The sequence below is a fragment of the Camelus ferus genome, chromosome 27 (assembly GCF_009834535.1).
Source record: "Camelus ferus isolate YT-003-E chromosome 27, BCGSAC_Cfer_1.0, whole genome shotgun sequence".
Lineage (NCBI taxonomy): Eukaryota > Metazoa > Chordata > Mammalia > Artiodactyla > Camelidae > Camelus > Camelus ferus.
In genome coordinates, this window is record NC_045722.1 from 22,346,006 (window position 1) to 22,798,989 (window position 452,984).

General features: G+C 43.1%; 3 protein-coding genes, 2 long non-coding RNA genes, 2 other non-coding genes and 1 pseudogene across 12 annotated transcripts; 4 read left to right on the forward strand and 4 right to left on the reverse strand.

Annotated features, from left to right (window-relative positions):
* Positions 1-78,269: 78,269 nt before the first annotated feature.
* TM2D3 (TM2 domain containing 3) lies at positions 78,270-88,809 on the reverse strand. The gene is made up of 6 exons (XM_032468900.1): positions 88,651-88,809; positions 88,343-88,435; positions 86,423-86,580; positions 81,820-81,994; positions 81,026-81,101; positions 78,270-79,065 (listed from the first exon to the last, which is right to left on the reverse strand). Exons 1-6 carry the CDS (start codon positions 88,754-88,756, stop codon positions 78,900-78,902), a joined length of 774 nt encoding a protein of 257 aa, XP_032324791.1. The 5' UTR covers positions 88,757-88,809; the 3' UTR covers positions 78,270-78,899.
* Positions 88,810-90,525: 1,716 nt separating this feature from the next.
* Positions 90,526-129,163, reverse strand: TARS3 (threonyl-tRNA synthetase 3). Its single transcript, XM_032469204.1, has 19 exons — positions 128,719-129,163; positions 127,699-127,764; positions 126,680-126,876; positions 124,214-124,337; positions 122,888-123,009; positions 121,215-121,332; positions 118,682-118,746; positions 116,268-116,346; positions 114,759-114,905; positions 113,725-113,823; positions 107,163-107,329; positions 105,321-105,483; positions 102,094-102,231; positions 100,040-100,117; positions 99,856-99,956; positions 96,191-96,295; positions 94,517-94,589; positions 92,893-93,007; positions 90,526-91,587 (listed from the first exon to the last, which is right to left on the reverse strand). Exons 1-19 carry the CDS (start codon positions 129,019-129,021, stop codon positions 91,439-91,441), a joined length of 2,409 nt encoding a protein of 802 aa, XP_032325095.1. The 5' UTR covers positions 129,022-129,163; the 3' UTR covers positions 90,526-91,438.
* On the forward strand, positions 128,903-134,205 carry LOC116660264. Its single transcript, XR_004315696.1, has 3 exons — positions 128,903-129,039; positions 129,869-129,953; positions 130,829-134,205. It is a non-coding gene; the product is annotated as an uncharacterized LOC116660264 (long non-coding RNA).
* A 2,056-nt stretch (positions 134,206-136,261) lies between these two features.
* LOC116660265 lies at positions 136,262-204,204 on the reverse strand. Its single transcript, XR_004315697.1, has 3 exons — positions 204,126-204,204; positions 142,157-142,363; positions 136,262-136,318 (listed from the first exon to the last, which is right to left on the reverse strand). It is a non-coding gene; the product is annotated as an uncharacterized LOC116660265 (long non-coding RNA).
* On the forward strand, positions 203,963-415,691 carry TJP1 (tight junction protein 1). 6 transcript variants are annotated; one of them, XM_032469197.1, is made up of 29 exons: positions 203,963-204,202; positions 216,006-216,138; positions 343,592-343,648; positions 361,234-361,358; positions 362,041-362,143; positions 368,770-369,046; positions 372,285-372,388; positions 372,978-373,146; positions 373,439-373,586; positions 382,745-382,884; positions 383,726-383,831; positions 386,513-386,663; positions 388,624-388,732; positions 389,700-389,919; positions 390,178-390,362; positions 390,466-390,561; positions 392,966-393,048; positions 393,668-393,878; positions 394,166-394,266; positions 397,201-397,551; positions 397,877-398,116; positions 398,754-399,629; positions 399,761-399,858; positions 401,014-401,241; positions 405,272-405,453; positions 408,280-408,754; positions 410,259-410,476; positions 411,426-411,569; positions 414,176-415,691. In XM_032469197.1, exons 1-29 carry the CDS (start codon positions 204,030-204,032, stop codon positions 414,268-414,270), a joined length of 5,598 nt encoding a protein of 1,865 aa, XP_032325088.1. In that variant the 5' UTR covers positions 203,963-204,029; the 3' UTR covers positions 414,271-415,691. The 6 variants fall into 6 exon arrangements, with proteins under 6 accessions (XP_032325088.1, XP_032325089.1, XP_032325090.1 ...); XM_032469198.1 differs by having other exon boundaries at positions 411,426-411,530; XM_032469199.1 differs by having other exon boundaries at positions 411,426-411,509.
* On the forward strand, positions 243,010-243,111 carry LOC116660324. The gene has a single exon (XR_004315778.1). It is a non-coding gene; the product is annotated as a U6 spliceosomal RNA (small nuclear RNA).
* Positions 329,688-330,238, reverse strand: LOC116660151 (annotated as a pseudogene).
* A 22,365-nt stretch (positions 415,692-438,056) lies between the features above and the next one.
* TRNAA-UGC lies at positions 438,057-438,128 on the forward strand. Its single transcript has one exon. It is a non-coding gene; the product is annotated as a tRNA-Ala (tRNA).
* The last annotated feature ends 14,856 nt before the right edge of the window (positions 438,129-452,984 follow it).

Consider the following 452,984-nt stretch of genomic DNA (forward strand, 5'->3'; position numbering starts at 1 on the left):
GGATTCAGGCCACCTATTCCCCTCCTGCAGACACTAAACACTCTCCCGCCCCTGTCCCAGCCCAAGCGGGAGACAGGAGGCCCTCACGCTAGTGGGGCGGCCCTGCAGGAGACCACTCTGACCTATTGGGAAGAAACAGCCCCCAAACCCTCAGCCTGTCTCTTCCTGATGCCACCCTGGCTGCCCACAGAGGAGGGACACTGGATCGAGTCAGGGCCTGGATTAAAGACCTCACTCTGTCACTTACCAGCAACACATGCGATGACACCTGTCACCATCCTGGCCCCCACTGGCCAGCCTGTCTCTCGGCCCTGTCCCAATCCTGGGTTTTACTTCTTCAAGGGTGTGACCCTCTTCGAGATAATGCTACACTCACTGCACATAATCCCCCCAAGACGGCAGTGATTTTGACAGGAAGAGATAAGGGTTTTTCCGTAATAATTGAGTAGATTAAGGGATTCAGCCCACTGAACTGCGAGGGAGACTGAAATGCATCTGCATTTTTATTTGGAGGAATCCAAATCTATTTTATGAACAGATCTGCTCCTTTTGGACTAAAGTCTCCATTTATCGTGGAGATGCCTGGGCCACATCTCAACTTCAATGTTCTAGGAAGACCAGCCAGCATCCCAGAAGGAGCATCCTAAATCACATCACCTCCTGTGGGTTTCCTATTGATTTGCACGGTGACAGGACAGTTCAATCACTGAAGTACCAGCCCTTCGCATTGTGATAGGATCTGTAATAAGACTTGGCTTGTCTTCCTGCAGGGAGGGGATTTACCACTGACTCAGGCGCCATCTCTGCAGATGGTCCTCCAGAGCTGCACAGCTCTGTAGGGATGGTGGTGGAGGCGGCGGGAGGGCTGCTGTTTCCCTAGACTGAGATCAACCAGCCTGGGGATGGATAGGACCTGGACCAGAAAGGTGATTGGAGCCTCGTTACTTTTCAGAAGTTTGAGAAAACACTAACACAACGATATGACATGGAGACTAGTATATTTCTCAATCAGGCAAGAGGAGGAGGCATCACTGGGGAGATGTTACTGCAGGATGTGTCCTTGTGCCCACAGTGACTCCTTTCCAGGGCTATTTGCATGCTGTCGTGCATTTTAAGCTCCCTGAAACTGGGGAGAATCTCACAGTCAGTGTTTTTCAGTTACCCCTGGCCAGGACTGAAATTGAGTTCTTCCCAGGAGACCTTGTGTTTGCTTCTGCCAGTGATCTGGAGCACAGGTCCTGAGACCCCTTTGGGACCACGTGGGTGCTGTGACCCCCAGCTGAGAGCATCATGGCCAAGGTGGAGGCCAGGGGGCTCCCAGCTGTCCCTCTCTGGGGGTAGGTTTGTCTGTCACATTCTCCTGCACTGATGGTGCAGCCTCTCCCTGTTACAGCTTTACAGAGGGGTCCCTGTGACACTCCCCAACTTGGCCAATTTTCCTTTCTTAGTAATACGTAAAATACCGACATGTCCTCCACCCAAAAGTGTCTCTTAGATCTGGTGAAGATAGCGTCAATGCCCTCAAGACACATGGCGGTAAAGATACCTGTTTCACTCTCAGATATATTTGACCTTTTTTTCTTGTGGCATCTATGAGTAGCCTACAGCAAAGGTCCAGATAGTGCGGTATTTTTAAGGAAAATACGTTGTGAATCCCTTGGCAAAGCAAAGGCTCTTCTGTTGCCTGGTTAGTTTGAAGTTTCAAATTCTACCTTCCTGTCAGGAGAACACCTGGGACTTTAGATGTCATCCCATTCTGAGGTGTGATACCTGGTGGGATGCGCAAAGGCATTCCACAGAGCTGACAGCCCCTCCAAGCCTGAATAACCCACAGGGTCCCCGGCCCAGGGGGACAGGAGGTGCTGTAGCATGTTGGGGTCTTCCCCTCCCCCCATCATTCTCTGTCTGAATGCCAGTTTATCCAGTTGTCTCATCAGTGTGGGCTCCGATTCATATTGGGCTTTACTCCTTTCTGAGGGGCTGTCAGTCCATCTGGGGTAGGGGAGGCATGGAGCAAATCTGCCCACCTGACTCCCACCCACTCTTTGCCTCTCTGGTTGGACTTTCCCTATGTATCTAGATCCTCATTGTCTTGAGAAAGAGTCTTGTGAAAACGGCTTCTCTGGCAAAACAATTATCCAATTACCCTGAATCCAGCAATGATGTATCTCAGTGTTCCTTTCATAGACTCCCATGTGGAAATTTAGTATAACACTAGGAATTGAGGAGCAAACAAACAAACAAACAAACAAACAAACAAACAAAAACCCTGAGACTCCCTAAGAAGCCCTTCCCACCTAAGAAGGAGAATTTTGTGATTTCTCTAGTTTCCCTTCTTGCCTTGGCTTCCAGGAGGCTCAGAGCCACATGGGAGAGACCATCACTATTGTCTACTTTCTCCTTGCTGCTGCAGTCAGGAAGCCTTTAGTGACAAGTTCTAGAATGCCCAACTAAAAGGAGCACCAACAATAAAAACAGTTCACTATTTCATGAATAGGAATTTGGTGATGGATGGACCCAGGCTTGTTAATTCAGCTGTTCAGTGATCTCAGGGCTCAAGACAGCATTGGTGTACTTTGCCTGGCCTTCTCGCATGCGTAGGTAACTTCCCCAGACAGGAGCACCTCATCCTCTCAAGACAGCCTCCAGAGAACGAGGAGCAGGAATGGCCTACCCTCTCTTGGCTGTCTGTCACCTCTTTACAGAGGACACACCCGAAATGTCCAGCCCGTCTCACCTCGGGCCCCACTGACTCGAACTGGGCCACAAAGCCATCGCCCCTCCCAGGAATCACTGACAGAGTGGGCAGGGTTACCCAGGTGAGTTTGTATCAGTCTTGGCTTTTCTCCTGGGGAAACATTCCCCAAGCACAGTACTGCTCCGCATGGAGCCAGCAAGAAGCAGCTCTTGGAAGGCTGTCGGGTGGGCCTACCATCTCCTCCTCTCTCTTTCTCATTTTACTGCCTTCATATCGATTTTGTTAGGCACACGGCAGCCTGCAAATGAATATTTATTGCAAGGAAGGAGAGATGGGAGGAAGGGGAGGGAGGCATTGCCCCCCACCCCCACCCCCACCCCACACCCAGCAGACCCTCAGGAGTTCACAGCGTTTTACCCAAGCCCAGCGTCCCGGCCATGGGATCTGTGTCTTACTCCTGGGTGAAGACAGCACTTTGATGCCGGGATGAGTTTTGGGTTGGTGGCCCGAGTACTCTTCCCAAGTGAGAGTAACTTAGGAACTCGGGCTCCCTCTCACAGGGCAGAAGATGGGGTGGCCGTGGGGGTTGCAGCCACAAGCCAGGAAGAGGAAGAGCTTGAAATCAAGGCCTTTCTAGACAACGGTTGTCTGGGGAACCCGAGTGTAGAAAGAGATAACGGGGAATGTGCTTCTCAGGGGACACAAGGGAAGTGGCCAGGCTGGGTGGTGGGGAGGGGTGGGCTGCTGGGGTGCTTCCTGGAAGGTTCCCGCAGATCCCATCCTATAGCTGCTCTCTTACCTCAAAGCAACAGAGGCCAGAGGCCCCACTGCAGTTACTTCTCCATCCTTCTGCCCCTCTCCAGGCCACCCCTATCCTTTGACCCCGGTCCCCAGAGAACCATCCCCCGACCCCAACACCCCAGTGGGATCTGCCTCTGGCAACCACCCACACTGTGGACCCCCTTCGTCTTTTCCTTCTCCAGATCCTTGCCCTCTGCTGCACGTTTCCAGGGTGCCCCAACCCTGCAAAGGCGCCCCTACCCCTGTGGCTCCTGTCACCACCCCTCCCTCCTCTTGCCTTCATAAGAAGAAATCTTGGAGAAGGACCCTCACTCCTGACCCGAGAGTCGCTTTGGGCCCCACTCTCTGTGGAGTTGGCACCTGTGCCCGCAGCCGCCGCGAGTGGAGGAGACCCTCCACCCCCACCCCACCCACCCCCACCCCTGCCTGGTCTCCCTTGACCTCGTCGGCACCCACCTCCACAGTCCTGCTCAATCCTCACTCTTCTTTCTCAGCGACACTTTTGACCCTCCTTTCTCCGCCTCCCACTGCCACCCCAGCTCTCACTCTCAGCTGAGGCCTCAGTCCGTCTTTACCACCGACCTCATCCACCCACACCTGCTGGCTCTGCTCTCTCACCCCTGCTGCGGGCCTCCTGCTGAAGACCCTCCTCCAGTCCCGAGCAGACGCCACCCCATCTGGCACTCAGGGGTGTCCTTGCACCTGCCACTGAACCATCTCTGTGCACTGGTAGCCACGGCCATTATTCCATTCTCCTCCAAACAGCAGCTCCAGCAAGCTCCCCAGCTACCTGCCCTCTCATGTCTCTTCTTCCCTTTAGAGTAAAACAAAATTCTCAAAAAGCTGTACTGACCCCCTATCTCAGTGTCTCTCCTGCTCTCTTTTAAACCCACTTCAATCAGGCCACCCCCTCACTGCCCGCCCCACCTCTGCTCACATCACCACCGGCCCGGTTGCTGCATCCTGGGTCAGTTCTCAGCCCTGGTCCTCGCAGCCCTTCCTGCAGCCCTTGATATCTGGTCCCTGGAGTGTTTCTCGCGGGGCGCCAGACGCCCCCGGACTCTAATGGTCTTCCCACTGCAGAGGCTGCTCCTCAGTCCCCATTGCCGGCCCCTTCAAAGCTTCCAGGGCCCCAGGCCCTGGTTGTTGGGTCTTTTCTCCACCTCCACCCCCTGGTGATGCCAACCATCCACCGCGGCCGCGGGAGCCCTTACACGCTTGTGCACCTCCCACCTGCGCTCCAGACACCAGGACTCCTCCTCTTGGCACCTGAGGATCCTCATACAAACCAAGCTCTTGGTCTTCCGGCCCCGCCCCCGCCCCCAGTCCCCAGATTTCCCGACATGGCAAAGCGCAGCCCCCTCTACCCCTCCTTCACCAGGCGGGGCCTCAGTGAATACGAGTCCGCGCAAGTCTCACCACCCCCGCCGCTGATCGCCCTGGGCCAGGCCCCCTCACCTCTCCCCTGCCATCACTGGTCCCCTAAAGGCCTCTATTCAGCCCTCGCCCCACCTCGAGTGCATCCTCAACGCAGAACATGTGAAATCCAAAGTCAATAGGCCCCACCTCTCCTCAGCCCAGAATCCCCCCTAGGCCTGCCGCCTCACGCGGAGCAATCTCAAAGTCCTTACCGCTCCAAAGGTCCCACATGACCGAACCCACCCTCCACCCCCACCATGCACAGTGGGGTCTGTCAGACACTAGAAGAGCCCTGGTTTGGGCTTCCCGGATGACGTGACTTTTAAGCTGAGCTGAGAGAAATAAACAGGAAATACCCAGATGAGTGGACATTAGTTAGGTCTAGTGGGAAAACAAAACCACACCAAGTGTTTACAAGAAGGGAGTCAGTAACAGGGGTGATGGAGGAGCTGGAATGGGGGAAGGAAGGCCCGGGATCAGCACTGTCTCCCCGACCCCTAGGTGGGTTACCCAGGTGTCACCTGGCTCTAGGCAGTGCACCCAGCAGTAAGAGCAGCATGTGCAAAGGCCCTGTGGCAGGAGGAAGGTGGAATGGGGAAGAGGGGCAGGGAAACTAATCATGAAAGGAGGGTAGCAGGAGAGGGGACAGGAGGATCAGCCAGAGGCCACGCTGTGACAGCTCCATCAACCCCCAGCAAGAATTTGGGCTTGACCCAAAGCAGAGAAGAGACACTCCCTCATTCCAGCCAGCCTGGCCTCGTGGCCCTCAAGCTCATATCTGCAGCTTTTCTCTGTCTTCAGAAGACCACACCTTGGCTCCCACACCTTCAGCTCCTTACTCAACATCTTCACTGTCTCTGGCCTCTTAAACGCCAGCCTCCTCACCTGCACCGCACCCAGACCCTGGCCTGGAAGGTTCCCTGTGACATTGACAGAAGTGTCATTCCCTCGGGGCCGAGGCCTCATCTGCGTATGCGGGCTATCAGGATAACTTCCCACGTGGTCTCTCCAGCTCCAGCTCACTGCCCCTCATCCCATCGACTGAGGGCTCCGTCCCCAAGCCCCTCGTGATTCTGCTGAGACCATCGTGAGTCTTTGCGGCCAACAGGGTGGAGACCAAACTCAGGGCACAGCCCTCGCGGCCTTTACAAGCCGGTGCCGTCTTTCTTGCTCTGCCTGCCCCACCAAGGGCCACCCGCCTTCCCAGATGGACCAGCCAGTCAGGCCCAGGCTGCTTGGCTTCACCACTTCCTCCCGGGCGTGCCTTCACTCCTGTAGCCTCTTCCAGAACCTGGGTGAGGCCTGGATGTTCTGACGTGGGTCAGCAGGGCAGCAACAGGAATCCAATAGATCGAAAAACAAAATCCACTGGGGCCCTGGAGTTTTGCTATAAATGTGATTGCCAGCTGAAACCCTCAGTGTCACTCCTTCCAGGTTATGTGTCCCTCAGCATCGATGACGGTGATTTTCCGAAAAGTCAAGACCTGACTGGTCAGAAGACCTGACTGCAGATATCCAGCAGACTCGGGGTGAGGGCAGCAAAGCTGGACTACGGGGGTGCAAAGGGGCTTTAAGATGAGTCAACATGTTAAGTGAAACAAGGGCCCCAGGGAAGAGAGAAGGCTGGTGACCATAGGCCCCAGGAAGCAAGACACAGAGGCATCCCGTTCCTTTCCATGTGCTCCGGGGACTTTCTGCTGATTGTCATGGGAGTTCCTGCAGGACTGCCCTAGTGCGGCCCCGCAGCCAGGTCCCTGAGGCAGGGCAGGGGAGCGATCAGGGCTGTGGGCTTCAGGTGGAGTGAGGAACCCAGCCAGGACACTCGCCGGCTGTGTCACTTTGGACGGGTCGCTTCGCCTCCTAGGCCTCCGTTTCCTCCCCCAGAGATGACACTTAAAATGGTTCCTCCTGCAGGGTTCGTGCTTAGCCTGCACAAGGTTCTGGGTTCAATCTTCAGTGTCTCCATAAAAAAGTAATAATTATTATTAATAAATGAACCAACTACCTCCCCCCAAAAAGAATTTTAAAATTAAGTTTTAAAAATCACACCCCCCCCGAAAAATTTTTTTAAAAATAAATGGTCCCTCCCAGTGCAGAGTGGGTAAGATCACTCCCACAGGACAGGGACCTGGTCGCTAGCGATCTGGCAGCCCAGCTCCCAAGATGTGTGTCTCTGGTTGGGCAGACCTGGCAGGGGCTGTGGTGACAGCAGAAGTGGAGGGGCGCGGTGCCGAGTTACTTTTAGCCGTTACTAAAACCGAGATGTTCACTGTTATCTTGCTTGGATCTACGCGGTGGATTTGGGGCTTCCAAAAAGCCACTGGAGGCTTTTTATACACTCTGCACTATTTATAATCTAAACTCTCCCAAATCCCCAGCCCAGCCCAAATCATTCCTGCTACGTGTTGCCTCCGCCCAGACCCACCCGCCGCAGAGAACCTGGCTGCGAGATCCGTGGCCCCAGCAAGCCCATCACTCTTCTTCTTCCAGAAGCAAGACTCAGGAATTCCTCTGCCCTTTGAAGTCTGCCACGTGGAACCTCAGGGCCGCCGGCCAGCACACCCACTCCCTCCCACTCCCAGGAACCCCAGCGAAGCTGTTGGTGTCTGCCGTTCCATACTGGCTTTTGCAAAAGACTGAAAATTTGCTAGCCAAACAGTATTTCTGTGGCCCATGTGACGTCGGGTCTCGCTCTCTTCATCTGGATCGGGACAATTTCCCTTCTTTTTCTTTCTCCCTCTGAGCCCTTCTCCCTCTCTCCTGTAAGCTGCTCTCTCACCAGAAACCAGCACAAAGCAGCAGTGTGCTCGCTCCCAAGCACATAGCCATCCCAGGTCACGGGTGGTCACCATCGTCCTTAAGAAGAAAACTTCATTCAGTCCCCACCCTTGGGCACACCTCACTCACAGCTCAGATATGGTGCCTCTCAAAGTTCATGCAGGAGTTGGGGCACAAGCAGGACCAAGAGACAGCGTGGCAGGAAGGGATCTCAGGTCCTGTGCCATGAAATAGGCAGGGGAGTATCCAAACAGAGCAGAATTGCCCAGACAGAGATATAACACTGCTATTAGAACAGAGATTTTTTTTTTAATTGAAGTATATTCAGTTTACAATGTTGTGTCAATTTCTGGTGTACAGCATCATGTTTCAGTCATACACGTACATACATATTTTCCTTTTCATATTCTTTGTCATTATAGGTTACTACAAGATATTGAATGTAGTTCCCTGTGCTCTGCAGAAGAAACTTGTTTATTTATTTTCTGTATAGTAGTTAGTATCTGCAAATCTTGAACTCCCAGTTTATCCCTTCGCACCCCCTCTCCCTCTGATAACCACAAGTTTGTTTTCTATGTCTGTGCATCTATTTCTGTTACATAAATAAGTTCGTTTGTGTCTTTTTTTTTTTTTTTTTGGATTCCACATATGAGTGATATCATATGGTATTTTTCTTTCTCTTTCTGGCTTACTTCACTTAGTATGACAATCTCCAGGTCCATCCATGTTGCTGCAAATGGCATTGTTTCATTCTTTTTTATGGCTGAGTAGTATTCTATTGTATATATATGCCATATCTTCTTTATCCAGTCATCTGCCGATAGACATTGGGGGTGTTTCCATGTCTTGTATTGCTGCATCTGCACTGTAAATAGTGCAGACCAGAGATTCTTGAACTGACCATCTGGGTTCTCATTCCAGCTCCGCCGTTTCCTAGCTGTGTGACCTCAGGCAAGTCAGTTAACCTCTCTGGGCCTGGGTTTTCCCAACCGAGAATAAACTGGGCACAACATTCAGGTTCGTCTCAAATGAGTCAGTGTAGATAAAGTGTTCCAACTTGCACCTCACACTTAGATAGCATCATGGAAGAGCTACGATTATCAGGCAGAGGTCTGGTGATAGCTGACTGCTACTTGTCAGTGTAGACGGTACTAGAAGTGTGTGTGTGCAGCTGTGTGAGCACTACGTGCATCTCCATAAAAGGAGGTGATCCACATCCCAGACCCAGAAGGAGCACACAGCTTGGGGGAACCAGCCCCGTCCTGATGTGTGCCTGATAAGGAGGAGAGAAACAGGCAGGGAAAGAAGGAGGAAGGAAGGGCCCAGGCAGAGAAACACACTCACGTTCTCCTGAGGTCTCTGTAAGGCTTTGGGTGCATGTGTGTCTCATTTGCTTTTAAAGCCTCCCTATACACTGCTTATCATTTCTCCTGGTTCACAGATAAAAGGGCCAAGGCTCAGAGGGAGGAAGGGCCCTGCCTGAGGCCTCTGACCCCCCCCTGAGGTTAAGTGAGCTAGCAAACGTTTCAGTAGGGGTGGAAGGGTGGTTGTGAAGGCACAGAATGAAGGACAGAGGCAGGAACCACATGATGCCCAGGTCCCTGTCTCTTCCCTCCGGACAGTGAGGGAGATCTGGGGGTGACCTTCAAGGCATGTGATGCCTTGAGGGAAAGGAAGTTGAACTCTGTGGCCAGGAAACCCCTGGGTCAGCAGAAACAAGGGACAGGCCTAGGGAAGTCACTGGTCATCAGTGAGCATCTGTGGCACCCTTACCCAGGGCTGTGTTCCTGGGGCACTCGGAGTCACTCCAGAACCACTCCCTGGGGATCAGCAGGCCACATTGTTGCCCCCTAGAGGAGACAGAGGGAAAGAGAAGCTGTGTGTGGACACCTGGCCACCTGGGGGACCACCAGCCTAGAAGCTGCGTCCGCTCTCTGCCTGGTCACTCCCCAGACCGCTCTGTCAGACGAACTCAAGAAAGTGAGTCCCTTGAGTAGTGGCCAGACTAGTCCTTTAGGATGGAAAACCCAAAGAGGCCCCTGTTACATTCTTCCAGAAGCAGCTGTGTGGCTACATCTGAGGACATGCCTTGTCTATGAGCTCAGGCTTGAGGTTTTTATAGAGTGGTTGAGAGGCTAGCTGGTAGTGTTTTCAGATGAATACTAGATGCCAAGTTGAAGTTGAATTTCAGTTAAACAATGAAAAAATTTTTCAGGATAAGTATATCCCACACGATAGTTGAGATATACTACTAAAATGTTATTTACCTGAAATTCAAACTTACCTAGCTAGCCTATATTTTTATTTACTAAATCTGGCAACTCTAGATGGAGAGCAAATGTTTGTGCTGGAATTACGGAGGGTGATATATCGCTAATATTTTAAAAAGAAGTACCAGGCTAAGGTTTTGGTTTAAAAATTCAGGACACTTTCTGATGGGGCCAGGAATCAAGGCAACTCCAACCATTCCAAGTGTCTTGCTTTCATCTTTTTGATGCCTTCCTGCTGAAGGACAAGGCACTCTGTCTATCGAGGGTCTGGGAACATCTTTCTGCCCCTAGTGTCTATTTAAGCCTACCCCTGCCCGTGGCATTTGGAACTGGAATGATAACTTTTTTAAAAAGAAAAAGAAAAAGAAAAAAGAAAAAGTCTTCTCTCTGGGGCAGCATTCAGATGCCCATGCGCTCTGCCATCAAATATGAACATTCTCTTAAAAACAAAAATTACGGTGCACTTAAAAAGGAGCATGTTATGTCAGCACTGGTGATAAGACAATTTATTACTGTCTACAAAAAGAAGGCTCTAATGACGTGGTGGAAGCCAGCTCAGCCGGCTGTAAGTTATGAGCCATTCTCTCACTGGCAAAAATAAATCCTCTTGTCAGTCACCGTGCTCCCCGCCCCGACAGGCCAGCGGGCTGCGGGAGCCACAGAGTCCAGAGGCACATGCCCGTTACCGGGGAGAGCTGCCCACCCATGCGCACGGACCCTCGCACCATCTACATCACATCTTCAGGACCCTTGTCTGAAAAGGAGTAGGACTAGAGATCAGAAGGCTCGTCGGGACCCCCTGCTTTGAAGGAGACCCCTTCACCTCTCTGAGATGTAAAATGAAGGAGTTGGGCTGAAAAGTTAAACTCACAGGTAGAGCGGTTCCCGCGGGGGTCTGCTGTCTGTGAAGTGATGAGCCTCCTGAGCGGGGAGGGATTAAAGAAGAGCCTGGGGGCGCCTGTTGGAGACATGGAGGAGGGGCTTCCTTCACCCTCCAGGAAGCTGAACTCACAGCAACTCCCAGGGCCAACTCCCCAGTCCCAGAAGTCAGTGTAAACAGCACCAAATCCCACCCACCTGCCTTTGGCCAAACTGGTCAGTGCTCGACGGCATCCCCTCAGGGGACTCACCGCCTTCCAAAAGGGAGCGGGGCGACCAGCCCCCTACCGCGAGGGCAGGGTTTTAAGTGCCACGGGCAGGAGAGCTTGCCTGGAGCTCGCTGCCTGAGACACACGTGGATGCTTCCAGATGGGCAGAGATGTGCCCACCATGAGTCAATAATATGGGCAATCGAATTTATGACTAAATTCGTCTTAGGTCTGTGAGCCTGGGGTTAAATGTTTTCATAGATTGATTGAAGGACTAGCTGGTAGGGCTGCCAGATAAATACTAGATACTGGTTAAATTTGGATTTCAGATAAACGATGAGAAAATGTTTTTAAAGCATAAGTCTATCCCACACAGTAGTTGGGATAGACTTACACTACTAAAGGGATTTATTATTTATCTGAAATTCGAACTTACCTGGCTGTCATGTATTTTTATTTGCTAAATCAGGCAACTCTAGATGGGGAACAAATACTTCAGCTAGAATTGGGGAGGGTGATGTAGCACCAATATTGTTTTTAATTTATTTTTAATTAAATTAATTAATTATTTTTTAACCAGGCTTTTGGTAGGGGGAGCGAGGAAATTAGGTTTTGGCTATATTCCCCATGTTGTACACCTTGTAGCTTATTTTATACCTGAGAGTTTGTACTTCTTAATCTTAATGGATTAATTTATTTATCTTAATGGAGGCACTGGGGATTGAACCCAGGACCTCATGCGTGCTAAGCACACATTCTGTCACCTCTCACGCCCTCACCCACCGTACCACCAATATTTTAAGAAGAAGTGCCAGGCTAAGGTTTTGGTTTAAAAATTCAGAATGCTTTCTGATGGGGCCAGGAATTTAGGCAACTCCAACCATGAAAAGTGTCTTGCTGAGCTCAGATACAGCCCATTAGGCATCCAGACAGATGAAAATAGAGCATAAATAAATAAAAACAAAGAAAGAGACAGACAGGGAGGGAACATCTGAGACCATCATAATAAGCCTTGGGGCCTCGGGCAGCAGCGTCCGTGGGACAAGTGGAGGCTCAGAGGCTGCTCACGCCAGGAAGGCTCTGGAGCTGGTCTACTGGGAAGGGTCTGGATGACCCGGGAAGAGCCCCTTTGCCTGCCCATCCCCCTCCCAGTCTGGCCTCCATGGGCTCTGTGTTGGGCAGAGCAGAGTGACAAGGACCTTCTGCTATGCTCCATCCGCCTCTCCCCTCCTCATTGTCCCCACTCCCACCAGCAACCCCGACACCTCAGCAAAATGGACCACTGCCCACGTCAGAGACGCCCCTCCCCAACAATTCTTATGTCTTCTATTTTGTTCTTTCCTTCACGTCTTATCTGTTTTCCTCGAGTTTTCAATTGTTTTTCCTCCATTTTTTTTACTGATCCCGCCCTCCACCAATGTTTTTCTGCGAGTCAGCAAGACATTTATTTGTCCCTTATTGTGGAACATGCGTGGGGCAGCTCGGACACCAGGCTGCAGGCCACAGGGACACATACTGCCCTTTGCAGTGAGGAGTCCAGCACCGCAAAGAAATGTCAACAGCCCTGTCTTCTGGTTCCAAAAATGAGGTTGTTGGAGTCAAGGGGGAAGGGGTTGGGTCAAGGGTTATCGACCATGGTTCTATATTAACCAGCCCTTCTGAGTTTCTCTAGAATAATGACCATGTTTGGACTGTCGACATCAAGGCTGTAAACCACCCGAGGCTTGTCTGAATCATGGGTTAAACTGGATCCACAAGAGAGGGTCTCATTGAACTGTTTTCTAATAATTTGCAAGTTGGTCACCCACGTTGGCTGTACACCTGTCACACTGTGCTAACCATGAGTTCTGACCTGTCTACGCTTCATCAGGTTAACAGAGAGCTGGCTGTACCTGCCCCCGCTGGACCCAGAACTCTTTCTATTCTGTATTATTATGTGCTTTTACCCAGACACAAATGACGGCTGGAGGCAGAGAAGCAGGTCAGGGATGTCCCCCAGATGAGCATGTTAAAAGGCAAAGAGCCATGGAAATGTCACCAACTTGTGCTGCCTGCCCATCATGGGAATGCGTTTCCAGCCGAGTGCATCTTCAGGGACATCCTCCCCTCCCCGAGCTCCATCAGGCAAGGGGAGGCTCCCTGCTGACTGTCACTGGGAACGTGGACCGCACTCTGGCAGGGTGGCTTCTTCCTTGGTCTGAGGAGCAGTCAGGATGTGCCGCATCGGTAGGTGTCTGGGCACCATTCAAAAAAAATTTTTGTTTGCTTGTTTTTCTGTGGGCGGAGGTAATTAGGCTTACTTATCTATTTATTTGATGGAGGTACCGGGGATTGAACTCAGGACCTCAGGGATGCTAAGCATGTGCTCTATGACTGAGCTATGGCCTCCCCACCCCGGGCACCTTTTAGACCAAGTATCAATAGCTCATCTTGGTCCCCCAGTTCTCTTCCTGATGGTTTCGCATGAAGGCGATGTGGTTTCTCATTTTAATTGGTGCAGCCATGCTCACTGACCTCCATGCAAACACACTTCATTCAGAGCTTTTCCCACAGATACCAGGCAAAGGGTCTGGCCCTCAGCCCCAAAGGCACAGCTAACCAAGTGGTCATTAAAACTAAAAAAAATGCAGTCAACAAGGACCTACGGTATAGAAGAGGGAACTATATTCGATTTCTTGTAATAACCTACAATGGAAAAGAATCTGAAAAGAAAAGATTATCTGTCTGTATATATATAACTGAATGACGTCGCTGTACACCTGAAACTAAGATTCTAAATTAACGCAACTTCAATAAAAACTTTTTTAAAAATAAAGCAATCAAGGTAAAATCCTAAGTGCAAGTAAAAAAGACAAGGACACTGAAAACAGTCTGAGGCAGTTAGCCAGATGGGCCACACTGTTGGCCGGGTGAGAATGTTTTTCCATGTGAGACAGGTAAGTGATCTTGGGGACTCTGCCATCACCCTGGAACACCAGAGCTGATTTAAAGGTTAGAGCATTCACTGATGCTGAAATTCAGGGGTCTCCCAGCTGTCTGTGCCATCCTTCTACAACTCGGTTATCCAGGTGGTTAGGGTGGGGGTAGGGCCAGAGATCACTCTGAGGGCTGTGCCCACCTCCCTGCTGTTTCGGATGCCCCAGGTCCCTTGCCCTACGATCTGGGCTATTCAACAAGGTCCATGGGGGGCTTGGGTTGGCATGCTAGAAGTCATACGAAGTAGGAACTTCCTCCCACTAGAGGGGTGGAGGACTGGGCAAACAGGGTTGCACCTGCCAGGTGGCAAGTCTATGGGCCAACTCAAGAGGGGACTCTTGGTGAGGATCCAGAGGTGGCTGCGGGTTATGTAAACAGGAAGCAAAAAGGGTCTCCACATCTTTTGAACTGAACTGGGCTTTCTGGTACGATTCTCTCTTAATATCAGCACACCAGGGACTCTCTGAGAACACTGCAGAGAATTGTCAGAACAGGTCCTGGCTGGTGGTTGGTTCTATCGCTGAAGGTCATAGCAATGGACTTTTTCTTACACTTAGCCTTTTGTTAAGGTCTTCTAAATCACATTATATAAAAACCAACTGAGTTTTAATACATGTGCTTTATAAACAATAAATGCTGGAGAGGATGTGAAGAAAAGGGAACCCTCCTACACTGTCAATGGGAATGTAGTTTGGTGCAGTCACTATGGAAGATAGTATGGAGATTCCTCAAAAAACTAAAAATAGACTTACCATATGATCCTGCAATCCCACTCTTGAGCATATATCCAAAGAAAATTCTAATTCAAAAAGATATTTGCACCCCAATGTTCACAGCAACATTATTTACAATAGCCAAGACTGGGAAACAACCTAAATGTCCATCAACAAATGACTGGATAAAGAAGTTGTGGTATATTTTTACAATGGAATACTACTCAGCCATATAAAAGAATGAAATAATGCCATTTACAGCAACATGGATGGACCTGGAGATTGTCAAATGAACTTTTTTACAAAACAGAAACAGACTCACAGACATAGAAAACAAACTGATGGTTACTGGGGGGAAAGAGGGTATGAAGGGGTAAATGTGGAGTTTGAGATTTGCAGATACTAACTACTATGTATACAATAGCTAAAAAACAAATTTCTTCTTTATAACACAGGGAACTATATTCAATATCTTATAGTAACCTATAATGAAAAAAAAATCTGAAAAGGAATATAGCTATGTGTATGTATGATTGAAACATGATGCTGAATACCAGAAATGGACATTGCATTGTAAACTGACTACACTTCAGTTAAAGAAAACATAAAAATAAGTAAATAAATAAATAAATAAATAACCTAATTACCTCCTCCCCCAAAAAAAGAAGAAAAAAAAAAAAGAAAATGGTGTTCCATATAGTGGGGAAAAAAAAGACCAATACTCTCATTAAAAAAAAAAAACAGCTGGTAATTTTGGTTCATAGTCCAGACATTTCACTTTTCTTATATCCCCCTGGTACACGCATGTGCACCCATCCATACACACATACACACACTCAAACACACATACACACACACACATAGCCATCAGAACAATGCCCGTCCATTGTAAGCTGGTCTTTAATTTTTGGGTGGGAAGTCCTACTGAGGAAGGGACTGTCTCCCCTTCCCCCAGCTAGGCCACCATGCTGGAGTCTGATGACAAGTGGATGACAAATGTTGAAGACCCTCGTGTCCTGCTGGTCTAAGAAATTGCTTTTCACTCTCAACAAGTATCCATATTAAGTTTTCAGCCCACAGAGTTATTCACAATGCAACTGCCTCATGCCAGTCCCAGCCTGTCAATAACCAACCTTGTGGTTCTTATTATGATTGCAGGACACTCTTCAGCAATAATCATCAGGACACTTTGAAAAAAATAAAGGTTTATTGCTTACGGGACCTGGAAATTATACAGCATACCTGGGGCCACGTGGGGGAGAGAGAAAGTTCTCGGGCCCCAGGTTATACTTTTATAGGGGTTTAGGGGAAGGGTTTAGAGTTTCACAGACTTCCTCTTTATTGGTGAATTTAATTTTTTTTTTGAAAGAAGGTCATTAGGTCTACTTATTTATTGTTAGTTTTTTTTTTTTAATGGAGGTACTGGAGATTGAATCCAGGACCCCCTGCATGCTAAGCATGCTGTCTATAATTTGAGCTATACCCTCCCCCGTTATTGGTGAATTTAAGACACAAGAGCACGAAGAGAAAAAACAAGCAGTCAGAATGGTCAGTTATTGAAATCAACCAAGACCTCTAAAACACAGGCGCCTCGGTGGAGGAGGTGGCCCGGCTGTCTATCTAGCCCTGTGGCTGGCAGTGAGTTTGCTGAGACAGCGGACTTTGAAGTGGATGCCTGTTTCAAAGGGATGCCTGGACAATCAATGCTTAAGTCCGGCACTAGCATTACAAAATAAACAAACAAACAAAAACAAAAAACTGTCAGGGCTTACACTACATCAGCATTTTATGTTATTCACTGAAAGCATTTCAAAACACTTTTCTGAACATGCACAGTAGAAGAGGGCATATAAAGAAAAGCAAAACCCACCCAGTTATTCCCTTTCCCACCCATAGTCCCAGAAGCAGTCATCTTGAACCATTTCTGCATTTGGTCTGCGTATCTGGTGGTGAGCATCCTAATTCTAGCATACTTATGTCTCTATCTTTTTTGTTTTAATTGAAGGATAATCAGTTACAATGTGTCAATTTCTGGTGTACAGCATAATGTCTCAGTCATTCCTTTTCAGATTCTTTTTCATTAAAGGTTATTACAAGATAGTCAATATAGTTCCCTGTGTAATACAGAAGAAATTTGTTTTTTATGTATTTTTATATATAGTGGTTATCATTTGCAAACCTCAAACTCCCACATTTCTCCCTTCCCACTCCCTTTCCCCTGGTAACCATAAGATTGTTTACTATGTCTGTGAGTCTGTTTCTGTTTTGTAGATGAGTTCATTAGTGTCCTCTTTTTTCTTTTTTTTAAATTGCACATATGAGTGATATCATATGACATTTTTCTTTCTCTCTCTGGTTTACTTCACTTAGAATGATGATCTCCAGGTCCATCCATGTTGCTGCAAATGGCATTATTTTATTCTTTTTAATGCTGAATAGTATTCCACTGTATAAATACACCACAACTTCTTTATCCAGTCATCTGTCGATGGATATTTAGGTTGTTTCCCAGTCTTGGCTATTGTAAATAATGCTGCTGTGAACATTGGGGTGCAAGTATCTTTTTGAATTCGAGTTTCCTCTGGATATATGCCCAGGAGTGGGATTGCTGGATCATATGGTAAGTCTAACAGAATTACCATACTGTTTTCCATAATGACTGCACCATTATGTCTCTGTCTTGATAGTCAACTTGACTCCTTGCAATGAAACACAGGGCTTTAGCTAACTTACACTATATCCCCTCCCTAATGTTTGACAGTTTCTATTTTAATTTTTCTGTTGATTACTTTGTAACTTTCAGTTTCATGCCAAACTCTTCATAGTATATTATTTTCAGACAATCTATTAATTTCTCTCAACTATACCTTCACAACTTTTACACTGTCAGAGTTGATAGTTTTATATATTATTTTATGAACATAATTAAGTCTTTCATGTTTTGCACATAGGCTGATTTTTTAAATCTAAAAAACAATAAACACTGTTTATGCTAGAATGACTTCATAAATACTGTTCCTGCAAAGTCAATCAGTGAGGTAGGATTTTAGTTCCTTCTCTGTGATTCCAGTGGCACTAAGTACAGGCCACAAGAATGGTCAATTATTGAAGTCATGCCACTTGTTTCCTTCACATTTAGACATGGACATGAGTTTCTTACATTGCTTTTTTGCTCTTCTTGGATTTTTTATTTGCCTTATTTTTTCTTTGCTAGATCTTTGCAATTACCAAGCCTCTTCATCATAACTATTTCTTGAAGCTTTTTGCTGGAATATATCCTGCAGGAACAGAAAGAGTGCTTTGGAGATAAACTTTCTGAGTCTTTATAAATCTAAATGCATAACACTTTTTCTGTATATAGAATATTGGGTTTTAAATTATTATATTTTCCAGAATGTTTTCTTCTACTAGCCAATGTTCCTAAGATGACTGAGGTCAGTATTATTTTTCCTCTTTCAGGGATGACTTCTTTTCTCCTGGAAGCTTTAGAAATTTCTCTTTTTGTTTGATGTGCTGAAATATCTTGAATCTGTATCAAGGTATGAATCCTTTATTCTTTGTCTTACTTGGAACTTGAAGGGTCTTTTAGTCTGGCGGTAACTATCTTTCTTCAGTTCTGAGAAATTTTCTTCTAGTGTGTCTTTATTCTTTTAATTTTAATAGAAGTTGTACATTTACATGGTTATAAAAATTAAATAGATCTACAAATCTTACAATGAAGTTGCTAGTTTCCATCCCATGGCCCAGAAGCCACTACTATTCATGCTTTTAGCCTCCAGTATTTACCTCTGTGTTTCTAAGTAACATGCTGATAACTCACTTCTTTTTAGTGCTGGATAGTATTCCATTGAATGGACGTACCACAGCTTATTTATCCATTCTTCTACTAGAGGACATCTTGGCTGCTTCCAAGTTCTGGCCATTATGGATAAAACTTCTATAAATATCTGTGTGCAGGTTTTTGTGTAGACAGAAGTTTTCAACTCATTTGGATAAATACCAAGAAGTGCAATTACTGGGTTGTATGGTAAGAACATGGTTCATTTTGTAAGAAACTGCCAAGCTGTCTTCCAAAGTGGACACACTATTTTGCATTGCACCAGCAATGAACGAGAGTTCTTGGTGCACCACATCCTCACCAACATTTAATGTTGTCAGGGTTTTGGATTTAGATTCTAATAGGTGTGTGGTAGTATCCTGTTGTTGCTTTAAGCGTTCAGTTTTTCACCATTAAGTTTGAAGTTATCTATAGGTTTTTCATAGATGCCCTTTATCAGGTTAAGGAAGTTCTCTTCTTACCGTAGTTTGTTGAGAGTTGTTATCAGGAATGGAAGTTAGATTTTGCTAAATACTTTTCTGAATATATTGAGATGGTCAGATGGTTTTTTTCTTTTTTACTTTGCTAATATGGTGAATTATGTTGATTTTCAAATGTTTAACATTGCATTCCTGGGATAGACCCCACTTGGCAATAATGTATTCTCATTAATATTTACTGTTAGATTCACTCTGCAAAATTTTGTTAAGCATTTTGACATCTAAGTTTATGAAGTTTGTCTGTAGTATTACCTTCTTGCACCACACCTTGATTTCAAACTTCTAGCCTCCAGAACTGTGAGAGACATTTCTGTTGTTTTAAGCCAAAAAACCAAACAGGCAACAAACAAACAAACAAACAAACAAACAAAAGCCCCTCCATCTCATTCTCTCTTCAGAGCATCCAATTCTGATTTCATGGATGCAGAATCTCCCCAAATTTCCCTGGGGATACTAACGAGACTTGGCAGGTTCTCTCTGTTTCCAGGGTTATATTTTTCTCTTCTGGTGTCAGCTCTTCTGCCCAATATTCTTGGTCCTTTCTCTCAGATGACCAGATTTCCCCATGAGTGTAATTATCTTTAGTTGTCTCTTCGTATTTGACGAGGAAGGACCATATTTACAGTAGCTGGCATGTCGTGTCTCTTCAACAAGCCAATCCTTGAGCTAATAAAGGCTTGAGTGGGAGCTTCACATGTGGGGTTGCCTTGTGCCCCAGTAGACTTGGCTTTAGGGCTTACCAGTAGGGTTTTGATGCTCTTGGGACCATCTTGGATGTTAGAACAGGAGGTCGCCTATACCAACACTAGGAACCTTGGCTCTCCTTAGTCAAATGTCTTTAGGAAAAGCCTTCTGGTTTGTTAGTTTGCTTCGGGGTGAATGTCTGATTGTTAGTCTCTCCCTGTGAAGTGGCAAGGGGCTTAGGGAAGGAATTGATTGATACACTGTTGGGTTGACAAGCCATTAGTTAAACATCCTGTTTGATGCCTTCCCTCACTTTCCAGCTGTGATGTCACAGCCTGTCCATGCTCTGTGGGGAGGACTGTGCACTGCTCCGAGCCCCAGTGCTGTGTCCTCTGAGCTGGCGGAGCGCAGCAGACCCGTCCTTGGCTTTTTCCCATCTGTTACCTTTTCCTTTTCACCTCCCTGTATCCCTTTTCATGTCTTATTTGCCGGTAACCCCCTCTCCAACCTCCCCTTCCTGTTTGGGGAGATTTTTTCATTTTGTATCTTTTTATTGGGATTTGGAAGGAAAACGAAAAAGCCATGTGAAAAATCTACCATCTTAAACCAGAAGTCTGTTTTCCCCTCGTTTTCTGAGCCCTTAAGCTTCTGCAGAATAAACACATAATTGGTTTTTCCTTAACCTAGAGAAGTATCTAAGTAGGAATCAAAGAACAGTCCAAGTCCTTGAGCCAGCCGGTGCCAGGGGTCTGTGAGGCACAGACTTTATGTCTGCTGGTTTGGGGGTGGGGGAAACAAAGTCTCCGGGATCTGAAGCTAGATTTGCTGTAGCAAGATCTGTGACTCCAAAGGATAACAAAGTACTGAATTCTTGCCGTGTAGACCCAGTAAGCAACCTGAAGCTGCACTTGGATTAAACTGACTTTGAGCCGAAGTCTATTGGTCCTTGGGTGATTCTATCCTGCGGATAATACATTATCCGAGCCCTGTGCTGGAGACGGATGGCTGTAATACCCATCCGAGGGACCCGTGGCTGGGATGTGCGCAGCTCCAACCCATCATCCCAGTACTGCTGTTTTATTGATGCCCGAGAGTCCCCATAGGGGATGTATCTCTGAACCTCCACAGATTCAGAGATAGATACGCATTAAAATGTCACAATCGCCTGGAGTTGGTGCTTCCAAATTTCCTGCTTCCCAACTACTGAGATGTAATTTCAAGTGCAAAAATATCTGTCGGGGAGAATATGAAGCAACTCCACACCTTCGGCCCGTTCTGTCCTCAGCTATTTACAGATATGTTTCAAAAATATACCATTTAAATATGAACGTCAACTTCCTGTTCAACTCTGGACGTAGCAAGGGAAAAGAAATATGACCCCCGGTGGTGCGAGAGGCAAAAATAGCTTCTGTATACAAAGCCCTAACATAATAAACAAGCAGGAGCACTTCCTGATAAATAGCGCCAGGCAAAAATTCATATCCTCCCCTCCACTGTATTCAAAATATTTTTACTAGACCAAGTGCAAAGTATTATTATCATTAATATTAAGTTTATCCTTCTTGGGACTGAGCCAGGCTCCAGCTCGACCAGAAGGTCTGGTTGGAGTCAAGGGTATGAACATTCATCACGGCAGTGGCTTTGGGTCTAGTTCTCTTTGGATAAATGTTGCAGAGCGGTGAATGGATAGACCCACTGTTGTGCTGGATGGAATCCACGCCCGACAGCCCCAGGCCCTCAGCGGCCACCCCACAAAACCATCCAGACAAATTCCACAGCAGGAAACAGGCAAACTCAGATCCAATGACGATCCCTAAAGGCAGCACTGGGAGGAAAGGCAGGGACTGTGACAAAGACATCTGGGTCCCAACAGGGTCCCTCTAGCTGCCACCACGGGAACCTGGCTCGGGCGTGGACCAAGACACTGCCAGAGGGGGACCAGGAGCTCTCGGGAAAACCCTCACCTGTGTCCTCTGTTCACCAAAGCAAATGCTAATCTGGTTGTTCCCTTTAGTTAAACCCCTACCAGGACCTCCCTCCTCTTTTTTTTTAATTGAAGTTATAGTCAGTTTACAATGTTGTGTCAATTTCTGGTGTACAGCATCATGTTTCAGTCTTACCTATACATACATACATTCCTTTTCAGATTCTTTTTCATTATAGGTTACAAGATACTGAATATAGTTTCCTAGGCTATACAGAAAAAACTTGTCGTTTATCTATTTTATATATAGTAGCTAGTATCTGCAAATCCTGAACTCCCAATTTATCCCTGCCCGTCCCTCTCCCTGCCTAGTAACCATAAGTTTGTTTTCTATGTCTGTGAGTCCGTTTCTGTTTCTGTTTTATAAATAAGTTCATTTTTGTCTTTTTTTTTTAGATTCCACATATAAGGCTGTTTTTAGTGTTTAAAGGAACCTCCATATTGTTTTCCATAATGGCCACACCAAACTACATTCCCATAGCAGTGTAGGAGGATTCCCTTTTCTCCACATCCTCTCCAGCATTTATCATTTGTGGACTTGTGAATGATGGCCATTCTGACTGGTGTGAGGTGATACCTCAACTATAATCAGGACATTTCTTGGGGGGAGGGGTAATTAGATTTATTTATTTACTTTTTGTGGGGGTAATTAGGTTTATTTGTTTATTTATTTTTAAGGAGGTACTGAGGATTGAATCCAGGACATCGTACATGCTAAGCACTGCTCTACCACTGAGCTATATCTTCCCCCTCAGGACCCTTTTTATTGACATGTGACATGGACCCAGAAAAGCACACTCATCACACGTGCACCCTTTGACAGATTTTCGCAGATGGACACAGCCCTGGAAGGGACCAATGTCCAGACAGAGACACAGTCAGACGGTGGATGTCTTCCTGGTGTCCCATTACAGTCACTGCCTGACCCCATACCCCATCCAGGGGAGCCACTCCCTGGGCATCCTTCCTTACCTGTATTCCCAGACAGGAATTGGAACTCTAGAAATTAGATTCAGTAAAAGAAGTGCCCCTCTGTGCCAGCGTTTCCAAGCTGGGAACACCAGGCCTGCACATGACAAGGATGATGTCCCCATCAGGTGGGGAGTGGGGGAGGGTGCTCAGCGGGGACAGGTTGGCAAGGGCAGAGCCCCACAGGAAGTCAAGCCCCGGAAAGAAAGCAGATCAGGGTCGAGGGGGCGGGCAGGAGAGGGGTCACTGTGAGGAAGCAGCAGACTCAGAGTTCCTGTCTCCATTCACCAAGCTGCTGGACGGGTGAGAGGGAGCCTTGCTCAGATGCCACACCCCCCTCATCCCCCTGAGCTGCACTTACAGGCTCTGACTGTGCTGTCGCCACCCCCAGGAACCCAGAGGCCCAAGGAACCCTTTCGTGGGCGAGCTGAACTGCAGACCCAGCACAGAGGCTCACTGGTGAGTGGAGGCTCTGGGACTGACTGGGGACTTTGGCTGCCAGAGCATCCAGTTATGGAGGTTTGGGTAACAATGAAATTTTGCTAATTTACAAAACCGGGAGAACTCAGGAGGCAGGCAGCCCCAGGTGTGCTTGTGCTCAGCAGTGTCACTGAGGGCCCCTCTCCACTGTCCCACTCTGTCCCTGCAGCCCCTGGTGTCGCCTCACTTCCCCACCACACGAGAGGGCTGCCCCAGTTCTGCACATCCTGTCTTCGCACTGCTCCTCAGTGTTCACCAGGGAGGGAAAAGCAAACCTTCCCTTTGGTCCCCTTAGAAAAAGAGTCTTTTTTTAATTGACGTATAATTGATTTACAATGGTGTGTTAGTTTCAGGTGTGCAGCAAAGCAATTCAATTATACCTATGTGTATATATGCACATTCTTTTTCATATTCTTTTCCATTATAGGTTATTTATTACAAGACATTGAATATAGTTCCCTGTGCTATGTAGTAGGACCTTGCTGTTTGTCTGTTTAATATATAGTAGTTAGTCTCTGCAAATCCCGAACTTCTAATTCAACTCTCTCCCACCACCTCTTTCCCCTTTGGTAACCTTAGTTTTTCTTCTGTGTCTGTGTCTATTTCTGTTTTGTAAATGAATTCATTTGTGTCTTATTTTTTAGATTCCACATAAAAGTGATATTATGTGATAACTGTCTTTGTCTGACTTACTTTACTTAGTATGATAAACTCTAGGTCTATCCATGTTGCTGCAAATAGCATTATTTCCTTTTTTATGGCTGAGTAGTATTCCATTATATATATATATATATATATATGACACCTTCTTTATCCAGTCCTCTGTCGATGGGCATTTAGGTTGTTTCCATGTCTTGACTATTATAAATAGTGCTGCTATGAACACTGAGGTGCATGTGTATTTTCAAATTAGAGTTTCCTCCAGATACATGCCCAAGAGTGGGATTGCTGGATCATATGGTAACTCTATTTTTAGTTTTTTAAGGAGTCTCCATACTGTTTTCCATAGTGGCTGCACCAATTTACATTCTCACCAACAGTACAGGAAAGTTCCCTTTTCTCCACACCTAGAAAAATACTTTTTGTGAGAAGCCAACTTATATGTTGGAAGGGGTATGGCTGCATATTCTGAAAACTACACTAGTTCTCTCTCACACACAAAGAACAACACAGGACAAAGATAATTGTGTTGTGGGTTGAATTGTGTCCCTGCAAAGGATATGCTGAAGTCCTAACCCCCAATGCCTATGAATGTGACCTTATTTGGAATTAGGGTCTTTGCAGATGTGATCAAGTTAAGATGAGGCAATGCTGACTTGGGTGGGTTCCACTCCAGTGCAACTGTTGTCCTCATAAGAGGAGAAGACACAGTTGCTCGCAGGGACAAGGCCAAGTGACAATGGCGGCAGAGGCTGAGGGGCTACAGCTGTCAGTCAGGGGACCCCTGAGCCACCAGATGCTGGAAGAGGCAGGAGAGGATTCTCCTTGATGTTGGACTTTTAGCCTCAGAAGAACCATGGGATGACCAATTTCCGTGGTTTTAAGCCACCCGGTTTGTGGGACTTTGCTATAGCAGCCCTGGGAAACTAACAGAGAAGAATACTTAGGGGGTGGGAAGGGATACATTTGGGATTTTGAGATTTGCAAATGTTGATCACTATGTAAAAAAATAGATAAAATACAAATTTCTTCTGTATAGCACAGGGAACTATATTCAATGTCTTATAATAACCTTTAATGGAAAAGAATATGTAAAGGAATATATGTGTATATATATATGTGTGTGTGTGTGTGTGTGTATATATATATATATACGTATATATATATATACACACATACATACATACATACATACATACATACATACATACATAGACATGACCGGGACATTATACTGTGCACCAGAAGTTGACACATTGTAACTGACTATACTCCAATAATAATATAAAAAAGAATATTAAATATCTAGCCCTAGCAAGGACCCCAAGGAGTTGTCGGTATCCTCCTGTGGGCTCTGGACGTCAAGTGAGAGAGCAATCCAAGGAAACTTGTCTTTACCCTGGGCCAAGGTCACCAACAACCCTCAGGGAGAGGCAGTCAAGTGTAGGAGTCAAGGGCCTGGACCCTGGAGCCTGAATTCAAACCCCACTTCTGTCCCTTCCCTGCTGTGTGACCTCAGGCAAGTCACTCACCCTCTCTGTGCTGCAATAGCTTCATCTATAGAAAGGAGGTCAGATTGGGCTGTTACAAGGTGTGGAAGAGTTAACAGATGTGAAATGCCTGGGATGCTATCCGCTATCCAACACACAGTCGGTGCTTGCTGAGAAGGCAAGTTGTTCTATCTGTCCCCTTGCTCACAGCATGGCTACAGCAGGTCACCTACTGGGCTGTATTGAAGTGAGAATGGGTGGACTCGGGGCCAGAGGATCAGGCCAGTATCTGGAGTTCCGGCAAGGTCAGCAGAAAAGTCAAGCAAGAAAGGCTAACAGCAAGGAGTGTGCAGAGTCAGGACCAGGGCACACAACCTGCTGGAAATGCCAGTGGATGGGCTGGAACTCGGTTGCCGGGGAACAAGACAGGTGTCTGCAGGTCCTGGCAAGCAGGACTTGGAAGCAGGAAGAGATAGGGCTCCGGGGAGAAGGGTGAAACCGGAGCCGCTGGAGGTCCAAGACAGCCCTGGGGGGCCTAGGGGCACATGGACACCTACAAGCTGGGGTGGCCAGGGGGCTGCTGCCTACCAGGTGCCTGGTAGGATGTGGCATCATTTGCCCCTGGCCGACTGGAAGGTGGATACTGGAAGAGAGGAGGAACTTGCCTGGGGTCACACAGCTATGGGCCACCAGGGATGTGAGTGCCAGGCAGGCGGGGACTGGCTACCGGGGGCACCCAGCCCCCCTGCTTTTGTGCCCAGCCAGACCCAGGGCCTCCCAGTTGTGTGCTGGGCCACAGCCTTGCAGGGAGCTGCCTGGGCCGGAGGGCAGCCAGCTTGCCCTTCCGAGGGCATCTGAAGCTGTACCCAGGCTTTCTTTCCTGCCCTGAGCAAGGCAGAAAGACAAGGCAAACATGCCCTGAGCCAAAAGTGTGACTTTGAGAAGTTAGACAAACATCTAAGATACACATAGCTTTGTGGTGGTTTCAGTCAGACAAACAGGCCCAGAAAAATCCCCAGCAACTTCTCACAGCTCAAGGAAACAGAAGAACTCGTATAAATACCTTTGGAAGCAAACAGCCAAGGATAAAAACGAAACAGAGCATGGAACTGTCCAGAGGTGATCGGGCCTCCAACCCTGTCTTGGGGACTCTGTGACACAGGTCTGCAGTTTGGGGCTCTGTTTTCATCCTTAAAAAGAATCTGTTAAATCACCATCAGAATTCTTGACACTATGCTTCTGTTTTCACTTCTTTAAATTTGTCATCTTTAGACAGTATCTACTGATTCTGCACTATTAAAAATGAGAATTTCAGGGGGAAGGGTAGAGCTCAGTGGCAGAGCGCATGCTTAGCATGCATGAGGTCCTGAGTTCAATTCCCGGTACCTCCATCAAAAAAAGAATGAACTCTAATTACCTACCCCTCTAAAAATAATTCTAAAATAAAGAAAAATTAAAACTGTTTTTTCTAAATGAGAATTTCACTTTTTTAGCTTAACCTTGCCTCCTCCAACCATGATTTTTAAATTTTTCATATTTGTTATTTAATTTTTCATATTTGTTGCATTTAGAACAAAAATACAGACTTGGAACACGTTGCTTTTCCATCCACTAGAGACTGCTGACTTTCACCGTGTGACAGAGACCACGGCCTCCCTGATCTTCCCTCCACCTCCCTTCCGGCTCTCTCCCCCATCAGCTGGGTTTTCCTTTTATGGCATCAAAGATTTAGAAAATTCTGTTTGACAACCGTAATTATGTTTTCTGTTCTTTGTTAAGTTTTATTTGTGTGTTGAAGACAGTTAAATGACATTTGCATCTTTACAGCACTGTAAACTATTCCCAGTAGTGTTGATGGAAAAAAATGTGCACAACCTAGAAGCTGAGAATTATGTTTTATTTGGGGGGCTTTACCGAGGACTATGGCCTGGGAGGCAGCCTCTCAGATCGCTCTGAGGAACTGTTCCAAAGAGCTGAGGGAGAAGCCAGCATTTATAGGAGTCTTTTGCTGGGGGAAAAAAAAAGAAAAAAGAAAAACCATGGAGTCGAACATCAAAAGATTACTGCTAATCACAAAAAGCAGACATTTCAAGTTAATGATTTAGTGCTTTTCTATGTACGGGAAGATGCAAGCGTCTGGGTTTATTGAATTTATTCCTTTGATCTGCACCTTAACTACTTAGGGCCAGTATCCTGTTTTTCTCCATCCTGAATTCGGAGCCCCTCCCCGCCCCACCTCCACCCCTGGTACACCGTTGAGGGGGCCGGGGCACGGCTGCAGTGGCCAATGGCTTTAGGCTTCATGGCTGTAGCAATATCCCTTGTTTGCTGAAGTGGCAGGCTACATTCTTTGTCCCTGGTAGTCAAGTGGTTTCCTTCTCTATAAGGCCAATGTCTTTCCTGAGTCACACAAAGGAGAATGATTCTAGCATAAAGGTCAGACAGATTCTTTCTCTTATACCCATTCATCTTGCTCTGCATCCTGCCGTGTGTTTAGTTTGTTCATGATCAGACCATGCCTTTTGTAGGTAACTTTGGGGTGTTTCCCTCAGTGTTCCAATACCTTTCTTTTCTCTTGTATCTCAGATTCCTCAAGCCTGTCTTCTGTGCTGTTTATTTGCTCATGGGCATGTCTACTAACCTGTCATTCTATAATCTTTGTTTGTTTGTTTGTTTGTTTGGGGTGGGGGGAATTAGGTTTATTTATTTATTTTTAATGGAGGTGCTTTAGAGTAGATGAGGTCGTAGGATGGAGACCTTATCCAACAAGACTGGTGTCCTTATAAGAAGAGGAAGGGGGCACCTGGTATAGCTCAGTGGTAGAGCATATGCTTAGCATGCACGAGGTCCTGGGTTCAACCCCAAGTACCTCCGTTTAAAAAAAAAAAAAAGTTTTTTTTAAACAAGGAGGAGGAAGAGAGACCAGCGATCTCTCTTTCTACACACACAGAAGAAAGGTCACGTGAGGACACAATGAGAAGGCAGCCACCCGAGAGTCAGAAGAGGGTTCTCACCAGAAACCACACCTGCCCACACCTTGATCCTGGACTCCCCGCCTCAGGACCTGTGAGAAATAAGTGCTGTTTAAGCCCCCCAGCCTGTGTTTTGTTACAGGCTGTGTTTCGACAGCCCAGTTAGGCTAGCACACTGGGTGACATCCACTTCCCATGTCTGCTCCTCTAGCCCTTCAATGACTTTTTTTGCCTCTCTGCATTTCAGTTTGGGGACTGTTCCCTGACATTCCCTCAAGCTCACGGATCCTTTCCTTGGTCCTGTCTAGCCTATCAGTGAGCCCATCAAAGGCATTCTTTTTCTTTAAATTATTATTATTGAAGTATAGTCAGTTATAATGTGTCAATTTCTGGTGTACAGCATAATGTCCCAGTCATGCATATATATACAAATATTCATTTTCATATTATATCAAAGGCATTCTTCATGTCTGCTACGGTGTTTTCAATGGCTGCCAATTCTTGTTGATCCTTTCTTGGCGTTTCCATCCCTCTGCTGACCTGACCCATCTATTCTTGCATGCTGTCCACTTTTCCATGAGAGCCTTTAGTGTACGAACCACGGTTGTTTTAAATTCCTGGTCTGATAATTCCAACATCTCTGCCATATCTGAGTCTGGTTCTGAGGCTTGGGCTGCCTTGGCAAACTGTGGGGGGGCTTTTGGGAGGTGGAGAGAGAGACAATTAATTTGTTTATTTGTTTGCTTAGTTATTTATTTAATGTAACAGAGGTTCTGGGGATTGAACCCAGGACCTCGTGCATGCTAAGCATGTGCTCTACCACTAAGCTATACCCTCCGCTCAACTGTGTTTTTTTGGCTATGTTTTTTGTCTTTTTAGTATGCCTTTTAAATTTTTGCTTAAAGCCAGACATGATGTATCAGGCAAAAGAAACCAAAGTGTGTCAGTAGGCCTTTTTTAAGAAACAGTTTTATTGAAGTGTAGTTGATTTACAATGTTAGTTTCAGGTGTGCAGCAAAGTGACTCAGTTATGCATACACCATGAGGCCTTAGGTGTATCTGGCTAGGAATTAGGCTGCGTTTATTGCTTACTATAGCTCTAAGGGTCAGAGGGCAAAATTTCCTCTGGTGTCTTTGTTTATGTTTCCCTTGGCATCTTTGGGTTTCCCTAGAGGCTTTTGAAACAGAACCTGAGACATACGGTCCTGTCTGGTGTATTCTGGTTACTCTCAGGAGCCCTGCTAATGCGGTGGTGAGGTGGCGGGAAGGGAAGCATCCCATAGTCCTATGTTCAGACCTCAGTCTTGCAGTGCTTTTGCCTCTGGGTTGTGTCCCTCAGTGATATCCCCGACAATAGGACAGGAAAGCTAACGGGGCTGGAACTGGGCATCTTTCTCCTCCCAGGTCAGTTAGGTAAAACCCTGGTCGGTCAGGCTCTGGTAAACTAGTTTCTCTTGCGGACAGGTCTTGTTCAGAAGAACAAAAGCCGTGGGAATGTTTCAGCACAGCGACTTATCTAATCCCCCTGCTGGAAATACAAGGGAAGATTTTTCTCTGAGCTTCACTTAGGGATCTTGGAGGTAAAACTCCTAAAAATGTGGGGCCCCCACCTAAGACTGGAGCCCCTCTCAGTCTCCAGCACTGGAGTCTCCGGCATCTGGTTCCACAGAGGTTTTCTCCTGGGCCCATCCTCCAGTAAGCTGTGCTTCTCCGCACCTGCCTGTCTGTCTCTCTAGTATTTGGGCATTGGTTTGTTTCTCTGTGACCTCAGTTCTCCTAGAGATCTAGGAGGAGTTGTTGATTTTCAGTTGGTCAGCTTTTGGTCTTTCCTTCTTGGTTTTTCTCCTTGTTTTGCTGGAGTACTTCCTCAAGAGACTCTACAAGGAAAGGCTGCAGAATGTCTCAGTTTTCAGTTGTCTAAAAACTGCCTTTGTTAGTCCTAATCCTGAGAATTGTTTCAGTGGGTATAGAATTCTCCATTCAAAATACTTCCTCTCTAGGGTGGGGGAGAGGGTGTAGCTCAGTGGTAGAGCATACACAAGGTCCTGGGTTCAATCCCTGGTACCTCCATTAAAATAAACAAACAAACAAACAAATAAATAAATAGTAAAATAAAAACCTAATTACCTCCCCCTTACAAAAAAATTCCCCTCTAAAAAAGTAAAATAATATTCAATATCTTGTAATAACCTTAATGGAAAAGAACATGAAGGTGGATATGTGTGTATATACGTATGACTGAGGCATTGTGCGGTACACCAGAAATTGACACATTGTAACTGACTATACTGCAATAAACAAATAAAAATAAAAATAATTTAAAAAATAAAATTGAAAAAAATTTTAATTAGAAAAGAAAGAAAGAAAGTACTTTCTCTTGATCTTAGAAAGCCTTGTCTCCTAGAGCCAGCTCTCCTCCAGGAGGTCTGGTTCTTATTTCTTCCGAGACGAATTGTATTTATTTACTTTCTCCCTGGATTCTTTCAGTACCTGCCTTTCCTCTCCACGTTCTCAAATGCCTGAGACCATGCCTGGGTGTGGACTTGCATTATTGATGCAGGGTGGCCCTCGTAGGTCCCTGCAGGCCAACCACGTCTATCTCTTGTCTTTGAGGAAATATCCTCTATTAGACCTGAGGTGATCTTGTTTCCCTCAGTGTTCTCTCCTTGTTCTGGGCCTGCACCCGTCCGACGCGGGATAGCCTGGCTTGCTTCGCTATTTCTCTCTTTTCCCTCTCTTTCATATTTTTTGTTTCCTTCTCATTTTTGTCCTATCGTCTGGGAAGCTTCCCAATTTTATTTTACTGCAAGTTTTATCTAAAAAAAAATCATATATTTAATTCTAAGATTTCTTTTTGATTATGAAATTACTTCTTGTTCGTAGCATCAGTTCTGGCTTTACAGATTTAATAACATCTCATATCCCTCTGAGGATATTACAGTTTTTAGGAATTATCTTGTGACCCTTGAATTCTTTCTTTTTCCTGTACGGTTGGTGGTTTGCTTGCTAATAGTCATATTTCCCTTTCACGTGGCTGGTTTCCCTTATGTGTCTGGTGATTCTAGGTCCTCCTTTGGTATTAGAGAGCACAACTCCTGGCTGATTGTTCTGGGTGCCCTGTGGTTATAGTCGGTTGTACCCCAGGAGGCCTCTCCCTTAACTGGGGAGGGTGACAGCAAGATCTGATTAAGTGGACAGGGCTTGTGGACTAGAAGCTTCACTATAGGCTGGTACAAGCTAAATAGGGAGGCCTTATTCTAGACCAGTGGTTCTCCATCCTGGACCTGGTAAATATCTGAAAATCCTGATGCCCAGGCCACAGGCAGAACCCATGAAGTCAGAATCTCAGGGGGACGGGGCCCCAGGTATCAGCATTTTCTAAAGTGATTCCAATATGCAGCGGAGGCTGAGAAGCTCTGCCCTGTATCAGAGACTGTCAGCCTTTAGTGTCGCCTCAGGTTCCCAAAGGGATTGTTAAAACACAGGTGAATGGGCCCCCATGCCTAGAGTTTCTGATTCAGAAGATCTGGGACAAGCCTGAGAATTTGCATTTCTGCTAAGAACCCAGTGATGCTGATAATGCCGGTGAAGGAACATGTTTTGAGAAGTACAGCTTTAGAGTAAATTCTTCCACATTGGACATCTTGTTCAATTCTTCTCAAAAAGAGTCCCTTTTTGGCCGCTAGTTGTCATTGCTCTGTGCCTGGGGGTGGGGACTGGGTGGGGAGATCTATGGAACGAGCCACCTCATAAACGGATGTCCAATTAGTCCTGCACTTTTGGGCACTCCTGTCCCCCACCCCTCTGGGCCTGATGGCTCGGAGCCCGTGCGCCTCCGGGTTGATGGGGATTGAACCCCGGACGTCCTGCATGATAAGCACGCGCTCTACCCCTGAGCTGTACCCTCCCTCGCCTTTAAAACCTTTTGACTGCTAACACCCCTGCCTCCACGCCTCGGGAGCCAGCTCATCCTCCACAGCCAACCCCGCAAGCTTCGGGATGCTCCCTGCTTGCCCAAGACGAGCTTCTCTGCCGCACTGGGTCCCAGCCGCAGCGGGTCCCAGCCGCAGCTGGCGCATGCGTGTTGCTGAATCGCCGTGTCTAGACTGCACGTCCACTGACGGGGTATGCCACGATCTCTGAACACGACAAGGTAGGGACTGTTATTTTCTCCAACAGAAATAAGGGAACTGAGAGGCAGAGCAGCTACGCACCCGGGGAAGCAAGACTCCCACGCAGGCTCGTGGGTGGCGCTCAACCTCACAACACGCTCCAACCGTGGGGCGTGGCGCCCAGACGTGGTGATGCCCTACCTGGGCCCAAGGGAAGGGCAACTTTGTAACTGTAACCCCTTCTCCCTGCTGAAAAAAAAATTTTTTTTTAATATACGTAAAATGAACTTCAATTCACTCTAATTAAAAAAAAAAAAGAACATGACTTTAGAAAATTAAAGTGAATTGAAGTTCATTTTATTCTCAGAATTTCCCAGTAGTTCTTAAGATAAATGAAAGTGCACTTGAATTAGTTTGGCTTTGAGAAGATCTCAGTAGCTTTTATGATATGCATAATTGTCTAAGGGGTCTCACAAAATTAGGTTAGAAATTTCTATAGTCTGTTTTTCACCTGAGGACTTACTTAGGCTCCTTGCCAGGAAGGGGACCCCAGCGAGGGGAAGGGGGTGGACAAGGGCGGACGGTTGGATTTCCTGCCGTATCTGTGGAGAGCTTCCGTGGTTTCATCCCCAGGCTTCAACCAAGGAATAGGGGATCGGGAGAAACCCACCATCTTGTGGTCCCCTCAACAGGACCAGTTTGGGGCCGAATCCACTGGAGTGTCCAGAGCTGAGTCTAGGTAAATCTGTGGTTTCAGGGAGAATGTTCCAGAGGCCTGTGGTGATGACCAGTGCATTCCAGCTCCCAGGAGCCCTGTTCCAGACCCACCCGAGGGCCGCCCCTCTGCACCCTGTCTAGTGCGGGGAGGCGTGGCTTCCCGGCTGTGGGGCCAATATTGCTATCTGAACTCTTAATCCTCTTCCCTGAGCTTCCTGGGCCTGCAGAGGAAAACCTACACTTCTCCCACGAACCCTGATGTGCGTGAGGACCAAAAATGAGGAATGGCCCTACGAGAGATCATGCGCTGCGCCAGCTTCCCACACCCACGGGCACGGAGGCGCGTGCACATAGATGCAGACGCATATAAACAGGCACCTCGGAGCCGGGAGTCAAGTGGGGCGTTTACATCGGACCCAGTGCCTGAGAGGTGTCCACTCTGGGCACACCCGGCGGGCCCTGAGCCCCAGCAGAACTTCCGGGAACCAGACGCGGCCCTCGGTGTTCCTGCAGGCATGAGGTGCAGCTGCTTTGTACGGTTTCCTTGTATGGTTTGGAGAGAGAGATAAGGGAGAAGAGAGCGACGGAGGGAGAGAGAGAGAGAGAGAGAGAGTGCCAGGGAGGCAAGTGCAGTTTACAGAGCAGTTGGAGCCAAAGTCACTCAGGGACTCAACAATGCGATGACTTAAATATTTAAAGCGGACACCCTGTGAGCAGCTGTGGAAGCAGCTCTTTGTTAATATTTAACACAATCTGAGCAGTCGCTGGGAAAACAACTGTTTACAGGAGAGATGAACAAACATCCCAGATTGCTCAAAGCCCGGGGCAGCTTTAGGGGACTAGCAGCTGCCAGGGTTTCTAGATCCCAGCGGCTCTAGATGTGAGCCCTCTCCTCCACCAGCCTGGGGCGGGGAGGCCCACGGCTGTCCCTGGGGTGCGGTGAAAACCATCAACACGCATCATGGGGTTGGCGGCCCTGCTCCAGAATCATGGTTTGCAGGAAACCCAGCCCTGCAGCTGGGCCTGGGAGGGGGCTCCTGGCCGGCTCACTGGCCCTTCGTGTGGGTAGCTGCACCCCGAGGCCCTGGCTGGGCTGTCCTTCTGACCTCCCGCGCCGTCCCAGGAGGAGTCCTTGCAGACTGCGTGTGCACAGCTGGGGGCAGGTGCTCACAAGTGGAGAGGCTCTCGCTGGTGGAGAGAATCTCAAGCCTCCTTGAAAGTCCTCCAGCTCACACTTGGGGCTTTAGGGACACAGGCCGGACTATTTCCCAGAGACGAGAAGCCAGCCTGTCTTCAGGGACTGTGGGATAGGAGTCTTTTCATGGTCTCTCCCACCCTCCTGGTCCAGGCCTCCAGGAACCTGATCATCTTTACCCAGTCAGGATAAATCAGGCTGGGAGCAAAGGGTCAGGCACTTATTCAAGCCTGATTCCCCCTGGGCCTGTTCCCCGCCATTCTGCCCTGCCTGACACCCTCCTACACACAGGTCACTCTTGGGGTCAACTGGACGTGAAATTCCAGTCTGAGACCAAGGAATGCTGCCATCTTGAATTTTGATGCTGGTTTCGAAGATGCCACCATGGAGATCGTGTGTGACACTAAGACACACACTCCCTGTTTCATCATCCTGGCCATGGACTGTGGAATTACCCAATCGTAGACACACAACCCCAGGCACCTCCTGGCCAGTCACTGCCCATCCTGCCCCAAGCCACAGTTGACCTTGACCCAAGGACAGCTCTTCAAATGGCTATTTACACACCTGGCCTTTTGCTAGAAAGGATGAAATGCTGAACAGTGTCCCCTTCTGACCGATCTGTACCAGAAATGGGGCCCTGCACATCAATTCTTGTTAAAATAACTCTTAGTTTATTAGAACCAATGTTTCGGTGGATATTTAGCCCTGGGTTTCACAGAACAAATACATTTTTATATTCTGAGAAAAGGGCACAAGACTATTTAAGTTATTGGAAGAAAACTTTCAGGATTCACAGTATAGCTTTTTTTGTTTTGCATTTTTTAAAAATTGAAATATAGTCAGTTTATAATGTGGTATCAATTTCTGGTGTACAGCATCATGTTTCAGTCATCCATATACAGACCTATGTTCGGTTTCATATTCCTTTTCATTAGAAGTTACCATAGGATACTGAATATGGTTCCCTGTGCTTGACAGTCTAAACTTGTTGTTGATCTATTTTATAGATAGTAGTTAGTATCTGCAACTTTCAAACTCCCAATTTATCCCTTCCCACCCCTTTCCCCCACTGGTAACCATCAGTTTGTTCTCTATGTCTGTGAGTCTGTTTCTCACTGTGTAGTTGTGACAGCTAGAAATCTGAAAGAACACTTGAAGGGGCAAAAAGCAGCAAAACCACCCTACAACAGGCAGCAATGAACCTACTTCAGCAAAAGAGAGGCCACAGGGTCTAGAAATACCCATGTTCACTGAGCGGTTATTTGGTCATTTTTAGTTTAGAATGGCCTTCTCACTTTCAGGGAATCGGCCATTTTAGTGGGAGGCAAGACCCTGCTTTGTTCCACAAAAACCTAAAAGGCCAGAATGTGCTGTCCCTGAGCCCTGGGAATGGTGGGGTGGGCGGGGCTCACAGGCACCCCAGCGGCACCCAGGGCTCAGGGAGCAGCGGTGTGATGAGCCCGTCACACGTCCAGGGCGGGACTTGGGCTCAGGATGTGGTCACCCAGCCTCTCTGGGTTCCTGATCACTTTCCCAAAGTTTTCTCCATCCACGTGGTCTCCCTTTAGTAAATGCCTCTGGCAGTGATTACCCAGAGTTGTTCTGCCGCCAGCTCTGTGCTGCTGCGGAGGAGGACACCCCTATCCTGGAAGCTCTGGGTCAAAACTGCCACGGGCCTGCTTGATGTAACACTCGGCTTCTCCCCTCTTTGCCTGTGCAAGGCCCAGGCAGCCCCGTGCTGCCTACCCCCACTAAACCCTCCCTGGGAGTCCTGATCCACTCAGTTGTTCCCCGAACTGCACGTGTCAATCAAAATTCAGCAACGTCCTTGTGAAAGCTGGGAGGCACCCTCTGCTTCACCTGTCATTTCTATTTTGTATCATTGATGGGTCTCTGATGTTTCACTAACTTTTTTTATTTTTATTTTTCAATGGAGGTACTGGGGATTGAACCCAGGACCTCCTGCATGCTAAGCACTCTCTCTACCACTGAGTTACACTCTCCCTCGCCAACTGTCACTATTTTTAAGTGGACAGTTCAGTGGCCGTAAGTATATCCACATGGTTGTGGAACCATCACCACTGCCTCTCCCCAGATGTCTTTCCATTTCCCCACCTGACACCCCACACCCACCAGCAATAACTCCCCTTCCCCTCCCCCTGCCCCTGGCGGATCTCACTGAGCACGATGCCTTAAGTTTCATCCATGTTATAGCGGGTGTCAGAGTTTCCTTCCTTTTTTTTTTTTTTTTTAAATGGAGGTATTGGGGATTGAATCCAGGACCTCATGTGTGCTAGGCATGCGCTCTACCACTGAGCTACTCCCCACCACCCCCACCCTGAGTTTCCTTCCTTTTTAGGGCTGAAAATCATCCCACTGTCTGGAGACCACAGTGCGGTTATCCATGCATTGGTTGACATGTAGAGTTGCCTTGTAGCTTTAATTTCTGTAAGTAATATTACTCTACTGGCCTTGTTTGGTTTCTTACTTTCACTCAGCACTGTTTCCTTAAGGCTAATTTCTGATCTGTGTGCACATCTAGGCCTTGGCATCCAACGGAGGCCAGGAGTCCCAGGTGTGCGCTCCACAGCTGGATCATCCCTCCCTGGGCGGCCCCGCCCCATGGCGCCGTCCTGCCAAAACCATCTTGTGGGTATCGTTACTCTTCTTGCCAGGGTTATATTTTCCACCTTGTGGTTCTTTTTATGAATCCGTGTTTCTGTTTTATATTATTAATACCCTCCCTTGCCTGAGAATATTTATTGGACTTCTTTTCAGTTCTGGATCTGGTTCTGCTCCTCAGGGTGGCTGTGACCCAGCGCCCAGGCTCCGTATGAGAGAGGCTCTACTGCTGGGACTTCTCTCCGCCCTTGACCTGTGGGGTCCTGCCCCCCTGGGGCTGTTGTCACCTTGTTTGGGGTCAGCAATGGGGGGCCAGCTGAAGCCCAGCCTGACCGGGGTGTCTGGGTCCCTTCTGGAGGGGCTGATGAGAGAGGGAGGGGCCCTAAGACTGCAGGATTACTGCCGACCCCCCTTACTTGCTGTTTTTCTGCCAGAATTTTCCTTAAACTCATAGATGTTGGTGGCCCAGGAGGAGCTGGCTTCCCAGGTAACAGCCCACCAGCCCTGAGGAGCAGAGGGGGAGGAGGAGGTGGGTGTCAGAGGAAAGACGACCTGGATATGCCCAGTTTCCATCAGCTCCTCACCTGTAGGACTGGGGCTGCCCGGACTAGACTCTTGTAGACCAGACCACCCCCCCCCCCCCCCCAGTTCGAGGCTGCCGGGCTGGGCTGCTGGGCTGATGGGCTGTGTCTCGGGGAAACAGGGCAGAGACAGAAACAGAACTTCCCAGCTCTCCTCACCCCGGCTCCCACTGCCCTCCCCGCCCTGGCGGCTGGGCCCACCCCTCAGCATCCCCATCACCACCCCCAGGGATCCCACCAGCCATGGGGCTCCCAGGACTTTCCAGTTTTGTGTTCCCTCCCTCTCCTGAGAAAAGGGGACCCTCCTACACTGTGGGTGGGAATGTAGTTTGGTGCAGTCATTATGGAAAACAGTATGGAGAGTCCTCAAAAAACTAAAAATACAGTTACCACATGATCCTGCAATCCCACTCCTGGGCATGTATCCAGAGGGAATTCTAATTCAGAAAGATACATGCACCCCAATGTTCACAGCAGCACCATTTACAATACCCCAGACATGGAAGCAACCTCAATGTCCATCGACAGATGACTGGATAAAGAAGCTGGGGTACATTTATACAATGGAATGCTACTCAGCTCTAAAAAAGAATAAAATAATGCCATTTGTAGCAACATGGGTGGACCTGGAGATCGTCATTCTAAGTGAAGTAAGCCAGAAAGAGAAAAAATATCATGTGATATCACTCATTGTGGAATCTGAAAAAAAAAAAAAAGAGACTAATGAACTTATTTACAAAACAGAAACAGACTCACATAGCAAACAAACTTATGGTTGAGGGAAGGGGTGGGAAGGGATAAATTAGGTATATATATAAAATAAGTAAATAACAAGTTTCTTCTGTACAGCACAGGGAACTATATTCAGTATCTTGTAATAAACTATAATGAAAAAGAATATTAAAAGGAATATATGTATGTATATGTATGACTGAAACATTATTCTGTACACCAGAACTTGACACATTGTAAACTGACTATACTTTAATTTTTTAAAAAATCTGGTTGCTTCTGGAACATCCCAGAGGCTGAGGCGTTCAGTCACTGGGGCCTCCTTTTCTGCTGTCCCAAAGACAGCACCCCTTAAACTGCACCCACTTCCCACTGCCCAGAAAGCCAAGTGATCCAGAGGGGCTCCTGGGGGGCTGCCTTCAATGCCAGTTAAATGGGGGAGGGGGCTTCTCTCTATTTAGTCTGTCTCTGGCTATCATGTCCTTTCCATTCATATGATGTTCTCTCTAAGCCTGGCTTCAGCTTTGGCAGATAGCTTCCATTCTATTTGGGACTTTTAAAAAAGGAACTCAGACTCGACAGGCAAATGAGGCATGAGGTTAAAAATGAGAGATGTGAAGGAAAACTTTTTTTTTTAAGTCAGTGCAAATATTTTTGGAATTTAATTTTCCTTAGAAAAGAAAGCCTTGCAGACAGAGAGTCTGCATCCTGTGTTTGAGCCCCCGTGGCCTCTGGTGTCTCTATTTGTGAATCTAACATGGTGATATATGACTCCACAGACCTGCGGGTCCATCCTCTTCCTCCTCCCAACCCCCGCCTCACTCCCCCTTCTTTCCTCCCTTTATCTTCTGGGATGGTTCTGGACACACAGAGGCGACACCTCATAGTAAACAGTTACCAGACAAGACAGTCTGCAAAGCGAGATGCTGACACTTACCCACGAAGCATATTCAGCACCCGCTCCAGAGGGCAGAGCAGCCGGGAGCAGAGGGGACAGCGAGTACCACGTCCACGCACATGCCCAGCCCCCGTCACGCCGTGCACACCGCATGGATGTTCCGATGGTCACGGAGAAACAGACCCTCTCTCCAAGTCATCAGCATGACCCAAGGATCGTGCCCACGTGGCTGAGGGCCCCGCCCTGCTTGTAACCCCAGCGGTCCACCTGCCCCACGAAGGTGCCCTAAGGGGCCGGGGGCTGGAGTGAAGGTAGCCAGCTGTTTCGATGAGGTGGGTCGGGGGTAAAGGTGCACTTAGCCGGCTTTTCCAGGATCCCATCGGAAGCAGAGTCTGCCTCCTAAACCCCTGAGCCTGGCAGGCCTCTGGGACTGCCTCTGCCAGTAGTGCGGTGATGTCACAGGACCCCCGGGGGGGTCAGAAGAGTTGCCCTGCCTGGTGCCCTCCATCTCTCAGGACAAGCTCCCTCGGAACCCGGCTGCGGTGCTGGGAGGAGGCCCGGGCCACTTGAGGAGGCCGAGAACAGCGCCACCTCTGGCCACGGTGGGGAGGACACTCCAGGTGACCTTCCAGCCCCTGCCGTCTAGTCCTCCAACATCACGGGGCAGAGACCCACCATCCTCGCTGTACCCAGTCCGCATTCCTTTTCTGGCCCACAGATTAATAAAGGGCTGCCTCGTGCCTCTGAGTCTGGGGGGTAATTTGTTCCACAGCGGTTTTAGTCCACGCAGGCCGGTATATCAAGAAATACCATTAACTGCGTGGCTTATAAATAACATTTTGTTTCTTACGTTTCTGGAGGCTGGGGAGTCCAAGTCAAGGCACTGGTAGGTTCGGTGTGTGGTGAAAGCTCCCTGGTTCACAGACGGCACCTTCTCGCTGTGTCTGCATAAGGTAGAAGGGGTGAGGGAGTGCCCTGAGGTCTCTGATAAGGACACTGACGCCATCACGAGGGCTTCGCCCTCACGACCTAATTCCCCCCACAAAGGCCTGCCTCCCAGTACCCTCACGTTGAGGATTACGTTTCAACGTATGAATCTGCAGAAACATAAACGTTCAGACCATAGCTAAAGCCATCAGAAATGTATGTTTTCGTGTATGTGTGTAACTGGAGGAAATTTCTGAATATCTGAATAAAGAAATTCGAGCTGCTATTCGTTTATTGTTTTCTCGTGTTTTCTAATGTTTTTGCTTGCTTTGTGGAGGTTTTTTTGTTGTTGTTGTTTTTGTTTTTTTTGGGTTTTTTTTGGTGGGGAGAGGTAATTAGATTTGTTTGTTTATTTAACTGGAGATACTGAGGATTGAATACCTCCTTTGGTATTTTCTAATGTTTGCATAATATTCACGTTATGAAAATAAACTTAAAACAATACAAATGAATCCCTCACATGGAAGGAAGCAGGACCACAGTATGCATTCCGGTGCGCTGTGCGGGGCCAGCCGGGGCCCTGCCGCCCTCCCGGGGCTGGGCGGGGGCAGGTCGGTGGACAGGCACAAAGAGCCCCTGCGGAGGGGAGGCTGCTGCACCTGGTTCTCTGCAGAGGGCAGGGCCGTGTGCAGGTGTGTGTGCATGAAGGTGGTGAGAGGGGCCCCTGCTCAGCCCATAATGCATCCCTGCTACACATTTCCTTTCCAAACACCTTCCCAAAACGTTAGTTAATGAAGGAGCCTGGCCTCAAATGCTGCCCCTAAGAACAGTTTTAAAATACGCATATAAACGCTGGCATCTTGAGTTTCAGGAATGCAGATTGCCAGGAGATGAGACAGACTTCCACACAAGCACAGTGGTTCAGCACATCTTGGGCTGTGGAGTAGTAAGTTCAAGGCCAAGACCTGCCCTGCAGGATCTGGAGAAGGAAGGGGGCAGAGGGACTCTCACCCTTTTCCCCTAAATCAGGATGGCGCTGCAAGTACCATTTCTTTCCCCTCCCCTACCTCCCCCAGAGCATCCCTCTAGGTTCAGTGTTTGAGATTCAAAATAACTGCTGTTTGGAAGTTTGTTACCGGAGGGAGGCCTCACGGTTCCTCCTCCACCTGGAACAGGGCTCTGGGAACCCTGGCAAAGGAGAGAGGCCTACAGCACGGCCGTCCACAGGTTCCAGTGACAGGACCAGCGGGCTCGGTGCAGCCTGAGGCTCACTTTCCGGGACGTGAGGACTCTTTCCCGAGAGCACCTGCCTCCCCCTTGGGTTGGGATCATTGATCCTGTAGGGAAGGCCCCTGGAGGGCTCCAGGAGGCGGTGCAGGTGGAGAAGGCTGTTTTTCCACAGAAGGGTGGAGGCTCCCAAGTTTGCCCACTGCCATCAGTCCTCTGCAACCGCCATGCCGGGCTGGGGCGGGGACAACAAACCCACTGGGGCCAAAGTCACCCCCACCCCTTTGTCCTGTTTTTTGTTGTTTACTGTTCTCATGATTCTGCTCACACTCTGAAATGATCTTCCATTATCCTCTGTCTTCCACCTGGGATAGCAGGTCAGCAAGGGTGGGGACCTGCCAGCCGGGGCGCTGCCTGCCCATCGGGCTCAGAGCCTGCAGCCTGGCTGGGCTCAGGCCACCCTGGCCCAGGGGGAGGGCCAGTGAGTGAGTGATCCAGGTCCTAGTCTCCGGGGTGGGTCCCACAAATGCCTTCCAGGGCTCAGGGTTGTGTGCGGATAACCTGGTTAAACCCTACAGACAGCAGCACAGAAGGGCAGGAGTCTTGGCTGGGTTGGCAGGCCCTTGCAGGGATAGGGAGGTCAGGTTCCACGGGCAGGAAGGAGGAGAACTTTGGGGACGTGCTGCACAGCACACATCTGGGCCAGGTGCAGGGGAGGCTGAGGCCAGCTGTCAAGTTCCGGATTATCTGGGCCTCCATTCTTTCACTGATGTCTTCCCTGCACACCCTCAGGCCCCATCCCTGTCCCTCCAGACCACACTTTCTCCTGCCTGGCCCTGGGCCATGGCATGAACCCCTGGGCTGCGCTCTGTCCAGGTCCAGCCCCCACACCTGTGCCCCAGAGTCTGCAGGGAGAGCACCCTGCTGTCAGCCCTGGGGCCTGACTGTGGTCCCTGTCCCCACACACGGCCCTCACGCCAGCCCCTTCCCCTGTCTCAGGCTGAAGGATGTCTCCCGATCCCCCCCAAACCCCAATACTGCTCTCCCCACTTCTTCACCCAGAATCAGCATCCTGGGCTGCGGAAGCCAACGTGGACGAATGCCCAGAGTGATGGTCCCGAAGAGGGGCATGGTGGGAGGGGAGCAGTCGGCACCAAGGTCAGCACCTGGCCTTGGCCTTGCTCTGCCTATTGTCCTGCAGGGAAAAGGTTCTGTCCCCAAAATGCAGCCCTCTCCCCAGCCAGTGCCCAGGCCAGCCTCATCTACCCCTGGGGTGTGTCTAGGAGGCCACAGGCCTTCTGAGGGGGTGGTTCTGGTCTCAGGTGGGACTCTGAGCCAGCCCTTTTCCCAGCCCATGCAGTGTGTGGAAAGTGGCCCCCACCGCACGGACTCACAAACTCAGCTGCAGGACGGTCCCCTTGTCAGAGTCTGGGGTCCCCACCCCACACAGGAGGGCCTCCCCGGAGCCTGCAGCCAGGGCTGAGAGTCGGTCCACGTGGACCATGAAAGTGAAGGCACGTGGGGCTGGAGGTGGAGGATGAGACAAGCTAGGACAGGAGGGCAGGAGGTGGTGGGACCCCGGGGGGCCAGCTGGGTTGAGGGACGGGCCAGGCCCTCCTCGCTTACTCTCCCTCCTGCCCCTAGGGAGCGGCCTCCTGGTCCGGCCTCACCAGCCTCCTCCGTGTTGGTCCTCCCTCCAGACTCGCTCCCTTCGCTCCCCTCCTCCTGCCTCTGATGTATTTATCAGAGCATGTGTTTTACTCCTTCTTCTTAGCTGAAGCGGGAACTACTAGCAAGAGCCAACAGTTACTGAGCACGCGCAGTGGGCTCATTCCCGAGAGCTTAGCACTTCATACTTCTTATTTTGCTCAAAAAAGGAGATGATTGAGAGGTCATGACAAGTAGCCTCTTCCTTTTCATAAAGCCCCAGTGGGTCTATCCCCACCGCCCCCCGCCGCCCCCCCCAGCAGCAGAGCCAACAAGAACCAAGGTCTGGAGTCTGCAAACAGTTCCGGGAAAGCTCACGTTCACGACCACATCCCTGGAAAACAGGGAAGGCTTCACTTTAGAGTGAGTTTTCAGCGCCCAAAGCCAGGAGGATTTCCAAGAACATTCTCAACTAATGCGAAGCTGTCACCTCCCAGGAGACCATGTCCCCCTCCCCAAACCTGCAGGCCTTACCCGTTTATCATCTATCCCTGTCACCTCTCTCCCCTAGCTTGGCCTGAGTTCCCAAGTGGCCACCGTGCAGGGTGAGAACTGGTGACAGAGAACATTCTCCACTTCCTGGGGTCTGATGCTCCCCACCCCCACCCCCTGCCCATCCACGTGACCCATGGGAGTCTGCGCCGCTCAACACATCTAGGCCACCGTGTCACAGTCCTGCTCCCCCCGTGTCATGATTCCCCCTTCCCACCAAGACAGGTCCGGACAGCCAGTTTCCAGTGACCACGTGTGTGGGTGGAAAGGAGCTGGCAGGGAGAGCCAGTCTCCAAATAACAATATGGAAAAAATGTTAAAGGGACGGGCGCTAACCTGGGATGGCCGCGAGCCCCGTTCATTAAAACGACAAGGTAAGGAAAATTGGCACGGGAGTCAGGAAAATTACAGGGTATTTCCCGCAAGGAATCTATGGGACATCCTTGGAAATTTCTTAAGGCATAATAAGTTTACTGTGTCTCTTCTTTAAAAAAATATCTTGTGGTGGCTCACCTGTGCTCCCCCCACCCCCATGCCTGCAAGAAAATTATTTATGGCTGTAAAATATTCCCTGTTTAGAGCAACTTAAGAGAACAAACACTGCTGTGGGCGTCTCCCTAGCAGGGAGAATCTGGTCCTCGGTCAGGATCTGAGGTTTGGGTGTTTGCTTCCAGCCATTAATTGCTGTAGAAATTCTTTGAAAATAGCCCTGTATCTAGAGTCTTGGCCATAAAAACCCATTTAGAACCAGTGAGGAGCTGGTCTCCAAGTTCTTGTGGACAGAAGCGCCAGTCCCCAAGTGGGAACTCCCAATTATACATTGACTGGATGAACATTTGAGGGCAACCTGGAGAGTCATTACCTGTGAAACTCTCTCCTGGAAATTGGCATTGCAGTGAGGCTTACCCAGATCTGGCCCCAGAGCTGCTGCCTTTGTGACCACAAGGGAGCCCAAAGAGAACTGGTGCAGGATTGAGGAGAACGGAAGGGTCTCCGTCCCCTCCTAAGTGAAGCATGCTCCGCCTGCCCCCTTATTTTATTTTATTTTTTTATTGAAGTTTAGTCAGTTACAGTGTGTTGATTTCTGCACCCTTACTATGTTTTCTCTGAACCCTTATTTTTAAATGACTACTTAGCTGCCCAAGCTTTGGCACATGCCAAGAGAATTATTTAGACAGCAAACACCTACAATCAGCCCAGGCACAAACTCTTCTCTGCGGCAGAAGATGCTGTCTGGGCACCCTTTCCACGCCAGCGATGTGAGGGGATGGGGGTTCTGAGACAATGGATCCCAGAAGGGCTGCTTGGCCCGGGATGCACTCAGGGACAGAGTAATCCTGCAACAGTAATGCTCTCCTGTGCCCCTGTGATTGTGGCCACTGAAACCAGGACAGCTGTCTGCTCTGAGTCCGGGGCATGTCACTCACGTCGCTCATGTCGCTTCTCCACAGGGTTGGGAACTTTGACTTCGCGCCCTCCTTCCCGACGGCATCTGGTACAGAGCCCTTCATCCTGCAGAACCTGGCACCCTCTCCTGTCGGGACACAGTCTTCGTGGTCAGGATTTCATTGGGCCTTCATGGCTTCAATAGGAAGAGTCTCCCAGCAGTCGGGAAACTGATGTTGGAGTCTTTGCAAAGGAGTCAACCCTGATGGTTTGGAGCTGTTTTAACTGATCAAATCACCGGCTGAGCTTGTGACGAAGACACTGCTGTCTGTAAAATTATCAGTAGCTTGTGTTTCCCTCTTCCATCCATCAGATCTGTTCAGCAATGTTCAATACATGTATATATAGTCGGTGTATAGATAGATAGATAGACAGACAGACAGACAGACATCACTGATCCAAGCGAAGATTTACACCGTAAACATTCTTTTGTGTAAACACAAATGGACAATAAGCATAAGAAATAAGGCTCTACCTCACTAGCAGTCAAAGAAAGGTAAAAATTAAACTCCATGCCATTCAAAAGGTTTCTATGGCAAAGACACAAAGAGAAGGTGTCTTTGGTATAGATGGTGACACCCAGTGGGTGAGATGGGGGGAAATGGGCTCTTGTCCACAACTAAGAGCAAAGATTACCACCTTTCTGGAAGGCACTATCTCAAGATTTTCAAAAGCCTTCACATATGCAAACCAGTTTATACTTCCAACAGTATGAGACTGACCTGTTTAACAACAGACCTCCCACAAGAACAACTGGAAAAGCCGGACAAAAATATATAAAGCACCTGCTTGAAGGCACAGGTGTCACCCTAGGACAGTGAGGACTTGAGAGGTCAAAGTCCTGGGGAAAAGGGTGCACACGAGGAGAAGCCTGACTTTTGGTGCCCTCTTCTCCCCGTGAGGCATCTGCCAGTTCACAAGCTGTGGTTCAGGAGGTAAGAGGCTGTCCCCTGAAAGTTCCCTGCACCAGGAAACCCCTCCTCACTCCAAGGCAAATCAGGATGGTTGGACACCCCTGATGCCCTCTAGGACCAACACCAACTCAGTCCCTGATTAGATTAAGTGACTCTCCCCTTCCTTGGTGCTTGCCAGAAGCAGAAGTAAATTTTCTCTGAAGAAAGATACCACTCAGGGCCTCAATTTTTCATTCATCATGTCCATCATTCAATAAAAAATAACCAAGTATGAAAGATGATAAGCTTGGACCAAGAGAAAAAAATGGACAATAGAAACAGAACCACTGGAGATTCTGATGTTGGTGCTGTCGGGCTTTTAAAAACTTTAAAATAACAGATTCATATGTTCAGCAATTAAATGACAAGATAAATATTTTCATTAGTATCCTGGAAGAAGAAATGGACATTTTAGAACTTAACAATGGTAACTAAAATGGAGGCACTGATTTTAACTAAAATTAAGCTTAACTACAGATTATACATACATGAAGAAAATAAGTGAGCATGAAGGCAGATGATAAAAATAAATCCAGACTGAAGAAACAAAAAAATTTAAAAGAAGTACATGCAATGAGAGCCCCAGAAGAAGAGAGAGAGAAAGGATGCAAGAAGTCATATTTGAAGAGATGGTGGCTGAAACCTTCCACAAATGATGAAAGACAGAAAGCCACAGATGTAAGAGGTGTTAGAAAGACCAAGCAGTATAAGCGAAAAGAAAACCACACCCAGACACAGCCTAGTAAAACTGCTGCAAAGCAGAGAACATCTGAAAAGCAGCCACAGGGAACTATGTTCAATATTTTGTAAGGGGGGAGGGCATAGCTCAAGTGGGAGAGCACAAGCTTAGCATACACAAGGTCCTGGGTTCAATGCCCAGCACCTCCTCTAAAAATAAAAAAAAAAAAAGTAAATCTAATTACTTCTGCCCTCCCCCAAAAAACAAACAAAAATATCTCGTAATAGCCTATAATGGAAAAGAATCTGAAAAAGAATATATATATATATGTAAATGTGTAACTGAATCACTTTCTGTACACCTGAAACTAAAGCGACATTGTAAGTCAACTATACTTCAATAAAAACAAAACAAAATAAAATAATAAAACCAGAGGAAAGTATAGAAGAATATTTTTATAATCTTGGGGTTGGGAAGGATTTCCTAACTAAGAACCAGAACTCAGGATTCACCAAAGGAAAGATGGAGAAATTTAATACATAAAAATGAAAACCTATTTACTGCAAAAAAACAAAAACAAACAAAACAAACCAAAGCCAAGCCTGTCACCAACAAAAAGAAAAAGATAAGGGAAAGGCTGAGAGAAAATATTTGCCATACACGGTCAATGAAGAATCGATGTCCAAGATACGTATATAAGGGTTCTGTGTGTTGGCAGAAGAAACAGCTTATTAGAAAACAGACAAAGGGTGTAAGCAGACAGTTCACCAAGGAACTCCAGCTGCTTATAAACGTGTGAAAAGAATCTCAATATCAAAAAGCAAATGACGGGGGGGAGGGTGGAGCGAGTGCTTAGCACGCACGAGGTCCTGGGTTCCACCCCCAATACCTCCAGTAAAGGTAAATAAATAAGCCTAATCAGCCCCCATAAACGAACAAACAAACAGCCACTTAAATTTTTTTTTTAATTTAAAAAGCAAAAACAAAAAAATTAAAAAAGAAAAAAGCAAATGAAACATCAGAGACTCGTCAGAATGATACAAAATTGAAATGGCAGGTGAGGCTGGAGGACAGCAGGTAGGGAGAGGCAGCCCAGGAGAGACCTCTGGGGACACGGGGGCGGAAGGGCTTGCCTTCCTGCTCGGCCAGGTGGGCCCCAGGCCGTGGGGCTGGCGAGAAGCAGGTTCTGCGCCTACCCAGCTAGGAAGGCTGGCAGGAAGCTCAAGGTGGCAGGACCGGAGGTGCCCACCATGGCAGGTGGGAGTGGGGCGGGGCGAGTGGAGCAGATGATGAGGGTTGACTAGGACAACAGTTGGCTGGTCTTCCCACTCTCCCACACCACCGCCCTGACCACTTAGCTCCAGGGGCAGGAATCCCTGCCCTCCAGCTGTGTCTCCATCCCTGACCCCAACTCCTCCCCGAAACACACACTCCCTGTCAGAGCATCAGCCCATGGAGAATACAGGGGTGGGATAGTAAACAGAACACCATTTCTTCCCATCATATCTTGCCCTGCTAAAATTTTCTTTTTTTAAATCAGTCAGTGCAAATTCATCAGGAAAAAAAAATGACAAACAGAAAAATGATGGACTGATTTAATCACCTATAATTATATAATCACAGGAGACCAGCCAGGGAAACCATTTTCATTTCATTTTATTTGAGGGATTATTTACTAAAATTGTTCCTGGCTGGGCTTATTCCCAGCCCCAGGGCTATGTTTCGACCCAGTGATGCGCAGAGAAGGGTAAGGACCATCCAAGGGTCAGATGGTGCCACTGTCTTCATCTCCTGTCTGGCCTCCAGCTGCACCTGTGGGGTTCCCAGACCCCCTTCTCACTCCCAGCGCCTATCCAGGTCCTTCCATGGAACTTCCTTTTTGGCCTGACAAGCCCTGTTCTAGGGGAAAGAATCTCCCCACTGTCCTCCATCCTGTCTCCTCAGCCTCCTTCTGCTCCTTGATCTATACAAGCCCGAGGTTGTATAGGCTCTCCATGCCAGACTATCTTCTTGAGTAGAACTGCTGTCTCCTCCTAGTTCAAGGGCACATCCTGTGGCTGCATCCAGAACACTGTTGCATGGTCATATCTCCAGAGCTGCTCTCTTTGAAAGTCTGTATCATCCACAGTCTCCCTGATAGCATCACCTACAGCACCTCCAAACCTGCCCCAATTCTTGAGGTCCTTCTGAACTCCAAGTCCTCCAGAAGAGTTCTTCCCCCAAGTTTAACGGCTTCTGCATCATCTTTCATGTGACCCCATGACAGTCAGGACTCAAGTGCAGTCAGAGAAACCACCCTCGCAAGTTGACACAGAATGGGAGCTCACAGAGGGTGTGAGGGGTGCACAAAACCATCTGGGTTAGATGGCTAGTGGCTTCAGGACTGGTTCTTCCTGTGGAACTGAACACTAGGCAAGCTGCCACCTCTGGCGCCATCAGGAAGTTGGGGGGGGAGGTTGGCCACTGGCTCTCCAGCACAGGAAGCCCCCCATCACTCAGCTCTCAGCCACAATCCACTCCAGGCACGCCAGTGCCCTCCACCCGCCTCTTACAAGCCTGAGGCCACTGCTTTCACCACCGCAGGAAAAGCCAAATGCCTCCTGGACTGCACCCACCAGCAGAGCGGGAGGGAGACAGCAGAACCTCACCTCCTTTTCCAGGTATCCTGCACTGAATCGTCTCACCCCTCCTGATGGTCCAGCAGCAAGTGGGTCTGAGAAGTGCAACCTCAAGGAGGCATCTCCAAAGAAGCTGGCATGGAGAGAAGGAGGCCAGATGACATCTGCCACAGCCACCAAAGTGCCCACCCCTGGCCTAGACCCCGTCGTCATCAGCTGCCCGCCTTCCTCACCACCACTCACGTCTTAGAATCCATAGAAAATTTGGTACGATACCCTTCCCCTCTCAAGAGTGTTCGTGCGTGCCGGCGAGGGGCGCGGGGTGGGAGAGAAGGGAGGAGAGTGGGAAGTCTCCCTGGCTTCAGTAACTGGTGACTTCCCTTTGAAGATAAGGAAGGACCACTTCCCCTGTGCAAGGTGTGAGCTCAGTTACTTTGGCCGAGTGATGGAGAAGCACAGGAACCAGACGACATTAAGAGCACGGAGGAGCACATCAGGGTGGAAGTACTTTTGCGGGGGTGGGGAACCCAAGGATCTAAGAAGTCCCAAGTAGGAAGGGGGTCAACTGTCGCAGACCATAGGCAGCCTCATGTCCCTTCATTTAAGTCGGGCCCGGTTTTGGCCATCAGAAAAGCTAGGAAAGACTTTACTTTCATAGCTCTTCGGGGTCGGGAATTCCAGCTCAGGAGTTGTCCAACACTGCACTTTTTTGCTATCTCGGGTTTCTTGTCTCATTCCCACCCATCTCTCGGGCGGGCAGCTCGTTTATATAAGAGGAAACTGAGGCACGGTGAGGAAAGAATGCCCTTCTGTGGGCCTGGCAGGTGTGCAGTAGTGGCTGCAAGCCCTTCAGACGCCGTTCAATGCCATCTGGAGGAAGACCTGGGGGTGGGGACAAATGTTGACGCCCTGGGAACACCTAACGCACACCTTAGATTCGGTATTGAAAGACCCACGTACTATTCAGGGCTCTTTTCCGTGGCAAGAGACAATACCAAATCCAAACCGCTTGTCAGGTGGAAAGGGGGTGGGTGGGGAACTTACTGGCTCATGTAACGGGGCTTCCGTGGGACGTCCAGCTCCGGGCACACCCCAACCCAGGGGACGGCGGCCTGCAGGCCAGCCGCTCCAGGGAAGGCTGCCCCGCCCCTTACAGAGGGCTGAGTTCTCTGATTGGCTGGACCTGGGTCACATGTCAGACCCTGCAGGCAGAGGGTGGAGCCAGCTCCGCCCCCAAAGGAGGAAGGAGGGGTGGTCTCCTCCCCAGAGCCTGCTGCATGGCATCTGCATCTTCGGCCCTACAAGGGCCCTACAATTTAGACCCCAGACTGGCCTGACACAGCAGAGGGAGAGAGGGACTCTCTCTAAGGCTGAAAGTCCTCCCTCGGGGTGGAAGACTTCTCCACTACCCATTTCTCTCCTTAACCTGACCGTCAGGCTCAGCAAGGCTGCGGGGGCATATTAAAGTATAAAAGCCACGGAAACAAAATTGAAAATAAAATTTATGACCCATCCTCAAACCAATATCCTAAAGCTAACCAAGACAGCCAACCAGATACGGTCCCCTAAATTGCAGGAGAAATTTAACGGGCACTTATATGAAACCGCACGCATGCTGAGGGAATCTGGCCGTTTGCGAGCCCCCCAGGGAACGGATGAAGAATGTCTCAAGGATCTGGCTTGAGATAGATGAGGTGCCCTTACCAACAATCGGCCTATCTCTTCCGTATTCCTGCTAATCTCACTGACGCCCATCCCTTACCCCGTCCTCAGGCCACCTCAGCAGGCCCCTTATTGCTGCAGAGTAATTCTGAGGAAGCCGCAGGACGTCTGTCTCTGCAGCTGAGAGAAGCAGGCGGTGGGGCAAATAGCTGGGCCAGACATCCCATTCTCGTGGATGTAAACACTCTAATCGGCTGGATGGGTAAGGGGCCGTTGTTAGGGCTGCCCACCATACCGCTCTCCCCACGGAGAGCCTCTCCAAGATTGCAGAGCAAAGACCTTGAGCAGCACACACCCTTCCCCCGGAAGCCCAGAACATTCCATGGGGCAGGGGCCAACTTTCCACTGTGGCAGGCCTGTGGCTTGTCGGTCCCACAGCCCTCTCCACTCTTCCTTGCTGACCCAGCTCTGGTTGTTTGTGGGTGGCCATGGGCCCAGAGACAGGGATTGGATCTCAGTCCCTCCACAGGTGAGGTGGTAGAGGCTGCCATGTGACCAGTTCCAGCCAATGAAACAAAAAAGTCCACTAGGAAATTGTACAATCATTTTCCTCCCCATTAGGAAAGGGCATGAAACAAGAAAGTTCCTTTTTTGGTGTCCCCCTTTCTCTGGCTTTGTACACATGGTATCTGGCAGTGCTGCCTTGAGTTATTATGACTCACTTAAGGGAATTTCAGAAAGGCCAGTTTAGAGCCACTGATCCACCAAGCAACTGCCGACCTCCCTGCTTCCTGTTGGATTAGATAATAACCCTTGTACTGCATGAGATAGGATTATTTCTGCTACTTGCTGCTCAAAGCAACCAACCACTATATTCACAGTTGCCCAGCTGGCTTGAGACAGAACTGGGAGAAGATGCCAGGTGCGGCCCATCCTACTTGCTTAGAATTCAACTTTTGAAGATTTCCCACATCCGTCTGGTGAATTTGTAACAGATACACACTCACACTGGGGCCACACATCCACTCACATCTGGAATTGTCAGGGAGAATTCCTACTGTCAGCCACTGTAGCCTTGTGTCTAACGTGGTTTAGCATTACTAATTTGCATTTGTCTTGCTTTTTAAAAAGTAAACTTTTTTCTATTTTATTTATTTTTTATTATATTTTTATTGAAGTATAATCAGTTTACAATGTTGTGTGAATTTCTGGTGTACAGCACAATTCTTCAGTCACATAGGAACAAACATACTCGTTTTCATATTCTTTTTCACCATAAGTTACTACAAGATATTGAATATGGTTCCCTGTGCTATACAGTAGAAACTTGTTGTTTATCTATTTTATATATATATTAGTTAGTATCTGCAAATCTCGAACTCCCAATTTATCCCTTCCCACCCTCTTCCCCCCATGGTAACCATAAGTATATTTTCTATGTCTGTGAGTCTGTTTCTGTTTTGTGAATAACTTTTTATTTTGAGATAATTGCAGGTTCATCTGCAGCTGTAAGAATAATATGGAGAGATACAGTGCCCCCTTTATCAAGTTTCCCCCAGTGGTAGGTAACGTTTTGCAAAACTGTAGTATCATCACAACTAGAAACTGGACACCCATCCAGTCAAGATTCAGAACATTTCCATCTCTGGGAGGACAGCTCTTATCCCTTTGTAGCCACACCTGCCTCCTGCCTGCCTCCCACCCCAGTCCTTCACCTAGAGTGACCGCTAATCATTATATATTCTCCAGTCACGTAATCTTGCCATGAAGAATGCTACCTAAATGAACTCATGCAGTAGGTAACCATTTTTTTTCCACTGAGACCATCTTTGTCTTATTCCCAGGAGGAATTATTTATTACTTATCTCCCTAGAAGGAAGATATTCAGTGTTTCAATTAAGCACTGAGTATAATGTTAGTTGTAGGGTTTTTGTAGATGGTCTTTGCCCAGTAGAGAATGTTCTCCTCTATTTTTCATTTTCTGAGATTTTTAAGATTGAGAATGTGTGTTGAATTTTGTCAGCTGCTTTTCTGCATCAATTGATTTGACCAAATGATTTTTCTTCCTTAGCTTGTTTATTTGGTGCATTACATTGGTTGATTTTTGAATATTAAACCAGCCTTCCATCCTTGGAATAAACCCCACTTGGTCACAATTTTGCTTCTCTCGGTCACAATTTATAACTGCCTCTTTATATATTGCTGAATTCTATTTGCTAATACTTTGTTAAAAATTTTGTATCCATATGAAAAGGGGATACTGGTCTGTAGCTTTTCTTTTTTCTATTGTCTTTGCCTGGTTTTGGTATTAGGGTAATACTGGCTTCATAAAATGAGTTGAGCTGTGTTCCCTCCTCTTCTATACTTGGAAAGATTTGTGTAGAATATTTTTTCTTTTAATGCTTGGTAGAATCCTATAGTGAAACCATCTGTTCCTGGTGGTTTCCTTATTGGGGATTTTTAAACAAACAAAAATTCCTGGAACTAATAAGCAATTAGAGCAAGGTTCAGGATACAATGTTAATATTCAAAAAAATCAATTGCTTTCTTACATACTAGTAATGAACAGTTGGACTCTGGGTTAAAAACAGCACCATTTACATTAGTGCCAAAAAATAAAATACTTACATAAATCTAACAAAATATGTACACAATATATATGAGGAAAATTATAAAGCTTTAATGAAAGAAATCAAAGAAGACTAAATAAACGGAAAGGTATCCCATGTTCATGTATAGGAAGACTTAATGTTGTTAAGGTGTTAATTCTTCCCAACTAGAGTTGATGTATAGATTCAACGCAATCCCAATCGAAGTCTTAGCAAGGTATTTTGGAAATAGAGACAAACTGATTCTAAAGTTTATATAGAGAGCAAAAGACCCAGAATAATCAATACAATATTGAAGAAAAAGAACAGAGTCAGAGGACTGCCACTATCCAATTTCAAGGCTTACTACAAAGGCACAGTACTCAAGGTAGTATGGTGCTGGTGAAAGAATAGAAAAATAGGTCAATGGAACAGAATGGAGAACCTAGAGATAGATACACACAAATACAGTCCCTGCTTTTTGACGAGGGTAGCAAAGGCAATTCAATGGAGAAGGGAGAGTCTTTTCAACAAACAGTGTCAGATAACCTGGATATGTGCGAAAAAAAAATTCTAGACACAGATCTTACAACTGATACAAAAATTAACTCAAAATGATCTCAGACCTAAATGGAAAACACAAACTATGATACTTCGAGGCTATAACATGAAGAAAATGTTTGTAACCTTGGGTTTGGCAACAACGTTTCAGATACCATGCCAAAAACATAACCATGAATGAAAATATTGATGATGGATTTCATTAAAATAAAAAACTTCTTCTTTGTGAATGACACTATTAAGAGAATGAAAATATAAGCCACAGACTGGGAGAAAATATTTGTAAAACATTTAAAAACAATTATATCCAAAATATACAAAGAACTCTTCAAGCTCAACAATAAGAAAACAACCCAACTGTTTATCCAAATGTGGGCAAAAAATCTGAACAGTCACCTCACAAAAGAAGCTATACTTACAGCAAACAAGCATATGTAAAGATGCTCAACATCACACATCGTTAATTAATTTCAAATTAAAACAATGAGATACCACCATACACCTATAAGAATGGCCAAAACCCAAAACACTGACAACATCAAATGCTGATAAGAACGTGGAGCAGTGGGAACTCTCACTCATTCCTGGTGGGAATGCAAAATGGTACAGCCACTTGGGAAGACAGCTTGGCAATTTCTTGGAAAGCTAACCATGGTCTTATCATTCAGTCCAGCAATTGCACCCTTTGGTATTTACCCAAATCAACTGAATACTTATATCCACACGAAAACCTGCATAACTGATGTCTACAGCAGCTTCAATCATAATTGCCAAGAATTAGAAGCAACTAAGATTTCCTTCAGTATGTCATGGATACATAAATTGTGGTACAGCCATATAATGCAATATTATTCAGCACTAAAAAGAGGAAATGAGCTATTAAGCCATGAAAAGACATGGAGAAAATGTAAATGCACATTACTAAGTGAAAGAAGCCAATCTGAAAAGGCTATACATTGTATGATTCCAACTATAAGACATTCTGGAAAAGGCAAAACCATGCAGACAGTAAAAAGATCAGTCAGTGGCGGTCAGGAGTTGGGGTGGGGGAGGGGCAAATAGAGCACAGAGGATTTTTAGGGCAGTGAAGCTAATCTGCACAATACTCTAATGGTGTACACATGTCATTATACATTTGTCCAAACCCACAGAATGTACACCACCAAGAGTGAACCTTAATGTAAATTACGGACCTTCGATGATAATGTGTCACATAGGTCCATCAGGGGTAACAAATGTACCACAGTGGTGTGGGATACTGATGGGAAAACTGAGTGTGTGACAGCAGAGGGCACATGGGAACTCTCTGTACTTTGTGCTCAGTTTTGTAGTGAACCTAAAACTGCTTGCAGAGTGAAAATCTATTTTTTTTTAATCCACAGACTCGTACAACATAAAAGAGTCAGCCCCAATGTAAATTATGGAATTTAGTCAATAATGTATCTCGATTGGTTCCTCAATTGTAACATGCGTACCATGCTAATACAAGATGCTAGTAATGAGGGAAACTGGGAGCAGATAGAAATATATGGAAACTCTCTGTACTCTCTACTCAAGTTTTCTGTAAACCTAAAATTGCTCTAACAATGAAAGTCTATTAATTTTTAAAAATTCAACTTCCTTAATAGTTCTAGGGCTATTCAAATTACCTAATTAACATTGGGCGAATTGTGGCAGCAGTTGGTATATGTCAGTAACTGGTCTGCTTCATCTTAGTCACCAAAGTTATGGTATAGCTGCTTGCAATGTTTTCAAATTTTTCACTTAATATCCACAGACTCTAGAGTGATATCCACTGTTTAAATTGTGTTGTCAGTAACTTGTACATTCCCTTTCTTTTTCCTTTGCTAAAAATTTATAGATCTTTTATTGATTTAGGGAGACACATTTTATTATTTTATTGATTTTATTGATTTTTCTTATCGATTCAGGGGGAAATTTTATGGATCTTGCTAAAATTTATAAATCTTTTATTGATTTAGGGGGATGTACTTTATTATTTTATTGACTCTGAGATGCATTTTATTGATCTTTTCAAAGAAACAGCTTTTTGTTTAATTTTTTCCTATTATTTTTCTATTTTCAACTTCATTGATTTCTGCTCTTAGCTTTATCATTTTCTTCCTTTTACATGTTTGGGCTTTATTTTGCTCTTTTTCTAGATTCTGAAGTGGGAGCTTAGATTGTATATTTGAGACACTGTTTTCTAATGCAAATATTTAGTGCCATATATTTGCCCTTAGCACTTTTAAGCTTACATCCCACAAATTTTGATACGATGCATTTTCATTTTCATTCAGTTCAACTTTTTCAAAGAAAATTTCCCTGGTAACTTCTTTTGTGACTCCAATGACACAAATGTTAGATCTTTTGTTGTAATCTCATAGGTCCCGGAGACTCTGCCCCCTTGTTTTTGTTTTTGATTTTCAGTCTATTTTGTCTCTTTGGTTTAGACTGGGTGATTTTTATTGTTCTGTCTTCAAGGTCACTGATTCTTCTTTTCCCTGCATTCTGCTGTTGGGCTTACCCACTGAGATTGTATTTCCAATGATATATTTTTCAGTTCTTAAAGTTCCATTTCTCTTCTTCATATTTTTTATTTCTTCTCTGAGATTTTATTTCTTTGCAGAAACGTTCTCCTTTTCATTGGTTTCAAATGTGTTCCTGATTTCTTCATGGAAGCATTTTTAGCGAGGCTGCCTTAAAATGATCCTTGGATAATTCTGACATCTCTGTCATCTCAGTGTTAGCACGTGTTGTCTTTTTCATTCCAGCTGAGATTTTCCAGATTCTTGGTATAACAACGAAAATTGAGACATTTGGATATTATGTTACAAGACTCTGGATACCGCTGAAACCTTCTGTTTTAGCTGGCTTCTCTGACACCGCTCTGGCAGGTGAACAGAAGCCCTGCTTTGTTACTGCCAAATGGGGATAGACGCCCAGGCTCCCCACGTGGCCTCTACTGATACCAGGCGGGGAAGGACCCCCTGCTGCTGGCAGGGATGGGGATTTGGGCCCCTCCCAGGTCTTGCTGGGAGAGGCAAGAGTGCCTCGCCGCTATCCCCAACGTGGCTTCTCCTGACACCATGGATCAGGGGGCATGGTCTGAGGTGCTCTGTAACTGCTGGCGTAGGTTGAAGTCCCAGCCCCTGCGCAGCCTTCTCCGGCATCATTCCATCAGCCAGGCTGGGGTACGTGCTGTACAGTCTGGCGAGGCTGGAGGGCAGGGCTCACCCACTTGCCACCGGTAGGGGCGCCCTAGTTCCTCTGGGGAGCCTGGCTGGAGGAGAGCAGTTACTGGCTAGGCATTTTCTGTCTCGCTGAGCTCCTCTCTTCCTGACCTTTTGCCTAGAGATGTAACAGGCTCTGCTGGGACGTTTTATTCACACTCATTAGTGTTTGTAGGTCATCCGCTTCCTCCGCTCCGAGTCTGGGATGTGTGAGGCAAAAAGCATCCTCAGGAACTCAGCACCCTGTAGTTCCTCAGGTCCTGAGCTCCCCAGCCAGTCTGCCTTCTTCTCTCAATTTTTCAGAGCCTCCTTCTGATCAGCCTTTTAATATACAATTTCCAGTGTTTACATTGTACTTAATGAGAGAGACAGCAGAAGTATGTATAAGCTACATTCCTGGACCATGTGCATTTTTAGATGAAAATTTTCCTTCGTTTACCCAGGATTGGGAACCTAAGTTGATTCCCCACAGTACCAAGAGGCTACCTGTTAAATATTTTGTGAATCTCCAAGAGCATATTATATGGCCTTGCTTCTGAGATGAATTTGCAAGATGGAAACAGTCCAAAGTCTATTGTGGAGTTAAAATGCAGCACAATGGTGTAAAGCCCATCAAAATGGTAAGACAGTTTACTGAGGGCTTCAGGATATTAATTAGCTTCTTGTGACTTGGCCCTTACACAGATCTGAGACTAAATTGCTTCATCATCATCATCATCATCATATCATTATTATTACTACTACTACTGCCATTATTATTGGAGACGGAAGCACTGCTAGTCTCCCTGCATATCCTGATGCCCCCACTAGCGTGGGTCCTTCTGAATCCCTGGACAGGGTCCTAGCAGTGTTCACATGGCTGCACATTTTCTAAAATTTTCAAGACTAAGGGATTTGAATTGTAATTGGCTCTGAGCACTCTCTGTTTCCACTCTGATTTACCCTCCTTTATATATCCCCTCTTATTGGGTGATTTTGGGGTGGCTACGGATCTGAAGACGAAGTGAACTGAGGACACATTACACTTGAGTTTGGTGGGATATAATGTCGTGATCCACAGTGACTTCAGGGTATAATTAAATGACTGGAAGTCAGTGGGTCTAGGAATGTCTTCCAAAAAGTCGCCCACTGTGTTGACTCACCTGGCAAGTGACGAGAATATATTGATGACTAACTGCATAATGAATGTTATCAGTTGAAAGACTGTTTCAGATTGTCCGCTGCACAAGAAAACCTGAGATGCCTTGTAATCTCTGAGCTCACATATGATGGGAAGTTGACAAAGATTTCCTCAAATTGGAAACAATACAGAACTTTACATGACATTGCATTAATGACAAGTGGTAAAGCTGAAAATAACTAAATTATCAATAAGATCAAATTTTAATCATCAGTGCTAGAGGAAAGCCTCATTTATCTTTTAATTCTCTCTTTACAGAAAATGCCATTATAGAATTATTGTAGGAGAGGGTATATAGCTCAGGGGTAGAGTGCGTGCTTAGCAGGCAGGAGGTCCTGGGTTCAATCCCCAGTGTCGCCATTTTAATAAATAAAATAAACAAATAAAACCTAATTACTTCCCCAACTCCCACCCCCCCAAAAAAACCCAACACTGTTTTTTTAAAAAAACCAAAGTTATTATTAAAACTACATAGGAAAGACATATCCTAGAGGTATGTTAGGGTATAAAATTATTTCTTAAAATTACGTGATTTTTCAGAATGTTGTAATGCTTGAGGTTTCAAATTTGTTCTTTCCTGTGACTTCTTTTCTTACTTTTTTTCACATTAAATATTCACCTTTCTGCTTAGTTTTGTTTCTTCTTCATAAAACGGACCCCCAGTTAGATCATGTTCGAGCCCGTGCCGTGAACCCACAGATTCACTCAGTTTGGCTTCGGTGGGAGGGGTTACTGGTGGCTGTGAGAAGTCTCATATCAGGAAGACTGAAGATGTAGGCTCTAGCTGAGCTACAGAACCAGAGCCGGACCTGCTGACCCAGTGCTGCCCCCAACCACTGTGCGGGAGGCGCCCCCACCCCACTGCCTCTGCCCGTGCATTGCCTGAGGCTGTATGGACCTCTTCTCAGTCACATTCACAATAAGGGGACAGTGAAGACGCCTGGGTGATGTGGAAAGGTTATGGGCATCCCTAGTGCCCACCACATCTGCTGCCTCAAAAGAATCCACAGGGTTCCAGGTACAGACAGGAGAACAAAGCACGGTCCTGACTCCCGGGACTCCCAGGACAGCAGGGGAGAGACTCGCGGTCCCAAAGGAGAGAGTCAGGGCTCTGTTCACAGGCGCCTTAACTGCTCTCAGACTGAGTTTCCTGAGAAGGGGGGAACCACTGACCTTGACAATCCTCTAACTGCTCGTTCAGAGGGCGCAGAGCCCAGGGCTGACCCCAGGGGCACCGAGAGGACAATCTTCAGCTTAGTTTATGTACTGTTGCTGCCTTGGGAATTCTCAGTTGCTGGTAAATGTTAATCTCATTGTGCTAGTGGAAAAAAAAAGAAAAAGAGAAAAAAGGGAGGTTAACAACCTAAAAATATAATATATGCTGAACAGTTTCTTCTTCCCTCACCCACAGAGTCACGGAATATAAATGAAGGTGTTCTTTCAGTTGCTAAATGTGTGTGTATCTACAGAATTAAAAAAAAAAAAAATGAAAGGAGAACTAAGATTTCAAAATAGACTCCTCCGGCAGATGAAATGTAAAACATCTGTTAGGAACATTGCTTCTGGAAACCCTGATAGGGAAAGATATCCTGGGGTTGGGCAATAATAACAATTATTTCAAATATCAAGACCATGAGTGGGTCCAAGAGGGCAGCATAGGAAGCCCATGAACTCCTCCTCCCAGGGACACACCGGGTCCACAGCCACTTGTGGAACAGTTCCCCCTGGGAAAGATCTGACAACCAGCTGAACAGTCCTCCACAATCAAGGATAAAAGGGCCACATGGAGACAGGAGAGGCAGAGATGCAGTCTCACCCATCCCCCGCACAGTGACCCACGATCAGGAGGGACAGCACAGGGCAGAAATGAATTTCTCCCTGAGGAGTGAAGCCTCCCACGACAGGTACCCCATCCCTGGGGACCTGCATTTAAAAGACGAGCTCCCCAAACATCTGGCTTTGAAAAACAGTGCTGGGTGGGGGGAGGGTGTAGCACCTACTTAGCACACACTAGGTCCTGAGTTCAATCCCTAGTACCCCAATTAAAAAAAAGGAAAAGTAAAAGAGAAAGAACAAAGCATGTGTCCAGGAGACCCAAAGGGTGTATGAACCGAGAGTCTGCTCTCAAAGGGTCCCACACAGACTCACTCGCCCAGGACCCAGTGCAAAAGCAGCACTTTGGAAAGTGCCTGGATTCTTGGCGAAGCAGAATCCCTTTGCTAATCTGCTGGGTGTGGGGCGGGCAGGGACCTGCTGGGACTCTCTCCTAACAGAGGCCCCAGCAGTGCCAGTCTCCACCCTCCCTCAGCCCTGCTAGTGCGGCCAGGAGCACACAGACCCTGCCCCTCCCGCTGCCCCACTGAAGCCGGCAGCTGTGTGCAGACACACAGGTGCATCTCCATGATGCTGACTCTGGTTGGGGGGCAAGGAATGGGGGGCTTGTGTGGCCGCATCCCATGGGACTGTAAAAACTGGGGAGACAGTTCCTGGCAGGTTACCTCCCCAGAGCAGCACACAGAAACACACCCCCTAGTCTGCCTGTGAAAAAGCCCTATTTTTTTAGAGCATTTATTTCTTGTATATTGATTGATTGATTGATTGGGGGAGATTAGGTTTATTCATTTATTTTTTAATGGAGGGACCTGGATTTGAACCCAGGACCTAAGCACACGCTCTACCACTGAGCTATACCGCAGCCCCCTCCTCCGGAAAAAGGCCTATTTCCTTGCCCTGGAGTTTCAGCCTGAGGGTAAGATTCAGGTTTTGGGGACACTGTCTCAGTGCTCTGTCTGGGCCTCGCTATGGCTGGCCCATGCCTCCCAGAAATGAGCTGACTCACTTACTCTGCTGGAGCCCCAATTTCTGCAGCTGTCACCCAGCGGACACCTCCGGATCACCAGGTCTGGAGGCCAGCAGTCTTGTGGGTTTCTAACTGCAGTCCCACAGGATCGTTTGTATCTGCATACTTTCACTGGCTTCCAAGCAGCCTGAAACTAGGCTCTGACTGTGATTGCTCCCTTTGGAACACTTGACAGGACGCTCAGCACACTTTCTATGACTGGGACGTCTCCAGGATAAATCAGGCTGCTTAGACAGTTCCAAAGGTTGGAGAGACCAGTCTAGGGCCAGGTGGAAGGACAAGGCTCGCCTCCCACAGGCCACCCCTTCAAGACTGGGAGAGGTCGCTGTTTCACTAAAAACGTAAAACAGTAAGGAGGTTCTGCAAAAAATTTAAAATAGAACTACCATGTGATCAAGCCATTCTACCACTAGGTATTTATCCTAAGAAAGTGAAAATACTAGTTCCAGAAGATACAGCCACCCCTACGTTCTGCAGTATTTTTTTTTTTACAATAGCCAAGATTTGGAAACCAAAGTGTTGGTTGATGGATAAATGGATAAAAAGATGTGGTATAGATATGCAATGGAATATTACCCAGCCAGAAAAGAGAAAGAACTCCTGCCATTTGCAATAACAGGGATGGACCTCAAGGGAATGGCACTAAGTGAACTAAGTCAGGCAGAAATAATACTGTGTGATTTCACTGATCTGTGGAATCTAAAAAACAAAACAAATGAACAAAGAAAACAAAACTCAGATACGAAGAACATAATGGTGATGGATGGGGGTGGGGGAAATGGGTGAAGGGAGAGTCAAGAAATACAAACTTCCAGTCATAATATAAATAAGTCATGGGGATGTAATGTACAGCACGGAGACTACAGTCATAATAGTGTAGTGCATGCTTGAAATTTGCCAAGAGAGTAAATTCTAAAAGTCCTCATCACCAGAAGAAAAAATTACAACTTTACATAATGGCAGATGGTAACTTGACAAATTATAGTGCTCATTTTGCAGTGTATACAAATATCAAATCATTATGTTGTACACCTGAAACTAATATAATATGTCAATTTCACCTTAATAATAATAATAATAATAATAATAATAATAATAATAATAAAAGACCACAAGGAGAGGTCCCCATGGACAGAGGTAGGTAGAAAGATGTTGCTGATTCAATTGGATATTTACAGTGTTTTGCCTCATGGGATCATTGCTAGGGAAAGATTCTAAGGAAACGACATCTATTGTATAACAGACATGATTATACCCATCTTGTCAACTGTCTGGAAAGTACAGGGCTAGATGTTTCTGAACCATTCTGCTCTTTCAATCAATCTTGCCTGTCAGCCCCTGACATTCACACGTCAGACAACAGGTCGGGATGTTCGGTCTGGAAAATGTAGTCGCTGTGACATTGAGGTAAGAAAGATGATACTGTTTGCTGGGTTTCTCAACCCTGAATCCTGAGCGTCTCTGTTCACGAGTCCCCTCCCTGCATCCTCTGCATCACTGAGAGGTGGCTGCTTTGACAACCTGGCCTCCCATTTCAGGGGAAAAGCAGACACAGAAAAGTGCTCCTGCAAATCCCCACCTACCCACCCCTGTGACCTACCCAGCCTGCCCACCGCTCATACCAGACCCTTTCCTCTCGTCACCCCGAGGACACACCTAGAAACCCTCCTCTTCCTGTCCTGCATCGTCCATTTCCCCTCAACAGGACCAGTTCCATCAGACAGACGTGCACACGATGCTCTTCCTCAGAGCTACAGAGTCTCTCTGCACCTGGAGCCCTCCAGCCCCCGACCGTCTTCTCCCCTCACCGTTTCTCTTGCAGGATGTGCTGAGTCCAAGCTGCTCAGCCTCCCCCCTCAGACTCAGCTCTGTCCTGTCTCCCTGACCCCTGGGCACATGGGACCCGGCTGGTCCCTCCTACTGCTGAGCACTTTCCCCAGGGACCCCCTGGGACTCTCAGCCAGACTCCCAGCTACTCCTCAGGCTCCCAGGCCTCTTACTGTCTTGTCCCGGCGGAAGCTGGCATCTTCTTTCTGCGACACGAGGCCCTCCATCTACCACAGGAGTGAGCTCAGAAGCGGAATGAAACCCAGTCCTCTGTGTTCCTCCTCTCCTTCACTCTTCACTCTCAGGACTTTGCCTCTGACACTTCCAGTCACCATATTCGTGGGGTTTCCATACTGAGAAAATCTGTAACAAAACCGTCTGGGTGTCCTGATCGCAATCCTGACACTCTGCACCTGGAGAAAACGTCGGCCTTGCAGCTTAAGGGCTCAGTCCCACAAGGCACCCCCGCTACAGACACCAGCCTCAAGTCCAGGTTGTCACCTGGACTTCTGACCACCTGGCTGTAGGGTGGAGGTTCCTGTGACACCTTCCTGCAGTTTGATCATTTGCTAAAATGGCTCCTGGAACTCAGGAGACTGTTTATTTACCAGGTGACTGTTTGTTACAAAGGATATTAAAGGGAACCAAAGAACAGCCAGGAGAAGAGATTGATGTGGTGAGGTCTGGAAGAGCTCCCATCCTCATGGAGTTTGCCCTGTTCCACCCTCCTGGCACGGGGATGTATGGTTTTCTTTTCCCCTCCTAGATTGCTGATTTATTATCAAGTGATCCAGGAAAAGTTATACCAAGTTATATCTCAGGACCACGTCAGTCTCCCCAAATCTCCACATGTTCACCAGCCCAGGAGCTCTGAGATCCCCACACCTTTTTATGTTTTTATGGTTTTTATGAAGACTTCTTCATAGGCATGATTGGTTAAATCATTGGCCTTTGGTGATTAATTCAACATCTAGTCTCTCACCCCTCTCCGGAGGTCAGGGGGTGGGGCTGAAAGTTCCAACCCTGTAATTGCCTGGTTGGTTCCCATGGCAACCAGCCCCCATCCTGCAGTTCTCTAGGGAGTTCCCCCAAATTACCTCATTAACATAAACTCCCTTTTAGGGGTTTGTTGTGAATAACAAAAGACACCCATTTCAACTTCATTACTCAGAACCGTGTCGGAAACTGCAGACAAAAATCAAATATTTTAACAAAAGACGCCTCTATTGTTCAAATCACTAAGGACATTACAAAGGTTTTGGGAGCTTTGTGCCAAGAACTGTGGACAAACATCAGAGTATCTATTTCTTATTATAGGACAACATCATGGGACTGTCTCCTCCCCTTCAGAGAAGACCCAGTCCTGGACACCTTGGTCACAGTCTTGTGAGAGGCCTGAGTCAGAAGTAGCAAACAAAACCACCCCAGATTTCTGACCCAGAGAAACTGTGAGATTATAAATGTTTGGGTTTTTTTAAGTTCAGGTTTTTAAAGTTAAGTTTAATTTGTTGTATAGCAATAGAAAGATAACACATTCCTCTTCTAAGATCTAAACTTTGCCCTGCTTTAACTTCAAAGCTTTCCTCCAGCTCTCAGGTCCTGGTATTTAGGGGGTAAGTCTGCCTTTCCTCAGCAGGGTCCCTCAGCACCAGAGATTTTCATCTTAGGAAGATGACCATTTCACACAAGTACTTTCCTCCAATCCCTTGAAATCACCAAGGGATTTCAAGTGGGACTCAGCAGAGTTTAGATAAGGAGTCTGTGTCTGCAAATGTCCCACTCTCCTTCCTGCATGTGCTGGCGGAACTTTGCAAATTCCCATCTTCTTTATGTTCCAAGGAGCCTAGGTTCCCAGCCTTATTCCCAAGGGGCCCTGGGTTATGACAGGTCTCAGTCTGATCCCAGAGGGTGGCTTCACAAGGATGCCACCTCCTCTGACATCTCATGGGACCATGGCAGGAGGCAGAACTCTGGCCTAGGGCTCCACAAACCAGACTAGGCTGAAGTAATGTTTGCATTCCAAGATTCAAAGTGTGTCCAGGGAATGACAAAAAATCTTCAACTTATGTCCCAGTGGGACTGGTTGCTTGGTGTGCTCTGCTGAGAAGGGTGGCAAGGCCAGTTTCACCCTCAGCAGGCAAGAACGCCATAATCGGTGAGCAGCTAGTGATGTCTGTCATGGTCACAGTGTAACTGAGCAGGACCCCGTGGGGCCTCCCGGGCTGACCTGTCCCCCACATCCTCTGCTGTAGCTCCTCTCTGAAGCACCGGATAACACTATTTGATGCATATTCCTGAGTTGTTTTACAGATGCTAAAACCAGCACCAAATAGAAGACATTAACTACTTGTTGGTCGAGAGCACCCCAGACCTACAGGCACCTAAGGATTGAGAAAGTTAACCCCTGAGATACTGCCCTGTTAGCTCACCATCAACCACCCAGAGAACTGTGCACATCAGATCACAGACCCTGGGACACCCCTCCCTCATCTGGCCTTTAAAAAGGCTTTGCTGAAACCCTTTGGGGAGTTTGGGTCTTTTAAGCCTTCGCTGCTGGGACTCCTTGCTTGGTACCTGCATAAACGCTGCACTTCCCTTCACCTCAACCTGGGGTCAGTAGATTGGCTTTACTGTGCACAAGCAAGCGACACAAGTCTGGTTCGGTAACAACAGGATGGGAAGTGGAGGCAGGCATTCCGTTTGTGTTCCATCCGTAGCCTAGACCATCCTTTTCTCCTGTCCTGGAGGCCTTCTGCCTGAGCTCTGAATCCAGCTGAGTCTAGGGGTTCTTTAAAGCAGAAAGAGCACCTTTGGAGAAGGCAGGAGGAAGTGCATGACATCGAGGGACACGTGGGAGGCGACAGGCAGGCCTGCACCCTGGGGTCCTTTGGCCCCCACAGAGCCTGGCTCAGCCAGCAGAGAAATGAGCTGGGGTCCCCAGTGTACCCCTAGCACAGCACGGTCAGGTCTCAGCAACCCCTGCTCTCCCTCCAGGAAGGCATCACTCAGAAAGCTTTCAAAAGAGGAAGAGCCAGACCACGAGGAAATGAGTTATTTCTCTGGGGCATCTCTTAGTCCATCGACCACTGAAAATCCATGCAGCTCACTGAACATTGCAGCAACCCAGTTACGGCAGAGCCACCGAGGGCTCAGAGGCATTGGGAGTGAAGTCTCTCCCTGGGGGCAGCAAGCTAAACAAGCCCACCTTTTTTGGCAACTGATGTGCTCCTAGTGGTCGTAGGTGGGTGGGCTTCAATGATAGAGGTTCCACACAGTTCAACTGAGACCCTCAGTCCCACCGCCCAGGCTCCTGACTTGCTGATTACCAGTACACCTGAGACCCCTCAAGCCACCATCTGTCTGAGGCCACCCTGCCTGCCGTGACAAGGGGAGTGAGCCTGAACTCCAAAGACTTCAGTAGGCCGGTTACTGAGTTGAGTGCTGTCTTCCTGTCAGAGGACAGGACGTCTGCAGAGAGAGGCAGATGTGGGCCCAGCACGTCCCTCCTGGAGCACGCTCCAAGGCCTGTGTCTGTCCTCTCCCTCCAGACGTCTACTCCCAGGTGCCAGGGACACGCAGACAGATGACAGGAGGGTCCTGGGCAACCCCATTGATGACAGCAGGCTCTGGGCCGGGTTCTGGGGACCCGGCATTGCAGACACACCCCCTACCACCCACCACAGTTCTTGGGGTCTCATCTCGGCCCAGGTCTGTGCCCCTATCACGCTGACACCTGCTTACTCCATGCCCGCCCATTGTAAGTCTAACGCACGTACACGGCTCACTTTCCCTGCACAACTTGAAATCAGCTGGCCACTTTGGCAACTTTGAACATAGACAGGATTGTTAGTTTGAGAGGCATCTGAACCCAGATGGGAAAAAATCCTGAAAACTCAATGGCTTATATTCTTTACTTGACATGAAAGACATCTAAATTCAACTCACATTCTAAAACTGTCTACTTAAAAGGTTTCCCAAATGCCCTGTCAGAAAGGAAGAATTTCAGTGACGATTTCATTTTTTAATTAAAAAAAAATGAAGTATAGTTGATTTACAATTTTGTGTTAGTTTCTAAAGTACAGCAAAGTGATTTTGTTATACATATATGTATTATTTTTCATATTCTTTTCATTATAGGTTACAAGATGTTATAGTTCCCTGTGATTTACAGTAGGACCTTGTTGTTTATCTATTTTATATGTAGTAGTTAATATCTGCATATCTCAAACTCCCAACTTATCCCTCCCCCACCTCCTTCCCCCTTTGGTAACCATAGGTTTGTTTTCTATGTCTGTGAGTCTGTTTCTATTTTGTAAATTAGTTCATTTTTGTCATTTTTTTTTAGATTCCATATATAAGTGACATCATGATATTTGTCTTTCTCTATCTGACCTACTTCACTTGGTATGACAATCTCGAGGTTGATTTATGTTGCTGCAAATGGCATTATTTCATTCTTTTTTATGGCTGAGTAGTATTCCATTGTATAAATACACCACATCTTCTTTATCCAGTCATCTGTAGATGGACACCTAGGTTGCTTCCACGTCTCAGCTGTTGTAAATTCAGTGACGATTTCAGACTCATACTGAGCACGTGCCCTGCAGGCCTCTCCAGCCTCCTCCCACCATCTCCGGCCCCCTCCCACCATCCATCTGTGGTAGGGCCAGCAGATGCAAGGCTTTGGATGAGGAAAGCGAACTGGCATGGCCCTAAAAGGGATACAGGGCTAACCAGCCCTTAAAAACTCAAAGTGGAAACTCTTCTAACAATATTGCAATATTGCAAACAAAGGAATAACTGGAAATTAACTGTCCCATCCCAGCCACAAGGAAAACAGGCCCTAGAAAGTCTGGGGTATTCTGAAGGGGCTCCAAGGGAGACTGCAGCCCGCTTCTGCTCAACTTCTTTTTCTCCTTTTTTCCCTCACCACTTTAAAGACTTTGGAAATTAATGGCAGTAGATTATACTTTCTAAAAATACCCACCGAAACACGTCTAGTTTCACATGTGCTCCTCCTGAATCTTCCCACTCCCCCAACAAGAGACGAACTCTGTCTGCTCCCCTGGGTCCTGAGTGGGCCTCTGTAGCCGTCTCACTTAGTAGAGCATGGTACAAGCGGTGCTGGTGACCTCTGGAGCCCGGTGGGAACAGGCAGTTCAGCCTCTGCTGTGTGAGCGAGAGCCACAGGGAGACCCCTGCAGGGACCCTGGGGTAGAGGGAGCCCCCTGTTCTGAGTCTCCCAGGCATCACCGGACAGAGACGAACCATTCTGCTGTGCCTTGTCCACATTTCTGATCCTCCGTATCTGTGCAAACGAGTGTTTTGTGCCACTAAGCTTGGAGGTGATTTGTTACACAGCCACAGACGTTGGAACGTTAAGTAATAACAAAAATGTTCTGTTATTATGCCCACGTTGCGGAACCAACCAGCCCAGATAAACAGCCCCAACACAAAGGAAACATAAATCACATTATAGGGTCTCTTAAAATGCACAGGAGATACTATCCTAATTGGTTGTGGAGAGTTTATATACATTTAAAAGAAGATACAGGCATAGTACCGCAGCGATATTGTGGGTTTGGTTCCAGACCACTGCAATAAAGCAAATATCACAATAAAACGAGTCATAAGAAATTTTTTGTTTCCCAGTGCATATAAAAGTTATGTTTACACTATACTGGGCCTATTAAGTGTGCAATAGCGTTATGTCTGAAAAAACAATGGACAGACCTTAATTTTAAAACACTTCAGTGCTAAGAAAAGCTCACCATCATCTGATAATGCAGAGTTGCCAGAAACCTTCAATTTATTAAAAAAACACAATTTCTGCAAAGTGCACTGAAGCAGAACACAATAAAATGAGGTCTGCCTGTAATTCGAGAAATTACAAAAGAAAAAGGAAAAATTAACCTTCTGATTATACGTTGACTCAAATTTTTTCAAAGGGAAAAAGCTTAACTTGGATATTCATGAATAACCTTGGTTACTAGGTTACAAAATAAGAAGAAAAGCGGATCATTCACAGCCTTTAGCTTTTAGATATGACTGGGAAACTCTTTAAAAGTAATTTCATAAATACAGAAGTATATAACTGGGGAAAAAAAGGTCATGCAATGCTCTCAATAAATGCAGATAAATGAAAGTGAGGTAGTAACTTTGATTTAAAGCATCTAATTTTTGCCTCTGTAGGAAGTAGAAAGCTGCAAAGAACGAGAAAAATCTGGGTAGTCTACAAAAATTATCATTTTTCTTGAGTCTAGCAGAGATGGAAGGTTGAGAGACAACCAAATCAGCTGAATTCCAGAGGAGCAGAACCTCCAGGGAGAAGTGCGTGGCCACCACGGGGTATGAAGACACCAGCAAACAATGGGATAGACTTTTCAAGGCTAAGTGTGGGCCAGATGTACATCTTGAACAGCTGAGGAATCCAGACTTTGCGGAGTCTGCACTCACGAGCAAGATCTTTGAGGGCTCCTGGGAGAAGTGTTAGGAGCAGGGCAGGAGACAGGGAGGGAAGAGGATATGAGGGCGCAGGGGAGACCAGCGGCCCCTGGAGGCCGGGGAGGACGGCACAAAGCCCACCGCTTCCCCAGTTCATCTGCCATGAAGCAGAGGTCGAGACATTGAGGGAAGGGCCCCAAGTCGTCCCTCTCACCAGGCACAGGTAGAAATCCACGGCTTTTGAAGAAAGGGGACAAGCAAAGCCCACAAATCAGAAACTTCTTGCCCCAAGGACGCAAGGAAAGATCCATCATGACTGTGGGGGGGTTGAAGCAGAAGCCTCCTATTTCTGCGGAAAGATAAGAAAGTATCTGGGGCCCGGGATCCTGTGTCAGTATCGAGCAGAGGTGGGCTACCAGTGAGGGAGGAGGGGCAAGAATCCCCCGTCCAAAACCAACGCAGACTCCAGGCCTATCTGAGCCGCCATGGGCAGGAGGGCTGGAAGTCCCACACTGAGATTTAGGGTCTAAGAAGGAGGCAGGACCAGGACAGCAGAGGACACCCCCCCCCACCCCCAACCATAAACCTCGTGCTGAGGAACAGGAGGCCAGAGCACAGAAAGAGCCCAGGCACCAGGAACAGCTGACGGTGACACGAGTAATGGAATCACTGAGAAAACCCATCAGGCCCCCCAGTAAGCACAAGGGAAAAGGGTCCCCCATTTGGAGAAACCAGGGGCCTTAGCTGCACTGACAGCAGCAACGGCAATGACAAAACCCAAGTCCAGCTCAACCCCCCCCCAACAAAGTGACTCAATGTCACACACTGAAAGCCAGACAGAAGAGGCGTGCTGATCAGCAGGTGTAAACATGATGTCCCTCGGTCTGTACTGTCCTTGTACACACAGTGTCTGGCATATAGTCAAAAAATTACAATTTAAAAAAAAAAAAAAACAACAAAAAACCCCAAACCCACAATCTAGAGATAAAGCAATCAATAGAAATAGATTTGATGACCCAGACGTTTGGAACTGTCAGACGGGGATTTTGAAGTAACTATAATTAATACGCAGATGCATTTAGTGGGAAAGGGGCAGCAAGCACGAACAGATGGAAAACTTCACCAGAGATGAAAACTACAAGAAAGAGTAAAATAGAAATCCTAGAAATAAACTAAGTGATACCAGAGATGGGAAATTCTTGTGACGGCACATGAGTAGAATGAATGTAGCTCTGGGAAAATCAACAGGCTTGAGGCGAGGCCAATAGAGATGATGTGAACTGAAACACAAAGATAATAAAGCACATCAGAGCCTCCCAGGGCTGCCGGACACCGTCAGACGGTCTGACACCCGCGTAATCAGAGTCGCAGAGGAAGAGGGGGAATTTGAAGGGAGAAATATTTGAAGATAACGGTCAAGAATTTTCCAAAGATAAGAATAGGCATTAAACCACAGCTCCAAGAATTCAGAGAACCCCCAAAAGAATAAAAACCAAAAAGGAAAACTCAACACCAACAAACACACACCTAATACACACATCATGGTCAAAATGCTGAAAACTGAAAAGAAAGGCTTCACATGGTTAATATCATTAACACTGCCTATGTTATATATGAAAGTTGCTAAGAAAGTAAATCCTAAGAGTCATCATCACAAGGAAAACTTTTTCTTTTATTTCGTATTTCTATGAGATGATAGCTGTCCACTTGCAACAGAAAAGAACAAATCTGACTTTGTATTAGATCTGTTCCTTTGGCTCTAACCCTGTGCTCTGTTTCCTAGGCTTAGTCATGCTGGTTCTGCACTTTTTGTAAAAAAAATGTTGCTGAGAGCCTGAAATATACTGGACAGCCCATTCTCAGGGCTCTCTCAGGGCTTTAAAGATATTAACACTTTTCCATTCATATAAAGATAAGTTGCAGGATAGAAAATAACCTTTGTCTTGTTGGAGGTTTACAGAGACACCACGATCTGACTCACGTGGACAGCTACAAGAGCAAGAGATTCCAAGAACAAAGAATTCCTACACCAAGAAGTTGCAACAAGCAACAATACCCCCTCCCCTTTTTAGTATAAAAGGAACCTGAATTCTGACTTGGGGAAGATGGTTCTCCAGGACATTAGACCCCCATCTTCTTGGTCTTCTGGCTTTCTGAACAAAGTGGCTATTCCTTGCCCCAACACCTCATCTCCTGATCTATTGGCCTGTCATGCAGTAAGCAGAATGAGTTTGGACTCGGTAACACACTAAACATTTTGTGGTAATCATTTCATGGTATGTGTGAATCCAATCATTGTGCTGTACACTTGAATTTTTATAGTGCTGTAGGTTAATTATATCTCAATAAAACAGGGGGGAAAACTGAAAAAAAAAAAAAAAGAAAAAAAAAAGAAAGAGAAGCTTGAAGGCAGCCAGACGAAAGAGGGAACATTACACCCAGCTGAGCAGAGATAAGAGCTACAGACTTTCTGATCAGAAACCACGAGGGCCTAGTAACAATGGAGAGGCATCTTTAAAGTGAGGGAAGAAAAAGCCTGTCAACTCTGAGCTCTATACTCAGGGAAAACATCTTTGAAAAATTAAGGTAAGATAAATACATTTTCAAACAAACAAAAGCTTATAGAATTCACTGACAGAAGACCTGCATCACAAAAAATGTTAAGGAGAGCTCTTGAGGCAGAAGGGGTGTTTGATGGTCACCCCAAGGAGGGTGGGATGGTCCCCCTCCCAGGGGGATGGTGGAGACGTTGAGACTGATGAAGCCACAGCACCTCGTGGGATTTCCTGAGGGAAGGGAGGGCGTAAGCCAGGACGAAAGGCGGGAGCAGCATGGGGCCAGTGACCTCGACTTCTGCCGTGGGTGGGGTGCGGGTGGGGCGAGGGGAGGGCTCAGGCACCCAGCTGGCGCCATCGGAAGGATGCGCAGGTTCTCTTACCAGCTTTCTTACTGGCTTTTGCCCCTGATGTGGGGCAGAACAGGGGAAGAGGAGGAGGGGGCCTTGAAAGTGGTAAGTGGTCCAACACCAAAAGTGGAGCCTTAATCTCTGCCACAAGGAGGGTGATGACAGATGGAGACCTGTCCACAGAGAAGCAAAGAAAACCAGACATGGCAAAAAGGAGGTAAATACAAAACACTTTTCTTATTTTCAATCGACGCAGGAGAGTTCACAGCTTCTGGTTCCAGACAAAACAGAGGAACCCCATCTCATCCTACTCCTCACAACTGTCTGCAAACAGAACTGCACAAATGCCCAGAGCGGCGATCAGGAGACTGAGCGGAGGAGAGGCATGGGCTGGCGGGGACCCTGGGACGCAAGCAACAGCCAGGCGGTGAGCTCCTTGTGAAGCTTTCTTTCCCCCTACATACCCTTGCCTGAGAGTCAGAGAGCCCACTACCCACACAGGCCATCGAGCGCAGACACGCTCCGAGCTCCAAGGAAGGCTGCTTCTCTCCAAAAGCCTTGATACAGGGCAGCACCGCAGAGAGAACCCCTCTGCTCCAGATGAACACCCCCAAAGAGCTACTCCACCCACAGCCCCACCCAACTCTGCAGCCGCAGGGACTGCAGGCAGAGCCCTGTGGACCATCCCTGCCCCACATTGACCAGGGGGCCCCTCCCTCCCCACTGGACGTGACCATGGAGACTGAGGAGCCCTGTCAATCATCCCTGCCCCACACTAAGGGGACTTTGGGCAGACTTGGGGGTAAAGCATTCTGGTCCTGCACTAACATGAGCGGCTGCTCCAAACCCAGCACTGTAGAAACTGTGGGGGGGATCCCTGTCTACGTTCCCCGTCTGCAGTAAACACATGTCAGCAAAGAGGTGGTGCTCACTCCAACCAACTAGTACATCAGCCGCGGAGACTGTGACCAGCCCCACTGTGCACTAAGCAGAACAAAGAAGCAGCACCCACTCCCTCCCAATCTGAGAGCTGGGGTGAGGATTACAAGAGCGAAAAGAACTGGAGACAGGGATACTTAATTCGGTGGATGAAGCCCTGGGCATATCCCCAAACAGCCCGTACATGACCAACCAGATCAACACATCAAGAGACTGGAAAACTGAACCACAATGTCAACTACTGCTCCCATTTCAGACTGGCCTCCGGGAAACACAGCACTGGAAACCACGCTGGCATCTGAACCACAGCCCACAACAGTGTGCCAGGACATGCACTCTGAACCCACACAGGTTGACTGCCTGCTCCAAAAGTAGATTGAAATAGAAACCAGAATCTCAGAAAATAACACCCAATTTGTCCTAGCACACTGCACAATTACTTATCACACTAAAACCAGAAAATCTCAACTTGAATGGGGAAAAAAAATCAGCAGACGTTGACAACAGGATGATAGAGATGCTATAATTATGTGACAAGAATTTTAAAGGGGCAACCATATGTACGTTCCCCCAAAAATACTAACTCTGGGGAAAAGAAAAAAAAAACTTCAAGCAAAGATTAAAGAAGACTTAAGAAGAGCCAACAACAAATTGAGATCTGAAAAATAACTGAAATTTTAAAACTCACTAAATGGGCTGAATAGCAGATGGAGATGACATTAGAAAGACTCAATGAACCTGAAGATGGAAAAGAGAAATTATCCAATTTAAACAGAGAGAGCACAGATTTTAAAAATGGCTAGAATCTCAACCAAAAAATCTAACATTCATATCGTTGGAGACGCAGCAGGAGAGAAGAAAAAGTGTAGTGCTGAAAAAATAAAGAAGTAATGAATGAAAACTTACCAAATTTGGCAAAATACAAACTTACAGATTTAGGAAGTTAAGCAAGCCCCAAACAGAATAAGCCCAAAGAGATCCATGCCTAGACACATCACAATCAAATGTCTAAAACAAGATGAAGGGGAAAAAAAAAGAGCTAAAGGAAGTTCTTTGGACAGAAAGGAAATGAAAATAGAAGGAAACTCAGACTATTAGGAAGGAGAAAGAGTGACCCAAAGGTCAGGAGTGTTCTATTGTATGGAGAGACCACATTTTGTCTATTTATTTATTCATTTATTTTTTGTATTTCAAATCACTGTATCTAGAAGACCACACTTTGTTTATACGTCACTCATCAGTTGATGGACATCTGGTTTGTTTCCACTTTCGATGATTATGAACATGGCTGCTGTGAACAATTCTTGTGTGAACATACATTTTCATTTCTCTTGGGCCCGGAACCAGGAGTAGAATTGCAGAGTCACACAGTAACTGTGTGTCATTTCTTTTCATTGTGTTCTTGTGTACTGTGGGCAACTTCATGACATCAGGTGAACACATTCCCTTATTTATTTTTTTTCTTTCTCAGCAGTTTGAAAGTTGTATTTTGCGTTCTGGTTAATGTCCTGGAGCCTGACAGGCAGAGATGAGGCAGGGAAGAGCCTAGCTGAGACTATTTTTGATAGAATATCTGGTCTGTTCTTTTTTTTTTTTTTTAATTTGGTGGGGAGGTAATTAGGGTTTTTTTGAGGGGGTAATTAGGTTTACTAATTATTGGGTAATTAGGTTTTATTTATTTTTTAAATTTTGGGGTTTTTTGGGGGGGTAGGTAATTAGGTTTACTTATTTATTTTTATTTAATGGAGGTACTGAGGATCAAATCCAGGACCTCGTGCATGCTAAACATGCACTCAACCACCGAGCTATAAACACTCCCCCTGGTCTCTGGTCTCTTGACTAAGGTTTTCTAAATGTCCCCATCCAATGTCTCCTCCCCCTGGTTAGAAAGCCGACTTCATCACCCCTGGGAACCATCTTGGGCTTTGGATCCTTTCAGCTGAGCTTGGAACCTCCACACCCATCAGAGTTGGTCCTGGTTGTCCACTGCCTCTCATCACTTTCTCCCACAGCCCTTTCCACTTCCCCGCAGTAACAGGGAAAAGATAAACATGTCAGCCTTCTCCCGATTAGTCTCTTTTGAGGCAGAGTTCCTGGATTTTGCTGATTCACCAAGACTGTTCGCAGGGCAGCCTTTCAGATCTGAGCCATCATTGTTTTTCTCCTTATCACTTTTGAACGTTTTGGATGTTTGGTTATCTCTTTCCTTGTTTGCTGCTGGATTTTTGTTTGTTTGCTTGTTGTCTGTGGAAAGGGGGATGCCAGTTTTAACTACTGTTTTCATGTCCCTGAGTGTTTGGAAAGGGGGATGTTGTGATCAGCTGCTTTCTCCCTCTATCCAGGCATTCTCAGCAGTACTTTTAGGTCTTTAGCTTACTCCCAGAGACGCCTCATTGTCCATTCTTCCAACAAATAGTCCCCTGTGCACCTACTGTGTGCCCACTAGGGATCTCAAAGCTGGGATACAGCAGAGAACCACGGTCCTAATCTTGCAGAGCCTCTTTGAAAACTATGTCCAAGTGTCTCTATGAAAATGAGTGTATGTATGTATATGCATAACTGAGACATTATGCTCTACACCAGAAATTGACACATTGTAACTGACTATACTTCAATTTTAAAAAGTACATTATGTCCAAGTGTCTCAATCAAAACTTCCTCCTTTTGCGTAAGTGTGTTTATAGAAGACAATTTCAATACTTTCAACCTAAGAATTTATACCAAATTACACACCCTCTACCGTCCTTGTGACACTTTAAACTCTAGCAAGGGTACTTTCATCAGCCGTGGCGTAGAAGCTTGAGATGGGGAGTGAAGGACGCTGCCTGCCTGCTTTCGCAAGCTCTCCTGATGTATCTGAAAGGCTGCATCGCCTTTGTTTTTCACTCGTGGCTACCAGGATGAATTAAAATCACTTGCAAATCCCTTAGCAGAAGACGTGCCAAAAATAAATGCGATTCTGCCAGAAAGTATTTTTAAAAGATATAGGGAAACAAGTCATGTGGCATAAGGAAGGCATTTTTACATTTTTAAATTTTGAAGCGTTAAGATCTTCTAAAAATCTCTTTTTATAAGCACCATAAACCTCAGCAATTTGCAGGAATCAGATTAACATGGTGCCGCGGCCAACAGTCACTTGAAGCCAATGTCTGTATTATTACCTCCCTGCAGCCACCTTGACTGTTGGGGCCCAGAATTGCACTCAGGTGCTCCAGTACCTCTAAGATGCCAGGGAACTAACTCACTCAGCAAATATACGAGGCCACTGTGCACAAGATGTGGTGCTAGGAATGATGGGGCAGAGAGAAATAAATTAACACAGCACCTGCCCACAAGGAACTGCTGGGCGCATGAAAGAGCGCTGACAAAGCAAGGAAGAAACCCTGAGTACGGGAGGCGGGGGGATGCCACACAGCACGCAGCAGTGATAAATTCTGCGCTTCCAGAGAACTGTCAAGAGAGGCTGGTGACTGATATGTGAACAGGTTCCCTAGCTGACAGCCTCTGGTCAGAGCTCACAGCACCCAGGAACAGACCCTAAAGGTCAGACCCAAACGTGACTTTGCTGCCTGCAGAGGCTGGTGGGATTTGTTGGAGACCACACCCACCCTCTATGGTGCCCTCTGAACATAGTTTTATTGGTTTGCTTTGGGAGCCCTTGTATGAGGTCATTGTTCATCAGTCTGTTTAAACTGTATTTGGGGATCTCCTTGTTTTCCTTCTAGCTCTGTCTCAAAGGCCACCAGCTCTATCAAATCTTTGTTAAGAAGCATTCCCGATTTGCTTACATCCTTTATGTTCCAAAGTCAATCTCCACGTAAAAATTTTCTTGGATTTAGGAACAAGTTCCTTTGTGTCCTCTTGTGGATTGAGAACCTTTTAGATGTCACCTTTTAAACGCTGGAGCTTCATTAATTAACTCAGGCCCCAAAGCCATAAAGATGGTCAATGGTTGGGACCACAGCTTCCCTGTGAAGACCGAGAGCAATTCCCATCACCTCCCGGTGTGTCATCTCAGCCGTGGAGATCCTCCTCACCGCAGAGCTAAGCAAGGAGATTCCAGGCAAATCTTCACCATCGTTAGCACAGAGGCTGCTTCCTTGCAGGGACAGGTCCTCCTCTGAAGACCTGCTGTGCCAAGTCTCACGCACCTGTGACAGGTGAGGAAGTGTTTGCTCTAGAGAAGAAAGGCCCGTGCAAATGGGGCTGCCAACCTGGAAGTGGCAGCGTTCTTGCTCCAGGGGAAAAAACAAGTAAAGACTGGCTGCTTCTGGAAATATCCTGGGAGAGCAGACGCGATGGGGAGGCACCACCTAGTGCCCAGAGCTGGATCTGTTACTCAACGGGACCAACCTGCGCAGATGAGAGCCTTGTTCTTCAAAAGCAGCCTGTTCTAAAATGGCAAGTTATCATGCTGAAGTGGCTCAGTGCCCCTTCAAAAGGGGGAACTGTGATTCATAATCTGGTGAAGAAAGTATGTTTTTGTCACCCGAGATGTATGGAGATATTCTCAAATGTTTTCTAGCTAAAGATCTGACACGCTGGTTAAGTCTTCTAGCTCTCAACACAGATGTTTAAAAAGTTAATACTCAGATACCCAATTTCAAGGGGAAAATGGTAAGAATTTGTAAATGTTTCAAAAGAAATAATGAGTCAAACCCATTTTGGATTAGTAAGTGTTTTTCCTTCAAAAAAGGGCATACAACAGATCTACAGACTCATTTATCCCACTGAAACAGTTTTAAACGTGTCCATTGTGTGTTAATGAAACAGTCAATTACGAGTATATCTATTACAGTGCAGCAATGCCTTGAAAAATAAACATTTTACCTCTGAATAATAAAAGGAAGTTGCTATGATTATTCAAGATTATATTTTAATATAAAAAACATACAGGAAAAAGTCTACAATCTTTTTCAAGGAACTTGTAATTTTATTGATTTTCCAGGACTCTCATGACCTTTTATATTACTAACAAAATTCAAATCGTGGCAACCAGGCACAGAAGTTCTGCAGTTTACTTCAAACAGTCACATGTAAAGACCAGACTACATACATATTACATCTCAAAACTTACAGATGACTGACGTTTAGGCAGATTATTTAGCTAAAGAACAAAAACACATCCCACGTCCTGTAATCACAGCCGAAAAGCTTCTCAAGGCAGATTGCATTCAGGCCGAGATACAAGCGATACACTCCGACATGACCAACATAAAATCAAAGCCTAGGAATTGAACAGATTTTCAGTTGCTGCACAGGTTGTTTTTCAAGTTTAAGTCAGTCTAAGTTTTTTCACAGAAAAAAAATATATTTCAGGCAAATAAATTCCAGGTAAGCACGGTTGAGGGTTGTTTATTTTACCTTCATCAAGGCAGACACAGTACAGATGCTGTACATTAAAAACACACACGCACCACTCAGCACAGCGATTCCTACAGGCAAATGGACGTCTCCTAAGCCCGGCTCCTCTGGGAAGCACAGGACCACAGCTAAATGTACAAAGAGCCGTCCGCCGGTCCCACGTAGCCAACGCCGATGAGGAGGACATCAATCAGCGTCCAGACCCCCAGGCCCCCGAAGCTGAACAGCTTGCCGAGGCCTTCCCGCCACTGGCCCAGGTAGAAGCGGTCCGCTCCGAACCCACCGAGGGTGATGCTGCAACGGCAAACAGGCCTGGAATCCATCCAATGCCCACCCACGCCACCGCGGCCAGAAAGGCCCAGTAACCGCGCTGACTTGCATTCGTGAGAGGGCCCGGATGGTCACGCACAAACATCTCTCAATCGGGACACAAGCGACCATTTTACAAACTAACAGCCCTAAGTAACCATGGGCAAGAAGATCATTTAGATGTCACATGTAAACACACACTTTTTAGCTGGACTGAAATCTGATGCTCTCTTTTCAAGAAAAGCAACTGAGCTTGTTGCTTTTTACTCTTGAAGACGGCACGTCCGGGAGAGCCAAGTGGGAGCGTGGAGGCAGGCGACACCAGCGGGCCGCCCCCATCAAGTCGGCTAACTTGTCATCGCCCGTCTTTACAGGTTTTGTGTTAGAAGTAAATGACTTGTGAGGTTCCTTCTGACGCTAAGATCTAACAGTATTTGGACAACTTCTCATTATATTTCTTTTAAGGTTTTTATTATGGAAAATTTTGATATAAAAGTTAAAATCAAAGAGAACAGCACCCATGGCGCAGCTCCAGTGATAAGGAACATGTGTCCAACCTGGGCTCACCTATACCCTCCCCTTCCCCAGCACTGAGATGCAACCGCTGGCGTGTCACAGACACAGCAGATATTCTCAAAGAACCACGCTGAGCCCAGAGAAGAAAACTATTCTTACTTTCTAAAAGTCAGCTGTTAACTATACCATGGTAACTTCAGATGTTAACAATGTGGAGAAAACTAGGTGAGCGGTGTACAGGACCTCTATCTTTGCAACTTTTCTGTAAACTATTCCAAAATAAAAAGTTTATTAAGAAGTCAGTTGTTAGTTGTAACTGCTGACAAAGACTGTGGCTATGACTGAATCTCATTCTCGTTGCCTAAGATTTTCCATCTTGGACCCTCGGACACTTTCCAGGTGTGATTTCCCGCCAGGCAGGACCTTCCTCTTTCCCCAGCCCTGCCCCAGACACCAGGGGCCACCTGCCAGTACCTGGGGGCATTTCTGATTGTCACACCTTCGGGTATGGGGGTGGGTAACGTCTAGTAAGTAAAGTCCAGAGATCCAGCTAAATGTCCTGCTGTGCATTGGACACCCCACAGCAAAGAATTATTTGGCCCAAACACCAACAGTGACGAGGCTGAGAAGCCCCGACCCATGGCACAAGGCACATGGAGGTCACGGGTCTCAGGCTCTAAACCTTCCACAGCAGATGTACAAGTTTTTAATCAATGAAATTTAAACAGCACCCACCCGCCCTTCCTCTGGTGGGAAGAACTGGTACAATATTTTTTTGAATTGCTGAAAAGTTTAACAAATACAAGCACATTTTAATGTAAAAATTATATCTATAATTATATATGCATGATGGAGTTACAGGTGATTTTTAATGTTTTTCTTTGTGATTTCCATTTTTTCTAGTTTTCAGTACTGAGCATGTATTTTGGGGGGGAGTAATTAGGCTTGCTTATTTATTTACTAATGGAGGTACTGGGATTGAACCCAGGGCTTCCTGCATGCTGAACACTCACTCTACCACTAAGCTATACCCTCCCCCTGAGCATGTATTATTTTTATAATAAAGAAAAAAGTTACTTAAAATTAAAAATATACATCATAAGCCTACTCATTTGAAGCAGTACATAGCACTTTACTGATTCATGGTGCACTCAGGATGGGAAACACTGACTGGTTCTAATCACCCATGGTAAAGACTCAATGAAGTCATCTCTACAATGTGCAGGCGTCTTGGGAGAAAAGCTAGCAACCTGTTACTGAATTCCACGGAGGGTGGTGGCCTGAAGCCTAAATATGTTTCACCGTCTATGGAACACACATGGCAGGATCTGGGTGAGGGAGGAGACTGGCTGAGCTCAACATCTGGAAGACTCCACCAATCCCAAGGAAATCCACATGGCATCTCTAGTCTACTAGTAACAGAGCTTACCTCAGAGCCAGGGCAGTCGACCACTTATAACCTCCTGTCCAATTGCAGTACAGCATTTTTGGAAAAGTACGGTTACCTTAAAAAAAGGAAAAACAGTCTGCATAGAAACATGGTATAAAAATAACAGTCTGCATAGAAACATGGTATAAAAATGCTCTTACACAGAGATTAACGTGTAACTAGAGACCTTGTAATTTACAATCTAAAAAGACAATCTTACAAAAATAAACGTTCACTACAACGAGTGGTAAAAAGAAAGCCCATACCACCTATAAGCATAGATTTGACATTTAGTTCAGTTTTCTAAGGATCCCAGCTTGAAGACGTGCAATGCCCCATATGCTATCAGGACGCAGATAAGCGAAGAGGGAATAAGAGAGCGTGGAGCTGAGACAGACAAACGATGCTGCACAGACACCCCTGTGGACGCAGGCTCACGCCGAGTGCCCGTCCTGGGACTACCGGCTACCCACGGGGTATGCCACCCTGAATCTGCCTCACCCCCTCACCAACACCAATCCCTAAATGTGAAAGGCCAAATGGGCAACATTTAAAAGGAAATACAGGAAATTATGAATCTGGTGTAGGGAAAGAGTTCTTACAACAGAAAAGGACTAACTAGGAAAGCCTAAAACTTGCCGGATTTTTTTTAAGTTCACTGAGTTTACTGATGAGGCCTGGCATAACTGAAAAGTGCTGATAAACGTTTCTGAGTAGACAATTAAAACTTAATCCTCAACTTTCTCACTAGTTCCCTGAGTCAGCTTAGAGCAGCGCCGCAGACCGTGACTCACCCAGGCAGTGGACGTGGTCCCGCACGGTGCAGTTGGCGGCGAAGCGCTGCCGAGGACAGGACACTGTCATGCAGCTGGTGGAGCTGGAACACTCGTAATCAGCTTCCGGGAGCTGCCAGCAAAATCTGCAAGTCATGTTGAGGACGAAGCTCTTTTGGGGTTTGAAGTCTTGATCCTACACACCAAAGGACACGGACTCTTCAGTCACAGAGTAGTGGCTGGTTAACATGTCGGTAAGACTCTACAGCCACATGGCACAAGGTTTCTAAAATACTTACGTTTATGACCTAGGAGGAAGTGGCAGAAAGACAAGTACCAAACCAGTATGTATGCACAACAAACGTGCATGGTACGACCCTATGATCATAAACACACACCCCAAAATATATACACAAGGAAAAAATGTCTAGATAAATCCACATCAAGATAACAAAGGTTATCTCAGGATGCTAAGACTATTATTTCATCACTGTCACTCTGGCCAAATTCTTAATGATGAGTATGTGTACTTTTATAATACAGAAAAAAGGAAAATGCACTTGGTAAAGCCCTGGGGGCCCTGGGAGCTGGAAGGATAAGTGAGCCCACCTGTGCAAGGTCACTGAGCTGCAAGCTTTGTGCAGAAGGCCGGTGCCCGGCCCCAGCCCGAGGCTCCCTGGTCCCAACTCCCCCCCAGTAGCTCCACCAGGCTCCAGAACCCCAGGCTGTTACGGCGGTCACACAAGCAGGTCACCAACCAACAGGCGGCCACAGTAGGTCACTCTCAGCATGGAAAAGAACCACATGCAGAGGCTCAGCAAGTGCTCACTGCTGGCCCTAAGCTTTTGAAACCAGAGGTTTTTTTCCATTTCAATGTTAAAAGTCATTATTTTGCTGTCTGCTTATGAGAGCCACACATGTCCTCGTATGCTGCACATCTGGAAATTACAGAAGAAACGTGTAACCTCTCAGAAAGCACCACTCTTCACCTTCTTTCCTTCTTCCTTCCTGTAATGTGGACTTTTACAGGTGGAATTACGCTGAGGATGATTTGTATCCTCTTACCTGACATTAGATTGCTCTAAATAGTTTTCAAAATCATTTAAAATGGTCACACAATCACCTCTGGAGGTATCATATCTATTAATTTTTTTGATTAATGAAAAACTGCTTTTATGGATAATATTCAAAGCTAGGTAAGGTATCACTTGACTTAAGCAATACTGCTTTAAACGTCTGCATATTCCGAGCAATGAACTTGTAACATTCATTTCTTACCAACTGTTCTTTAAAACTAGGTAATAAGAGTACGAGGCACAAATTCCCACACAACAGGAAAGCAGGGAGGAGGCCAGCCCAGCTGGGCCCAGCAGCAAGCTCGGCTTACCTGCTCTGGCTTTCCAGGGATCCTGTTCTATACAGCGGCACGTTTACGTCACATATACTTTGGTTTTTTAAAAAATTTAATGTCCCATTGTTATTTACTTATTTAATTCTGTAGATATCAGTAAATCTCTCTAGAGCTGCCTAGTTCTTTTAAATATTTTTAATAGTATTTACTTCATTACACAGTTAACCAAAAATTAAATTGTTCTTTCTTGGATATTTACCCTGTCTCCAATCTTGCCTGGGTGGACAACGCAGCTAAGAATAACCTTAGGCATGTTTATTTGCATCTACGTGCAATACATAGTATCTGTAAGATACATTCCTAAATATGGAATTGCTGGGTCAAAGGTTAAGTCTCACATTTAAAGTATATTGCCTATAAGAGGTTGACCAATCTACCCATCCCCTAACAAGACATAAGAGTGTCCTTTATACCCTCAAGAACTCCAAGTGTCACCAAACGTTTTGATTGTTCTGCCAATCTGATAGGACAAAAAAAATGCATTAATTTGTATTTCTTTAACTGTGAGAAAAATTAAACTTTGTGTGAAAGCCTGTTTGTATTTCCTTTCCTATGAACCATCTACTTCTGTCCTAACACCAGTTTTCTACAGGATTGTCATCTTCTCACTGGCTTTTTGGAAATCTTTACACATTATGGATACTAGCACATTATTTGTCATATGTGCTAGAGATACTTTTCCCTAGTTTGCCATTGATCTTCTGCCGTTACGCTTTTTTAGGTCATGTAGAAATCTATAATTGTTAGTAGTCAGATGTACCAATTCTTTCTTTTACGGCTTCTAAATTTTATTTTACACTTAGGAAAATATTCCCTCTTTTGAAACTATAACCAAACTAGCTCATGCTTTCTCTGGTACTTTGTGGTCTCATTTTTTCACACTAAATCTTTGAAATCGATCTGGAATTTATTTTGGACAAAACAGGGTTCAACCCTTTCCCAGGCATCCCAGCATTTGCTGAGTCAGTCTTCGCACCACAAACAAGTCCAGACCCCTTCAAAAGCTCATGAGTAGTGAAAAGATTTGTTTCCCTTCCCTTGGTGAAACCGCGGTCTGACTAAGAGCACAGAACTCGTCCAAAAGGTTACACACAGAGCAACACTCCCGCCCAGCACAATTCCAGCGTGGCTCAACTGGCTTGGTCTCCACGATAACAGAAGCAGGAGACACCTGACCCCAAAGGGGCTGCAGGGTGCTTGCACTCATGTCTATTTCTATACCTAGCAGGGCCATTATAAAATAACTTCTTTGACTAGTGTAATCCAGGTGAGACTCCCAGGGCCTGTGAGTCCCTACTCAGGATGCCTGCAGGAGGACTAGGAGAGCTAGAAGGACTAGGAGGAATAGCAGAGCTATTTCTTTCTGTTAATCTGAAGTTCAAAATAAAGTGAGAGGGAGAAAGGGAAAAAGGGACTGGCGTGGGGAGGGCGGGAGGAGAGGCTGAATGTCTGCACATGTGCCTGCCATGTCTGCGGATTATCTCTGCCTGAATCACTAACCTATTTTGTGAGAAGGGACACCACAGACGGTCACTCGGTAAGGAAAGAACAGGTGGTCTGTCCCAGATCACCTGGCTGCAGCAGTCCTAGGACCCAGGGCTCTTGAGAGCCAGTATTTTACTGATCTTCACTTTGGAGAAGAAACAGACCACCAGCCTCCCTCAAGGCAGACTTCAGACACCACTCCTGCTCTCTGACAGGATGCACCCCTGCAGGCCAGCGCAGGGCGCGGGTGACACGAACGCTCGGGGCAGGAAAAGGGCAGGTCTCAGCCGAGTGGTGAGGACGCACCAGGCTGTGACTTAGGATCCGGAAACTTGCCTCAGCTCCGTAACTGTTCTACCTTTGTCATTTTTCCTGTCCTCTGCTATTTCCCATGACATGGAACCACTTGTTTGTGAAAGACCTCGGGAGGAAGAGATAGAGAACTAAGCTGCACTCAGCAACCAGTTTTGGGAGATGAATGTCAAGGAAGCCGAGGCAAACAACAAAAGAGGCCGATTCTGGAAAAGCTCCCCTTGATCATCCACGTGTTCTCCCTTTTCACCTACTATGCACCTAGTATGTGCCAGACCCAAGAGGCTTCAAAAGCCTTCAAACAGGTCTAGCCACTAGAGGAGGGTGTCAGGAGGACGACTATTTCAGACGCAGTAACAAAGCCAAGGACAATTCGAGGGAGCTGGGAAGACCACCCCTGGCAGCGAGCGCCTGAAAGGGAACCCTGGCAGACGTAAATGACAGACGCTTCAGTCACAAGAACTCCATTCACGGAGACCACACACACTCTCCCAAGTTTCCCCTCCAGAGTGAAGCCACCCTCACGCCCTCTCATGACCCCAGACTCCAGGAGAAATACAGAAAGAGCCTTCTAATCCAGCCCTTTGTGGGCCAAGTTCCAAAGAAGGGACAGGGAAAGGCACTCTGTCCCAGGAAGTGAAGGAAAGGCTAGACTCTCTGGGTCAAGGGAAATCTGCAAGAGGATGTGGTATGGAATCTGGTTTTCCTCCTCGACCATCTCCCAGAGTGAGGGCGGCACAGAAATGCTTTCGGAGAAGCTGCTCTGGGCCCATCCCCTCATTTAACAAGAGACAGCTTAATAAATCACAGTTAGTGACAGCAGGGAAGAGTGGAAGACTGCTGCATTACTCATTTCTACTCTTCACCTCACCAGATGCTAGTCAGCGGTCCCAAACAATGAAGTGTGTCATCATTTACCTGGTCCAGTTGTCAATAAATGCAGGTACCTGAGCCGCCCGGACCTACTTCCACTGGGCAGGTGTGGGACTGTCCCCAGGAGTCGGTGATACCAGGAGCCCTGGCCAAGTTGCTCGGACGCAGGCGTCACCAGCTCTGAACGCCTCTCCAGGCTCCTTCCTGGCTGTCAAACTACCAGACACAGGCTGCAGGTGTGACGATGGGTAGCAGGGTCATTTCTAATGGGTGACAACTGATGCACCTGAGCCTTTTCTACCTCTGACTTTTTTGTAATAACTCTGGTATTTATCCTTCCGTCAAAAATTGCTGTCTGAACCCTGGCAACCAAACCTTACTTTGGAAATGGAAATTTCAGCCGTCTTACTTTATGCCTAAAATATTGCTTAGAAAAAGCAGAGCACTTTCTTTCTGAATTTCCCCCATAGTCCGGGCTAAACTCTACTTATAACTCAAGGTTTACCCTGAGTTTACTGAGAATAAGAAAGTTGCAGTACTTACAACACAGGTAACAGAAGGTTTGACCGTGCAGTCAAAAGTGACAGGCTTCCCATAGACACAGGAGAAATTTGTCTTGCACTCTATACAGTCTGCGGGAAGTCTGCTACACAGACCGTTGCTGGGACACTTCATCACATAAGGTGGGATGTCGGTACTTTCTGTGAGAGGTGAGAGAGAAGCGTACTCTCTTACAACGCAGATGAGAACAACAGAGGAAAACAATTTTCTAAGGTTAAGGGGCATGATCATCAGCAGTAACACACGCTCCTGGAATGAAAAAGCAGACTGGGGTCAGAGACACCTGCAAGTAAAGCAGGGTTCTGCCACCAGCCAGCTGTGTGACCTTCTGCAACAGCTTGACAGCTAAGTAAAAAGTATTTAATGACTGTCTATAAAATGACCACGCAAATCAAATGACTATAATATACATCACGTACATACAACATATATAATTTGGGGCTGGGCATATATTAGGACCTCAAAAAATCTACCATGTTACAGGATGAAAAAACTAAGGCTTACTGATGGTAATGTTTGTTCAACATCACAGAGGGAGTGGCAAAGCTGGAACCAGAACCCAAATCTGTTTCCAATCCAGTGTTCCTTCCCCTTGAATTCACATTGACCCACTAACTCAATCAATCAGTACAATACGGTACCAACTCTAGAAAATGTACTCCATCATTATCCCACATTGGTGCTTCAAAAAGCCACAGTCTTCAAATAATATTTAGTTCCATCCTACCGAAGTTCAAAACAGTTCTCTATATTTGTAACTTAATCAGTCGCTTGCAGTTTTTTCCCAGCCAACCTAGCCAGGAGTACAATATATTTCTATCAGATAAGAGAGGATCAAAATTGCAAATAGTATCCTCAATAAATGCAGGTACCTCAGGGAGGAAGAGCTTTCAAAAATGCCCAAAAGAGTCAAAAATTCTCACCGTTTCTCTATAAAATAACCTATGTTTTAAACTCACATATGTGGCTGCCTCCTAGAAGTCTTTTTTTATTATTATTTATTTATTTATTTAAAATTTACTTTTTTGGGGGGGTGGGTAATTGGGTTTATTTATTTTAGTTAGTTTTACTGGAGGGGCTGGGGATTGAACCCAGGACCTTGTGCATGCTAAGCACTCACTCTACCACTGAGCTCTACCCTCCTCCCCTCCTAGTAGTCTTTTATATCCAAATCAGAATCAGTAAGGTACCTCTGCCAGCTTCAATTCATTGAAATAATGAAACTATAGAGACAAAGGTTCCATTTAGCAAAGACACTAATGGTCAATTAAAGTGGTCTGACTCGAAGTCACTATTAAGTAGGCAAATCTATAAAATACCATTTTTCTTTTGTTCCTGTTACTCTTGTGGCTGGAGGATGGTTATTTAGAATCACAAAGCCAGAACGACTTTAGAGGGCCAGGCTACCCCCACCATCTTAAAGATGAGAAAACCAAAACCCCCAAAGGTGCCCAACTTGCTCAAGCTCCCAGGAGAGCCAACAGACCTAGACAGAGCCCAGTCTGTGTCAGTCTCTCCCGGACCCTCCCACTTCACCCAGCGGAGGGGAGCCTTTACCATGCAACATCAGGAATAGGGTATAAGAAATACAGGAACTTTTCCGAAGGAAAAGGAGCATTGGTTGAAGGTTACCTAGATGGATGAATAAACAAAGAAACAAAAAACAGGAATAAAGAGATGGAAATGAGAAGCCTGAGACTGGAGAAAGAGGTGAGGCCAGAAAGTCAAAAGCTATTGAAATACCAAGACTGCCTACAGAAAATGCCCATCTCTGCAATGAGTTCACATAACCTAAAATACAATAAATAAGACACTCGGGAAATGGAAAGTGATTTCATACTCTAAAAGAAAAGCTGTGGAAAAGGAGAGGGAGCTCTAAGACGAACAGAAGGCGCGCAGTACCTGCCGCCCCGGGAACCACCGTGAAAGCGCGTGTCGGGCCCGGGTCCTTCCCCGCCGGGGCCGGCGGCTGCGAGCGCTCCACGTCCAAGGCCCCTGCGAGCGAGAGACACGTTATCCGGGACATGAACGTCTCCTGCGAGTGGAGACACACGTTCTCCGGGACACGAACGTCTCGGCCCCCGTGGTCAACACGGAACGCCTGCCGGCCTGGCCGCCCCGGAAACCCAGACCGCGGCCCACAGGACGACACCGAGCACTGCCCGCCGCCCCCTGGGCCGGCACCGCGCGGACCCTTGCCTCTAACTCACCACCGCCCGACAGGATGTAGAACTGCGAGAGGAACAGCAGCGCGCGACACGGGCGGAGCAGGCCCCAAACCTGGACTGCCGCAGCCGCCATCTTGCCGGCGCGCATACACTTCCGGGCTGCCGGCAGGGGTTGAGCCGGGGGCGGGGCGTCGGGGCCGGGTCTGATCGGGGGGCGGGGCGTCAGAGGCTGGATCTGAGCCGGGGGCGGGGCGTCGGGGGCAGGTTCAGCCAGCCCCTCCACCCCGTTCCCGGTAGCCAGGGCCCAGGGTCGCAGCTGCTCCTGGTTCTACGCCCCACGTGGGTCTCCGTCCCCACTCGGGTCTCCGTCCCCACGCTCCCCGGAGGCGACGCGATGCCGGGAGGCTGCTCGGTCCTCCAGCGACACTGGCGCCCTTGGACTCTTATAGGGAAGAGTTTGATGGAGAAGAGTTTGTTTGGAAGGAAGTAGTGGGACAGAGCCCTTTCCTCCCGTAGGTGAAGACTGGGAAGGTCACCTGGGAACAAACTTCACACCGGAAGCGTCTGCAAGCAAAGGCGGGCAAATTTGGGAAGTTGGCCCTTATTTACATGTGCCTGGATGTGTATGCTGCTCTGCACTAGATTGAGAAATTGGTTAATTTCATACTAAAAAGGACTGTCAGGTGTGCCAAGTGGCCCCAAGGGCCCTGTTGGGCCCACTGATGTCGACCCCCATTTTTCGGCTCTCATTGTCTGCCTGTGATGTCTCAACAGATAAAGTGCATTTTCTACTGGGTTTGTCTCCCCTAACAAATAGCCCTGGGTAATGCTCAAGCTGGCTTACTTCAGCCCACCTTATCAGTCACCCCCCCCCCCCCACTGCCTTTCACAGACCCTAAACCTTTTACCTCACCTGCAACCAGAGACTTGTGCACAAGCCAATCAGGCACCTTGTGACCTGAGCTTATAAAAAACCCCAATAACCGGCCTTTGGTGCTTACACAGGAACCCCTCGCCTGTGTGGTCCGCTGTTGTCTGTGTACCCCAATAAACTCCTTTCTATTCTTAGATTTAACCTCTGGTAAATTCTTTTACCAACCCTTGTTATCAGCCCACCCCGTTGTGTGACACACAACAAGCCCCACTCCCCACAAGCCCGTCAGTGCCCAGTGAGCATCTCTGCACATCCTGCCTCCTTAAAGATGCGTGTTACTCCCAAGGAAATTCCTGGGACTGGGAGAGGCTGCACGTGAGCTATAATGATCAGGTCTTAGACACCCCCCACCCCACCCACCGCCTGCAGATCCTGGGACTGGAGCCTGGATTAAGGAAGGGCGAAAATAGCCCCTCCACAGGGAAGGCCAAGCTGGAGAGTGCGCGGCTCTACAGCCTCTCCCCTCGCTCTCCTGGGGACCCACACTTTGTCATGGGCTGTTGACGTGATTCCCTCTTCCCACTCACCCGCTACAGAATCATTTCAGGTGTGGGAGTCTCTGATCACCCCACTCCCTCACTAGTACGTGTGGTGAATAAAGAAACATATCAAATAGTACTTGGCCTCAATAAACGTTAGCTTAAAAAATCGTAAGGCACGATTTGCACCTTCCAGCATTATATGGGTCTCATATGTAGCACACTGACCCTTGAACAACCTGGGGGTTAGGGGTGCAGTGGAGAATCCACATATAACTTACACTGGGCCCTCCTCCAGTTCTTCCCATACGGGTGGTCCTACCTCCTTAGATTCAGCCAACCACGGGCAGGATCCTGTGGTACCCGGGTTACTTACTGTTGAAAAACATCCATATGTAAGTGGATGTTTGAGCCCGTGCAGCTCAAACCCCTGTTGTTCAAGGGTCAGCTGCAGTTTTACCAGCTCTTCAGGAAGCTAACTAAATGATACATGCATAGGGAAGAGACAGTGTGTCTTAAATTTATTTTGAATCCACAGCACATACCCAAATAAACGCTCGAACAATACTCCTTGATTGGTAGCTAAATTCTGTTGGCATAAAGCCACTTTAATTCGATTCTGAGCAGTAAGGTATTCCTTTCAGTTAAAATCAGACATCCACTTGTGTCTATAAATCAGTGGACTGTCATCCCATGAAAAAAGTAACTTAACTTTAGGGGAGCAGATAATTATAGTATAAACTCATAGCTGAAACACTGGAAGCGCTATGTAGCACATTTTATTTGAGAATTTATCTTTTCTAGAGATAAACAGGTTCAACTGTCAGAAGCATTAAGAGGCAACTCTTAAACTACAGTGGATACTACAGCAGACTGCACAACTGAAATATCTGAGTTCAGATCCTTTGTCAGTAATCCAGGATTTAGTACTAGCTTCTTATTTTGTGGTTGTTGGTTAGTTAAAACAAATTAATGGCTCCGATTTTGGAGGTAAATTTCCAGTGTGAACTTCCGTAAAACTTAAGTTAAAAAAAAACAAATATCGGAGACATAATGCTATTAGAAAATAAATTTCCCCCATATTCAAAGAGCTTTGCAGACTTTTGTTTGAAACCTCTTTTGAAAATCACAGCTTTTAACAAGAACATCTCATAATGCTCATTTCCTAGTATTCCCCCCTTTTGATGAATAGCATTTTACCATTTAAGTCTCTCAGGACATCTGGGAAATTAAAAGTTGTCCGCAGACATTAGTGAATTAACTTTTATGCTATTCCCACACTGTCTCCTTTCTCACTGTGCCCATCGGTGGACCCCACAGTGGTCCAAAGTTCTCAGAAGTACTAGTGTTAACGAAGAAAAATGCACTGTTGGGGGTCAAAGCAAGGTTAAAGAGAAGTGAGTACAAGGAAAGGACATCAGAATTCTTCCTCAGCATTTAGTGTACGTGATGTCTTGAGATTCTTCAGTCTGTCCATGGCAGAAGCTACGGAAATCTCTCCATGAATTTTGTTGTCTCTTGTTCGAACATTTACAGCATTATTTGCCTTTTCCTTTTCTCCAACCACTGCAGAAAACAAAGGGAAATAAACGGATTTTAAATCAATGATTTATAAATATTAAATCAGCAGCCATGTGACACGTTGTTATTGAGTTTTTCTTCTTACTATCAATCACTAAATATCAGCCTAATAACTAAGTTTCTTGAGGCAAGGAGTGACTTCTCATCTTCTCTCTACTGTCCACTTTTAAGAACATCTTTTGCAGTCTTGGGGCACAAATGGGCGCACAGAGCTCTTAGAGACCCCCTCACTCCACCTGGCATCCTCCATGAATGGAAGGGTAGGCGCCAGGCACATGCCCAACCAGAACTTTCTGGAATGTCCGTAAAAGGTGTGTTCTCTCTAGTGCCCTGTACTATGAGTTGATGCAGAATTCTGCAGCCATGTTTCCTGCAGGGTGAAAGGAAGAACTTGGTCACTTGATCAGCAAGTAAGGGGAATAAAGCAGATATTCAAGGGGAGCGTGAAGGACCAGAACAAAACAGGGAACCGAAATGGGGAGAAACAGTCCTGGTAACGGGTGAGTTCCCTGCTTCAGTTACTTCTCTAGGGGTTTGGCTATTTAATTCTACAGTCCATGGCATCAGACACTCTGACACCCAACACATTTCATCATAGTCTAAGCCAATTTGAAACTTCTGGCACCACGAGAAGCCTGACTGAAGCATCACTTTTGATGAGAAACTGCTCACAGGGCAACCCTGTGTGTATTTATTTTACCTTCTGCAGAAACTGTCAACTTTCCAGGAGATAACAATGTTGTGCCTGCAGGCATATCAGTATCAGTTTCCCTTGGTTTTGAATCATTTTTACAGTCAAAATTTTAGATTCTGCATCCAATTTTTCATATGCCTCAAGGACATCTTTTTTTTTTTCACTTGATTCTTTTCTTTTGATCATCTGAAATTTGACCCCTTTCCACTCATTAGCATAATCCTGAAGATTTCTAATAAACCAGAAAAGCAAAGGAGAGTATTTCAGGCTCGTCACATGGCTGAAACATACAGTGTATAATTCTACTGATAAGATCATTTCCAAATTACTTCTCATTGTTGGTTTGAGATACTACTTCTTGCTAGTAACACTACACTATAGGATTCACCTGAAACTTTCTAACTCTTCTTCCAGCAAAGGATACCCAGCCAGGAAGACCACAGATTCTTCTTTGTAAGTATTCAACAGTTATTTGTCATAATCAGGTAGTTATACCATATTCCTTACTTTGGTTTTTTTTGTTGTTGTTGTTTATTTGTTTTGGAATTAAAGTGAAAAAACAAGCATTTGGGAAAATATATACAAATTTAGATTACCCAAAATAAAATTATACTGAGCCAGCTGTGCATTTCGGATTTTCTTATCGAGGGTACAACTGTGATCTAAATCAACGTCAGCCATGAATCCTTCTGCAAAAAATTCACTGGATACCTACAAGAAAATGAAACATGTTTATTATTTTATTTTCATTTTTAAAAATTGTAGTTTACAATGTTGTGTCAACTTCTGATGTACAGCATGTTTCAGTCATACATACACATACATACATTCCTTTTCAGATTCTTTTCCATTATAGGTTACTATAAGATACTGAATAGAGTTTCCTGTGCTGAACAGTAGGACCTTGTTGTTTATCTATTTTATATGTAGTAGTTAATATGTGCAAATCCCAAACTCACAATTTATCCCTTCCCACTCCCTCTCCCCATTGGTAACCATAAGTTTGTTTTATGTCTGTGAGTCTATTTCTGTTTTGTAAGTAAGTTCATTTGTATCATATTTTAGATTCTACATGTAAGTGGTATCATATGGAATTTGCCTTTCTCTGTCTGACTTCACTTAGAATGATAATCTCCTGGTCCATCCATGTTGCTGCAAATGGCATTATTTTTATTTTTTCTTATGGCTGAGTAGTATTCCACTGTGTGTATATAACCACATCTTATCCAATCATCTGTCAGTGGACCTTGAGGTTGTTTTCATGTCTTGGCTATTGTAAATAGTGCTGCTATGAACATTGGGGTGCATGTCTTTTCAAATTAGAATTCCCTCTGGGTTACTGCCTAGGAGTGGGATTGTTGAGAAACACATTTATTATTACATAGTATGGTGGCCAGCCTCCAAGGTAACCCACTCGGTACCCCGACTACTTGGGTAGTTCCCTCCATGCTGTGGTCTGTGTGTCCACAGTAGAGGGCGGACGTGATGGCGTGTGACTTCTGACATGAGGGCCCTTTAGGGCTGAGACCTAGGCTGGGAGGACATGCCAGAGACCTCTGAGAAGCCTGTGAGGTGAGGCGGTGGGCACCCACAATGAGGTGAGTGGCTCCCCCAACACCTCTAGCCTCACACGGTGCCCCGAGCTGGAGTCACCCAGCCATGCTGCTCCAAGATTCTGAATCGCGGAAACTGTGAGATAATAAAGGCTTGCTGTGGACCTACTGTACGGCACAGGGAACTACAGTCAATAGCTTGCAACAACCTATAATGGAAAAGAATCTGAAAGAGAATATATATATATATGTATAAATGAATCACTATGCTGTACACCTAAAACCAACACAACATTGTAAATCAGCTGTACTTCAATTAAGTATAAATTTTAAAAAATAAATAAATGGATGCTTGTTTTAAGCTGTCAAGTTTTAGGGTAATTTATTATGCAGCAAGAGATAATCCAAGTATCCTTCCCTAACAGAGTCATGAGGAAAAGAGTAACGATGAGATGTTTAAAATACCAATTCCTCAAAAACATGAATAAAATAGTTCTGATACAGCTACACAGACGTGATTCAGGTGTTACTCCCAACTACTGAAAACATGAGGTCGTAAATTAATGTGTTGGTTATGCAATATTTTAAGGCATGAATAACATTCCAAGTCAATGACCCTTATAGGTCACATGCCAAGATTATGTACTTTAAAGGTCTCCAATTTTACCTGAAGTGCGTAGTTTTCACAAGTTGGCCCCACAGGGATGACCATTACCTGGCGAGGAGACAGCCAGAAAGGCCTGAAAAATATAAGTAATATGTACTTTCAAAGTGACCATTTATTACAAGATTAAAAAACAATCAAAGATTTTTTTTTTAAGTAAGTCTTCACAAGAGAGGTGGTTCAGTATGGAAGTTAAAGCAACCTAGATTAAAAGACAGTAGAGTAGACAAAAGAGGTAAACTGGGCATTTTGACTGGAAAGGAAAGGAAAAACCTCACTTACCATCTGATCCAGCAACCTCCCTCCTGGGCACTTACCCCAGAGAAACGGAGACAAGTTCACACAAACACCTGCACACTAACGTTAACAGCAGCTTTTTATCAGCCCCAAGCTGGAAACACCCCAGTGCCCTCCAGCAAGTGAATGCTCCAGCCGGAGCATCCATGGGATGGAACACTATCAGCAGTAAGAGGGGACCAATGACTGACACGTGAGACACCTCAGATGGATCTCAAGGGAATCCTACGCTTGAAGAAAGCCAGTCTTGAAGGGAGGGTGTAGCTCAGTGGTAGAGCGCATGCTTAGCATGCACAAGGTCCTGGGTTCAACCCCAGTACCTCTGTTAAAAAAATAAGTAAAAATCTAATTACCTCCCCCACCCCCCCCCAAAAAAGAAAAAGATAGTCTCAAGGGGCTGCATGCTCTGATTGCATTTGTGTAACATTCTGGAAATGACAAAATTACAGGGATGTAGACCAGGTTAGTGGCTGCCAGAGACTGTGACAGGGGTGGGGTAGGAGCTGTGTGGCAATAAACGGTGGCACGAGGGATCCTTGAGAGTAGTGGACCTGTGCTGCGTCCTGACGGAGGGGCACACAAGTCCAGATACTTGCACTGGTGAGGTCCGAATAAGGCTGGTGGGTGGCATCACTGTCAATTTCCCAGCCTGCAGCGACGCTGGGTATAGCTTTGTAGTATGTCACCACTGAGGGAAACTGGGTGAAAGGTATGCTCGACCTCTGAGTTATGATTCTACAATTATCTTGAAATGAAAAAAATTCTTTTAAAGATGGAAAGTGGGGTATAAGCAATGTTGATGGGGGAAAAGTTTGCCTTTTTGTTCCTCAGAATGAATATTTAGTTTGGAGGTGGAAGGAAATGCCCGCGGACTGTTACCTGCAGCACTTTGTGAACATTATGTGTTTATACCTTTATTCTTAAATTGGTACCCTGGGAGTGGGGCCAAGTATTTTCCAGACAGCAGCTAGGTCTTTGAAGGGCTTGACATAGGTGGAAAGGTGACTTTTTAATTTCACTGAGCTCCCAGAAAAGGTACATGATAGAGTTCTGCCACTCTGTCTTTGTTTTTTTTGATTTGTTTTCTGGCCCGGTCGATGCAATAAGAATTTTTTATTTGCTGTTTGGAGATTTGCTAGTTATAAGGCAAGACCCACCAATTTTTTCATATTAGCTTTATCTTTTAGATAGAATCTTTACACATTTTTTTTATTTGGGAGGGGATTAGGTTTCTATTTATCTTCAGTGGAGGTACTGGGGGTTGAACCCAGGACCTCACGCATGCTAGGCACACACTCTGCCACTGAGCTATACCCTTCCCAGCTTTTAGACATGATTTGTAGGAACAATAGACATAGATTTCTTTGCCGCATCACTTACCACTTTCCTCCATAGTTTTCCGAGAGAATGGCTATCATCCTTTCCAAGGACCCCAAAATGGCCCGATGAATGATCACAGGGTTCTTCTTATCATGGCCATCCTTACTAAAAATGAACGTGATACATTTAAGTGTTTTCTTAAGATTCAGAAGTAACTTTGTCTTCTTACCTATATTTAAAAATTACATTTCCAAACAAGGTAAAACAAGAGATTCCTCCTAAAGTATCTTTAAGCATCAATGTGCCATGAATTAGAAATAAAGAGTTTTTTCCCTGACAAATTATGGTATCTTTTATAAACCAAAGGGAAGTGAAATGTATCCGCTAGGAAAAAGCAGGATAATATTAGATTGCCATCTCTATCACAAGTCTGCTGATTATCTTTATTCTAAACTATCAGCTTACAACAGTTTTCTCATATTGAGAGGCAATCTTACAAATCATGTTTTTTTTTTAATTAACTTTATTTTGAACTATGGCTTACTCCACCAGTACAGTACTGAACCATTATCAAAGATGTTGAAAAACTAGAGAAAACAGGTTTCTGTATTCTGTAATGGAATATGTTGATATTCTATTAATTTGGGTTAATAGTTATGACCACAGTGGTTGGCAAAAAATTTACCAACCCTGTTTAATTACTGTAACTTAATCATTAGTTATCAGAGAACACCGAAAACATACACACACTTAGAGAGAATAGTATAATGAACTCCCCACATGATCCTTTCTCAGCATCACCAAATGTCAATTCACAGCCCATCTTGTTTGGTCCAAATGCACCCCATTCCTGACACTTTCTACTGCAAACACACTGCCATATGGTAAACACTATGTCCCCACTGCAAACATATTTCAAACCATTTCTGATATTTGTTCCAGAAGTCCACTGGTCAAAGTTCCTTTGGAGATCTAAAACTTTCATGACATGCTCCTTATATTTGAGGATTCTCCCCTCCCTTTCAGAAAAAGATGTAAAAAGCAAATTATGACTGTTAACTGTCATAAAGTAATTCACTCCAAGATCTGTGCACTTTTCCCAAAAAGATAAATTTCACATTATTGCAACAAATGTACTTTGTGTTCCTCCACATCCTCCTTGGATGGCCAGCAGTGTTCAAATTTTGTTGAACTTGCTCAGTCGCTTTGGCATACCTACCCTTAATTCTTTCTGTTCATTTTAGTAGGTTACTGGGGAAATGATGGTTTTGCAAATATGAACATTAAGACACCATCTTTTCCAAAAGGCCCGAATTTACTCTCGAAAGTTCTATGCTTTCCCCTTTATTCTCTGAGATTCTTAATTATTCTCACATCTTGGTCTAACGCTCCGTAAGAACATTTCAACTATTCTTCAAGTCTTTACCTTCTCCTGGGACCTAACTCTCAGTAACTATTCATCAAAACACAAGATGGAGAATCCAAAACAAAATAAGATTTTTGTTGGCTGACCATATTGAGATCAATCCATAAAATCATACACCCTGGGCAAGTGGTGGCTGTTCATTTATTCTAAGAATCTTATTAGCAAAATATTCTATTAAAAATGATTAGATTTAAAATACGTCAATAATTTGTCCTTTTCTGCCTTAATTCATAATTTTGAGTGAAAGCGATCTCAGTACATTACCTGATCAACCCTGTATCTCAAACTGGATGTGGTGACAAGGGGAGAGTTTAAAGGAATGATATTGTGAGACTGTATTATAATTCAGATCAGGGGGCGGTCTTCAAAAAGAAGTTGGTTCCAGGCAGAATGAATTGAATCTGCTCCACCCCACTCTCACCGAATACAGACCCAGACCCTGGAGAGATCACAGGAGCAGCTACTCGAGGGCTCAGAAGAGGGAATGATGGTGGGGGACTGCCGAAGACGACCAGAATCGGAAGCACCACCAAACCAGCACTTAGTGTTTTGTGATATGTCTTCCGGTCTGTGTGGCCTGGACTCAAAGACAGCCCCAAACCAAGAATACACACTTGATGCAGACAGGAAAAGCTTTGAGAGAAATCCTCACTTTCTGGCCAAGAAACTAAAATACGAAAAAACCCAAAAATAACTCCTAAGTTTCAGAAAGAGTGGAGGTGGGGGGAAGTCCTGGATTTTGTTTCTGGTTCCTTTTTCCGTTCTCTTCTCGCCAGCCCCCAGGCATTCCCACAGTGGCGTAAAGACTGCAAAGGCACCTAAAACTCCAAAAAAGGGGGACCCTTCTCTCTGACCAGAACAGCCACGGCCCCAGGTGTGTGGGTGAATCTCTGTTGCTTTCTCTCTCTCTAGCCTCCTGATGCTTGTCTCAGACACAGCCAGGGTCTTGGAAAAAGCATGCAGACTGGGGAAGCTAAAACCTCAGTGTTCCTGGCCACAGGACTGCAGAAAGGACTTCAGAGAACCAGAAAGTATCAGGGAAACAGCTACAGAGAGCAGGGAGCGCAGAAGAGCTACCCCATAAAGGGGTGTGTGAATGCACCTGGCCAATTGCACACCCATAGATCTGACCCCAAACAGCACACGAAAGGCTTGAGAACCGAACATGGGACTTGGCTCCTGGGTGGTGCACACACAGGGCAGATCTAAATACCATCCAAGAGACCTTGAAGATGCCAGAATCCACAGATGCTCAGGCCCTCATATAAAGTGGCCCGATGCAGTGAATATGGTCGGCCCTCCGTATCCATGGGTGTCATATCCGCAGATTCACCTGAGGTTGGCTGATTCCACAGATGCAAACCCATGGATATGGAGGGCTGGCTGTACAGCCTTCGAAAACATTGGAGCCACCAAGGGCGGGTTGGAAATTACAGCCCAAACCTAACCAGGTGTGGTGGCTGCAAAAAAAAAAAAAAAATCAGCAATCTCCTTAGGATTTAAACAAGATCCTGTATCTCATAATATAATATTAAAAATGTCAGGGATGCATTCCAAAACTACTCAGCATATTCATCACTAAGAAATCTCAATTCTAGAAAAACATACTGTGGAAAGGGAATTAGAGTAACTCTACAGGGAAACCTGGCAAACATTATTTTAACCAAGTGATGGAGGTTAATATCACCAGTGAAAAGTCACACTGATGTCACGCACACCCTTGATATGACAAGCCACTCTTAACAGGTTACAAAGGAGCAGCACAGGAGTTTGCTGGCACATGGATCACAATCAGGGTGGTGGGTACATTGCTCTACACGGATGTGAAAACTTACAGAACTGCACACACGTGTATCACATTTACACACCAAGTCAACTTTACTGTGTGTTAAGAACAAGATTTTTAAAGAGAAGTTGTTGGTTTGCAGCGATGAAATTGCCTTTTTTCCCCACTCTGCTTTCCCTGGCAAATACCTCACCCTCGAGACACAGACCCAGTGTCAGCTCTGGATGAAGCCCTCCCCTCCACGTCAGGGAGACTGAGCTGTCTGGATCGTGTTTTCATGGACTCTGTCCCTATCTCTACTCTTACACTTACTAAGTATCTTCCCTTCCCCACTGCGCCACGTCCTGAGAAAACTAGTTATCTGACACAGGATTTCAGGCAGGTTAAGTAAATACACGGGTATACTGCACACGTACTACACGTTCCCCAGCATTTGCTTTTGTATTACTAATGCTCAAATGACAACTAATTAAGATATCAGTCCCACATCATTTATCACATTCCATCACTCACCTAACATATGTAAGATTAAATCTTTTAGGTAGTTGGAAGTCCAGCTGAATTGTAGCACACTGGTGGGATCTGCCAATAGCATCCTTGATTTTTACATCAATCTGTAGATTAAATGATGTTTGCTTAGAGGCAGGTTTTCTTTGCCTTTTACTATTTACTCTTTGGAAGCAGATGGCCTACTTACTTTAGGACCATAAAATGCACCATCTCCTGGGTTCATTTTCCAGGGTTTTCCAAATTCCATCAAGCTATTCTGTAGTTGCTATTTTTAAGAAGAAAAGAACATTTGTGACTTCTACTGCATTGTACATTTCATCCTTTTTTGTCATATAGCTCCAACAAGTAAGTTACTATAAATCTTAATTACACTGCATTTTAGTTCAACATACATTTATTGAGTACCTCTGTGTTCAATCAGCTACTTAGCAAGGCCTACACACAGATGATTAAGATGGTTAGCTCTCAAGAAACATATGCATTTCAATGGGTGAATACAGCTCAGTGGTAGAGCGTGTGCTTAGCATGCACGAGGTCCTGGGTTCAATCCCCAGTACCTCCATTAAAAATAATAATAATGGAATAAATAAATAACTTAATAACATACACACACCCCAGAAAAAAAAAAAAAAGAACAAAACACACATTTCAATTAGGGGGGGGGGGAAGATAATTTACTAAACTGTTCCAGTGAATTCCAGTAAGTGTCAGAGGGGGTACTTTTGGCGCGTAAGCCAATGCAGGCCCGTCTGCCCTACATGGTTCTCAGCTCCTTATGTTGCAGTGTGGGGGTGGGGGCCTCCACACATTAAAATACAAGAAAGCACTGACCTCACTCCCTTGTGCACTATGTGTAGGTGCTTAGGAAGACCAAGGGGGCAGGCCTGGCCATCACTCTTGTGCTTCCCCTCCACCGCTGTACATGTGGCTGGTGGGGACTGCCCCCTGTGACACGCAGGGGTGTGGAGGCAGGAGGCCCACTTTGGTCTTCACACTGAGCCCTATTGAGTCTGTCAAGCTAGGCTGCAGTTAGGACGCTCAGCCCTGACGTGACCGGGCACACATCCGGGTATGACGAAGGGCTCTGGGGGTCTCCTGGCTGTGCTCCCTGAGAGCAGCATCTCTGGGGAGCACCTGAGCACTCCCAGGTCCCTGGCCAGAACACTGTCAAAATACCACCTAGACACCTGTCACCACCCAACACTGGTGCCTGTGAGGGGATGACACGTGGGAGGGAAGGGCCTGACGGGGAGGGAAGGCAGTGCTGAGGTCTTGGGGCCAAGGCCAGTGTCACCCAGAGAGCTGACTCCTGGGGTCCCAGCAGCCTCTTCCAGGGTCTCTGTCAGAGTAGCTGAGGAGCCGCTCCTGGCCAAAATCCCAGGAGGCTCCTTGGAGCCCTAATCCTACTGAAGCAGCAGCTTCCCTCTACTTAGGAGCAGGGAAGGCCACTGCGTCACGGCATCTCCCAGGCTGGAGGCTACCCTCCCCCGCCTCTTTCTGAATGGAGGAGAGACTGTGGGGTATGTTGTCCGAGCAAACTAGGCTCTGCTGCAGCAGGTAAGTGACAGAGAGAATTTCAGGGGCTCCTGGGGGATTAAACACCAAAGAAAGGCCAGGTTTGGGGGGAGAGCATTAAGGCAGCGGCCACTGTGTCTCTGGGGCCTCTAAATCAAGGTCTCCTCTTCTCCCTGCTGTCTGTCTGTCCTTCCCCAGGTGAATCAAGTCTATTTCCCAAGAGCACTGGGGAGCTGGGACTGCAGTATGTGCTGGGCTCCAGACACATCAGTCTGCTTGGAATTGTGTGGCTGAGGGGCTGGAATGTTCTCTGGGATCTTAATGACTCAATGCAACTCTGGAAATGGATGCAGGAGAAATCTGAGGTTAATCCAGCTCCAAGGAGCTAATGGATCTACGTCAGTTCCGGCGGTAGAGGCCAGAACAGCTGTCAAAGAAGGAGCCCAAGGATTTCTTTAAAAACTTATGAAACTGGTGAATAGGGACCAGCACTAAAAAGAATATGAACAAAAATCTGATCGAAACTAAAGTGCAGGACAAACGTAAGGGACTGTCCTTATCATTGTTTAGAGGAAAAAAAAACCAAAAAAACTGGATTAACTATATTCTACAACCACATTTATCGCAGAACTTCCAAGTTTTAATTTCCATTGCAAACCATCACCTCCTCATGCAAGGTATTTTCCTTATTCACAAAAACAAAGGTAACACTTTGTTTCTTCCTACCTTTTCAGCTTCATCCCATATCTCAACCTCTCCTAGAAAGTTTTCAGGCCTTGTGGACAAAGTTAATTGAAAGGAGAAGCCAAATGTTGAGTAAATAGACTGCAAAAACTGCAAGCATCCTTTTATTTCTTCTTCAATCTGAAATTAGAGTAAATGAAAATGACCTTAAATAGAAAATCAAATTAAATCTATTTATGGCATTAAAAAAATTCTTCCTAATGTTAGAGCAGGCAAGTAGCAAGATATGAGCAAAGGGGACATAGGCCAAATGGTAGGAACTGGGCAAAAAAGGAGAGGGACACGGGGCCAAAGGCAGGAAACCCTACGTCATGTAAACAATAGGAGTCCCTTGGCAGAGGGGAAAAAAAAAGCAGGAAACTCTAGACTGATAAGTGATCACACATTTTGCGGTGACAAGTGTCCTGGAGGCCAAAAAAGAAAGGGGCTCCTCCTGACTGCTGGGTGACTGGGAGTTCTGCACCCTAGTAGGCTTCCTCTGATGACACCTTGCCTGGGAGAGGTGGGAGTGTCTGACCTTTACTGACCACACGCTCATAAAGGGTGGGTCATTACTGTGGAGTGGTGGTAAAAGTCTTATCTCCCCACCAGACCCCTTTGACACCACTCAAGCAGGAAGTGGAGGGACACCTGGGAGTGCTAGGTGAGGGAAGAAGTCCAGGCTCCTACGAGGTCTCCACTGACAGTATGGGGTGGGCATGAGGTGGGGGAGACAGGGTGTCCCTGTTAATGCCTGGCAGGGATGTGCAGAATTGGTGTTATTTCTTCTCTAAATGTTTGGCAGAATTCACTAGTGATTCCTTCTCGGCCCAGAGTTTTCTTTATGGGAAGGCTGTTAACTACCAATTCAATGTCTTTAATAAACACAGGACTACTCGGATTATCTACTTCTCCTTGAGTAAAGCTTGGTAGTCTGTGTCTTTCAAACAATTGTTCCATTTCATCTAATCTGTCAAATTTCCTGCCATAAACTTGTTCATAATATTGCCTTATTCTTCTTTTAATACCTATAGAATTCGTGGTAATATCAATTCTCTCAGTTCTCATATTTTTAATTAGTGTCTTCTCTTTTTTTTCCAATAAAACTAAACATTTATGAATTTTATTGATCTTCCAGGAGAACCAGCCTTTGGTTTTACTGGTATTTTGCATTGTTTTTCTTTCTTTTTTTTTTTTTATTTCACTGATTTCTGCTCTGCTGTTATTTCCTTTCTTCTGCTTACTTCTGATGTAACTTGCTCTTCTTTTTCTAGTTTATTAAACAGAAGCTGAGTTTATTGATTTGAAAACATCTTTATAAATGTAGGCATTTAGGGCTATAAGTGTCCCCTATAAGTACCATTTTAATGGCATCCCACAAATTTTGATGTAATGTGTCTCTTTTCCACCTCATTTGGTATAGAGCTGACCCCTGAACAACCCCCACATGATCAAACCCCTGCATATCACTTTACAAGTCGGCCCTGTGTCTGCAGCTCCACATCTGCAGATTCAAATGGCCGTGGGTCATGCAGGACTGTAGCACGTGTTTGAGAAAAACTGTGTATAAATGCACAGGTGTAGTTCAAATCCATGTTGTTTAAGGGTTAACTATGTCACATTTTCTAATTCCCCTTTGATTTCTTATTTGACACATGGGTTATTCAGAAGTGTATAATTCATTTTCCAAAGACTAAGAGATTTTCCAGATAGTTTTCTATCATTGATTCCTACTTCAATTTCACTGTGGCCAGAATACATATTTTGTATGAATTAAATATTTTTAAATTTACTAAGACTCATTTTATGGTCCAGAATATGGTCTATCTTGGTGAGTGCCCTGTGTGCACTTTCAAAGAATGTGTCCTCTGCTGTTATTGACAGGGGTGGGGGGTGGTTCTGTAAATGTCTATTAGATCAAACCATTTGATTGTGGCCCTTTGCCTGACAATTTTAGTTTGAAATAACATGAAAACCTAAAAGAGTAAACTCTAACTCTTAGGCAATACTGAAAAACAAACACATTCAAAATTCTACCAAATACCTTAAAATAGTCCACTTAATGTAGTTAGGTTAATATAATTGGAGGAGGCTTAAAAGAAAAAAGTAATACATTTCATGTCAAGCAAAACAACCCAATCAAAAAATGGGCAAAAGACCTAAATAGGCATTTCTCCAAAGAAGACATCCAGATGGCCAACAGGCACATGAAAAGATGCTCAACATCACTAATTATTAGAGAAATGCAAATCAAAACTACAATGAGGTATCACCCCACACAGGTCAGAATGGCCATAATTAAAAAGTCCACAAATAATAAATGCTGAAGAGGGTGTGGAGAAGAGGAAACCCTCCTATACCGATGGGAATATAAATTGGTGCAGTCACTATGGAAAAAACTACAGTGGTTCCTCAAAGAACTAAAAATAGAGTTACCTCATGATCCAGCAATCCCACTCCTGGCCATATATCTGGAAAAACCTCTAAATGGAAAAGATACATGCACCCCCATGTTCACGCACTATTTAGAATAGCCACGACGTGGAAACAACCTCAGTGTTCATCGAAAGATGACTGGATAAAGAAGTTGTGGTGTATAGAATACTACTCAACCTAAAGAGTAAAATAATGCCATTTGCAGCAACATGGATGGACCTGGAATTCATCAAAGTAAAGGAAGTCAGACAGAGAAAGCCAAATATCACATGATATCACTTATATGTAGAATCCAAAATCTGTTACAAATAAACTTACTTACAAAACAGAAACAGACTCACAGACATAGAAAACAAACTTACGGTTATGAAAGAGGAAAGGAGGCAGGGAGGGATAAATTGGGAATTTGGGATTAGCAGATACAAACTGCTACATATATAATAGATAAACAACAACGTGATTTATGTCCCAATGTATAGTAATAAAATTGCCTTTACTTTTGATTTCTATTAGTGACTGACCATTAAAAATAATTTGAAATTGTATCAAACAGAATGTTTGATTTTTCAGAGAATTATGTTCCTTTATAATAAAATAAGTACGTTTGAAAAAAAAATTCATGTCAAGAGATTACTGATCTTTGACCCAAACTGGAGAATCACAGGATGTTAGAGCTGTTGGACCTCAGAGACAAGACTGAACACCTTATTTCATGGAGACTCAGGATTAAGCAGTGTGTCCAAGGCGACGTACAGATTCATGCTGACCACGCTTCACCCCAGGTTCCTGCTCACCTGCTCCACTGTGCAGAAGATGTGAGCGTCGTCCTGCTGGAAGCGCCTAACGTGAGTCAAGCCACTTAGAGTTCCCGACAGCTCATTTCTATGAAGAACTCCGAAGTCCGCATATCTAATGGGCATTTCCCTCCAAGACCGCGGACGGTGGGCAAACATCAGACTAGAAAAGACATAATAAGACACAGCTGTTACTTCGCACAGAGAAGATTAAGTAATTGTCTAAATGTTCGTAAGTTATAATTAAATGACTCAGGACTTGTACACACTTTATTCTGGTTCTTGGATCACCAGTTAACATCTTTTCCTCTCCTGTGAATGACTGAGCCTTGAATTTATGTCACTGCAGCACTCTGAGAAAGAAGTCTACTGTCTCCTCTGGAAATGCTGCTCCCTATTCCCGTTCACCAGTGAATTTCCACCCACCATTTACAATTCATTCTGAAGGCTACTTCTTAAGTAGATCATCCCGGACACCTCCCCAGACAGGGCTCGTCAGCCTTTCCTCCGGCTCCTAGAGCAGCTGGCTCTGCTGCTGCTTTGACCCTGGTCTTACTGTTTTGTAACTGACAGTCTGTCTACTTGTTCCTACCCGGCTCTGCTCATGAGCTCCAGGAGGAGATGGGCTGGGTCTTAATCATCTCTGTTTCTAGCACCAAGCACTGCAAGCCCTCAGCTGATGTTCTCCGTTGGATAAAAGGCCTCTCTTCTGCAGAAACCACCCCGGCGCCCATGTCCCCGCACCCCAAGCCCCTGTGGTCCTGCTTCCTTACCCTGAGACATGAAAATACACAAGTACATGCTCTACTTTCATGCAGCTCTCTTACAATTATACTGAAATCCCAGGCTACAGCTTCAAGTGGGGCCCAATGGAACTGAGTTAAGAAGCTGTTAACGTGGGGTTGTAGAGAATGCAAAGCACTAGGTTAGCCTCCACCTTCTGTTTAAAGAAAAAGAGGTTACAGAAAATTTACATATCAGTTTTCAGAAAATTAAAGATAAATATCTATTTTTCACATGCTCTTATCATCAAGTTAAACTTCTTAATTTAGTCTTTACCGAAAGTGAAAGCTTTCTTCAATGTTCAGAGGTTCGTTTTAAGTAGTTATCCTCCAAGGTCAATTCACTGGAAAGTATGTCACAAAACCTCAACAGCTGTGTTATTTTTTCTGGAGAGCTGTATTTGTTCACTTCCAATTGTAAAATCTGCTTCTCTTACAAGGCTGAATTTGCATACCAAGTGCCTTTACGATAATTACATTCACTCAGAGACTCTAAGATAACATTGACGGTAAGGTGCACCATTATTTTACGTACCAGTAAGAAAGAAACAGCCCGTTAATTAAAATATGACATAACATTAAGATGCCAGTTATAAGATGCACCCCAATTTCAGGGATGTTGAAATGTGGGGGGAAAAGGCATCTTAGAAACAATGAAATCCAGTAATCTATTGATTATGGTCTCACTGGTCTTGTTATAATCAACCCATACAGGGTATAAGAACTCAATGTTCTACTAATATGCATCTCTGAAGTTTATTACTATTAGGAAGAGAAATATTAAAATAATTTGTAATTGATACCTAATATTATCCTCTGCAAAGTACAAAATACTAAATAGTTCCCAGCTAACATTCCACACTTGCCAAAGACCAAACACATTCTAAAAAGTAAATTTATTCTCCAGAATGAAATAACTTGGTAAAGATGATTACTCACCATCACTCTTCAGATTAAAGGAGTCATTTAATTCCAAAAAGCAAAGTAGCACTAAAAGCTCACTGTGATGAAGTCCGCTATGTGCTCATACGCAAAGATCTGCTTCACTTTTAATACTCACCAGTGCCCTGGACAATTGATGGGTTTAAGGGCAAAGGTGTCCTTTTCGATACCAAAGGTAAACATGTTCTCAATGTAATGCTGCCAGTGGCCCGAGGCTTCCCAGAGTTTACTGTTGTATATGTTGGGCGAAAGCACTTCTGTGAAGTTACGTTGGTGATATTCCTCCTTCAAGAGAAGTGCATTTAAAGTTAAAGGCTGCTATGACAGATCACAATTCCCAGCAAAGTCCCACTGTGAACAAATATTTGTAAATTCAGGATTATGTCGTACATCAGTTCACGGTTAATGTGTCCTCAATTGCAGGTGTAATACTTTATCATGAAAGAAAGATTAATGTATGCTCAGTATAGTTTCCTGAGAGAATCCATTTCTGTCGTTTGAAGCCGCTCAGTTAGGCAGCCTCTGCAGCTAACACCCTCCCCAGCGGAAGGCTCTGTCTATCTGGCAGAACATGGGTCACATGGAATGGGTGGTGGAGGAAGGAGGCTCTGATCAACTCAGACCTTGTATCCCCTACAGAGCTGGAGCTGGAACCACCAAGTTTCATCATCTCTTCCCTGAACACTGACAGTGCTAACGTCACAATTTAGATTTTAGCTGTCCCTGAGCTGACATCACTGCATGATGATACACTGGCTGATAGGACACTGCGTGAGGGAACAAGCAACTTCAAGCAAAGGACAAAAATGCACACTGAGTAGCAAGAGGGCTGGGCCATGCTGGTGATTCTCCTTTGCCACCACCCATTTCTTCCCCTCTCTGTCCGGCTCTGTCCCCAAAAGCCAACATCTCTGTATTCCAACACCATGTTTACTTGCCTTCTGACTTCTGGTTGGGTTTGACCAATGGGAGGTTCCAAAAGATTCAGAGTGGGAGAAGAAAGGTCAGGGTATTTATTCCCACCTCCCCTCCTTCCTGGCCTCGGGTTCACCGTGCTCTCCAGTGAACCAGTGATCTCCAGCTTCTGACAGTTACGATTACACAGTTACGGCTTCACATTATTCCTGGGGTCTGGCCACACTGGTCCTTCTCCTCCCCTCTTCAGGACTCGGGGTAGGGGTGAGGGAGTCCTGCTGGGGGTAATCCTGGGTGCGTTACCTTCTCTTGTCAGTTACCTCCGCCAGGCCCAAACCTCCATAAGCACTTCCTCCCCTGGACTCTCTTCAGTCAACCCTTTAAGTGCGCCTATCTGGACTCGCTACACAGGAGGTAAATGTTCTGGTATCTTACATGCCTGCAAAGACAGGTTTGGTTTGGAAATGCACCGAGTCCAGGGTTGTGGGGACAGAAAGCAAAAATTCTCCAAGTGGGTTATTAGCGTAATAACGAGGGAGCAAATCCTCCCTCCTAGCCCTGGTTACAGACGGGCATCACAGATCAGCTGATTTCAGGAAACCCAAAAGGAGCTGGAGAAGAGAGTTTCACAAAAGGAACCCCATATATGTTGCTAGTGGGAATATAAAATAATAGCCATTCAGGAAAACAGTTGAGCATTTTCTTAGAAGATAAACACAAATCTACCATATGACCCTGAGCTCACACTGCTCCATGTATTTACCCAAGGAAAATGAAAGCCCATATTCATATAAAAACCTGTACACAAACAGGTTTACAGCAGCTTTATTTATTTATTTTTTAAAAGGTGTTTTATTGATTTTTTTCAGAGTAAGTACAAATGCATTTACTGTTTTTTTTTTGTTTGGTTTATCTTTTTTTGAGGAAGAGGGGGGCAATTAGGTTTATTTATTTATTTAATGGAGGTACTGGGGATCGAATCCAGGACCTCATAGGTGCTACGCATGCACTCTACCACTGAGCTCTACTCTTCCACCACAGCAGCTTTATTTGTAATTTCCTAAAACTGGAAGCAACTCAGGTGTCCCTCAGCTGGGGAATGGATAAACAATCCGTTATGTCCATATACTGGAATACACTAGTTAGTACTGACAGGCGTGAACCACTGATTCTACCCCCCTAGATGGGCCTCAAGGCTGCTATGCTGAGGGAAAGAGACTAGTCTCAAAAGGGTTAAACACAGGTATGATTCTATTTATAGGCTAGAATCTTAGGGATAGAGAACAAGTCAATGGGTACGCAGGACAAAGGAGGAGAGGGTTGACTCTCAAAGGGCAGCATGAGGGCATCGTGGGGGGTGATGAAATTGCTCTGTATCTTGACTGCTGTGGTGATAACACAGTTCTGCACAGTGGTTGAAAAACTGTGAATTTTACTGTATGAAATTTTAGAACAAAAATTTTTAAGGGGGTAAGATAGAGAAAGAATAGTTGAGGGACATGGAATACAGCAGAAAAGAACTTTCAGGAGAGTCACAAAAAGATGTCCATTCAGAGAAAGACAAATACCATATGATATCACTTATATGTGCAGCCTAAAAAAAAAAAAGACAAATGAACTTATTTACAAAACAGAAACAGATTCACAGACATAGAAAATAAACTTATGGTTACCAGGAGGGGAAAGGGGTGAGAAGGGATAAATTGGCAGTTTGAGATTTGCAGATACTAACTACTATATATAAATTAGATAAACAACAAGTTCATACTGTACAGCACAGGGAACTATATTCAATATCTTGCAGTAACTTATGGTGAAAAAGAATACAAAAACAAATATATGTATGTTCATGTATGACTGAAGCATCATGCTGTACACCAGAGATTGCCACAACATTGTAAGCTGACTATACTTCAATAAAATATATGTATATACAAAAAAAAGGTAATAAATCTTGTAATGTTAAAAAAAAAAGTCTACAAATAAATGCTGGAGAGGGTGTGGAGAAAATGAACCCTCCTATACTGTTGGTGGGAATATAAATTGGTGCAGTCACTATGGAGGACAGTAGGGAGATTCCTTGAAAAACTCAAAACAGACTTACTATATGATTCAGCAATCTAACTCCTGGGCATATACCCAGAAAAAAATATAATTCAAAAAGACACATACACCCCAATGTTCACAGTAGCACTATTTACAATAGCCAAGACATGGAAACAACCTAAATGTCCATCAACAGATGACTGGATAAAGCTGTGGTATATTTATACAATGGAATAGTACTCAGCAGTAAAAAAAAAAAAAAAAGAATAAAATAATGTCATTTGCAACAACATAGATGGACCTGGAGATTATCATTCTAAGTGAAGTAAATCAGACAGAGAGAGAAGAATACCATATGATATCACTCATATGTGGAATCTAAAAAAAAGACACAAATGAACTCACTTACCAAACAGAAACAGACTCACAGACATACAGAACAAACTTATGGTTACTGGAGGGAAAGAGGGTGGGAAGGGATTAATTGGGAGTTCGAAATTTGCAGATACTAAATACTACATAGAAAATAGATAAACAAGTTTCTACTGAATGGCACAGGGAACTATATTCAGTATCTTGTAGTCACCTATAGTATGTATATGTATGACTGAAACATTATGCTGTACACCAGAAACTGACACATTATAAATTAAGGACTTGAACGACAGTGAGGGAAAGGTTACTGGAAGTTGAAGAGAGGAGGACCCCTGTATGTGGTGCTGGAGATGTGGTAACACCGTCATCCCACATAACGGGGTAAGCAGAGTACCCAAAGAACTCATAGATTTAGCTGTGGGACGTCTGGGCCGAATGTAGAAAGAGCAACTGACTTCTAGGTGTCTGTGATAAAATATAAGACACAAAGGCTAGAGAGAGTATTATTAAGTTTCTGAGACAAATTTAGAAGAAGTGTAAGGGTGGCAAGACCCACTGGGCTCAAAAATAGAACTTTCTCATCCTCAGACTCTCCCAGCAAAAGACTCACAGGACTCTTCAGGTCTAAGATCAACCCACGTTAGAACCTGAAGATAAAGATCTTAAGGGCGTGGCTGTGCGCCCCCTATGAAGACCTGAGAATGAGCTGGGTACCTCGCGGGACATCTAAAAGTCTTCAAACCATGCTTTGTAGACTCTCCCGGTTACAGATGAAGGTTTTTCTATTTGTAAGTAGTATCTCACAAGGCCTCATGGGCAGCCCCTGGTAGAGAAAGATCTATGCCAGAAAGAGACACAGGTGTGGTTTTTATCTAAGCATTGATTATAACTGTCTGTAAAAGGCCCCACGAAGTTCTTAAAGGAATGGTACCAGCTCGGACTGGAAAAGACATGAAAATAAACGAGGTCTTTGGACCCCCAGCCTTCCACAGAAGGAACCAAGTTGAGAGCACTGAGGAAGCGACTCAGAGGTCCACTTGGGCCACTGCTTATGGAAAGTGGAGGATAACTCAGACCTGGAGCCCAGAGGGAACAAAACTGAGTCCTAATTAAGTGTGCTTTGACCCTGGAGCAGGGAGAACTGGTGGGTAGCAGGATTTCTGTAGATCAGTGACTCCCAGTGCCTCCGACTCCTGCTCTTTGATCGGGAATGTCTACTGCAGCCTCTTCCTCCATCATCACTTTATAATTGGGGGAGGGGGGTTGGAGTGGCCCAGAGATAGCTTGTCTCTCCAGTTCACAGGTCTTCTATCGAAGAGAACTGTCCCCTATGCTATCCACCCACGGGATCAAACCCAAGGAACCTCCTCTGCTCCTACACCTAATTCAGAGGACACATTACTGGCTTCTGAGCCAACGTGGCAAACAGATGAGACTTGAAATTGTTTCTATTCAGTAGTAGAACACATTCAACAGGCAGAACTGACTCTCCTCCAGTCCTCTGGGGCTGAAGAGACAACCAGCCACCAGACGGTCAACCTCAAGCCCCACAGGGCCCGCCGAGAGACAGGGAGGAAGCAGGGGTGGACTGTGTCTTATCCAAACAGAAGCCCAGCCTGAAGGCAGCTCAGTCTCTAACTGGACTGAGTGATCGTCCTCAGTCCTGGCAATGGGTAAACGCTCTAGACTTCTGCAGTTATCTTTATACACAACATCTAGCATATAACAGAAACTGATCAGATGTGGGAAGAGGCAAGATCATATAAGAGGAAACCAAGAGAAGCGAAGTCCCTGAGAGTTTTTTGTGTGTATGTGGAAAGGCCTATGTCTTCAGACAAGGCTATCTGGGATTTCAAAGTTCTCCCCTTGTCTGTGTCTGCCAAACACTCCCAAGCCTCAGAGACCCACACCGGCCCACCGGTGCCCTTACCTGAGCATAAAAGACCACTGGGTTATGTACATAAATGGCTGTACAATTCTGCAACCCAGACAATCAGGCCTTGGGCCTGGTCACCAGCCATGCCTGCATCTATAAAAGATAAAAGATTCCTTTCAGGCCACCAAAGAGGCTTTCTGTTTATTCCCCACACATTCCATCCCACAAACCCAGGGGCTGCATAGATTTTCCAGCAAAGATGGCACAGCGAACACAGCAGTCGTGACGGCCATTACCGCCTGCTGAAGTCTCTAATGATCTTCATGATTCTTCAAGTCTCACTTGGGGATGGAATGTTTGTGATCTCCTACCACAGCTAAGCCCTGGCCGATCCCTCAGGAAGGTACGTAGCCCAGGAGATGGAGTCCAGGGAGGCCGGCCTCCAGGGGCACAGAGAGAGAAGAGGAGGAAGGAAATGAGTCAGAGAATAAGAAACACAGTCCGTGCACTTCTTCTCAGAAGTGACTGCAGGAGGTGCTCCCCTAGACAAGAGGGGTAACAAGGAAGAGGAAGACCGGGTCAGGAAAGAGGGGAATCAGTACGGGAAAGATACCAGGGGAGTGGCCGGGATGATGATCGAAAGAAGTCCTGAGATACCAGTTGGCAAGAATCTTAGCAGCAAGTTAATTCTAGAGTGAAAAGACCAAATTTGGGGGAAAGAATTACTCAGAGATTACCCAAATCATCAGAATATGCCGCAAGGAGTTTCTGAGTTTTGATAGAAAGTTGAGGATGAAGGATTGATTGGCATGGAGAAAACTGAGTAAATAAAAATTTTAGGTAACTATTAATTATAGGAAAGACAAAAAAAAGTACAAGACAGGAAAGGCAATCCTAGGAGTCCACCCAGATCACCTCTGAACAGTCTCTACATAGTCCCAGGGAAGACTTTCTTTCTAACCTATGAACTTGGACCACAAGTAGCTCTTTCACAAAATCATTTTTTTCACTCTGCCTTGGAGCTGCCGAATCACCGGGAAGTCACATTACAGACGACAGAGGAGCACGAGTGGTCCACGGACCACATTCTGAGAAGTAATGCTTCACAGTTTAGCATCCTGTGCCAGGTACAACACCCCGGCCTTTCTTCTCTTCCACAGGGAGTTCCACTCTTGGTCTAAAATTTATCTCTGTATCACACGTGCTTCGAAACTTACATGGACAAGACTTTCAATTAATGAAGTCCAAGAATGAATTTACTTAGAGAAAATACAAACTCTCTCCATGTTTTTAGTAGAAGGCAGGATGCAACATTTCCCTTTTAGTTTGAAAATTCTTAATATTATTAAAAAAAATAGTAATAATAAAATAAAGTTAGTAGAACTCCTTGGCCATTTTACTAGGACAGAAAATCGTACAATGTAAAATGGAGGGGAATAAGAATAAAATATTTTAAAAATTAACTTACTCGTATGAACTCCATCAGTGTATTATAAATGAAGGCTCCTTTAGGAAGAAAGAAACAGCTTCCAGGACTTAGATCATGGAAAAAGAAAAGTTCTTGTTCCTAGAATAAAACAAATTGCATTTCAAGTTTCATGGTCATTGCTTAATATTTACTGTACATGTGTGATACCCTAGGTCGAGTCACGCATTCAGCTGTTTCCAGCTGTAACAACTGACATTCCAAAGTCCCTCAATACTTGACTCTATATGTAATAGCAGGTGTCAAATAATGACTTGTACTTCTGGTCACGGAGCTTTGAACTGAGCTTCTATTTTAAATTTACTGCTCATTCTTACTTGGCACCTTGGAGTACAGATCCCATGGGGAGATAATATGACAAAAAGGTCAGAAAGTCCCCTGCTGGAGGTGTGCTCTAGTGATGGTGATCATCACCGTGGCTGTCACACTGAAAGCCTGCGCAGGCTGGCCACCCCATCCACGGTCTGTCCTCGAGTCACTCGGCAAGAGTCAAGGACAGGGAGTCCACAAGTGAGTGCCTGGCCCGTTGAGCAACACTGCTCCCAGGTGGCAGGCTGAGGGTTAAACCCAGGTCTGCCTGCTTTCAAATCGTATTTCTGCTCTGTTTCCCAAAGACAGAGTATATTATCAAGAATGACAATGAAAGAAAAAAACATTTTTATACTGTGATTAAAAATGAGAGAAAGGTGCAATTTTTAAAATCTAATAAAAAATACAAGAAGTAAAGAGTCTAGAAGACATTTGGGGTTTTAGCATGAAAGGACCCAACAGCAGACTATGGGTACCATCAAAACAGAGGCAAGAGAAGAGACAAAGAGGTATTAGTTTTAACACAATTTAGTCTGAGAGGGAGGCTATAGCTCAGTGGTAGAGCGCATGCTTAGCATGCATGAGGTCCTGGATTCAATCCCCAGTATCTCCACTGAAAAAAAAAAAAAGAACGAAAGAAAGACAGACAGTTTAGGCTGAGATGCAATCATGAACCAGCTCAGCAGTGCCCAGTGCACGAGGCCCACCTTCCCAATATTCCTGTGATCTCGGTTCCTGGCTTCCTCCTGGAGCGTTTCCCAGGCTGTCATCATCTTGTTATCCGGAAAGGATATCCCATAGACCCTCTGCAGCGCTTCCATTGCAGGATTGCCCTCCCAATACGTGGAGGAATGCTAAACAGCAAACAAGGTTTGGCGAAACATATCAAACACTTGGTCACAAATAAAACTGCTCAGAAATGTGCACAGGTGGCCCTCTGTACCCGTGGCTCTGGAACCCATGGATGGAAGTCGCAGATGCAGGGTCCAGCTGACCCATGCCACTTCATCTGAGGGGCCTGAGTTGCCCTGGATCTTGGTCCCAGCAGGGTGTCCTGGAACCAACATCCCTCAATGGATGACTGTGCACAATTTTCCACCATAACAGCAACAGGGCTTACTTAAAGATGATTTTTTTGTAGCATGAGAAAGATTCTTTTAAATTCATCCTAACTAACCCTTCCCAGCCCAAGTTCAACCAGTAATCGGGAAATTATGTTGTCAGTCTGTGGAGTCTAGGAATGAAAAGCAAGAAGGAGAGAGAGGGGATGAGGGAAGGCTAAACACCAGGTGCGTCACCAAGGAGAGAGTACAGGGACGTGAAGCTGGCCTTGAGACCCATGCTGGCAGTCAAGCCCAGTGCTGTCATCAACCCTCATCCACCTGGGAGATCGATGCCACCAAGACCCAGGCAGGGCAGGACTGCAAAGTCAGTCCCCTACCCCCTGACTCCCAGAGCACGCCTTCTGCATTGCACCACGGATCCCTCTGTCTTCCTCCTCTTCCCACAGGACGTTACCCTCACACGCAGATAAATGCTCTTGTTCACAACAGGGCAATTCAGGAAAACAGTATGCAGAACAATATCTCAAAATATATGAAAAAGAAATGTACTGTAAGGAAGCCAAACCTAGAACCAGACATTAAGTGACAGAAAAGTGTAAAGTTGGCCGCTTTGAGGTTTGTTTGGCCAACAGTGAATGAGTTTTTGAGAACTTTGGAATTCACGTTATAGTTCTCAGCCTCGTTATTTTTACATATGAAATGGGAATGTTAACAGGGGAGCTTATTTAGAAGAACTAGAAAAAAAGTAATAAAATAGGTGTTTATATTCTTTAGACCAATTGTCCTCAGAATCTTTGAGACTGTCACATTTTTATTCTTTTCTAGTTGATTTTACGTAAACTATTGTGCCTTGTAAAATTTCACTTGGTATAAATTTTATTTTGAAGGTTAAAGCGATATATAAAGGGTAAAAAAGGAAATACGCTGTTACACAGTAAGGTTAAGTGGTAAATAATTAAAGGCTACATATCATGTTCTAATTACCAAATTCTAAAAATTGTATTATTTTTAAGAAGCCCATATGAAAATCAAACAAGACTGAAGTGTTTTTAAATGGCACGGTGCTCAGATTATAAAAGATATTATCAAACTACTGTCTTATCTAGTTCACCTTAAATTTGCTATATATTAAGGAAAAAAACCAATCCTTACCTTGAAAATTTTTATGGCTTTAATTTTTCCCGTGTGTCTTATGTGGGGGCCTTTACAAAGGTCAATTAGTGGACCGCACCTATAACGAAATATTTAAAACATGCCAGGCAGAGTTACTGCTTTTTTGGACTATTCATTATAAACCACGTTCTCCTATGTTTTAAGTAAAGGATTTTATGTATTTGTATATTTGGGGGCAATTTTTAATTTAGGGGCAATTTAAATTGATTTTGAATTTACGATGCAGGGGAGAGGCGATTCATTTAGTCTCAGAGCCCAGTCTTTCCTCCTTCGCTCAAATTCAAAAGCTGCAGAATCTTTGGAACGAAACAGTGCAGAGATACCACTTTTCATTCTCACATCATAAGGCTCTTGAAAACCTTCACTGTCATAAAATCAAAAAGCCACTTCCCCATTGTAATTTTCAAAACGAAAATTATATGAGATTTATACAAAGTGCATTAACTCGATACTTTATGTTAACAATAAACTTCACCAAACCCACAGAACAGACAACACCAAAATGGAACCATAATGTAAACACTGGACTCTGGTGACTACCGTGTGTCAGTGTAGATGGATTGTAACTCGTGTCCCACCCGGGTGGGGAATGTTGATCGTGCATCTGTTGGGGGAAGGGGGTATGGGAACGCCCTGTCCCTTCCCCTAAATTCTGCTGTGAACCTAAAACCACTCTAACAAAAATAAAGTCTATTTAAAAAATAAATAAATGTCAAGGGTTTTTTGTTTTTTGTTTTTAGACCCTCTGGTTTCACAACAAAATGCCTAACTGTCTCTTGGTTTGTTAAAACTTTAAAACAGCACACCAACTTGCAATGCAAATCTCAGGCAAGAGTTTAGGTCAGAGAGGACACCACTATTAAAACTCGTAGACTCACTCGCATCTACAGTGAACTGGAAACCACCAAACCTTAATAAGTGCAGACTTTTCTCCTGGTACAGAAACATTAACAGAGTTAAAATACTAATAATGCAGGTCAGGGGGAAGGTGACTGAACACCAATCAACTTAAGGAAAATTTAGTTAAAAAAAAAAAAAGTAAGTTGTTCCTTAACTATTCCAACCAATTTAAAGTATTTTTTAAAATTCACTGGTTAAAAAGTTAAAAATTAAAATAAACACCTAAAGAAATTGGCCTGTTCACCAAAGCAGCATGAGGCTTTAAACATGAAAATGTCATTTCTTTGAATGACCAGGCTTTATGCACTGCTCTCTGTCCAAGATGGAGGTCTTAAGGCAACACTTACAGAAATGGAAAAAAATGCCTGATTGGCATGAAAGACTTTAATAATCTAATCTTTAAATAATCCCACAGAAATTTATTTAGTCATTCCAGTTGATAGAATACGCATCAATGCTGACCTATGTTAAAAAAAAAAAACCCAAAAGGTCAAGTGTTAGAAGCCAGAAATGGAAAACTTAGCATCTTTTCAATTTCTTTATTTTTAAACTTCAAAATGGTTATACTAACATTCATTTGTATCATAGGTATATAATGAAACCAGGTAATTGGAGAGCAGTAAAAATAAAACAGGCAGTGTTCCCCTCAGTGTAAGACGGCAATGAGTTCATATTATCAACTTAAAAAGTGCACGGGACACAGCTTTGCATAAAGCAGATGTGATTTTACTTACAGTGCAGTAAGTCAGAGAACTGTAAGTACTTAACTGTGGGAAGTAAGTGCCCAGGTGGAGGATGTCTGTAACCAAGTGGGCAGAGGCCAGGTCTTCCCCAGTGGGACCATGGAGGTCCAGCGGGGCCCGGGAGCTGAGCTGGGACACACGGGAGTGGGTCGGAGCCACCACCCATGACGCAGCTGGGAAAGCAGACGAATAAAAAGAGCTTCGGGCAGGAGCCCAAAGTCTAACACAACCAAGCAGTTTTGCTGCGGCTTTCACTTGCCTCTTCTCATCACCTGACTTCGCCTCTGCTTCCCACCTTCACAGTGAATCCTGCTAACGCATGAAGGCTGATGCTTCTGGACTCCGGGCAGTGGGAACATCATGGGAGGCAGAGTCACGGCCAGGGGAGATGGCTCATAACAGTTCCCACAGCCCCTTAATGAGAATACGGGAGGATGAAACAAATTCCTTCCCCTAAGAGTCCCTCAAAATGTCAGGCCCTGGGCGAATGCAGTCTCACCCACATGGACAAGGACGGTGCTGAAACCAATGTCCAGAAAACAGAATTTGGGTTTTTAGTACCATCCTATAAATACAAGTGAGAAAATAATAATTTCCCTCTGGTGATAACATTTCAGAGTCCCCATCTAAAGTCGTATTGTATCAACTAAGCAAATGTACACACAGACCACCCCCACCAAGACAAACTGCTTCTACCGCTAATGCCTTCAAATTCGCCACTGAGCAGTGCTTGAAATTCACACACTTTACCTGTAAACTGTGGTTGTCGGAGTGTTAACCTTCTCGTTCAGGATGCGGCATTTAAATTTATTGTACTATAAAGAAAAACGTATTTACATATTATCACATAAAATGTTTAAGTGGGGAAAAAAATGCTCACTTCTTTCAACAGACATTGAATGGGTGTTGACTAAGTTCTTGATGCTGAGGCCGTGGGGCAACAGAGAGCTCACAGCCCAGGGTTTGCTGTCCAGGATGGGAACCAAGAGGCCACTGAGCATTTGAAATGCAGCTAATCTGCAAAACACACTGGATTTCACAGGCATAATGTGAAAAAAAGAATATAAATACCTCATTAATTATTTCCTATGTTGGTTTCATGTTGCAGTAATATTTTTGATTCACTGGGTTAAATAAAATGTTATAAAAATTAATTTCAGCTTTCTTTTACTTTTAAAAAGTGGCTACCAGAAAATTTAAGATTACATACACAGCTCTGATTTGTGGACTGCATTACTGGACAGCACTGTTCTTGAAGATTCCAATTTTAATGACATAAATAAAATTCCGAGGACATAGCTACATTATGGATCTGTGCACAAAGTAAAACAAAACTTAGAGTAAATGATATCATTACATTAAAAAACTTAGCTGGCACTTTTTCTTTCTTCTCTGCCTTTATTACTACCACTATGGTGCCAGACACTGTATACTAAATAACTACCTAAAAGAGGTAGTTTTGTTGGAGGAAAAAAAAATAGATTTGTGTGATTTAACTGTTTCATACATATATGTTAAAAACAAGTCATTTTTCTTCACAAGGTTTGATCGAGTTTAGTTCTCAACCCACAGAATGGGCGAAAACAATTGCAAATCAGGTGTCTGATATGAGATTAATAGTCAGACTATATCAAGAACTCCTACATCAAAATACAAAAAACTCAACTCAAAAAAAGGTGAAAGGTTTGACTAGACATCTCTCCAAAGAAGATAAACAAATGGCCAACAAGTACACGAACCAACACACGATGCCAACAAGCATCATCAGCCATTAGAGCAATGCAAAGAAAAACCACAGTGAGATGCCACCTCACACCCAGGAGGATGGTTAGTATTTAAAAAACAGTAAGTCAAGTTGGCAAGAATGTGGAGAAATTGGAACCCTGTGTGCCGCTGGTGGGAATGTAAAATGGTGCAGCCACGGTGGCAAAAAGTATGACAGTCACTTGAAAAATGAAACAGAATTTCTGTATAATTCAGTAATTCCACATCTGAGTTCTTCTCAAAAGAACTGAAAGCAGGGTCTGGAACAGATATTCGTACACCTGTGTTCATAGCAACATTTTTCTCACTAGTCAAAGGATGTCCATGGACAATGAATGAATAAACAAAACATGGGCTATCCTACAATAGAATATTATTCAGTCTCAAAAATGGAAGAAATTCTGACATAGGCTACCACATGGATGAATCTTGAGGACATTGTTGAGTGAAAATAGGCCAGTCACAAAAGGACAATTATTGCATGATTCCACTCATATGAGGTTCTAAGAGTAGTCAAATCTAGAGACAGAAAGAGAGGAAGGAGAGCGGTGAGTTCATGTTTAATGGGTACAGAATTTCTCCTGAGGAAGATGAAATAGCTTGGAGACAGCTGCTGGTGATGGCTACACAAGATGTGGATACACCTAATGCCACAGAACTGTCTACTTAAAAAATGATTAAAGTGGTAAATTTTATATTTTGGATATTTCACCACACACACAAAAAGAGCAGCTGCAACTTTTACCAAACCCTAATGAACTTTTTAATTCAAGCTCACGGGACTAACAATGCTGTGCTTTCAAGTTTTGTGCTTTCTCTGATATTTGTGATCTTAAAAATAAAATTAAGAATATATTTAAAGCAGCACTATACACAACAGCCAAACATGGAAGCAACCTAAATGTCCATTGACAGATGACTGGATAAAGAAGCTGTGGTGTATGTATACAATGCAATACTACTCAGCCATAAAAAGAATAAAATAATGCCATTTGCAACAACATGGATGGACCTAGAGATCGTCATACTAAGTGAAGCCAGAAAGAGAAAGAAAAATACCATATATCTCTTATATGTGGAATCTAGAAAAAAAACTGACACAAATGATCTTATCTACAAAACAGAAACAGACTCACAGACATAGAAAACAAACTTATGATCACCAGGGGATAAAGGGGGTGGGAAGGGATAAATTGGGAGTTAAAGATTTGCAGATACTAACTACTATATATAAAATAAACAAGTTTCTACTGTAGAGCACAGGGAACTATATTCAATATCTTATATAACCTATAATGAAAAAGAATATGGAAAGGAATATACGTATGTTCATGTATGACTGAAACATTATGCTGTACACCAGAAACTGAGACAACATTGTAAGCGGACTATACTTCAATAAAAAAGAAAGCAAATTAAAAACAAATGTATATATATGTTACATATGTTACATATATATATATTTTTTTTCTTCCTGGCTAGAGGTTTTTTTTAACTGTAAAGAGTTTCCTGAAATCACCTTAAACATGTCCAAGAGGACGTCCTTGCTGACCTCCAATCTTTCGAAAGGCTGCTTCTCCTGTATGATGGCCTTACACAAGTTCTCCAGTGCTGACAGCTCTTCACTTGACACTGCTCTGCAGAGAAAAGCCCAGAGGAATCAACACAGATCTTCCAGACATCGTGCCTGTTCTTTTTTGTGGAACTTTGTTGCCCTGTGGCCTTTGTCACTAGTGACTTGCTTCCTACATCAAGGCATGAGGTCCTTTACTGAACCAGGATTTCAGAAACTCACACGTCCATTCACCAGGCAGATAATCCTACTTCTCAAAGCAGGAGACGGAGGAACCAGCGTATGAGGTACCTGCCCTGGGTTCTTAGAACACCCACGCAGGACTATAAGCAACTTCGAGGCCTGATCTTCCCACCGGCCGTCCTCATCCTTCACACACTTATGTTTTTGTTCTAAAGAGTGTGTGAGGTGCTTGCCGCACCCCTGCCCTTGCTGGCTGGGAAGCGGGTTGGGAGGATAACCTGGGATGTGAACTGCAGGGTGCCTGGGCTGACTTCTCTCGGGGACTCCTGGTTGGTGCCCTCTCCCCTCTGGCCATGTGGCCTCCCTGCCACTCCTCAAACAGGCTATACGGATCCCTACACCAGGCTGTCTCAGAGGCCTAGAACGTTCTTCCCCAAAATGTCCACAAACACCGACCCCTGAACAGCCCCAGGGTGGGCTCCCTCCATCCAGTCCCTGTTGACTATAGCTGCCACCATCCTGAGGCTGACCACCTGCCTGCACTGCAGATACCTCCCCATGCCAGGTTACTGTCCTTCATCACGCTCATCACTCCTGTCTGTCTTCCCCCAACCAGACCACTAACTCCACGAGGACCAGCTGGTCTATTCTCGGTGGAATCACCAGCACCAAGGCACGGAACTCATGCGAGGCCATCAGCAAACCCTGCTGAACGGGTCCTGGGTGTTGGTAACAAGCAGAACCTGCTGCCCCCTGGATGCTCGGTGAGGGACATCTCCTAAGCAGTATGGGGGCAACAGACAAAAGGAAGATGTACCACCATCGTCCAGGCCAGAGATGCTACGGGTCCAAATTAGGGCAGAAGCAGAGAGGAGAAGAGGGGGATAGGATAACTAATTAGGAGACAAAACTGGCAAGATTGCTGTGAGAGACTGGGTGGCAGGTGGTGGCGAGGGGCTGGGGTGATGGAAGAGTCCTCAGGCTTCAATTTTGACTGCTGGCAGCATCCTTAGGGGCCATGAGGAAGACGGAGGAGCACATGGCTGGGACTGGGGATCTTGCTAAGATTTCAAGCACAGATCCCTGACTGCGAGCCACCTCTCTGGTATCCACCTGGGTGCAATGCCCCGCCGAGGTGGACGGCGCCCGTTAGATACCAGAACTGAGTGAGTGCTCTCTGGGGATCAACCTTACAATTCCGGTCTTAATTAGGTCTATGCCCTGGCAACTCCTCAACTAGATTAATCACTCCCTTCTGAAAAGAAAGAAAACTATCTGAGAAGTTATCCTTGAACCTAAACTCATTAAAAAAATAATTTTCAAAAAATGCTTACCCAGTCTATAACCACATGATGTAATATATTCACTCACTGGACGAAGACGTAACCATTGTAAAACAGCGAGCTAGAGGAGACGTGAGTCTGCAGAGGTGTTACCTGTCTTCCAGGAACATGTCATAGTAAAATCCAGCTTCAATGGGTGGCCCATAGCCTAAGTGGCCTCCGTAGTAGAGTTCCATGGCCTCCCCGAGAACGTGGGCACTGGAGTGCCAGTACACCTGGGGGCAGGACAGAGGCCATGCTGTCAACAATATGTCACAGGGAGGAGAGGGCAGAGTTCAGTGGCAGAGTGCATACTTAGCATGCACGCGGTCCTGGGTTCAATCCCCAGTACCTCTATTAAATAAACAAACAAATAATAAACACAATCACCTCCCCTCACCCCCCCAAAAAATAACACGTCACAGGGAATTATCAGGCACATAACACGTGGAAGCAAGGGTAACACACGGAAGGGGCTAGACACCAGGACACAAGGCAACATCAATTTGAACAGAACAACTGTGACGACAAGGGCAAGTTTCCTGAGCCTCCGTGGAATTCCAGCAGGGCCCTTGGCTTGGTCCCAGGGCCCAAGTGCTGCTCTGAGTCACAGTTGAAGCACAGCCCCCAAGTCATTTCCTTCCATGCATTTTACTGTGAAAGCCTCAACCATCCACTGGCTCGGAACACTGAGCAGAGCAGCCGCATGGAGCCGGGTTCAGACCCAGAGCCGAGGACGACCCAGGAAGTGACGGACACTGGCTCCCTTCCTTCTGCCCCAGGCAGCCTCTCCGAGTCAGATGCGGAGGGCTTGGTGGCTATTCCTGATACCACTAATGTGAACAAGATTTTGCATCCACACAGCAGTCTCCATGCATAGACCAGCACGTGGCTGTGGGAGTTTGAAAGATGACTCAGGAAGACCAAGGTATCCCATGGAAGGCCTGCTGGCTGCCTGGTCCCCTGGGCAGGGTCCACATGAGTTCATTTACCAGAGTCCAAGGGCCCGTCACTAGCTCTACAAGTTCAGAAAACTGATTTGGTTTTGAATTACCAAGGAATCCATGGTTTAGGGATAAATTAAAACTAACCAGTCACTGAAAGTGCTTGCACTTTCTTTCCCTTAAATAGGAAACGAGTGACAGCAGTTAGGAAGCTGTCTGAGATAAGACATCGGAGGAGAGGGATTAGCTGGCTGAGCAGACCAGGTGCAGCCTGGACCCAGGGCAACAGGCTGGGATATGATCTGCAAACACCCCAGAGGGTCTGATCGGTCCTAGGGCAGGGCCCCTCTGCTCTGGAGGGTGCCACGCGGCAGGCAAACTGCCAGCATCAGTCCAAGCATCTTCTTTGGTGCAGGTCTTCAGTATGTGGCTTTGTACATAATTTACGACACAAATACCCCAAGTTCGGTTGGTTGGTTGGTTTCTAAGTACTTACAGCTTGGGCTTCCTCATTATCAAACAGAAGCAGCTCTAGAGTGGAGTCCCCTTCCAATGGGCGGTCCAAGTCCCATAATTCACCATTGACTTTGGCTACTACTGTGTCTTCAGCCAGCTCCTGACTAGTGAGAGAAAAGTCATTTGGGGTTAACTTATCACCAGCTACAAGGATTCACTAAAACAAAAGTTGAAAATAATCTCCCGGGCTCGTTTCTTCTTTACATGGATAGAAAGTACAAATGCAAACTAATAGGACAGAGTTTTTTTAAAATTCTGTAACATTTATTTTAAGCACAAAAGTCACGTTATAGTTCATGGTAAAAACTCAGAAAACAAGAAAATGCCCAAGAATAAAATAAAAATCACATACATCTCACTATATGAGGTCGCCTCCCCAAAGCAGGAATAATCATCTATGCAATCAATTCTCAGGAAACCAAAGGAACAGGCAGTAAAATTTAATGAAACTATTATTTTTAAATTTTATTTTTATATCCAGTCACCTCACTGGACCTTTACGTATTCTAACAGTTTCTCCATTAATACTCTACTCTAATTCACTTTTTTACAATTTCCTCCTTGTTTAGTTGTTCCTTTTCTAACTGACTGAGTTGAATTCATAGTCTGTTTCTTTTTTCTTATTCAATAACAAAAGCCTTCAAGACTACGTATCTGTTTCTGATCACCACTTCAGATGTATTTTATAAATTTTGAAATGTATTCACCTCATTTGAAGTATTATCTGAGAATACTTCTTTTCATTCTTTTTATAAGGAGTATTTGTTTTTATTTTCTTTCACCTGATTTATTTTGTGTTTTTTTTTAATTTCCTAGTTTAACTTTGTCTTTAATTTCCTAGTTTGATTTTGTCTTGTTGCCATTTAATGTTTACTGAGTTCATAACTGGTTTCACTTACTCATAGGATGCTGAGTGTCTGCATTTTATTGAGATTCTGTGGAGCTAACAGAGCGGGGCACTGTTTGTGCCTGCAGAGGACAGACGTCGGTGAGCATCCACTAAGTCTGCCTTATCGTGTCATTCACACATGAGTAACCTTACTTTTTGCTTATTTGATCTGTCAAAAACTGAGATAGGCATGTTATAGTCTACCACTCTTAAGTTTCTATAATTTTGTATTTCTGGTTTGGTGCTATGTTATATAATTAAGGTTCATGACAAATAATCATTGTGATTATACTGTTCTTCTATTTTAAAAATAAGCCTCAGTATCCCATTCGATGATTTCGGCCCTGAGGTCTGCTGTCTGATAGGAATGTTATGACCACTACTTGCTTCTTCCCAAGTTTACCTGATACAGCTTTGCTCATTCCTGTTTTGGACAATTCTACTTCTGAGATGCTCCTGCGACCTCTCAGTCACTAAACTTGAAGGTAGTTTTAAACTGGGACCCTATGGAAATGCCCGTCACTAACTGCCCAGGGAAGAGAATGTTCTGTAACCAAATTGCACTGTCCCCACGCTGGGAACCGTTTCTTCCATGTGGGGCTTCTCAGACTTCACTATGCCCATGTGCAAACTGGCTCTTCTGAGGAAACACACACATTTTTGCCTCAAAGCCCACTTTCCCCAGCACATCTATTCATCTCTCCTGGAAAATGTAGGAACAGGTGGGAGGGGCCTTTGGGCTGTGTGATATAATAGGATGAAAAAGAAACACAATCTTAACCATAGTTTCCAAAAGAAATCTGAGGATTTCAACTGTTGAAAAGTTTCTTTTTTAATAATATGTTTATAACATGGCAGTTTTGAGCTATAGCTTCCACAGAATTTTATATAATGCCAGGAATTAACAGTAGTCAAAACAATGGCTTCACTGAAGCATCTAATTTGTAGGAATGTCTTACTCCAGGGCTGACCATAGCTTTAATATTACCATATATCTTAAATCTATAATAAGTAAGTCTTTTTGTACCTTTCTAGAGATGCTTTAATTTTTAGAGTATCTTTCAGATGTAGGATTTCATTTAATCTTTACAACCTTATAAGGTAAAAGAAAAAAGTATTATTATTTCCACTTAAGATGTAAGAAAACAGGCTTGGAAAGATTTAGCGATCTGCCCACATTGGTTCTTTGAACCACCCATGGTCATTTACTGGTGGAACAATGGCTTGGAGTCAAGTCCAGCAAAGATCTGTAAAATCTCACAGAAATGTCTTGATGAAGAACCAAATCAATACAATGTCGCCTGTCAAGGATGATACACTTTTCTCTGCTTTATATATTTTTCTTAAAACTTTAAAAATTGGACCCTTTGAAGAGGAAGAGATTGTATTCTGATATTCAATTACTTATTAAATGGCCTCTCTAAAAGGGAAGAAAAAAATTAACTTTGTTTAATTTTACTCAACTAAGAAAAAAAAAATTTAGCCAACCCTAGGAGCACATTTCACCAAGCTCTGGTGCAATACTTAACATCCTCTCTTCTTCCAACTACAGTTTACCTAATCTCAGCTGCCACGTCGTAAGGTGTTGTTTTCCAAGCTTCCCCTTCCACTGTTTTCCCATCAGCCACTCTAACTGTGATCACGTTGCTGGTGTCCCCCTTTTTGTCATAAATGGCCAGTAAGAGCTGATGCTCTTTCTTCAGTATTTCAAACAGCTTCAATCTTTCCTTCACAAAATCTGGTTGATTTTTCAGCTGAAAACCATTAGAACACAGTCAGGCTTACACACAGCCCACTTTGCCTAACTGCTCAGCCCTAAATAACCAACAGCCCGTCCCTACCCCCATGTTCTCAGCACCAGCCTCTGTCACTCTTTGTTTTCTTCACCTCTGAAGACTCCCTCTGAGTATCCAACACCTTCCTAGCCCCCAGGGTCCAGCTCAAAGCCCTCCTCTTCTAACCTCGACACCCAGCGGCATAGCCCTTTTCCACATGTACACAATTTCAGCCCGTGATGACACGCCATCTTCCTCTGTTCTCTGATCGCTTCTCCATTCATCTGAACTCAACCAGATGGATCCCCTTGGGGCCAGGTACTCCTCCTTTGCTCCCACCAAATGCTCTCTGGTTGTTTTAACAATTTATACTGAAAAAGCAGAGAGGCCAGTTTCCATGACCCAAAAGCAGAGCTCAGCTATTTCAACTTCAATACACTAAGGTGCACTTTACAGCTGTGTGGCTGGCTCATCTTGTATCTAAGGCTTACAAAATTTTACACACACTGCTGTGGTCGAGTTGTAATTTAACTAGTGACTGTGTTTTTTCTTTATGAAGTATAGTCAGTTTACAATGCTGTGTCAATTTCTGGTGTGCAGCATAGTGTCCCAGTCACACATATACATACATATATTTGTTTTCATATTCTTTTTCACTAAAGGTTATTACAAGATATTGAATATAGTTCTCTGTGCTTAATTAGTTAACTACGTTTTAATTACAAATCCTGGGCAATTAACTACACAGGCATATTTAATTTACGGATAGTGTTTTGTATTATTTTCATAGCAACGACTTACCTCACTGTAAGGCTCGCTTTCCTTCTCCTTTTTAATGTCCTTTTCTTGGCTTTGACTAGGAGGAGGCTGAGAAATAAAGATAAATAATAACTCATGCCCATGACCACAAAGAGTAACACACCTGAAACCTGAGGAAGGAGAGGGACCAGCCAGCAGGGAGGGAGTCAGCACCCTGTGTCTGAGAGAGGCTCAAGGCTGGGGTTCTCCTGACATCACATCCAGCCCTCAATGGGTGATGCGTCTTCTGGGGTTCAGTCCTTCCTGAATGTGTACTTTCATACATTCTTGCTAAGTACACTTAAAGTTTTTCCCCCCTTAATTTTAAACAAATAATGTCACTGGAAGAACGGTTACATAGCTGAGGGCAGAGACTTCAAATGCACTATTTCATGAAGATATGGCCAGTGCACCACGGTTACTAACCCTGGGGAAGAAGGACCACTGTATGAGCAAGCCTTTAGAACTCAAAAAATGTGTGCTGTTACAGGAAGGTAAAGTGTACTTAAGGGGACCAAAACACTGAAACACGCTATTAAATAATGTTAAGTACACAAATCTCAAGACAGCCCCAAACATGGCAACAACAAAAAACCCCAAACCACCTGTCAACAGATCCAGCCACTGATTAGAAAAAAATGGAACGGTTTAGGGAAGTAGCTGTTGGTCTCCCTGCCCAAGAAAAAGTACAGTGAGTTTGAAACACTCCAGCATCTTTCCCAGAGAAAGGAAAATGGTATTTCTGCTAAAGAAGAACATCTGCGGCTGGCAATTTAGCGAAAGAGCTGAGGAATGACACCATCAGGTCAGTCTGGCGACGGCCGGAAGAACAGCGGCCCCAGGTGTGTAGTCGGTCACGGCAAGCGCGCCAGGCAGGTCTCAGGAGAGGCAGGCCTCGCAGGCACCTGCACCGCACTCCACCCCTGACTCTGGACTCCCGCCTCGGGAGGTCAAGCCCTCCGACCGCGGTCCCGCCCCGGAAGCCCCGCCCCGACCCCCGGGCCCCTGACCCCAGGCCCATACCTGCGCGCCCGCCGCAGTGCGACCGGCCTCCCCTGGTGCCGCGCTTTCCAGGCGCGCCTGGTGGCTCAGCTCCTCGGCGAGGCACAGCCGCAGGCGGTACAGGCGGTGGCGCAGCTCGCGGTTCTCGGCCCGGAGCTGCGCCACCTCCCGCGTCAGGCACGGCCCCTCCGCCTGGCACCGGTCGGGCGCGTTCAGCTGCTCGTCCTTCAGGCGGTGGACCTCCGCCCACAGCCAGCGGATGTCCTCCTCCTGCCGCTCCAGGCGCGAAGCCACGGCCTCCGCCGCCAGGGTCTCCGCCGCCATGGCGCCCACCTCCCACAGGTACTGACGCCGCGCGGGCTGGGGACTGCAGCGGTGGTCGTGGCCAACAGTGGGCAGCGACTGGGCGCACGGCGGCAGGCGAGGGTGAGCGACGTGGAGGGGCGGGCCCGGGCCTGCGCGCTGCGGGGGCTGGGGGCGGGGCGACCTGGAGGGCCAGGGCGGGGTCTGCGCACTGCAGGGGCGGGGCTAGAGGAAATATAGGGGGCAGGACAACGGGAGGGGTGGGCCAGGTCTGCGCACTGATTGCTGTTGTCTGAGTGAGGCTTAAGGCTCTTTGTGCGTGGGGTGTCTGCAGAATGGCCTGGAGAGCCGTGGGCCCTGCCTAGGCTCACGTTGCCCTCAAAGCTACCAGCATGTCATATCTCTGTTGAAACAAATTGTTCAAAACCTCGGGAAGGCTAACATGACCCTTACCAGGATGGTTCCTGTCTTTCTCCGCTTGAGTTCTCGTAGTCATCATTCTTTTAACTTGCAACCAGGCTCTGGAAAGTGGCCACTGGAAAAAAAAAAAAAAAAACCGATCTTCTTTGGCCTCGTGCTAAGGCTGCCTAAGTGCAGAGGCCACTGCACCAGGGCACACAGTTCTCTACAAAAATTTAAATCTGACGGCATAAAAATGCTAGCTCCTTGAGTCCAGGGCAAATGCCACATACGACTTTATATCCTTCATAACCATGAGCACAAAGCTTCCTGCGGTAGGAACACAGATTGGTTTTTATTTGTATTCTTAGGGTTTAGAATGTGGCAAACAATGTTCTAAGTTCTTTACACAGGTATTAACTTGTTTAATACTTAAAACAAGAGGCACTATTGTTACATCTATTTACAGATGGAGAAAGTGAAGCACAGAGAGGCTAAGTGACTTGACCAAGACCACGCCAGAGCCACATGACATAGCTGAGACTCACACTCAGGTAACCCAGTGCGTTGTTTGTGTGCTTAACACTATGGTGCCTTTCAACCTTGGTAAACTTTCACTGAATGGGTCATGATGAGATGCAGGTAATGCATGCCATTAGAGGTCCGAGATGAGAGGCTCAATCTGGACTGTGCACTTGGGAAGGGAAGCAGGTGCTCAGAAGGTAACGGCTGGCAGATATTAGAAAGGTGAAGAGGTGGATGAATGCCACTCTAGGACCATGACAAGCCAGAAGAAACTGAGGGGCAGGACACACAGCTCCCAGGAGGAGGGTCCAAAACTGACACTCACCACCGTGTCTTTGTCATCCCCTCCCCTCATCAGCTTCTGGACAGTCACATAGGCCCACGGGCCCCACAGCCTTCCAGCCACTTCGCCACCTGTCTCCACAAGGTCTCTGCTCCCCCCGTCCCTGTCCCACCATGACCTACCTATTTATTGGCAAATGCCAGGGCCTTACTTATGCTTGCAAAGTGCCCTAAGACTCCTTTGTAATTTGTCCCTCTTAGGCTCCCATCCCCAATCACCAGGAGCCCTCTGATCTGCTTTCTGTCACTACAGGTTTGCATTTTCTAGAGTTTTCTATAAATGGAATCATCCAGTACGTATTCCTTTTATTTGGCTTCTTTCACTCAGCATAATAACTTTGAGATCCACTCATGTGGTTGGGTATATCTTTACTTCTATCCGTCCTCTCTTTGTCTGAGCAGTATTCCGTTGTACGGCTATTACACTACATTGTAGTATAATTAATTTATCCATTTACCTGTTGTTGGACATTGGGCTGTGTCCAGGTTTGGTCCAGGATCTACCTCACAGGGAGCTCATCAGCTCCCCAGACTCACCCTGTGGTTATTTCCCCTGTTTCAGAAAGCAGAGTTTGAATAAACATCATCAGCAACTGGCAGAATCCCCATGGGGGTTCCCTGACTCACAGACCGAAGGCTCTTCTAGTAAGAAGGGCCAGGTGGAAGGCACTGAAATTTTCTCGACCTTCAAAAGAAGTACAGCAAAACTAACACCATGTTCCTGGAGGAAGGGCAGAGATGACCGCCACCCTCGAGGACTTGAAAGGTGCAGGTGTGAGATTCTCACCACACCTCCGTTTACCTCACCTATCGAGCTCGTGTCGATGACAAACACGTGTTGAAGGATTACAGTGGATGATCCTAAATTTGGTTAGATGGTGACCCTAGTCACAGCTGCTCTTCCAGGTGTGCTAACATTGGTGGAGTCTAGCAACATAACCTCTGATGACTCACATGCAGCTGTGGACCTGGCTAATGCTTTTTTCTCTATACCTGTTAGTTAAAGGCCATCAAAAGTAGTTTTCTTTCAGCTGGCAAGACTAGCATTTATGTGCATGTGTATATGTGTACATGTATGTCCACACATGTATTTCCTCATACTCTGTGCTGAAGGGGTCAAGAAGCAGGCATACCCAGCAGCAGTGAGCACACTCAGCATCAAGATCTTGGCCTCTAATACCATTGCTTACCAAAGGAACCAGGGCTTCTGGGAGAAAGGGCTGATTCCAGGACTGGAGCCCACAAAGTTTCAAGATAAGTCTGGAGCACCTTGTTTTGCTAGAAAGCATGGAAGTGCCCACCACCACCCCCAAAATGATGGAAGCATGTCACCAGGACACAGGAACCGGCTTGGAGGGGCTCCCACTGGCCACACCTGGGACCACTTGAACATCAAAAATAATTAAGTTCAGTCGTGAACAACAAAGCATTGAAAAATACAGGAATTCATACTGATAATCCCGCTAAATGGTAAATGCAGAGGTAAATGTGGATTTGAAAAATATCACTTTGCCAGCATCACAGAGAGATCAGGTCAGGCAAGAATACTCTAGGGAGAAGCTTTGAGAAGCAGCAGGGTACTTTTATGGTTGTGAAGTGTCTCCCTGTAGAATGTTGATTAGTTGCAAGGGAGAGGACAAAAAGGAATTATACGATCGAGAAATCATGCAATACTTGATCAAAATTAACATCACCTGTGAGAAACAGGTGGCCATCATGCATCCCCTGACTGCATGATCTCAGTATAACCACAAGGAAACAGCAGATAAATACAAAGTGAGGAACACAGTGTTAACAACATGGGGATGATTGGGGAGGAGAAGCTTTTCTTCAAAAATGTCGATATCATAAACAATAATGTCTGTAGAAATGTTCCAGGTTAAAGGAGGCTAAAAAGCCGTGATGAGTAAATGCAACACCGATCCCAGATTGGACCCTGGGAGTGAAAAGCAATAAAGGGCATTATTAGGTTGACCAGACAGAACTGGAACAGGAATGGAATATCAGACAAAGCTATTAATGTGAATTTATGAGGTTGATAACTGTCTTCAGGTTATTGAAGGGATTATCTCCTCTCTCAGCAAAAACAAGCGGAAGAATTTCTGGGAGAAGTGTCATGATGTCTATTACATCCAAATAGTTCAGAAAAAAAACACACTGCAGAGGGAGAGAGAACAAATGTTAGCATAGGAAATGTTCACAGCCTCAAATGCGAGGCATCTGAAAATGAGTACTGGCTCCGAAAGCATCTTTCAGACTCTCTCCCCCAGGGAAAGCCCTCGGGAGCTCTCTACGGCAGACGGAGGGAAATCCAAATTTCTTTTCAGGACCATATAGGCCGGCCAGATTGAGCTCAGGACTGATGGCCTTTCTGTCACTGCGCCAGGACCCCATGCCCTCCAAGCCCACGTGCTGCTTCATGGAGCCCCAAGGTGCATCCCTCTCTCTCCTGCTCTGGGATTTGCACACTCGGAGTCTCAGCCTGATAATGGCTCCCGTCCACTCTTAAGATCCGACTTCTTTTCATCTTGGAGGTTGTTGCTTAAGGGCCACCTCTCCATTCTATTTAAGGTCTCCCCACCCCCATTTTCTCTCAGCATCTTTTTCAGCTTTGTTGTAATTACCTCATTTCTGTGTCACCTGATTCTTTTTCTCTCCCTACCTGTGCCTTTTCTCCAAGGAGGGAGGTTGTCTGTCTTGGTCACTGTTATTTTGTATCACACACCAGCACAAAGTGGGTGTCCCAGTAAGGAGAATCTTGGAGTAAGAATGGCCTGTGGAGGCAGTAAAATGATCGAGAGGGGCAGGCACCGATGAAGAAGGGGCGCACAGAGGATCTTTAGGGCAGTGAAGCTGCTCTCTGTGACGCTATTACGATGGATACACATCATTACACATTTGTCCAAACCCACAGAATGGACACCACCAGGAGGGCACCCTAATGTGGCCCTTGGACTCTGGGGGGTAAGGATGAGTCAACGTAGGTGCATAATTATAACCAATGTGCCACTCGGGTAGGGGACATTGATAGTAGGGGAGGCTGTGAGTGGGTGGGGCCGGGGGTAAATGGAAAATTTCTGTGCTTTCTGTCAACTTTGTGGTGAACCTAAAACTGCTCGAAAAAGATAAGTTAAAAAAGAAAAAGTGGCCGAGAGACTACAAAATACCACCAGATGGTGCTGATTCCCTCGGAAGTATCAGTGTGGGGCACACGCCCTTCGATGCTGGTGCTGAGAGTGGTCGGGATTCTGTGACTTCTGGTCCAGTTCTTGGGGGACTCCAAGTGCTTCACAGGATTGTCACAGTGCAGCCCCCGGTTTGTGCTTTCAATGGATGCTTTAGAACATCGAGTTTATTGGTATTGAGGCAGGAAGAGGCCACCAGGTCAGGAGAACGCTGCTGTTGAAAAGGTAGTTTGTTACAGCTCCCATGAGGAGTGGTTGCTTTGCTCCAGGCCTGGTGGGACCACGTAGGGAGGCACCAGGGGGCAGAAGGAGCAGGAGGAAAAGGTGGGTTCAAGTCTTTACTCTGGTTTCTGCTGGAAGGAATGGACAAGGCTGGGTAAACAAGCTAAGGATGAGCCAGTTTGAAATCTTTCAGTGCGCTGTGGGGCAGATGGGCTGTCTCTAGTTTTCCGGTACCTGGCCCTGGATTAGGGCATGTGGAGTGGCCCCAAGTACTAGAGCCCCATAAAGGCGGTATTTAGGAGTGTGGGCTCTGGACTGGCTGGCTTGCCTATGAAAGTCATGCTTGCAGGTGAGTCCTTTGTTTTCTCTAGGAACTGGCTACTCCTCGAGGGACAATCTCTTCAGAGTCAGCAAGACCCCAAGATGGTAAAACATCAGAAACACGTGGTTATGTGATATCACTTATATGTGGAATCTGAAAAAAATGACACAAATGAACTTATTTACAAAACAGAGAGACTCACAGACATGGAAAGCAAACTTATGGTTACCAGGGGAGAAGTGGGGGCAGGCGGAGGGATAAATTAGGAGTTTGGGATTTGCAGATACTAACTACTATATATACAATAGATAAACAAGGTCCTACTGTGGATAGCACAAGGAACTATATTCAATAGTTTGTAATAACCTATAATGGAAAAGAACATATGTATGTATATATAACTGAATCACTATGCTGTACACCAGAAGTTAATATAACATTCAATTTAATATAATTCAATTTAAAGAAAGAAACACATGGTAGTACAAAGTTGCATGATGACCTAAAATTATTTTCTCAAAGTCACATACAAGGTCAGAAGCAAAGCCCTTCCTTAGGGTCACCACCACCAGACCATCACAAGGGAGTTTGGATTTCTGAAGACTAAATCTTTCATGCAGGTACTTGTAGAAAAGTATCAGATTGCTTCTATAAACGGAACTGGCAAGAATATCATGATAATCACAGATCTTTTCATCAAGTTCCTAACTGGAAAAAAGTTTTTTAAAAAACTGGGGTTCTTTAAATCATTTCTCTGCAACTGCTGATGATCCTATGGTGACTTTTAAAGGCAAGACACCAGAAGTGAGTGGGAGATACTTCCCTCCCTCGGGCAGATGGAGAGGGGCAGGCCCTGGGAGGTGTACAAGCGAGCAAAGAACCGGTCACCTGCAGACCCAGCCAGGGCGCATCCTAGGGTCACCCAGTACCTGGGGGCTCCAAGCTGGGGGAACACGAAGGCTGGCTTGGAGCACTCATTATATCTTGCTAATCTACAATGGGGTGTGGTTTGTGGCAGGGGTCTCCCCGCCCCTGCAGTAATCCCTGCTTCTAATCTGACTCGATTAAGTGGGCACCAGGATCAGATCAGAGGAGAGGGCTCATGTATGGGACTGAATCACTTAACTAAGACATCACATAGAAGGGTCCGAATTTCCAAAAGAAAAGGGACCACACTGGTAAGAAACAGCGCCCAGCTGACAGTTGCAAAACAAATGCCCGATGCAACCGATAGCTCTGGCTGAGTTCCTCCGCTGTCTGCAGCCAGGCGGTCAGTCAGGCCGTGTCCAACCCCAGCCTAGGTCACAGAGAAGTCCAGGGAGAGATGAACAGCACGGTTCCTGACCCAGCTCCCAGCATCACAATGAGGCGTTTCAGTGTGGACTGTGCGACTGTTATGTTTGTGATGCTGAAATAATCGTTTGCGGGAGGTAGCGGGTAAAGCAGGGGGGCACCTGTGGAAATGCTCACTTGGGGACAAGAGGCAGCATTAGCGAGACTGCATCCTGTGCATCTTACAAAGTTCACTACAGCAAGGGGCCAACTAGTGCAGCACAATCCATTTAGGCCACGGTGGCTGGCTGCAGGTTTAATCCAAGGCCTCCCCCTCCTGGCAGACCTGTCATCACCTGGCGCGGCGGGATAAGTCCGCCTCCAGGTGTCCGCGCGCCACAGGCGCTGCCTGCCGAGCTGCCCAAGCCCAGGAGGGGATGCTTCCTGGCTCTGCACGTGCCCAGGCTGAGGAGACAGGCTGGGTCTTGGTTCTCTTCTACAAGCCAACCACTCAGAGAGAGCAGGAGAGGAAGAGCCCACCGCCGTCCAAGCTCCCGATGAGTTATAAACAGGATGCTGAGCTGAGTGCTCCCACCCTGGGTGTACAGCGGCGTGTCCTCCTTAGGAGCACAGTGAGGTCCTCGGGATGGTGATAAGAAAAGAGTGGAGCCTTTTTTTCCAAAGCTGGGCTCCAGAGGGCCAAAGGCCTGCTGTGCTTTTTGCTCTCATCTGGAGGAATTCTGCCCTTACCTGCCCACCTGCTTTTTTCTCTATTTCCAAAGTAAGAACACAGTTTGCTGGGAGAAATGGTGAGCTGAGTGATGGTCTGATCAAAATATCTGGCACTACAGCCCCACTACTTAATAATGGCCTTCAACACCACACTGATTTTTATTTTAAAAAAATATCCAGTACTTCTCTCTAAAACCTCATGATACAGAAGTAAATCTCTTGTATCAAGAAAAACCTTACACAAAGTCTCACACACCTGAGGGGTGGTTTCAGTTGTCTCAAAGACTTGCTCCTTTCTGGTTTTGATGAGGACTTGTAACTGCAAGGCATAAAATATTAATAGATTAAGGTTCTGTTAAAAGAAGCTGGTCTGAGCTTTCATTCTACAGGTAAAGGCACAAAAAAATATCCTGGTTCCTCAGAATGTTAGAGTTACCATATGACCCAGGATGCCAATGCTTGGTTTACACCCAAGAGAAATGAAAATATACGTCCACAGAGGAAACCCTGTGTGAAAATGTTCATAGCAGTGTTATTCATAATAGCCAAAAAGTAACGACCCAAATGTCCACCAGGTGCTCGCTTTGGTGGCACATATACTGAAAAAAAAAAAAGTTGGAACAATACAGAGAAGATTAGCATGGCCAAATGTCCATCAAATGATAAATGGATAAAAAATGTGATATATCCATAAAATGGAATATTACTCTGCAATGAAAAGAAATGAAGACTAGAAACATGCTACGATATGGATCAATCTTGAAAACCTTATATTAAAAGAAATAAGCCAGTTACAAAATTCCACATATTGTACGATTCCATTGATGTGAAATGTCCAGAGACAATAAATCCACAGAGACAGAAAGCAGATTAGTGGTGGGCAGGGGCTGGAAGTAAAGGTGCTATTGGGTCCAGTGTTTATCTTTAGGAGGTGACGGTTGAGCACGTCTAGGTATATACTAAAAACCACTGGCTTGTATTGCTTTAAAAGGATGAATTTGATGGTATGTGCATTATATCTCATCAAAAGCTGTTATTTCAAAACATTTACATGGAAGCCTTCTCAGCTGTTTCTCTTCTGCTAGCCTTCCAAAGAAAGCCCTGCAAGTGCCTGTTCCAGTTTCCCTGCCTCCTTCCTTCTGAAGGAAAGGGTTTGGATTGATCAGTATCTTAAGGGAATAAAGAGGAGGGAAGGGAAAGTGAGCGTGGAGATAAAAGCTGACAGAGGAGGGGGTTTGGGCAAAGTGATGCAGCAGACAGATGCTCTGGGGCCGTTGTAGGACTTGTGGGAACAGCGGCATGGGAAGGACATCCCTGTTGATGATGCTGGGTACCACTCAAGTCTTCAAGAATTGCAGAAGGGGAGTTGAGCTATTTTGAAGTATTTGGTTGTTGGTCTTCATTTACCAGAACCATAAGAATCCTAGCTTTACAACAGTTACGTACGTTTGAAGATTTGTCTTAGCGGAAAAAGTATCCTTGGTTTTTAAGATAGTTGTGGTGAATTATGATCTTACTGTAAACTCTTCCAGACCACAGCCCCACTAAAATGGTCCATCCAGGGACCAAGTCAAGATGGTGAAAATGAATGTTTATAAATGGTTTCTTGTTTATAATTTTAGGCTGTCATGTGATATAAATACTTACACATATTTCAGGTTGTCATTAATGTAAGGTTATCAGAGACGTATTTGTCCACCCATTGATTTATTAATTCAATATAACTTTATAGAGTACTGTGGTAAACAAGAGCAGTGTCCTTTTTTTTTTGTTGTTGAGTCCTTTGTTGCTATTAAATATCAATCAGACGTTAAAAAAAGTTTGGTAAATATTTTTACAATGTAATTTTAAATGTTGATAAGTCAAAAGTAGCCTGAGTATCTATTACAGTAATTATTTAACTTTTTAGGTAAAGGTCGGTTACAGGGAGAGTTTTATTGACTGCTTAATTTTTTTTCTTGTAAAGAAATCACCTTGGCTGAAAAGGAAAAGGGGGAAGGAAAAAGACCAGGTGGAGTATTTGCTGTATCTTTAGCATTGCAATTCTTTAAAATTTCTGAAGCATGTGTAAGAAAATGTTAATACTTGTTAAATATAGAGTTGGAAATATGGGTATTTTTTATATTCTCTTGTTTTCTATACTTTTCTGCACATTTGAACATGTTCCTCAGTACAAACGAAAACAGAAATATTTGATTTGTGAAAGAAATAATCTGATTGTGGTGGTGGTTACACAAATCTATCAAATCTGTACCAATAATAAAAATTTTTTGGAACTGTACAGCAACCACAAAAGGAAAAAACAAGAACAGAAAATAAATGAGTGCTTGTAACTAGTACCATCTTAATAATGTGTATAGTTTAGTATTGAGCCAATATCCGTGTTCTGGTTTGGATTATTGATTGATTATTTGATACATAACTAGGATTATATAAAACATTGTCATTGGAGGAAGCAGAGTGAAAGGTACACGGGAACCCTCTATACTGTTTTTACAACTTCTATGCGAACCTGAAACTACTTTAAAATTAAAAGTTGTTAAAAAAAAATATGGCAATAACATTATTAGTATTTAACTGGAGAGATTCTTTTTCAAAACTCAGATTCTAAAATGTTCAACTTCTTTTGCCACCGGGAATGTCCTATCAATGGTCAGAATTTAGAGTTTTAAACTGACTCTTGTAGGTGATTACTTAGGTAATCATTCTGGGCTGTTCCGGGCTATCCTGCAAGTTCTTTGCAAAGATCCACTTCCTTCCAGCCTGGGGTGATCCACCCCCCCACCCCTCACCGTGTGCTCCATCCTTCGTGGGTGCCTGGAAGGGGCTGCTTTATGATGGGCTGTAATGACACCTCCCTTCAGAAGGAAATCCATTTGCTCTGACTGGTTGGAGGTAGAATCAGCTTGTACCAACCAATGCCTAAGAGATCTTGCTCTTCTTACCACAAAGAGGACCAGCTGTCATCCTTAGAAACATATATCGTTAAACAAATGCGTCCCAGCACGGCCACACTAGAGGCTCCAAGTCAGCACTTAGGCTTTGGGACCTCGAAGCCAAAAATGATTTAATCAGTGCAAAAAATGGAGGCAAGAAGTTGTTGTATTTCACTCCATGTCGCCAGCTAGTGACATCACGGGGTGCAGGAGCACCGTCGTGTCTTATGTTTTATGTCCTTCTTTAATTGTGTACGGGGCGCAGGTGGGCAAAGAGCTTGGTGGGTGAGCCTTGGATGCTGAAGGGGCCCCATTAAAAGGAGGTTTTAACTGCGGTGCCATCAGCTCTTTGCCAGGAAAGAGGGCCTCTTGTGAAGATGGGAGGTGGGACCAAGAAGATTGTAGGAGACAAAGTCTCAAAGGGTGTGAACCAGGGGCTTGGTAAAGGTGCTGCCCCCAGCTAAGGCGGAAAGCCCAGTGGGTCCCAGGGGGGCAGAAGATGAATTTCACTGATGAGTGTCTGGAGGCAGCAGAACCTCCCTGGGATGCTGCCTCCCACACCCCACCTGAGACCCTCTGTGCCTGTCCTGGGTCAGTGGCTCAGAAGAAGCCACATTTGAAAGGGATTCTGTATCTTTTCGATTTAGGATTTTCTCCAGATATATGCCCAGGAGTGGGATTGCTGGCTCATATGGTAAGTCTATTTAGTTTTTTGAGGAATCTCCATACTGTTTTCCACAGTGGCTGCACCAAACTGCATTCCCACCAGCAGTGTAGGAGGATTCCCATTTCTCCACGCTCTCTCCAGCATTTATCATTCATGGACTTTTGAATGATGGCCATTCTGACTAGTGTGAGATGATACCTCATTATAGTTTTGATTTGCATTTCTCTGATAATTAGCAATATTGAGCATTTTTTCATGTCCCTCTTGGCCATTTGTATGTCTTCATTGGAGAATTGCTTGTTTAGGTCTTCTGCCCATTTTTGGATTGGGTTTTTTGGGGTTTTTTGTTGTTGTTGTTGTTACTCAGTTGTATGAGCTGTGTATATATTCTGGAAATTAACCTTTGTCACTTGCATCATTTGCAAATATTTTCTCCCATTCTGTAGGTTGTTGTTTTGCTTATGGCTTCCTTTGCTGTGCAAAAGCTTATAGGTTTAATTAGGTCCCATTTGTTTATTTTGCTCTTATTTTTGTTGCCTGAGTAGAGTGCCCTAGGAGAACATAGCTAAGATTTATGTCAGAGAATTTTTTGCCTATGTTTTCTTCTAGGAGGTTTATCGCAAGTGTGCGTTAGATAAAATGTGGTTCATTGAGGCCAAGTACATTGTTTCCATTTCTGTGTCCATATTACCTGTGATTTATGCTGGGGATGCCACAGAGAGTTTAGGAATATACAATATATAATGGCATCTTAGTTCAAAGCCAGTTCACAAAATGGATTACATAGAGACTATGGTTAAACTCCAAATGATTTGGAAAAACATAATTGTAAGTGATGTCATTGGTATAGAAATCTGAAGTGGTTTTATTAACTATTAAATTATTGAAAACTGAAAAAACAATGGGATTCTGATTCCTCCATTTCCTTCTTCCCAGTTTCCATGAAACCTATTTTTACATCTTGCAAGAAATGTGACGATTTACTCCAAAGCCCTGTAACCAGAAAAATATCTGTGCTTTCGAAAAACGGCCCCTCCCTTCCCAGCCCCAGCAAGCAATTATTCATTTTGAAGGACATGTAATGATTCACTTTTCAATGAACTGACAGGTGCTGGTTTAGAAAAATGTGCACTGAATCACGTTTTCCCTTTTATACACAACTGGAATTGCCAAGTCTCCAGCAACATCCAACTTTAGAGAAGGAAGGAAAGGCAGTGGAAGAAGTGGGTGAGTATCTTGGCAGGACCATGACGCCTGCTTATGTCACGATGCAGAACAGACCCATCGGATCTTGCAGGATGCACCTGCTGCGGCAGAAGAAGCAAGGGCCGGAACTTAGCCCGATCCTGACAGTGTCCTCGAGACTGATGATCAAGAACAAAGCAGCTCTCATTCCGCCCCGACCCCTGGCCAGTCCCAAATCAATGTGCAGATGCCCATCTTTTTGAGGGTGTGCCCAGGCCACTGTGTCACTTTCTTGGGTTATTCCCCAGTCTAGAAAGAATGGTCTTTGGAGGGCACATTGTATCATAGACAGTTGATGTTGGAGAAGCGGGCTCCTGACTGTCGTGGACTTTTGTTCTTTGTCGGAGCTGCAAACTTTCGGAGCATCCCTGATACCTCTGCATTTCAGTGGTAAAATTCTAAAATCGGAATGGAGGTTAAGAATTGTGCAGCAATCCCCTAAAATGTGTTCTAATGCCCACCCCAAGAAAACCCTGAATATTCAACTTCTTTTTTTTTTTTAATGGAACTTCTTAAGGGACATTCTGGAGGTGTTCAAACATGAGTGGCCTTCACCTGCTTTTTTGGCTCACAGGGATGTGTTCTGGGCTAGAGTGAAACTTGAACTCTGGGAAGCCTTCATGGCCGTGTCTTGCAGGCACAGACCTTGATGGGAAGGATTTGAATAAACCGAGACCTGAAAGCAACTGTCGAAATGGTTCCTACCCCAGTCAAAGTCCTGCCCCTCCAAAAGGCATAAAAAATGTAAATAATTAGTTTTCTTTAATTTGCTTATAGCTTGCTTATAAATAGCTAAGTTATGATAGTGAGTATTGCAGAAGAGTGCCCAAGCCAACATTTACTGTTTACTTAGCATATATAATCGATTTTATCATTCATCAGGCTTATTAGTATAAATACATACTTGGGGCCCTGTTTTCATAATCTGTGTACTTGAAAAGTACACAGCCTGCATTGCACCTTTTTCTGGCTGTGTAGAGAACCCCTGTTGTCTCAGGGCAAAGCACTCTGGCATCCCTGATCCTGACCTGGGTGGGCTTGGGTTCCCTTTAATGAGAACTCCTCCTGCAGGGTCAGCCCCCTCCATGGGAAACACGCCGTCCTGCTGGCCCTGTCCAGCAGGCAGGGGGCTGGCCCCCAGGAATCACAGCCCTTCTCATATAAGATTCAGGGATACAGGTTCCTCAGGGGGGTGGCACAGAGGTGATTTCTGTTTCTTTCCCCCACCTACTTGTTTTCAGTAAGGAGAAAGGACACACACACACACATCTACGGAGAAAGAGAGATTTATCTTAAGGAATCAGCTCACCCATTTGTGGGGCTGGCAAGTCCAGAATCCACAGGGCAAGCCCCAGGCAGGAGGGGAATTCAGATCAGAGCCGGTTCAATTGAGTCTGAATTGCGCAGGAGAACAGGCAGGAGACTGACAGATGTCTGTGTTGCAATCCTGGGAATTCTTTCTATTTCGGGAGACCTCAGTATTTATTCTTTACTCAGGCGATTGGGTGAGGCCTACCTGCATCACAAAGGGTAATCTGGTTTACTCAAAGTCGACTGGTTAAGATGTTAATCACACCTGATAAAAATATCGCCACAGCCACATTTAGACCAGGCACTGTGTTTGACCAGACCCCTGGGCACCACGGCCTAGACAAGTTTGCACATAGAAGCAAGTGTCCCAAGCATCGCAGTGGCCCCGGGCTGACCGTTTAACCTCTCTATCCCTGCGTTTCTCTGGTGGAAGATGAGGATGTAACTGCCTCAAAAAGTCGTTGGAGGGGAGAGGGGGTTAAATGCACAAAAATGTTCCGGGCAGCCTCCCCTGATCCAGTCTTCCCTTCTTGTGCCCACACTACCCTGTGCCTGGTGTGTAGTTGGCACTCCACCCACGCTAAGTCCTTGTGGACCCAGCAGCCTGCTTCCCGCATCCTCTGCACGGCTTCTCTTTACAGTCAAGACAGTGGTCCGGTCCAGGGCTCCCGGTGTCTTCTCCCTGCATCTCGCTGTGCCCACCGGGCTGGTGACCACTTCGGCACCTTCTGTCCACCTGGGCCTGGCCCCGCACCACCCCTGGGGGGGCCTGAGGCACATGCACTCATTTCATAAAAGCAGCAGATCGTCCTGGTTTTGACTTTGTCTTGTGTGCAGACAGTATCTTTGGAGGGGAGGTGGTAATTAGGTTTATTTATTTATTCATTTAATGGAGGTACTGGGGATTGAACCCATGACCTCATGCATGCTAAGCATACACTCTGCCACTGAGCTGTACCCTGCCCCATAAACAGTATCTTGATTCCTGTTTGCTGACCCCTCCTGCCTCTCCCTGAGGTCTAGCTCCTTCTTGCTTGTCTCTCCTTCCTTTTTCAGCCCCTACCCAGGGATAATGTAAGGATGGAAAGAACAGTCCTCAAGTCATAACGTGATGTCCGACCTCAAGAGAGTGGGAAATCTGGGCTCTAAAACAGTGGCCCCACCGTGGCGTGCTTTCTTTGAGTTTCCAAGGCTTTGGGTTTTCCTGATCCCCGGGGAGGGTCAACACTTTCTCCTTTTCCTCCATTCCCAAGGTCCCTGTCTGCTGCCAGCCTTCCCTCAGGGTGTGTGTCGACATAGGTGATTGCGGGGTAAGAGCGCCCTGGTGTGGTCCAGGAGGAGAGCCCCACCCCACCCCCCCACCCCCGCCCCCAGCCTCAGGCCCTTCCAAGAGTAAGACTAAACTATGATATTCCTGCTCTTCCATCTCCCGAGGAAAAGTTGCCACCAACCCCACCTGCATCCCAAGGTTGGCCCTTCTCCCTGTGGCCATGATCTGTGCTCCCACCAGCCTCTCCTGACCCTGTCTTCCCTTTCACCTTGTGCTTATCTTCCCTCTGACTTCACTGTCCTTTCCTAGCTTGAAATTCTAAGCAGGATGGGAACACGAGGAGGACCTTCTCGGCTGGGCCATCACTGGACGTTCTGTCTGTGTGGGCTTGTCATTATATCACCACTCCCTCTGACTCTACTGTTGATTGTGAACAAGGTCTGCATATTTCCATGCCTACTCCCAGCTGTCGCTTGCCATGATTCAAAGAGTTAAAATTGCCCTACGTGTTGGTTAAATTCTAGAACAACTGTTGAGTCTGTTAGGTGAAACTCCAACGTGCATAACCTACATCCTGTTTTGGTTAGAGAACAACCTGTAACAGGTAGATTTTTCTGCATTGGTAAACTGGTCTAAAATGTTAATTAATCATCTCATACTCATGTTGAATGGAGTCCTGGGAAAAATACACCTCACGAGGTTATCTGAGCGCACCAGTCATGACAGTAGGGATCATTAAGCACCTATATGGACCTAGATTCCTCTTTGAAGAGCGCTAATATGATAATGACCCCCCGCTATTTATATTTGGGTTCTGTGAGTTGATGAAGTCAGAGATGCACTGTGTGATTTTATCAGCAGGTCAGGAAAGTTTCTTTCCTGACTGGGTTCTGCCACACTCACAGCAAAATCACCTTGGATTCCACCAGCTGTCAGAGACATTTCACCCTTACTGATGCCTGCTGCACGGCTGTCACCGCGGGTACCCTGCTCTGTGCCTGCTGGGATCATCACTGTGCCCTCATCCTCGAGCCACAGGGCAGGATGGAGTGGACCTTTACCACGGGACTCATGCAGAAGTCAGGCTGGAGCGAAGTCCCCCCAAGTGGGCCCTCCCTCTCAGCACCAGGACCCAATTTTAGAAAAAGGACCGTGTGTACTTGGTGATGGCTCTCTCTCCTCTCCATGAAGGGCTGGAGAGTGATCGGCTGGGACACAGCAAGCACACACTTCTCTCCTTTCTCCTTTCCTCAGCTGTCGAGAAAAGAACATCAGTTTGTTTATAGAAGCACAAACTGAAGAAAAATAGAAAGGAAGAGAGGGAAAGTTGGAATGTTAAGCCTCATCAGGGTTAACCTCAATTTTTTAGAAGAGACTAAATCAGAGATGCTTCCTCCCCGACCCACACACAGCGTGGTGAATTCACCAAGGCAACAGTATCCAGGACCCACAGCTCCACCAATAGGAAGCCAGCAGTAGTCCAGACAGCATTCCAGACACAGATACCAGGCTGCATGCAGTGAGGCTGCAGGAGACAGGGAGAAGCCGGGCTAACGCTGGCTTTCTATTTATAAACAAGAAATGCATCGAGAAGGGACAAAGTGGAACAAACAGACAGAAACACTGGCCATGTTTTATACCTAAACATTCTACTCACGAAGGACGACCCTCTCCTCTGGTGTCTGGTGGTGGAGGACATTCTCATCACACCCGCAGCCGCCATGGTTCCTAAGCAGTCCCCACACTTTATCTTAACTTCTCTCTCCTCACCACAAAGTGCAGTTATCCCCACGTTGCAGGTTTAGAAACTGAGACTCAGAGATGAAAGGACTTGCTCCAGGCCCCAAGTTCTGTGCCTTTTGCCAGAGCCCCATGGCCTCAAGGACGCGTGGTCCTCATTCACAGGGTGTGTGCAGGACACCAGCCTGGGGACATGGATGGCCTGGTTCTTAACACACCTGAAGATGGAAGGAAACATGGGTCCCTGGCCCACCAGGCCTCTGCTGTGGACTGGAAACAGCCAAATAGTAGCCACTGATCCTGAGATCCAGGCTATTTGGTTGAAATTATAAAATTTCCTCACTGCCTATCAACAGACCCGGGCAGACAAGATGGGACCCTCCCCTCCATTTCCACACACACTGGCCCCAATTTTCCTGCTGATCGAAAGAGATTAGTTGTTTCCCCTTGTTTCTCCCTCCTCTGCCAGCCCTCATCCCTCCCCCTCCTCCCAATCACATGCAAGGAGAAGGAACCTTTAAAATCTACCTTTTAATTCTCACAGCCCAGCACGGCCTAGGACAGAGCTCATGGCTTGGCCTGCAGTGTGCAGAGGGGAAAGGCTTGTGGTTCAATCACTGTCCTAGACCCAGGTCTCCACACACCCAGCTTAGCTTCCTCACCTCCTGTTTCTTCTGGACCCTACTCTGTAGCCCACCCCCACCACCCCTGTAAAGGCTGCCGGCGAGGATGGCTCTCATTTCTGGCCCATCACTGGCCTTCCCGTCAGTTCCCAGGATGTACTCCCCGCATCCCTCCCGCCCCCCGGCCCACCTCTGCTCCTCCATGCAGTCCTGGTCCTGGTCCCGGTGGCTCTTCCTCTGGACCCTGGTGCTGTACTCCACCTGAGGCTGGAGCTGTACCACCACTAGATGGTACTAGGAAGTAGTTGTTAAATTGCACACTGTGTAAACGTGGCATTGGCAAGGAGTAAATCACTCTTAATGCATTTTTGCCATTCCCATAGCACCATTTACTCCTCTCCTAACTTTAATTTGCTAAATCACCCTATTCAGGAAGGAACAATGGTCTTTGACTCATAATGAAATCTCTGACGTAAAGTTCTTTAGGTTAAATAAAATGTGGGCTTCTGAGAAGTGATAGTAATTATCTGGTTTCTTTCACAATTAATTTCAAGCAAAACAATATTTTAAAGGAAAGTGAACAATGTTTTTCGTAGCCAACTAAGCCATGAGAATAAAAGACAAAGTAGTATGAACAAAGACCAAAATCCCCCGTTCTTCATGATGTCGGTAGTTGACAGCTAGAGCTTTTGTTTGTTTTCATTGCTAAGTCTTGTCTGGAAAGAATGTTTTTGGTAGATAGGGTGAATTTTGTCTTTATCGGTGCGGTTCAAGCAGCCAGGTTCTGGTTAATACACTGTTTAATCACAGCAGTGCTATTTCCACCAGCTTCTCTGATAGACGTTAGCACTGGGCTCTGTCATCCAGGAGAACAGAGTGGTTTCACTCCAGAGAGCTTTGAAGGCAACTTCACTCTATGCTGCTAAATGTTTCCATTTTTCATTGGGAAAAAAAAATCTGCACCATTTATGTGTGAAGGTCATTCTGGTGTTGATTTGTAATAGGTCCGTATACAGTTCCTCTCTCATTTGTGGACAACTCATAAGAATGATGATTCCCCAAGGCCTGAGTTGGTACAGCTCAACTCCCAGTAACTCAGTTAGGACAAATGTTTCCTCTCCAGCCAAGTCAGCACATGAATGGTTTGCATGAGGACAGATAGCAAAAACAATATAGAATCGAATCTATTAAATAGGAAGAACATTGGATTGGCGTATCCCCAAATTAAATAACTGGAAAGTTGTGTTTAAGTTTATACCTATTTTTCTGTTTCCTTCGTGAAAGAGCATGTCCCAATACTAATCGCTTAGTTCATTACCTTGATGAAGAATTCTTGATGTACATAAAATATAAATATATAGATAGAGAGAGAGAGAAAGAGAGCGAGAGCGAGAGCGAGAGAGCTGTCTAGCTGTCTATAACTTTATCCATTTGGGCTGTTACAACAAAAATACCTTAGCCTGGATGGCTTACAGACATTTATTTCTCACTGTTCTGGAGGCTGGGAAGTCCAAGATCATAGTGTTGGCAGATTTGATGTCTGGTGAGAGCTGCTTGATTCTTAGATGGCTGTTTTCTATCTCCTCACATGGAAGAAGAAGGGGAGGAGCTCCCTGGGCAAGAGGGGAGTGTCTTTATAAGGGCACTCATCCCATTCATGAAGGCCTCACCCTTATGACCTAATCACCTCCCATAGGCCCCACCTCCTAATACCTTCACCTCGTGGATTCAAATTTCAGCATAGAATTTGGGGGGAGTGGGTGGGCACAAACATTAAGACTATAGGAATATATATATAATTATATATATAGTTGAAGAATATAGCCAAGTCTTAATAAGGAACTACTTCATTATTTTGTAAATAAAAATCTCGAACAAATGTTTACTGAGCATACCCTAGTGCTAAGAGTTGAGAGGAATGCAAAACAAGTAAAAGATGGTCTCTACCCTCAGAAACACATCCACACATCCTCACTGACGAAACCAAGTCTGAATTGTTTAAAATGGTACAAGGCCCCACATCTCGACAGCCAATGGAAGTCAACAATGTTGAGGCTGTGGGATAGAAGGAAACTCTTGGAGAACCAGCACAGAGATTTCCCAGAGGGGAAGTGATGTGGCACAGAAGGAAGCTCTTTAAGAACCAGCACAGAGACTTCCTGGAGAAGTGACGTAAACAGTTCATAAATCTCTGGTTCTCACCCGAGCTGCGTGTTGGAAGCACATGGAGAATGTCCTAATGAGCTGACATCTGGGCTCCACCCTAGAGATTCAGAGTTAGTTGATCTGGATGCTCCCCAGGTGAATCTAATGAACCAGAGCCCTCATGCTGGTCCCAGGACCCTTGAATCAGAATGTAAATCAGCTACGTCATGCAGCACACTGTTTATTTCTGCTGCCACTCTTCTCATGAGAATCATAGAACACGACATTCTCGATGAAAGAAGCAGGAGGTTGATTTACCTGCGGATAAAAGGTCCTCATCTTCTGGGGTCTGTGTTTTGAGTAGTGCTGCTAAATCACAAGTGGAATTTACATGGGTTTGGAGGAATAGAACAAAGCAAGCATTCATGGAATTAGCAAATACAAAGGTGTAGAAATGGGAAGAAACAAGGTATTTCAGAGCCACTTGTATCTGTGGATCTGATGACAGTATCATTAGTGTCCCATCAAAGCCTACACATTTGTGGTAAATTACAAACGACACGATAGGGTTATGAATGAAGAACAATTTAAGATGTTAAAAAATGGTCAGCATTTCTTTCCACATTATTCCCTTCATTCCAGATTTTCTCCCGTTTCAGTGCACTTAATGTTTGTACATAAAAATTCCACGTTTCACTTACTCCTTGTGTCTACAGCCTTGTCTACCTGTACCGTGCATTCAGCTTAGTGTCTAGTACAGATATGTGTTCAATAGACAATTTTTCCATTTTTTATCATGGAAAAGTTTACACATAACACAAAGTAGACAGAGTGATCTAATGAGACTCTGTGTACCAATGACCCAGCTTCAATAATTACCAAATTGTGCCATTTCTGATTCTTCCATAACACTCCCCTGGGGTAATCCTTCATTTTTCTCTTGGAGGTAAAATTTACATGTAGCAGAATGGCACAATGAGAGAACGACAACGTTGGCTACACAATTTTGGCAAAGGCATGCACCTGTGGAACCCACACTCCTGGAAAGAGAACATTTCCATTGCTCCAGAAGGCTCCTTCACATCTCTTGTCAGGCAATCCCTCACCAACCAGAGGCAACTTACAGGATCTTTTATTCACCTGAGCTGAACTTTGCCTATTCTAAAATGCCATCTTAATGAAGAGCACAACATTTACTCCTTTGCATCCAGATTCTTTGGCTTCACATAATGTCTGCGGGGTTCATCCATTCAGTACCTATTTTTTAAAGTAAAGAATTCTGCACTAGAATTCTGGCGGGAGCAGAGGGCTCAGGATGAGGAAGGTTGGACAAGCAGCAGGCTGGCATCCGTCTGTGGCAGCCCTCAGAAGCCAGAAAAAGGAATTTTACTCTATATTTTCCTGGCTCCGAGTCAGCGGTCTGCTTCCTAATTGCTCAGAGGGCCTGGGAGCTGATTCTGACACCACATCCCACTACCCCACTGCTTTTGTGAGTCACCGCTGTGCTGCTGAGTGCTGGGGCCTGGGGCCAGGGCCTCCATGGAGCTGCTGCATTCACATCCTCCCCAAAGAGCTGGCCCGTTAGCAAGTCCCATCCCACACCCCCCGGAGCGATAGGAAGCCGAGCTCACAACTTGGCACGTGCCTTTGAAAGACTGCAGGCATCCGTAAGGTGCTGGAGCTGGGAAGGTCAGTGATAGGGAAAGCTCGAGGGGAGGGATCAAGGAGCTAAGGATCAGGGCGGGGCATTGGGAGCTAGTCGGGGCCCTGACTTGGCAACTCAGGACCTGGCTGTGAACTGCTAGAGGAGAGACTCGGGCCATCCTGCAGGGCTGCTAAGGCACTTTGGCTCTGCATGGGTGTAATATGAGGTCAAGGAGACTGCAGACCAACCATCAAACACAGCAGCAGTGGAAGGTCTGCTGACCAGGGCAGGCTCTGAACTATAGCCATCAGGCTCTGAAACTGGAACCCAGATCAGGGAGACAGAAGAAAACAAGCTGGACCCAAGCTAAGTTTTGGAACATAGAACATCCAAGGCAGAAGAGCAAGGAAGGTACTTTCTGGTTAGACTGGAGAAAGGGTTGTCCAGCAAAGGAAAGAGTACCTAGAGGCTTATACTATGTGATCCTTTCCGCCCTAAGTAGCCTGTTACCTTCCCTCAAGTCCCAGAAAAGCATACATTCAGGGGCCTTGAGAAAAGGGCAGGAGAACTTCTAGGAGCCTTATTGTAATTGATAGGATCAAGGATAACTCCCAAGTGTCAGAATCTGAGTGTATTAAATATCTGTTTCTGTGTAACAGATTACCCCCCAGTTATCCCAAGATGTGTGGCTTAAGAAGCACAGTTTTGATGTGCTATTTTCTGCAGGTCAGGAATCAGGGCACGGTGTAGCTGGGTCACAAGGCTGTCATCAAGGTGTCAGCCAGGGCTGTGGTCTCATCTGAAGGTCCAGCGGGAGAATGCTCCAATCCAGGCTCAATCATATGTCGGTGGCAGGAATCCGTTCCTTGTGAGATGTTAGAATGATGGTCTTTTCTTTTTTTAAATTCTTTATTCAAGTGTAGTTGATTTACAATGTTAGTTTCAGTTATACAGCAAAATGATTCAATTATGAATATATATACATATGTATATTTTCTTTTCAGATTCTTTTCCATTATATATTATTAAAGAAATTGAATATATTTCCCTGTGCTCTACAGTAGACCCTTGTTGTTTATCTATTTATATGTAGTGTGTGTATCTGTGAATCTCCAACCCCTAATTTATCCCTCCCCTCCCTTTCCCCTTTGGTAACCATAGTTTGTTTTCTATGTCCACAGGCCTGTTTTTGGTTTGTAAATAGAATTTGTATCATTTTTTTTAAGATTCTACATATAAGTGATATCATATGATATTTGTCTTTCTGTCTGACTTTACTCAATATGATCATCTCTAGGTTCATCCATGTTGCTACAAATGGCATTATTTCATTTGTTTTTATGGCTGAGTAACATTCCATTGTATATGTATACAACATCTTCTTTATCTAGTCCTCTGTTGATGGACATTTAGGTTGTTTCCATGTCTTAGCTATCATGAATAGTGCTGCTATAAACATTGGGGTGCGTGTGTCTTTTCAACTTATAGTTTTCTCCAGATGCATGCCTATGAGTAAATAATGCTGCTGTGAACATCGGGGTGCATATATCTTTTTGAACTATAGTTTTTTCTGGATATATGCCCAGGAGTGGGATTGCTGGATCATAGGTAACTCTATCTTTAGTTTTTTGAGGAACCTCCATAGTGGCTGCACCAAATTACATTCCCACCAACTGTGTAGGAGGGTTTCTTTTTATCCACAACCTTTCCAGCATTTGTTATTTGTAGATTTTTTTAATGATGACCATTCTGACTGGTGTGAGGTGATACCTCATTGTAGTTTTGATTTTCATTTCTCTGATAATTAGCGATATTGAGCATCTTTTTGTGTGCCTGTTGGCCATCTGTATGTCTTCTTTGGAGAAATGTCTGTTTAGGTCTTCTACCTGTTTTTTGATTGAGTTTTTTGTTTTTTTGTTATTAAGCTGTATGAGCTATTTGTATATTTTGGAAAATTGTCCCCTGTCAGTTGTGTTATTTGCAAATATTTTCTCCCATAGAATGAAGGTCTTGATTCTTCACTGGCAGTGAGTTGGAGGCTGCCCAGAGCTTCTTGCCATGTAGACTTCTCTAGCTCACTTAATCAGAGCAAACATGTGAGAATAGTCAGAGAGACAAAGTGTATAAAGGAGATGGATGTCACAGTCTTTTATAACTTAATTTCAAAAGTAACATCCCATCATCTTTGCTGTATTTTATTCATTCAAATCAAGTTGCTGGTTCAGCCCCTACACACAAAGATATGAATACCAGAAGGTGGGACTCCCCGAGGGCCATGTGGGAAGCTCCTACCTCCCAAGGGGGCTGGAAGGGTGGAAATATCATGGGCCACAACAGGACACCAGGGTGGAGGCATAGGGACCCAGATGGTGGGCTGGGTTGCATTCATGGTGGAGTGAGGTCACGGCCTGTCATCCAAAACACAGCCCACACCTGTCTGAGCTGTAGGTGAGCTCAGAGTGAGGGTGCAGTGGGGACATGGATTAGAAAGCACGTCATTTGGACTGTGTGCAGGACATGTATCCTTAACTTCATCCCACAATAAACTGGTCTGTCCCTGAGAACTCTAAGGAACCCCTCCTGGAGATGTCCATTATTCAGCCATTTCCCCTTGATTCCTAGAGAAATGACTGATAAAACTGACCGTGGCCATGGTGTTGAACCACACAGGCCAAAGAAGCCACTTAATTTTTTTTTAAGACAGAAGAAGGCCTAAAAATTGCTTTGCCTAAATTGCAGCTGTTACTTTTCTAGAAATGATCTCTTCCTATTTTAGACAAGGCTATAACACCTGCCCATTCTATCTCACAAAGCTCTTGTTGCAGCCAAATGAGATAATTGCTCATAAATGCATTCTGAAAAGTTGTTTTAAGTTTAAAAATGTATGTATGTATGTATGTATGTATGTATGTATGTATGTATGTTAATGGAGGTACTGGGGATTGAACCCAGGACTTTGTGCATGCAAACCATGCACACTACCACTGAGCTATACCCTCCCCATCGCTCTGAAAAGTTTGTGATTGCCCACAGCGACTGGGGATTTTGTCCCAGGGTGGGAAATAGTGATGTGTGCAAACTCCTGACAGACACACACATTTCTGCCACAATTCGTTAAATATTGATAAATTTCAGCGGATAAAAAAGTTAGCTTGCATTTTGTATAAAAAAATTAATGGAAATGTTGTGGTCTTGGTAACAACATATGTTCATATCAAACACAACGGCTGGAAATTTTCCATTTCTGGTGGGTTAAGTCAATTCTGTGCCATTGAGTATCTATCTACATTAAGTGAAGTACCACAGTGTCTTAAGATTTATCCATTTACATGAAGAGACCCCAGGGTGTAACACTTTAATCTATAAAAAGTACTAACTCAAAGCAGTTGTTACCATGGCAACACCCTGCATGCCTTAGTAGCCTCCAAAGGCAAAGCACTTTGGAGATGAGCATTTACAGATGCGCCAAACTAGTCAAAACCTCTGTGGGATGGATTTTAAACCACTGTTGACACTTGGAGTTTCATGCTTAGGTTCAAAACAGATCCAGTTCTAAACTCTGGTTCAATTGGCTGTGAAATCCCTTGTCTTACATTTCATAATGAATAATAGCAGATCACGTTTCTTTCATTAAAAATGCATCATGGCGAGGAGGATATAGCTCGGTGATAGAGCATGTGCTCAGCATGCACAAGGTCCTGGGTTCAATCCCCAGTACCTCCATTAAATAAATAAATAAGTAAACAAACAAACCTAAGTACCCACCCCCCAAAATGCATGATAAGAAAATAACACATTCATTCTAAAATGTCCTTTTTGATAGTATTATATTTCTTTTTTATGTGGTAATATTTTATACATACAATGTCTGGAAATTGTTGTGAGTATGCTTCTTAATATGTCGTATTAAAATCCACAGGATCTAAAGATTTCATTCTGAAACATCTTTAAGTGATTTTATAACTGTTGGTGGTAAAACACAATTTTAGCGTTCAATGAGACTGCCTTTGATATAGAACTTCTCATGCAGCCGTGTGACTGAATTTCCCCAACAAGTCATCTGGGCTACTTGTTAATTTTTTTGTGATTGCAAGCATCTTTTAGAAACTGTGATGATGCCATTCAAAGCTTTTTGAGTCAGACAGAGCTGGGGTGGAAGCGTGGTCTTCCTCAAGTCTCTTCACCCCTGTACACCTCATGTTACCCAGTCCAAACTCATTCTGCTCGCCACACCACAAGCCAGTAAATCAAGAGATGAGGTGTTGGGGCAAGGAATAGCAACTTAATTCAGAAAGCCAGCAGACTGAGAAGATGGCAGACTAATGTCCTGGAGAACCAACCATCTTCCCCAAGTCAGAATTCAGGCTCCTTTTATACTAAAAAGGGGAAGGGGTGTGGTGGTGGTTGCAAAACTTCTTGGTATAGGAATTCTTTGTTCTTGGAATCCTTTCTTCTTGCAGCTATCCACGTGGTGTCCTATAAAACCTCCAACAAAACAAAGGTTATTTTTTATTCTGCAACTTTTTATCTTTATATGAATGGAAAAGTGTTAATATCCTTAAAGGTCAGAGCCTTGAGAATAGGCTCTCCTGTATATTTCAGGCTATAGACAACATTCCTTTACAAAAGGTGCAGAACCAGCAATTCTAAGCCTAGGAAACAGAGCACAGGGTTAAAGTCAAAAGAACAGATCTAACATGGAGTCAGATTTGTTCTTTTCTTTTACACTCAGTTTTCCCATCTGTAGCATGGGTTGGTTCAAAAATTATTTTCATCTTGTAAAACTGAAACTCTACACCCGTTACACAGTAAGCCCCCACACCCCTCTTTTCTCAATTCCTGACAACCACCAGTCTACTTTCTGTCTCTGACTCCTCTGGGGACTCATGAGTAGAGTCACACAGTTTTGTCTTTTTGTGACTGGCTTATTTTACTCAGCATCTTGTCCTCTTGGACAAGAACCATGTTAAGCAGGTGTCAGAATGTCCTTCCTTTTTAAGGCTGAATAATATTCCATTGTGTGGAGAGAACACAACTTGTAGAGCCATGGTTTTACTGTGCTTACTCTTTCTTTGCCTGTGGGAAGGAAATTTCTTCTAAAGAAATCGTAAATTTTTTTTGCTCAGTGTGTTTACAGTAATATCTTCAGGTAAATGATTTTTTTCTAGCACACAGTACAAAATAACATCAAACAAGTTGTTGATGCCGAGATTCAATAATCCACTCACAAAGTAGTAACTTTCTTTTCCAATCTGTTGTTTGCTTGGAGGTAAAAATAGATAAGAGATTTGAACCTCAGTGCAAAGAGCCACTTACTGTATTTATTCAGTGTGTTAAAATTAAAGCTGTTGTGAATTCTGCAGCTGCCTTCTTCAGAGGCTAAGAAAACCTTTTTTTCCCAGTTGGTTCAAGTAAATTCACACTTCCTGAATTCCGTTTTGTGCTTTAGGATCTAAAAATGAACTGAGGATTAAAAACCAAATGCAACACCACCGTGGCCCGCCTGGGCTCATGCAGAAACCAAAGCAGGTGTGTGGTGCCCAGCGTGAGTCTAAATGACACAGTCCCAAACTCCACTGGGACCTTTGACAATCTTGGGAGGCATTTTTGGTTGTCAGAACCTGGAGGTGCTATTTAGTGGGTAGAAGACAAGGATACTGCCAAACTCCTGACAGTGAACAGGGCACCCCCCGACAAAGAATTATCCTTCCCCAAATGTCAATGGTGCCACTGTTGAGAAACCCTGCACTAAGGCAGAAAGTCCAAGAAAAGAGCCTAAAAATCAGCTCTCATTGGCCACCACCATATAATCAAATACCTGTCTTGGTAATTACCACTTGTCTTACTCCCAGAGAAGAATTCTCACTAAGACACAAATTTTCCAATGAATGATACAACAGTGGGACAGATTCCCCACATCCTCACCAACCGCAAGAATGATGAATTTTTAGTCTTGTCATCAACCATTATTATTCCCGTTTTTCATCTCCTGCCTAAGAATGAAATCCTGCATCTTTTCATGTGTTTATATATTGGCTCTTGGTATTGCTTTTTCTGTGAGACGCTTGCCTACTTTTCTACTGGGTTGTTTATTCTTTTCTTTCAGACTTGTAAGAGTTCTTGGTTTGTTTCGAACATGTAACCATTGCTCATAGTGTATCACCAATAATTTGCTCAATTTATCTTTTGTAGTTTTTATTGTACTTTTCTTTTTCAGTGCAAAAGAGCTTACCTTGGGGGGGTGAGTAATTAGGTTTGTTTCTTTGTTTGTTTGCTTGTTTGTTTTAAGGGCGGTACTGGGAATTTAACCCAGGACCTCGTGCAGGCTAGGCACGTGCACGTGTTTTCCATAGTGGCTACACCAATTTATGTCCCCACTAACAGTGTAGTTCCCTTTTCTCCACATCCTCTCCAGCATTTATTATTTAGACTTTTTAATTATGGCCACTCTGACTGGTGTGAAGGTGATACCTTATCATGGTTTTGATTTGCATTTGTCTAATAGTTAGCGGTGCCTCCTTTGTCATAGATTAATAGATCAATGGAACCAAGTAGAGAGCCCAGAAATAAACCCACTCACTTATCATCAGTTACTCTTCACCAAAGGTGGCAAGAATATACAATAGGGAAAAGATAGTTTCTTCAATAAGTTGTGCTGAGAAAACTGAACAGCTACATGTAAAGAATGAATTTAGAACATTCTCTAACACCATATACAAAGATAAACTCAAAATGAATTAAAGACCTACATGTAAGACCAGAAACCATAAAACTCCCTAGAAGAAAACATAGGCAGAACACTCTTTGACGTAAGTTGTAGCAGTGTTTTTTGAATCTGTCTCCTAAGGAAAAGGAAATAAAACCAAAAATAAAAAAATAAGACCTAATTAAACTATATATCTCCTAGAAGAACACATAGGCAGTTAGGTTCCTTGGCACAGGTCTTGACAATGACTTTTTAAAAATCTGACACCAAAGGCAAAAGCAGCAGAAGCAAAAATAAACAAGTGGAACTAAATCTAACTAAAAAGCTTCTGCACAGCAAAGGAAACCATCAACAAAGTGAAAACGCAACCCACTGAATGAGAGAAAGTATCTGCAAATCATGTCTGATAAGGGGCTAATGCTGAAAATATATAAACAGGTTATACAATTCAACAGCAAAAAACCAAGCAATTTTATTTAAAATGGGCAGAGGATCTGAACAAACATTTTTGGAAAGAAGACTTACAGATGGCCAACAGGTATCAAAAAGGTGCTCAACATCATTAATCATCAGGGAAATGCAAATCGAAACCATGATGAGGTATCACCTCATACCTGTCAAAATGGCCATCATCAAAAAGACAAGGGATAACTAGTGTTGGTGAGAATGTGGAGAGAAGGGAACCCTCATACACTGTTGGGAATGTAAATTGGTGCAGCTACTGTGGAAAACAGTATGGAGTTTTTAAAAAAAAAACAAACTAAAAATAGACTTATGATATGATCCAGCAATTCCACTTCTGGGTATTTATCTGAAGAAAATGAAAACACTAACTCAAAAAGATATGTGCACCCTCAGGTTCACTGAAGCATTATTCACAATAGCCTTGATAAGGAAACAACCTCAGTGTCCACCAAAGGATTAATGCATAAAGAAACTGTGGGGAAAAGATGTGAACAGGCACCTCACCAAAGACATACAGATGGCAAAGATGCATGTGATAAAATACTCAAGTATCGTATGTCACTAGGGAATTGCAAATTAAAACAATAATGAGATACCACCATACAACAAACCTATTCTCACAGCCATAGCCTCACCAGCTGTTCCAGCAGGTGTGAGGTAATACCTTCATTGTGGTTTGGATTTGCATTTCCTTCATGATTAGTGATGTTGGGCACCTTTTCATGCACATATTGGCCGCCTATGAACAATTGAAATTAAAAACACCACCACTTACCTTGGCACCAAAAGAATGGATGTACTTAAGTGTAATCTAACAAACTATGTAAAAGTTCCAGATAAGAGAACTATGCAGGTGAGGATATGAAGCAACAGGAGTCTTATTTATTGGTGGTGGGAATGCAAAATAGTACAGCCACTTTGGAAGACAGTTTGGCAGTTTCTTATAAAGCTAAATATACTCTTACCACATGATCCAGCAATCACACTCTTAGGTATCTACTTAAATTAGTTGAAAATTTAAGTGTATACAAAAATCTGCACACAAACATGTATATCAGCTTGTTCATAATTGCCGAAATTTGGAAGAGATTGGTTTAATAGGTGAATTGATAAATAAACTGTGGTATGTCCATACAATGAATATTATTCAGCAATAAAGAGAAATAAGCTATAAAGCCACAGAAAGACATGGAGGAATCTTAAATGCATATTACTAAGTGAAAGAAGCCAGTCTGGAAAACTCTATATATAGAGTTTGATTTCAGCTATATGATATTCTGTAAAAGGGAAAACCATAGAGATAGTAAAAAGATCAGTCATTGCCAGGGCAAGGGGAGAGAGGTTAGTAGGTGGAGTACAGGACATTTTGGGGGTTGTGAAACTATTCTGTATGATACTGTAATCACATATATATGACTATGTGTTTGTCAAAACACAGAATGTACAACATGAAGTGTGAACTCTAATGTAAACGTTGGACTTTATTTTTTTAAAAATGTTAAGTCCTTCTGTGTTTAATAACTTTGTTGTCTTCCAGCATATTTTATTGTGTATTAATATAGCCACGCTGGCTCTTATACTTACTGTTTGCATGATATATCTTTCCCATCCTTTTAGTTTCAACCTCTTTGAATCTAAAGTGTATACCTTGTCAACAGCATACGTTTGGGTTTGTTTTGTTTTGTTTTGTTTTTTTGCTGAGGTGTAGTAGATTTACATATTTGGATCTTGGTTTTTAATTCCAGTCTGACAGTCTCTGACTTTTAATTGGAGTGTTTGATCCATTCACATTTAGTGTTTTTATCTATCTAGTTGGAACTACCTCTACCACCTGGACATTTGTTTTCTGTATGTCTCTATGTGTCTTGTTCCTCTATTTCTTGCCAACCGCTTTCCTTTGTAGTAAGTAGATATTTTCTCATGTGTCAATTTCATCCTTTTGTTGACTTTTTTTTCTTTTGTTGACTTTTGTAATATTTTTGTTTTGATTATCTTCTTGGTAGTTGCTTTAAATCTGAAGCACTGAGGGAGGTAGGATTGGCATCAGAAGGCCCATCAGAGTTACCACGTGGATGCAAAGTGCTGTCCATGCTCTCTCCTGCCTGCTGGAGCCACTGGCTTCCAGAAGCAGATCTGCCCCAGTCTTTCTCTCCAGGGATTGATTTTGCCTCTAGGTCCCCATTTGGCCTGTTGCCAAGTCCTTGTCTTCAAGCTGAGCCTCTCCTCTTGCAGTAGCTGATTGTGATCCCAGGACTTTCTGATCTTTGAGCAGCCCTACTCCTCTTCCAGAAGTCAGTAAATAAGCTCCTTTTATAGGTGCTGAAAGCAGGGATCTGAATCAGAGAATATTGAAAGGTTCCTTCCAATTCTGTTGCCCCCAGATTGCCTTAAAATGGTACTGGAAACATTTCTCAGCTTCTGTGTTTCCATGACGTCTCTACAACATTATCAGTTGTGCACTTTAAATACCTTTTTGCCTGATTCCAGATAATCTATTACTGAAATGATAACCCTTTTATCGTATGATTACTTAGTGTTAGGTTTTTGTATTGTAAAACTACAGAATATCTTAAATATGTTTTCTGATAGATCTAGGGCAGTACATCCCTTCTGGATATTTTTCTCTGGAATTACACTGAAAGAAATAAACAGCTGTCATGAGTATGAAGGCTAAGCCATTGGATTGCTGACTCAGTGCTTTGGAAGTTACGATGTGTCCTAGAATGCAAGCCACTTGTCCTGACATTCAAGAACTCATTTTCTTTTTTAAGGGTCAACGTAAATTAGTTGTGGGAGGCTGAACAGAGGACAGGAGAATAAATGGCAAAAAGCAAATGCATGGACCAGTAACACCCAATGTTCCTGTTGTACAGGCATAGTCAAACACACAGACAATGTTTGAAATATGACTAATACCTAATTTATGATGTGGAAAGCCTGGTGTTAATAATGGTTCTCTTTATCTATTAAAGCTACTGAATTACATATTTCTTTGTTGCTTGTTCTTGTTTTCCCCTACCAGACCCTCTAAAACAAGTGTAATGAAAACAGTATTTTACAAATATAAAACCAATGCATTTTATCCTTAAGCCATAGTTCATTTCAACTTTTCTTATCTCCACATAGAGCCAAGAGGCTTATTGCCTGGGGCAGGGACCAGGTATATGCCCTCTTTGGCAAGACACTATGCTTGCAATCCAGGCTTTGTGGATTTGGTCGATTCACGGAGCTGCCATTCAAATGGCCTAGACTAGACTCGGGACTTAAACCATCTCCTGAAGAGAAGAGAGTTCTTCAGTGTCTCTCCTGGGCCTCGGGGCTTTCTTCAGTCCAGTAGAAGGAGATGTGAAAGCAAAGCCCACCTCCTCCCCGCTGGAGGGCGGTGGCAGACGAAGAGCAAGGGAGGTCCGGCCAAGTGACCAGTCTGATGTCGGTGCCGAGTGTCCTCATGAAGTTCCCGTGGGAAGGGGCGCAGTATGCGTGGGCTCAGCAAGGAGCAGCTGCGTAGGGTCCCCTGAGCCCACATGAGGTGGCCAGCCTCCTTGGAGCACCGAGCCCAGGGGTCATCTGGAGCCAGTCCCCACCAGAGCAGCCCTGAGCTGAAAGCCCCTGGGCGGGTGTTAAGACACAGTGGCAGGTGAGGCCAGGCTGCAGAGGGCCCAAAGGCATTGCATGGGAGACACACCGGCTCTTGAGGGGACTCAGCCAGTGAGATGGAGAAGTTGGGTCCACCTGGGGCCATGCCTCCCAAATGGGAACCTGCAGCTCCTGCCTCAGCTCGGAAGCCAGCAGGGAGCCCAGCATCCCCAGAGCCCGAAGCATCACCCAGACACAGAGGAGGACCATCTCACACAAGGACACTCAGCCAGATGGAAAGTGGGAGGCTGGGCCACGCCCAGAGACTGTTTAAAGTATTGTTTGCCTCTACAGTTTAAACCTGATGGGCCAGTTAGCTGGGTTCTTTTGGTTCATTTGCTATGTTTCCCTGCTGGGTCCTTGAGGAAGTCAAGAAACTGGAGACAAAACGAGAAACAACATTTCTCTGCACATCCAAACTGTGGCAGGGATTGCTGTGGGAGGCCGCAGGTGCCAGGGAGCACACAGGCACACACGCACACGCTCCTACCGCTGGACCAGGTAGCGGGCTTAACAGAAGTGAGTGTCCAAGCAGAGCCAAGCAGACACAGCACAGCCTTCTCTGCAGGACTTTCTTCTGCCCTGACCCTTTCCTGCAAGAGAAGTCCTGCCACGTCCCAGCTGCAGCCATTACACGGGGGCTGACAGCTCCTTTTCAGAAGAGGGTCCACAAACCACTTTAAGAGCAGAGTCACCACCACAGGTCCTTGAGGCAGGGCGGGCATCAGCAGTGGTCAGCTCACCAAGAGGATGCTGTGTGCCTGAGGCCCCAGCCAGTCCCCTCTTCCCAGCACCCCAGGAAACCTGTGTCAGGGAGACGTCCAGCCACGTGAGAATCAGCATTTTCATGTGAACAGTTGATTATGGGTGTTATGTACACATTATTTGACTCACATGGCTAATTTTTTCTCAGATTAAGTGTTGACTCATCTGAGAGTTGGTGGAATTCTAGTTAAAATGTATCGTGTTTTTTTTTTTAACTCAGGGAAGATGATTCTTTTGGATACTAGTCCATCTTCTTAAGTCTGCTGGGTTTGCAAATAAAATCGCTATTTCCCACCCCCCCAAAAAAAGTAGGGTTTTTTTTTCTGCTAAGCCACTACAATTATTGGATAGATAACTAGGTACAACAGGAATGAGCACTGATGATGCATTCAGTCAACGATGGTTTCAGGGCTAAAAACTATCTCACCATTAATACTACAGCTAGCCTTGCTTCTTTCTGCCTTAAAAAAGAAAAGGGAAAAGGGGGTGGGAAGGAATGAATTGGGAGTTCAAGATTTGCAGATGCTAACTACTATATATAAAATAAACAACAAGTTTATACTGTATAGCACTGGGAACTATATTCAATATCTTATAGTAACCTATAATGAAAAACAATATGAAAGGAATGTATGTATGTATATGTATGACTGAAACAGGATGCTGTACACCAGAAATTGACACAATGTTGGAAACTGACTATACTTCAATTTTAAAAAGTTGAAAAGAAAAGAAATTTAAAGAAATAGTCCTTTAATTGCTCTTGGAATATACATTTTAATTAGAATTGCAAAAAGACCAGACAGAGTATCTTCTTCAGGGTATCAGAGTGTGGTGGTGGGGGGGAGTAACTTGGGAGCCTTGGAGTGGTAAAACTGCTCCCCTGGGGTGCTGGGGAATTTTCCCATCTTCCTAGCAATCCCAAGACCATGCCAGGATGAACAAATTTTTCCCAGACTGAATCACACTGAGCCTGCCAAACCAGTTCAGAAGTTTCCCAGCTCTTGAACTTGATATGAGAGCTCAAGAAGTTACACATTATTTTCCTTGTATTGCATTGACTCTGCTTATCACTGTATCTAGTTTTTTGTTTTTTGTTTTGTTTTTTTTTTTTGCTAGTCTGAAACAACAGTTGTGAAGACCTCTTTTCTCCCACACAAAATTGATTTGGGTTTTCGTTATCTTCAAAAATGTCTAACTGCATCCTTCTCCTCTAACACTGCCTTTGTTTCCCTGTTTTATGTCTCATAGCTACAACTATTTTTATCTCAACTCGGTCATTGTGAGAATTTCTCATATCCTCAGTGTAATGTTTGACACTGTGGGGCTCAGGGGTCAGAATCTTTTTGACAGTCAGAAAGCTTGCTAGATCCAGCAAATCTAGGACCATAGAATCTTCCTTTTGTGGAAGAAGAATGTGGTGGGACTCTGATAGACCCTGGGGTTGTTTGTGTTTGGGATCAGGCACATGGGTCACAGCACCATTTTTGGAGCAAAGTGACCCCAGAAGCAGCATTTGAGAATGTCATCTCAAGAGGGCTCCTGGACATCCCCTCTCCTGATTTCTCATTTAGAACACTGATGAACTGATAAACTCGTTAGAACTTCATGAAGTCTTTCCATTTGAGATCATCCTCTGTTGAGAGGATGACCATGACTGAATCAGATTATGGTACACTCACTGGAGAGAAGGACCTCTCTTCCCCACTGGAAAATTCCAAAGGCAGCCAAATTTCTAAAAAGATGAGCTAAAACACATGGGCAAGGCGAAACGGTTCCAGACTATAAATTCAAAAAGATATTCAAAGAACTGATTGGCTGAGGTCTCAGATACAGATGCAACATTTGTCTCCACTGATGTTGGTTGGGTATCTTAATGGGGTTCTCGGCATTTGGAGTGGGACAGTTCTTTGTTCAGAACTATCTCACACAGTGTCAGACATTTAGCATCTTGGGCCTTCAGGCCCCAAACAGTAGTAGGATTTCCCTGTTGTCATGGCAACTGTGATAACCTCTCTGTTTCTGAACGCCCCCTTGGAGATGGTACCTCCTCCAAGCAAGATACATTAGCTCTAACCTAAAAAGTACAAATGAATGATTTCAGCACACTTTGTTTAGTTAGACTTTCATGTTTGTAATCAATCCTTTAGATCAAAGGTGACAATTTTAAACTTTCCAATGAATTTTAACAAAACCAGCTCCAACTGGAATCGTGCTAGTCTTCCCCTGTGAGCCCTTAGTTTTTTAGAGCCTTTCTGTATGAGGTGTGTCCTCACACCAGGCTCATCAGTATCACCTGAGAGCTTGTTAGAAATACAAAATCTGCTGTATTTTTGACAGGATGCCGGTTTAATCCATATGCATGTTAAGGTCTGTGAGGCAGTGCTTTAGAGAATACTCCGGACATTCTTGTGACAGCTCTTGTAGTTTGACTCTTCCCCACTTGTTAGAGCAGGCAGGTGGCTAGATATGAGCAGAGAAAGGGGGACGCAAGCCAAATGGCAGGAATTGGGCAAAAAGGAGGGGCAAATGCAGGAAACCGTACATCAGGTAAGCACCAGGGGTCCCTGGGCATGCAGAGTAAATCAGGAACCTCTGGGCTGACAAGTGGTCACATATCTTGGGGTGCCAAATAGCCTGGAGGCCGACAAAGAAAGGCGGGGAAAGGCAGGAATCTCCAGTGTCCAAATGTAACCTTTTGATCATTATGCCCTCATTACAATAAGAATAGCCTTGCAGATATGAAGTACCCATCATGCACCTTTTCCAATCCAGACTAAATAAGGAAGAAAATTCCTCCTCCCCTCAGGAAGATGGAGCTTAGATGGAAATCAGGAATACGGCCCCAAAACCTTCCCTCCTGAGTGGATATCTCGCCCATCCATTTTCACAGTCTATGTAACCAGCTTGTCAAAGAAACTCAGGGCAGCCTCTCACCTGAGCCTGCCCGCTCTCCCCTTGAGAGCGTCCTATCCCTTAATAAATCCTCACTTCACTGTCTTAACTTCTGTGACTCGTGACTCATCTCTGAATTCTTTCTACGACAGGAACCTAATTGCTGGCAGCACAGTCAGTGACGGTAATTTGGACTCCAACCCCCAAGGGTGTAAACCATTTGCACTTAGCCACGTGATGGAAGCAGAAACTGCTCTCTACCCAAGAACCACTGTGTTTTCCTCACCAGCTTGGGCTCCAATGGTATCAATGAAGCTGTCTGACAAATTATGAGAAAGCCATAATAACAGATGATCTTAATTATTCCTATTATAGTCTAGGAGAGTTTTTTTTTTGGAGGGGAGGTAATTAGATTTATTTAATTATATTTTTTCTATAGGTAAACATTTCTTTTTTTGTAAATATGTGTTTTTATTGAACTATAGTCAGCTTAAAATGTGTCAATTTCTGGTGTACAGCATAATGCTTCAGTCATATGTGAACATACATGTATTTATTTTCATATTCTTTTTCCCCATAAGTTACTGCAAGATATTGAATATAGTTCCCTGTGCTGTACAATATGAACTTGTTGTTTATCTATTTTATATATAGTAGTTAGTATCTCCAAATCTCAAACTCCCAATTTATCCCCTCCCACCCCCTTCCCTCTCTGGTAACCGTAAGTTTGTTTTCTATTTCTGTGAATCCATTTCTGTTTTGTAAATAAGTTTGTCTTTTTTTTTTAAGATTCCATATATAAGTGATATCATATGGTATTTTTCTTTCTCTTTGTGGCTTACTTCACTTAGAATGACAATATCCAGGTCCATCCATGTTGCTACAAATGGCATTTTATTATTTTATGGCTGAATAGTATTCCATTATATAAATAATATGCAAATCAAAACTACACTGAGGTATCACCTTACACCAGTCAGAATGGCCATCATTCCAAAGCCCACAAACATTGCTGGAGAGGGTGCGGAGAAAAGGGAACCCTCCTACATTGTTGGTGGGAATGTAGTTTGGTGCAGCTACTATGGAAAACAGTATGGAGATTCCTCAAAAGACTAAAATAGACTTACCATATGATCCAGCAATCTCACTCCTGGGCATATATCCAGAGGCAACTTTAATTAAAAAAAATACATGCACCCCAGTGTTCATAGCAGCACTATTTACAATAGCCAAGACATGGAAACAGCCTAAATGTCCATTCAGATGACTGGATTAAGAAGTTGTGGTTTATTTATTTAATTATTTATTTAATGGAAACGGGATTGAACCCAGGACCTCGTGCATGCTAAGCACCTGCTCTACCACTGAGCTCTACCCTCCCTACTGATGACAGTTTCTTATAGTCTATTACCAGGCCTGGAGTTGTGCTGGATTCCCTTATATTTTAGGATAAAGTCTGGAGGAAGTCATTTTCGCCAGAGCTCCACTGCCTGGTGTTGTCCATCTTTCCCATTTGTTGTTGTTATTTTATTTTTAACTGGGAGTTTTTCCTAGTCTAAAGAAAATCCTACTATAACATTCACCCACCCCTATTTTCTGTCATCTGCAGCAGCAAAAAGCCAAAAGTCCCCAAGATCACAAATGTCCAAAGGGAGTAAATGAATAGGGGATTGTGTCACTGTGTGGCCAGCAGGACCCAGGCATAAAAGGCCACTTGTGTGGCCCGGTTCACGATCAGCTGACTCCACCCTGCACGATGAGCATCAGTAGCTCTTGCCCCTGCCCGCTCCTGCCTGCAGCTGGCTCAGCAGTGAACTCAGACATTTAAATATCCAAGGACACCCCGGGCACCAGTCTGCCTGGGCCCAAGTGCACATCACGTCTTTGCTTATACCGACTGAACTCAGACTTGCATGGAAGTTTGAAAACATTTTGCAGGTTGTCAACAAAGAAAATGACAGGCAATCCCAGCAAATTCAACCAGGTTTATTCTTTAAACAAAAGAATTTTTTAAATTGAAGTGTAGTTAACTTACAATGTTGTGTTGGTTTCTGATGTCAGTATTGATTTTATATATATATACATATATAAGAAATTTTTAAATTTTTTATTTTAATGGAGGTACTAGGGATTGAACCCAAGACCTTGTGCATGCTAAGCATGGACTCTCCCACTGAGCTATACACCCCACCTCCCATTCTTTTTTTCCTTCAAATATCAGGTTTTCGCTTCCTGGCAAAGTAGATTTTCAGGCCTATTTTGATGAATTATTTATGGGTTTTTTGGTGAAAGATCACTTTTTTTTTATTATAGTAAAAACATGTAGAGCAAAATTTACCATTTTAGTCATTTTAAAGTGTACAGTTCAGAGGTATTTAGCCCATTCACGTTGTTGAACAACCATCACCATTATCTAGTTTCAGAATCAATTTTGGAAAAGATTTCTACAATTCTAACAATCTCTTAACCTCTACTGTATATTTAGGAAACTTAATTTTTTCTCACTTTTTTATGTTCAACCAGAACACATTTGACTTACCTAATTTTGAAGACCTTCTCATGCCATTTATACCCTAAATATGAAAGATGAATGTAGAGAAATATCTGGAGCTCTCTTCAAACTAAATGTATGCAAAAGACTTCTCATAAATAGTCCACATTATGTCTTTATTGTTACATATACACATTGTTTTTTCCTATATATAGCCTTTCTACTGAGCCTAAAAGAAACTGAGTAAGTACAATACAAACAGAAGGGGAAAGTTATTAATTATATATGTGTTATTCTTATTTTCAAAGCAACTGTCCCACTTCATTTAATGTTTTGAAAAACATTATACAACAATGAGTAATTTTAAAGTTCTTAATGGGTGGTGAGAGAAATACTTTGCCCCTTTCACATATCCTCAAATGTATTTCTATTTATAAAACAAACACACTTACACACATACATTTTTTTAAAGCTTCCTGACTTTTTTAGGCGGCTGGTACTTGGAAGCAAAAGACCAAATATTAGCACCAAAAACTCGTTGTCAGGAAAATTGAGGGTTGTTGTCTTAATACTATGGGACATGATTAAGCCTTTTTGTGATCCCTTGTTGGGGGTTGATAAGGCTGTGATTAAATTCTCATTCTTTTTTATCAGTCGTAGCTTTTCATTAATTCTTATCTTTTTACAGCCACCTTCCCCAGCTGATGAAAGCTTCATTCTAATTTGGGGTCTGAGACATCTTCTTACATAAGCACCATCCTCAGGGAGAAATGATTCTTTGACCAGTCATACAGGCTCCTATTTTTCACTTGGCACAAAAAGCACCAAGCAGAGTTTGTTGTATCTGAGCAATTTCTTATTTTGTCAGTTATAGCGTAACAGTAAATTTTGCCTTCATCTTTTCTCAGAAGTGCTCCCCGCTTGTATCACCCACTGGATACTAATTATAGAAAAGGCTACAGTTAGATAATTATTTTGGTTGAGAGTGAATAAATTATGAAAAAGTTGGGACAGCATAAATTTCAAGCACTGGATTTCCACAAGATCAAGCTGAATGTTTAAGCCAGGCCAGTATGTAATACATTTATGGAAAAGAGCACATTTGTTGGCATTGTCAGCTAATTTTTTTTTAATATTGAAGTATAGTCAGTTACAGTGTGTCAATTTCTAGTGTACAGCATAATGTCCCAGGCATGCTTATATATACATATATTCCTTTTCAGATTCTTTTTCATTAAAGGTTATTATTACAAGATATTGCATATAGCTCCCTATGCTATACAGAAAGAATTTGTTTCTTTAATCTATTTTTATATATAATAGTTAATACTTGCAAATCTCAAACTCCCAAATTTATCCCTTCCCACCCTCTTCCCCCCAGTAACCATAAGATTGCTTACTATGTCTGCGAGTCTGTTTGTTTTGTAGATGAGTTCATTAGTGTCCTCTTTTTTCTTGTTTTAATTCCACATATGAGTGATATAACATGGTATTTTTCTTTCTTTCTGGCTTTCTTCACTTAGAATGACTATCTCCAGGTCCATCCATGTTGCTGCAAATGGCATTATTTTATTCTTTTTTATGGACGAGTAGTATTGCATTGTATAAATATAACACAACTTCTTTTATCCAGTCATCTCTTGATGGACATTTAGGTTGCTTCCATGTCTTGGCTATTGTAAATAGTGCTGCTATGAACATTTGAATCTTTTTGAATGAGAGATCCCTATGGATATATGCCCAGGTGTGGGATTGCTGAATCATATGGTAAGTCTAATTTTAGTCTTTTGAGGAATCTCCATACTGTTTTCCATAGTGGCTGCACCAAACTACATTGCCAGCAACAGTATAGGAGGGTTCCCTTTTCTCCACTCTCTTTACAGCATTTATCGTTTGTGGACTTTTCAGTGATGGCCATTATTGCCAGCTGTTTTAAAACTTTCAATAATCTGTTACTTTCTTCTCTTCTTTTTTTAAAAAAAAATTTATTAAAGTGTAGTTGATTTACAATGTTAGTTTCAGGTGTGTAGCAAAGTGACTTAGTTAAACATATACATACATATATTTTTTCTTTTCAGTTCCAGATTCTTTTCCATTATACATTATTACAAGAAATTGAATATAGTTCCTGGTGCTATCCAGTAGGTCTTTCCCCTCTTCTTAAACACACCATCCTGGGCAAAATTCCCTCTGTGAATTCTATGTCATATGTGCAAACACATGTTTGGGAAGTCATGACTTAGGATAGACAAGTAAAGAAGCGGGGAGGCATTGAGCCTTGAGTGGAGAATATCTAAATCTGAGTGAAAATATTCAGAAGAGAGTCAGCCCCTGTGAGGGACTCAGAGGTCTGACCTTCACAGAAAGGCAGCATCGTCCTCACACATGGGAGATTGCTCTGGAATGCAGAGTTGTTCAACCATGGAACAAGCACTTTTTGAGGTGATTTCTCTCAAAATGCCTGAGAAAATACAGTAGGAGTGTCCTAAAAAGCCCAAGAAAATACAGATAGTCATGTAATAAACAAACAAACCTAATTACCCCCTCCAAATTTTTTTTTTTTTAGAAAAAGGAATGTCGCAAAAGCAGTCTTGTGTGGATTAGCTCTTGTGTTGCCTTAACTCCCTCCTGACCTACCTTGGCTTAATAAGCCAGGGAGCAAAGGAGGTGGTTTGAACGTCAGGGTTGTTGCTGGATAAGCCACAGAGATAACCTCACAGAGCATTTAGGTTCCTGGTCTTTTTCCTTCTCTCTGTGAGGCTGGTTGTCTCTAAAGACGGTCACACCAATCTGTCTCATCCTGTGTGCCCTTTCCCAACAAAGAAATGAAATTTCTCCCTTCCTCCTTTGAATCTGGACTGGCCTGTGATCTTCTTTGACCGGTGGGGTGTAGTGTGAGTGACTGCGTGTGACTTCTCGGCCTGGGCCCTCAGAGGCCTGCAGCTTCTATTTCTGCCCCCTTGGGAGCTGACTGCTGTGTGCAGAAGCCCAGACTAGCAGTTGGATAGGCCACATGAAAGAAAGAGCACCTGGGTGATAAGGTGCCCAGCAGAGCACCCAGGTACCCAAGCTGCCAGCCAGCACCAACTGGCCAACAGCTCAGATCTTCCAAACTTTACTGGCCCCGCTGACCCCATAGGAGGGGGGTCAGTAGAAGAGCTGTTCCCACCAATTCATGCCTAAATCCAGACCCACAGAATTGTGAGCAATAACACTGAAATTGATTTAAGCTACTCAGTGCTGGGCTGGTTTATTACACAGCAACAAGTAACGGGGACAGAAATTGGTACCCAGAAGTGGGGTACTGCCATTACAAAAACTGAAAATGTTTGTCACTAGTTTGGATACTGGGTAGGAACAGAGGCTGGAAGAGAAGTGAGAAAATTGCTATTGGGGCCTCAAAAAACAAGGGTGAGTTGTGTTATATATCTGGTGGAATTTGGGGCCGGACTATCACCTGCAGTATTGTGGAAGACAGAAAGCTGCAGGTAATGAACCTGCTGACATGGATGAGGAGATTTCCAGGCAAAACATTGAAGGTGCAGGCAACCTAATGAAAGGGAGAAAACATTTTCAAATCATGTCTCTGATAAGGGGTTCATATCTAAAATATATAAAGAACTCATAGAACTCAATAGCAAAAAAGTAAACAATGTGGTTAAAAAGTGGGCAGAGGAGCTGAGTTAACATTTTTACAAAGAAGACAGACAGATGGACCAACTGGTATGTGAAAAGGTGCTCAACATCACTGATCATCAGAGAAGTGCAAATCAAAACCACAATGAATTAACACCTCACACCTGTTAGAATGGCTGTTATCAAAAAGAGAAGAGACAACAAGCATTGGGGAGAATGTGGAGAAAAGGGAACCCTTGTGCACAGTTGGTGGGAATGTAAGTTGGTACAGCCACTATGGGAAACAGTATGGAGTTTCCTCAGAAAATTAAAAATAGAACTACCATATGATCCAGCAATCCCATTTCTGGGTGTTTGTCTGAAGAAAGCAAAAACACTAACTTGAAAAGGTATGTTACACTCCTGTGTTCATTGCAGCATTTGTAATAGCCAAGATATGGAAACAACCTCAGTGTCCATCAGTGGATGAATGGACTTTTAAAATATGGCACATATTCACAATGGGATATAATTCAGCCACTAAAAAAGAAGGAAATCTTGCCATTTGTGATGACATGGATGGATGTAGAGGGTATTATGCTAAGTAAAGTAAATCAGATAGAGAAAGACAAATACTGTATTATCTGACTTAAATGTGGAGTCTAAAAAGAAGCTCATAGATGCAGAGAACAGATTGGTAATTGCCAGAGGGTAGGAGGTAGGGGTGGACACAGTGGGTGAAGGAGTAAAAAGGCACAAACTTAGAGGTATAAAATAATAAGTCATGAGGGTGTAATGTACAGCGTGGTGACTACAGTTATAACACTGTATTGCATATTCAAAAGTTACTGAGAGAGTCAGTCTTTAAAATTCTCATCACAAGGGAAAAAGATTAGGTAACTACATATTGCAGTGGATGTTAGCTAGACTTACTGTGGTGATCATTTTACAATATATACAAATATCAAACCATTATGTCGTACATTTGAAACTAATATGGTATATGTCAATTAGACCTCAATTTTTAAAAATATATGTATGCACCTATTTTAGAAAAGAAAAAATGTGCAACTGGCTTCTTTTAGCTACGTTTATAAAATGCAGGAAGAGACTACACTATTAACTAAAGGAACTATTTAGTTTTGGGGCAGGATAAAGAAAAATATACAAGAGGGAATATAGATGGCCCAAGATAGCCTCTCTGGCCAGCAAAACATTCTCAAAGTAAGAAACAGCCTGAGAGTGAAGATTTAATCAAGGATTTGGCTGTAAAATCCTTGATTAAAACTTCTGTAAGACTTAAGGCAGCACCAAGGAGGGCCTCTCAACCAGACAGTTGGACTTCTAAGAATATGAAGGTCATATTTTCCTATAGCAGCTTCACATGTGGCCCAAAGTAATCAGAAGCCCATCTTGGAAAGAATTATAAGTGGTTTTAGTTTTTTGGTTTTTTTTTTTTTTTGCCGTAGTGTGATCCCCAATAAGATTCATAAGGAATCGACTACATTTTAAAGACAATCATACTTGTGAAAGCACCACCAGCTCTAACTAAAAGGAGCAGAAACAGTTCACAAGGAAAAGAGCTCTGGAGGCCCCCAGTTTTGGGGAGGCGGGAAGCAGGTTGAGAGAGAAGCTTCTAATGAAAAGGAAGCACAGTTAAGAAGGCAGAGCCAAGAGCACAAAGGATGGATTAAAGAGCCTCAAAAAGTAATGACCATGGAACCACTTCCAGGGAACAGAAATGGATCCTAATTAAGAAACTTTTTTTTTTGCTGTTGCTGGTAGGTATGTTCCTGGATGGATTTTGGAATTACAATGGACCAGTGAAACCAGTGTGTCTCCCATTCTTCTCCTTAGTTTGTATAACTACGATGACGGGAGATTCTAACAAAATTGCCTGAGCTCCTCGCTGTGGGTGATCAAAGACATACATCCTTCTTAATGTCTTTGAGGACCACAAAGCAGCCCAGTTCCTATTTGCTCTGATCATCTTCCATAGCTGAACTAGTTCAATGGAAGGTAATCTCACTCTCCCATACACACTGTTCCTTTTACACCTTGCATCACATAAAACATAGATTTCCTTTCCTCAAAAGCAGTGTTCACACAAGGCACGTGTGGATAAAGTAGACTAGACGAGGGGTCTAAGGTAACAGTAAGAGAGCAGGCTCACCTCAGCCTTCTCGTCCTCTCTTCCTCCTTCTCTGTCCTCCATCCCCAGATCTCTGTCCATTCCTTTGGAGAACCCAGCTCTGCAACTCCACTGAACATCCGAAGGCTCAGTTCAACTGGAGTCTCTCACCCCTTCCTCCCTCCCACTAGTCTATGTTAGGAGAAGAAAGCCACAGAGATACTTCTTTCCTCACTAATGTAAATTATGCTGACGTCCTCAGAAGGCATAGGTAGTTATGGATAACTTGGTCCCTGTTTTTCCCTTTCCCATTACTTTTAGATACTACTAAATAAAAACAATCATTTATATAAGAGTTTATATAATAATGTTAGGGGCTAGAGTAGAAATCACTAAGAAGGATAGGGTGCTGAGGATCTGAAGTTTCATTCCACATGAAATCGAGTTCTATTTGAATATTTTTAAATTATTATTATAAAAATAATAGAATCTAAAATTGAGATATAGATCTGCTATTAAGGACAAAAATAGGATGGGATGGAAGAAGAGGCTGAGATTCTCCAAGGTTGCCACCCACAAGCATCAGATAATTGCCTGACTCGGCCATTGATTTCAGTAGCTCAAGAGCTAAATAAATACCAAACCAGAATGAAACTTTTTTTTTAAACCATTGGCTGGCATGCTTATTTTAATTATACACTTTTAATTATAATACTTAAAGCTAGTTAGAGCCGTATAATTTAGGCATAGTTGTTATTTTGACATATTTGTATATGTACATGTAAAATGCATTGTGTCTTATAGGCAAAGCTGTTGAAATATTGCCAAAATGGTTCTTGATTTTTCAAAAACTAAGCACAAACTATAAAGGGGAAGATTAATAGATTGATCTAAATGAGAATATAAAATTCTACTCGTTGAAAGTCACACTAAAAAAAAGTGAAAAGTCAGCATAAACTAGGAGAAAACATTTGCAACCCATATCACCCTCAAGGGACTAATTCAGGATAGACGTATATCAATAAGAAAAAGACAACACTATAGGAAAATTGTAAGAGACAGACAATTCAGACAAGAGAAAATAGGAAAGGCTCAATTCCAGTAAGAATCAGGAAAATGCAAGTTAAACCCACAAAAAGGTATCATTTCATAATCATCATATTGGCACCAAGTCCAGAGCCTCACACCATCAACACTTGCCAACTGTAGAACAGTGTGCGTTAGGATTCACCCTAGTGGGAGTGTGTGAAGAACAGTTTGGAACTTTCTATCAGTGTTTGGGGATGTGCACATCTCGTGACCCAGCAATTATACTCCTAGGTTTAGACTTAAGGGTCCTGTTAACCTTTATAAATTTTTTTCTTTAATCAAAAAAAAAAAAAACAGTATAATCATTAGCATAGTTTTGAAGTTTGGAAAAAATTTTTAACCTACTTGTAATCTGTCTGGGGGCTCCATCCAGTCCTAACAGGATTTATCTGCCGTCAGATTTATGCCTACAGTAAGCAAGTAAACTTGTATCTCTTTTTTTCAGGTCTTTCAATCCGAAGTTCCACTTCCCTCTCCCTAGAAATTGAAATCTCTATCCATTTCCATAAGAAGAGGTCTAGCTCTTTCAGCCTCTCTGAGTCCTGCAGTCTCGAGAGAAAGTCTAGGCTTTCTTCTGTCCTGGCCTTGAGTTTCCTTTCCCGTCACCAGGAGCTTGGTCTCCAGCTCCTTAGCACAGGATCTGTTTTTCCCCCACTTTGGGAATAGCGTAGTCAACAGTTGCAAACGGAAGTGCATACAGTAGCCAGGATCAAGCAAGTCAAGCGTTTCAAAATAGTGTTTTGGCAACTGTAGTAAATTGGAAGTGCAAGTCCCATCTAAGAACGACTTCTACCCCACCCCAACTATTGACGTGAAGGAATGATTGTTCAAGAGGTGCCAGATTTTTATACGGAATTTCCCAATTAAAAAAATACTGTTCAGGCCAAACAAAGATGTCTGTGATCCAGTGCAGCCCTTAGGCCATGAATTTGCAAACTTTGATCTAAACTCATATTGGAAGGAAATGTGATTCCTCTATTAGCAAGTCTCTCTCCCTGTTTCTGAAGATGACTGGTCCCCACTGTTGTGCTGCAGGGCTTTCAATCCTTCTCCCCTTCCTACGAGGCTGCAGGAATCACAAGATCACTCTGCTCGGTATCTGAAAACAAGCATCCCTTATTTTAATTTTATTGATATTTCTTCACTGGATAATTTGTCTCATTAACATTCAGTTATGGTTCTCAACTATGCTGTTTGTTACTGTACTTTTTCTATAGTTTTCTTATTATTTTTATGTTGAATACAGCCTTAATTCCCCAATGGACCAATTGCTCAGGGCTACTTATTAGCTTAAAAGTAATATTCAGATAGAAAAAAACCTATACCATGAAAAATGTAAGGTTAAATGGTGAATTGGACTCTGGTGTAAATTAGAACACAAATCAGTATATGCTCAGACTAGGTATATGCCAGTGCAGAGAATTCAAGTCAGTGTCCCAAATAAATAAGTGTATGAAGCATTGCATAGGAAGCACAAAGATGGATTTCTTAAAGTTGGGGATTTTTGGACTGGCAACTCCAATAATCCTCCATTATGTAAATTTGACAAATAATGGCACAATCCTTCAGTGTTTTATGTAATGTTCAAGGTGAGCACAGTGAGCTGCTGTCTGCTGAAGCAATGGCAATTTTACAAAACCAACAGTGCTTTCCAGCACAAGCCTGATGAACTGCATATCTAAAGGAGAAGAAACAAAACTAAAGGTCATCACTACCTCCCTGAAGAACTGGTGCAGCTCACTGTATTTCCAAGAGACTTATAAAAACAGTCTCAAAGTGAATGGTAAATATTATGCTTATATAGTACAGTATCATTAACTATAGTCACCAAGCTGTACACTACATCCCTAGAACTGATTTATCTCGTAACTGGAAATTTTACCTTTTGACCAGCTTCACCTGTTCCTCCACTCCCAACTCCCGCTGCTGGGAACCACCAACCTGTTCTCTGTTTCTATGAGTTTGGTTTTTTTAGAGTCCATATGTAAGTGAGATCATACAGTATTTGTCTTTCTCTGTTGGATTTATTTCATTTAGCACAATGCCCTCAAGATCCATCCGTGTTGTCGTAAATGGCAGGATTTCCTTCTTTTTCATGGCTGAAGTAATAATCGTCTAGTGTGTGTGTGCATGCGTGTGTGTGTGTGTGTGTGTGTGTGTGTGTATACAGGTATAAATACATCTTCTTTATCCATTCATCCATCAGTGGACACTTAGGTTGTTTCCATGTCTTGGCTATTATAAATAATGATGCAATGAACATAGAGATGCAGATTATCTCTTCAAGACCATGATTTCATTTCCTCTGAGAGTATACCCAAAAGTGGAATTGCTGGATCCTATGGTAGTTTATTTCTGACTTTTTTTTTCAGGAATCTTCATCCTGTTTTCCGTAGTGGCCACACCAATTTCATTCCCACCTACAATGTACAAAGTGTTCCCTTTTCCCACATCCTTACAGATACTTGTTACTTCTTGTCTTTTTGATAGCACTCATTCTGTTCTGTCAGGTGTGAGGTGATACTCATTGCGATTTGGATTTGCATTTCTCTGGTGATTAGTGGTGTTGAGCACCTTTTCATGTCCCCGCTGGCCATTCATGTCCCATGGGGGACATCCCGAGTCCAGGAGCTCTCTCTTGGTGCTGAGCTGTGCCACCCTGGGGGAGGGGTGTTGTGGGTAGAGTCATACTGTTCCCTTTACCCTCTCCAATGAGTTTGAATGCATTTTATTTTTCTCCAGTGGTGTGCTGGAAATTCTGCACAGGACTTAAGGGCCTTCCACAAATGCTCTCTCATCCACGGGTGATTGTCTAAGTCAGGGTTATCAGGGGGCTCCTGGACCACAGCTGAGAGGGGTAGGAGCCCGTTCATGGGCCACTGCAGGGACTGAGGTCTATATGCTATTACTGGATGTACAGGTGGGCAAGACACTGCCCAGGCCCCCTGGCATATGGTGTTGGAGCCCATACCTCCCCCAGAATCACTTGTCCGTAGATAAATGCCAAAATGTCATTGTTGGAGAGGGGATGCAAGTGAGGAACATCTTATTCAGCCATCTTGCTGTTGCTGCTCCCCAGTACTTTAAAAATGTGCCGTGTGGTCTCATACTTCCAATTCTGTTTTATTTCACTTTTTAAAAAGCGTTGGCTGGGACCACTACATTACTTTCATAACCCATTAATGGGTTGTGACCTACAGCCAGAATAGCACTGTTTTAAATTCTATAGTTACATTTATGTGCTTTGATGTGTCACCTTTGCACTGCATCTGTGAGAGGCCAGGAGAGTTTACTAAGTGTAAGTCTCTCCTGCCTCCTTTCCCAAATGCTTTCACTCAATTTTATTGCTAATTTTATTATGTATTTATTATTGTATTAATTATTTTATTATTTATTTCATTTTATTCTTACGTTCTCAGTGTTTGTTATATGTTCAGCCTGTTCCGTGGCCCTAGTTAAGTCTACAGGTTAATCATAAAAACCAAACTTAGTAAAAGAATATTTATGGTAGGATTTTTAATTATTGCAGAAATAAGTGGTATGATTATACCCACAGAAAAAGAACTGGAATTCTAGGTCTCCAAACTCATATGGACCAGAGAAAAGTGCACCAAATATCAAAGTTCAGTGGATTCTCTTTTGAGAATTTCAAGAATTTCTCTGCTTCATCCAAGGCACAGTCAGCTACCACTGTTTCCATTCTGATGGTCCTCTGTCTGGAATTCCCTTTTTTCCTTACTGGCCTCCTTAAGGAATATCCTTTGTGGGCTGAATCCTTAATCAACTTTCCAAATCCCTGCATGTCTGAAATGACTCAATTTTGGCCATACTTGACTTGAAGTTTTCCCTGAGAATTCTTTTTTTGGGGGGTGGGGGAGGGGAGTAATTAGGTTTATTTATTTATTTCATGGAGGGACTGAGGATTGAACCCAGGACCTGGTGCATGCTAAGTACGCGCTCTACCACTGAGCTCTAGCCACCCCCCCTGAGAATTCTGAGGCACTGCTTTGTCGTCTTAGCAACACACTGTGTGCCCATATGAAGCCTGATGTCTGCTGATTCTTACTCTATTGAAGGTAATCTTTTACCTTTGGTGTTCTGAAATTTCTCCAGGGTGTATTAAAGGCATGAGTCTCTTTGCATTCATCCCCTTCATGCACATGATCTCTTGCAATAGCTCAGAGAACTATTCCTTTTGTTTCTCAATTGTTTAATTCCCTCTTTGTCTCTGCTCACTGCTTTAACAAACCCTATTTGATAAATAGGGTTTAGTGGCCTGGATCTATCCTCATGTCTCTTAATTTCTCTCTCATATTTTCCTTGTTCTACAACTCAACACATTTCTTCTTCAGTTTAGGCTTATTAGCGATGGACATTTGACCCATCCACTGAACTTTTTATTGGAAATCCATATTTTAATTGGTAGGAAGTCTTTCTTGCTCTCTGGTTGATCCTTTTTCATAACAATCAATCTTATTTTTGTGGGCGCAATATCCCCATCTAAGTTTTCTACCGATTTGAACTAAAATTTAAAAATTCTTATCTCTTCCCTGAATCATTTTTCTCCAGATCAGCTATTTCACTTTTTTTTCATCTTGGTCTTTTTTTATATATTTTTTTTATTGTGGTAAAAGATTCCTAACAGAAAATTTACCATTTTCAGCATTTTAAGTGTACAATTCAGGGACATCGAGTCCATTCCTATTGCTATGCAGCCATCACCACCATCCATCTCCAGGTCTTTTTCATCATTCGAATGAAATGTCCGCATCAAACACTCAGTCCCCCTCGCCCTCCCCCAGCCACCGCCCCCCACCATCTCCTTTCTGTTTCTGTACCTCTGCCTGCTCTAGACACAGTATTTGTCCGTTTGTGTTTGGCTCATTTCACTAAGCATCATGTTTTCATCACCTTGGTCTTTTTAATGCTGCTGGTTGTCATCCAGTGCCCAGTGATTCTTGGGCCATTTCACCTTTTGAATAAACAATCCGGATGTAGAGGGAACTGTGGTTTCCCACGGGTCTCCATGTCACCCAGACCCAAGTGTGGCCCCTGTACCAATGGGCAGGGTGATGAGGTTGTGGGTGTGACCAGAAGCGGGCAGACCGGAAACTACACATTGCCAAATTAGGAGGTTTATCTTGGGGTGGATGACAGAAATAGTCTCTGTGCTTTTTGCCTTCCCCACCCTATTTGATACAAACATTCCTGGAGTTACCTTAGACCCTGCTGGTCCCTTTCTCTGATCCTAGCCATCACCCAGGGCCCCTCTCCAGGCAGGCTGACTTTCTACAGGGAGCAGCCCCTGGCGTTATTCCTCTGCCAGCTGTGTGTGCTCTTTGTAAACGGGGATGCAAGAAGGGTGCCAGACACCCCGACTCTGCTGCTAGGGATGCAGATCTTTCTTCAAGCACCCCGACTAATGACAGACCCACAGCCCACCCCCACAGTCTGCTCCCACATTTCTCATTTGTTAACTCTGAGTTTGGGGCTGTTACTATCCTAGTTGGGCTTTTGTGCACAGAAAGGAATCCTTAAAATTACTTGTTTTAATCCCTATTCTATTCTTACAGTTACAAAGGTAAAAATCTTGTTTTCCTTAAATATTTCAGCTTAATGTACAGCTTTTAGTTTATTTAGAAAATAAGAAACAATTAAGAGACAAACACCATATGATATCACTTACATGTGGAACCTAAAATATGACACGAATGAACTTATTTATGAAACAGAAACAGACTCACAGGCATAGAAAACAAACTTATGGTTACCGGGGGAAAGGGGAGACAAAGGGATAAATTAGGAGTTTGGGATCAGGAGAAACAAACTACTATATATAAAATAGATAAACAACAAGGTCCTACTGTATAGCACGGGGAACTATACTCAACATCCTGAAATAACCTATAATAGAAAACAATGTGATAAAAAAAAATATATATATAACTGAATCACTATGCTGTACACCAGATACTAACACAACATTGAAAATTAATTATACTTCAATCAAAAATAAATAATAATAAATAAGAACAATCATTTTCACTTGTGCTTTTTCAGTTAACCCATACACATAACATATTTACATATTTAACTTTAATCAAATTCCCTTGGCGATTTCAAAGTACAGTTTTAACACAATTGACTCTCTCAAACATTTCAGATACACCAGGGGAAGATTACAAATGTAAGAAACAAAATCTTCCTAAGCATTTAAGCCAAAGTCAATCTCCTAAATCAGCCTTATAAATTTTGTAGAGAAAATCCTTTTAAGCCTTTCAAAAATCATTAAGAAAATTAACAGAGTATGTACAGGACATCAAAATGGTTCTATTTAAACACAACTTACGTAAGAGTACACTGAGTTTTAGAGCTTATAAATTATTCATCAAACTAACAGGAAGAAAACAAGCACATCAGACCAACTGATGTTCCAAGGTCAAAAGCACAGGACACTGGCCTGAACTCCATGTGGAACTTACTGGAAACCCATAGCATGGGGCCCCAGCACCTCTGGACTGGACACCTTCTTGTGGGCAGGTTTTGTCTGCCATGGCTTTGGTAGTTTCTAAATTCATGACTTTCAGCTGAGATTTCACCCCCTGTATCACTTAGTCAACCAAAATTAACCTGTTTCAATTTTTGACAATCCAGTGATTTGCACCCCCCAAAATGACTGGCCCTCAAATTAATGAGTGCTTTCCAGGACTTGGTTTTAAACTGCATTTCTGTAACTTCTATGTAAGTTTCTTTTTAAAATTTTTAAATTAAAAAAAAATTTTTTATGTAAGCTTCTAAAGCGAAGAATATTCTAGAGGAATCTTAAGCCACTTACTCAGCTGTAACCTGTGCACATTTATCTTTCAAGCAGAATAGTTGACTACAACACCTTATTTCTCTGTTATGCCATTTAGGCAACTTGTATTTCTTTACTCGTTAAGATCGTCGAATTTGTACATGTCAAAATCTCATGTTTACAGTCTGTGCCTCCTAGGGCAGTGTATCCAGGCAATAGAAATAAAAGCAGAGGGAGACACAAGATGGCAGAGTAGAAGGATGCTTGTAGCTCACCCTCTCCCACAAATACACCAAAACTCACATCTACGGACCTACTCAGCCAACCAGAGCACCTGCTGAACTCTGACAGAACATCGCCCTCTTTGAAAGACAAAGACGCCAAAAATCAGGTAGGAGAAAAGGAAAAAAGAAAGAAGAAAAAGCAAAACCGTGCAGGACCGATCCTGTGGGGAGGGAGCAGCAAAGGAGGACTGGCGCTCTGTTTGCTGGGTCTCCCCTCTCCAATGGAGAGGCCAGCGGGATGGAGGGGGAGCCTCTGAAGCCCCAAGCACCCCTTGACCGACAGAACTGAGTTAAACGGGCACAAAGGGTCCCCGTGACACCCAGCTCGAGACGCAAGCCGGCAGCTGGGGCCGGGCCAGGCCGCCCTAGCCGGGTGGAGGACGGGGGCGGCTGCACTGAGGCGGCCCCGGGGGACTGCAGGGGGCTGCGTGCCGTGGCTGGGAGGGGATACGGAGCAGAACAACCTCGGTCCCCCATAAATTGCAAAAAAAGCAAAGCAGCAAGGCTGGTGTGCCCTGGGGGGAGGGGCGCTGTAGCCTCTGTCTCAGACCTGCACCGCCATTACTGGCGCTTCTCGGGAGAAGAGAGGCGGGGTGCAGCCACAGCCGCCATCTCCTCCTGTGCGCAGCGTCCGGGCTGGGGCGGGGCTGAGCCCTGAATCCACACCCGGGGGCTCTGCGACCTCCTAGGCAGGACTGAAGCTTGTTTATAGCCTGAGGCAGATAGGATCTTTCTGCCCTGGCACCTCAGAGAACTCGCGCTGCCAAGACAAACAAGGAGCTGAGATTTGATGCGGAGCAGGAGCAGGGCCATTCTGCGGTCTTCCCCGAGCCCGCCTTGGGAGCGCTGACCTGAGGTGGAGCAGGCAGCTGCACAAAGCAGCGGTGCGACCAGCGCCAGGAGAGGACGGGCGGCCACCTGCCTTCCTGGCAGGAACGCAGCATCTGACTGCAGCATCAGGAGGGGGAGTGACCCGCCCACCCACCAGGTAAGAGCTCAGCACCTGACCCAGTGTTGGGAGGGGGCGCGATCTGCTAGCCGACAGCCACTGGGAGCAGCACAGAGGAGGGCACCAACAGAGGGCCTCTGGAAACAGCAAGCTGAGTTCACAAAACAGGGCAAAGACATAAAGACCACTCGATAAAATCATTAAGAGCACGCTGTCTCCAGTACAACTAGATAACTGATACTCCTTAAGCCACAGTGCCAGAGAGATATGAGCAATATGAAGAAGCAGAGGAACCACTCCCAATTAAAAGATCAAGAGAAATCCCCTGAAAGCACGATCAAGGAAATAGACATTGATGGCCTACTAGATCAAGATTTCAAAAAAGGACTGATCAAAGTACTGAAGGAACTAAAAGAAATACTGTTTAGAGATATAAAATATGTCAAAACTGAAATAGAAGCTATAAAGAAGAACCAAGTAGAATTAGTAAACTCATTTGCTGAGATGAGAGCTGACCTAAAGGCTGTGCAAAGCAGGCTACATAATGCAGAGGAACAAATAAGTGACCTAGAAGACAGGACAACAGAAAGCACCCAATCAGAACAGCTGAGAGAAAAACAAATAAAAAACAATGAAAACAATATAAGGGACCTATGGGATAATATAAAGTGTGCCAATCTACACATAATAGGGGTTCCAGAAGGGGAAGAAAGAACAAAGGGGATTGGAAAAGTATTTGAAGAAATCATGACTGAAAACTTCCCAAACCTAAAGGAATCAAATATCCAAGTACAGGAGGCTGAGAGAGTCCCAAACAGGAAGAACCCAAACAGACTACATCAAGACATATCATAATCAAGATGGCCAGAGTCAAGGATAAAGAAATGATCCTAAAGGCTGCATGAGAAAAACAAAAGAGTGAGTTACAAGGGAACCCCATAAGACTCTCAGCTGACTTCTCTACACAAACACTACAGGCCAGAAGGGAGTGGCAAGATATATTCAAAGTCCTGAATGAAAAAAAGATGCAGCCTAGGATACTCTATCCAGCAAGGCTATCCTTCAGAATAGAAAGAGAGATGAAGAATTTCACAGACAAGCAAAAACTAAAAGAGTTTAGCAACACTAAACCCATGCTAAAAGAAATATTGACAGGTCTCCTCTAAATAGAAAAGAAGCAGGATGCTACAAAAATGAGAAACTCATAACTGGAAAGGCAATAACTGCCATGAATTACAAAAAGAAAAACACAAAATTGTAAAAGAAGACATCTAAATCATTAAGAGTGGGAGAGGGAAGCAAGGAAAGCCACTGTGGAAAACAGTATGGAGATTCCTCAGAAGACTAGGAATAGACTTACCATATGACCCAGAAATCCTGCTTCTGGCATATATCCAGAAAGAACCCTACTTCAAAATGACACCTGCACCCCAATGTTCACAGCAGCACTATTTACAATAGCCAAGACATGGAAACAGCCTAAATGTCCATCAACAGATGACTGAATAAAGAAGATGTGGTATTTTTATATGATGGAATACTACTCAGCCATAAAAACTGACAACATAACGCCATTTGCAGCAACATGGATGTTCCTGGAGAATGTCATTCTAAGTGAAGTAAGCCAGAAAGAGAAATAAAAATACCATATGAGATAGCTTATATGAGGAATCTAAAAAAAAAAAAACAACAACAACAACAAAACATAAATACAAAACAGAAACAGACTCATAGACATAGAATACAAACTTGTGGTTGCCAAGGGGGCAGGGGGTGGGAAGGGAAAGACTGGGATTTTAAAATGCAGAATAGATAAACAAGATTATACTGTATAGCACAGGGAAATATATACAAGATCTTGTGGTAGCTCATAGCAAAAAAATGTGACAGTGAATATATATATGTTCATGTATAACTGAAAAATTGTGCTCTACACTGGAATTTGATACAACATTGTAAAATTACTATTACTCAGTAAAAAATATTTAAAAATTTAATAAAAAAAGAAAAATACAAAAAAAGAAATAAAAGTAAAAATAAACAAATGGGACCTAATTAAACATGAGCTTTTGCACAGCAAAGGAAACTATAAACAAAATGAAAAGACAACCTACAGAATGGGAGAAAATATTTGTGAATGATGTGACTGACAAGGGCTTCATTTCCAGAATATACAACAGCTCATATAACTCAATAACAACAACAAAAAAAAAATCCAATCCAAAGCGGGCAGAAGACCTAAACAGGCATTTCTCCAATGAAGAGACACAGATGGCCGATAGGCAGATGAAAAAATAGTCAGTATCACTAATTATCTGAGAAATGCAAATCAAAACTACAATGAGGTGTCATCTCATACCAGTCAGAATGGCCATCATCCAAAAGTCCACAAATGATAAATGCTGGAGACGGTGTGGAGAAAAGGGAACCCTCCTACACTGCTGGTGGGAATGTAGTTTGGTGCAACCACTATGGAAAATAGTATGGAGGTTCCTTAAAAAACTAAAAATAGTTAACATAGGATCCAGCAGTCCCACTCCTGGGCATATATTTGGAGAAAACTCTAATTTGAAAAGACACACGCACCCCCCCAATATTCATAGCAGCACTATTTACAATAGTCCAAGACATGAAAGCAACCTAAATGTCCATTGACAGATGAGTATGTAAAGAAAATGTGGTATATTTATACAATGGAATACTACTTGGCCATAAAAAAGAATAAAATAGTGTCATTTGCAGCAACAAGGATGGACCTAGAGATGATCATTCTAAGTGAAGTAAGTTAGAGAAAGACATATCATGTATCACATATGTGGAATCTTAAAAAAATGATACAAATGAACTTATTTACAAAACAGGAATAGACTCAGACATAGAAAACAATCTTATGGTTACCAAAGGGGAAAGGGGGTGAGGGAAGGGTAAGTTGGGAGTTTGGGATTTGCAGATACTAACTGCTATATATAAAATAGATAAATAACAAGGTCCTACTGTATAGCACAGGGAACAATATTCTATATCTTATAATAAGCTATAATAAAAAAACTAGGAATATATGTACCTATATGTATAACTGAATCCTATGCTGTACACCAGAAATTAACACAAAACTGTAAATTGACTGTACCTGAATAAAAATAAATAAATAAAAACATAAACAATCTATGCCTGAGTGTTTTCTGAGGATTTCTAATTTAATTTTGTGTGGCTGAAAGAGAATTACAAAGTGTCTAAGCTTAGTTTCTGCTAATTTTCTGAGATTATTAGTCTATGGAAGCTGATTTCTGAGTACCCACCTCAGTTTTTTGCTGTCCGTTACAGCCTTTCAACATATCCTTATCTCTGAAAAGTCTACATTTAAAAATTCTTATTTACATCTTTAGTGACTAGCACGATGCTTGGCAGATGGTATGTATTCAACAATTATCGATTGAATGAAATGGATAAGTAGATCAATTATTATCTTTAGTCACTTGTACCTCAGTCACCCAAATGATTTTTAAGGGGAATTTAACATATATGAAGTGGTAGACTAAGAATAAGCAAACGAAAAATGTGTCTTTCACTTCCTCTCTAGTTGTCTTTTTGGAACTGAATACCTCACATCAGCCTTAGCATCTCTTAGACTCACACTCGGACCTTCCAATGACTGATGTTTAACATGACACAGTTTTATCAAAATCCTGCAGTGGCTATTTTATTGTGGGGAGCAAATATTATAACCAAGGCGTTTTTAATTACCAAGTGATTTGTGTCACTAACCCATTCCTGACCCTGTCCCTTCCCATCTCTTGATTAGTCAGATGATACCAGCTGTGGCTCTGGGTCAAACATGGAAAACACCAGATGGTACCATACCTACTTAGAGACACAGGAAAAACAAATGAATTTCCTTTGATGAGGAGAAGAGTACCAAGTGGATAGTCTTACATTAAAACCCTGGATGGGAAAGCTGGAGTCTGGATAAAGGTTAATAGATTTTTTAAATTTTTATTTATTTTTTATTTTATTTAAATGTTGTTGTAGGGGGAGGTAATTAGATTTATTTATTTTACTTTTTAATGGAGATACTGGGGATTCAACCCAGGACCCTGTGCGTGCTAAGCACATGTTCTACCATTGAGCTCTATCCTCCCCACCAAATTTCAATAACTTATGTATAGACTTGGAAGAGAAATTTTAAAATCTTGAAGAACCAATTAAAGCTTATGGGAAAAAATGTAACACTTACTGATAAACAATTGAGACTTTATGCCAAAGATTGCAGGCTACTTACCCAATGTCTTATCTCCCTTTCTTCTTTTTTTAAATTTTTTTAAAATTAAAAAAAAAAAAAAACATTTTTAAAGAGGAGGTATTGGGGATTGAATCCAGGACCTTGTGGATGCTAAGAAAGCACTCTACCACTTGAACTGTACCCTCCCCCGTCTGATCCCCTTTTCTTTCTTAGTAATATAACTCATTTTGTTCAGAGGATCAGGTGCCAAGCTAAAAAGCTTTACTTCCGAGCCTCCTTTGCAGTTAAGGGAGTAGAAGCAGAAGTAGAAATTTGAAATTTAAAATTGAAATTGAAATTAAAGTCTTTGGTTAGCATTTCCTGAAACTGTCTTTAAAGGAGGACTGACCTGGATGAGAGAAGCATCTATTTGCCCCTTGCCTCTCCCTTTCTATTTTCCTAAAATGCCGACATGCTGGCTGGAGCCCTGGCAGCCATCTTGTGACTTTGAAGACAGAAACAACACGCTAAAGAAGGCAGAGCAGAAATCAAAAAGTGTCTGGGTGCCTCATGACTTTGTGGAACCACCTTACCAACTCCAGACTGGCAGACTAATGACTTTTTTTTTTTTTAGCATGAGAGAAAAAAAGTTTGCATTTGTTTAAGCCACTCTAACAGGTTCTCGGTACTGGTACCAACTTCTATTCCTAATTGATTCATCCTAAAACTCTGCATGTTTATTACCTAATAAACTGAAGATCAACCCACTCACAAGACAAACATTTACTAACCACCTATTGTGTGTGAGAAACTGGCAGAGTCTCTGTACGGAACTCAAAAAGTGATCAGACAAGGATTCTGTCTTCCACGAAGTCACCGTCTACTGAAAGAGCTGAGACATCCTCCTGCAATAGTGATACAGGATAGAAAGAGAAAGGGTCAAAGAACAGCTGCCATGAGACATCAGTTTAGGAGAACTTCCTGGAGGAGGTGAGGTGTGCAGGCTTTAAACCAAGTGATCTTGGGGGAAAAAAAAATGCCATCACTGACCGAAGAAGAGAAGAAAATGGTGTATTTCCTTGAGAGAATGACCAATAATTCTTTCAGTTTTCTACATGATTCAGCTGAATATCAGAGCCACTAGATGCCAAAACTGAAGGATGCCACTAGGAGCATTGCCAACTCTCGAGCATTCCCTTGGAAGAAATTCCTCATCTCGTGTCAGTGGAAGGAAACTATTAAAGCAGTACAACAGCTGTTACTTTTACTAAGTGGCAGCTGAACAACTTAGCCCTGGGACTGACAGGAGCCGGGATCAACTGCCCTCCTGCTCACCAAGTCTATCAATGCAGGAAGTGGGGCGGTGTGGCCACGGCACTGCCCAGCAGCCTGGCATTCTTCTACTACAGTATATTGCTGTTTTGATAATACAGAGCTAATTTTTTTTTTCTGTTACTGCGTATGAAGTAGTTTCCACAGCCTCTCCCAAACTTATTTTTGATTCTGTAATTTTGGCCAGTCGGATAGGATTGTAGGGGGTCTCATTGTGGTTTTAAGGTGCATTTCTATGACTACAAATTAGGCTAACCACCTTTGATATGTTTATTACACACTTGGAATTCCTTTTTTATTTTTATTGAAGTATAGTCAGTTACAATGTGTCAGTTTCTGCTGTACAGCATAATGTCCCAGCCATGCATATATATACATGTATTTGTTTTCATATTCTTTTCCTTTAAAGGGTATTACAAGATATTGAATATAGTTACCTGTGCTATACAAATTTGTTTTTATCTATTTTTATATGTAGTGGTTAATATTTGCAAATATCAAACTCCCAAATTCATCCCTTTCCACTCCCTTGCCCCCAGTGACCATAAGTTTACTATGTCTGTGAGTCTGTTTCTGTTTTGTAGATGAGTTCATTAGTGTCCTCTAAGTGAAGTAAGCCAGAAAGAGAAATACCGTATCACTCATATGTGGAATCTAAAAAAAATAGAAAGAAAGAAAAAAATGGAATTTCTTTTTTTGAGCAGCCACCCATTCAAATCCTGGTGCATTTTTCTGTTGAGTTATCTGCCTTTTTCTCATCAGTAGGCATTTAAAAATTTATACATTCTTGATGGGAGTCTTTCATCAGTTATATTCATTGCAAGTATCTTTTTCTAGTCTTGGGTCTTTTGATGATGTAGAAGATGTCTTCTGATGTTGAGAAGCTCTTAATTTTAATGTTGTCTTATTTATTAATCCTTTCCTTTATGGCTAAATGCTTTTTATGTAATATTTCAAAAATCCTTCTTGCTCTCAGGTCTTGAAGATACCCTCGTTTATTATCTGCTGAAAGTATTACAGTTTGGCTTTTTCATATATATTGGCTTATAACTGATTTTCGTGTGTAATGCAAGATACAGGATCATAGTCAGGCTTTTTCCTATGAAATCCCACTTATTCTAGCAACAGTTAATGAAAAATCCATCCTTTTGCCTCTTATTTGCAATGCCAACTCTGTTGTGTATCAAATGTCCATATGCACGTGGGTTTATTTCTGTGTGCTCCCTCTGTATCCATCGATCTGTCTTCCATCCCTGAGCCAATACCACTGCTTCGTAATTGTTAAATGGTTTTAAGTTATATTGTTTTAAGTCTTGACATCTTACGGAGCAAATATTCCCACCTTGTTTATTCCAGCTTTCTGGACCCTTTCCTGTTTCATATAAACTGTACAATGTTTGCCAAGTTCAACAGCAACTTTTGTTTGTTGTGATTACATTGAATCTATATATTGATTTTGGGAAAACTGATCTATTTATACTATTCAGCCTTCCAATCCATAAGTTTGTTATGTTTCTCTGTTTGTATCTTTGTTGATATAAAATTTTATAAATAATAAATTGTATTTTTCTCCATAGTATCTTTTGTTAGATTCTCTTCCTAGGTACCTAATATATTTTGGTACTATTATAAATAGCATTTTTTTTTTCATTTTGCAGTTTTTTGATGCTGGTGTACAGAAATGAAATTGATTTCTTTGTATCCAGCAAACTTGTTCATCTCTTATTAATTCTTTTCTCTTAATTTTTAATTAAAAAAATTTTAATGGAGGTATTAGGGATTGAACCAAGGACCTCGTGCATGCTAAGCATACACTCTACCACTGAGCTATATCCTCCCCCCATCTTATTAATTCTAATAAAATATATCTCGTTTTATTTTGAACTATCTATTATATAAACATATTCTGTTCTAATAATAACAGTTTTGTTCTTTCCTTTATAGTTCTTACACAGCTTTTTTCTTTTTACTTTCTTACTTTATTGGCTAGAACCACCACTACAATGTCCAACAGAGGTGATGATATTGATTCTTATCTTGTCCCGATCTCAAAATATCACCGTTAAGAATGTTTGCTGCATGATTTTTGAAGATAACTTTCATTTAAAAAAAGTTCTCTTTTAGCTGTGAAGAAGCTCTGTGACATGGACGTGGCTGAGGTCCACACCCTGATCAGGCCTGATGGAAAGAAGGCGTGTGTTCAACTGGCTCCTGACTACGATGATTTGGATGTTGCCAACAAAATCGGGATCATCTAAAGTGAGTCCAGCTGGCTAATTCTAAATATAACATTTTTCACTATAAAAAAGAAGTTTCCTTTTATTCTCCCTTTGATAAGACTTTTTAAAAATTATGAATGTATATTGACATTATCAAATGCTTTTTCAACACTTACTGAGATGTTATGATTTTTCTTCTTTAATGCTGTAAAATGGTGGATTATATTAATTCATTTTCTGCTGTAAAACAACCTTAAGTTCCTGGGATATAATCAACTTGGCCACGATGTAGTGTCCTTTTACATATTGCTAGATTCAGTCTGCGGATATTTGAATTAGGATTTTTGCCTCTGTGTTCATGGGTGAGATTGCCTGTAATTTTCTTTCATGCACTGTCTCTGCCAGATTTTAGTATCAGGGTTATACTAGTCTCAAGAGTTGGTAAGTGTTTCCTTTTTCTATTTTCTGAGAGAGTTTAAGTTTAAAATTCTTTCTTTTGTGGATATTTGGTGGAACTTGCTGGTGAATTTGGGCCTGGAACTCTTTTCAGAGGAACATCTTGACTGTGGATTTAGTTTCTCTAATGATTGTAAGTAGGAAGGATGGACATATGGCTTATCCTCCAAATGGAACACTTTTGAGAATTAAAAGGGTTATTAAAATAGTTAATGGATATTAATCTCTAATAGGTATAAACTGGGACTGTCCTGGGCAAAATGGGATCTATGGATACCTGAATTAAAAGATTTCCTATTTCTTCATAGAGATTTACTATTTCTTCCTGGATAAATTTTTTAAGTTATATATATATTTTAAATGTGGCCATTTTGTCTAAATTTTTCCTGTCTGTTTACATAAAGATTTCATGTTAATCTTTTTCTTTTATTTAATGTGTTGTTTTTTTTCCCTTAACTTTATTGAGGATCATGTTAACCTTGTATTGTCTTTTTTTTTATTGAAGTACAGTCAGTTACACTGTGTCAATTTCTGGTGCACAGCACAATATCCCAGTCATATATATACACACATATGTATATTCATTTTCATATTCTTTTTCGTTAAAGGTTATTACAAGATATTGAATATAGTTCCCTGTGCTACACAGAAAAGAAATTTGTTTTTTATCTATTTTTATATATTTGCAAATCTCAAACTCCCAAATTCATCCCTTCCCACCCCCTTTCCCCCGGTAACCATAAGATTGTTTACTGTGTCTTCGCATCTGTTTCTGTTTTGTAGATGAGTTTGTTAGTATCCTCTTTTTTCCTTTTTTTTTTTAGATTCCACATATGAGTGGAAGTATGTCTCCTTTGTGTTTCTAGATACTGGTTATTTGTGCCTTCTTAGTTTCTTGATCACTCTTGACAGAGATATTTTAATTTGTTGAAATAGACAGGCAACTTTTGGTTTTGTTGAACATCTCTATCATGTAATTGTTTTCTAGTTTAGAAATTTTTCCTTTTCTCTTCAGTATTCTTCTAGCTTGTACACCTGTAACTTCTTCAGACAGATATTGAGTTAGTTCAGTTTCTGGCTGTCAGCATACACACTTTGAAGTTGTGAGTTTCCCTTTCTGGACTGCATTCATAAATTTTGATATGCAATATTTTGTTATCGTTCTGTTTAAAATATTTTTTACTTATTTTATTTTATTATTTTTCTAACTTTTAAAAAAATAATCCATTGATGGACATGGGCCTGGAACTCTTTTCAGAGGAACATCCTGACTATGGATTTAGTTTTAACTATTGTGTATAACGCTACTATGAACATAGGTGAACAAGTATTTCTTTGAGAGCCTGCTTTCAGCTCTTTGGGGTCTACACCCAAGAGTCGAGTCACTGAATCATACGGTCATCCTATTTTTTGAGAAGCTGCTATGCTGTTTTCCACAGTAGCTGCACCGTTTTACATTCCCACCAAGAGCACACCAGGGTTCCACTTTCTCCACATCTGCACCAACACTTGTTCTTTTCTGCTTTTTTGAGAGTAGCCATCCTAGTGGGTGTGAGAATGCCTACGTTTTGAGCAGGAATTCATTCCATCACATAAGAAGGCACATGAGATCAGTTTGTCTCATTATTGGTGAGGTTATCTTTGACCCTTTAGTTAAGCTGACTGATAAATTTTGCCACCAGGAAGATCTGTTTTTTGCCCTTTGGAATGTACAAGTAATATGTGGGGAAATACTTTGGAATTACATAAATTATGTTGTTTTTATTGTTTCCATCACATGTTTCTAATATTTTCTTTTATTTCCTTTAACATAGATATTTTATAAATTGTCTGTGTTAATTTCTGAAGGCATTGTGCATCTATTGACTATCTGCTGTTACTGTGGTTCTCATTTATGGTCATTGGTTTCCTTGTATGTAAATACATTTTTGTATGAATCACTAATTTTGCTGGAAAAATAATTTGTGGGGATTTTTACAGTTGCAGTATGGAGGTGTAGGCTTCTAAAAGAATTTTTATTTGCTCCTGTCAAGCACCTAGCGAATACCATTCTCAGGCGACTTTAAGCCAAATTCACACCTTCAAGTATTTCAGATTATGTGTGAGGGATTGATCTCTATGGGTTTCTTTCTTTCTTTTCTTTTCTGGTTTTTTTTTTTTTTTTTTTTTTTTTTTTGGTTCCTGGTGTAACAGCACCAGGACAATATTTCTTCTGAGTATGGATATGGGGTAGGTTTAAATCTGGTGTACCCTCAGAATGTGGATGGAGCCCTATGAGGTCTTAGCATGTCTTTACGGGAAAGAGTCTTTTATTAGTCAAACCAACTTGAGTTCACTGAACTGGCATTTTAGTGGAAGAGACAAAAAATAATCAAATAAATAAAATGAAAAATAAAAAAAGAGGGAATTACAGACTGTGATACGTTTGTGATAAGACAGAAACAGATGGGCTGCCCTAGTAAAATGTAATGGAAAGGAGGCATTTAAGTAGGCACTTGGGACAGCATCTCTGGGGAGGTGATGTTTGATGGATAAGAAGGAGCCAGCCAAGCAAAAACCATAGTAAGTGAGAAGAGATCAGGAGCGTGGGTGGGCCTCCAAGGCCACAGACAAGTGTCTGGATTTTATTCCAAAAGTAATGGAAAGACATTGGAAGGATTTTAGATGGGGAGTAACATGATCTAATTTATTATTAAAATTGTATTGGCAGGTTTAAAAATCATTAAAATTTTTCAGTCACCATAGCACATGTACAATATTGTGAAAAGCTTTATAAGGAAACTAACAGTCCTCTCTCCCGTTCTACTCCCCAGGGGTAGCCATTCTACTTTCAGCTGTCTTTAAAAGTATTATCCATCTACTTCTAAATAATATTCAAATACTGCCATTTCTTGGTTGAATTATTTATTTACTTCCTGCTATCCCACATGGCCTTTTGGTGGTGGGAAGAGAAGGCTCTAAAATGTTAAAGACTGCCCTCAAGGAAGGCAACTTAAACTAACTCGATCCCATCAGGAGTCACTCTTAAATTTGAATGACAAAGATGATCACATATTTGAGCCAAGCTTCCATATGCCCAAAAGAGACAAAAACACCAGATTAACAGAAAATTGGAAGAATAAATTGTAATAAATATCCAAGAGAGATCATAAAAGATATTTAATACTGCATGCATGAAATAAAATTAAATACACATAGGTACATCCACACACATTCCATCAATCAATGAAAACAAGAAAAAGTTCTTGGCTGTTACAAATGCAATAGCAAAAATTTGAAATCCAGTAAAAGGTCTGAAAGTTGAAGAAACTTCCCAGAAAGTAGCATGAACAAAGGGGAAAAAACAATAGCAGCTAAGAGATAAAAGATAAGACAATTAGAGCATTGAAACAGGACATCTGACATCCAGCTAATAAGAAGTTAGTTTCAGGAAAGAATCAAGAGAGAAAATAGTGGAGAGGAAAACATCAAAGAAATAGTATCAGAAAATGCCCTGGAACCGAGGACCACACACTATTCTAGTGATAGGGCCATGGTGACTGACCAGACCCCACTCCAAGGAGTGTCACTGTGAAATGTTAGACCAGCAGGATAAACAGGAAATCTGCAAGCTTCCAAAGACTGGGAAAGTCAAGCAAGCAAATGACGTACTCAGAACACAGAGTACACAGGGACATTGGAAACTGAAGACAATGCAGCAATGACTTAATATTCTGAGTCAGATTAGTTGAAACTGAGGATTCTACACTCAGTCAAATAATAAATCAAAGTGGTGGTAAAATCATGACTTTTCGGATCTGCAAGTTCTCAAAATATCCAGATCTCATGTACTCTTTCTCAGGAAGTTATTAAAAGAAATTATCCATCAAAACAAGGAAGTAAACCAGGAAGGAAGATATGAGGTCCAGCATCCAGGAGACCCAGTGTGGAAGAATGAGGGGAACATGCAGGACATTAGCTGGGACATTAGCTAGAAAATCAGCACACACTGGAGCAGAAGGGTGGAAGGCTCAAGAGGGCTGGGTCCAGGATAAAGTAAGGCTTTTTTTCATTTCATCAGGAAAATGAAATAGATTCTCTGTCTAGTCTGAGTGTATGGGAAACTGTATTGCAAAGCCTTTCATGTTACCGTTGCAGATATAAGAATTCTTAGCCATGGATGCTAGGAACATTAAACAGGTTGAAAAACTAGGGGGGAGGGTATAGCTCAGTAGTAGAGTGCCTGTTTAGCATGTGCAAGGTCCCGGGTTCAATGCCCACTACCTCCATTAAATAAATAAATAAATAAACCTAATTACCTCTCCCCCCTAAAAAAATAAAGTAAAAGCTAGGCAATTATTAACTCCAGGTAAAACTGAAAGTTGTAAAAGAAAGGAAATTTAATCATTGTATAATACTACAGGTCAGGACTAAATAATTTTTTAATAGTCACAATGAGAAAATATATGGATTTAACCAGTAACACTAATGTTCCATTTGGGAGTATATAGACATCTCTCGCCCAAGGTTGCCAACGTTATGGAGCTGGGTGAGAGAAGAGAGCTTAGCGGCTCACCACTCAAATACACAGACTTTCCCATACTTCCCCCCTTTTCAGTCTGGACGACCACCACACTGTACTGCTGCCATTCTAGTTTTTCTGCTGGGAATATTCCTCCATTTCTGCAGGAGAGTGGAAAGGTAGTTGCCTAACTGATGGCAGGGAGAGGGTATCAGAGGAGATGACATTTCTTATCCCACCTTTCAAATAAACCCCCCATTTTCAGTTCCTCTCGTCTCCCTCAACTTACATCCCTCTTCCGTGGTACCTTGTGCCTCCAATTTACCCCTCAGCATCTCTGCAGTTCTGCAGTGAGAATGACCTTTCTTCTCATGGTACCGCCCTGTGTAGCTACTTAGGTTTGTCCCCTCCCTTCTGCTAAGACACTAACTATTCCTCCACTGCTTTCCAACTTCTGAAATGGGGTTTTAGATACTTCCATGTTTCAATGAAGACAGAATCTTTTATTTCCCTTTCTTTTGCTTGTTCTTTTGAGGTAATTTTCAAGAGAAAAAAGGGAAAGAAGGTTTTTAATTTCACCATCTTAATACTGAAAGCCCATGCTGTTGCTAATACTTAAAATTTGGGAGACAACCCATGAAAATATCTGTTGAAATGAATTGGAAATGTGGAAATACTGGTCTAGCATCTCCCCCTGACGGCTACGGACAGGGGCTGAGTAGTGGCTGCTCCTTTCCAGAAAGGACCTGTAGTACCTGGAAGTATCATTGGAAGAGGTGAGGCCAAGGGATGAGGGGCCAGAGTGTTGGATGGTCCATCTACACGGATGTTGGAGTCATTAAAAATTATGCTGGAAAGGAGAAAAGGAGAGGAAGTCAGGATATGATCTTCTGGGGGAGGGGCAGAAGTTTGTATAGCCTAAGACCCTAAACTTCAGAGGAGCGAGTTTTTAGGATTGTCTTGTTTTGATTTTGGTATGAGAAAGAGCAACGATGGTTTAGAAGAGGCGGTACTAGCAAGGAGGAAACTTACCCCACCCTCTGACCTTCCTTGAGGCAGAGGGGTTCCAAGAGACAAAACATGTCCTGCTGTAGAGGCTGCGGGAGGGAGCGCTCGGTCAGGGGATCGCTGAGCTCCAAGGAAGGATTAGAGCGGTAGAGAATGTTTCAGCAGCAGGGGAAGGGTGGCACTGGTTCCCAGGGTTTTGCAGAGGGCGTTTCGTCTTGCCTTAACCTGAGATGAATAAGGCAGTAAGCCTGGATGCTACTGGCTGGCTGGAGGGCTGGGACTTTTGGTGGTCACTGAGATGAAGGAGGACATGGAGTGTGGTGGCATTGGTCACTGGCACCTTGTAGATCAGTGCTATATAAGCCACAGTTACAATCTATTAGAGGGTAGGAAAATATGTTGTGTGGGTTGTAAAATGCTGAAGAGGGTGTGGGGAAAAGGGAACCCTCCTACACTGTTGGTGGGGAATGTAGTTTGGTGCAGCCATTATGGAAAACAGTATGGAGATTCCTTTAAAAACTGAAAATAGACTTACCATATGACCCAACAGTCTCACTCCTGGGCATGTATCTGGAGGAAACTCTAATTTGAAAATGCACCCCAGCATTCCTAGCAGCACTATTTACAATAGCCAAGACTTGGAAACAACCTAAATGTCCATCAACAGAGGACTGGATAAAGAAGTCACAGTCAAGGGAATACTACTCAGCCATAAAAAAGAACAAAATGGTATTTGCAGCAACATGAATGGACCTGAAGATCCTCATATTAAGTGAAGTAAGCCAGAGAGAGAAAGAAAAATAGCATATGACATAACTTACATGTGGAACCTAAAAAAATGACATAAATGAACTTATTTACAAAACGGAGGCAGACTCACAGACATAGAAAACAAACTATGGTACTAGGGAGGAAAGGGGTGGGGTGAGAAGGGATAAACTGGGAGTTCAGGATTTGCAGATGCTAAATACTATATATACAATAGATAAACAACAAGGTCCTATTGTATAGCACAAGGAACTACATTCAATATCTTGTAATAGCCTATGATGAAAAAGAATGTGAAAAGGAATATATATATCTGTACAACTGAAACACTATGCTGTACACCAGAAAGCAACACAACACTGTGAATCAAGTATACTTCAATAAAATAAATAAAATTTAAAAAGCAAAACAAAACAGACCATTTAAAAAAATGAGAGAGAGAGAATAGAAAGGGTCCGCCCAGGTGGTAAGGCAAAATATTGTATTCATGCATCTTTTGCTTCAATTGTGTGTGTGTGTGTGTGTGTGTGTGTGTGTTTGTATGTACATATGCGCCTATATGTGTCTTTGTGTCCTGGGCCATTATTTAAAATGTGCTTCTTACTGGGGTGGTTGTCAAAACAACTTGAAGGATCTTGTCTGGGAGTAAGGTAGACAACAGGTCCTGGTGCTGTAATTCCCAGTGCTTTGCCTGCTGGGAGGTGTCCCCTGGGAGGTGTCCCCTGGGTCTTGTATAGAGTCATTGCAGCAGCTCCCTCCTCAACCCCGCCCCCCATTTCCTTGGAAGCATTGGCCAGCCTCTGAGAACAGCAGAGTTTCATTTCTCTGACTTTGTAAAGTGATGTCAGCTTCCCAGATGTAATATTTATCTACACTGTGTGCAAAACTATGTGGGTAGTTTGTGTCATCCTTTAGGAAAATGATACACTTTATGAAAAGACATGGAGTCTTTTGTCTTGCATTCATACCCTCACTTAAGTTCCACAAATATTTGTTGAGTGCCTACTGTATACCAGGTGCTGTTCTGGAGACTAGAGGTAGAACAGTGAACAATACAGACACCAACCCTTTCCCCTGGACCTGGGCTTTTGTTGGTAATTCAGTCTCTTTACTTGTTACAGTTCTATTCAGATTTTCTGTTTCTTCTTGAGTCAGTCTCAGTAGTTTGGTCTTTCTAGGAATTTTTCCATTTCACCTATGTTACTTAATTCCTTGGCATGCAATTACTCATAGCATCTCCTTATACTCCTTTCTATTTCTGTAAGATTGGTAGTCATATCCTCTCTTTCATCCCAAATATTAGTAATTTGAGTCTTCTCCTTTTTCTCCCTTGGTGTTTATTTAGCCCAAAGTTTGTCAGTTTTATTGCTGTCTTCTAAGAACCAGCTTTTGGTTTTGTTAATTTTTCTCTGTTGTTTTTCTTGTCTCTATCACATTTCTTTCAACTCTAATCTTTATTTTTTTTTAACTTTTTTTTATTGAGTTATAGTCATTTTACAATGTTGTGTCCTCTAATCTTTATTATTTCCTCCCTTTTGCTTGCTTTGGGTTTAGTGTACTCTTCTTTTCTAATTTGTTAAGGTGGAAGGTTAGGCTAGTTCATCTTTTAAAATACTGTGTTCACAACTACAGAGTTCCTTCAAAGCACTACCTTAGAGGCACCCAAGTTTGATGTTACCCTTTTTTTCTTTCATAATATTCACTAATTTTTCTTATGATTTCATCTTTGTTCCATTGGTTATTTGGGTTTAGGAGTGTTCTGTTTAATTCCCACATATTTGTGAATTCCCCAAATTTCCTTTTGTTACTGGTTTCTAATTTAATTCCAGTGTGTTTGGAGAACATACTTTGTATGATTTGAATACTTTTAAATTTATCAAGGGCTTGTTTTGTGGCCTAATATGTGATCTATCCTGAAGACTGTCCCATGTGTACATGAAAAGAATATGTATTCTGCTGTATTGGGCACAATGTTCTATGGATGTGCTGGGTCTTGTTCATCTTCAGTGCTGCTCAAGACTTCTTCCTTGTCGATAATCTGCCTCGTTCTATCCATCATGGAAAGTAGGGGATGTGGAAATCTCCGGTTATTATTGTTGAATTGCCTGTTTTTTCCCTTCATTTCTGTCCATTTTTGCCATTCAGGGACTCAGCTGTTACGGGCACATGTGTTTCTATTATGTTTTCTTGATGTATTGATCCTTTTGTCAGCATGAAATTTTTTGGGGTCTAGGAACAAAGTAGCTCTGCAAGTCTGTTTTGTCTAAGAGTAGCATAGCCCCTCCAGCTTTCTTTCTTTTTTTTTTATTACTGTTTTTAAAAATACATATGGTTTATTTTAGTTTTATTTGCATTTTGGTCTGGTCAAAGAACACATTTTCATTTGTGTCTTAATACATAGTTATTTTTAGAAGCATCATTTGTGTCAATACATAGTTATTTTTAGAAACAGTTCTTGTGTACTTGAAAAGAATGCATAGTCTCCATGTTTGGGGTTTCATGAGTTTTTCATTGACTTATATTTCTAGAATTTATTTTTCTTTTCTCATACTGATTTTTTCTTACAGTGTGATTTCTATTTGCTTCTCTGTCTCTGCAAATATTTAAAATGCTTATTTTATAGTCTTAAAAATTGTCCTATTATCTCCAGGATTATTTGTTGTTCCTCTTGCCTCTTCTTCCTGGTCATTCATTTTTTCACATGGCTTGTGATTTGGGGTATGATCTGCTGTCAGTAAGGATATTTTTCTGTGGGAAACCCGTGTGACTTGCTTTAGGTGACAGTTTCTCATTTGCATTTACTGGGACCTTATGGATTTAAGTGTACTGGACTAATGTTCATGTTAACTTATATCTTTTGGGTCCTGAACTACTCAGGTGGCTTAAGCTCGGACCCTTTGCTATGTTCTGATTATTTGCAGGTGTTTCTATTTCATCCCCTGGCCTAGGTGGATAGGAAGCTTTATTACAGCTTTCTTGGACTGGGCAGGCAGTGATTTTTTCTTTTTTTTTTTTTAACTTTTTTTTTATGAGTTATAGTCATTTTACAATGTTGTGTCAAATTCCAGTGTAGTGCACAATTTTTCAGTTATACATGAACATACATACATTCATTGTCACATTCTCTTTCACTGTGAGCCACCAGCTTTCTTAATACTTTCCATCTTTCTACTTTCAACACTTTTGTGTCTCTAAAGTGTGTCTCTTGTAGATAGCATATAGTTGGATTATGTTTTTATGTCCATTCTGTCAGCCAGTGTCTTTTGGTTGGAATATTTAGCATATTTACATTTAATGAAATTACTGATAAGGTAGGATTTATGGCTGCCATTTTGCTCTTTGTTTTCTAAATATCTTATGTCTTTTTATTCCTCTATTTCTCCATTACTGCCTTCTTTTGTGCTATATATTTTCTAGTGCAGTATTAAAATTTTCTCTTTTTTTTTTTACTATATTTTAAAAAGTTATTTTCTTAAGGATTGTTTTGGAGATTACAATTAACCACTTAACTTAAAATAATCTAGAATGAATACTAATTTAATTTCAATAATACACCAAAACTAGGCCCCAGTAGAGATCCATTCTCTCCCTCCTCCTTTGTGCTATTATTGTCATACAAATTACATATATATACACATATATGTATACACACACATTATCCATCAACTCAATTTATAATTGTTGCTTTATGCAGTTGTCTTTTAAATCAGGTAAGAGTTTCAAATAAAAACATTTTTAATTAAAAGATCTCGAAAATTAAAATTTAGAAAATATTTTATACGTTCTTTCATATTCAGTTAGACAGTTGTTTTTACCAATGGTCTATATTTCTTTTTGTGGATTTAAGTTACTGTTTAGTATCCTTTCATTTCAGCCTGGAGGACTTTCTTGCTACTTCTTAATAGTGCATGTATGCTAGTGATGATTTCTTACTTTTAATTTATCTGGGAATGCCTTAATTTCTCCTTCATTTTTGAAGGATATTGTTGCTGAATGTGGAATTCTTGGTTAATAGTCTTTTTCTCTCAGCCCCTTAAATGCCTTCTTTCTGCCTTCTGACACCCATGACTTCTGGTGAGAAGTCAGATGTTAATCTATTGAGGATCCCTTATATGTGATAAGTTGCTTTTCTCTTGCAGCTTTAAGATTCTCTCATTGTCTTTGGCTTTCAACAGTTTGACACTTGGTCTAGGTGTGGACTGCTTTGAGTATATGCTACTTAGAGTTCTTTGAACTCCTTGGATGTGCTGATTAATATTTTTCATAAAATTTGGAAAGACTTTGGTCATTATTTTTTCAAATATTCTTGGGTCTTTTCTGTCCTTTCCTTTGGGACTTTATGCATATATTAGTATGCTTAATGATTTTCCATAGGTCTCTGAGTCTCTTCATTTTTCTTCATTCTTTTTCCTTTCTGTTCCTCAGACTGTATAATCGCCATTGATTTATATTCAAGTTCACTGACTCTTACTTCTGCCAATTCAAATATGTTGATGAGCCCCTCTAGTGAATTTTTAATTTCAGTTATTGTATTTTTCAACTCCAGAGTTTGTTTTTTTTTAATTTCTGTTTATTGATATTACCTATTTGGTGAGACATTGTTGTCATATTTTCATTTAATTCTTAGCACATGGTTTCCTTTAGTAAACATATTTATAATAGCTGATTTAAAGTCTTTGTCCAGTAAATCCAATGCCTGGGCTTTCTCAAGAACAGTTTCTATTAACAGGTTTTTTTTTTCTGTGTAAGGGCTGATTTTTCTGTTGCTTTGCATATCCTGTAATTTTTGTTGTTCGAATGTGGACATTTTGAATAGTAAAACATGGTGATTCTAGAAATCACATCCCTCTCCCTACTCCAAAACTTGTTGTTTGTTTAGTGACTTTTCTGGACTAACTCTGTAAAAGTCTGTATTCTTTGTTATGTGTGGCCACTAAGTCTCTGCTTGGGTAGTTAAGTGGTCAACTAATTATTGGGCAAAACTTTAATGTTTTGAACCAGTAAATCTCCTAGTCTTTGCTAAGAGGCTGTGTGTGTGTGTGTGTGTGTGTGTCTGTGTGTGTGTCTGTGTGTGTGTTGGGGCATGCCTTCAACACTTCAACATTCTGGTAGGTAATTTACAACTCTTCCTTAGCCTTCACCTTCTGCTTGCACTGAACCTCAAGCTCAACCAGAATTGAGTGATTAGGGCCTTCTCAGGCATTTTCTGAGCACGCGCACAGTCCTGCATGTGTACATGGCATTCTGGATTCCCAGGAACACATCGGAGCTTTTCAACGTACCCTATGGGTTTTTATTCTCCAAATTGCTTTTTTTTTTTTTTCTTTTCTTTGGTGAACCTCTTGTTAACCACAACTGGTTTCACCACTTCAGGCAGCTGTTATCTGACTGTTATTGACAAATGCCCTAGATATAGGGCTGTTTGCATAGAGTTACTTCTGAGGCAGGCGAAATAAACACAAGCCCTGTGAGTGGAACCATCACCAGGTCAAATAATGACAATTCTCTGGGGATGGGGTTTTGGGGGTCTTTAAACACATTCTTACCCTCCAGTGGCTGCTAGTTTCAAAGCTACTGTAGTTGTAACTGAAAATTTGTGCTCTACACTGGAATTTGACACAACATTGTAAAATGATTATAACTCAATAAAAAATGTCAAAAAAAAAAAAAAAAAGCTACTGTAGTTGTGAGACTATTAGTTTTCAAGTTTACTGCAGACCTGGGCAGAAGAGGGTGGGAACTGGGCAAGTTAAAATGCCATAAGGCTCCCTGTTCTTACCAGGATGCAGCCATTTTTCTTGAAAAAACAATCTTTGGATTGATGCAAGCCTTTGGTTACTTTCTGGAGTTCAGAAAAGGTTGATTTGACAATTTAAGCCAATATTCTCCCTTTTATGGAGAAACAGATTTTCCTGCTGTTGTGGAAGTGCTTCTGCCAGATTTATTTTTATCTCCCATTATCCTGAATAGGTCCCCTCAGCCTCCAGTTATCTAAATCTTTGAGTGTAACACAGCATTTTCATCAGATATCTTACAATAACATAGCAAGGTGGTGCAAAAGTTCAAGCACATCTAAGAAATGGTGAATAGGTAAGTATAGGCCCTGATGTATTTTAAAAGTACTGCTCCCAGTCCTTTGAAAGGCCCTCTCCCAGGTATGACTATACATTTACAGTGTGAAAGATCTGACAATTCCTCATTTTGTGTGAGAGCTAAAACTTCTGGGAAAATAAAAGTGAAAATAGATTTAGACCTGCTTTTCTACAGAAGTGACTCTGAAATCATGTTGAGAGCCTAAACCAGAAGGAGATTGTTTTGTTCGAATTTTCTCATGTGCTAATCAATTTGAAAATGAAATGTTTGAGTAGAGATACAGGAGGGGCGCACTGTAGAGGGAATGGTTGACATTTGGTAATTCTGCCTGGTGGATGCAAAGGCACTTGACAGCGGTACTCTTCACATTTACATACAATGTGTACACGTTTACAGGCTGTCCTTGCTTTGCAGGCTCAGATAGGCCTGATGTTAGTTACGTGGCTTAATGAAGTAAGACCTGCTGCTCAACAATATGTTCAAATTTCAGTTTCCACGCATATTAACTGAGCAAATTCACCTAGCATAAACTCGTCCCTGGCTCTCTGGTCCACAAAGCGCTGCCTACAGAAGGCGAACCTCGTGATCAGTGACCAATTTCAGTCGTTCTTTCAAAGTCTGTCTGCATTTGGTCTCTGAGCATTCTTAGCTTCACCACTGACAGCAAAGTGTGTGGTGGTGTCACCTCCTTTTCTCCCTGTGGTAAACCCACACAGCCCCGTTAAAAACAACTAGTAACTGAAAGAGGGAATTGGTCAACAGAGATGGAAGTGCAGCAAAGAAACGAAAAATGGTAAAGATGGAAGTGACCTGAAACATGAATGGGATGTAACTGGAGTTATAGAAAAAGAAAAAGGCACCCAAATGAATGTTGGCATGGCCAACCTTCCGGAGACTCTAGACACGCAACAGAGGACCATTCCGAATGAGACATTGAGCAGGGAAAGAGGGTGAGTATGTCCCAGAGGATGGCACATTCAAGGACTTCTGGTACACTCCACGACGGTGAAGGGCCAGGGGATAAAATGTGGAATGTGATCCAAACGTGACGCTTTGCCAAGACACAGAAAGGATGCTCTGTCAGTACACAGCAGTTCTTCCAGGAAAAGACACAAACACTGTTCACGTGACTCTTGATAAGATTTTCTTGCAAAGAAACAAAACGAGTTAGCTCTGGATATTTGTAAAATTCTTAGAGGAGGAGGTAATTAGGTTTATTTATTTACTTATTTCTTAAGTGGAGGGACTGGGGATTGAACCCATGACCTTGTGCATGCTAGGCAGGCACTCTACCACTGAGCTAGCCCCATCCCCTGAAATGTGTTAAATTCCAGTATAACAAATGATGAGCTTTATTACTCAATATTTTTTTTTCATTTCCCTACACATTTAAAAGCATCAGTGAAGAGAATTTGGAATGTTTTGACAGCATTTTTAAAGGTCATGGAACAATCTTGATTTCCCCCGTAGATGATTAAGACAGTTTTGCCCTGTTCAGGGTCATTTTCACAGCCAGAACCTGAACCTGCCTGCAGGTGCCGACTGCATAGACACACCTGCATTGTGTACACACATGCACTGTATACACACAAGGTGCAGGTCTGCGCATGCAGTCTGCACACAGTGTCCCAGCACTCCAAGCTGGAGCACAAACATGATGGCTACACACTCGCTACTCAGTGGTGATTACAAATAAAAAATAATATTTTTTTCATCTCTGGAAAAAGATCCCATTCCGTCGCTGGGATCCTTGAGAGACAACTGGAGGAGGGGAGCTCCCGCCCTGCGCTGAAGACACCGAGGCCGCGGGGGTGGCCGGACCTCCCCGCCCAGCCCCGCCGCCCGGGAGGCGGTGCGCCCGGCGCGGGGGGTGGAGGAGCGGGAGCGACAGCGGCGGGAGCGGGGCCCGGCCACGCACGACGGCGGCGGGAGCGGCGGGCACGCACGGCAGCGGCGGCGGGGACGGCGGGAGCGGCGGGAGCGGGAGCCGGGCGAGCACGGCCGCGGGGCGGATGGCCCAGGACTGATCTATGCGGCGCCTGGAGGGGCTGTGCCTGCGGCGCCGGCGGCGGCGGCGGGGCCCGGCCCGCGAGAGGAGCGGAGACAAGATGAAGTACCAGAAATACCTGACGGTGCTGCAGATGGCCATCGGCGTCACCCCCTCCAACCGCGGCAGCCTCCTGCCGCTCAAGAGGAAGCTGTGGTGAGGGCTCGGGGGGCGCGGGCCGGGCGGCGCGGGGGGCGCGGGGGGCTTTGTGGGGAGCCCGGGGGCCGCGCACGACCTTCGGCGGCCGCGGCTGGAGCGCAGGGCCGTGACCCCGGCGGACCGGCCCCGGGCGCCGGCCTCCATCCCGGCCGGTTCGGGCCCGGAACCCCCAGCCAGACCGGCTCGCAGACAGCGGCCAGTCCATTGTCACTGTCTGCGCCTCTTGGGATTTCTCAGCATCTCGGTGCCTTGGGTCCGTGGTCAAGGACGCGCCGCTGCAGCTACAAGGGGCAGAAGTTGCGGGATTATGGTTGCGGGATCAGGGACTGTTTTATCTGCAGGCGGTCCGGGTGCCGCGACCTGGAAACTGTTACTGGGGTAACGGGAAAAGAACGCCCTTAAAGGAAGACGTCTGGGAGTTACCCAGATCTGCTTTACACACTGGATTATCTGTCGGATTGTATTGCATTTTATTAGCATTGAAATGTGTCATATGCAACTCCGGTGGCTCCCAAGGCATTCCATCGACTTGGGACTTGGGAGTAAGATTGTATGACAGAAGAAATGGTCAAGTACAGGGATGGCGACTATAGACAAAAGATGCCAGTGATCTTAGTGTTCAGCGGTCATTTTAATTAAAACATTTGTGGTTAATATAGTTCATAGAGGTTTATGCAATTCAGTTGAACAAAGTCCAATTTAATTTTAAGGTTAGAGAGCAAGGAAGTGAGGTGCTTTTAGGCGTTGGAGAAAAGTCATTGCTGCTGTATGAGACAAAATGAAATAAATGATCCGAGGAATATACAGATTGAGCAGCCACGAAAAAAAAGAGTTTTTCAAAAATCCCAATAGTGGAGAATTTTGAGGGTAAGACCAAAAAATATGGGCTGCAGAGTTCCAGTTGCAGCTGTGCCACTTACAGTGTGACCTTAAACAAGTTACTGGAGTATCCGTTTCTTCCTCTGTAAAGTGAGAATCGTGCTTGTCTACTTCATAGGGTCAGAGATCAACTGCAATAGTAAATAAAAAGTGCCTGCCATTATGCCTGGCTGAATGTAGGCACTGAATAAATATTAGTGTCATCTTCCCTCCACACCCCTCATTTGTTTACAAAAAGAGAAATTCATTCTGCAAAAGGGATTTTAATTTTTTTAATTTTAAAAATTGAAGTATAGTTGATTTACAATATTGTGTTAGTTTCAGGTATATAGCAAAGTGATTCAGTTATCCATTTATCTATCTATATTCTTTCTTCGGATTCTTTTCTATTATAGGTTTCTACAAGATATTGAATATAGTTCCCTATGCTATACAGTAGGTCAAAAGTTATTTTAATTTGACGAACAGCAAGTGGCAATGCATGGAAGACTAGGCTGGTAAAAGTTGGCACCAATTGAATTAAGAAATGTCAATGGAAGAAGATTTTAGCAAATACATCAAGAATATGTCACTATTCATTTCTCCAAAGAAGACATCCATTTGGCCAACAGGCACATGAAAAGATGTTCAGTATCACTAATTATTGGAGAAATGCAAATCAAAACTACAATGAGGTATCACCTCACACTAGTCAGAATGGCCATTGTTAAAAAAAAGTCTACGAATAATAAATGTTGGAGAGGGTGTGGAGAAAAGGGAACCTTCCTACACTGTTAGTGGGAATGTAAATTGGTGCAGCCACTGTGGAGGACAGTATGGAGCTTCCTTAAAAAACTAAAACTAGAGTTACCATAGGATCCAGCAATCCCACTCCTAGGCATATATCTGGAGAAAATTATAGTTCAAGGAGATATATGCACCCCAATGTTCACAGAAGCACTATTTACAATAGCCAAGACATGGAAACCTGAATGTCCATAGATGAATGGATAGAGAAGATGTGGTATATATATGTATATGTGTGTGTGTGTATATATATACACACACACACACGGTGGATTATTACTCAGCCATAAAAAGAATGAAATAATGCTATTTGCAGCAACATGGATGGACCTAGAGATTATCATATTAAATGAAGTAAGTCAGACAGAGAAAGACAAATATCATATGATATCACTTATGTGGGGAATCTTTTAAAAGATACAAATTTTATTTATGAGCTAGAAATAGACTCACGGATGTAGAAAACAAACTATGGTTACAGATAGATGGTGGACAGGAGAAAAAAAGATCAGTACCAGCAGTCTTCCTCCCACCCTGCTTTTCTCCTGAGTGCTTATCAATATCTAACACACTGCATATTTTTTTAAATCTTCGTATATATTACTTCTCCCCCCTCCCTAGAATGTAAGCTACATTGGGCCAGGGCTTTTGTCTACCTTGTTTATTACTAGATCTCCTGCAAGTAGTATCTGTTACAGAATATGTTCTCAAAAGATGTGTTGAACAAATGAATTCTTAATGATGCTTAACTGGAAAAGAAAGTTAAGGAATTTTCTTGCTGTTACACTTAAAAACCAAGATATGAAAATAATGTTTGACGAGCTGTTTGGCGTGAATATTAGTGGCAGTTGGTCACAAGTTCAAGAGACTAGGCTTATTTGTTTTTCATCATTGGAGTGCCACTTCTGAAATGACATTGCCCAGTATAGAGCGGGTGCAGAGAGAACACAAGGGAGTAACCAGGTGACATTTGTACTCTAAACATTCACAGTCGAGGCAGGCAGTGAACTGGGACCAGCATCAGAAACTATTTTATGAGATAAAAAATAAATGTCTTCTGTATAGCCCAGGGAACTATATTCTGTATCTCGTAGTAGCCTATAATGAAAAAGAATATGAAAGGGAATATATGTATGTATATGTATAACTGAAACATTATGCTGCACACCAGAAATTGACACAACATTGTAAACTGACTCTGTTTCAATTGAAAAACAAACAAACAAACATTTATGAAGAGACAGCCTGGACAGAGCAGGGGGACTTGGTTGAGCTTTTCCATAGTCTTAAATGAGCACTTCAGAGTTTCCACTCAGTGTTAAGTGGATTTGCAAACATTCATCGAGTTTCTCCAGGGCAGAGTGAGGAACACACTGCAGAACTCTGGAGGGGTGGTCCTTTAAACATAGATGCACAGTCCTTTTTTTTTTTTTTTTTTTTTTTGGAGGGGATTGGTAATTAGATTTATTTATTTAATAGAGGTACTGGGGATTGAACCCAGGATTTGGTGCATGCTAAGCATGCACTCTATGACTGAGCTCTACCCTCGCCCCCCACACACTTTTTTTCTTCAAGTTGGACACTGTTGGGCTGCCTGATTAATCCATCTCTTACAGCCTCTGGAATGTATTTTCTAGATAGCATTTCATTTTGCCAGTGTCCTAGCCACTGCATATGGAGAATTAGAGATGGACGCCCTGTTATATGGCTAGAGGATGAGGCTGTGGGGTCTGACTCCAGCATGGTGGGTGGGAACTGACAGCAGACGTCAGCAGGGCATGTCAGGTGGTGGGATGCACCACCTTGTGTCCATGGACAGGATGTGAGGACATGCTGTGATCGCTGGTCATGGCATATACCAAGATTTGTGTGAAGATGCTTATGGACATGTGCATGCTCCCCGTGTCTCTCTTTTCCTGGCTCCAGGCTGTGTGAGAAGACTGCATGCCCGCAAAGCCAGTGCCCTTCTTAGTAGAGGTGTGCATTGAATGGGCCAGCACTTTGGCCCCTCACTTCTGTCTAGTTTGGCCATTCAAGTTGGTCCGCGGTCTTTTTTGCTGTATCGTTCTGTCTTTCTGATTGGCTCTGCAAATCCTTTAAGAAGGAGTGTCCTGCTTGCAGACACTTTTACATGGAACCTAAAGCGGCCAGACAACCAGGCCTGCATCAGTGAGCCTGCAGGCACCTCTGGGAACCTCTGATCATGGCCCGTGATGGAGAGAAGCAGTAGGGTGCTGAGTTTCTTAGCACTGCTGTGACAGATCACCAAAACCACGGGTCTTAAAGCAGCAGAAATGTATTCTCTCCCGGTTCTGGAGGCCAGGAGTCTGAAATTAAGGTGTCAGTAGGGCTGTGCTCCCTCCAAGACTCCGGGGAGAATCCTTCCTGTCTCCTCCAGTTCCTGTGGGTCCAGGAGCTTCTTGTAGCCACATCACTGCAGTCTCCCTTGACAATGTCACATGATCTCTCTGTGTGTCCTCTTCCGTCTCTTAGGACACTTGTCATCAGACTTCAAACCCACCTGGATAGTCCAGGATGATTGTATCTGGAGAGCCTCAACTGCATTACATCTTTTGCTAAATAGGGTCATGTTCACCAAGAGTAGGGCCTGTGGGCAGGAGAGGCCCCATTCAACCCAGGACAGGTACCACGGCCAGCTCCGTGCTAGGTGAAATGTGAAAAAAATGTTTTCATAATTATTTATTGTTATCAGAGTCTTGATTTTTTGCACTGAGTGCTTTTAGGGGAGTCTACACTGATCTTAGTGGGGGAAAGAGTGTCATTTCATTTTCTCCAGGCTTGTCCACCTATTTCTCCTGGTTATTAGAGTCCCTAATTATAGAAGGCCATGCAGTAGCCATGCGTTCCTCCGAGTAGTCATCTGAGAATCAGACTCCGAAAATAAGACCTGCCATTCATTGAACTCAACACCCTCTCATTTAACCAACTGCACCCCCATGAGGTGGGGGCCATATCACCCCAGTTTTATAAATGAGGTCCTTGACTGGCCCCAACTCACACATCAAGTTTCATGCCAGTTCTTGGGGTTAAAAACACACCTGAACAAGGACATGACAGTCTGGAAAGAGAGAATGATGGAAAATGGACAGTGTCTGATAGAGTATTGTTTCTCCAAGGGGTGGCCCATGGCCCACTCACTGGTCACAGAGGTCCCCCTGAGGGGATGGGACTGATACCCAAGTCCCATCTTAGTTTCTTTACTGTGCAAATTATAGGCAGTTACACACATTATTATTTGGAAGTACAACTAAGGGTCATTTAATATAAACCTTTCTACTGAGCTGTTGAGGTTTCAAAGTCTGGTACTCGTCAACAGAAATTAGCATTTTACTAGCTTTTCCTGAAGAATCCTTCAGAAGGATTCAGCACCCTCCTAAAGTCAGCAGCGCTGCCCTACTTAGCAGTATCCCAAGGCTCATATTCTCACACCTTTCTCTAGGATTCTCCTCGTTTGGGGGAACAGTGCTTTGCCAGCACTTCTTGGTGTTCTCTTGACTTGGTTGTAGCTGCTGATCACTGATACTTTAGAACTGATGTATTGTAGAAGGATTATTAGGTATTGCTTTTGTTGATAGTTTTGCTCTTGGATGTCCACTCTGTTTTTACCATCTGGGTTATTTTTGCCCAGTTGTGATGACTTGAGTTCTTTTCCACCGGAAATTGGAAACGGGTGAGGCAGATGAGCTTGGGAGTGGCTTGTCCTAAGTGACCCGTGCTCGAGAAATGGCTGTGAGCCCAAGCTCCTGAGTGATAACAAAACGAGAGGGGGGACCCCGGGTTTCTGCCTTTCAAGTGCATCAGCCGAGGCCGCAAATAAAAACCCAACCCCATTAGAGAAGTTATGAAGGGAGTGGAGGGAGGCAGTTGTTTTCTCCCCAATTGCTCCCTAAGGATGAATGGAATTAAGAATTAGGAAAGACAGGGGAGGATATAGCTCAGTGGTAGAGCACATGCTTAGCATGCACGAGGTCCTGGATTCAATCCCCAGTACCTCCATTAAATTTAAAAAATAGTAAGAAGAAGAATCTGGAAAGAAAAACTTCTTTCTAAGCTAAATACTGATTTCTGCAGAGTTCAAGGGCAAGTATCCAGGGTGCTTCTTCCTCAGCTGATGACTTTATCTCCCTGTCATGAGAGGCCATTCTCCTAAATGTTTGATGAATAAACTCCAAAGTCTGAGTTATTGGGTGCAGATCTGCACCATCAGGGTGAGGGACAGTGTACCTTGGGATCACAAGATCTCCTTACGCTTCTTGAGGAGGAACTGTCCTTGGTGAGTTATCTGTGCCCAGGTGCAGCTCTTCCCACCCGAGTCGTAGGCATGCTTCTGTCTTCTTGTGACAGTCCAGCAGAGAAACATATTTCCACCCCAGGACGAGTATTAATTCTCAAAAAGTGTTAAAACAAAACAGAAGTGACATCTTTTTTTTTTTTTTTTTACCTTTTTTGCTTTTATTTTATTTTTGTAGTTTTTTATTGAAGTGTAGTCAGCTTACAATGTTGTGTCAATTTCTGGTGTACAGCATAATGCATATATTACTTTTTATGGTAGGTCACTACAAGATATTGAATACAGTTCCCTGTGCTAGACAGAAGAAACTTGTTGTCTAAAGAAGTGACGTCTTAAATTCCCCTGTATCTCAAGACCCCTTCTACTTGTACCTGAGTTAACCTTCTGCATTATTATCTGGACCTGTTTATTCCTTTCCTTTATCCCTCACCAAAGGGAGTAGGGTCATTACTGACCCATATGCTTTTTAACAGTTGACCTCTTAGCTTCACAAAGACCTAGCTGGAGCTCTAAAGTTACTGAAGTTCCTTTGTAGGAGCCTGGTTCAGTTCTTGGACTGGGCGCAATCCTGCCACTGAGTCTGCAGGTAGGGTGGGTACTCACCTGATCTTCACCTGGGATGGACTGGCTCAGCTCTCCTGGTTAGTAAAAGTTTTTATTATGATCCTAGTAGAGAGGAGGAGAGTCCATCCTTCCAGTCATTTTTAGAATCTTTGTTTCTGTTTTACTTTGTTACTGGATCTAGTATTACATTGAGTGAAGTCTGGTAAATTTCTTGGCTGTTCGTCATTTGTAAAATTTGGTGGATATAAATTCTTATTGCAGACTTTAGGTTTTAAGCTTTTAGGTTTGTGGGGAAAAAGGGAAAATAGTAATACTTCTGTAAGTCAGATGAAAGAAAAAATTTGGAAAGTTTCCTTGTCAAAAAGTTTGTTACCGTGTGGAGAGTAAAGGTCAGTGGTAGAGCACATGCTTAGCATGCATGAGGTCCTGGGTTGAATTCCCAGTGCCTCCATTAAAACAAACAAACAAACAAACAAACAAACCTAATTACCCCTCCCCCTTGGCAAAAAAAATACAGTAATAAAGAAATAAAAATTTTAAAAGGTTTGTTACATTTCTACTCATTTCTCATACTATGATGACACCACATAACCAATGCTATCAAAATAAAGTGAGAGAGAGGAAATTAAGAGAATTTAAGACTTGTATATTGTTTTGGAATACTACTCAGCCATAAAAAAACAAAATAATGCCATTTGCAGCAACATTGATGGACCAGGAGATCGTCATTCTAAGTGAAGTAAGCCAGAAAGAGACAGAAAAATATCATATGATACCACTCATGTGGAATCTAAAAAAAGAAAAAAGAAGAGAGTAATGGACTCATCTACGAAACAGATACAGACTCACAGACACAGTAAACAATCTTATGGTTAGGGTCGGGGATGGGGAGGAAGAGGAGGGGATGAACTAGGATAAACAAGATTTGCAGATACTAACTTATATATAAAAATAGATTAAAAAACACATTTCCTCTGCACAGTACAGGGAGCTATATACAATATCTTGTAATAACCTTTAGTGAAAAAAGACTATGAAAACGAATATATGTATGTATGTGCATGACTGGGACATTGTGCTGTACACCAGAAATTGACACACTGTAACTGACTGTACTTCAATTAAAAAAAAAAAAAGACTTGTATATTGTTTTACAATTCTGTTTTTCTTTCCCACATGCCCTGTTTTCTTGAACAGAGGTCTCTGTTCTTTTCATGGAAGCTTTTACCCTGCAGAGAGGAGAACAAGCGCATTCAAGTGCTGCTACTTGTACTGAGGATAATGAAAGTGACATCATGAACAGTTTACTCTGGGCGGTGACTTCAAAGGTGGATTCACTGGAAATTCAGTAAAATAACAAAGAATAAACATTTTTAAAGCAACCACAAAAGTAATAATAGTCTGAGTAAACAATAAAGACTGCCTTCGGTGGACCAGCATTTTTGAGGAATCTCTGAAATGCTGTTGGTAGATCAGGACAGATCTACTGAGAGAAGAGCCTTGCAGAAAGCATTGTCCGGAAAATGTGCAAAAGATCCCTGCCAAGTTAAGGGTGGATCTTGAAGTAGCATCGGGGAATGGAAGGAGCAGAGGACACGTGGAGACTTAATTAGATTTGATGCACCCCCTCATCCTCACTGATTTGTGACAAGTAGTGGACAACAGTATTGCTTTCTCACTAAGGCAGTAAGGTGGGCACTGGGGCCAGAGATGGGGCTGGACCTGAGAGAGCAACTGGGTCCCTTGACCCGGAAGAGAAGTTATCTCACAAACCTCCCTGCACCCCATGTTGTCTCTCTGCCAGCATGGCCAAAGTGAACCCTGAGAACCCTGCAGTGGGGAAACAGACACTGTCAAATACAAACAGAAGTAGGCTTGAAAAATCACAGAACAACTGGGGAAAGCCAGTATTAAGAGAATTACCATATTCAACAAACAGAGCAACTAATCTCAGAAAAAAAAAAAAACATTGGATTATCATGATTTTCAGAAAGATGCAAGAGAATATTCTATTAATAAAAAACAAGCACTAGACACTTTAGAAATGGAAAATTTGCTCATTGAAATTAAAGAATGGCTGAACTGACAAAATTGAAAATCAAATTAGAGGGAGGGTCTTCAGTGGTAAATGCATGAGGTCCTGCATTCAGTCCCCAGTCCCTCCATTAAAGAAAGGGGTCAAAAGAAAGAAAAGTTAGGAGGTTTTAAAACTGTTTCCAAGAGTAGGGAGTGGACTTTTGGACTTTTGGACGTGGTGGTACTGAGAAAGAAGAAAAATGAAGATGTGTGAATGTCATTTCTTGTGTAAGAGGAGATAAGAGTAACAGTGAACCCTCCATGTTAATAGAAGAATATAAGTTTAAATATATATGTTTTTATATGTGTATCTACATGTGTGTATATATGTGTACATATAAGTACATAAATGTGTGTGCACACATGGTTAGCTTTAGAGTTCAAGTCGCCCTAATAAGATGTATTACTTTCAATCTATTTGGAAAGGGGAAAAGTCTAGGGGTCGGTGGGGACAAATAAAACTCAGTCATACTGAAAAGGCAGAAAAAAAGAACAAAGCATGTAAATTTAAAAAACCCACAAACCATAAAATAAGATGGTGGGAGTAAATCTAAGCATATCAATAAGCAATACTTTGGATGGATTAATAAGTTCCTCTCAAAAGATACTGATTCTCAAATTGGGTGAAAAAGAAAGAGAATATGGCTACATGCTGTTTACCAAGTGTTAAAGTTACAACTTAAAGGAGAGAGGCAGACACTTGGGAAGGTTGAAAATATAAGCCAGGAAAAGTTTAATATAAAAATATAGATGGGAGGAGGGTATACCTCAGGGGTAGCATGCATGCTTAGCATGCATGAGGCCCTGGGTTCAATCCCCAGTAAACAAACAAACAAACAGACAAACCTACCTAATTACCTCCTTCCCAAAAAAGAATAGATAGGGATCTAATCAGACAAAATAGCATTTCGGGTAAAATCTTTCACTGACACAGAGACTAGGACCTCATGCTTGCTGAGCACATGCTCTACCACTGAGCTATACCCTCCCTCCGACAGAGACTTTTCATGTGATAAAAAGTTAAATCCCTAAGAGGATATGAGCCACAAACATTAAGAAAGCTAGTAAAACAGATCTGAAATAGGTAAAGGAAAAACAAATGATATGCAAAGATCAGTTGACAAACCCGCATTCACGCTGGGGAACTCTGTAGTAGACTTTCCTATAGAAATCAGCAATTCAGCAAGACACAGCGAAGCTGAGTTTTACCTAATAAAATAAAATGATCAAATTGTCCTTGTGTTTAAGGTCCCCTAAATGGGCAGTGTTATATCCTGTTGATGGAAGTGTAAATTGATAAAGCCTTTTTGAAAGGCAGTACCTGGCAACTTCTAGTCACTTTTCCTAAGTAAATACTGAGTTTGTACCCAAGGATGTTGTCACAAAAGATGTTCATTGCTTTGCGGTTTGATAGCAAACATTTGAAAACTAAACTATACATTCTCCATCAGTAGGGGAATGGTTGAATAAATTGTGGTACAGCTACATCATGAAATACTGTTTAGCCATTAAAAAAGAATGACGTAGATCCATATGGGTTATTATGGGAAGAGTGTCAAAATAGGTGATTAAGTGAAAAATTTAAGGTCCAGGACAATGTAAGCAATTTGGTCACTTTACTTAAAAAATTCACTTTACTTTAAAAATACGTTAATCACGTATCGATGTACGTGATTAACACGTACATCGATAAACTCAAGTATTTGTCTGGGAGGTTATTCAAAGAACTGTTAGCAGTGAGCGTCCTTAGGAGAAGGGATGGAGATTCAGGATGCGGACAAAAGGGAAGCTTTTACTTTTCATTTTTTGTATCTTTGTGTCCTCCTCAGATATTCTAACTACATGGATGTAGCACTTTTGTTTTAAACTACAGCTGTACCTAATCTATTTTATATTTATTTCTATCTTATTTTTATTAAATCAAAATTATATTGCTAGTAGTCCATCCTTTGTGTCCTTTTCAAGGAACAAGAGGTGTATTTTATCCCTTTCAGACAACAGCATTTTAAATATCAACAATCAAATAGGTCATGAAGGTTGATAAATAAATGAACATGGACTATATTATAAATAGGAGATCGGATCATAAAATAAGGAAACTTTTCCATAAACCTCATTTACAAATCAGACTCATGCTATATAATCTTTATTATAATATTTATTATCTAAGACAATAATCCACTGAGCAGTTTCCTCCCAGGTTCTAAGGCACCGTGTTCTAAGGCCGCCCCCAGCAGGGCCACAGAAATGACAGAACACGTGACAGTCTTGAGTGTGTTTTGATATGTGTGAACACGTAGCCCAGCGTGCATTCTGTCGATGGCTTAATTTTTTGTATCATTTCTATTCATCATTTTGAGGGGAAGGTAATTAGGTTTATTTATTTGTTTATTTTTAGAGGAGATAAAGGGGATTGAACCCGGGACCTCATGCATGCTAAGCATGCACTCTGCCACTTGAGCTATGCCTTCTCCCCTGTTGATGGCTTAGTTTATCTGCCATTTCTTTTTATCATATTTTCTAGGTTCCATAGTAATACTGAGTTAAGTATTGACTATCATGCTTACACTCGGAAAGGGTTTTTTTTACGCCTAACAAAAGCATCATTAACGGTTTCTGGGGTTGTACACGATGACAGCCGACTTGCACTGGATGTGTCAGGGACCAGGCTGAGCACTGGATGAGTAACTACCCAGAGGGAAGTCATGCCTCCGAGTTTCCTAGGAAACTTCAGTCTAGTCTTTTTTGTTGTTGTTGTTAATTGAAGTATATAGTCAGTTACAGTGTGTCAGTTTCTGGTGTTCAGCATAATGTCCTGGTCATGCATATATATACAGACACACACACACACACACACACACACACACTCTCATACACACACATTCTCGTTTCCTTCAGTCCAGTCTTAATTGCTTTTCTGACGGTGACAGAGTTGACTTTTTAGTGAATCTTAATGTTGGAGTATTTGACCTCTGTCACAAAGGGTTTCTAAATTAGCAAGCTGCAAAGAAATACTTGGCAAGGCTCTCTGCTAGGACGCAGCTCCACAGTGGTTTTTAGCTTTTTGGCTGAGAAAGGAGAATGACATTTCCAAAGCCATCCTCAGGGTACACGCTTACCTCGTACTTGAGAAACATGTTCACCCACCAACCTGTCTTCTGAAAACTTTTCCCTTTCTTGCAGGGTCACGCCATCCTCTGAAAATCCTAATGGTGCTACTTCTAATGTCAGCCAAGGAAAACCTTCTTTACGACGAATTAAAGGGAGACTCCACAGAAGCAAAAGCTTGGATAGCATCGATTTCTGTGAACTCACTGTAAGTGGATGGTTCAAAATTTTCCTTTGATTTCTTTTTTTTTTCTTTTTCTTGTTTTAGTTTCATAAAAACACAACAGGCTTATTTCAGGTTGAGTGTTTCAGTAAAACCGGTTTCTCCAACAGCTTACCAACCCACGTAACTTTCTTACCAGGTCTCCGTAGGTGCATTTATATTAAGTGGTTCATAATGATTCTGATTCAGAGACCAAGATAAAGAACTATTTCCTGAACTCTAAAAGAAAAATTGAATTAAATTTAGTGGATAATGTAAATTTCTTAGAAAAATCACAAATCCACTTGTTCATGTGAACACAGACTAAATATTTGATGAACCCCAAACACCCAACTTTCTGGTAGTGCCAGAAAATAGAAGCACTCTCATATTATTAAGACCGATCCCAGTTCAGTTAATGATGGTGGTTTTTTTATACCCAGTTGTTTTACTTAAAAGTGTGCTTGACCAATTTCATGATACAAGATGTAGGTGAAATGTGACCTCTCAGAAGACATTTAAGCAATAATGGGGATAAAAGGGGTAAAAAGACAGGAAATTCTTAACTAAGCAGACCTAACAAAATGACCAAAGAAGCTATAAGAGTGGTTTAAAATAAAGCAAGTTGCTTTTCAAAAGTGAAACATTGAATAAATAGAGAAACAAACTTGAATTCTTTGTTAAAATATAAAAATGAGAATTGAAATTTTATCACGTTATTTTATATGATGCTGAATGTTAGGTGCAGTTACCATCTGCAGAATTCACTTACTTCTTTTTGATGATCTTTCCCTTTGGACTTTATCTCAAAAGTGAAATGTTTCAGCCTCTCTGGAGGGACAACATTTTGACACTGAGATTGAAAGAGAGGGAAACGTGGAGTTTACAGAAGGTCGATTGCAGGGAGGAGTGGGTTCGGGTGTGATGGTCGGCGGGGCTTCATGGACTATGTTGTTGTGGTTTGGATATTCCACTTTCTGAAGGGTGCATTGAGAGGCGTGGACTTTGCTGTACTGATATTCCATCGATCTGTCAGTAATGGGACTGTATTAACGAACTGTAATTCCTGCAGTTAGTCTCTGTCTTTTGCAGTTTGAATTCATGTTCTGTCTCAGCGTTTTGTGGTCACGGTTGATGGGGCAGTAGTTCAGCACTTTGTTCTTAGAACATTTTTAGGTTGTCATAAGATTTTACAATGAACACGTCCCACTTTTAGAAAAGCAATAAAGTGATTTTCTGAACAATAAGACAATAGAAAGAAGAAGACTCTAGCAGCTTGGCTACTTCCATTTCCTACCATAAGCGATGGTCAATTAATAGTATAATATCCAGAATATATAGGGACATAGAGCATCTTTGGCACGGGGCTAAAAAAGGACTTTTTCCCCCTCCACTTTTAAAATGTGATCTTCTTTTTTAAAAGAAGAGAGTGCTATACTTTGTTAAAATGTGGTTTAGGAAAGGATTTCATGGGAGGTAAAAGGTGTCCCGATTTGATTCTTTAATGCACTTGACCTTGTAACAAAATCATGAGACCCAAATTTTAAAACCTTTGCCGCAGAGTCTAAAAGGAAGATGCTTGGGGAAGGGCCTGTCATGACTTCTGTTGTACGGGACCGCATGGTCCTCATTCTCTTTAGGAAATAGCTTTGCCATCGTAGGTGTCTCTTCATAAGTGTTCTTCCAATTCAAAAAGACTGAAATATTGGTCATATTGTACTGTTTTTTTAATTGGAAACATTGTTATCAAATGTAAGTCTTCTTTTGACTGCCAGAGTACACAGAACACCTTAAACTAGAAGGATTTAGACTTAGTTCATATCTCCTGTCACGTGCACATCTATCCAATTTGCATGACCAATAGAATAACATTTATATTTTTACTTTTACATTTTGCCTTTATCTTTGCCTGAGGAAAACAAATGCAGTTTTTATTGCCTTTGGAAGAATTTAGGGAGGGAAGCAGGAGGGCCACTAGCTCTCCGTCCAAGGTCCCGGTTTCTCACTGAGAAGCCCCAGGCTCCAGCTGAGTCTGTTGGCTTTGGTCCCAGGAGTCAGATTTATGCTGCTTCACCCCTGTGGAGAGGTGATTGTCTCAGCCTTCTCTGCAGGGATTAAGTGGGATGGGCTTTCTAGAGGATTCTGTGATCCCCACAGCATGATTGATTGACACCCCAGTTTGTGGAGGGGACTGGAATCTATCCAACCTCCCTGGTCCTTGAGACCGTGTCCCAGAGACACTTGGTAAGATGTTCTTAGGCACAGCCTGCGGTGGACAAGCCTGTTACGAAGATGCGTTCTGCCTAGAAATTCTGAGCCTTCTTTAACATGTTAATGAGTCTAAATGCTATAGAAAGCATGGAACAAGTTCTTGTTTTCCCTTGGAGTAATGGAGTGACATATTGATCATCAATGTGGAGAAGAAAAGTAACTATTTGTCTTTAGATTGAGTTAATGGTGTTTCAGTTCTTAGTTCTGCCATCTCACTGTGGTGTCACTGCCTGTTCAGAGCCATCGGGTCCCATTCTCACTTCTGTTCCTTCCTCCCTCCCAGATCCCAAGCGTACAGTCCAAATATTTTAAATTCAACAAATGCTTGAAATTTCACAACTTCTCTTGATTATACCTCCTCCCTAAAAACTGGAGGATGGGAAAGGATGGAGAGGGATAAATTAGGGACTGGGGATTAGCAGATACACATTATTGTACATAAAATAGATACCGACTGTAAAGCACAGGGAACTATATTAAATTTCTTATAATAACATGTAACAGAAAAGAATCTGAAAAGAAAATATATACATGTATGTCTATATATAACTGAATCACTTGGCTGTACACCTGAAACTAATATCATAAATCAACTACACTTCAATAAAAATTTTTTAAAATAAAATAAAGTAAAATTGGATGATGAAGCCAGTTGGGTAGGATTCATTCAGTTTGGAGAAGCTGTCCTGTACAGGAACTTAAGTAATTTATTTCCTGCTTTGTGGTTAGAAACGTAGATTTCTGATTTTCCTACGGCCTACAGAGAAATACCACAAAAATTTCTGTACACAATAAATAGAAACAGTGAACCAATTAATAATTCACGTCTCTGTTCCATCAGTCTCGGGTAAAGAAGTATTCAGTCGTCATTTGGTAAAATGTTACATGTTTCAAAGCCCTCAGAGGAGTTTTTGTCCTGAGTGGGAAAATATGTGTTAATAAGATATTATTTGGAGTATTACATTTTTGGGGTGAAGAAGTCACATTTCAGTGCCACCTGAATAATAGTTCTAGGGTTTTTTAACGATCAGCAGTTTTTCACATTTGAAAAGAAGCTTTCTCCTCCTGGTAGAGAGGTGTCTGTGTAGCTTCTAGAAGATGCATGTGACTCTGTGGAGCCACCGGTGGTAGAAGTTTTCTCCTCCTTCCTCAATCCAAGAACTCCTGCTATGAGATCTGCGGGACGCAGGGACCCCAGAGGCCTGTTTTAAGACCAAGGATCCCTGTGACTTTGAACATATATCAAGTTTGCTTTCTCCTTGACATGACATGGGCACCTGACTGGGGAGCAAGGAGCCAGGCACTGAAAGAGAGGACACGTGGAGGGACACTGAGGACCAGTGTGTCCTGCTTCCCGGCGTAGGGGGTGGGGGGCCAGCCGCTCCCATCACCAGCACCCCCTCATCCCCCCGGAGACCCCATGGCCCCCTGTGCTCTGGGCACACAGCTGCTCTTCCCGCCCTGAGCTCTAGTGACTTGCCATCTCTCCCTGTGTCACTGTCGGTGCTGGTACCCGGCCACCAGCAGGTCTCCTCCCCGCACCCTCAGCTCTGGGTGCGTGTTCCTTCCCTGACCATATCATGTGCTTCAGCTCCTCCAAGGCAGGGAGCATGTCTTCTGTAGTCCCCCAGTGCTAAGCGTGGCAGGTTTGATGCTCATTGAAGGTGAGTTTGTTGATTGTTGGTGGACTTACTGCTTCATTAACTGTGGGAGCTGAGTGGGGAAACACTGAGAGACCGTGAAATGTCAAAGTAGTCGGGACTGAGAAGCAAGAGGTCACGTAAGGTCATGTAACTCCCTTGACATACAGTCGGGCAAATAACCAACTCTATGTACTGATTTCTCTTACGGGGAACTTGCCTGAGCACTAAGAAATGAGAGGAAATCTTTTTTTTTTTTTTTTTTTAGTACAGCCAAAGCAGATGTGGTGGTACTGGTGGAGGGAGTGGTGGTAACTGGTAGAGGTGAAGGTGGTGGAGGTGGTGGTCGTCCTGGTGGTAGAGGTGGGGTGGTGGTGGAGGTGGGGATGGAGGTGGAGGTGGAGGAAGCAGTGATAGGGTGGAAGTGGAGGAGATGATTATGGTAGCTTCTGTTCCCGAAACAGCCAGTCTCTCACCTTTTGAGGCAATTCAAATGTTCCTGATTGCATGTGGTGGCCTAAACATTAAGGACATTTACCAGGTCACATTCCCAGAAGTCTAGTGGGGTAATCTTCAGGGCTAATTGAATCCAGTGGATCCAGTTCCATTTCCCTGAGACTCTGGGGTCTACTCTCCTCTCTGCGTAGACCTCATCAATACGCTTGTGATGTGGTGAGTGCCGCTGTCCCAGTGGTCTGTCTTCCCTTTTGGTGCAGGACCCCATCCAGGGACAGGCATCGCTGTTAGGTGTCCTGTCTCCTCCTTGATGGTTTAAAAGGACCCTCCTACCTGGGGCTGTCCCATGTCTCCTTGTGACCAGTCTCAGGTTCTGGGCTCTTAGCAGGATCTGAGGGTATGCCCACGCTAGTCCCAGCTGGCCTGGACGTCCATAAACCAGCCAGCACGTGTGGGTCCCAACCCTCCATGGGGATAGGCATTGCTGTAGAGGGAAGGAATATTCCAGAATTACCACCCTCATTAATTGTCCAGAGTGAGAGGAGTCAGGTAGGATATTTCAGGTTCTTCTCCAGAACTGGAGAATCAGGCTATTTATAGAACCTTGGGACTTCCAGAGGCCACTCCGAGTGCAGTTTGCCACTGACAGCCGATTAGTAGGAGCTGCTTTGCCTATAATGGCTAATTCTTCCTCAAAGAAGGGGCAGGCGGAGGGAGTGGGTGGGAGTGCACTTTCCAGAAGGGAGCCACGGTCCGCAGACACACCTGGCCTCACGTAGCTGGGGGCGGACACAGGCAGCTCAGACATGCCAGGGTTCAGAGAAGGTCGCCTGAGGAGCCAGGACAAGAGTTGGTCTTTCCCTGCACTTTTATCTTGAGATGAGGAGTCGTGTCATTTTTACGTGCAGCCACAGAACAGAGGCAGAGCTGATGTCCTGCGCTCTGACCCCATCACATTTCTGACAGCCCTTGCCCGTTCTGTGACAGGCACAGTGCAGGGGGCCTCGCCCTCTGGTTGTGGCACTTACGGTGATGGGGGAGGCTCGGGGGACATTTGGATGTGGCTGGTGACAGTAGCCAAGGGCAGTCGGGCGAAAGGCAGGTGGGCCAGAGGAAGTTGAAATTATACAAAGAGACAATATTTTCATATGTGCTGGATGAGTACATTAATGAAAATAATTCCTTTTTTTATCTAAAATGAGTCTGCTTCAGGTTTTCAGAGAGGATCTGAGATGATTTCATTACTTTTAACCCAATGAACCGAATCCTTTGATTTCCACACTTCTTACTGAACAGAATAAGTAATCGCTGAGGAACACAGCAGACAACGTAGGGGGTCTGTGTCAGTGACACACGTGTATAATTTCAAGGATATGTAAAAATTGATTGTGTTTGTCTTTGAAACAGATAATCTCTTCTTGCTCCTCTGAATAAAAGCATTGTAACTTCTTTGGTTATTATGGGACTTCTGGGCCTTAGAATGAGAGGCGGAAGATTCAGAATGTGTTGTTTTCTCTCTCTGCACCATTTTCTACTGTAGGGAAGCCCCACGTTTTGTAGTAACTAACAGTGGTGAGGGCTGACTGCGTGCCCCGGGCAGGGACTGAGGGCACCCACAGCTCCTGTGCTGACGGGGGTGGAACTGAGAAAAGACGCCAGGAGAAGAAAACCCTGCATTTCCTCAGTGCTCTGCTGTTCGCTTTCCTGTAGCACTTGGGGGAACTGAATTCCTCTTCAGTTATGACTAAAGCTCATAGGAAGCCTCCTTCATCAGAGCCTGATTTGGGTGCCAGATGAAATGCAGTCTTCCCACGTCTCTTGGTGGCCTGTTTGTTCTGGAAGTCCCACCCTGAGCGTCACCAATGGGTGTGGAGCTGGATCTCACCTCCAGAGGTGCTAAGAGCCTTCACCTGAGGTGTGGGGACAGGACAGCCCTGGGAGAGGTCCCCCAGGGGTAGAGCTAGAGGTTGGCCGCTGGGGGCCCTGCCTCGGGGGTGCGTGGAGTGGCAGCCTGAGGGGACAGAAGCATTCCGGGAGAGACCCCGGCAGCAGGGTGTGGGAAGGGAGGGTCCCAGCCCACAGAGGAGGTTCAGGACTAAGAAGGGACCCGGAGAGGCCAGAGCCCCAGGATGCCCCTCTGCCCCAGCACCAAAAAAGTCCCACAAGACCTCTATATACAACTTTAATATTAATTAAGAAGTCGTATATAAATGCTGGAGAGGGTGTGGAGAAAAGGGAACCCTCCTATACTGTTGGTGGGAATGTAATTTGGTGCAGCCACTATGGAAAACAATATGGAGGTTCCTTTAAAAATTAAAAATAGACTCAACAATTCCACTCCTAGGCATATATCTGGAGAAAACTCTATCTCGAAAAGATACATGCACCCCAGTGTTCACAGCAGCACTATTTACAGTAGCCAAGACATGGAAGCAACCTGAGTGTTCATCAGCAGGTGACTAGATAAAGAAGACGTGGTATATTTATACAACGAAATACTACTCAGCCATAAAAACCAGTGACATAATGCCATCTGCAGCAACATGGATAGACCTGGAGATTATCATACTGAGTGAATTCAGTCAGACAGAGAAAGAGAAATATCATATGATATCACTTATATGTGGAATCCTAAAAAAAAAAAAAAGATACAAATTCTGTTTACAAACCAAAAACAGACTCACAGATGTAGAAAACAAACTATGTTTACCAAAGGGAAAAGGAGCAGGGAGGGATAAATTAGGAGTTGGAGATTAACAGACATGTATTACTATATATAAAATAGATAAACCACAAGGACCTACTGTATAGCACAGGGGACTGTATTAAATATCTTATAATAACATATAATGGAAAGAATCTGTAAAGAAAAAATATGTATGTATGTTCATGTATAACTGAATCACTTTGCTGTACACCTGAAACTAACATTGTAAATCAACTACACATCAATAAAAATTTTTAATATTAAAAAAAAAGTGTATTACAGATGACCTTTCACATTATTGCACTGCCAGCAAAATTTGGTTGTGACCGGGAGAGACGTCATTAGAATGTGCATCCACATCATCTCAGAACTGGACTGTCCACAATTCCAGGCTCTGCAGACATGCTCTGTCTCCATCAGTCTCAGTGGTTATACGTTTGTGTTCGTGTGGTCCAGCGCTGAGCCCGAGCGCAGGGAAGGGATGGTGTCTGGTAGGAGGCTTCATCCTGGATCTTTCTCCAGCCCAAGGCATGCTCCTCCCGCTTCCCAGGGCAGGGTGCAGGCCACACTCGGCCACTTGGGGGCAGGGCTGCCCCATGAGTTCACCTGGGTCCCTTCCCGCTGTGAGCTTAGTTTCTCCTCCTCCGTGCCCATCGTCCCTTGGTTCAAATGTATGATGGATGGATTTCAATGTAGACAGGAAAGTGGAAGCTGTTGATGTTCAGAAGGTGCTGCTTCTAGCAGAGTAGAATTTTGAGCCACCCTGTGCTCGTGTGAAGGTGATTTTGTGCCAGGAGCTTTGATAAATGGAGGATACCTGGTAGCAGGGTGAGAGCAGGGCTCTGTTTTATCCTCTGGGATGAAAATGAAACTGCTTCTCCCTTCTTTTAAGGACTTCCACACTGTCAAAAAGACATCAGGGTGGGGAGGGTAGAGCTCAGTGGTAGAGCATGTGCTTAGCGCACACGAGGTCCTGGGTTCAATGCCTAGTCCCTCCAAAAAAATAAATAAAAGTAAATAAATTAATTAATAAACCTAATTACCTCCCCCCCCAAAAAAAAAACAAAAAAAGAAAGAAATCAAGCTTCCTTGTTGTTTTTTAAAAAAGTAACTTAGTTGAAATTCTTTGAAACTAGCCATTTATTTACCTGTACTCCAAACATGATTCTAGCTTTGGATGGTTTTAAAAATCATATTTGATAGTTATCTGCATATTTTAATGTGATGTGAACCACCTTTGTAAGCATTTATTAACTTTGTTTCCCCATTCTCTATTGTGTATTAAATTTTATAAGGTTTATTATAATTAGAAAATGAAAATCATGAACTAGCTTTTAAAATATTTTACTTTTTTTCCATTGGCTTTAACTGTATACTTCGAGTTACTGCATTTTATTTCTTTTTGTGTGTGTATGGGGGAGGTAATTAGGTTTATTTGTTTTATTTTATTTGTTTTTTAATGGAGGTACTGGGGATTGCACCCAGGACCTCATGCATGCTAAGCACACACTCTACCCCTGAGCTGTACCCTCCCCACCGCATTTTATTTCGATAACTCAATCACTGGCCTTTTCTTACTATTTAGGCATGAAAATTCATTTTCAGCATTTTGAAAGCTCCATAACTCAGTTTATTCCTGTTGCTACTGTTTATATTTTTAAGACTCTACTTAACCTTTGGCTTCCATATAAGTGTGATCCTTTTTACATGTCAAGTAAAGTGAGCATTCTGTGTGTTCTGTGTCCACAGCAGAACGTTACTGGACTGTTTAAATGTAGATGATAGCAATATTTGTTTTCTTCCCCTTGAAATTGTTAGTGAGGTACCGTAAGGTTTGGCAAGATTGCTTAGTGCTTTGAAGCTGGGTCATATTTTATTTATTGAAATTTTGTTTGAGCATAAAACTAGATTTAGCACCTGATAATTAGATTTCTTTCTGGCAAAGAGAAATACTTTTCCATGTGCTTCCTCATAGCTGGGTACATTTGGACGGGGCAAAAGAACAGTCTAACTGAAGCTCTGCTGAGTTATCAACAGTAGGAAAGGCTTAGAGTCCACCTGCTGCCTTTCTTGACTTACTCTCCAGATAACAGTGTGTTCAGTGTGTCGTTTTGTGTCCAGGACGGGGTCTGCGTTGTCTGATTTCGTTGTATACTTGTTATTTCCTTTGCACATCATGTACAGACGGTACCTGATAACTGCTTTTGGAGCCGTTGAATATTGCTCTGTGGTGCCATCGTGAAGCACGTGAGTGCCAGTGGGTTTTAGCGTGCTGTTTTTTTCCTTTGTCTTCATTTCAGAAGATATGACATACACATTTACTGCTATTTTTTTCTGTATTTTCTCAGATTTATTTTGGATCATATTTTTAAAGCCATAATAACAGTTCTTTTGTCCGGATGGTATAAAATGAGAAAGCCAAGAATTTATCTAGCAGAAACCAATACATTTGTCAGCCTGAGGATCCTTAAACCTTTGTTCAAGATTTGACTTTGCAGAATATTACCACCTGATGTTAATTTTCTTCTTTGTTTTTTTACCAATTGAACAGTTTAATGAATACTGTATTTTTAAAATGGTGATCTTCTCTGAGCACAAATCCTAGAGTGTTCGTGTTGTATATAATGTATAATTACGAAATATCATGGAGTCTGGAATAGTGTTGTTTGCTAACTACTCCAAGAGTTGTGTAGATTTCGGAATTTGGGTATAGTACTTACCATAACTTAGAATATGGGGTAAACAAAATGAACCACCTGTTGCAGCATCAGCGTTTGCCCGTAGATTTGATGAGAGATGGTTTGGAGATCAGTAGAAAAGGAGAGAAGACCAGAAACAAGGGAGCTGGGGTTGGGGGTTGGGGTGGCAGGGGGTCGAGGATTCTAAGCTGCTGTGTGGTTGGGCTCCACCCGGGTGGCCAGTGTCCTGGATGCAGGGTGTGAGGGGACTCGATCAACCAAGGTGGATCCTGTCTTCCAGGGTAGAGCTGTGGGTTGTGCAGTGTTTTTATTCAGCTGCTAGGTGCAGTGATGTGAATTTGAGAGTAAGGGGACCCCTACTAACTCCTGGGGTTGAGAGGAGGTCAGGACCCTCAATGGAACAGAGATGTTGATCGGAAGTGAGTGAAGGACGTGGGGGTCTGGGGTCACGCTGCAGTCCCCACAGGGACTTGGGGCACAAAAGGAAACAGCCAGGAGTCTAGCACTCAGGGTGGTAGACAGGGGAGAGGAAGCCTCCAGATCCTGGCAGGGGGCTGGAGGCATGGTCAGCAGACGTGGTCAGCGGGCGTGGCTTGGGAAGTAGCAGGGGCTGAAGCACAGGGGTGAGCATCAAGGTCACAGTCAGGACCTGGGAGTCAGGTGCTGACAATACTCAGAGAATGACACAGGGAAGACGGAGCAGGCCACTGTCCATAGTGAGTGTTAAACGTACTCTTAGAAGTTTGTGATTTTCAATATATGCTGTTTTTTAAAAGTGGGAGAATATTGAGCATCTTTATATGGCAGAGGGGAGCCTTTGAAGGTACCAGAGGGAGAAGGGAGATAGATGGAGGGTCCGCTGCTGTGGGGGTGGGAAAAGGGAATGGAATTCAAAGCACAGAGCAGCTCCTCACCCTCACCTCCCAGAGAGGAGGAGCTGAATAGCTGTGTAGAGAGGTAAGTTGGGGGTGGGAGGTAGCTTCTTTTTTGAAATGGGCATTGAGACTGCGAGTCGAGAAAGAATTCTAAAGACAAGTGAGGATGTGCCATTGCTACTGCAGGATAAGAGGAGACGGAACGGCTGGGAACGTGAGGAGGGATAGCCAGGCAGCGATGGAGAGCTGGCCTGGCCAGTAAAGGAGGGAGTGTGCACAGGAGACAGGGGAGGATACAGTGGAGAAGACAGTCGAGAGAATGCTGGAAATGATGGCCCCCAGACCAGACTGACGATGCGAAGATATGAAACCATCAGAAGGGACTGGGGAGGCTGGGGGCCTGGGTGCAGCACTCGAGAGCTTTGGCTTGAGTGCTGGATATAGGAATTAAAGAAGTTGTCGGGGTGACCAGGACCCAGGGGTGGCTTCGGGAGTAGATGGTTGGAATGGAGTAGGGGTCAAGGTCCTTCTAGAACTGGTACAGCCAGGAATTTTGAAGTCGTTTGAAATGATCATGGGGGGATGAAACAGGCTTTGGCGTTTTCAGCAGTTCCTGACTGTCCTTTCCTAAGCGTGATTAATGCTGTTCTAGAGAACCTTGTAAAGCCGCCAGCATCTCACTGAAGACACAGGAATTTTAAGAGAAAGCCTGACAGCAATTGCTGAAAAGGATAGGGGCTTAGAGTGCCAAGTAGTCACTGATAATTAGAGCAGAGGAGGTGAATAAAACATGTAGAAGGTAAATATAGAGTTTAAAATTGCCTATAAGGCAAAAGAACGTGTGTATGTATGTGTGTGTGTGTAACTGAATCGCTATGCTCTCCACCAGAAACTAACACAACATTGTAAAAATTCAGTTTCAAAAAAGAGTTTAAAACTGAACAAAATTTGAGAACTTTGAGAATAAGGAACCTCTGAAGGAAGAGAAAAGAAATGGTTTGTGGAGGCAGTTTCAGCCAAATGGAGAGTTACATGCTCAGAGTTAAGGGCCTACGGCGGCCTACGGTGTCCCGGCAGCAGGGTGGGGGCTGGTGTGCAAAGGAGCCGAGGGTTCGTGTAAGTCCGTGGAAAGTGGAGGGAGGACCGCGGGCACAGTGTTTTGTCTGTGGCTTCAGTTCTGACCATCATTTTCTAGACCCTCTGGCATTGGTTTGCTATGACCACACAGACTTTCACACTTGGCTACCTAATTAATTTTAACCTACGGGAAGATAACAGCTATTTCAGAAATTACAATTATCGAACATTTTGGAAACCCACCATCAAATGAAAAATCTTTGCAAGCTCTATTTACTTCCTGAAATCACATCACCTCTTCACATGCTACCTGTAATAAAGCTCAGTAGCTTTCGCCTCTGCTAAATGTCTGTATTGGAAGTTGAAAGCCAGTCTGGAAGTTCCAGGTGTTTCAGCTTGTGGGCTTTAGTTATGTGTACACATTGTATTACTCATAAGCTTGAGATCTTTTCTTAAGGAGTAATTGAGGAGGTCAGTTCGCAGTCTTGTTTCTCCAGTTTGTGGGGTTGACGGCGCAGGGATGTCCATGTTAGTGTTTGAACTTGGCATCGTTCAAGGTGGGGCTGACTCTGATGGGCGAGAGGGGAGCAGAGAGGCTGTGAAAGGGGCTGGGAAGGCCACGGTGACAACCCACCCGACTGCTCCGTCACCAGGGAGCAGCCTCTGTATAACTTAATAGAGAACCATGAACCATCACATTCTTGTGTAATCACTGACGCTCAGGAAAACATGGGTTGGGTTAGTTCACCTTGAATTGTTTAGCTTTTCATTTTGTATCTTAAACTAGCAATTACGCGGCTGACCACATAGCACAGAAACACTCATTATGTGTGGCATTCGCCAACAGTGTGGATAGACACTATCAAAAAATACTATTAAAATCAGGCAATACTTTCCATCTCTTAAGGAAACAAAAGCTTGTCAGTCATTGATGTCAGTGATTAGCTAGTTTTTAAAATTCCCCTTAGCATCAATTTTTATCAAGTTTCTCCCAGACTTGGTTCTTATGTCGTGAGTGACTTAAAGCAAAGATGTAACGAGGGGTGTTTTTTCCTTTTTCTTTGTATTTCTAGTACGCTCTTGGATCCAGCTTAATGGAGATGCTTCTTGATTTACATAGAATTTTGTCCCTTCCAGACCTTGATACTCAAATCACCAGGTTTACTTAGCTCTAAGTCCCTCCACACAGTGTCCGTGGGGACATCTTTATCATGACACCTGTCCTTTTCTCCCGTTTTGGACACCAGGTCGTGTTTCCTCTTTCACAAGTCCGTCCTCCCCACCGCCCTCAGGCTTCTGTGTCCTCTCTCTCCCCACACCTTCAGTCTCTCGGGGGATTGGGTTTGTCCCCGAGCTAAGCAGACGCCTGTCGTCCTGAGCACCCCACCTTCTCACATTTCATCCCTATGAGTGGTGCTTGCCGTATGTTTTCGTAGATCACCTTTCTCAGGTCAGCGAACTCCTCTTCTAGTCTTAGTTTGCTAAGAATCCGTATCGAGAATGAGTGTTAAATTTTAAAGGGTGCCTTTTCTACACCTATGGAGATAAAGCGTTTTTTCTCCCTAAATCTTAATTGACATGTTTGTGTCCATGTGCTGAATTACACAATTCCCCTGTTGCCTTTTCTAGTATGAAACTGTTTTCATGTTAGTTAGTTGGATAAACTGTGCTTGACGATGTTGTTATTTAAGACTTGGTAAAACTGGGCTTTCTAACATTTTCAGGAAGATTTTTTTACGTCTGCATTAGGAAGTGAGGCGTTCATGCCATTCTCATCTGCTTTGGTTTCTGGGTTTTCCTAGCATCACTGTGAGGCGGGAATGATTCCTTCTTTTCCTGCTCTCTGGAGTAGGATGTGTAAACAGAGATTTATCCACCTCTGGAATGTTTGATGAACTTGTCTGAAGTGTCATCTTGGGCTGGCTGGTATCCAGGGTTTTATGTGTTTGCTTTTAATATGTTTTGAAGGGGTAGATTTTGAACTGCTGATTCAGTTTCTTTAGTGCTTCTAGGTTTATTCAAGTGTTACATTTCTTCTTGAGTTAATTTTGATGTCTATCTTTCTTTAAAAATGCCCATTTTCCTCCCCAAATTTCAGTTGTGTTTGCATAAAGCTGTCCATTGTATTGTATATTTTTTAAATGTCAACCTGTATGTGTAATTTTGACCCTTTTTTTGTTCCTGATATTGTGTGTTTATTCCTCCTATAATTTTCTTTAATCTTCTCAAAGGGCCAGCTTTCAATTTTATTGCTTCTTTCTATGGTTTTCTTTAGTTTCATTATTCTGTTATATCCTCTTATCCTCTGCTTGAGCATCCTCTAACTTTCTGAGTTACATGTTTAGATCATTAGTGTTCAGTCTTTCTTCTTTTCTAATAAGCACTCAAAAGACCAGATTTCTCTCTAAGCAGTGATTTAGCTCTTTCCTATATATGTCAATATTTAGTGCTTTCGTTGTCATTAAAGTTTTAAGTATTTTCTGATATCTTTTATGGTTTCTTCTCTGACCTACGATTATCTAGAGCTATGCTCACAAATTTCCAAGAGAAAGGGCACAAGTTGATTACCTTTTTACCCTGATTTGCGATTCCATTGTTGTAAGATACTGTAGTCTGTGCGATAATGAGTCTCTGATAATTGTTGAATTTGCATTATTTGCCTAGTGAAGTTAGTCTGTTTTAACGGCTATGAGTAGAAAACAATGGGTTCTCTAGTCAGATCTTATATTTCCTTTAGATCAGGCTTATTAGCTGTTATTCAGCTTTTCTGCACTTGCTCAATTAATTTACTGAAGTACGCACGTTAACTACGACCGCTGTGATAGTGGGGTTGTCCGTTTTTCCTTCTGCTGATCAAGTCTTGCTGTTAGACGTTCACTTGTTTAAGTCCCTTGACGTCTACGTGCCTGAGTTCCTGTCGGACGTGTAATCTAGACATAGAATTACTATACATTAGCTTATGCGTATGTTCCGTTTTATTAGATGACACTAAACAGTTTTCTAAATTGGCTTAAACAATTTATAATCTTATTGGTGGTGCACAAGAGTTTGTGTTACACTATTTTTAGCAACACTTGGCATTATCAGTTTTTTTAAATTTTAGCCATCGTAGTTAGGGTGTGGTAATAGCACCTTGTGAGTTTAGTGTGCATTTCTGCAATAACTAATGAGATCAAGCCTCTTTTCATATGTCTGCCGGTTCTTCTTGGTAGCGTCCAGTTCTCTGATGAAACATCAGTCTTGTCTTTTATCTTGCTGAGCATAGTAAGCAAAGTTATTTTATCCTTTGTGTTTCGCCCTCTAATATCCAGAGTGGTTGTGGGTATTCTATTGCTTCTGGGGTTTTTTTTTTCCCTCATAAAGACTTGTCTTTGTGCCTGCCTGGTTATTTTTTATTGAGTGCCTGAAAAATGAACAAATTTAGAACTAGACTGAAGTCTAATCCTCTTCCAAAATGGGTTTTTGTTTGTTTGTGCCAGGCACTTGGCATCTGTAGCAGTCTGGGAACACCTCAGTCCAGCTTCAAGGACAGAGATGATTCGGCACTAAGCTACAGTGCCTGTGATTCCTGCTGATTTCTGGTTCACGTCCAGAATCCCAACCTTAATTAAGACGGACATGCAGTCTCCCTGACTGTGGTGGGCCTGGGACTCCAATTTCGGTCCCTTGATCCCTGGATGGAGTCACAGTGCTGCTCAGCCACACTCCAGAGTCAGAGGACAACCCTAAGGCGAGAGGGGGCCCCAGTATGCTTGGTTCACCTTCCTGGACCTCCATCCTCCGAGGATTTGTTTGGCAATTCTTTGCCATCTTGCTGATTCTACGATTCCTTCAGGAAAATGTCCTTTGTGTTTTTCCGGTGAGGTTCAGAGGGAGGCTTGGTCTGAATTACCTAGACCACTGCTCCCAGAATCTAATTTCCCCCGATGGATATATTTTTCCTCTTTTTCTTCTTAGCCATGCTCTATCTGTATATGTCTCTCTGGACTTTGCGGGGCTTATTTTTTCTTTTTACACAATCTAAATTTTTATCCACTTCAACGACACATTTCATTTATTTATGCTTATCATGATTCATGATGTATTTAGATATACCACCATGTTTCTCTATGCTTTATATTTACTTGGCTTTCTCTGGGATGTTAATTTCTTTGGGTCTCTCATTATCCATCACGCATATGAATTCATTCCTTATCCCAAATAATTCTTGACTATTTGATGGATCCCTTGGTTCTTTGTGAGATTTTAATTGTTTGTGAGAATGAGGACAAAGATTATATAAAAAGGCCTTAAAAAAAAAACCTCAGCTTTGCTCATCAACTCTTACCTTGCTCTTGATGCTTCAAAAGTACAAGTATGTCTTTCTTTCTTTCGCTTCCTTTTCATCCTTGTTTCTTTGGTTTTCAGTAAGATCGTGTATTCTGAGACTAGAGTTGGTCCCCCCCTTCTCAGGGAGTGTTGGGGCCAAGGCAGAGTGAGCTAAGCCCGCTGTCCTGGCTGACAGGTCCTCCCAGGCCAGCCCAGCTGGCCACCCATGACGGTGGGTGAGATGGAGTGACCAGAAAGGCAGAACAGAGGGGGACGATGAGGATGGGGCTGGGAGCAGAAGAGGCTAATTCACTTTTCACCTTCCACTCTGGGCTGGTCAGGATCTTCCATCAACAGTAAAAACCACTGAACTTCACCCTTTCTATGGAGAAGTTTTATGATGTGTGAACTAAACCTCCATAAAGCTGTAAAGAAGGAGGGTCTGTTGGTCAGAGAGGTAAAGGCGAATGCGTCAGAAACTGCTGACCAGCCCGTGAGTTCCAGAAGCCCGCTGACTCAGTGTGACAGATATTTCCAGGTACAGTACATACAAGAAGAAACGTGTGTGTGTGTGTGTTTATAGGAGTGATTTCCTGGGCTCTTGGAGAATGCTGTGGTTTAGAGGTTGTAATTATTATGTCCACAGCAGCAGGTCAGCATCACTTTGTTTTTAAATGCTGGGTTTTTTTTTTAATGGAAAAGGAGGGGGCATAAAAGACGGGTGAGAGAAAACATTCAATGATGGCCTTACAGTGAGGTGCATGTGGTCGTGCCTCCTCAGGGTAGCTGAGAAAACACGGCCCTAGAAATGCTGAGCAACTTGAGGTACAGTGACCAGGGCAGGAGGGAAGTAGAGCCTGGTCTTAAGGGACCCAAGTACCCTCCCTCCCTCACCATGCGCCGGCGACAGATTTGCCAGGGTTGTTGGGCAAACCGCCCCCCCCCCCTTATTCTTGAAGACTCAGTTGCTGTCAGAGAAGGGTGCTCAGCTCAGGGGAGACTGAGCAGATTCCCCTCCAGAACTGAGTCGCGGAGGGAGGAGGGGGATGGGAGAGGGGCCGTGTGTCAGACCATGATGCCCTCAGTTTACAGGAAATACGGCAATAAGCGGTAACTGGGTCCAGCTGCTGCCCTCAGTTTACAGGAAATACGGCAGTAAGCGGTGACTGGGACCAGCGGTTGGACCCACGGGCCATGCTTTTAGACAAGCGATTCGAAATTGTAGTCGGGCCTGAACTCTAATTGTATGTGTGGCAGAATCAGCTCTCAGATTATTTTCTGTGCTTGGAGCAGGTTAAACAGGAAGATGCTACCAGAAGCCGCTGGCCCAGGTGGGTACCAGCCAGCAGGGCTCCCCTGGGTTAGCTTTGCTGTTCCTGCCCTTGAGTGCTGGGAAACTCCCTGCCTCTGCATTCCAGTGAGAGCTAGAGGATGGAATTCAAGTGCAGTGAGTGTCCAGGAGGAGCCTGGGACGCCTGGCAGGCCCTGACCCCGGCAACATTCCTCACATAACTGCAGGTGCAGCAGACTTGTAGACAGGGCCTGGGGTTACACCTCTCCAGTGCAGGAGCGGCCGGGTAAACCTCATGGTCACATTTCTGGGGAAGGGGCTGTGATTGCCCACCCCTTTCCCAGATCAGTCTCTGTCCCTATGGTTAGGCAGTATGGTCAGCTTACCCTAACACAGCAGTTTTCAGGGTAGAGTATGGTATTTAGAGAAGACAGTGGCTGTCCCCCCACAGCAGTGTCATAGATATCTCTAATGTACGTAACAGGGATCACATGATACATACACTCTGTTTATATTTCACTTACATTTATATTCCATATTCTTTGAAGATATTTTAATGGCTTTTGCTGTTCCTTATTTGGACATATTACACTTAATTGATTCTTTGATTGTTGAACATTTAGATAGCTTATGCTGGAGAAGGTGTGGAGCAAAGGGAATCCTCCTACACTATTGATGGGAATGTAGTTTGGTGCAGCCACTTTGGAAAACAATATGGAGATTTCCTCAAAAGACTAAAAATAGGCCTACCATGGATCCAGCAATTCCACTCCTGGGCATATATCCAGAGGACACTCTAATTTGAAAATATACATGACCCCAGTGTGCATAGCAACACTACTTAAAATAGCCAAGACATGGAAGCAACCTAAATAAATGTGCATTGACAGATGACTGGATAAAGAAGTTGTGGTATATGTATACAATGAAATAGTACTTAGCCAAAGAAAAGAATAAAATAATGCCATTTGCAACAACATGGATTGACCTAGAGATTATCATATTATATGAAGTAAGTCAGATAGAGAAAGACAAATATGTGATACTGCTGATGTGTGGGGTCTAAAAAAGATACAAATTTTATTCACAAACCAGAAATAAACTCACAGATACAGAAAACAAACTTATGGCTACCAAAGGGCTGGGGAGGGATCAGTTGAGAGTTTGAGATTAACAGATACTCGGTGCTATATATAAAATAGATAAACAACAAGGACCTGCTGTATAGCACAGAGAACTATATTCAATTTCTTGTAATAATCTACAATGGAAAAGAATATGAAAATATATATATATATGTGTATGTATGTATAATGTATAACTGAATCACTTTGCCATACACCTGAAACTAATATTGTAAATCAACTATATTTCAGCAAAAAATAAAATAATATGAAACATTAAGATAGCTTACGTTTTCCCCCAAATTAAAAAATTATTGCTTTGAATATGAATGTCTAAATTTATATCTCCTTATGATAGATTTCTAAAGGAGAATATTTGAATCAGCGGATGAGAATTGTTATTCTAGCTTCTGGGCTGTATTGTCAGGTGGCCTTCTAGAAGGGGAGGAATAGATCAGTGTAGAGCTAGCTTGTTGCGTCCAGACAGTGAAACTCACATCCATATTTGAATAAACAGGTAAGGTGTATTTAGCTTTCAGGATAGAAGTACTGAGGTGGTAAAGGGGCATTGCAAAGATATTCAGCATATAGGACGGCTTTTGTTTTTTAATACATCGATTGAAGTTAAATCTACATGCCATACAAGTCACGCATTTAAAATGTACCAGTCAGTGGCTGGTAGTATGTTTAGAGTTGTGGACCCGTCATCACAATCAATTTTAGAATATGATCATGTCCCCTCCAAAACTCCACTCCCTTTAGCCACCACCCACCATTCTCCCATTCCAACCCTTCCCTCCAGCCCGAGGCAACTGGGATCCACTTTCTGTCTCTGACAATTTGCCTTTTTGTACATTTCGTATAAATGGGATCCTGCAAATTGTGGCCCTTGGTGTCTGGCTTTTTTCACTTAGCGTGATGCTTTCAAGGTTCATCCCTGTTGCAGGATAGTCAGCGGTGGGGTGGTGGGTAGAAGGAGAGGGTATAGCTCAGTGTACTTAGCATGCACCAGGTCCTGGGTTCAATCCCTGGTACCTCCATTAAAGTAAATAAATAAATAAACCTAATCACCTTCTCCCCACCCCTGCAGAAAAATAGAGAGAATTTGGCTTTTTGGAGCTGAGAGGAGAGCTTTGCTTGGATCAGCAGAAGGACCTGTGAGTCGTGGTTGCAGGAAGGTGGGGGGCGGGGCGTTCTGGAGCAATGACAATGAACCTATAGTGGCACCAAGTTCTTTGTTATGCGACTTGCTCTGACTTCCTTATGTTTCTGATGGCTGTAGCTGTAATCCTCTTGCAGATGTACAGTAGTTTGTTTACCCTAGCCATTGTTTGTGGATATTTGAGTTTTTCCTGGTCTTCACTCTTTTGAACAGCGCTTCACATGCATCTTTGACTATGTATATGATTGTCTTCTAGGGTAAATTTCTAGGAGTGGATTTGGTAGTTAAAAGGGTGTGGTCCATTTACATTTTGGTCATTTATGTTTTTTCATTTAAAGTACATAAGATTGGAAATTTAGAAGTTTAGAATTTTTATATAGTCCAGTATTTCCATTTTTCAGTATTTCCTGCCACCGCCTTATGTTTAATTAAAATTGTAATGGTACCTTTTTATTACGGTTAATTATCATTATTCTACTGCTAACCTGTTTATTATTCCATTATCCTTTTCTTTGTTCTATTACCATTTCCTTTCCACTACTTCTCCTGGGGCTTTTAATAAGCATTTAATGTCTTTTAAAATGCCACCTTCAGTGTTACTCTTCAAAATATTTATTCTTCTCAAGATACAAGGAACTTACAACCCTCAATTAGACATTTTCCCACACAGCTAACCCTTGCATTTTCACACCAATTAATTCTTTTTACTTTAATTTTAGAAGACTCTAAATTGCTAACTGAAGATTTTCTTAGAAACTTAAAAACTATGGCCCTTTAAAAATACACTGTTTATGTGTAGCCTCAGGGTAATCTGTTCATTTACAAGCCCAAATTACTGAATATCAGATTAACAGACTGCAACTTTTGCTGAGTTTTGCATTAACCTCCCGTATTTCCATCTGGGAAATGTTTTCTAATATTTCTAATTTTTTTTTTTAATTTCTCTACTACTCGCTGCATTTTTCCTAATTTTCCTCTTTTCCCTGCTTTGGAAGGAGGGAAATGTTGCATTCTTTTTTGTGCTCCCTAGAAAAATCTTCCTTTTTATTACCTGCTTTATTCTCTGCCTTATTGCAAGTGGTCACGGTGAAAAGGGCCTGTCTCCAGCTCTGAATGATAATTCTCGAATTTTCTAGCTGTGAAGCTGATAGGTAATAACTGAATAAATAGATGACTAAGACCATCAAATAGAGGTACTAGTATGAAGAAGCTAGTAGAACAAAAATACAAAACTTCCTGAGTGCCAAAAGAAACACTCGAAAAGGAAAAGTAAAGAAAATGAACCTCATAATATCCATTAGGTGTGACAGAAATCAGTCATATGAGAAATGTAAATATGCCTGCGATCCTATGAAAAGATTCTCAGATGGCTGAAGTACACAGGCACACCGGAAGTGATGGAGAAGCGTGAGAAAGAAAGGATTGGGGAAGATGTACCAGCGAAACACATGTAACAAGAAAGTCTTGATATCAGACAGAGACACCATATAATGCTAAAGGCTATAATTTACGATGGAAAAACTGGTCGTTTGTAATAGCTATGTTCTTACTAACACAGAAGCAACGTTCCTAAAGCAGGAATTATAGGAGAGGAGAGGAGGAATAGCACAGACTGTTGACCGGGGCAGTTCACACACTCTCTCTGGTTTACACAGAAAGTTTGTGAGGATGTAGATGGCCTCGGTAAATAGCCAGTTAGGAGCTCTGTAGACATGTGCTCAGCTGTGTACCCCAATAACAGACAGTGCACCTTGACTTCAAGGGCACATCGCTGGGGGACACTTGGCGGCAGGCCAGTGATGTGGGTTGGTAAAAAGAATTTTACCAAAGGCAAGAAAAAGCTTAAGAACAAAGGAAAGTTAGAAAAAAGAGGGCATTAATGAACTCATCTACAAAACAGAAACAGACTCTCAGACATAAACAATCTTACGGTTACCGGGGGAAAGGGAGTGAGAAGGAATAAATTTGGGATTTTGAGATTTGCAAATGTTAACCACTATATATTAAAATAGATTTAAAAAAAACAAGTTTCTTCTGTATAGCACAGGAAGCTATATTCAATATCTTGTAATAACCTTTAATGAAAAAGATTATGAAAATGAATATATGTATATACATGCATGACTGGGACGTTATGCTGTACACACAGAAATGGACACTTTGTAACTGCTATACTTCAATTCAAAAAACAATTAAAATTAATTTGAAAAAAAGAAGAACAAAGAAAATTTAATACATTTGCTGCCACAGGCAACAGCGGGCCACATCGGCAAGAGATGCCTGTGTGTCCAAGTGTGACGTGCAGGGTCTTTTATTGGGAAAGGGGCTGTGAACACAAAGGGATGGGAGAACAGATTTCTGATTGGCTGTAAGTGAGGTAAGGGGCTTTGGTATATGGGAGGATAGTGGATTTACAACTCCAGTGAGATGGAGATACGGGCTGACACAAGCAAGGTAGTGGAATTTATGATTCGGATAAAGAGGAGATACGGGCTGAGACAAGTCAGCCTGAGCTACAGTGAAGTTAGCCATTTCCCAGGGCTGTTAATTGTGCCAAGGCAAACACATTAGGAAAGGGTGTACTTTGTTTTTTTGACGGATTGCAGACAGACATCTGAGAATCCAGGAATGGGGGTCGCAGGGCCTCAGCAGACACCAGTTGGCACTGCACACATGGTTCGGTATACCCGTTGACCCTATATTAGTTGATTGTAAAAAACTTCAGATGATTTTGAAAAATAGAGATAAGTCAACATTTTCCAAATAAAATTAGAAATTAATAAAAACAAAGGCTACTTTCACAGCAGTGTGGATATACTTAACACTACTAAATTATACCCTTAAAAATGGTTAGGATGGTAAATTCTATGTTACGTGTATTTTACCACAAATTTTTTTAAAGCCTAAAAAAATAGAGTAACAGAAAGCCCGACTACCTGGTGGAACCAGAAAGAAGAAAGGTTGACCTTTAACAAGTCAGCGTGAAATGGGGCAGACCTTGCCACCATACAGATCATGTATCTTCCAGCACCCTGAGCCCCAAGAAAAGCCATCACCTTTAAAAGTCACTTCTCTAACTTTCCAACAGATAATACCACCTACCTTTAGAGTGAAGATTTATTTAGAATTTATGTAAAATGCCTGGTCAGTTCAAGTTTAAAAAAAATAATAAAAATGATTTCATCCTTCAGCGTTTTTGCCGTTAAAACAGTCCCATGAAGTGGACTAGCAATAAGCAGTCCAGTGTGAACCCCTCATTTTCATTAACATTCAGAGACGATACTAACGCGAACATCAAGAGGAAAATGCGTAAACTGGTCACAGACTCTCCAGATGCCTCTGCTTTCAAGTCCAGGAACAGGTGGGGAGGAGCTTTTCAACTGAGGGCCAGTTTATTCCAAATAGAAAGCAGAAGTAATTATCACTTCCCGTGCAGCTATAGGGTAGGGTGTAGACTGAAAACAAACCTGAGAGTCAACGCCCTACTCAAACAGATAAGGCTACAGAAGCCCAGAGAGCAAATTGGTCCCCTGAAAGTCTTACAGCTGATTAGTGATGGAGCCCAGATTTGACTTTGTTTTATGTCAGGAGTCTATACCAGGAGCATCTCATCTTTGAGTAAGACTAATAGGACCAAGAGAAGAAGGCTGACAAAACACAAAAAAGATAAAGCAAGTATAAATAAAAGCAAGTCTTCCTGGGGGAGAGTATAGCTCAGTGGTAGAGCCCGTGCCTAACATGCATGAGGTCCTGTGTTCAATCCCCAGTAAATCCATTAAAAAAATAAGTAAGTACATGAAACCTAATTACCTCTCCCCACAAACAAACAAAAACCAAATCTTCTTTATGTGAAAATTTTTAGCATGCAGTGAACATGCCCATCTGTTCCAAGGTGCAGTCTTCAATAACAGTTGTTTTATTTATTAAGAAGACTTTTCAATCCAGAACATTGAAAACTTGTAAATAATTCTTGGATCAAAAGGAAAACATGAACAAAACTACAGATTTCTGAGAAAATAACAATATTAAAAATATGCTGTGTCAGAGTCACTGTGGTTGAAATAATGTTTAGGAAGATTCACAGCATAAACAGCTGCATAAATAAAAATCAAAACCTAAAAATGAACAGAATGAACTAAACATCATATTCAAAACACTGGAGAAATACCAAAGTAAAAGAAAACTGAAGGCATTAATATAAAAGCTGAAATTAGCTGGTTAGTAAACAGAAAAACAGAAGACTTCATAAATCAAGAATCTGGTTCTTGAAATCAAGGTCAAGAAAAGATAAAAACTACTAGCCCACCTGATTAAGAAAAAGTTGGGGGTGGTTTAGCTCAAGGGTAGAGCAACTGCTTAGCGTGCCCAAGGTCCTGGGTTCAATTCCCAGTACCTCCATTAAAAAAAAAAAAGAAAAGAAAAAAATGGGGAGAGAAAATATATATCCAAATAAGATATGAGAAGGGAAAAATAACCATCAAAACAGAAGAAATTTAAACTAAAGCAAGAGATTACTTTGCACAGTTCCATTCAAATATACTTAAAAACCCAGGTGAAATGGGCAGTGCTTTATGAAAATATAATTTACTGAAAATTATCCCAGTGGAGAAAGAAGATCTAAAGGGCCCAACAATACATGAAGTAAGAAAAATTGCAGAAGAACTTAAGTACCATGTCCAGGTGGTCTCATAGGGGAATTCTTCCAAAGCTTCAAAGCTGATAATCTCAATACCACTTAAACTGTTCTAGAGCCCAGAAAAAAGAAGAATTTCCAAATTCTTTTCATGAAGTGAATATAACATTAATACTAAAATCTGATAAAGATTTTGAGTAAAAATGTTAAGTAAAATGCTAACAAATATAGCCTGATGGTAAGTTAAAAAGGTAGATTATGATCAAGCAGAGTTTATTCCAGGAATTCAAATGTGATTTATTCATCCATTCATAGAGTTCATCAGAGTAGGTCAGTGTGTTTAAGAGGAAAAATTATTTATATGAACATCTCCATAGATGCCAAAAATGCATTTAACCATATTTAACACTCATTCCTTAACAAATGCTCCAGAAAGTAGTAGCTCAGTGTGACTGAACATTCTCAGGTGCACACAAACACACACCCCAAAGTCAGCATCTTAGTGGGGAAGAGCTGGAGGCTCTCCTTCAAAGTCAGGAATGTGAGAGGCCTACAGTTTAGAAAGAAAGAGTGAAAAATCTTCTCGGTTTGCAGATCTTAAGGAAAAATCCAGTGAGATTAAATCTTAATTGGAAATATCACTATGAACTGATTATTTTTTACTAAAAATTTTTTTTCCCTAGCTCTGTTTACAGACCAATCCTACAAGCAGTGGTAACTGCAGCCGTGAACACACCTGACACACAGACTGTAGCATCTGATGTAGCTTTCCATGGCGGAATGGCTGGTTCTGGGTTGGGGGCAGGGAATAGTCAAGATGATGCTGGAGCAAGCACTTCACAATGCCAGAGAGTGAAGAAGTCACTAAAGACTAGTGGGATCATGTCAGGAGACACAGGAACCACCATGAAGGGTCTCTCATTGGACAAAGATGGGGCAGTTTGAGTCACACACACATAGAAATGCAATTATTGGGGGGAGGGTGTAGCTCAGTGGTAGAATACGTGCTTAGCATGCACAAGATCCTGGGTTCAATCCCCAGTACACACAAGGTCCTGGGTTCAATCCCCAGTACCTCCACTAAAAATAATAAATAAACCTAATTGTCTCCCCCCGCCAAAATACAATTACTTAAAACACTAAGAATGTGTAAAATTCCATGCATTTATAAGAACGCCTTAAAAGAGAAAGTCTAACAAACCACTCATTGGACCCTAATGGATGACTTCAGAATGAGGTTGAGAGCTTTACTCTGAGAGTCAGCAGTGAAAAGGAAAGAACTATGCCTTTTGCCTGCCTTTTGCCTTATCAGCTGTATTACAGGTAAACAGATCACTGTAACTCATAAGGGAAAGTTGGGTTTCAAGAATTCCCACTGGTAGCTGTGGAAGGGATGGAAGGATTAGAAACTCCTTACTGTACAACCCTTGATGAATTCACAGATGGGGGCGGTGACTGTTGATGGATGAAACCACCGGATGGAAGGTCGAGGTGGGGGGCAGTCTTTGCTGCATGGAGTTTGGGCGGTCACCACCTCCGTCTGCTGCCGGGTTCCTAACCGAGGTGTCAGCAGGTGGGTGCAGCAGGAGGCACAGAGTACTGCCTACGAGGTGTATTTGCCTAAGAGTGTGCCCAGAGTTAATCACGCTTCCAGAGCTTAATTCTATTTGCAGAAGATATGGGAGGGAAAGGGAGACATTAAACAAATGACACCGTGAGGAAACTAGCAGACACATCCAGAATGTGGGTCAGCTGGAAGCAACACGCAGATTAATGGTGTGAAATAAACAAAGGTGGGGTCAGGCTGACTCCACGACGAAGCAGCCGGGAAACCCATGTGGCTCCAGGGAAAAGACAGGTGGACACTGTTTGGATCCTGTTTGAAACCCCTTTGGAGAAGAACACATTTTTCAATCAGAATGTTTTTATCATGGACTAAAATCTTACACGATAGCAAGGAGTTATTTTTAATTTTGTTCTATGGGATAGTGACATTGTGGCTGCATTTTGTTTTGTTTTAGTTTTATTAATTGAAAGATAGTCAGTTACAATGTGTCAATTTCTGGTGTACAGCATAAAATCCCAGTCACACACACATATATATATTCATTTTCATATTCTTTTTCATTCAAAGTTATTACAAGATATTGAATAGAATTCCCTGTGGTAGCTATGGGTTTTTAATTCCACATTTTCTAAAGAGATGTGTTGAAGAACTGAGAGTTCCTTTAAAGAGCTTCAGTGGAGAATGAAAAGCAAAAGAAGAAATGGGATAATGAAGCAACTATATCCAAATCTTGATGTTGTTGAGTCTGAGGGAATGGGTTTCTCATAGAGTTCTTTCTCCTTTTGAGTAGATCTAAAACACTTCGTAATAATAAAAGATGTATAAGCTGTTGAGAGATGTGCTCCATCAAAATAAGAGGGGACTGAGCTATCTTGGAAGATGCGGGCCACGGAAAAGAGCTCCAGCACAGGAGAGATGCAGTGAGCTCAGGGTGGGAGGTAGGTCCCCCTTTTCCTGCTGGACATTTGGCTTCTCCGCTCCAGATAAACTCCCTGAAGGCGGCGGCTGCTTGGGCTATTTCCTGCCTCTGGTTCCCCGATGCCTGGCCCTGCTTGTTTTTGGGGAAGGTGCTGATGCAGCACATGTACTAAAATCGGAACGACGCGGTGAAGACTAGCATGGCCCCTGCATAGGATGACATGCAGCTTCGTGACATATTCTGTGTTTTCAGATGGGGGATGTCTTAATAAAAAATGAGTAGCCAGGGAGGAGGGTATAGCTCAGTGGTTGAGCACATGCTTAGCATGCATGATATACTAGGTTCAATCCCCAGTACCTCTGTTAAAAAATTAACAAATTTTTTAAAAAATTAGGATTCTAGGAACAATATTTAAAAAAAATGAATAGTCACCAGAGGGGAAGGGGATGGGGGGAGAAATGGGTGAAGGCAGGTAATTGCATGGTTGTGACGGTGACTGGACCTACTGTAGTTGTCACTCTGTCTTGTACACAATTACCAAATTACCGTGTCATACGTCTGCAATTAATATGATGTTATATACCAGCTCTACCTCAATTAAAAAGAAAATCTTTGTTAGAATTCACCTGTGAGGCCCGCTGGTCCTGGACTTTTATTTGTTGGGAAGTTTTTGATTTCTAATTCCATCTCCTTACTAGTAATCAGGAGGGGAAAAAATGAATAAATGGTGGAGAGCCCACAGCTGGAGTGACTTGCGCCCAGTGAGCGCTGTGCTGCCTGATGCCCTGAGTACAGACAGGAGTGTCTGGGTTCGGTACCCGAGGGTTTCCAGAAAGTGACTGCTGCTCTGCTTCCAGTATTAGCTCTATGGACTATAATCTGGTTTTAATTAGTGGGGTTTTGTTGTTGTTGTTGTTTTTGGAGTTGTAAGCTTTCAGAAAAACTGAGCAGAGAGTACGGAGTTCTCAAACATCCCCCCATTTCCTCTACTGTCAACATCCTGCACGCGACAGGTACCGACAGGTAGAGTTGTTGAACCTACACTGACCCGTCCCCATCACCCAAAGCCTAGAGTTTACCTTAGGGTTCATTCTTTGTGTTGGTCGACCTGTGGTTTTGACCAAATGTGTAATAACACCTACCCACCATGTTAGTGTCACACAGAACAGTTTCTGCTGCCCCATAGACACGCACTGTGCTCCACTGGGTTAATCTGTCCTCCCCTGCAGCCCCTGACCACTAATACTACTGTCAGCATAGCTTGGCCTTTTCCCGGAATGTCACATGGTTGGAATCAGACAGCAGCCTTTTCAGATGGACTTCCTTCGCAGCAATGTGTATTTAAGGTTCTTCCATGTCTTTTCGTGTATGGACAGCACACTCCTTTTTGGGGGGGTGGGGAGGAGATAATCAGAGTTATTCATTTATTTGCTTAATTTATTTTTTGATGGAGGCATTAGCAATTGAACCCAGGACCTCGTGCATGCTAAACACATGCTCTCCCACTGAGCTACACCCACGCCACCCCAACCAGCCAACTTCTTTTTAATGCCAAATAGTCCGTTGTCTAGATGGACCATAATTTATCAATTCACATACTGCAGACCACCTTGGTTGCTTCCAAGTTTTTGCAGTTGTAAACAAAGCTACACACACACACATACACACAGAATGTGTGTGGTTGGTTTGTGACCCCTGGGATCTCTGCTGGATGCAGGAAAAAGAAATGATGGAGAAGTGGGCAGTGGTTCAGGCTCTTGAGATCTTCCTGAGGTGGAAGCACTGGTGAGGACAGTGAGCTGAAATGAAAGGAATCTGGTCTAAAGAAACAGCGCCTTCCTTCCTCACAGGCAGCCCTGCTCTCAGTGAGGATCGAGGCCATGAGCGGAGGGGAGGCCCCTGAGGTACTGAGCACCGGGAAGCTGGAAGCTGGGCTGTTGAACAAATCATTCACATGGGTATTGAAATTAATTCAGGATGATTGGGCGACCCTCCCCCCAATAATTTATCACGAAAAATCTCAAAAATACAACCACGGTGAAGAATGTCACAGTGAATACTCATGTATGTGATAGCTGGATTCTACCTTGATCATTTTACTCTTCTTGTTTTATCACATGTCCATCCCAACCTCCCTCCTTCCCTCCCTCCCGCCATCCTTTTTACATTTTGACTTATTTCAAGTAAATTGCAGACACTGATGTGCTTCTCTCCAGCTGGAGTTCTGAGGATTAACTACGAGAGTATGATTTCACTGTTGGGTACCATAGAAACTCAGGACGTTTTCCATCGGCTAAGGAGTTGCCTGTCTGCAGGTTGCAAATGATGACTCAGTTCTTGAGTCAGCTCCGGGAGCTGGGCCAGACCCCGAGGGAGATGGGCCCACCCGTCCTCTCCTTGCTCAGCAGGACCGAGCTGCTGACTCCACGCGTTGGCCTGGGCGGTCCCCCACCCCCCACCCCCCTGCACCTCCGTGCACGAGCCTGGCCCAGAGCACATCACTGCAACCCACAGATGGGATGAAGTGGGGGTGGCGAGTCCCAGACGGGAACTTGCAGTGATGCTAGCAATTCAACCCCTGAAACTCCTCTCTCCTTCCAGGTTGTCTTTTTTTCATCCTTTCGCATTTCCACCCCACCAGAATCGTGGTTGTTTCGAGCCTGAGGTGGAGCAAGTCTAGCCAAGTCCTGGTACCACGGGAGGTGGGGCGGGGAGGGTGAGAAAACGACAGCTCAAGGAGAAATTCCGGGAGGAGCAGAGTTACATTTTATACGTGCTAAGTTGGGAGCACTTTCGTTCTTGTGAATCACTTACAACCTGAGCTGTGTTTTCCCTGGCCAGGAGAAAAAGAAAAGTGACGGGGGGAGGGGAACTGGCATCTCTGAAGCAGGCCCGGGTGATAGGCTGGGCTCTGTAGCGAGTGTGGCCTGTGAGCCTGGGTGGTCTCCTTACCTGGTGGTGCCTCGGTCTGCGTCCGCTAATGAGGCTGAAACACCTGCTCTTGCTCGTGGAAACACACAGAAACGCCTGGAGGAGCATAAGCTGGCGTGTCTGCCTAGACCCGTTTGGGCCTGGACTTACCTCTCTCCCTGTGCCCTTTCTGTCCAAGTTCCATCCCCCTTGCAGGGTCCCCAGTGCATGCAGGGGGAGGGTGGGCTGGCCAGGGTCCAGACTTGTGGTGACCGGGGCTGCTTAGCCTCACTGCTGGGCAAAGCCTCCCAGAGGATCCAGAGGACATGAGATGCTGGGACCGAGGGGGACCTTGTCCTGGGAGCATGTGGCCAGGAGGGCATCCTGAGTGAGGACCGGGAGGGCCTGGGGCCCCCCTCCTGACCACTCTTCCCCCAACTACTCAGGGCTTCATCCCACCCCGAGATCACTCCGTTCTCTGCCCTGTCACACCCTGTTGCTCACCCTGTCGCTTACTGTCCTCAGCACCTCACCTAACAGGCCAGGTCTGTGAGGTGTCCGTCCCCGTGAGGATGAAAGCTCTCTGAGGATCAGAGCCGTGTCCTGTCCACCCGTGACGGACTGCGCCTGGCATGGGGTGGGCGCCCAGAGAGCACAGCTGGGAGGCTCGGGAGCCCTCCTGCCCTCCTCTAACCCCCGGTGCCCTGGGGGGTGGCCGACCTCTCTGTGTCTCTCTGATGGAGACCAAACCCTTCCTGCCTCTTTCCTGATGGACGGTTGGCTTAGTTAGAATTCTTGCCCGAAGAGTGTTTTCCTCTGATGTTGAAGAGCCTTATTCCACTCCCCTGTACCTCTGAGCTTTGCTGTGACACTTTTTACTCTTTTTTACATTTTACTCTCCCATTTCCCAGGTGGACCTGCTGTTTTCTGTGAAAGCTCCTGGCAGCTTCTCTCCCTTTTCACCACAATGTGCCTCAAATGGTCTGTCTTCATGTTTGCTGGGCACCAGGAAGGCCCTTTGACCTTTGCTGATTTTGAGAAAATGTCTTCCTTTGTTTCTTTTTTAACTCCTTTGCGGGGGTGGGGGGGTAGGGCAGGCAGGGAAGAGAGGTAATTAGGTTTACTTCTTTATTTTAATGGAGGCGCTGGGGATTGAACCCAGGACCTCATGCACGCACGTGCTCTCCCATTGAGCTCTACTCTCCCCTCTTCCTTTGTTTCCTGATAAACACCTTTCTTCTCTGTTAAGTTGATGTTGGACGATGTCCCTCAGCTCTTCTCTGTTCTCGGCAGTGTGTGATCTTTCAACACTGCTCCCCTGGACATTTTTTGTCAGTAGTCTTTTAACTGTTCAAGACTCCTTCCTCGAATTCCTTTTGGTTTCTGTCTTGTTGGAAAGTTTTCCTGAAACGTCTCTCATCCTTCATTTTCAGTTTATGTGCACGAGGGGAGTCACTAATGAGCAAATTGAAGCCCTTGAGCAAGCTGGCCCTTCCACTGAGAGGTCTCTGTGCGGTGGGGGAGGGCGGGGGTGGACCTGGGGTCCACGTATCCCCCTGTCTTCAGCTCTGTCTCCCCACCCACCCCCACCCTGCCCAGTGTGGTCGCTGCCGGTGCCCCCGAGCCTGGAGCTTGCCTGGGTCTCAGAGCAGAAAGGTGCCTGTGGCCCACCCCCTGCAGGCTCCTGGCAGCAGCGCTGCTTCCGCTCATCGGTGACTCCTTTTCCTTCTTCCCCAAGATGGTGCCACCTCCCCTCCACTTTGATCTTTTTCCCCTTGTGGCTTTGTATCTTTCTTTCTTGGGAGCAATGATTCAAGAGACAGGCGGTAACACATGTGTACTGCCTCCCTTTTTAATTAGGAGTTGGCATCACTAGTTTTTTTTATCAGGGTGATCATATGCTGACGGGTATGCCACTCTAATCCCTCCAGTCTGCTGATTCCAGCCAGCTCTGCAGGTGATACCAGCGCAGCTGTCACCTGGGAGCTGTGGTCACAGCGTGGAGTCAGCGTCTGCACCCAGGCTCTGGGGACTCCGGGCTCCTCGGGGGAGTGTCTGTTCACTTACAGCTGAGAAACAGCTCTGTGTCCTGATGGGATGAGGCGTTTCTGAAAGAAAGCAGAAAACGTAATAGCAAGGAAACCTTTGTGGGGCTCAATCCTGAATGTCTTTTTGTCAGTTATCTAAACAGGGTTGAAATACACTTCCAAAGTTGTCAAAAGAAATTAGCATTAATTTGGCTAAATTTAAACCATAAGTATTGCTTAATTGATGCCATAGAATGATACACTAAAATTAATTAGGAAATTGGTTTCAAACCTAACTTGTGATGACCATATATTAACATGGAGTACATCGGCCTTTTTAATTATGATCCATGAAGAAGAACCCCATCTTTAAATTGACGATGACCCTTATAAAAACAGAGCCTCCGATCAGTGGAATCAAAGAGAGTCACATAGGATTGATTCTTAGGCTCACCAAGAAGAAAAGAAAGAGGACACGAAACAAAATAAGAAAGGAAAATGGAGAAATTACAACCAACGCCACAGGAATACCAAAAAAAAAAAACAAACAAACCCAGAAGAGAATCCGGTGAGTGACTGTATGGCAACAGATTGGACAACCGAGAAGAAATGGACAAGTTTCTAGAAAGAGACAGTCCACCAGCTCTGAATCAAGAAGAAACAGGTCATTTGAGCAAACTGATCACTAGAAGTGAAATAGAATCAGCAGTGAAAAAAACTCCCTGCAAATGGAGCATCCACCAGTGGCTTTCATAGGCTCAGGCTGGGTGGCTTAGACTTCAGCCTCCTACCCGACTGCAGAGGTGCTGATTTACCAAGTCTGGGTGGGACCCAGGCATCTGCATTTTTACGCACACTGGGACACTTGGGTTCCGTGGTCCGTGGATCACTTTGCCGGCTCCTGTAATGAAATACATACTAAGCTGATGTTGGTTTATTTTAAAATTGGAGTTCTTTCATTTACTTAGGTAATGAGATTAGATTAGATGTTTCAAAAATTGGCTTTGAAATCCACGGAAATGTTTGTTTCGCTTAGAAATTAAAATGCCAGAGGTGAGCAATTACGTTGTCTTGGACCCAACTTTGAGTAAAAACCTCAAGTAATATGAAATGTTTTGTACATTTGAAAAAAATAACACTGTCTAGATTGCTCTCTTTAGCTTACTTTACTTATATATGATAAATTAACTGCCTCACGTGCCTGGGGCAGATACTGTCTCCCTGAAGTTTCCTAATGCCATGAGCAAGAAAGGAGGCAAACGTGGAAAGAGAAGTCACTCTGAAAAAGACTTTGAAGATTGTTTTTTCATCTGCTTTTTATTTTTATATGCAAACAGGATCCTCTGGATTTCATCTTATCTCTGTCTTTAGCCAGAAATAATTGGGCCAGTAAAAATGGACCACAACCTCCAGCTCAGGGAAAAGGTTAAGTATTGAATTCTTTGAAGTGAAATTATTATTGTTTTTGTTCTTGGTGTCATGATACCCCCTTCTGTTCCTCTCCCCCTTCCTCTCCTCATTCCACTTTCCAAATCGCCCAGCTAGAAGCTTTATTGTCAGCTTTAAATTCTCCTCCACTCACTCACCACTTAATCACCAAGTTCAGAATGCAGACTTTTAAACAGGACTCACAAATTTCTGCTGTCCTCTGCACACCTGCCGCTCCCACCCCGTCACTGTGCACGGGAACTTTAAATCTGTAGTTCTTAACCTTTTTGAGGGTATGACCTCTTTGGAGATCCAATGAAAGCCCCAGGCCCTCTTCCTGAGAAAATACATAGACGCGCAGGTGTACACGGGCACACACAGTGTTACGATCACCTCAAGAGATTTGCAGACCCTGGGAAGGGAAACCTCACCGAATCGCTTTCCTGTCTCTGATACCTCCTACAGCACATAAATCCTCCATATTTTTACCAGGGTTATCCTTCTGAAATAGATTTAATAACACCACTCCCCCGCTGTAAAACTCTTCTATCCTTGGAGGAAAGGTAGAGCTCAGTGGTAGAGCGTGTGCTTAGCATGCACGAGGTCCTGGGTTCAATCCCCAGTACCTCCATTAAAATAAACACATAAGCCTAATTACTGCCCCCACCACCAAAAACTGTCTTTAAACAACACTTTTCTACTGTACAGCACAGGGAACTATATTCAATATCTCGTAATAACCTATAATGAAAAAGAATATGAAAAGGAATATATATATGTATAACCGAAACACAGTACTGCACCCAGAAATTAACACAACATTGTAAACCAACTATACTTCAATTAAAAAAAAAATTTTTTTAACTCTTATATCTTTGTAGAATAAAACTGGTCCAGTCAGTATGGTCTTTAGGGATCTCCAATATCCAATTCTGCCCCATTTTGGGGGCCTTCTTCCTTTCATGAATTTTCTACGGCCTGACCTGTGCTCTCTCCATACCTACTGAGTTTGCATGGCTTTCCGCCCACTCGTGGTGTTCCCATACCTACGATGCTCACCTCCCCATCCTCCTCTTCCTCATCTCCTGAGAGCATCTTTGTTTCTCCAAGCTCTGATGCAGTGAGGGTCACACATAAGACCATCTTTTACTCCCTTGTCAATCTCTGCTCATCTCTGCTTCCCAGGCACCTGCAAAACTGACTGCCGGTACTGCAGCGTCTGTTCGGTCGACGTTCAGCTGCTTTTAAAATGTATCCTTTAATTTACACGGAGTAGAATGCACTCTCTTTGGTGTGCTGTTCTGGGAATTTTAACAACTGCATCGAGTTCTATAACCACCACTACAATCAAGGTGCAGAGAAGTTCCATCACCCCCCAAAATATTCCTTTCTGCAACCTTCTGTACTGTGCTGTTTTCTAAGATAATTTTGTATGGTCCAACCTGGTATTTAATCCAAACCTAAATAGCTGTTTGCTTATCTTTCTCCTCATTAGACTGTTAACAAACCACGTCCCGTGTTTTGGTTTCCCGGTAGCTCCTCCCATAGAAACTGGTGCGCGTTTCTATTTTTTATTTTTTTAATTGAACTATAATCAGTTTACAATGTTGTGTCAGTTTCTGGTGTACAACATGATAGTTCGAGATTTATAGATACACACTACTATATATAAAATAGATAAACAACAAGGTCCTACTGTACAGCACAGGGAACTAGATTCAATATCTTGTAGTAACCTATAATGAAATAGAATCTGAAAATGAATATATGTATGTACATGGATAACTGAACCTGGAGCGTTTTAAGTTCCCAGGACCGGAGCCTTGGTTGAGTCAACACGTGAATGCATGGTTAGCACGACTAACGATAAGGTTTGCTTTAATTATGAGATGGAACGTCCCTCCTCCCTGCTTTCCTGCCTCCTCCTTCTTCAGCTGAATCTGCTAGTGGGTTCCACCCTGCCCTGCCCAGTTCCCACGCCCACCGGGATAGAAACCCTAGCTTTAGCTCCTCAAGCTGCTGATTTTGGGAGTTAAGGTGGGAGAGTGAGCAGATCTGGTGCGCTGCGGCCCTAAGCCCGAAACATAGGGACAAACTCTTGGTGGCCAATGGGCAGCTGCTGGTTTGACAGCATCCAAGTATGCTGCGGAACCCCCCGAGGCAGCACGGATTCAGGAGAGAGGGTGTGACCTCATCTTCACTGCACTCTCGGTTTGCTCCATTCTCCCCAAGATTGCTGTGGCAGGACCGACTGGCCTCCCATGTGAAAGCAACTGGGGCCACCCCTGCAGCCATGACTGGTCCCGGGTACCCTGTGCTCCTGGACGGCTCCCGCCACCCACGTGTGTGCTGTCCTCTCCCTGCCTTTCAGGCTCCCAGCTCATTTAATTCCACCTCCGCTCATCTCTTGTCCTCCTCCAGTTTAACCCATCACAGAGAGGATCCATCATCCGCATCTAAGTCAGGGCCTCCCTGTGCTGTGCTGTTTTCAGGAGATATGGTGATGGGTCTCATATCTTTCAAGCTGCTGGGATGGGGGTTGATACTAGTCATTATGCACATCAGTACCTATAAAACTGATAGTAAGTCCATTTTTGTCACTTGAATTATTAGCAAGATTGTTAGAGCTACATACTATAAGTATTTTCAACTTTAATAAAACGTTACGTTGGTGCAGCCACTATGGAGGATAGTATGGAGGTGACTTCAAAAACGAAAAATAGACTTACCATATGATCCAGCAATCCCACTCCTGGGCACATACCTGGAGGAAAATATAATTCAAAAAGGCACATGCACCCCAGTGTTCATAGCAGCACTATTTACAATAGCCAAGACGTGGAAACAACCTAAATGTCCATCAACAGATGACCGGATAAAGATGTGGTATATTTATACAATGGAATAGTACTCAGCCATAAAGAATGCCATTTGCAGCAACATAGACCTGGAGATTGTCATACTGAGTAAAGTAAGACAGAAAGAGAAAGAAAAATATCATATGATATCACTTATATATGGAATCTAAAAAAAGAGACACAAATGAACTTATCTGCAAAAGAGAAACAGACTCACCGACACAGAGAACAAACTTATGGTTACCCAGGGATAAAGGGGGCGGGAAGGGATAAATTGGGAGTTTGAAAATTGCACCTCCTGAGGAAGGATGGAAATGTTAGGTATCTTGATTGTGGTGGTGGTTTCATGGGTGTATACATCTATCGAAATTTGTCAAGTTGTACATTTGAATCTGTGTAGTTTACGGTACAGGAACTGTACCACAATAAAGTGTTTTAATTAATTAATTAATCAATCAATCAATTAATTAAACACTACATACACCAGAAATTGACACACTGTAAACTGACTATATTTCAATTAAAAAAAAACCTAAAAGAAAGCCCCAAAACTTTATAGATGTTTTAATAAAACGTCTCCATGCAGGAAATAAGCATACTCTCCACTGCTTGCGTTCATTAAAATTGAATTTTAATTTGAATGCTTTCCTTCCTATAAACAGTCTTCAAGATCTAAAAGTAAGCAGAATTTCAGAAAATATTTTAAAAGTGGAAAGGTTAAGGGAGTGGTAAAAGCATTCAGAAACAGGGCTGTGTTTCGGACTTCCCAGGGCGAGGCCGAGCACTTTGGCAAAGGTTCAGGTATTGTAGCAGTGAACTTGGGTGGAGGACACACAGGGAGGTCACTGTTTCCACCGCAGGATTTCACCACGTGAACCAGCTTTGAAGTTAAAGAAAAAAGTGGGTGGACCTAGAAAATAAGGACCGTTATTTTGATCTTGGGTTTCTATGACACTGTGTCATTTCTTCATGGAGAAGGCTCTGTCTCCACGGCCTCCTGTTGTTCTGCGAGGAAAGTGGGTATTAGATGTCAGTTTAGATTTGGGGAGGTGAGGGAACGTTCAAAGTGTTTTTTCCAGAGAAGGCGTTTCCTCCAGTGGGTTTTCAGAGTACAAATAAACAAATATCACGTTGCCTCTCCGAGTGTTTTCTGATTTCAGTGCAGATATCCCAGCCCTCTGTGGTGCATGAATCTGGGTCCTTCGAGAACCACTGCTTTGGCTGAGATCCATGATGAGGACTTAAAGAATACTTAAGTAGCCAATGTCATTTCCCACCTCTGGCCACGGCAGCTTAACCCACAGGTGGGTGCTTTGGGAGGCCTGGGCCTCCCCGGGTCCTGATGAGCGTGGCTGGCCCTGGGAGGGTCTAGCCACTCTGCTCACTGGGGACCTGGGTTCTAACTACAGACTCCACTTTGGCCCCAGTGCCGAAAATGTTATATTTGGCGGGTAAGGATGCTAAGCTCTCCTGAGAACGTTTTGTGAGCCTGGTGTGCACATGACACCTGCCAGGGATCTGCGTCCCGAAAGTGGCGGTGGGCCTGTGCGTGGTGTGGGGGGGCCGGGCCTGTACCCAGAGCTGCTGAGATTGTAGGTTCAGGAAGGATAATTTTGGTTTTGACTCCTAAGCCGTTTGTCCATCAGTTGGTTTGAAAAGCATCAGATTCTTCTTCTCTCTGGATGATCACCTTGAAACATCACTTTTAAATTATTCAGTCTTTTCTTTTCAAAGGTTAACATCTATATAAAGCAGGTACTTGTTTTTATCTGGAAATTAATGAATCAGATTCCCGCTACCAGACAGCTGACACCAGGTCTTTGACGTTTCAAGGGAGCAAGAAGGCAGGGGAAGGAAGACTGTGGAGCAGAGGGAGAGTGGCCTGCAGGGGCCCAGCTCAGTGGGTTTGGCTCAGACGGACGTTGTGCTTTCCCAAAGGTGGGAGAAAGGAAGACCTGAGGACAGAGGAGGCCAAGGACAAACTCTGCTTTCTTCATTTTACCTTTGGCCAACTCCAGCCTCAAGGAAACTACTAGACAGTTGTGATTTTTTGAAGAATGTGGAATTAAATGACTCTCAAGTTAACGGCCATCGTTGACTTTCAGAAACCTTCTTTAAAGTGATGGTATATTTATACAAAGGAATACTACTCAGCCATAAAAAAGAATAAAATAATGACAATTGCAGCAGCATGGATGGATCTGGAGATCATCATTCTAAGTGAAGTAAATCAGGAAGAGAAAGAAAAATACCATATGATATCGCTCATACGTGGAATCTAAAACAAAAGGACACCAATGAACTTACCTACAAAACAGAAACAGGCTCACAGACATAGGGAACAAGCTTATGGTTACCAGGGGATAAAGGGGATGTGAAGGGATAAATCGGGAGTTTAAAATTTGTGCCTCTTGGGGAGTGATGGAAATGTTAGGTATCTTGATTGTGGTGGTGGTTTCATGGGTGTGTACATCTATCAAACTTCATCAGATTGTATATCTGAAATATATGTAGTTTACAGGAATCATACCACAATAAAGGTGTTTTTAAAAAAAAAAAGAAGAAAATGATGGCGTCCTTCTTAATGTGCCTGTTCATGTAGTCACACACCATCATCTGTTGGTTTTCCCTGGGGACCTTCCCGGAGCCTCGTCCTCTGGCTCCATCCAGATGAGCGAGCCCCTAGAACTTTGCATGGCCGTTTTCTTTGGGTGTCATTTCGCTGTCTTCCAGGAATTCCCTCCCTTCTCCTGTTTCCTGGCCCCAGGGCAGCCTCCTCCACTAGCTTTTTGAGAAGGGGTATCTATCAGTTCATGATGCTTTTAGCTCCAGCTAGGAGCCAACTAAAAATGACTCAAGCAAAAAGGACACTGACTGGTAAGCTGGGACTTAGGGCGATGCAGAGTGGGCTTAGTGATATTTTCAAACACAGATTCTTTCCAACGTTCGATTCCTTAAGCATCAGGTGTGAGGATGTGGCCTCCTGGGCCAGCCGCAGGGTGGCTGCCGTGTGGCAGGTGTCACATGCAGACAGCAATATCTGGAGGCAAAAAGTGAACCGTTTTTCTCTGCTGAGCCTCTTTTTAAAGGCCAGAAAATCCTTTGCTCAGAACCTCTTAGCCAACTTTACTTTGCTTCTGAGGCTGTAGCAAAGGGAATGGAATTACCGTAACTGGCTTCTAGTAAGGATCCATCTCCTTCGAAACAGATGAACACTTAGTGTATGAGTGAAATCAGGGTTTGTTAGCAAGAATGAGGGAGGATGTCTGTCATGCAGGCTACCATCAACAGAAAAATGACACCTGCTATGGCGTCAAAGGCGGTAAACTGAACATCTGAGAACATCTTTCTGTTACCTGCCCACTGGATAGTTTGGTTGGGTGTAGTATTCTAGGTTTGAAGTCAGTTTGTTTGAATTTTGCAGCTGTCAGTTAACTTCGTCTAGTTTCCAGTGTTGTCCCTAATTGGCATTTTGATCTTCAGTCCTTTGTGTGTCCTTGTTCCTCTCTCCTTGTTGGAGATTTTTAGGAAATTCTCTTCATCCCTAGTGTTTGGACACACTGTGAAGTAGTTCTCTTCTTCTTCGTTGTGATGAGCACTTTAAACTTTCAGGTAGAAACTTAAAACTAGAAAATATCTTCCAAGTTTGGAGAATTTGTTTAGTGGTGGTTTCTTCCTAGCATGTTGAGACCTTCACACTGATCTTTTCATTTCTAGCCTTTTTTAATCTCCATTTCCCACCTCCTTATCCTTTTCCCCCCGCTTTATGAAATAATTTCACAACTTTATCTTCCAAATTTTCATTGATTTTTCCCCCTTCTCTCATATTTTTAGTTTTCAAGAGCACTTTTGTTCTCAGTTCTATTTTTAAAGAGCAGTAAGTGACATGGGTACTGTGGGTGAATATTCCAGGAAACTTTGTTATGCAAGCAGGGGGCTTAGAGGTTGTTCATATTAGATGGGTTTTAGCATCCCTAAATAGATAGGCAGGCTGCTTAGAAAGGAAAAGAAGTTTGAAGGAGGTTTGTTATTTCCCAAATTAACATTCTTAGCTTTCTTTGACCCTTGCTATTTGTTATTACTTTTAAATTACATTAACTCTGCATTCCTGGTTACACAAGTAATACATGTTTATTGTAGAAATTTTGAAGACTACAAGAAGTCACAGAGAAAAACAAAAAAAATTAGAATCTTACTGTAGATCATATTTATACTCTTGCCAGGTAATAACACATCACACATTTTGAATATTCTTAGCATTAAGTATTTTTTCAAGATCATTTTTTTCTTCTGAATTTTAAAAAATTAACAGACTTTATTTTTAGAGCATATTTAGGTTCACAGCCAAGTTGAGCAGAAAGTACAGAGAGTTCCCATGTACTCCCCGCCCCCACACATGTTCATCCCCCCACTGTCAACATCTGCACCAGAGACGTACATTTCTTATCATTGGTAAACTGACACTCACACCTCATTATCATCCAAAATCCATAGTTTACGTTACGATTCACTCTGTGTTGTACATTCTGTTGGTTTGTACGAATGTGGAATGACATGTGTCACCATTACCATATCACACAGAATAGTTCACCATTCCAAAAATATCCTGTGCTCCACCAGTTCATCTCTCTTCCTATTCCCTGACCCCTGGCGACCACTGATCTTTTTACTGTCTCCATAGTTTTGCCTTTTCTAGAATGTCATATATTTGGAATCATACTGTGTGTAGCCTTTTCAGATTGGCTTCTTTCACTTAGTCATATGCATTTAAGCTTCCTTTAAGCTTTTCTGTGGCTTGATGGCTGATTTTCCTTTTCCTTTTCTTGGCTGAATAGTATTGCATTGTATGGGCATACCACAGTTTATGCATTCACCCTATTGAAAGACATCTCGGTTGCTTCCAAGTTTTGAAATTATTAATCAAGCTGCTGTAAACATCCCATCTTTCCCAAAGGTGCAGATTTGTGTGGACCTAAGATTTCAACTCACTTGCATAAATTCTATGAAGTGTGATGGCCACATCACATGGTGAGGGGGTGTTTAGTTTTGTAAGAAACTACCAAACTGTTGTCCAATGAAGATCAGTTTTAATAGATACATAGTATTTCAGTGTAGGTTTACACCATAATTTACTTGACTATTTTCAAATTTTTGAACATTTATATTCTTTCCAAATTTTCTGTCTTTTAAAATTATTGATATTATTTATATTTTGGGGGGAAGCAATTAGGTTTACTTATTTTAATGGAGGTACTGGGGATTGAACCTAGGACCTCATGCCTGCTAGACCACACTCTCTACCACTTGAGCTATACCCTCCCCCACTACAATTATCTTAAAATTTCTTTCCTAATCAGTGCAGGGGGAAAAGCATCCTCTTTTTGTTTTAATTTACATTTATATAATGCAGTTTGCATTACTAGTGATACTGAAATCTTTCAATATGGTCATTTCTGTTATTTCTTGTTTTGTAAAATGTCTGTAGTCCTTACCTGGTTTTCAGTTCAATAGTTTATCTTAACTCATCGAACAATCTGATACAGGAAAATGTGGGATGAGAGGATGGCTGTGTCCCAAGTCTCAATTGAGCCCCTGGGATGCGCCCCATCAAGTGAGGGTCCTTGGCTTTGTGCAGGAAAGAATTCAAGAGCGAGCCACAGTTGAGTGAAAGATTTTTTCAGAGAGATACACACTCCATAGACAGGGTGCAGGCCATCTCACTCAGAAGGGAGAGCGGCCACGAGGTGTGGGTTGTTAATTTTTATGGGCTTGGTAGCTTCATATGCTAACAAGTGGGAGGATTATTCCAACTACTTTGGGGAAGAGGCAGCGATTCCCAGGAATTGAGCCACTGCCCACTTTTTGACCTAATATGGCCAGCCTGAGAACTGTCATGCCACCGGTGGGAGTACCATTTACCGTGCTCATATATTACAATGAGCATATAATGAAGCTCAAGGTCAAGGTCTACTGGAAATCAAATCTCCAGCCATCTTGGACCTAAAGGTCTACTGGGAGTTGAATCTCCCACCATCTTGGTGTTAATTGCTGTTCATTCCTTGATTGGCCATGCCCTGTCCCCTTCCCTCCTGTCTCAAATCTGGAATGTATTTGTATTTATGAGAAGAGGTAGAGATGTAACTTAGTCTTCCTCTTACATCTTGCATCTTCTCCTCTAATCATATCCCAGATCTTATCCCTTCTCGCTGCCTCCTCTCCTGCCTGCCTGGCCCCAAGCCATCCTGTCTCTCACAGGGGTGCTTGCAGGAGCCTTGTATGGTTTCCCTGACTCCACCCAGTTTGATCTCAGCTGGCATAGTCCTTTTCAGATGTAAATCAGATCCTGTCACCCTCCTGCTCACAGACAAAAGCCTGCGTGAGCCCTGCTAGTGGCCCAGAATTTGCAGCCTCTTCCACTGCCTTTCCTTGTGCTCTGCCCGCAGCCTGCCTCCCTCCCATGTGTCCAGACACATTTGCTGCTCCGGGACTTCAGGGACTGAAGCCTCTAGGAGTTCAGCTCTGCAGAAATCCACTCTGGTTACTTCAGGCTTCAGACCCAGCTCAAAGAGGTCAAAGAACTGATAACAAGTGGGGCTTCCCCCAGACACACCCCCAGCCCCGTCCCACACTCCTGTGTCCAGGCTTTGCAGCTCCTTGTGTATGAGTGTGGTATTTCATCTTCAAGTTGCCCACTGCCAGCACATGTCTCTATTTGGATTTTTTTTAAGTTAAAGTCCCACAAAGGAATGTCCCACTGCAATGATCTGCCTAGATTGCTGCTTTTCACTAAAGTTCCACCCCGATTTCTGAAAAAGAAAGGACAAAATATCTGGAGGACGGCGAAGGGAAATTTTCTTAGTTTTTTAATATCTTGAAACTTGGAAAGATTAACACATTAAGACTGAACACTGAATCCTTTCTCAGTGAGTAAGGCTTTCATCTTTATCTGCTGTTTCACCAAATGTCGAGATCTTTCTAGATAAATAATACACGTATGAGAAGCACGTTTGATCATGGAAGAAAGCTATTACATGAATGGCATTTAACTGATGCTAACTTGCTTAATTGTTGGTTTCCACACTCTTAATTCTTATCAGTTTCCTTTGGATCAAACTAAGGGCCAGGCGCATGGTACTTCAGTGCACTTTATTAAGTAAAGGAGTTCTGTCTTGACGACTCTGGTTCACTGCAAAAAGGGAGCATCAGTGAAGAAGAGTTTCCATTTTCCTGGTCATTTTTAAAAAGGCTTTTGCACGTAGGCCTGCCAAAAACCTTGCCTGAATGTCGTGACGGGATAGAAAGTTTCTTTTCTTTATTTTATTTTTAAAATCTATTTTTATGAGAAACATTTTTTTAAATTGAGACAACATGGACCTTTTAACATTCTAGAAAGGTTCTTTTTAAAATGAAGCCTGACCCTTGATTGTTTTCTGTATAATTAACTGAGTTTGTTTTATCCTTAGTTTACGAATGTCTGTTACCATTTGTAGTCTGTTAGGACAAAACACAAGCTAATGACACTGAATATTAACTTATATTTTCTCCAGCAGTTGAATCTCTAACTTTCAGTTAACCAGCAAGGGGGAAAAAATCCAACGGTGCATTTCTCTCAGTAAAAAGGCCATTTTTCTGATTTTCTCACAATGTAAAATTTCAAAGATCTCCATGATTTAATTAAAGAACCAAATGTGACTTTTTAATAATTTCATTTACTATCTGGATTTTTTTTCCTATTTATCTTCCAACTTTTGGAAGCAGAGTTGTTTTGGGGGTTGATGACATGACCTCGAGGGTTAATATGGAAATTCATGGCTTATTTTTTCATATTATTTAAAATGTGCGTAATCCTTTTATTTCATGCTACTAAGAAAAATCAAATGAAATACAGAATCATAGGCTGGTACTTAATATGTGAGCAGTATAAAAACATCTGAATCATGATTGACCACTAAACAGACATGTAACCAATTGAGAAATGTTATTAATAGTGACGCTTGTTCACTGCCGAGGGTTAGAATGTGCCAGAGGCTTCTGTGGCTCTTGGACTCTATGAAAAAAGTATGGGTTAGGGACCCCTCCTCAGGCAGCTGCACTTCCGCCGAGATTTGCTCTGGAGGTCTGGGATGCAGAGGTTTGCTGCTGGCTGGAGATGACGGAACCAAGGTAAGACTGTGAAAGCAAGAATAGTCAAACCCGTCCAGATGGCCAGCAGGCACATGAAAAGATGCTTTATATTGCTAAGTATCAGAGAAATGTAAATCAAAACTATGATGAGGTATCACCTCACAACTGTCAAAATGGCCATCGTTAAAAAGTCTACAAATGATAAATGCTGGAGAGGGTGTGGAGAAAAGGGAACCCTCCTGCACTATTGGTGGGAATGTAATTTGGTGCAGCCACTATGGAAAACAGTATGGATATTTCTTAAAAAACTAAAAATAGATTTACCATATGATCCAATAATCCCACTCCTGGGCATATATCCAGAAAATACAAAAACTCTAATTTTGAAAAGATACGTGTACCCCAGTGTTCACAGCAGCACTATTTACAATAGCCAAGACGTGGAAGCAGCCTAAGTGTCCATCGACAGATGACTGGATAAAGAAAATGCAGTATTAATATACAATGGAATACTACTCAGCCATAAAAAAGAATGAAATATTACCATTTGCAGCAACATGAATGGACCTAGAGATTATCATACTAAGTGAAAGTAAGACAGAGAAAGACAAATACCGTCTAGCATCATGAGACAGGGTGGCACTGCAAATTGTTAGACTTGGAAAAGATTAAAATTCACAATTCTCAGTACAGTTTCTACTGAATGCACATAGCTTTTGCATCATTGTAAAGTCAAAAAATTGCAAGTTGAACCCTGGTAAATTTGGGGGATGTCTATACTACCTGAATGCCTCTTGGCCTTACACCCTGTTTTTGAACAAATTAATGGCATTAAGCAGATAATGAGTGTACGTATTATATACATGTAACGTATAATGGGTATATAGTGTTTTAATATTTTAATGAAATATTTTAATGTTTTATGCATAAACCTAGATTTTTTTTAAATGTTATTTCTCATTGAATGTCCAATTATTATCTTGGTTTTCTTCCTTTAACATTATAGAATGTAAACATTATTCCACACGGTTTCTAAGCATCATTTTAAAACTGCACAGTTTAATTAATTGTTCTTTAATGCATTTTTAGATGGTCTCCAATTGTTTTCACTGTGATGAGCATCTTTGTGGATAGAGATTATTTATTTTACGTGATTGTTTCCTTAGGCTGGATTCCCAGAAGTGGAATTACTGGGTCAGGGGTACAAATACACTGAAGATTCCAATTATTTATGTTGCCAAACGGCCTTCCCCAAAGTTTGTACTAGTTTACCGGCTGCTGGCAAATCGAATACAGTTGTTACAGCTCTGTTGATTGGAAAGCTATGATCATTTGTTAACTACAAATATCTTTTTCAGTTTGGTGTTTCTTTTCCAGAAGAATTTTAAATATCCAGTATGTTTTTCTACCTTAAAAAATTTTGTTATTAAACTCTCTTAATTCATGTGGAATTTATTTCAGTAGATTGAACTGGATGAGGGGCCTTTTTTTTCCTTTTGAACTGCTAGCCAGTTGGCTCAGTCCTTCCCCAATGTTACTTCATTGATTTGTGGTATCTTTTTAATATGAGGAGAGTTTTTTTTTCTGGGTTGTCTCTGGTCCATGATTCTGTTTCTCTGTATTTCTGCCAGAGCCACACTGTGTAAATAATACAGTGTCTGATAGGGCAAACCCCCTGCAGGATCCTTCTGCAAACGTTCTATATAATTCTTGCCTGTTTGTTCTTTCAGATGAACTTTGGAATACTTTACACTGAATTTATAAAGTATTTTGTGAAAAACTGGTCATTTAAAAATGTTTCGTCTTCTTAATCAAGCACATGGCATGGACCGTGCATTTACTCAAGTTTTATTTTATTTCTCATAAAACTTTACTATTTTCTTTAAATAGGTCACACTCATGTCTCATTATGGTTATTACTTTTTATTTCGTAGATTGTGTTTTGATCTTTTTTTTCCATCGCGTTTTCAGACTGATGATACCCGTATTTTCACTCACTTTTGTGTTTCATTTCACCAAGCACAATACCCTCCAAGTCCCTCCGTGTTGTTGCAAATGACCAAATTTCATTCTTTTTTGTGGCTGAGTAATATTCCATTATACATATAGATATAATGGAATATACATCTTCATATATATATATACCTCCCACATCTTCTTTATCCATTCATCTGTTGGTGGACATTTAGGTTGCTTTCATATCTTGGCTATTGTAAATAGTGCTGTGAACATTGTGTGTGTATGTCTTTTTTTTTTTTTTACTTTTTTGTTTAGTCCTTTTATTTTTTTATTTTTATTTTTCACATTTTTTATTGAGTTATAGTCATTTTACAATGTTGTGTCAAATTCCAGTGTAGAGCACAATTTTTCAGTTATACATGAACATACATATATTCATTGTCACATTTTTTTTTCACTGTGAGCTACCACAAGATCTTGTATATATTTCCCTGTGCTACACAGTATAATCTTGTTTATCTATTCTGCATATGCCTGTCAGTATCTACAAATTTTGAAATCCCAGTCTGCCTCTTCCCACCCCCTGCCCCTTGGCAACCACAAGTTTGTATTCTATGTCTATGAGTCTGTTTCTGTTTTGTATTTATGTTCTTTTTTTTTTCTTTTTAGATTCCACATATGAGCAATCTCATATGGTATTTTTCTTTCTTTTTCTGGCTTACTTCACTTAGAATGACATTCTCCAGGAACATCCATGTTGCTGCAAATGGCGTTATGTTGTCATTTTTATGGCTGAATAGTATTCCATTGTATATATATACCACTTCTTCTTTATCCAGTCATCTGTTGATGGACATTTAGGCTGTTTCCATGTCTTGGCTATTGTAAATAGTGCTGCTATGAACATTGGGGTGCAGGTGTCATTTTGAAGTAGGGTTCCTTCTGGATATATGCCCAGGAGTGGGATTCCTGCATCATATGGTAAGTCTATTCCCTAGTCTTTGGAGGAATCTCCATACTGTTTTCCACAGTGGCTGCACCAAACTGCATTCCCACCAGCAGTGTAGGAGGGTTCCCTTTTCTCCACAGCCTCTCCAGCATTTGTCATTTGTGGACTTTTGAATGATAGCCATTCTGGCTGGTGTGAGGTGATACCTCATTGTAGTTTTGATTTGCATTTCTCTGATGATTAGTGATATTGAGCATTTTTTCATGTGCCTATTGATCATTTGTATTTCTTCCTTGGAGAATTTCTTGTTTAGGTCTTCCACCCATTTTTGGATTGGGTTGTTTGGTTTTTTCTTATGAAGTCATATGACCTGCTTATATATTCTGGGGATCAAGCCTTTGTTGGTTTCATTTGCAAAAATCTTCTCCCATTCCATAGGTTGTCGTTGTGTTTTACTTATGGTTTCCTTTGCTGTGTGGAAGCTTGTAAGTTTCATTAAGTCCCACTTGTTTATTCTTGCTTTTATTTCTATTGCTTGGGTAGACTGCCCTAGGAGAACGTTTTTGAGATGTAAGGGAGATAATGTTTTGCCTATATTTTCTTCTAAGAGGTTTATTGTATCTTGTCTTATGTTTAAGTCTTTGATCCATTTTGAGTTTATTTTTGTGTATGGTGTAAGGGAGTGTTCTAGCTTCATTGCTTTACATGTTGTGCATGTATCTTTTCAAAACAGTGTTTTCTTTTCTTCAGATATATGCCCAGTAGTGGAATTGCTGGATTGGTATGATAGCTCTCATTAGTTTTTCATGGAAACTCCATAATGTTTTCCATAGTAGCTGCACCAGTTTACATTCCTACCAACAGTTCACAACAGTTCCCTTTTCTCCATATCCTCATCAACACTTGTTATTTGTGGTCTTTTTGATGTTGGCCATTCTGACAGGTGTGAAGTGATACCTCATTGTGGTTTTAATTTGCATTTTCTGATGTCTAGCAATATTGAGCATCTTTTCATATGCCTGTTGGCCATCTGTATGTCATTTTTGGAAAAATGTCTATTCAGGTCCTCTGCCCATTTAAAAAAATTTTTTTTAATATTGAGTTGTATGAACTATTTATTTTGGATATTAACCCTTTATCAGTCATATCATTTGCAAATATTTTCTCCCATTCAGTAGATTATCTCTTTGTTTTGTCAGTGGTTTCATTTTCTGTGCAAAAGCTTTTAAATTTAGTTAGGTGCCATTTGTTTATTTTTGCTTTTGTTTTCTTTTCCTTAGGAGACAGATCCAAAAAAATACTACTATGATTTATGTCAAAGAGGGTTCTGCCTGTGTTTTCCCCTAGGAGTTTTATTTTCAGTCTTACATTTAGGTCTTTAACCATTCCATTTTGAGTTATATTTTTGTATAAGGTGTGAGAAAATGTTCTAATTTCATTTTTTTATGTGTAGATGTCCAGTTTTTCCAGACCCACTTATTGAAGAGACTGTCTTTTCCCCATTATATATTCTTGCATCCTTTGTCATAGATTAATTAATCGTAGGTGTGTGGGTTTATTTCTCTGTTCTGTTCCATTGATCTATGTGTCTGTTTTTGTGCTGGTACCGTACTGTTTTGATTATTGTAGCTTAATAGTATAGTCTGAAGTCTGGGAAGGTGATGTCTCCAGTGTTGTTCTTTTTTCTCAAGATTGTTTTAAGTATTTGGGGTCTTTTGTGGTTCCATATACATTTTGGGATCACTTGTTCTAGTTCTGTGAAAAATGACCTGATAGTGATCAGGGATCACATTAAATCTGTAGATTGCTTTGGGTAGTATGGCCGTTTTCACAGTATTAATTCTTCCAGTTTTTGAACCCAGGATACATTTTCATTTATTTGTATCATCTTCAGTTTCCTCCATCAGTTTTCAGACTATAGGTCTTTCACGTCTTTGGTTAAGTTTGTCCCTAGATATTTTATTCTTTTTCATGCAGTTTTAAGTGGGATTGTTTCTCTTGCTTTGTCTTTCTGATAGTTCATTATTAGTTTAAAAAGCAACAGATTTTTGTATATTAATCTTATATTCTGCAACTGTACTGAATTCATTTATTCTAATAGTTTTTTGATGAAGACTTTAGGGTTTTCTATATATAGTATCATGTTATCTGTAAATAGTGAGTTTTACTTCCTCCCTTTCAATTTGGATATCTTTTTTTTTCCCTTGTCTGATTGCTGTGACTAAGACTTCCAAAAGTATGTGAAATCAAGTGGCAATAATAGGAACCCTTATCTTGTTCCTGATTTTATAGGATAAGCTTTCAGCTTTTCATCACTAAGTATAATGTTAGCTGTGGGATTTCCAAAAATGGCCTTTATTATATTGAGTATATTCCTTCTATACCAACTTTAATGAAAGTTTTTAGTCATCAATGGATATTGAATTTTGTCAGATGCTCTTTCTGTATCTATTGATATGATCATATAGCTTTTATCTTTCCTTTTGTTAATGTGGTGTATCACATTGGTTGATTTGCATATTTTGAACCATACTTGCATCCCTGGAATAAATCTAATTTGATCATGGTGTATGATCCTTTTTATATATTGTGGAATTCAGTTTGTTAATATTTTGTTGAGAAGTTTTGCGTCTTTATTAATCAGAGATATTGGCCTGTCTTTTTTTTCTTTTCTTTTCTTTTCTTTTCTTTTCTTTTCTTTTCTTTTCTTTTCTTTTCTTTTCTTTGTTATAGTATCGTTGTCTAGTTTTGATATGAGGGTAATGGTGGCCTCATAGGATGAATTTAGGAATGTTCCCTCCTTTTCCATGTTTTGGAATAGTTTGAGAAGGATACATATTAGTTCAGTTTTATATGTTTGATAGAATTCCCCTGTGAAGCCATCCAGTCTGTACTTTTGTTTGCTGAGAAATTTTTGATTACTAATTCAATTTCAGTATTAGTGATAGTCTGTTCAGGTTGTCTGTTTCTTCCAGAGTCAGTATTTGAAGATTGCATTTTTCTAGAAATTTATCCATTTTGTATAGGTTATCCAATTTTTTGCATATAACTGTTTGTAGTATTCTTTTATGATTTTTTGTATCTGTGTGACATCAGTTGTAATTTCTCCTCTTTCATTTCTTATTTTGTTTATTTGGGTCCTCTTTTTTTTTTTTTAATTTGTGAGCCTAGATGAAGACTTATAAATTTTGTTTATCTTTTTTAAAAAAACAGCTTTTGGTTTCACTGATTTTATCTATTGGGTTTTTTGGGGGATTTTTGGTTTCCATTTCATTTATTTCCTTGCTGATCTAATATTTCCTTCCATCTGCTGACTTGCAACTTTGTTTGTCCTTCTTTTTCTAATTTCTTTAGATGGTAGTTTAGGTTGAGACATTTCCTGTTTCTCAAGGTAGGCCTGAATCATTGTAAACCTCTCTTAGAACTGCTTTTGCTGAGTCTCAGAGATTTTGGAAAGTTGTTTTTTATTTTCACTTGTGAGGTATTTTCTGAATTCCTCTTTGATTTCTTCATTGACCTGTTGTTTTCTTAGCAGTGTGTTGTTCCATCTCCACCTTTGTGTTTTCCCATTTTCCTGCCTGTAATTGATTTATAGTTACATTGTGGTTAGGGGAAAAAATGCTTGATATAATTTCAGAATAGTAAAATTTTAAATTAATAGGAATACAATGGGGAATGGTGATGACATGATATGCTTTAAGCCTTGTGGAGACACTGCATGGGAACTTTGTTAAACAATATGTTTGGACATAACCTGATTTTCCTACACTGCAATGTTTAAGCTCATTTACAGCTGACCCCTCATCCAGCCAGGTTCTTCTGGCTCACAGAGCAATCGTCCCCTGGATTACAGATAACGAGGGTTTTCAGGTCTGAAATTGTCGAGACAAATTGTGTTGTTGTCCTGAAAAACTCCCAGATGTTTCTGCTCTTTGCCGTGCTCTTCACAAGCCTCCTTTCCCAGCTTCTGTGAGTCTCAGAATAGTTCGCACTTCTCAGCCTGAAGTCGTTTCTAAGTCCTGCAAATGGGGCCACCTGATGTGGTTTTTCCTAGTCCAAGGCGAAATTTAAAAAGTAGGAAAAAAATAAAAGGTAAAATATATTTTTCATAATCTGAATTTATTCTACTTAAAGAATTGTTCTTTATTAAAATGGTAGCTTTCCTATTTTATATAAAATTCTTTTTTCCCCCAAATATTCTTAGGTGGCAAAATAAAAGGTTGACAATTCTAAGTCAGTCTTCTGTTTGCCTCCTCCTACTTCTTTTCTTTTCTTTTCAATTTTTAATTGAAGTATAGTTAATTTACAATGTTAGTTTCAGGTGTACAGCACAGTGATTCAGTTATACAAGTACATACACATATAGGTTTTCTTTTCAGATTCTTTTCTGTTATATGTTATTATAAGAAATTGGCCATAGCTCCCTGTGCTACACAGTGGGTCCTTGTTTATTTATTTTATAAACAGCAATGTGTGTCCATTAATCCCCAACTCCCACTTCTTTTTTAAATTTACCGGCCCACGGCAGGAAAGAAAAGCTGATTGTTTGCCAGTTTCTGTTGTTACTGTTCTAAAACTTAAAACACAAGGGCAGAGAGCTGCTGCCTGTCCTCAGCATTTCTGGAGCATTTACTGACCTTTACTGGCCGGGAGCAGGAAACAAAGCCTGAAGCCCCTCCCCACGGCCTTGAGAAGCCGGCTCTGGGTGTCCCTCTCCCCCTGGGAATACCATCTTAAGCGTTCCCTCATTCCCTTGCAGCCAGATTCCTAACGAGAACTTTGTAGGGGGCGGAACCCGGGCTGGAGGGGTAAGAGACCTGGACCCCAGCCTGGAGCCTGCCACTCACTCACTTATGACCCCAGGAGAGTTGCCTGGGACCCCTCTGAGCCTTGGTTCCCATCTGTGAAAGAGAGTGAGACCCTCGTGAGGGTTGGGGTTCCCTACCAAAACTGGAGGGGCCATAGTCCCAGCCTGGTGTTCAAGCCGGACTGTACATGCAAAGGGTAAGGGAGCTTCTCCCGCCCTTGCTGTCTGTTCCTGCCGGGCCAGAAGGGCCTCCCCTGTGACGTCTTTCTTGATCACCTGAACCAGAAGTGACTAAGGAGCTGCTTAGAACCCCTCAATCCTTTAGTTAACTAGCCTACTCCAACTGCATTTATCGAAAGCCACCTTGAATTGCAGCTCCTGCTGTAAACGTCTCCTCTCTGCTCAGCTGTAAACGCCTTGAGGGCACAGTTGTCACCCCCACAGCTGTGACAGTGATGCTTTCTGTACTGTGGGCATTCAGTGAAGACCTGTGGAGCAGAAGAATGAACGAGAACAGCCTAAAATGTTACAGTGCAGTAGCTGAAGACGATATGAATGTTTGTTCTCCCTTGTAGAGGTTAGCGTTTAGTGAATGTAAATTACAGAGGAGTAGTAAGCTATTTTGATTGTTGGGTTAAGTTCTGCCCAGCTCTGCCACTCCTGTCTTGGATGCACCTGGGTTAGAGTTTCTCTGTTAGAAAAGGGAATAGGGAAACAGAGGTTCTTAACATGTAGTGTAGAATCAAATAGAGGATTATTAAAATTATAGATGTCTAGGCTCGGCCTTCTGAGATTTGTCCAACCTGGATGTAGGGCTGAACAGTTTTCGGAAGCCCCGGATGGTCTAGGGAGCATCGGCTGAGACCACTGAACAAGGTAAGATGTTCTCTAAGGTTTCTCCAGCTCTATTATAAAATGATACTGAGACACGAGAGACATCTCTTTGTGAAATTACTTTCTTTCAAAAGATGTTCAATATACTTTTCCTGTTGTGAGTTTAGTGCAGCATCAAGTACAGAGAACAAGCACATGCCTCACGTTGTAGTAGAAGGCATCCCTTCAAGTTCTCTGCAAGGAGAGAAGTTACTAGGATGGCCTCGCACGTGAAAAAATGCTCAATATCACTAATTATCAGAGAAATGCAAATCAGAGTTACAGTGAAGGATCACCTCACATTGGTCAGAATGGCCATCATTCAGACGTCCATGAACAATCAATGCTGGAGAGGGTGTGGACGAGAAAAGAGAACCCTCCTACACTGTTGTTGGGAATGCAGTTTGGTGCAGCCATTATGGAAACAGTATGGAGATGCTGCAAAAGACTAAAAATAGACTTACCGTATGATCCAGCAATCCCACTCCTGGTCACATATCCAGAGAAAACTCTAATTCGAAGATACATGCACCCCAGTGTTCACAGCAGCACTATTTACAATAACCAAGACATGGAAACAACCTATATGTCCATCAACAGATGACTGGATAAAGAAGTTGTGGTATAATTATACAATGGAATACTACTCGGCCGTAAAAAAGAATAAAATAATGCCATTTGCAGCAACATGGATGGACCTGGAGATTGTCATTCTAAGTGAAGTAACCCAGAAAGAGAAAGAAAAATGCCAAATGATATGACTTACATGTGGAATCTAAAAAAGACACAAATGAACTTTCTTACAAAACAGAAACAGACATAGAAAACAAACTTATGGTTACCAGGGGTGGGGGGTAGAGGGTGGGAAGGGATAAATAGGGAGTTCAAGATTTTTAGATACTAACTACTATATACAAAATAGATAAACAATTTCTTCTGTATAGCACAGAGAACTATATTCAGTATCAACCTATAATGAAAAAGAATATGAAAAGGAATATATATATGCCTATGTATGACTGAAACATTATTCTGTACACCAGAAATTGACACAACACTGTCAACTGACCATACTTCAGTTAAAAAAAAAAGTTGTGTGTGGGAGGGAACGTAGGGAAGTAATGCTGCAAGGAATGTTTGAGATTATTTTATAATTTATACCTCAAATCATGATAGAAAAGTCATCTTCAACTGAGGAGTAAATATAGGTGACTTATGCAAGTATAAACAGTGAGTGAGAAGGAACACAGAGAACAACACTGCGCATTCCTTGCATTCCCCAGGCATTGTGCGCAGAAGAGCCCCAAGCCCTGCCCTGAGACCCTCCCCCGCCAGCTTTCCGGGGCTGCAGGAAATGGACCCGGCGTTACTCTAAGTCCCAAGGCAAGCCCGCAGCTTGAAAGAAATGTTTCACTTTATTAGATTCCAAATTGAATTTCTTTGCCCGTCGTCGTCAGAAGCAGATAGATTTCCAGTGGGCTTCAGTCTGTATCCAACCCAACAGGGGTCTCTGCATTTTAGCGTGGAAAGAATATTTAGTGGACTTTCTTTTCTATCGGGAACAATAGCCCTGAAACTCAATAGAGGCATATTTTTTTCCCTATTAATTTTATCAATTCTTTCAAACAACCATGCTAAAAGACTTTAAATGCTTTAGGCGTGTTTGTCCTCCTCCCATCTCGAAGTCCTGGGAGTGGCAGACTCCAAAGGGGCCGTAGGAGGGCCACAGCCCAGAGTTAGAAGGCATTCCACGGCGGTGAGATCACCACCAAGGCCAAGAGAGGAGGCAGCCCGCTGGTCAAATCTGGGGTCTGTTTCACTTTTTCCAGTTACTCTCAAAATCACCCTCCACCAACCTTTATTGACCTTTATTGATCACCCAGGGGGCCTCACACTGAGTTGGACGATGGCTCTGAATTGGGGGAGTGCAGTTAGAGAGGGACTTTGTCCCGCAAGTGGAGACATTGGTCCTCATCGTTAATCCAGGCACCTAAGCCTCTTAGGGATTTTGTTCTTAAACCCAGTGACAGATTTAATTTTGGTCGCTGTTCCCTCTTCCATGCATGATATCATGTGCCTCCTGGTCATCTTGTGGCCCGTTTTCTGCAGTCTGTGGAATGAGACGTTTGCCTAACGATTTAGAATGAAAGTCACAGGATCATTTTAGAAAGGTCATTAATATCTCTGAAATCCCCCAGTGTTACCAGGAAGTGTTTTAGTGCTGCTAGTGGTACCGGGGCCATGAGAGTCATTTCATGTTCAAGGTCTGCTCTGTGGGATAGCTTTGAGCTGACTGACACCTCATCTCCCCTTCCCCGAAACCAAAACACAAACAAGTAAAGCATGTGGTGAAGACTCCGCCTGCCAGATGCTTGATGGTGAGGGGCTCACTAGGTCAGTGCCCTGGGGCCGTGTACGGCTAGCTTGGGATCACGCAAGGGCATCGTTCTTTACTGTCCAGAAACACTTTTTTAAACTTTATTTACTTGAGTATCAGGTAATTACTAGTAAATATCCACAAACTTTCTGAATTGAGGTGAAAAGTATCTCTCCAAATTCTGGGCCAAGTTTGAAGCTACTTTTGCAACAGGAGATGAACATGAATTGGATAAAGTCTTCATAGATGTGAACCTGTCTCCATCAGTTACTGTTACTCCAGATCAGCAGAGAAGGGAACCAGGCAGAAAGCAGAAATGACTAGCCCTGGGTTCAACGGCAACACTGGGAGGATTTGAACTCAGGTGATGAAGCTGTAGGCTTTACCTCCTTACTCACCGCACTGGACCACCCGCCTGCAAAGGATGCAACAGATCACAGACAAGGGCGCTGTTGTTCCCATCATTATCATTATTATTATTACTACTAACATTACTATTATTATTATTGCGTTGTTTTTAAAGACGCAGCAAATAACAAAGAAACAGAAAAGCCTGAATGTACAAAGATATGGTTGAATAAATTGTTGCAATAAATTGCACCAAAAAAGAAATTATTGAAGATAATGGGGACAATGAAAGCAATGAATATAGTAAAAGCTTGTGTGCCTTTGAAATTAACTCTATAATGAGGAGGAATCATTTTCTTAAAGCAATGCTTGGCATATTTCAAAGTAGCTAACGAGATGTAGGTATCTTTGATACCTCAGTCATCACCATCCACTGGTCCACACCGCATGAAGAAAAGTGCACATCTAGCATCACGGTTTTGTCCCTAAAGTGACGGCGGGTCAGAGGAGTGGTGCTGGTGGTGACGACAAGATGGCTTTTCCTGGGATAGACGTTTCCTGAAGTACTGAGGCTTAGCTTTTAAATGACCGTAAAAATTGACCTGATTGAATCATCAATATAGCATTAGAGAGTATTTAAGAGAAAAATAAGGCACTAGGGAATCTGGCCCCCAGGTGTTGGCTTTGGGGTGGCTCCTGGGCAGTGCATCCTGGAGACACTGCCTGGAAAGGGGGAGGTGGCTCTGAACTCGGGTCAGAGAGCAGGAGGACGGGCAGACCCACCTCGGGGCTTCTCATCAGTCCTGCCCAGCCTCAAGACACTGTGTTGCCTTTCTTAGAGGTTTCTTCCCCACTGACACTCTTTTGATGTTCTCCTTGGCCTATTTTAACCACTTGTATACAAATGGGGTTGGGGGGATGCTGGAGGAGGCATCAGTGTTCACTGATGTGCGGGTCACTTTTTCTCCCACACCTGCCCCCAGCCAGCCCTGCCGCCACATCAGCCCTCCTGCTGGTCCAGGGAATATTACACGAGCAAGTGTGAAAACTGCTACAAACAAAAGGGAGATTGTTTGTCATTTCAGCTGTTTATATACACAATTAGAAAGTATGCAGAGATATGGAACCCCAAAGTTGTAGGGACACCTTTAAGAAAGCCTCTAGAGACCGTTTTATTGCATATTTCTATTCTAGGAGCAGATTGTGTTGTATACTGAATGGTGGCCTGTTTTCTAAAGTGAAAGTATTTCAGAATGATCGGACATAAAAAGGAAGTATTTACACATTACTATATATAAAATAGATAAACAACAAGGACCAATTACAGGGAACTATATTCAATTTCTTATAAGGAGCTATAATGAAAATCTGAAAAAAATATGTATGTGTATGTATAACTGAATCACTTCTCTGTACACATGAAACTAACATTGGAAATCAAGTACATTTCAGTAAAGAAATAAGAATTTTTTAAAAATGAAGTATTGATTTTAGCATATATAGACTTCTTCAAGGAATTCACAGTTCTGGGAAAGTTCAGAGGCCCGCGGAGATCAGGTCAGTCTACATTGTCCTGAGAAGTCACAGTTAACCCACTCTTAACTCTTATACTTTACTTTAAGGGAAAACAGGCAAATTTTAATGAAAAAAGTCAAAGGATTTGTTTTTGAAAGAAATAATCTTCCATCTTCCATCAGGGAGTCAAATATTAAGCCAGATCATCCAAATTCTTTCACATCATTACTGTTTTTCATGAAATAAACACAGTGAACCTCTGTTAGTGGAAGACTCAATTAGTTATGATTAGGTGGAGAGTGTGGTCCTCATAAAGCAGCAAAGGAAACCGATGGGTTACATGGAAAATTCTGACCAAAGTGAGGAAAAAACTGAATGAACTTTAAATTTAAATGAACTGAAAGAAGATGTGGTGTATATATATATATACACACACACAATGGAATACTACTCAACCATAAAAAAGAACAAAATAATGCCATTTGCAGCAACATAGATGAACCTGGAGATTGTCATTCTAAGCAAAGTAAACCAGAGAAAAATACCATATGATATTGCTTATGTGTGGAATCTTAAAAAAAAGGACACAAATGAACTTATCTACAAAACAGAAACAGACTCACAGACATAGAGAACAAACTTATGGTTACTGGGGTTAAAGGAGGTTGGAAGGGATAAATTGGGAATTTGATTCACATCTGTTGGGGAGTGATGGAAATGTTAGCTATCTTGATTATGGTGGTTGTTTCATGGGTATATACATCTATCAAAATTCATCAAATTATACATCTGAAATAAGTGTAGTTACTATAGAGGAACCATACCACAATAAAGGTGTTAAAGAAAAAAAGGATTGCATTTTAAAAATTTTAAATGAACTGACACTCTTCCATTTGTGACCATCCTAGTTACTCCAGCTTCACCATGTTCTCATAAATGTGTGATGTAAGCACTTGGGAGATGGTTTGGGATGATCTCAGGCTTCCAACAAGTGTGCTGGTTCCTCAGACTGGTACTCATGCGCTGCTGGTTCTCACACTGCCCCCAGATTCTCTAGAGGGATGGAGGGCTACAGCAGTCCATGAGGTTTTGGCTCATTTCAGTATTCTCTGAAGGCTGTAGGCTGGTCGCACGGTTGAGTGTGGACTGGTAAAAGTGTTGCATATGAACCAGGAGCCTGAGCAGAGCCATCTCTCATCAGGGAGAGCCAGGCTGCACAATAGACTTTTCTGCACATTTCAGCGTGGTTGCTGCAGGTGCCACATGCCTGGGAGTCACATGGAATGCAGCTTCAGTGTGTATGAGGAATGGAATTTCTAGTTGTAGGTAATTTAAGTGAATCTGAAAGTCACACATGGTCAAAGGCTGCCATGTTAGACAGTTGGGGTATCAAGTTTTGGCTGAAAGAACAAGTACCCTTGGTCATCAGAGATGCAGCCAACAGGGAGGATGGTGACCCTTTCCTCCTGATGGGAGAAAAAAACCCATAGTATTTGGGGAAGAATTTACAGACGTGAACCCTGCATCTCCAGGAGGATTTAATCTTCACGTAACTTGCACAGATGAGCTGATTTAGGGATCCGCATCGCGGGTGGAACAAGTTCTCTTATCTCCGTTGAAGTTGAAGATAACAGAGCCAGCCGTAGTCTCCAAGTGCAACACGGTGCTTGAGCAAAATACAATCAAACCAATGTAAACAAGGTCAAAATCACTCTTAAAAAACCCTCTCAGGTGTTGATTGAACAGCACAGGCTAGAGGTTTGCCTTCCTCTCCATCGGCAGATGGTCCCGGGGACCCCTGGGGCTGCACACTTACTGGGACAGAGTGGAAGGTTTGCTGAGAGTCTGCAGGGAGTCACCAGGCTTCGACTTAGCGTTCCTCATGAGGATCTGGTACAGGTGTGGGCCCGCGGGGAGTGGGCCTCCGTTTAAAATAAGGATCCCTTATGCCATAGACTTCATCCTTCAGTCAAGTCAGGTTATTGCTAGTACCGTCCCAGCAACAGGTAGATAAGCAGTAAATGCTGCTTTCCAACGAGGAAGAGAATGAAAATCCAACACCCTTTAAAAATTATTTTTTTAAATAAATATTTAAGGAGGTAACTAGGTTTATTTATTTATTTACTTAATACGCATTTTATTTCTGTTTTATTTATTCCCCCAAATAAACTATTTCTTAATATTTTATTTGGGGGAAGGAGGTAATTAGGTTTATTTATTTATTTACTTAATTTACTTAACGGAAGGACTGGGGATTGAACCCTGGACCTCCTGCACGCTAAGCATGCGCTCTACCACTGAGCTCTACCCTCCCCTCCTTAAAAATGGTTTTAATAGCTACTGTTTGCTTCTTGTAATCATGAACTCTGTCTTTCTCCAAATGGACCTATTTCATAGATACACATGTCAAAATCATTTAGGTAAGACTTTTTACATGATATTTCTGTGCATATATACACACACACCATTAGAAGCTTCAAATTTATTCACAGTTGTAATATTAATTCAGCAACGCATTACGTTGTAGTGTTTAAAAGCTATTCCTCATTAAATAAGGTATGGAATTAGACTTTTTGTCTCAAAAGCTTGAGATCAGTTTGCAAAGAAGTAAATATTTTTAATTCTAAATTTGTTTAAAAGGGTGATTTTGCTAGTTTTCACTTGTTTTTGCAAATTTCATTCATGTGGCTTTTGAGGGACTGGCCAACCACTCTGGTTTCATCAGAAAGCCATTTCATCAGCTCAGAAAGAGCACGGACAACGATTTGCTGATGTTTCTCCTGTTTCATAATAGGGCAGATTCCTTTCCTAACCCGGGGCATTGTGTCTGACTGCTGTCTGCAGCAGGCCTGTCTCATGGTCCACGATGCCAGTCCCGATTGTGTCCTGGGACTGACATCTGCCTGTGAAGTTTGCCCCCACTCCTCTCACTGCTGGGGAGGTGGGGTGCCGAGGGCCTGATTGACTTGGACAGCACACAGTGGGGACTTGGCAGGGCTCTGCGGGCTACATTGCCCCATCACTCTCCTTCTCAGAGAGACTGGAAGCTGTGACACGGCCCCCCCACCAGCCTCAAAACAAACAGGCCCTTCTTGTTTTGTCCCTGTGGCCACCCTCCCCATCCCGCTACTGCTACTTGGTGTGAGGGTGGTGACAGCCACAAACGGGAAACCTGAAGGAGGAGGACATGGAATCGCATCTCCATCTACACACTGTGTGACAGGCCAACCCCGCTGTGGTACATTCTGAGGGAGGGGAGGAGGAGGTGGGAGAGAAGAAAGCTGCTTTGCTTTCTGTCCCTCTGTTTTGTTTTAATTTGGATTTTTGAGCCTATGGGGTAGGAGCTATGTCCAAAGCTGTACTCGGTGCAATGTTGGATGTACTTTTTGTTGTTAGCAAAATGCAGATCAACGATTAGCAGTTCCATTTACTCCAGCGAGGTTTCTAGATTTATCTGGGGCCATACACCCTGTTGGTCCAGCCCCTAAAAAGCCCTGAGCCTTGGCTTGGCTGTCTTCCTACCGGAGGTGAAAGGGGGGCGGGGCTTCAAATCTACCTGAGGAGATGAAAACAAGAAACTGAACAAGAAAGTCAAGCAGAACAAAACTGGCCTCCATCATAGATGAAGAGTCCTCTGTGTTTTCATTACAAGTTCAATTTGATTCCCAGAGAAACTGACTCATCGCAAGAACACTTTGCTCTTCCGCAGAGACATGGCGGCCACGTTGGACCCTGGCCCATCTGTCTTCATCCCCCAGGTGTTTCCAGCCTCTGGATTAGGTTTTAATGGCAAAGAAGGGATGTCAGCTTGGAATTTGGGAACAACCCATATCCAGAGTTAATTTTTTTTTTAACCCGAAAGATGGAGGAAATGTCTCACAGGTGTGTGTAGTACACTTAGCAAAACACAGTGGATTGGTTTCTTTAAAAAGTAATTCTCTTGCCAAACAGACATCAAAAGAAATGCCCAAAGCTATAGGAAGTTCCCTGAGCTCCCTTGGGTTTCTCTGCGCACGGGCACCCGCGCATTTTCTTGGGACCATTCATCCTGCAGAGCCTGTTTCAAATGCAGCTTTGAACCTCAGAAACGACTTGGCTGAGGTGACGGCCACACACATCTGCTTGTCAAGGATGAGATATCCCCGGGGGGTTGACCTCCCATCACAAAGCACCCGCTTTCCCCAGGGTCTGAGATGTGCTTTTATTGTACTATCCTTGAATTGCGTTTTGTTAGTTTGTGTTTTCTTTTTTGGCCTGTGCTTTCATCTTTGTTTTATATTTTAAAGTTGAATGTGAGTCCAGGGCACCTGATCATCATCTCTGAGTGAGACACAGTGAGATTTAAATCTTGAAAAAGAGATTTAACTCCAGAGAAAGTAGAGAAGAAAAGACTTTGCCGCCTAATCTAGGATAGAACAAGTAGTTCTCCGTTTATGCTCACAGAACAAATACCTCTCTGACCCTAGAGCATTCTAGAATCTGTAAGGGAAATAATCAGCAGGGCTCTTATGGTTACTGAGGGGATACATTGGGAGTTCGGGATTTACAGATACAAACTACTACATATAAAATAGATAAGCAACAAGGTCCTACTGTGTAGCACAGGGAACTATATTCAACAGCTTGTAATAACCTATAATCAAAAAGAATATGAAAAGGAATATATATATACGTATAACTGATCACTGTGCTGTACACCGGAAACTAACACAACATTGTAAATCGACTCTACTTCAATAAAACAAACACAAACAAACCAGAAAACTCAAAAATAACCTGCAGGACTGAATGTGACTCAACTTGATAGTGAAGTCTTGCTGTGTGTTCAGACTTGCTCTCCCTCAAAAGATCCCAGAAATACAGCAGCGTTTCTGAGGCCTGCCGTTCAAAGAAGAGGCATAAGAACTCAATAATGGCTTATGAACCTCTCTGGTCTATGTTTCTCATGTCTTATAGCATGAAATCTGTTTCAGTGCTTTTCACAGCTGAGTAGCTAATGTTTTATTATCTGTTTTTTTTTCTAATTGAAGTATAGTCAGTTACAGTGTGTCAGCTTCTGGTGTACAGCATCATGTCCCAGTCATGCATATATAGACATACATTTGTTTTCATATTCTTTTTCATTGAAGATTATTACAAGATATTGAATATAGCTCCCTGTGCTATACAGAAGAAATTTGTTTTTCATTTATTTTTATATATAGTGATTAACCTTTGCAAATCTCAATCTCCTAAATTTATCTCTTCCTCCCATGTCCCCCAGTAACCATAAGATTGTTTACGATGTCTGTGAGTATGTTTCTGTTTCATAGATGAGTTCATAGTGTCCTTTTTCTTCTTTTTTTTCTTAGATTCCACATATAAGTGATATCATACGGTATTTTTGTTTCTCCTTCTGGCTTACTTCACTTAGAATGACGATCTCCATGTCCATCCATGTTGCTGCAAATAGCATTATTTTATTCTTTTGTATAGCTGAGTTGTATTCCATTGTATAAATATACTACAACTTCTTTATCCAGTCATCTGTCCATGGACATTTAGGCTGCTTCCATGTCTTGGCTATTGTAAATAGTGCTGCTATGAACATTGGGGTGCATGTACCTTTTCAAATTAGAATCTTCTCTGGATATATGAACAGGAGTGGGATTGCTGGAACATAGGGTAAGTCTGTTTTTAATCTTTTGAGGGATCTCCATACTGTTTTCCATAATGGCTGCACCAAACTACATTCGCAGCAACAGTGTAGGAGGGTTCCCTTTTCCCCACACTCTCTCCAGCATTGATCGTTTGTGGACTTTTGAATGATGGCCATTCTGACCAGTGTGAGGTGATACCTTATTGTAGTTTTGATTTGAATTTCTCTGATAAGTAACAATTTTAAACATTTTTTTCCTGTGCCTATTGGCCATTTGTCTGTCTTCACTGGAGAAATGCTTGTTTAGGTCTTATCTGTTGGTGAATAAGAAACCAGAACCACCCCCAAGCTGAGTGGCTTGTTTCTTCTCTCCCTTGGACCTGTGAGTCTGCGGTTCTCAGTAGGGTCTTCCACAGGGTGACAGTCCCATGGTGTCAGGGCCAGATTGTCTAGTGCTTTACCAGGCCAGGCTGAATGGCCTCCTCACAGGCATCTCTGGGGCTTTAGCCAGGGCTGGGCCTGCTGGGCACTGCCTGGCATCTCTCTGCAGGCTTCTCCCTGTGTGACTGGTGTGCACTTCCTCATAATATGGCCTCTAGGGGGTGGGGGTATAGCTCAGTGATAGAGTGTGTGCTTAGCATGCACGAGCTCTTGGGTTCAATCCCCAGTCCCTCCATTTCAATAAATAAAATAAAATAAAATAAAATAAAATAAAATAAAATAAATAATTACCTTCCACCCCACAAAAGAAGACCACTTGGGGCAGCAGGGCTTCTCGCATGGCTGGCCTTCCATCATAAATCAAGTCCCAGAAGTACCCCCAGCATCACCTCTGCTGCGTTAGAGGAGAGGGGACCGCACAGGGATGACCCAGCAGGTCTCTGTGGGATGGAGGGGGGAAGTGCGGTGTCATCTCTGGAGATTAGCCCCGACAGCCAGAAAGCTAACTGTATACACTTCCACATTTTACAATACTTCCTGCATTTATTAAAATCGTCTCATTTTCCTGTCACCCTCACGATATTTGAAGTCTGTCTCTGACTTTATGACCTGCTTTGCGGACTTTCTTAGAACTGTTTGGGGAACGACCCAGAAGGTGGTTAAGGGAGACTGGAGTTGCGGACAGAGGCTTCCGTGACCAGCTCTACAGGTGTTCAGTGTCTTCTGTAGAGGAGTGTCTTTCCTTCCGTTTGCCAGGTAGAGACACTGCAGAGTATTCAGAGTGGACCTTTTGGGAATGCCCCTCCCTGCTACTGGAGCTCGAGTCTGGGGGACACCCCTGCTGCTCCAGGCTGGCCACAAGGTCCCTAGTGACCAGGGACAGGTAATCACACATGCCCGGCTGTGATTTCCTCTCTTGATCTGAATAGATGTCTCTAAACTTGCCCGTTGTATTAATTCCCCCCATCCTTCGTTATCCCTCTCCTTGCCTTTGCCTTCAGTTGAATGTTGTGCTCTGGCCCACAGGCAGGTGGAGGAGGTCAGCCTTGGTTTGGCTGAGGCAGGCTGGCCAGACTCTGTCACAGCCCCGCCAGGGACAGCTCCCCCGACGGAGATTGATCAGGGCATGTTATGTAAAATCTGGAGGGCAAGCCTTTCCCTTTTAGGTCAACATTCAGCCGCCAGCTAACAGGGCTCACCAACAGTAGCATTTTCTGTGTTCATTCCAGAGAAGTTTCCCAGGGGCACAATACATCTAGCCTGCCTGTTTACAGGAACACGGTTATTTAACAAGCTAGCCTGCGAAGCTTGAGAGTCTTTGGTTCCATCAAATCTAACCCAGCCTGCTAAATTTGTATGATGCATTACGGTCTGCTCATGTTGCCGTGTGAATTATTGTAAGATCGTTTTGCATACTCAATATAAAAATTGGTCTTACACTCAAGACCCATGTTAAATTCATTAGAGAACTATTCTAAGATTTTATCTCTCTTTTAAACATTTCCCCTGTGTTTCAGTCCTGTCTGATCTGCCCACTGGTATTTATTTCTAGTTAGCTGATTTAATGTGTTTACACATTCATTCATTCAGCACTTTATTGTGCATACCGGCTCTGGGCTATATAAATATTTGATAAGGATGGAAGGACAGGCCTGCCTTCAAGATGCTGAAGCCCAGTGAGGTGACTTTCAGGTGGCAGTGCCACGCTGTGAGCCTCGTAGTCACAGTGTCCACACGGGGCACCCAGTGGGGGATCCAGTGGGGGGATCCATGTGCGTACCTGGCTGTGTCAGTGGGATGTGGGGTTGATCTGAGGACAGTGTGAGTGACGACCTGGAAACAGCACTGTGGCTTCGGCAACCTTGACCTTAGAGCGGAACTCCAGTCATGGGAGTATATCTATCTGGAGGGTAAATTCTCTGTGGTCCAGGGATTGCTGAGATACATGTTTTCTAAATTTCGATAAACACTGTCAAATTCCCCAGAAACGTTACATTTACTCCATACCCCCCTTGACAGCGTCTCAGTGAGTTACTGCAGGCTCTCCCATGGTGTTGCAGTGCGACGGGTACAATAAACGGTATCTCATTATTTATTTGATTTTTACGTCTTTAAATATATGTGAAGTCAAGCATCATTTTAGGATTGTTTTGTTTTGTTTTTTAAGATTTGTATTCCTCTCCCTGGGAATTTTCAGTATGCATCCCCTGTTACTCTGTTGGTTTATTTATTTCTTGTTTGTATGAGCACTTTCTAAATGAAGGAAGTTAGCCCTTTGTATCTGTGTTGTAAATGTCTTCCCGGCTTGTTGTTTGATTTTGAGCTGATGTCCTGTGTAGAAAGAGACCATCCTTCCAGTCTCTGAGTTTATTCACATATTCCCTGTTCACTCAAGCTGTCTCTTATGGCTTCATTTTTACATTAGAAACTTTGATTCATCCAAAGTTAATTTTGCTACAAAGAATGAGTGGAATCTGCCTTTATTTTTTCCAGATAGCTGCCTAGTTACATTGAATCACATTTGTTGTGTAATCGCTTTCCTTGAAATGCTACGTTTATGTTGTGTAATCGCTTTCCTTGAAATGCTACGTTTATAGTAATATAATATCCTTTATTGTATGCCTTTATAGTAAATTAAATTCTCTTATAGATTTGGTATCCTTTATTGTGATCCAGTGATCCGTCTTGTTTATTTCTTCTCCAATTGCAAACTACATTGATGTTGAAGCTTTGTAATATGTTTTTTTATCTGCTAAGGCTAGTTTCTACTCATTACTTTGTTTGTTTGTTTCAGATTTTTTTTCCCCAAGGTAAAAACCTTTCCTTTTGCAAAATTTTGCCAGCTTCATTAGCAGTAACAAAATCTTTCTCTTAGGGCCTCAAAACCAGTCTATATAGTAAGTTGAAAAAAACTTAAATTGGGGCTGTTTTCCTTAGGGGGTTCATTTTCTCAAACATTGGGAACCTAGTGTTGGCCAAAGCCAGACATGGTTGGCTGTTTCATTCTCTTGATCTGTTTTTCCCTGCCTTGCCATCTTTGCATCAGCATGTGTTGTGTACGGCTCTGGGCGGACCCTGTGCTTGGCTGGGGGTGGAGCGAGAGCCAGCCTCTCGATGCATCAATGGCGCAGAGTAGCCTGGTCGTCGAGCCTGAGCCGCACACTCGGGGCCAGCACGAGGGCTCACGCAGATGCTGTACGAAGCCAGAAAATGCCGGGAAATGGAACGAAGCCTCCTCAGCAATCATTTCTGCTTTTACCCTCAGCCTTGGTGCAACCCCTGGGCAGAGCCTCCAACCTTGTAACTGACCAGTTAGTTTCAAGGCCTGGAAACTTACAAAGAAGGAGTTAGGGGCTGTCACTCGACTCCTCTGCTGGTTTTCCTTAGAAATTTTTAAAACACTTTTTTTTTTTTTTTTTTACACACTGAGACAGTTTTCAAGGGGATATATACACCCGAGGAGCTTGTGGAAGGAGTGGAGAACTCCACCCAGAATGCCCACATCGTGGGGAGGTGGAGAAATAATTTTCTTGTTCTTGAGCCACGGGGGCTGCTCTGGGGATGTGAAGGCAGCCTCTCTCCAGGGATGCCTGCCTCGACATTTGACAAACGGGCTTACAGTTTTCCCTTGTCACCTCTTGTGAGTCTGTCACACAGGTAATTCGTTTTTCTCAGTTGATTTCTTTTCTTTCTGTCTTTTTTAATTGAAGTAGAGTTGATTTGCAATGTTGTGTTAATTTCTGGTGTACAGCACAGTGATTCAGTTATCCATAACCACATATATATATTCCTTTTCATATTCTTTTTCATTATAGGACATTACAAGGCATTGAACATAGTTCCCGGAGCTCTACAGTAGGACCTTGTTGTTTGTCTATTTTGTATGCAGTAGTGTGTACCTGCAGACCCCTCTGGTGATTTCTTGTTCATCCATTGCCATTGGCTTTTGTTTGTTTGTTTGTTTTTTGTTCTTTTTTTTTTAACTTTTTTATTGATTTATAATCATTTTACAATGTTGTGACAAATTCCAGTGTAGAGCACAATTTTTCAGTTATACATGAACATATATATATTCATTGTCACATTTTTTTCTCTGTGAGCTACCATGAGATCTTGTGTATATTTCCCTGTGCTTTACAGTATAATGTTGTTTATCTGTTCTACAATTCTGAAACCCCGTCTATCCCTTCCCACCCTCCGCCCCCTTGGCAACCACAAGTTTGTATTCTATGTCTGAGTCTATTTCTGTTTTATATTTATGCTTTGTTTTTTTGTTTTTGTTTTTTAGATTCCACATATAAGCGATCTCATATGGTATTTTTCTTTCTCTTTCTGGCTTACTTCACTTAGAATGACATTCTCCAGGAACATCCATGTTGCTGCAAATGGCGTTATGTTGACGGTTTTTATGGCTGAATAGTATTCCATTGTACAAATGTACCACATCTTCTTTATCCAGTCATCCATTGATGGACATTTAGGCTGTTTCCATGTCTTGGCTATTGTAAATACTGCTGCTATGAACATTGGAGTGCAGGTGTCATCCTGAAGTAGGGTTCCTTCTGGATATAAGCCCAGGAGTGGGATTCCTGGGTCATATGTTAAGTCTATTCCTAGTCTTTTGAGGAATCTCCATACTGTTTTCCATAGTGCATTGCCATTGGCTTTTACAGTTAAAGACCAACTTCTAATACTGGCCACAGGCAGTCAGTGCGTCTGATCTGGGCATCCCTCCACTCCGATGGGTTGAAGTTTCTTGTGTCCAGGGGAGTTTCACTGGCCAGTCAGAAATTGCTGTTCCCACTTTTTGTGTTTGATAAGTACATAATTTATCTTATTTGTCCTGAATAAATGTCGTAAGCCCAGTTCAGCTGGTCTTGCAGGAAGACCTGTGGATCACAGAAGCAGCAAGACGCACTGGCACCTTTGAGCACCCACATGGTTAGAACAGGGACTGAATGACGACGCCCTTGGCCTGAGTTTGAGTGTTTTTCTTTCCCGGAGAGGCCCAGGGCCTCAGATGCTGGCTCCCTGCAGACCCTTGTGGACCGGAGCCCCGCTGTCCCCCGGGCCATGTCAGGTTAGGGCAGGTGGCCACTGGAGACAGCCTGAGGGTGAGGATGCCTCATCTCCTCCTGCAGGTTCCTGACAGCTCACTTCCAACCAGAAGGCAGCTGCATGTTTATTAAATGTGCCTCACCCCTTCAGTTAATTGGTTGTTGTGTAGGGCATATTATATTTTTCAGTGGATCCAAAGCATTGGAATGCTTTCCAAACATTCCAGAGTACTATTTTCTGATGTGACATTTGACTCCTACGAAAGCAGCCTGTTTTCTTTCCCGCATGAAATATCTGCTAAGGACAGCTTTTGCACGATAGTAAGTAAAATCCCACACAGATTCCACATGACACGCTGCGTGGGGAGCTCACACAATAAAATGAAGAATGCTGCCTGCTTGTTTTCCGACCAGTGTGGAGTTGTCAAATCCTATTCTGCGTCTGTCAAAGCCGAGTTCCAATACACAAATGATACACTAAAACTCACTGACGAAGAGTGGACACTTTTTCTTCATAAACAAAACACAGCCATGATCGCAGCTCTCCTTTGTGTTTCCGTAAGGGTGAAGGCAAGCTCTAAATATAGCTAATGACTTAAGCACAGGCTGAATTTGCGAGGGAAGTGTGCTGAAATTTAGGTGGGTGTTACCAGGAGGAACAGGGAAGTTGGGGGCAGGACCAGGTGACACGGGGACAAAGTCACGCCAGACACACAGGCACATCTCAAAGAGCAGATTTAACAGGGAATTAACATGCTGCTACTTTTGAAAAGGGGAAGGTGTCAGATCGCTGAACGAAAAAGAGAAGATGCTTCAAGCTGCATTTACATCAGAGCTGGTGTCAACTCTGTCTCCTTTCTCCCAGTGCCTCTGCTGGAAGCCTGCCTTTGCAGTTGTTAGTTGCTAGTCTGTTTCTGTTACCGAAGGCAAATTCATGTGCCCACCTAACCATGAGGCCAAACAAACTGAAACATCAAAGTTTGGAGCAGAGAAAGGTTTATTGCAGGGCTGAGCAAGGAGGATGGGGTGGCTCGTGCCTAAGAAATCCCCGAACTCCCCAAAGGGTTTCAGCAAAGCATATTTAAAGGCCAATCAAGGGAGAGGGGTCAAGGGTATGAGATCAGCTTGTGCACAATTCTCTGATTGGTTGATGTTGAGGGAACAGGGCGGTCAATACTATCAACCCTTAGGTGCCAGAACATCTGGGGGCCACCTCCTCTTGATCATCAAGTAGTTAATTTCTTCCCTTTGGTGGTGGTTTTAAGCATCTGAAAAACTCAGAAAATGTACATGACCTACTATTACCTGGGTTCAGAGAGGAGCTGCAGCAGAGGATATGGGGGAGGGGTCTGACCCTGGAAGGCCCCCCTGGGGTCCTGCTCGGTTACATTTCTGTCTCCTTATCAGTCAAGGGGAGATGGCTTCTCTTAGTAGATACCTCATGTCCCCCAGTTCCTCGCACATTGCCTGGTGACCAGAGTCTGTCCTGAACAAGACTGGATGCCTGTTTCTCTCCAACCCTCTACTTCTTTCTGTTTTTTTTAACTTTTCTGTTTGTCTCTCTAATTCACCCCTCACTTCTCTTCATTCTCCAGCAGCTTTTACAGCTCTTGAGGGCCAGGTCCACTTACTGTTTGGTCTTGGCAGTGATGTCCGGCTCAGCCTTGCACCAGACGTTGCCCGATTGTTACCACTTCACCGGTTTTCCTTGCTGCCAGGGCTCCTGTGTGTCCAGATCAGCATCCCTCTGGGTGTTGGCAGGTGGTTTTCAGGTGTTTCCCTATGGGCATTCATCTTCATTCACTTGTTTACTTGCCATATATCTCTGAGAATAATTCTTACAAATAACAAATGTACTTCTTCTTACAAATACTGCAAATTTCTTTCCATGTAAAAATCTCTCTGAAGTGGAAGGAAGCTGCAGCCCATTCTTTGGGGAAAACTGTATTTTGAGGTCTCACCAGACCTGGCAGCGTGAAATTTTCAATGAGCTGGCAAAACTGTTGAGTTTTACATCAATATCTGTAAGAATCATCTGCTTCATCCAACGGGCACTTAGACTTTAAATGGATGCTCTTCATTAATATCTCAGCATTTGCTGCTGTCAGTGACTGCCGAGAGTAGTTCTTATCCTGCCAGAGGGATTGGTGTTGATTCGTGTAGCAAAAACCCAAGAAAAACAGCTGTCTAATCTTGTCCTTGAACAGTTTTCTGATCTTGTTACAAATTGCTTATCCCATTAAAATTCACTTGCAGATCCCAACTCAAGCAAATTCTGAAGACCTTAGCTGACATGAGTTTTCATGGTTTCCCGAACCTTCAAATCATGGAGTGGAAAGGGCCATGTTGTGTCACTCCTGGAGAACGAGGAGAAAAAGGTCTATGCTTAGCCTTCTAAATTTAGCTTAACATTTGCTTTTTATTATATAACTTCTGTTTTAATTTTGGAAGAGAGATTTACAAACAAAATACAGGTGTTTGTAAAGCAAAAAGTTAAAAGGAATGATAAATAAAATACAGATGTACCCTCTGTACCCAGGAAGGCAGAGCAGGGTGCGGGTAGGAAGGGTCTGGAGGAGAGGAAGCCCCCGAGCAAGTAACTGAGAGGAAGTGTGGGGGTGGGGACAAGACGGCAGAACTCCTGGGTACAACACCAGCCCTACAGAAAGATCTGGAAACCCTCAGGGCCAGATTCCAGGTTCCTTCCTGCACCAATGAGAGCCCTATGGAGCTGAGCCTGGCCCTGAGGACTGGAGCTGAAAAGAGCTTACAGATGACAGTCCTGACAACTCTCAGCCCTGACTGCCCCCTGGGGCTGGGGACCTGTTAAGCTCCTGGATGACTGAACCAAATGGGATGCAGTCCCTGTCTTCCAGGAACCTCCACTGTCCAGAACTGGGGTGGACAAAGTTCAAAAGAGAACTGAGTGTTACATAGAAACTAGGGGACATCTTTTAATCTGGAGAGAGAGAGAGACATCTTTTGAGGGATATCAGTTTCAGACAAATAAAAGTCAATATTGGGGGGAGGGTAGAGCTCAGTGGTAGAGCGCGTGCTTAGCATGCATGGGGTCCTGGGTTCAATCCCCAGTGCCTCCCTGTAAAAATAAATAAATAAACCTAATTCCTCCCCCCAAATTTTTTTAAAAATAAATAAATAAATAGTCAATATCATATCACTGACCAACACCAGGATCTCCAGAAAACTTTGGAAAAGTTGAAGCCTGTGGTTTATAAGAACCTTTGCTTCCCAGGCAACTGAAAGGTCTACTTTCCAAAGCTTTCTGTCTTAGACCTTCAGCAGGAAAAAAATATATAGTTCACAGGACATTTTGAAAGACTGTATTTTTTTAAATTGAAATATTGTTGATTTACAGTGTTGTGTTAGTTTCTGGTATACAGCATAGCAATTTGGTTACATATAAATATGTATTATTTTTCATATTCTTTTTCATTATAGGCTGTTACAAGGTATTGAATGTAGTTCCCTGTGCTGTACACTAGGTCCTTGTTGTTTATCTATTTTATGCATAGTAGTTTGTATCTGCTAATCCCAAACTCCCAATTTGTCCCTCCCCGACCCCAAACTGTATGTATGTTTCTTCTTGCCACGAGAGGCCAGGAACCAGCAGTGCAAACTGCTGAGAGCAGCAGCCTCAGCAAAAGCTTTGTGGTCCTTCTGGAAGGTTCGGTGTGGGCGGGGCTCGTCGAAGCCCCGAGATTAACCCCGCCCTGTTCTTTCGGAGCAGAGCCAGGTCAGCCCACTCTCTAAGAGGGGTCAGCGTTATCTTCTCTCTCTCCACGTGGTTGCCACCTCCTTTCAGGTGCAGGTCCCCAACCGAAATGCTTACAGGCCAGGCCATTTGAGAGCCGGCTGCACCTCCTCCCTATCAGGCACTGAAGTTCAAGATGTTTTGAAGACTGTTGCAGCCCAACAGTGCTTATCTGCCAGATGTATCAGAAACCCATTGTGGGCCAAGGACTCTGCTCTGGACCCTGATTGTTAAAGGAATCTCCTTAAGCCTGCCTTCCTCCAGGCTCTGCCGACTAGGATCCTTCATCCCTACGGCCAGTGGGTGATTTCTCAAGCATAGATCTGGTGGTGTCCCTTTCCTGCTGAGACCCGGGTGGTGCCCTGTCCCCTTTCACCCTCTTTCCCGTGGCCCCAATTTCAGAACCCACCACACCAGTGCCTGTGTGTGCTTCCCACAGCGTCCCAGTCTAAAGGTTTCATCAGTGAGCTTTTCCCTGGGAGAACGACCCCCGCTGAGGGATCTTAGCTTAAATCACCAGCTCATTTCTTAGTCAGGCCCTTCTCTGTGATCCCATGCCACTTTGTATATTTCTGCTCTTCTTCCTGCATTATGTTTGTATCCCGATATGGTCACATTTGCCTCCATCACAAAATTCTAAAAAAATGAGAACCAAGTTTTCCTTTTTTTTCTTTTTTCTATGACTTCCTTTATTCCAAATACAGAGCAGTTTTAACTTTATCTCTCTGGGCCTAAAATTTCTTATCTGTAAAATTAAGACCCTAGAGGTATTGGACTAGACAGCAGTGTTTTTTAACTAAAGGCTCACATCAAAGTCATTTGGAGGGATAAATTAGGAATTCGAGATTTGCTGATACTAACTACTATGTATAAAATAAATAAACTCTTCTGTGTAGCACTGGGAACTATATTCAACATCTTGTAGTAACCTATAATGGAAAAGAATATGAAAAGTAATATATGTTTGTAGATGGATGACTGAAACATTATGCTGTACACCGGAAACTGACATATTGTGAACTGACTATACTACAATTTTTAAAATGCAAAACAAACAAACAAACAAGAAAAGTCACCTGGACCTCAACGAAAGGCACTGGGACAAATGGAAACCCATGTGCAGTTTATTAGGTTGGACTCCTTTTTCACTCCATACACAAAAATTAACTCAAAATAGCTTATACCTCTAAATGTAAGAAGTAAAACTGTAAAACTCGTAAGAAAACACAGGAATGTTTTCTTCATGACATTGGAATAAGCAATAGTTTCTTAGATATGGCACCAAAGGCACAAGGGACAAAAGAAAAAATAGAGGCATTAAAGCTCATCAATGTTACAAACTTTCATCCTTCAAAGGAACCATTAGTAAAGTCAAAAGACAACTCTCGAAATGGGAGAAAATATTTGCAAAGCATATCTAATAAGGGTCTAGTATCCAGAATATGTAAAGAACTCTTACAAGTCAACTATGAAAAAGGCAACCCAATTTTAAAAAATGGCAAAGGACTTGAATAGACAGTTCTCCAGAGAAAATATTCAAATGGACACTAAGCCTGTGAGAAGCAGCTCAGCATCACTGGTTGTCAGGGAAATGCGACTCCAGATCACACTGAGTTGCCACTTCACGCCCACTCAGTTGGCTGTGATCACAGTGAACAGTACCAAGTGTTGACTAGAAAGTGGGGAAATCAGAACGCTTCTGTATGCTCGTGTGAATGTGAACGCTGCTGCGGAAAGCTGTTGGCAGTTCCTAAACATGGTAAACATGTAGTTATCACACGACCCCACAACACCATCCCGAGGGGTATTTACATAGGAACATTGGAAACATGTGTCCACCCAAAAACTTGTACATTAACGTTCACAGCAGCGTTGTTTCATAATCACCCCAAAGCCCATCAACTGATGGATGGATAAACAAGTTGCAGTCCATCCATAGAGCAGAATGTCGTTCAGCCATAAAAATGACTGTGGTCCTGACATCTGCAACGACTTGACTGAACCTTGAAAACAACATTAAGCCAAATAAAAGAAGCCAGTCACAAAGGGCCACATATTTTATTAGAAATGTCCAGACTAGGCGAATGCATAGAGTCAGAAAGTGGGTTAATAGTTTCAGGGACTAGGAGGTTGGGGAAGAGAGCGGGATGGGGAGTGACTGCTAATTGGAACGAGGTTCTTAATGGGGTCCTGAAAATGTTCTGGAATTAGCGGTGACAGTTGCACCACTTTGTGAATATACTAAAAACCACTGAATTTTTACCCTTTAAGAAGTTGACTTTTATGGTATATGAATAATATTTCAATAAAATTGTTATTTTTTTGAAAAAATCTTGGAAAAAATAATCCCTTTGAGAATTTCTCTAATAAAATATTCTTGTAGCATCGTCTGTCCTCTTGTCATGAGTCAGATTCAGCAGGACTGGAAGGTGTCTAGGGCTTCACCTGTAAGACTGACAATGACTCTGTAAACCAAGAGTTCTATTTTTTTTTTTAATTAAAGTGCAGTCGATTTACAGTGTTAGCTTCAGGTGTACAGCAAAGCGATTCAGTTATACATGTACTTTTTTTCACAGATTCTTATCCGTTATATGTTATTACAGGAAACTGAATATCATTCCCTGTGCTATGCAGCAGGTCCTTGTTGTTTATCTATTTTATATACAGTGATGTGTGTGTCTGTTAATTCCAAACTCCTAATTTTCCCTTCCCTGCCCTGTCCCTTTGCTAACGACAGTTTGTTTTCTATGTAGGTGGATCTACTTTTGGTTGTCAACCAAGAGTTGTAACAGCGTACACACATCCTTGGGTTGTCCTAGAGCCGATGTGAAAGGTTTTCTAGATACCTAAATATAGGGGTGCAAATCTGCAGGTGCCTCAGGATGACTTGAAGAGGCAATGCAATGCAGAGCTGTCCTGTAATTCCATTCTGCCCTCTAGAATCAGGCAGCAGGATGGAGGATGGGGACAAGTGAGCTGAAAGGTACACAGGACTCCCAGGAAAAGTAGCAGAATGGAGCCTTCCTGCCTCCTGAGGCCAGAGGTTAGGATGCGATCAGGTCTGGGGCTGTCCTAGAGCAAGGACGGTGGTGTGGACAGCAGGTGTAAGATCATCATCACCATCGCAGTGGGGTTCGAGACAGTGCTCTGAGGGGAGCAGAGCAGGGGAGACAGAGGACCTGCTGCAAGACACAGATGCCTGTGGCTCCACTCGGTTGGTAGACAGTGTATTTTTGAAGATGTTCCACAACTGATCTTCCCCCCAAGAGAAAATCATTGAGCATAAATGTAACAATAAAAACCCATCATAAAATTCATTTAATATCCAGCACAGGGAGAAATGCACAGCACAAAACAGTTTCCTTTCTCAATTAGATGGTCCTATAGACAAGATAGACCCATAAACAAGGTCATGATGATAGCGATCTAATATTCCTTTTAGACACAATGTTGAACTTTAGAAAAATGACACTTTTTCTCATTCGTGTCTCAAAAATCTAACAGTTCACCTCACAGCCACTCAGGCTATACCTCGTTTTTTTTCCTTCCAGATTTTAGGTATACTGTAATGATATAAGTAAAACCTGAAACTTAAGGATGAACATTGAAAATGTTGGCTCTGAAACTGTTTTAGTGTTACTGGCCACCATGTTTTGTCATGTTTTGACACTCTGCCAGTGTCTCGGCCTTGAGCGTACCTCCTGTCCTTTAAAGCTGATTTTCCATATTTTCAGTATCTTTCAGACAGTTCTGTTGGAAACTAGGTGGACTATTATAATTTGTGTATATTTGTGTCCACCTGAAATGTTAATTAATATAGAGACGCTGGGCAAAAAGAACAAAAAGGCATAAACACTGTTTGAAGATTAAAAAAAAAAGTCATTGTTGTCAACAGAACACTTGCTAATAACAATAATCTTGGAAATGAAGCAACATTTGGTAAGAGCCAGTAACTGAGAACACAGCACATGATTGTTTAATTTGTCCTAGTAAGAACAGACAAATCACATTCATCACGCAACAGAATTTCCTCCCTCAGTGAGTGTTTAGTAAGTGTCTTTAATGATAATGTAGTTAAAAAAAGAGTCCTGTGCTTTACGGCTACAGCATTTTGAAATTTCCTGAGGCTGTTTTGCCTAATAACCCTGTCTGTCAAGTGATTGGAGTTGTTTTTTCCCCTTGGTATTAACGTACATTTTTAGTGGGTTAGATTTTGTAAATGATTCCTATTTTATTTTACAGTGGTAAAATAAATACAATAGACAATATATAATGAGGATTAAAACCAAATAGAGCAAAGTAGGCTAGATGACCTCCTCTAAAAAGACTTTTATATTTAGAATATGTGTAATTCTTAATATAATATAATTCTAAATATAATGCAAAAAGACAGATGCACCCCAGTGTTCACAGCAGCACTATTTACAATAGCCAAGACTTGGAAACAACCTAAATGTCCATTGACAGATGACTGGATAAAGAAGTTGTGGTATATTTATACAATGGAATACTATTCAGCCATAAAAAAGAATGAAATAATGCCATTTGCAGCAACATAGGTAGAACTGGAGATCATCATTCTAAGTGAAGTAAGCCACAAAGAGAAAGAAAAATACCATATGGTATCACTCATATGTGGAATCTAAAAAAAAAAAAAAACACACAAATGAACTTACTTACAAACAGAAACAGACTCGCAGACATAGAAAACAAAATTGTGGTTACCAGGAGGGAAAGAAGGTGGGAAGGGATAAACTGGGAGTCTGAGATTTGCAGATACTAACTACTGTATATAAAATAGATAAACAACAAGTTTCTTCTCTCTAGCACAGGGAAATATTTTCAATAACTTATAGTAACCTATAATGAAAAAGAATATGAAAAGGAATATATGTACGACTGAAACATTATGCTGTACACCAGAAATTGACACAACATTGTAAACTGACTATACTTCAGTAAAAACAAATAGCATGTTAATGCTTAATTAACATTAATGTAAGTAATCTTGAGTAAATAGTCCACATTCAGTCCCTGGTTATTGGACATGAACCTTAGTGATTTCTGCTATTATAAATAACGCTTCCGTGGCCTTCAGTCCTAGGAAACACTGCATCCCACATTGCCTTAATCAGTGCCAGACATATAGCAGGGACTCAATGTATGGATCATTGGATCAATGTCTCTTGTCTGTAGCTGATTCTATATTTAAGATTCCAAAAAGTAGATTTACTGAGTCAACGGAATGGAAACATCTTTAATAACATGTATTCATTTAGGCATCTTTTGTTGTAACAAAGTTTAAGGGCACTGGAGTGTCTCCCAGTTCCCAAAGCAGGAGCACATCTTGGCCTCGGAAAAAGCTGGAGTAGGGAACTTGACCAACATCAGTCCTCAGTTCCCTGTTTGTGTCTTCCCTCGCTTCATGCATCTTTTACCCTCTTGTTTGTCTGCAGGGAGGCCTCTGCTGCCTCTCTTGTCCACATGGGCAGGAAGGTGACCAAGGCCCAGGGGTGGATCCGTGTGGTATAAGAGACAACAGTTGAGTTGAGGGACTACCCAGTAAGTGCCTACTGCATTGGCCTCTGAAAAAATGTAAATGGAACCTACTTCTTTCTTTAATCCAACAGTATCCATTCAGGAAGTCTCTTGTGAAAATTTGTACATTTTATACACTTAATTCCACCCATCTTTTATAATTTCTTTAATCCATGTTATACTTAGAGTGGCCTCAATTAAAGGTTATTGAAATAATTCTCTATATTTTCTTACAGTAACTTAATGGTTTCATTTTGTACTTTTAGATCTTTACTCCAACTGAAATTTATTTCATGACACAATATAAGGTAAAAAAAAATACAACTTTATAATGCCAGAACATTTCCATCACCTCCCAAAAGAACCTCATGCTAATTAGCAGTCACACCCCAATTCCCCTGCCGCAAATCTCTGGCAGCCACCAATGTGCTTTCTGTCTCTGTGGATTTGCAACGTATGGCTTTTTGTGTCTGGCTTATTTCACTTAACATGATGTTTTCAAGGCTTATTCCTGTTGTAGCCTGTGTCAATGCTACATCCCCATTTATAACTGAACAATGTGCTGTTCCATGAATATGGCACGTTCTGCTCATTTGTCAGCTGATGGACATTTGGGTTGTGCCTACCCTTCTGTATGACATAATGCTCGTATGACGTAATGCTGCTATGATGTAATGCTGCTATGAATGTTTGTTTACAAGATTTTATAGGAATATGTGTTTTCAGTTCTTTTAGGTGTGGAATTGCTGGTAACCCTGTATTTAACATTTTGAGGAATGGCCAGACTGTTCTCCAAAGCAGCTAAGCCATTTTATATCCCACGTCCCACTTGCAATAGATGAGAATCCAATCTCTCTGCATCTTTCCACCATTGTTTTTGTTGGTCTTTTTTGGGAGGTGGTAATTACGTATATTTATTTATTTATTTATTTTAATGGAGGTGCTGGGGATTGAACCCAGGACCCTATGCATGCTAAACACTCACTCTACCCCTGAGCTATACCCTCCCCCCTACTTTGTTGGTCTTTTTGATTATAACCTTCTTAGTGGTTGCGAAGGGGTGTCTCATTGTGGTTTTGATTTGCATGGCCCTAGTGACTAATAACATTGAGCATGTTTTCATGGGCTTATTGGCCATTTGTGTGTCTTCTTGGGAGAAATGTCTTTTCACATCCTTTGTCCATTTAAAAATTGAGTTCTTCTGACTTGACTTTTAGGATTTCTTTATTGGCTCTTTTTCATAAGTCTGTTAGTATCTTTTTTCCATTTTCTCTTTTTTCTTGTGTACTTTTTAACTGAGCAAACGTATTAGATATTGAGGATATTAATCCTTTTTTCTGACTCATTTATTGCAAATGCTTTCTCCAGCTCATTTGTCTTTTTTCTTTTTTTTCATTGTAAAAAATTTGTCATAGTGAGATTTATCGATATTTTTCTTTTTTGGCTTATTCCATTGCATTTAAAAATTATTTTTATTCCCTCATGCTCCCTCTACCCCACTGTCTTCCAATCTGGTCAATTTTCTCTTCCTTCTGGCTTATTTCTTGTTTAATTTTTTAACATTTAAGTCTAGTTTGTTTGTGATTTATTGTCATATACGGTATGATACAAAGATATGAATTCTTCCCTCCCCCCCACTCCACCCAACTGCTAGTCCATTGTCCTTGTAAAGCTTGGTGATTTGACATTCCCTTTCCTGTTGCTGGCTTTACTGTGTATTAATTCTCTTATATAATAAGATTTATTTTTCTGTTACCTGTTCTGCTTCATTTAGCTTCTTATGTTTGAATAATTATACCTTTAGCTTGTCTTTATCATATCCATTAGTTTACTTTATAAATCTTTTCTTTATCACTAGATTTTTGTACCATTTGTACTTTGGAATGATTTAAGTTCCTTTGAAAAATTTATTTGGGATTTTCTTCCATTGTGTCAAGCAAACTCATAGTATTCCATCTTCTACTCAACACCTGACTTTGTCCCATTTATTCAAGTCTTCTTGACTTGAACAAATAAAAAAATATAAATAGTAGTTAATAAAATAATAGTTAATATCTTTGTTTCTTTGTTTTCACATAGGTCCATGCATAGTTGGTTAAAGTTATTCCTTGATCCTATGTTTCAGGTTTTCATACTTTTATATGTTGAACTGTAATGCAGTGCTTATGCATTATATCTTAAACTAGTGCTTCTGGTATTTATATGTTATTATATGATTTATATGATATATTAATGAAGATGTAAATTCAACTCATGTTCATCAATTTTATGCTTATTCTTTGCAGAATGCTTACTAAAGGAATTATTTATTTGATTTTTTTGATGGTTATTGCTTCCCTTTGAACAGAATTAAAAATTAACTGTTTCTAAATATTTTACTTTCTGTTTTATTTCTTCTTCGTTTTTTGGGGGGAGTGGAAAGAGATAATCAGGTTTATTTATTTATTTATTTATTATTTTTTTACTTAACAGAGGTACTGGGGATCGAACCCATGACCTTGTGCATGATGCTAAGCATGTGCTCTACCACTGAGCTACACCCTCCCCCCACTCCCATGTGGTTGTTTCTTGTTCTGAATTCAAAACTAGTTTGCAGGTCTCATGGTTACGTAAGATAGATTCTGGATGGCTAGAGTCCCAAAGTCTTATTGAAACTGGTTTTATCCTGAATTTGACAGATAGTGATTGTCATGTTTCTACTTTGATTGGCAGGTGTGTGGGTTGTGTTCCCCAGAAAAGGGAGTGGGTTAGTTTCCTAAGAGTTCGGGAGAGTAGGAGAGAATCTGATCCTGTCTCTCCCAGTTTCTGGTGGCTGCCCCAGCATCCCGGAGCATCCCTGGGCTGGTGGCCTCTCCTCCCCATCTCTGCCTGGTCCTCACGTCCCTCCTCTGTTCCTGTCGAGTCTCCCTCTGCCTCATTCTCCTAAGGACACTTATTGGATTTACGGCCCAATGAAAACCTAGGATGGTATCCTGTCTCAGAATCCTGAATTTACATCTATAAAGATCCTTTTTTGAAATAAGGCCACATTTTAAGGTTCTGGGGATTAGGATGGGGACCTGCCTTGTTGGGGCCACCATTCACCCGACTCCAGAAGCCATCCTGCAGTTGCCAGTACATAGACTCTCTCTCTAGTTTATAGTTTTTTGTTACTTATCCTTTTTTGTTTGTTTCTGTATTTTCTAGGTGGTATATAAAATACGACATTTTGCACATGGATTTAGAGTTTGGTAAAATATATCCTTTCCAAGTAATTATGTGATTTTCTTTGAAAATATCACAGCAAGAGAATGGACTGGTTGTTCTTCCATGTGTTATAAACTGAGTGAAAGCTCGGTGACGTAGTGCTTTTCTTATCCACGATTAGGTGAAGGTACAGTGACCACCTGCTGGAAATGCTGATACCTTGCCAGTCCCTTGACGTGTTGTGCCTGTTGTGAAAAGACACCCCATCACTTCATGGTCAGCGCAGGGGGAGGGTATAGCTCAGTGGTAGAGCATGTGTTTAGCATGCAGGAGGTCCTGGGTTCTATCCCCAGTACCTCCACTTAAAAAAATACATACATAAACCTAATTACCTCCCCCTCACACACACACAAAAATCAATCAAAAAATAATAAAACGAATTGAAAAAAAAGAACTGACAGGTTTGATCACTTCATTGTCATGTAACACAGAATCGCGTCGTGGAAGTCATTCCCAGCAAAGGCTATTCATTTCAGAAGGTTTGGCTTTTGATATAAGGAAGTCACTTTCATTATCTTAAAACCGAGAACATTTGGTAACCTTCTCAGATCGTGTTTCACAGAGCTTTGAATTTATTCTTAGAATGTACTGGTGTTTATTTAGGTTTGGATGTGTTGACAAGTAACCGCAGGGCATCCCTTCCTCCCATTTCAGTTTTCATAGCATGGCCATTGTTTGAAATGTGAAGCTTGTAGGGGGAAAAAAATAGGGCCACTTTAATGTGTATGTTTCTGCTTATCTAACGTTTATATATATTTTTAATTACAATTGTTGCTGAGAGAATTGTCATTTCACTTGCAGTTATAAGAATCAACACAGAGAAATCCCTTGTATACTTGGTCCAGTTTCCCCCGTTAGATAACATTGTGTAGAAGCACAGTGTGGTATCACAACCAGGATCCTGCCACTGATGCCATCCGCTGAGCTTACTCAGATTCCCTCAGCTTTATCTGTGTGTGTGTGTATAAAGTTCCATACAATTTTATCGCCTGTGTAGGTTCATATATCCACCACTACAATCAAGATCCCGAATATATCCAACACCGCAAGAATCTCTCCTGTTACCTTTGTATAACCACCTGCAACTTTTTCTCTTTCCCCAGCACCTCCTGAACCCCTGACAACAACTAATTATTGTTTCTAAAATGTTATCATTTCAAATGTTATATAAATGGAATCAAGCTAGGGCAGAAGGAACCTTTAGGGATTGGCTTATTTCACTCAACATAATTTTCTGGAGATTCAGCCAAGTTGTTGCATATATAAGTTGTTTCTTTCTTTTTTATCACCAAGTAATATTCCCTGGTATAGACAGACCACAGTTGGTTTAGCTGACCTGCTGGGGAACAGCTGGGCTGATTCTAGTTTGGGGCTAGTGTAAAGAGAGCTGCTATGAACTTTCATGTATAATTTTTTGTGTGCCTATAAACTTTCCCATAATCTTTTGCTGAGATAAATGCCCAAGAGTGCAATTTCTGGGTATACTAATTGCATGTTTACTTACTTTTTCAGAGCGGCTTTACCATATCCCGTTCTCCCAGGTCCTCTCTGGCATTCGATGTTGTCACCAAATAGATGGGTAACTGAGGGACATGAGCTGGTACCTCATTGCATTTGCAATTCCCTGAGGGCTGATGATGTTGAACATCTTTTCATGTTGTAATAGCCATCTGAATATCCCCTTCCATGAAATGTCTGTTCCTTATTTTTTTAGTCTTTTTTAGCAGATACATGGTTCACAAATATTTTCTTCCAGTCTGTGGCTTGTCTTTTCATCCCCTGAACAGATTCTTTGCAGAGCAAAAGTTTTTAATTTTAATAATGTCCAATTCTTCACTATTTCCTTTTGGTGTTGAGTCTGAAAAATGTTTCCCTACTCCTGGATCCTGGAGATTTTCTTTTTTTTTTCCCCCCCTTTAAAGTTTTGATACTTTTACATTTAAGTGTTTGATCAGTTTTGAACTAGTTTTTGTGTAAGATGTGAGATTTAGGTCCAGGTTCATTTTTTGCTGATGAATGTCTGATGGCTCCAACACTGTCTGTTTGAAAGGCTATCCTTCCATTGAATGGCCTTTTGCATCTTTGTTAAAAATGGCATAGCTGTGTGGGTCTGTTTCTGGATTCCACTGGGCTTTGTCTTACCACACAGTCTTTGATTTCTTTTTTTTTTTTTTTCTGTAGGGGAGATAATTAGGTTTGTTTGTTTGTTTGTTTGTTTATTGGAGGTACTGGGGATTGCACCCAGGACTGAGCTATACCCTTGCCCCCGACACACAGTCTTGATTACTGTAGCTATATGATCGGTCTTGAAATCTCATAGACTTGATTCCTCCCATTTTATTTGTTTATTTTTTCCAAATTGATTTAGCTACGCTAATTCTTTTGCCTTTCTATATATACTCTGGTATAATCTTGTCTATATCTATAAATATCTTGCAGGGATTTTGATTGGTGTTAATTCTTCTTTAAATATTTGGTAGCATTCCCCAGTGAATCCTTCTGGCTTTGGAAGTTTATCTTTTGGAAGCCTTTAAATTAGGTAGTCAATATTTTTAAAAGGTGATAAGGCTGTTCAGATTGACTGTTTCATCTTGGTTGAGTTTTGGTAGTTTGTGGTCTTTGAGGCATTGGTCCATTTCTTCTGAGTTTTCAAGTTTCTGAGTATAAAGTTGTTTATAGTATTTCCTTATTATCTTATTAATGACTATGGGATCTGCAGTGACATCCCTTATTTCATTTCTGATAATGGTTTCTCATGCTTTCTCTCTTTTTATTTTTGTCAGTCTCATTAGAGGTTTGTCAGTTTTATTCATTTCCGCCCCCAACCCTGAACCAGCCTTTTGTTTTTTGCTTTTCTCTTTGGTTTTTCTCTTTTTAATTTTATTAATTTCTGCTCTTATCTTTACTACTTACTTTTGTTTGCTTTGGGCTGATTTTTGCTCTCCTCCCATCCCACCCCTGGTTTCTTGAGGTGGGAGGTTAGGTTATGAATTTGAGACTTTCCTGCATTTTTCATATAAGCATTTTAATGCCATACATTTTCCTCCTGGCTGCACCCCACATATTTTGATATGTTGTGCTTTTTTTAAATTGAAGTATAGTCAGTTATAATGTGTCGATTTCTGGTGTACAGCATAATGTCCCAGTCATGCATATATGTACATACATTTTTTTTCATATTCTTTTTCATTATAGGTTGCTACAAGATATTGAATATAGTTCCCTGTGCTATACAGAAAAAATTTGGGGGTTTTTTTGTATTTTTGTATGTAGTGGTTAACATTTGCAGATCTCAAACTCCCAATTTATCCCTTCCCATCCTCTCTCCCCCGGTAACCATAAGATTGTTTACTATGTCTGCAACATAGTATGATTTGTAGATGAGTTCATTAGTGTCTTCCATTGCATTCTTATTTTCATTTAGTTGTATGTATTTTTAAAATTTCTTTGAGAATTCCTCATTGCCACATTCTTTAGAAATTTTGTTTTATTTCCACATGGTTAAAGGTTGTCTTCTTGTCTTTCTGTTACCATTTTCTGATTTGAATTTATTATGGCGAGAGCACACTTGCATGACTGCAGTTATTTTAAACTTTTTGAGGCATGGTTTATGTCCCAACATATGGACTCTCAGTGAATGTTCCTAGAGTGCTTGAAAATAATTTGTGTTCTGCTGAGGTTGGGTTAGTGGCCTGTGTATGTCAGCAAGATCGCATCGGGTTGTGTTCAGGTCTTCTCTGTTCTTGCCGGTTTCCTATCTGTAGTTCTCAGTTGCTGAGAGGAGCCTGAAGTTCCTAAGCATAAATGTGGATGTATCTATATCTCTTTTCAGCTTTGTCAGTTTTTCACTTCAAGAATTTTGAGGCTCTGTTGTTTGGTGCATAGTGACATTTGTATTTAAGTTTACATTGTATGAAGCATATCTGAGGATGTTGAGAACTGAAGGTCTAGCTATTATCTGTTTAGACTACTGTCATAGTTGTCACACAGGAAGTAGACTAATTTTAAAATAGAGTTTTATAGTATAGACAATGTGGAAACTGGGCGTGTGTGGCCAGGCAGGAGTGGAGGTAAGGAAGGTCCGGGACGCAAGAAGCTGGTGGTGAGTGTTGATATGCCCCAGCCGCAGTGGGCACCGGGCAGGAGACAAGGACTGTGAGCTGGCATTCCCTACTGCCTTGTCATGGTGAAAAAACTTAGATTGCTAGTACTTTTTATCTTGAGCTTTACCATTTAAATGTAGTACTTTGTCTTTATTTTTGCCTTACTTTTTAAAAAAAAATTGAAGTATATTTGATTTACAATGTTGTGTTAGTTTCAGGTGTACAACAGAGTGATTCAGTTATACATACATATGTATACATATATACATATATGTATATGTTCTTTTTCAATTTTTTTTCATTATAAGTTATTACAAACTATTGAGTATAGTTCCCTGTGCTATATAGTAGGATCTTGTTGCTTATCTATTTTATATAGAGTAGTTGGTATCTGCTAATCCCAAATTCCTAATTTATTCCTCCTCCCCTTCCCCTTTGGTAAGCACAAGTTTGTTTTCTATGTCTGTGAGTCTCTTTCTGTTTTGTAAATAAGTTCATTTTGTATCTTTTTTTATATTCCAAATATAAGTGATGTCATATGGTATTTTTCCTTCTCTGTCTGACTTGCTTCACTTAGTATGAGATCTCTAGGTCCAAATGTCAGGTGTTAAGGGAACAGCAGAATGGCTCTCCCTCATTGCTTTGTCAGATTTGCACTTCTGTTCGTGCTTTCAGTCTCCCTCTTATATTAGGACGCTATCACTGGCTCAAATTTTCCTCCTTCTCTCAGAATAAAATAACTTAACTTGGGCTTCCCAATTAAAAGTTTACCAGAAGAGCATAAAGCTTTGCTCCATTCCCCTCCACCTCTACAAATGTCCCTGGTTATGGGAACTTTCAGTGGGTCTCTGGGCTTTCAAAGCTCTATATGAACCCAACGTTATTATGTAAAGTGCATTTTCGACATCATAAGACAGCACCAGCTTAAATGTGATTCTCAGTCAAAGCTAAGTTATGGTCAAGAAGGGTATAGATTGTATTTTTGATGATAAATATTACTTTCCCAACAGCTTACAGTCATTTAAAATTTGTAAAGAAAATTTGACCTTTTCAAGAAATCTTGAGAATTTACTAATCCTGCTACTTCTGGCTGGAAAATTGAAAGACAAGTCAGGACTTTACAGCTTATACATGACAAAAACATCACTAAGTCAGACTAATTGAGCTCAGAGAAAGTTTGAATTAGTCAAAAAAGTAAAATTATAGCATATGAAGAAACGTAGGCTTTTTGTATTTTGCTGATACTGTAACTCCAATTAAATGGTAAGTGAGCGTTGCAAAGTATAGGTCATGGAGGGTGGACCTCTTTTTAATGAGTAGTTAAGAATCAGTTTGAACCAGCAGGTTGTTTGTACACAAATACAAATTATTTTCAGTGGGTTAAATATTTTAGCTGAAATGCTTTCCCCTGCCCTTCTGCTTGGTAAGCTTTTTGTCACGGACTAGCCAGACTCAACCTCAGCCTGGCCCAGGCTACGGAGAAACGTGGGGCTCAGCACCCCGACAATCACGTTTAAAGCCCAGCCTTCTAGGCTGGTGGGGACAGTGTCTGGCTTGCTTCCTCCTTCTCATCAACCTTGCACAGTCACATCCACCCTTTGTGGGTTCTTCTTGTTAATCATGGGAAATGCCAGTGTCCTGTTTTTGGAAGAGCAGCCCTCCAATGGGTGGTGCCCTTTGAAATTTACTTCAAGGACTTTGACAAACAGAAACAGTTATTCTCAAGTCCGTTGTTGTCTATTTCAGATATTGACCCTCCTGCCATGCCGTCTTTTATGTTGTCTCTGTCGCTAGACTGTAGATTCTTTAAGTATAGAGTCTTTTTTTTTTTTAATTGAAGTATATAGTCAGTTTACAAAGTTGAGTCAACCTCTGGTGTACAGCATCATGTTTCAGTCATACATGTACATACATATATTCCTTTTCATATTTTTTCATTATAAGTTACTACAAGATATTGAACAGAGTTCCCTGTGCTGTACAGAAGAAACTTCTTGTTTATCTATTTTACATATAGTAGTATCTGCTAATCCCAAACTCCCAATTTATCCCTTCCCACCCCTTCTCCCCCTGGTAACCATAACTTTGTCTTCTACGGACCTTCTTTTTATGCTTTCTTGTGTCCCCAACATGTAGTGTAGTGAATGGCGTCTAATGAGGGAACATCAGTGACTGATGGAGAAGAGTGCCTTGTGTTCTCAGCGGGGGTGCTGCTGTGTGCATCTCTGCTTGGTGCACTGAGTATAAATATCTGGAGGACTTTGCACGCTGCAACCTTCCTAGTCTAGAGTCTTCCTCTCTGATCTCTACCTCTCCCTTTCTGGGACAAGGGGAAAGCAAGGAAACTGTGTACAGTTTTACTTTCTGGACTAAGAGTGAAATGGTGATGAGGCAGAGGAGGAGGGAGAGAAGGAGATGTGCCCATTTATCTGTCCTCTGAAATTTCCTCCCTGGTCCTCTGCAGTGACCACAGTCAGGGAAAGGTCCCAGCTGAGCCAGTGAGGGGGCCACCCTAGTCCACGGGCTCTCTGAAAGGGTTACGGGTATCACTAGGGTGACTTGACTGATCGCTTTTGTGCACAGTGTCCTGATGCTAGCAGTGAAGATCCTACATCCTGAGAAACTGGTCCCTGGGACACAGAAATCCCCGGCTTCTGGTGATGGGTACTGAAGGTTGGGGGAAAAGTACAAATCCCATCAGGTGGCCCCCCAAATTAGGGCTGGAAGCAATGCCATTTAAGTGTCTGATGTATACTGTGTGGATTATTTACCTTCTGTAGTCCTTGCTCTTTCTGCCTTGACCTCTGAGGGCATCCTGGATGTGCAGTTCCCGGTGATACATCATCCATTGTCACATGGCCTTGAGCAGGGAGATTGAGGTGTGTAATTAAGAACATTGTAACTGGGAACATTAAGAAAGGGCTTTGACTTGGCCTATTGTTTCATTGTTGCACTTTGTATCAAGATAGTGCTAGTTAAAATGTTAACTTTGTGCACATCCTGATCATGTTTTCTAAGAATTCAGGTAATTAAAGCAAAAGCGATGATAATAGCAGTGCCAGCTTGGCCTAGACCTAATGGGAAAAGAAAGTCAAATGACTGATATTTTAACAACAGATGGAAGGATGTAAAGGACTGGATGAGGGAGATAAATGACCAAAACAGAGCACGATGCGCAATACCCAGAATAGAAATGGGAACAGGGAGTTGGAGAAGGCGGTTGGGAAGCTCATGTGGAGGCTGGAACTCACTCGTTTGGGCTGAGATAAGGCAATATTTCTAAATCAGGGGAGGCTGGGTCAAGGGAGCACGGGACTTTCCTGTGCATTTCTTTGCAGCTTCTTGTAAATCTGTGATTATTTCAAAATAAAAAGTTTTATAGGGAGGGGAGGGTAGAGCTCCATGATAGAGCGCATGCTTAACATGGGTTCAATCCCCAGTACCTCCATCAAAATAAGTAAATAAATAAATAAATAAACCTAATTACCTCCCCCCTCCAAAAGATAAAGAATTTTTTAAATTTTATAAAGTTTTATAAAATAATGGCTGTTTTAGACATAGCTTATATGATGAATTTATAGATGCAAAAAACCTGATTAACAAATAAGTCTGTAGATACAAAGTGGATGGACTTTTTTGGAAAGGTGGAAATGCATTCCCACAAGTGTCAAACTCTGCTCTTGCTAGTAAATAAAATGATGAGCATTCCACCTGCAAACGCTGAGAGGGTATTTAGCTTCAGGTCATCACATTGGACTGACACCAGGGTTTGTGGTCATGTGGGCTTAACAAAGGCAGAGCTGCAAGACCAAGAGAATTTTACATCTCAGTTTGCCACCACATATAGGAAAGAGGGATGTCTCACCGGCTGCAGGCAGTTCAGAGAAGCATTGTTGGAAAAGGAAACAGAAAGAGTAAAAATATCCTACTGTTTCATGGAGTAGAAAGGAACAGGATATTGTTTTGCGTCTGTGGTGGTGGTTAAATATAGGTGATATCTGTTTAGCCCTGTTGTCCTTATGTTTTCCTTTTAAGAGGGCTTACATTTATATATCTGAAACGTACACACCTTAAAGCCTACAAAATGTAAATCTCTTAGAAATAACTTTAAAAGTTAAATTGCCATATCAGAGGACGGAAACGTTAAAAAATATTGTTGTATTTTTTTCATGTATTTATTTAGTCCTACCACTAATTACTACTGATTGCCACTAATAACTAGCTCTATTGTTCTTTTGTTTAAATAATAACATTTACGTAACAGAAAGGGTGCAGCCTAATATAATTTCCATATGCACCTATTTGTTTCTTTTTTAATATATATTTTATTTATTAATTATTTTATTTGGGGGGAGGTAATTAGGTTTATTTATTTTTAGAGGGTGTACTGGGCATTGAACCCAGAACCTCATACATGCGAAGCATGTGCTCTACCACTTGAGCTATCCCCTCCCCCTCACACCCATTTGTTTCTGTTAAAGCAATAACGTGTATAATTACTTGTTACAGTGTATATTCTTGCATCTTTTCATCTGTTACTGCTGTGTCCTGGGTTGACCCTCTAAAAGTTGATTGTCCCAAGAGTAACTTCTCTTAACCATAGTAGAGGAAGTAAAAGTGAGTCCAGATGGAACTGTGTTTCTCTTGAGGTGGGGTGGGGACCAAACTCCTCCTGTGTTTATCTGCCTCTCCATACTGCTGACTCATGGAGTTTTGTTTGGGGGGGGTTGGGGGAGGTAATTAGGTTTATTTGTGTATTTATTTATTTATTTATTTATTTATTTATTTATTTATTTATTTATTTATTTATTTACTGGAGGTATTGGGGATTGAACCCAGGACCTCATGCATGCTAAGCACATGCTCTACCACTGAGCTATACCCTCCCCCCTTAGATTGCTTCTATGTCTAGGAATATGGTGCTGTTTTACACACCAGTTCCTTGCAGCCTTCAGGATATCAGAGAAGTGATTTTGGCTTTGTTAGAATGTTTCCAAACAATCCACTCAGGAAACCACACCCTTTCAAAACATAACGCCCTCTCATACACAGGTTTAAGCCTTGCTGGATTTTTATGTATATTTAAATTTGCCCAGTTTTTGTAAAACTTTTCATTTTCGTATAATATGTACTTCCTTGTGAAAATATTAATCACATATAAAATTCAGCACATTTAAAATCAGCTTTTTCAGAAAGAAAAATGCCATATGGTATAGCTTACATGTGGAATCTAAAAAAAAAAGACACAAATGAACTTACCTACAAAGCAGAAACAGATTCACAGAGAACAAAGTTATGGTTACCAGCGGGTAAAGGGGCTGGGAAGGGATAAATTGAGAGTTCAAAACTTGCACCTCTTGAGGAGTGATAGAAATGTTAGGTATCTTGATTATCGTGGTGGTTTCATGGGTGTAAACATCTATCAAAATTCATCAATTTGTACATCTGAAATACGTGTAGTTTAATGTATAGGAATCATACCACAATAAAGGTGTTAAAAAAAAAAGTTAGCTTTTCATAGAAACAAAGTATATGGTGTTATAATGTGTATCTTTCCAAAACTTTGCAAGACCTACAAGTAACCACACCCCACCCTGGCCTCTTAGCGTCAGGGATGAAAAAGATCTTCAGCTTTTGACTATTCAGATCACTGAAAGTGGTGGCTGGAAGGGTCTTAGAATTAATCCAACCCACCCTCACCCTCAGCCCAATCCCTCAATGTCACCCCTCCCCATGCCCCATTGTGCAAATGAGGTAAAGTTTAGTCTCAGAAGACCTTTCCCAGATTTTTTCCACCACGTTCTTTCTGATGCTTTCACCATATGTATCCACACTTTGTTAGCCAAAGAGAACATTTGTTTTAGTATTAAATGGAATGATAATGGGTCTAATGACTTTTCCTAGCTCTTTGTGTTGCCCTTTCAAAAAGGAAAGGCAGGGAGCAGGGGATCAAAAGTGCTCCCCCAAGGAGTTGGGGGTTGGTTCTGGTGCCCTTAGTTTCTGCGGCACCAAACCAGCTCAGCCTCAGGTTTTCATTTGCCCACTTTAAGTGGAGTTTCACAAATAATGAAGCTGCCACCATTTTTTATTTGTTTGTTTTGTTTTTAGTTTTTAAAGCCCATCCTTCCCACATACCATCTTTTTTAAACTTTTAATTTGTTTTATTCCAAATACCATTTTTTGTGTTGTTAAACCTTGTTCAGTTATGTTCATTCCAAACCATAGTCCAAAGAGGCTTTTTACAACATTTACTGCATAATAGTTTGCTAATTCAAAATAGTGTAAAATACAGTCATTTGTAAGATTCTTGTGCTTTAAAAACTGTTCGTACATATGTTCATTCCCCAGTACCTCCATTAAATAAATAAAGAAACCTAATTATCTACCCCCTAAAACAAACAAAAAATGTACTTACAAAACATTGTACTGCACTTGTCAAATATAAATGAAAAGATTGGGTAAATTAGCATGTAAATGTGAGTGGTGTTTGTGCAGACGGTAATTCTAATTACTGAAAATAGCCATAGTCCTCAAAATTTAAGGTATCAAATTAACTTTCAGATCTTTCTAAATGAATAGTTAGTATTATGGCGAAATATTTAACTATCTTGACTTTTTCTTCTACAAGTACTTCTACAGTATTTTGATAATGATACTAAGATGAATTATACAATCCTTCTGCAGATTATTTTAAAGTTATGTGATTCTGCTAAATTGATCATTCATTTTTAAAAATCCTTTACTATATTCTTTTGGTAAAAAAAATCCCTTAGCTAACACTAATGAACTCATCTACAAAACAGAAACAGACTTGCAGACATAGTAAACAGTCTTATGGTTACCAGGGGAGAGGAGGTGGGAAGGGATAAATTTGGGAGTTTGAGATTTGCAAATGTTAGCCACTACATATATAAATAGATTAAAAAAAACCAAATTTCTTCTGTATAGCACAGGGAACTATATTCAGTATCATGTAATAACCTTTAATGAAAAAGAATCTGAAAACAAATGTATGTATATATATGCATGACTGGGACGTTATGCTGTACACCAGACATTGACACATTGTAACTGACTATACTTCAAAAAAAAAATTCCCTTAGCTAAGACGTCCATATGCACCTCTATGACTTTTGTATAGTTTTTCTGTAGCTGTCTAGACACACTCTGATTAACCCTTATGTCTGAGTCCAGCATCTGATGGGGAACATATATCTTAAAAAGGAAATATTATTTGTTCTTAGAGCCCCTAGGATGAAGTCTGCCCTGTTGGAAAGTGTCCAGGTGTGTTCATGGGTGCTGGGGTAGCTCCCGCTGTGGCCCTTACAGAGGGTGGGAGACTGTCACAGCGAGACTTTCTCTGTACACTGGCTACATGGGTTGCAGAACTGTGCCAGAGAAGAGACGTGGGTCTGTCTGCAGCAATCCCAAAGGCTATGTCTGTAGTGTCTGGTCATGGGTGACCAGGGGCAGAGCTAGGCCTTTTTGGTCCTTGGAAGAAAAAAGAAAGGTTCTGCATAGTCTGTCTGCCATCCCTGCCTCTATCAGGGGGTGACTCCTTGGTTTTATAGCCCTGACTGTACATACAAAAGGAGGCAGTCTACCTACATAAGCCTCCGTTGCCTTCAGAGCAGTTTCCACATGTATCAGTCTCTAGCGATGCGGAGCTCCCTTTCGGATACCCTTACTGAGTATAGGCCACATACCCTGAAGTGCTAAGACGACACTCTTTGGCCTGTTTTTGTGTGCTACTCCTATAGATTCAGCCTTGCATATTAGTTTGTCCTTGCTGTGTAACAAACCACCCCACTACTTAGCATCTTCGTTTTTTGGTTTATTTGCTTTGGGGGGGTAAATTAGGTTTATTTATGTGTTTGTTTATTTATTTAACTGAAGGCACTGGGGATTGAACTCAGGACCTTGTGCATGCTAAGCATGTGCTCTACCAGTGAGCTCTACCCTCCCCTCTACTTAGCATCTTTAAAAACAATTGTGGTTCTAGGGGCTGGCTGGCAGTTTGGGCTCAGATCGGCTGAGTGGTTCTTTTGCTAGACTTGCCTGGGCTCAGGCATGCCAATGCTGTTCGTCTGTGGCTTGGCTGGGGCTAGGTGCCCTCAAATTTCCTTGCTCATATGTCTGGAGGTTGGCAGACTCTCAGCCAGAGAGAGCAGCTCACTTCTTTTCCAGGGGACCCCTCCAGCAGGCTGATCTGACCCTGGTGGTCACAGGGTTCTCAGCAGCGAGAGACCAAGCCCCAGTGCCCAGGTGTGTTTCAGGTCTCTGCCTGTGTCATGTTTGCCCCTTAAAACAAGTGACACTGCTGCCCAGATTCAGGAGGTGGGAATAAAAGGACTCCACTGCGTACCCTAAAGTAGAAAGACTAATATGTTAAGCCTATTACCTAGATTCAACAAGTTTCAATATTTTGCTTCATTTCCTGCCTCTATTTAAAATTTTTTCTCTTCACTGATGTATTTTTAACCCCTTTATTGTGGTATGATTCCTGTACACTAAACTACACATATTTCAGATGCACAATTTGGTGAATTTTGATAGATGTATACACGCATGAAACCACCACCACAATCAAGATACCTAACATTTCCATCACTTCCCAAGAGGTGCAACTTTCCGACTCCCAATTTATCCCTTCCAACCCTCTTTGCCCCCTGGTAACCATAAGTTTATTCTCTATGTTTGTGAGTCTGTTTCTGTTTTGCAGATAAGTTCATTTGTGTACTTTTTTAAGATTCCACATGTAAGTGGTAACATATGGTCTTTCTCTTTCTGGCTGACTTCACTTAGAATGACGGTCTCCAGGTCCATCCATGTTGTTACAAATGACATTATTTTATTTTCATGACTGAGTAGTATTCCATTGTGTATAGATACCACATCTTCTTTATCCAGTCATCTGTCGAATTCACTGAAAATTTTAAGCAAGTCCCAAACACTGCTCTATGTCATCTCTAGGTGTTTCCGTATGCATCTCCTAAGGAAGGATACCTTACGTACGTAGGCACAATGCGATTATCACATCTTGGTATCATCTAATACTCAGCCCATAATTAAATGTCCCCAGTTGTCTCAAAAATGTTCTTCTTACAATGAGTAGATTTGAAAAGGAGTCCATCCACAGAAGGTTCATAGTGGTCCCAACTTGCTTTGCTTTTCTCTTTTTCTATTGATTTGTTTTGACAACTGGGTCAGTTTTCCCCTACAGAACCTGCCACATTCTATATTTTTCTGTTTGCTTGCTTGTGAAGTCATTTAATCTGCATCTCCAGCTCCTATATTTCTGTTTATGAAAGTTGAACTATGGGCTGAATTCCATCCAGGTCTGACTTTGTGGTCAGGTGGGTGTCCTTTGAAGACAGTACTGTGTGCTTCCAGTCGCATCACCCAGGAGGCATAAGCATTCGCTTGTGTTGCTTTTAATGATGCTAACATTGATGGATGGGCTGGTCCTTTGATGATCATTGCCTGGATCTGTTATTTCAGTGTTATATGATGATGATTTCCTAATTCTGTCATTCCTTCCAGACTTCCAGATTTATTAGCTGGAGTTTCCTTTATAAGGAACTCTCCCTCATCAGTTAGAGTTACTGGATTATCTGCAATAGCGTTCACACAGAACATATCCTTTCTTTTTAATTGACAGCTTATGGAATAAGGAGTCGGTGCCCAAGTCAGATCCAGAACTGCCCAGTCAGTAGTTGTTTGGCGCTTTCTTGTTTGTTTACTCTTTTTTATGATATTACAGCCCTACCTCGGAGATATCAAAGGTTCCAATCCAGACCACTGCAGTAAAGTAAATATCACAATACAGCAGGTTGATGAATTTTTCCATTTCCCAGAGCATATAAAATTTCTATTTACACTATACTGGAGTCTGCTTTTTAAACATTTAAAGAAATTGTTTTTACAGGGGTGTAGGTAATTAGGTTTATTTATTTGGTTTCTTGATGGAGGTACTAGGGATTGAACCCAGGACCTTGTGCATGCTAAGTATGGGCTCTACCAGTTAAGCTATACCCTCCCCCTACTGTAGTCTGTTAAGTATGCAATAGTGCTATGTCTGAAGAAACAATGTCCATACCTCAATTAAAAAATATTTGATTGTTTAAAAAATGCTAATCATTATCTGACAACACAGGGTATCACAAACCTTCAATTGATAAAAAATGCAATACCTGAAAAGTGCACTAAAACAAAGTCTGCCTGTATTAGGAATTCATGGGTTTTCGATATTCAGGGTGATTCCATCACTTGCATTTTTCTGAGGCTCAAATTGTTTCTTCTCTGGCCCATGGGAACTACTTGTTGTTGGCTTCTGTAACACTTTGATCAACTTTTCTTTGAGAACTTCCTTGCTTCCTGGCACAACATATCCCAGGACTGTCTTGTGTACTTCTTGCTTCAGACCTGTGATCAGACTTTCCTGGCTGGAGGCTCCAGTATGGGCACTGGTTGGGCTCATTGATAGGGAGTTTTTATTATTTCTAGTCCATTCCCTGGCAAGAGCTAGGAACCATGCAGACACAGTCAGCCCTCCGCATCCCTCGGTTCTGCCTCTATGGATTCAACCAATGGCAGGTTGAAAATACTTGGGAAAAAATTCCAGTAAATTCCAAAAGCAAAACTTGAATTTGCTGCACACTGGCAACTGCTTACATAGTGTTTACATTGTATTAGGTATTATAAGTAATTCAGGGATGATTGAATGTGTATGGGAAGATGTGCACAGATTATATGCAAATACTATGCTATTTTATATAAGGGACTTGAGTCCCGCATATCTCCAGGGGTCCTGAAACGTTATATATATACATATACATGGTTTGTTTTCTCTTAATTTTTTGGGGTGGGTAGGTAATTAGGTTTACTTATTTATTTTTTGATGGAGGTACTGGGGATTGAACCCAGGACCTTGTGCATGCCAGGCATGTCCTCTAACCCTGAACTGTACCCTCCCCCCGTAAATATGTTTTTAAATGTAAGTTATACTGATTTTTAACTTAAATTAGAATTGCAAAATTTTTATTTAACTTCTTTGATTTTATACTTTTTTCTCTGTTCTCTTAAATGGAAATTTTCAATCCTAACAATGTTAACATACACTAATGTATGTTGATGTATTAACTTATATATAACTAATGTAAAAATATATACTATAATTTTAGTATTATTAGCATATACTAATATATGTCATATGAACATTATTACTTTGAAATCATTGTATATTTACATTTAACTTTGAAACTATTATACACATAATAATGCTAATATTATAAATTATTGTATGTTAATAATGCTAATCTATATTAAGTATAACATATTAGTTAATATACTTATATATAACAGCTAATTATTATATGTTAGTTAATACACTAATGAACATGTAGCAGTTTTATATTAGTTAATACACACATACATAGATAAAAGTTTCAAAGTAATAGTGCTGATATTAGTAGTAACAGACTACTGACTAAAATTTAGGATTTCTTTGCAGTACTGTTTTCCCTAGAAGATATTATACTAAGAACATACAGTCAAAGTACTTTGTGTAAGTCATTGGAAAGAATTCTTTTCTTTGTATGGTTAGGCCATCAAATTAATGTATATTTTCTCACTGCAGTTTTTTTATTTTTTTTAATTGAAGTTCAGTCCATTATAATGTGTCCATTTCTGGTGTACAGCATAATGTTTCAGTCATACCTACATATACATATATTCATTTTCATATTCTTTTCATTATAGGTTACTACAAGATATTGAATATAGTTCCCTGTGCTATGCAATATAAACTTGTTGTTTATCTGTTTTATATATAGTAGTTAATATCTGCAAATCTCAACCTCCCAGTTTATCCCTCACCACTCCATCATTGCAATTTGTTTTCAGTTTTTACAGATTTCTCTTTTCTTCTTGATTTCATTTGTTTAATATGTAAAACATTTTTATATTCCCAAAGTCAAAAGTATATTATAAAGTCTCATATGATCAGTGTCCTCTCCTTCCTCCAAAGGCAATTCCTTTTATTTGTTCTGTTTTCTTTCCAGTGCTTCATTTGCGAATATATGTATATATGTTATTACCTTTTAAAAATTACTTTAAATCTAAAAATATATTTACCTCTTTTTCAGTGGAGCTCCACTAACTTTTCTATATTTTATATTTATTATTTATTTTCAGAAACTACTACTGTAAAGCTTTAATCACATATACATGCATAAACTATTTTTTAAAAATCCAAACATTATTCTTTGGGGGACCAGACTGTTTAGGTAAGATTTCTTCTAACCTTCAGATGTTGTTCGAGGCTGATGAAATATCTTACAGCAGTTCTTCTGCAAAAGTAAGTCTGAGAAAGAAAGTTCTTTGACTATAACAAGAACTATGAAACTCTAGGCATACCCTATGTGTTGTCCTCTGTGACTATTTAATTTATACCCTGCCTCATTCATAGTCATGTACAGAAGCTTGAATTTAAGAAAAGTCTAGAGGCTCAAAATGAACATGTCCAAGACAGTTTTCATAAAATTTGGAAAAAAGGAGGCTTGGCAAAGTGGATGAATATCAGAGAAATTAAAGAGTTCAAATTGGCAGAATTTGATGTACCTTTGTTAATAATGTTGTAACAAAGTTAATTTTTTAGTTTTTAACAAATCTACCATAGTTATATAAAATGTTGACATTAGGGGAAGCTGGATGAAGGATGTAAAGGAACTCTTTGTACTATTTTTCCAACTTTCCTGTAAAGCCAGAAATATTCCAAAATAAATTTTATTTCACACACAAGCAGCAGACTAAAAAGAGTTAGAGTGCATTAAATATAAAAGAATAGTTAAAGAACTTCCACAAAGCAATAAGAGAAATAACCTAATGGGAAAAAAAGAGGTAAATGAAATAAACAGGCAGGTAATATTTTGTCTACCAGATGGGCAAAAATGTACAAGATTAATATTATCAAGGTGGAGGAAACAGAATGGGATGACCTGATATTCTTGGTTGACAAGTTGACAGTATCAGTTTTAAGACTTTATTTTAAATAAGCACATACTTCAACCAAAAAAATCTATTTGGGTATCACTTCTAGAGAAATACATGCATATGTGCACAGAAAGGCATAAATGAGGATTTTCATTGCAACATTATGATATCTAAATCATCTTAGATAAACTACAGTACATCCATATCATAAATACTAGATAGCCATTTAAAAATCATGAGGTCAATCTTGGGGAGTGATGGAAATGTTAGGTATCTTGATTGTGGTGGTGGTTTCATAGGTGTATAGACATCTGTCAAAATTCATCACATTGTACATCTGACATGTGTATTTTAATGTACAGGAATTATACCACAATAAAGACGTTTTTAAAAAAATCTTAGAAATATAATCTTAGGGCACAAAAGCAAGTTGTGGAAGGATATGTGCAATATGATACTATTTAATAAAGTTTTAAAAATGCATTTAAATACATTCATTTGACATAATCTCCAAGATGAAAATAAGTGAAAAAATAAATTATAAAATGGTAAATATAGTCTATATCATTTGTTTAAAAAAGTGTTACTATGTATATCTACACGTTTCTCTCTCTCTCTTTCCATATATATGTGTAAATAAATACTCAGAAAGTAACCTGGCATATACTCTTTAGTTAAATTTAAATACTAGTATTCCTTGGTACTGGGTGTGGGGAATGTGGTTCAGTTGGGCTTTTAAAAAAAATCTATTGCTTGAGTCTTTTATAAAGGAATGCCCGCCTGTATTAGTTATGAAATTCAGGGGGAAAAGAAAAGACACCAAGAGACCTGGGCAGGCACTGACAACAGAGAGACCTCCAGGTGACAGAGAGGTGATGGAACACTCTGGAGGGAGGGACGGAGGCGAAGGTGACTATATAATTTGTAGGATACAGAACAAAATGAAAATGTAGGACTTTTGTTTAAAACGCAGAGAAAAGAATCATTAAAGGTACATATAATTTTATCATGCAGCCTTTCAAAATTTATTTTGTTCTTGTTTTCTTGGGCGGTAGGTTCTTAGGTTTATTTATCTGTTTATTTGTAATGGAGGTACTGGGGATTGAATTTCGGACCTCGTGCGTGCTGAGCATGCGCTCTCCCACTTGAGCTCTACCCTTCTTCCCTTATCATGTCTCTTTGTATCGGGCTAGCTCTAAATACGAAGATCAGAATATTTAACTCTTATGAGGTACTACTTAAATTATACAGTTCCTGTTTCATGGCTCGTGCCTGGAGTTTGTCCCTCAGCCGAGCCGAAAGAGATGAGCACAGGCAGACTCAGAAAGGTTGGGAGGAGAAAGGACCCCATTCCCACGGAGGGACCAACACTGGGAGCACCCCTGGGCCTGGGGATAATCGCAGCCAGAACAGACCCTGCAGGGCCATAGGAGTCCCACTTGCCTCCTGGGCCTGGACCCTCTTCTCATAAGCCGTCTGACCTAACCACCCTGCTGGGCACGGGGTCTGGGAAAGTGGAGCCGCTGGCCTGCTGCTCCAGCCCCCAGCAAACCGCAGCCAGCAAGGATGCTGAAACCTCCATGCTGGGAAAGCTTGGTACCTGAATGAGGGCTGAGAGAGAGGCTCACCCACTCCAGGGCATGGTCCAACCAGGCACCCATCAGAGGGGAGGTGCTGCTGCCTGCCTGGGGCTCTTGCTCTGCCCAGGATGCTGGGGATACCCAGCCTTCGTCTGGATCCCTGCTAGGGACAGAGGGCAGTGGAGTGGGAGCGGGAGGGTGGTGTGTGGTGCACAGGCTGGGCTGCAGGAGCTGTGGGAGTGGACAGCCTAGAACCCTTCCAGGGAGGCCATAGGAGACGGGACCGGGCCACAGGAGACGTGGGAGCTGAGGCCCCAGGTCCCCAGTGCACATGCCATTGTCCCATTGACCTTCACTTACAAAACACACATCCAAAGCAAAAATCGTCAAGATTCAAGGCAACCCTGCAAAGCATGAAACCCCACGTACAAGGCCGTTTCAAGCCCTGGGCTGTGCAGCGGCACTGGTGGCCATGGCAGCCTGAGTAGGGTCAGGGTTTCTTGGTTTTGTTCTTTTGCTTCCCTCTGTTTTCAAGAGGGGAGATCCTAGAGGAAGCTTGAATTCTGAGACGTAGACTCCTTTAGTTGAGAGAGGACAAAGAAGATGGCCAGCTAGCCTCCCAGAGGGGATTCACAGCCCAGCGGGAGGGAGAGAGAAGGAGGGCAGCTGTTCTGGGTGGGGGTGTCAGATTTGGCAGGGAGGGAAGGGTGTTACCATTCCTCAGTTTCTATTTTCTCTATGAATTACTTGCTTGGGCTGCCGAGGGGGTCTTTGAGGGAAGATGGGACACAGGAGTTGTGAAGGAGAGGCCAGCCATTGTCAGAGGTGAGTCAGGGGTTGGATATCCAGTCTGGCTTAAGTCATGGCTTCCATGGAATTATGAGCTTCCAGTCTCCCTGGTCATGTGATACTCAGGTTCCTGAAAGACAAGGCTCCACCTGGCCCCACTCAGAGGAAGGATGGCTCCACCACGACTTGTTTGGCAGGGGGAGGTAATTAGTTTTATTTGTTTTTAGAGGAGGTATTGGCAATTGAACCCAGGACCTCGTGCATGCTAAGCGTACACTCTACCACTTGAGCTATACCCTCCTGCCTGTTTATATGTCCTTTTTAAAATTACATGATGGTGATGGTAACATTCTTTCGGTTTTTGTTTTCACTGTGGCAAAACGTGTATCATATAAAATTTACTATTTTAACCATCTTTAAGTGTCCAATTCATAAGGTTTGTCTTTAAGTGTCTTTACTTTGCAAAATAAATTAAGACTGGGGGGTGGGTATAGCTCAACGGTAGTACACATGCTTAGCACGCGAGAGGTCCTGGGTTCAATCCCCAGTACCAACCTATAAATAAATGAATAAAATAATTAATTAAAAAATAAATTAAATGACTGTAACTCAATAAAAAAAAGTTTAAAAATAAATAAAAATAGACTGACAGTTGTCATCCTATATTGCCCCTCTAAAATGGTCTTTCAGTTTTTGTTTTCTTTTTAGTTTTGAAATCGAGACACTTTATGAGCCTTAAAAAGCTCTTCCTTATTTAAACGACTTTATGGGCAGAGGAAACTTCTGAGACATTTTATAGAAAGTTTAAAGATACGGCATGAGACTGAGATTAGGATTACTTATTTTATTTCATCGTTAGAATGCTCTGATAAAGTTCTCCTAATTCTGGTATCTTTTATGTATATCCCTTTCTGTGACATCATCAAAATTGTCTCATATTCTCCCACAGTGCTGTAATACTTCCCCTTTGTATTTCATGCGTACTCACAGATCAAACTAAAAATAATATGCTTTTCTAAGGATATTTTTTGTAACAGAAATATAAGAATACGTATACAAAATATGCATATGGATTTAGTTGTTCGTTTAGTCAGAGCTGTTATACTAAATGGTTCTAAGATTTATAGAGATTATGCACATATACTGGTTTTTTGGTTTTTTTTTCCATTCTGAGCCTCAGACACCAAAAATCCCACAGGAAGTTGTCTTTTAAGTGTTGTGGTTTTTAAGTTTCCGGTTCAGTTTGCATTAGACAGTCAGAAATAATTTGTGCAATTGAAAGAGATTCTTGATTAACTTTATTGTGATTCTAAATGAGAGTCACAAATTTGCTTGTATTTCTTCCCATATAATTGATCTAAGGCGCTATAACCACCTCCATATGTAAGCATTGAAGTTTTGATATAATTTGATGTTTTTGGTGTTCAGTGGATAAATTCTTCATTGTTAAAGAGGCAACTCTCTGATATTATGCTTCATGCTTTCTACTTCTTATGAGAGCATCTCCTCAAAAATAAACCATAGGAATGGAGACGTGTTTTTAATTAGTGACAATCTTTATTTTTACAAATGACAAAAACTTTCTCTTGATTCTTTAGTGAAAAGGAGATACATAAAAATACATCATACTGCTCAATTTAGATATAAATATTATTGAAAATTTTTAGAGGATACTACTATTCATTGAAATATTTTTATTAATGTAATTTTAAAAGCACAGTATTCTCAAAGGTGAAATTTCTCGCTTGATTTCATTATTTTTTAAACCACGGTAAAAGTAAAATTAACTAAAATGGTAATCAGGTGTCTTAGATCTTCGACAAATCCATATGTAATCTGGCATTTAAATTATATATGGCAGGCTTGATGAAAAGTGACAAATGAGAACAGAGAAAAGGTCTTGGTGCATTTGAATATCTCTGGGAGTTGATCTGTGAAAGACACTATACCTGGTTCTAGGCAAGTCATGTTGGTTGCACATCTTATTAAATGGGGAGACTGGTAAAGATAATGTGGAGCATCTTCCACAGCTACCTTTTAAAATAAAAAAAATAATAGTTCCGCAATTTAAAAAAAAAGCATTTGCTCATAAGGAAATTTTAATTACAATTCTTAAAAGATTGAATAAATACTCTTTGTCCAAAAACAAAACAATCTCATACAACATGACTTGAAAACAAAAGTGACTCCAACCATTTCTGTGTCGGGGATGGAGGTAAAGGATAGGGTTTGATTTGCAGAATGCTTTTTTCTAGTTTCGATAGCTTCAGGTTGCAAAATATATGGTATTTTACTGTGAAATCTTAATTGATATTTATGTATGATATACCGGTATTTCTTGATTAAGAGAAGTTCGATCTTTTCATAGAGTTGAATTGTAAAGAGAACCATCGTCTAAAGCCTGACTTTATGCTCCCCCCCCCCCCATTTCTCGTGTACCTTCTGTGGCACTATACTAAGTACTTTAAGGATGTTACCATTCATGTAACTAAGAATCTCTGACATTTGTGGAGAATAATGAGGCTGGAAGCGGTTTTTTAAGTATTTCTTGGTGTTCAGCAAGGCTGTCTGCACTGTGGGAAGTCTGCGTAGTGGCTGATTAAACTGGACTTGGGGACCAAACGTCCTTTCCTGCCCAGCGTGAGCTAGAGGAACTGGGTTAGAAATGCAAGGCAGCTTGACCCCTTCACTCACCAAGAATTTCAACGTTTTTGATGCCAAAAATACGCTTCTGAGATCCCTGTCTAGATGGGCTGGAGAAAGACTTTGGCTGTGTCTGGAGGCCCCATGTGGGTGGGCCAGGACTGCTTGCCTAGGGTTGCCCGTGACCTCAGACCAGATCTAGGACAGCCGGTGCTCCGAGCGCGAGAGCTCTCGGAGACTAAGCCAGGACGCACTTTACAGAGACTTATCTGCCTCAGGGAACAGCGGAACGCAGCCGTGACAGCGGTTCTTCCCCGCGTCCGGTACCCGCTGTGCCCGCCCAGCCCGCCGCCCCCCCGGCCTGGCTCCTCGAGGGGCACGTGCACAACTCAGGGCCGTTCTCCTGGGGGCGATTCTTGCCGGACCTTTGATGCAAACAAACAGGAAGACACGCAGGCCGCCGGAAACTCAGTTTCCACCAAGTTACTTCGGAAACTGGGCTCTTCCTTCCGCGCCTAGGGTGGGATCCGGGGAGGAAGCGGGACCCGGCCGCTCGCCCCACCCCGTTGATGGCCCCGCCCCACTCCAGCCACGCCCACCAGTGGCCCCGCCCCGCATCTGGCCCCGCCCCGCCGGGCCGGGCATGCTCAGTGGGCCGGCCGGGCCGGCAGGTCTGCGTGGCCGCCAGCGGTTGCCGGCGCCCGCTCCCCCCGCCGACGCCACGTCCCTTCCCCGCGGCTCGTTCCCGGGCGGTTACGTGCGGAAGCCGGCTTCCGAGGCGCGAGCGCGGCGGGAGGCCGAGTGGGGACCGCGCTTGGAGGGAGGCGCCGGCCGGGCGCACCCGTGAGGAGACCGAGCAGGCGGCGCTGCCCGGACTTTTGTCCGAGTTGAGTCCCTCCCCGTGGGCCGGGCCTCCCTGCCGCCCCCGCCCCACCCCGCTCGCTCTCGGGAGATGTTTATCTGGGCCGCGGCGTGAGGAGCCGGCTGGCCCGTGGCGCGGAGTTTCGGGTCCGGGAGCCTCGCGCGGCACCGGAGGGAGACAAGATGTCCGCCAGGGCCGCGGCAGCCAAGGTGAGCGCCTTCGGGGCCACCGGGCCCGCCCTCCTGCCCGCAGGCGGCGGCAGGGCCTGGGGCGGCGGGAGAGGGCGGCCAGGGGCCCGGAAAGGGGCGGCGGGCGCAGGGCCGGCGCTGGGGCAGGTGCATCGCCGTGGGCGCCCGGCCCGGCTTCGGCTCTGGCCCCGGCTCACCGTGGCGGCGGGCGGGGCGCGCAACAGGTCGGGCGGCGGGGAGTGGGCACCGCGGCTCCCGGCGCGAGCTTGCGGGTCCGGGGTCAGGGTTCGGGTGCCGCCTCCCGCGACCGGGTTCTGCCGTCCTTGCGGGAGTGGTTGGTCCCCGGCGAAACCGTGCAGTTTCGCTCTGATGTCACTCTCGCTGGTATGCGCGTGCCAGCGATAAGACACCAAGACAGCAAAACGCTCGGCTTGTGTGTTGTAGGTTGGGTTGGTTTTTTTTTTTTTCTTTTCATGCTTATTTATTTAGGGTAAAAATTATTTATAAGTGGAAAAAAATTAACCTCTTAACACTTTGTAATAGTTTACTTTGAATTAAACTTTCAAAAGTAACACGGAATACCCCTACAAATGAACCCTAAGATGAACTCTTAAAAATTGAAATTAGCGAACTTATGGGTTCATCAGAAAAGTAACACTTTTTCCTATCAGTTTTTCCATGTTCTTTGAAGTATTGTGCCATTTTCTCAGTGCTTTGAAACCAACTTGTAAGTTATATAAAAAAGCTGAAAAATCAGGTAATATTCTCCTCTTCTTTTGCACGTTTTCATCGTAAAATAGTACCTGCTCTTTTAAACAGTTGGGAAATACAGAAATGTGAAAAGTAAAAATCTTCTCCCTTAAAAATCGATTCATTATTTCAAACAGTACTGAAGTACTTCAGGAGGCAGTGGTTTTATGTATCTTTTTTGCTTGAAATGCTTATTAATATGGTATAATATGGCTCTGAAGTTTCTGAACTCCAGACCTTGTTTTCTGGCTGGCAGAAGTTAGCGGTTACGTCTAGTAGTGAGTAAATTCTTTTAAGGAATTTAGTGTTTTCCCTTTGAGAAAACTTTCATGTGTACCTTTTTGACCTTACATCGATGAAGAACAATCCAATGATAAAACTTGATCTCGAGATTTAGACTAAAAGGCAAAATTCTGTGTGATTTTAAAATAAGCTCATATTATTTACCTTTTCTGGGATTTCCTTTCTTAGGAGGAAAGTCTTTGTTTCCATATTACAGAGAATATCACTTTGTTCCTGTAGTGGGATCCCTGGCACTTGATAATCCAAGACCATACACTCTAAAAAGGTTATTTTAGGTCTGGAGAGAAATAAATTTTCAACGTATTGCCAGAGTAAGATGATTTAGAAGGAGTCATACTTTTCCTACTGAACTATGGTATAGAGATTTCTATGGCATATTGAAAAGTATCATCAGTTACACATTACATTGTTGGGACTTTTGCATTCTTGAATATTTATGAGTAAAATGTGAATTGAAAACTTAATTTTTTTTTAAGCCTAATTATGGGACCACCGTAAAATCTTATGTAGAGCAGGCAGGCCATGAAAAATAGGTGAAATGAAATAATGTTCAACCAGTTAATCAAGTCATATTTCATTTTTTAAGGGGATTAAAATGCTTAATAAGAACCAGGCTGTGTCCTCAACACTTTACATACGATGTTTTTGTTTCCCCCGCTCCTCAGTTTTAAGAAAAATGAAGACATTAATTTTGCAACTTGCTGTCTTTGTTTTTAGCATAATAGTTTGTAGAACTCTTATCTAAGGGTCATTATTGCCTTATTGGTGGACATTTAACTTTTCTCCAGGATTTTGTTGTTGTAATAAGTAGCCTTATACTTTTATATCTTGGCTTGTATAGTGTTACTGTATGTCAGAGTCTTAAAAATGGAATTTCTGGGTCATAGGGTATGTGCTTTTAAAATTTTGATATTCACCACTGAATCTTCCTCCGAAAAGGTTGTACCTAGAAATGAATGTAACACTTGTTGGTAAATTACCTAATTTTAAATAAGGATGTGAAACAAAACATCAATAAATGAGATGAGAAAATACACTTTCCAAATGGGGAGAATCACTATTGTAGAATATACCAAATTGCCTCGAGTTGATGTATAAATATTAATATAATTCCAAATAGAATTCCAGGGTGCTGTTGTAGAAAACGTGACATATTGATAGTTTATCTGAGAAAATAATGATAGCCATGAAATTTTGGAAAAAGAAGACCTTATTAGAAAACCTAATGAGTTACAAATGCAAAGTAATTTAAAGCAGTATTTCAGCTCAGGAATGGACATTGGGATCACAGAGTCCACAAACATCCATGTATTTATGAGCCATTAGTGATTATGATTATCAGCATTTAATGTGTGTCAGGTATTGTTCTGAGTGCTTAGCATGAATTAACTTATTTAATTCTCAGAGTATCCCTGTGAACTGAGCACTACTATTATCCCCAGTTTATGGATGAGGAAGTTGAAACAGAGAAGTAAAGTAACTTACCTAAATTCATTCAGCCAGCAAGAGGGAAAATTAAGAATATATGATAAAAATACCACAGTAGATTACTGGAGAAAAGATGGGTTATTCAGTAAATAGTGCTGGGACTTTTGGTTATCCTTAAAAAAAAAAATTAGCTTTCTGCCTTAGGCCACAGTGCTCCCCTCCTCCCCCCATCCGATGTTTGAAAAAGTACAAATGAGATAAATCATACAGGATGCTCTTTTAAAAAAATATACCTGAGTTTGAAAGGTCTTCTCTGGACATGATACTAACTTAAATAATAAAGGAAAATTTTTTATGTGTGTGATACACATTTGAATTTGCAAACAGAATTACCAGTGTACCTTATACAAAATTATTCAAAAGCTGAAAATAGGAATTTGAGGATGATTCTCAGTCTCACCAAGGAATTGTTTAATAATGTAAGAAAATGATATGAATAGTTATTAGGAACATTTCCATTGGTTGAATCATGGAAAGTGGCTGGAGGTAGTGCAGTGACTTCTGGATTTTCAAACTGTTTCAGTTGAAAGGAAGCGATAAAATTTAAGATTATGCCGTTATATATGCTTATTAGATTTTGCTGCTTAAGAATTTCCAGTATGTCTTGGGAACAAACTTTTTTCCCCATGATTATTTCTAGGAATTATAATGTAGTTTAGTATGGAAAGTATATACACCACTTCTCAGGAATTGATTTATTGTATCAAGGAAGGCACAATGGACTTTTCTTAATAGCTGAACTTTTGAAAGTTAAGAACTGTAAAACATAGCTAAATGAACAAAACTAGTTACAAAATTAGTCCTTGTAGATAGGAATTGTGTCCTGAGTGGCTGTTATGACGTACTTTTAATTTTGATGCTGAGTGATCGGTACAGATTTGCTTCATACTGCTGTAAAGGTAAACTAATCAGTGCACTTTATGAGAATTCACCTGATTGTGTCTGCCAACTTTTAATGAGCTCCACTGTAGTAACATTTTTCTGTACCTGACAAGTCTGTACAATACTTGTCACTAGAAATATTTTTATAGTATTTAAGGCAGAAGCATTTAATTTTTCATGTTAGCATGTTTGGCATTTTAGACACTTGTGGCTAAGACTGTCATTTATGTACTTGATTGATAATCCTGACCACATTTACAACTCGGGTTCATTTTAGGACAGCTCCGTAAGACAGGTATTTTTCAAATTATACAGTGCTTTTTCCCCCCCAGATTGAGCAGTGGTACAGATGGTCCTACATTGCTAGGAAAGACCCTATTTACTTTTCTTTCTTTTTAAAAGAATACTGATGTTTTCTTGTTAGAAACTTGCAAACTGAACATTTATTTCATAGTCGAGAAAGACTCTGCCTACTGATTGCTGTCAGCGAGTGATAAAGACAGCCATCCACACCAACAAATAATGAGATTGAAACCAAAAATCTGTGGCTTTGAGAGCTGTCATGTAGTGTATATAGTACGGTTTCCTGTTTGGTTTGAAGGAAAAAGATTACAGTAGTTTCACCCCCCCCCCAATCCTGGTAACAATGTACTGGCCCTGACTGTTGCTTGCTCTTTAGTCTTTTTACTATTTAGAGACCAAAGATAAACTCAGTACAGTTCTAAGAATAAAACTGAGTATAAGTAAGACAGACCACCATGCTGCTAAGGGAAATGTTATTAAAAATAATAATTGTGGTGAAAAATTTGGAAACACAGTCCTGTTCATTGACATAGCTCTGACATGATAAAAATTCAGTCTAATGAGAGACCAGGAGCCCGGCTGTAAATCCAAGTGTGGTCCCACCCTCCTGTGTCTGCCAGTCACAGCTCCTGCCAGGCTTGGGTAGTGTGTACGCACTCAGGGTTGAGTGGGGTGAAGACTAGCTGGTGGAATGAGCAGAGCTCTTCTTTATTAATAAGCAGAGTTTTTGATCAGATGTTAAAGAAGATTAAAAGATAGTTTATGCCTAGTATGTTATTTCAGAAATGTTTGCCGAGAACTTGCTTTGCATCTCTGAATTTCAAAAGACAATTCTTTGTTTAACAACTCTTAATCTTGTAGAAAGAGAACATTAGGACAGTTCACTGAGTTTTAAATGCAATCTAAAATCGGCGTGTTTCAGTACAGTATTTCTAATGTAAGCAGGCAATAAAAATAGACCTTTTGCTGTCTCTGACCTAGAGGGCTTCTTAATTTATTTATTGCAGAGAAGAGTGGCTTCAGGTTGCTTCTTTATGGGTTAGCCAGGTGCTTTATTTCCATTCCTTCTTAAAGAGATAAATTCTTAATAATGAGAAGTGTGTGGTGATTACATGGGAAGGAAATTTCATTTTATATCCTAAAAATGGATGAAAGGAAGGGACTCTGAATGATACACCACAGAGCACTGTTTTAACATGGGAAAACCAAAGTTGCCAAAAACCGTACGGTAAAACACCATTTGAGGTTTAATAACCAGTTCTGACTGTCATACAGGTAGTGTTAATTACGGAATCTCAGGGAGCCCTGAACTTTGGGATAGATGGAAGGATCAGTTTTGATTGGTGTTGCAGAAGTGTTTCAGTTCTGGGTGAGGACATCCTGCCTCTTTGATGCTGGTAGAATGCGGGGAAGTAAATCAACTGATGAGTGACCTCCATCATTCCAAATTATCCTGCCCGGAAGGGAGATGAAGACCTGACTGTCCTGGTTCCTTATTTTACATGGAGACTAACTAGGAACAGAAGATTAGCATATACTTGGCTTAAATTAAAAACATTTTTTTTGATTTGCTGAAATATTTACTGTTTTTGTTTTTTAAAAATAGTATACATTCCCAAAGAGAGAAAGTTCATTTTTTTCCCTCGGTTATTTGAAGAATTTTCACTTTTTTGAATGGTCACCAGTAATCTTTGGGGTTTGTACACCGTTTCTGATGACTGAATTAAACTTAGTTTATGATTGCTTTCTATTATTCTAAAATTCAGGAGATTATCAGTAATGACCTTCTTTTTGTTAGTTCAACAAGCATTGAGCACATTTTGTTTTGGACCCTTGACCCCTAAAAGCTTGTAGTTTCCAGCTGCTGTATACTGTGATCAGTTGTGAAATGTGTAATTCATTTTTAAGATCCAAAGAATTTGCTTAGTTTAATCTTAAAATAAATATGAGCACACTTATGGTCATTGTATAATAACGTGACATCCTTGTGTGCTTTTGTGATTGGGGAAGGTGCTGGAATCATACCCAGGGCCTGGGCTTGCTGTGACACATGAGTTTTTGCCATTTTCCTTGTTCATTTCTGAAAAAAATGTTTCATTTAAATCTGGGTACATTCATAAAGGGTCGTATGCATGCCTTTAGTTAAAGTATCTCAGTAGGAGAAAAAGATTAAGAATTATAAAGTAATTAGAATTGGCTTATAACTCCTTGAATATACTGACGTGGAAAATGGACAGTAAGCCAGCTGTTACTGTTAGATTTAGGGTCTAACAGGCTGTGAAATACCTAACAACTTGGATTTTTGAAACTGTATTCTATATTTAGCAGATATTTCTTGCCAGCCTAGTCTGTACCAGGCACTGTCCTACGTGCTGGTATAGAGTAGTGAGCATATCACTGTACTGTGCTCCTGGAACATTAGCCATGTGGGCAGAAAGCGACAAATACAATACTGTACATGGTGGTGCGTGCTGGAATCCCTGCCGTGCCATTTCTGGGTCATACCCTCCTTTCCCCAAAGAGTACACCTATCTTGTCTTCTGTAGTGCTTCTTTTCTAGCTTTCCCCTATAGTTTTGACACTTAATTGTGCATTCCATTAACACTGTAGTTCCACCTGTGAACTTTACAGAGTCTTCCAGGACAGGTTCTGTTGTGTGTGGCTTCTTTTGCTCAGTATCGTGTTTGTGAGATGGTCAGTGTGTGGGTAACTGGTTCATTCGCTTGGTTGTATTCACGGATGATTTTCAGAGTATTCCATTTTATGAGGGCTTACTGCCAGATTGGCTTCTGGAAAAGATAGTTTGAACTAGACTTTTGTAGGTTTTGGAGAAAAATGGGTATACTTGTCTGAGGGACAAGAATTAGATAAATGCGTTGGCTAGTCACTGGATCACTAACAACTATGTGAAAGGTAGTAAGCTGTTTTTGATATTCATATGATGTTTACCTTGAAAAGTCAATTTTAATTTTGCAGGCATTTTGTGACTTAAAAGGTCTTAGCAATCCATCATCTTAAAGTGTATTTTCATATTTTCATACTCCGTGGTATAGGGATCCCTTTAGTTGACAGTGATCAGATCAGCAAAAGCCACAATGGGAGAAATATGTGTTTTGGCAAAAGCAAGTAAATACCAACCTACTTTTCAAGTATTGAATTGTAGGAAATCTTTCCCAGCAGTGTCATGTAAAGGAACTTTGGAAGATTTATTTACTGTTTTTTTTAAAAACCGTGATAACATACTGGAATATTTAATTAAACAGATGTATACCGGCCCCTATTTTGATGCTGTATTTCCTGTAAGATCAGAAGACAGTGGCCATGGCAAGCAGATTTTCACTGGAGTTGTAAATATGACAAGTGTGTATTACTAATAAAGAATAGCCTCCTAAAACTGATTGCCAATTCTGTGACCAGTACTAAGTGTTTTATTTTCTTTATCTGATCTAACCTTAATTCTTTCAGGTGCTGCTCTAATCTCTTTTATAGGTGAGGAATCTAAAGTTAAATTTACGTGGTCTAGCTAATCGCACACTTGCTTTTGTGCTGTGTAACTCATACATGCACAGGCTTTTACGATCATGGGTTGTAAAGGACTGTCAGGGAGAAAGGAGTGTCTGTGTGGAATGTCGTTGGGCGAGTTGGGCAAGTCTCAGACCGGACGTGTAGCGTGAATCATGAAGGCGGAAGAGAGGGTGCTGTGGCGTTGGGCCGAGAGCACAGGCTGATCTGACAGCGGGAGGTGTGGCCCGCTCCAGCTGATGTGGGCCTGGAGGAGGGCAGGCCTGATCTGCCAGTTTTTCAGAACCAGTTGTAAATACAGAGTTGATGTAAATTACCCTGACTTACAAGCTGCCAGCTGACTTCACTTTTTATGTCTTCTTATTGTGAAATATAACACCTGTGTAAAAGTACATAAAGCAAATGTACATTAATAAATTGCTACATGGTGAACACCCGTGTAAACACCACCCAGATCACAGAGTAGAATATTGCCATCTCCTCAGAAGCTTCCTCCCTTGCCTCTCCTGTGTTGTTGCATGTGAATTCATTCATCTTCGTTGCTGTTTAGTATTTTCTTGTATGAATATACCACAGTTTGTTCTACTGTTGTTGGACATTTAGATTATTTACTGATTTGGGCTGTTAAGAATAATGTTTCCTTGAACACTTCTGCATGTCTCTTGGTAACATGTGCACATATTTGTCTAAGACATGTATTTAGGGATAGAATTGCTGCTGGATTTAGAGTGTCTTCAATTTTAGTAAATAATGTCTTTCCCAAAGAGATTGTACCAGTTTACACTCTGCATCATAGTGAATGAGAGTTTCTGTTGCTCTGCACTTTCACCAAAACTTGCTATTATCAGACTTTAATTTTAGCCTTTATAATTGGTCTTTAGTAAGTCTCATTGTAATTTTAATTTGCAGTTTTTGACCAGATGAAGTTGATTGAGCAACTTTCCGTGTTTATGCTTTGTTCCAGTCCTTTGTCTATTTTTCTTTGGGATTGATTATCTTCTTACTGATTTACTTTTTTTTTTTTGATAAAAGCTGGTTGATTATATGCATTGTAGGGATATTTCCCAATCTGGTGGTCCTCTTAATGGTCTTTTGGTGTATACAGGTTCTTAATTTGAATGAGGTCTGAGTGTAGGGCACAGAGAAAGGCCATCAGGAGGTAGACAGAGAGTTTTAGGAGAGGGACCTTGTCTGTTGACAGGCCAGATGCTGCGCAGAGAGATCAAGTAATATAAGGACTGAAGAGGTTACCACCGAATAACCCTTAAGTCTTTGTCACTTTACGGGTTTAGGTTCTGGAGTCTTTATCTTGAGTCTATCAGTTGATAGTGGTTTTGCATCCGTAAAACGCAGGGTTGTTGTACACTTAGCACAGCACTCAGAATAGAGTGAGCCAATATCTTAGCTATGTCTTTTAAAAACATTTTAAGTGAAGCCCATCTTAATATCAGAAAAGAGGCATGTAGGAATTGGGCATTTCTGTGCACACGTGTACAGACATTTACCTGATTTATGTATATGTATTTATTTTATACTGGACAGAGTTTGGCCTGTAGGTTGAGTGCCAGATCAGCAATATGTTCTGTGGTTTCAGAGAAGGTCCTTGAGCTCCTGAGATACTTCTGAAAATTTTATACAATAGCATTAAGTAAGAGATGCAGTCTTTAGTCTGATGAATCAGGAAATAGAGATTAAGGACTAGCCAGACTCAGTGCACCTGGCTCATTTGGGGTACTCATCCAATACGATAAATGATTCTGTTCTGTTCATTTTTTTACCTCCTGAGCACTTCGTCTCTCCACTTGTTCCATCCATTTGTTTCTACCATTTACACCCCCCTTCCAAACACACACACGCACGCACACACGCACATACACACTACTCCCCCGAACACATAGGCCCATACACCCATTATATTCTATGTATTCCCATTGTGCCTCCTAAGTAGTGTCATGCCCCGTCACCCCCCTTTCTAAAATGATCTTTCTTTCTAAAATGATCTCAAAATCCAAGTTTGGGGAGTACCCCGTGCCCCGGTACAAATACTTATCCTAGGACTTCTAGGCTCATTGCCTTTAGCAGTAAAAGACCAGCATGCATAATACAATCAGTAAAGTGCTACAGGGTTATTTGGCCCCAGAGACCCCTCTGGCCTCAGCTTGACTCTTTCTCCCCCTTGGTCTCTGTCCTCACACTGGGCTGTGCTGTGTTTAGTTCACAGCAGGTACGGAGCTTCCTGCCAGATTCCTCGTGAGTTGCTCTCAGGGCACTCATTTCCTTTCCTTGATCTAAGCCTGTGACAGTACATGCTGTTGTGAGAGTTTTGGACTGTCCGATTCTTATGTTAGGCTGTGAGCTCCAAAAACACAGAGGCCACGTTAACGTGTCCTCTTATCATGGAGCTTAACACAGTGTCTGGCATAGAATAAACTCTCAAGTGTGGTTTGAACGAAAAAAGCGCTTTCCTGCCCTCGGGCTCATGCACATGCTGTTTTCTCTACCTGAAAAGCGTCCCCACCTCCATCCCTCATGGCACCTAGAGTCTCTGCCAATTGCTTTTTTGTTTTTTAACAACTGATTATCAATTTGTTAAAAAGGTTGATTTAAGCATCTGCAGCGGTGACTTCAGCCTTGAGTCCTGGCTCAGGACCAATGGATGTAGTAATCTCCTTGAAGGAGCCCCATCTGAAAACAACTGCAAGTCTTAGAACCTTCACCACAGGAATGTTCCTGTAGTTACTCTCAGGCTTGGTATGCAGCTGAGCTGGTCCTGTTACTTCTAGAGTCTTTGTGCCTTTGATCAAGTCAGCGCATACCTTCCCCTGAGATTTTAGACGGTGGCTGGTGAAGGTAATTCTGATTCGGTGAGCTGCCACCTCTGGTTCCACAGGTTCTTTCTAGATCTTCAGAAGCCACAGCTGTGGTTGGACTTCCTGCCTGACTGGTTCCGCTGTCCCAGCAGCTGCGAGGCATAAGTGGGCAGACTGGAGCTTCCTCACTGCCCCATCCCAGCTCTTTTCCTCATCCTGAGCCTTGAAGTGAGGTCCAAACTCGGCTTCAAGCTCCCTGTCCCTCTCCCTCTCCTTTGATTTCACTGACAGCATCTCGAACACATTTGCCTGCTGGTTCTCTGAGTCGTATCTGACGTCTGCCCCTCCTAGACGAGAGGTGCCGTTTCTACTCTGGGCTCACTTCCTGGTAACAGACCAGGCTAAATTCAGCCCAGGACTCCCAGAACGCACTCGTGCACCCCCAGGTCTAGCTGCATCTTTCTTCCCTCAAAGAGGAGGCCGCTGTGGAGAAGCCAGCCTGTGGAAAATGTGCTCTGTGGCCTGCATCTTGGGAGCAGAAGTCTTGGTTTGGGTCTTTCCTAGATTCGGTAATTAATTTCTAGTCCCCTCAAATTACCTTCCTTTTTCTTAAGTGGAAAACTTTCAAGTCCACACAAAAGTAGATGAAGAGTATAGTGAATCCCCACAGTCCCTGCACAAGGTGTGGTTACCAGTTCACAGCCAGTTTCATTCCCTCTCTACACCTGACCGTTGTATCCTCTCTCCCGTTACTTTGAAGCAAATACCAGGCATGTCTTTTCATCAGCTAATGTTTGAGTCTATATCTCTAAAAGATAAGAACTCTTAAAAAAAAAAAACTGTATTACCATTATCACACTTTAAATTCTAAATCAAAAATCCAACATTTAGTCAATGTCAAGTTTCTAATTGTCTTAAATATCAACTTTCTTTTTTTAATGTATTTTTTAAAAAATCAGGATCCAAATCAAGTCCTCCCATGGTGATTGGTATGTCTGCTAAGCCTCTTAGACAGTACGGTTCACCCATCTCGCTCTGTGTGTGTCTTTGTCCTTGCCACCCACGTTGCAGTTTTATTGGTGAGAAACAGAATTGTTTGTCCTGTAGAATTTCTTAGTCTGGATTTCAGTGCTTGCTTCCCTGTGATAGTTACAGTTCTTGTCCTGTTTCCTGTAAATGTGACTGTTTCCTTTTGGGTTTGTCTGACACTGCCTTGTGATTAGATTGAGGTTATGCATCAGATTAAGGAAAGAGTATGTGATATTTATGTCTTACTACTGGTGTGGTAACCTTGATCATTTCATAAGGTACTTACTGTTTTCCCTCTGTGATTGGTAAATGTCTCGGGCCAGATACTTTGAGATCGCTTCTCTCCAGACCCTTGCCCACTGGTAATGCTCCTTGATCTTGCTTGCAGCACTTAATACTGTGTTCTTTTCCTCTAATAGTGACTTCGTATTTCTTTCATTTCTTCTACATTACTCTGCAAGGAAGAGCTGCCCCTTCTTCCTCATGTGTTTAGTTATCTGTACTTGTACTAAAAACCTTGAGTTTAGATGGACACCTCAGTTCCTATTCATCACATTTCAGTCTAGCCTTCCCCTTTTTTGTAACTTTTTTCTCTGACAGTGAGGAAACAACTTGTCTAGAGTCTATTCAGTTATTCATTTAGTCCTGATGTACCTGTAATTAGTGAGTTAACCCATCCTACCCCTGTGAGAAACAGAACTAGAGTATAATATTTGTATACAGATCTTTCGGTCTTTCACATTAGAGTATCTGTCAAAGTACTGTTTTCTAGTTACTTTCTTTCCCATCCTCTTCAGTTGTGGTATTCATTTGTAATAGGTTTATTTGCTGCTGTTTGTATTCCATTTTGGTTCCCATCATCAGGACCACTACCTCATCCTGGTTGATTTTAACTATATACTTGTTATTTGGGGGTATGTGAAACTTTACTGTAGTTCGTAGCTGTGCAACAATATATGCTCAGACATGCCCTTACTTCCTCATCCCTGCGACCCTGAGTCCACTTTCTTCTCTCTTCCACCGCGTTCCCACTTACTCTGTAAATAACCAGTTTCTTTAGTTTCTGGTTTATCATTTCTGGATCTAATTTGCAGAAATGAGTAGATGCATGTGTGTAATCTTATAATCCCTTCTTTCTCGTGTGAAGAATGGAACACTGTTGATGTTTTTGCACTTTGCTTTATTTTTGAACCTCTTAAGAGTCCTCCATTGTGTGGATGTGCTGTAATTTCTCCTCCACTCTCAGGTGCTTGGTCACCTGGATAGTTGCTGTAGTGCACTTACACACGTTGTTCTGGTTGTGAGCAGCTGGTGCACACGCACAGTCACATTGTTGGAGGTTTCTCTTCAGGGCCGACTTCCTAGAAGTGGGATCTCTAGGTTAGAAGATTAAGTACATGTTAGTTTTGCTAGGTCTTGCCGAATCTGGCTCCAGAGAGGTGGTGTGACTGTATTCCCCCTGGAAGTGTGTGAGAGTGAATGTTTCCTCACAGTCTTACAAGTAGACTGTTTTGTCTTATTTTTTAATTTTTGCTGGTTTGATAGGTAAGAAATGGCATCTTGGTGTTATTTTAATTTGCATTTCTCTAATTATGACCAGGTGTGGACCATTTTCCAAATTTTAGCATCCTTTTTGCAAAGTATCTTCCTGTTTTTCTATTGTATTTTGTGCTTATTCCTGCAGTTTTTAAAATTTCTTTACATATTACAGGTATTGGCTCTCGTGGTGTGTCTTGCAGTTTTCTTGACTTTGTTTATGGTGTTTTGTTTCTGTGTTTCTTTTTTGGTCAGGCAGACATTTTTTATTTCTTATGTTCTTTATTTCTCTTAGACCTTGAGTTATGGTTAGAAATCCTTTCCCTACACCAACATTAAAGAGAAATTCACTTGAGTTTTCTTCTAGTACTTGTATGGTTTTTTTTTTTTACATTTAGATTCCTCATTCATTTGGAGTTTATTCTTGTGCATGGTGAGAGATAGATCTAATTTATGTTTTTTCCAAATGACGACCTAGATGTTCAGTAGCATTTTTTAAAAAATGTATCTTTACCTCAGTGATTGGAGATGTTACCTTTGTCATACACTAATTTTCTGTTTATTAATGACGGTCTGTTTCTGGGTTTTCCGTTTTATCCCACTGGTTTGTTTGCTCACACACCACTGCCACACTGTTCATTGTAGAGACCTTATAGTATGTCTTAATTAAGAGGCCTTAATTTGATAGGGCTAGTTCCCCACTAGGAGTTTTTCTTTTGCAGTGGTGTTTTGTTTTGTTTGGTCTTCAATTTTACCTGTTACTAAACTTAAATAGAATTGTGTTCTTGTGCCTGACTTCTTTTATTCAGCATTGAACAGTGTCTATCCATATTGGTTTGTGTAGTTGTAGTTTGTTCACTTCATTTCATGGCTTTGTAATAGCCCATTGAGTGAATGTTGCATTGTTTTCCGTTTTATCGTTGATGGGTATTTAGATGGTTTCTGGTTTCTGGCTATTAAGACTGGTGCTGTTGTGAACATTCTTGTACGTAAAGTCTTGTGCACATACGTACACATTTCTGTTGATTGATCATAGAATATGCTTATTATTGCCAGTTTTCCAAAGCAGGTGTACCAATTTACACTCCTGCTAGCAGTGTTCTGATTAGATTGTTCATTAACTCATTTTCTTCTAGCTTATTATATGGTTGTGTAGGAACATTTAATTGTTTTTTTAATTTGTATTACCCTATTGATTAATGAAGTTGAACACTTTCCCCACATGTTTGCTGGCCATTTTAATATCCTCTTTTTTTTTTCTTTAAAGTCATACTTTATTTTTTTATTGAAGTATAGTTTGCCATGTATCAATTTCTGGTATACAGCATAATGTTTCAGTCATACATCTACGTACATATATTCCTTTTCATACTCTTTTTCTTTATGGGTTGCTACAAGATATTGAATATAGTTCTCTGTGCTGTGCAGTAGAAACTTGTTTATCTATTGATATCTTCTTTTTTGAAGTGCTTCCTCAATTTCTTAGCCCGTCTTCTCTATTAGGCATCCTGTCTTTATTGATAGGAATTCCTGTATATTTTGAATATGAATACTGTGTTGGTTAGATAGACATTAGTTGGTTACTTTAAAAGCCCAGTTTTATCTGAAAATAAATGATAATGCTTCTTTGTTGTGTATGTGAAAAGTCATAAGTTTTAATACTCAGATGGCTTGTATTAAAACTGGTATATTTACTGCCTTCTTATTGAATCTTCATCTATTACTACTGCCACCTTAGTAGTGAGATTTTCAGCCTCAAGTTGCCTGGTCTTGGAACTAGGAGGGAGCTCCTTGATGGAGTGTGCCTCAGTGAGGCTTAGCAGCTTGTCACCATCTTACCTTAGACATTTAGGATTAAGAGGAAGTGATTTTAAAGAAATGTGACCTGTTGAGTGTACAAATTTGGTCTGTTTTTCATTGAGTGCTTTGTTAGAGAAGTATCATGGTTTTTCATGTATCTTATGTAGAAATTGAAGAGTTTTTTTAAATTTATTTTTTATGTTTTTGAAAATCAGATAATGGTTTAGTGAAGGAGGAGGAATAACCTGAGAAACTAAAAACAGATGTGTGAACTAACTATTCACGTTTTTTTAATAGGTTAATTCTTTTCCTCACTTTAGCAGCTAAAGAGTGTTCTCGATTTTTATAAGAATTTGATGAATTTGCTCATATGTATGTCTTCTGAGATGTTCTACTGCTCACAGTAGGTGTGGTCAAGATTCTGTTCTTTTGTTCCCCGCAATTTTCAGCTCCTTATTAATCTTGTCATTACCATTCAGGGTGTGTGTGTGTGAATACTTGTTTACATGCTAAACTATAGTTGATTTACAACATTGTGTTAGTTTCAAGTGTACAGTTTCAGATTCTTTTCTATTATAGGTTATTGCAAGATACTGACTGTAGTTCCCCATTCTATACATTAGGACTTTGTTGTTTACCTATTTTATATATAGTAGTGTATATCTGTTAATAGCAGACTCCTAATGTATCCCTCCGCTTTCCCCTTTGGTAACCATAAGTTTCTTTTCTACATGTGTGAGTCTGTTTTTGTTTTATAAGTAAGTTGATTTGTATTACTTTTTAGATTCCACATAAAAGTGATATCATAATATTTGTCTTTCTCAGACTTCACTCAGTACAATCTCTAAGTCTATCCAAGTTGCTGCAAATGTCAATATTTCATTCTTTTTTATGACTGAGTACTATTCCTCTGTGTGTGTGTGTGTGTGTGTGTGTGTATGTATATACACACAATATATATAATGTGATACATATATACACCACATTTTTTTTTATCCATTCATCTGTTGATGGACACTTTGGTTGCTTCCGTGTCTTGACTATTGTGAATAGTGCTGCTCTGAACATTGGGGTGCGTGTATCTTTTTGAATTAGAGTTTTTGTCTTTTCTAGATATATGCCCAGGAGTGGGATTGCTGGATCATATAGCAACTCTATTTTTAGTTTTTTAAGGAGCCTCCAGACTATTTTTCAAGTGGCTGCACTAATTTATGTTCCCACCCACAGTGTCAGAGGGTTCCCTTTTTGCCACACCCTCTCCAGTATTTATTATTTTGGGGACTTTTTGATGATGGCCATTCTGACTGGTGTGAGGTGATACCTCATTGTAGTTTCGATTTGCATTTCTCTAATAATTAGAGATGTTGAGCATCTTTTCATGTGCCTGTTGGTCATCTGGATGTCTTCTTTGGAGAAATGCCTGTTCAGGTCTTCTGCCCATTTTTTGATTAGATTTTTTTTTTTTTTTTTTTTTTTTTGTTATTGAGTTGTATGAGCTGTCTGTGTATTTTGGAAATTAAGCCCTTGTCGGTCACATCATTTGCAAATATTTTCTCCCAGTCTGTAGGTTGTCTTTTCATTTTGTTTATGGAAAGACTTAAATTTTGGATTAATGGTAGACTTAGAGAAAAGTTGCAAAAATATTTGAGTTCTTTTATATCTTTCATTCCAGTCCCCTTATGTTTTACATCACTGTAACCGTAGAATAGTTAACAAGGACAAGAAATTAACATTGATACAGTAATGACTAAATTACAGGCTGCATTTGAATTTTGCTAGTTTATCCTTTTTCTCTTCCAGGATTCCACGTTGCATTTAGTTGTTCTTTTTGTGTCTTTGAACCTTTAACCAAGCCTCGGTTTTCTCTCTTTATACTTTTTTTATACCTTTATACTTTTGAAGAGAATTGATTAACTTGTCAGATGCCCTTCAGTTTGGTTTGTCTGATATTTTCTCATCATTGAAATGAGGTGGTGCCTTTTTGGCAAGAATACTGTAAAAGCTGTATTCGTTCATGATGTTGAGCTGTCTTATGTGTGTTTTTAATGCATATTTTGGAGGAGATGATTTGAGGCTATGCTCATCATGTTAATCCTCAAACATTCAACCACTAATTTAGCATCTCTGGGTGGATCTTTATCTGTTGGTACAGTTTGCCTTTTTTCCTTCCACATTTCTTAGCTGAGATTCTACTCTCATAAAGAGTTGTCCCTTTCTCGTTTATGTGTTTAATGATGTCCGCATGGATGTCTGTTTTATTCTGTGGGTTAAAATCTAATATTGTGAGCATTTTGTTGCTCAGGTTACTCCGGCTTTGGCCTGTAGAAGCTCTTTCAGGTTGGTTCTTGTGTTCCTTTGACAAATCCCCATAATTTTTTGAGCAGTCCCTTAATTTCTAGTGCCACATAATATTCCAGTTCACCCTGTATTTTCCCTGTCCTAGCCCTGGAACCAACCCTTCTCTAAGAAATCATGGTTTATCTTACTGGAGAATAGCAGTTAGAAATTAAGGTCTCCACGCTGGCTGTACTCATTGCTGTGGGTTCTCCTTGTGGTAGGTCCTCAGCAGACAGAGCTGGGAAATGGGCCTGTGCGTTTCTGCACGACTCTGCCTGTGTCTGTCTGTGTGTGTAAAACCGCAGGTTATACTGATACCTCAGACTCCGATCGCACATCAGAGTTCCCTTTAGCCTCCCTCCATTTCTTACTTAAGATATTTTCCTCCCACAAGAGAAACACAACCTACATTATCTGTGTGTTCACTTGTAGTGTACACACGAAACAGCTGAAATTTTTCACCCGTTCCCCAGGGAGAAGGACTCACTCTACCTAGGCTGCAGAATTTCTGTGCAGTTCTTTTGTGCCTGGCCTCCCAGCATTCAGTCAGATGCTGTTTTCCACAGTTACTCAGATTCTTTTCTTCCCTGCCTTCTTCAGAGTGGTCGCGGTGCTCTTGTGTGGTTCAGTTGGGTTGATTTGTTACTGTGTATTTGCCATTTTGGATCCCCCCCCACTTTTGCTGACTACCTCGTCTTCAGCATCACTTCCTTGTCTGGGCTACCCCATTCTCTCTCCCCTTCTACCTGGAGACAACTTCACACGTCGTTTGTCTGTCTTGAGCCATTAGAAAATGACAACTTAAAGCAGATTTATTTTTGGTGACTGGAAAGCACTCAAGAGTTTTCAAGAGTGTCTGTAACCATCCCTGATAAGAATTTCTCAAGGTGCAGTGCACATACAGCGGTAACTTATGTAAGCTGGTGTTCTTTCACTTTGATTTTAGGACAGCAGCAGATGTAGTGATTTATTTGTAAACTTATATTTTAAGCAAATCTCTAACTTTGATCAACCAAAAATATTCTAGGTCCACCTATGTCTTTCTTCCAGCTCTTAATATTTTGTAATCATATCCATCTCATCGTTTGTCTCCTAAGTTGTCAGCCAAGAAGTGGATACAATAAAGTATTTGGAAATTGAACTGGTGTTGAGAATAGTGGAGTGTTGGATGCTAAATTTACTCACTTCCTATTGAGGCTGTCATCCTATAGTTGCTGCACTGTTATTGTGGTCATGATTTTTAATTCTTAGGCTTAGTGAGTTCTTATCTTAAATATGTAACATATGTTGAATCCCTGAGTATATCTCCAAGACCTCTCTTCATTGGACTTTAGGTTTATCTTTATTTACCATCCCTGGACATCTCCATTTTGAGAGTTTCCATGACAGCCCTTCAATCCAAGTGTATGTTTCTCTCATGTTTTTGCACATACGCTAGTCTTTTTGTAATTCATTTGCATAGCAGTGATCACGTTTGAAATTAAATGCTTAACTGAAAAGTCAAAGGGGGGCAGGGGTCATCTGTTGGATTCACTGAAATTGTTCTGACTTCAGGCTTAACTCTACAGGGGGTCTTGCTTTCTATTTTGGATGGAAAGAAGCTAAAAGAACAAAACAAAAACTTTGGAGGGCAGGCAAATTCAGAAACAATTCAGCTTAGTGGCTTTGCTTACAGGAGGAACCCAGATACAGAGCTACCGGAGTATTCTTTCTCGTTACTATTTGGTTTTCCTAATCGGGGACCACAAATCATCAGGAAAGAGTGTTCAACGTGCTTTATGTAAGAGTCAGTACTGAGTACACTATTTTAGATACATATTTAATATTTAAGAGTCCAACAATTTAAAAAATATGAAATTGTTATTTTATGGTATCTTCCTTTTTAATATTTCGTCTTGCTGTATTCTCTGGACAGTAGATGATGTTTGTATTACTTCCTCACTCACTCTTCTTCTCTGATTCCTTAGGTTCTTTTTTTTTCCCCTTAAAATATTTGTAGTCCACAGGGTCATCTTGGTCCTCTGGTAACTGGATATTTTGTCTTGGGTTCAGTACTACTTTGTTGATTCTTCCTAGATGCTTACCTGCTCCAGATCCCAGTTCCGATCTTCAGACCTGTGTATCCTCCGGCCTCCTGCCTGCATCTCTGCTTCAGTATTTCCACAGGCACTGTAAATTACAGATGTCTGAAACTGGATTTGTCATCTTTCCTGCTTTCTGCTCCTTCACTCAGCTGCCCAGTTGTGAACCCTAACAGCCATCTTGAACTCCTCCCCTTTTCTGCTTTAACTTTCTAGCTGGTTTCTGTGACTCAAATCCGCCTTCCACATCACAGCCATCAGAATGAGTTGATGGTATCACATGACTGCCTCCAATTCCAGTGTCTTCCCAGCGAATTTGGAATCCTTCGCATTTTGTCACAAGCCTGTGGTGATGTCCTGCACCTTCTCTTTGTGCCCTTTCCCTGTTCTGCCAGTTGTAGGGCTCAGCATTAGCAAAGCCAGCTTTGCATGCATTACCCACAACCTTGCTGACACGCTGTTTTTTTCTGCAAACATCTTTCCCCACTTTTTTTCTGGTCATCCTTCAAGCTGGAACTCAGCTCTTGCTTTCTTGGGGACTCAGTCCCTGATCAGCACAGCAAACAGTCCTCTCCATCCTCCTTGATGCCTCATGTACACTGTTTATGTGGTGTTACAAGCCTTCCTGAGCCCTTACAGAGAAAGAAGGACCAATTTATTCAATTCCAAGGGTTAAATGAATGAATGGATTGTTTTGGAAATTACAGGCATCAGGATAGTAAATTTTGGGGGAGTGGGGGAGGTAATTAGGTTTACTTATTTGTTTTTAGAGGAGGTGCTGAGGATTGAACCCAGGACCTTGTGCGTGCTAAACATGTGCTCTACCACTTAAACTATGCACCCTCCCCCAGGATGGTCAATTTTATCTGACTATAAATCTTGATAATGTTAAGGAGTTAAGATTTTTCTTCATTTGGAGAACTCTTGCTTTATTTACCCTGTCTTGGATTTGGTCTGCTCCCAGTTGAGGGCTCCTCCTGTCTTGTCAGCTCTCGTGTCGTCTTGTCTTTTCCCCATTTGAGCTGTAATCAGCCCTAAAGGACAGTGAAACTGCCTCGAATTAGGATCTGAAGTTTTGGCAGGAAGCCCTTCAGAGTTGGTGATCTGAGTAGTGTCTCTGCCAGCTGGAGCTTAGAACAAAGAGGCCAAACAGACTCTTGGCAGGTTCTGAAACGCAGCTTTTTGCTTCTTCAGAAATTGTGATTCTGGTCAGTTGATGCTGACTTAGAGACGTGTGTGGAACTGGGAATCCAGCAGCCGCAGGTCCCAGTCACCCTGGGTGCCTGCGGTGCTGCACGGGTGATCTCATCCCACTCGAATTTTATAAATGAGGAAACTAAGTTACTTTTCTAGTTAATGGCAGGTTTGAGCTCTAATCTGCTCTCTAGCTAAGTTCATTTTCTGCTTAACAGCGTCTTTCAGAGTTGTCGGGAATGAGAGTGCTGGAGCCCTTCCTGGAGGAGGGGCTCTTCTCACTGCGGTCTCCCCACAGGCCAGAATGCTTTGGGGATGAGACTTCCTTCCCTTAGCGGGAAAGCCTGTGCGAGTTATGCAGTTACGCATTCTGTGTTTTTTTCCCCAATAAGAGAAATGACAAGTAAGCAATTTTACAATAAGGATGATATTTTTTAAATCATTTATTTGAATAAGTAATAGATGAACTTAGTAAAACCTTACAAAAGGGCTCACAGCGAAAATGAGAGATTCCCTGCACCCCCTTCCCCCCATTTCTCTTTCTCTACCACAGAGGCCAGTTGCTTCTTAGGTATCCTTTCAAAGGAAATCTCCATTTTTCTGAAGTATCGAAACTTTAATATTAGTATCAAAAGTATCAAAATTTCTAAGGTATCCAATTTAGTAGTAAAAATGTTTTATACCGGCTTTATCCTTTAATTTCTGAATGATTTACTGTAAGACTCCCCACCCCCACCCAGCATCTTATGATCACTTTTGAACATAGCAACGTTGAAAGAATTTCACAGTAGCTACTTGTATCCCATCAACCAAGATGCTCCCATTTTATTGGACCATATTTGTATTATCACAGATCTCTGCGTTCAGCCATTTGTTCATCCCTCCCTTCCTTCAGAACTCCTCATAAAGTCTTCCTGGTGACACGAACAACCATGGATAGAACTGTGCTGCTGTTACCTCTGAAGGAAACCACGACATGAGAGTGGAGAGAGATGGGTGGCTCCTGTCGTGTTTTCCCTTTAGTGGTCTGGATCGCAGGGCTTACCACCTTACTACATTGTGGGTTACGTGGGTGTCGTGTGCTGCTCGGGGGGGGGCCCTGACCACCCTTCTTGATGTTTCCTTCTCTGTTGCTTGCTTTCTTGTACAGTGGTCTCATTCTGATGAATCAAGCTAATGAGGCCATGTCTCACTTTAACAGAGAAGTGAGCTATTATATTACCCTTTTTGGGGGAAGCCGTTTTGTTGGTTGAGGTGTATACTTCTCTGAGGAAACATTAATTTTGATTGAAATTCTGAGAACAGTTGTTTTACTATTTTTATTTTGCCCCTTATGTAAATAAAATAAGTTTCTCTTACCATACTCTTCTAGAAGCTTAATGTATAAATCCCTTACTAATAGAATAAATAATTTTTGTAATTAGCAGTAAAGCATAAAATAATCTTCTTAGGTATTGTTTGATTTTTTTCTGAAAAGCAAAGTTAAAAATACATATTTGGAGTTTCAAATGGGATTTGATGAATGTGTTTTAAAATATTTCGACAATTTTTTTCTGATTGGGAATGGAGAAAGGAAAGCCAAAAAAATGCCTCGTGAAAAATATCCCCCGTAATCCCTTCACTTTGAAGATGGTCAGTGTTAACGTTTTGTGTGTCCTTTTAGCCTTTCTTTTCATTCATGTCTAAACAAAATTAGGATAACAATATGTAAGCTGTTTCATAACCTGCTTTTCCTCCCTTCACGTGAAATGAATGTCCTCATTTGATAATATTCTTGTGCTAAATGGAAAACTGTGTGGCCATGAAAAGCATATGGTGGATGATACATTTTCTTACCAAAGAACATGCTGTCGAGGTGCTTGCTGGTTATCAGGTCACTTTGCACTGGTAGGAGAGGAATTAAAAGGGCCCTGGACGGTGCTGCTTGCTACAGAGGCGGGGCCGGGGAGGGGAGCCCAGAGCCCTGCAGGCAGTTCTCAGCTAAGACTGGACAGACCGGTGTTTTTAGCCTGTGTATTTCAGTGGGACTCCTGATGTTTAGCAGAATGACTCGTATCATCACTGTCACACTAATGGGGGAGTTTTTTTTTAAAATATATAAATCCTGATCAGTTTTTGTTAAAAAAACAAAACAAAACAGCTTTGTTTCCAGCAGAAGTCTCATTCAAAGGAGATTTCACTGTGCTTGACTGAAAGCCTGAAACAAAACGCTGGTGGACAGTTCTTATCTACGGGAGAGAACAGAGAGATCCTTTCTCTCCCTCTCTTATTCATCCGGCAGGGAAGTTCATCTTGTTGCTTTGAATTTAGGGAAACGGGCTTTCTTTATTAGGGACTTGTTTTCTAAAGCAGCATTAATGTTTGATTAAAGTTGCTGTGGGAAAGGAGAAATGGGCCCCAGGCAGCACTGTGGGGCCACGTTCTGGTGATGCTAGTGACAGTCGCGTAGCAGGACTAGACAGTGTAACAGTGGGTACCGGGTGGTGTTCTGGCAACAGCGTGCTCAGCTGCCTCCCTTTCCACCCTGCTTTTGGATAAGTCTGCAAAAGCCTTTTTTTGAGGGGGGAGGTAATTAGGTTTATTCATTTATTTATTTTTAGAAGAGATACTGGGATTGAAACCAAGACCTCGTGCATACTAAGCACACACAGTACCGCTGAGCTATATCCTCCTCCTCCTTTTTTTAAATTTATTTTTTGCAAAATCTTTTTAAAAACTGTAAATATATGTATGTTTAGGAACCCCAATTCCAGAAGATGGTTAACATTAAAAGAGATTTTGAATCACTTTAGGCCTCCAAGAGCAATTAACCCAATGTATAAGAAATATACTTTGAATTCTTCAGTGCTCACCCCTTGGGTAGTCAGTCATTTGATTCCCTCTTTCGTAAGAAGTTCTCGACAGGGGAGGAACCTGAACTTCACTGACGTTTGAGTAGCACCTCTGTTGGAAGTTGAATCACTTTAATTTTAAGGCAGTTCTTGGGGGCAGGGGTTGGAATTGTTTGTTTTTCTCTTCTGTATGGCATGGGCGTGTGTGCATGAGATGTATACTAGGAAAGCCTTTTTTTAAAATTTTTTATTTTTTAGTGTTATAAACAAATCTTGAGAAGGTAATTCTGCAGTAAAACTGAAACTAGGTGGAGCAGTAGCGTTTTACCTGATACTGAAGCAACCATTGACCAAATCTATCAAATGGTCTTACCTGTTTTCCTATATCATGGATATTTTTAATTGCTGGGTTCAGAGATGTTCGACTTTTCCTTCCTTTGCACAACGTAAGGAATGCTTTGCAGTGTTTTTATGTAGCGTTAGATACTTAAAAAAAATAGCATTCCAACTTCTATTCTTTTCTGTCTGATGTTAACTATAAAGTTGCAGAATTAGCTTGAACACTGATTGCAGCTGGCATGAAATGACTATAGAGTGGCATCTGTCCAAATTAAGTTAAAAACAAAGGAAGTTCCTGTGTGTAGTTTCCTGTCTCTTAAAACAAAAACAAAAGCAAGCAAAACCCTTGTATAATTATTAAGCCCTTTTCAGAGTATCTAGTATTAAAACTATGGATCTTGGTCTTGCAGTGTGCTAAATTGTTTGCTGGATGTTCTCATTCACTCTGTTAAAGACCTTGTCTTAAAAGGTAATTACTTGTTTTTCTTTTCCTTTACCAGAACACAGCGATGGAGGAAACAGCTATATGGGAACAGCACACGGTGACGCTTCACAGGGTGAGTTGGAGTGAGTGCTGTGTGTTTAACTCAGGATACTGGAGGCTTGGGGAACAATAGAGGAAAGCCACATGTCAGGAAGCCAGAGGAAAGGGGAAGAACTTTTCTATATCCCTTTGTTTACAGTTCGAGTTGCAATAAATTCTTTATTAAGGTCAAAAGTGAACATGATTACTTTTTCACATATCCTTTTGGTGGTTATTTGTATATTGCTCTTTTTAATCACAACTGAAGAAATGAAGTGATTTATTTTTATAATTTTGAGTGATCAGATAAAAGACACTGTACATTGGTGGAAATTGTAAACTGTTTCAGCCTTTCTGAGTGTAAGTACATGTATTGTAGGCTTGGGATTTAGAATCGAACAGAGTCTTGTGAGCAGTAAAATCTTAAAAGGTGCTCGTTGATTTGAAGCATGTGGACCCAAGCTTTGCTTTAACAGTTGCAGCTGGGCAGAAAGCAAACAGCAAGAAGGTGGTGAGAGTAAGAGCTTTGTCTGAAAGGAGACCGCCCTGAATTTGAATCCCAGTGCTGCGTGATTCCCTTTAGAAATGGGCGAGTGAGCCAACATGCTTCTAATGCCTTGGTTAAAATGGAGCTAATGTCACCTAATCATGCTTGACACCAAGTACTGCTCCCACCAGTCTCCCCTTCCCTCCCTTTGCAGGGAGCTGACTCTGCTGACTACCCTTCCTTCTCCTTAGGGAAGGTACTGGAAAAGATTAGGGGATATTTAAATATTTCACACTTAACTATTTCTCCCAGCTAAATCTATTAGTAGGGAAACGGAACTGGGAAAATCATGTTCCTGAACCCTGCCCTGATTATCTCCTGAGTGTTTGAATCTGCACATAATAGATCATGGATAAATGAATTATTAAAAACCAGTGATTTCAGATAAGATATAGCCGATTTTTTGTGTGTGTCTCCCTAAGTGGTGAAAGGAATCATTAAATAATACTAACCTGGACTTTTAATTTGTAGAGCTAAGGTATGGCCTGTGTGAAATGTGCTGATAGGTAGCATATTTAAATCAAATTAAATTTATACCTTCGTACCTTAAAAATGTTTAATTGGCTGGTTGCAAGAGACTAATTTGATTTTTTTTTACATTGCATTTATTTGCTTAATACGTTTATTATTTTTATCGATACAATTTACACATAGTACTATTCATCCTAGTGTATGGTCCTGAGTCTGACAAACACCTACAGTCAGATAACAGTCATATAAGCACTGCTACAAACAAAACAGAGAAGAGTTCCATCACCCTGAACCTTTCCCTTGTGTCATTTATAGTGACCCTGTCCCCTCACCTCCAGCACTTGGCGACCACTGATGTCTTTTCTGTTCCAGAATGTCATGTTGGTGAACTCATACAATGCGCAGCCTTTTGATGCTGACTTCTTGGCCTGATGCATGTGAGATTTCTCCATCATGCTACTAGCGTCAGTAGCTAGTTCCCTCTTACTGCTAAGGAGCATTCCATCGTATGAGTGTAGGATAATCTGCTTTTTTATTCTCTGGTCTTGATACATTGGGGCTGTTTCCAGTTTTTGGTGATTATGAATAAATCTGCTCTAGTGTACAGGTTTTTGTATGAACAGAAATTTTTTCTCTTGGTTAAATACCTCAGAGTGGAATTGCTGTGGGTTTTCTGTAAGTGAATGTTTTAACTTTTGTAAGAAGCTGTCACACTACATTTACGTCCCCATCAGCAATGCCTCAGAGCTCCAGTGGTTTGTACCCTCACCAGCTCTTGGTATTACCAGGGTTGGGTTTTTTCCCTCCTTAATTTTAGCTGTTTTAATAGATGTGTAGTGGTACGTCATCGTGGTTTTCATTTGTAGTTCTCTAAAGACTAATAATGTTGAATATCTGTTTCTGTGCTTAGTTGTCATCCATGTATCTTCCATGGTAAAATGTGTTCACATCTTTTTCCCGTTTTTAATTGGGTTGTTTGTTTTCTTACATTGACCTTAAACAAGTAGACTGCCAGTTATTTCTCCAGCAAAATAGTTTTACTTGGGATCAGCAAAGAATTGCAATTTAGGGTCTGCATCCCCGGGGAGACATAGTGCAAGACCCCAGCAGAAATGGAGAGGAGGACTCTTTTGTAGAGGGGAACAGGAAGTTGGAGGAGTGCAGTAAACAAAGAGTCCATTGGCAGAATTGAGAATTCGGAGTGTAGTGGGTTTTCATTGGCTGAGTTTGGCAGTGTCTCACTGGCTGAGCTCTTGCCAGGCAAGGAGAGGAGATCTGTCTTCCCCTGGGCTCTGCTAATAGCACAGTGCTTGGGAGGCTCTCCTTTCTGGCCTCCCAGCTCTATTTTAATTGAAGTTTCTGTTTATTAATTTTTATACTTTTTTTTAAACTGTGGTAACATATACACAATATTAAGTTTACCGTCTGTTCACAGTTCCCTTGTCCATTTTTCAGTTGGGTTATTTGGTTTTTATTTGTTGAGTTGTAGGAGTTTTTATTTTCTGGTAATTAACCCCTTATCAGAGATATGACTTGTAAATGTTTTTTACCATTCCTTGGGTGACCTTTGCTCTCTGTTGATTGTGTCCCTTGGGGCACAGAAGTTGTCACTTCTTGAGTTTTAAGAGCTTTTAATATCTTCTGGATAAAAGTTCTTTATCAGGTTATTATTTTGCAAATAAATGTTTTTTCTCAATCTGTGGCTTGCCTTTTTCCTTCTCTTAACAGTATCTTTTATAGAGCATACGTTTTAAGTTTTGATAGCGTCCAGTTTGTTACTTTTTGCTTTTATTGGTTTTGCTTTTGGTTTTGTATCTAAGAAGTCTTTGCCAAACCCAAGGTCCCAAATATTTTTCCTGTTGTTTTCTTCTGGAAGTTTTTGTCTGTTTGTTTGTTTAGATTACACTTTGTTTGTATTAAGAGGTAAAGGCAGGGATTTTTTTTTAATACGGCTGTCCAATTTTTTGAAAAGGTTATCCTTTCTTCATTTAGTTGCTTTCTACTTTTTCAAAAATCAGTGACCGTATATGTGTGGGTCTTTCCCTTGTCTGTTTTATTGATCTGTGTGTCTGTCCTTCTGCTTTGATTATTGTAGCTTTATATTAAATGTGAAAATCAAGTAGTGTGAGTCCTCTAAATTTATTATTATTTTTAATTGTTTTGGCCAGTTCTTTTGCCTTTCTATATGAATTTTAGAATAAGTTTATCAAAGAAAAAAATCTGTTAGGATTTTCATTGGGATTGCATTGAATCTACAGATCAACTTAGGGAAAATTGACAACAGTATTGAGTAGTCCACACGATGAATGTGATATCTCTCTCCATTTCCTTTATTGCTGTTGTGTAGTTTTCAAATATACAGCTTCTGTGCAGATTTTGTTAGATTTCTAGTTAAGTGTATTTCATGTTTCCCCGAGCCATTATAAATGGTATTTTTTAAATTTCAGTTTTTGATTGTTCATTAGTATGTAGAAATGCAACTGATTTTATTTTTTTTTAATAGTGAACTTGTTACTTTTCTAAACTTACGAGTTCCGGGAACTTTTTTTGTAGATTCTTCGGCATTTTTCGGTGTTGACAATCATGTCATCTGTGAATGGAGGCAGTTTTATTTCCTCTTTTCTGATGATATGCTCGGGCTTGCAGGTTGATGTTGAATAGGTACAGTAAGCAGGCATCCTTGCCTTATTCCAAATTTTAGATGAAAGCCTTTTTTTCACCAGTAAGTATGATGTTGGCAGTAGGATTTGTGTAGATGCACTTTGTGAGGTTAAGGAAGTTCCCCAGTATTTCAGTTTTGCCATTTATTAGGTTGAGGAAATTCCCTTTTATACTTACTTTGCTGAGAGATGGGTTTTTTGTTTGTTTCTTTTGTTTTGTTTTAAATCATGGATGGATGGTGGATTTTGCCCGGTGCTTTTTTTGCAAGTATTGATTGAGACTGTCATGAGTTTTCTTTTTAGTCTGTTGGTATGGTCAATTTTGTGCTTTTTGAATATTGAGCAGCCTTTTATTCCCAAGATAAATTCGACCTATTACTCATTTTATATATTGCTGGGTTAATTTGCTAGTGTTTTCATGAAGGTGTTTGTTTCTTTGTTCATGAGAGAGATTAGTACTTTTTCTTGTATTTATCTGGTTTTGGAGTGAGGAAAGCTGCTAGCCTCAAAACAAGCAGGAAGTATTCCTTCTTGTGGTGCTCTCTGGTAGAGTTAATGCACAGCTGAAGTTATTTCTCCCTTAAATATTCGGTAGAATTCACTATTTTGGCCATCTGGTACGAGAGTTTTCTTTGTGAGAAGGCTTTTAACTATAAATTCATTTTCTTTAATTTTATGTGACTATTCACATTATGTATTTGTTAGCTTTTGGGAACTTTTTTGGGTAGCTTTGGTATTTTGTATCTTTCAAAGTATTTGTCCCTTTTATCTAAATTGTCAAATTTGTAGACATAAAATTGTCCATACATTCCCTTACTGTAATGTTTTAGGGTATGGATCGGTGGTCTGGGTTTCATTTCTGATGTTGGTAATTTGTGTCTCCTTTCTTGGTCAGCCTGGCTAGAGGCTTAACAATTCACTGATTTTTTTTCCCCAAAATACTACCTTTTATTTTTATTGATATTTTTAATTTTCTGCCTTGTATTTCATTGATCTCTGCTCTTACTTTAATGTTAAATTTTTTTCTGCTTACATTGGGTTTAAATTGATCTTCTTTTTATAATTTCTTAAGGTGTAAGCTGGATCATTTGAGACCATGGGTGTAATTTGACCATATCACATTACATTTGTTTTTTCCTAATACCTTTTTAGTTTTTAAATAAGCAAAATAAAATATGACACTTCAGTTAGCTAAAGTATGTATCTCTTTCTGCTGCTCTTCGTGGTGTTGTCAGTTGTGGGAAAATGCTCAGTTATTTACTGCAGATCCGTATCTCATTAGCTTAGACAAAGTAGGGGGAGATCCTGAATTTTGAGAAAAGAAAACAGAATCTGATTTTCCGAATGTGTTAAACATGTCATACTGGCTCATCACAGCTGTGGTTGTGATACGCGGGCAGTCTGAGAACTGCTGTCTGGAAGATGAGTGTAAGCTCCAGGCTGTGGGCTCTTCTTGTGTTGCAGCTTTCTTTTGCCCCGAGGGGAGGACAAACCCAGTCAAGTGTCATCAAAAAATACGCAGAGACAAAATGAGTGTGTAATTCATAGTTCTTTGGTGTTTAAACCTGGTCACTGTTGTGCTGGGAACACAGAGCTGTGTTGCCTCTGGGCCTCATCAAAGAGAGACAGTGACAGAATGGACGTCCTCAACAACCATCCCTCCAGGAATTGGTTTTGAAGGTTTCTAAAAATAGACCTGTCACTGCAAGCCCAGAGACTCCTGCCAAAGCATAATTCAGTTGACTTCATCCTCTGGGGCTGCAGAGTTATACTTTCACATATCTTTCCTTTGGTATTCTGAGTTGATGCAGAATAAAATTTAGAGTATCTAGAACATTGTGAGCAAACTTTGGCTGTAAAGAGCCAAATAATAAATAAATGTTTTAGGCCTTGCAGGTCACAGCTACTCAGGTCTGCAGTTGTATTGCAGAAACAGCCATAGAGAGTAGATAAGCAAATGGGTGTGTCTGTCCCAGTGAAACTTGATTTAGAAAAATGGGCAGCCAGCTAGATTTGGCCTGCAGGCATGGCTTAGCGCCAGGCGTACTGCACAGAGAAGCCCACTGGGTCTTCCTTGACCACCAGAGATGCTCAGTCATTTAGTCTGGGATAGGACCCTGATACACATTTTTTTCTTTCTTTTTCCTCTTAATATGCATTTTTAAAAATGCGTTTTTTGAAACAGAGGGCCATGGCCTCTGGCATTACATTTTTAAGAAACATTGACAGAGGAACGAGAAAGTCATTCTCCTTGAATTCAGCCAAGTGAGCTTCGGGAGTAGTATTAAGTGGAGATAATTTGAGGCTGTGTTCTTTTGGCGGTAACCTGGAGTTACAGATATTGTGTATGGCCAATTAAGGGCAAATTCATATTCCTTGACATCTGATGGTCAGTTACGTGAAAGGTGAAGGTAAAAGAATAAAAATCCTGTGATTTAGAACTCCAGCACTTTATGCTGTTTACTGTCCAGAATAATATATGCTATGCCTCTGTAGTGCCCCATCCTTCTGTTTGCGTCCTCAGAGGAAAGTTTCTTCATCTTAGCATACTGGAAACCATTGACATCCTGTTCCTTCTTCAAAGCTCAGTCATTTCCTGGTGCCCCACTGTGTACCAAGCCCTGGGGATTTTATCCGAAAAGAAGCAGGTGGAGCTCCTTAGCTGGCGGAGTTTATCTCCCCCACTGGTCCTCAGCGGCTGGTGAATGTATACCTCAAGTAGTTGTCTACCCATCTCCTATTGCATTGTAGTTTTCTTAAGGGTAGGATATAACCGGTTTTTTGTCCCTTTAATGCTTGGCACTTAGTTATGCCCAATAAAACTTAATTTCATAGGAGGTCAGTCTATTCACTAGAGTCACTCTTAGGAGATCTGTAGCAGCATTGTCCAGTAGCAGTGTGATGCAAACCGCATATGTAATTAAAATTTTTCTACTCTTCACGTTAAAAAATGTAAAGTATGGGTGAAATTAATTTTACCATGGACCTTATTTAACTTAGTGTATCTAAAATACTGTTTTTAACATGTAATTAATATTTAAAAATCGATATGCTGTACTTTGGTTTTTTCCATACTGACAGCTTGCAATTTCAGCACATTTCAGGTAAGACTGGCCACATTTTAAGTGCTCAGCAGTCCTGCATATAGTGGCGCTGGTATTGGCAAATGCAGGTCTGTAGCTTGAGATGGTGGTTACATCCAAGGTGATCCTGAGTTCACCCCGTCCACCTGACATACGCACAATTTTCTTTAGTTTCAGATGTTCTCCCTTAGAAAATGCACTTTTTTTTATAGTTCTTTGAGAAATGAGTAAGTGCTCAGGAATGAATTGGACAGTTCCACTTTTTTATTTCCTGAAAAAGAATCATGTGAAAGGTTAAACGAGTATTTGTATACTAAAGAATTAAAAGGTTGAGGGACGTTTGAGAGAGGGTTGGCCAAGATGGCCAAGTAGTTTGTAAGCCCTGGGCTCTCCTCCTCTCCGAGGCACCAGAACTACAGCTGTTTACAGAGCAGCTAGGATGAGCAAGACCAGAAGCAGAAAGGATCTTCCAGAACTGAAGAGACAAAGAAGGAACCACAGGAGGGCAGGCGGGCGGCCCACAGAAGGGAGGGCAGCTACGGTCACAGCGGTCCCCCCAAGGAGTGCGGGGTCTGAGCCCACATCAGTCTCCCCTGTCGGCTCCTGCACCAGGAAGACAAGTCCCCAGAATGTTTGGCTTTGAAGACGAATGGGGCTTACTTTCTGGAGACCTAGAGGGCTGTGGGAAATACAGACCTCACTCTCAGAGGGCGCACACGAAATCTCACCTTCTCCTGGACCCACGGCAGAAGCGGTAATTTGAAAGGGGCCTGGGTCAGACCGCCTATCTGATCTTGGGGAGTCTCTGGAGAGGCCAGCAGCAACCACAGCTCACCCTGGGGATGCAGATGGTGGTGGTATCCATTTTGGGGAGCTCATTCTACCATGTGGACACTGGTGCCAGCAAGTGCCATTTGGAATCCTCCCTCTGGCTCATTAGCACCAGGATCCCCAGGGCCCTGCAGCCAGAAACCCCAGGACCCGGCTGCACCCACTTGTGAGCTGCAGCCAGCCTCGCACACTGACGGGCAGGCACCAGCCCTAGGACCCTCTGGGCCTTGGCTCCACTCACCAGTGGTTCCACATCAGCTCTGGGACACCTGGGCCCTGCAGGCGGAGACCCTGGGACCTGGCTTCACTCAGTGGTGGGCAGTCAGCCCTGAGATCCCCTGGGCACCTTCCCCACTCACCAGTGGGCTTACATCAGCCCAGGATACTTGGAACTCCTCAGGATGTCTGTCATCAAGAGGTCTGCGAATAACAAGTATTGGTAAGGATGTGGAGTAAAGAGAACCCTCCTACAGTGTTGGTGGGAATATAAATTGGTGCAACACTGTCGAAAACAATACAGAGGTTCCTCAAAAAACTGAAAATAGAACTACCATATGGTCCAGCAAATCCATTTCTAAGTATATATTCAAAGGAAACAAAAATAGTAATTCATAAAGATACATACCAGTGTTCACGGCAGCATTATTTACAATAGCTAAGATATGAAGCAACCTGAGTGTCCATCAGTGGATGGACAGACAAAGAAGATGCAGTATATACATTATATACAGTGGAGTACTACTCAGAAAATGAGTGAAATTGTCATTTGCAACAGCATGGATGGACCTAGAGGATGCTTATTGAGATAAGTCAGGTGAAGAAAGACAGATACTGTATGTTACCACTTGTATGTGGAATCTAAAAATGAAAACTAATGAATATAACAAGAAAAAAACAGACTCAGATATAGAGAGCAAACTGGTGGTTACTGCGGGGGGCAGGGACAGCAAAGGAGTAGGGGATTAAGAAGTACAAACTACTATTTATAAAATAAATAAGCTACAAGGATGTATTGTACAGGACAGGGAAATATATCCAATATTTTATAATAACTTTAAATGGAGTATAATCTATACAAATTTGTATCACTATGTTGATTATATGTAAATCAGCTATACTTTTAAAAAGTTTAAAAAACAGTATTGTATACATTGTATACCTAAAACTTAAAAAAAAAAACGTTAAAGGTGGAAGTGTGTTGAAAGCAAAGAATCTAGTTAAGAGATAACCTAAGGATGAGCAGCCATGTGTTTCAAGTAGGAAGTGACTGGGTAAGAAGTAACTTGGGACCAGGGGGCCAAGACAGTGCAGTGAGCGACCGATGGTGCTGGACCACTGGTTAACCACATGGAGAGTGATGACTCCTACCTCACACCAGGAACAAAAATCAACTTCACACGGGTCATAGGCCTACATGTAAGCACTAAAACTGTAAAACTCTTAGAAGAAAACACAGGAATAAATCTTTATGACCCGGGTTAGGCAGTGGTTTCTTAGATATGATATTAAAGTACAAGCAACAAAAGAGACAGCAGGTAGAACTGGACCACATCAAAATTTGAATCTTTTGTGTTTCAGAAGGAAACCAAGAAACTTTGAACAAGGAAGAGAAAGGATAACCCACAATGGGAGAAAATATTTGCAAATTACCTATCTGATAAGGAACTTGTATCCAGAATATAGAAATCTATAATTCAATAGTAAAAAGACAAATAATTCCATTTTTTAAATGGACAGAAGGTTTGAATAGACATTTCTGCAAAGAAGACGGAGAACTATCCAGTAAACGTGAAAAGATGGTCAGTATCATTGGCCATGAGACAAATGTTGTCAAAAGTGACAGTGAGATCCCCTGTCACACCGTCTGGAATGGCTGTAACCACAGAAACAGACAATAACAAGTGTTGATGAGGATGTGGATGTTGGCAGGTGCTCATGTAAAATGGTGCAACCACTGTGGTAAACTGAGTAAGAGTATTCTCAGAAGTTAAACATGGAATTTCCATGCGACCCAGCAGTTCCACGCTTAGGTATCTATCCAAGAGATGTGGAGACAGATATCCACATCATAACTTACACATGACTGTTCATGGCATGATTCTCAGTAGCCTGAAAGTGCAGATAACCCAACGCCCATGCACTGATGACTAATGAGTGAGCAAAATGTGGTTATCCATGCACTGGAGTATTATTTAGCAGTAAACAGAAGTGCAGTACTGACACGTGCCATGACACGGGTGAACCTCAAACCATGACACTCACTCAGAGAAGCCAGTCACAGAGGGCCATGTTGTATGATTGCATTTATGTGAAATGGCCAGAACAGGTGAATGGACAGAAAGTAGGCTAGTGGATTTTAGGACTGAAGGAATACAGGGGTGATGGGTGGAGGGTAGGGAGTTTCTCTTTAGAGTGATAAAGATGGTATAAAATTAGTTGTGTTGATGGTTGCACAGCTCTAAATATAGGAAAATACTGAATTGTACATTTTAAAGAGGGAATTTAGTGTTAGGTAAATTATATGTCAGTAAAGCTGTTCTCTGGAAAGGGGTGAGGAGGGGAACCCTGCATATCTGTAGAGTAGCTCTAAGCTAGTATACGATAAGTCCAAAGTGAGCACTGAACACTGAGGTATGCAAGGAAACTAAGCTAGCCTTGTTTTATCTGGTGGAAGGCCAGTGTTTACATTTATAGAGTGCATTGTGAATGTTTCACAGCCTTCATTTTATTTAATCCTCTGTGAAATAGGTGATATTAATCACATGGAGTAAACTGAGTCTCAGAAAGTTCTGGTGAAATGTCCCAGAGAGGTGGATCTTGAACACAAGCCTTTGGACTCAGCATGTAATGCTCTTTTTATATGTATGTAAAATTTAATTTTAAACATAAGAAATAGGTATGAAATCTAATATCTGAAATTCAGAACTTAGGTAATTCTATCCCGTAAACTACATATACATACAATAAAAAGAATAAAATAAAACATAGTAACGTTGGTAAGGAAGGAGCCAAAATTCTGGCGTCTATTTTTTTTAAGCTGAAAAAAACATTGGTGATGAGGTCAGTTTTGTGGAGAAAATGACAGTTTTGGAGAAGGGCAATTGGAAGTGCCTGGAAGAAGCTGGAAATAGGAAAGTGGAATAGGAATTAGAAATGAAACCTGTAATTTGGGAATCAGAGCCGTAAGAGTGAGCATCACCATGAAGGAATCAGTAGGGAGACAGACAGACAGACAGACAGACAGACAGACACACACACACACACACACACACACACACTTTGAGTAGCCAGGGGACTATTTAAGGACACAGAGGTAAAAAAAAGAACCAATCTAACAGTCATAGACATTTAAGCAACATTTTGAGCGCTACCAAGGTGAGGTGAAAAACCTGTGACTCCTAAACTAGTTTGGGCTTACCACTGTAACTAATTTTAGGCAGGCCTTTCAGATCTCTTGGGACCTCATAGAAATATGTCAGAGTTGATAAAATCCTAGTCTCTTACTCAAATGAGAGAAACCAGATCCACAGAAGCCCTACAGGCAGGCAGCGAGCGGAGTGACAACTTGGGACTCCAGCCTTCTGACGTAACGCATGAAAAGGAAATTGAAGCAGATGGTGGCCAAGGGCCCATTTGGTCTTAAAACGCTGGGATCCCAGTGTTCACTGGAGACTCATGACTAGAACAGGTACCATAGAGGTGGAGAGCTGACGGGGAGAATCCTTATCAAGGGAGAGGAGCAAAACTCTAATTGGTGAGAAACACTCGACTTCAGTGAGCTGAATGTAGAAATCTGGAATAGAAAACAGGAGAAAAAATAAGACCGTCACAGGGGGATCTTTAGGTAGAGAACGGGGCATATTTGAAGGAAATTGAAAAGAATCTTTGGAGGAGAGATGTATCCACATTATGCAGTTAGATTTCTTCAACTGAATCAACTTTCAGGATTTTTTTTGTTTTTTCTTTTTAGGAACCAGGAAATGCTTTAACAGATGAGTGAGCAGAGCTCTGCCGTAGGAGGTCAGGTAGTAGATGGGTTCAGCGTGGTGGCCGTGTGGCCCCTGCTGCAGCCCCTCTGTGCAGAAGCAGTCACGGTCATGGGCTGGGCAGGGCCAGGGTCCAGCAGAGCCAGGGAGGGAACAGATCCCAGGCCTCTTGCTTGTCATAGATTCAGTCTCACTGCCAGGCAAAGGGGAAAATACGTGTTTCTGTTGCTCCTGGCTGCCTGTGGTCTCGAAAGGCTGAAGTATGATGAAAATAAAGTTCTTTGATGCTCCTTCTTCCGTCCAGAAGCTGTAACCATGTGTGTGTGCACATGTACAAATAATGAGAGCCTATTATAGGGCCTTAACCACTTCCCCCACACTGTAATAAAAAACATTATCTTGGACATTTTTCTCATGTAAACATATACAAATCAACTATGTTTTGACACCTAAAATTTATTATGGTAAAAATATATGAGAAAAATTAATTGTTTTCCATTCTTTTGAAAGTCCCTCTGGAAATTTGTAAATCCAGTACAGAGCATACAATTGCCTTGGAGCATTAATTCTACTCCTGTTAATTTTGATTACTGGAAACAATATTTAAAAACTGTTACACATGTTCCCCCTATTCCTCTCCCCATTTGAAAAAATGGTTTCACTGTATCTGGATCATATAGCTGTTGTATAACTGAACCCTGTCAGCCTGTGATCCTCATTCAGCCTTAATATTATAAGTAGGTGTGTATTTAACACTGATGCCTAGTCCTTCCACATGTCTCCTGTCATTCTGATGGTCGGAAAATTACTCTCTGTCAGAGTCCCTAGGAGGGGATCATGAAAACCAATACTCCCTACGTTGTTTTTGCCTATTTACCGGTTTTCCTGTGCCCTTTTATACTCGAGCATCAGTTTTACTGGATGTAAAACCCTTGCTTGGGTCATTGTTCCCCTTGAGTATCTTAACTGTATTAATTAAGTTCTAGTTCTTTTTGTCTAGATTCCAAATTCTTCCTTGAAATCTAGTCATTTTATTTGAATATATTTAGTTCCTCTGAATTGATGTTCTCAGATACCTACAGTGATTTGTGCCCTTTGAGTTTATGGTTTCAATGAAATATATATGTATATATATCAGGATATATCACAAAATTTCTTTTTTTATTTCGTTTTAGTTTTACTATTTTTTTCTTCCCTTATTTTCATTGAGGTTTTGAGGAACTCCCATTATCCAAGTGTTGTATCTCTCCTGCCTGTCTTCAATATTTGTAATTTTCCCTCCTATTCTTTTTAAAAAAGTCTTCTGTGTCATTTCTTTTTTGTTTGTAAAAAGATTTCTCCTTTTTACTTTCTGTTTCTTTCATGGTATTATGTTTACTTGGTCTTGTGCTCCTATCTAAAGTGGCTTTTTACAATTTTTAATTAGCTCTTGAATTCTGTCAGCCTCATGTCTGAATGTTTAAAATTCTTACGTATATTCTTTCTTGTCTTGTGTATTTTCTTAATGCCTTCTCACTTGTCCCATGGTGGTGACAGTGTTGATCCTTGACGTTGCTGGTTGCGAGCTCTCTGTGGCATGCTTGCGTTTTCTGTAGGGATAGTCTCCTGCTCCTTGTCTTCTACAGTAATTTTGCAAGGGATTTAATCATATTACCTTTTTTTTTTTTTGCTCATTTTTTTATGTGAAATTTTTTTTCTTTTTCTTTATTTTTTTGTTTAGCTTTTAGAAATTCGCTTAGTTTCCTTGTGTGTGCATTGCTAAAAACACAGCTGCTGCTTTCTGACATTTCCCCACTTCGTGCCCTTCATCCCCTGTTATCTGGCCCTGCCCTTTCCTTGGCTGTTTCTGCTCTACTCAAGTCCGATCACTGCCCGTGGGGTGGGGCCCTGCCGATGTGCAGGCTCGACTGCAGGCTCCTTTCTCACCTGCCGCTGGAAAGGCGGCTCCCTCCCGGTTTCAGCAGCTCCTCTCAGGCTGTCCCGCCATTCTTCCCAATGGACACCTCTCAGCTGTTCAGGGGGTTCTTCAGGTCTTAGGTGCGTCAGGCACCTGGGGACTTTCCTGCCGTGTAGATGCTGGGGACACACAGGTCTCATAGGTGTTGCTCATCTCCCCACTTACTTTGGCACCTTGAGGGGATACACTGTTAACCTGGTTTGGTTGTAAATGTCAGTGGGTCTTTGGTTTGTTGTATCTGCTTGTTTTCAGTTGGAGATTCAGGAAGATTCCAAGTCCCTGCTACTGCTGCGGCTGCTGATGAGTTTCTAGTGCTCCAATTAGTACTGAATTTTAAACAGACAGCTCTAAAGGGGAATACTTGTTTGAGTGCACCAACGTTGATGAAGCACTCATGTTTGGCCCTTGCAGGGTGATACTTGGCTGGAGTGTGCAGGAAAATGTGTAAATCCCTCCCAGGAGGGGCTGAGGTGCCCGGGCTACCTACACTGCCGGTGATAAGGGGCAGGAGGGTGTGTCTGTGCTCTGGGAGCACACAGGTTGGGCCACTTCTACCTGTGGAAAGTGAGGATGGTGTTATGATTGAGATGACCCTGAACCTGGGTGTTGAAGGGTGAGCTGCTGCTTGCAAGACTTAGGAGGTACTAGAGGAATCCTAGGCAAGGGAGCGGTGTAAAAGCTTAGAATTTGACAGTGCATGGCACGCGGCAGTGGGGATCAGTGGGTAAATGTGTTTGGAGCCAACACTGGGGTGCCGGGAGTCGAGCTGGTACTGTTCAGGGTATTGTACACTGAGGGCAATGGAGTGACAGGATCAGGGTTGTTATAGAATTGTAATCCTTCGAACAGGATGGAGGGTACATTATAGCACAGAGGAGGGAAGAAGTCTATGGAATAGGCCCAGTAAGGCAGTGGTGAAGGTCTCAGAGAAGAGATTTCAGAAGGAAACCGTCCCCAGGAGGGAGGGGGAAGTGTGGGATAGTCGAAGCTGTTACAGTTTTTTTTTTGACGATCACCAGGTCTGATGTTCACCAAGCTTTAAGGCCGAGCTTCTCAGCCCTGGCTACCCGTTAGATTCACTTGGGAGATCTTTTTTTAAATGCCTGCCGTCTCCCTTCCTCCATTTTTAGTTAATTGGTATGGGGTGGGGGTTCAGAAACCATCAGGCACTTTTGAAACTGATCCTGAAGGATTCTCCTCTGTAGCCAGCGCTGGGCATCACAGACTTGCCAGGTGGTCATTGATGAGCTGTAGCGCGGCCCAGGGACTGCACCTCTCGAGGGGCCAGACTGCAGGTAGCGATGTGAGCCTCTGGCTTTGGGGCCCTGCCATGCTGAGCCAGGACTGTACCCTGCTTGTTCTCAAGCAAATCTTAAGAAAGTATCTATTCATCTCTGCTTTCTTTGTTGAAAGCTTCTGATGTTTTCAGCATTTCTTTAATATTTTTGTGTTATATCTTAAATTTTTAAATAAAAGAATTACCAAGCAAGAAACAAATGCACAGTATAAAAGTATATAGAGTAAAACATCTGTTCCAGCCTCTTCTAAGGAGGGAAAAAAGCACGCGCGCGCACACACACACACACACACACACACACTCACACTCTCCCCAAACTGCCCTGGAGGTAGCCTTTGGGCATTTAGTGTTTCTTCTAGTATTTGCGATTACAAACAGCCTCAGTGAATAACTGTGTGCATGTGTGTCTTCTTCTTGTTGGAGATGTGCATGTGATCTTCAGGGTACATTCCTAGAAACCGGTTGCTCTGACAAAAGGTAAGAGCTTTCTTTGTCCTTTTGTTAAATGGGACCAGGTTCCTCTCCGAGAGGGTCACAGTGGTTTGCACGCCTGGTAGCAGGGATGCCTGCTTTTCTACAGCTTCGTGACAGAATGTGCTGTTACAGTTTAATTTTTACCATTCTCTCTGTGGTTTTAATTTGCGTGTCTCCAATTAAGAGTTTTCACACCCCATATCTTTCGTAAATTGTCTGTTTCATTGGGTTTCTGGCTCTTTTTCCTCACTTTTTTAGTGGTTCCTAATATCACTGTTTTCAGAGTATGGGCTGAGGACCCTGAGAGGTCTCTGGAACCTTTTTATGCTTAGGGCAGACTTTCCCCTCTTCAGTGTGTTGATGTTTGCAGGGAAGGTAGAGAAGCAGTGGTGGGCAGAGCTGGCATCAGAGCCCAGGTCGAGGCAGTGGCCCCCCGCCGCCCTAACAGTCACGGCCCAATCACAGGCTATTAAGAGCCCTTCTGTTCCTGTAGAATAACCTGAAGCTCTGTAGGAAATTATGTTTCCTCTGGGTTTTTAATTGATTTGAATTTGTTCTGTAGTCTTATGTTTTCTAATTCTGTGCTGATACTTATTTTCTAATTGTTTATTTTCTTTATTTTTGAAAGTTTAGTTCCGCTTCTAGTGATTTTGAAATTTGATTATTCTCCGTTTTCGAGTTATCCTGAGGGTCCATCTGCTTTTGTGTAGTGATCTGTGTTTGTGTTCTTTTGGAGGCTCTATAGAGAGACACAGATTCAGGAAGTTGCCTTTATCTTCTGCTACCCAGCTGTTTTCCTGTTTGTTTTTTCACATTAACTTTTCTTTTTGGTATTAGCTTTATTGCAGTATAACTCATAACACCATTAAAATGTACAATTCAGTGGCTTTTATTATATTCACAGAGTTGTGTGACCATCACCAGAGTCACTTTTTCAACATTTCATCACCCTGAAAAGGAATAATGTACCCAGTCTTTCCATTCCCTCCCACCCTTGGCCCTAGACAATCACCAGTCTGCTTTCTGTCTCTTATAGGTTCATCTTTTCTGAATATTCTGAATATTAAAAGAAATTATATGATACATAGTCTTTTATGGTTGGCTGCTCTTACACAGCATAATGTTTTCCAGGTTCCCCATTTTGTAGCATGTACCAGTACTTCATTCCTTTTTATTGCCAGTAATAATTCATTTTTATGGATATTCCACATTTTGTTTATCCAGTCATTAGTTAATGGACATTTGGGTTCTTTCCACTTTCTGGCTAGTATAAATGCTACTGCTGTGCTTGGGTGTAATCTCTGTGTGCACGTACCTTTCATCTCTCTTGGGTCCATGCCTAGGAGTGGAATTGCTGGCGTTTATTCTTTTTTAAGAAGATTGTTTTCTTTTTTCTTCTTCTTTGGCTGTTTCAATACTTTTGGGGTGGATGGGGGGAAGGTCATGACATACCCCCTGTCCATAGTGGACATGGTCTCCTTTGTGGATGGATGGTTGTGGAAGGAGGTTGTTACCTTTGTCCTCAGGTGGTTTGGATTATAGAGCATGGTGTAGTACAGCATGATATGAAAACATATTCTCTGACTTATTGATTCTGGGGCCCTAGAAAAATATTAGATGTTTCTTTAGACTACTCGAATACTTCAGTTCTTTTCTAGGGAATCATGTCGATTTCTTTGAGAATTGGTAATTTTTAAATAACGTGGAACTATTTTGATTTTTTTTCTGTACTGGGCTATCCTCCGTCATTGTGGTAAAGATTTTCAGCTCATTCAGAAGTATATAATTAATTGTGATTTTCCTTCATTAAAAATATAAGTAATTTTTAAATGCTTAATGTGATTAATGTATACTTTCTATTGTATGCAGTGTCTATAAGATATTATAGTGTACTACATCAATAGAGGTTTTTAGCATAAGTGAAAGAAGTTAATTTTCACAGCTGTTGATATTTTATTATATAATTTGGTACCCAGTGTGTATGCTAGTAAGCCTGTGTGTTGAGTTGCCAGTGTTTGTGAGGCTCCCGCTGGGCCACTGCCAGTCCCCTCAGGAACCCTCCTGATAAGCAAATGTGACTTTTGGATTTCAGTGTTCAGAATTTTTAAATGTGTTTTAGGTCTAAAGAACATTCATGTAATTGGCCATTTTTAATACTTTGTTATGTCTAGCATTGAGTTTATCAGAGATGCATTCCCATACCACAGCGTAATAAGATTGTAGTTTTCATGTTTTAACTTTTTTGTATGGTGGAGTATGAAATAATGAACAATTTTTTTAAATAACAGCATTGTACTGTGATTATTACTTTAGGCTCCTGGATTTGGGTTTGGAATTGCAATATCTGGTGGAAGAGACAACCCCCACTTCCAGAGCGGGGAGACCTCCATAGTGATCTCCGACGTGCTGAAGGGGGGCCCGGCTGAAGGACAGCTACAGTAAGCGCACTCCCTCCCTCGGTCACTGGTGCACGTGTTAGTGAGTTCCCTGAATTAATGCTCCCTTACACTTCCCTCTGTCATAAATGGAAAGCTGGCATCACTTACTTTAAATAGAAGGTCACTGTAAAAAATAAAGATAGTGAAAAGAAAACTTGTTACTCAGTTTGTGTTGGAATCTAGCTTTTAGGAGCCTCTCACCCTGAGTATTACTTTTTTTGTTCAGTAAGAAGATTAGCAGAATAAAGAGAGACAGAGCATTCATCAGAAAAATGAGTTTATGATTAGAAGGACTGGAAGAAAATTAGAAGGAGAAAGACTTTTTATTTTAAAGAGGAAATAGCTTTTTCCAGCCTTGTGACTTAGTATCACTTAATGCCGTAACTGTACCACCAAAAGTCGTTTTGTTTTCTGTGCTACCTGCTCGATCCAGGGAAACACTGTGTGTTAGTAGGTAAAGTTAATGACCTGTGGTTACTTACTTGCTAAACATTGCTTGTGGGGGATCTGAAAGTAAACAGTTTGACCTTATTTTATTGTTGATCTGAAGACAAATAGATCAGTTAGCCCATAATTCGTGTATGTTTTTAAAAGTACCCATCTTAAAAATATTTTTACAGGCTTAACTGTATGCTTGTCTCTAACATGTTACTATTTTGGTCCCTTTCTTTTTTTTCCTTAGGGAAAATGACCGAGTTGCAATGGTTAATGGAGTTTCAATGGATAATGTTGAACACGCTTTTGCTGTTCAGCAATTAAGGAAAAGTGGGAAAAATGCAAAAATTGTAAGTATTTTTTTTTTTTGCCTTTAATTTAGTAAAGGTACCAACTTTACTGTTGATAGGTTTCTGGGGTTTGAATTCATTCTTTGTATTTGAGAAAATAAAAACTGAAACAGTAGGTCTCAAGTTAGCTATTGACAAGAATGTTTCTTTCTTCTAATAGTGGTACTGTGTGTTGTCACTGGTGTGCATTTTCTCAAAGTTCAGATACCAGGATTTTTTTTGATTGAAAAAGGAAGGAAGGGGGAAGTGGTTGAATGGTTGGCTTTCTGTTCCCCTTGTTAAAAAAGACTTAAATGAGACTAAATCTTGGCATAGAGTCAGTTTAGAGTCTGTAGTATACAGCCCTGTTCTCTGTTACAGGGCTTGTTTAATGGGTAGAGTTTCTGTGGTCACTCTTTGTTAGTGTGATGTGGAGTGAGGAGAGGAGGTGGTGAAGGTTTTGTTTGTTTTTTGTAGAGATGTTTCATGCTGCATTTAGCGGTTTTTAGTATATTGCTAGACTCTCTTCTGTTTCGTATTTGTCTAAGAAGTCTTTTAAGTGTGACAGTCCTGCTGAAATCATACCTGCATTGAGGAACACGTTAACCACTGTGCCGCCCGCCTGCGTCTGCCTCCCTTAGCCTCTGGAAGGGCAGAGGAAGGTACTCCCCGAGGCCTTGGCTCCAGTGATAGAGCAGGAGGAGAAGGCTGGGCAGATGGAGGGTTTGTCCTGCCTCGTCCATTGAGAGCCTTGGCACTTTGTAGCAGACGCTCCAAGCACAGTGGACCTGACAGAAAGGAGAGGGCTGGAGTGAGGAGGTTGCATGGCGTCCTGACTTCTGGGGGCTGAGCTGAGAGCTGGAAGGGTGTTTCCTGAGACTGCCCCTCAGCTGTGTTCTCTCACCTGTGCCAGCTGCCCGGCTGATGGCTCATTTTCCCCCAGTGTCCTTGCTGGGGAGATGTGAGCATTCGCATGATGCAGTAGACCCCGGATTTAGTTCCTGCATTCCAGATGACAGGCATCCTCTGTTGTGAATGTGTTTTCACCACTTCACTGTCATCGTATTATTACAACTGTAACTGATGCGTTATTTTTAAATTGCAGTTCATTTATAGACTGGCTGTTGATGGTAGAGTTTTTAAATAGTTTTTATAACATGAGATTGTAGCATTTACAGAAGCAAATTGCTAATGTTTGTACTTGTTGGTTTTTATAAATTGAATAGTGTTTTTCAGATGAGTCACTGCATAGTCAAAGAGGAGCACCGTAGGTAAACTGAATTTTTCTCCCTGTATCTCAGGTTGTGAGCTTCACCCATATCTCCAACTTTTGAAGCCCTTCATTCTTCTGAAATACTGAATTGTTTTGTTTTCTGATGCAAAATATTCAGAACACATGCCCCACATCAATAATGCATCCAGGAAAGTTGTATTCCTGCACTCCAAACTTTTTCAGTATAGAAATGTTATAAGAAATAGTCCAAACCAAGTTATGTGTTTGAAATAGCACATATAAGAAAAGGATTTGGGGCAGCTTACAGAGTGAATTTTCCTCTGACTGCTTAGCTACATCATTTGGAAAGGTGGAACTCGGGAAGCTTGGGGAAGTATTCTTTGCTCTTCAGGGAGAAGCTATAGGAGGGTTGGATGGAAGAGTGTTTTAATTAGCAGAGAGTTGTTCATTTCATTTCATGTTATTAATATATGTTAAATTTTTCATCACTTTAAGAATAAAACCCCGATATCTCAGAATGTGGTCTTTCATTGTAAGATGTCTTTCTTATCTCCGGCCATAACCAGAACCTCAGGTCATTATATATGGCTTTTTTTTTTTTTCTCAGTTCTGAATAACCAGCTCCTGCTCGTGCCCACCCTCCACCCCCGATCTACTAATCTTTCTTCTTCTCTGTGCTCTTACAGCATGATGGTTGGTATGATTATCTTTCCAGAAACTTAAGACTCCTTGGGCATTAGACTTGATAAATTTCGTTTCTGTTGAATTAAAATGTTAGAACTCCTTTGAGAATATAACTACCATAAATATGCTTAATTTTGTTTAAGAACAGGTGAAGAGAAGGTAGAAAAAGAAACTGTTTATAGCACAGTGAGCATGCATAGTTTTTACTAAAATTCTGAACATACCAGAAAAGCATTACGAAGCAAATAAATGGGCAAAAACACCTTCCTGGAGAAAAACTCTGTGAGCGCGCTAGTGTACAAGCACGTTGCTGTGTGTGCACACTTACTCAGCCCATTCATCAATGGGCATTTCACTGTCCAGTTTCCACAGGTACTAAGAAAAACTGTTGAAGATCAACATGTTTCCACCTAGTTGTTCAGATTCTTTTTAAGAATAGCTTCTTAGAGCCGGATGGCGTGGATGACTCTTGATACATGGATTGCCAGTTTGCCCATCAGAGAACCAGTGAGGTATTGAGAGTCCAGTTTCATCAGCACTTTTAAAATCTCTGCCAAACTGATGGACTAAACATAGTGTTTCAAGTGAGATATTTTTAGGGACACATGAGTTGATCATCTCATGGCGTATATACTGCCCGTTGCTTTCCTTCCTTGCCCCTTGCTGTTTGTTGCATTTACGTGGTGGTGATTGTCTTCGTGGAGTGTTGTGTGTATGCTTAGCCTCTTGTTATTTGTGCTGCATACGTTTCTCTTCCATTTGCTTTCATAAATGTGTGTACGTTGTTGATGGTGACTTGGGGGGAAAACGTTTTAATTTTTATATGGTCATATCTGTCAGACTTTCACTTGATTGGCTCTGCCTTCGGTGTCACAATTAGAAAAGTCTTTACCTTACCAGAGTTCTAAAAGCAGATATCTTATATTTTATTCCAGGACTTGAAGGAGTTCACTCTTTTTACTTTACATTTGAATCTTTAATTCAGCTAAACTGTTCTGAAGTAGGCATTTTTTTCCCAAAATTTTTGTTTCAAAATTTTCAATGGTAAAATCAAGCATGATTACCAATTACCAAACCTGTTAAATATCTTCATGTGGGTTTGTAACACTTAACTCATTGTATAAATGGAGAATGCTAGTAGGACTGGATATTTTTCAATGAGGTAACTACCTCCTGGGTGCAAATATTTCATGATAGATAGTCAAATGGCACAACAAGGACCTTCCCTCAAGGAAGTGGAATCGTACTAGGATAGATGGGTACACACACCTATAACCATCACGCACTTCGTCTGAGATTGAGAGTACTTCAGGTACAGACCTCCACCGAGGTGGCTTTCTTAGCGGAATGAGAGGGAAAGCTTTAGTGCTCAACAGGGGCCTTTGTTTTTGTTTATACATTTTAGGGAGGAATTGAAGATCAGGGTACTAACATAAAGAATTGCTTCTGATACGTGATGTTGGAGATGGAAATAGAGGTGAGCCTAAAACTCAGGGAGCCCGTTAGGACTGCTGTGCAGTATATGCTAGGACTGCCACTACTTGTGTTTGTGGTTTTTGGAGTTTTTTTCTTCTAATTGATTTCAAGTCTCATAGTGTTGTGGTCAGAAAAGATGGCTGGTATGATTCCAGTTATTTTAAATTTATTGAGATTTGTTTTGTGGCCTATCTTGTGACCTGTCCTGGAGAATGTTCCATGTGCACTTCAAAAGAATGTATATTCTGCTTTCAGATGAAATTCTCTACAAAGATCAATTAAGTCCATTTGGTCTGTTGTATTGTTTAAGGCCAGTGTGTCCTTATTGATTTTCTGTCTGGATGATCTGTCCATTTATGCAAGTAGGGTGTTAAAGTCCCCTACTGTTACTGTGTTACTATCAGTTTCTCCCTTCACGTTTGTTAATATTTGCTTTATGTGTTTAGATGCTGCTATGTTGGTTACATATATATTTATAATTTTTAGATCTTCTTGGGTTGATCCCTTGACCATTAATATAATGTCCTTCTTTGTCTCTTATTACAGCCTTTGTTTTAAAATCTGTTTTATCTGGTAAAAGTACTGCTACCCCAGCTTTCCTTGCATTTCCGTTTCTGTGAAATCTTTTTCATTTCCTCAGTTTCAGTCCATGTGTAGGCAGCATATACATGGATCTTGTTTTTTCATCGATTCAGCCACACTGTATCTTTTGATTTGAGCATTTTGTCCATTTACATTTAATGTAGTTACTGATAGGTGCATATTTATGCTTTTTTGTTAATTGGGGTTGTTTTGTAGTTCTTTTTTGTTCCTTCTTTTGCTCTCTTCCCTTTTGATTTGATGACTATCTTTAGTGTTATGTCTGGTTTCATTTCTCGTGTGTGTGTGTGTATCTATTACAGATTTTTGGTTCGTAGTTACCATAAAGTTTATGTATAGCAATCTATATATAGACATTAAGTTGCTGATCTCTTAAGTTCAAACACATTTTAACAACCCTGCATTTTTACTCTTCTCCCCATGTTTATAGTTTTTGACATCATATTTTATATCTTTTTGTTTTGTGTATCCCATAACTACTTACTGTGGATATAGATGGTTTTACTTTTGTCTCTTAACCTTCCAACTAGCTTTACACCTTTACTATATATTTGCCTTTACCGATAAGATTTTCCCTTTTGTAATTTCCATATTTCTAGCTGTGGCCTTTTCTTTTTTGCTTAGAGAAGTCCCTTTAACATTTCTTATAAAACTGGTTTGGTTTTGCTGAACTCTTAGCTTTTGTTCATCTATAAAACTTTTGATCTCTCCATGAAATCTGAATAAAAGTCTTGCTAGGGAGAGCGTTCTTGGCTGTAGGCTTATCCCTTTCACTACCGTGAACGTATCATTCCAGTCCCTTCTGTCCGGCAGAGTTTCTTTTGAAAAGGCAGCTCATCGCCTTGTGAGTGTTCCCTTGTATGTCACTTACTGCTTTTCCCTTGCTGCTTTTAATACTTTATCCTTAATTTTTGCCACATTTTAATTATGATGTGTCCTGGTGGGGTCCTTTTTGGGTTGATTTTCTTTGGGATTTTCTGTGCTTCCTGAACTTGGATGTCTGTTTCCTTTGTCAGGTTAAGGATGTTTTCAGCTCTTCAAATATTTTCTCGGTCTCTCTCTCTCTTTTCTTTCTGGGAACCCTAGTAATGCAAATCTTAGTACACTTTATGTTGTCTTAAAGGTGTCTTAAAGTGTCTTTATTTATTGCTTTTCTTTTTTCTTTTTGTTGTTCAGCCTCAGTGATTTCCACTATTCTGTTTTCTAGCTCACTCATTGTTCTTCTGTGTCATCTAATCTACTGTTGATTTCTTCCAGCACATTTTTAATTTCAGTTAATTCTATTTTTCATTTCTATTTGGTGGTTCTTTTTATTTTCTAACTCTTTGTTAAAAATTTCTAAGTTTTCACTCTGTTTATTGTTCTTCTCCCAAGTTCTTTGAGCCTGTTTTTGATTATTTCCATGAACTCTTTATTGGGTTGATTGCTTATTTCCACTTCAGTTAGTTCTTCTGGGGTTTTATCTTGTTCCTTCATTTGGAACATATTCCTCTGTCACCTCATTTTGCCTAATTCACTGTTTTTTTTAATAGGTTGATTACGTCTCCTGATCTTGGAGAAGTGGACTTTCGTGGGAGACGTCCTATGTGTCTCAGTCCTCTCTGGTCACCAGAGCTATATATGCTCTAGGGGTTCCCTCATGTGGGCTGTGTGGGTCCCTCTCTTATAGCAGTCTGACTACTGGTAGGCATGGCTGGCCCCTAGTCTGATTGATTGTCAGGCCCTCTCTTGTGCAGATACTGCTGGCTGCTGGTAGCCGGACCAAGTCAGGAGGTGGCTGGCAGCAGAGCCTCTGGGTGGTTCCCAGGGTTAGTGCTGGCCCACTGATGGATGAACGTGGGTGACTGGTTGTGCAGCCGGGGGTCCCACTTGTCAGCTTGCTGGTGGACAGGCTGGTTGCTGACATCACTGGCTACGAGGTCCAGGGTGTTCCAAAGCTTGGGTAACCTCACTGGTGAGTGGAGATGCATCCTAGGGCAGCTGGTAGATGGGTCTAAGGTGTTCCAGCGCTGGTATTCATCTACTGGTGGGTTGGGTCAGGAGCCTGTCTGTCCCAGGGCTAGTGCCAGCCCACTGGCAGGCAGGCAGGTCCTGGTTCTCTGGCTGCAGGGCCCTGGGAGGTCCCAGAACTGATGCCAGCCTCCTGGGGTGGGCTGGGTCCTGACTCTGCAGGCTACAGGCAAATTTCTCTCCTAGAGTTCCTGTAGGACAGCTGTGGGCCTTGATCCGGATGGATTCCAAACTTTTTAAGAAGTCAAGTCGGGCTTGCATGTTTGCTGTGATTTGGTAACAACTGCAGTATCTTTGACGGTATTAGAGTACAGTGCTCCTTCCTTTACTCAAACCACCAGTAATTATTACTTGTCCCCTATGCTTGTGATTATTACACCTAGAAGATCTTGTGAATTAATTGAGAACTTTATTAGGCTCTTTGTTCCGATTTTGCTTCTTAATTGGATCTGTCTACTAGGAGAGCAGAAAGGACAATGGATAGGGAACTGCATTCCACGGTAATCTGTTATAACTGTGTGTGCTGTCTCGATGATTCATGATTAGTCTGGGACCAAAAGAGTGCTGTTTTCCTTTCTCTTAGGGACTGACAGTACATATATGAACATCAGTCAGCTCTTATTGTTGTCTTTTTTATCTGTAGACCATTCGAAGGAAGAAGAAAGTTCAGATACCAGTGAGTCGTCCTGATCCCGAACCAGCGTCTGAGAATGATGAAGATAGTTATGATGAGGACGTGCACGATCCAAGAAGTGGCCGTGGTGGCCTGGTCAGCCGGAGGAGCGAGAAGGGCTGGGCGAGGGACAGAAGTGCGAGTCGGGAGAGGAGTTTGTCTCCGCGATCCGATCGGCGATCCGTGGCCTCCAGTCAGCCTGCCAAACCCACCAAAGTCACGCTTGTGAAATCCCGGAAAAATGAAGGTATTTTCTGTCAACTTGTTCATCATTTTCACGTGAAGACTTTGAGACTCGTTTTAATGAGAAGTGAATTGCCATCTCCTTGTACCTTTGCTCTCGTCGGTCATGCTCTTCGTTCTCCAGTCCGTTGCTGGTAGTGAGAACCTGTTACGTCAGGCTTCAGGGGTCATCTGTTTTCTCTTCTTTAGTCACTTTGTTGTAGCAGAGAATACTTTAGATTAATTGTCTAGAGTTGGATTTTGGATTCTTACTGTGATTAGAATAGGCTAATACCAGAAATGTCTCACCATCACCAAGTTGAAATTCAGTGTTTCACTGAGCTGTTAGGATCAACAATAGTAGCATAAGTGTGGGAGAAACCATCGGATGGGGAGGGAGGGCAGGCTCCTTATTTCCGACGGAGAGATTGAGGGAGAGGAGCCCCTTACGGGGCATTGCTCTGACATCTGAGCGCAGCTGCCTCCCTTACGTAATCACACTTGGTCAACCAGAGTTTGCCTGTGGCTTCCTGCCACCGTGGGCTGTCCCTGAAGTGCAGGAAAGCATTTGTGACTGCTGGTTTTGATGAAGAGGTGTTAGAGTGTTACGGAGGCTCGCTCTGTACCAAACCCCGATGCATCTCGCAGGAAGCGCCCCCACCCCTGGTCTGGAGCCTACTTCCTGGGCAGAACGGCTGCACTTAGAACTTGTCTCCTTCATCCACCACACACTGTGCAGCCCTCTCTGGTCTCTTCCACCCTGCTCTCCAAAGTGCTCATGCTGAATCCAGTAGAAATTTTCAGTCTTTATCTTACTTGCCTCTTCAGTACCGTCTCACAGTTAACCACTGCTTGTCCTTTGAAGTAATGTTCTCTCCGCTTCTGTGATGCTCCTTTTATTTTTGGCGGGGGGTTCCTTCCCCTTCTCTGTACCCTTGGCAAGCTCGTGCTCCTTGTCCAATGTTTTAATGTTGTGTAGATTTCTGCAGTAGAAGCTCTTTCCCACCTCATGTGACCCTTTAGGAAATCTCATCTGTGGCCGCGACGGCAGGACTCCCTTCTCCAGCTGCGGTGTGGCCACTCATGTGTCCTGCTGCTGGGGAGTCACGTTCACTTAGGTGTTCATGTAGGTCCCTCAGATGAAGCTCACATTTCCCTCTTAGAATTTTCTCATGTTTCTTATGACTTAACCCCATTGAATGTAGTTCTGTCTACCCAGTTTCTCAAGCCAGTCACGGGCAACGTGGTGTGGTTATCGCTGGCCTGTTTCTCCCCGTCCTTTCCCGGGCCCAGTTAGTACATGCTAAGTAACCCCCTAAACACCACTCCTTACTTTTTCTCCCCTGCCTCCACCCCTCGTCTGGGCCACCATCATGTTTTTTTCTTCCATCTTTATTGAGGTGTCATTGACATTGTATATAAATATGTAAAGTTGTTTGTGTTTAAGGTGTGTGGTGTGAAGGTTTGATGTGCGCATGCACTGTGAAACAATCACCACAATTGAGTTAACACTCCGACACCTCCCAGAGTTGCTTCTGTGTTTTGGTGAGGTGAGCCTCACATCGTCATCTCTGAAGTGGACTCACTCAGCTTCAGAAACTTGTCTCTGGATCCCTCCCAGCTGACTCTGCAGACTGCCTCATGGGGTTAGAGAATCCCTGGGGCGCATCTCTGTCTTCCTCTCATCCCACACTCGACTCTAAGACCTCAGCAACCTGCCTCGTCTCTCCTTCCTATGTTTCGGTGTGTCTGTTGTTAACCATTCTGTCTCCACCCGCTGTTGCCCGCCACTCCTGACCCCAGCAACAACTCACAGCCTCATTTTTCAAGCTTAGTTCTAGTGTTCCCACTCTGGTATTTCTCAGGTGAAGTTTCGGCTTTAGCATTTGCTCCTCAGGGAGGACTTCTCTGACACCCCTTCCCTCCCCAACACAGAGGCCCACTCTGCCCCACCTGAGCTCTTTGCCGCATTTGTCATTGTCCTGGTAACTCACGTCTCTTTTCCTGCTGACTCTGTGAGTTGCCAGAGTGCAGGGCTGGTCTGTCACTTTTGCTGCTTTTTATCTATCGTGTATGTCTCCTACTTAATCTTTACCAAGGAAACACTTAGAATAAATGACTAATGCATAATATATAAGGAACATTTTGGAGTCATCTTTGTGTTGGTCTTTTATAATTTTTAAATCTTGAATATGGACAATCTTTCAGTCAGTACTTTTATTCCCATGGCTATATTGACCACTTCTAAAGCACACATAGTTGACTTCATATATCCCCTAAAAAGTCATTTTCTTTTTTTATCTTATTCTGTCCCTGCTTGTGAGCACTCTGTATATTTGCCTTAAGTTAAACTGTAACTCTGATGTAACTTTTAAAAGCTTGAGTAGCAGGTCTGCTAACTTACCCCATATTAAAAAGTTTTTGTTTCCCATCCTGTTTTTTGTTTTTGTTTTTGTTTTTCCCAATAAGAGCCAGAGTTTTCTTTCTCGTAACAGAACCAGGAGCAGTCTAATCCCTTTTGACATTATACTGATAGCTATAGTTGTCATTCTAATTAAAAAAAAAATCTACAGCTTTGTAGGCTGCTGGACAGTTTTTTGGACTCTCTGGGTAAACTCTTTAACTCTGACCACTCCCCCATCCACAGGTACAATTAATGTTGCCACACTTTCAAATACCTTGATGGTTGTTGAAAGGACTGGCATTTTTAACTCCTGCCTACATCTGCTTGGCTAGTTGTGAGCCTTTGTTTGCATTTCTGCAGAGTAGTGTGTGCTGGTGCTTGAGCATGTCTCTCGGTGTCAGATATTTACAGGATCCGAAATGCTTCTGCTCCAGGAACTGGGGAAAACAAATCAGTGTACGCTTGGTAACACAAGTCATCGATCAAATCCTCAACCTCTCCAGAGTTTTTCCAGACCTCGAGCAGGGTCCTTTTTAGAATTGTATTCATTAAACCCTCTGAGAAGCTAGGTTATCAGTACAGTCTTCTCTTCAGAGTTCTCTCTCTTTCAGAAAAATCAGAGCACGGTGTGTCAGTCTTCTGTTTGAAGCACAGGCTTTCCCGTTGCTTTTACGTTGACACGGAGAACTTTCTGGTGACTAGAGGGAATGTCGTCTTTGCAGGGAAGCCAAGAATGATTTTCTGTTATCGATTGTTCTTAAAACTCTTCTTTATGCAGTGATTATTAGTTTCATACTTTTGAACTCTATTTAAGTGTCTTGGGATCTTACACTAAAGACATTTAAATATATTATTTCAGAATATGGTCTTCGATTGGCCAGCCATATATTTGTAAAGGAAATTTCACAAGATAGTTTGGCAGCAAGAGATGGCAATATTCAAGAAGGCGATGTTGTGTTGAAGGTATAGTCACATTCTTACATTTTAATGAACTGCAATAGAGAACAAGGTCCAGTGTGACCACGTAGCTTCTGTTCATGCTTGAAGCGATTTTGCCAAAAAGAATGAAAAAATCAGTATTTGGGGGACTGGATAGCTTGCCACTGGCTATTACTCCAAGCCAACACTAATGCTTTTCTCTAGGCCGTAGAGTCATCCGGAGAGAATTAATCGCTCCAAATGTGTATTATTCACTAATAGGAGTTACCTTGTGGGTAGATTTGTCTGTCGTTCCACAGTAAGTGGTTTCGATCACTCCTCCAGATATTATTGAAATGTCTGTTTTGTTAGTTTGTTCCTAAGTAATAGAAAGTAATGGGGAGGGGTTAGAGGGTGCTAATCTGGGCTTTCTGGCAGTGCAGCAACACTATAGTAAAGGTTTTATTATTTCAGTAAGGAGGAGCACTTTGATAATTCAGGAAAGTGTAAAGGGAATATTTCGATTCTTAGAGCAAGCCCAGCAGTAGTTTAGATAATCCTGTTCATATCTGACTAAGTTAACATTTGTACTTCCGTCATTTACCTTCAACCTATAGTTTCTCTTCTGTTGCAGATAAATGGTACCGTGACAGAAAATATGTCACTGACAGATGCAAAGACATTGATCGAGAGGTCTAAAGGCAAGTTAAAAATGGTAGTTCAGAGAGATGAACGGGCTACGCTGTTGAACGTCCCTGATCTTTCTGACAGTATCCACTCTGCTAATGCCTCTGAGAGAGACGGTGAGTATGGTTCTGTTTGGAGAGTCCCTTTAAGTGACCTGTTTCTTAAAGTGGGAGGATTTGCCATGTTAGAATGAAAGGATAATTTTCTATAAGCTAGACATCTTCAAAATCTAAGAATTAAAACTTTTTTCTGTTGCCAGCTCACCAATATTATTGGTGGCTGGTGACGTTAATGCTTAAATCAACCATTTAATATGAAGTTGTATTTACTAGCTTATTTCTGTTGGAGTACCTTATATTTTACTGTCATCGTTCTGTGGGAAGATAAATGGCATCTTTTGTTTAACAGACATTTCAGAAATTCAGTCACTGGCATCAGATCATTCCGGTCGATCACACGACAGGCCTCCCCGTCATAGCCGGTCACGGTCTCCTGACCAGCGGTCAGAGCCTTCCGATCATTCTAGACACTCTCCACAGCAGCCCAGCAATGGCAGGTAATCACACTCTGTTATTTAAAATGAAATAGTTGTGTGTGCTTGATACATGTTTCTGGTATGGCTGAGAAATAAGGTTAGAAGATAGGTTTTCTTTTGATTATTTAAGTTAGGTTTGTTTTTCTTTATCAATTTAGGTATTTCTTATCTAGAATAACAGAGGTCAAACTTTTTCATAAAAAGCCAAATAGTAAATATTTTAGGCACGTGAGCCAAGCCTTGTCACTCATCCGTGTCTTTTTAGCACAAAAGTAACTAGACAGGATGTCAACAAATGGGCGTGGCCATTTTGCCAAGAAAACTTTGTTTAGAGAAGCAGCTGGCCTGCCACCCGGGGAGGCGCTAGCATGCTGAGGGGCCTCCTGCTTGGGCAGTGAGCTGTGCTCAGTAGAAGTGCTCCAGTGAGGGGTTCACCTGGACTCAGTTCTCCCCTTTAAAATTCACTGTCTGATATTTGTGTCCGGGGGTCTGGGATGCTCCTGGCATGTGACTTCACTGAGTTGATAGTCTCTGGGCTCACATACCCATTGGAGAATCTGAAGGAAATTATGACTCTTCTCTCCAGAAAAATGCACATGTACACAGAATGTCTGGACATTCCCAGGGCTCTGGAGGCCACCACAGGTTGGCACCTGGAAATTCAAGTCCAGGGCTAAACAGTTTCAGATTCAAGGTGGTGACTTGGGACTTACCTGCATAAATGTTACCTCAAGTCATAGAAGTCACTTGCCCAGGGAAGCTGTGGATAGTATGCCAGGAAGTAGACCACAGGGAATGTGCCTTGAGGGAGAGGAGGAGGCAGGGGAGAAGTGACAGGAAGGGGACAAGGACTTGCCAGGAGACAGCCTTTCCAAAGATTGTCAGGAGTCATACTGATACGGTGGTTGTACACTGTTGAGCTTAAATATTTGGGAAGCTGATTCTCTCTGAATTTCAAATTGTAGATTATAAATTACAGTAACCCTGATCTTTGTAATTAAGGTTAGAATGATTTTTTTAAGAAATATTATAGTATGTCACATACAAAACTGACTTATAACTGGTTATTATTTTTAACTGCTACATGTTAACATATTCTAAAAATCTCCCTGACACAGCACAGACCTTGTCTGGAAAGAGTTGCGGCCATAACACACACACAGTGATTTAACTCACACCCTTGATGATTCATGGGGAGCAGCTATAATTTTAACACATTTCTCTCATCTAGAAACCATGCTGGCATCGAGCAATTTGAACATGATTTTCCTTAAAAAAAAAAAAGGGAAAGAAAGAAATACTCATCAGAATTTTGGCCATTTGTTTTTATTGCAAGCAAATTCTAAATGTTAGAAAGTTGTTTTTGGTACCTACTTTTTTTCCATTTAGATTTCCTAAACGCTTGACATCTGCGACTTTAACTTAAAGTTGGAGAGGTTTTATTTTAAAAAATTTAACTGTCTTCATATTATGTTGGGATGTTTCACTTCTCTTGGGAACTTCAAGTATTCCTTATGGGTAATGCCAGTTATGTGAGGTCTTCTAGTCTTTAAAAAATAGAGTCCTGGGCCTTGTTCTCAGTTCATCTGAGATGGAGGCAGGGAGTACTTTTTAAAATTTCTGGTAGCATTCTCTTCTGTATGTTACCAGACTTGGGAGTGTCTGGTTAGAACATGTATGTAGCACATACTAAGGAGAAGGTAGTACTTCAACTCCAGAAGATCAGTCTTCAGACTCTTCCCAAATACTTGTGCTGAGAATATAATTCCTGAAAATTTAGCAGCCTCGCCTATAGGCAAGATCCAAAATTGTACCAGTGCTGGAAGGTTTCATTTCTCCCCTAAAGTTAATATCAAAATCCAAGTAAGTGGAGTTCTAATTTAGAGGGTGCCTTGCATTTTGAGAAACAATTTAAATACATTACAGGAGTAAAATCCTAGTATAAAAAAACAGCATGGGGAATTTTCTTTGTGTTATATAATTTTGTCTGCACATGTCTTTGTTTTACAAATGTTTTACAAATATTTAAATTCTGTTGTTTAAAAAATGATACAAAAAAGACTTGATCATGTGAGAAAAGTTTCAGTTTAGTGTTTGAAACACTAGCCCCACCTTGTTCTCTTCCTAGATTTCTTAATATTTTTGCATGTTTTTAAGATAGGCAGTTATCTGCTGAGAATAGTAACCTTCATTTTGTCAGAGGCAATGGAATATAGAGACTTCTTTGGGCTTTGAGGCCAGTTTTCCTGGGTGTGAGTCCCAGCCTTCCAGCAGTTACTTGCGTGACCTTGGAACCTCTCTGTGCTTTAGTTTTCTCATTTTCTAGCAAGTAGGCTACATACATTACAGACATGCTGTGAAAGTTGAAGCAGTTATTATAATCCTGGCACAAACACTAGCTTCTGTCATTATTACGGTATCAGTAGTGGTCATAAGAGCGTTACCAGTTAGGGTTCACAGGCGTGCATTCACATCTGCTTGCGTTAAACCATTTCTTAGAAGATTTCTTCGTCTGTAGGCAGGTAAATGTAAGCTGAGAGGTTGTGATAAAGCCCAGGGTTGTATAGTGGACAAGAGACTGGGTCCAGGATTAAAACTCTTGGCCTTTTGACTCACGTATTTGCCCTTACTGGTGTAGAGGAAGGAGGAGAGTAGGTTACTTAAGGGAACAAAAATCTACAAAGCGTTCCATTGTGTTCCATTGTTGCAGTGACCCACTTACGTCCTCTGTGATGTTCCTTTTTTAGAGAGCAAGTGTGGTAGGGTCCGAGGTCTGAGAAGAACACGTGCACTTGTTTCTTCATTGTCACTAGATGAGCAGTGCACCCTCACTGTTGTCTAGAGCAGGGCCGGCCAGCCGTGGCCTGAGGGCCACGTCCGTGTGCCCCCAGCCTTGCCAGTGAAGTTGTACTGGCACCCGTCCTGCAGTGTCACCATTAAGAAGGTGGGACAGAGACCGCAGGGCTTGTAGAACCAGTCACAGAAAAAGTTTGCCAGTCGTTCCCTGGTCTAGGATATTAAAATATTTTGTTTTTAAGTTAAAAAATAATGTATGTCTGGAGAGGATGATCACAGTGATTTTCTTATACCTTGATGCGTGTTGCCAGGTTTGCTCTGTATATTTTATTCAGTATCCTTTCACTGGCACTCTGGGCCAAGACTTGCCGTCTAGGAAGGAGCCAGGGCTGCAGAGTACACGGCTGGTGGCACTGGGGACCAGCTGGTCCTCTGGGTGGTGGTCGGGGCTGCAGACGAGAAGACACCCTTACTGCCTTCACTGCAGTCCCTATGTGACAAGAGAGAATTGACTTGCGGAGCTCATTCTGTGTCATGTTCCTTCTTAAACACTGGAGAGAAGTCTTGCTTTTAAATTCAAGATCTGCTTTATTCAGAACAAGATTTGTATGTGATGTTGCTGGTTAATTTGGTGCAGGTACTACTCCCTTCTCTTTTTCAGACACGCTGTGAAGTCCTCCCCACTTCACCTACAAAGATCGTCAGGTAGAAAGATACAGTTTATTAAATATCTCAGCGACAGTAATTACCCACTGGGGACTTCTTTCCCGTGGCCCCCTTGCCTTGCCGCAGGGCTAACACAGGTGACTGAGTGAAGATTCTTCAGTGAGGGGTGAAAGTCCCTGTAATTTTGGCACTATCCTGCTTGTTCTCCCTTTATCAAGTGTTGTTTGATGTCAGCGTGTCGTCAGTGTGTGGTTATTAATCATGCCCTCAGCGATCTAGGCAAGACCTCTGCTACCATAGAGCTTATATCCAGGTGAATACAGTGGGGTTTTTTTTTAAATAAAGTTTAACCTTATACAAAATGTAAATGGGAACCATTAGGATAGACTTACGTAAGGAAGGTTTGGCAAAAATGTATTTTCATTTTTACAGTCTCACCAGTTTCTTTCAATAATTGCCACTGATTGTAGGCTAATTCTGTGTGTTTAAATTCTACTATTTGTCTTGCAGTAGACTTAGTGGTCATATTAGAACATTTTAAATGTTTGGAAAAGTTGTAACTTTAGATCTCTAGATCTGCTCTGCCAAACACCATTGGCACCAGCCACATTGACTGCTGAGCCTCTGAAGTGTGGCCAGTCTGCGCTGGGGTGTATTGTGTGATGTACACATTGGATTTTTATGACTGAGTGTGCAAAAAAGAATGTGTACATTACCTCATTAATAATTTATATTGATTATATGATGAGATAATAGTTTGGGAATATTAGGTTCAATGAAATGTGTTAATTGATTTCATCTCATTCGTTTAATATGGATTCTAGAAAATTTGAAAGTGCATAAGTAAGTTGCTTCATAATTCTGTTACCAGCACTACTGTAGACCCACATGTGTTGAAAAATGCCTCCATCTCTTGGTAGATGACGGAAGTGCAGTGAAAGGAACAATGATTTTTCCAAACACTAATTGTATGGAAAGTGTAATAGACTGATGTGAGTTCCACCCATCTGAATTGTTGTCATAATAGTTATATTAAAGGAAAGGTATGATAATTACCCCAAGATGAACGTACTGGCAGAAGTTGTATGTGGTGTACGGAGCAGGAGCCCTACTGCACAGCCAGTCTTGTTATCACTGGGCGGGGGGAGGGACACTCAGGCTGAAATATTACAGCTGATGCTGAGTTACCGAGATGGTAGTCACCATCAACGTCAGTCACGTTTTGAATTTGGAAAGTGTTATTTAAGTTGCAAGAAAGAAGGAAAACAATTGGAAGTGTTTGCTTTGGGATGTGTTTTAAGCAACTGGTTTAGTCTGTTGCAGAGCAGTAGAGATCTGTAGAACTATTAAAATTATGTAGGTTTTTCATCTCATTCTCTTCAAAATGTTCATTTTTTAATATTATTTGTATTTTTTAATGCAAAGAATGCAGGGAGAATTTATTATTTTGTATTGCTCTTTATATTCTGAGATGCCTTTGGGGATAAAATTTCATTGTATTTATTTGTACTTAGACTTACTGTATGTGAGATTTTATTTCATAAGCAGTGGCTAAAAATTTTGACATTTTATGATTTAAAAGTAGTTCTTTCTGAAAAAAGCAGTTCATTCTGATTTGGCTTTTATATTTTTTTTTCCAAAAGACTGTTTCACTTACATGCTGCTCATGTAATATATATATATATATATATATATATATATAATTTAAAACTGGAATACACCCCACAGAATAGTTACATGAATAGGAAAATGGAAACTCTGAAAAGTGTTTCTGTTTTATTTTTTCAAGAGGATAAATGGGAAGAAACTTTTTCCTGATGAGAGACTGCTAACCATATGCAGTAATAGAACGAAATTCTTTTCTTTAAAGTTAGGTTTAATTCATTTTAACGTAATGAACATTATTTTAAAATATTTCAACCTTTAAAATATCTAAAAATATTTAAATCTTTATAAGTTATTATGTCAATATTTTGTTATGAAAACTGAAATAGTCAAGATAAATCTGAAATTTCTCTCAGCCGCTGCTCGGTCTCCTGGAGGGTGAAGCACTGTTGCCTGCATGTGGTGTGAGTGTGTGAGCGTGTGAGTGTGTCACTGTGATACCTCGGTGGTGTCACACAATGTCCATTCTGCACTGTGTCCCTTACCTTCTGTTTTACAGCTAATTTCCTGTCTATAGATAGAATTCTATTTCACTGTACCTTACTTTAATATTTCAGTTGGTATCTTCATCATAGAAGCCATGTCTGCTCATTAGAACTAGTAAAATAGGCGAAATCTGCCGTCTCCACCTCCTCCCAGTTCTCACTCCCTTGATTTAAGCCTTTGTCACACTCGTATGAACATTTGGTATCATGTATAGAGTTTGGGTATGTGTGTGTTTTTAAATAATTTTAAAAGGCTGGGCTCTGCACATTATTCCCTAGCTAGCAACTTATTTCAACACAAGGTGAGCATTTTTCCAGCTTATTCTTTTGATGAGAAGTTTTCCCTATTATGGGAAGTCTGTTCCTAAGTCTTTGCCTGTGCAAAACAGTTTTCTGTACCCATTTTTGTCCATGATTTCATAGATAGACTCTTTTTATTTCTAAAGTAATTGCAGAGTGTGTTAGTATTACTTAAAATTTTTCATGGATGGTGTCAGGTTACTTTCCAGAAGTAGTGTTTACATTTGTTTCTCAGAATTCCATGTTTACCAATCTGATGGTTACAAAACAGTAACGCTTTACTTTAAATTGACAAGTTTCCTGACTAGTAGTGGAACTAATATCTTTCTATGATATCACTGACCATTGGATTTCTTCCTCAGTAAATTTCCTGATTCATTTCTGTTACTCGTTTTCCTATTGGGCTGGCTTTTTTTTTTTTTTTTTTTTTCAATTTTTCATCAGTTGGTAATAGCTCTTTTGATGGGCGTGTTGCAAATAAGTCTTCATAATACCTTTTCCTGTGCAATTAAACATTTTTAGTCTAGTGAATTATGTTCATCTTTCTTCCATGGCTTCTGAATTTTTATCTTATTTAGGCGGATCTCCCCCAGTCTAAGATTGTATAGATTTACAGTTTTTAATGATGTTGTTATTGGCATATTTTTTCCTTTTCATTTCTACCTGATAGTTGAGGATATTGAAAAAAAAATCTGTTGAATTTTAAGGTAATTAAAATTCTCTTAATTCAGATAATTTTTTGGGATTCTTTTATACTCACTAAAGTTTCCCCCAATATTTTAGGTGCATTACCTCATGATTGTATCATCTGAGTCTTCAAAATAGTGGTTAATAACAGTACTGTTGGCAGGTATCATTGTGTTGTTACTGATTTTAGAGTAAACACATTCAGCATTTTGCTATTTAATATGGTATTAGCTTTTGGTTTCGAAAATAGCCTCATTACTAACTGTATTTCCTGTGTCTTTGCTTTATTTATGGATTTTATTAGGAATGGCTCTTGAATGTTTTCACATGCCTGTTTGACCAATATTAACATTTTTTTCTGTAACATTTGGATATAATTATGTGATAGATTTCTAGTGTTGAACTGCTCTTGCACTCTTGAAATAGCGCTGCTGTAGCCATTGTATAATGACCCTTTAATGCAGTGCTAACAGCTTAGCTAATATTTTATTTAGAATTTTTCCCCATTCATATTTTGAAATAGCTTTTGTTTTCTCTTTCGTACTGTTAATTGTCAAGGTTTGAGTGCTAAGATTCTGTTATCCTCACATTGAATTTCTTTTTTTTTTTTTTTATTGAAGTATAGTCAATTACAATGTATCTATCTCCGGTGTACAGCACAATATCCCAGTCACACACACACATACATACACTTGCTTTCATATTTTTTTTTCGTTAAAGGCTATCACAAGATATCGAACACAGTTCCCCGTCTATGCAAAAGAAACTTTTTAAAATCTATTTTTATATATTGTGGCTAACATTTGCAAATCTCAAACTCCTAAATTTACCCCTTCCCACCACTCCCTTTCCCCTGTAACCATAAGGTTGTTTACTAAGTCTGCAAGTCTGTTTCTATTTTGTAGATGAGTTCATAGTGTTCCCTCCCCCTTTTTGGTTTTTAGACACCACATATGAGTGATATCATACGGTATTTTTCTTTCTCTTTCTGGCTTACTTCACTTAGAATGACGATCTCTAGGTCCATCCATGTTGCTGCAAATGGCATTATTTTATTCTTTTTTATGGCAAAGTAGTATTCCATTGTATAAATATACCACTACTTCTTATCCAGCCACTCAGATTGAATTTCTGATCAGCAGAATGTTGGAAGTTTTTAAGGATAGGTACACAAGATTTTTGATACTGTTTTCTGTATTACTATGTATATTTGGAATTTTCTATAATAAAAATGTTTTAATAATTGAATTAGAGAGCTTTCTGTATTTTTCTGTGGTCTAGGATAATTGAATAAACAAATTATTTGGTTTTCAGAGTTGAAAGAACTCTGTCACTAAAACCATGTAAACCTGATAGCTTTTTAGATGGCAGATCTTAACTTATCTTTTTATGTGAGGCACATTTATTGGCCTTTTTAAAAAACTATATATATTGTCTTGGTTCAACTTTTATAATTTGTATTTTTCTGGGGAACTTGATGGACATTTAGTTTTAATTGTTTTGTTTATTGGTATTAGAACTGAGCTCAGAGTAACTATTCTTATAAATGTCTTCTTGGACGCATATCTGTTTCTCTAGAATAAACTCAAGAATGGGATTGCAGGCTGTTGCATACTTGCATTTTTTTGTGTATTGATAAATAATTCTCATTTTTCCCTCAAGTAGTTGTACAGTCATTTTTCATTTTTACAATTATTTTTACCATCCAGAATGTCTATTTCTCCATGTCCTTCCTTACAGTTAATGTTATCATTTCAAAATTCTCACGAGTAATAAGATGATTTCTAGTTGTCTGTATTTGTGTTTCCCTAGTTATTCAAAAGGTTGAATATGTTTTCAAGATTATTGTCTTTTTGTGTATCCTTTTTGGTGAATTGCCTCTTCCTAGTATTTATTCTTTTTTTCCCTTGAATTGTCTCTTTTAAACTGATGTTTATGTAGTTGCTTATGTATTCTAAATGTCAGATTCTTAATGTGTATTGTTAGATCAGAATATAGTCTTCATAGTGAACTCTTACTACATATACTAGGTCAGATTGCTAATATTTAGTTGTTTGAACTAAAAAATTTTTTTTCGTTTGGTTAAACCTAAGACATTTTTTCCTAATTGCATGCTTTTTAACTTTTTATGTATTCACTTTGGATATATTATGGCTTTCATGTCATGAATCTTACTTTGAAAGTCCTCTATTTTCAGTGATAAAATTTTATATTTAGGACTTTATCCCATCTGAAATTGATTTATATTTATGTCATTGATATGCATAGAGGTCTAATTTTTCTTAATTTGTGGACAGTTGTCCTAACACTGTTTATTAAACAGTGTGTTCTTTTCTAGCAGTTTTGGACTGCTGCTTCCATAGTAAGCTGTAGTGCTACAGATAAATTTCTCCATTTTCTGTTTTGTTAAATCGATCTGCCTGTCTGTTTCTGCTCTAGTTTTAATTATTAGGTTTTTACAGTATTTTAATACCTGTTACAGCACATTTCCTGTCATTCTTTTTTGAGGTTGTCTGGGCTGTTCTTGTGCGGTTTACGAATGATTTTTCACTCAGAATATTTTATTATACTGGCATATAGTCTCCGGAGCAGAGAGGAAGAGAGAATTTCTAAACCTGGGGCTGTCTCGACTCCTGTGAAGCACGTGGATGATCATACAGCTGCGGCGGCGGATGAAGTTCTAGTTGAGAGGAGTGAGAAGCAAGCCCCCGCTCTCCCAGGTAAGCCCAGGAGGGACCTAGGTGCAGACTGCCCGTCGGGATTTACAGACGGCATAGAGATGCCGCTGCTGTGCTGACTGCCCACACGTGAACTTCGTTGTCTGTGACTTCCAGTGCCTTTTTTATGGGTGGAGGTGGGCATAGGTCGGTAGATTTTTGTGAATTTTAAAAATGTTCTGGATAGCAGTTATTTGTGGTTAACAGCAGTTTACAGTGAGTGGGGTGTTTTCTAGCAGTGCTCATTAAAGGGACATGTGAGATTGACTCAAGAAACTTTACCTGTTGAAAGTGTCTTCAGAAATGCCTTATGAAGGATAACTGTAGAGCTGTATGTGAGACCTCCCGTGAGGCTCTTCAGGGTTCTGAGATCCAGGTGCTGGATGGGCCTGGAGATTTGGGTTCTAACGTCTCTCAGGTCCTCCCCTTGGAACCTCTTTCTGCTCTGACTGGTGGCCGGCCGTGGATGTTTAGAAATAAACTTTACCACAGTGAAAAGAGAAGGCTACTTGGACAGTCTTAAGAAGATTCTCTGTTCCTGTATTCTTCCTCTTCTGTTATTCTTCCCTAGAAAATGGATTGTTCAAACCCTAACAGCTGGAGCTGTGAAAAGTGCAGGGGACCATGTAACTTGCAGACTTGTTGTAAGGACATCAGAATTTGCAGCTGGAAACTAATGTATATGTGTATATGTCCTCCATACATAGTATACGTGGTCCTGAGCAGGAGCTCTGAACTAGATTTTTGCTGTATTTTGCAGACTCTGTTATTTCAGTGGTAGCTTGCATTGTTATTCCATTTTTTAAAGTGATTCGTACACAATTTAAATTTTATTTTCTTTTAGAACCAAAGCCAGTGTATGCCCAAGTTGGACAACCAGACGTGGATTTGCCTGTCAGTCCGTCTGATGGTGTCCTGCCCAATTCAACTCACGAAGACGGGATCCTTCGGTATGTGATTCTGACTTGTGCTGTCTTCTCTGCCCATTACTCAGCATTATTCAAAGTGAGAGCTCAGTTGTGAGCCGTATTACATGTACTTTTAAAAATAGTGTATACTATTTGATGATTTGTTTAGGTTTTTAAAATTATTTACATGATATAATCAGAGATTAGAGAACATAAAGGAAACTTCTGGATGTTTACTTCTTTCTTACCACTGTTTTCTGTAGTTTTTAGGTCAGGAATTACAGATAAAAAATTATTTTTTATTTAAATATCAGAATTTTCACAGGCAGTCTAAATCCCTAGCATTAAGAAAAAAAAATCAGTGTGTCCATCTCAGCACGACATTTGGGGACAGATAATTGATTATCATGGTGGACTGTCCTAATTACACTGTGGCATATGTTTAACAGCATCCCTGGCCACTAGCTGCCAGTAGCACCCAGGTACACGCACACATACACATCCACACACACACAGTTGAGATAAGTAAACATATCTCCAGACACTGCCAGTGTTTCCTGCAGGCAAAATCACCTGGTCGAGAACCTGTCCTAGACTAGCTAGCAACTCAGAAATAAGGGCTGATGTTCCGCATCTTTTACTGCTACATGTTTTATATACGTAGTCGGATTGAGATGTAAATTTTGTAACCAGATTTCAAACCATCATGATCATCAGATTAGTTTTTTGTTGCCTTTGTGGTGAAAGGGACATGACATGAGTAATGGAAAATCCCCAAATTTCCTAAAGTGGGTTCTGTCTAGACCCCTGCTTTCATCTGTTTTCTCTGCTAAAGTAAATTAGGTTGTTAGCATTAAGACCCAACTTGGTAAAGAGAAATAGCTCCTGAAACTGGTGGGTATCACAAGTTTAAATTGTACATTTTTAAAATTAGGTAATTGTGATAATTCACAATTTCATCAATTGTGAGGGGTTGTCCACTTCTTTTTCCTTCTTAAGAATCGTCTGAGAGCTTTCCTGATTTTTTACGGTCTCAGGAAACTTTTATGATTAGATTCCAGAGACCTATTTCCCTGAGAGAGCCCTGAAGAGCAGATAGCAAACGGGACTGGGGATGTGGGCAGGATTTGTAGCTGAGCCAGGAAAGGCCTGGTTATTCATCCGGATTCAGTAAGTGGACATGAGGCAGAAGCAGTTAGTCTACTTTTGCTACTGCATGTAGCTGATGTAACGCAGGGCAGTCTAAGATAGCAGGCATCTCGGGCACATGATCATGAGATTGTGCCTAAAGCTGTCCACAAACAGTGGCTTTAAAAACCCACATCTTACTAATGGATTGTAGAGACTACAACCAACTATTTTTACTTTTTGAGGCCCACTGGATTGGTCTGTGTTAGAGAAAGACTTCCAGGGACCTGGAGCCTTAGGACTTTAAGAAAATGTCTGAAAGAGCTGTCTGTACGGGTTGATTTGGGAGAGGCATCTGTGAGACGGCTCTTGACGCAGGCAGAAGAGCAGGGTACCGTCACAGCCAAGGCTCATCCTCCGTAAGAAAGCTGGGAAATAGACTGGGGGACCAGGGCCACCGCCAGCCCGGACAGTGTGACCTCTCTAACCTGCAAGTTCTTAGGTTATGTCCAGCTAATGTTAGTTCCAGATGAGGAAACCAGATCAAATGTGAATTCATTTTAAGTTCTAAAAACTAAGGTAATCTTTAGTTGATTTTAAAGGACGAGATACGTCTTTTCTCAATTCATTCATTTGGTTTGTGTTTTTAAGTTTCTGTTAGTTTCTGATTATTTGCTCATTGTTACTTAGTAAATTAAGATTAAAAAGACTTTTTCTACACTTCATGTCAGAATAGGTACAAGAATTATGTGTCTTCCTGGCTAGGAATGTGGGATGGTTTTGGAAACCTAGAAGGGTAATTTGTAATGATGTGTATAATTTGTAATCACTTACCCTAAAGGGTGATGATCTGTTTCTGTCTAGCCATTCTTCAGCATTTATTTCAGGAGTGCCCCAGGTGTTGACAGTGCACTGATGATAGAGGAAAGTGCCTGCATTAATTCGTTTCCATTCTCTGTCAACAAGAAGGGGGCAGAGATTAGGCATGGGGCTAATCCTAAAGGGCTGAATGATCATGCTTTTCATTTAGAATTCAAAAGGGCTGCAGAGTAGGTGATCTGTGTGAGCTACTGAACGAGTCCCTCAACTGCAAAGTTTCAAAACCACTCTCTGTTGGATACAGAGGTCACAGTACTGAAAGCCTGATTTTGGCGCCCTGGTATTAGGAAAATTTGTCGATTTATGGTTTAATTTCTACCTTTATACAACATTGTGTCTCCATAGAGATGATACAGTATGCATTGGGCTGGGAAGATGGAAGATTTTTCAGCCATTGGGAATGTACCACATATATCCAAGACCGACAGCTGGGAAAACATTGTTTTTATGAAGTAATTTTATAAATTATTATGTAAAACAGTACTTACATATTAAATTTGGATATTTTAAAACATACTTTATCAAAAATTAAAAGAAAGTGCAATTAAATCTGATTTGGAATTCTACCACTAAATTTTATTCAGTAAATTAGTGGTATGGGGAAAATTTCCAAGATGATGGTCCTTTATTTTATTCTAAATGTGATTTTCATTGTATCAGTTGCTGTAACTTTTCAGGCTTCTCTTAACTGCTTCAAATGAAATATTTGTTAACAGGCCCAGCATGAAATTAGTAAAGTTCAGAAAAGGAGACAGTGTGGGCTTGCGGCTGGCTGGTGGAAACGATGTTGGAATATTTGTCGCTGGCGTTCTTGAAGATAGCCCTGCGGCCAAAGAAGGCTTAGAAGAGGGTGATCAAATTCTCAGGGTACGTCAGAGTGTCAACTTCTGTGGGTTCAAAAGGACTTAGAGCTCTAGAAAAAGGCATCACACACAGCAAACCTACTATTTACAATGGGCGCTGCAGTGTCTGGAGCCCGCTAGACATTCCATTTAAGAAATCCATCAGGCATAGTTGCGCTCAACTTGTCACTTCCTGCTCCTGCCTTTGCCAGGAGCCCGTGGAGCCCCGTGGGGCCTTCTCCCCCGACCCTGCTGCGGTCAGGGCTGGAGGCCGAGGAGGTGGGGTGCGCATGCTGCAGGCCCCACCAGAGGTAGGGCCAGCCGCGGGAGTCCGGGAATCCCGGCTAGGTGCAGTCTACCAGGGGCCTCTTTTTCTTTCAGTTGTTTGTTTTCCATCAGCGGTGTTGCCTGGTAACATAGTACCATCTTTATTTATGTCTTCTCTTTCTGAAATATCCACCCTTCCCGCCAGATACATACACTCTGTCCCACCTTATCAAGAAGGTGAGGTGTGTCAGGTATGAGCTCCCACCCCTGCCCCCCGCGTCATCATCGTTGCCCCTGCTCTGGTCTCCTCTGCATCCGGCTGCCTCATGCCTGCCTCCAAGTTCATTCTCCTCCTCCAGAATTTTGCCACTCTGGTCATGGTTTCTCTCTGCCTGTCCTCTGCTTCTTCGTCTGACTTCCACTGTCCTGTTCCTCTACTGTTGCTGTTGCGCGTGTTGAAGGAGGTGTGGTGGGGCCCCTCCCCGCTTTCTTCTAAGTCTTCATGTCGTGAAGCGGTGCAGTCAGCCGGCTTCCACACACCACCGTGTGCGCGTCGCTGAGCGCACCTCCCCTTCAGCCCACATCCTCCTCCAGTGCTTGCTGGTGTTGCCCTCACGGGATCCCTTTCAAAGTGCTTTCTTCCTTGGATTCCATCACGCTGCCATTCTGTTCCTCCTCTGATCTTTTTGATTCTTTTCCTGTCTTCTTTAATCATTTTTCCTAAAACCTGGGAGATGTCTGCGGGCCCCTCTTCTCTCTTGCTGCACAGCCCCCGTCTTGGGCTTGGGCACTCAGGGCAGCAGCCCACATCAGAACCTTCTCCCTGTGAGCTTTATGAGCTCCCGCGGCGGCTGCCTGGGGCCTCTTCACCCTGCTCCTTCCCCTCGGACCCAGTGGGCCAGCGTGTCGGACTGATTCCCACCTGACACTGTGCTGTGGTTCTTCTTGGTGGTCCTCAGATTGACACAGCATATGTACTTAAACAGACCTGTTCTCTCACCCACCTTATATCCTGCTTGATGTAATCAGGGCACATGTCATCTGAGCCATATTTCTTAATAGTTTATTTTTGTTTTGTAACATAAATGCAATCCATGTTGAAATTTTTTTAATGTGGAAACTCTCCAGAGATAAAAAGAAGAAACCCCGCACTCAGTCACTGATGATACTGTGATGAGTACATTTTGGTCCTTAGGAGCATCTCGTGTAAATACTGACTTGGCAGACGCGGAGCCTGCCTCGTACCGATGCCCTGAGAGGGATGGCACAGTGTGCGCGCCATTTCTTTTTATTTTCCATTTCTCACTTTCTTTTGATTTCTTTTTCAGAGACTAGGAAAATGTAGGGCTCTATTGTACATCCACAGAACTTATAATTTAAGAATTTAGATCTGGAGATTTTACAATTATAATAAATAATTGGAATTAGAAATTGTCTTTTTTGGTCTAAAGTTTTACCTTGCACGATCTCTAATGTCAGGATGCATTGTGACTACTCTTTCAATGAATTTACACCTTCATTCGCTCTACTTACTTGGTTTCTGCTTATTTTAAATTAGAGTATATTCTTTTCTCCAAAGTAAAATAAAAACTTTTACCTTTGTAGATGTGGTATTTTCAAATTGGGTAAACTCTGTGACTATTTGTTTCCTGTATAGACCAGTCTTTTTATAATCTGAAAATATGGCCAAGAGTGATCTGTGAAATGTATTTTAACAGGTAAACAATGTAGACTTCACAAATATCATAAGAGAAGAAGCCGTCCTTTTCCTCCTTGACCTCCCAAAAGGAGAAGAAGTGACCATACTGGCTCAGAAAAAGAAGGATGGTGAGATACTGTCAGAAACCTGAGAAAATAAACCTGGGGATGTTTGAGGACTTACAGAGGAATTCTGATTTCAGTGTTTTCAATAAATCACTCAAAGTTGAGTGATAAATGAATTTGTTCATCTCAGAGGGAGTTTGTTTATTTTGTCATTTGTCTTACACTGTGCTCCTTAGCACAGAGCAGTAATGGGACCACCCCTTTTCTGGCGTTCTCGTCAAAGTGGAATGCCATCAACCCTTCTACAAGGCACGGAAGCATCCTGTACTGGGCCACACAAAACTGTAAATGGGCAGCTTCTGAATTCTGTGCTGGTGTTTTCTAAGCAGTATACTCTGGTGTTTGTTAGGTTAACTCAGGAGAGTGCCTCATTTTCTCTGTAATAAGGCAGATACACTTCATTTAGAACAGGGTTTCTCACACTTGGCACTATTGATGTTTTGAACCAAAGAACTCTGTGTTGTAAAGGCTGTCGCATGTATTTCAGGATGTTTAAAGGCACCTCTGGCCTCTGCTCACCAGGTGTCAGTAGCACACACACCCTCCTCCCAACACACGCCGTTGCAGCCAGCAAAGATGCCTCCAGGTAGTGCAGCCCTCCCGTGGGGGGCAGAGTCGCCCTCATCTGAGAGCCGCTTGTTTGGAAAAACGGGGCCTTCTGTAAAGTTTGCAGCCACATTAAGTTTAAGGATTTAAATGGGAAGCACGTGTGGTTCTGGACATGTGGCTTCATCTGTGTCCGCATCACTTCCCTCCTCTGCAGGATGGACATGCTGAGTGTCGCATTCTGTGAGATGACTCGACACACATGGGAGAGCACTTGAGTAATCAGTGAGCAGTCAGCGTTGGTTGTACCGTTGTTCTTGTTCTTGTTAATATTATCAGCAGCATCTTCACATAATGGATTTTCTTCAGGTTAATTTCTTATCCCACTAGTCACTGACACTGGTTTTGTTTTGATTCTTTGTAGTTTATCGTCGCATCGTAGAATCAGATGTAGGAGATTCTTTCTATATTCGAACCCACTTTGAATATGAAAAGGAATCTCCCTATGGACTTAGTTTTAACAAAGGAGAGGTGTTCCGTGTTGTGGATACCTTGTACAATGGGAAACTGGGCTCTTGGCTTGCTATTCGAATTGGCAAAAATCATAAGGAGGTCGAACGAGGCATCATCCCTAATAAGAACAGGTAAGAATGTTTGGATACCTCTCAGAAAAAATTAAGTAAACGATGACAAGATTTCAGTACCACTGGGAAATTTTGGTAATGCCAAAAATCAGTTTTTGTTGTTTGCCGTATCTGTAACTGATGTCATTGTACAAACTCCTTAACCATTAAGATTTCAGCTGAATGAAGTTCTGTCTAGTGTTTTGACATTTCGTTCCATTGGAAGTTTTTGTTTTGTTTTTAAAATACCCTTATTTATTTTTATCTTTTCTTGTCCAGAGCTGAACAGTTGGCCAGTGTACAGTACACACTTCCAAAAACAGCAGGCGGAGACCGAGCTGACTTCTGGAGGTTCCGAGGCCTTCGTAGCTCCAAGAGAAATCTTCGAAAGAGCAGAGAAGATTTGTCAGCCCAGCCAGTTCAGACCAAGTTTCCAGCGTATGAAAGAGTCGTTCTTCGAGAAGGTGGTTTATTTTCTACAGACTAACCTAACACCTTTTGATGCCAATATGCCTTAAGAAAGAGAAAGTGTGAACTATGCTGGTTTTCATTTGAATGTCTCCCCAGCTGGGTTCCTGAGGCCTGTGACCATCTTTGGACCAATAGCTGATGTGGCCAGAGAAAAGCTGGCAAGAGAAGAGCCAGAGATTTATCAGATCGCGAGTAAGTATCCTCAGTACTGACTTGAGATGAAGTTGAGGGCATAGTTTACTAGTTACTGCTCTAAAGGATGGGTCTGATCCACTCACTGAATAGAAGTAAAGCTTTTCGCAAGTGAAAATTTAATTTGGAGGGAAACCTGAGTGGCTGCACCCTGGCTCTGCCACTTTTCTCTAATAAGGAGAAGCATTACCACTTACGAGTCTCTGGGTTTCATAAGAAAACCGCTTAGCGCACAGTCTGGTTGATCCTGACGGCATCACACGGGGCAGGTGTTAGAGTGTCACTGCTGAGCCCTTGGCTGCTGGTACTGGGACCCTCGTCGTGGTCAGTCCCGGCGACTCCCAGCCAGTGAGCCGTGTACTTGGCTTCGACCCCAGCTCTTCCTGCTCCAGTCCAGGGCTTTCAGTCATGAAGTGAACAGAAATGCTCCAGTGTATAAAAGAGAAATAGAAGCATGACTCACGCTCAGGCACCGCAGACACCTTCAGTGAGTTAGTGTGAAGTGTGAGTCCTGAGGGCGTGGTGCTTTCAGTGCCTTATGGACTTTGCTTGCAGATTCTCCCACTAATTTAGCTACTGTGGTAGTTTAAATATGCAGACATAGTTATGACCACTTCGGCTTGCTTTAAGTTATCTATAGAAATGTAAGCTTTTTTTTTCTAATTAGAAAAATTTCATTCTGTATTTTGAAAAGTGAGAAAATATCATCACCCTACGTTTTACCTGCTGTGTTTTCTCCACCCTTTGTAAACATACTTCTGTGAAGTTTTATTACACTGATTAGAAAAGTTCATACCCCATTTTCCTTCTTAATAGACATTGTGTCGTCATTTTATTCTACATTCAGCTTGTGGTTGGTTGGCCTTCAGTTGTTTGTATAGTTTGTTTCAAATTTGTTTTACTGAAACAAAGAATGCAGAAGCCTGTCCATATTTTGTTTGCTTGTGTGTACATTGCCTTATTTCCCAGAGAATTTAAATAGTCGAGAATATATAGAGCTTTTCCATATTTAGGATGATCTTGTTATACACAATTCCCAGAGACAGGAAGGAAGGAACATGGGACATGAGTTTTCTGGCTACGATGTGTGACTTCTGTTGCGGGTTTAGGATCTAGTTCCATTTTCTCCAACCAAAACTCCCAGTCGATCCCTCTCGTGTGTTGCTGTGTCCACCAGATTTGACATTTTGCCCTGCTTTATCTCATGATTGTCTCATTCTCAGATCATTCACTGAGTCACTCGGTATGACTTTTGTCTTGCAAATCTCTGCCTTTGTCTGATCTGAAACAGACAGAGCTCGAACCTTCCTTTCTAGATTTCCTTGTGACCAGCACACAAACATTGCTGTGCCTCTTTAGTGAAACGCTTCATGGCAGTTAGACCCCTGAGATCCATGGTTAGAGATCAGCCTCAGCAACCTTTGGCACGTTACACACCAGGATGGAGGGACAGGGAGCCAGCAGGAAGTCGCAGGCTGTCTTGCAGTTACAGGGTCACAGCCTTCTCTGCTCCCAGGTCCCCTCCTCTTGGTCTCTAGCCCAGAACTCCTCCCAGTCTGCTGAGTGTTGTTGCTGTGGTGAGTCGGGGGCCGGCCCTTAGGTCCGGGTGGGGCACCACTGAGAGGTTTACAGTGACGCCTAGCCCAGCCGTATGGGAGCAAAAGAAAAAATGGATATCCCTGAATACATGTTCTTATGTTTTTTTAACGGCTGTTTTTTTCCAAAACATTAAAACAGTTGGAAAATTTCTGAAAAATATTAAAAGTCACATTTTTAAAGTTTAAATACGTTACCTAGACCAAACACACAGTTTACAATTTCCTTTCCTGGCTTTAATAGTAGCAAGTTCATCAGTATTATTTTTTAAATCCACTTCTTTTTAACCTCATTTTCAGTTGAGCAAAATGCCATAGTTGACAGTTTCTCTTGACCGAGTGAGTCTTCAGTAACTTACTCAAGTTCCACTTACTGTTTCTGTTTAAAATTTTGGTTCTGATTCTATTTAACATGTTGTTCTTTGTGAATTGCTGATTTTGATTTTTTTGAACATACTTCATCGAAGTATTCCTTGACTGCTGAGGTTTTGGGGACCCCATTACATTTTGCACCTGAGGCAGGTGCCTCACTCCCCTCCCTCTAGTCGCAGGTGGTCTCACCCAGTGGTGACACCCAGCGATTCTGACCCGTAGGGGATGTTTTCATCAAAATGGGAGCAAAAGGGAGGTGGGGGAGGCTGCTGACCTCTGCTGGATGGAGGCCTGAGGTGCTGCTAAACAGGCCCTGGGGTCCATGGCGGCCCCACAGCTCAGCATCACGGGCCCAGCATATTGTTAGTGCCTCGTGGTTCAGCATTGATCTAACCATGGAAACTGATGTTTTGTTTTTGTCCCGGCATCCTGAATAGAAAGTGAACCCCGCGATGCTGGAACTGACCAGCGCAGCTCTGGTATCATTCGCCTTCATACAATAAAGCAAATAATAGATCAAGTAAGTGATTGAAAACTGACCTGTTTCATTGTAAGCTGTGAGTGTTTTGTTTCTCAGTGGGATGGGGTTTGGTTAAATTGAAAGTAGAAGATAGTTTTTCTAAAATTATTACCGGTATAACCATAAGAAAGTTAAGCCCTTACTGAAAGAGTATAATTATAATAATCATTTTCAAGGGACTAGTATCGCAAGCCTTAGAGGGTGATCCTTCATCACCACAAAACAGTCTGCAGTGTTCAGCTGTAGTAAGACTGCTGATACCGCTTCACTCCCGCTCAGGTTGCACTTTGATGTGTACTCGATGGGGAACGTGTTCTTATTCACAAGGTCACGTCAGGAACGTTAAGTTGTTACACTTACTTTCACTGTCAGCTTGCAAGGATTGAGGCTGTCTTAAAAGCGAGCTGGCTGAATTTTCTTTTGTTTTAATTGGGCTGGAAATTATATTGAGTTAACTTCTATGTACACATTTTCCTGACATGTGCCCCTGAGACATCTCAGAGCATAGTTAAAGGTCCGTCACTGTGGGAACACAGTCTTGGATGTGACTTTCTGAAGGTGGTGCTCCTGAGTTAGCTGTGTCTCGTCCCCTTGTTTGTTTTCTTGTTTGTGTCTCCAGGACAAACACGCTTTATTAGATGTGACACCGAATGCGGTTGATCGTCTGAACTACGCCCAGTGGTATCCGATTGTGGTGTTCCTCAACCCTGACTCCAAGCAGGGTGTGAAGACGATGCGGATGAGGTTGTGTCCTGAATCACGCAAGAGTGCCCGGAAGTTGTATGAGCGGTCTCATAAACTTCGTAAAAACAATCACCATCTTTTCACAAGTGAGTGTGTCAAAGGCTTTCTTTCAGCTTGAAGTATCTGTGCAACAGCCTGTAGACAGAGATGCTGTGTGGTCCAGATATTAAAACTGACATGACCTTTGCCTGGAGTGGTTATTGTTTTAGCAGCTGCTGTTGATGAGAAGAAATGTCCAGGGCCAAAGTGGACATTCCAAAGGGTGTGTCTACCCTCCAGGACCATCTTTCAGATAACTCAGTAAAGGTGATTGACCGCTAGGCAGGTTGAATGGACGGTTCTAACCACGCCACAATGCTGCTCTGTTTTTCAGCTACAATTAACTTAAACTCCATGAATGACGGCTGGTACGGAGCATTGAAAGAAGCGATTCAGCAGCAGCAGAACCAGTTGGTGTGGGTTTCAGAGGGGAAGGTGAGCCATTTCCTTTCAATAAATTATGTAACTTGTCAGAGATGCCTTGGAGTCTCCATTGTTTTCTAATTGGATGAACACACAGAGAGTCCTTTTGGGAGTTAGCTTTTAGGTTTTTATAATCTGTGTGTAGGGTTTTGAATGTTGTTTTTGATAATAAGCGATTCTGAAATTTCCCTCCCCACGGAATTCCCATTTGAGTGGTATTCTCTCAGAAAACGAGGGGAGTTGGGTGGGCTCGATGTGTGGTCCCCAGAGTGCTGTCCTCAGCACAGGGGACTCAGGACTTGCCCGGAGGAACAGGCTCTCTGAAGGCAGTGATGGGTGGGGAGACTGGACCACAGACTGTCTCCCCTTGAGCAGCGTGGTCCCCCCAGCTCAGCGCAGGCCCTGCCTGCGGTGGAGTAGCAGACATTTCTCTGAGCCCTACCTAAGCCCCCGTAAACGTTCTTACAACATACTGAAAATGTTAGACAACACAGCATGTCCTTTTGGCTTTGAACTTTGACTTTATATCCATCCAAATGGCCAGCTTCAAAAGGACTACTTTGTGTTGTCAGCCTTTCTGGTTTTGTAGCAGTCCTTGGTGGGAAAAGCCTGCCTGTTTTGTTGGGAGAGTTAATTTTCTCAAAGTATACAGTGGAAAGAATCTTTCGTTTTTCATGTCGTTTACCTTACAGATCACTGTAAAGTCTAGGCAAGGTGGAGAACATCTGTGTGTTTTTACTTTGCTTTTTCTGTCTCCTTGTGAGCTGGATTTTTGTTGTGTTTTGCCCCCGCATGGCCCGTCTTCCCTTCTGCCTGGCTGTGGCTGCAGGGCTGCGCAGTGCATGCTCCGTGCCCTTAGCAGGCCACGCGCGCCCTCCACCTGGGGCAGGGTGACAGTGCTGACCTTGAGGGCTGGTGACCACTGTCCCCCGCCGTTGCGCGTCACAGCCGTGCTGGGGGTGGCTGCTGCATGTGAGCTCATCAGACCACTAGCATACCTGACGTGTCAGCTGGGACACGTGGTACACAAGTCCTGGTGGGGTAGACCGACACACCATCATACACCCACACACTGTTCCTGATTCTCAGTTTCATGGCATTTGATTGACAAGGATTACAGTCCTGTCCGTACTCATCTTCTATAAAACACAATTCTGGTAGCAGCCTTTAACAGGTGGAATGTTAAGAGCTTTCACTGGTGATTCTTGAAATAATACTAGTTTATGAATGTACAAAGTGTACCTTTCTACTTATCTGAGAGTTTTTTTTTTAATCCACAAAACTTAATTTTCTATGATTTTTCCTCGTGATATTGTGTGCTTCCTTTCTTTGCTTGGATTTTAAAATAAAGGTCTAATTCTCCCAACTTTCTATGTAAGGAAAATAGGTCATTTAAATTAATTTTAATACGTCATTTTAATTAATTTTATTAATAGGTCATTTACTATTAGAATAGATTGATGAACTTGTTTAAATCAGAAAAAGTTACTCCAGTTTAAATCAAGTTTGATTTATGCCCGCTCCTTCCATTCAGATTTATTTTATCCAGATAGATTCTTAAAGTAAAACCACTTCATTTCACATTGACTTCCCTGAGCTAAGTACTTGGGATCGAGTTGCTAGGAAGAGTTCCTTTTGCAGCATCTGATACAGCCTTGTATGCTGCCTACCAAACCAAGAACAGCCATCCTGAGGCTTTCTTAACATGCAGGCATTCGTCATTCCTGGTTCTAAGCAACCCTGGTTCTCGCTCACTTCCACAGCTCGCACTTTTGCAAAGGCTCCGTAGTCGTGAGTTCCAGGTTATTCCTCCCCAAGGCCTTCAGCGTTTCCCTGGCTGGCTACTGGATTATAGTTAAAGATCAGCATAGAAGCCGTTGAGGTTTCAGCAGGAGACTTTGCCATAACACAGAACAGAGCCCCAGGATTCTCGGTGTCCCAACCTGCAGGTGGCTCCACTGGAAGCCAGAATCCCCGGGAAGCCACTCCTTCCCATCCGGGAGGCCGGTCCGTCCCACCCAGGAGGCTGTGCTCAGGGGTGGGCTCTTTAAAGAGCAAGCGAGGCGCTCGGTTCAGGCACCTTGAACCTTGTGTTTGTCCTTAAGCTCTTGTGCCTTCTGGCCCAGGGTCCGGGCAGGGTCTTCGGGGACTCTTTTGTTTAATCCAGTCCAGGCACGAGTTTCAGGTTTGTGTCCAGTGACAGCTGTTGACTGCAGCTCTGTGGTCTCTTCCCCTCAAATGCTGCTCATTTTCTTTCTGATCAACTCAGAAGGTGGTCAGTGCCGACTGAAAGCTACCTCAGCTCTTAATTCATTGTGAAAGACAGTCCTAACTGCACTTCTCCCATCCACTGGATGCTACATCTGTCAAAAATACTTTTTAAAAATTCTTAATTTAATAAGACAACCAGCACATAGGTGACACTTTTCTGTTGTGTTTTGTAAAGGCTCTTGGCCCAAATACCGCTTTGTTTATTAGTTGTTTCCTATACTGTAGAGATAGTGATTGGTTCCTACTCAGCTTGAGCAGTGGTGTTAATTTTCGTGGTTATTCTCACATGCGCTATTCTGTCAGTCAGTTTGTCTGTCTCCGGGAGCAGGTTTGTCAGTGTTCTCCTCTTTCCCTGGCTCTGGGCCGACAGGCTCGTGACTAGCCAGGCTCCACCGACCCCTCTGCCACCAGGGTCCCTTCCTTGTCTTCCGGGCTAGGCTCCGGAGTCCAATTCATCGTGGCCGACCTCATCCAGCTGTGCCCGCCAGGTCTCAGAGGATGCTGTGTGTCTGCATGTGTGCCTGCGCAGTCACCTTGACTTTGCTCACCAGAAGTTTCAAGAACAGATGTGATTTCTCCCAAGAAAAGTGTCCTTTTCAATCTCCCTTGTGAAATAAAGGCCATCTCTTCAAGAACTGCTGAATAAAATTGTCAATTTACTTTTATTTGCCCCAGGCGGACGGTGCTACAAGCGATGACCTTGATTTGCATGACGATCGTCTGTCCTACCTGTCAGCCCCAGGTAGTGAGTACTCAATGTATAGCACGGACAGTAGACACACCTCTGACTATGAAGACACAGACACAGAAGGCGGGGCCTACACTGATCAAGAACTAGATGAAACTCTTAACGATGAGGCGGGGACTCCCCCGGAGTCTGCCATCACACGGTCCTCTGAGCCTGTGAGAGAGGACTCCTCGGGGATGCATCACGAGAACCAAACTTACCCTCCTTACTCACCACAAGCGCAGCCTCAGCCAGTTCATAGAATAGACTCCCCTGGATTTAAAACAGCCTCTCAACAGGTAAGCAGCAAGCATTCAACGTTCTGTAGGTAGAGGTGCATTATGAAATTCTAAGATGTGCTGACTGAGTTCAAGAATGTATTGTCCTTTCTCCAGACTAAGAATTAACCTTTAATTTCAGTTTGAGAATACCGAGGACTTAATCTAAACTTTGTGTGCTCACTTACATAGCAGTATACTGAAGTTTTCTTAAATTCAGGGCATGAGGTCCTAGTTGTGTGGTTCAGCACACTTGAGCTGTATGTCTGTCAACCACCAAAAATGGCAGTGGGGAGTCAGCAGTGAGCAGAAACACTACATTTGAAATATTTTAAACACTTCACAGAAAGCAGAAGCCTCCTCTCCAGGCCCTTACCTTTCGCCTGAGACAAACCCAGCATCATCAGCCTCTGCCGTTAACCACACTGTAAATCTAGCTCACGTCAGACTGGAGGGGCCCGTCCCTGCTCCCTCCGCCTCTCACTCAGCACAAGCCGATCCTTTAAGAGCACCAAGTACAGAGGCAGCTCACATAATGCTAAGAGCGCAAGAACCGTCATTGTCGCCGCATGTAGACCCAGCAGAGGTACCCGTGTGCAGCGCGCACTGACTCGTTGCTCTCCATCCATCTGGCACCTGATCATTTTTGCTTTGCCCTCTAAGTGCTCCTTTGCTCTCTCACCCTGGGCTCATGCGGCGCCGTGCTTTCAAATCAGCACAGATCATCTCGGTTCTGTAGTTTGCATGGCTTTCAGTGGTACACCGATCATTTAAACGGAGGCCTTTTATGTGGGATTTGTACTTGGTATTTTTTATTGTTTTTATCTTTTGGTTTTCACCATTCTCTAGAATTGCTTAGTGCATAGTTCAGACCCATTGTAAACTTTGTTTTGTCAATTATGGTGTCCATAAATTTTCTTTATGATTTTTATTTTCAGTGTTCAAATCAAGCGAAATCAACAGTTCAGTGCATTAATTTTCTTCTAAGTTTAATGATTATCTTCAACTCATTTTTCATTTAGTACTTGCTGAAACATAAAAGCCCCTACCTGCATTATAAATTTTGAGCTTTCACTTAAGCTGGCTTCCTCCACTAATCTTTCTGTCCCGGTAATAAATGGTAGAACATAATCATTTTTACATATTCATGCGTAGTTTGGGCTCTTAACGTAAACTAGAATGGGAGACCAGCCTGTGACCTTACATGTGGGTGTTCTTTACAGGTGTATAGGAAGGACCCCTACCCTGAGGACATGACGAGACAGAACCCTGTTCTGAAGGCGCCGGCGGTGGCTCCCCCCGGGCAGAGGCCAGACAGGGAGCCCCACCTGAGCTATGAGCCCCAAGGCCCATACGTGGAGAAACAGGCCGGCAGAGACCCTGAGCCGCCCACCTACAGATACGAGTCCTCCAGCTACACTGAGCAGTTTCCGCGGAGCTACGACCCCCGCCTGCGCTACGAGGACCGTGTCCCTGCTTACGAAGAGCAGTGGGCCTACTACGATGACAGGCAGCCGCGCCAGCCTCGGCCCGCCCTTGACGGCCCGCACCCGCGGGACCTTGACCCCAGGCCGCCCCCTGAAGAACCCGCCGAACGCGGCTACTTCCCGCGCTTTGAGGAGCTGGCCCCACTGCCCTATGAGGGCAGAGCACGCTTCGAGCCACCCTCCCGGGCCTCCGCCCTGCGGCAGGAGGAGCAGCCGGCCCCCGGCTACGACGGGCCCGGGCGGTACCGGCCAGAAGCGCAGCCCTACCCCGCCGCTGCCGGCGCCAGGGCGGCTGAACCCAAGCCCTACTTTGACCAGTACCCACGGGGCTACGAGCCAGGCCCGCCGCCAGGGCTTCCCTCCAAAGCGGGCCACTACGAGCCCCTCCACGGTGCTGCCGTCGTCCCACCCCTGGTCCCCGCCCCTCAGCAGAAGCCAGAAGCGCCACCCGCAAACACCAAACCACTGCCTCCACCCCCAGTTCTCTCTGAAGAGGAAGAGGACCCCGCGATGAAGCCGCAGTCTGTGCTCACGAGAGTGAGGATGTTTGAGAACAGGCGGTCCGCGTCAGTGGAGAGCAAGAAGGAGGAGGCCCAACCCTCCAGCTTCAAGGTAAGCACGTGGCCGTGTCCTGCTGCCTTGGGTGCAGGCCGGGTGGTGACAGCACTCTGGGCGCTCCCGTCCAGCCAGGCCTGTTGGGTCATGATCTGTCCCTGAGGCATGTCTTTCTGATTTCTCTGCAGCCTCCAGAGGTAGCATCTAAACCTCCAGGTGCTCCCGTCACTGGTCCAAAAGCCACGCCTCAGAGCCAGTTCAGTGAACAGGACAAGACACTGTACAGGTGGGTATGCAATGTGGTGCCTGTGGCAGGGAGCCGACCAGCGATCGGATCCCTGGAGTTGGCGATCAGGCCTCTTCCCAAAGAGGAGAGGGACAGAGGAAAGGCAGAGGCTCTCGCCTCTCCTGGGACAGTCGATCAGCTCTCCTAGTGACAGGGCACTTCCTCCAGAGAGACAGTGAAGAGCTTTTTTCCACCCTCTGCAGTAGATCTGTTATTTCTTCAATAAACACATCTGTTGAAAACATATTTTCCCAGCAAACGACATAAACAAAATGTTTAAGGCCCTAACATTTGGAGGATTTTTTTAGTTCTAGAAGTGCTTTCAGCCATGCAAATTGTCACTGTTCAGGGTGAGGAGACAGACTGATAAGCCTTCCTTCCGTGAGCACGGGAGACGTGGGAGAGGCGCTGAGGCTGCAGGAGTTAACCCCCAGGAGAGCCGGGGGCCCTGGCCCGCTGGGCTGAGCCGCAGCCCGGCCACACTGCTGCCAGGCCACTGGTGGGTTTGAGTATAGTCTTTGTCTACTGTTCCATCCGTCCACATCTGTGCTCGTCATAGAGGGACGACTGTCTGACGTGTACGTTTTCCTCTTGTTTTAGTGATGTCTGGTGCTTCTCGTGAAAACAAACTATGGTGGTGTTTCCTTTAGCCAGTATCATCAGCAAATGAGCTATTCCACACAAACTTGTAATGACTGAAAGCTTAGCCCCCCTTTTTGGTGTGAAATCTATATAAGTTTATCCATTTCCGATGCAGTTTTTCTGGAATTTACTAGCAGAGCATACGTAACAGTGCCTTAATTCACACTTCTTCCCCCATGCCTCCTGTGTAGAGCTCTCTCCTTATACAAGGGTCGCTTGTGGATCCTGGTGGAAAGGTCGCAGGTTCTCTCGGTTTTCACTTGGTGCTGACATTGCTGTAGGAACATCAGGAAGCGCTCCCTGTTTAGTGAACTCATGGGAGCAGAGAGGGATGCCTGCTGAGTCTGGTGTGTGTGGACGTGGGATTTGGGGTGTCTGCCCTGGCTGTCACACTGCTCAGCTAGATCTGAACGGTCACAGTCCATGAAAGGTCTGGCGAGATTTACACGTTCCATTTTCTTTGTAAAGTTAACGTCTAAGAAGTTACTCCATTTATCATTCATTGTCTCTCAGGATCCCAGAACCTCAGAAACCTCAGATGAAGCCACCTGAAGACATTGTTCGGTCAAATCACTACGACCCCGAGGAGGACGAGGAGTATTACCGGAAGCAGCTCTCCTACTTTGATCGAAGGAGCTTTGAGAGCAAGCCTTCCGCGCACACTGCTGCCGGCCACCTCCCGGAGCCTGCCAAGCCCGTTCACACTCAGAACCCGCCACATTTTCCCAGTTACTCTTCCAAGTGAGTTCTTTCTTTCAGACTCACCTTTTAAAAATGAGATGAAACACAGAGGTTCAGTTGCGTCAAGTGGAGTGAACCACGCGAAGTTCAGTGTCTTTAGACGGAGAATGGCTAAGGATGTAGGACGCGGTTTCCGTGGGCTGCGAGATGAGCGTGTGTGTACTTTCTAGCTCTGGGATATGCGATTCTTTTTTGTCCTTAAGCTCTAGTGTCAGATACAGAAAGCTTTTGCATTAGAAAAGTTGTGAAAATCAAACGGTTTTGAGGTAGGAGAGAGGAAACTGTCTCCCTTCTGTGCGGCAGTCCCAGTGCTGGTTCTCTTCAGTCTTTTGTTTCTGTTTTTCAAATATAAGAGCAGGAGTATGCTGGGGAGCGACGTTGTTTGAGGGAAGATACTGAAGACTTGGGCTTTTCCCCCAAGGCAAGAAAAGACTTGGCCTTTATTATTTGAGCTTGAAGGGACATCAGAGATTTCTGGTCCAGGGGTGGATGTGTGGAAACCAAGATCCAGCGAGCACCTCAGCCGGGGTCAAAGCTAGGGCCGAACCCGCGTTCCGTGACTCCCGGCCGTCCTCTCTGTTCCGTGCTGCTCCTTCCTGTGTACTGGTCTCTTGAGTTTTTTATTGTTTTTCTCTCTCATGGGTTTTGTCACATGGGTTCATGTCTCCTGGTTCTTCCTCCCTAGTTGAGCCCCAAGTGACAGAAAACGTGGTACTGAGAGTAGGCTGCCAAACCGCACGGGCACAGGTGGGTTCCTGCTTCCACAAAACAAACCCATAGGAATGAAAACAGATGTGAGTTTATCACGAGGAATTGGTTTATGCAGTTGTGGGGCCTGGCTGAGCAAGTCCTAAGTCTGCAGGGTAGGAGGGGACGTTTGGAGCCGTTTCTGAGCTCACGGAAGCCACTCGGTTCTCTTGCAAAGGGCCTGTCTTGATCATTTCCCTTGGGACCTGCAATAGTGTTTGAGTGATAACTAGGCCTGGAGTTCAGCACAGCCAAGCTGAGACATTACAAAGCCACCACAGATCACTTCTGTCTCTGAGTTTAAAAGCATGAGGGTTTTACTGAGTTAGATGCTCGGGACTCTCTGAACTTAGCGTTTGTCATTTGCTATGGAGAGAAAACTCTTCTAGAATACACTTTAAAACCTCTAATGTTAAAAACTTATTTTTAAAAACAACTTTGTTCCTAAGACATCATTTGAAGAGAAGATTTAAAGACCTTTTCCCACTGACATCCATTTAATTCTTTGTCTACAGAAGAAAGCAGTTTATGAGAAATACAAAAGCAGACAGACTCTGACACTGGTGTTGAGGGCCTGCCCCACAGAGGCCCCTGGAGCTGGGGAGCCGCCTTGGGGAGGCTGAGGCTGTGCCCTTTCACGGCCACTTTCACTGAGGCTGCTAGACCTGTCGGGGGAGGGTCCAGTTTAAAGACAGATTTTATTTATCCTTTTACATACTTGGTAGAGAGAATATGGCCTTAAAAGGATACATTTAGATCTAAAAAGTAAGTTGGAAGTTTTGCCAGGGGATGGGATGACAAGGCCTTTTTGGGCTTGTGTTGATTGGTTTTTCCAGAAAGACTGAATGATGTGTCTGTGACGTGTGCCCTGCAGACGGGGTCGTGAACGCCGCCTCATCCTGGCGGGTGCACGCCGGGCGTGCGGGCTGCCCTCCTTTTCCTCCCGTGCTCAGGGAGGGGCCCTTGTTGCGGTTAGAGGTTTCAGGAGATACGTTGTCTCGGAGAGAAGTAGATAATAACATCTGTGAACTCGCTCAGGACTCGGTCTGAGTTCACTGCCTGCTGTTGTGAGCGTACGGGGAGTGAGAAGGAGTGACTGGACGGATGCGAGGACGTGCTTCCTTCCCCTGTAGGATGAGGTCAGGCCTCTTCCCAGTTGTGCTGTGCTGGGAGGTGTGACTGCCCAGAGGCCTGGAGGGGAGAGTCCGGGGCTCAGTCAGGACTCAGAAGGAGGCTGTAGGCTCTGTGCCTTCCCTAGAAGTAACCAAGTTACTAACGTCCAGATAACACATGCTTATGTTCCACTTAAAAACACACCTCAAAAATAGTCGGAGTTGGAGAAAGGGGGAGTCTTTTAGCACAGGACACATGCCCCAGAAAGCAGGCAGGTTTCACCTGTTTCACAGTCTGCAGAGCTGGAGTGACACCAGGGAGGTGAGGAGACAGCACTCCCACCATCACCAAAGCGAATCAGAAGCTTCCGGGGTTCTAGGAAGGGCTAGGAAAGCGGTCTCCCTCTGGGTCTGTGCACATGTTTCTGCTCAGAGGTAGAGCTGTCTTCTTCAGGGCAGAATATCTACCCCTGAAGACTCAGCTACTGTGAGACTTCCAGGACTCAAAATAAATTGGCTGGTGGTTTTCAACTTTTTAAGAATCAAATGTAAGGTTGATGGGAGGTTGTTCTGTGTGCAGGTGACGCTGTTGGGTGGGAGAGGCTAGAGGCTGGGCGTTGAGCAGCGCAGCTTTGCAGATGAGGCTGTGAGCCTGCATGGGCTCGGCTGTAGCGCTGGTGATGACGGGGACCCCTGGAAAGGACCCCGTGCATGGTCCTGTTTCCCAGGCCTGCGTCCCTCCCCTTGCCACTCCGCCCGTGCCTATGGGCTGCCAGGCTGTACCACTCCCCTGTGTTTTCCCTTGGAGTTCCTCGTGCCCAGCCCTTTCCTAGGACAGTGCTGGCGCTCACATCTTCAGAATGCTGCTCGGTGCAGTTCATGTCTGTGCAACACTGGGGGAAGGCAGAGGGTGGGGGGAGAGGGCACAGTTCCATGTTCCTGGGGGCCGGCCCTTTCCCTGGCTTGCCCCACAACAGCAGGGATGGTCTTCCTGTCTAGACCAAGTGCTGCGGGGTGGGGGGATGTAGTTTGGGATGGTGTTTTACAGTGACGCTTGGGTCCTGTGTGCTGCAAACATAGTCAGATGGACCAGGCTCCTTCATTTCCCTGCTGTGCTGGCCGTCTCTTGGCTCTCACACTAGCTCTGACTGCCTGAGAAGCAGCGCCATGCATAAGACGGGCGTTCGTGCAAGGCTGGCCCTTGGGTGTCCCTTGCTGCGTCATCAACATCACCTCTAATGCCTAGTGGGGATGCCCGAAAGCAGGATGATGAGCTAGTCCAGACCAGACCCCTTGGCAGAAGCCCCTGACCCACCCCAGGGCCCCCCCCAACCCCCGTCTGTGCGCAGGAGGCCCATGCAGCTGGGCTCTAGGGGGCCCTGCGGTGGCCACACTGCAGTTGTGGGTCTGTTTTGCAGATTCCTTCCATGTGAATTTTGTGTGGCACAGATTCACAGTTGGCAGTCTGAAAAAAGTGTGGTGGATTTAAATGACCCTGACAAAATCAAGCAACATTTGCTACTCTAGCGACTATTAAACAGTGGATCTGGTAAACCAAGGGCACGTGTTAAAGATACCCGGTTTCTTCTCGTGTTACTAGGGTGCAGCCACACCCTTTCACTTAAGTGTTGGTTTTGGCTGCTCTTGGGCAGACAGTGAATAGCCATGGCAGACTCCGTCTGTCCCAGGGGGCTGAAAACATGTACTGTCCAGCCCTTGACTAAAATTGTGCCAGGCCCTGGCCAGTGACATCCTCTGTGGTGCTTAGAGTGCCCGAACCAGCGCTCCACACCTTGGATACAGACCAGAAGTCAGTCTCAGCAAGACTGGGGCCAGTAAAGATTTTTCAAAATATTGGCAGGACTTTGTTAAACCTAACAACCCTAACTGTTTTTTGTAAATGGCACTATTAAATATCACAGGTATACCCAGAGTTTCATCTGCCTTTGGTTGCCATCTTCTGGATGTTCTACTAATATTCTTTAAATATCCGTGCTGTCTTTACATCTCTTGCGCTACTTACTGGATGGCTGAACTCGCTTGAATATCCATAGGAAGAAATTGTGAAGTTCTCGATTTTTTAAAAAACTCAGGACTACTTGGAAGAATGGGGAATTGATTTCTTAACATGAATCCGTTTTCAGGTTGGTGTTTTCTTCATGTTTTCCCAGGGGAAAGTCTCCCGAAGCAGAGGCTGCGGACCGGTCGTTGGGTGAGAAGCGCTACGACCCAGTGCAGGCGGCCCCGCCGCCACCGCCGCCGCCCGCCCAGTACGGCCAGGCCTACAGCCAGCATCCTCAGCCCGGGCCGCCGCTCGGCCTCCACGCACACGCCAAGGGGGCGCACGGCGAAGGTAGGGCGTTCAGGGGTGGACGGAGCCGCTGTGACGCGGGTGGGGGGTGGGTTGTGTAACATACACACTTGACACTTCTGGGCTGGGGACAGAAAGTCAGGGTTTTGTGGTTATGACCATTGTATCAGACGAGCCTTTTAGCTACATAGATTTTACTCTGACTTATTAGCACAGCTCAGTTTCTGGAAGTAGAGTTTGTTTACCAGTATGTCCAAAACTAAACACTCGGTGGTTTGTAAAAACGATGGTTCTGATCCGTCTTCATTCGTGGATATAGGACAGCCGGGTTCCATGCCACATGTACCCTCAGCACTGGGCCTGCGCACGTGCGTTCTGTGAGGACATCTCTACTGTGGAGGGGACGCAGCTCGAGCGTGCTTGGTCTCCCCATGTCTCTCTGAGCTGGATCCATTCCTCCCCATGTGGACTCTCTGCCCGCCCCTCATCCCCGCCTTCCTCGTCTTCCTCTGTCTCCTCCATCACTCTCTCCCTTTCCATGGAATCCTTCCCTCTGCCATCCAGCCAGCGCAGCTGGCCGGTTCCGCTGTTGACAGCACCTCTGTCTGCCCCTGCTGCTTCCTCAGTCCCCCTCCACAGCCCCCTGCCATCCATCCGATGCCTCCACCCTCCAGCACCCCTCTCACTTGTTACTTGGAAAAAATATGCCTCAGTTCATCCAGTCTCCTGTTGACATTTCGCTCTGAAAAAGCAGTACTTATGTTATTCATGTAGGAGTCCAGTCCAGGGTTAGGATTTTCTTTACACACTATCCTGTCTGCAGATGAAGAAAGTTTAAGTTTTTACTCTCCAGACCTTGTGCCTTTTCTTTCTTTTTCTTGCCTTTCTGCACTGGCTGAGACATCCAGGAAAATGTTGAGAAGTGATGAGAGCAGACATCTGCTAGTTCCCATCTTGGGGAGAAAGGATCGGATGTTTTACCCTGACCACGTTAACGGTAGGGGTTTTGTAGGTGCCATTTATTACATTCAGGCTGTTCCCTTAGTCCCTGTGTTTGCTGAAAGCATTTTGTCTAGTGTTTTTTCTTCATGCACAGCTGCCCCTCGGTATCCGCAGGGGATTGGTCCCCGGACCCCTGTGCCTTCCCAGATCTGCAGCTGCTCAAGTCCCTCACATCAGCTATGTCCGTGTCCACTGGTCCTGCATCCGTGGTGCAGGGGGCCAACTGCGCTAAGATGGTCACGGGACTTTTCTCCTTTATTCTGTTACCTACCGTGAAATGTTACATTAATGTGTTCACAAGGAATTTGGGCTTATAACCTTTCCTTGTGATGTCCTGGTCTGGTTTTGATATCAAAGTTGTGCTAGTTTCGTAAAGGAGAGCTGGGACATGTTCCCTCTTTCTCTTGTTTCTGAAAGAGTTTGTATGACACTGATATGTTTTCATGAATTATTTCATAGAATTCAGGTGGCACTATTTTGCACCGCGACCAGCGGTGCAGACACTCCCTGACTTAAGACGGCTCGACTTGACAGTGGTGCAGAAGCGATGCGTGCTCAGTAGAAGCCGTAATCGAACTTTGCTCTACTTCTGGGTTAGTGATGTGTGGTGGTCAGCCCCACGCCCGCAGGGGTAAACCACCCACACGCTCCCCAGCGTTCTGGACCCGGACCACTGCTCTGGTTTTCACTCTCAGTACAGCGTTCAGTAGATGACATGAGCTGTTCCATGCTTTATTATAACATAGGCTTTGTCTTAGATGATTTTGCCCAACCGTAGGCTATTTTAAGTGTTCTGTGCACATTTGAGATCGGCTAAGCTTTGGTGTTGGTAGATTAGGTGAATTAAAGGCCTTTTTGACTTTCAGCCTCTAATGGGTTTATCGAGACATGACCCCCTTGTAAGTCAGAAAGGATCGCTATGTGGAAGTGTCTGCTGTTCCACGTCTTTGCCAGTGCCTGGCATTACCAGACTTCAGTTTGCCAAACTAATGAATGTGAATTGGTATTCAGTGGTTTTTTGTTTTGCATTTACTAGTTAATAGTGATACTGAGTGGTTAATCTAGTCTTCCCTTGTGTTTCTGCCTGTTTCAGGTCTTTGCCATTTTCTTATTAGGTTGATTCTTTTTTGTGGGTGTATAGTTGTCTTTGTAAGTTTTATCAGTTATACATGTAAATAGCTTCTCCCCATCTGTGACCATTCTTTTTAAACTGTAACTGGTGAGTTTTGTAGTACTGGTTTTCTTAACGTGGCCACATCTGTCATTGTGTTCCTCATTTGTCATGGACATTGGAGCGGGGTCACTCTGACGCCAGTCTCTGGAGGCAGGACTCCAACTCCAGGGCAGCAGGAGGGTCTGCTGGGACTGTCCCTTGTGTCCCTGCTGCCTCCGGGTCCCTCAGGCTGTGCTGACCCAGACCCAGGCCTTCACTCTGACACCAGGATAGGTTAGGACAGGAGAGACCTCAGGGCTGTTGAAACTTGTGTCAGGAGGTTGTTTTGGTTTCTGTTCTTTTACGGATGAAGAATTATTTGAAGATTTATCCCCCAAAACTTAGTTTAGAATCATGGATCGCATGGTCTCCCACAGAGCATCACTTGTTGATACTTAGATGACTCAGTTCCTCATCTGGGTAGATTTTATTCTTCACCTGTTACAATGGCTCTTTTCCATCTCACGAACCATTACGGCTGGTTAGAGATGGAGTTCTAATTATTTTCCAAACCATCCAATCTACTGTATTATTTTTTATTGAAGTATAATTATTATATTAGCTTCATATGTACCACATAGTAGTTTGGTATTTTTATAGATCATACTCTGTTTTCAGGAAGTTTTAAAAATACTTACACGTTTTTGCTTCAGGTAACTCCGTGTCGTTGGACTTCCAGAACTCGTTAGTGCCCAAACCAGACCCGCCTCCGTCTCAGAATAAGCCAGCAGCTTATAGACCCCCGAACCGAGAAGACGGTGCCCAGTCTGCTTTCTACTCCCAGAAAAGCTTCCCAGACAAGGCTCCAGCCAGCGGGGCCGAGCAGGCTCAGAAAACGGTCACCCCGGCCTACAGCCGGTTCACCCCGAAGCCCTACACGAGTTCTGCTCGGCCGTTTGAGCGCAAGTTTGAAAGTCCTAAATTCAACCACAACCTCCTGCCCGGTGAAGCCGCACACAAACCTGACTTGGCATCCAAAGCCCCCGCGTCTCCCAAAACTGTCGTGAGGGCGCCGGGGTCAGCGCAGCTCGCCGAGTGTGACAGCGGAGTGGAGACTTTCTCGGCCCACGCGGATAAGCCTAGATACCAAATGAGTAACAGCACCATGCCTAAGGCCGTTCCCGTGAGGTAAGAGTCTGCTTTTTTCTTGGTTTTTTCTTGGCCTAGAGATTTCTCTGATGTGAGTTTGATGTGGTTTTGGGGTTTTCATGATCATTTTAACTGAAACTTTAAGCTGAACAGTGTTGTCCAAGACATTGGAGTGAATGCATCTCATTCTCCAGAAGGTTCTCCAGGGGGAACAAGACACGTGGGAAGTTCGCGCAGTTAGCAGTGTGTGTGCTCGGGCGCTGTCCCCGTCCCTGCTGGCGCTGCAGCTCCCTTGCGGCCCCACGGCCGGGTTGGGGGGACCTAGGTCAGCCCCTGGGCATCTCGCCCCACAGCCCGTACTCTGAGCCATCCACACATCTCGTAATCTCAAACCTTCAGCTGGTGAAGGACATCTGGAGAGGCTCTCAAAGGCATAGGTGTCTGTGTTCCTCATCCACTGTCTGTTCACCAGTGAGTTTATAAAGACATGAACATAACCTCAGGGTGGTTGTTTGAAAAGCAGCTTCCCCGGTAGTTTTGGTAAGGTGGCTGAGTGGACCAGACAAAGCCAGCCTGCCTGGAGCCGTCCTCCGGCTCCTCCCGTCTCTCTTGACATCACACAGCAATAGACCAGACTACTGGCCACACAGAAGCCCGCCTCCGCCTCGCAGATCCACTTAGCTTTTCAGTCCACTCACTGGAGCAGAAGGCACTCCCAGGCAAAGCTGAGGACCGGGAGGACCACCTCAGTCTTCTGTCCAAGAGAAAGGACAGTTGGGGACTTGGGGTTCTGGCGGCTCCTCACAGGTGTCATGCAGTGCTTCCGCCCCTGGGAGTGGAGTCCAGCCTGGTGCTCTGGTCCTCAGGGCAACGTCACATGCTGTTATCTCATCAGCACGTTGCCCCACTCACCACCAGTCCCTGCTGTGCACTTCTGGAGGTCCTGATAGCCTCTATTTGTGAAGGAGAAGGGGCACTGCACCCCCTCTGCCTCATGTGTTCTCTGTGTTCAGTGTCGTGAGTGTTTGCCCAAGCCAGGGTCTAGAATGACCCCCACGGAATGGTGGGAGCCTTCTTGCTTGAGGACAAGGGCATTTGGTACCCAGGGAGTGCAAAGGAAAGGCCACAGTGTGCACCCAAATCCTAGGGAGGTACAGACCTAGTTCTGTGTGTTATCAGGTCTAAGGTGCCGTCAATTGTAAGATTCTTCTGTATCTCCGAGAAGGAGAAACCATGCTGCCAGTTAAGCCGTGACATTCCATCAGTTTTAAAGCACCGATTTTACAGGACGTAGAATACTGGGGTGTCGGGGTTTGTACGTTCTGGTTGCAGAAGTCAGTAATGAAGGTGACTTGACTGGTGGCCTTCAAAAATGAAGTTGATTTCTCCAGGAAGGATGTGCTTTGCTGTCCCTGTGAGTAAAATCTGTCAGTGAAAACTTACTAAGTAGGTAACCTTGATCATACGGAGAAATAGAAGTTCCGTGAAAGCCCCCGTTCAGTGTGTGCAGAGGGCGCACTCACCGTCCGCTCTGGTCTCCCAGCCCGGCAGCCGTGGATGAGGAGGAGGACGAGGACGGCCACACTGTGGTGGCCACGGCACGCGGCGTGTTCAGCAGCAACGGCGGGGTGCTCAGCTCCATAGAGACGGGTGTGAGCATCATCATCCCGCAGGGGGCCATCCCCGACGGAGTGGAGCAGGAGATCTACTTCAAGGTCTGCCGGGACAACAGCATCCTCCCGCCCCTGGACAAGGAGAAGGGTGAGTGGGCCGGGCTTCCTGCCTGGTTTCCTCCCAGGACTTGCCCTGGGCGGGTGGGCCCCCACTGCCTGCGTACTGTCACTGTGAACGGGGGGGTGTCAGCAGGCGTGTCCTCTCCCTGTCGGGCAGCCGCAGCCAGCCTCCCCCAGTGTCAGGGATCACTCACCCCAGCACTCTCCGGAGGCGGCTTAGGCCACACCCACTCCGGGCCTGTCCCCCAAGTGTGGGATGGGGGCCCCTGGGGCTGGCTTCTTCCTCATCCCCCTGATGAGCATGTGGAGCATTGGCCGAAGGGGGAAGGACCCTCCTGGTGCTCAGGAACCGAGGAGCGCTCAGTCCGGCAGTGGTCCCGGCTGTGTGGGGCTGCAGGATGAGGACCACAGGACAGCTTCTTATGGGGTCTGGCAGCCGAGCTCTGCTTCACACACGTATTGCTTTGGCTCATTGTCTTCCATTTTGCCGGAATGTATGTTGGCCTGCGGGAATCCCTTAAACCAAGTCTAAACGTAGGACACAAGCGACATGAGTAAGGAGTACGTGTGAATGTCTCACACTGTGAGATCCCTCTGGCTGAGGGCTGTAGCCACCGGCAACGTGTGGCCCTTCAGCACGTGAAACGTGGCCAGTGTTATTTGACAGGTGCAGGCGTGTAAAATACACACTGCTTTCAAAGATGCTGTTTCTTGATCCCAGGTTGAAATACTGTTTTGGATGTACTGGGTTATAAAAACATTACAATTGACTTCACCTGTTTCCTTTCTCACATGGCGACCAGGTTTTAAATTCCACCTGTGGCCTGTGTTGTGTTTCTCCTGGCCACGCTCCTGTTGAGAACTGACCCCATTTGGCCTTAGACGGCGCTAGGTGGAGGGGAGGAGCGCGGAGGGAAGGAGCTCGGTGGGCCTAGATGGGAGCCACGGTCTAACCTCTCGCCCCGCCCCCGCTCCAGGTGAGACGCTGCTGAGCCCCTTGGTGATGTGCGGGCCCCATGGCCTTAAGTTCCTGAAGCCCGTGGAGCTGCGCTTGCCACACTGTGCGTCCATGACCCCTGACGGTTGGTCTTTTGCTCTAAAATCATCCGACTCCTCGTCGGGTATGCTGTCTTCACTCTGTCCTTTGGGGGCTTTGGGGACTGTCATTGATTGATCCCTGGCCGGTGGGGCTGCCTACTGCATGTTAGGGGGTCTCTCCCTCTGTGCCTGTGGCCTCGTGGGCATCACCAGTGTTCCGGAACTTCGTTGTGGTACGTGTATCAGAAATGGAAGGGTAGAGAAATGTCTGCCTTTTAAACATTTGATGATTTGGCCAAAGAGTGGCTGTCTCTTGGTCGTGGTATTCCACAAAATTATTTGTTCTGTCAACATTTTTAAGACGCAGTGGGAGGATTGATACTGTCCTACGTGCATAGGCGTTTTCATCTTTTTACTGAAATGATTTGATTCCTTTATGTAATAAAGAATAAAGAATAGTAACCGAAGATAGAAATTAATTACTCAATCTCCAAAGTAGATTATAAATACAACAGAAACTTGAAAGATAAGAGACCTTCCACTGTGATCATACTTGGCCATGGTTTTCCCTAGTAAAACTAAATAACTTCTCTGAGACACTATTTGTACATGGCTTTTGCTGACAGATCATAATCTCAAAGTTTCCATGCCGTTTCCACATTTCTCACTTCCTCGGTGACTGAGTCAGACTGAAGTCACCTGGACCCTTCTACATTTTTGGTATAGATCACTTTAGCTGAACCTGATGTAGAAAAAAAGGATTTAAAGTTCTTCTGAATTTCTGATAAATCAGATGAGTATTATGCAGTTTCAGTTTGTTTCAGTATGAAACAGAGGTCTACAGTGTGAAGAGCGTATTTTAATACTAGCCAAGATGAAAATATACTATTTCCTGATAGTCGCAAGCACTCCATTTTCTGGGAGAAATAATTAGTGAATTTTTACATACCAGATATGAAAAGTTTCCTCATACCTATGAGGAACATTTTATTAGCCTAGTGTGAGTTAATGAATTAACATTAATGAAACTGCATTTAAAACATAGATTCCGAAAGTCAGGTTTCAGCGTGAGCTGTGACCACCTCTAATCCCAAATAGGCTGAGGATCCTTAAAGTAATTGTCTATTGTAGTTGCTTGTTTTACAGGGTTTTTTTTTTCAGATATGAAAAAAATCAAGATGCTTCATATAATTTGTTATATGCCACAACACCTAAGTTCTTTCAATCTAACAAATTAACTTGCTTTCTCCTGTGTTAAATTTGAGGACGTACACCTAGAAGAGGGGTGTACTTTTGTGTAATCCTGTGTGCCTTTAGAATGCTTTGTTACTGTAAATCTCTGCCCAGAAAGGCAAAAGTAGATTTTGATAGCTGACTTAATTCCAAGAAAACATAGTATATTGGAAAGAAACTTGAACCTAAAATAAGATTTTTCCAATGAGCTGTCACAACTCTAAGCAGTTTATAATCGGCAGTGTTGCACAGGCGCACGTGTACCTGTGACGTTAAATCCCTCTGCCGTAAATGCCGAGCCCAGCATGACTCGGACGTCGCTTAGGTGACAGACAGCTCACTGTGGGCAGCAGGGTTTTTCAGCCTCGGCCGCCAACAGACCCTCGGGCCAGGTTGTCTGTCCTGTGTGTGGCGGGGTGTTTAGCGGCCTCCATGGCCTCTGCCTGTCAGGCGCCAGTGATGAGCAGAAACCTGTCCAGACATTGTCCCGGTGCGGGGGTTGGGGGTGCAGGCAGAACTGCTCCTGGTTGAGAAGCGCTGCCATCAGCAATGCAGAGGCAGCAGCTCTGCCCATCATGGACCTCGGACCCCACAGAGACATGCAGTGCCCCAGCCTTCTTCCCAGTCAGGTCCGTGACCAGGGCCTCTGAGCTGTGGCTGCGCATCTCTGGCCACCAAGAGCTGGTTGGAAGCGCCAGCGCCCAGGCCTGCTTCGGTCTCCCGGTTCAGCGAGCCCTCGGAGCCCCGAGGGTGGTTGTGTCGTACAGCAGGACCGGGGCCGAGACACTGGCCCAGTCTCACTGATTGGGTAAAGGAGGGGAGGGTCTTCTGGAACCAAATTCTGCAGAATGTTCAAGATTTCATTTGGTCTGTCACTGAGAGTGAGAAATGTGTTCCCATACTAGGCTCAGATGCAGTGATCATATAATTATCATCCATGCTTTGGGAAGTGAGAGGGGTGCTGTTAAAGATTATGTGGACTCATGGGCAAACTGGAACTGTCTCGGTCACATGGTCACCCCGACTTTTTTTCATTGTTTGAAAAGGCATAAACTGGGGGGAAAGGTATAGCTCAGTGGTAGAGCACACGCTGAGCATGCACGAGGTCCTGAGTTCATTCCCCAGTACCTCCGTTAAAATTAAGTAAATAAACGTAATTACCTCCCCTTTCAAAAAAATAAAATAAAAATTAAATAGATCAAAAAAAAGAAAAGAAAAGGCATGAACTTGAAAACATAAAGAATAAGAGAAAATCTGTAGGTTTTAAATCTCCAGACCCTAGTGGGTCTTGGATGAAACACGCGGCACTGAGGCATTGCGGCCAGTGCAGCATGCTGAACAAACAGAACCACGTGTCTGAACACGTATGTTTACGGTCACCCCACAATTGCCAAGTGTCCCAGAGAGCAGTTTAACCAACTGTAAATGACCTGAGCTTTTTTTTTTTCTCTCGTAGGTGATCCTAAAACCTGGCAAAACAAGTGTCTTCCTGGAGATCCAAATTATCTTGTTGGAGCAAACTGTGTTTCTGTCCTGATTGACCACTTTTGATTCTTAAAATATAGGAACTTGAGATTAAATAATGTGAAACTGGGTTAAACTTACTAAATCTAAATGGAACCACTCTATCAAGTATTATACTTTCCTTAGGATTGATACTGCAGTGTTAGTACTCAGCATGTGTTTGAACTGATGAGGACGAGCGTGTTGCCCTGACCGTGGCCGGAACCCCCGCCGCACGCTCGGGAGTGAGGAGCTGTCGGTGCTGGTGGAAGGCTCCGGCGATGCTCTGTGACAGTCTCTACTTTGTTCTGGTCACTGCTTAACTTCACACATTGATTTCCGTTAAAATACCAGCCAGTACGGGGGTGCATTTGAGTTTTGTTCTTTCCAAAGTACAGTTTCCGACTTTTTCACGGCCCTGGCCTGCATACACATTTTATTTTATTTTGCATGAGGTAATATGCACACGTTTTAAAAATGCACCTCGACTATATAACCAGTGTAGTGGATTTAACAGAAATGTACAGCGAGGGGAATTTATAGCTTCTGGGGGGGGGGGGGTCAAGTGAAGACAATTACTTACTGTATATGAAAACTCATTTTTCTTAGGGAAGGACACCAAAGCATGTGCAGCTGATTCCGTGGCCTCTCTGGGTCTATAAATTAACCATATCACCGCAGACATACTAACCAGCAGGAATGCCTTACCCTCATGTTTTTAATTCTTAGATCATTCTGTGTATTACTAAGTTCTTACAGCTTTTGTGCACATCTGGATACTGTATCATGAAAAAGATCGAGTAAGTTGTGGATTTGGTGGTTTCAGAAATGTATACTCACCCAGAAGAAAATAATGGTGTGATCTGGGGATATTTTTTTTTTTTTTTTTTTTTTTTTTTTTTGCGAGGAGCAGTGGTGGTTTTCTCTTCCTTTTGGCCATGCCTTTGAAACTTCTGATGTTTTAAGTATGCTTGTACAGAATGCGTGCGTACAACTTTGTTCTTGGTTTGTAAATTAACTTTTATAAACTGTACCTTTTTTATACATGAAACCAAGTTTCTTAAGGCTGCCTTTGTATTCTCTCCTGTACCTCTTGAGCCTTGAACTTTGACCTCTGCAGCAATAAAGCAGCGTTTCTATGACACACACAAGGTCGTTTTTTTAAGAAAAAGAGTGCACAGAGTTGTTACATTTTTAAGTGCTGCATTTAAAAGATAGTTACTCAGAATTCTCTAGTTTGAATAAATCCTTGCAGAGTATCCCTGCTGTGACTTGTGATACGATGCTGTGCCCTAAAGTGTATTTTTTTACTAATAGACCATTTACTACAGCACCTCAGCACGGTTTCTGTCTAGGTAACACACCACTACATTCTGTTAATCAATCATTAGGTGTGACTGAATTTCTTTTGCAGTTATTAAAAAAATCTCAAATTTCTAAATCTGCAGAATAAAACTTTTTAAAATAAAGTGCTGGTTTGGTCTGTTTGCCCACCATTCCTAGTTTCATGCCACTTCTTCATCCTGTCTGGAAACCCTGCACCCTGATCCTCCTCACCCAGTCTCCTGGAGGCCGGGGGGGGGGGGTGTGTCTTGTGTCCCTGTCACCAGCGTGTCCCAAGGCGGGGAGCAGAAGGGGGCGCTGGCCGGCAGATGGAGACCGTCGCGCAGTCTTCCCCCGTGTATCTGTGCTCCTTCGGGCCAGTTTGTACGGTTTTGTCTCTTCCCTTCCAGTTTTCCCAAAAAACATAACATGGGCATTTTCTGTCACTCCATTTTGGGGAAGAAAAGGATTCTTACTGGCTGTAACCATTCCATCGCGATTACCGTGTTTGTTTAATCACCACCCAAGGACATTGAGGTTCCCGCTGCCCGGCGAACACCCATGTAGGTTAAGGTGTAACGCACAGCAAGCAGAAGGAGCCGTTTTAGCGCAGGGTTCTCCACAGTTTGACGGACACCTGCAGCCCAACAACCAGCACCACGGTGAGTAAGGAGAAGTTCCACTATCCCCCTAAAGTCCCCCGTCCCCCATTGTGTGCCCTCTGCTCCAGCCGTCTGGGCTCTGCCCTGTACTTTCTCTTATTTGAATCCGCTCTTTAGTTGAGATTTGGGGTTTCCAGTTTGGGGAGATTATTCGTGTATAAGTTTTTGTGGGAACACACATTTTCATCTCACCTGACTGAACAGCTAGGAGTGGGCCGGCTGGTTCGTCGGACTGGACGAGACACTGCCAGGCTGCTCTCCGCAGCGGCTGCACATCCTCAGCAGCGCTGCCCTGAGTGTGTCTGTCGTAGCCGGTCCAGCAGGCTCGTCCGCTTCCATCTCAGCTCGCTGATGACTTCGTGACGTTGAGCATCCTGGTGTTGACTTGCCATCCATTTATCTGGCACCCATGGTGAGGTCTCTTCAGATCTTTTCTGAGTTTCTTAAGTTGGGTTGCCTTCTTAAAACTGAGACTTCTCCGTGCAGCCTGCCTGCAGATTCACCATCAGGTGACGGGCAGATGTTTTCCTTGTTCATTTTCTTCATCATCTTCAAGGAGCCTGAGTTACTGATTCTGATCACGTCCAGTCTGTCAGTTCTTCTGTAGATTGTGCTTTTAGTGTCATATCTAAGAAATCTCTGCTTAACCAAATATTTCTGTTTCAGAAGCTCTCTAGTTTTAGATGTTACACTTATGTCTGTGATCCACTTTTAGTTAACTTTATATACAGTATGAGATGTGCGTTGCGTTTCATTGAGAGACTCAGTGTCTTACTGTCTTACTGTGAACACAGCTCCACATCCATAAGGCCTTCAACAAGACACACCGGGCACCTCACAGATGGAGGTGACCCCGGAAGGGAGATGCAGATGGATTCATGGTGGCTTCGGTCTAGACGGGGATGTGGTCCACCAGTCAGGGATGGGGCAGCAGGTGCAGACAGACCGGGACAGTGTTTTTGCTGTTGGCCTTGACTGGTGACGTGGAGACCTCTAGGTAGGGAGCCAGCACCTGTTCTCCACAGAAACGCAGACCAGAGGGCTGCTCACAGGTGCCCGAGTGGAGTCACTGGGGCTGCCGGGCGGCTGCACGGAAGGGAGGGCCCCCTGCTCTCAGCTCCCCTCCCCAGGTCTCCCCTCTGCCCGGGGCAGACTGACAGCCATGTTGTGATCTCAGCAAACTGGATCATAGTGGAAGCGAGCTCATTAGTGGCATTTGTAGCTCAATTCCTTTCCCTCTCACTGGGCTCGCCTCCCGAACCACTTGGCAGTGAAGCCACGATCACCCAAGGTGCGGAAAACCCAGCATTTCCAGGATTCACAAGGATGTGTATTAAACCCGGAGGATTTCTAACTCCAGACTAAATGGATGAAACTTGGCATTCCAGTCCTAGTTTGCAGAAAACTGTGGCTTGACGACTGGCCTTTTGAGATGCCAGGCTAGAGCGTGGCGAGCCTTGGTGTCCACGTCTCCCTCAGATCATGACTGAGTTGTGTTTCCAGCTGACCCAGAGCCCACAGACCTGTGAACACAGGGAAGCACCGAGCCTTCCGCCCACCGGAGGGGTGCCCAGCCGGGCTCTCGCTTGGTGTGCGCTGCTGGGCTGCAGACCGCCCGCAGGGAGGTCGTGCAGGGGCGGAGCAGGGGTTTGGGCGCTGGGGTATTTGTGCTAGGCTGGATGTCACAGGTTAAAAGTTTGGGGTTTTGTTTTTGGAGGTACTGAGAATACTCTGTGCTTAGATGTCCTCCTAGTCTGAAGTGGGTCTGAAAACACACAGACATAAATCTTTTTCTAAAAAGCTCTCTTAAAACCTGAGAGGGAAGGAGCATGCAAACAGACGTATGAGCAAGATGCCAGTAACACCTGATGCCGGGGAGAATAACGCAGTATCGCATAGCCCCTCAGTGCCGCATAGCCGCCAGGCGCCGGCAGGTCGGGGGGCGGTGGGTTCTTCAGTGGACCTCTGTGTTGGAGCTTCTTAGTGGCGACATTCAGGACCTGGGGGTTCCCAGAGCATCTCTGAGAATGAGCTTCTTCAATGCAGGACAGCTGCAAGTTGTGGGGACGGCAGGTGAAGACAGCTTGGGACTGAGGAGCCCAGTCGTGGTCCCCACCCGCCATCCCCCTAGCAGAAGTCGGAGTTGGGAGTGGAGGGCTGTCAGGTTTTAGAAACTTCTTGAAACCTACTGATGGAAAGCAAAATTGACTTTCTTGACGGACTTACTAGACTAGACACAACAGTGTACTGCAACCACCCCACGGCCTGAGTGGGTCCATCCTGACAGATCCCTGGAGGAGGATGGAGGCCTCCCCCCAGAGGCCAGGTCCTTGCAGCTGGGGCTGCCCTCCTTCCCACACCGCCTCCCCTGCTGCTGTCACGAGAGGACGGGCTGCCTGCCTTCCTTTCTGAACATTCAAGTGCGAGTAGCTGCAGTGTCCTGTCAAGCTCCAGGGACCTGCACCCCAATTTTAACAACTGTTAACATGCCACGGTTGTGCTGGAGCATGCACTGTGAACTTTCCAAGGAAGCATTACAGATACGGGTGCTCCTAGAACATGTTTGTGGTTCTCCTTGGGGAGAGAGACCCAGGAGACCCAGGGCAGGTACCAGAAGAGGGCGGATGGCAGATCTGCACGTCTTGGGCGGCTCCCCAAGGAGGAGCAGCACGGGGGCCGGGGGGCTATCACTGAACCCAGGGCCCTTCTCAGAGAACCATCAGAGCACAGTGCCTTAGTGGTTAGGGGTTTCTGTTGAACATTTTCACAGAAAAAGCTGCAGGAGTGATGCACTATTTGCAAGAATAATGCAAATTATTGCTGGATCAGGGCGCCATCCTTCGTGCTCAGTCAGTCTTAACGTCCAGGGAAGCCCCACGTCCACATACAGCCACATTGGGGGTTCAGCCCGTAACAATGCTTTTTCCTGAGTCATTTGAACACAGGTTGCAGACACCCCGTATACTGCCTGATAGACAGCCCCGTGCATTTGTCAGCCTCAGAAAACCTTCAAAAGAACCGACTTCGGTTTCACTGATTCTTTCAGCTTTTCTGTTTCTCGCTGAGTGGACTTCTGCTCCAGTTTTATCATTTCCTTCCTCCTGCTTACTTGGGTTTGGTTTGTTTTGCTAGCTTTTGGAAATGGAAATTCATTAATTTGAGGTCATTTTGAATACAGGCATTTTAAAGCTATAAATTCTCTTTAGACACTGATTTAACTGCATTCCTTACATTTTGATCTGTTGGGTTTTGTTTTCATTCACTTCAAAATATTTTTCAAATTTCCTGATTTCCCAACCCGTGAGTTATTCAGAAATGTCATCTTTAAACTCTAAATACAAGGGGTTTTCCCAAATCACTTTCTCTTACAGATTTCTACCTTCATCCCATTGTGATCAGAGAACATATTTAGTGTGATCTGAATCTTCTGAAACTTGTGTGAGTCTTGTTTGGTGGCCTCGCACGAGTTCTCTCTGGCGAGTGGCTCCACGTGCTTCTGAACATCCTGGGTGCTCTGTTGTGGGGCAGGTGCCCCGCAGAGGCCAGGTCAGCCATTTCTGCTCTCTGTATCCCTGAGTGTTTTCTGTCCACTTGTTCTCTCAGTCACTGAGACTGGGGGCTGGGGGTCCCCAGCGATCACTGTCTTCACAGAGGGTGGCAACCTCAGGCTAGCCACAACTCTGGCCTTTCCCAAGAGCCTACTGATCCTGCTTCAAACCCAGGCAGCCCCACTTGGCGGCAAAGCCCTGGGAGTGGCAGGGCTGGGTGCCCCGGGCAAGCACCTGCCTCTCACTTCCTTCAAAAACGCAGGTTCCTGCTGGGTTCAGCCCATGGGAGGCCAGCTTGAGACTCCAACCCACTGTCAGGTTCTGTTTCAAGATGAGAAACTGAGGCACAGAGTCTCACAATGGCTGTCACACATGTGGAGCTCGGCAGAGCGGGGGCCGGGCCCGGGGTCCCCAGCACCAAGGCTGGTGCTCTTCCCAGGATGCCAGTGAGGACTGGGGCTCCAGAAGCAGGAGGGGCTGCTACACGTGGGTCCACAGCTGAGCAGGGTGCCTTGGGGGAGAGTGAGGCAGGACAAGACTTGAACCATGATGTCCTGGCCCCAGAGCAAGCCCCAGGGACGCCCGGGTGGGCAGCTGCCACAGCCGGGGTGCCACCCTGCCCCACCCCCACCGGAAGGAGCTGAATGTCATGCCAAGCAGAAGCCCAGGAGGCACGGGCCATCTGCCGAGAGTCTCTGTCTCTGTGGCCACAGGCTGGGGCCGTGAGCCCTGAGGGACCTGGACCACCCCTGGGGCACTGTCCCCTCTGGCCCTTGCTGTAGGTGACGGTGGGTCCAGGCTTTCACCAGCCTCAGTTTAGCCAAGTGCCATCGGGGAGAAGCGGGCGAACCAGTCATCAAGTGCCCTAGTGGATGCGAGGACAGAAGCACCATCTGTGAAAGAGGGGCCTGGAGCCCACGAGCACCCTTGCCTCCCCACGTCCCCCCCGACCCAAGGTGCATGTGACGAGGGGGCTCTGCCGGCCACACTCCCTCCCCTCGGGCACAGCGGGGCTGGCACGCAGAGCCCACTCCCTAGTCCTCACAGGGGCCTTGGGTTCACTCAGCACCAGGCAGTGTCCCACAGGCATGTCTCAGGAAGGGGCCGTGTCCACCGCGGAGATCGGATGTCCCTGCAGGTGCCTGGGAGGAAGCAGCGCAGGTGGCCCAGGGGCCACGCCTGAGCTCCAACCCCACCACCTCCTCCTTTCCCACACTGCGCACTCGCGGGCCATCCTTCCTCCCTGCCTGTCTCCCCATCTGCAGAGCGGGTCTGGTGCAGATGAGTTGTCTCAGCAAAGTGTTTGGAACAGGACCTGCCACGGGAGGGGCTGCTAAGTGTCTGCCGCCCCTCGTGCTGGTTGACTTTTTATTCGGGGGAACCATTTCCTTGCTGGGGTGCCGTCTGCCCTGCCTTGCAGCCATCAAGAGCATGCTGGCCCTTTCCCCCTGCACGTGTGCAGACCCCCTGGGGACATGGGTGGCACTGAGAACAGACCAGAACCCACAGCGCCAGACCCACCAGGCTCCTCCCTCACAGGCTGGCCCCGAGCCCTGGAAACAGGCAGGCAGTGCCCTCTGGTTTTGTGACTGCCTCTTGGAAGAGGCGAGACCAAAGTTCAAGTTCGGGACCTGCAGGGTCAGGGGCTGAGAGGAGCAAAGCTGCAGCCCAGGGTTGAGGAGGGGATGCGGCCATGATCTTAAAAACTGCCAGAAACTGACCACTGCCTGCAGGTTGCACTTAGCTGCCTTCTTCCAAGTGCACCCTGCTTAGCGACGCACCAGTTTCTTCTAAGTCATCTTGATTGGAATTTGGAGGACACTGTCAAACCGCTTATGTCTGAGGACAGGAGAGACCGCTCCGATCCCCAGGACCATGCTAGCATCACTAAGTGGGGGTGGGGGATTGTTGTGGAAAGTTCTAGTTCTTTGACTACGTCTTAGTTTTTCTAAGTTTTCTTTCCCTGAGGTTTTTTCAAGTTTTTTTTTTTTAATTTGGGGGGCAGGTAATTAGGTTTATTTGTTTATTGTTTTAAAGGAGGCACTAGGGATTGAACCCAGGACATCCTGTATGCTGAGCATACTCTGCCACTGAGCTATACCCTCCCCCTCGCTCCTTTTTTTTTTTCAAATCTTCAAAGAAAGTACCCAGGGATTACCAGTTTGTGGGGGGCTACGTGGATGTAGAGGATGCTTCCTTCTCAGTGGCCGGGAGTCCCTCTCTTGGTCCTGGCCCTCAGCCAGACACCCTCCTCCTCTCTGCTCTCAATGACCCTGGCCCCCAAATGGGCCGCATTCCGGGCGCCCTGCAGGAAATGCCTCCCGCACTGTCCGCCCTGCTCTGCCCGTTCCCAAGGACACAGCGGTGGGCCGGGCTGCTCCTGCCAGAGTGTCCATCCTGACGCTACCCTGATGTCCCCATGCCGTGGTCTCCTGCCAGCCCCACCCTGGGGGATGCACCACTGAGGGCCTGGCCAGGGCCCTGCCCACAACAGGCCACCGTCCCATCAAAACCCCTTCCAGTAAAACACTCCCACCAGATCCAAGGAGGCCAGCAGAACCCAGTTCAAGGGCGGGTTGGCATGTCAGCTCTTCTTTCCTGGTGACCCTTGGCCACGTCGAAATGATCATCTGGGGAAATTAGCAGATGGGCATCAGCGGCTCCCCCCACCGCAGAGGGACAGGCCACCAGGGTGTATGTCTGGGCAGCTGGACGCCCAAGGGGCACCAGTTAGGACCTGTGGGGTCGCAGGTGGGTCCGGATGGTCAGAGTGCAGCCGAGGAACTAAATCACACCCTGCGCAACTCCAGCTCCTCCGTAGTGTTTGCAGGAACGTCGTGCAAGGCCCCTTGGCCTCAGCGAGGGTGCCCGCGCTTAACTAGGTCCCGAGGCTCCTCCTACTTTGCAAGCCGGGCCTGAAGCCCTTCGCCAGTCCTCACCTTCCCCGTCCGCTCACTGAGTCCCACCTGGGCACACAGACCCCACCTGTCTGGTCCGCAGGACATGGACTCTGGTTTACGCACCCATTTCCCAGGCACACAGAAAAGTCAGCATAGCGGCATGACCTATACCCCCTCTTGATTCAACAACTGCTATGCTACTTTTCTCCATTTGTTACCCAACGCAAGTTCGGGTGCCCCATGCACCATGAGGCCAAACAAACTGAAAAGCCAGAGTCTGGAGCAGAGAAAGGCTTATTGGCAGGTGGAGCAAGGACACACGGCTCATGCACAAAAAGCACCCATTGCCCTGAAGGGTTTCAGCGGAGTGTTTTTAAAAGCCAGACGAGGGAAGGGCACCCCAGGGTCTGTGATCACCCCAGTTCCGATAGGTTGATGGTGACCAGTCCTTAGATACTGGGAGATCTGGGGGCCACGTGCTCATGATCATCAAGTAGTTAATTTCTTCCACTGGGTGGTGGTTTTAGGATCTGACAGACTCAGGACATCTGCATGAGATACAATTATTTGGGTTCAGAGAGGAGCTACAGCAGAGTATACGGGGGAGGGGTCTTTCCCAGGGAGGCCCCACAGGGTCCTGCTCAGTTACAGTTATGCCCTCGGTCTTGAGAGAACAGGTGTTGGACAGAAGGGGGATAACATCTTGGACAGAGAGGTTCATCAACAACTCAGCAGAGGAGCTCGGTTTCCATCTCCAGCCCTGCTTCATCCCTCCCCAAAGGTTTCAGGGAGCAGGGTGAAGACCACCCTGGCTAATTCCTGCTGAAACAGGGCGTGCTCCTGCCTCAATCCGAGGAATGGACACCAACGTGGAAATATTTCCGGGTTCCGAGTCTTGGATCCGAGTCTTGTATGATAAAGACCTCATCCCCTGAGGAATTCAGGAGAATAAGCCTGAAAAACCGGTCTGGACCCGGCACTTTGGGGGAGACATGTAGCCAGGTAGCCAGTTGTCTACTTTTATCTGAGTAGGTTTGACTTTTGATATGATATTAACCTCTATATAACAGAAGCTCTTGGCCACTCCACGTGTCTCCTTCTTTTTCTGCTAACATCTGAGCTAAAGCAAACTTACTGTCTAAAAATGTAATCGTTATAAGAGAAGACCTTGAGGCCATAAGGTTGCAGCTGCCATCTGCCAGCAGACACTGCTTTGGCAGTGGTTGGTGGCGTCCTGGGTATGACACAGCTCAGAAAATTCTAGTTCTCAGTGACACAGGGTTTCTCTGAAGTCACGCCCACGGTGGCCACCTAGTCTTACCTGGGCTGTCTGAACCACAGCTACTCCGTTTAGACTTTCAAGTGCATTCCCTGCCTCAAGGCCAAAGCAGTTTTATAATGCATGTCCAACAGGCCATTAAACAGCCTGCTTTGGTCAGAAAAGTTAAATCAAACCATGCATAAGCCAGAAAGACTTCCTCATACCTCAGTATGTGCAGATTTCCCCATCATTTCCCCTTTTGATTACAAAGCTTTCAATAGAAAGCAATGATGATCAAAGTACCCATTCCTCGATGCTGGGGTGATGGTTCCTGTCCCAGGTTCAGATCATGTCCCTCCGTGCCAGGCCTCCTTTATATTTTCCCGGTTATCCATGTTGGGGGAGACTAATCAGACACCGTGAACAGGCTCAAAGGTATGTTAATGGAGAAACACGTCACAGGCCATCCACTTTATCCCTCACATCCAACAACGAGCATCGTACATGTGCTTTTAGCAACAGACGTAGACCAAGCATTGTTGCACATCGTGAGCAGCCAGACTGTGACAACTCCTTTAGAGAATTCTCTTTCTATTCTAAACATTGGAGGCAATATTGCTAGAGAGATAAACATTTGGTAAACAGTTCAATTCAAAAACATAGATAAAAAGCCAGTAATATTTCAGACAAAATCAAAAAGTTATAACCCTGTTTATCCGTTCACTCAATCCTATGTAGTCAATCCTTTTTACAAACAGTTTTAAGAGATCAGAGTTTTCATTAGACTTTTTTGTTTATTTGTTTTGAGGGGGGGAAGTAATTAGGTTTCTTTGGTTATTTATTACTTGTTTTTTAAATAGAGGTACTGGGGATTGAACCTCATGCATGCTAATCACATGCTCTACCACTGAGCTATATCTACACCCCCTCTTTAGACTTTTTAAATATCCAATGTAGCTCATCAATATGATTTAAAAAGAAACCTGTACTTGTCAAAAGCCCCTTTTTTGAGTCCTCTCGAAGACAAAGCAGACCCTCAAAGCATCAGCTTAACTATGAATGACAAAAGACTTAAAAAGGCAGGGCAAAAGATCCGATCACAATGTTTTTGACAAAGAAGCTAATTAAGTTGCTGTGACACACAACAGTCCAAGACAACAACCAGAATCCTGATGGACAGCGTTACACCTGGACATGTCCACATTTAAGAAACTCACACAATTTCTAGAATGTCCACATCAACAACAGCTATCCGTACAATCCGAGGAAGTTTATCACTCATTCGACAATGCTTCCTGTGCAATTCAACACACCAGCCAACCCTGGTTAGTTCACGATTTCCCTCTGAGACGTCCTTTATTATTTTTAGTAGCTTTAATTACATATCCACATTAGAATCCTCAACTCTTAAAAATCTTAATCTCTAGTCAATATTTCAGTATCTTATTTTATTTGGGAATGACCCAGTTATTCAACTATTCAATAAACTTCCATCATTTAACTTAATTTGGCACAACTCTAAAATTTCAAGTTACCAAATGTCTGGAGAGCTCTTTTAAGCAGACATCCCTAAGACATAATTATTTCTAAAGAGTTCACCCAAAAGCTCTTATCTCATTTGCATTTAATTCACTTATAAGAATTCCATCATACCAAGTTAATTTTCTCCTTTCTCCTGACAAACTCTGCAACAGAAACAACGTGAACTTACTGACTTTCAGTAACTCTAGGTTCAGTGAGACACGTCTGTATCGATGATACCAACAAGCTTAAACTAGCTTTAATATCAGATATCAAGTCAATATTGACTATTTCCCAGATCACAAGAACCAGAAATCTGTTCTGTCTAGCTTCTTTTATACTTAGAAGTATTTAGTTTGTAAGCACTTACTTTTAAGTCAAAGAACTCATTTATAGGTTAATTTTTTACATAAAGATAGACCAGAACCAGAGATCTCAGTTTTCCCACTTGAATTAAAAAAAATTTTTAAACGTCTTTTTTTTTTTTTTTTTCCGTTGAGAGCTCAGATAGATCATCTACATCTCAAAGGCACAGGAATAAAAATGCAAATTCCTTCTTCAACTGGTTTTACAAAACTCTACCATCTTGGTGATTTTTAGGGATTTTTTTTTTTTCAGTTCCCAAATACCCACTAAACAATAATATATTTATGATTCACTTATGTTCAAACGCCTCACTTTCGGCAAACCAGGAAGAGAAAAGGATTCAGACTCAAGTATCCACACACACACACACACACACACACTTTCTGTCCCTCTCTCTCCAGATAAAAGCTAAATTGCAAAAGGCTCATTTTTTATATGATAGCAGAGACATTAGGGCTGCTGTTTTCCAGATCTAAGGGCCCACGCAGTATTGCAATTCTTAAAAATATCATTTTCTTTCATTTATGGGAGCATAACTGAAGATCTCCCAGTTTTGCAAAACATACCCTAGGGGAAATGTAAGATGGAACAGAGCTCTGAATTCCCATAATAATTATTCATGGTCAGTGCTATCAAATATCAAGCAAACAAATGCAATGCAAAACGGTCTCTCAGGGTAGCAGCTCCCTAGCCCCAAAAGGGAGATTCCCAAACAACAGACCGTCAGTGCAAACGGGAGAACTCCAGCCAATGCCCCATCAGAAGTGAAGCTGGATGGATGACCAAGGCCAGTCCTGAAAGGAACAACCCCAACCGAGGCTCTGCCCCCAGGTGGAGCCAACGCAGTAGGGAGGGATACCTGGTGTCGCCACATTCAAGCCCTGATACTCACTGGCCAGTGCAAGTACTGACACCCACAGACATACAAACAGCAAACATGGTCCCCCAAACAAAAGACCAGATGACACGTAGCCCCCAGATTCCACTTCCATGCAGGGGGGAGGGCATAGCTCAGTGGTAGAGTGCGTGCTCAGCATGCACGACGCCCTGGGTTCAATCCCCAGTCCCCCCATTAAAAAATAAAATAGATAAATCTAATTACTTCCCCCCAACAAAATTTAAAACAAAATAAAAATCAAAAAAATTCCACTTCCACTCCCAGACGAAGGCTTCAGAGTAGCCTGGCTCCCAATGAGCCCAGGTGGAGGGGGTAGAATTTTCCATCCTGTGCAAGCCGGAGTGGCTCACCCCAAAATGATACACACAGAAACACAAACAGCACGTAAGCTACGGTCGCACAGACAATCAGAGGCGGTGTCGCCTAACCATTTCACTTCCACTCCCGGACAGAGACCTCCAAACAGATCAGCCAAGCTCTGGAAAGGCAACGGACCCAGAGGGGCTCCCTTCCTGCAAGGGAACAAGCCCAAATGGAGAGGAGAGAATTCCCAGCCTGCCCAAGCTGGAGTGACTCACCCCCAGGCGACACTGAGTGTGGATGCAGCTCCCGACGGGTCTGGGCTCTAACAGTCCCTCCTGGTCCAGGAGTGAAGTGAGCTTCGGCAGCTGCTGGGACCCAGGGAAGGGGGCCCCCGCCTGGGGTGGACCTGCCACGGGCACAGACTCCTAGGCTGGCTTCCCCAAAACTGTTACCAAACCCAAGTTTGTATGCCCCGTGCCCCATGAAGCCAAACAAACCGAAATGGAGTTTGGAGCAGAGAAAGGTTTGTTGCTGGGTGGAGCAAGGAGAACACGTGGCTCAAGCCCAAAGAACTCCCGAACTCCTCGAAGGGTTTCAGCTGAGCGTATTTAAAAGCTAGCTGAGGGAGGGGCGTCCCAGGGTCTGCAATCAGCTGTGCACAGCTCTCTGATGGGTGGATGGTGATCAACCCTTAGGAACAGAAGGTCAGGGGCCACGTGCTCATGATCATCAGGTAGTAAATTTCTTCCATTGGGTGGTGGTTTTAGCATCTGAGAAACTCAGGACATCTGCATGAGATACTATTATCTGGGTGTTTCAGAGAGGAGCTACAGCAGAGGATACGGGGCAGGGGTTTGTCCTGGCGGGGCCCCGCAGCATCCTGCTCAGTTATACATTTTTTGCTCCATCTTGATCTGTGCAAACACACACAGACACACACACACATTATAAATGTGTTGCTCTACCATTTGAGATTAGGTTGCAGACATCATGATAAAGGTGGCAGGCATTTCAGAGCAGCAGAAGAAAAGTGGCCTCTTTAATAAATGATATTGGGCAGATAGCCACCCTCTCGGTGGGAGAAGGTGGGCCTCCCTGCCCCCCACCACCATCTTTGGCCAAAATCAATTCCAGGTGAGACACAAATTTAAATCTGAAAAATGAAATCATATGAGTATCAGAGGTGTATATGGGTGATTGCTTTAAAAATCTTGAGACCAGAAAGGCCCTTCTCAATATGCCCCCAAATTCAAAAGCCATGAAGAAAGAATAAATATGACAACATAAAAATAAATATATGTGAAGTATGCTTCCTAAGTTGACTGGGAGAATAAGAAACACTCTGGACAGCAAATCAAAAGGCAAGTAGACATTTTTTTTTTCTAGCCATTAGTCATCTGTGGCTATTTAAATTTAAATTAAACATTAAATTAACTTAAATAAATAAAAAATTCAGTGCATCATTTAGCCACACTTCCATGCTTTCTAGTCACTTGTGGTTAGTGGCTATCATACTGAACAGCATAGATTACAAATCACTTTTGTAGCAGAGGAAAAATACTTGCAATACATCATAGTAGAAGGGCTATTATACAGAGAGCACCTGCAGATCAGTTTTTAAAAAGACGACAAACTCAAGAGCAGAGCTCAGTAATCAGCAGTTCCTAGAATGGCCCAGCAGCATGGGGACACGTTCAATCCAGACCACAGTCAAAGAGACGTCAAAGCAAACACTGGCACCCGTTCCCCTCTGGGCTCATCAGATTCGCAGAGACTGATAAGAGGAAGGATGCTAGGAGTCCGCCAGATGCAGGAAAACACATCCTCCCTTGAGAGTAAAGGGGTTCCGCCCTCACTGAGGGCAACTGAGCAAACATATTGAAATGAAAACTTCCATTCGGCTCAGCAATTCGGCTGCTAAAAACGTATCTCACAGAAAAACAAGCAAGCGTGCAAATTCAGAGGGACAAGGATGTTCGCCGCAGCGCTCTCTGTAACAGGGGTAGGGTGGGAAGTGGGGGTGGCGGGGATTCCTAGAAATGACCCACCCGCAGTGAATGTATAAATAAGGGGCCAAGTGCCAAAAACCCCAGCCTGGCTGTGACATGTGGTCACAAAGAACAGTAGTGACGGGAGGTCCTCTGAGACCTGGTCATTGAGTGGAAGAAGAGAAGCCAGGGGTTCCAAGTGGACCCAAGTCCCATCAGGAGAGCTCCACTCTCATGACCTAATCACCTCCCAAAGGCTGCACCTCCTAATGCCAACACACTGGGGGGCTGTGGCCTTCAACAGTTGAATTTGGAGTAGGAGGGACACAAACATTTAGCGGCCCTGGCTTCCACGTCAGGATCTCACTTCAAGATGAGCGGTCAGGCTGCCTGAGGACCTGAGGGGCATCAGTTCCTGTCTGGGGCCTGCCTCATGCAACACTCACCTTAAGGGGCTCAGGCACCGGTCTCCCCTCAGCCTCCAGGGGCGAGGTGTTGGAGGGGCAGCAGCCTGGATCACAGTAGCATCCCTGGGCCTTACCCAGTGACCAACTTGGCTCCCACCTGTCCAAGAAGTAGATTTTTCCAAAACGAAACCTGTCCCTTTGAAGTTGCTCCCAGAAATCTTCTTGAAGCAAAAGCTGCAGTTCACCAGCTCTGACTTCCAGGCTTCAAGGCACCTGGTATAGGAGGGTCCTCTTATTGGAAGAAAAGGCCCCCATGACTGTGACAGCCGGGCCTTGGCGGTGGGACCCGCCACCCTCACGCTGCTGTCACACAGGAGCCAAGAGGAGACACCCACCATTTTCAGGAACCTGGAGGTTTCTTTTTCCCTTCTGTTTGGGTAACAGAAAGTTTAAAAAAAGACAGTAAGTTCCTTATTGAGAGGAAAAAATGTATTTCTTTGCAATTAAAGACAACTCCTTTGTACCGAAACAGACTCACAGATATGCAGAACAAACTTTTGGCTACTAATGGGGAAAGGAGGTGGGAAGGGATAAATTGGGGGTTTGAGATTAGCAGATGCTAACTACTACTTATAAAATAGATAAACAACAAGGTCCTACTGTACAGCACAGGGAGCTGTATTCAATATCTTGTAACAGCCTATAATGAAAAAGAATCTGAAAATAAACATGTATCTGTATGTATGACTAAAACATTATGCTCTACGCCAGAAATTGACACAACATTGTAAACTGACCAGACTTCAAAAAAAAGAATGCAAATTGAAAAAATAAAGCCATCTCTGATTCACACATCCAGCCTCACACCAATTCACCGATTAGAGAAAAGGAAATGTCACAGAGCCCACAGCTGAATTGGCAGGGGAATGATACAAGATTGTCACTGACAAGGAAGCCGGTGGGAAAACGCCTGTTGATTTCATAAGTTCCTGTGTCTTTTTGAATGATGGTTTCTCAGTTTACAATTTGGAGCAATGAGAACGCAGGGGAAGTGCGAGCAAAATCCGACAGCCTGAAGCAGGGACAGAAGGACATGACAAATGTCCCCCCAAGACCCCTCCAAGCCCCAAAAGCCCTGGACCACATGGAGAATGACGATGGGTGATGGGATGAGCAAACTGGGGTCCCTCCAGAGAGAGCACTGTAAAAACAGTCCTAAGAGCAAAGGGTTAAGAGCGCAGCTGACTGTAATGTTCCCATGGGCCTCATTTCCTGGGGACTAAGATAAACACGGTCACATTGAGCCCTTCCCATGGTCTTTCTGAGATCTTTCCTCAGGCCAGTCCAAGGTCCCTCTAGGGACAGTATAGACCCTGGAAGGGAGAGGGGGCTCTCTTCTTTGGGATTACGTGGCTCCAGAGCTGCTGGAGCCCATCCTTATCTGAAACAAGCCAGTACATGGTGAGAAAGGGAAGCAGAGTTCTGATAACTGTAGTTGAACGCCTGGATCCAGCCATGCCTGAAGCACTCCTTGGATGTCCTGGTTATGAAGGACAGTCCTTTCCTCTTTGGGGCTGGATATCTATCACCAAGATCCAAGCACGTGGACATAAAACCCAAAGGCTGTCCAAAACTTGGGAATAAACACTGCTTCCCAGTCTGCATCTCAGGGGTCCTGATGTGGAGACAGCCTAGGTTTACTGGGTGTCTAAGCTTTCATGTCTCCTGCTCCTGGGGGCTCACCGCCCGGGAGGGCCCCTTGGGTGAGAGCACAAGTCCTCAGACGCCTGGGTGTGCGTTTGCTCCCAGACCACACCGGTTATTTCACCTTACCTCACCACCATATTTACCACCCCCAGGCCACTGACCCGGCAAAGCCCCTGAGCTCCGGGGCTGCACACACCTCGCTGAGCCTCCCCAGGCCCCACTCCCTCCATCCGCCTCCTTGTCCCTCCACCCACCGTCTTCCCGGTCACGGCTGGCTCCCCTCCTCCCCTGCCAGGCTCCTGCCACTGTGTGTCTACCGGTCCCAGGTATCCTCCTGCAGCAGGTGGACCATTTGCTGCAGACCCTGTCCGCCACCCCCACCCCCACCACATGTGCCCTGCTCTGCACCCTGGGGTCTCACCTCTTATCCTCTGACCTCCCTGTGGGTTTGCCTGTGGGGGCCCTTGGAGGGGTGAGCTGGAGGCAGAATAGTCACAGCCCGCTCCCCTCAGCGACTTTTACAGGCTCCCTGTGACCTCTTGTCTCTGCAGGGAACCATCACTTCTCCTCTGCCCTGTTTTTGCCGCACACTCAGGGCGACTCACCTGCTGGTTAGGAGCACCCTGGGCCCACAGCCATCACCCAAACACCACTCAACCACCACACCAAAGCAGACCCAAACCAAGCCTCCACTCTGGGGCCCTCTCCAGCACATCATGCGTGGGGTGCTGCAGAGGGACCACTCTCTGAGCCCCACTCTCACTTCCTCCAGGAAGCCCTCCCTGACTGCTTCCCTGCTCCTGGCACTGGCCCTGTCCCTCTGGGCACCCCCAGTGCTCCTCAGCCTCTGTGCTTTCCACCAGTCACCTACATCCCCACGCTCAGCTCCCTGCTGTCCTGACAGCTCCCCGGGGTCTGTTCGCAGAAGCTACCCGAGCGATGCTCAAGGGACCGGCTTCATCACTCTGCCTGCTGGGACTAAAACTGTAGGTGAATGAAGTATTGACGATTTTACAAATTATGGTGAACTGTTAACTTACTGCAAAGACAAATATTCCAGAGATTAAAAGGCCAGTTCAATACACTACATATGAATAAGAAACATTTTCATGCATCAAAACTCATCGCTGGCCACACTAGAAAAAGAAAACACGGGCACCAGTAGCTTTTAAATCACTGCCTCTGCAAGGCCATAACATTATCGACTGTTCCATCAGAATCACCGGTAATTTCTCCCCCCGGCTCCCCGAGGGCTGAGTGAGGAGGAGGGCTCGCTGCCTTCAGAGACCCAGACACCGCGAGGCGCTCGCTATCCTAGCATCATCCCAGCTCCCCCATCTCTCCACACGCAGAGGAAGACGCAATTAGATTGAGCTTTGAAAGCGCGTTTCAATAAATCTCTGGGCACTCTGCCCAGTGCCCCTCAGTATCCTTTCTTCCCTTTGCAGGGGGAGCGGAGACATTCTGCCCACCAGGACGGATGAACTTCAGAACATCTGGGCCTGTCACCGTGATACTCTGGCGATGGTGGGAGGCAGGGGGTAGTCCTTCATTGTCAGTGTGTTTGCTGCCCAGCGCTGGCTGTTGCTGGCCAGTAACAGGGATAGAGCAGCACATGGAACCAACAGAGTCAGTGGTCTGGGGAGGATAACTGTCTACAGTTTTGCAACCACTGTCGTGACCTGTGAGACGGATCCATGCTAGCCATGGATCTAGAGAATCACTTCAGTAGGAGGCTTCTGGTACTTCCTGTGTTGTTGAGGCAAATCCTCTATTATTGGTGCCCCCTGCCACCCCCTTTTTTAAATGGAGGTGCTGAGGATTGAACCCAGGACCTTGTGCATGCTAAGCACATGCTGTACCACGGAGCTACACCCTCCTCCCCAACCCACCACCCCTTTCTTCCTGCAGCACAAGGAAATGTGCTGAAACAGCATAAGAAAAATATTTTTTTCCCTGTTCAGGTAGACCTGGGATTGGGACCTGCTGCCATTTAGATTCCCAAGAGACATAGCCTCAACTTCAGGAAGTGAATCCTGGTTTCACGTGTTTCTGGTAAGTTCACGAAGGGTCTAGCTTTCCTGGAAACAAATGTTGGGAATCCATCACCTTGACCCCTTAAGTTCCTCCAGTTCTGTCAGTTCCCTCCTAGCTGTTGGGCTTGGATGTTACTAGGCTGATTTAATCCTGTTCGGGGTAGAGGGTGCTCTCCAATGGAGAGGTCACCTCCTGACTTACGTACTACGCCTTGGCAAAATTGTAATGTTGTTTCTTTGAGGATTCACCATATTCAGCCCCTTGTCCTTTTTTAACAGGTGGATTGAATCTTTATTTTCCAGGAGAGGTAAATCCAAGGTAAGATCTATACTGAATGAAATCTCAACCTTCTGGATGTGTTGTGTCCTTTAAATCACCACGTAGTGGGGAGGGTACAGCTCAGTGGTAGAACATGTGCTTAGCATGCACGAGTTCCTGGGTTCAATCCCCTGTACCTGTTCAATAAATAAATAAATAAACCTCATTAACACCTCTCCCCTGCAAATAAACAGTCTTGAGAAAAAAATCATCATGTAAAAGCTGGAAGGTATGCAACAGTACCTTTGTGAATCTCGAAGGCATTATTGCCCAGATATACGGCTGGGTCATTCCACATGCAGGAAAAATGTATCAGCTATCTTCATGGACAGAGATGCTACACTGAAGCCTGGGAGAGACCTACCACCTCGGACTATTTACCTGTAGGTGGAACTGGAGACAGAACAGCACTAGAAATCAGGCAGTCCCGGAAACCTTCCAATGACTTTATGAATGACTCTTAAATCTTGCACAAACTCTTATTCACTTCCATTAGTTTGTACAAAGGCCATTCATAGACTTCTGGAAGGAACTTGCGTTCTTTTTTTTTTTTAATGGTGTAGTATTTGCACGTAACCTATACACATTCTACCATACACTTTATTTTTCTTTTTTTTTTTTGGTGGGGGGAGGTGATTAATTAAATGGAGGGGCTGGGGACTGAACCCAGGACTTCGGGCATGCTAAGCATGCACTCTACCACTGAGCTGTACCCTCCTCCAGGAATTTCTGTTCTTAAGAACTATGACTGGTTTATGCCTTGAATAACTTCTGATTTCAAAGCATATTAGAGTGGCTTAGGCAATGAGAAGGGTCTCCCTGTGTCTTCATAGATTCTGTTCCCATCATGTGTCCTCCATCAACAGAGCTTGCCTCATAAATTGGAATGTACCAGTTGGTGTTAGGATGTCTACATTTTCCAGAGTCACTGTCTAAGCCAGTTTAGGAAAGTCAAGTGCATAAATGACACACAGCGAAATTGTTTCCAGTGGTTCTTTATTTTCCAAGAGTAATCTTTCCGGTGAGCCCTTAATCTGACAGCTCTATTTATATAAAAGGCCTCTGCCAGGTAGGTTGACAGGCATGGGGCCATAAAGGAGTCATCGGTGTTTTTCTTCTGTTGGTCCTAATATTCTAGCCATAATACTCACAGTATGGGCAGAAAAGTGAGCGGGCTTGAGATATCTACTGCGGTGACACGCCGATTTCTCCGAGTGACGGGTTGTTCAACGCACCGGGGCTCAGGATGGAAAGGGTAGCCCTTGGTTTCAGCCTTGGGAGACTGTGAGCCCAGCAGAGCCAGCTGGACTGCTCACATAGAGAACCGTGAGGGAAGAAACGGGTGTTGTTTTGGGGGACGGTACAGCTCAGTGGTAGAGCGCATGCTTAGCACGCACAAGGTCCTGGGTTCAATCCCCAGTGCCTCCTCTAAAAATAAATAGATAAATAAATAATAAGCCTCATTACCTGCCCCCTCAAAGAAATGGGAAGAAATGGGTGTTGTCTGAAGCTGCTGAGTTGGCGGTACTTTGTCAGGCATCAACAGAAAATGAATACAATAGATAATTTCTGTTTTTCTGCAACCAGAAACAGGGAGCAGAGCTGAACACTCTCCCAGCCTTTGCAATTACGTTTCTGGGAGTTCTTTTGGCTGCGACCAGCATTTCGCTTTTGAGACAAGACTGGTGTGAAAGCGTAAACTTGATATTTTGCCCTGTTTCCAATATACCCCAATCAGGAAGATCTCTACACCGCTCACTCTGAGATAAATCGAAACAAGCAGGGTCTTTACATCTTGCTCTAGTCCCTCACATAAACAGGATATTGAACGTATCCCAAAAAACTACTGTGAGTTTTATGAATATGATAATCAAGTAAGAAAAGTACTGGTTTCTCACTATGCACAGACTGCTGCAAATGTGGCGATGTGGTGATATTGCAGGGTGTGTGCGTGTGTGTGTGCATGTGTGTGGGTGCGTGTGTGTGGGGGGTGCGTGTGTGTGTGTGCGTGTGCATGCTGTTCTCTTAAACATCTGTGCTTTATATTTGACGAATAATTGCTTCTGAAGTCCAACCCTCTTGCACTGTTTGCCAACAAACTTGGCATTTTCCTTCAAAATACTTCTCCTCTGGGTCTTCCTTTGATGCTCGACACATTTTTTTCCCAAAGTCCTTGCTGTTGGCATTTTCTGCATCTGTTTTTTCCCCCACCATTTTAGATTTTATTCTGGGTTAACTGAGAACCAGAGTCCTCATATGTCTTATCATCCCTGTAGTTAAGGTTTGCTGTGCACGCTCTAAATGAGAGGGCTGTGGAATTCTCTCCTTTTCCAAATTCGTCATTTCTCAGTGCTCTCTGATAAAGTCCTGTTCCGTGTTGCAGTTATTCTAAGTTTGCAATCTCCCAGTCAGTCCAGTTTCTTCCAATAGATTGAGCAATTTTGGAGCTCAGTGCTGTCATGTGACTTATTCAGATAGGGCTCTCCAGCAGCTTACTTCCCAGTCTATAGATGACTCTTTTTAAATAGCTTCATGGGGTTATAATTCATATGCCAGACCATCTAGCCAGGTAAAGCACACAATTAAATGTCTTTTACTGTGGTCACAGTTATGCGTCTATCGGTACAATGCATTTTATTTTATTTTGTTTGTGCTTTATTTATTTATTTATTTATTTAGTTCTGTATCTGCTTTTTTAATTGAAGTATAGTCAGTTACAATGTTGTGTCAATTTCCGGTGTACAGCATCATGTTTCAGTCATACATATACATACATATATTCCTTTTCATATTCTTTTTCATTATAGGTGACCACAAGACATTGAATATAGTTCCCTGTGCTCTACACTAGAAACATGTTTACCTATTTTATACACAGCCCAGCCCCCTAACTGCTGGACCATTTCACTCAGTTCCACAAGAAAAGCTCCGACCTCTGCAGGCCATCTGCAGGGGGACACTGGGAGGAGAGAGAAGCCACAGAGGGCTCCAAGTCCACCTTGGAGAGGTCCGGCTGATCCTGAATCTCCACATTTCACGTCCATGTGTCTTTCCTGATGGCCAGCCCAGGCTCGGGCTTCAGACCCACCACCAGACACAGAAGCAGCAGGTGTACATAAACTCTTTAACGGGTTCCTGTGGTTCTGTGAGGTCTACCCCTGTAATAAATTCTGCATTCTCCTCAAACATCCCTCCGATGGAGTTGTCACAGACGGAACCGTCGACTAGGCCTTGGGATGGCAGGGAGGCCAGGTCCAGTCTTCCAGTCAGGGTCTCCTGGTCTGAGGTTTCATGGGGAGCTTTGCACAGTAGGGAGCAAACTGTGCATGACGGGAGGACAGGGCAGCTACAGCCCAGGAAATGGTCCGGGGGTCAGGAAGGGCTCTGGGACACAGATGGGAGGGCCCCCAGCACGCAGGCAGGAGGAGGAGCTTAGCAAGGAGACGCCTGGGGAGGTGGAAGGACCCAGGAGGGTGGGTGTCAACGAATCCCTAGCGTCTGTCCTGCAGCTGGGCGGACGATCACATGACCTCATCCTTTCCCGGCAGTCAGAGCTCACTTGTCTCCATGGCAACCAGACAGGTGACACTTTGCCCTCTGTAGGCCCTTTTCAATGGTGCGTCCCCATCCCTGAGTGGACACGTGTGGGCACTGGCGTTGACTAGCCGGGGTCTGTATGTGTCCCGGCTGCACCAGGACCACAGGGTGGTCTGAGAAGCTCTTTAACCCTCTGAGCCTCCATCTTGCCATCTCTAAATACATGTATCTGCATCACAAGGTTGGTGTAAGGGTTGGACACATGTGAAGCACTGAGCGCATGCCTGGCACATGGTTAAATGCTCAGAAAGTCTGATTCAGCCTTAGAAATGGGCTCCTGTTTGGTGCGTCTCCCTGGGAGTATGGTCCCTATTCAGCACCAGCCATCGGAGCCTCTCGCACACTCAGGCCCCCTCTCCTGCACATAACTCTTCCTTTAGTTTCTCCAGGGGCTTATCTGTGTTTCATCACCAAGGGCACTGAGGTGCGTTCTTTCGTTCTTTCTTTCCTTCTTTCTTCCTTCCTTCCTTTTTAACCTTAAAAAAATTCTCACCACATCTTTTTTTAGGTTTATATATTCATTTATTTGTTTTTTATTTGTATTTATTTTAACAGAGGTACTGGGGATGGAACCCAGGACCTCGTGCGTGCCAAGTATGCAGTCTACCACTGAGCTATGCCCTCCCCACACTGAGGTTCTTTCTTGAGCGCTGGCCTGAGCCACTGTCCTCTTGTTTGTCTTGACACCATGTGGACTCCTGAGCAGGACAGGCCCTCGCTCAGTTCTCGGGGGTTTCCACCCTGGTGTGGGAGTGCCATATGACCCAACATCAAGGGAGATCCCCAGCCCCACACTCACTAGGACAGCCCCTGGGGGACCCGTGTTTTCTAGACTGTGTTTCAGGTAAGAATTGCAGTCGTGTTCATCAGGAGGTAATGTAAGCTTATTTCACCTGCTCAGGTCTGTCGTTTTTTGTGTCCTCTCTCTTCTTCTTGGTGAGCCCGGCCAGAGGCTTATTGATCGTGTTTACCCTTTCAAAAAACCAGCTCTTGGTGGGGAGGGTATAGCTCAGTGGTAGAGCACTTGCTTTGCACGCATGAGGTCCTGGGTTCAATCCCCAGTGCCTCCATTAAATAAATAAATAAATAAACAAACAAATAAATAAATAAACCTAATTACCTCTCCCCTCAACGCCCCCCCCCCCAAAACAAACAAAAGAATACAGCAACAAAGGTCTCCTGGATTTCTGCATTTCTCTGCTGTATCCCAGGCTGGCAGGCTATGGAAAACACTGATGCACAGGAGAGGGAGAAACAGATTAGGGCCCCCTCAGAAAGGGTGTCTTGGAACACCGGGAAAAAACAAACAGAAACACCACTTCCACCACCCCTATGGATGTGGCTACAGACAGGTGGCCCAGCTGTTATTTCTAAAACTCCAGGAAAGAGGGAGGCAGTCCAGGAAAAGTTGCAAACACGAATAGAGGTGGACGTGATAAAGTCTAGCCTTGGTCAAGAAATAGCCGGTTGGTTAGAGAATCTGGACCAGCAGGAGAGGCTGCGAAAATCAGCGTAAAGAGCTCGGGAAGTCAAGACGCCAGGCTGCCTACCCATCGCACCCTCGCGCCTGAAGGGTCTGAGACTCGCAGCATTCGCCAGACTGTCCTGGGGTTTGGGCTCACCTGGCCCCCTCGCTCCCTCCTGTGTCTCTGGACTGGTGAGCGGCTACAGCAGCCTCCGAGGGGTGTCACTGCTGGAACCCAGCGCCTGCCCCCCCGATCTGACACCCCCCATGCAGTGACCAGCGGCCCTTGGTGGTTTACACGTCTTCCCCCTGAAGCCTCCCTTTTAAACTAAAATGCACCGTGTCGATGACTTGCACACCCTTGTGTGGGTTGGCTGATCCAATCATTAATTATTATTAATTATAATTCTAATGTTATTAATATATGTTAATTACTATATTAATTAATATATCGGCTAACAATGTGATATAAACAGTGGAGTCACAGAAAGAACATATTTCTTTGTAGAGGTGGGGGGATGAAGTCCAAAATTATTTTTGTAAGTTTTCTTCCCCTTTTTGTTATCCTTCATGTGGCCCCTAAAACACAGAGCTAAAAATAAATAATCAGGAGGAATCATGTCAGCAAGATGGAGTAGGAAACCCCGACTCCTCCTCCCCTGCGAACACCCCTGTTCAATAGTAATTCATGGACAGATTCTCTTTTTGAGACATAAGAAACTAGTCTAAAGGATCCTGTACCCTGGGAGAACAGAAGTCAGGCTCGCTGAATTTGGGATGAGATTCGGGACACTCCCTCCCTGGAGAGTGCCAGCAATTAGGAAGAGACCCCCAGCTCCCAGCCTCACCCAGCGGAGTGAAGGGGGCTGGTTCGCGTGCTAGCACCTTAACCTTTCTGAGGGGTCTCCGGAGGACTGGATTCTGTCTTGCCAGTCTTGGCGTGCTGATGGGTCCAGTACAGTCTGACTGCATGGGGGAGCCCCAAGACGGGGAGCTTTGGCTGAGAGACCCCGCTGAGTCTCCCCTGACTTAGCACAGCAAACTGATGAGAAAATCCAGCTCCCAGCTTCCTCCTGGGAGACAAAGAGTTGACCTGTGCATCCAGCAGCCTGACTTCTCTGGGGCTGCCCTCAAAATAGCACCTGTCTCACCAGCCCCACTTCTGGGTATTTATCCAAAACAACTGAAATCAGGACCCTAAAGAAATTTCAAACCTAATGTTCATTGCAGCATTATTTACAATACCCGAAATACAGAAACAACTTAAATGTCCATTGACAGATGACTGGATAAAGAAGTTGTGGTATATTTATACAATGGAATATTATTCAGCATTAAAGAAGAATAAAATAATGCCATTTGCAGCAACATGTATGGACCTGGAGATGGTCATGCTAAGTGAAGTCAGCCAGAAAAAGAAAGAAAAGTACCATGTGATATCACTCATGTGGAATCTAAAAGAGAGAGAGAAAAAAAAAGAACTTATTTGCAAAACAGAAACAGACTTACAGACCTAGAAAACAAACTTATGGTTACCAGAGGGGAAAGTGGGTGGGAAGGGATAAGTTGGGAGTTTGAGATTTGCAGATACTAACTACTACATATAAAATAGACAAACAACAAGGATTTACTGTATAGCACAGGGAACTATATTCAATATCTTGTAATAACTTATAATGAAAAAGAAAATGGAAAGGAATATATGTATGTACCTGTATGACTGAAACATTATGCTGTACACCAGACATTGACACAACATTGTAAATGAACTATAGTTCAAAAAAAAGGTAGTCTGCTACCGTACAGCACAGGGAACTATATTCAATATCTTGTAATAATCTATAATGGGAAAGAATCTGAAAAGAAATAGACATATATGTATATCTGAATCACTTTGTTGTACACCTGAAACTAACACAACATTGTGAACATTTTTCATTGAACTATACTTCAATAAAGAAAGAAAATGAATTTGAAATTGAAAAATTCTAAGTGAAATAAGCCAGTTACAGAAAGACAAATTGCACTCATAGGAGACATCTAAAACAGTCAAATTTACTGAATCAAAGAGTGAACTGGTGGTTCCCAGAGGCTGGGGGGAGGGGGGATTGAGGTTCCTAACCAATGGACATAAGGTTTCAGACAACCAAGATGAGCAACTCAAGACATCTGCTGTGCAAGTGTGTCCCTACAGTCAACAATAATATACTGTGCACCTAAAGTTTGTTAAGAGGGTAGATCTCATATTAAGTGTCCTTATTACATTAAGATTTTATTCTTATTACATTAAGATTTAAAAAATTAAAAAGAAAGAAAAGCTTATGGATGAGCACAAGTCAGAGAGATCTGAATTTGTGCTGTCAGAGAAATTATGTAGCAAGAGAAAAATATGGACCAAATGGATGGTTATCTTATAAGGTAGGTGACAGCTGTCATGCCTAATGAGTTATACCCCAAAGGGTGAAGCCCGACTTGGTACGCTCTTAGGTGCTACCACATCAACACACTCAGCAGTAGAGTGTCGTTGTATTAGCTGTGTTGAGTCACCTAAGAATCTGAAACAATGCCTTCTGCTATCTCACAAACACACACACATAGGGAAGCAAACTAAGAATCCATCTCAGCTCATGTCCAGGAAAGTGAAGCCATGTATTGTGATGCATTTATACTTTTGAGCTTTGGCTCATCCATGCTGAAAAAAGTTAAAAAAAAAATAGAGGTATCACATGATCCAGCAATCCCACTCCTGGGCATATATCCAGAGAAAACCATAATTTGAAAAGATGCATGTGCCCCAATGTTCATAGCAGCACTATTTACAATAGCCAAGACATGGAAGCAACCTAAATGTCCATCGACAGATGAATGGATAAAGAAGAAGCATACACACACACACACACACACACACACACACACACACACAATGGAGTATTACCTAGCCATAAAAAGGAATGAAATAATACCATTTGCAGCAACATGGATGGACCAAGAGATTATCATAGTAAGTGAAGCAAGTCAGACAGAGAAAGACAAATATCATATGATATCACTTATATGTGTAATCTTAAAAGATGATACAAATGAACTCATTTACAAAACAGAAACAGACTCACATAGAAAACAAACTTATGGTTACCAAAAGGCCGGGTTTCTGATTTATTCAAAAGGAAAACAAATGAATGATGATAATCATAAAAGCAATTTGGTGTCTAAAATCTCTGAAAACATGGCACCTGTGAGGAGACCAACAAAAAAGGCATACTTGGTGATGAAACACAGGACTCATTTGTGGAGTGAAAACTCTTAGCCCACGCATACCGTATGAGAAGCATGGTCCCCTGTGACAGGGCTAGCACCTTTCAGCAGGTGATACTGGTGCTTTTCCAAAGAAAGTGTAAGTTTTATTCTCTGACAATGAGATTTCAACCAGGCTCAAGAACACTACAGGTTTGCTCTTAGCTCTTGAAGAAAAAAATTCAAGATTATGTTTTAGTAAAATTTTCATGGTTTCTTCTCCAGACTGTAGTTAAAGAGTAATGCCAACTCACGTATGGGGTTTTAGGAAAGGACCCTAGTTTTGTCCCTTTCTGACCTCCTTGGTATCATTTTTTTTTCACTGTAGAGAAGCCCCACATAGCACAGAATGAATGGAGGACTGTACTTGAAGTATTACAGGGAAGAATTTCTGTATACATAAAAAGGACCCCTGAAGCATCCTTTTTTTTTAAAAAAAATATAATTCTCATTTTGTATTGAAGTGTAGTTGATTTACAATGTTAGTTTCAGGTGTACAGCAAAGCAATTCAGTTATACATATATACATATATATATATTCTTTTTCATATTTTTCATTACAGGTTATTAAAAGATATTGAATATAGTTCCCCATGCTATACAGTAGGTCCTTGTTGTTTATTTGTTTTTTATACAGTAATGTGTATCTATTCATCCCATTGATTCTGGTATTAGTTGCCCCTAAATGAGCTTCATTATTGTAATATTAGTTACATTTAACCTAACCAGTAGAATTTATGTTGTAAACTCTTGCAGGCAAACTCTGTGGGTTTTTTTTTTGTTTGCTTGTTTGTTTCCAACATTATAATTTTCCTCGTGCCTAACACTTTGAGATTTTTTTTTTACAATCCCTAACTAACTCAGGTAGCCAGTGTTGTAAACAAACAGTCTGCAGTTTTATCCATTTCCTTCTGGCCACTTCAATTCCACTAGATTTACATGCCCTTGTTTCAGCCTCTGTGCTGGACGCTAGAGATCAAAACATGAATGTCGCAGCCTTTGCTCTCAAGAAGTTAATTGGATGTCAAGGAGTGAATTATTAATTGTAGAATTACAGGAAGAAAAATGGATGTTCTGCTTTTAGCTCAAGGGCATTCTGAATGTCCTGTACATAATACCACAATAAACAATGACCACTGTCTCTACATAGGGCTACTCTGGCCCTAATATATTTAGTGTCTGTATATTTATTTAATATGAATGACTACATACCGAGTTATGTTGGCCTCTGTATATGATATTCCATATGACGGAAGTTCTTCAGTCACTGTTAGAATAATGCCAGGGACACAGTAGGCTCTTAGGAAATATTTCTTAAATAAATAAGTAGAAACGTATAGTAAAAAGAAAAGGAAATAAATAACGATAAAAGAGCAACCAGATTAACAGGTTGTGAAACTAATTTTTAAAAGCTTCTATGTATGTCTTTTTTTTAAAAAAAAAATCTTCACAGCATGACTGTCTCACAGAGCAGGGGCACTGAGAAAAGAATCTGGTGTCTGAATACAGAGATGTGTGTCCGTCTCAGCCTCTTATCTGCTATCAGAGGTCTCATCTTCTCACACTGCAGGCTGACTTCTGTCATATCCTCATAAAGAAGTCTGATGGAAACAACCTAAATGTCCATCGACAGGTGGCTGGATAAAGACGTTGTGGTATATATATGTACACACACACACACACACACACACACACACACACACACAATGGAATATTACTTGGTCATAAAAAAGAATGAAATAATGCCATTTGCAGCAACATGAGTGGACCAGGAGATAGTCACAGTAAGTGAAGTAAGCCAGAAAGAGAAAGACAAATGTCATATAATATCACTTATATGTCGAATCTAAAAAAAAAAAAAAAAAGACACAAATGAATCCATTTACAAAATAGAGACAGACTCACAGACACAGAAAACAAACTTATGGTTACCAGGGGGAAAAGGGTGGGTGGAGGAATAAATTGGGAGTTTAGGATTAGCAGATATAAACTACAGTATATAAAACAGATAAAAAACAAGCTCCTACTGTACGGCACAGGGAACTACATTCAATACCTTGTAATAGCCTATAATGAAAAAGAATATGAAGAGGAATATTTATGTATGTGCAACTGATCACTATGCCGTTCTGATCACACCAGAAATTAACACATTATAAATTGACTACACTTCAATAAAAAAAAAAGACTGAGGGGAGACTGGCAAAGAACAACTGACTAACGTTTGAAGATTTAATTAATATGTTAGATTAATGTAGAAAGTATTAATAGCTAATTTACACAGCAGTTTGTTAAACTTCTGAGGAGAATCACATTACAGGTCCCCTGAGGCGTTATTTGCATATTAACAAGAATTTATGTTAGAGCGTTTATAAAGCACAGTCATCCTTATCAGCATGTTGATGAATATTTGGATCCCTTAAAAACCTTTCGTGTTGTGTCTTTAAATATCCCATTATATCAATCATGAAAAAATTTCCCGTTCTTCCTTCTTTCTTCCCTCCGGATTAATTTTTCCCGGAAGTTGTAAGGCTGTGGAAGGAAGCATCCTTTATACGTTCTGGAGACGTTTACTTGTGTAGTTGCTGTGGTCTGAGCAGTCTTCCTTAAAGAGCACAGGGGACCCTCTGACCTCCAAGGACCCTTGGTTTCTCCCTTCTCCATGAATTATAATTAAGCTGAATATTTTTTCCAACACAGAGGCTGCCTCATCTATCCGTGCTTATCTAGAAAGACCACTAAGGATTTTAGGTCCCTCGGAGACCACTCACCACATTCTGTGCCGTAAATGATTCCACTGCCCTCAAACACTCAGTTACCAGAGAGCAGCCTTCTTTTAATAAATTATAACCATAATTTACTAACTTTTACTGAGGAGGTAATTTCCCAAATGGTACCCTAGTGGCTTGAACAAGCTATTACAGTTTCCAGTCCTGCCCACCGTACTTTGAGGACACAGCTTGTTGGAAAAACTGTCTGGCTTCACAGTTCTATTGATGTGTTTCATCGCAAAATTAGCTGGTCTGCCCACCACGCGTCAGCTGCAGGCTGGATGTGGAGGACATCTCTAAAGGGGTCGGGGGGAGAAGTAGGATGGCCTTGGCACACGGAGCTGGTCATGCTGGTGGCCCACACAGCAATGTGGCGCCAAGTAGAAAACTCCAAAGGGCCAAGCCTCAGGCCAGGGTGCCTGTCCTGGAGTCAGACCCTCCCTGTTCACCATGCCCCCTTGATGAGGTGTCCTCATACAGGGCACAGCTATCCCCGGTGGCCCAGCTGCCGGCTTCTTGTCTGTGATGCCAAGACAGAGCCTCGAGGCACCACAGGCAGGGATTTGGTGGGAAGGATGCTGGTCTGGAATCTGGAAGAATTAGATTCTGGCCATGGTTCTCCTGTTACCGGTTGAAAGACACCGGACAAGTCTCTTACCTTTCCAAGTCTTTATATTCATCTATAAAACAAGAATTAAAACAGCTATGTGTCTGTTCTTGTTATTTTATTTTTTTCCGATCCTGTAGGATGAAGTCTTGATAGGGCACCGAGAAATTAATGAGATGGCACAGAACAGTCCAGAGGATGCAGGGTGGGGTCAGAGTCTTGCTAACTTCTCCCTCCTGGCCCTGAGGCAGCTGGGGGTGCTGGCTGTGACCCCCAGGCCCCTCGGGAGGGATACACCTGACACGCTGGGGGCTGATGGCTCTGAAGCCTTTATGTTCCAGGACTCAGCCTTTCGGATTTGGAGTTTCCCAGGTTTCCCTGCTGCGAGGGCATTGAGCCCTTTGGGTCACTTTTTGTGTCTGATGGGGCGGAGTTACAATGTGACCCACTGTAGAGTCATAGGTACTGAAGAAATTCACTGCAAGTGAGCTGCATGAGAGGGAGGAAGACAGTTTACAGCTGGGTTCACATCCTCATTAGAGCCTCATGACCACCCCACGGGTCACCCCCACCTCCCCGGGGAGGCAGGAACACTAAGTGGCCTGGCCCGGGTCACACGGCTGGGAGGGGTGGCCGGTGGAGCCACGTGTTGTGATTCCACGTTTCCCATTTCTTCCAGTCTGTGTCGCCGCCACCTGTTTTGACTAGCCTGCTGCAGGTGAAATCCGGGAGGAATAAGGGGTGGACATCCAAATCACTGTAAATCCGCAGTGGGGCAGGCGGTGTATGTCAGCATATAGGAGGCTGCAGCGGTGGCGCAGGGAAAGCTGAACGAGGTGTTCACAGCCATGGTTTCCTCTGGTTCTATGACGGGTGTGCCTGTCAAGCACCATCTGGTAGGTGATTTGCAGCCACTTGTCCAAGATGAATGAGGACGCACAGAGGCGTTTTCCAGGAGAACAGCACATACATCTTTGCTCGGGGATGTCAGAAGCCAAATTGAGTTGTTTAAAAATGGACTCTCAAATACGGGCACAAAAGTCGTGGTACAGGAAGGTCACGATGAGCCTGGACAAGCCAAGAAGGTGAGGTTTTCCATCTCACGGAAGTAAACACGCTTTGCGGGGAAGGGAAGGGGAGGGAAAACAGAGAAATACACAAATCAAGCACAGAGCTAGGTGAATTGGTACAAGGCAAGTGGCCCTGTAACCACTCTCCCAGGTCAAGAAACTAAATTGCAAGCTACACCAGGATTTGCCCATGTGTCCCATCCCAACATCAACCCCTTCCTTCTCCCCCAAGGTGACCACTCCTTGACTGGTAGCCATCACCTCCGTCTACTTCTTTGTAGTTTTATCACTCAACCACCTACCCCTAGGCACTGTAGTCTCGTCTTGCCTTTTAATGTTAAACATTTTAACATGTCCTTCGAGTCTCTTTTAATCTCCAGGTTTCGCTCCATCTCTTTCTCTTCCCTACAAGTTAGCTGTTGAAGAACGCGGGCTGTCTGGCAGTCTGGCTTTTGCTGAGTGCAATCTCTTGGTGCCATTCAATCTGTTACTCTGCCTTCTGGGGTTCCTGCCAGTTGGCAGCTGGATCCAGAGACTGGGTTGGAGGCAGGCTCAACCCACTCCACAGGATATAAATGATGTGTCCTTTCATCCGGGGGCTCTCATGTCTGGTTTTCACTCTTTTTTTTTTGATGTGAGCAGCTGCTGCTGCTCAATTTCCTATATTAATTCACTGTGGGCTACAAAGTGGTGACATCTTCATCCAATATTCCTTTTCAACTATTGGTTGGGATATTATTCTTATTTTTTATTGAAGTGTAGTTGATTTACAATGTCAGTTTCAGGTGTACAGCAAAGTGATTCAGTTATACGTATACATACATACATACATATATTTTTTCAGTTTCTTTTCCATTATGGCTCATTATGTGAAATTGAATGTAGTTCCCTGTGCTATACAGTAGGTCCTTGTTGTTTATCTGTTTTATATACAGTAATGTATATCTGTTAATGGTTGAGGTATTATTATAAAATTGTACTTCCCCTCACCTACTCTGTGGTTATGAAATGGTACACTTCACATAGGGAAAGACAGGATAAATGCCTCATTATTTTCTTGTTATTTGCCAGCTTTTAAGATTATGAATTGTTTCCCTATCATATTCTAAGAGAAACCAATGAGTTTTTTAAAAATACCATCATGAGCCTGTGGGTTTAAACATACTGATAAGCTTAAATGAACTGCAATGAGTATCCTCAATTGACACTGAAAATTTCCCATCGTTAGCAAGTAAGAACTTCTGAAGTCAGCTCCTGGTTCCTTTCAGCGTTACTTGAGTAATCTCCCATGGTTTTTTGCGACCAGATGTGATCACAAACCTGGGATCAGCCATTTCTTTTATTGAGAACTGGTATTTCCTTTTTTTTAATTAAAAAAAATTTTAATGGAGGTGCTGGGGATTGAACCCAGGACCTCGTGCATGCTAAGCATGTGCTCTACCACTGAGCTATGTACCCTCCCCTTTCCAGAACTGGTATTTCAAGACCATAGTCAGGGCACTAGGGATGTTTGTGGCTACTGGGTTGGTCACTGTTTCTAGGTTTTTTTCAGTGGAACGAGTTAAAAGAAACACACACACAGCTACATAGACAAAATAGTTCATAATTCATACTGCTATTTCCAAGTCAAATTCATGACTATGGGAATTTTATGCATCATCTACGGTACATCTGTCACTCCTTTTCTCTACATTGAGAGTCCTGCTTCTCGAGGACACAAAAGATGATAGAATCAGAATTTCCCATAATTCCTCATTTCCTTAATCTGGTATTATGTGGCAAAGAGTCTGAAATAAATAATGCAAATACTACTACAACCAATTAATTCCTGGAAGCAGTTTGAGTTTCTGCATTTGCTCTTCCCATTCAAGCCTGGTTTTTAAAAAACAGTCCTGTTATATCTACATTGTCAGAGCACGTCTTAGTCTGTTCAGGCTATGACAAAAAAAAAAAAAAAACAAACAAAAAAAACCATGGACCAGGTGGCTTATAAACACAGACATTTATTTCTGGAGGCTGGGAAGTCCAAGATCAAGGCACTGGCAGACTCAGTGTCTGGCGAGGGCTGGCTTCCTAGTTCATAGATGTCCCTCTTCTCACTGTGTCCTCACCTGGCAGAAGAAGTGAGGGAGCTCCCTGGGGTCTCATTCATAAAGGGCACTAATCCCATTCATGGGGGTAGAGGCTTCCCAAAGGCCCCACCTCCAAATAGTATCATACTGGGGAATTAGGTTTCAGCACACAAATTTTGGAAGTTCACAACATCCAGTCTACAGCAGAGCATATAACCAGTTCATACTGTACTCCCTCTTTTAACACTCATTTGGTCTTTCTAAATAGAACAGCTTTATGAAACTATAATTCACATAGCGCAAAACTCCCCCCTTTAAAGTGTGCAACACAGCAGTTTTTAGCGTTCACAGAAGAACGCAACCATGACCACTAACTAATTTTAGTCTGTTTCGTCACCTGAAAGAGAAGCCTCTATCTGTCAGGAAGAACTCCTATGCCACCCTGCTGCCCAGCCCCTGGAAACCACGAATCTATTTTCTGTCTCTATGAATTTGCCTGTTCTGGACATTTCATATCAATAGAATGATACAACTATGTGGTCTTTTGTGATGGGCTTCTTTCACATAATGTTTTCAAAGTTCATCTCTATAGCAGCATTTATCACTCCTTTATTCTTTTTTTTAGCTGCAACTATCTCATTGTTTGGATATACCACATGGTGCATGTTCCTCAGCTGGAGATAGATAGGCTGTAACCATTTTTGGCTTGCTATGAATAATACTGCTATCAAAGTTCATGTACAAGTTTTTGTGTGAAAATATGTACTCAGTTCTCTAGGGTATATACCTACAAGTCACCTGGGAACCTTAAATTGAGCATGTTGAGAACGTGCCAAATGGTTAGGGTTGCAGTTAGGCTAACCAAAGTGGCTGCACCATTTACGTTCCCACCAGCGTGCGCAAAGTTTTCACTTTCTTCACATCCTTGCCATCACTTGTTATTGTCCATTGTTGTAATAATGGCCTTTTTCCTGGCTATGAAGTGGTATCTCACTGTGGCTTTGATTTGCACTTCCCGTGCTTATGGGCCATTGCTATATGCTCTTTGGAGAAATATCAATTCAGATCCTTTGCCCATTTTTAACTGGGTTGTTTGTTTTGCTTTGTTGAGTTGTAAGAGTTTGAAAAAAGATATGTACTTTGGATATTAGACTCTTATCAGATCTGCGATTTGTAAATGTTTTCTATCTTTTCACAGGTTGTAGTTTCATTTTCTTGACAATGTTTTTCGAAAATAACTTTTAATCCTGATAAAGTCTTATTTATCTATTCATTCTCTGGTGGTGTGCATTAAGTATCATTGCTAAGAAACCACTGCCTAATTCAAAGTCATGTAGATTTGTAGCTATGTTCTCTCCAAAGAGTTTCATAGTTTTAGTTTTTATATTTAGGCCTTTGATGCATTTTTGAGGTAATTTTTATATATGGTATGAGGTAGGGTCCTCACTTAGTCTTAATTCTAAATATTAAGAACATATTTAATGCTCTTCAGCCTGTACTTATGTTAATGCTTCTTTAGTTATTTTGGTTGTTTGAGGTTCATGAACAAACATAATTCTTCATGAAGCACTCATGGGAATAATATTCCCTGAGTTCTGGCACACCGATCACAGTTTACATGTGAGCTTCATACCTGACGTTCAGTTTCTGGATATAAAATACTTGGGTGTCATTTTCTTTACTTTTGATTATCTTAAAAATGCTTCTTCCTTGTTTTTCTTTGCACAATGCACTTTAAAACTGAAGTATATTTGATTTACGATGGGTTAATTTGTGGTGTACAGCATAGTGATTCAGTTACATGTACATATATATTCTTTTTTGTTATAGGTCATTACAAGTTACTGAATATAGTTCCCTGTGCTATACAGTAGACCCTGTAGTTTCACAATGCAGGATTGTCCAGTATCTTATTTCCCTGATGAGCTATCTGCTCTTTTTGCCTCAATACCAAAGATACCTTCTTTTTCTCTTTTTAAAATATCCTAAATGTTTTATTCCTTAGAATTGTTAGGAGATTACTTGGCCAAATTAGCTTTGATAGTTTACTAATTCAAAAATTATAAAATGTTTTATTTTATTTTTATTTTTTGGTTATGAAATTTATTTCTTTGTAAATATTTTTATTTACTTGTTTATTTTTAACACCTTTATTGTGGTATGGCACCTGTACAGTAAAGTACACATATTTCAGATGTACAATTTGATGAATTTTCATAGATGTATACACATGTGAAACCACTACACAATCAAGATAGCTAACATTTCCATCACTCTCCAAGAAGTACAAATTTTGAATTCCCAATGATATCTTCTTTTTCTCTATAGTAATTGTACTATAATTTGTCTTGGTCATGACCACTCTGGTTTGATGGTCTCTGTCATATGCAATTGCAAATCTTTAAAATTTGGGGGGGATTATTTTCTTGAATTGTAGTTTTTAATATTTGCTTTGTTCTCTTGTTAGTTTCCTTTTTCAGGAGCTCCATTCAGCCGTATGTTGCACCTTCTTTCATTCTCTTCAGTATATGCTACTTCCTTACAAATCTTCTTCTTTTATTTATGAATTAATCTTTTATTTTCCTTTTTACCTTTTATCTCTCGGGTTATTAGCAATCATATTTATTCACTCTTGTACTTCTTCCAGTTTAGCCTTTATTTCTGAAATCTTTTTAGTCTTTTGTTCTTTCACATTTACGCCCATGATCCATTTTTAGTTAACTTTTGTATAAAGTGTGAGGTTGAGCTTGGAGTTCACATTTTTTCTTATAGCTATCCAACATCATACTGCTCCAACATTATGTACTGAAAAGACGATCTCTTTCTGCATTGAATTGTTTGTACATCTGTCTCAAAAATCAGCTTGGACATATGTTTTTGGGTCTATTCTGAATTTTCTATTCAGTTCCACTGCTCAGTGTGTTTATTCCTCTTCCCTAACCATAATATCTTGATTACTCTATCTCTAAAGTAAGTTTCAATATTGAGTATAATGATTGCACCCACTTTATCCTTCTTTTTCAAGATGATTTTGGCTATTCTAGGGCCTGTGCCTTTTCACACAAATCTAAAAATAAGTTTGTGTCTAAAAAAAGATTTGCTGGGATTTGATAGGAATTTCACTATACCTACAGGGAATTTCAGGAAGAAATGACATTTTACTATGTTGTGTCTTCTAATCCATGAATGCAGTGTGCCTGTCCATTTGTTTAGGTCTTTTTTGACTTCATCATTGTGATTCTTAATTTTTTTTTTTTTTATCAACTTGTTTGGGCCATAGTGCCCAGATATTTGATAAAAATTATTTTGGATGTTTCTTTGAAGGTATTTTTTGAAAGATAATAACATTTAATTCAGTGGGCTTTGAGTAAAACAGATTGCCCTCCATAATACAGGTGGGCCTCATCCAATCAGTTGAAGGTCTTACTGGAACAAAGACTGACCCCCTGGGATAAGATGGAATTCTGCAAGCTGAAAAGTCTTCCATGTTTAGGGCAATGCCTTGCACGTAGTATCACTCATAAGATATTTGTAGGATAGATGGGTGAAGTCAGGAACAAAAATATAAATTTAAGAAAGCTGCATCAATATCAAACAAAAGAAAGTTACTGTAAGTAACAATACAAAAATACAAACTATACAGAAGATACAAACTTAACTATAGCTCTCCTTCTAGTAAGGCACTATTCTGAGCACTGTGGGAAACCCAAAGAAATACTCAGTATGAAGTCTCTCCTCAAGTTTATCATACTGTATTTATGAAAGCAGTTAGTTCATCTTCCCCTAGGCTGGCCTGGAGCACGGCTTCCAGATGCTCAGTCCCCTCTGCCGGCATCTGTACCCTGCTAAGACTAACAGTCTACCAGTGCTGTTAAAGCTGACCCTGCCTCCTATTTCTCTTTGGTCTGGCATTTGGGTTCTAACCTAACTTCACCTTCTGGTTTCAGACCATGTGCATTTCACTTACCGCTTGGTCTTTTCTGACCCAACTTGTTCTGCTGCTACAGGCCAGGCTAAGCTGAACCTAACAGGAGTGATTTCATATGGGATATCGTCACGATCGTAGAATAATAATGGATATTTAGTGTGTGCTGTAGGCTAATGCTGTTCTAAGTACTCTAGATAAATGGAATCATTTAATCCTCACAAGGAGCTTCTAAGAGGTCCTCATTACCTTTAGTAGAAAGTGATGGAGCTGTGGTTTGAACTGAGGCAGTATGACAACCGAATTCCTGAAGGCATCAATGCCCGAGCTATTCTGCTGGCCAGCCTGCCTTTTAGATGTGGGAAAAGAACTCAAGGAGACAGTTTGCTTAGGTGATGTAGTGGTCATTCCTGCTAAGAATGACCCACTAATGTCCAGAAGCTAAAAAAGCAAAGGCCAGTGTTTTGCTGGAACAGAGGGCTGGGGAAACATGTTGGCGAGAGCAGAGAGAGAGGTTGAGTCTGCTGGATGGTCTGGGCTGTCACTGAGCATGCAGCTTACTTGTACAAGAAAGGCCAACATATCTCCTAAGAATTATGTCCCAGCAATGTGCTGCTGCTGTGAAAAGTGGGGCCAGTCATGTAACTGACACTAAAGATTAGTGAGTCCTTATATATAAAATAAACAAGTTTATACTGTAGAGCACAGGGAACTATATTCAA

What these genes read in the sequence shown, in the direction of transcription:
- TARS3 (XM_032469204.1), bottom strand. Translation starts at nt 129,021, where the DNA reads ATGGCGGCGGAGACCCTGGCGGCGGAGGCCGTGGCTTCGCGCCTGGAG. An exon ending in TATGGGATGAAGCTGAAAAG is followed by an intron (nt 100,118 to 102,093) that starts GTAGGAAGAAAC and finishes TCTTAAAAATAG; the next exon opens with CAACTACAGAATAGCTTGAT. An exon ending in TTTAATCTTACATATGTTAG is followed by an intron (nt 96,296 to 99,855) that starts GTGAGTGATGGA and finishes GTTCATTTTTAG; the next exon opens with TAAGGATGGCCATGATAAGA.
- TM2D3 (XM_032468900.1), bottom strand. Translation starts at nt 88,756, where the DNA reads ATGCGCGCCGGCAAGATGGCGGCTGCGGCAGTCCAGGTTTGGGGCCTG. An exon ending in CTACATCCTGTCGGGCGGTG is followed by an intron (nt 88,436 to 88,650) that starts GTGAGTTAGAGG and finishes TCTCGCTCGCAG; the next exon opens with GGGCCTTGGACGTGGAGCGC. An exon ending in AACCTTCTGTTACCTGTGTT is followed by an intron (nt 81,995 to 86,422) that starts GTAAGTACTGCA and finishes TTTGGTGTGTAG; the next exon opens with GATCAAGACTTCAAACCCCA.
- TJP1 (XM_032469197.1), top strand. Translation starts at nt 204,030, where the DNA reads ATGCGGCGCCTGGAGGGGCTGTGCCTGCGGCGCCGGCGGCGGCGGCGG. An exon ending in TAAAGCAAATAATAGATCAA is followed by an intron (nt 393,049 to 393,667) that starts GTAAGTGATTGA and finishes TTGTGTCTCCAG; the next exon opens with GACAAACACGCTTTATTAGA. An exon ending in CCCAACCCTCCAGCTTCAAG is followed by an intron (nt 399,630 to 399,760) that starts GTAAGCACGTGG and finishes ATTTCTCTGCAG; the next exon opens with CCTCCAGAGGTAGCATCTAA.